The sequence below is a fragment of the Numenius arquata genome, chromosome 1 (genome assembly GCF_964106895.1).
Source record: "Numenius arquata chromosome 1, bNumArq3.hap1.1, whole genome shotgun sequence".
NCBI classification, from domain to species: domain Eukaryota; kingdom Metazoa; phylum Chordata; class Aves; order Charadriiformes; family Scolopacidae; genus Numenius; species Numenius arquata.
Window position 1 is genome coordinate 55,762,123 of NC_133576.1, and position 560,223 is coordinate 56,322,345.

Here is a 560,223-nt window from a genome sequence, read left to right on the forward strand (position 1 = left end):
TTAATATGAAGACATTGTGCAGATGTCTACGTAAAGAAAATCATCCTAGAAGCACCTGGGCATGGACATACTTAACTGTGATGAATAGTGCGGATTGTGGGAATTCTCTTCTTCTGATGAAATTGCTTTTTTCTCCAGCTGTTTCTGTGATTCCTAATACGTTACTTATCAAAAGGTATTGCTGCCAATACTTTTTCTACAGAAGGGTTTTTTTCAGACACTTGGCTAAAATTGAACAAACCCATGCTTAATAAAGAATGACATACAATAATTAAAAAGTAAACAATCCATACATATTCTGTGAAGAAACATCATTATATTGGAGAGCAACTCATTGATTTTCCTCATGGTCCTGTTACATATTTATTTATAAATGTAGAAACATAAGTTTTTGATTTTTATCTTTAATCAGATCTCTGCTTTTATGAAAGAATTTTTTAAAAGGAGCATTCTACTCCTGTTAGATGATCCTGGAAAAAATCAATGTATGAGGTTGTATACTGAACATCTACTGGATGTGTTGACTTAAAAATCTTTCATCCTGCATGTAAACAGAAAGAAAAAGGCAGTTCAGTAAGGTTATTTCTTTATTCTTACTGTTTGTTATTTTTCATCCTCTGGTTACAGATTCAATTTTTGCAGTTTTTGTGCGCATATATATATATATATAAAAGAATTCTTTGGAAGTGTCCTGTATTTACTTACACTTTTCACACAACTCTTTTTTTACACCTAGTCACAGGAAGAAAATAGTATGCATCCCTTCGGTTTAGTGGGATTTATTGTCGTGATGGGGGAAAAAAGATAATGGGATTAAGAATAAATAAAGGTCGAGCATTTCATGTTAGCACTACTGCACCGCTGTTTTTTCCTAGTGACCTTTTTCAAGTGTCACTCTTGCTGTGCTTTCATTAAACTATGCAAACTCTGAGCTCTCTTTGGATTTATTTCTTATCTCTGAGGTTAACAGAGCGCGAGTGCCGTCTATTTCATGCTGCTCTGAGCATTCAGCTTGAGCAAGTGCTGAACCTGAAAGTATACATTGGAAAGCTGGTACTATTACTTTGTTAATTTGTTGAACATAGACTCTTTTCTGGGAAGTAATACCTGCTAATGAGCATTTACGCAGGTTTGTCACAGCCAACGATGTCATCAAGTGCAGATTTTCAGTGTTACATTGAAAACTAGGTTCTCTTCTTCTATTTTAGGTATTCTGCTTCTTAAATGCTTCAGTTTTGATGAAATAGGTTTTGAGGCTATGTTTCATCTCTTTAGCAGTCTAAGGAGATAATTATGAAATTAAGTGCCTAATATTTTAGTTGCTTTACTAAGATGCTTTAGCTGGTGTTTCTTCTGTTCCTCTTAAAGCCTTGCTATTCTCTCCTTTTGTTCCCTGGAGGTCTGTTCCTCTGACAGTGAAGGAGGTCTGCCTTCGTTTAGGAACCCAAAGGCTGGTGATGCAGGATACAGTCACATATAACGGAACTGAAAAATAGGAGCTTTAGATAGTGTAATCTGTTAGAAACTCTGATTTTAGTGTGTTCTTCCAGAAGGCTTTGATCCTTAGCTGGAAATTCATCATTAAATGCCCCTTCCCTGAAGGGATCTATGTTCTTCCTTTGTCATCAGTAAAAATGCAGAGTTTTGAGCTAATTTTTTCTCCCAAAATGTTTAAATAAAAACTGCCTGTCTTGCTGTTATTACATTTGCAGTGTCATTTTTCAGCTGTTAGTAAGCAGGCAAATGGAGATAGGTGGTATTTTGAAAATACCTGTAGAAAATCCTCCCATTCCCATCCCTGTGTGAACCCCAATGCCTCCCTGGCAGGAGAGTGCACAAATTGCATTACTGTGCACAATTAGGTGCTCTGCAGGAATTCGTCTGACATCTGTCTGCACTGCTTGTCTTGGGCTCCCTTTAAGTAGAGTGGAATAGGCGCTTCTAAATTCCTCCCTCAGGAGGAGGTGATGGGTCCTAGAAGTACCTCCGCTCTCCAGAAGGTGAGAGGGGGGAAGCTGAGAGCTACCAGCTCAGAGGTGGGTGTCTGTGTACTCGGACAACTGAAGTTAGGATAAGTCTCACCCTCCCTGGAACACTGGAGATGCTGTAGCTGTTGTTCCTAATGGACTGCTCGGTATCTAAGAAATCAATTTGTGAGCTGCCATCCGCTCTTCGTGAGATGCTGACGGCTTTAACAGTCGCTTTAATCCTCGCTGGTCAGGCTTTCAGGCGTGCCGGAGAGGCGCAGGAGGGCTGGTCACCCCTCCTGTGCACTGGGTGGGACCTGCTGCCGGTGTGCCCCTGGGCAGGAGGCCAGGTGCTGCTTACAAGCCGGGTTTATCAGGCGTGTTGCAAAGGTTAAGTGCCAGTCTGCTCTGACGTTCTCCCTTCTGCAAGAGTGTGTTGCTACTGGGTAGTAATTCATGGAGCCTTCGCTCAGCCGTGGGCTTTCTCAGAAACCTCTCACCAGCTCACAAAGTTGAGGCCAACAAGACTTTTCCAGTGGCAGCATTTTGCATCAAGCTGCTGTCTTCCTCGGTGCACTGATGGCTTTCCCTGGTGTGTGACTTGAGGTGCCCCATCTAGGCAAGGAAAGCTGCGCCTGTTCTGTGTGACTTGTGCCGTGGGCAGCGTACAGCTAGAAGGTGGTTGGTTTGGCACCACTGAGTTGATCGCTTCATTCAAACCCCTTATGGCTTCATTTAAATCACTTCTTCGTTTAAGAAGGCAGGCAGATTTCATAAAACACTCTTAATAGATACATTGATGTGTCCTGAAAAAATTTACAGCACAGAGTCACTTTTGCGGCTTTGAAATAGAACCTTGTTTCAATCATAAACAGCATTACTGCTTCATATATACTGTACGTCGCTATAACCTTTGACCATTGTGGTTGCAACACGTGCTACTTAAGCAAATAGTGTTTGTGGTGTGTTAGCTTTTGGCAATATAGTAATTGGAAATGTGGAATGGACATTATCATGAGAATTGCCTGTCCCTGGTTGAGAAAGGTCTGTGTAAGGTAAAAGGATTCTCACGAAGCCTGTCATTCAGCAAAGCATTTGGGCTTAGATTTGAAAAAAAGAATTACTCTAAAAATCAAAAAGCTTCAGGCTTTTGTTTTGATTATACAAGTTGTTGATCCACGTAGGGTATTTTTACTCCTAAATTTCAAGTAGTCATGAGAAGAGTTTGGAGAAAAGAGTATGTTGCTTGATTAGTAGATGATATAGGTCTATTTAATGAAGACTAAAATTTAACCTGCTATATTAATTCTACTTATTAGATGTATTTGGTGCATGTTTCCATTTCTTATTATGTGTTTACTGGTGAATGTAAGGTTATTTTCCAGTTATAACTAGAGGGTCACATACTTATCAGGCTGTAGAGCCCCCTGCTTTGGAGATGAAGATGTAACTGGAATAAGTAGAGAGCAGATTTCTCTTTTTGAAAAAGCAGCAGATTGAAGGGAGACACTGGGTAGAGTCCCAGACTGGAAGGAGTAATGGGTGAAGGCTTTCAGGTACCTAATTTTTTTTTTTTTTTTCTTTTTTGTAATTGATATCAGGTCTGTAAAACCAGACCTCTTCAGTGCAGTACAGGATGCTCTCTGCCTGTAGGCATTCTTCAGCCATGCAGACCCTGTCTTCTGGAATGGTCTGGAATAACCATTCTCTCCTCTTGTAAGACAGAGATTTCGGCTTCAGGAAGCCTTTGTGTAAGCACAGCAGTGCAGACAGTGGTTTAGATCTCCTTGCACTCCTTATCCTGCATCCTGCTTTCATTAGAAGCTATAGAGTTTGCCTTAGTGACACTCCAAAACTCTACTTGGATAAATGAAACCTCTTTTTTTTTTTCTGCAACATATGACGTATATAGGTAGTATTTAATCTTTGACCAGTTTTCTTGCCATGACTGCCTTACATAATTTTTAATGCCTTATAACTATAATCACTGTGGGGTAGACACTACCTTTTATTTCATGCTTCTGATGCACAGTGCAATCCTGAGCCCAATATTAGAGACTTTGCGCAGGTTTTTTCTACAGTAGAATAGAACATACTTTTTTTTTTCCTTTGTGGGGAGAGAAAAAAATTATCAGAATAGTACTTTCTTTGAACCCTTAAAACATGGCTAAACAGCGGAGTGAAGGAGGATATTGGAAATAAAAGGACAAGGGGAAAATATATCCAAATGAGAATATGGAAGAGAGCATATTCTCTGGAAAGTTAAAAGTTAAACAGTAACTGTACAAGATAAATATTTTTGAGGAGCAAACTGGTAAAGGCATAAAAAGGACAGTGAACACCCCACTCCTACCCCATCACACAGACGCTGCCAGACTTTGTGGCAGGTTGCAAAACAGTCCATGTGTGAAAGGAACAGTCAAGAAACATAAGGCTGCATCACTGAACCTTAATTATTTGCATCAGTATTCTGTGCGGAGTTTAAGGGGGGTGCTTCTTATCCAAGCCGTTCTTACAATGGAATATAGTTTAATCTATTGCTTAAGTTATATTTGATGCCAGAGGAAATTAGCTTCAATACAAAGGCTTAAAAGATCTAGAGAACTGAAGAGTGACAAATCAAAAATTTCAAGCATAAAGCTGAATAGAAAAAATGTGATATACCGGGAAGAGCCTATGTGCTTTTTATAAGGAAATGTATCTTGTAAACCAGTTGGGCTTCTCACAAGAGGTCAGCAAACATGGTGGAGTGGAGTGATCCAGAAGGAATATGCTTGGCTTTTCTAAAAGGTATTTGTAGGAACCTTCAAAGATCCTAAACATCTGGAAAGCTGCTTACTGTCTGGTGAATTCATAAATGATGTGGAAAAACGTGTGAATACCAAGATGGGTGTTTCTGTTGATAAGGTGTTAAGAATAGTCATGTAAAGAGTAGTCGCTAAAGTTTATTAGAAAAATTAGTACCAAGTGACTGAGCAGTAAATGGCAGATAAAATTCAGCATCCATTGGTACAAATGTATGTGGGGAGTAAGGTCTGTGGGAAGCAAGTATAAACAATGAGGTGTTTTGAATTATTAAGTAGCATTGGGCAAGGCAGTCTCGGAGGAGGGCCAGTTTGTGGAGGATGGACCTGTACGGTGTATCAAACATGGAGGTGACAGCCTTCCCCGCAGAAAGTCCCTAAACTGCTTGTCAGGGTGGGCTCTGCTGGGACCCCCTGCAGGTGCTTCATCCCTGTGTCTTCACAGAGTTATTGCTGTTGCCTCTGGATGTGAAGTGTCTTTTGTCCTCAGTGATATTAATGATCGTTCAGAGGCTGGTTATCTGTGGAGGTCTTCTGTGCAATATGTACAAGTGAGCGAAACCTCTTTTAAAATCAATATTTAAGGATCTGTAATAGAGTTTCTCTCTAAATTACGTGTAATATTTAGGAAACAATTCTATTGGCTGTGTTAGAGCTATTGATGATAATTTCAAAGAATTTAAAAAACTTCAACTCGATCCAGGATTTGGCATATGTGAAAAGCTTAACTGTTTCTAAATGCCTTTAGCCATTATTTGCACAGTGAAATTCCAAATCTATTCATAACATAACTTTCTGCAGAATATATGCAACAAGGAAAACTTTATGAAGCCTACTGTCTCTTGTAAAATCTACAGGTCTACTGTGTATTCTTGTGCTTTTTTCTTAGTACAGATTAATCATTCCATTTCATAAATATATAATCATAGTGTAGACTTGCAGAGATTTTAAATCTATGATAAAACTAGGAGTATTTCTGAGAATGAAAATTTAATTATATAGAGACTGTTCTCTTTTTTCGTTATTCAGTATTTTCCATTTTAATCTGATATCAATGTAATCCTCCATAGGAAAAATAATTTCTTTCTTAGTGGTTTATGTTCAAAGGGAGTTCTTAAGTTGTCCTTTAAAATCCTAGAGTGGCTTAATAAAGATAAGAGTGTAAACGACTGTTTTCCAGAAGCTAGAAAATTGTTTGATTTTGAAGATGATGGTGATCTTATTAGTAGTCAAAACATCTACAGTAATGCTGTTTCTAGAAAATACCTTGGTATTTTCCAACCTAAATGATTCTATGATTCTGTTCTATGAAAGCAATCCATACATGTCATTTCCATGCTTGGCTGTATTGGGTTCAAGTTCAAATCAAGTGCATGCTGTGCTGCAAATCCGTTTGCTCTCTTTAAATTTTGAACTGTTTGAAGTAGTTTCTTTGTGAAATCTCATTCTTACATGTTATTAGATGGACATCTTGTTTTTGCATCAAGTATCTCTGTGATGTATGGAAGTTAGCATCTAATTCTCCTGTCAGTTAGATGAGATTGGAAAACATAGTCTAAAATGCTGACATCCCTGATTGCATTTCTTGCTTGTTTCGTGAATGCCTGTTCAGGCAAGAGAAGGCGAAAGGGGGATGCCTTCCCTTCTTTGCCACATCCTGGACAATAGCACTTTGCACCCACCTTGTGGCATGTCCCATATGTCTCAATACACAGCCCTGAGAAAGCCTTTTGCCTAGCCCTGCTTTCTTGGGCTTGGCTTTTATGCCTGTTTTGGCTAACCTTAGTCTAAAGCTGTACAGTCTACTCTGCCTGTTATAAATCTGGCTTTATTTCATGATGCTGTAGCCTATTTCTTGAGCTTTTCTTTTTTGATCTACCAAAGAATTGCTGTTAACAACACACTTAAAAGTACAGCAACATCAAAGAACTGAACTGACCCTTAAGAAGGGGCACAGCGCTCTGAACCCCTCTAGGGCTCTGGGTTATGCACATTAAGGGAATTTTCACTGTATTACTTGAAAAGATTGACTGGCTTTGTAAAATGTTCTGAACGAGGGCTTGAGCAATTGCAGAGAATGAAAACTAGAATTTGAAGAGCATGTAGTTAAACCTTCATAATGCCTTAACTTTGTCTTCCCACATACATTATTTGCTTCTGTTTTTCTTTTTAAAAGCTTTTTTTGCCTCTGGAGACTATCAAAGTGATGCTCTTTCTTTTCTAGGTTCCATATGCCAAAATATTTAGCTTGGTCTGTTTTTTTGTGTGCAGATGACAGAGCATGCTGCTGTATGCTTTATTATTGTGTTCCTCAGTGTTCTCAAACATCACTAGCATTATCTTTACAAATAAGATAAACATGTAAAGTAAAATGGATCTCAGTTGCCCTGAATAAGACCTTTTTCCTTGCCTTGTAGAGCCATCTGAGCTCTTCATTTTGATTTACCCAATGGTGTTCATAAGCAAAGGTATACGTTTAGATTGGTAAAGTTGCGATACCACAACAGATTTTATTAGTTTGAAAGAAGCTAGTCATCATGCTCAGGCATAGTGTTGTATTTACAATAAATTCAAGCATTAAACAAAATACTAAATCAGGCCTGTCAGGTTGTATGGCTTAGGTGTGAAATGCCCTAATTTAGTCAGGTCAACACCCACCTATTAATTTTAAAGAGCTATACTGTCACCTCCCTCCCACGTGTCAGACATAGCTGCCTGCTTCAGCTGTGGTCTGCCAAACCCCAATATTAGACTTGCTGGTTGTGGCATGGGAGAGCCCACGGGGCAGAAGTGCTGTGGGGCTGGGCGTGTGGCTCGGGGTGTCCTGCTTTCAAAGCATTCCTTTACTTTCCTTCCACTCCCACTGCACGGGGTGGCCCTCCAGCTCCTCTCCACCTTGCCAAGCCAGTGTACAGTCGTCTTTGCAGGGCAGGCAGAGAAGGCAAGTGATTCACTGTGCCCATGTGCAAATGTAAAACAGAAATCCCCAAATAGGATCTGCTGCTCCTGGGTTTGAGCTGTTTTGGTTAGGCGTACTCTGGAGTTCCCCGGATTGTGTGTACCTACGCACACACACAACTTAGTAATTCTTTTCCCAAGGCCAAATATTTCTACTTCAAGCTATTTTGGTACAGTGAGTAGGATGAAAATTTTCTTGATAAGCCTTAAAAAGTAATTAGAAAAAACCCTAGTATTTTCAAATACCATGCCTGAGTGTGTGACAGACTTGCTGGGTGAGTAATCTGCATCAGATATCTACAGAACACTCATCACCTTGGTATTGAAATACAGAGTTATAGGGATTTTAGATTCATGGACTTTGTTCGTAGGGGCTATGATATCTCGTTCTGTTCTTTACTTCTGGGGTGCCGAGCAGTCTTGCAGGGTAGATGCATGTTGCCGATACCCTGTATTGAATAGGTAAATTCTTCTAAATACATTTCACGGGGCCATTGATGGATTTCTGCATCTGCACAGAGCCTTCCTGGCAGCAGTAGGGGGAATCTAGCTTGTGCATGCCATAGCAGGATCAAGGCATATAGCTATACCGTATATAGACTCCCCTCACTCCCAGAAGCAAATCTGGTAGACTTTACAATATAACAATTAGTAAGTCTTTTTTGCTATAGAAGTCTAAAAGCACAGCTGTGGTACTTCAAGTTGCAACTACATTTAAAACCCCATAATTATGTCTTGGTATGGTAATGTCTTAATTTCTTTTAAATAAATTGACTCCCCGGGAAAAGCTGTTATACTGAGAAGGAGCTTCATTTGTCATTTGCAAATAAATGAATTTCCTAACAGCTTGAATGCCTTATGTCAAGCTGCCTATTTCTGATTTAATGAATAATGGAAGAAGGGAGGACACTTCATGGTGGATTTGTTGTTGTTGTTGATTGTTTTGTTTTTTTAAATTGCGTAATTTGATCAACCTTGAAACAGATTTTAATAATTATGAAGTCTGAGGTGAGGTCCTGTTGCCCAAAACAGTATCCCACGCCTTGAAAAACAAATAGGTGTGACCCACACTTCCTCAAGCCTGTTGACTGAAGCATATATAGAAAATAATGAAGATCCCTTCCATTTGCAAAAAATTGGGTATTTTTGTACGGAAATTAGATTCCGAGCACCAGAAGGCAGTTATCAAAAATACCATCTTGCTCAGCTGCTGTAAGCTGGCCCAGTTCCTCACCCCCGGCTTGGATCCTCATGAAATGAAAGCAATACAGTTACTTCTCGCCCCGCTATAGTTCTAACTTGATATATAGCTATGCTGATTATCACTACTTAAATGTGCATGGTTTTGATTGCCGTATCGCCTAGGAAAATAATGCCCCAAGTATGTTAGACAGTTATTTTTGTTACTGAATTCGGAGCTGCTGTAGTGTAGAAGCAGTAGCGTCCAAATGATCTCCTCTGCTATAATTACATGTAACAGATGAGAGCCTGGTACTACTCACTGCAAAAAGGAATTTGTTCAGAAATTGGCTACTTAGTGCTATGAAAACATTCCTTAGCAAAGATTTTCTTTTTAAAGGACTATGTACAGACTTACTCCAGATTAGCTACATTAAGGTAATCACAATATTCACCAAGCAAAAAGAGCGTATGTTTTGTGTACAGATGCTCTGGGGCATCCTTTTGTGTCAAAATGATGGCTGCAGAGCTAGTGACTGTAGGGGCTCTTTTGTTGTGGTGTGGGTGGTGGTTGTTGTTGTTTTTTCTGGTCTTATTAATAGAGAGGGAGCAGAACCGCAAAGTTGACTGTGTTGCTTCCTATCGCTTTCAGTGAGGTGGTGCGATGCTGTGAAGCTTTTAATTGGCTTGTAACTCGGGACTCTGCTATGTGTGTGTTAACTCCTTTTGCTTGCTGAACTGGTAATAAGCTTCCTAAATTGTTCTGCTCCCTCAATTCTCAGAGCTGACAAGAAGAGCCTGCAGCCTGCCCGCGAGGACCCCGAGCCATTCCCCTTTCCCGCTCCCATTTATCAGTGGGAAGTTGGGGATTTTTTTTTAACGTCTTTACAAGGCTTTTGTACTCAAGCGAGCCTGTCACCCTCAGTTTCTGAGCATTGCATTGAAGTGGCTGTGGTACCCAAAGACTTCCTTTGAAAAGGGGTGTATCAAACAGAAATCACGGTTGTTTTGTCTGTGTAGCACAACAAGATGTTGCTGTTTAAAAGGTGGCAAATAAGTTCTTTAAAGCTTTAAAGCAGAAAGATTTGTCTGAGGACTCAGAAATAGTAGCTTTACAGAATTAAATGTCTTTGCAGACAAGTATGTGGGGGGTGAAAAAGGGAAGAAGTGTTCCTTAAAGGGGGTTCAGAGACTGTCGAGCCAAAACAGCTTTAGTCACGGGTGAGAAAGTGAGTTGATTTGCCAGTATTTCTTAGTTATAACTTACTGGTTTATTATTGTTCAAGTATTTCTGAATTCTCTATTAATTTCCATTTATACTAAAATTGTTATCAGTGATTTTTCTGTTAAAAAAGTCTCTGAACACTTCAGAAAAAATACATTGGAATTGTTCATTGTGTAAGTAGAAATAAGCTGAGAATTCTTCTGTCAGTGGAGGCAACGCACAAACTGGGAAGGATCCAATTGAAGATGAGGTTATAGTTCTTGCACACACAACCAAACCCCAACCAAACTGTCATCTGCACCTTTCTACCTCCCATGGAAAACATAAAAACAGATGGAGTTAAATTTCTGAGTAGCGCCACAAGTTAAGCCAACTTTAGTCATAACAAAAAGGATGCCCAGTACATCATCTACGTGTATCAGACATATACCACTGTGGAAGGACTTAATCACGCACTTGGGTCCTTGAATCCTTTTAGATAAAAACATACTGTCGTTGCGATGACCTCACCCAAACAGTAACAAGGATATTCGCATATGCCAAATACTTATTCAGATAACTTCTGTTTCATGTTAGGGGTGTGTATATGTGGTAAGTTTAATTAGAAGAACTTTGTAAAAACTAGCATTCAGTCTTTGCTTTAAGGCAGTTTGCTCTACTGACATTGTTTTCAAATTTTTTTAACTTCAGTTTTACACATTTCTGGAACCTTCAGCAGTCAAATATCAATGCTTATATACATCTGAAGTATAAGGCAAGGCTTGCAGGAAACACCTCAAGTTAAATTTCACTTGTTCTTCTGATTGCCACATTCCCACATAATCCTGCAGAGACAGTATTAATGTTCTCTCTTAATAGCTTTACCTATTACAGCTACAAGACAATTATTTATTGAAAAGTAATCAACTTGACATACCACCTTACTGTTCTTTAAAGTATATACATTTTGATTAAGATAGAAGTTGAAAGTTTAAAACTGGAAGCATACATGTGTTTTAGAATCAAATAGAACTTGATTTTATGAAAGTATGACAGTGAAAGATTGCTGTGTACTTCTTGTATAGGAAATCATGGTGCCAGGAATTTCAGGGCATAAAACTCACCAGATGGTTTCTAAAAGCTCTGTGAGATTTAAGATCAGTTTGGGTTTTAATTTTGTAGCTGAATAATAAAAACTCGGTGAAGTTTGAATGATGGGTAAGAACATGGGGTAGTAACATAAAGAAGACAAATAATGATGCAGAAGAGAGGTGCGTAGGTTTTTAAAAAAATCAGAGGAAAACAAGTGGAAAGCTGGAGTAATTCTTAAACTTATGGTGGATTTACATCTCATCTCTAGATTTATGCTATTTTTATTGAATATTTTATTTAAATAGTCCTGAAAGTTGTATATTGACATCTTGATACTGATACAGAACTGGCATATAATTTTTTTCATGTAATATTTCCCATTATTTTGATGTGCTTGGCTAGGCTGCTCTCTCATGCTTACAATGCTCCAGAACCCCGCTGCAGGTCTGTGCTTGTAGCTTCAGGAAAGGAACAGCATCCACCTCTCATTTTTGCCTCTTCCATCCATGCTGCAGCCTGGCCCTTTGCTTGCCTCTTTCCTCTGCCCTGCCATGAAGAATCAGTCTTTGGGGTTAGATGCTGGCAGCACAAGATGCTGGGTTTTGTTCTACTTTTTCTTTTCTCTTAGGCACTTAGGATCATGGAGGACTTCATCACTGTATTCCAGTACTTAAATGGTAGCAACGAAGAGGACGGTGGCTTTCCCTTCACAAGGAGCCATGTGGAGAAAATAAGAGTAAATGGATGCAAGTTGCACCAGGAGAGGTTTCATCTTGATAAAAGAAAGAAAATTTATTACAGTGAGAACAATAATCACTGAAACAACCTCCTCAGGGATGTGGTGAAGTCCCCATCACTGGAGGTTTTCGAGATGCAATTGGACAGGGTGCTAGAGAATATCACCTGGGCTCCCTTTCCCAGAAGAGGCTGGACCAGATGATCTTTTGAGGTCCCTTCCAGCCTGTGCCGTGGTTCTGTGAACCTGCAACCCCTCATATGTATGAGCAAGAGCTCATACGGATTTATGCTGAGACTTCTTAGGAAGCTGTACTTTACTTTTTATTTCAAAACCTCCCTCTTCAGAGGACAAGCTTTTGAAAGCAACAAGAAAATTACCTATTCACAGTACCAAACCCAAAGTCTGAAGTAAGACCTAATGTGTGATTTTGTAAGGAGAAGCCGTATATGGTTTCTCTTGTGTGGCCTGGAGCTGCTCTGGGCCAGGAGCGCCTGTTGTATGGCTGGCAGGCCAGGCTGGGCTGGCTGGAGCAGCCTGCGTGGGGGCTTGCTGCAGCCAGCAAAGCCCATGGAAGTGTCCAAACCACCTTCCCCCTCTGTATGGGGTGGCTGGGTGCCCTGGAGAGACTTGGACAGCAGGAGAGGGGCCGGTGGCACTCGCTCTCCCGAGGAAGCTGGGTGAGCTGCTGCAGTGCCTTGCAGTTTGCAGACCAGGGGAGAGGATGCAGGGTGGTGGGGTGTAGGGCAGTTGTACTGGAAGCCACAGACCTGCGGGCATGAGGCATATTGGATGTGGCAGAAAGCTTTTTGTTTGAGGCCTAAGGTTTTGAGGGGAGGGAAGATCTTAGATGGATTTATGCGGAGATGTGGGAAGGTATGGGGCATGCCAGAGAAGGGGCGTACTTGCATAGGCAGGGCCTGGAGGCAGGGCGCTTGTTTTGGTGGGAGTTAAATTATTTCAAAAAAGAAGGGGAAGGGGGGAGAAGACTCCGTTATCTACTTTTTGTTCTCTTTTTAATTAAGAGTGAGGAAAACGATATAAAATGAGGAGAAACAGCAGAGCTCAGGATACTGGTACTCTCTACAGTCCAATTCCGCTAAGGTAGAAACAGGTACAGTGTCATCTCAGCAGCATTGTGTATATACACCCATATTTCTCAGGTGTATATAAATACAACTTGTTTTCTTTGCTAAATAAGTCTTAAAATAAACACTAGGTAACACTATTACCAGCACTGAAGCTTAACGTGTGTATTGTTCTGTACACCACAAAATTCGTCATGTGGCTGTAACGTGCTTGGTGCTGCCCATTCGGGCGAATCCCACCCCTGTGGGGAGAGTTGCTGGAGCACTGCTGTGCTGGGAAGGGAGGTTTGGGGTGATCATTCCTGGTCTGCCTTGCAAGTGGAGGTAGTGGCAGTGTGTTTTTTCTGTTGATCTTCCTGATAACCTTGTAAATTGGTGAGCATCCTGGCTTGGGAATAGTGTTAAGGGCAGGAAAGTTAAATAAGGCTGCCGTGCAATCTCCAGTGAATAAACAAACAGAAGAGGTGTTTTAAAAGATAAATGTTCACACAGCACTACTATTTATCACTTTGCTTGTGAAAACTGGAACACATTTCTATGTTTTATTTTTCAATTTCTGTCCTCGCCCCTTCTACCATATATATGTGTGTGGGGGGGTGAATAGGTTTATCTACACATGCATTAAAAAAATCTTTTCCTAAATCTTACTGTTTACTCTTAATTCTGTAAATCAATCTAAAATGATGGAGACAAAAAAAATATGTAAGAGCTAATCCAATCTTTGGCTGTTCATGTAATAGACAACACTTCCAATTGAACTCTTTGCCAGCAAGAAAAGTAATCTTGAAATAATGATGTGGTCGCTAGTATATGTGTTTTTGCCTAGAAAGACAGTATTTACGGAGCACTACTCAGTGATTCTTCTGTAGAAGTTAGCTTTGTATAAATCATGGTAATTGACTTATTAATTTTTTCATAGGGTTAAAAGACGGAAAGTGCTTAGAAAAAGCTTGCATCCGCTTCCAGTGAGAGGTAGGAAGCTCAGTTGCTGGTATCACTAGTTGGAGGTGTCTTTGTCAAAAGTAATTTTGAGACTGGAGCTGAATGGCCTATATATAGATACGCTTTTTATATTTCTGAGGGTTGGGGGGAACATGCTCTCTTCAAATAGCGTTTAGGAATGTTGTCTTTGAGATTATTGTGATGTAAGTAGTTGTAGAAAAAAATCTTTGAGAGCTTGTCTTGAACACAGAAAAGGGAATCATTGTGGCTTCAGTCCACTGCAGCGGCTGTTATGAGCAAGATTTCTTAGGAACCTATACTTTCTGTTTCATTTAAAAAAAAACCCTGCAGAATGTTTTCTGAAAATAACTTTTAGCACTAGCTATGGTATTACAGTTGAAAAGAAGAATGATTTTATTTCCCTGCTGTTGTTTTTCTCAGCTGCACTATGCAGAATATTGTTTCCCATCTGGCTAGATCTGCATGGTATTAATAATTAGATTTGTTCGCGAACCAGGCTAATTTCATTTTCGTCTTGAATACTTCCTATTTTCAAAGTGAAGCTTTTGAAAGTTCCTCCTGGGCCTACCTTTATCAATTTCAAAACTTGCTGTAGTTGTGTTGCATCTATGTATGGGGTCTTCTTTGGGGTTTGTTTGGTTCTTTTCTTTAATACATGGACCTTCTTTAACTGGGCTTTGATAGACACATCACAATGGACTTTTTGAGCTGCTGCAGGTTTTAATAGGCAAGTAGCTCTGATCTTTTCAACTGAACTTCCCTGATGGATTACGTGGGGTGGGAGTCTGCCCTTCAGCAAGTGGATGTTTGAGACACCCTTCCTTCTAAGGCTTGCTTTTTAAGGTGGCAAGATAAAACTACTTCTATTTCAGCACTCAAAACCTGGTGACTCTCATTGACACTCAGCCTTTAGTCTGGGGAAATGTTCATGAGCAGTACGTCCTAAAACTTAGGAAGAAGAAGAGAGATTAATATAAGAGATGGGTGGGGGGGAAGGGGGTAGAACTCAAAAACATCGCTGTGTAGCTATCTAATGTTTTCTTTCCCCCACGTCGTCTTTGTCTGATAACTTCTCACCCATTATTCAGGAGCAGCTGCTGGTTTCTTGGGGTGCGCATTATAGAGGAGAAGAGCTTTTCCTTCCCTTCTGTTCGCAGCTGGTAGCCCCTGTGCAACGAGCAAATGGATGGTTTGCTGGCTTCTGGTTATTTGTGCACCAGCAGCCATTTCTGTGGGTTAACAGAATCATTTATTATGAATATCTTTTATGTATAAAGTATTTGGCCTGGCATGATCATAGGCTTGGGTAGTGGGCATGTGTGATTTATTAAAATAGAAACAGAAGAATGTAACAATACCAGTTTTGAACTCTTTAATTTTTGTCAAAAGTGCTTCACACTTTATAAGCTTCTATTTAAAAAAAAAAAAAGGAAAAGTAAATATCATTACAAAAGTGTGTTTTATTGTAATTCGATTCACATAAAAGTTCAGTTTGAGGAGACGTGTTTAAAAATGGCTGAAACCTGGTATGTTACTTGCTATTGACATAGCTATTACTGTACTCAGTTGTCATCTAGTGGATGGACTAGTAGGATAACACCCTATCACTGGATTTTTTTTGTTGTTGTTTTGTGCAATGAAAAATCATCTTTTTTGATGTCAGTCAGTGATTCCTGGAAGCCGGAAGCCAGAAGTGGAAAAGAGCATGCACATTTTTGTTGCAGTAAAAGGGATGCGAAATAAAAAGGAGCCTGGGAGAAAGGCTGTGCTTACTGGTCCTCCTCCTTTACAGGGCCATTCAGCTATACCGTGCAGCCTGTGCCATAATGGAGTTGAGCACTTTTATGCTTCTCCCATGTGAAACAAAGGAATAATTCAGAGTTTTGTGTGTGGTAAATAGTCTAGTGCCTTGCCCTTTCCCCCTAGCACCATCCTTCAGGGACAGACAGGTGCAAGGTAATGTCAGTGTTTACCCAAAACTCTTGGGCGGTCCAGTAGAACTGTTAACTATGTGGGTGATCAGGGTGCTTGGACCTTGGCTTCTCTGGTGACTACTGAGGTCTTGAAGCAGCTTGGTTTTTGTTTTGCTTGCAGATTCCTTTGGATTCACCCTTTCTGTCATCCTGTGTCTGCCGTTTGTAAACAGGATAAATTAAAGGTTTTCCAAGTAATGTTTAATAACTTTAGCAATTACTTACCGCTCGTAATTTCGTCTATATTGCATGATTCATGGGAGATTATTTCAATTGGTCATACGAAACTCATCTTCTGCTACAGTCCAGTCGCTTCTAAGGTAGAACATAGCTTTTTCTCTTTCTCTGATCATAGCAGGAGGACATGTTTATATATATGGTAGATCCTAAGTAACTATATTGCAAACCAAAAGAAAGGTGATGAAAAGACAGTCTAACTTGAATCTGCCAATTTTATTAAATTGACATTAAATTGGTAGATTGCTGGAAGAAAAAAAAAAATGAATCCATTGATAATGTTATGGTATTTTTATGATTGTGTTGCACAATTGTGTCACTTTACGCCTATGGTATAGCCAAGAATTTTTTTTTTTTTAAAATAAAAACGTTGGTTAGTAGGATCCAGAATAGGAATTATTTTAAATAATTGAAGATGTTCTTGGAATGAAGAAAGTTTTGTTTCTCTCTCTACTTTGTACCTGTAAGTTCTGGCAGCCTGTGTGAGGTGGGCAGTCTGGTTGTCTCATTCGAGACCCCAGTGAGATATTAAGGGCAAACATAAGGCATGAATTGTAACTAGATACTCAGCTATGGAATTACTGTACAGCAAGTTTTATTGGTACAAATGTCATAATAACTAATGTACTATATAAAACTAGATTTTTCTGTCTTACTGGTTTTGTAGCATGAAAAGAAAAATAATCGAGGAAAGAACATAGTTTGGGATTTAGTGTTGACTTTGGGGTGGGGAAAGATGATGACATACAAGGCGTTATAAGAATTAAAACAGGATTATTTTGCTATCTTTTTTTGGTCCAAAGTGAATGCTAAGTTATAAAGTTTTGTCTGTAAACAGCTACATTCTGATGCCAAATAAAGCTATGTTTGTTTTATTTGCAGGATCAGTCAGGTTACATTTCCTGCCAATAAATTGTTTTATTAAGACCACAATTGAGACACATCAGAAAAGAGGAAGAGGGAGGAACAATGAACAAGAGAAAATTTTAAAGTAAATTTTAAATAGAAAATACCACCCTAATCCATCTACAGGCTAATTGTAGACTTACAAAGTCCAAACACACATTATTAGAAATTAAGCTAACTGGCCTTCATCTTCCAAAATGTACAATTACATTGTATTATAAGTAGATCATTTAATTGCAAAATCATCATTCAAGTGTTTTCAAAATCAATTAGAACCAAGTATTGCCTGCCAAGCGTACGCGACCTTCAATTTCTTGCATTCACCATGTGTTTATCTCTATTGAAGAGCTTTCTTTTTATCCCAAAGTACACATTCACATCACGTGTTACTAGACTGTGTCATAGCACTAAAATCTGTACGCCAAAAAAAAGTCTGGCTGCATGATTAGATTTGGTGTATTCAGTGTGGCGTCTCCCACAGGAGAAGACTGCGAGTGTGAATTCAGCAGTCATTGTCGACCTTAGTATGCTACTGTTCACTTGTGCAAATAATTATCTTTGTTTCCTTTTAGAGCTTGTTATGTTCCATCCAAATAATTTCTTCAAGCTCATCTGTCATCATCCACTTTTTAGCTGAACAGGGCTGTTCTGATAAACTGCAAGCACTCACAGTTTCTTGTTCTGCTTTTTATAAATAACCCAAAAGAAATTACCGATGAAAATTATTCTTCATTACCATGGTCAGTTTATCTTGGCAGTTTAATGTCATGACACCAGATTAAACTTCTTTTAAAGTGCTTGTTTTCTATGTTGTTTCTGCCTTTCTTCAAGCCTGTCAGTTTAAAAGTCAGGCAATTAACTAGATGTTCTGAAAATCAGTACAGTGTAACATCATATGGTTGTTTCCTAAAACACTTAAACTGTGTTTAAATGTGTGGGTTCTGGCTAATCTGTGTCCTCTCATTTTTTTAGTTGCCTTTATTCTATATGAGTTATTCAGAAAATGATGTGCAGAAGAGTTATCAATTTTTCTCTGAACCAGTAGGTTCTTAAAAAAGGCATGCAGATTTCTGTATTGTTGTTTTTAACAACTTCCATCATTTTTGATGGATTTTCTTAAGTTATGAGTTTTCTTTTTTTCGAAAAGCCATCCTGTTGTGAGTGGCTGGGGCCTTGAAGACAGAAAACTCTTAATGATGTAGGGTCATCGCACACTGAATACGCTGTATTTCTCAGGGCATGCAAATGAGTAAGGACTTTGATACGGGTTTTAAGTGGCTACAATTTCAAGAATTCAGTTGTCTGTATTTCTTCAAAAGGAACTGAAGCATAGAGGATCACACCTATCTGTCTGTCCATCCTTCTTTCTTTTCACCAATAATTAGCTGTAGAAGCCCTCAGCCAACTTCAGCTGAATTTGACAGAAGGTACAATGGAAAGGATGCTATATTCCTGCACAGATAGTGATGCCACAGAATACAGTAAGAGCACAGTCTATATTACATGCCATAAAATTCACCACTCTGAGGAAGTTGATTGTAAATGCTCTGGCTTCCAATAACACTTCAATAGAAACTTGCATCTTGATAGGCACAAGAGAATCTGGTGTCTCTGCACAGCCCCATAGGAAATGAGGTTTTTTTAGTGCCCAGTAGAGTTTTTGTCCGAATCGCTTGAAGAATTTGAGTTACCAGAAAAATAAGATTCTGTGAGCCAGATTTCCAGCTCTGCCCTTACATGCAAATGAGAACAAAAACTGGCTGTGCAAAGTGCTGCAGATTCAGGTGTAAGAACTAGTAGCATTCGTGTTGTATTCCCAGAGTTGTAATCAGAGGCATAAGGAATAAAATAATAAACAAATTTTGCCTTTGAACCAAACATGTAGCTTTTCTTATACTGTGATAGAAGACCCATATAAGTCTTTTAATAGAAATTTGTAATTTTGGACAAATAAAAACATTTTTTTTGGTTAAAACATTTTAAATTAATTTCTGCTGGTTTTGTATAGTGTTTTAAAAGTGTCTGAATGCTGTTGTTGAATTACTAACTCTTAGCATTTACTTACATACCAGTGTTAGACTTTGTTCTGAATCAAGTCAGTCATTTCCAGATGGGTGAAGGATCAACAGAAATACTCAAGAACTGTCATTCTTTAAATATTTGTATTATTTTTTTTTTTAAATAATGGTTTGTTCTGGTGTCTTTGCTCTCTGAATTCAGGTAACAGCCAAAAGAAAACGCCATGCCTATAGACCGTGGGTGTATGTGTAAGTGCCTGTGTGTGTCTAAAGATTGTAAAACGATTGTGCCAAGGGAAACGCCAGCTGAGTCCCTGTAGTCCTCCCCTGGCTCCCACAGCACCTGCCGCACACGCTCCTGGGCTGCACTTCCTCTTATTTAGGGCAGATGCAGTCTTGTCCTGGCAGTTAAAATTGCATGTTATTGACTTAAATACATCTTTCAACTGCTTTCTCTTTGGACAATGAAGGTCACAAAAGAGGGTGGGAGATACCTGTGCAAACTGGAGTCTCCCTTCATCCTGTGTAGCCTTTGCAACACATCACTGCCAAAGTTTAGATGAACTTTGACAGAACATTCTGAATACAGGACCCAATCTCTGTGCTAAGCACTACTTACTGGAAAGCTTACTGACCCACTATGTTTTAAGTGGCTTTTTTTTCTGTTGGCATAAGCGTGCTGGGAGTCCTGGATTCAGTGTATCTGTTCATCTTTGCATATCATTTAAGCACTTTTCATACAGCTTAGTGCACTTTGTGCAGGTATTTTTCACTTCTGTTTTATCCTTTTTTTTTTTTTTCTTTTTTGAGGGCAAGAATTTGGAACTCTTATAAAGATTTACAAAAATAGGTAAAACTAAAACTTCCTCTTTTTGAGACTTGAAAAATCAGTGGATGCACAATCCACTCATCTCTCTTGTGTAGAAAAGATCATTATAACTGATTGTACATAAATGCATTAATTACATACAAAAGGATGTATGCAGATATAATATTTTGTTCTCAGGGCAGTCGGGGGCGGTGAGGTTGCCAGCAGTTGGTCAAGTCTCAGCAATGTCTTGCAGGTGGAATTGCATGCACTGAAAACTTCTTGCTTGGTGTTCCTTGAGAGTAGGAAGCTCACAGCTAAAGGACATGTAGAAAACTAGGCAAAAGTTGGAACAAGGACATGTTAGGCTCTTGAAGGACCTAGACCTAGAAGGATTAGATTCTCAGATAAGATCTGGCATAAGCACCAGAGCGAAAAGTTCATGTTTTGGATTTATATATATTATATCACAGAATCACAGAATCTTAGTGGTTGGAAGGGACCTTTGAGATCGAGTCCAACCACATTAAAAAAAAACACAAACAAAAAAAAAACACAACACACAAAAACAAACAAACAAAAAGCACCCACCAACTAAACCCCACACCCACAACCTCACACACAACACCCCACCACAAACCAACAATCCCGGGCACTAGAGCATGCCCTGAAGAGACATGTCTACACGTTTCTTAAATACCTCCAGGGATGGTGACTCTACCACCTCCCTGGGCAGGCTGTTCCAGTGCTTGACCACTCTTTCAGTAAAGTAATTCTTCCTAATATCTAATCTAAACCTCCCTTGCCGCAGCTTCATACCATTTCCTCTGGTCCTGTCGTTATTCCCTTGGGAGAAGAGGCCAACCCCCGCCTCTCTACAGTTTCCTTTCAGGTAGTTGTAGAGGGCAATGAGGTCTCCCCTCAGCCTCCTCTTCTCCAAACTAAACATGCCCAGTTCCCTCAGCCTCTCCTCATAGGACTTGTTCTCCAGACCCCTCACCTGCTTGGTGGCTCTCCTCTGGACACACTCCAGCACTTCAATGTCTTTCCTGTAGTGAGGGGCCCAAAACTGAACACAGTACTCGAGGTGAGGCCTCACCAGTGCCGAGTACAGAGGCACGATGACTTCCCTGCTCCTGCTGGCCACGCTATTCCTGATACAAGCCAGGATGCTATTGGCCTTCTTGGCCACCTGGGCACACTGCTGGCTCATGTTAAGCTGGCTGTCCACTAACACCCCCAGGTCCTTTTCTGCTGGGCAGCTTTCCAGCCACTCAGCCCCAAGCCTGTAGCGTTGCTTGGGGTTGTGACCAAAATGCAGGACCCAGCACTTGGCCTTATTAAACCTCATCCCATTGGCCTTGGCCCATTGATCCAACCTGTCCAGATCCCTCTGTAAAGCCTTCCGACCCTCAAGCAGATCAACACTCCCACCTAGCTTGGTGTCATCCGCAAACTTACTGAGGGTGCATTCAATCCCCTTGTCTAGATCATCAGTGAAGATATTGAACAAAACTGGCCCCAAAACTGAGCCCTGAGGGACACCACTGATATAATATCTAGGGCCCAACACTGAATATATATCTAGGGCCCAACACTGGGGCATCCAAAAGCAGGAGCTGTATGGAATATACTTTGATAAACTGACCAGAAACATAGTTGTAACTATCTATACATAATGTTATTAATATGAAGTACATTGGCATAGTACACCTACTAAAATGCAAGAAAAAAGGTTAAAGACAGACATCTATTTGTAAAAGCTTTTCCTCCCTATGGGGCTTTACTACGTATGTTTTTAGAACAAATTGTTTTGGTTTTGATAATCAATGGATGTTCTTCCTCTCCCTTAAATAAATCAATGGGAAGTATTACTAGTGTGAAGCACAGTAAAAGCAACGTTTTAACTCTTGCTCTTAATCATTGTCAAGTCCACAGAAGATGAAGTTCACTTGATCGCGTTCGCCCTGGGTTAATCAGCTTTGCTTCTTTTTTTGAAGCTTTTGCCAAGTCACAGGGAAAATGTGCTTTCTACATCTGATACCTGGTAGCTGCTTCTATGTGGAATAATACACAGTGTCAGCATGCACCAGGTAGGGACAGAGTGAAGTGGAGGTTATTTAGGTTAGTCCTTGATAGGTGCATGCCATGTTAGTAAGTCATTAACGTTTTCTTTTTTTTAATATAGATATATAAAGATATGTAAATGGAAAATTGCAAATGGATTCTCTTTTTGTTAAATGTGTTACATTCACTTTGCTCACCACAAAGAACAGAAGAGAAACACCCTTCTGCTTTTGCTTTCTGCAAATCTTCAGTCATTACTGACTTAATGGAGTAGAGGGTATAGTGAGAAATGAAGGTAATGTTAAAAAATTAATTGTACTGTCTAGGAAAAAAACGTAGACGTATTGTGGAAATAAAGGACATTCTGGCAACACTTCATGTCTCTGTAAGCACTGTTAGAAGCCAGATATGTTTTCTTCATTCTCTAAATATACCTTTTCTATAACTCAGAACAAATCCCAAAGCACAGATACCTCTATTGCAGTTTATATTAGATTAGACTTGAAATGAAAAAAGTGTTAGTAAAAGGACTCTGCAGAGCCATCCCTGTACATACAAGTGCAGTGGATTTTTTAAGGTCATTGCTACACTGTACAAATTAACCTCTGAAATGCACGTTCACCAAGCCTCTTTGATGAGCCAGTGAGCCCTTTATTTGTAGACAGTAACCTTGTTTTATAATTTCTTCAGTGATTATCCTTAAATATTTTTTTTTAATGACAGTTAATGAGAATATACTGACAAATCTGTGTCATCATCTTTACTCAAGGCTTCAGAAGAGCACTCTCTGGCTGAAGTTGGTTTAGAAGCAAGCTGTAGTTTTGCCATGTCACGCTTTTGTACGGATACTTTGACATACAGGTTAATTAAGAGTTTTATTATAAGACATCTTTTTATCTCTACTAATTGGCCCGTCTGGAAGCAGTTGCTTTCCTGCAGAGTCCCATGGCCATCTACTTTGCCCTCCACCTCTGCAGGCAGAGACCACACAGGAAGGCAGGGCATATGGAGACTGACAGGGCTTCTCCCGAAATGCCGTCCTGTGACCCCTAAGTTACCTGAAATTAGAGATTTGCAGCTGCTCTGTACCAGTGCTGGGAAAGTTTCTTTTTGGATAAAAGGAGCTCTGGCAGCAGAATAATGGACTGCAGCAGTGCGCTTCAGTGCCTTGAGCTTGACGCGTGCTCCAGGCTACTGCCACGGTGGGAAAATCATCCCAACTTTCCTCTTCACCATGAAGCAGAATTTTAATAAGAGGTCCTGGCTGCTGGTGCAGTGGGCTGCAGGGAGATATGGCCTGCGGGTGGAGGCAGCAGCACTACCTGCTGCTGAGGGGAATATTACTTGGGTGGCAAGGCCAGTGGCACTGAAGAGCCTAAGGATGAAGATGGGAGCTCTGCCCAGTGCACTCAAATTTTTCTGAGTTCTCACTTTGGGTAAGCTGTCTGTTTTCTGCAGATAACTATCTTTGCAAATACAGGCTCCTGCACCCCTTGGTTTTAAATTACAGCATTGAAGGTTGCTGCAAAGATTTGAGTAAGTGTTCATCATTTTCAGCAAAAAAAAATCACAGTAAAATGAGAGGAATGGTGCACCTGAGGTGCAGGTCATCTCCTTGCCCACGTGGGGGCTGTGCAAGACTGCAGTGACTGTAAATACTTCCACGAAAGCTCTTGCTACCTGAAATTGGAAAAGCAGTTCTGTGCTCTCCATTCACTTTTGATGTCTTCACGCACTTTAGCTACCATTTGGGAGTGCAACGCAGCAGTGCAAATTGTAAACCCACCAAAGCGTGAGATCACTGTCGAGTACCATACACCAGCAAAGCCAATTAACTTGAATAGGAAGTGGGTTTTAATGTGCATTTGGGGATTACAAGCTAGCTGGAGGTGGGAGAAATGGATACTTAACAGTTTCCATCTCATTTGTTGATGCCAAAAATAGCTGAATCTCTCAGCTAAATGCTAGTTTTCACTGAGCTCTGGTTATCTAATACCTAATAATAAATATATAATATCAGTAGATGTTGATACATAAATGCATATTGCCAGTCCAGAAACACTTTTAATGAGGAATTGAAGTGTGCTAGACTATGCTATAGAAGCAAAGCTTTTGTTTCTGGTTCATTTTGGTGACAAAAGTTGTTGGAAAGATATTTAATTTCTTTCATTTTGTTGTGTAAGTTCCTAAAATGAGGTTGTTCAGGTTGAATTCACTGATATGGAGAAACAAATATATATATGATCCTAAAACATTTCCCTTAGATAACTTGGACAAAATAACTCTGGTTTGAGGCTCAGTGTCTTCCAGTGAAGCTTTTTCTTGCAAAGGTCATAAGATGAAGTGAACTAGGCAAGCCATGTTTACAGTATTTATAGATACTCTCCTTCCAACAAATGCATTTTCCATTATGGTAGTACATGAGTGATAAGACCTCTTTTCAGACTTGGGTGGGGCATGCAAGGGTTTCCTGATCCCAACAAGATATTTCCATCTTTTCTGTTTTAACAAAGTAGTTCTGATGAAGTCAGTGGAACTAGTCTGTGCAAGTTAGTAAATGCAGAAGTCCTAAATACATGTTGGGACAGTTGCTAATTCAGGAGATATGCAGTGACTGAACGAAAGAAGAAAAATTTTCTGTTGTTAAAAAAAGATTGTTTCATTTGTAATGTTTGTAGCTTTGGGGTTTGGGGGTTGGTTTGTTGTTTTTAGTATACAAATTCCAGCTAGTGCCAGCAATTACTCCTTGGCAAACCCTACGTCCATTTAGTTTCAAAGTGTTAATTGTGAGTTAGAAGCAGTACTTGGCTTTGTTCCTTTTCTTTATTCATTCTAGAATGCATAGTCTTTACTTCCAGAAGGTGGCTGATTTGATTTCCCATACCCCCAGCCCCGACACAGAATTTTAAGATTATTTACTTGCTCAGGGAGCAGGTTTGAAAACGATGGCTTTCCTTGGACACTGTGTGTGTGTGTAGGATAAATCCATTATCAAGATAGTGTCATGAATGCATGTGTACTTAGGTATCTGAAGGGGGAAAGGGCTATGTTACTATTTTTGGTTAATATTCTTGAGGGCTTTTTCTCATAACATAATTAAAGTTGTGACTGGATCAAATCTAAAAACCATAATTTGCCTACATCTTAATAAGTGCATCTTCAAATGTGATTATCTGTCTTTTGCACTGAGGATTTCTGCACTTACTAGAAAAACTATTTTTTTTAAAGCAAGGTCTGGGAGGAAAAAAACACACCCAATACCCCAAACAAAACCCCCAAGCCCAAACCCTCCCCAAACACTCTCAATTCTCGCAAAAAAAAACCCAAACAAAACCAAAACCAAAAAACAACAAACCCAAGCTCCCCTTAAAAAGCCCTGCTTTAGACTATTTTAAAGGTTAAGTCTTAAAAATCATTCCTAGTTGTGATTCTAATGTTGTGCAATGTCCTGTTTTAATAAAACAGCTCTGGAACTTGTCCATAAACTTAGATCGTACTGCAAATGTTTAACTCAAATCAGTTGCAATTAGGAATGTGACTAAACATTTTAGTAACAATGACTATAAACTAATGAGAATCTTCGGGCCTCTTTTTTTTTTTTTTTTTCTACTTTTCTTCTTTTATCTAATTTCACAATTGTTAGTCAACTCTTGACTTTTTTGTTAGAAATATCTTGATGCCGAATGTTAGAAATACCTTGATGCTGAATTCTGCTTCTGCTGATATCCTGCAAAAGATAAAATTCTTGAGACCTGCATGAGAGCAGGAGTGACATGAATGTCTCGTTGGGTCCCCACTTGCCAGGTTGCTTTGGAGCCAGCAGTAGAACTGTGCCTGCTTTGATCGATGGCAGCTAGAGCAGTAGCTACTTTCAAGCAAGCATTAGAGCATTCAGGAACTGTAAGCTGAGGCTCTGGACATAACGTTTACACGTATGAACATTTTGTTTTGTGTTAAAATTTTATATGAGGCTATTATCAATAGTTTCCCGCTTGTCTTCTGGCAGAGGAATAATCTCATTGATAACTAACTGCTGGATGAAAGATGTATAATAAGCAAAAGGAAAATCACTTCTTTTTTGTCTTTCTCCCTCCCCCTTGTGAATCAAGAGTCTTAGAAAGTGTTATTAGTGTATATACTCCCTTGGCATAGGATGGAGAGGCAGGTCTGTCCTTTATCCCTAGTTACCATCTTTTAAGTGTCTTTGCACAGGCTTTATTCTGCAGCATATAAAATCTGACATAATGTCCACCATTTAATGGTTAGTTAACTCAGCATGCGTGTGTTTGCATGTATTCTACAAAGATGAACTTTTCAGAGAAATGACACTACTTCTAAAAGTGCTTGAGATTAGGTATTTCATTTCAGCTTCATGTGAAGTTACTGAAGGTGTTTTCAAGTTAGCTGCAGTCATACAAGAAATACAAAAATAGTCATGAAATGGAATTTGTGTGTTCCAGTATATCAGCATTGGCTATTAAAATTACTATTAATGAATAGTAAAAGATTACAGAACACCAGATTAAGATTAACATTTTTATATCTACTTTAGTAGAAGTTTTCTTCATGCATAATATGCATTCACATATATACAGACTTTGAAGACAAAATTTTTCAATTATAGTAAGGTTGAAAGGATTAATTAGGATCTGTGTCGATGGAGGTAGGAATACAGAGTTTTTAAAATAACTGCTGAACTTAGAAATCATATATTTAACTTTGTCTTCATAAACATGAGTGATGCAGGGTTTATTCTGAAGAAACTGAAGTTTAAAAAACAAAACAAAACCACGCGATGGTTAAGTTGTAGGTGAATCTTCACCGTTCGCCTCCCTTTTTGTGCAATGGAAGATTCTACCTACAGATTCCAAACAGGTCTGGGGTCTGATGTAGTTTGAAAAATACAGCTATAAGTGTTCATGTGAAATCTGGGAGAAAGACACTGGCAAGCTCTAGTTAAGCCTCTGGACTCCTTTCTGCCTGCGAGATTACAGAAGCACGTGAATAAAACGGCAACGTAGAACACATATTGACATAGTGCTGCTGCTTTGTGTGTGTTTACCTTGTGGTGGCCTGTCTAGTAGGGACCTGATCAGTAAACTAATTTATTAATCTAGTGTTATTATTTATCTAGTGTTTTCATAAGTAAAAACATTCTGCTAATGAATGTTATCACTTCTCCGAGTGATCTTGAGATGCCTCTGCTGTGTCTGCATGATAGTGGAGTCTCCATGGGGCACTGTGAAGTCTGTGCACATTGTTTATACATAAAGCACACAAAATCCCACGGAGCTGATTAGGTGTCTGTGGGCTCATGCAGAACTGAAAAGATCTGCCTTTAATATTTATATTAAAAGATCTGCCTCTATATATTTAGAGTTTTTTCTCCACATAGTGTCATAGAATTGCCTAGGTTGGAAGGGACCTTTCAGGTCACTAGTCCAACTGTCAGCCTAACACTGACAAAATCCATCAATTAAGATATTTTTGTTGTTATACGTGATCACCAAGTGACCCATATATACTTCATGTATCATTTTAAAGTTATTTGGCCAGCACTGAGGAGTGATTTCACCTTAAACTTAAATAAAACACCAGTAGGATATATTTTAATACTGCAGTCTTTATGTAAGTATGGTGTACAGCTGAAGTTCTTGATTCAAACAAATAATTTGAAAATTCGGGGTGGGGATCGTGAACATAAAGCAGGCACTTACTGACAGTTTGTGTCCTAGCTGTTGAATTAGAGCATGCAGGTCCCTGACAGCTTCTCTGTCCTATCTGCCAGGCCACCTCTTGGACAATTAGCCTGAGGTGTCTGAAATGTCACTGTGTTTGGCAACTGAGACTGCCTTTAATGACTTCATCTACTTGACATCTTTATAACAACAGATAGCCATCCTGGTATTTTAATTAGACGTAATGGAAAATGTCTCTTTTTCTTTTCTGGCTATATTTGAAATCCGGCCTGGCAAACATGAAAATAAAATTGAGTAGCTGAAACTGGAAAAAGTCTGATTCTTTGTATTTAGATTTTTGAGTCGAATACAATGAACAGCTTTTTTAATCAAAGAAAACTTTTAAAAAGACAATTATCAAAAAAGGGGATAATCCACTAAATCTCACTCAACATATCTGCAAAGCCCTTATGTTGTTTGCATGTTGGCTCTACCCAAAAGCCTCTCAGCTATAGACCATAATTAAAATTCAGAAAAAGTGCCTTTTGCCAATAGAAAGTGTCATCCAGGTACAGTCACATGCAGTTTTCTGCTTTTTCCCTCTCAGAGTAGAGTCAGTAATTGAAAACTTGAACGTAACGCTTCTTCATTTAGTGGTACCCAGAGGGAAGCAGTGGCAGGTGGAAAAGTCTGTTCTTTCTTGTCTCAAAGAACAGTCTCAAGGGAGAGAAAGCAACTTTTTAGGGAGCAAAGCTTTGATTTTATAGACTGAGATTATATTATTTGAAAAGCAGAGTTTGCCAGCAGAACAGTGAGTGTAAGTACAGTGATATCTCGGGCTGGTCTACCTCACCACATCCCTGGCAAGGCCACCCATTGGCAGAACTGCATTCAAACTGGGAATATCACCAACACAGCAATGTCAGTGTAGGTGATGTATACTGTGGTAAAGGTCTAAAAATGTTGGATGGTGTCATGTAGAATGGGCGAAGGTCTAAACATGTTGAATGTGGTCACGTAGGATGGCCAAAGGTCTAGGTGTGAACACTGTTACGTAGAGCTGGCCTCAGATCCCCAGCTGACTTTCCTTCTGTGTTGGGATGCCTGCTAGAAAATGCTTTGATATCTGCTATATATAAACACATTGTGAAAACAAATACCATGGGATATTATAGAGGACAGAAGTGTATGTGGGTTCAACAGCAAAGTAGAAAAATAAAAATAAATGAATGGAGGCCTTGCCCGCTGGCAGTTACTCGGGTGCAAACTTCAGGAGAGGAGGTGTACAAGCAGCCGGTTGGTTGTTCTCAGCTTCCAGTAACCTGATTGTCCTGCTCGAGGACTTGTTTTCTCAACCAGAAACAGGATACAGATTTCAAAAGACAGACCTTGCTTTGTGTCTCATCGGGACAGGACAACCTTCTGTCCTGTGGCTGTCTTAAGCAACCACCAAGAAGCTTACGCAAGCGGTATTTGGAGAAGAGCAGAGTGTGTGCGGACATGTTCTGTCCCTGTTTCATCAGTCGGAATAGGTTTACCTTGCCCGTCAAAAAGGGTTGAAGCAGCGATTAACATGTCAGGTTTTGCTTCTGTGAATATTTATTTCAAAGTAATGTTAAAGCATTGAAAGAGTCCTGCAGCGTTAGCTGGTATATTATTGCTGCAGTACTGCTGCTGACATTTTAACCAGTTTTAAGTTACAGCCTTTCTCTTCAGTAATGCTTGTTGTAACAAAGTCCCAGAGGAGCAGCTGGCCCTCTTCAGTCAAAAAATGAGGCACAATCTCACAGATTTAGCCCAGCGGTTAGACACGTGCCCTTGAGAGTGGGAACTCTTTGGAAAAGGGGCTTTTGGGGAGGGCTGGGAGAAGGAGTAGTAGAAGAAGCAGCAATTTGTGTGGGTGTGCGTGCTTTTTACAGTAAAATCTTTGATGTTGTTACTTAAGAAGTTTCCTTATTCTTCTGCAAGTCTGGGAATAAAGGATTATTAGAGAATATTCTGCCGGTGTCTCCGTGTATTCATTACTCTGGCTGGCAGAAGGCACAATAAATCTGCGTTTATATCCTGACTCTTAAACATGTCATTTGCTGCTACATGCCTTTCTAACTGAGGGATCAGAGGCTTAGCTGTAAATATGAGGAAGGCTGAGGATAAAGCTGAGTATACAGAATATTAACCTGAGGTCACTTATCACAGGGAAAGTGTTTTTGCTGTGGGGTTTTCTTTTTCATTTAAACCTTGTTCTGCCCTCTGCTGGCAGTATGTGTTATGAAACAGAGATGGCATTACATTACTTTCGTGGTAGTGTTACCTGTGCTAGCTTGCTGTTTGTAATTTGCTTTACAAACAGAATTTGAATTCCTGTCATTAATCAAATTTCTTGCCACAGGTAACTGCTGTGCCCGTTGCATTTATGATATGTTTTATATGAAGATGTGTAGTAAATACACTAATTTTGGCCTTAAAAAAAAATCATCCCAAGGTACAGTTTATTACCCAGGGATAGTTATTCTGTCCTTCAAGGCTATATTTACTTTCTGAAGGCAAGCAAATTTCTGACTTTTGGCAGAAATGCTGATTTGTGAAGTCAAGTACTTGAGTTCAGAAATGCTAGTACTGAGGATGCCTGTGCTATTTTAATACTACCCTTGCTGCATGCATATGCATTTGATGCCTGCCTGATCTATTTATTAGATCATGTACTATTTTCCTGCACACATTTTTTTGCACGTTGATGGGTTGCACATGTAATGGGCAGAAATTCCATGTATTTGTTGTTTCACCTGTGACGTAGCTATGTTTGGAGTGCTGTTCTCCAAGACAGACTTCAGATTATAGTTCTGTCTACTTTCCAGTTTCAGAAAGAAATGAAGCCAGAAGCTGTAATCACTTTGAACTTGGTTCACCTCTTGAGGAGGTTCATCCTATGCAATAAATAAATGAAGGGACCTAAAAGGAAAAAATGCATAATACATGTGTAAAATGAAGCAAAATAAGGGTTGTGCAGACTGCTTCATTCCTGACACATTCTCATTTCTTAAGTATCTGGCATTACAGCCTTGATCTTTTAATATTACTTGGGGGAGGTTGAGACATCCAGAATCTTGAGAAGGCTATCCAAGGTTGATGCAGAATTTTTCAGGTTGGCTATGGCAGTTGTGAGCAAGGCCAGAGCTTTTAGATCCACTTCTGTCCGTCATGTTCATGAAGCAATCAAAGTAGAGAGAAGTTTGCTGTACTTCTATTGAGAAGCATAATGGGATGTATTTTTGCCAGTGGGTTTTATAGTTGCTGAAAGCAGGAGTGCGATGAGAGTCAGTGCAGGAATTTGTGAACATAATCCATAGATATGGACTGTCTTGCTGTTCCTCTCCCCATCCCTCCAGCTTATCCCCATCATGGTTTCCATACTTCAGGTTCCATCTCTCCATCTGAGTTACGTCCCTTGCTACAGAAGACCTTAGCTGCTGCCTCTGCTTGCCTCTTTCCCCTTCTCCAGCCTCCAGTTGCTCCCAAGCTCAGTCTTCCCTCTTTGGGCTCTTGATCCGGTCTTGATTTCACCTCCTCTGCTGCTTCTAGCCCAAATTGTAGGTTTTATGTTTTGACTTTCACATCACTGAAAAACTTTCCATTGGAGCTGTAAATTAACTATGCTGACAATAGGATTCCCCTTCTTGGCTACTTATTGCAGGCCCCTTCAAAGTAGTTGCAAACCTTTTGCCTTACTGAGCCAGCTCCTCTTCTCTCCTCCTTGCTTATCGAATCTGACGGTACATGGCAGCCAAGTGAACAAACAAGCGGACTAGTATGGAAGTAGGATGAGCCTTTGGTAATGAAGAGATCTGTATTTGACCCACAAATTCTATTTGTAATTAACCAGCTGGGAGCTATAATCGCAATTTTCCAGAGGCTTGGCTGCCACCAGGTAGTCGCCGTCTGTGTGTGCAGAGGGAGGATTAGAGATGGTGTTTGAAGGTGCTGCTTGGGGAAAAAGCAAGCTGTTATTCTAATGGGGGACAGCTGAGACCTGTGCTTTTCAGCAGTCACGAGGGACCACCAAGGCTGGTTTTCAGCCTTCCTACAGAACCATGCATTCTACAGAAAGGCACTTGCTATGCAAAATCTTTGCTCCTGCAGACAGAATGCCCTCAGAGAGAAGCCTCCAAGTGGGACTTTTCAGGAAGAGAGTCGGGGTTACAGTCTAAGTAACTTTTCCACTTGTATTTATCTGATAAAACTAACAACTGCAGTTTTTAGAGCAAAAAGGAAGGGGACTTAATTATAATTCCAGTAACTCAGTAGGGAGCCCAAATAATGATTGCAAAGGATGTAAACTGTGCTGTGAGACACCATGCCTGTTTGCGCTGCAGCCCTGCTAAGACCCCAGGAGATCCTGAAAACAAAGAGAGAAAGGAGGGCACTGGAGGTCCTGTCAGCTGTTTTAAAAGGATACCATCCTCTAGCTGGTCTGTCAAGTCACTAACTGGTGAGCTTTACCTGTGGTATTGCAGAAGGTCCATCTAAGGTCCATCTGGCTGCTCATTCCAGGGCATGCAGGCAGGTGACCCTGAGGCACATCATGTGTCATCTCTGTCTACCTGCCTTCTTATATTGGGCTTTTTAGTGGCTCATCCTGTGCAAAGAACTGGGGTGTCTGGATCCAGATACAAAACATCCTTAGGCAACCTCCTCCAAACAAGTGACCTGCTTTTAGGTACCAATTCGAGGAGGAAACAAAGTGTTTCCTACCTGGAAAAGAGGGCAGGAGCGCTGCTGCCGCCGTAGCCTCGTCCAACACTAATTGCTGGTTGTCGAAATGAGCTGGTGCTAGTGGTTTCCTGTGGGCAAGGAAGCTGTGGGGCTGTGTTAAGCCATAAATATGAAGGCTGGGACTCCACATCAGACTGTAAGAGAGCTGCATACTGCTTTTACTGCTTTCCTAAACTACCTTTTCCTTTTTTTTTTTAACCAAAAACTTTAAAATGAGGTTATTAACAAAAATGAATGCACTTTAATTGTATCCTTATGGTTTTTCCCAAGAAAGTTTTAAGTTTTAAAGCAAGCCCTAACAGCATGCTTGTTTGCTCTGGGAAGAGGAGTCGGGCATTTACATCGAGGAATTGTGCTTGGAGCTCGGCAGTAGGTAGGAGATGGGACTCAAGAAGTATTGAAATCCAAGCTTGTTAACCCACCCACATACAAGTGCAAAATCAGTTTTGTTTTTGGAGTTGTTAAATGCAGTAGATATGATTTTTTTTTTTGGTGGATTTTTTTAGGGTTTTTTGGATGCCTCTTTAGTTTTACTAATGCTTTCTTAACGCTTTTTTTTCTTCTCTCTGACTTCAGCCATTGATGGATTTCTAAAAACCGATGAAAGACAAAGACTGGCAAAGGAGAGAAGAGAAGAAAGGGAGAAATACCTTGGTAAGATGGCAGGAGGTGTATGTATTATTTATGTATATGTGTTAATAGGCTTAAGTTATTAACATGACATTTTTTCTGTTCTGAATTTTAAACATTGTGGTGCAGTCTGTTCCTACTCTTTATGACTTATACTACTACTTTTAAATTAAATTATAATAAATAAATTAATCTATGTGTTCTTTGATTTCTATTCGAGTATTTATTACTCTGTAGTTACAAGTTGACTTTCTTGATTTATGTACTTTTAAATATAGGTTTATGTGCAAGATATTGACTGCTAGGATTCTGATTTGTAAAAATACCAAATAAGCCTTGAATAATACCCAGGATAATATGTAGGATGATTTGGTGAAACAGTCTCAGTTTTAGTCTATTAAGTTATAGCCATATTAAGAGATAGGGATTTGTTAAGCATGGCACAAAGCAGATACCTTTCCATAAGTTTTTAAATGATTACTCTTTCAAGTGAATGAGAAAAGTTATTAATTCATTTCCTGAATAACATAAACATTGATCTCAGAGTTTTTTAAATAGTCAGTTGTTTTTAATCTACTAATACCTCCAGGGAAATGTGGAGGAAATTGCTACATATATATTATATATAAAAATGTATAATAGATATATAAAGACATGTATATAAAGTCTGTGTATATGCAGTTAATTTCATTTATATATATGAATGAAATTAACTGTTCAACATTGATTTAGATTTTCTATATATACATATATGTATATTAAAAATGTTGAACAGTTAACTTCATTTTTCCTCATTGTAATAACAAGAAAGGCCAGTAGCACTATTCCTTAAGGTTACCTGACAATACCTATCAGAAGGAACTGTCAGTGTTATATGATTTTGTCAAATTTAGGCTAGGCATATCTTTTGAGGAAATGTCAACTAAAACAGTATGGACATCTGTGAGAAGAATGTTTTTCTTGTAATAAGTAAATCAAACAAACTGTTGACCGTATCTTGACAAAACCAGAGGCTAGAGACCAATGACTTGACATTTTTTAGTACCGTGGGCTTGGTGAGCAAGATTCTTTCTGGTGGTTCCTGTGAAAATCTGCTGGTGTTTAGTACTTAATCTCTCCAGAGGTTCTGTCTGCCTGGGGCATGCACCAGCCTGAGTTGTAGCTTACAACTCTTCCAGGTGTACTCAGTCCAGACTATCTCTTCTGTCTTCTTGATTATCCTTTCTTTGCTGGTTCCTGAGAAAGTGACATGATGAGTAGATTGGAAAGGAATTAAAAAGGAGAAGAGGAGATGAGAGGGAAACTGAAAGCTGGAAAATCTGGGAGTGGTCGGCCCAGGGGATTTGGAAGGTGTTGTTTTCTCCAAACATCATATGTGCCTTCTGAAAACATACTTTTTTAGGGTTAAAAAACCATTTCTAGAATGGGGAGTTCTGGGTTTTGGTCACAGTTTGTCTGTGGCAAATTTCTTTTAGAAGCTCAGAAAAAAGCAGCGAGTTCCCCAGAAGGACAGATCTTTATGCAGCCAGTGGGTACTTTGCAGCAATATGGAATAACCTTTTTACCAAAGCCAAAGCTCGTTAATCAGTGTTTTAGCATCCCTAAATTAAGGAACAAGAATTGTATGTATGTCCATGATGACAAAATGGTTTGCTTCACTGTCCAGAATCAGTCCCAGGTTTCACCTACTTACTCAGAAGGGAATCGTAGCACAATATCTGGACATCTCACTTTATTTTTGGTTTTTATCAACTCCAGCATGCTGTTTTCACCTGCTCTACCTGACATGACTAGTAGTCGTTAACAATTAGTGACCGGTCACTTGTCTTCACTGTCTCTGAGGTAACTCTTTGTCTATTGACAAGTCTGATTCTTCAGGCGTGCAAGTCCAGGCTCACCTGCAGCACTGACACCCCTCCCATACTGCCCCGTTCTGGGGGGAGGAATAGTGAATTTTCGTAAGGCAAAAGGGGAAGACAACATCAACAGTATTTCTAACAAGAATAAGGTAAAAGGTGTTCTGTAAAGCAGGTTGAATGTGAGGAAGAAGTATTTTGGGAGGATCCAGTACTTAAGGGAAAGAAATGCAACTGTAGGAAAAGGATCTGGTGTTGGGGGGACTCTGGCTTTAAAACAAAGGCTTGAGGGTGGAGTGGGGCTAAGAGGGACTGAAGGTCAGGCTGTGGTTAAAGAGCCTGGGGAACAGAGGGAAAAGGCTGATCTGAGGAAAGGGAATTGAGATGGCTGGGCAGGAGCCTGAGACCGGGGGGAAGATACCGAGAGAGAGTTAGAAGGGTGAAAATTTGCTGTACAAGGAAGCAGGAACTGAGAAAGCAGGCTGAGGCTCACCAGCGGGATGAAGGACGAGCTCTTGTATAAACAGTGTTAATTCTGGCTTTCCCTAACTTTCAAGTTCTTAGCCTGGCAACTGTGAGAATATTCCTTCTTTGATATCAGCTGTATGTTTATTGGTATGTGACATTACAGGCTTGCGTGTATGTAGGCATGCTTACTGAACTCCTCTTTCCTGCCTTTTTATGGAACACACTTGCATGAGAAGTGGATTTTTCCTCATGATTTGTCACATTAACTTCTGCTACTTGTTCTCCTATGTAAACGTGAAGCAACAGTCCTGTGTGTAATGTTGCAATCTGAATTTCTGTAGCAAGCTGATGTGTCAAGAAGATTATGACTCCAGTTGGGCAAACCCTCAGTAACAGAAGTAATTTTTTTCCATGCAAAGAAGCAGAAGGATAACGATGTAGCACCAAATTATGAACAGAATGGTGTATTTTCAAAGCTTCATAGAAAATTCAGTGTATGTTGTTTTCTTGTGTCTATTTTGAAGGCAGCTCCATAATGAGAAGCAGTTTTAAAGAAATTCCAAGGACTTTTGCTTCAACATGTATAACTGATTCACTTTAAAACCTACTGGGAACATTTGTTATGTCTGAAAAAAAGAATTTGGCTTTAAGCTACAGAGAGATTTGAAACATAAACAAAAATATTTGTTAACTATTCTGTATGCTATTTTTGCATAGGTAAGGGGCACAAATTGTCACCTTGTGTACAAAGGCCTTCCCAATTTATTTATTGAGCAAATCACTTAGATTTACTAATCATTCCAGCACTTCTGTGCACTATATTTTCCTATCTCAGTGGACGAAAACCCTGTGTACTTGTATTTGTTGTTTTACTCTATTGTGTTGTGTTATCAAACCATTTTAAAGCAGGAGAAAATTTGCATAAAGTGAAATGCACCTTTTTCTCTGCCTTAGCTGCTAGGGAACAGCAGATACTGGAAAAGGAGAGAAGAGCAAAACTTCAATATGAAAAGCAAATGGAAGAGCGGTGGAGAAGACTGGAGGAACAGAGGCAGAGAGAGGAGCAGAAGAGAGCAGCTGTTGAAGAAAAACGGAGACAAAAGCTTAAAGAGGAGGAGGTAAGGTCCCCTGGGAGATGTATGGCAGAGTAACTCTGTACAGTAGCATTAAACGTAGCTGAATATTGACATGCATTAAATGTGGATTTTGGTTTTTTTTGGTCCAGAGACATGGACATTACTTTGGGAACTGCAACTGCACATCACCACAGCTATAAATACTTTACTACTGCTTGTATATCAAAAAACATTTTCCAAAGCTTTTTTGTCTCTTGATTTTTGTCTGATCTCACAGAATAGTCATCTACTTATGGTCACATATCTGGGACTCTGACTGTCAGATGATAAAGCGCCAGCTTTCCAGAAAGTAGCTTTTAGAGATTAATGATTCCATAAAATGGCAAGATTTTTCTTACTGTTTTGTTTCCTGTCCATGAGACTGAACTAATGTTTATGAAAATGTTTTGGTTTTCCTCAGTAACATAAAATCAGAAGTTCTTACTTAAAGCAGTGAAGAGTCTAGGCTGGTTTAAAATTCAAGCTCAAAACAGAATTAATCACGTATCTTTTGAAGCATCTTCATAGCCTTCCTCTCTTCTACTCTCCCCGCTGAGATCATTTAAGGTTCTTTCTTGCTCTAGTGAGTCCAATTTCTGATGCAGATCTCTGAATGCAGTGTGTGTGTGTCTCTCCACATGACATTCTGTAGAAAACACTAGCACTGCTGCAACTGATAAAGAATTAATGATTTTTGGAAAAGGGGGCAGTGGTTTAAAAAAAAATACAAAAGAAGATATTTCCCTCATTCCTAGATAAAAAGGCTCTAGAATTCTGCATTTAATAACCTTCCTTTTTTTCTGCCCCCCATCTTTTGATCAAAATATCTTTGCAAAAGAGGTAAAACACTTCTATATGGCATCAGAATAACATACTGCTGTCCACAGAAATTTTTTTGTTGTTTGATTTTTCACCTAAATCTGAAGAGAAGATTATATCCTGCCATTCCTCTTTCAACTGTAACATATACTGATAGTGGCTTCTGCATAATAGCTGAGAATTCACTTTAAAATATTTTGTCATATCTTTTGTTTCAGATTTTGGTAAGAAAAATGGGAAATACTGAAACAAAGGGTAGGAGGTCTATCTCCTCCTGTGGTAACATCATTGACCTTCATATGACCATCATATGCTCCTTCCCCAGTATTTCCTTCTGTAATAACCTCTTGTAGCTAAGCAAAATTGATCCTCTTTGTGGTGATTGTAAGGGAAAATGCCAAGTACAAAAACTTCCAAAACCCTTTCCTCATAATTTACACGAGAGAGGGGGGGACAGGAAGGGGGAGAGGTATGGGAAGAGAGAGCAACTGCCTGCTTTACCTGCCTCCATGGTTTGCCTATGCTGGGGAAATGAGAGCAGCATTGTCAGACATAAGAGAGGCTGTGCCAGGTCAGACCCAAAGGGTCTGTTCAGTGGGGGACCCATCTCCTGTGGTGGCCACCAGAGGTGGACATAAGAGACTGAGCATACAGTGATGTTTCTCCCAAACATCAGCAAGCCTGTTATAGCTCCCCAGCATCCCGTACATGTGATCGGAGACTTCTCTAATGGTGTGAGAAAGGCTGCCTCCAAGTGTTTGGTCATGATACGAATACTACTCCTAGTTCTGCTCGCTGAGCTGGTCCTTCAAGCTTAAACTGTCCAAAGCTTTTTGGGATCCAAGGCAGGCCCAGGCCTGACTCCGTTTCCTTTCCTTTTCTCCCTCCCCCTACCCCCAGGTTGAGGAACCTGAGAGAAGGCTATGTGGGGAGGAGGACGGAGAGGAGAGGATGCTTGTTTGTTTGGGGATGGATTAGACCTGGTGGGAGGAGCCTCTGAAGGAGGGGAGGGTGCATAGGGGAATAATCTTTAGAACAGGGGAGGATAAGGGAAGAAGGAAATTGGGTAAAGGAGACACCACCACTTCCTGGCTTCCCTTTGTGTTTACTTGTCATCCCCTCATTTCTCAAACTCCACTTGAATTCTGCTAAAGGATCTGCCAAATCCCACCCTTCCAGCTCTTCTGATGAGCCCCTCAAACCCTGTATGCATAGTAGCAGTGGATGTCTGAGAAAGAATGGTGATGAAGTTGCAACTCTCTGGGCATTGTAGATTACTCACTGCTGGTGAGTCACTCTAGACAGTTGAGGCCACCTTTACTGGAAGAGCTTTGAACCCATATTTCCCACACCTGTGTGTGTGTTGGGGGTTGTGCGTTGGCCAGTGAGCCAGTATGCTGCAGCGTGTCCTCATTGTTTTTCCTTTTAACACTGGTTTACACTCAGTGGGGACTGGAGCGCCCATTTAACCTGCTCATCAGGTGTCTGAAGTGCCAAGTAGACAGATTTTTCTTCCTTGCTCTCTGCCTTATTGGTTGCTCTTTATATCTTCCTTAAGTCTTTTTTCCATGATTTTTAACACAGCAGAAGGCAGTGTGTATTTGTGATAGGAACAGGTTATATAAATCTCTCTAGAGAATACTGTGTTGTATCTGTAAGAGTTTGAGATGAATGGCTCTTAACAAACTGTGAGGACTTGTTGGCTTCCTACATGAGAGCATCCTCTGCTTGACTGTGTTGCATGCAAAGGATTTCTCAAAGAGGAGGAAGCTAAAATTTGGCTTATATTGTATTTTGTTTTCTTTTTCCCCTCTACAGTGCCAGATAAGAGATTGTGGTTTTAAAGTCTGTGTTGATGGGAATAGAGGTTTTCTGGCAGAGTTCTCTGGGGTAGCTGGAGATTGTTGCAGAGCACAGTGGAAGTATGTCCAGTTCCTCAGAGAGGAACCGAATAAATGTATCTTTAAATTGTCCTGTCTGTATTGACTGCACTTTTCTAATCTGTGGAGGTCTTCAGTAGCACTGTCCTTCCCTCCATGTTACTTTTAAAGCTGCCCACTTCCTTTAGTAAAGGCAGTCCCTGAGCCTTGAGGAAAGCAGCATGTTGTTGTTCAACAGAAGCTATTAAAGAGTCCCTTTTAATAGTAAGTAGCCAGTGGCTTTAGGACTGGATAACAGCAAGGCTAGTCCTCGTTTAGTTAAAGTAATTTTTTCCCTTTCCATATATTGAACTTCTACGTGCTTGGAAATACCTTGCAAATAAATGTCTAGCTGTACACAGGGTATTGGGAAGTCTCCACAGGAGCTATGTTCTTCTACTGCTCTTGTACGGCCACGTCAAGGATGGTAGTGCAAATAAGAGCAATAACATCCATCTAGTCAAAGATCCTTTTTTAATAAAACCATCAGATTTTGTTAAAAAGGAAATTGATAAAACTAGTACTGATGCTACCATTATACTAAAGTTTAAATAAACCGCAACTGGTAGACAGCATCAAATCTAATCCAGCACTCAGACTTGAAAGACTGATGTAACAACTCCTAAATGGAAAATAATATCCTGCAGCATTGGAGAGAATGTTTTGGTGCATGTGCTCTATTTGTTACATTTGTAAAAAGGTATGCACTTAAACACAAGAGAGTGGAAAAACTCTCGTGTTAATTGCTTATTATATTATAATTCAAAGTTAATTTTTGAATTGTAATATATGGAAATAATAACCGCTTTCCAAACATCTTTTAGAATTCAGATACTGAGTGGAATTCAGTTGCAAAAGTAATACAAAAAATTTGCTATAAACTTTGAGATTACAGTGCGGTGGACATGAGGAGAAGAGTTTAGTCCTCTCTACAACACCAGCCATCCTCTGCTCTCCCCTTGCCATTACTTGCTGCTGTAGCTCCCCGTGTACCTTAAAACAGAGCCTTGATTTGTCCCATGTTGTTCTTTGATGCACACGCCCTTAATAAATTTTCCCTTTCTACATACCTGTAACTGTAATTGGTTGAGAGTAGAAATGAATTCTATTCACAAGGGTAGTTAAATGTAAAAATACTGTATTGCTTTTTAATGGGTTCTTTGGATAGAAAATAGCAGAGCTCTTTTGTTGCTATGTGGGAGACCTACTCAAAAGATGAAGCCAACTGATAATATCAGGAAACAGTGAGCTACTTAGAGTGCTGATGAATACATAAAGTGAAGAGGAAGAGGGTTTGGGGGCTCTTTTAGATGTTTGTATTGTAGGTATAAGGCAGATTGTTTTAGAATTTTTTGCACAAATTATTTTAAGTCATAATACTTGTAAAATGAATTTTTTTCTTGTTTTCACATCTCTGTCATGTTTTACATTAAAAAAAGGAAAGCACTTCAGTCAATTTTCTTGTATTCTCACTATTGGTTTGTAGGTTTGTTTGGGTTTTGTTTCGTATTGGTTTGTTTTAATTCAGACAGTACACATGTTTGTTCTGTTGCTTAGTCTGAAGAAAACCTGGGTGAATAACTATGGATTTTGGAAAGAAACATGTATATTTTAGATCCTAGCAGTAGATGGCTCTCTTCTTATGGTTTTGCTCATTCGTAATTTAACCTACTTACAAAGCTTGTACATTATAGTTTTTTGTGGAAGCTATCTGTATCTTTAGTGCAGAGATTCTTTCCTCTATCTGTAGCTGTTAAGAGTTCCCAAATGAGGATCACGTGGATAGTTTGATATGATTTTAAGAAGGTACTTAATCTATAACATAGAGAGGGAGGGTTTTTTGCACATTGTTTGCTGATGGAGTGCTTTGTCTTGTTGCTTAGTTTTTGTCGCAGACCAAATTATTAATGTATGAGTTGTTTATGCTTCCATGTCTCTTAGTGTGTTCTTTGGCTTTTTAGTTTTGTTCTAACTTAAAATGTTTCTTTAAAGAACTATTCTTTCTTTATGAAAAACGGCCTTCATATTGTTCTTTATCTAAACTGTATCTGTAGGGCTTCATGAGGTTTCATAATTATGTTCTATAGTGCTTTAATGAAAGATTCTTTGCAAATGAAAATGAATGATCCTCTCCACATTATGTAATTGAAGATTTCAACCTCAGATTGTAGGTAGTATGGGCTTTCAGATATGTATGGAAGATCATTTAATTTCTTTAATCTATTTCATCGTGCATTTTATTCTTAAATCAGCACTTTCATAGTAGGTGGTATAAGTGTATTCTGTGGTTTGCAAATTACAGGATTGCTTCAAGTAGCATTAAAAAAAAAAACAGCAACCAAACATAAATCACCCAGATAATTGAAACTTGACTGCTTTCATCTTATCTTTTTTTATTAATATATAAAAATATTCATTAGATATGGAAAGAAAGACAGATTCTGTATAAGTGTATGCTTTAATGAGAGAAATGGGAGAGCCATTTTCCTTCGTAAAGAGTGTGGGTAGAAAGGTGTATTGGGGTAAAATGCAGAGTAGAAGAAAGTAATTAAAAGAAGGAGACTGCAGAGACAAACTGGTGATGAAATAGGAGGTGAGGTTTGGAAAGAGTAAGTACAGAAAAGGGACTCGAATTAAATTAATGTTGGGAGGTGGGAAGTTAAAGGCAAAAAGTGTGAACTTGAAATGCAAAGCCAGCACACACAGGTTTTAAACGTGAAAATTGCATCATCAAGTAGTAAGAGAAGAAAGAAAGACAGTAGCAAAGTAAATCAGAGGGGAGTGACTTTAGATTCTAGAGTCTGGAAGATTGCTTTCTTTTCACGCCCAAAGTGCGGACAAGAAGTGATAGGGTATTCAAAACTGTGGGGTTTTTCTGTGCTGTGGCAGAAGAGGCTGTGCTTGAGCTTTGTGATGCTTTGTTCGTTAGCTCTGTAGGGAGAAAAAGGAGGAGGAAAGAGGCAAAGAGAGCGTTTATGTGCCTGCCTGGACACTGATGGCACTGACTAGACAGAAGGCGGGGGGGGGGGGGGGGGGGGGGGGGGGGGGAAGGTAAGGAGTGGAGGAGGGGGAGGGAAGCAGCTGCCTGCTTTCAGTGATCTTTGAGTGATGTTACTTGATAGACCGTGAGGTGAGACAAAACTGAAGTGAGAACTCAAAACACATGACGGAAAGATCATCTTCCTGGAGATGGCAGGAGAAATTGTAACAGCAGGGTGGGTCACCTGGCTGAAGGGACAGAAGAGCTGAGAATGATAGAAAGGGTGTGTGAGAATTGCCTTTTTCCACTCTTTGTATAGAGGGTAATATAATGGAATTCTTTATAGTACGAGTGATTTGTAATAAAATTAAGAGAGCTTAAGGACAGAAGATAGTGCTTGCTGTTGAAATTGATGGATAATTGGTAGCAGGGTTGGATGAGGTGGAAAAAATGAGGTCAGAATAAATTACTGGAAGTCGTGGTAGTAGAAGAGATTCTTCAAAGATGTGGAAGAGACAAAAGTATATTGCAGATAACCAGAAGATGATGGGAGGGCATCTGGCGCTGTAGAAAGCCAGTGACCATAGACAGAGCCCCAGAAGGTAACACAAAGTTTACAGGTACGTGCATAAAAGTTATGGTTACTGGAAGTGCCTGATGTCAGGGTCTGATCTGCTGAAGAAGCTCCATCAAAGACAACAGGCTCAACATCAGTGCAGAGACTGAAGGAGACATGCTTGAACAAAGACTGAAATTTTGTGGTAAAATATCTCAGGGAAGGGGAATAGGAAACACAGATTGAAGTCACAAGTCAGTGAGAGAAAGTAGTCTGGCCAAGAGATGCAGGAGAGGTTTTCCACTCAGTTGATCTGAGCTACCAAATGGTGTTGGAGACAGAGCAGAGGATTGATAGAAATTGAAGGGGATATGATGTAATCACAGACACCTGCCAGATCGAGGGTTTGAAGTGGATAGAGTAAGGGTTTTATACTAGACCAGACAGACATAGCAAAGGTAGTAAGTAATAGGATCAAAGGGCTAAAAACCATTGGGGCAGGAGTCGAAGGGAGCAAGGGTAGACTTATCTTTCACAGTAGCAGGGGCTGAACTGCTGAAATGTGAGGGTGAAAGAGGTTGCCAGATGCGAATGAGGTACTGGGAGGAGGAAAGAAAGAGGGTGGTAGGTGATGGAATGGTGGGTGGGGAAGAACCAGCTTTTATCTGCTTGAAAGGAGAAAAAGGAAAAGTGCGGGGATCATTGCCACAACAATAAACCACTGAGAAACTAGCGGAGGGAGGAGGTGGGAACAAAACTGAGTGGAGGTCTTGGAGTGAGAGTTGGGAGGTGGTGGAGAGGGAATAAAGCAACAATACGTAGCTGTAAGTTAAAGATAGAGCAGGATTTGGGGAGGGAAAGAAATCTCCTTCTTGTTCTTCCCCATCTGAAAATCCTAATTTATCAAGCCACGGAGAAGAACATGTGGGTGGAGGGGAAAAAAAATATAAAACTCGAAACAGCACAATCAGGGCATGCACTAAAAAAATACACAGGGGAAAAAAATAAATCAGGAGCTCTTAAATGCCGCGACTGTAAAGAACGTAGTGGAAGAAAAGGAGGGAGTTTTTGTAAAAATAAATAAATAAATTGGGCATCCTGCAAAGTAACCTACTTTGGGTTTGAAGTGATCATTTATCTGCGTGGCTAGGAGGAGCCACTGGCATTGCAGCAATTTAGCTGCACTCAGAAAGGGATAGAAAAAAAAATCCTGAGGTCTGCATAGACAAGAAGGAGTTAATGCTTGTCGAGCATTATTCTTATACAAATTAAGTCCAGAGCACAGCAGCAGCCTCACCAGCAGGAGCAGATGCTAGGCAGTGATGCAACCTGTGTTATTTACTTAGGCCTCTGTAGTGACCTCAGTGGCTTGCAGACAAAGGATACACATATCTGGAGGTAGGTAGCATGCTGATACCTTCTTTATTCAGTCCTTTTTCTTTTCTTGCAAACAAGCTCCTGTAATCACCTTGCGTGGAGCAACAGGGGAACTGTGTGTTTTTAGCGTGGTTTCAGAAGGAGGGGAAAAAAAGCCCCTAAAGGACTGATTCAGATCTGGTTTCTGGTTTTGTACCAATATAACCAGGAACGTTTAGAAGCCATGATGCGTCGGTCCCTTGAACGCAGCCAGCAGCTGGAACAGAAGCAGAAGCGATGGTCGTGGGGAGGAGCACTGGCTGCAGGCTCAGGAGGGAGAGATGGTAAGTGAAACAGGCTGCCTGCATTGCAGATCTTGAAGTGCAAAATGCATGAGGTTGTGGAGATAGTAAGGATGATGCATTTTATAGTTAGGGTGGTACTGTAGGGGCTGCTGCCTTGGGGTGTGAATAAATGCTTTGTAATTGCTTGCTAAGCTTCCTCTCTTTAATACCTTCTGGGGAGAAAGGTCACTCCTAACTTTAGGAATGCTGATCATTTTAATAGAGTAACTAGAATCTTTTGGGAGGATGCTAAATGCTGATATGTTCTCTCTCCCTTATTCTCTTCCCCCCGCATTGTCTTCCCACGCACACAGTTAGCAAATTTAATATTCGCCAAAGGACTGAGTGCTGTCTAAGCCTTGCAAAAGATGATCTGTTTTTGTTTGGTACTTCTAAAAACCTGACGGGAATTTCTAGATGACTATGCAGCATGTGCAGTTTTAAATAGTTTGGTTTTTTTCCCCACATACTTTTTGTTGCTGCTCTTTTTGATTTGCCTTCACAACAAATTCTTTTTATTACATAATCAGTCATGTACTGCTTTTATATTTCAAAAAGATGCATGTTTTCTGTTTTAAATCATATAGTTCATTTAAATTCGTCAGGTTTGAATAAATTGTTTTTATGGGGAAAAATATCCATGTTTGGGTGATTATGAAATATGACAGTTATTCTCTTTCAAAAAGTGTGTAAATATACTTAACTCTAAAAAGGCAAACTGTTTCACATCATAATTTTCACAATATACCATTAAAAAAGCCAGGAAATTAAATACATATGGTAATAAAAGAAGTCTTTTATACTTTGAGAAAGAAACCAGTTTGTCTTTGTGATGCAGTTTATGCTTAATTCCACCTCCCCCAACTTATGCAGTAATTTCTTTCACCTCTTTTTGCTCTGATTTCTCTGCTGTGTAGGTGAATCAGAAAATACCCCACCCCCTGTTCTAGGTTTAGCTGCCAACACCCTTACTCCAGACCCTGTGACCTCTACTGCTCCTGCTGATTCCTTCAATGGTATTTCAGAGAATCATAGTACCATCATGTCTCGTTTATAACTGTTCTAATCACTGTAATCCATCCACTGATCTTGTCCTTCCTAACCACTGTTTTCTTATTATTTCAGTCTGGTACTCTACAGCATTACCCTTAGTGATGTGGACCAAATGTCTTTTTAATTTCCTTTTAATTTTGCCATGGTGGAGCAATGCATGCCTCGCATTCCAGCACAGTAGAGGCATTTCATGGTTTTCTCACTAACTGTAGACTTCTACCGCTCAGATTCTCATCTCTGTTAATTCTGTGGGCACTCTGTGTTTGTGTGTGTGTGTAAATATAATTACGCATATATTTGACAGTTCTAATGGACATGCACAGGTGCAGATGCTGTTTAAAAAAAAATAACTCGGTCGCACAGTAAAAAAAATGTGTTACGGAGATGGTGCTTCATCAGAACAATCCCCTTTTTCCATCTCAAGGGCCTTTTTCTTCAATATTTTAAGAACAAGCAAATTTGGTATAAACAGCCATGCAGTGTTTTCAGCTTCCTGATGTGGATTTTGGCCAAGCTGGTATTTGTAACAAACTCAAGTAGTTTACGTTTTTCAGGCAATTGTGTTTTGTGTTCTTTTATATTGTTCAGTTGTTTTTTTGGTAGTTCGTTGTTTTTCTTTTTTAATTATTATTCCCATAAAAAGACTGTGAAGTGGAAGAATCCGCCAAAATTAAGCATGGATTGCAAATGTACTTAGCATTTTGAAATTATATCATAGTCTGTGCTTTTAAGAACTAGATTCCTTCTCTCCCCCCAAAGGAGGAGCTAGGCTTGGATATTACTACTGCAGAATGCACAGTAAATGTTGTTCTGCCCAAGATCTCTTAGGACTATTATTTCTGTGCAAGCTCATGCAAATTTTTGTACTAATTGTTGCTTATGTACAAAGAGATTTGGATGTGCAGCGGGTGTTTTGCAGCATGCCAGCATTGTACCTGCTTTTTAAAAAAAGCAAATGAAGAGAATTGTATTATTTACTGTAGTAGTTGGAGGCAAACCTTGCTGAGGCAACATTTCAATGGATGTAACAGGGAATGCACTAACTTACGGGCTGCGGAATTAGGGCCACATATATGTCTCTAGTTGAAATTTAAGGGACAAAGGATCTATGCTTTTAGCTTCTGAGCATGATGCAGTCATCACCACATACTAGTACTCCAGTAATATTTGAATAACGTTTTTTCTGTCATTCCGTTGAATAAATGGCAAGACAGGCAAGATTTCCATAGGTATTATGCTCAAACAGGCTTTGTCTATCAGTATTTCAGAAGAAAAATGATAGCATTTGGGGTAGTACCAAACAGCTCTTCTTTTTTTTCTCTCTCTCTCTTTTTGTTTTTTTTTTTTTTTTTTTAAATATTCTCAAGCCCAGAAAGATAAAGCCAAATGGCTGGTGCCAGATCAGTTATTAAAACAGTGAGTTCTCATTGTGCAAATGCACAAATGTTGGTTATTTCATTTTCCTAATAGAATTATACTTGAGGTCTACTCCAGCTCTTCCAGACTGAAAGTAGAGGGGAGGGGGAACGGAGATGAGGAGTTCAGAGTTGTCATGTGTGCAGTTCATTTTCTTTAGGTAACTTTCTGCTTGTGCTGGTATTGAATATCTTCTGTCAGAATGACTTCACTCGTTCAGACCTGATATATAATTATTTGCCTGTGGCAGTATAAAAGGCAGGCTGTAGTAAAACTGGAGTGTTAAATTCACAAGCAGAAAAGTTGCATCCCAAAGCATGTCTTATAAAACACTGGTCCTCCAGCAGTCAGAAAGAGCTTATCTCATGCCTTATTCAGGGATACGATCAGCGGCAAGGGCCAGGAGTACAAATGCGAGGTTAATTTGGGGAGTTTATCAACACTGTGATGTGAATACAAATATCTTCAATGCGTCTCTCTGCAGCATGTGACAAACTTTCAGCTTCTACAATGAATCTGCCAAAGCAAATGGAATCGCCAATCAGTAAGCGCCTCTCCTCCTCCACAGCGGCAATAACACATTCCCCCGACAGAGGCAAGTGAATATGCTGGTCTCCTACCAGCACAAACTCTCCTTCTGCTTAAACCACTTCCTGTCCATATAGCTATGTAACTTGCTTAGGTCTATTATTCAAAAGAACTCAAACATTGGGTGGGGTTGTAAGTTAATACAATAGAATAGTTCTGCAGCCTGTCCCAAGACTGTGCTGCTGTGCTGGAGATCCTAGGCCAGTAACAAATGCTGTGGGTTTTTTTTTTACCGATTCTTTTTCAATTTTTGGTACTCCCGCAAACAGGGTTGTAAGTAAATGTGGCACCTGCAGCAATTTCCCATAACTGTACAGCTTGTGATCTTCTAGCCAAATAATGAAAAACAAGCAAACAAAACGTGTGGCTCGACAATAGACATGGGATGTACCATGGGCAGAAGTACATCACATGAGCCACCTGGGGACTTCAATCTGGTGACCAGAGTTGTAGAGCCCTTTAATTTGATTTGAAACCCTGATCCATCAGAGGCTCAGCAAAAGATGATCATCTTGCGGGATTAGTGGTTACTAAACACTACAGAGAGGACTGAAGGGTTTACCCCACTGTGAACTCTTCGGAATTTTTTTGGTTTGTTTTGTGTGGGTGTTTTTTCCTTCCCTCCCCCCTTTTTTTTTTAAACTCTAATGAGGAAAAAATTAACTGAAATAAGTGACAATGAAGGCTTATTTCTGGAATGAAAAGAGAAGGTAAATTTACTTTTATTTCTGAATTGTTTAATGAAAACTCATCAATAGCTTTGAGGTTATTACGATAGGTGGCTATATATATGCACATAATAGGAACATCTATAAATAACTTTCTTACATAGTTGATGCTTATATTTACTTATATAATGCAGTGAGACGGCAGATTTTAAATGTGGTCTTAGTATGGTTGGCACGCTAGTGAGTAGCTGCGCTGTTATACCAAATGTTTCTACTACCTTTTCTACCGGGGGAAAAAGGCAAACCTTTTTCATGCTGAGTCATGAAAGCAACCATTTTGCAGAATGGAACATGCCTCTGTAAGGATAAAATGCAACATGGTCTTAACCTTACTATATTTATTGTACAGATGGGAAAATAATTTTTAAAGATGGAGAAACTAGAAACCTTATTTTTTTCATAGGGAATGAAAATTACTGTTAAAGATTTTAAATCTCAAACACTTCAAGACTTTTTTCATTTAATTTAATCATTTCATCATTTCATCATTTCATTTCAGTTATTTTAATGTAACGTTTTATTTCTTTGCATTTTAAATTTTATTTTATTTGCTCCCATCCTTCAGCTCACCGCATGCATCTTAGTCCAATGGAAAACTTTATTGTTTCTCGACTGCTGACTCCCACACAGTCATCTTTAGCCAGAAGCAGAAGTACATTAATGCTTTCTGAGCAGTACAATAATCCAGGTAAAAATGTGAATTACTCACTCTGAAACCGTTAAGGTATGGTTTTGGTTGCATTTGAGTAGTTGAAAGAAATGGAGTACTATGAACCAAATGACAATTTACATGATAGTACAAAATCAACAATTACGTTGTTCATGATCGGAGTGTGTTTAAAAGCTTGAAAAAACACATCATCTTGTCTGTCTTATCTTTTAAGTATCTTTTTCTAAATATCTTTTGAAAAAGAACATAGTTTTTAAAAAACACACAAACAAAAAAAAATGAATTAACAAGCCCACTAAAACCTAAGCCAATGGAAAACTGAATATATTCATTTAAGAAACAGATTTTTAGACCAGTGTGTGATACCTCTCAGAGGCTTTGATATATTAATGTCATCCCTTTTCATACCCAAATAGTACGTAGAACAAAAATCCCAGTGCACCACTTGAGCCTTAATTATTTGTACTAGGGTTCCAGTTCTTTGCTGTTAAATTAATTTTGCCTCTAACTGTGTGACTGTATGTGTATTTTCATATATGTGTGTGTATATACACAAATACAAAATGATACTTACTCAGTGGAAAAAACAGAGACACTGACAGGAAGGTGTCAGTTCCAGAAATTATTCGTCTTTAAGAAACTAAAAATTAGGGATGATAGTTACTATTCCTGTCTCTAAATGGCAGTCTAATAAAATTCTTACTTTGCGAACATCTACAACTGATATTTCTAGTCCTGCTAGTACTTAGGCAAGTGCCTGACTTGCAGAGTAGTTCCTGCTTATAAAGCTATACCTAGTCGTAGTGTTTGCTGAAACAAGGACAAAAGTTTAACAGTTGTTTTTTTTTTACTTTTAATAAAAACAAACCCCACACCTAAATGCCTGTCGGCAAAAGGAAACATTTTTTTCAGGATAAAACTGGTTAGACAGCATAAGGCTGATCATCTTTATGATCAGTATTTTCCTATGGCATGGTTGAAATAGGCTCGGGTACCGCATCTGTGTTTTTAATACAAAGCAATATGAAAATTAATTACAAAGTAAGCCTACTTTCCTTTGTGCATTACTACTTTGTTGCAGCACATAGGGACATCGGTATTGAACGACTCTGAAATCACTTCCCTTGTTTCTGCATTAAAAGCTGCATCTGTTGGAAGGAGAAACACTGCCATACAGCACTTGGCCCATGAGAAAATTCCCAGTTCACTTACCACTCAGGGATTGACTACTCCTAAGACTGAACAAAAGCCAACTTGAAATTAGATCAGTATATTCTGCTTAAAATTTTGAGGCGAATTGCTGGGGCCACCTACAGACGTTGTTCTCTGTGTTGTTTTTGATATTGAAGAAATCAGTAGGGACTTTCTTTGTCCTTCCCCACTCATTTTGTTTGTAAACTCCCAGCTTTATCTCTTTCTTCATCGCAGGATCTTTAAAGTAGCACACTGGCACGTCTGACAAGGATACAATTTGGTCTGCAGATCGCTTTCCCCTCAGCTGGCTCTGGGAACAGCTCTCCGAACCGGCCTCCTCTTGCCATTTCCTCGCAAGGCAATCAGGCTGTAGCACAGGTTGCAAACAGCATCAATACTCAGGGTGGCCATTGACAGTTTTGCCAGTAATTGCTAGCAAAAAGGTTGAGGGAGAGTTCCCATTTGTGGTGTACTTTTCTCTGTAAAGTTGTTTCCTGAAGAGGGTTCTTCCTTTTCAAGAGCTCATACTGTGCCTCATGTCGTTATGTTTGGGTCAAAGTTGCTCTGCTCCTGCATTTGCTGGAAGCTTAGAAATGAGGAGTCTTAATTTTTAAGACTATTTCTCTAGGGCGTCACTCTGAGTCGAGATATTCAGGCAAACAGTTGCTATTGGACACATATAATTAATTTTTTTTTACAGTTGAAGTAAAAATACTTACCTTAAGCAGCATTTAAGTTTCTGAACATTTTTCTTAATATTCAGTGAACTTTTGCCTACTTGCTGGAAAGTCAGTCAACATACAGGTCCAGTTAAACTTAAAAGCATACAAAAAGGCTTCATAAGAAATTTTATAGGACTGCCCCCAATAAAAAATAAAAAAAAAATGTGACTTCCTTTACATTTAAGCATAGTTACTGCTTTTCCAAAGTCAATATCCTTCTTGACTTCAGTTGAATAAGATTGGAAATACACTGTCACATGGTTGTAATTAGTATCTGTCTTACTGATAAAGCATATACTCTGTTGGTTGTTCTACATGTATGTCAAAGTTTTGTCTTAGAAGGCAATATGAACAAAAAAAAGGAGTAAAATACCCCATTTTAAAAAAATCCTGTTCATATTGCAAATAAAGAAAAAATACCCAGAAAGAGTTGCCTTGTAAGCTGTAATGTATGTGTCGCGCTCAAACTGATGTCTACCACAAATAACAATAACTGAAATACCTACAACAGCATTTAGCTTAGGTTTGGGTTTGTGTTTGTTTTATTTTTAAATTAAGTATTATTTTGAAAAGCGAGTAAGGTACCTAGGAGCCTTTGCCATGTTTAGGCTTTAAAAAAAAAAATCTTACTCCTCTGTTACCTTTCCTGTTTCGCAGTATTTGTTCAAAAGTCACCCAACTAGAATTGTTTGATTACTCTTTTTGTCACACGCAAAGGAAGCTGGACTTTTCAGAAGAGAACAGAATCTGTCATAGTCAGGTGTTTCAAAAGTTATATGAGTAAGAGAGCGATATTTTAGAGATATTTTTAAAAAATTTTAAAATCCTATAAAATGTTACTTTCAGTTGAGGCGTTTTGGTAAACATGGGCCCATGTTGAATGTGTTATATAATGTCATCTTTTGAAACATTTTTGAAAAAACCTTGAAGACTACCTTTGAACATTATAACATAAAAGTGTGCTGTTTTCTCCTCTCTTTTACTTCCTCTGTCTGTGCTCCCTTTTGCTCTTGCTATTGTACTATAACTCTTTAGTATTCCATATCTGTCCTCGTGTAGCACCAGCTAGTCCTCTTAAATCTCCCTACAAGCCTTCCCCCACCCGAAGCACCGAGAGAAAGAAGGCAACTTCACCCTCCACTTCCGATGCCATGAAAGGGGCGGCTGCAGCTGAAGTTACTCAGGTGGGTTTGCAATGGTTTTGATTTCACTTCTGGGGAAACTGATGTGACTTCTGGTTGTTATCTTTCCCTTTACATTCATAAAAATAAAGTGCTACCCCTGTTATAAGGAACAGCAGTAAGAAAGTAAGCCTTGCATGCATCTGTTGCTTTCCTGCTCCTGTTTAGCAGCATTTTAATATCTTTCTCCTCCTGGGAATTAATGATGAGCATTGGTATTTGGAACAGCAGCACCTTTGTTTTCAGGGAACTGAGAGTTCTGGCAGTGGTGTAGCTTTGCAGACTTGCCTGTAACTTCTGGGAATGAGGATGATGAATATGATCTCTACTGAGTATGACTATCCTGTCTTGCTGGTTTAATTAGCAAGTTTCACATATTTCGGAAACTTGCCAAGGGTATTGACAATGTCTCTGTTTTATACCAATTGCTTAACTCTTCCTCTGGACGTTTTTAATGCTGTTTGCTTAAAAGATGCATTATTGATCCACTGTAGTTTCCAGAAAAGCCAAGGCAAGTCATTCACCTTCACTGAGTCTACACAATGTAAGGTGTGTTTTAAAAAATTTATTCTAGAGCTGTAAAACTGACGTAAGGTCCTGTGTCTTGTAATAATTAATTCTAGGGGGATTCATGCCATCTAAATTAGATGCAAGTGAGAGAACCAAAGCTGGAAGCTTAAGATTTGTGTAGTGTCTTTCTTAGGTGTGATTCAGCGTTAGATCCAGCAGCATTACTGCCAGATGCTTGGGTGCACTCCTGACCATGCCTTAAGAGGCACTGCAGGAGCAAATAGATGATTTTGAAAACTCCACCCAGTGCCACCACCCCTCCCAAGAACTCTTGAAGAGGCTCTGATGTGGTGTTACTTGTATACTATGTCCATGCAAAGCATGGTTGGTTGTTTTCATGTCTATGTAAAATAAAAACTATGCACTGCAGTTGTGAGCTGGTGTTTAAAAGGTTTTTATCTTAAATGTGTGTTACACAAATCTGTTTATACACAATCTTGTTAATAAAACTATCCAATCTATTTTTGATGTATTGGTTCTCGTTATGGAAACTAAAGTGAACTGTATTTGTAGACTGAGAAGATAAAGAAAGAGAAGCGACCCACAACACCTAGTTCGTCCTCTGGCATGGGATCTCCTCTAAGAAGGTCTGATTCTCCTGCCACCATGTCCAGAAGATCTGCATCACCTGCGACACCTAAGTATGCCTTTCTTTTTAGTGGTCAAATATGCTGTGAGCTTCTTGTTACCTATAAAGGAAACAGATTCTTGAGGAACTTTCTTTAAAGTGTTGTGTAAAATCTAGTTAATTTTAGTTATACATACACACATATACAGATGGAGAGAGAGAGAGAGAGATGTAGAAGAACAGATATGTGTAGAGTTGTGTTAATAGTCACTAGAGACACTTCTCTGCCTTTTCTCAGCCTTTTGAAGTTATCACATTGCATTTAATAATTCATGTGAAGTATTATTTAACATTTATTTTAAAATGTGCTTTTGTTTTATTTGTTTTTGAAGAAACTCTGCCTAATGTGAAGAAATGCACAGAACATAAATACTAACTAGAAATTCCAGCATTTAAAATATGCATTTCCTCTTGCTGGCATGACCATCTGGTTCCATAAATATACTTTAAACTATATGTCATCTAAACTATCGGTTTTAGACTTTGCTTATTAGCAGATCTCTTTGCGTTTGTTGCCTTTGGTTGTTGGGGTTTTTCCATGCAGAGTTGTGGACCTATAGCATATCTGGGCTTACTAGCAATTGAGTTGCTTTTCTTAGTTGTCATTTGTAGACACTCAAAACTGTAGTTCATGTACCACAGCTTGGAACTCACAAGTCTAAGCAAACCTGTCCTCAGCTTTCTTAGAACAGGATATTAAGTCTGGCTCAAATGCAGAAGAATGCTAAAATAGTCGTGGTCCACAGTAGTTGTCCGACTTCTTTGTTTTGTTTTGTGATGTGGTTTTTTTTTTTTTCCTCCTAGACCCTGTTATGGGTCTCACTTCTGTCTTGAAAATTATCTCCCTTTGTCTGACTTTATTTATTTATTTATTTTTAATCTGAACCTGGTAGCACAAGTGAGAATGGCCCCACTGACACTTGAGGCTGGACTGGCTTTCTTACCTCTGTCATCCTCAAAACCTCCTTGCCCTGGAGGACCAACATGCTGAAGGAAGGGAGATCACCACAGACCTGTTTCGCAAATATGCTTTTAGTGACCCAAGAAGTGTAGTTTCCATATTTAGAAAAATAACACATTACTCTTATGTCCCAGGATCCATTTAGCGTATCTTATGCTATTGGTTAAATGCCAATTCACTAAAAATCTTACTTTCTGCATTCATAACCTCAGGGTCATAGTGCCCATACAAATACCCTCATCAGATCCTTGCTGATGTGGCTGAAGCTCTCACTTGTATGAAAGTAACCTCACCATCCTAAATCAAGATATGCTACCTCCCCATTTAAACACATACCAGTCCAACCAACCAGCAAATCACAAAACTTTGGTCTTCTGGCAAAATTACCAAAACTCAAATGCCTTTCCCACATCAAAGGCAAACCACGGGACTCCTGTTTGTGTTGCACCACTAATCACGGTTTCCAGGCTGACGGTCCCCAACTCTATCCTGCTTACATCGCTCCAGCTAACCTGGCCACATTCTGAATAGTTTTGATGATCCCCTTCCTGACAAATTTCTTCTGCTTCAAAAACTACATGGTGTTCCTTTGCTGTTTCTCCTTTTCTAGTTCAGCTCTGAATGCGTAAGCATTTAACGGAGGATGATTTTGTATGTGAATTTGGTATTAGACAAAATACCGGAAACCATCCAACTCTGGGCATTCTTTCTTTTTGGACATCCCCTTGCATGCAACTGGGAAATTGCAATTCTTTGTTTATATTATATTATTCTCAAACTTGTGATATATATAATGTCATCAGATTCTGGACTATATAAGTTTTGTGAAGAATGGAATGATGTGAAATGTTAATGACAACCAGCTTTTTTTCATTACACCTTTGAGCAGATCATTGTCTAGTGGCACTCAAAAATGTACAGAGAAAAGTTTGAGCTATAAAAATGTCTATTAATTTCTAAGTAGATTCCCTGTTTAGAATGCATCTTTCAGGTCACTCAGTATAAAAGTGATACCAGTATAAAAATATACCAAGAGATATATTTAGCTGAGCAAAATGATGGGTGGGAAATGGATTGCTGAGAGTGAAGCCCTTCTGATGGACAGACATTGAAAAGGTTGGTAGAGCTCATCGTAGAGACCTCTGGGGGAAAAAAAAAGATTTTGTGAAACAAACAGATGTTTAGTGCTTCATGAAAAAAGTATGCCCGATCTTAACTTGTTGTACTAATTTCTGTAAAAGGTTAGGCAAAGATGGAGACTTTTCCCAGAGGTGCAAATTAGGAGAATTTTTTTATAATAAAATGTTTTCATGCCTATAAGGAATATAAACTACTGTTTTTAGAGGAAGCAACAGATGCTACATGGAGAAATTAAGAAGCCTACTGGTGGGTTTCTTTCTGATTGTGAGTCACAGCAGTTATCCTTTTTTTCTTTTTTCCTCCCTCTCTTCCTCAAGAAAATCTGGTTCTGACCACAGCTAGAAATGTATTACTGAGCATTTAATCTTAACATGGCCCGATTAGAACACCCTCCTTGACCTTAGGAGAGATATAGTAAATAGAGTTTAAATCCATGTTTATCGCTGATTGCAGAGACAGGTTTGCTTCAGCATTCTCAAAACTTCCCCTCAGAAATCTAAAATAAAATGAAAAAAGGGCATCCTGATCGCCATATTATATTATTACATAAAGATATGCATTTCTTCATCCAACTCTAATGCCAGATAACAATCTGGCTGGTCAGTGGATTTAAATATAGGTATTCAGGCTTTTGGAACCTTCCTTGAGATTGTATAATCCTACATTTTCATGTAAAATTAACTGTGGAACTTAATTTTAATGTGACTAAATATGTAGACAAATATTCATTCTCCTTGCAAACCTGACAATCTTTTGTGATTTTAATCTTTCTCCTTCCAGCACACCATGTAGCCAAAAAAATATCCTGGAAGAAATAGGAATACGTATTGTACAGCATTAGTAGGTACTGCTCCTGCATAGCACCTTAACATAGAAAGCTATTGAGGAAAGAATCAAGTATGGCCAGTGATTTAGAAGATAATTAGCTGTACGCATTTTTCTTCTTAAAAGTATGTGACTTGACGTTCATGTTTTCTTGGCATTGTTCTAGTTACTAGTTCTTCACAGTTGTCATCTTGGTTTGTGGGTGGTAGTTGCTTGTTTTCTCTGTATGTTATTTCATTATTTATTAATTAGAAAGCTCTTTTTATCATGGTAAAGTAACTGAAACAGGCTCAAACAAGACAACAAAACTTCAACCTAAAGAGAGACAGTGATTGATGGCAAAGTAGATTCACAGTAATTACATAAATAAAATACAAATGTTTGAGGGTGCAAATTTTACTGAGAAAGGAAGAAAGATCAGCCCAAAGACATAACATCCAAGACCAAATGAGTGAAAAAATATGGACCTAAAAAGGAGAAAAGGGGGAAAAATAAAAACACATTGAACAATACCTAAAATCAAGGAAGGAATTCAAAGCTTGAAGATAATTTAAAAGTAAATATATTAAGAAACGTCACACAAGAAAGAAACCCAAAAATATTGCTTTGAATCCAGTTTGGATCAGTTGACAAAGATGAAAGTTAATGGATTAGAGAGCTGGGATAATTGAGACATTATCTTTTATTTTTACAATTGCTATTGGATACTGACTGTGTAAAGTGCTCCTGTTCTTCAGATCTTTCACAAGATCAATAATTGCAGGTTTTTTGGTAAATTTTTTTGATGCTTTGTCTTCAAAGATCTATACATTAATCCGTTTATTCTTGCAGTATCCCTCAGAGAATAGGTAAGTGTCCTATCTTATAGATTGCAAAGCAATAAAGCCTGTGTCCTTCGCATGTCTTTGGGTAAATAGTCCCTTTGAAATCAATGGGGCCTGACTGAATCAAGGAAGTAGGATTTAGGTTTAAGTGTCTTCAGATAAGCCATAGTATAAGCCAGTGAATGAAAATGGAAAGCTCTGACAAGCCTCTATGTTACATTATTTTGCCAATGCATTACCTCATATGAGAGGGCAAGAGGGGGCAGGGGGAAAGGGACAAAGGGCTGCAGCGCTGCTGGTGGGTGATTCTTGGTTCATTTCCAGTTCCCGGTCTGTGTCACTGTCCTTTGCTCACAGTTTCACTAGCTGAACCCATACCTCAGTAGTGCTTTTGGGCGACATCTCACTGCAGCCGTTGGGACACACTTTGACATCAGAAATGTACATGCTCAATCAAATTACACAATAACGACAAAATATGAACCTAGACTAGTACAAAAAAGCCCAAGTTTTAAAAAGAACCTGTTAGAAAGGTGTCTGCATGTGGTGAATTCCTCACTGAAGTAGCTTCTATATCCTGCAGTGACCTAGTTTTAGATTTTATTTGATATGTGCTACATTTACTACTCATGATCTTTGTTTTGCCTTGGAAAGATAAAAACAGTGGGTAGAATGTTGGATCAAGACTATTTTGAGGGGTTTTTTCCACAGCTAGCTAGAGAATGGGCCTATTCAAGATTTTGAAAACATATGTAGTAATGCAGCTATCAAAATAACTATTCTGTGACCTATATTCTGTGACCTATGCTTGTGTGTAAAAGAGAAATTAATCTGTCTCTGGCTGGAAAAGATCAAAACTGAAAGTGAAAAAAATCCTGCTTTTGAGAAAATATTACAGATTACAGAGCGAAAATATCAGAACCCAGGAATAGCTTGTGATCAGAGCAACCTTAGAAAACAGCCTTGAGAACGTGCAAGTCCTTGGTGTGGTTTCAGCAGAGCTTTTGTTGAAATAATAGGGAGACGGGGAAAAATAATGCAGCTCTGGTGATGCTGCAAGTTTCTGATTTAAAGTCAGCCTTCTGAACTGCTGTAACCAATGACCTGTCACGTACCTGGCTTTTCAAGAAAGTCTGCTGTTCTCTCCCTCGCTGTTTATGGACAAAATTGGATTTGACCTCTGACTCATGTGCCACATGTACTTTCTTTTCTATGCTCAGCAAAAGTACACTCAGAACGCCTCTTGTGCTCTTCCTGGGACATTCTTCCGCAGTATGGGCCATCCCTGCTATTCCTCTTTTGATTAACTAAGAGCCCTTGTAGTTTAAGGACCAGTGGTCCTCAGTCCTGATAGAGGTTCTTGCAGTGCATGTAGGGGTCATGATAAGAATGACTTCTTACAAGCTGCTGTGCTCGTGTCACCACAGGGCAGCTAGGTGAGAAAACTAAGACCTCCTGGAGGGAGGAAGATCCTTCCTGTAGTTCTGTGGTCCCCTGTAAAATCTAGTGACTGAGATGTGCCAACTTTCAGACAACGTGCGACCACTTCTTGCATTTTGCGGAGCTGTCATCTTAATTCTCTGATCCTCATCAGGCATGCTTTTGTGTTCCCACATTCTTACCACAGTTTCATTACATCCCTTTCCTTTTCTCCCAAAGCTAAAATAAAACATTTTTTAAGCCTAAGCAGACTCCTATGCAAGCATTTATACATTTTCCCTTAATAATCCCATTTTTCTCTCTTCAGAGTCAAGTTTGGCCACTTCCGGTAAAAAGTAGCATAATTTAAATATTATTAGAAGGAGTGGGTTTTTTTCCCAGTAACAATTCTGCCTGTTATCTAGGAATGTTAAAGATACTAAGTGGACAATATGTTTTAAATGTAAGAGGGAAAACAGTGTTCATTTAATACTCTCTACTGGCATCCATATCTTCTTTTAAATGCAGCATAATATAAGTTTTTTGTTATTCTGGGCAAAGAGCTGTAAGGAAAAATTTCTGTAGGTCTAAAAGTTCAAAGATGCCTTACTTAAATAATAGCATTCAACACATGCCTCTAGTCCAACAGGTAAGTTGTGTAGCCAGTCTGCTCTAATTCCTATGCAAAGCCAGCATAGCTGTCATGACTAGACTCCTTCCTACCAACCTCTTTAATTTGATTGTCATGTCTTTATTAGAGAACAATTACTTCTGTGCTAATACTGAAAATGACTCAGTCTTACTTATGTGACTGTTTTGCTGCTTCTGTCACAACAAGTTAAATAAAAAGTATTGCAAGGAACGTGTGGTGAAGTCGGAAATGTAAAACAAAGACAGCAAGAAGGGACTACGCTTTGAAGAAGCATATGATTAGCAAGAAGCATCCTCTGTGCTGCAGACATGCATAAGAAAGGTTGTTTGCTTCTTTATTAAGCATTATATTTTTATGAAATGCAGTTGAAAATGACTGAGGTCATGGTGAGGCACATACAAGATGTACATATGTAGGTGAGGCCTTGAGATTTCTGCCGTTGTCTTTAGGAGGGCCTGGGAGTCCGTCTTTATCCTAAAGAGAAATGCGTAAACAGATATGGTCAACAGCAGCCAATCTCATTGGCTTCTCCCATTGCTGTTTTTCACATGACCTGGAAGCACTTGCCTGTCCACATCTTGCAAAGCCTGCTTCTGTCAAGGGGCAGCAGGAGCAGGCTGCCCTGCGAGGCAGGGTGAGCCAGGAGCCATGGGTGGCAGCAGGGCAGACAAGGACAGGGACCTCACCCACAGGACCCCATCCCACAGCAGACAAAAGAAGTGACCAAGGCAGTTCTGATGATGGTGACCAGGGTCAGCCAAGAGTCCAGTGATAGCCAGCAAAGGCCTTAATAAGGAGGCTCCAAGCACAATCCAGGACAGCAGGTCAGGATGGCAGGCTAGGAGGCCGGGAACAGGCTTATCTACAGCTTACCTCAAGGAAGGACCAAGGGCGAGGACCTGAGCTGACGGGGAGCCCTTGGGCCTGCAGGCAGAGGGTACCTGAGCTGAACTTCAAATTTACTTGGGTGCTACTCTTTCACCAGCCCAAGGGCTTTTGGAGTCTGTGGTGGCTCTTCAGTGGGAGTGAGAAAGTACAGGTGGTGTAATACTCTGAATGAGCTCCCTGTGTTCTGGTGTCTCACCCTCTTTCAAATGCAGCATAATATGGTGGAAAAGAACCCTTTCTTCTCCTGAATTATGAATTGGGGGGGAGTTGAAAGATGTTTAATTCTTATTGTCTGTTATGTAATGCAAATGTTGTTCCAGTTATAATAGTCTCTGGCCACACAATACTATAGTTAGATCTATACAAAACTTGCCACTCCAGTCCATTATTTTTCAGCCGTTGTCCAGGTTTTCATGCTTGTGGTCTACCAGAATGAGTGTATAGTCCAGAAAACATGTTATAGTATACAAAACTGTATTGTGTAGATGAAAAAAGTTGATAAGGAATAGTACATTTATATCATAATTACATATTCACAAGGAATGTTAAAACTACATGTGTAATGTTCACTTTAATGTAGGATTATTTACTCTAATGGGACTCACATAAATCATTTTTTTAAGATTGTAATCTCTTTACTTCCATACTACTGAGTCACACAGCCCAGCCTTTCTCAATGTTACAAGTATTTAGTGCTAGTTACTGGTGTTACATAAATAATGCATGGTGTTTGTGTGGAGTTTTATGTTTCCTCGTAATCTATTCTTTTTAATGTGCAGCTATTTTTCAGTGAATATCAAGTATCTTTACCCTTCTGCTTCGCCAAAACTGACTTCAAGGTTATCATTTCACCTAAAGTATGCAACAGCCAAATGAGTGATCGGCAGCGTTGCTGCTCTGCATTGCCATCACCACAAATGCAGTTGTGTAAAAGGTTGCTGGGGCTGAGTTTTGAGCCTTCAGTCTGTTGCGATGATGCTGATTAAAGCACTAATTGATGAAACAGCGAAGCTGCCTGTAGAATGGTTTGGTCAGTTCTGTCTGCCTTTGTGGTACCCAGCCTTACCTTCATATCTAGTAGTATTTGGTGCTATTTTGGAAAACCAGATACTGTTAGAAAAAGGCTGCGTTTGACAAGGTGGTATTCAGATGAAAGCGGCACACTGCAACTCGTTATAATTTCTTCAGAGAGAAAGCAGCCATAGCTTTGCTTTAAATGTTGAGAAAGGACTATTCAGTACAGGAGTGTTGACAAAATTGTTACGTAATGGCCATTACTAAAATAATTGTTTTAGGAAGATCATGATTTCATATCTCTTGCCTACAACTAGGACAACATTGTTGGTCTTTTTAAATGAGAATTTTCTGTAATCATTTGCACTTGCATGCCAGTTCCCTGTATTTCAGGTTCTGATTGCTTGCATCCAGGTGGTTTCTATGCAGTATTGTGCAAAACAGCTGATATTCCTATGTAGCCAGAGACAAGAAAGGGGAACAATATACGTGAAGATGGAGTTTGATTCCAAACTGTGTAACATATGGCCTGTTTTGATTTTTGTTTTCCCTCATTAGGACAGTTGCAAAGACTTATCCTCAGTCTCCTAAAAATGCCAAACAATATCCAGCTTCTCCTGTGAAGCATCGTGCCACTTCTAATCTCAACCAGGAGACTCCTAAAAAGAAAGCAGACAAGGAGAAAGAAAACATCAGTCATCAAAAATCCCCAGGAGCACGCACCGATGAGGCAGGCCAGGTGGCTTCTGAGAAGCATGTGCCTTCTGCAGGAAAGACTGAAAATAATGAAGGTCAGTCTTACTGCAAGCATGAATTGCAAGGTATCGTGGGTCTGTGAGGCTTATAAACAACGATGAGCTGTTCTTTTTATGAAGCTGCTTAGTCATGGGCTTAGGAGAGTGTGTAAAGATACATACTTAACCAGTAAATGTACAGTTTTCACCAGGGTTACCCATGTATGAAAAACACTTGTTAATGAGGATGTGAAATTGAAATCCAAGGATGCCCTTATCTATCCCATATTCTGTTTGCTGAAAATGCTGATGTATGTTTTTGACAAGCAAAGGTGTGATACCGGTGTGAACCAGGACGTTTTATCCTCTGTGCGAGTGTTGATGTGCTGGGCACTCAGTTCCCTGCCTAACTTTCCGCCCTTGGTTGTCATTTCCCAGGGAAGGTCACGGCAGGAACAACTGATGCAGAAGAAGCCTCAAAAATTCTAGCTGAAAAAAGACGACAGGCCCGCCTGCAAAAAGAACAAGAAGAAAGGGAGAGACAGGAAAGAGAAGAACGGGAGAGGTATCTCTGTTGATTTGTGAAAATAATTTAACCTGTATCATTCAAGATGCTTGAAACTGTGGTTTTAGAATCAAGGTGGGAGCTTACATGTAAGTGTTAATTTCTTTCAATTTGGACCCATAATTAATTAGTGGTTTTTGCAGTCTTCATGGCTAGTGAAGGTAGAAAATATTAATTTGGCCTCTTTAAGAAGCCTGAAGGAACTATTACTCATCCAAATACTTCAGGTATTGTCCACTAAAGTGTGGACATACCTGAAGCATTTTATTTTGTAAAAAAATATTTGAAGCAGTTTTAAATGAGCTAGTTCACATAGAAGAAACAGTCTTGCAGTAGTTAGTATATGCCTTAAATGGCAAGGCTTGTGTCATTCATCAACTTATCTCCCTGTACAGTTCTGTTGTAGGGAGTTGTGGGCACAATGAAGGTTGCTGGGTCTAAGCCCTAAAATTCTTGCTGTGTTCTAGGAGCAAGCTTTTAGATTGTTCTCCACATTGGATACTGGTTGCAAGTGTCAACAAATCATGCCTTTCCTTCAAGCCCCTAATAGTTAACCACTAACTCTGCATGTCTAAATTCAACTTTCTCTGCTCTTATTGAAAACATGAGGGGGAGGGGAAACTTGATATTTCCTGAATCCCTGATATGCAAGGATAAGAATGATCAGTTGTCAAAGCAGCTCTTCAGTGTGGTGACAAAGGAGCGTGATGTCCCTAAGTGGGCCAGGGAACATCACAAGTGGAATTTAGATGCAGTGTTTTTAGTGTACCGCTGTATCTAGCGTACCACTGTGTTTTGTGGCCATTGTTTGCTCTTGCTTATCCAATCTGTTTGTCTTTGGCTGAAACAAAGGAAAAAAGTACTTGCTTTTTTTTCAATACCAGCATCCTGGGTGTGTACAGGAGAGGGGTGTTTATATTATTGAAGCTCTAATTGAAATTAGAATGGAAATGTTTTCTTTTCTTTGATGACACCTTCTTTTTCAAGGGAAACTATAATTTCTAGGAAAGATTTGGGGCAGTGAAAATAAGGTTGGAATAAATGTTTTAGCAACCTGAATTCTGGGCGTATGCTCAATGTCTTTGCTGTATCTTTGCATTTTTCATGAAAATGCGTTGATGCATACATTATCAGTTACTGCTGATTGCGTACCACATACAATAAGATTCACACTAAAGATGAAACCTTTTAAACATGTTGTTATATCTTTTGCAGGCTTGAAAGGGAAGAACAGAAAAGAAAGGCAGAAGAAGAAAGACTTCGTCTGGAGGAAGAGGCTCGTAAGAAGGAGGAGGAAAGAAAACGTGAAGAAGAAGCAGCTAGGAGAAAGGCAGAAGAGGAAGCCAGGAGAAGAGCTGAGGAAGAACAATTGCTAAAAGAAAAGCAAGAAAAAGAGCTCCAAGCCAAACTTGAGAAACAGGTACTGTCTCGAACACAAATGTGAAACTTTATATACATATATATGTATACATATATTTATATATACATATAAATAAATACTTTATATTATCTGGTGATCTGCCTGAAATAAATAATGGCCCTATCATATTTTATACATTTTGATTAGAGGGAAGAAGCAGAAATCAAAGCCCGTGAGGCAGCTGAACAACTTCGTCTTGAAAGGGAACAAATCATGCAGCAAATTGAGCAAGAAAGACTGGAGCGGAAGAAGGTAGATATTTGCGTCTCATTTAAGATAATTATTTCATTTCTTGTTTAAATACATAACCCAGGAAGTACCCAATAGTATCTAGAAATAATAATCTGATATTTTTGCCTAACTTTGTATTTGCTACTTGCACATTAGGGGAATGTGGACATGAAAATTTTTAACAATGGAATCGCCTAAGGCAAATGACTTTCTAGTAGGTACTGAACAAACACAGAATTAGCCTTTACTCACAAAGTTAAACGCCTGAGACAAACAGGGAATGGCATGCCAAGGCAAATGTCGATCGCTGCCCAACCCAGGACATCACAGACTATTGAGGAACATGAGTGACATTGTTTGAAAACTTAATCAAAATAAGCTCTGTGTCATTAATTGAGAAAGTTAATGTGATTAACAAACAGGTTTTCTCCCACCTGGCTTGTCTCTGGTTGCATTCTGCAGAGGCAGCAGGGCTGGCTGGGCACTACCACACAAGGAAATGGCTGGAGCTGCGTAACTTAGCTTTATGTACAGACAGAACAACTGCAGAACCTCTGTCTGGTTATAAAAGGTTGTGCTTCCATATATGTTCTTCCAGTATGTTATTTTAAACTGTTTGCTACTGAGCTGGAGACATGTTGCAGCTTACGATACCAAACCAAAGTGTCTTTAGATCTCAAATAGTTTCCTTTCAAAGTAGTGCAAAGAGACATGGTTTGTTGGAAGGGTTTTTTTTTAATGAACAAAGAAGAAAAAATAAAAATATTTTAGGGTGATGCCTTACATGTTTCCAGCAAGAATAACTTCAGATCTTTCATTTTACTCTGCCATCCCAAAAAGCCTAACTTTTTTTAAAGGCACTATTTGGAAATAGTTGGAAAAGCAACTAGATGAAAATAATAGCTGTTGGTTTTAAATAAGCATCTTGTTCCAGAGCTGAGCTCAACTCATAACTAAAAACACCTGGTATTAAAATGCTTGTCTCTAAATTGCATCTCCTGAGACGGTCATGTTCTGTGAGATCTGGTATGTGAAAGCCAGCTCTCAGGTGTTTTCTGGCTTTTGTTTTCTTTATTTTTCATACTTGTTCCCACTTTTTCAAAACAAGCAGGGATGAGGACAAGACAGTAGAGAAAAGTTTTTCTTTTTGTCTTTTTTTTCTCCTTTATCACTCTCTGGTGTTAAATATTCTGTCTGCCTGCTCATCCTCTGGTTTATTTTGATTTCTAGAGAATAGATGAAATAATGAAGAGAACAAGGAGGAGTGAAACACCAGAAATAAAGGTATGAACAGTGTGTAGTTGTAGGGTTTTGTTTTGTTTTATAACCCATGTGTGAAAGTTAAATCTGAGTACTTCCATGTTAGTAGGTATACTTAGGTACACTTTACACCCAAATTTTAGTTGCATTTCCAACAGAGAGTGACTGTTACTGTGTCACAGTTATTGTTGTGCCACTGCTACGGAGACACAGCTTTGTGCAATTGTTGCAGACTCTGGAGCTGTAATGTTTGCTTGCTGTGATGTATCTTCTGCTTTGTACCAGCCAGTGAATTATTTACTGACCCCTCTGTGTTAAGCCTGACAGGAATGTGGGGTTGAGAACAAGGCAATTGTGTCCAGCCAGGAAACAACAGAGTGAAGTTTTCACCTCTATTTTAAATTTTCTACTAAGGAAACTGTTTCTTCACTTACTTTCAGAGGACGTTTATTTTTTTTTACTTCAAAAAGAAAATAAATCCTATGCCTAATTAAAAAGGAAAAAAAAATAAATCTCTTGCTGTCGATGCCCTTTTACCACCCTGTGGCCCTGGGCAGTCTCACAGGTTTGGAGTCCCTGAAGGTTACAGTCCTTCGTCTAACACAGTTGACTCATTACTTGATTACAGAAGGAAGAGCCAAAACTGGAGATACCATCAACTCTGAATGTGGAAAAGCAGCCAAAGACCCTTGTTCTCAACCAGCCAGGTAAAAATTGCCATATTTTTCTGACCTGTTTTCACAGTTCTTTTCAGAGTTTTGTAATCTCAGGCAGAGCACCATGTATTATTACCGGTTCTTTGCTTTCATCTCAAAAAGAACAGCTACATTTGCATCAGCTACAAATGTTAGAAACTGGAGACTTAGCTTTGTTTTGCCACGTAAGCAGAAGAAAGTTTCTCCTCCATTTTAGTACCTGACATAGCATTTCTGTAAATGAGAAGTTACAGCCTGCCAGTAGGTTTGGTTGCTGAAATCTACCTTCAAATTCTGTAGGTAGAAAATTTTTGAATACAACTATGCTTGTAAGCTTTTTATAGCATTGCTATAAATCTTACATTTCATTTGACTTCATGAAAAAAGCGTATATATTTAAAGAACTATTAAATAAAATATAGATATCTGGCATTTTTCTATATTTTGTTTACTTCCCCAGGCCAAGGCTTTTAGTACATGACATAAAAAATACATTCTCTTTCAATTTCCTTGGATTTAAAAGAAGTAGCATAAAGTGCAATTTTAGAGTGGAAAAAGAGGATTGACAGTATAGTATGATGAGTCATAGATGAAACTGAGTCCTACTGCATTGTCAGTCTCCCTTTCTACTTGATATATAACTTAAAAGCATTTGTGATTATTTTTTTTCTTTAAACTATTTTAAGAAAGAAGTCGCTACTGTCATAATTTCTAACCTTCTTTTATAGATATCAATGGATTGGCAACCTGCCTGAAAAATAAAAGCTTAGAAAGTGCTGCCTCTGTAATCCCTTCCCAAGATGTAGTTGCTAATGGACTCAAGTCAGTTCCAGGACTTATTCAGCTGGAAGCTGTTGATGGGAAATCTAACAGCATGGAAGATTCAACAGATGAGGTTCAGTCCATGGATGTGAGGTACAGATCGTATCTAGCAGTAGAAATTGTGGGATTCATATTAGACACACACAAAGTTTTCTGGTTTATTTGTTAATACTTTACTGCTTTACTTCTCACCTACCCCACAGTGGGGCAGTTGGGTGTCTACTGTGGTGTATTCCATGCCTGCCAAGATGCAAATTGATTATTTCGGACAAGAGTCAGCAGAACCTCATCTCACTCTCACGTATTTGGCAGGGGGAGGGCTCTAAGATCCTTCTTCAGTCCTTACGTATGGATTCCATACAAGTTTGTCCAAACCTTTCAGATTGTTCTATGAAAGTAGCTACTGCAGATATTGTCAGGTGTCACCATTTTTTTTTATTTGTGTCAAGACTGCATAGCCACGATGCATGAGCTTTTCTCCCTCCATAAAAACAGAATAAAGAAAACAATTATTTTAGAATTTTAAGTATTTAACTGGAACAAGTGTATGGAAATCGGTAAATAACTTTGTGTGTATTAAATACTGTTGGATTTGATGGAAGGACTTGCAGGAAAGAAGGATGTTGATTTATGGCTGCTATGGGAAAACCAGTTCTGAATTTTAAATGTGGAATTTTTATACGGTGCTTCCTTAATCAGCAAGCCAACTTAACCTCTCATACTGTTTCAGTATTGCCAGTAAATCTACGTAAATACGTAAGAAATGCCCTAGTGGGACAGACCAGAAGTCTGTCTAGCCCATTATTTGGTCTCAGAGAGTATCAATAAGCATAACTAGTTAGGGAGAGCACTTGAGCCCACCACTTTCTGCAATCCATAGAAGTGTTACAATAGGGATGTTAGAGGACACAACTCTGCCTTGCCCTTCGAAATACCTGCTGATGGACCTGTTGCCAATGAGTTTATCCAACTCCTTTTTCAAGTTGCTGATAATGTTTGCATCCAGGACCTCATCTGGCAGCAGGTTCCACAGTACAGTCTCACTAGGTAAAATTATGTTCTTTGATAGGTGTTAAACCCAGTCCCTTACTAGTCATTGGGCTCCCACTAGGTTTTGTGTCGCAGGATTTGATGCGTTGTGGAAGTTGTGGATGTGAAGTTGTGGATGCCCCATCCCTGGAAGTGTTCAAGGCCAGGCTGGATGGGGCTTTGAGCAACCTGGTCTAGTGGTGGTGTCCCTGCCCATGGCAGGGGGGTTGGAACTTGATGATCTTTAAGGTCCCTTCCAACCCAAACCATTCTATGATTCTATGAAATGTTTGCAGGATCAGGATGAGAATTTGCAAGATGCAATAAACATCGAAGTAAGGGAATGGTACAGGGACTGAAATAATGAGTTGGGAGTAAACTACCAGAAATGTGTTTTTAGGAGTTAAGTGTTCACATCACGCAGCTACCACAATGCTTAATTTTTAAGGAATATGGATTAGATATGACCTTCCATCCTGAACAGAGTAACCTCTTTCTGTTTGGATTGGGATGTAGTCTAGGTAAAGGCTTGCTGCAGCTGGCCTTAAGATAAGTAGTAGTTTTTGGAGACTCAGAAGATTAATTTGGTTGTTGATTAACTAAAAGTTACACACCTCTTACTCTGCATCTTCTTTTTTTTTTTATCTTTTGTACAGCCCAGTTTCAAAAGAAGAACTTATCTCTATCCCTGAGTACTCACCTATGAATGAACTCATGCCTGGTGTTTCTTTGGACCAAAATGGGACAAGTAATTCCAAGGCTCTTGAAGATCTCTTGGATTTCACAGGCCAAGCTACATACTCCAAGATGTCCAGTGATACCATTAGCCTAGATGACTGTAACAAAAACTTAATTGAGGGATTTAACAGTCCAGGACAGGAAAATACACTTAATTCTATCTGTTGACAATCTCGCTTTTCAGCAGAACAGATAAAGGTACAGTATTGTGATAAACACCTTAGATATGATAATTGCTGTGATTACTGATGGCCTTCCCAGAAAAATATTGCAGTTGTAAACAACATATGCGGAGAGAGGAAGAAAGCTGGTCTCCTAGATATTTAAATTTAGCATAATCTTTCATATTTGCAGCTCCTTGTAAATTGGCATCATATGCAAACTAAGCGTATCATAGCAACCAAAAGTTGTATCTGGTAAATGGAAACATTTCCTTTATCCATTCAGAATATAGTGAGAAGAGTTGCTTTTTTTTCTTCATTAATACAATACCTTTCCTATAAGACTTTGGAGCCTGTTTGCATGAAGAAAACAGTTAAAAATGGGGCCAACCTAGAAAATGGTAGTTATTGTTGCTGCTTACTCTTTTCCGCTGCTGTAAATACTTGCAGCACGGTGCAGAATCACTTATCCTGGGAAGCCTGCAAAAAACAACATGAAAAAAGCATAGTAGGCTTTAGTGACAGTTTCAAAGTACAGTGCCACAGCTGATTTTTTTTTTTTTTTTTGAGAGAGTGTATTCTAAATTACAAAACTGAAGTCACCTAACTTGCATAGCTGACTTGATATTCTCTCCTTTTTTTTTTTTTTTAATTGACAGAGGTAGCAATTTGTGGAGGATATATATCCCTGTGATGCTACTGGCAGTAAAATATGAGCTTGTCACTTGAAAAAGCTTCTGCAGTCATGGAACACTGGATTTCAAATAATCAGAGCCGAATATAACTTTGTCTTCCCAGGGAGTATGTTGAATAACCATCTGCTTTTGGCAGAACCCAGTGATCTAGAGCCTCGATGGTTTCAGGGAAGACGGAGTGTGCATTAGAATATGAGCTTTAGCTGCTAATAAAGTACTTATTTCTTCTTTTAATTTAAAATTCATCTCAGCACTTCACTGTGATTTTTACCTGTGCATTTTATTTTGAAATGTTTCTTCCTTAAGCTTTATCATACATCTATTTAGACGGTTTTTTCTTGTAAATAATGATGAGGTTTGCCCACAGTGCATTGAAAAGAAATAATATTCTGTACTTTAGTTTTGTGCCTATCTTTTTTTGTCATTAATAAGGAGTTACTGGCAACTTCTATGCAGGTGTATAATTCAAAGCTATAGCTGAAGAGGCTTGAAAAATATACAGCTGCTGGAATCAAAAGAGCCTTCTTACTGACTGTGGAGTGTGGGAGCTATCCCGTTATGGTTATGTTGACACTTTTAGTCACTAGTGGCACTTACTGGTTATTAATTAGTCTGGGAGTGACTATCAATTATGTGTTTAAAAACATACTTGTGTAACACCTGTAAACAAAATAGGCAAAATGCCTAGTATAATCCCTTAATATATATAGTATAGCTGTAGTAGATCCAAGTGAGTGGTCGGGGGGGTGAGATAACACGTTAATCTTTGAAGATGCAGACACTTGATTAATACCAGGAGGCTTTCTATCATGAGAAAAAGTATTTTGGCTTCCTAGAGGCTCAACAAAACAAGATTTAGTCAGCAGCAAAACAATATGCAAACGTTGCAGCAGAACTACAAAGGCTGAGACACCCACAGGGAGCGCTGCCCTCGCAACGGTCTGTAAGCATCTGTATGGGAAAATTCACATCAGGATGTATAATATCTAGACATTATGTGCCATACAGTGTTAACTTTATTTCTGTTGGTGAACTATGATAACTTTCTGCTAGATCATGTGCTGCTTCGAGGACACTTCTGTCCAGTCCCTTATAAGAATAAATTATAAATACAACTCTCTTTGGACACTAACACAAAAGAAGTGAAAACTTGGGAGGGGTGGGGTTTTTTTTTTGCTTTTTTGTTTGTTTTTTTCACATGTAAGGGAGTTCACAGTGTAGCTTGAGCTCAGTTGTAGCCCTGTTCTTGTGCTTTTTAAAGCCAGCAACGGGAAAGTAACCAATGACATTATGTGCGATGTATAAAGAAATCATACCTACAACAATCCAGCTCTATTTATGTTAGTGTACTTCAGAGAAACACTTTCTTTTGACTGTGCAGTAAGCTGTAGCATGGTACTGTGTCTTCCAAAGTAGTCCTTCATCTATTTCCTAAATAATAAACAAACAAAACCAGTTTGTTTTGCTGTGATACATGGTGTTTGACAAATGTCACATTATATTTTATTATGGTGTCATTGTATAACCTGTAGATTTCTGTATTTGCATGACCTGTATAGCATGTATAAAGGTGAAATACATTTTCATTTATGAATCTAACTTGTTTCTTAGCTTTTTTTACTCCCAGAAAAAAAATGACCAATATAAAAATAGAATCATAGAATCATAGAATGGTTAGAGTTGGAAGGGACCTTAAAGATCATCGAGTTCCAACCCCCCTGCCATGGGCAGGGACACCTCCACTAGACCAGGTTGCTCAAAGCCCCATCCAGCCTGGCCTTGAACACTTCCAGGGATGGGGCATCCACAACTTCCCTGGGCAACCTGTTCCAGTGCCTCACCACCCTCACAGTAAAGAATTTCTTTCTTGTATCTAATCTAAATCTCCCCTCTTCCAATTTAAAACCATTACCCCTTGTCCTGTCGCTACACTTCCTGACAAAGAGTCCCTCTCCGGCTCTCCTGTAGGCTCCCTTCAGATATTGGAAGGCTGCTATAAGGTCTCCCCGGAGCCTTCTCTTCTCCAGGCTGAACAACCCCAGCTCTCTCAGCCTGTCAATACATGTATGTCAAAATACATATATGTTAATTTGTTCTGAGGTGTTTTCTGAAGGACAGTGTAATAATGAATGAAGGAGTGGTTGTCAGAGCCTCAAAATATTTCGCCATTGTTTCCTTTGCCATATACTAATTTGCTTTCTGAGGTCTTGCCAATACACAGAAGAAATACAGAGTGGTGGCAGAAGAGCCTTAAGGTAAGGGCTTCAAACCTCTGGCATCCAGGGTGCTAGTGACAGCATATAAGCCAGTTTGCAGCCATTTCTGTTCTCTGAGGTATTACTTGGCAAAGAAAACAAGGAAAAGAAAACTTGGGAGCCGTGGCCGGGGAACACTGTTCTGCTGAGCGTGCAAGAGCTGTTCTGTGAGGGTACCTGTAACATAAATGCTGAACTTCTCTTCAAGCTACGTGTACCTACTGCTGCTTAGAAAGAGGCCAGCCTGGAGCTGCTCTTAGTTTTCTAGTGAAACGCTGGGGGAAAACATTCTACAATTTTTAAGTTATTATTTTTTTTAAGCATAACTTCAGTCAAAATGAAAAATGAGATAATGTACTTTTATTATGAAGTATATTAATACTTTCCATGGTGACAGTTCATCTCATTAACTCTTAAATCATTCATGTGATTTGTCCACTCAATTATTTACTAAGATTAAAGGAAGCGTGATAAGTGAGTATTCATGAAGAAAGGTATTGCATATTTGCCTTTATATTTGCTTTCAGATGTAACTTTGCAAATTTGGCTGAGTATCTGGAGCAAGTACTGTTAGCTGAGGGGTTAAATTGCTTCTACTTTTCGCTTTTGATGGTGTAACAACTTCATACCAATACCATACCAGTGTTTGCTGCTGTGAGTCAAGTCTACGCAATGCGTTAGCTTTACTTTTAATTTGTCGGTGGTCTTGAAACTGTGGTGAAGGATCACTAGTGATTCACACAGGTCCTTGGTAGAGCTTTTCTGCTGTAAAGCACTTGAGAATCAAGCTGTGAGAAGCAGCAGGAAAGAAAAGAGCAGAGCAGTGATCCTTGAATTGATTTTTATAAATGGATTTATAAATAGATGAATGGAAATATTTTTTTCAGATTACTTTTATGAAGCGATCTGCGAAACAGGATTGTACACGCCAAGAAGAATCAGACACTGCTACTGTCCTTTCCCAGATTTGTTTTCAATAACGAGTACAACTACTAGTAAGTTTCTAATACGTAAACAAGTAGTGCCTGTGGGTAATTGGGCATCACAGTAGCTCTCTGATTTAGGTTCAGCACTTCCTGTGGTGTTGCCCTGGGAAATGACACCCAAAGCTTGTCTCAGGCCCCAGCTAAGGCCCTGAGCAGACCTCCTGGCTCCCCAAGCGAGTTCATTTCAAAGCAAAATGTCATCAACGAGGGGTGGATCTGGACCCCCCGGCTGCATTTTCACCTAGTGATAAAGAGATAGAAGGCAGGGAAAATCATCCGCTCTCCTGTAATTGTACAAATGATACGTGTGGAGAAAACAACCGAAATAGCACAGACTGCTGCTCTGCCACCTCTCAAAAGGAGAGCAGCATCTCCCTCTGCTTCCCACCTCACCACCATCCCAGCCTGATCAGCGTATACAGCTCAGGTGCCCTGGCCACCCCCCTGCTTTTATTTCAGGTGTTGGCAGTGTGGCCCTGCAGCTCTTTTCCTGCTCCACAGCCCCATGTGCCCAAGGGAGTGCTGTGGCCTTTTCCAGCATCAGTCGTGGCCGGTCAGAGGAGCCCAGGACACCCCTGGGGCTTCAGTACTGCCTGGAAACCCTAGTAGAAGACATCCTTCCCGTAAAGGTTTAAACTGTGGTCCTTTCCCTGTATTACAATGTAAACAGTTTAATATTCAGGAGCTGAAGACTGTTTACTCTGTGGGGTCTGCTGCTTGTTTGCTCTAAGCCACGGCCCGTATCCTGCACAAGGGGGAGACACTCCTGTAAGCGGCACAAAGGGACCAGCGGGGATACGCTGCTCCTTCTACCGCTTGGACTTCTTCCTTCGTCCTCCTCTCACCCTCCCCATGCAAGAATAAGGTAGAGACTGAAAAACTCTTCCCATTTTAGAGCGATGTTGTTCAAGCTGTTGGTGGCCTCCAAAACCAACATGGAGAGTGGTTGTTCACCTGTGCTACCTCTGTAGAAGTGTGCACAAATATATATAATGGCAGTTACCTGACAAATATCTGAGAATGTTGATTTTGAGTATCAATATTAAATTCTGAAAAAATTATTACTGCTGGGCCACCATGCTAAAGTCTGGAAAACATAATGTGTACTATTACTGAATGCAAATTTCTTTGCATTTTCTTTTCAATCTTAAAAAAAACAGGCTTAAAATTCATTCAATCTCTCCAGAATGCGCACACTTAAAAATAATAGAAACCTTAAGATATTCAGATGCGTTTTTGTTATTGCTGTTAGTGGCGATACAAGTCCAGAGCACCATGAGCCACAACATTCCTGTCTCCCCCGCGTTTTTATCCCATCATTTATCTTATCCTTCTGATCTCCTACAGCTGAAGAGTAGGTGACGCTATTCACTCAGTTGGCCAATTTAACTTGTCTGTTGAAGCAACACGTTAAGTGTGAAAGCCCTTAAAATTGCAGGTAGAAACACCAAGAGAAAGAATGTTTAAGCTTTTAAAGTAATTATATAAAGTATAAGAAAATGGTTTCTTGACCACCAGAATAATTTTTGACGCTTATTTTCCTCTCAGTTGCCGTGTTTGTTCTCCAGCTTGTATAGGTTTTATAGCATTTCTAATGATTCAAGACTGAGGTAGTAATGTTTTTAAGTAGTGGGTTTGATGATTACCTGAGGCCTGCAATTTTCAGGATCAAAATAAATGCTGTGGAAACTATAGTGTATGATGTTCGCTTGGGAGCTTTACAAAAATAGATGTGCATCCCTGCTGAAATCAAGCTGTAATGATTTCCAGATAAAAAACAACTGTGATGCAGGAAAGATTCAGTGACTAGAAGGAAATGGTAGGCAATGTGCTGTGTGATCTATGAAGTCCTTGCTCTAAGAGTAAGTTTTTAAAATAGTTACATTAATAGCTCAAACCAGAAGCTTTCCATTATCACCTGTATCTTCTTGCTGCGTCTAAAAGGAAGAACTTGAAGTCAATGGCAGTTGCAGGTAATTGATGTTGTACAGGAAGGGACTCAAGAATGTAAAATTACAGAGTTGGAGAAAAAAATTAATGGGTGTGAGAGATGTTCACAATCAGAGAAATTACACTGACAGTATTTCCTCATTTTTTTTTCTGGAAATAACAGCCACTCTCACCAAATTCAGTACATGGGCAGCACAGCAAGCAGGATCAGGGCAATATCTGTAACACCATGTTAACATTATGTTCACACGTTTCTTTTCAGAATAACCTCTCTTTTGAAATACATGTGACAACATTGTCTGAAATACCATTATTAGTGCCTTAAATATGCAGAATTATGGGGGTTTATAACAATAAATGTTATGGAGTTATTCCTAGTTGATGTGAGATCTCAACAACAGTTTTCACTCTTTCTTCTTTTTCTTTTCTTAAACCTCTTATCGGTTCAAATACACAAATTGTGGTGGTTGCCTGCTGGAATGAGTTTGTTCTCTCAGTTCCTGGACAGAGACTGCCCACGCCACAGCTGGCAGGGAAACAAAAAGTCTGAGGAGTTTTTTGGAGACTGAATATCTGCAACGGTGTGTTGGGGACAGCAATGAAGCACGGCTGGGACAGGCAATGAATACAATCCTGGTCAGAAACAGTTAAAACTTCCCCAGGTGAAGACTGGATCAGAATTTCTTTCCTTTTGGCAAGAAATGTTTGCGTTTCTAACCTGCGTTTTTACAAGGTTAATTTATGCTGATGTTCTTGGGCCAGTCCCGGTTTTTCAAGCAGAAACTGCTGGTGTATTTAGCAAATAAAGAAGTTGATGGAATGCGGGAGGGGAAGCAGGATGGGTGAAGGTAACAGTCGCTGAAGAATGCACGTATTTACTACCATGTAATTACTATTAAAATTCCTAAGACAAATTAGTATCAGTCATGCCCACAACATCCTAGCAAGCTGGACATTTTGAAACTTGGTCTCTCCTCAGAATTCTCATCCTGCTGTTTCACTGCAATTTCTCCTTCTGTCACCTTTCCACGATCAGGCTCTTGCACAGGCGAAGAAACGGAGCCTTTGTGCGCCTCTGCCGTCCTCCTCAAATTCATCTGCTGTGGCCTCTTGGGTGATAAGCCTGGTTCAAAGCCTTTGCTTTTAAAATCCTGTTACTGTATTTATATCACACATTGGTGTTAATTCATACACTGAGATTGTTTGCACTGGTATATTGCCAAAATCCTACCAAGTTTACACGGGCCATACGCCTAGCGGCAACAGCGCATTTTCACATGTTGTTACAGGAAAATCATGATAACCTCATAAATAAAACATACGGGCATCGTTACATCATGAGAGCCCAGCCTCACTGAAGGCTCTTTTTAAAGAGTAATTTGGTGATACTATCGGAGCCAAGTCACACCGTCAGTCATCCTCTCATGTTCCTTCGGGTTTTAATTAAACGATTACTTTACAGCTTTCCTTAAATTTCAAAGCTAAATAATGTAGGACTTATTTCCTCAATTAAAGAGAGAATCATTACCTGTTGCTCTGAGCTTAGACTGAAAAAAATACCCCACTTCCACAGAAAGCTGTTAAAGAAAGTTCTTACAACTGAATGTTCGGGGTTTTTTTGCTTTGTTCTGGACCAAAGTCTTGCCTCAGCTCTGGATGAGCTGTTACAGATTTGAAGTTATTTTGAGTAGTAACCTCAGAAGTTGACCTAAACTTGGTATCTCAGTTTCTATAAAGTAAGAGAAAGAGCTGACACTCGTTTGCTGGGGACTTAGGAGGTTTAGCTAATTTTCTTCCACTGAATGATAGAAATTTTATATTATTATTAGAAGTAAATGAGTAGCATGCTTGCAAAGAATCAGGCAGCTTCTCTCATTTCAAGACAGGATACATGCTTTGTGGTTTGGTGAAAGTATTTTGATAAAAGTCAAAGAAAAAAATGCCTGGTTGCGCTAAGGGGCAGGAGTGCATAAGAAGTGGAAGAAGAAAGCATGAATGTGAAACTCCACCAAAAGTGGAGATCAAAGTTAATGAAGCCATGCCAGCCTTATCAGGAGGTGTAATAAGATAGTGAAGCACAAACGAAACATTTCCCTTTAGATATTATGAAAGGTTGGCTGGTAAAACCATGATTACCCTTGGACAGCAGTTCTCCATGGTGAATCTTGACTTTGCAGATGTTGGCTCCTCCAGACCCTCTCTCACTGCTCCAGCATCCTTTTCCCCCTATAAGTATTACCGTCTAAAGGCTCTGTCTGCAGGCACCAAAGTGAATGGTGTACGACAACCAAGCTAACTCACTCCCTACAAAGAGCTTTTAATGTCATTTACCTGGGCCACCTCAGTGAAGAAGAGGCATTCAGCAGCGTTTGCTGTGGTGGTGAGCCTGGCAGCACGGGAAAGCCCAAGCAGCGCTCCCCAGCCCAGCTCGGGCTCCCTTGCCCTGTCTGACTTTGCCAGGGATCAAAGAAAGTTCAAAGTGGAAATCCACTTTTTTTTTTTTTAAAAAAAAAAAAAAAGAAATGAGCATGGTTCAGTGAAGTTGAGCTCCGACAGTAACGTTTTATGTGGAAAATGAAATGCCTCCTTGAAAGAACAGATAGGCAGGATCCAGCTGCTGTCGAGGGCTAGTTTCTGCCTTTGAATTCTGGGTGACTTATATTCATCATTTCCAAGTATTTAGCATGCAAACCGCAGGCATGCTCTTTCCAAAGGGAATGTTTACTAAATTAAACATTAAAGGAATATGAAAGCTATTCTCTATTCTAATGATACTTAATTAGAAAAAAAACATGGAAATAGATTAAAATAATTAGTCTTAATAAGCAGTAATTGCCAAGTCTTGTGCAATAGAATAGCCTTCACAATTTAGAGATAGAGAATAATGATGCTGTGGAACTACTAATAGACACTGTTTTGAATATTAATTTAATTTGTAAAGTGTGTTTAAGTTCTTGTTTTCCTAGACTACACAGTTCCAACCATTGAGGCCCATGTGTGCTTACTATCAACCAGGATAGTATCCATCCTGCTATCCATCAGGATAAACGTATATTGAATCAAGACCATCTGAGGCGAATTCAAGTAAATAGGATAATAACGACATTTAATAATTTAGTTTATGTAATGTAGAAGTTTATCATACGCACATAGAGGTGGGTTGTTTGTACTTGGTGCTTTGGACTACTTTTTACTTTGAGTGAGGTATCTCCTTAGTTTTAAGTCTCAGGGCAGCTCTAGCCCCCCTACATGCAGAGAACAGGCAAACCACTCCACCAGCTGAAGTAGGGAATAAAACCAAACGTTTTTTCTGTTACTTCGACTTTCCTAATGTTGCGAATGAAACTGTAGCTGCCTATACAGGGATTATCCCGTGTCTTGTAAGAGGTATGCCAAACTGGTACTGCCCATTATCTGGTTGAGCCCCCCCGCAGCTGGCCCGGGTTTCTTTGGGAAAGCACAGGTTAACAGCATCTGCCCGCTTCAGTCTCGCTCAATCTAAAGCTCGCTCTGCCCAGTTCTCACCCCGAGCTCCAGTTAACAAAAATATCAACATGGTTAAGAGGAAGGAAGCGAGCATTGTTTAGCGCAGCTTGCCACTGCATTTCTGTGCCATATGGTTCAGTAAATCTTTTGCAGTCCCTGTTAATCAGGAAGACACTACTACTAAATTTAAAAATAATCTCACACTTCTATAGGCTTCTCTTATGAAAATTTCCAAGTTTTTCTGAAGATGTGGGAAATTATTTTGTATGGGAATCACGTGAGTTTCCTCGTGTTTGAGCTAGTCTAAAAATGGCTAAGGAACCGAGAAGTATCCTGCAGATGTTCAAAGACAGCAATCAGATTTACAGCTGTGAAGAGGGATCCCTCAGTCCTACCTTGCAGCAGCTCTGCCAAGGTTGAGAAGAAGGTCAGAAAATAACACTCTGCTAAGAGATCAGTTCTATAAAAGGAGAGCAGAAGATGTCAGCAGCTAAAAGTTTAAAAGACAGCCAAAGTTGGCAGCCCACACTGGTGTCGGGGACATAGGGAAACTGAGACCACTTCTTTGAAGTACATTTAATTAAGGCACCAACGGTAGGAAACTTTTTCTCTCCAGCCATTATCCAGTGAATATAAACAGCTATCATCACCCTGTTAGGCCATGGTTTGATGACAGAGGAAATGCAGCACTATGGCTCTGAGCTCGGTCATAAACGTCAGAGACTGCTGATTCTGGCTCTTTTTGGGGCTTAAATGAACTTGTTTAAAAACAAAAATGTTGACAGGCTAACTTGGTTTTGGCACGCTTTATACCAGATCAGATAACGTCTGACTGTGCCGCTGCAACGAAGCTGTTATCAGGTATCACCCATCTTCCTGCAGCTACTGTAAAAATACAAAACCAAAGTCAATTCTGTGCTTGGGCTACAACAAAAGCGTGCGCCTGCACCTGACCTGAATCAAATTTATATTCATGAGTTGATCTGACAACACACCAAACTAGTATTCACCATCCTTCACCAGATGCCTCAGATGCCTAATGTAATCTAGGTAGCGTCAGTGTCTCCTTTTGCATCATCTTCAAATCTATTTCTCAGTGGTTTTCTACCGTAAAAAGAAACCCCCTTTCAGAAGGGCTTCAGTATGTGTCAGGGTGTGCTCCTGCTGCTGAAGGGACATCTCACTCACTCAGAACACCAAACCTGTTGGGCCTGCTGGGCGTCATGACTGGCAATCAGGGCAGTCAGGGAAAGGAGAGCCTTCAGATCCCTGGGATCGATCCTGTCTCCCAGGGAAGCAGAGCGCTGCAGGAAACACTCGGTCGGCCACTCCAGGAACTTGAAAAGAGCCTTGGAAAACCCCCACCTGAGCCCTGCCACAGGCACCTGGGGCCCGGCAGCACCGCCCCCTGACAGATAACCCATGGCGGTGTGCGGCCTCACCGCCCGCGCCGCGGGGGCTTCGCTGCCGGGTCGGACCCGTAAGGCCTCGGGGAAGGAGGCCTGGGATCGCGGCCGCGCTGCCTCCCCCGGAAACCCCCGCTGCTCCGGGCCTGCCCCGCTCCGGCAGCCGCCCCCCGGGGCTCCAGCGGGACGCGTCGCGGGTGGGGTCTGCTCTTCACGGGGCTGAGGGGCTCCTCAGAGCTCCGAACACCCCCAAGGGCCGGGGCGCCCCTTCCCCTCTGCGCGGCTGCTGCTGCCGCCGGCACAGAGCTGCCCGCCGCCTCCCTGCGAGAGCGCCCAGGCCGGGCGGTAGGCGGTAGAGCCGCCGGGGCCGCCGCTAGAGAAGGGGGAGGTACCGCCGCCGCCCGGCCCCGCCCGCCCCTCCTCTTCCGGGGCGCCCGCCCTCCGCCCGCCCTTTCTCTCCGCCGCGCCCGTGGGGAGCAGCAGCGGCCGGCGCGGCCCGCCGGGACCCGCCCCGCCTCCTCGCCGGGCACCTGCTCGGGGCGGAGCGGGCGGCGACCGGAGCGAGCGGCGGGAGGCGGCGGAAGCGGCCCCGCTGGCGGTGAGTGCGGGGGCCGGCGGCGGCCCCACGGCCTCGGCGGGGCCTGGTCGGGCCCGGCGTGAGGAGGGACGGTGGGGCGGGAGCCTGGCCGGTGCCGCGGGCAGGGGAGCCCGGGTGCTCGGGGCCTGGGGACGGCGGTCATTGTCCCTGAGTGGGCCTATCCCCCGCCTCGGCAGCCGAGAAGGAGTGGGCCGGGCAGGGCCCCGGGGGCTCCACCGCCCCCCGCCGCGCCCACCGCGGGAGGTGGTGTGTGTGTGGGGGTGTGTGTGTGTGTGTGTGTGTGAGACGCCGCTTCCGTTCGTCGCGCTGACCCGGGAGGTGTTGGCCGGCGGCAGCGGGGGCAGGAGGTCCGCGGGGATCCTGCTGGAGCCACCTTGGATCTGCCGGTGCCAGGGTAGCACCCAGTCCGACCCCCGCCGCTCCCCGCCGTGTGTACGCGCGTGTGTTCCGCGGGCCGATGCGTGTGGCTCACGCACTCGGCGGGGTTCGGGAGGGCCAGGGGCGAGAAGAGATGCCGTGGGGCTGTCACCGCCGTGCCCCCGGCGTCGTGAGGGTTCCAGAAAACCCGCGTTGCTGTGGAGCCGCTGGGCAGAGCACAGCTGAGCTGAGCTGAGCTGAGCTGAGGTCGCTGCTCCTGTAAGGACAGCGTTTTTCTCGGAGGTGAGCAAGGCGTAAATGCCAGCAGCCCCTGTTCCTAGTAATTTATATGTGGCTGCACGCACATTTACACCGGTTAGTGTGTTTATAACAACTTTAAAACAGTACAGGTTTTGTTTAGCAGTCACATCTTAGTTCCGGTGTGTCTTTGGTTTAGCTTTATCCTGAAAAATATATTTTCAGGATTGAGGCAAATCAAAACAAGATGAATTGGTGCTGATTTGACCAAATCTGTGCTTTCTCACGTTTCTTCAGTTGGTTTAGTTGGTTATGCACAATTATTTGCATGTATCTGAAGGGGCAATAATGTCTCAGGAGGAATCAGTGATAGCAGTCTCCTCACTTGGCTCAACTCCATCCAGAACAGCAACACCTAATTTTTATTGCAGTTCTTAAATGCCCCAAGTCACTTGTAAATATAGTTTAGGTTCCTGAGTTACAAGGGTTTAAAACAAAGGCTACTTAAATTGCTGGGAGATTTTAATTACCTGCTCACCTTGTATGTTTGTGAACCTCAAGGAAAAGTGAATCTTCTGTGAAAGTTTTGCTGGGTGTGGACGGCTGGAGGAAGAGCATGGAAGAGGATGCCAGGAAGGGAGGGGAAGAAATATGCAAAAGGCATGGAAGGATCTCTGGTGACGGAAGCCACGTTGTGGCAGGCTGTGAGACACAGGGCTGGGCAGAGAGGGGCAGAGAACATGGATGACTAAAGTCTTTCCCCTTGTTTTCATCTTTCCACTCTGAAGGACTAATCAGAAGCTATGCGGATTTTTCTGGTGATTTTTTATTTTTTTTTAATGTTGGTGTTGATGAGGTGAGCTGAAATTAATTAACTTCCTTTAGAGGCACACCCTGTTATACTGATAAACAGCTGTCTGTCTTAATGACTGTCCGTGCACTCCTCCACATCTGCCTTCAGCAAAATAACTGGTATTTCTGCCACTGCTTTTGTAAGAGTGATCAAACCAACTCTCCTTCCGCCTGCGCTGTGATGAGATGGGCTTGATTTTGGTGCAGTCTTGCCTTGTGGGTGTTCACCTGTCGGGAGGTAATGTAGGCTGGGTTGGTGTCGCAGCAAGCTGGCGAGCAATGTGGTTGCAGTTAGGTCTGCTTTTCCTCTCAGGTGGCAGCAGGCGCTTGCCGTCTATGAGGGCTGGGATGAAATGTGCTGGGAGTCTTCCAGCGAGGGCTCATTTCTTCGGTGTGGCTGGGGAAGGCAGCCTGGACTTCCTGGCCTCCTGGCAGCACTGCTGCATGGCATGGCCGATTCTGAATAAATAAGGGTGGTTTTTTTTGGTTTTCTGGTGTTTTTGTAACTTAAGGTGAAAAAGCGAATGTCTCCATTATGGTTTGCACACGTTGGAGAGCTTTCAGTAGGAAGGAAGTTGTTGTGGTTTGTCTCTGGGACTCTGACAGGAGCGGATTTAACACACTTCTGGCATCCCCGTAGAAACTGGTAGGCAGAAGCGGCTGGGGATGGTGCTGTGACATTTAAGGCTCTGTAATAGGTGGGTATTAAAGGCCTCTGATTCAGTGCATTACAGAAATGGCTTCCTAATATGTTTATGGGTTATGCTTTCTTTGTGTTAAAAAAAAAAAAAAAGTGTTTATTTGAGAGTGAAATACCTAATCTATTATGTGATACAGATTTATCCTGCTCAGTCTTTCCAAGTTGGCATTGTAGTCTGTTTTTCTGCAAAGGTGAGGCATCGCCTGCTAATTAGTGTCGTTAAATGGGTTGGTTTTAAATGAGAGCACACTGAGCTTAAGTTACATGCTCAGTAGATCTACTCAATTATTTTTATTCTTTTGCTCAAATACACAGGGGCAGGGGAATACTTTCTATGTACACCTAGGAATTGCTTAAAATTTGTTTAGTGGTCCATTAAGAAATACGGTATGTTCCAGCCAGGCCTGTACTTTCTGTAGTAGGTCTCCATACTACTGCAGGTGTAAGGGTGAACAATCATTTTAATATCTGTAGCTATCTATTCTGTGTAGCAAGCAGAGGAGAGTGATGCCCACTTGCTGCCCCTGTGTGGGACAGTTGCCTCGCCAGCATGAGGCCTGGTTGTCTGTTAATGATCCTTGGTATTTGGGATGTAACCTGTGTAAAAGCCTGCCTTCCCCAGCTTGTGCCAAAGCAAAAAGATAAAGCTGAGGAGGAGGACAAAAAGTTCTCTAAAGCCGTAGTGGCTGTGGTTTTGGGAGGCTGGAGGGGTGCTTCTGGTGCTGGAGAGGTGCTGCCTCTTGGCAGATGAACAGGAGCATCGGAGCTTGCCGTGATCCTTGGGTCGTGGCACATTTGGCAGGAGTGTGGGCTCATGGTGCTGCCTCCTGCCATCGCTGCCTACTATTCCCAGCTGTGCTGTCACAGCTCTCTGGGGAGATGCTGTGGACCAGATGAGGAAATTTGGTAAATATAGCATGGCAAGAAAAAGGAAAAATGGGGAGGGTGTGTGTGTGTGTGTGAGTGAAAGGAATAAGTGACCCTGTCATCTCCCTCGTGGTGCTGGTGGTGAGGATTCAGGCTGTGAGGCTGCAGTGATCTGAGGGTGGTGCCACCAGACCTGCTACAAAACATTTTGGAGATTGAAAGCATAACCTTGGAGATGTGGAAGGTGCTCTGAGAGTGACGAAAGCTGAGGAGAAGGGGTCTGTAATCAAAAAGTGAATTGAATATCGGAGAGCTGTGAGGAAACTGAGGATGGAAATTTGAATCTCAGTCGTTTGCATTGGTCTATTACCTGCCGTGCTGTCTAAAAGAGTGAATGATTTAGAAATCCCTGAGCTGAGTTTCATTTGCCTCAGCTGGGGTGTGTGTCTCTGACTTAAACAGCTGTTCTAGCTCATAGTTTTCAAACCTGTTGCATATGTCCCGCCCTGAGGCGATGTGCCTTGAGTTAGGTGTCACCCCCCTGGGCTTGGCAGAGCTGTAACTCAGCTCCAGGCACCTGTTTGGTGCTGAGGCAGCGATGCTGGAGCATGGGGCAGGGCTGTGCTGCACACTCCGTGACATCCTTCCTCCAGCCCTGGCAGGATGCGGGGTGGTGGATGAAGGTGCCAGTTGCAAGCTGTGGTTTTGAGTTTGAAGGTGTTTAGTAGAAAAATCAGGGAGAAACGGGTGTATGCATGGCCTAATGGAGCACTGGGAGCCTCTGCCTGTGGTGATGGTACACGAGCCAGTTTGGGAAGCATTGGCTAAAGGAGATGTGAAGTCCTGTTGCAGGTTCAGAAATGTTCAGGCCAGTTTGCTGGGAGATGTTTCTCTGTTCTTCTGCTCTTTCCTGGGCGTTTGCTGTTGGAGGTGATAAGATTTGCCTGGAAGCTGAATGGGCAGGAGCATGCCAGGCTTGTGTCCTGCTTGGATAATGAATGGGGTGGGAGCCACGTGGGACAGCCTTTGAATCAGCTATTTTAACGTACCTACTAGAAAAGTTGCCATTTCTATACTTTTCACTTAAGGATAGGGTAATGGCTTTGTGTATTGCAGGCTTCAAGATCTTTCCCTTTTTTTTTTTTACCCTCAAGTCTGGATTGCGCTGAGCTTTTAATTTGATTGTATTTCTGTCAAATACTTACCTGTCTTGGTGTTGAGACTCTCAATTCCTGGTTTCTCTTTCCTGACAGACACTGCAGCAATACATGCTTTGGCGTGTCCCTCGCTGCTTCCAATTGATCCCCTGCCTACAAGACAGTCGATGAAAAGCTTGCAGCTGCTCCTTATCTTTTGGGGCAGAGTGAGAGAATATTGAGCTAAGTAGTTTTAGCAGCCAGGGGCAGTGTCTGTCTGCCTCTGTGCTGTGACCCAACCTGTTGAAAGACTTGCTTATCCCTTCCTCCTCTAAAAGATTTGGGAGGCAGTGGCAAGGGCAGTTGGGCAATCCCTTACAAAGGGATGAGGAGTAACATCTCCCTTCACTACAGGTGAAATGGCAATTGAAGAGCAGCTTCCTGATGGAAAGCACTACCGCTGTTGACCTGTCCTTTGCGTGTCCTGCATAGGATTTCTTCCAGGATCTGTTGGAGATGATGGAAGGCACCCAAAAGGCATGTAAAGCAGTCCACGTATTTATGGTCTGTTTACAGGAGAGTTAACTGCTTCTACTCAGTCTGTGCTCTATCTGCAAGGTTTTAGCTGTTTGGGGCTTGCTGTTGTGGGGGTCTTTGTATCAGAAAGAGAGCTCCAGTTCCCCTCCATTCAGCTAGATCACTGCAGTCATTTGTGATTTCTGGTACTTCATGCTGGAGAAAAATCAAGGAGACTGAAGATTTTTGTGTTCAGGAGAGCAAGTTGTTAAAAATTTATAGCCTTTCGGAAAGAATGTGTGTTCAGGTTGGCACACCCCATGGAATTTCTGGTCATTTTCAAGTTAGTTCTCTTGAGATAGATAGATACTACAAGAATTTTGTGCTTGTCAAAGCACTGATCTCTCAAGGGTGGAATCAAAGGAGAGCTGGCAGCAGGCTTGAGGCTGTTTCCTCTGAGAGGCAAGTTGTCTGATTTCAATTCCAAAAGTCAAGGAAAAGAAAATAAAAGGTGGGGTTTCTATTAATATTTAAAAACTATCTACGCACAGTTACTTCTAACTCCTCCAGTGAGTCACTTACTGTTGTAACACAACAAACACAAGGAACGCTATGAACCTAATAATATTGCTTCCTAGTTAAAAAAGTAGTTCTTTATGTTTTCATAGTGACAGCATCCCATAAAGTACAGCAGGAGGACTTGGTGAAATTCAGAACCCAAAGCATAGCAGGTCCTGGTGCCTCTGCTCCAACATGACCTGGCCTTTCAGAAGCACCTGGATGGCTGACTTGGGAGCCATAGGGTCTTCACTTCATTTGAGTAATTGTGCTGGAGACAGGCTTGCTACTTGTGATCATCCTACAGAAAGCTTGCTTTTGATGTGGAACCATGTTGCTGGTCTAGATGAGATGATTTAAGCTTGAATTTAGCAATGTGCTTAGAAATTCTGTATAAATTAATTTGTGATTCTGGTATTCCACTGCGAGTCTTGATTGGGGTTGAGCGTCTGCTGCCTTCGTATGCTGCATATTGCATCTTGAATCCTGCTGTGAGGAAATCATATTGCATGGGTCACTTTTTAGGCAGCGAGTGAAACAAATGAATGCTTTTTCCCACTAAACAAAAGGAGTGTCTTCATTGGAAATTACACTAGTCTCTTTATCCTAAGGCAAGATCTAGAACATGCTGTCACAGTCCTTCTCATCCTTTTAGTACGATTGTTTAGCCGGTCTCGAAAGAATAAGGAATCTTTCATTTTGTATGTTCAGTTTCTAGCTTGATCGGTTTGTGATGAGAGATCCTGGCAGATCAGGTTCTGTATGATCGTTGGGTGGGGTTTAATGGTACTTTTGTCTTTTTGGTGCTTACAAACTCACTTGAAAATGAAGGATAAAGTTCAGAACTGAAGGGAAGATAGACAGAAAGAATTTGAATGGCATGTAAAACTTTTTAAAGTTTGCAAGCAGAGAGGGTAGTAGTGAATCTTTGAAGCTTGCGGGACACACACCTTTTTGAAATATGTTGGTCAGGGTGTGTGTGGTTTTGTTTCTGAAATACTGTTCAGTTTGGTAAGGTGTGTGTTTTTTATGGATGAGAAATAGGAAAATATTTTGGTCACGATATTAATTTTCTTTGAAAAATTATGAGTAATTGGCGCATTGGAGCTCCAGTTGGCATTGGAGCATCATACTTAATTTTGGCTAGTATGATCTTAAAGTAAGCAAAGGACCTGAAGTTAATTCATGCCATGCAGTCCTCGGATATATGCCTTTAGGATCTAAGAGGCAATGCTAACTTCATATTTGAAAGTTCAGGGAACAAATATTGTATGTTGTCTTTGGGGTACTTCAGGGTTGTTTGGGTTTTTTTGCTTCACTTTACCTTGAAACACTTCTTACAACTTCATGCCTTGTCACATGCAAAGACTTATTACAGAGGGAATACTCTTATGGTAAACAGAAGACTTTTGAGATTTTTAAAAAATAAATTCAAGAGAGTTTTTTCCAGAACTGTGCTGTTGCTATGTCTTGCAAATAGTTGTCTGGTTAGCTTATGGTGCAACTTAATGAGCAGGAAGTGAATGTTTCCAGAATCACTCTGAAGCGTAGTAGATGGCTTGTCTGATGTCCACCTGTGGTGGTTGATGTCAGAAGTATGCTGTACCTTCTCCTCTAAGATACTGCTGGTTTAGCCATGATCTAATCATACAAGAAATTGGATAGAGCAAGGGATAATATTTTATTTGAATGGGAGGTAGGGGAGTATGAGACAATGGGTCAGGCACGTGGGTGCATACCTACTTTTCCAGGTTTCTTGTGTACCTTAAAGCTTGCTGGTTTTTCTCCCCTTTCAATTTTAGTTGTTCAAGTAAAAGATTTGAGCACTGGGAGTGTCACAAAGGCCATGCTTGACCAGTCCAGACTAGTTTTCTGTCTCCATGAGTGTCTGTGAGCAAATACTCGCAGAAAATACCAGAGCGTGTATAGAGTCACATTGACCTGAGCGTATTCTTCCAGTTTCAAGTGACTGGTTGTTCATTAATTTTGGAGCTGTTGGTGGATCTGGTTGTATCTACTTGTATTTCTGGTCTTTACAGCATTTTGTTGTAGTTAGGGGCTGTAGACATGGGCATGTGGTCCAAATTCCAACTTTTAACTGGTTATTACCTGACAATTTCACTCTGCTTTAATCCTTGTGTTTGCTAAATAGTGAATAATCAGTTCCATTCCTGTTCACTGGTTACATTACTAGTGAGTTTGTATATCCTTTCATGACTTGGTTTCCAATTTTCTAGTATGTTTTGCAAAGAAGAGCAAGAGGGGTAGATTGCACTGATATTTTTCTCATTCTTCCATAGCTGTTATGAGAAGACATGGTCAGAGCTACTTCCAGGATTCAGGAGCAGTTGTTTCTGTCATATAGCATTCGCTGTATATTTAAATGTATGTCTAGGTAGTAGGTTATTAACAGGTTAAGTACAAAAATGAAAAGTACATGGTTTTATTTGGGTGAAGTGTGTGAAGTGATATAACAGTTGAGACTTGATGGAGCAGTTAAAGTTTACAGGAGGTCTGTAACAATGGAAAAATATCAGTGTATATTACAAACTTGAAGCTCAGTATATATGAAGTCCAGAATATAACTCAATGCAGAAACATTTTTCTTTGTAAACGGGATTGTAAAGTTGGCTGTCTCTCACCTCACTATCATGTATAGCACTTAATGCATGCTAACAATTACAACTTTTTTTTCAATTGCTGCAGCTTGCTTGTGAGATTATTAACACTTAAAAACAGAGCGAATGGACAGAATTACAAAATGGAGAGAAAAAAGGGAGCAATGGTCAAATGTTTAAATATTTATAAAGAAAATAAGCTGTGTTCTAAGATCAGCAATTAGGAAAAAAGTTACTTGCCTTAAAATGGGAATTAGAGGTAAAAGTAAAACATCCTAAAAAATATGCCTCACTCCAACCTTGAAGCATCAAATATTACACTTGTTAAAAACAACTGTCCCTATTGTAATTTGTAATGCAATTCTATTATCAGACTAGTAAATTGTATCATTTTTACAGCTTCAAGAAACTCATATAAACACGTGAGAGAAGATGACAAGATCTAGATCAAGATCACCACGATGGAAACCAAGGTGAATACTTACCTGTAACTTGTGTTCTGAAATGTAGGTCTGAAATATAAGGATTTTTTAATTCAGTCTTACAACTTGCATAAAACAACAAAAATTGCGTCCAGAGTTGCAATTCGTTAAGTGTATTCTATAAATGATAATTTGTTTTCCAAACAGAAAGGCTTCTGCATTTTTTTCCCAACTCACAATTTTATTATTATGGTGTTTTGTGTTTTTTTTTTTTTTTTTAAGATGGAGGTATTAAGGTCTTGCTGTCTGCTGAGAACCTCGTTCAGCTTGCGTGTTTTGGGACTTGGAACTACCTTAAGGACAAAATCTAACCAAACTAGTTAAGGCTAATTTTACACAAACACCATCTGGTGCACTTCATGTCTGTAGCTTGCTCCTGTTTTGCTTCTTGGTCTACAGGGAGGGCCAGGTTGACTCTTAAAAAACAACTTCTTAGTTCAAACACCTCAGGCTTTCTGAGCCTTTGGGGCTGACCTGCACATTGATCTTAAGCACAGTTAGATATGCCTTGCAGCATAAAGCAAAGTGAAAACATGGGAGTCGGTGCCCTTCTCTTTGGACACTAGCCTAGTAGTGTGTGTCATTCATGTATGTCACCAGAATAGCATCCAGGTTACTTCATGCTGTTAGTTACCTCCCTAATTTTCAGGACTTGCAGTGCAAATATGAGGTGTTAAAACTAGGAGCTATTAGTGTGTAATATGAAACGACTTTTTTGCTGGGTTTGGGTTGCTTTTCTGAACAGACTGATTAAGACCCAGGGAGTCTGCTGGGTAACACAGGAAAATGTGGATTTTTTTTTTTCTTTGTTTTTAGAAAGAGAAACACTATCTGTGTGTTCTCTTTCTATATTTGTGATAGTCGTGAATATGCCCTTTGAGTGAAGGGCGGGGAGGAATGCCCTAGCTCTCATTAAAATACAAGCCTTAACCAGAACAACACGGGGTGGCAGCAGCAGGATGGGCGCTATTGGAAGTTAGCCGTTATATATGAAGATCTGTGGTTTTCAGTTCAAACACATTTGCAGAAACAGAGCAAATAGTTATACCAAATTGTACATTTGCGGTATGTGTACAAAGGAAGGGACTTCCTTGAATTTTTTCAACTTATGTTTTTCTGTTTTTATTAAAGGGTGGATCAAGAGTGTACAGCGAATACTTGCATTCAAGCAAAACTGCTGTATCTGAGATTACTTTCTGGCTCTTGCTAGTGGCTTGTGCTTTTTTTTTTAAGGAGATTTGGGCTAAAAACTCTTAGCAGGTTGCTTTCGGTTTTGTAACTGTAGGTGAAAATGCAAAGTGCAGTGATGCAATTGAGTGGATCTTAGCAATTGAATCTTTTAATAGCAAAAGCTGCAATAAGTGTGGAAGTGCATAGGTATACATGTATGTACATGTACACACAATTACACAAAAGGATGAAAACATCTTTCTCAAACTCAATGGACTCTTTAGTCTGGAGAAGAGAAGGCTGAGGGGAGACATTATCAATGCTTATAAGTATATAAAGGGTGGGTTGAAGGAGGAGGGAGCCAGACTCTTTTCAGTGGTTGCCAGTGAGAGGACGAGGGGCAATGGGCACAATTCAGAACATAGGAGGTTCCACTCAAATATGAGAAAGAATTTCTTTACGGTGAGGGTAACAGAGCCCTGGAACAGGCTGCCCAGGGAGGTTGTGGAGTCCCCTTCTTTGGAGATTTTCAAGACCTGCCTGGATGCAGTCCTGAGTAACATGCTCTGACATGCTCTGGGCAATCCTGCTTCGGCAGGGGAGTTGGACTAGATAATCTTTATGGTCCCTTCCAACTCTAAAAAATTTCAGTGAAATTCAGGGAAATCATCTCTGCAGGAAAAAGCCTACCTGTGTGACATTTTAAATAGGATGTTTTAGCATTTTTTTCAATCAGTTTTTTTGGGTTGTTATGGCATGCAAAGGAAACCTGAAAGGCGTTTTCTTTTTTCTTTTTCTCTCTCTTTTTTTTTTTTTTCATTTCTTTATATGCTTTTTTCCTTCCTCTTTTTTCTCTTGGCACTGGAAAAGATAGGGAATATTTGAGAAGTGTGAATATGTGTCTAACAGTTGTTTTCAATGTAGTGGAAACTTGATATGTATGAAATTATTTTTACTCTTAAATGAAAAAATGCAAAGAGAAAAATGGTTGACTTACTGCTATTTTGAGTGGGTATTTTTACTATGAAAACTCTTAAGAGTTAAATTAAGCTTCGTACTCTAGCCAGGCAAATGACATTTTGAGTATCATGGCTTGTTTTTATGTTTCTTTACTGGTTGATTAAAATTGTGTACTAAACTGTAGTTCCCTTGGGGATAGATGTTCTCATTAAGAGGTTGATTCAATTTTATGGGACTACTCAAAGTGGTTTTTGTTTTTGCTTTAGGTCCTTATCTCCAGCATTTAGGAGTCCAGAGCACCATAGACAAAGGCATGCTCATATTAATTATGACTGTGAATATAAAAGCTTTCGTAAGGACCCAAAGAAACCTATGCCTTGGAGAACAGAAGATGAGAAATACGGACAAAGCAATTCCAGGTTTGCACCTCATAGAAATAACCACCAGAGAATATATGAACGTAGATCACCTTCACCAAACCTGAAAAGAATTCCCATGGAAGATTCTTACAGTCATAAGCCCTACAGAACACATTCATCTGAAAGAACTGAAAGCAATAGGAGATGCCAGTTACCACCAAAATACTTGGAAATACCATATAAAGAGCATGATCGTCCCTTTTACCAACACAAAATGGAAGAAAGATACATGTTTGACCACTACAAAGTCACTGGAAGTGAAAAAGGAATGAAACCTTTTCATAGACCGTTAGGGGCTCCATGTAAACTTGAAAGAAAATGGCATGAAGATGACTTGAGGCACCAGAGGTTACATGAAGAGAAGTATGGTCAGTCACCCAGAAGAGTTTCTGATGAATTTACGGCAAGGAGCTCTTTACAGAAGAGGTATAGGAATAAAATAATTAAAACCTGGGTATTGTGGTGTAAAGCCTCAAGTGAAAGTCTGTTTTCATTATAGTTGAAGAGATCCACCTTGAAACACGTTGGCCACTTTGTAGTTTAATTATGGGCGACTGGTAGTAGTGAAGTATTTGTCTTTTAAGTAAATCGTATTGATGGCTAGAGTATGAAAGGATAATGTTTCCCTCTTAAGAGCCCCTGCACATCTGTACCTTGGCGTGAGGGATTATGGGTTAACTTGCCACGCATTCTGCTGTCCAACATTCTGCACATATAAGTTCTCGCTTTCTTCTCTAGTGCAAGTGTAAATTGCTTTATGTCAACACAGGTATCCTGAAGATCACGATTACAGAGAATATGGGCACACGTCTAAAAGGGCTAAAGAAATGGAGAGGTATGACGGTGGAGAAGTAGCAAGAAATTCCAAGTGGAAGCAAGAACGTTCTTTTCCACCCTACCAAGAAAAGGAGGAGCAAAGAAATCTGGGTGCCCTGTCCCACCGGTCGGCTGAAAGGGAGTACTCGGAGGGTTCTGTCACAAAGATAGCCTATGAGTACAGTCACAAACGGCGCAGGCATCTGGATGGGGAAAAGTCTTTTTCAGACGATAGAGCTCAGAAGTACATGAAGCAGGAAGACCAGAAATATGGTTCTTCTAAGGGTGCCCGGAATAGTAAAGAGTTAGATTACTTTAGCAGTGGAAGAACAAGACGGACTGAAGAAGGGCACGTTGAAGTACCTGTTAAATATAGTTCAAAGAAGGGCTGTGATGCTTGTGTTAACTCTTCCAAAACGGATGTTGATCTGAGATCTTTTAAAAACAAACCGAAGGAAAGAGTAAGGAAAGAAGGGGAATTCAGGAAAAAAGTAGATTCCTCCGATAGCCAGCATGATTCAAATCATACTGTTTCAGATGTGAAAATGTCAGATGTCAACTGTAGGAGGGAACATCTCACAATCAAAGTGGATATGAAGAAAATGGTGACCAAGTACAGGTATTGGTTTCCCCTCACCTCTTCTTTCTTCCTTTCTCTTTACAGTTTATGAATATTGGAGGAAAGCATAGTTTCTTTAAGAGGTAGCCAGGACAAACTAAGGTTGTACCTTTTAAATTTTATTCCATTTAAAATGTTAACTTGCCCAGACTGGAAACTCACGGCTTACCTCTATTAAAAAAACAAACCAAAAATACTCCCTAGTAGTTCATTTCATGCAGATACAGTAGGAAGTGGAAAGAGCAGATATGCCTGACACAAACCTGTAGTTAAAAGTTGCTTATGGTAAGTACGTGTGTTACTTTTATTTAAAAGCAAAACCAGAAAAGCCTAGTCCTGTGCTTTCTTCTTCAAACTGGGACAAATATGATGGCTTTTTTTTTACTGAGTCATCCCTCATTTCTTCTAAAAAAGAGAGAACCTTTAAATTCCCTAAATCTCAGGCACACATTCAGATGTTCAAGCTCTCAAGTTCAATAAAGCTGTTGAAAAATTAGAGATCCCTGGGTTATGTTATTTATTGTTATAACAAATGAAGTGGCAATCTGTTGAGGCATAAGAATGGAAAAGCAGGAGAATCTGCTTCTGTGTAATACTTGTGGTTGCCTTTAGCATTCCCAATGCTGGCTGAATTGGAAAAAAATGGTAATGTTATGAAAATCTGGATGATGGATACATGGTAGAGAGTAAGCAGCTTGGTTTGTGAAGTTTTTTGCAGGTTTTTCTGGTATGTTGCCTTGCTTTTGCAGGCAAGAATGTTATATAATGTCAGTAATCCTTTTTGGTAGGGATTACATTCCCTTCCAAAATGATCAGCCTTCATTTTAAAGGTACTTTGCCTCTTGTCCCAAATAAATAGAACATCTGTATCATTTTTTTTCCCTTTCCAATATTTCAGATACATGTAATACAATGGAGAGTTACAAAGACAAGTTACTGTCTGCACATAAGGGGCTAATATTAAAGACTGAGGAAAGGGGAGTAATGCCCCCCACCCCAAGCTAGGACAAGCATTTAACTTCCTGAATGATAATATAAGGAAAATAACTTTGTCGAAAGTCCACAGAACGATTCCTGTATCTAGTAGCCTCTTGCTGATGTTTTTGAAAGTCATGCACAATGGACATGGTAATTATTTGCAGACTGAAGAAACTACTACATTGATTACAGCTAATTTAATGTGTGGAAAGCTTGCTTCTGCAGCCCAAAGTGCTAAATGTTTTATTTTTTTAAAGGTGAGAACACTAATTTTGCAGAAGCTGATGACTGGGAATATTCATGCTACCTACTTTAGGCATTTAACAAACACCTGACTTGAAATGACTCAGCTGAGAAGATTACTTTCTTTATAAACCTGAGGAGCAGGAAGATAATTCAAATGATCTACAACTGAGATTGTTCGGATTCCCACTTGCGTGCATTTATTTCTAGTTTACTGGGGGCAAATAGATGACTTCTGACACCTGCTAGAGGCTATTTCTGATCCAATTTTTTGTATGAAATTCTAGTCTCGTGTACTTCAGGTACAAGATGGGGCGGCACATAATCACTTTGCAGAGTGCACAGTAAACAGAGTTTTTTGTCCTAAAAGCTTTTATGTGGGCTCTTTGAGCCCTCAATTTATCTTTCCAAATGACAAGCATTTTCCTTGCAACAAGAACAGCAGGATTTTTAAAGTGTTATCTTACTTGTCAAAATAACTCTTAAGCAGCAATGCCACCATTTGGGGCATAAACTTATTTAGAATGAGTAAGATTTGACAGAAAGATGCTAAACGCATTCTTAAGTTCACACACTGCCACTGGAAAGCTGTTTCACTAGGCTCAAGTGATAATTCAGTTTCCAAAGATGCAGTTTACAAAAATTTTTACATCTCTGAGCTGTTCTTGAAAATTGTCTGGTAGCTCCTTATAAACAAAGACACACACATAATTGCCTTCCAGAATTATACTAAAGAAGTGTATCAGGATCTTCATTTGCCTGTTTTATTTGATAATCTAGATGAATTAAGTTTAAAATTCACAAATTTTATATTAATACTTCACTGAAACAAGGAATCCTGAGTGTAGTCTCTTTGTATTTTATTATAGCTTTTCTTCCTTGTGAGCTTATGAGTTTTTTAATTAAAAAAAGGAACAAAATGATATTTTGGTTTAATTACATTTATTCCTAAAATTAACTTCTTCATGTATTGTTTTGTTCTACTCTATTTGAAGTTTTTCAGAGATAGAGAATCATTTTAAAGTGAGTATCTGCAAATTTTTATTCTAGGACTGCTTCTAGTCATACTACAGAAAGACAGATGTCACATGATCTGGTTGCTGTTGGCAGGAAAAATGAAAATTTTCATCCGGTGTTTGAGCACATGGAATCTGTAACACAAAATGTTGAAAACGACCCATCAAGAGAATTTACTCAGGAAATAATCACAATTATCCATCAAGTTAAAGGTGGCTGTAATATTTGGGGTATATGTATGTGTTTATGTATTTAATTATTAAAACCAAGTCTAATGAATTAGTTACGCTGTCCTTGTAAATCTCAGGTGTTTGTATTTGGCTTCATTTATATTTTGGCTTAATCCTATATTGATTTAAGGAAAACGTAGGTTGAGGATTTCAAGTGGTTGGGTGGAAAATGATTTTAAGAAGGTCTCAGTGCATAAGAGAGGCATTATTGTGGAGTGTTAAGGTTGAAAGGATTTTCTGATAGTAGTTAAGACTAACCTTCTTGTTTGGGAACAAAAGAAGAAAAAAAGGAGCTTTGCTTTAGTCACAACTTCCTAGGTATATATAGTGCCTTTAATTTTTCAGATTAGTGTTTAGACTGCTGCATCATGTTCAGTGTTGAACTTTATAGATTCTAGTCATTTGAGTACTACCACGACAGATCTAACAGACATCCTTCTTATTAAATAAGCTTAATAGAAAGTTAACTAAATTGGGCTTGCCTAATCTCTCATTTGTGAATGTTAAACTGCAAGTGGAAATAGTTTGAAATTTATTCTCAGAAGTTGTTTTGGTATCATTAAGAGTTAATATTTTTTAAAAGATACAATTTCCCACTGTGCATTTCAAATACTACAAGTTAACATTCTTGTATTTAATATCTCTTCACAGCAAATTATTTTACATCTTCTGACATAACCCTGCATGAACGGTTCTCAAAAATTCAGGATAAACCCATTGCAAATATGAATGAAGTTAAAATACGCCTGGATCCAGAAATTCACAGGTAATTTATGTGCTATTTGCATTAAGGAAGTTAATCTTTGGTAGACTTTCCACAATGTGTTTTTTCACTGACTCTAACTACCTGCCCATAGCCTGTAAAGAATTCTGCAGTTGGTCAATAATGCTTTTGCTATTTATAGCGATGGCACTTGTTTTTATGTAATATTTTTGTTTTCCAGGAGGATTGACATGTCTCTAGCAGAACTTCAGAACAAACGAACTATGCCATCTGAATCTCCCCAGGTATCTTGATTACTTAACTTTTTTGGCAAATGGTAAGTTAAAATGATATAGATGTAAACAACATCTTCCCCTTGCTCTTGGTAAGTCATTTTTCATGCTTCGAAGACCAGCAGTAATTCTGACTATTTTGAAAGAAATGCACATTTGAGCATATTTACTGATACCACAATGATGCAAGTGTACTGTGTTCACTGATGAGTAAAATGCAGGTGTGTTCTCCAGAGGAGCTGGAGTGTGGTTATTCCTGCTGCTTGAACCCCTAGCTATCTTTAAATAGTGTAAATATGAACTAGGTAATTGACACGTGACTCTTACTTTCCCTCTGAGATTCGAAAAAGCCTTAATGTTTCTTCTACCCTAATGCTAGAATGGCCCAACATCCACATAATTCCTCAAAATGCTATTTTATCCCATGCTTTCATCCCTTTCAGGGACAAGATTTTCTATCTTCCCCTTTCAAGCTATGCTTACTGTGATTTAGTTACCTTTTTTTTTCCTGTAGCACAGGTATATGGAGATTCAACTTAAATTCTGCTATTCTTAATTAAGATTTACTGGAATTCATGTGAATATTTTTGCCTTGGTAACTCCATGCAGAATTCCAGTGCTCTGTTCACTGTTTGGGCGCTTGTAAAAAGGCAGATTCTGCAATAAAGGATAATTGTTTGGGACTACCTTTTGTTATTGTTTTGAACTTTTGGATCCTTGGGTTGATTTACATCTGTCCTATGTGCAGGTAGTTGAACTACGTTAACAGGGTTATATACCAGATGCAAGCCCTGAAGGACAGAATCACATCAGTGTGTAGTTATAGTATTTAGTTATTAACTTGAGTTTACCTTGTCTTTAACCCTTTCACTTAACTAGAACGTTATGAGAGTGTTAGAAGATCCAAATGATCTACGGCATGATATAGAAAGGAGGAGAAAAGAGAGATTGAAGAATGAAGATGAGAGAGTGTTTCATGTAGATGGTGTAACTCCAAGGTAATTAGCAAACAGCAATCTTGTTGGCCCAAGCCTGTAGTTCCCTTATACATTCATTTTTTGACTCTTCCACAGTTACGGTCACGTTTATTGTGATTCTTTTCCATAGTTTGTCCTTGGAAGTTTGACTCGGGCTGAAATTCAACTGATGTAGATTGCAAACTACTCTGTAATGGAGTGTTACCTTGAAAGAGGTTAAGCTGCAGTGGGGAAAAAAGTGAAAAGCAAGCTTAAACTGTAGCACTGAATGGGAAGAGAGGAAGAAATTAATCTAAAGATGCTTAACTATTTTTAAACTCCTTGATGTGCCATATAACATCCTCTCAGTATTTTGTAGTTTCATAAGTGTTCTAGGATGAACACATTGTTGTGTTGCCCTGGTTGTTTTGTAATGTCATGTGGAATATCAACAAAGAATTGGAATTTTTCTGATTCTTGGAGGATTTTATCAAGAAAAGCTAGATTTTTGGAATAGCTTTACTGCTATGAATTCCTCCAACAGGTTGTTCAAGGTGTTTGCTAACCTCAGTCATGCTCTTTCACTTTGGATGTCGTGAGGTTGGTTGATTACAGAGAGATGACTTAACTTATTCCTGTTAGAAGAAATGTTGATTAAAGAATTGGCAGAGTGTAATAAAAATGTATCTACATTGTAGTCATGATTTGCAGATAGCTCTTAGTATGCTGCTGTTTGTTCATTTTAAATGGAGTCTATAACGGCAAATAGTGGCAATGCACACATTTAGGAAAACTGACTTGTGAAGCTGCAGAAGAAATACTTCTTGCATTTGAGATTCTTTAAACAAAAAAAGTAAAAGTTATCAAGTGGAGGGGAAAAAAATATATTGGACTGTTTTGTATAACCTTATGTACCTGGGCCTATGTCTTTAGTGTATGTTTGGCCTGATTATCTGGGAAAGCTTTTATTTACCACTTCCACAGTTAATGTTTTGCTTAGCTTTTGTGTATGCCCCCTCAAAGCAGGAAGCTCAAGTTTCTCCAGGAAGTGAGGCTATCCTGGAGCTCAACACAAGGAAGGGTTAGGCTGTCAGAGTAATGGGGACAATGTAATGTGGGCTGAGGGCAGTAGTGGTATGAACAACAAGTAGAATTTTCCTGAAATAGGGTTTTTTTTTTAATTGTTAGCATATAAGATGCTGGCAGTGCTTATGAGCTAGTCCAGTGTGCCTCTATTTTTGCCTTAGTAACTTATTTTGCAGCTATGAAAACTGTTTCTTTATGTTTCCTGAACTATGAATTCAGATTTCTGGTGTTTACTTTTCATGGTATGTATTTTATTTAGAAGTTTATGAACAAATCTGTATTCGCAATGCACTCATTTAAAAAAAAAAAAAAAACAAACAAAAAAAAAAACAACAAAAAACAACCAACCAAACCAAAAAACCCAAGCAAGCCAAAGTCCAATGCCCTGCTTGCTGAGGATGAAACTGGAGCATCTAGCTATTTATCTGAGCTTCTGTCAGATTTGAGATTTCATGAAATCGAAAGTTCTGTGCAGTTTTAAAGATAATACAGTATAAACCTGCCCTAATGCAGAAAGCATTTCAACCAGCAGAGGGCAGCAGTGACCAGCCATGCAGACCTAGCTGGGGTGAGCCAGGGAAAATTGATTTGCATGGTGAGAATTTCAAGGAGGCAGAGTATCTCTGTTAATTTGTCATTGCATAAGAAAATACAGCTTACTACATAATTCTGTGCAACTCGGTCTTGAGTTTAGTCAGAGGACTTGTAATTTGTTGAATGTCTGAGGAAAAAAAAAAATATTTAAAAAAACGTTACTTTGCACTTCTAAGTGATACAGATGCTAGACTTAGGTAATTTTAAATGTAGAGTTTTGATACGTTATGACCCTAGATTTTAATTGTTCTCTCTCTCTCTCACATACACATAAGGAACCACCAAAGCTGCAATCTTTCAAAATCACAAAACTCTCAACTTGATGGCTTCCCAAAGCCTATGAGGTTTATTAAGCCACCTTTCAGGAAATTTATTGGGAAACCTCACCTGGTAAGTCTAAATGTAGAACTAGTAGCTTCTGCATTTGTTGTTCTTATGTTTATAATTATTTTTTTGCTGCGTTTTCTATGCTGATGCAAGTTTAAAAATCTGTGATACCTTGTCCTTTTAAATTTCAAGTGAGGCTTTATTATCTTCAGGTCTTGCTCAACAATAAAACTGCTCATAATTTCACACTTCTAGTGCTGTGCTTTCTCAGATATTTGTTGAAGCATATATTTAGCTCAATACAAGTGAGATAAAACAACTTTTATGACCAAATGCTGATACAAAACCAAAAAAAAAAAGTTTGCTTTTGTATACCTGTGCAGTACTCTGTAACAACTTTGCTACTGTTTTTTATAACCTAGCAGTGAGCTGATCAGGGATTCCTTTTTTTTCAGAAAGCTACTTTAGATCAGTACGTTAGGTGAAATCAAAATATTTTTTCAGCTAGTCTGGAAATAAACTTGTGAACTTTAGATCTCTTACTGAATAGCAGGAACAGGTCAAACTAAGCTTTTGAACTAAATTTTACATTCCAAATGACTTACTGAAATTAATTGATTAAGGGGGTTTATGAAATAAAAGCTCACATTACTTGTAGCTTTGTAAAAGAAGTTTGTACCTAATATTGCATTTCTTCCACTTAAAGATGTACTACCTAAAGTATAAATTAGAAGGCCCTGTTATTAAACTGGCAATCTGAAGTGGAGGTGGAACAGTTTGAGAAAAGGAATACGCCCCTGTATTCTAGTTGTCAGTGGTTGGAAGGGAAGGTCTGAATCTTGTTTTGTGTACGTGGCATTGTTACTAAAACAGTGTGTATCCTCATTATGATAAAAGTTCTGGAAAGGTCCTATTCTAAAAACAAATAAAAATAAGGAACAAATTACAGAAATAATTAGAAATGTCTGAAATGATGTTCCTGGGGATAGAATATTATACAATGGAATAGTTTATCTGTTTTGATATTGTGTTTATCAAAGCTGGTTCGGGCACTTATTCTTTCTTAGGCTGTCTTTCTGTGATGTACTTTAATACTGAAATGGGGAAGACAGTTATATTAGGTTCAGTAGAAATAAATTTATCTCTTTTGGAACATTCCTTCTGAATAAATGTAGTCTTATTTCCAAGTGTTTGTACTTGTTTAACTTGGAAGTGGTGGGACCAGAAAAGCTTTATTAATGTGTGCAACATAATTCTAAAACCTTCCCCTTCCTCCCCAGTGGGTGCAAAATAAGGAGGAGATTAATGTAAATTCTCATTCTTTATAAATTGTAATTAATACCCTATGGACAGGGTTCCAAAAGACCATGAAACTTTTCTGAGGTCCACCAAAACCAGCTTTTATTTAGCCAAAGTTCTGACTATCACTGAAATGTAGCTGCCTTGCAGATGTAACAGTACATCTTTCAGTGTAAAAGAATGTAAGTTTTTAAGGGTAAAAAATACTATTTACTCAAGACTAAGATTGAAGTACCCCAAACCAAGTACTATATTACTTAATTGCTCATTAAGTAATATAGTAATTGCAAATAAAAAGGGAGTTAATTTGGAATAGAAACTGAGCTATTCTTAGGTGTGCTGAAGATTGTGTTTTGATATCTAATATCTCTGCTCTGCCCTGGTGAGGCTGCCTCTGGAATGCTGTGTCCAGTTCTGGGCTCCCAAGTTCAAGAAGGAGAGGGAACTGCTGGAGAGGGTACAACAAAGGGCTATGAAAATGATTAGAGGACTAAACACTTATGAGGAGAGTCTGAGGGACTTCGGTCTTTTTAGTCTGGAGAAGAGAAGACTGAGGGGGGAAATCTTATCAATGCTTATAGATACTTAAAGGGAGGGTGTCAAGAGGATGGGGCCAGTCTTTTACAGTGACAGGACAAGAGGTAACAGGCACAAACTTGAAGGTAGGAAGTTCCATCTAAACATGTGGAAAAATTTCTTTACTTAGAGGTGACAGAGCACTGGAACAGGCTGCTCAGAGAGGTGGTGGAGTCTCCATCTCTGGAGACATTCAGAACCTACCTGGACATGTTCCTGTGCAACCTGCTCTAGGTGGACATGCTTTGGCAGGGGGGTTGGACTAGATGATCTCCAGAGGTCCCTTCCAACCCCATATCATTCTGTGATTCTGTAATAGCGAACTGCAAACGTGCAGTTTTTAGGAAGTCCTGCAGTGCAGTGAGAAGTTATCCATTCAGAACAACAGCAACTGTGAAAGTGTGGGTATTACAAAGGAAAGGTGTCCTAAGGAAGGAATGACTCTGCATGAAGTCAACCATGCAGGAGCTGGTTTGCAGACAAGTGGGAAAAGTTTGCCATCCACATTTGTCAGTAAAGATGAATCAATGCTTACCGACTGGCTCGGAGGGCTTACAGACATCTTGCAAATGTGTCTGCAATAGACTAATTGGCACTTCTTAATTGCATCTCCTCCTCTGTTTTTGTGTTTCTGTTCATGCCTTTTGATTCTTATTCTGCTGCCCTTGTCTGTGTTCCTGTTTATCTAGTATATGTCTAATGCTCAATATGTAAAGTAATGCAGAAAGAGGGTAATCTTTTCCTGGGCAGAGCAGATCAGTAATACAGCTAACTCCTATCTGAGGCAGTGCAAATCATTCTGCTGAATAAGCTAGCTCCAGTTGTGTAGCCCTTCCCGTGACACATAGACATGTTGTGTGAGAATGCATGGTGCTCAAAATGGCTTTCCTTGAAGGAGTTCTTCAGGACTGAGTGTGATAGGAGAAGAGCTGCTCCTGGTGGGCTGTAGTTCAAAGCTGATCTCTGTGTCTGTAAGCTGCTGGCACTGCTTTAGTATTTGTTGTGGGAGTTAAGTGAAGTGGCACCCAACCAGCCAACTGTAATATCAGCCACATGGATAATTTCTGTATTGAGTAGGTTTTCTGTAATAAATTCAGAGCTGCGTGACTGTATTCACGACCACTTCGTTTGGAAGTGTAATGTTAGTAGAGTTGAAAGCAGACTTAGAAAAACAAAAATGAATTAAGGTAAAAGTTATTTGTAGCTGCTTTCTGCAAGAGCGCAAACATTTGGAATTTGCTGTTCAGAGAGTCTTGTATTGCAAAAGTACGTTTTAAGTATGAACACTGCCTGGCACCTTGAAAAATGTAAGGACCACAACTAAAAGGCAGTGTTCGGGGAACAATGCATTGGATTTAAGAAGTGGTTTGATGGGTCACCAGAACATTGATGTTGGGTTGACCACACCTTTTTAAATAGGAAACATCCTAAAATGAAGGATATATTACTGGGGCACTGCAATACATGGAAAAAATGAGGAAGAGTTTGAAATGTAAGCAAGAGCTAAAATAATAGCTGTTGAATAGGAAAGTAACTTTCTGTGGTTTTGCTCAGTCTTATAGATTCTTGGGTAGGTATTGGTTCAGTTGGTTTCACAGTCCAAGCAGAATTCTCCAGTTCTTGTGGGAAGCTGCTTTATGCTGCAGAAGAGATGTAGCAATAGCACATTGTATGAGCAAAATTGTAAAGGTGTGGGAAAACACGTGAAAAAGTACATAATAGACATCTCACCACATTTTAGGAGAGTTCCATCTGTAATATTAAAAGCAAACCCTTGGAAATCCAAACCAAAAACTCTAACCTTCAACACTCCTCTAAGGGTTGTTTGTTCTAGTTTATAGGTAAATACTGAGAGAAAATTACGTCAGAGAGCCAGGTTTCAAATGACAAGCATAACAGTGCCAACACTCGGAAAACATGGCAAAAATAACTTTAATAAAAGAGTATTTGACAGGAAAACCACTGCAGCATCTTAAATTACAACACAGGATTTAAACAAAAAAAATATTGGATAAATATTTGCACATTTTCATCTTTATTAGTAAAATTCCATTGTGGTTTTTATTCCTGTTGCTTGAGGAGCTGTGTATATCAGCATTGGTAAAAGATGGATGCTTGACAACTGAAAGCCTCATCAGTAGCTCATATTTGATCCTAGGATGTTGCCTAATGTGAAAACAGATAATGTGTTTGTCATATTAAAGTGCTCTTATGGTAAACTATCAAAATGTGATATTACCACCTCTTTTTGGTATCTTGTTAAGTGGACAATATTAGTCATTTGGGTAAAAATTAAACATGGAAATGGTATTGGTGTGGTTGGCCTACTTTTGGTATCCCATGATTAACCAATATGAGCTCCACAGTGCAAGGTATGAGCATTTGCTACAGCAGGCCAGTAAACGGGAGTGTTTCATGCGTTAATATTCAGTAATTGTAGCTTGAGCTTAAAAGCTGAGAAGAATTTGTGCCTTGAAGGTGCATCTAGCAGGTCTATCTAGCCCTGATGGTAAGAAATGTCCATCTAGTCTTGTATCCCTTTGACGAAAAGAGCATAGCTAAAGAATAAAAGATCAGAACAAGTATCTATTTGTACTTCACTGTTTGTTTGGTTTTGGTTTTTTTCATTTAAAGCCTATGGTTTAGGAAACTCATGAAGAGCAGATTGCTCCATCTGTGCATTAAGTAGTTCTAATGGTTTTGTTTCCATGAATGTACTTGAATATTGAGGGAGGTGAGGATGGGGAGCGATGTATCCACAGTTAGTTGAGACAAGCTTTCTTTTAATTCCCAAAGGTTTATTTTTTACTCTAACAGGAAATTTTCTTGAATGTGTTTTTTTTTTTTTTTTTTGTCTTGCTGAATTCTCAGCTTTAAGAGGAGTGTGCTTCAACAGGGAGCTTCCTGATTTAATTACGTGTTGTATGGAGGAAGTTAATTTGATTTCATGGAGTATCTTCATATTCTTAGAACAAGAAGGGAACTGGGAAGTTCCAGACATGCTTTTCCATCTGTGTATTTAATTTTCCATACCTTTTTTCTTGGAAAAGCCATTTTGACTACCTTGATCTCACTTCTTAGAGTCTTTCTTCCTCTCTTTTTGTTCTCTGCTGAATTGCCTTTTGTCAAGGCATTTTAAGAAGCTAAATAATTGACTTGTAGGCAATAATATATTCTCAAAAAAAAAAAAAAAACCTAGCTTAAATCCCTGTTAAAAGATAACTTGGAGTCTAACACTGTTCTGTTGCGTTTATAGGGCCTCCCCCTTCAAATTCGTAACAGTGTAGGAAAGCATATCCTAAAGTGTTTCTGCAACTGGAAACATTTGGTACTTTGTTAGAGAACAAATTCTGTAAACAGCAAAATATGCATTTGCATTTATTGTTATATGTTAGTATATACGAAATATTTCATGTGAGTCCTCTTCTTAGGCTCTTCTTGAAATGTATTTGAAGCTGTTAAAATTTCCTTTGAAAGAACAGAGTTCAACAGCATTGGAACACTTTTGTGACTATTCAAGAGTGGACCATAAAAAAAAAAATTTGATTGCTAAGAGTTCGTTAGCAAGTCCATTCTGTCTGCATTCGATGACTTTTTAATGTAGCATATGCCAGTATGTAATGCTTCTGTAAATATTTCTAACTGTATGCAGTGATGCAAGAGAATAATATTGTAGCTGTTTGCATCCTCTTAACGTAGCTGTCATAGGAAAAGTTGGAAAAGGGCCAAAATACTCAGTGGCTGGAGGGAGTCCTCTATTTTATGCAAACCATGGCTGTTTGACTGCAGCTGTTGAGTGTGACACACAGTAATTTCCATACTGCTTGTCTCTGCCACTTGCTTTTGAAATCACATGTGTTCCTTGCAAGCAAGTAATCTTCAAAAGGCTGTTGTGTGATACAGAGTTAAAAGTAGAATCTTCTAAGGACCAACGTAATGTGGTATACATTTGTTGTCTGGTTACTGTGGTAGTGTGTATAGTAACAGTATGTGTGTCTTCTCCTCTAAAATGTGATAATCTATGATGACCATATGCTAAGCAGGGATGTCCAGAGTACTAATCTTGTTGTCCTTGTCCCTAACTCAAGGGATGACTGCTATAGCAGCCTGTCTGCTACACTTGCTGCATGCAAATTGAGGCATCTGTTCTTGGGGGGGGCAGGGGTGGAGAATCTTAATTGGGTTGTTACCTGCTTAGATCTCTCCAAGAAGATGATATTCCGGTAGGATGGTCTGTATCATCTGCTTCTATGGGCTCTGCTATCACTTCAGCCAGCGTGGACCCCAGGCCCTATGCTCCTGTCGCTCTGGTTCCTTCAAGCAGTGTCATTGTCTCAAATGCTACAAGATTGAAAGAGTTGCAATATTTGTTAGAATAAACTGGAAACTTTGTATATTTTCTTGAATAATTTAGTAACATTAACTTAATGTTTTCCCATTTTCCTGTTTTGCTATTAGAATTCTTACTATTCTTCAAAACCAAGTGATACTTACCTTCACAGACGTATTAGAGGACACCTTGAAAACGCAGGACCCATCAGAAGACACTTTAAGGTACAGATCAGCTTTTGTGAGGTGTACGTTATCATTATTCAATCCTATTGAGTTCAGTAACGGGAGACACGTTTTTTTAAGGTATTAAGTGCCATGAAAAATAGTGTCATCGTGGCCTAATTTGTTCCATTGAAATAATGGGATGCTTAGCTTTTAGTAGGCAAGAGGGCTGGCAGTGGATTGAGCAGGGTTGTACAGTATTTTGTCCATGCAGGTGAAATAAATTAACTGCAAAGTTGAGAATGACAGTTGCAGAAATTGGACAATGAAAACTCATCTTTCCAAAACCCAAATTGGTCAGCTTTCTTTCCTTCACCTGATGTGTGCGGAAGCCTGAACTATTTCCCAATACTGGGAGAACTGAATTGTACTGCTTTCAAAATTATGTTACTTTTATTAGCCCTTTTGTATAGCGATTTCTGGGGAACTAATCTCTGGTGTATACTCTGCATACTGCTACCTATGCATTTAAAAAAAAAAAATTAAAAATTGTGAAGCTTTATTCTCGGGCCTCAAGATGGTAAAGGGGTGTGCAACTGTGCTTCTTCCTGGGGTAGTGCAGTGGCTTTCTAATGCCTTTTGATTGTAAAATGTATCATGGGTTCAGCAGAAAAACAAAACCCACTTTCTTACTTTTCTGTTGACATGATATGCATGGATCCAGTTAAAGCTCTTTATATTAGAAAAGTATTAATCAAACCTAGAACACCTTACACTCATTTTCTATCTTAAAATTACCCCTATTTATTTAACAGGTGTGTTCTCAAGCGTAAAATAACACACAGAGTAGGTAATTATCTTTCTTGTTTTGTAGATAGTGAAGCTGAAGTAAAGTTTTGATGGCATTTTTGGGTGATGTTTTGAAAGGGGGGCAGTGTAGGTGTGGAATTTTTTGTTTGGTGTTTGGTTCAGGCTCTCCCATTTAGGTGTGTTTTGCCAGTATAAGACAGTCAGATAGCTAAGCTAACACCAGCAACAAATGCTAACGTCATTCTGCTGAAAGAAAAAAAAAAAAGACTTTCCAAGTCTTTCCAAGTTTATTGTGTCAGCCTGATATAACTATTTTAACATGTAAGGACCTCATAGCCTCTTAATTGGTATCCCCTCTATAATATCAACCTATAGAGGACAGAGAGGTCTTTAGCCCCAGCTGCCATATCATTGAGGCAGTGTTGGTATTTGATGTAATATAAAGGAAATGGAAGGCTGCCTTCATTTACATCAGCCTACACTTCTGGAAATAACGCAAGCTTGAAAGTGTCCACTTCAGTTGTCATCATACATATATGTGAATATTGCCTGAATATTGCTGTTTCCAATGATCTGTCCCATGGTGCTTCAATATTTGTAGGGAAAATAGCATATGTACTTGCATTGCAGTTTACATATGTGTATAACACATTTATTACTGCCATGGAAACAGCAGTGCTGATTTGACTTAATTTTATCAACTTCTTTTTTTACGTTTCTCTCTGTGTAACATAAGAGGGGTTTTCCTTCCCATGCTCTTGCTGAAACCTGCTTAGAAGGTGATTTGACTATATTCTATACTCAGCAGACTTTCTTGACTGAATAATTAAACAAAGAAACAAAATAAAACTACTGAAAAACCCACACATGCATGTAATCCCATTCCCGCCATTCTGTGCCCACCCCTCCCCCGCAAAAGTCCAAAGCCCACCATGCTTCTTGGTATATAAAATGGGGGCATTTTAACTTAATAAGAAAAAAAAGAGGATTTATTTAGTGTATGTTAACATACTGCAAGACCATATGTGGGGTTTTTTTAACTTTTTGGAAAAAATTTAAGGTATTTTTTAACAGCAGTTTTATAAAGGTTCTGGAGAAATCTTACAAAATTTAAAAGGTCTTTCTTGTAATGACGATTTGCAGTGAATTGCTAAGCCAACCTTCACGTGAATACATGCATGGTAATCTTTAGAACTTAATTTCATTCACAGTTTAACACAGTTCAGTGTATTTGTGACTGTGGTGGGATAACCCCCGGCCAGCAGCTAAGTACCACACAGCTGCTCGCCCACTGTCTCCTCAGCTCCCCTCCTCCCCCAGCAGGATGGGAGAGAGAATATGGAGAGCAAAAGTGAGAAAACTCAGGGGTTGAGATAAAGACGGTTTAAGTGAAGGAAGGAGGAAGAAAAAAAAAGATGCAGTGGCAGTCGGTCACCACCTTCCAGAAGCTGACTGATGCCCAGTTGGTCCCCAAGCAATAGCTACCCTCCTCCAAAGCCCCATCCTCCCAGTTTCTGTTGCTGAGCGTGTTTCGGAGGTTATATGGTGTGGAATAGCCCTTTCCTCAGCTTGCATCAGCTGTCCTGGCTGTGTCCCCTCCCATCTTCTTGCCCACCCCTGGCCTACTTGCTGGGGAGCAGAGTAGGGGAAGATGAGAAGGCCTTGGCGCTGTGTGGGTAGGGCTCAGCAATACCCAAAACACTGGGGAGTTACCAGTGCTGTTCTAGTCACAAATCCAAAATGTGGCACCACGTAGGCTGCTGTGAAGAAAATTAACTGCATCCCAGCCAGACCCAGTGCGGTGACATATATTTGCTCATATAGACTTATTTTAGAGCTTGAGGTACCATTGCATTGGTTCACAGGCATTGTCATTAGTGTTATTTGTAAGAGAGTCATAATAGATGTCACTTTAGCTGATTTTTTTTTTTTTTTCTTATTTTAGACCAGGAGTTAATGATGTTTTCCACACACATTAGATTACCTCACTTTGCTCTAAGCTATGTGTGACTGCAGTGCCTACATAATGAATGTATATATAATCTGTTAACTTGGTCTACAGCTGATGCTGTTCTACATTAATAATACCGCTGTTCCCCTCCCACCTCACTTATGGAGCATGTAGATACTTGAGTTCACACTCTTAAACTGTGTGTAATCTCACTTTCGATATCTTGTGCCTTTTTCCCCTCTCACTTGGTCTGCTCCTTGTTGTAATGCAAATGCAGTGGCAGACTACTAAGGCCTCATCCTTTCTACCTACTTAGGTCAAAGCAGAAAACCACAGCAGCTGTGGGGGAAATGGGAACTTTTAACTGTGTTCAGGGGCTTAATCCAGCATTAAAAATGCCCTTCAGTTTTCCCTATGGTAGACATGTGCCTACTTAGAGAATTTACTTGCACTTTGTTGTATTGTGCCTGGACTCTGATACTTTTTAGGAACGGGGTTAGCATTTAATAGCCTTCTGCAAGTGTCCTCTGCCTACAAGCACCATAAGAGTAACCCTGGGGGACTGATGGGGCCAGCTTCTCAGTTATCTTCTACGTAGCGTGTGGGTGAAATGACTTGGGAAATAACAAACCCTCTGCATTTGCATAAAGGAACCTCTGTTCTGTACAGTCCTTTCTTAGCTGTTCACCAGCCATGCAGTGGAAAACACAGGGGAAAAACTGGTACCAAACTTACTGCAACGTCAGAGCGTGTGTGTTTTTTTTTTTTTTTTTGAAGTGATCCTTACTCTGTCAAAAGGAGACTGATTTCACCAAAGTAATTGGGTCATGCTCAAGAAGGTCTATTTCTGTGATATGTTTTGTTCTTTCCTACCCTTTAAAGGTGTTTATAAAAGAATTTTATATGGTCAGGATGTTTTTTCTTTTTCGGCTGGAAAGCCATTGTTTGTTTAAATTTAGGGGAGGGGAAACCTTTACATTTAAAGGATGAATATATACAGGAATGCTTTCTAAAGGGATCACGTTGGAAAACTTAAAATGGCAGTACTGGAAACCTATGAGAAATTATGATAAACAGGGGTTTTCTTACTGCCTATTTTTTTTACTGCCTATTTTGTTGGAGGTCCAAGTGCTTAGGAATGAAAACCTTCTTTTATAACCTTAACTACTGTGGTCAGTGTTGATCTTGCTATATTCTTTCTGTGTATTTATAATGCTGTTCAGCTGTAAGGCTTTTGTTATCTCTGTGGCCTCTGCTCCTGGTCCCACACTAGGTTAGTTAGTATTCCAGTCTGGAGGTGACCAAGACATAGAGCAATGAACGTATGTTCAGATCGTAAGATCTTAAAACTATAGGAAAAAAAAAATATATATATACTATATATATATATATATACACTTCTGTTTAGTATGACTTTTTTGACTTGCCATGTGCGCCCACTGCAGGCCTGACATCAGTGAATTTTTTAGCAATAGTGAGGTGTTGTCTTAAACCATCATCAAGAAAAAAGTTTACTTTCATTAAAGTTTAAAAAATGTTAAAATGTTGTACAGTACATCTACTTTTTTCTATGAGGAAGATAATTTCAGATCTTTTTAAAAGTACAATACAGCAGTTCTTTGAGCCACATGGTAACTAGTGGTCTGAGGAATATTAAATCAGAAATAATGCACTCTGCACTTGCAAATGCACACTTCTGTTGTCCAGTACTGTAAGTTTTACATGTGTATAACTGTAAATATAAACCATTGAGTTTTGATGCCCTCATTTTCCATATTTTCTTTTTTCCCTCCCTTCCCCCACCCTTACAGAGCAACTTTGCGGATGGCCGTTTGCAATCCCATTATAAATCAGGCTTAGTACAGAAGGGTTTATATATTCAGGCTAAGTACCAGCGGTTACGTTCTGTTGGTGTAAGGGGATTTACCACTAATAAATTCAGAGATGGATTTTTGAGGAAAGAAAAGGTAAGTTGGCTTAACTTATTTTTCACTAAGCCATTTATAAAATATGAATATTCATATGATCCATTCCAATTTTTAAATCCCCATGGAATAACTTGGATGGGATTTTCTGGAATATTGGCTCTTTGTACTTTACGAGCAAACTTGATTCCGGGCTCCTATTTCTTCCATGTTTATTCCATAGAAACTTGCTGAAACGTGCTTTGGGTAATTGCAGATCAGAGGTGGCCTCTGAGATTCTGTAGTTGCCTCTCTTTCAGTGTTCTCTCCTTGAGCTCAGTTGATCTCCCTTCCTGTTGATAGGAAGGGGAAGTGGCCTTCTGTAAAAGAAATATTATGTCCTCTTAGGGTATGGTTTTAAATCAGTGTGAAGGGTATTAATTTTTTTTTTTTACTACATCTGTTTGTCCTTTTTGTTTATGATACCTTAAATTAATCATGTGCTTTAAAGCACACACTGGAGTGCTGTTCTGAATAAAGCATTCTATACTATATATTGACTGTGTGAAATGGTTTCATAAGCTCAAGCTGAAATAATTGGGCATATCCATTTTATGATACCTTTTGATTGATGGTGTGCAAGGGACAGCAATAATCTTGAACTGCAGAAGAACTTTTGAACTATATAAAATGTTGCAGCTTTTGTGAGGATCAGTAGTTAAAACATTCTAAACCCTTTCTTAGAATTGATCAAGTATGATCAAAGTAGTAGAAGGTTACTCATGACATCAGAGAATTGGATTAGATGACCTACACAGCCCCTTACAGTCCTGTGTGAAAAAAACCAAGAACCAAACCCTTGAGTAAACGGGTCACTTGTTGCTGAAGTATACCGGTGAATGCCTTTTACATTTGCATGGACTCTGATAAGTATGACCTCTGAAGGCTAAATTGAATAGGAATTGGTGGAAAATAGATGGAGAAGGATTTTTTCCAAAAATTATGACCTTGTAAAATGGGCATCCAAGTGCTATAATTTTGTTGTAGTGAGCTTTTCCTTGATAATTTCCAATGCTTTTCTATAAGTGGATATTAAGGTTTTTGTCTGGAACCTATAAAGCATGCTGAACACAGTCTGGCTGCTGGAGATCATGATTTGAATTAGAGAAGCATAATAAGATCTGAATATTGATATTTTTTTTTTTTTTTTTGGCTCAATGAAGGACTAGAGTATCCTCTGAGTTGTAAAATAAAGTAAATAATAAGTAAAATAAATCCTGAAGAGTAAGTATGACAGCCATTTTCTTAACAGCATACTGATTGCTGGTTGGCTAATTCTTAAAAACCAAAACTGTTCTTCAGATTCTAGCATTTCCCATATGTTGCCTATTGTAAGGATTAAACTTGTCCTCGAGGTTTGTTAAACTAATCTGAAAGTCTTTATTTCACCCTTTTGAAATAATTATGCATATGCATCCTTTAAGATTGTGCTGTTTCAATCCATAATTGAAAGAATCTCCTATGTTACATACTATAATAATACAGTACTTAGGAAGGTTGGGAGGCTTTTTTCCACTATTACAACTTGACAGTAACGATTTTTTTCTCTCTTTAGGGAAATTTAAATATTGCAACAGAAACCTGAACTGAGCTGTGATCCTGAAGTTGAAACAGATAATACAGCAAAGGGAGCATCTGTTCATTTTTGGACAACATTGTCAAGACTTAAAATAGGATAAAGGAACTAACCCTGTAACTTTCTTGATTAAAAAAAAAACTTTATTTTTCAGTAGTGGAATGCTGCAGAACTTTTTTACAGTTTTAACAATTGCTTTTAAAGTACACTATTCAATTGAAACATTGTAGTATGTACCTTTAGTTCCTTTTACATACCAGTCTCAAGTAAAGAAGTCATTGAAGGGAGTCTTATTTATTGAATACCTTTTCTCTAAGCATGATGTTACAGATGGAACTTGAGTTGTTATACCCGGAGGTTTATATGTTGGAAGTTTATTGCTTATGTAATAAAAAAAAAAAAGAAAAAAAAAAGTGCCTGAATTGTTTGGTAATAGCACATTAGCTCAGGATTTTCCAAGTAATGACCTTTTAGGTTGTGCAATAGATTTAACACCTCTGTTCAGTCATTTCTGTAAAACAGTATTTGTATTACTTTATTTTAGTTGAATAATATACTTGGGGTTTCTGATGTGTATATACATTTGTAAATTGTTAGAATGTTGGGACAACTTTCAGTATTTGATTAAAATGAATGGTAACAGGCAGGTATGTAACGTACTGTAGCAGTAGCTTATAACTGCACTGAAAGCATGCTTGGGTTTGTTAGAGGATTAGTTGGTCTGTATTCAAAATTATTCTGTCTCATTATATTTTGGTGTATGACATTCTTGACCAAGCCACATGTTCTCTAATCTTTTTCGTCATAAATGACTTGGTGATTTCCTGGATTCTGAAATTGGGGCCTGAAGTATTTAATTACGAGAAAAACAAAAAACGTAAGTTTTTATAAGCATGTCTTCTAACAAAGCTGTTCATAATTGAAACTGCTTTAATGCAGATAGCTTGTAATTTCGTTCAAAATCCCAGTAATTCTCTGAACTTTACCGTACTGCAATAGTGTAATGCTGTGTGCAAAACTCAAATAGCCAGACAGGTTTTATAAGCAGCTATACACAATATTGTGTTTATTTCCTGTTTATAGCCTTGCCTTAATATATCATAGGGTTGTGTGTATGTATTACAGATTTGTTTGGACTTTTTATTGCTGGTAAATTAAAGATGCCTAGCAAGTAGTTTTCAGAGATGTTCTTATTTGAGAATTAAGTTATTCTCCATATCCACAGCGTATGCAGGCTAATCTATTTCCATCATTTCCCAGACAGTGTTAGCCATACAGAATGCAGGCTAGTCTCTGTCGTGGATAGTAGATCAGAATTCTAATACTGGGTAGAGGTATGTTCATAGAAAAGGAAATCTGTTTTTTGGGTGGGAAGTCAGGATGTGATTTCTGCATGCTTTTTTGTGATGTTTTTTCAACAATGCCTTCAGTAGAGAGACTATTTGAAAGTGTAGGTATGGCTCAGAACAGCTAAAATAGTGTTACTTAAAATCTTCAGTTCATGGAGCGCACTGCTTAGCGTTCATAGAGAATAAGCAGGCAGAAAGTGTGCCACGTTCATTGATGTTACGGTCGTTCCACAATGACACCAGATGGTTTGTTTCTAAAACCCAAGATTCAACATGTGCACACAGAATGGGAAGCTAAAGGAAAGAAATTCCCTGGTCAAATAGAGGCAGGCAACTTTCTGCACGCAGGAAAATATTTATTTACTTATGCTGTCAGTGATGAATCTGGCAAAATCATCCTGTGTAGGTTTACGAGGACATGAAAATGAGGAATTGAAACGAGCTTAAGTGAGTCAACCCAAAGTGAATGTGGAGTAGCTGGAGCTGAGCAGGCAGCTGGCAGGCGAGTGCTGCATATACCCCTGCAGATGAGGGCAGGTTTATCCTCAAGCCAACAAGCTACTTGCACTGCTACTGAATGTGGTAAAGCACTGTAAAACACCTAAGAAGTAAAACCGTATATGACATAGGACAAACTACTGAAGCTATATTGTCTTATTCAACAGGATTCTACTGTTTCTGTAAGCTTCCTGCAGTGTTCTTATTAAAGCCTGAAGAGAACTCGTTGTTGAGCAAATGGGAAAAGTGGATACATGAAGAAACTTCTGATGTGGCAGTCTTGCTAACACTGTTTGGAAGTAATGCTGAAGTAGCCAGACTTCAGTCAATTAAATGCTGCTTTACTGGGTTGAAAGTCTGACTGGTTCCTCTGGTTTTGTGCTTTCTTATTTTACCTGTGCATGACTAGGTATCTCTAATTTGTTTTCTGCTTTAACAGTTTAGCTTTGTTTGTTTTTTATTTCTACAACTGTGAGCGACATATTACAAACATGGTTTTTTTGGCATGTTTACTGACTATGATTTTTTTTTTTATTTTCCTCCCCCTTGCCCAACCTTGGTCCCAAGATGGGTGTCATATGATGAAATGCAGTCATTGTTTCAGTTGCTTTAGCTTTTATTAAAGGTGATAAATTTGCTCAAATCACATTCTTTACTGATAACTTTACTAATTTAGGATTTTGTCATGGTAAAACTCCCTATATTTTATAAAATTCATGCAGAAATTCAATTCTGTGACTGGCTTAGGCGCTAGAGGCATCTGCTCTGTTACCTGGTGTGAGACATTGCTATATACATTTATCTTTGTGAATTACAGAGACTTGTGTCTATATACTCATACACAAATCAGCTTATTTATTCTTCTAGCACAGGAAAGTTCTGTTGTACTGGAATATAATGCTTTGTTGAGAACAAAGTATTGAAGTTACTGATTGGGTTGTGAAGCCACAAAAAAAAGCGTTAAGTAGAAGAAAGGTCCATTTACTTGAATAACTCGGTGCCTTTCTGTATTGTGACTGCATTGTGGAAAACACCTGTACAAAGACTTAAGTAATATCCTGATTATTGCATTGTTTCTAATGAGAGCATGGACTCATAACAGTTGTTAAAATAACCACTTACTTTAAATACGTGTGTAAAGCCTCAGAAGGAAAAGAGCATCTCTTGTATTAGTAAAGTCTGTCGCTGCATTTGCATTGGAAGGGCAAGTTAAAAATGTGATTGTCTAAGAGCTTTTGAGCTTTCTGTTTTATACTTTGAAAATATAAATGTGAATTGCCTTTCTTTTGGTTGACTTGAAATGACTGTTAAATGCTCATGTCATATTCTCAATTGTTCACATGTGAAGTTGTTTTTTTTAATTGCTATCCAAAATGCAGTGGATTTAATATGACTAGTCTTCCTTATAAGTGTCTGAAATAATAAGTTGTTGTGAAGTTAGCATTTATATTGCCGATCCATTTAATGTCTACATAATTAGTTAGAATCCTCATTTTAAACTTTGTGATGATTGAGTTCACAAGGTTAACAAAATTCTGGGGCTAGTAAGAAGCAACATATTGCAGGGCTTCTACAAGCCTGCCTTAACTCCAGTAATTGCTTACATGTGTAAAATCACCTTACCTGATGGATTTAGGTGGTCTTGAGACCTGGATGTAACTCTCAACTCAGGTAACTGATAGCAGAGGATGGGAGTAAATTCAGCTGATCTCCAGTTGTGATAAGTGTTTACCTGCTGCTTCTCTCCCAGGGCCTCAGGGTGAAATGCTGAATTTTCTTTATATGAACTTAGTTGCTTTAAAAACAAATAAACAAAAAAATCCCAAGATTATGCTTTTGTGGCATTAAAAAGGCAGGGCTCTCAACTTGCTTGTTATGCATCGGAAAGTCATTTTCTGCTGTGTCTTGGAAATGGATAGTGAGAGTTGCTCGAAGATGATGATTAAAGATTATAGCAAAGAGAGACTTGATTTCGCAGTATTCACCTTAGAAGACTGTATATTGAGGGATATCTTTTAATTTCTTTGCTTTCTGAAGGGATCTCTTCCCACACTGTGGGAAGAAACATGCCTCTTGCCTTTCTTTAAGCATCTGAACAGCCATCTACAAATTTCTCTACGGGAGAGCTCTCTAAAAAGACTTCAGACTTGCATCCTAATGAATCTGGAGGAGGAAAAAAAAATAAAATATGTTTCTGCACATAACTCTGGCCCTTGACAGACTTCATTCTGCTGCTGCAGGATTTGAAGATAGGAGGTTCTTCAGCCTCCTTACGAAGGAAAAAAAAATAAATAATAAAAGCCATTTCAAGATCTTTGAAAGCCTACTTGTAATACTTGACTTCTTAATAGACCTTAAGGACAGTGATGAACATTTAAGTGTGTTCTGTTTCAAGCTCAGTGAGCATAAATTTTCAGTGTTAAGATCACAGAAAACTGTTGTCATAACACCTGCCCTTTCCTTCCATGCCTGATGGTTTTTGTTGTTGGAGGGTTTTTGAGTAGGTATTTAGCCATGTGGTTTAATAGCTCAATGCTGCCTGCCACTTTAATACAGTTTTCTTCTGTTCACTGTTCATTGCTCTGAATTTTGTCTAAGCAGTCTAAATCTCATGTTGTCTTTTTAATATTTCATTTTCTGTAAATAATGTAGTAGATGGCTTTTATTTTGTGACTGGCTTCTCTTATGTCTTTATTGTTGAGGGAAGAGACAGGGTGGAAACAGTTGTTTGAGTACACTCTTCATGGAATAAAAAAAAGCCTCATTGTTTTGTTTTAAGAATAGCAGGAATTTTTTTTTCCCCCCAATTGAATGAGGGTGTGGACTAATGTCCACTTCTAAGGAATACATTAATGACCTTATTTATACTGTAGTTTCATAAGGACCATCTACTGTCTGTATGTGCACATTTATGTACACATGCAAACACAATATTAGAAACCTTTAATGTAGTTATTTCTAAGTGTGGATAAGAAATGACATTTCTAAACTACTGAAGATGGAGTTAAGTGCAAATGCATTTTAAGTCTGTAGTCCTTGGAGTCCACAACGGTGCTTTTGACAATGTTATCCCATATCTAAAAGCCTCATTCATAAGTATATATTAAGATGTAGGTATGTTTATATGTATGTTTAACATAGTTTATATAAAATCAATGTAAATTTTGTTTCTACAGACAATAAATGTTTTAACAAAAATTTTACTTATAAGTGATTTGATTTCGTAGTTATTAATATTTGGTGTCATTTTCAGAGTATTTTACTTGATCTGTGTAGCCACTGAATTTTTTTTTTTTTTTGGTATAACTGTTCCTTCTATAACTTCATTTATTGCTTCGTTTTGAGATTAAGGTATTGATCTACATTCTAGGCACATTTTTTGGCTAAAAGAATCTTTCCAAAGACAAAATATGATTCTCACTCATTATTAGCACAAAACAGACAATGTAGAAAAGAAACTTTGAAAAGCAGGTATGTCCATCTCCTCCATGGCATTCAAAATCCTTAGCACCTCTACCAAACTCTGATTCTTGCCCTATAAAGGGGCAGCATGGGGGAAGGTGCACATTTGCTTGGCTAACTTTACCAAAGTTTACATTTAATAAAATAGTATGATTTTTAGAATTCCCTTAATAAAGTATCATCAGCGTGAGATGAGAACAACCATGTTAATTTAATACTAAGATCCCCTAATAGGTTGGAGTGAGAATGAGGTGAAGCTAGGAGAATACACTTGCAGTGATTAATTTAAAGGAGAAGAGTTAACTTTCCCCACTACTTACTTAAATTTACCATAATCTAGATCTCAGTCTTCACTGTATGTAAGTAATTTGGGTTCTTTTAAAATAATTCTAATCTGGTGATTATCCTTGAATGGGATAGTACAGCAAAACTCTAAAAGTTTTTCAGGTAATAGAGGTCAAATGCCCTTATGCAACGAAGAATTGTGGATAACAAGCCAGCATTTATTAAGGTGTATGAATAAATGAATGTTCGCTTTCTGCTAGTGTGTGACTGGGCTAAAAGATGGTCTGCATGTTTATGAAGATAAAATGAATTTGTTTTTGGTTTCCCCCTCTGCCTCCAGTCATGGAAGTCCATCAGTAGTTTGTGATTGGTGTCCCAGTGTTCCTGAAAATAGTACTGAGATGATTAAATGTTTGAACCTTTCAGTGAAACAGCTGGAGGCTGTCTACACCTACATCCAGCCTATTTCCATTTGCATTCCTTTTCATAGTTGAACTTACTTTCCTGTTTTAGTTATGTTTAAAAACTTTTTGAAAAGTTGCATATTATGTCTCCGAAGGTTTTGGTTTATCACAATAACTAACTTTTCACAAAAGATTAGAATTAGAAAAGACAAACTTCATTAATGCTGATGTTCCATTGCTGCTATAGCATGTAAATAAGTAACTTAAAAAAAAAATTATGTCAAGAATTAGGAATTCAGTCTAAATACCTAAGCCTCTAATTGGTTAAACTCCCCTAATTTTCTATCAAACAGTTCACCACTGTCACAATTCCAAAAATATGGATTTTCATAGCCAAGAAGCCAGATGCCACCTGGAAAGACTTTCTAACCTGAAAAAAAACTTTTTTCAAAAAGCTCTGTTGTACTTGGGTGGGAGCACAGGGAGGAGAAGTACAAAAATCTTATCCTGTGTGTTACTGTCAGTTTTCTGTCTTTATACCCACATTAATTACCTGAGGTTAGAACAGGCTTTTTTTGCTTAACCTTTCGTTAGCACTGAAGGTGCTTGTGCTGTAACAGATGTTACTTATCGTTATTGTTTATACCAGATTACATAGTTTTTAATCTGCTATTCCCCTTGGCTACTACTGGGTTTGGTTTTTTTTTCCAATGCTCTTTACCTGGGTGAAGATTTTGCCTGTGAATAAGGCCTCAGTAGGTGCCTGTCTGTCCAGAAATGTTACAGATCTGTGAACTGCTCTCCCTTTTGCTCAGTTTTATTATAGCGTGCATTTCACATCTTCCTGCAATACCTGAAAAGAACAATCAGCTGCTCATGTGCGACTCCGCTCTTTTTTCCCCGAAACACCACCAACAAAAAATCCACCCTTCATCTGATCTTTTTGTCTTTCTACATTTTCTTCCCTCCCGGCTTCCAGACTGTAAAGTGTTGGGGGGGGGGGGGGAGCCTGGCAGCTGCCGGCGGTGCGGCCCGGGCTGCCACCCCCGCTTCCCTCACGGCCGAGACCGGGGCGAGACGAGGGGCACCCACGGAGCTGCCGCTACAGTTCCCCGTCTCCCCGAGGTCAGAGCCCCGGGGGCAGGACCGGGCACGGCCTGAGCGGGTAACCTCTCCCGGGGGCGTGCGCCGACGAGGAAGGTGGGTGGCAAGAGCCTGAGGTACCCTCCTGTCCCGCCGCGGGGGAGCGGCCGCCCGCTCCCACAGACGGTGTCCGGAGCCCAAAGCGCCCTCCCTCCTCCCCCAGCACCGAAATAAGGCGAGACCCTTCCCCTCCCCGTGCCCGGCCGACGCTTCCTGGCCTAAGAGGGAAGGAACCACCCACCCCTCTTCCCTCCCCCTCCCCCCCCGTCGGGCAAGGCGGGCCCGGGGCGCTGCGGCACCCCTTCTCCTCCGTCCCTAACCCCGCAGGGGACCCGCCGCTTCGCTTCGCTCCGCTCCCCTTCCTTCCTCCCTCCCCGCCCTCCTTCCCCCGCCGCCGCCGCCGCTCCCGGCGGCCCGAGGCGGCGCAGCGGCTCTGGCGCAGTCTCGCGACACTTCCCGCAGCGCCGAGCCGCGCCGCGCCGCTCGCCCCGGCAGCAGCAGCAGCAGCAGCAGCCGCCCGCGGAGGGGGAGACCCAGCTGCTCCCCTCGCCCCGCCGCACGCACCGGCCGGCGGAGGGGGAACGACTCCCGCCCTCCGGGGCTCGGCAGCAGGAGCGCCTCCGGGCGCCCGGGCTCGGCCCCGCGCTTTCTCCTGGGCTGCTCTGCCCGGCGGCAGCGGGGACCCAGGTGGCTGGCAGGGGCTGAAGGCTGAGCCCCTTCTCTCGCCTGATTTCTTCTTTTTTTGGTTGTTCTTGTTGGGTTTTTTTGGTCTGTGGGGTTTTTTTGGGGTTTTTTTTTGTTTTGTTTTAATAAATACATACGACTACATATGCTGAGGGAAGCCGAGGTGCTGCTGGCAGGACGCAGAATGCAGCCCAGCTGCAGCGGGTGCTGAGAGCGGCGGCCGCCGGAGGAGGGAGCGGCTCTGTCAGCAGCCTCCTCTCCTTCCCGTGGCGGCGGCTCGGGCTGTCTCTCGCCCCCATCGCCGTGGCCAGCCGCCTCAAACTTTAAGCCTGTTTCCGTCGCCAGGCAAAGCCCAGTTCGACATAAATGGGTGAGTTACAAGCTGTCGGCTCCGAGTTGGCGGTACTGGGGGGACCGGCCGGGGCTCCCGCCGGGGGCGGGGTGGGGTGCTTGCCGCCCCGAACGGAGGGCCGGGGATAGCGGGGAGGGAGCTGGCCGCCCCCAGCCTCCGCTCCTCCGCCTCACGGCTTTTAACTTCTCCTCCCCTCCCCCGGCCGAGTCAATAATTGTTTTTATGTGACAGGCGGAGAGGTCGGGGTTTGCGGCGGCGGGGCGAGGGCCGGGCGCCCCTGGGGGCTGCCGCGCGGTGGGCGATCCCCAGCGGGGCTGACAGGGTCACAAACCCTCCCGTGCAGCGGCTGGCCGGCCTCGCCGCCTTTCCGCGCCGGGTACAGCCACCCCCGGGCAGCGTGGGGTGTGGTGGCGCCGGGCTGGGCGGAGATGGGGGGTACACGGGAACACCTCCGCCCCGGGCGCGCAGGTTGCGTTCCTTCGGCCGAGGGGCTGAGGGGAGGGCGCGGGGCGGCTGTGTGTGGGGCGTGCCGCCCCGCCCCGCCGCAAGGGGGCGGCCGTTGGGGCCGTTGCGCGGGGGTCGTTGGAAGAGTTGCGCGGGGGGCGGTTGCGCTCGGCAGCCGCTGCCCGTGAGGTGGCTCCCGCGGACTTCGGAAAGAGGTTGCGCCTGCTTGCCCGGCCCGGGGTGGGCATCGCCCGCTACCTGTGCGGCGAGGGAGGCGTGGGCAGCGGGAGGACGAGGGGATGAATTGTCCCATTATGTGGGGCGAGGCGGCGGCGGCGGCAGCAGCAGCAGCGGTGCCAGGCGCGGGATGGCTGAGCGATGCGCCCCGGGGCGTCGCTGGAGCGGCGCTAGCCCGCGGCTCCCTCTGCCCAGCACCGTGCCCGCTGGAAAATGACGGATTGGAGGGAACAAAAGAAACTGCCTGCTGTTGGTAGGCAGCCCTGGGTGTACCCACCGCCCGGCGAACGGTGCTCCAAAATAACCCACGTTTAGATGTCCTCATGCCCCCGGCTGCCCGCTTTGCTCACTGTAGCGAAAATGCTGTTGGACTGTGGGGGAACCTGAGAGCAGCGTCACTAAACCGACTAAATATAATGCATTATGTGGGCAGACATTTTACACAATTTTACCTGTTGTAATACAGTGATGTTGGGAATGTAGTAGGGAAAAAAAAAAAATCATCCCTTTGTTCTTTAAGAGATTGGTTTGCGGGATATTATCAGAGTGATGCACAAATGCTGTACCTGTATACTACAGGATTAAACACTAGCCTTTCGCTATTGACTTTCAGTTAGTCCTCCAGTTCAGGCTGAAATATGCTCACCCCTATGCAGCTCATTCAGCTGTATTGATCTGGGTGAACTCTGCTGCAGCTGACAGTAGGCCAGCATCCCAGACCGCCACATTTAATTGGGTGTGCATTGTAGAAGACTCTGTTAGGGTTGGTTTGCCTGTTAGCTAACACAGCTCTCAACTTCTGTCTTCTGTAGCAATAGATGAGATTTTAAACATAGTGCTGTAATGAGATGTAGGGTTTATAATTGCTGAATGGAGCAAAATTTGTGTTCAGTAGGGCATAGCACAAAAAATAATTTTTTAAAATATTATTTTAGTTTTCTTATCCTCTCTCAGCATGCCTATTTCTTATTAACCTTGTATTGCAATACAATAAGACTTTTCTGATTTTCGCCTGATCTGTAGTCCAAATGTTAGCCCTTTTTAGCTTCACAGTACAAAAGATTAAGGAAAGCAATAAATGACCGTTGAAGTAACTTGCATTGATAGAGCTCTAAAAAGGTTTGTGAATACTGTAACTTAGCAGTGAAAGCCATCTTTTTTCCTTTTACCTACCTTCCCTCCCCTGGGCTGGCCACAATCATACACATCTGGCTTCTTTAGAGCTCATTTGGATAATGACTTTCCCAAATCACTGTGATTCAGTCAAGACTTTTATTTGCAGAATGGGAGTGGAGGGAAGGTAGATATGGTTTCATTGTTTTTCATATCTTTAAATGCTAAGTGATTCTTTGAGTTTAAAAACAAATAGAAAAATTGTGCAAGGTAGTAAAGGAATGAGTAGTATGAAAACAAAATCTTGCTAGGAGATATCAAATGGAAACAGCTTTATTAAAAACATTTTTAACATTCGTAGCATTTTTGAAAGATATTTTAGATGCAGAAAAGAATAGGTGATTTCTTTACGTGCACTACACTGTGAAGGTTCTTAATGTTTTATTTTTTAATTACTTGTATGTCTTCCTTTTTAACCACTTATTTTCTGTATGGCACTGCATATTGTTTAAGTCCAACCCTGTGCATATATATATGTATGTTACATTTATGTGTATATTAAAGTTTAGTGTATGGCACCAAGCTTTTTTACAGCATGTACCTCAAACCTGATAAGAAATACAGCTTTATTGATATTTTATGCATTCTTCTGTGACATCATAGGTAGAGTATACTAAAGTGAATTAATTTACAGTTGGAGTTGACTCATCAGGAGAGCTGAGTGAAATAATTCCCTTTAAACATGGAAAGAGGATAAGGCAGAGACATTAAAAGTAATTGTGAATACAGTGGAACAAGCTTGGTCCCCCTCCTTAAATGTCTGAGAAATGAAGAGGTGGTGTTTTGTGGAGACTTGGATGGGTGGGTGTTGTTTCTTTGTTGTTACTTTTGTTTGTGTGCTTGTTTATTTGTTTGTTTTAAGATTACTTAGAATTGCATATGACTAGACAACTCCTCAGTCTCATTTGCAAGAGCTTTGCATGCCCACACATCAGACTGTCCTCCTGAAGTCGGAGGTCCAGCAAATGAACTAAGAAGGTGTGGTAGCTTCTTGGGGAAAAGACTGTTTTGAAATGTACTACATTCTGAAGTCTTTGCAAGAGTACAAGTCTGATTCTTGATGGCAGTGTTTAACTGCCATCATCACAAAAAACTGATGTTGCGCAGCTCCTTCTGTCAGTTGAGACACACTTTCAAACTTCTGCAGTAGATGAAGGAAGATCTTTTTTTTCTGCTATGCAGTCTTTGCTCATCTTCAGAGCACAGATAGTTCAGTGCATTAAATAAGGTATGGGTCCTATATAATAGTACTGCTATGAAGCCAAGCAGTTGAAGCCTTCATGATCAGTATTTTTTCATCTTAATATTTTTCAAGGTATTGTTAAAGCTTTTCTGTTGGGAAAGGGGAAGAGAAGGTACATTGCTTTTGTTTATGTGAAATCATATTGATCACCTCTGCTCTTGCCATAGTTAAGAGTTTGGATCCAGAGACTGTCTAGTGCCCTTTGAACCAGTCAGATTACTAATACTGGCAGACAACAGTTGTCTGCATGGTTTTACATTAGTGGTTGAGAAAGATGCTTTGCTGTGAAATACCACATGTAGTCTGTACACACCAAAGGAGTGTTACACCAAAAGTAATGTAATAAAAAAAAAATTGAATTTATGTGAGAGTATGATTGTTCTGTACCAGTTGCAACTCCGTTTCCTGTTTTCCCTTTAATTCTCTTTTTTCCCCTTTCCAAATTCTCCTCTATCCCTTGTCCTCAACTTCTGCCCCACTTCCCTTGTAAACCCCTACCTTTATATCTTATTTTTTTCCCTCTCTGCTTCTCTTTATGCGTTTCAGACATGCCACTTCCTCTTTCTCCCTCTCTTATCGAAGCATCAACAGAGGGAGCACTCTGAGCACGTTTCCTGCCTGTGGGGCCACACTGACCTCCAGGAAGCAAGACCTTTGCTTGCATCAAAACTTCTGCTTGGCCCTGTGGTGTGTGACTTGGGAGAGTGCTCACTGCAACGGGAGCCTGGGGAGTTTTGTTGGTAAACTCTTAACAACTCTACACTCCTATGTAAAACAAAGCATTTGTGAGGCCTGAGCTTAGCAGAAGATGTATAAATCACACACGGAAAGTAGTAGGTGTGCTTGTGGTTCTTGACTACGCGTTGACAAATTTTAAGTTCTTTCTCCACAATGGTGGAGTTTTTGGAGCCTTTCAGCAAAATATCTGTAAGACCTTTTTAAAACGGAGTAGCATGTGTCATTCTTGTTATGCTTGAAAACAGTTGAATGGTTTCAGCTGAAAAAGGAAAAATCACAAGAAAGAGGATTAGAATGATTTTTTTAACTTTTTTTTTTTAAAATAAGGTTTTAAGCACTTTTAAAGTGGCTTTATATAGGAAGTGTTGTGTAAAAATCCTCCACAACCTGTAAAAAGTCTTTATTCTCTTCCTCATATGGGGTGATACTAATTTTAATTCTTTTGTTGTCATTGGTAGATTTGTTTCTACAACAAGAAGACAGTTGTGTTGGAGCTGTTCGGGATCAGATTTCCAGTTGTTTGGTGACAATATTTATACAGCCTGTGAATGTCTTTGTGGTCTGAGTTCCTGGAGTTTTCATAAACTGTGATAAAATATTTCCAGTAACCTATATAAAATTTCATACAAAAATAGCTCGCACAAAGGCTTTTTCCTAGCAATCAAGAGAGATAATGACATTACTGTCATAAAAGTTTGTCAGAGCTGCCTTCTGAATGGATCAAGATAGGAGTTTGAAGTCAAGAAATGTAAAATATATAAATACGTGTGTATATGTAAATAATCATGGAAATAATTTCTGATTGCACAGACTTTTTTGTGTGTTGGTATCTCTTCTGCTTGCCCCTTCTAAGCAGCTCTTCTCAGTGTCTCTGCTATATTTTTGTGTTATATTTGGTTTTTTATATTAACTGTTGCTTTTAGATCAGAAAGTGTGATAAAGAAGAGAATACTTAAAATAGATGGTTTCTTAAAACAGCAGAATTATTGCTCCTTTTTGTCCTAATCAAAGATTCATATGTAGGAAATTATACTAGAGCTGCTAGAAAAGGTATTTTTTTCTGCTTGGTTTTAAGGAATTATTTGTAATAAGCAAAACACTTTATTGAGAAACAGTTTTATTTTCATATTAATGCTGAGCACATACATATTTCTGTTTAAACTGCTACTAATGCAATATATACAATTTATCTGTAATGTTATTTGGATTGCTTCTTTTGTGATTGCTATTCACTGGATGCTGGAGAGGCTTTTTTGAGAATACTGCTGGTAATCATTCTATCAGCAGTGTATCAGAATTCATACAGCAGATCAGCATCGACCTAGTAGATAATGCGTTGACTCCTTCCCCTCTTGAAGGCAAAGGGACTCGTGTTAGGAAGAGAACAAGGAGAGCTTGGTAATGTGAAATGAGCAGCTGAAATTTCAGGTCTGAAATGTTAGAGGTCACTGACGTGCTGAAAACAGGTTAGCCCTGATGGGATCAAAGGAGAGAAAACAGCCACAGAGATGGTATCTGTTATTTTGCCCTGATACTGCTGTTATAGAGCAAACTCATCAAAACGATGATGGATTTTTTATGGTTCCTATTGGTGTGTTTTGTTTTTTTTTAAAGCACAGAATAAAAAATCCTGGACCAGGGAATGGATGTTTTCCCTGGATGCAAGAGCAGGAAGTAGCTGTAGGGCATATCTGTGTTCTGTACGCTGAGGAATGATGAAAGAATATATTAGGGGGAGGGGAACAAGAGAAGAGGTGAATATCAAGATACAGTAATTCAGCTAATGTAAAAGTAATTGCTGACAGTCTGCTTCACACAGAGAGGAAACACAATAAAAACTTTAAGTCCCTATGTGCGAGAGAACTTGCAGTACTGCAGTTCGGTAGTCATGGATTGTATTAGCAAATGAAGTTGACTTTTTCTCCCCTTTTTATTATAGGTAATTGAGAAGCATCAGTAGAAACCAACTCTTGAGAATGCAGTGTGAATGTCCACTTCAAAGCTGTATGGCGAGATGACTGTTGCGATGTCTCAGCTATGCTTTGTTCCTAACATAAGTTTGCCTTAGAGAAAGGAGCATCCTGGATGATGAGGGGTAGAGAGGGGAAAGGCTATCTTTGTTCTCCTTCTTACAGCAGTTTGTATCCCAGTGGGGGTGTCACTGAGAATTTGTGCTTCTGCTTTAGGATGAAGAGTTGTCTAGAGTTGTGGATCAGAAATTCTATGTCTGTGCTGAAACAATTCTCTCTAGCAACAAGGATAATGCAGTATAGAAAGCTGAACAGTTACATGAGGAAAATATCTCTAACTTCAAATTAATCTATAGTGTCAGTGTAAAGAGGTGCCTTTTGAACTCTGCCTTTGAATTTCATTAGAAATATTGTACAGATAGGAAAAGTTCCTTTTTATCTCCTTCTCACTCTTTCACACTGCGCAGCTAAATCACTTCTGATGATTGAAACCAGCTCACGCCAAAAGCAGTGTAAGTCTATTCATTTATTTGAAGACCAGAGTCAGCATTGGGGTGCAACTCCCTGAGGAACCACTGCTTTTTTGAAAATGTCAGTATAGATTCATTGCATATGTTGCCAGTCAAAGCCCAACCTGATCCCATGGCAGAAGGGTTGGACTAGATGATCTTTAAAGGTCCCTTCCAACCCAAGCTATTCAATGATCTATCAATATTTAATTAGCTTTCAATGGTCGTGCGGCTCATCTTTAAAAATTAAGTGTTTTGTATCCCACAAGTAATTTGTAATAAGTGAATTTCTGTGACCTGCCTTTAAAAAAAATGCAACTAAAACAAACAAACAAAAAAAAACCAACCCAGCAAAAAAGAAATTCCTATGACGTGTCCTCTGCTTCCAGTTGCCAGGAGCTTGCTTGTTAATTTACAGAGCAACACGTTGGTGCCTTTTATTGATAATGAGGTCTTAAAACAAACACATGCAAAAATCACTTCAGGGTATTTTCCTGTTTGTTTTGATTTGGTTTTGTGGGAAGAAGTTCTTGGAGGTCAGTGCAACTGCTGGTGCTATTCCATCCTGTATCAACTGCCAGTGTCAGCCTGACTCTCTTTGATGTAGCAGTGTCTTTCCACATAGCTGGATTTATAAAGGTTTTAGTTAAATGTAGCGGAAGTATTACATATACAGAACTTTTCATTTTTCATCCTAATGTAAAACCATTTTTTGAGAACTCTCATCTCAGGTTTAAATCAAATATTTCCTCTGTCTGTGGTTGCTGATTCATCCTCACCACTGGCAAGAAACATTTTTAATACTCTGGTAACTTGGCAGAATGAATTTTTATTATCTTTTTTTTTCTATGATAGGCTTGTGCAGCATTGAGAATTTGCTATCCTTGTGGCAGATATAAAACTGGCAAGCAGCAAGACCTCAGCTTAATTTTTCAGTGTTTTTCTTGTTCCTGCAGTTCTTTCTGTGAGGTCTCACCAAGCTCTTATTGAGCTGTTAATACTCTTCTGTCTGTTTCCCACTGTAAAACGGCACACCAGAAATTACAAAGGGCATCCAGGAAAAGACACCTTTATTTTGGCGTTTCATTCTGACAAGATTTAAAAAACCTTTTGCTGTCAAATTCAGAATGTTTATTAAAAAGTGGTTTATCTTTGGGCTTATGTTTCTAAATGTAAGGATCAGTGACTTTCTTTGGATAGAGTGGTGATGCACTTTGATAAACAATATTTGGATGTTTATGCATAAAGATTGATTACCTAGATATTTTTCTTTCTCATTGGCTATTTCTTATGAACGTGTCCTTATTTTCATCAAAAGCTTTATTGAAAAATATCTTATTAAGACCTTTCTCTCTAGGGAAGACCATTTTAATCGCCTATGAGACAGTCTGGGTACTGTATTTCAGTGTGATGAAAAGAAATGTACTTTTGAGAGGCCAAGTAATTTGTACAAGTAAGATCAGCTCTTTCTGTTGCAAGAAACAGCCTTTCAACTGCGAGGGAAATCTCAGCGCTACTGTTGCTGTTGACTTTTGTTACAATTGTTTTTAATGTTCATCTGCCTGTGCAGCTGCTATTTCCTCCTTCATCCAATAATCTCTTATAAAGTAGGAAAGATCTCTATTTTCCTTGAAACTTTCGAAGTCCCTTGTATCTGCTGATCATTTTATTAATCAAATACCCTTATTTAGCTGCATTTAAAAACAGTTGAAATACACTTGTCAGTTTTATTTTGACACTGAGGTCAATTTGAATGGTATTTGTTCTGTCTTTGTACTGCCTTTCACTGCTTTGATTTGCATTAAGCATGCTACTTATTTTAAAGACTACATTTTTTTGTGTGTAAAGAACCCATAAATAGTGCTTTTGATTAGCTGACATCCCAAGTATCTGACTGTGGTTCATGGCTTACAAGATTGAGATAAGATGCCATCTAGTTCATGATGAACTACAATCTGTCAATCCAAAGTCTTCTGCACTGTTCGGGTAGATCTACTAATATGTATTTCTCCACAGTATATTTGTTAGTTTGTTCACAGTTGTGCAGAAAACAGTCTTGTTTGTTCCTGCATGTTTCTTGTTCCTTCACCTCATTCTGTCAGAAAGCAGTTGCTCCTCTTCCTGTCGCTTATAGAAGTGCATGTATGCTTCTTTTCCCTTGTAAGTTGTGTTTTGCTGTTGGTTTGGGGTTTTTTTGTTTGTTTTTTTTTTTTTGTTATTATTATTATTTTTAATAAATCTACATCACTGTTTCTCATCTGTTTCTCAGGAAAGATGCTCTTCACCCATTTATTTATTTATTTTTCTGTTCGGATACCTGGTGCTCTGTCAACACTTCTTTTCATACACATTTCCTTCAAATTCATCTTTCCTTCTCTTTCATCTGCCTTTCAAGTACACTACCTTTCTTTTTAGGAAACTTTCCTATATACTTCATAGAATCATAGAATGGTTTGGGTTGGAAGGGTCCTTAAAGATCATCAAGTTTCAACCCCCCCGCCATGGGCAGGGACACCTCCCACTAGACCAGGTTGCTCAAAGCCCCATCCAGCCTGGTCTTGAGCACTTCCAGGGTTGGGGCATCCACAACTTCCCTGGGCAACCTGTTCCAGTGTCTCACCACCCTCACAGTAAAGAATTTCTTCCTAATTCCTAATCTAAATCTCCCCTCTTTCACTTTAAAACCGTTACCCCTCGTCCTATCACTACGTTTTATCCCTGATAAAGAGTCCCTCCCCATCTCTCCTGTAGGTCCCCTTTAGGTACTGAAAGGCTACTATAAGGTCTCCCCAGGGCCTTCTCTTCTCCAGGCTGAACAACCCCAACTCTCTCAGCCTGTCTTCATAGGAGAGGTGCTCCAGCCCTCTGATCATCTTCGTGGCCCCCTGCTGGACCCGTTCCAACAGGTCCATGTCCTTTCTGTACTTCACTTACACAGTCTCAAAACTCCCTGTATTAAGATGCAAAGATCTGCAGAAATCTAAAGACAATTTGGTGTGGAATACAGCAAAATTGTGAGTGATCCTTTATGAATTTTGCTTCAGAATTAGGGAAACAAGAAACCTTCAGCTGGTTTCCCATAAAAAGCATGTCAGGAAGGAGAGAGATTGGCTATCTTTTAGAGACTATTGCTTTAGTTTGCTGAGTTTTTTCAGAATCTGGATTGATACTCTGGAAAGTAAATGCTGAGGTGTGTGTTGCACATGGTGTTTTGCCAGCTACCTTTTTGATATTTTCTAAAGGAAGACTGGTGCCTTTGGTGTGTGGAGAAAACAGGTCGTGGAAGTCAGCAAAGCCAAATGCTGAAGTTCCAATGTTTTTTAATTTGGAGAACTTAAAAGCAGGATATTACTATTTTAAATAGAATTTCAGTTCCTGTCTGTTCAAGTCTGTCGGTGTCTCTCTCAAGAACCAAAACCAAGGAGCTGATATAAATGCAGCCTTACAAGGCAGAAATCTTAAATGCAAGAGATGTTCTGTGTCTCTCTAGACCCTCTGTCATGTAGGATTAGTTTTGGCTTCCGATTTCCTTAGTTCCAAGAGCTTGGATCATTGGAAACCGGGGAGGGTCATTAGAAGATTTTTCAAATGGATGAGCCCAAGAACCTTTTCCTTAGATGAAGGAGCAGTAGAACTTTCTGCTTAGCCTTGGAAGAAATAGTCAAGGTAGATAACAATCAGTGACAGTGTTGTCTCTGCCCTCTCTAGTTCTCTTTGTTGTATGGTTTTAACCTGCACACTGACTCCTGAATGTCATAGAAAGTTTTTGTGCCTAGATCCAAGGAGGTTTACTCGTCTTGAGTAGAATCTGTCTTATTGTCGCTTCCTTGTCCACACGCTTTATACTGTTCCAGACAGTACCAGTGTTGGTAGCTGGGAGTGGATGGGAGGAGGAGGTTGTCAAAAGAATAATTTTTTATAAAACAATAGGGTTCATTGCCTCTGTTTATGTTTACTTGGATTCCATAGAGCTTCATCCTGCTGCTTCCTCCCCTTTCTTCTCTCATCCTCAATGTAGCAATGGGCTTTTCTGTCTAAATGCTAACTATTGTTTGTACTCTTGCTCCACACACAGCTCTGCTGAGCATTTGCATTCAACCAGCACACAGTGGCTCAAATTCCCTATTGGAGCAAAGCTGTCATCAGGTCACAAGCTGTTCTTGCTTGCAATGAAAGTCAGTGACAAGCTTTCAGATGTAATTGTTTGGCTTGCATGAGTTTTTGCTTTCAGAGTTGTTCTTCTAAGGAGGACTTCTGTGTAGTATCTCCTTTTTAGAGGTTTATTCTGGTCATAAGCATTAAAGAAGATCTCTTGGAAGTGTGTTTGTTCCTGTGGAGGAGACTTCTTGAGTTCTTTAACCTGCTACCAGAGATACCTGTTAGAAGAACTGTCTTCTACTCATAGTGTTACCTCTGCTTTCTGAAAGGCTTTGCCTTGTTCAAAATCCAGGGAATTTCTCTAAGAGAAAATGAAAAGAAAAAAATGTTAATATAAGTGCCTCCTTGACCAGACCTAATTGACACATGGGATTTTGAAAAGTACCATGAAAGCAAAACAGAGAAGCTAATGGCTGTGGGTTTGGGAACGCTTTTGTTCATAAGAGCAAAAAGAGTATGCTGGTTTGTGAATTCCATTTATTATGACATTCAGAAGAAATTATCTGCAGAAACTGATTTTAGCTGAGAAAACAGAGGCATTAAAGATACCATCTAAAACTTATTTCTCTGGAATTGCATCCTGAATTCTAAAATTGAAAAAAAGAAAGCTTTCTAGTGCACAGGGTCAACCATGTTATCTGATATGATAGTTAATTTTATTTGCCCAAGGGTTGTCTGGAACTTGCGAATCTTTATATGTAGTAATTTCTGTTTCTAAAACAGAGGGGTTTTTTCAGTGCTATTGCTCTTGCCACAGTTGAAGGAGAATAAAGGAACCTGATGTAAAAAGACAAGTTGCTAAGAATTATGAGCAGCAGTTTTATGAGACTTCATTATTAATCAAGAAAAAATATGATATTTGTGGGTGGTAAAGGTGTTATTTTAATCAAATGTGTCCTTTCTCCAAACACTCCTACCCAACCTTCCTTTGTTGCTCACATAATTGAGCAAGTTAGGATTTTTTTAACACCTTAGATGGTTTTTGGCTGTTTCTCAGTATGATCTAAAGGTTAGTTGAGGTGGTTTAATGCTGGCATGTAAATCTTGTATTGGACCATAGTGGTGAAATGCAAATTACCTGTGGTCTGAACTCTTGTACTTAGAACTATGAGCCCCAGCGTGCACACAGTTTTTATAGCTCCTATAATGCCTGACATTCTGTTGTATGTGGATAGTAAGTGTCCTTTAATTTGGCTTATAAATTATGAAACTGCCGAGGAGTTCCATACTGGGCCTGACCTTCCTCTGAATGCAAAGTTTTGCAGATTGAAGTGCTTGGGTTTATGTAAAAAGGCTAGAACGAAAAAAAAAAAAAAAGCAGTTTATTTCTCTTCTACATCAAGTCCAGGTTCTCACTGTTGTACAACACATCTTTCTGTGACAGTTTATAATGCATCAGTTAAAACCTGGCACTGGTTTGTAGTCTTAACATTTGACAGGTCCAATCACAAGAGCTGCTGCTGGGTAAATATTTTGCAACTGCTGTCTTAAAAATAATAGAATTCCATGAAACTGAGGGAGAACAACGTAACTTTAAAATTATTTTAAGACACCATGTTTATCTGCAGCTGGCATTACATAGCAAAGGGCTGTAACACAGTCCAAGGATTTTGGCTCTATCAAGCTGTTGCTGCCCGCAATCTCTTCTTGCAGAAATTGCCACTTCCAACAGCAGGAATACCACAACAGGATGTATCTGAGCACTACTTTGCAGTCTTGTTACTCAATGCAAACCCATCTTTATCAATACTGCAAGCAAATGTGGCTGAGATGCAGAGGAGTGTGTCGTATTCTCTCCATCCTCCTCCTGTGCAAAAGGGTTGCTACTTTTGGCAAAGATGAGTGGTGATAGTAACAGCTTAGGCATGTATCGTGAAATCTTCCAAGCTCGGCTGAAACCATATTCATAATTTCACTCATGTTTCTAGCCTGATTTTAATGAGACTAGGTGAATGTTACTGTTCTAGAAGCTCTGAAGTTTTAAAAATTAAATGTTATGCAGTACACAATATGAAGATTGTGAACAAATTGTTGACCACAACCTCTTCTCATGTTCCTGGGAGTTAAATTATGCTACATCATATCACCAAAAAGGTAATTGTTCCCTGGCTTTCCAATATTTTTTTTTTTTTTTTTTATTTGACCTTCTACCTCAATATGTGTCCATCAGCATCTACAAATATTACCACGGCAAGTTTGGGGTTAGAATCATGTGGCTATTATACTGGACTAGTACTTCTGAGTAATCTTAAACAGCAGTTATTTTCATGGCATCAGCTTTTCTACCCTGCTTCCTTCTTATATTGACACGGTCATTCTCATGAATTTAGTCATATTTATCTGTAAGTAATCTTTATCCTTTTTGTTCTGAAGAAGTAACTAATATCCTTCCTAGCTTCTCAGTTGTCTGAGAATGTGATTTAGAAGCTGCAGGAGTAGCATTACTAACAAGTTTTTATGAATATATAGTTTGTCAAATTGGAATTATTTGTCTTTGTTTGCTTAGCTTAAATTGCAGTTCTCTTCTCCTTTCCTATTTATCCCAGCAATGGGTATAATCCTTTATACTTTTCAGAACTTTGAATTATTTTTATGGATATTGGAGGAAGCAGGAACTCATGTTAAGATGATGATGTTAAATGTTTCCCTCGGAATCTAATGTCTTCTGTTTTTTCTGGATGGCTTCTTGTGTACATTAGTATCTGAGGGGAAGAACGATGTTAAAACAAGTGAACCAACTATCAAGATAATTTTGTTTCTAAGAGGCACTGTATTACTTCAGTTACAGGTTAATGCAATGTGCATCATCTATGAACTTGATGACAACGTGATTGAAAAGCAAGTTTGTTTGTGAATGCTGTATACCGGGAGCACCTGTTGTATTTGAGAGGTCCTCTGGTTGATAGAACCAGTGAATTACAGTAAAATTAATCTCTTTCAGTAGCAACAGTCTGATTCTAGCAGTTTGGTCAAGGCAGAAGGACCATGTTGCCCTGCAAGCAAAGCCGAATTAATTCATGGGATACAACTGCTTCCCAAGTTGCCAGCCACATGGATGCCAAAGGTTATCTATGCAATCTCACTCTTTCAAAAGGGTTAAGGAGACTTGGCCCAATAAAATCTAACTTATATTATTGGATCCAAAGCGGTATATAAGGGAGCCTTTAGGAATACGAATGTAACTGCTGCCATTTAGAACTACCACAATCTTTCCTTGCTTACTCGGTAGTTGCATGTGCATGAAAATCTCTGATGATCAGATGTGCTTTGGCATATTGTTTAAGAAGTTTGTATCAGAGATATGAGTGTGACATAATAAATTCAGTGAGAGGCAACTACTGTGATAGGCCTAAGAAAAGCTGAACAAATTCATAATGTTTATTAGATGTACCGGCCTGAAGTTGTTTACCACAGAATTGCGATGTGATGCATATTTCATATGGAAATGCACCATATACAGAGACAAATAAAAATGCACTGACTTACTGTTCTTTCTTTATCTAACTGTAAGTGTGAGATTTTTGCAATGAATTGTGGTCATACTGAATGCCTCAGCTGGAATATAAAGTATTTCTTGTCCTGCTCGGTAAATTCCACTAGAATAACTTGGTGTTCGTGTTTTTTAAAAGCTGGAACCAAGCATGCCAATCCGTCTTTGAAAAAAAAGAGAACTAGCTCTCCTCTTTTCCTGGAGGACAGCTTGGGCGTTATGTCAGCTGGAGTGGCTTTGACTCTGCTGCTGCCCAGAGAAAAGTCACATCAGGACAGCCCTAGGCCAAGTTATTCACTCTATCCTCCAAATTAGGTTTTGGTTGGGGTCCTCTGCACAGCTCCTCTGCTTCTGTGCCTGCACAGAATTGCACAGAACAGGTCATCTTCTCAAATGCTTCCCATCTGTCCTAAGTGCTCTGTGGCTGCCTACTATATTCCAATGAGCATGCAGTCTGAGCGAAGAGCGTTTGTGGCCTGTGGGAGGGGACTGGGACTATAACATAAAAAGGTCCATGTGCAGTATGACTTAGGTGGCCCCGTCTGTGACTGCTCTGCTCTTTGACAGAATGATTCAGTGAAGATACTATTCTAGGACTATGACCTTTAGCTCCCCCTCATTGTTTTCGAAGGGGAAATAGAAAAATATAATGTAAACTGAAAGCTGTTGTTTTAGCACAGGAGTCGCTGTTTATTATGTAGCATGGATTTAACCTCTTGAAGACTAAATAGTACAATTCTTCCTTTTGATACTGGTTTTTCCTCCCCCTTGAGCTTTTCTTTTTCATGAAGCTGAATCCTTGCAGATACTTTTAGCAGACTATTATTCCTTATAGTAAGTGTTGCAAAAGAAAAAATGTTAAAAAATGAACAAAATTTGGAATTTATTTTTCATGAAAATTACAGTTCTTCGATAATTGCTTGCAATCAAGCAGATACAATATTTTCTGCCACAGATCTGCTATAAAACTAAGAGCTCATGCTTTCTTAAAAATCCCATTTGCAATCTACTTACATTTAGCCTGTAAAGTCATTGGTATATTGTTGTTGTTATTAAATTGATTTTTCTGCACATTTCATAGGTAGCACGTGGCAATGGGCAGATGCCTTAGGTAGGGTGATGCCTTGAAGGGCTATTCAATGGCTCCTTCATCTAGAATTACAAAGTGTAATGACATTGAGAGAGTTGAGTCTTTAGAAACTACAGATTATTTTGTTCTCCGGTAGAAGAGCCCCATCTGAACTCTTCTTCCTTCCCAGATGCTAACAAGCATTTAGTTATAATAATCACAGAGAAGTCATAGCATGATGCCTGCAATAGCTGTGATGGTTTTGAATAGGATGGTCTTTTGGAGTCACAGATGGGCATTCAGTGGTTACACCACTGCATTTCTCTTTCATCAGTGCTGTACCATCTGTAGTAAATCCTGCCAAACCTTATATGAATCTGTCTTTCTCCTCTTCCCTCAAACATATTTGTACCACAGCATCCCATATGTGATTGGCTTGCCAGCTGCTCAGTGTTCCTAGAGTCCAGAAAACAACAGCCTTATAGGTCATATTTGGTCTTTAGGCCTTCTGGCCCTCCAGGTCTAGGTTAGGAAACCAGCATTATTGAATGAAATGTAATTTGGTTTTTGCTTTTGTATTTTTAATTTGAGTTCAGAATGTAAGTCATGCTTTGTCATTTAGTCTGATAAAAGGTACTGTTTTTTTCCCTCCTAGTGGCTTCTAATGTTTTACTAAGAGTTCTTGCAACCTGTTATATAGCAAAAATGCTGATTAATTTTTTTTTTAAAGTATGCCCATAAGCACTAAAAGTGTACTATGGTCACGAGTTTGTATCTAGGTCTCTCAAACAGAATAGCACATCTGAAGTAAGATGTTGTCTAGCAAGTTTTGAGGGAGATGGAATTTGATGGCCGGATTGGTAGCCTATTATACCGTGTACTTATAATGAAAATGTTGATAAACTATTAAGTATTTGCTACCAAATGAATCTTTGTAACTGCTTTATAAGAGTAATGTGGCATAATAGAAAGGTAACACATTCCAACTTCTTGATTTATAGGTTTTGATAATAAATCAGTTTACTGTAGGTGGTAGAGAACATGAAGCCATGTACTGCAGTCACTGAGACCTTCCTGTAGAGGCTTATGCAGGGTGTGACGTAAGAGTAGGATTGTTGTGTGATGCCTGTTCATGCTGTTAGTCTTTGTAACTTCTGGACAGTTATCTTTAGGCAAAAGAGAAAAGCTCCGTTGCACTCTCTTCTGAGGAAATGTTATTTGAACTTTAAAGATTTGGTGTAGAATATTTGAAGGTAGTTTGTCTAGTTTCAGTTCTAGTTTTTTGGGTAAGCCAAGGCAACATGAGTATTTATCATTCACATGAAGCTGAGTGACTAACAAAAGTGAAAACATAAAACTTAGAGCAGAGAAGCTCTTAACTCTTTGGCTGCCATGTCTAACTGAATACTCTGGTTTTAAGGTCTGCATTTGGACATGAAACCATACTGCTGCAGAAGGTGATGTTGTCATATGGATGCTCTTACTTGGGTGGAATAGTGCCAAAGATGTTAATAACATTTCCATTGTGCCTACACACTTCAGATGTCACCGAAGCTGTTTTAATAATGTAGTTTTTGTTGCACAGTAGCAAATCTCTGTTTCTTTTCTTGATTCATTTCTTGCTTGGAAAGACACTGTACAGCAATTGAAAATAGCATAAACTGAGACACTTCTGTCTTCAAATATTGGTGGCATTATTAAAGAAATGCTTATTCTGACTAGGTCAGTTTGAAGAGATCAGGTTTTAGTTGTAATTTAAAATGTGGCAAGGAAACAAACTAATCAATAGGCAAAATGTTTGTATTTATCAAAAAAAAAATTTAATGAGTGTATGTAAGACTAATTTGGGGAATGAAAGGTAGGAGTAGTTTTAATCTTTTAATCAAGAAGTTTTTATCCAGATATGTGTATCTTAAATATAGCTGAGAGGTTACATTTCAATTCCTAGTTCATAGCATTAACATTTTAAATTTTGTATTTTAAACCCAAGCCACTAAGCATTAAATTAAAAAAATCTTTGTCCCTGACATTCCAGTAATGAGTTGTACTGTGCCAGTCTCCAGCAGGGTTGGTAATAACTAGCTTTGATTCTGTTTCATGAGTTTTTATGTTACAATTTGGATTGATGGTAATATAAGGCTAGGAATAGCTGATTGTGTTGGCATGGGAATGAACATTCCCCTTTTAGATCAAATAACTTGAATAGCTTTTTATATTGGATTTCATTCCTAACGTGAAAAATGCCTTTTTCCAACAGAAAGAGTCTAATAGATAGAGTTTGCAAGCTGGGGCCGGTTTAGCTTTCAGGCATCATGAGGTACAATATTTCAAAGAAAAATGCACCAAAAAGAGAAGCCAGATCTGTCTGCCCCAATTTTGCCATTTTATTTTGCTTTTGGCTTAAAAGGGATTTGGGTTTTGGCTGTTAATGTAACAAGCTGTTTACCTTGGCAGAGCTGGGCCTAAGAGTAGCTTTGTTGCTTAACAAATAAAATTAGTTTGAGCTCACTGTCCATGGAGTGTTTTCTCACATTGTGAATCATTGTGCAAACTAGGACGCTGTTTTAGTCCAGTTCCTGAGGAGAAATCTAGCACAGCACTTCAGGAATGAGGCATGTTGTACCTGCAGATATGGAGCAAAACTCAGATCTGCTTGTTTCTTAGCATATCAGGATCAGTGTTGTCTCCGATATCAATCCAGCTTCCATGAAGACAAAATTTCACCTCAAAAAGAAACAAAAAAGATTAAGTTTGACCAGCAGAATGAATTTTTCAAAACAGAGTTTGAGAATGTGGTGTGGTTTAGCATGCTGTAGAAAATGAGCTTGATTTAAAAACTGCAACTACGAAGATGTATAAATTATAAAGCACTTTTAGGCTGTCATATGCTCTGCAAGCTTCAGTAGTGTGATAAATGAGAACTTTGAGTCATCTCAGAAGTACCTTCCCCATAGTTTGTCACAATCTGCACGTTTGTTAGGTGTGCTCTTACTCCTGTTTCCAAACTGTGCTCTTGGTTTCCTTTGAAGAGTTCATAAACATCTTGATTGTGTGGTCCATTTTTGGTGACTCGTATGTCTCTGACAGCTTACACACACTTATGTTACAGTAATCAAATTCTCTGAGAGGAGACAGCTTTTAAAAATATTTATATGTTTTTTAATAAGTAGAAACTTTTATAGACAGAGAAGAGCCTGCACAGTAAAGGGGTTTTTTGTTTGTTTAATTAAACTTCCAGTAAAGCAAAAGTGGTTGAACAGCTGCAGCTGTCAGTATACGAATTAGTTCAAGGCAGACAAACTTCAGAAAGATAACTCCAGTGCTGCCAGCCTACCCAAGCAGCTGTAGAGTCAAATCAACAGCCCTGTCTTACCTTTTGGTTCTCTCCTCATAAGAGAGAGAACATAACTAATAAGAAAATTAAACTGTCAAGAATCTTGTCAGTTTTACAGCCTTCTCACAGGAAAACTGCAAGCACAACAACAGGTACCAGAACTCTTCTAAAACTTCAGTATGTCTTGCTGCAGTCTGAATGTTGAGGAGCGTTTGATGAATCAGTAGCTGGAGCCAGCCCGAATCCCTGCTCTGTTGTCATCTCCGCCTTACAGCTCTCTAACTATCTCCTGGTTGCTTAGGGACAAGTTGGAGCAAAGCAGTGTGTAATTGCATCCACAGCAAAATGAGAACAGGATTTAAAAGCTTCCTAAGTAGAGAGGAGAAATGGCTTGGCACATATGAAAAGCAGTGTATAAGCCGTGAGTCCTGTGAGCAAGTGCATCCTAGTAGGCTGTTTAAATATGAAGCATATGGAGCCTTGCTCTCAAAACGTCTTTCCTAGGGCTCAACCAAATTTGAAATAGCCTGCTAAATAGTCTGAATTTTGACTTTTTTGAGCTTGAGTGCTGATGTGGTTCTGTGGAGATAAACATTTTCATTGCTGCAAGACTTAAAGTACTGTGTGAACCTTGGTGCTGCTGCCTGAATCTTTTGATTAGTCTAGATCTTTTGATAGTCTTTGGAGAGCTATTGTGTAAATATAACTTCTAAACCAACTTTATTGGTTGCTCTATCATAAAGTATACATTTGTGGATAATATTGATGCTATTTTTCATTACTTTAGTTCATATATTAGAAATATTTATCTTCTTTTTTTTTAACATTTTAAAATTTATTTTCTCTGAACTGGAATGGATAGTTCAACAGATGCTCTAGTTTGTGTAGTGGTTGGTACAGAAGTGGTCCAGAAACTCTGCCAAAGGTGGTAGAATGGCTCAGTAGTTGTGGTGGTATGCTGCAGGGAAACTAGGTGAGTTTAAAAATTGGTTGGATGGTTGAGCTCAAAGGTTTGGGCTTTCCAGATCTTGGAAGCCCCTGAAGCTTCAAGAGCCCAAACCCCCAACTTTCCTGAATGGAGGGCAGGCAGAGTCTGTGTCTTTTGGAGTGGGATTGGAGACTCCCAGAATGGCAATTCTGGAAGCCTGAAGTTTGTAACTTCTGACACCAGGAGGAAAGCTCCTGCTCCACCTCAAGATCTGCAGTCATACAACAGATCCAGTGCTCTTGTAGTTGATAAGGGTCTTGGTGCTTCATCCAGTGAAGTACCCAAGCTGGCTAAACCTGAACCATGCAGGAGCACCAGGAGAAAGTGGCAAGTGATAATAGCAGAGAAATTTCCTGCTGTGGGGGATGGAGACTCCCATCTGCTGACCTGACCTGTCATCTAGGGAGGCTTGTTGCTTGCTAGGGACTTGGATCTGGAACATTGTGGAAAGACTGCCAAGGCTTGTCTGGCCCTCAGACTACTACCTCCTGCTGCTCTTCCATGTAGGCGTCAATGATATTGCCAGGAGTGATCTGGAAAGTATCAGATGTTACTATATGGCTCTAGGGTGATGGTCCACGGCATGGGAGCCTGGGTGGTTTTCTCCTTGATCTTTTCAGTGAGAGGCAAGTGGATAAATCCTATAGGTAACAATTGGTTGTATAATTGGTGTCAACAGCAGCAGAGTTTAGTTTTATGATCATGGGACTCTGTTTGAGGATTGCTTGGAAAAGATGGGATCCACCTGACTAAGTGGGGCAAAAGCATCTTTGCTAACAGGCTGGCCAACCAGGTGGCTTTAAAGCAGTAATGATGGGGGAAGGAGAGGATGACCAACAGTCTAGTGAGGAAGTGGTGGACCAGGTTGGCAAACAAAACGTGTGGGGTGATGCAAACATTAGGGACCTTGAAATCAACAAAACCGGTCTGAAGGGGGCCCTTCTTAAACATATCCATATAAACAAGGAAATGCCTTTCAGAATTACAGGGAAAACTCCTGTACTCTTCCTGGGAAATCAGCATTGCTGGTTGCCTCTCTGAAATGTCTGTGCTGTCATGTATACAGCATGGTGTGCAAAGAAGAGGAATTACATGTTTGCATGCAGTTGCAGAATTACGATTTTGTTGGGATCGTGAAGATACAATGGGATGGCTCACATGCTGGAGTGCTGCAATAGATGCAGATTCTTTGGGAGGGACAGGCAAAGAAGGGGAAGTTACTCTTTAAGCAGCAGAGCAGCTGAAAAACATGGAGTTCTGCTGCGGGACAGATGATGAACCACCTGAGAGTTTGTGGGTAAGGGTTAGAGGACAGACCAATGAGGATGATGTGGTGGTGGGTGTCTCTACAAACCACCTAACCTGGAAGAAGCAGTTGATGGGATCTTCTTCAGATAGTTGGAATAAAGCTCACATTGGCAGAACCTAGCTCTTATGGGGAATTTCAGCCACCTTGATATCTACTGGAGGGATAAGGCAGTTTGCTTATGCCCTGGGTATGAGCAATCCAGGAGGTTTCTGGAGTGTATTGACTGCTGGATCTCATACTTGCAAATGAGGAAGAACTGTTTAGGGATCTTAAGGCTGAGGGCAGCCTTGGCTGAGCTGACCATGGGATGGTAAAGTTCAGAATCTAGGAGGAGAGGTTTGAAGCAGAAAGCAGGATTGCAACCTTGGACTCGAAGAAGGAAGACTTTGGCCTGTTCAGGGGTCTGCTTGAAAGAATCCCACTGGAGACAGTTGTGGATAAAAGAGGGATCCAGGTGAGCTGGTTGGTTTTTAGCGATCACCTCCTCCAAGCTCAATAGTGGTCCATCCTGACAAGCAGGAAAACAAGCAGATGTGGTAAGATGCCTTCATGGATGAACAAGGAGCTCCTGACAAAAATAAAACATAAAGAGTACAGGAGGTGAAAGCAGGGAGAAGTGACCTGGGATGAAGGCAGAGAGAATGTCTATGTGTGCACGGATGAGGTTAGGAAAGCCAAGACCCACCTGGAGTTGAATGTGGTGAGAGATGTTGTTGTGGGTTAACCTCAGTGGGCATCTCAGCCCCATGCAGCTGCTTGCTCACTCATCCCCAGTGGGATGGGGAAGTGAAATGAAAGAATAGAAGTGAGAAAACCTGTGGGTTGACATAAAGGCAGTTTAATAGGTAAAGCAAATGGTGCATGTGCAAGCTAAAATAAGGAATTCATTCACTATTCTCCATCGGCAGGCACGTGTTTAGCCATCTTCTGGAAAGCAGGGCTTCATCAAATGTAACGATGACTTGGGAAGACAAATGCCGTAACTCCAAATATACCATCGTTCCTCCTTCGTCCCCATAGCTTTTATTGATGAGCACAACATCATATAGTATGGAATATCCCTTTGGTCAATTGGGGTCAGCTGTCCTGCCTGTGTTCCCCCCCAGCTTCTTGTGCCCCCTCAGCCTGCTCACTGTTGGGGCAGCGTGAGAAACAGAAAAGGCCTTGAGACTGTGTAAGCACCCTTCAGCAATAGCCAAAACATCCCTGTGTTATCAACACTGTTTTGGTCGCAAATCCAAAACAGCACCATGTGGGCTGCTATGAAGAAAATTAACTCTGTCCTAGATGAAACCAGAAAAGATGTGTAAAACAACAAGAAAGGCCTCTAGGGGCACATGAGCAGCAAGAGGAAGACTGGGAAAAGTGTAGGCCTGCTGCTGAATAGGAATGAGGGCCTTGTCACAGATGTACTTAATGCCTTACTCACCTCTCTTTAATAGTAATCCCAGGACCCTGAAACCAGTGGGAAAGTGCAGAGCAAAGCAGACCTACCCTGAGTGGAGGTCAATCAGGTTAGAGAATATTTAAAGAAACTGGACATGTGCAAAGCCGTGGCCCTGATGAGGTATGTGCTGAGGGAGACAACCAATATCGGGAGACCACTCTTGATAGTCTTTGAAAGGTCATCCTGATTGGGAGAGGTTCCTTAAAATTGGAAGAATGCAAATGTAACTCCTGTCATCAAGAAGAGTAAGAAGCCTCCTTTTTGCTGAGAATGACAGGCTGGTCAGCTTCATGTTGACCCCTTTGGAGGTGATGGAGCAAATAATCCTGGAAGCTATTTACAAACATATGAAAGACAAGAAGCTGGCTGGGAGTCATCAGCATGGATTTATGAAGAAGTCATGTCTGAGCAATCTGTTAGCCTTCTATGATGAGATCACTGACTTGGTGGAGGAGGGGAGGGCAGTGGATGTTGTTTACATTGACTTCTGCAAAGCTTTTGCCACTGTCTCCAGCATCTTCCTTATTGTTAAACTGATGAAGTGGAGAATAGATAAAGGGACAGTGAAGTGGACTGAAAGCTGGTCACTGGCAGTGTGCTGCAGGGGTGGATAACTGCTGACAGGGCTGGTGCTGCTCAGCATCTTCACTAATGACCTGGATGATAGGGCAGAGTGCACTCTTGGCAAGTCTGGGCTGGGAAGAGTGTTTGACTCACCAGAGGCTTGCGCTGCCATTCAGAGAGGCCTCAACAGGCTGGCGAAATGGGCTGACAGGATCCTCATGAACAAAGGGAAATGCTAAGTCCTGCACCTGGAGAAGAATAACCTCAGGCTGAGTAGCTTGAAAGGAGTTTTGGGGAGAAGGACCCCAGGGATCCTGGTAGACATCAAGTAGACCACAAGGCAGCTACATGTGCTTGTGACAAAGGCAGCTTCTAGCTTCCTGGGCTGTGTTAGGCAGAAGACTGGCAGGAGGGAGGTGATCCTTCTCGTCTTCTCCATTCTGCTAAGGCACACCTGGAGAGTGGTGATCCTTCTCTTCTCCGTTCTGGTGAGGCACACGTGGAGAGTGGTGATCCTTCTCCTCTTCTCCGTTCTGGTGAGGCACATCTGGAGTGTGGTGTCCAGTTCTGGGTTCTCCTGTATGAGAGATGGGGATACTGAAGTCAGTCTGGTGAAGGGCTGTAAAGAGGCTCTCCTCAGATGCTCCAGTCCCTCAATCATGAGGGAGATTGGACTGTTTAGCCTGGAGAAGAGAAGACTCAGGATGATGTTATCAATGAATGTGTGATGTGGTAAAGTAACGAAAGTGGAGCCAGAGTCTTCTTGACAGTCGACAATGAAAGGATTAGAGGCAGTGGGCACAAACTGAAATACAGAAAAATCCATTTAAGCATAGGAAAACCTTTTTAATTTTAAGAGTGATTGAACATTGGAATTTCCATCCTTAGAGATATTCAAAACCTGGCTGCATAAGGCCTTGATGAACCTGCGCTTTAGCTGTCTCTGCTTTGAATAAGGAGGTTTGGACTAGGTGGTCTACAGAGGTGACTTCCAACCTCAAATGTTGTGTGATTTGAGTAGTGGTTGTATACTACTTGCAAGCTGATGATATATGGAGGACCGCCAATGGCTGTCCTGGGGCCTGTTCTGTTTAACATCTTTGTCAATTACTGGAGAAGGCAGTGGAGTGCACTCTCTGTGCACTGTCTGTGGTTGATATGAAATAGGTGGAACAGTTAACATGCTAGAGTAGAGGGACCTGAGGCTAGAGGAACTCTGATTGTCCAGCTTGGAGAAAATGGGAGGTCCTAATAACAGTATTACAGTACCTACAGGGAGGTTATCAAGAAGGTGGAGTCACAGTAGTGCATAGTGAGACAAGACCAATGGACATAAATTGGAAAAAGAAAGGTTCCAATGGACGGTAGAGAGAAAACTTTTCTTGCAGTCAAGCAGTGGAGCAGGTTGCCTTGCATGCCCTACCCCTGACCTTGGAAGTTTTCAAGATCCACGTGGACAAAGCCCTGAGCTTGAATGATTCTGATTTTTCATTTAAGTTTCAGTGATGAATTTTTTCAAGTTCTGTTTGCATGTCAGCTTGTACTGTGTGGTGCCACACTTTCTCTTTTGCTGTTCATTATGTAGTTTAGCAGGCCTCTTCTCAACTGGTTTTATAATGTTTTGGGGCTTCACGGAGAAGCAGTAGATGAATATTATCAACCATAGTCTTGTGCCTGGGATGTATCCGAAAGTCAGAGCGTTCTTTTAGCGATGACTTGCAGGCTCTGGGGGAGGGAGGAAGATGTTCAGCATTGTGTCAGTGTGACATTTTGGGGGTGGAAAGGAATAACTCTGCTTTCCTGTCAACTTAATTCAATTTAGTCTTCAGTGCTGCTGTTATTTAGGCAGAACCTTTTTACTGTCTGTGATGTAATGGTTAGCTTTGCTCTGTGAGCTGTATTGCCTGTTTGCTGGCCACATCTTGCAAGGTTTACACAGCACAGTCATTTGTGCGGAAAGCAGATGCCTATTACTAGTTCTCATTCTGCTGTTTCGATAGTTGAAGTGCTAAATGTTTGGTGGAACCTCCTGGGGCATGGTTTTCCGCTGAAGAAAACAGGACTAAGGCTTTATAAATATGGCGACCCTTGACCTTGCCAATTGGACTCCTCCTAGTAGATATTTGATAGACCACTAAATACAACTGTGGCTTCCGTATTTGAATACTCCATGTCTATTATTTTTGGTTCTCCAAAGGATTTTTTCTGTCTTTATGACTTCTTTAATTCTCTAAGGAACTTTGTTGTTTTGAGGGACGGAGAGTCCTCCCAGGAAAAGACAAAGATATACCATGTAATGCATCAAGCTTATAACACATCTCTGTCTGATAACAGACATTCAGAGCAGTAGGAGCATTTAATCTTCAGATCCTCTGATGCATAATCACAAGTGAAAGTAAATTTTTCTCCCTTTGGTGAAATCCTGTGAGAGCATGTTCATGCAGCAAAGCTTTGCATTTCTGTATAAACAACAGTGAAACTCAGCATGATGCAAAAAATTCTTGCTAAATACTCTTTAGGTTAATAGTGATGCATTAAGCATCCCAAGCCAATGCACTTACTTTGCTAATGAATTTGAGAACCTTTCCAGAAATAAAATGCTTTAGAAGTCTCATGAACAAAAGCTAAAATATTGTCCAAGAAATAAAAATAAACGTTGTAATGCTGCCAGAGTAGATACCGCTGAAATACCATAAAGTAATTTCCTTTAAACAGTAAAGAAGAATGCATGCCATTTGTTGCCTTAACCATGATGGACATTCCTGCGTTTTTTTAGTTGTTTTTTTTTTTTTCCCCTTTGTCCTCTCTGTAGCAGTTACCCCAGTTACCCACAAAATATTACCATTACATATTGCCTATTTTATGTGCTCTATTGGTTAAACCGAATGTATTACTTTAACTGAGAATATATAATTGGATTGGTGTTTTCTTATTCCTCTCAAAGGCATGAAAACTTAAATGCCAATAATTATGCATACCTGTGTTTCTCTTTCAGTGGAGGCGATAGTGGAGTTTGACTACAAAGCTCAACATGATGATGAGCTGACGATCACTGTCGGTGACATAATCACCAATATAAAGAAAGATGATGGAGGCTGGTGGGAAGGACAGCTCAAAGGCAGAAGAGGTTTGTTCCCTGACAACTTTGTAAGAGTGAGTACAAAGTGGAACTGTTCTCGTGTTGTGTGTATACGTTTTGTGTACTGTGCTGTTCATACTAAATATCAGCCTTTATATCATAATATTTCTTATATCCAAACCCATAATATATTGCACTACAATGTTCTATTGAGGCTATGTTACAAAGAAAAAATTGCTTTCCTGGCAAAGACAATGCAGTTTTGATATACTGAAAATAAGTTACCTCTATGTTTCTCTGCTGTTCAGTGATTCTGTTTTGACTGTGTGGTCTGGGAACAAAGTGATTATTCTAGAACAACTGATATGTCATGGCATTTGTAATATTTTCTCTCCTGTGTAACTGCTACTTCTTCTCTAGAGTGCTTTCTTAGGTTTTATAGAAGCTTTTTTTTGCATAGTTATTCCTGGCTAAACTAGTTGAGAATAATTAAAGTGTATTTTTCCAGACAGTTGCCTATAAAAACTTAAAAAAAAAAAATCATTACTTCATATATCATGTAATGTACCAAATAGCTTGCAGTAATATTGGTTTTAGGAAAGCCATTCAAGGTTTTAGAAATACATATCTCTTTTTACTAGGCGTCTGTGCGTGCACATATATGTCTGCACATGTGAGACTAGCTGTTAGTACCTCTGGGCCTCCTTGATTTCTCATTGAAACCTGGGCTGCTAGTTTCTATAAAACTCAATAAACTTGGCTCTCCACTATGGAAAAGAGAGCAAGCACTACAATAAATTACATAAATAGGTTTTATGTTAATCTGTTACTACAGCTTTAGAGGATATCTGGGAATTTCCAAGTGTATAAGAATCTTTTCTTCCCCCCTTCTTTTCTTCTTATAACTGCGTGAGCCTGTTGTGTGTTTAGACATACGCACATAATGAAGTTGTTTCATTTTGCTTCAACAGCACTGCATGTGTTGAGGTAATTTGGGGAGATGGTTTGGTGGTAGACTTACTGAGCCCATAGTGGGGAGGCACATGGAAGCCTCAGGTGTTCCTGTGGGGTCAAATGTACTTGCATCCTAAGCCTTGTTCTTGACATTGCCAAGAAAAAAAAGAACAGTTCTGTCTGTCAGGTGGCAATGATTAGGAGGAATTAACAGCCTCAATGAGATGAAAGGGAGTGAAGAAGGAAAATGAATACCCTATTTCTTATTAACCTCTGAAAATCCACACTTTGGGGTAGGGGGAAGGAACTATTTTGGGACTTGTGTATTAATAATATTTTTGTGTGTGAACTCTGATGAACTGTGAAGTGGGACAAAAGCAGACTTCCTCTAAGCTTTCTCCTGGCTGATATTTGAAATTTGCTGCTGATTTTAGGAGGTGTTGGATTTAGTGTCCTAAATAAATGTGGCCTATGAATTTCTGTTATGAAAAATATCATAATTTAAGTATGAAGTCTTGCAAGCTCTTCCCCTTAGTGCCTAATGTATAAGGCTTCCTCTTTCCAAAATGACTTCAAACCATGGCATCCTGTCACATAGTTGAAAAAGAAATAGCTTTTTCTCAGTAGAAAGTTCTAAAACAATAAATGTGTTCGATTTTGTGTTCTCGTAAAATATCACTACCTTCTTTTTTGCACCCTCACCCCTGCTTTGTTTTTTTTTTTTTTAAATCAGCATCCAGGGCTGTTTTCTAAAGAACTAAATACCACATTAAATTCTTCCTCATTCTCAGTTTGAATGCAGTCAAATGTGTTTTTTATAGTTGAGCATTCCCTCTCTAAATTAGGTAACGTGCAGTGGAAAATACAAACTTCCTAAAAGTAAAGTTAGTATGTGAATATCTTGAGTGAAAAATTTTATTTTTCTTTACTTTTTCTTCTGTAAATCACCTTGTATCTGGAGAGCTATAGTCAAACATAACAGCAGTCCCATTAGAATGTTTGTTGAGCATAATAATTCTGTCCACTAAGATTATAAGTAATTGTAAACTTTCTCTTTCAGTTATCGAAAATTTTTTAACACGTGCATGCAGAGTTGAGCTCACCAGTGATCAATTCATGCCCCACTGTTATTCTGTTGTGTCAGCAAGGTAATTGAGAGGCAGGCAAAAAGGGATGCTACAGAAGAGTGGAGGAGCCAAATGCAACTCCAAATTCCCATTGCTTATCAGAATTGATTGTAAGAGTAGTTACTTGAGAAAGTTATTCAGAGCTTAAAATCACTAGTGAAATTCTTGAGGTACTTTGCATTCTGCCTTCAAGTGGAGGAAATAATTTCTTATGGAAAATAGCTTCTCCTTCCTGTGATTTGATTTGCTTTTGAATAAATTCATGACAACATTCCAAAGAAACTGTTGGGTTTTGCAAAAATTGAATGTTTGGGCTGAATTGAAACCACTGAATTATCGCAATAAAGAGGCTTGAGTGGTCTTGGCTAGCATGTGTGCATAGATTCTGAAAGTGCAGTTTGAAGAGAAAAGAGTTTGGAAGGAAAGATGTACAAATCAGAAATTAAAAAATTAGGGAAATGCAATATATTAGAATGTTTAGGAAAAGACATTAATATAAAGTGTTACTTAAGAACATTGAAAAAATATTTTTCAAGGGTTGTGATGTGGAAAAGACATTTGGAGTTGCCTGTAGCAAAAGTGCTTTTAAATTTCATGGAATAAATGCAAATTAGGAGACCATTGAAGAGGAATTGTCTGAAGACAGATGTGAGAAAGAGGAAAGGGGAGGTAGCGGTGATACGTATGCAGTACATGTGCAGTTATTTTTTTCAGGGGACTTTCACTGTGAAGAAGTTGTATCAGAGGTACTTCCTGTTCTTGAATCTGCAAAGCAACTGCTCTGAATTTTATAAATTTTCATACATAGAGACACAAAACCCCACAGATTCATACTCTTCTTATGCTCTGCAATTCAATATGCAAGGTGTAACAGAAAAGGTATTTGAAATTTCTTTTCTCTTTTCGTTTTCACTGCCTATTAGTCTGCAGCTAAGGTCGCTTGGAAGATTTTGTGGGAGAAGTTTGTCTAAATACGAGAAAATTCTTTGGTCTCTTAAAGGTCTAATTGTCAGCCTTTGTAGATATCTACTTTTTTTAGAGATAGCAATGCTGAATTTATCATAAGAAATGTGTATCTGGTTGTCATCTTTACTGCTTTCTTTCAATTTTTCAGGTAGAGAAATAGAAGTATGAGTGGAGAATTCCTGGTTGATTGTTTTACTCCTCAGTTATGCAGTTGAAAAAGAGGAGGTAGCAAGTGTGATTGCAGTGTAGTTCATTTCCATGCTATAAAGTTGGTCTTCGATACCTTTCTACCTTGAAAACTTCAACTTAAAATCTAAAATCTTTACTTTTATAACCAGAAAATGAAGTAAATGTGGATGATGTTGTAGTATTTTAGGGTTTTTAAAAACCCTGTCTCTCTGTTAGGAGACAGACAGAATGCTTTTGATTTTTATTTTCTGATCTTGTTTTAACAAACTCCTTGTCTAGCCATGCTCTGCAGTATAAAACTGTGTTTCTAAGTGTGACAGCATCTGAGACAGTTAGATTTTGCTGATAGCAGATGACGATGTAGAAAGCAGGAAACTGTGGTGCAGAGCCATCCTTGCCAGTTTTAATTTACAAACCCAATTCTATGTGGGATTGGGTGGCGTTATACTGGTAAACTGAAAGTGCTGCATGTGGCAACATTCAGACTTGTCTATACTCCAGAGGACTTGCCAATATTGCTAGTAGGATTAGGGAGGTAAACTTTAAAATTAGCAAGAAGTGTGGTGGTAGTTATTTTTGAAATTGTGGTATATAACTTGGGTTTTAGAACCAATGAAACAACAGGGGTTTTGTGTAACTGTACTGCTGCCTCAGGTCAGAACAGCAACCTGGATTTCTTGTTGTACAAGTAGAATACAATCTTTAGTGCAAATTAATTGTAGGATGTCAGGGATGTTCATTCTGAATCATACGTACATGGTGGAGATCCTTATCTGTTGCTTGTCATTTAATTTTCTTCTCTATATGTTTTCTTTGTTTGTTTTTACAAACTGCTGGTTTTCACAACCAGCCAGAGGTTGCAGGGGGTTGTGAGTGAAACACAGGGTGATTCCTTGCTGAGACCCTTGTGCTTGTTACACACCCCACATACCCTATCCATTTGTATCAGTGCTTTCCTAAAACCTTTCATAAGACCGTGCCTGTGCATGTGCAGGGGCCCTTTACAGCCATTGCTTGGCTCCAGTAAGGGAAAAGAGAATATTCCCCATGTCCCAGAGCAGTTCGGTTACTGCAGTACTTTCTGCTTCCCCAGCTCTCTGGCTGCTGCTTGGTACCCATCAGGTTGAAGAACCGACCAACCCATGTTGTCCTTCCCTCCTGCTTTACCATTGCACTCTCCGATACCGCTGTGCCTGCCTTTGCTTGTAGGGTCTTATTGCCTCCACTGCTCTCCTAAGTACTCTGAATGCTATTAATCGAGTGATTAAGTAGCCACTTCTGAAAGTTGTGACATCTGCTGAGGCACTGAGATTATATGCAGACGTAGGGAAAGCAGCGTTATTTCTGTCTGTACCTGAAAAGATAACTTGCTTCATGGGTCAGTGAATTATTATGGATTATATACTTGTTAGGAATTTGCAAATCAGTTGCTAAGCTTCTTTGTTGGAAATCTTACTAGACTATTGTCTATGTATTTTTTCTTAGGAAAAGTTTTAGATTGTGGCACCCAAACTGTTATGTCCATCTTGGGAATGAGAGCCAGGAATATTAGTTTCTTATTCCAATTTCTGGGTCTGACCACTAGACTTGTTATCCTTAGGATGAAGTACAAGAGAATATAATTGGTGAAAGAAACTTTCAGATAGGTTCCATCATGTGAAAATGTTGTCTCTTTGAGCTTTTGTTTCTGTCAACAGCAATGAAGATTTTTGTGGAGAGAAACATAGCATCATGATGCGTTGTTATTTATTATTGCTGCTGTTATTACTCTTAGAATGGTGAAAGCAAAACTAGTGAAACAAAGTCTTTCTCCGTCTCCCAGCCGATCTCCCCCACAAAGACACAGATCCACCGAGATGGTCTTGTACCAGTCAATAATCTCTGACTTGGCAGGGTTCACTTTTCAAAGGGAATTCAGCACAGAGCAGCAGCAGCAGCAGCACTCTGGGCTGTCCTGGATGCCCAGGGCATGATTACAAATAATGTCACACCTCAACCTGTTCTTCTGGCTTCAGAGGAGGTGGGGGAGCTCCCAGTGAGGCAGCTGCCCTGGGTGTTTGGCCTGGAAGTGATGTGAGACTCCCCGGCAGCGACAGAGGCTCCTTCCTATTCCCAGTCACAGGGAACTGGTGATCTTCTCATCCGAATGGGAAGGGCGCTGTGCTCATTGCAGTCAGGAGAATGGATCCCGTATGTTTGTCATGGGGGCAAGTGTGGTGTTGGCTGTCCTGTGGTGATCAGTTTGCTGGATATATTTTGGTGCCAGGCTTTGAGAGGGGGATTACTGGGGGGAGAGGGAAACAGAGAGGAAATGAGGAAATAAGTGTTGTTCTTTGGGGCTGTCAGCTGTTGGATGTTTTGTGGAAACCAGCGTGTGAATGTTTTGGGAACTATGCAAAAGTGAGAGGGTTTTAAATGCGTGTGGCAGTCATGTAGTGTACGTATGGTAATGTGAAACTAAAGTGTTAAGGTTTTTACTAGCTTTTAGAGACTAGTACTTTATATTGCAACAAGTTATTAGTAAAAAGTAATCTTCTGAAAAGGCAGTAGTTTAATTGTAATTATATATTGTTAGAACTGGTGAAAATTTAAGAGTTGGAAAACAAAATGTATTGCATTTCTTTAATATGCATTGTAATTGCTGATGTTTAAACAAAAACATAAACAGAAATATTCTTGTTTAAATATACTTAATACTGCATCACTGATAGAGTTCAGTGTAGGTAGTATAAAGTGATATACTAATGAGACTCAATTATGTCCTCTTTTTTCTCAGGTTTGTCTTTTGTGTTCTTAAGAAAACCTCAGTAGAGTATTTATGTTTAAAATATGCAGCTGTTTAAATTGAAAAAAAAAAAGCTACAATTTTATGCTAAAAAAGGAAACCAAACACTTTTTTTTTTTTTTTTTTTTCTCCTTCCTGAGTCTCCAAGCCATGAGGAGGAAGAGAACCAAATCAGAGACTGAAACAAGGACCAAACGTACTATCTGGAAGTTATATTTTCAAACATATAACTTCTTTGGAGCTGCAATATCATAATTCTTTAAAGCAGCTTCAATTTCTTCAGAACTTATATATTATTATTTGGAACTGTGTGGTACACCAGGAAGTCAATGTGGTTTTGCCAATAGCCTCTTAAAGTAGTTTCCATAAGGATTTATAGAATTGGCAGGATTAGATGGTTGACAGCATTACTCTAACCTAGTCCTATAAGGTTGGGAGGCAAAGAGGTGTTCTGACCTTATACTTTCTCTTCCCTGAAGTCAGTTTCTTTTTCCCCTCTTTTATTTTTTTTTTTTCTTCCCTGGCAGCTTTCCAAGCTCCAGATGTTTTTATTTTCTCTGTAGCTTGTTTGTGTGTGGGTGGGTATGTTAGTAATCCATGTATTTTGGTCTGATTAATTTTTACACTTGTTCTTGGAATTGTTTTACTGTTGGAGCAGGCTGCTGTGAGAAACTCTTCTCTGTAGGTAAAATTTTCAGAGGTGCTTAGCAGTATTTGCATACAAATGGCTTGAAAAAAGTACTTCTACAGTTTTGGATTTACAGACAGTATAGCTGTGTACCTGATTTTTCCCAACAGGAGCAATAACCTTGGTACAAAAAACACAAGCTCCTAGAAACTGAACTGCAGTTCAGTCCCACTGCTGTTTGAAGCAAGTATGAGAATACTTGTTGATATTTCCACCTTTCTTGCAATTTAATTACGTAGCCCTGAGATGGACTCCTTCAACTTCAGGAAACAATATTTGATGTTTTTTATGTTTGTTTGCAAAAAAGGGTATAAGAGAAACAGTATTCTGGATGCCTGTACTGTAACTGCAGCATTTAATCATCTAGTAATTGTGAAGAGTTGTGCTTGCATTCAAGCTTAGTCTGACAAATGTTACATTTACTCCATTAGAGCGATCCAGCCTGTATCCTGACTACATCTACCAGTTTGTATTACTTAAATGTTAAGTAACATTAACGGTAAGTAAGAACGAAGATGGGACCAAGAGGGACATGTGGGAAAAAGAAAGATATCGGGGATTTTAAGACTAGCTGTTCTAACTGATGCTGTAGTGATACTGTTTGCTTCTGAATATTCCTTTCCTGATCAAACACAGTAATTATATGTGTGTGTGTGTGTGAGGGGTGTTTAGCAATATTGATTTTTTTTATTTGTTTGGGGTTTCTTTGTTGTATTTCGGTTTTACTTGTATGTACAGAAGTGTTTTTTTTTCTGAAATATCATGTGTAGATCATTTAACACCTTTCAAATAACAGCTTTCATGCTTTTATAAAGTGCATATCAACTGAAATGGCAAACTTATTTGCACTATTTGCTATTGGAAGTAGTATTTGACTAATTAGGTATCTTTGTATTCAGTGTCTGTCAGTGCTGCAATTCCCTGCTAGAATCTTCTGGGAAGTATTTGGGAAACTGGTGGTGGAGATGGAGTCCTTAAAGTGTTCCCCATCTCCTGCTATCATCTAATTATTTACTCTACTAGAATTTCACTGGTGCTGTTAGTGAAATTATAATATGACAGAGTATATTAGAGCAGTTTAGGTTTACGATCAGCACATGTTGTTCTCTTCAGAGTTGGAAAGAGACGAGTATATGTGAGTCTCTTAATCCTCATTTTTTGGCTCTGTTACAGCCATATGAAATATATTATTGTTTATATATAGACACTGTAGTCATGCAGTTACCCTTGGGAAAGACAAAGGTGCAAGTAAACTACCATCATGTAATAGGATGAGTTATTTACTCACTCTGACTTCAAAGTCCTTCTTCAGTGATAGATACTTAGTGCCAATGGTTGTGATGGGAGGTGGTGAGGGATGAAGGGAAGAAACAAGTAGAGCATACATTTTTAAAAATAACATTGGTACCTCCTACCCAGGCAGAGGGAACAAGGCAAACCTGTCATCTTTACAGAAGGTGGTAATGACTTCTGCTTTTATTGATTTTTATTTATTTTTTTTTTTAACCCCACTGGAAATATTAAGAGCAATAAATGTATCACAAGTCATTCAAGACTGTACAAGGTGTTGAGTGTACATATCTGCTGCTTCGCAAAACCTTGATTTCTTCATTTCCTACTGCATGGTGATTCACTGCACCCTTTGAAAGATTAGTACTCCTTCTTCCAGAGAGCTTGCATTTGCCTTCCCAGAGGCTATAGGCCAGTATTATCAAAAACCCTGATTAAAAACACCCTTCCAACAGAAACCATCTCTAAACCAGAAACTTCTTTCATAACTTTCATGATTTCTTATGGTTACAAGTTACTGCCATTGTTTTGGCTGGTTCATGATTAGCAGCTTAGCTAAGCCTTAGTTTTCCTTTTAGACATGCTTAGGTGAGTTTAGGCGGTCTGATTTATCTGTCTGTATTTACTTATTACTTGATAGCAGAAAGCAAATGAAACTCCTTTTTATCCTTTTGGCTGAAAATTATCTTCTTCCTACTTAGAGCCAAGAGCATCATGTCCTCCAGCTTTCCTTTGCTACCTGTGTTTATCAGCTTTTGGGTTGATTCAAGGTTTTTTTGGTTCTTTTTTTTTCCCTCGCCCCAAGCTTCCTTATCATGCTGCCCCCAGGACCCAGCCAGCATGCAAGCAGACTATCCATCTTACTTCATGTTGCTGTCGTGTTGTCTGCATTACGTGGCTGTGACGCTGTAGAGACGTGGCTCATACACTGTCGTCAGTCATTGCCAAATGACTGCGCCAATGAAAACCTAATAACTATAGATAGAAAAAGGTAAGATGCAAATCTTAGTGTTCTAGAACTTTATCCTTCCCTAATATCCTGTGTCTCAAGTTTATTCTACAATCAAGCACAAAGACAAAGCGTAAACTATTCCTTATTTCAAAGTCCTTCTAAGATGACCTGAGTTACTCTCCTGGGTTGAATTAGAGAAATATAGACAGAAAAATGCCTGTAATTCAGGACTACCATGTTAGCTGTCTCGAATAAAAAATATCTAAAATTCACCCACCAAAAACCCACATAGATGTCTCATTGTATCTTTCAGCAATTTTTTTAATGCTTTGCTTTTGTTTTAGAGGAGTCTACTTCTAAAATTTAGTTGAATATTTTCTATACAATTTGTTTCATGGAAAAAAGTACTTGTAAGTGGAACTACCTGAAATGTACTGTTGTGCATGTACAAAAGGATATATGCTCAGTTGTTTTCCTCTGTCCTCACACAGCTTCTTCATTTGGCGACCTTCAGTCAATTTGTAATGCTCTGTGGTGTACTTTTGTCTGTTTGCCTTTCTCTGACTCTGTGGGATCTCTACTTTCAAACTGAAAGCACCTGAAGGCTTATGGTCATGAATTTGAGTTGATCAGTTCTCAGATTGTCACAAATCTAAAGTCCTGGAAGGAGTTAGGATTTGTGTTAGCTTGCTGTGAGATATTGCCTGTATTCCCTGTAGAAGGAAAGATAATGTGTACTTTGAAACCTCCTTAAGTGAACAGCTGAGGGCAGATCCTTTAAAAACTATTGTACAGAAAGAACTTCCTTGTACAAGTAGTTCAATGAAGTTTATGGAATGACTAGGAGGATGCAACTGCTTGCATGCACCGATTCTTCCAGGACTGAGCATTTCATAGCCCTTAATGGCTCCGTGGTTCTGCATAGAAAACTTTCCAATTTCTGTATTGTGAGCCCATGTTTTTAGTGGGTCATTTGAACTTCTGCAGCCTTTCAGATAATGTGAAAATTTTTTAAAGAATCTAGGCAAACTCCGTGGTGGACGTCAGACGAAAATTTGAGTAAGTGGAGGGAGAGGAATGCCTCATTGAACTGTAAAATAAAAGCTCTTTTTTAAAAATATAATCCCTTTTAAAATGTTTTCAGCAATACATGTTTGTGCATGTAGTAGACGTGTAGTGTATGTTGTGGTATGCAGAAATAGACATTAGGTCTAAAATCAAAACGTACAAGTTAAGGTACCAGAAATTACTTTTAAAGGGACTTTTATTTTACAAAACAGAGAAAAAGAAAGGAGATATATTCTGTGGAGTCATTGTTTCCTCACTAAGCAATTTTATAATGCTGATCTTCTATATGTGAAACAGTTTTTACAAGGAAGTACAATGTGTGTTGCTGGCCCTTCTGAACCTTGGTGACACTTGCAGTGATGCTCTGTAATCTTGACCCAATTTCTTTGTGCTGGAATTTTTACCTTTTCATTGTTTCCTTAATGAGGATTCGGATACTTAGAAAAGGGTAATTATTTTTTGGGGTGTTTTTAAAGTGAGTATACTCTACTCCCCAGTAGTTTGGTTTTTAAGGTTCATGTGCTTCCATTAGAAGCTGACCTTCTCTTCCCACTCCTCCAGCAGGCAACTTCTGTGTGGGTTTTATTTTCTCATGAAGTTGAAACTGGGCGTACGGTTTATGGAGTTGAAGAACAACTTCTGGGTTTCCTTGCTCATGCCTGGAGTTACTTGTAATGTGCTGGTAACCTGCCTCTCCAGTCTCTGTACCACATCCTTCTGCTGTCAAATTGCAGCTCCATGAAACTGAGCACTATAAAAAATGAGAGGAAATATTTATTAAGCTTTGTTAGAGAGTGTTTTTTTTTATTTTAAGACTGGTTATATTAGTGGAGGCTTTCTGGGTCATGCCTTTGAGCCTGTATGTACTAAAATGAGCTACTTAACTCCTACTATTGAAGCATGTATGTGGAGGGATAGATGGGAAGATGGAATTTGAGTTTTACCAACCAATACCACCAGCATTTGCTAATTAGTGCTAACATATGTATTTGTTTCCTACTGATGTTTTCAGGCGTTCATAAAGCAAAAACAGGATTTGCAGGGAGAGGCTAATTACTATCTCTTACTAGATTGTGTTGTTGGAAAAATTGACTAGGCTCCCAGACTCAGTATCTTCTCATCAGATCTGACAACAAGCAACAAAATTAAAGATAAATACTGGCTACAGGCAATTATTTTTAGTTAAGGCCAATTAATATTGGCTGGTTAGACAGCTTGAAAGAAAAGGGAAGTTTGCATCGTTGGAGCATGATACATAGTAACAGGAAGAGACCTGAACTTGAAACAGCATTATTACTGCTGTGCTGCCATTATACCGATATCATCATTTTATTGAACTTCGCCTCAAATTAGTGAGTTTTGCATTCCTGCTGCTCTCAGGGAAATGCACATAAATAAGACTTGTGAAAAGGTGTCACAAGTGACAATTTAGTGAAAACATAGAGTGATTAAGTACAAGTGCTTTCCTAGGCATATGAAAATTACATCGGTGTTTTAGTAATTGTCCCATAAAGATCATTTGGTGCCACCAACAGACCTCCTTGATTTTTTTGTGATGTTAACAGTCGCCACTTAAAATATTTCTTCTTCTGTTCTGAATGTGTGTGCCTTTCAATGAGAACAGTTAATGGTGTAAATATTATCTGCTGCAAAAATCCATAGCATAAGATAACATCAAACCAAATTGTTCTTTGTAAACATTATGAATAAGCAGCCTCAGTTGCTACAGGTGCTTGCATCTGTCTTGTTCTGTCTGTAGCATTGTTCTTTCATGGTTATAGGAGTGTTAGTGTAATGTATTGTCAGAGCGCTTCTGCTATGAAGCAGCTATACAGCTAAGCTGTGCTTCACGGATGTCTAGTAAACCCCTGTACAGCAAGCAAACAGGCTGTGCCAGTAAAAGCTCAATCAGTTAAACCAGTTTAGCTACATAAGCCAGTGGTAGGGCTTCTGCCGGTTCAGTTACAAATCACACCTGCCAGTCTTCCTGTTCCAACTAATCTGGTAGAAGTCTACAAGTAGGTACCATTTTAGGAAATTCCACTTTGTTTTTTTTCTAGCATATATAACATATTGTTGCAATGTAGTCTCTTCCTTTTTTCCCTTTCCCTTTTGCATCTTTTTTTTTTTTTTAAATTGTCTCTGAGGAATTTGCTGCTGTGCCTCTTAGTTAGCGGGTTAGGATATCAATAGTTAGTCTAGGATATCGTTATTAGCCACCTGCCTCCTTACTTGATACATTTTCTGTACTCTTGGAACACAGAAGAGAATTTTAAGATTTGAATTCTGTGAGTGGAATTACAGAGTAGTTAGTATGCAGATATTACTTTCAAGTGGAAGGGCTAGAAGTGCTATGATAGTGGTAGTTGTGTAAGATACTAGAAGAGTATTTAAGATCCAAAAAATTGTTGCTTTATCATAAAACACAAGCATGAACTCTGTTTTTGTATTCAACTGTTAGCAGATAAGACAACTAGAAAGAAGTGATTTAACAGTTTCTTAGTGTTTTTAAGCAAAAGGGGTACTTACAGAGTGTCTGGAAAAGCTTCTTTAAGATGAAGCCATAATAAGCTAACTCTGCTGTACAGACCATCACAGGAAACATAGCGCACCGAGTGACATTGTTTAAAATGCTAATGAAGCGTTTCCGTGCACTGCAGAAACCGTAGTTATGCAAGCACAAAACTGAAGTTGTGTTCAGTGGTGTGTTACTGTGCAGCTCCTCTCTGCTGGGTGCACTTACATGCAGAGAGAAGAGCTGTGCAGCTTGTACTGTGTTAGAGTGCTTTCACACATGTAGTAAGGATGAAGATATCACTAAGCAAAGTTTGAGGAAGCATAAGTTTGATCAGGAAAGAAACAGAGATTTACAGAGGAAAAGACATCGTGGAAATGGGCACAGGGCAGACTACCTAAATTCAGGCATCTCTGACAGTGTTGGGAAAAACGGTGCTATATTATCTGCTGGCTACATGGTGGATTATATGGGGTCTTCTCTAGAGCCTTGTTTACATCCTGCTTCTAGCCTGTACTGTTTCCTTCCTTTTGCTGTTTCCAACTTAACCTGTTAGAAATTGTTCTCAGAAATTGTTCAGCATAATGTCTATACCTGAGTTTAGGAAAGGTAACTTCTCAGGTGTGAACTCTGCCACACTGCCTTGTGTTAAAGGTTAGTGTGGACAGATTATGATTCTTGCCAAAAGTTCTGTAATAACATAATTCCCCACAGTAAAGTTGGATGCTTTTATATATATATATATATATATAATATATGGTCTCTATTTTTTGTCTTAGAATGTGTATGTTCTGAAGAATACCTTTTAATCTGTAAGGTGGCATTTTAGTTAATGATGGCTGTCTATGAGTATTGGAATTGCTTGAATAGTTATGTCTTACATGGTTTTGTTTCTTCTCCTTGCCTTCACGTGGATGCTTGGTCTGTGTTGTGATAACTTTATTTGCAGTGTTTTGGTTTTGGGAGGCCTGTTTTACTCTGTAAATGTGTTCTGTAACCCCGGGTCCTGTTTGCTTCCACAGCACAAAGCATTCTGCACTGTCTCTGTTGTTGTTACAGCCCAGCCTGATATCTAAAAAACTAGGATTGTTATTTTCATTCATACATCATAAGGGTAAATGAATCTACCATAATGCCTAACCCAGAAGAAAATCTCAGGGGAGATTATTTCCAGAAGAAAAATGGATTTTCTCAGAAAGAACCTTGAGGAAGGCTCCTGGGGACTATCGGAAAACAAAAGTCATTCATATCTTCAAGAAAGAAAATAAGGAGAAACTGGGGTACTCAAGCCTCACGACAACCTTCTGGAAGCTATTTCTAAACATATGAAGGACAAGAAGCTGGCTGGGAGTCGTCAGCATGGATTTATGAAGAAGTCATGTCTGAGCAATCTGTTAGCCTTCTATGATGAGATCACTGACTTGGTGGAGGAGGGGAGGGCAGTGGATGTTGTTTACATTGACTTCTGCAAAGTTTTTGCCACTGTCTGCAGTATCATCCTTATTGTCAAACTGATGAAGTGGAGACTAGGTAAATGGACAGTGAGATGGACTGAAAACTGGCTCAAATGGTTGTGATCAACAGCATGAGGTCCAGCGGCCACTGGCAATGTGTTGCAGGGATGGATAATAGTGCCAGTGCTGCTCAGCATCTTCACTAATGACCTGGATGATAGGGCAGAGTGCACTCTTGGCAAGTCTGGTCTGGGAAGAGTGTTTGACTCACCAGAGGCTTGTGCTGCCATTCAGAGAGGCCTCAACAGGCTGGCGAAATGGGCTGACAGGATCCTCATGAACAAAGGGAAATGCTAAGTCCTGCACCTGGAGAAGCATAACACCAGGCTGAGTAGCTTGAAAGGAGGTTTGGGGAGAAGGACCCCAGGGATCCTGGTAGACAGTAAGTAGACTGCAAGTCGGCAACATGTGCTTGTGGCAAAGGCAGCTTCTAGCTTCCTGGGCTTCATTAGGCAGAGGATTGGCAGGAGGGAGGTGGAGAGATGTGATCCTTCTCTTCTTCTCCGTTCTGGTGAGGCACATCTGGAGTGTGGTGTCCAGTTCTGTGTTCTCCCATACAAGAGAGATGGACATACTGGAGCTAGTCTTGCAAAGGCCCATGAAGATGGTTGGGGACTGGAGCATCTGACATCTGAGGAGAGTCTGAGAGAGATGGCACTGTTTAGCCTGAGAGAGATGGCACTGTTTAGCCTGGAGAAGGCTCAGGGTGATGTTATCAATGTGTACGAATGTGTGATGTGGTGGAGTAAGGAAAGTGGAGCCTGACTCTTCTTGGCAGTCAACAATGAAAGGATGAGAGGCAGTGGGTGTAAACTGAAATACAGGAAAATCCCTTTAAGCATAGGAAAAAAATGTTTTGTTGGGAGGCAGGTCAAACAGTGGAACAGGTTGTCCAGAGATGTTGTGGAGCCTTCATCGTTGGATGTAACTAAAAGCCAATTAGACACAGCCTTGGGTACCCTTGATCCTGCTTTGAGCCAGAGGATTGGACTAAGCGTGATCTCCAGATGTGCCTTCCTGCCTTAGCCATTCTGTGGGTATGTAAAAACAATTAGTTTGATGACAGTACTTTGGCTCTATAGGGATCACTCAACTATGGAGTAGTAAACAGGAGTGTTAGTTGAAGTATGGATAATAAGACTCTGGGCCCACCTAGAAGCTGTATCTTGTGAACAAATGATGCCTTTTTTGTATAATCAAGTGAACTGTTGGTTTTAGTTTCCACTTCTAATTATAACTACCTATTTTTTCTTTCAATGAGCAGCATTTTTCACACTCCAATTAAAAATATGATGCTTTTCCAACTGCTTACACACACATGCACTTCTGCCAAGAATGAAGAAGGATATTTTAGCAACATTATGAAATTGTGATTTTTCAAGCATTTTTTTTTAACCCTAGCTTTCTGTGCATATCCCTTTCCCTCCCTTCTTTTTTTTCTCCCCATACCCACAACTTCTGAAGTGACCTCTAACTGTGAAGAGGTGAGATGTTAATTTATTACGAGTCATAAGCAGCCCTGCATGAAAGTAGGCAGCTAGAGAGAGGAGTGTCTGCATTCTGTGAAAGACAGCAATATGAGTTCAAGGTGTGACTGATGTAAAAGAACCAATGGAGGAGAGTGCTTGGAGAAAACTGCTGGAAAAACTTGCGTATGAGAAAGTACAAATATCAGAATATTAATCAACCACAAGAGACAGAGATGTTACTCTAAGTAGCTTCAATTTACACAGGAAAGAAGAAAAAGTATCTACTTAACACAGGGGGGTGTGTGTGTATATATGTATGGATTTATTTATGAATGAGAGAGCAAGTGCATGAGATGAGTTTGGAGAACTCTCTTAGTTCATAGTTCCAGTCCCCTTACTCTTGCAAGCCCAGTTTTTCACATTTGTGAAGCTTCATTGTGGTGTTGCTGTGCCCAGCGAATGCTGCTTGAGAATTTTTTTGCTCTTGTGGTTAGACATTCCTTTACACTTACCCTAACTATATTAATGGCTAGTTTTTATCACTTGCTCCTGTGCAAGTGCTCTTCTTGTGAGTTAAGATGACACTTTGGTTTTCCCTGTGGTGTTTCGTCAAACCTGTTTGCTCTTTGTACCTAAATGGCCATTAAAGGTCTTCTCTTTGCTTGAGGTACTGATGTAAGGCAGGCTGTCATTCTCTTGGGAAATACTAACACTTCTCTCCATTTTGTTTACAGCACAAGTTCACATGCTGGACAGACATGACATGATAAAGAATGATACATAGTATTCCAGATGAAGCCTCACTATTGCATTGTATGTTCGACTCGTGCTTTGACTTCGGCTCATGCATTATGCATTTAATCATTTCCTCTCGTTTTCAGTAACCTGTGAATCAGTTCATGGACCTGTATTTTTCTAACAGACTCAAAACAATGCGAGAAGCATAATCTACATTTTGTTTAGAAAAACAGATAGTAATTTTTAATACCTTTTTCTAACTAGTCTGAGTTGCTATAACCTTCTCTGAAACTTGTCCCATTATAAGAGCTGTACATTGATTATTTTGGACTTGTTCATGGCATCAAGATTGCTCTTGTCTCATTAGCTACTAGGCGTGTACTTTGGTCTTTTCTCCAAAATTGCTTTTTGCTGGCTTAATTGTGTGCCTGTGTGTGTTAATTTGTGGGCTTTATCTGTCAGCCAGTGAGCCACCTGCATGCTGCCTGGTAAGCAGGATGCAGACGGGGATGAGTTGCTCTAGTGGAGGTGTCCCTGCCCATGGCAGGGGGGTTGGAACTTGGTGATCTTTAAGGTCCCTTCCAACTCTAACCATTCTATGATTCTATGAAGTGAGCACTGGGTTTTTTGGCTACCTGAAACAGCCTCCATTTCACAGTTCCCATAGAGCCATCTTTTCTGTACAACTCTCTTACTTCTAATTATAACCTTCTCGTATGAGTTCTTACAGTCAGAGAATTCCCACACTGTAACAAGAGGAGAGAAGGATTTAATAATTTAGAGGAAAATGATTGAGTGAAAGGGAAGAGAAAGACGATTGTGGAAGACAAAAGTTGTGATGTGTATGGGGCTTTATATGCCTTTGTGGAACGATTAGAATAATTTGGCTGCCAAATGAATCATATTCCTCTTTTATCATTCATAGAGGGCTCTGCTATAAGATGGAGCCTTTGTTTGAACAAAATCTTTTTCAGACTAGAGCATTTGAGCAGCCTGTTCTGTCTTGAAGTAAAATTTATTTTCAGCAGCCATATTCTAAATGTGTTGTAACCATGTGAGTGAAATAGAGAAAGCAAAAAATCTTGCAGTCAAATTTCATCCTTGAGTTCAGTGACACTTGGCAGAGGTTGGGCCAAGATAGAAAGTTACCTAGATTACATTTGGAAATGGAATATTTGCCCCTTGGATTTGTAAACCTAGGACAAACTTGTGAGGAACTGGTACTAGGTTGGTATTGGATTTATGTCAGGAAAATAGAGGAACAGTGAAATTATAGTAGAGAAGTTGAGTGAGAATATTGTAATGACTGGGACATGCTTGCTGTTCTTGCTGTTCTGAACAGTTAAAACTGCTGACCACTGTTAAACTAGGTAGAAATAAGAAAAAAAAGAAGGGTGGAAAGAACAGCATGCAGTGTTAAGATCTCTGCTGAATTACTAGCAAGGGCTGAATTTGAGAAGGGTGTTTGAAAGGGAGTGAAGATGTAGGTTGGGGTTAAAAGGTTTGGAAAGGGCACCATAGCCCAGGCTGATATGCTGAAAAATGTAAAAAACAACAACCAACAAACAGTAAGATGAAAGTGGACTGGAGGAAATGCCGAGTAATGCTCAAACCCAATGTAACCTCTACTGTGCTTCCTTTTGCTTTCTTTTGGGTTTTTTTGGGGTGGTTTTTCTTGCATCTTCTTCCTCAATTATCACCCTTCTTAATAAGCATGTCCCTGTGGCTTTCTCGGCAGACCATAACCAGTGTCTGTAAACAACCTCTACTCCACCTGTTTCACAGAGGTTTAGTAGTAAGGCAGAGTGGCAAGGTGACAGTTGAGGGAATGCACAGGAATTTAAGAACTGGAGCACTGAGGTTAAGCAGAATGGCTCTTAGGGGCCATCCAGTAAGGCCTGCCATCTGTTGGTACAGAGGATACTAAGGTTTAATACAAGCAGTGAAGAGATCTTGGATTAAAAAAATCATATTCTGTGACAGTGTCTACTGGCAAAGACAGACAGCTGCGTTTGTAAGATTTTTGTCCTGTGGTCTTTTTAAATGTGCTATGGTGACTTTATATTGATTTCCCTCAATTAGCCTCCTTTAAAACTGCAGTCAATGGTGTAATCAAAATCAGTTCCTCTGATTTCTTTTTTTTTTTTGTTGTTGTTGTTTAACTTTTGAAAGATTCTTGCAGCTTCTCATAACAGTTACTTTGCATAGCTTTGTTTTATGGAATCTTTTATTATTAGTGGTTTGTAGTATTAGCTTTGTGGATTTGATCCAAAGCTCATGTAGTCAATTAAATAGCTCTCTTTGGATTGTGCTATTGCCAATAATAAGATACATTTCCTTCAAGTTGTACTTTTGCTTGAAAATTTTGATGTATGGCTCTCTACATGCATGTATCTCTTATCTAATTCCAGACCATACTCTGAGTTTTCTTGCAGTCTCTGAGCAAGAGCAGAAAATGCTGCAAACTCCACAGACCAATCTTGTGACTTAAAATGACAGATCTATGGGGTTTGCTTATTGTCTCTTTCTTTCTTGAAGCCTCACTCTTTTAAATTATATTAATAAGAATTAATTTTAATTGTCTAAGGACAAAACTTTTGAAGTTGAATCAGTAAAATCTGTTTTGTTGCGTTAAGGTGGGGTAGCAGAAGGTAGCCCTTGAATCTATCACCTTTGCAGAGACTGAATGCCATTGTGAATTCTTTTTCCCTGCTTTGTGGCAAGAGTGGTATTTATATCATCTTCCTTGGTTGCCTGTAAAGACGATAGTTAGTTATGACTGCTGTTTTGGATAGGCATCTCTGCAAGCGGTACCCTTGGAACCTACTGGAGACATTTCTTGTTCAAGCTGATGAATCTCTGTTCTAGAGCAACACAGCATGCCTTTGTTCCACAGTGAATTATAAATACTCTGGGCCTTAGGGCTACAAGTACTCTGCACGTTAAGAATTGAACATCTGCATTAATCCAACCTTATTTCTCCTCAATACCCAGTTAATATCTAATTAATAACTGCATTTTTTAAAGTTGTTCGTGCATTTATGTGACTTTGCATCTAAAATGTTTAGTGATACGTCTTAATATTTGCTTACAGTAAAATAGATCTGAACATTCAAGAAGGACAATCACTGAGCTTTTGCTAGATGTTTAATGGCTACTGGAGTGGCTTCTTTGACACCAGCATTTAGCCAGTCTGGTTAATACTGTTTGGTAACACTTTGAGTATAAAAGATGCTAAATAAAGCTTAATGTTCTGCTGAACAACACTACGAGTGCAGATGGCAAACAGCAGTTTCATTCTTTGTGAACTTGGACCGCTTGCACAGTGTTTGCATAAATTCAAGCACGATCTGATGCAAGGAGAAATAACATCTAGTTGTCTGTTTTCAGAGTAGCATGCCAAAAGCAAAGCCAGTAATGACAATATGTTTCTGATTTGAGTTTCAGATTTTTTTTCTTTTTGGTAAAACATGAGTGATTCAAACAACAACTTGTTTGCAAGAATATAGTGTCTCTAAAATGATCATGTAAGTAGTGTGATCATAGGATCTACTCTGTTAGCTTTATGGAGCTTGCAGATGAACTAGAGCTTTTGGTAAAGAAGAAAATGCTACTTAATATGAAAATTATTTTACCCTTTAAAGTGGAATTGCAACTGTCAGAATGACCAACAGCTAGGAAGAGACCGTCCTACTGAATTCTTCTGCAATTAAAAAGAAGAGGTACTGTCATCATTTTGCTGCCTTCTTGCAAACCTTGTAACAAGAACTGTGGAAGTAAATGTGACTGTCCCCTTTTCTTGAGAAGGTGCTGATGAAAGCAGCAAGGGTGAGGTAAAGTCTGCAGCAGTTTATTGCAGAAGCTATTTCTACATCAGTTTTATAGCCATTCTGCCAAAATGAGAAGAGTAACTATTGATGTAGTTTACTGTCACAAGTAACCTAGCCCAGAGGACAGCTCAAAGAATGCAGTGTAATGCAATGAAAGCTGGTAACTCTTGAGGTGATAAGATTGATCATATAATGCGACAATGATCATCTTGGATGAGTATCTTATTTTCTGTAGGAATTCTTAGAAGCTACCTTTTGTCAAGAGCTAAGATTTTTTTCTGTAAATAGAGAGTACATTTCTTGTAAGGAAAAAAGGAGTTTTGGCCGACACAGATGGGATGACCAGCTGACTCGCAAGAGCATGAAACTTTACTTTACCATGTTTATTCAAATATGATAGCCTGTCATATCAAACACATTTGTTTCACAGTGTATTTCTACTTTAAAAGATCATTAGTTAAGTAATAATTTATTTTTTTTTTAAATGACAGAGTTCATGAAGAAAATTATCTGCTTGCTTTTTAAAAAACAGAATAAATGAATTGACATGGCAAAAGCCTGAGGCATAAGTTTAATTAGTTACTGACATAGCTTCCACTACAGCTATTATGCAGTACATACCGTAGGGAATGTTTGTCTCAATGGATTTATAATGTCTTATGCTGCATGGATTTCTCTTACCAATGTTAAAGAAATGAGAGGAAGTGTTAGGGAAACTTTTTTCATTAATTTCTGAAATGATGTTGGAAATTTTAAGCATATAACTGTTGTTCATCATCTCTGTACTTTTTTCTTTTTGCACTTTTTATCAAGGGCTTTTGAATCTTTGTAGAGACATTAGGGATTTATTATCCTTCTTGAACAAAATTCTTCTCAAGTACCAGATTAATTGTTTATTTTTCAGAGGAAGTATCTGTGTCTGTATTAGCAGGAACATAACATGGGCATATATCTGGAATATGGATTTTGTGTTGTTTTTAGCAGAATGAACATGAGTATTTTAGTTATTCTAAAAAATATTAGTTTTTATGAAATTTATCCGCACTGTAGAATGGCAGCAGATACCCTTGCACTTTCTTGGGTCTGAAAGTGTTTCAGTCTTCAGAGAATGACTGAAAATATGCTCCAAAAGCAGGTGTAGCAACCTCACTTGCAGTCCAGTTCCTTAGTGCCCTGGTAGGTGCAGGCCACAGGGAGTCCCTCTGGCTGCCTGGGAGTCTAAGCCCTTCAAAGGGCTCCTTCTTGTGTTGAGCCTCAGGTTGCATTCTGCATCTGCAGCCTAAGGAAAGTAACCACTACTGAGGCTGGAGGAGTGGATTTTCTAATGGGTACTTCTTTATCAGGACAAGGCAGAGGTCGCCGGCGTTCAGTCTTCCAAAATGATTACCTTTGCAGCCCAGAAATTCAAACTTAATTATACAGAAGTTTTGTGTGCTTGTGCACAATGTTATGGTCCTAAAACAGGAAGCTGTAGTTTCAGGTTATGCCTGTAATGCCAACTTGAACATATCAGAAAACAGGTATAAAGTTTCCTATCCCTGGGACAAAGAGGAAGATGAGATTATGTTAGAGAAGCCTGTGGATCTTATCACACTAGTTAGAGGAGGTCAGTGAAGTAAAGTATCCTCTCTCTTCTGATTTGGTAAAACATGAAAAACTAATAGTTACTATGCAGTATTGCGGATTTACTTTTCCTTGTTTTGAAACTCCTTAAAGCCAACTGTGAAGAAGAAGTCTTGAAATGCATAGTTTTGGAGACTTTGTATTACTTCTATGGTTTATGAATTTGCCCGTGACTAACTAAGAAACAACATGAACCCTGGAAGCCACCTCTTCCTTCTCTTGAACTAACTGTTTGGGTTGCACAGAAGTGGCAAACTTCTGCAAACTTCCTCAGCTACTCATAAACCTTCCTTTCACAGGGTATGCCAGAGACTACGGTGAAATCTAGACGTAAGGTGTGTTATTAACTACACTTAGGTAGACATAGGCCTTTCAGGCTCTTGGACTCCTCAAACAATTTTGGCACAATTTCTTCCCCGATCTGTCTGCTTTAATCTGTGTTCAAGGAGCTCAGACAGTGGTTTGTTAATCTACCACTCTTTTTTGGGGTAGCAGCTGAAAGAGTCAGAGTTGTACATTTGTTTTTAAAATGACTGTTCTCTTGTTCATGTTCAAGCTGAAGCTGCTCTTCAGAGATCGGGTAAGAGACATAGATGAGTCATTCTCCTCCCTCCCTCTGCAGTGCTGCCGAAAGCTACTTGTGGCTGATGTCTGCGCTTGTGAGAATAAGGCTGGGGGGGGGCGGGAAATAGGAGGCAGCTGGAGAAGCTGTCTTTTAGAACTGATCTGAGTACTTAAGTTTACCATCAATGAAAATGATTTGGGAAAAATTACATTTTTAATACATTTTTAGAGCACTCAAGGGCTAGGAAATAATGGTTTGAGTTTGGGGATTAAGTACTAAGGAAGATTGGATCTCTCTTTGGACTGTGAAATTGTTATAAAAGTGCTTCCAGGCCTGGAGAACTATTTGATATCATGGCTGCAATCTTGACGCTCTAGATAGGAGCAAGCCTGTATTTCATCAAGCTGTGCGTGCACAATCGCATCACTCAATGAAAGGTTGATTGTTTTAAAATAATTGTCAACAGCCCTGTGACCTCATTCTTTGGTGTGAAAGAAGCCAAGAGATTTTTTTATTATTATTCACTGTTTTTCTCTAAATGCAAATCAAACAAATTGCAAATATTTCAATGTGTAGGTGAATAAAGAGATGGTAAAGATTAAGGCGAATGAAGAACACATGGGAGATAAAAGTAGACATAAACGTGGTCTTGCCTGTTGGCTGGCTTTGAATGGCAGTTCTGTCTAATGTCTGCCATGGTGGAAGCAACAGAGAAGAGTAAAGACGTCTTGAGAAATCCTCAAAGAATCTGACATCCATACTATTACACAGCCGTACTTGTGGCGGCTGGTCTTTGGAGTAGAGTTTACTGTAAGAAATATTTTTGCCTGGTTTTATTACTGCTGTAGACTAACCACTTCACATACTACAAGTAAACATAACAATTTAATCTGTACAAGTGTCTTTGGAAAATGGTTACATGTGCCATGTATGGTTGGTATGAATGACTCTCCTTGGCTAGCCTTTTGTAACCACTGTAATTTACAGCTAATGAATGTGGTTCCTGCAAGAGGAATGCCTTTTCTCCCTTACATTTAGGGAAATAATAGGCATTTTAGATTGATGGATAGGGATCTATTTGCTAGGGGGTGATGTGAGGGTCTGAGGGGTTCCAGGAAGCTCAGACAGCATGTCTGGGTGTTGGCACAGGAAATCTAACTTGGACTTGGGGCCTGTCAGCCTTAGACGCTGCCTGTCTACATCTGTGTGTCCAAGGCAGTGTTTCTGAAGAGTCAGCACTGCGACTGTGGTGGTGGGCAGAGAATAGGTGTGCCTAGAGTGCTCTTGTCCACCTGTTGCCTTACTTGAAGTTGCGACCCAGGTCTGATGGCTTCTGGGGATTGCTTTACAGTGACTGTTGCGGGGTGGTGGTGAGCATTGACCACCGTGTTTACTTGACCTTTCAGCACGGTACTTTTGGATATGCTGAAGTTTCTAAAGGTTGGTTCAGATGTTTGTAGAAACTCCCTGAGAGCATTATCTCTAAACTTGCCACCTGTGAGTGTTCCTTGTCTTTGCTTCTTCCCCTTCTCACTTCCTCCTCCTCTTCTGCTCTAGAGAAGCCACTCCATTGGGCAACTGTTTGTAAGTCACTCAGGGTGGTTACCTCCAGCTAGCTTGTGCTCAATGTGGGCTGTCAGTCAGCTGTAAATGTGGAGCAGTTTGAATTGAACTTGTAGTGATAAAATGAAAATACAGCCTTATGTTTATCACAGAAGAGATGGAACATTTGAAGACTGCTTTATGTTATATCAAATAGCTGTACAAGAGAGAACACTCTGGTTCCTACAGAATGGGAATCTAACATTGTAATTTTTTATTCTCTTATTATTAATCTACCTACTTGATACACATTTTAATATTTTTCTTAAAAAGCAGTGCAGCAGTTAAGAGGTAATGGTGATGCAGACAGGGATAAATCTACAGTTACATTTTGAGCTTTCAACTGTGTTTTAAACCAAACCATACTTTTAGAAGAGAAGCATGCATGTCATGTTTTCAATTATTTTCAGTCATATCATAGACAAATTGAAGTAATTTTGTTGATGGTGGGAAGCACATCTTGCTCTTGAGTTTGAGTGCACGTATTTCTCATCATTTACCAGGGAAAGGGACTTTTGGAAAATTTAAACATCTGAGTTCCAAATAGTGGTTTGGTTTTTTTTTTAACATTTCTGAAGAAAAGAAGCTATACTAAAACCTGGTCAATGATGCACTGATGTAACTGAGAAGTACCGACTTAAAAAAATAAAAAAGGGCATGGGGCTCGCCAACAACCCAGCCACTGAGGATGATTTTAGTCAGCCTAGTCTTTTAGTGTAATGTTTTACAGAAAGTGGTGACAGACAGTAGATGCCAAAACATTCTTCCTAGGGCCTTGTCGTGCATTAGTTAAAGGATTTAACCTCATTTGGCATGTATGGATGACTTGATTTAAGCAATCCATTCACTATTCTTGTTGGCTATTCTTATTCGTTCACTTCCATTGTTCTTACAGTGCTGATCTGGTTTCAGTGTGCTCGCACAAGAGGTGGAAGCTTCCCTGAAGGAGGATATCTTTCTGGCTGCAATTGGTCTTGTGTTTTCTTCTCCTACCCTCAGCCTTCGTGGAAGCGATGTATCAGAAAGGCTTTGAGATCAGTTGAAGTTAATATTAACCTATGGCAAAGACACATGTGTTTGGAGAAGCCTTTGTCGGTGTGTCTGTATATGAAGGTGGGAAAAACAACTGGTTAAGATGGAGTCATGCTTTCAAAATTCTCTTTGCAGGAGAAAGAAAGGAATGATCAGTTTTGAACAAAACCTGAGATGTGGGTCTGATCAAAGCTGAAGCCTGTTATTTGGGGTTGCAAGGCATCTGTAAAAAATGTGACTTTAACTTAAAGTGTTTTTATTTTACACATAAATAACATAAAAAAATACCCTGGGTGTCGAGAGTTAGGGCAAAAAGGATGATAGGTATGTGGGTGGGCTGGGGTCTGCCTGTGTTGGAAGGTGAATTAGCTGAAGTTTTTACTCCTGTTCAAATATTTATTAGAGGTCCTATAAAGAAGACCTTTTGAAACTGATTATGCAAACTAAAAGTATTCATTACGATACTACCCACAAAATGACATACATATTTAACAATGGAATGGCTTTGTGCCTTTTTTAACCAGAAATATGCCCAGTAACTACTGAATGAAACATACAATTAACCATTTGTTTTGGGGAGTTCTCTGTTGTGGGGACTGATGGGCCTTTTTCCTCATAGCAAACAAGTGATGAATTACTTGTGGTTAATTTCTAGATCATTTTGTTTAAAGGGAAGTCTGGTTTTTTTGGAACCACTTTGGTTAAATAAAAATGAAATATTTTCAGTTGTGGTATTTGTACCAGCTTTTCTCCCGAAAGGAAAGATTAACCTATTGTAACTGCTGCATTCTGTAGCTCCAAGGTAAATCTTCTGTCTGGAGTAAAATCCTGGTCTCCAATCAAAATAACACTCTAATTCCAATTTAATCCAATGGAAACAGGGCTTCACCCTTAAATATGAGTAGTTCTACTCTAAATGTGAGTAGGGTGGTGATTAAACAGCAGTTAAAATCAGAACAAAGCCTCTTGTCAAAGTAGATAATGTGCATGTGTGTTATTTTTGACTTACACTGGGTCCCAGAATAGATCCACAACTCTTGTTATTTCAGTTTACAGGTCTTTCAAAAAAATGTATATCTATATTGCAAAAATCATTCCACTAACACTGCGTTCCTTTGACTGCAGAGTTGTACACAGAGATGTCAGAAGAGCATTACAGATGTTTCAAAGTCAGAGCACAGAGCTTAAAAGAAAAAACCACCAAAGCAACAAAACACTGTCTTTGTGTACTGGTCTCATAGTAAACTGCGGTTTGCTGGCTCCCTGCTTTTGGCTGTAGCCATTGGAAATTAGGAGGCTAAAAGCAAAGCTGGCAGAGAGAAGAAGCACGTGTGGTTTTTTGTCTGGAGCATGTTAACTGGCTCTGTTGCTGTCAGGAGAGGGAGAAGAAAGGCAGCCCCCGGCATAAGGCCCTGTTGGGCAGGGCCTGCGGGTGATGAACCTGCTGCTCCTGCACACCTCTGAGAGCTCATCTCACCTCAGCAAGTTCTGCTCTAAAACATTTAAAGGTGGTGGTTGAGGGTTTTTTTGGAGGAAGGGTTTTGGCTTGATAGCTTGATAGGGGTTTGGGGTTTTGGTGCATTTAAAAAAATGTTCTCTTTGCATCTTCTCAGATGTTATTCAAGATATTACTCTCGTGCTTAAAAAAGAAAAGAAAACCTGCACCAAAACAAAATAAAAAACCCGACCACCAAAAAAACCCCCAACAACAAAAAACCTTCCTTCCTTGTTTAGCATAAAATTATTCCTGGCAGATCTTGGTTTATTTATTCTCACAATTTATATTTCTGATTAAATAGTTCCTTCCCTTCCTGTTATTTTAATATTCCTTCCCCTCTGATGTATTTTTAGAGAGCAATCATAAATGTTTTCAACCCAGCAAACAGGCCAAGCTCTTTTGATTTTTCCCTTTCAAGTGTCCTCTCCTTTCCACTGATCCTCCCAGATCTTTGCTTTACCTCCATAAGTGTCATTAGTCCTTTTTTAACTGCAGAATTGTAGGCAGCACTTCAGGAAAGGCCACCTTACCAGGGACTAATATTTTTTTAGCCTTTGGTTACGTGATAACAGATTATTTTTGTACAAGGCTCCTGCCTTACTCCAGGCTTTTCATTTTTTATTCTGGCTCCTTATCTTGTTTCAGTTGCTTTACTTCCCTTCTTTCTGGCTCTTTCTACTATTAAGGTTCATGCCATTCCTGATGTTTCCTTCCTTGTCAGGTATGATTGCCTCTTCCCTGCTTCCATCTCTAGGGCTTCTTAAGCTTGTTATCTTTTTTTCAGCTGGGCCAGGCCTCTTCTCCCTGGCTCTCTGTTTCCTTCCTCTTTGCTCCTCCTAGCAAGCCAGGTCATCATCCTGCATTTGCTCTGCTTCACCCTCCACCCTGCCCCTCGTTTCCTTCCCCAACAAGGTTTTGAACCACATCCTTATTTTAATATATATGCTTTTCCTCCCTCAGTACTTTTGTTCCTCCAACTTGGTCTTTGATGATTTTCTTCTGCTGTGGTACTAGCATGGGGCCACTGGAAGCACAAGGCTTAGTCTTGGTGCAAGTTTCTGTGCTGGGCTTCAACCCCGCCTGGTACAACCAAGAGCTGTCTGAGGGGGAAGTTCTGCCCTCCTTGCAGCAAATACACTTGTGCATCCCAGCACATGCAGCGTGCTTTAGGGTTGGATAGAGGCTCCAGTTTGGTCAGTGAGGATGAAACCTCTGGAGATCTTAGCAACTATTCCTAAGTCTGTCAGTTGTGTGCTTTCTTATGTTCAAGTTGTTATTTTTTACCGTATTTGTCAGATTTTTTTTCTGGATACTGAAAAAGCATATTCCTTGGATAAATACTACCCATGGTAATATTTAGAAGCATGGCATATTAAAACATACCTTTAAGTGCGTGCTTTTCAAAGGTTTGAGATTTTAGGATACTTAAAACTACTTTGTCCTACACCTGTTTTCTAGAAATACGTTTTTGTTAGAAATTTAAAAAAAAAAAAAAAAAAGATTTTGACATTTCTCTTTTAAAATCTCAAGCATTTTGTTATATAGTGTTTTTTTTTTTAAAAAACTTCATCAAGGTAATAACTAGATAAAAATAGGTTTTACAATAGGAAAAAATTTACAGTAATGGAGAGTACTACTGAGATCCTGTGTAATTTGTACACGGATAAGTTACATTTTCAAAGGAATAAAAGCAGGTCAGTTTGGTTGTTGAACTTGTCTTTTAATTTAAAACATAGCTTTAGACAAATAAGAACCAAAGAAAAGAAGTATTTTGTAGAAAATAAATGTTTCCCTGTTTTTAATTGTAGCAAGCTTTTTAAAACAAACATGAAATTTTCACTGCTACATCAGCCAAATTACGCTTTGTTTTAATCCGTGATGCATAAAATGAAGTAAATGAAAAGAAAGAAAAAACAATAGGTTCCAAATACAAAATACCAACAAACAATTAAAGGTAAATTGGATTTTTAGCTGGAGATTTTATTTATCTGTTATAAAAATTATAACCAGTGACAAGCGTAATTAACTCTGGGTATGATCTGTGTCTACATGCCAAGGAGCATTATGTATTTGGTTAATAATTATTTGCTCTACATCTGATTCTTCCTAAAAATGCTGTACTTTTCCCATCATGTGTATATTAAACCAGTAGCTCTTGAGTACTAGGGATCCAGCTAGAAATGCAAATAATGTTAGCACTGGGTTACATTTTTTCTGGAAGGAAAAAGAATCATGAAACAGTAAAATATATTTCATTATATGCCACCAAAAAAATTAATAAATCTCCTGAGGTAGCAAATAGATACAGTATTGACTGAAATATCTAGTATCTGCTCATTGCTAGGCAGAGAGTACTGATCCCCCCTTACAAAAATTGTACTGTTAGAACCCACTAAACAGATTTAGAAGCCCATAACTATTATGAGGGAAGTAATTGCAATACGGAGATCCTGCTTCAATATAGTCCTTGGCACAAACAGTTTAAAGATGTTATGAACAGCACAAAAAGTGATGAAAGCTAAAATCAGGATTTTTTTTTCTATGTTTTGGAAATTCTTCTGTATTGTGAAGCTGAACCTTCTTAATTTCAAATAAATGTGTTAGTGTTAAAGGTAAACAAAGAAGAAAAAAGTAAATATGCTTGCTTGCACAGATGAAATCAATCTTTCCACTTCTGGCAGTATTGTGAATCCTTTTTTGTTTCTCATCAGCATGGAGCCTAATGCACCTATTTACTTGGTCATCACAAGGAGTGCTATGGGAAGGGGACTCAGAGATCACTCCAAGCCTTTTTTTTTTTTTTTTTTTTTGATAAGGGCCTTCCCCTTGGGGAAATGAAGGCATATTTTTATCTCTAATTTTCTTTTCCACTCTGGCTGACAGGTGCTCTCTGACCTGTCAATAGCAAAGTCTGGAACTGTGTCTTCATTCAACCAGCATGTTACTGTTGGATCCTTCAGCTGGACTCGGACAGAGCTCCCAATGAAAGCCTGTGCATGTTTATTAGAGCAAAATGGTACAAACTATTTGGGGTAAGGAGGTGGGAATTGACTGGCTTTTTGGTGGTGGTGATAGGAGGCTTGTTTTTCCCTTGAAATGGTGAATGGGTCTGAATCACCATAATAAAGTGCTTCAGGGTTGTTTCACAATCTGTGGTTGCTCTCTCATGGCATATGAAAATAGACATTATTGTTGTTTCCATGTTCTTGCAGTTTCTCAGGAGTCTGGGAATACATTTGTCATCTCCTGTACTGTTTTCTTCCCTTCCTTTTAGTTCTGAGTCATAAGAGGTATTAAAACCCACACGTTTCTTTAGGCCTTCTGCAGTGGCCTCTGTCACCATCTTTGCCATTTAATATAGGGTATGTAAAATCCTTCACAGAGTGCTTGAGAAAGGGAATGGAGAATCTGGGCCTGGGGGGGCGAGGAGTTATTCTCACTGTAGCCCAGCTGAGAGTTGAGGTGTTATCTAATGAAGCTTCTTAGTAACACGGGAGACCGAGAGCATGAATCCTTTACATCCATATGGAATCTTAAGTTACCAGTTTAATTGGAAAAAAACCCACCCAAGATAACTGTCAGCACTACTTTTTTTGAGTAGAATAGGCTGATGTTGTGACCGAGTAGGTTAATGCTATTGTATACTACTATTTACACAGACATTTACAGTGTATTTAAAAATAAAGCAACCTGTAACTTATGTGAATTGCAAAATACCAATATAAAGTGTTATTATGTTACATACATGTAACTAAAAGAATTACAGTGTACTTTGTGCGCCAAGGAAACAATTGTTTCTTATCCTATGGTCTCTCTGGTGGCACCAGGAAGAGCAGATGAGGCTTTTCTCTTCCGAATATTTTCAGGTTCGTGTGGCAAAGCCAAAGCTAATATGAAGAAAGAAGTGATTAATGTGTTAGCTACACACATGCTAGTCACTTTCCTTAAAACTTCATTTCTACTCTCACTGTTATTTGGAAAGGGGTTGCTGTGTAAAAGGCAGTAGTAGTTTGGCCAGAAAGCAGTTTGCTAGCAGGCTCACTGGGAGGCTGGTGTCTCTGTGGAGTCGGTGTTTCATAAAATGATTTCTGCCCTGCGCTCACATTCCCTTTCCCACTGCCATAGCTCACCCAGGGAGCAGGCACAGGGCTGAGACAGCGCAGGAGACTTTCTCCAAAGATCCTGGGTGCGTACTGGGCATGCTGATGGTACGTGTGAGAACTGCATCACCGCTCGCCTAGCTTTATGGACTAGGCATATTAAAGTGGTTCAGGTGTGCTGGCATGTGGTATATTTTTTGTCTGTGATACTTTGAATGAAGGTAGCATTTGTGGCTGTGGTGATATATGGACAGTGCAGAATATGTAGTAGGGGATGAAGAGGGAGAGATACCCTATTTAAGCTGCACAACATACTACATTCACATCACTTTAAAAAAAGAAAATTTTTTTGAAATTTTGGAGAAAAGGTTGCTCTATTCCTGAATAAAGAAAAGTTTGTACTAATAAAATGTTTATATGAATATCTTATGTAGTATTAAGAAAAGTATTTTCATAATTTTTACAAAAACTATGTATTTCCAAAAATTTGGAGTTGTCTGTTTATTTAACTGTGGATTAGCACTCTGAAGAAAATTAATTTGCCTGTCTTTGGGACAGTACAGAAAGAATCCATGATTCACCTATTAGGCATACTGTATGGTATTTCTGAAAATAATTTTAAAGGAGGAGGAGGCCTACCTGAAGCAGCCTAGTGTTAGCTGTAAAGGTCTCAGAAGTGATGTAGCTGAGCAGGATCTGTCAAAGCTGTGATGAGTTAATAGTGAAGAACATAAGTGATGAAATGCATTTTCTGTTGGTTGACCTTTTAAATTATTTGATATTTCTTCTAGTGTTATTTTTAAATGAGCCTTCCTTGAAAATATGCCAGTATCTTACTTCATTTTGTTTCACTCCACCTTCACCCAGTTTTAGTTTTAGCTCCCCCTCTCATCTCCTTTTTTTGGGGGGTAGGTGGGGTGGGTGGGGAGGGGCGGTTGGGATTTTTTTTGGGGGGTGTTTTTTTAAAAGCATTTGTCAGATGGATAAGTGATGTCAGAATTATGAAGCAGAAGCAGTGAGGTGTCACCTGTCGTGCCTCAAAGATTATTCAAAGTAGAATAATTGATGGGGGGAAGAAACAGGAGAAAAATCCTGAAATATATCTTAAGAACTGCTTGAAAGGATGGGCCATAGCCTTGGTATCTTGTATGCTTATTTTGGAAGGGTTCTGGAAACTCTATATAGTTAAGCTATAGGTGATTGTCCATGTGATTGTGAGGTGATTGTCCTCTTCTACCCACACTATAAATTTTTCCTTTCTCTGTAACTAATTAACTCTATAGATGGTTCTATACATGGTGGTGTTTACAGCCTGCAGAGTTAAAACTCAGTTAGTAACCATGGCAGCTAACAATGATCCCGGGTGTCTGGCAGACTTTCACCAATTCAGCACATTTTTTAAACTGTGGGATTGGGTTCCTGGGTCTGTGTTAGCAGTTTAATTGTCCCTGCAGCTCCATTTCTAGTGCAGTAGGACAGCTTAGAGTGCATTTCCTAGTGGATTTGGATTCTTTTTTTTTTTTTTCTGTGTGGAGTCTGAACCCCTTCATATCTAGTAATAAAAGTTAAAAAAACACACCCAAAAACTGCTGAGTGGACAAAGCCTATCCCAAAACTTGTTGCATGACTAATTGTGGGTTATGGATACCTTGAAAACCAGCAGAAGTATCCTCAGAGTATTGCTTCCTCTGTATTACAGCCTTGCTGGTAAAGTATGGAGACTCCTATTTCACAGACATGGCTAAGTTTGAGCCTAGAGGAACCCACTTAGTACCTCATGGAAGAGAGAAGGGCAGGGCTCTCCTTTATACTGCTACATGTATGCATAAAGAGCTTTGGCATGATGGAATAAGAAATTAGTCAGCAGATTTTGAAGGAAGCTTAAGCATGTCTGTCCTGGTTTATGGTTTACATTTCATCTGTTGGGTTGCTTAAGCAGCTGGAGAAGGCAACAGCTATTAAATCTAAATGCAAAATCTCTGGTTAAAAATACATTATTTTTTTCCCCCTTCTTATGCCAAAGTTCCTTTTTATGTGTAATAGAAGGGATTGTATCTCTTCCATTTAGCACAGTGATCTTAGCTCTTGCTTCTTTCAAGCTCATTTTGAAAAGCAGAGGGTTGCCCTGGTTTTTAAAAGGCAGTGGCAAAAGGACTGAAAATACTCAGATAACAACTGTATTTTTGCGTAAGGGGTGCAATCAGTGAGGTAGCGTGATAGGACTGCCAATGCCATGGACTTGGTCTTTTGTAGGTAACCAAAGAAAGTCCAGGTTACTTGCTTCAGATCAGTGCATGTAGGTGGTAAGTACCATCATCCCTGTGTGGAAACAGAGGTAACACTTTAAAGTGAGGGAGCTGCTGTAGTGGTGGTCTGCCTTGTCCAGTGCCCTGTTTCCAGTACTCATCAGTAATGGATAGTTGAGAAGAACAGGCAGAACTTTTCTGAATTAACCTGCCACTGTGGTGTGTTTCTTGTTACCTCTCAGAATGGGAGTTTCAAACTGCCTTTATACAATTTTTTGTTTTTTTATATACGATACTTTATGAACTGCCAGTTCTCAGCTTGATGCTTTGAATATTGAAGAATTGCTCTGAATATCCACTGCCAGTGCCCATCTTGCTCTTCGTTATAAACTGTAATTGCATTGGTTGAGTAGATACATGTAATCTCTTCCATTTATTTGTATGAAAATTGGGTTGTGATTTAATCTCACTGACTCCTTGCTTGATCTCTTTTGTGCAGGAAAAATCTTTGTGAAACTTTAAGAAAAGATAGTCTAAGCTCTTTTGCCGTATTCAAATTGCCTGTTTCCTTTGTTAAATTGGGTCTTCCAGATAAGATGACTGCCACTTATAATTTAAATGTGATTGAGGAGGTGGATTTGTTGACCGCTGAATTACACTTAGTTTTATTACCTTGAGAAACTGTAGGACAAACCAAAATTATAGTGATGGTTGGTTGTTACAATCTATAGGGTGCAGAAGGACAGCATAACGTAATGTCTGCCTTTTTGATTACATCATGTGGGAATCACTGAGTTGATATTTCCCACAACCTATCTGTTTAGTAACATAAGCTTCTAAAATATTCTAATTTGGATAATCGTTTGTTTTCCTGAGCCATAAGGAGAGGGAAAAAAGGTTAGATGCACATTGCAGTTTGTAGGTACTATTTTACAAGTCTATTCAGAAGAGCTGCATTTCTGTTATTAAAGGGAAAACGTACTATAGCAAGGAACAAATTACATTAGTGACACTGTTTTGAAATGTAATAATATGTTAGCATTAGTTTTCCCAAGGCAGTTTAACTATTTGTGACTAAGTGTGCAATATATGCTGATGGAAGAAATGTACAGATAAAAGTATTAAAAAAACCCACACACACCTCCCCCCCCCCCCCAAAAAAAAAAGCCTGTTGAAAAAATAGTAATGAAAGAGTGAGCTTACTGAATTGGTAATGCTAATGAGATCTTTAACACTACTTGGCCTGCTAGAAAGTAATCTAGGCTGCTCCCTGTACTTCATAACTCCTTGTTATCGCAAGTAGTCATTGACAGAAAGTATCTATACATGAGACTGAGAATAATTTATATGTATACATAGGAGAGAAATGCTATGAATATGCCTCTCCTGCTGATTGCAGTACTGTGCTGTAATGGAGTTGAGCTTTCCTGTATTTACCACTCAGAATTCATATGTACTAAGTTGCAGATGCTAGTTATTTTTCACAAGAAAATATAAGTGCTAGCTTTAACTTGCTGCTGTCATACAGTGCTCTAACTGCTGTCCTTCAAGGGCACGGACTCAGTGTCTCAGGAAAGTGACTGGGCAGAAGTAGAGGTGGAACAGTTCATAATTTGTCCGTAGTGAGCAATTTGTATCTTATATGTCTTTTTTTATATCTATCTATCTATAAAAATAAGTAATTTGCAAATTCACCCCTTCTACCTCAAAACTCTTGAGTTCATCAAACAATTATAAATTAAACACTGGGTTTTGGTCTACTGATGCCTGCCGAATTATGTGTTCCTGCTGTTCTAGACCCAGTGCTTGGTTTGCCTGATTTCTGTTAGGACATGTTTTGAATTTAGCAGCCTAATCTATGAATTGACTTGGTTTTCAAGGGAGAGAGGGAAGGAGTTTCCCTTTCCACAGCCAGATCTTTTAGTAGAGTTGATGCCTAATTTGCTGGATTGTTAATCCCCGTTTCTAAGTGTCAAGCTTGTTAATCGTTACTTCTTTTCCCTGCTTTCCTCCTCTTAGGTCTTCTTTGTTATAGGAATAGTGAGTTTCAGTGACAAACTCTTTCGTTTATTCTTCTCCAGGGCCACATATAATTAGGTGAAACTTGTTAGCAGGACCATTTTCAGCATGCCTGTTATTGTAGGCTTTGTATTTCATTCCCTTTCATCAGCACAGCCTCTTATTGTTGTAATGCGTACCTACTGGCTGGAAAGGGGCTATTATAAGGGTGTTTACAGGACTCTGCTGTAGTCTAAGGAAATTCAGAAAGGCTGGTTTGCAGCCTGTCCCAGTCACCAGCCTCTCTGGCAGCTTTCTTGCATAGTTATTCTAGCTGTGAATTTGCAGAAGAGTACCTGAATACACTGGGGAAAAAACTGAGTGGGCTCCATTGGATACGAGGCAGATACTACCTTGTACAAATGTTACGGTGTTTGGGAGCTTTCTTCCCTATCTGCTAGACTTGAATCTCAGACATTTTCATTAGGTTTTGATCTAATTCAGCATATGTATTTCCTTTTAAAAACAAACAGGTTGTTTTTTATTTTCCTACCGGGTAGCCTCTATAGTTACAGAGACTGGAAGGCAGAGTGCTGTGTGGGAAGGCAGAATACAGTTATGTTGAGGGTTTTTTTTACCTGCACTGTGTGTTGCTAAGTTTTCTTCTTCCCCTCATTTCTCTTCATTTCTCTTCCACATTTCACTTCCAATTCTCTTCATTTCTACCCACACTCATTTTTAAGATTCCTCTTCTTTTTTGCATCTTAACCAAAACCTTCCAGGCTTTGATGGCTGTCCAGTTCCCTTAGCAGAGTGATTTCACTCCCTTTAGGTCATCTGTCACTAAAAGGAGAGTTGCACAATGGGCTTTTCTTCTGCTCCCAAGCAAATGGGATGGGCAAAAAGTAAAGTTTGGTTAGGTACATACAGGCTTTGGAGCTGAATCTAATAACTTTGAGCTCTTAATTTCAAGGTGTTCATAACAAATACCTGCTTTAGAAATGATCGTCAGCTTGATGTGGATATATTGTGAATAAAACCTTCATCTTCAAACCTGAATCTCAGTTTTGGAGGCTTATTTTTTTGTTGACAGTCTGGACAACGTGCTAATAGTAAAAAAAGGTCTCATGGTGGTTTTTGTGCTTGCCTTCCTGAGATTCAGTGTTTCAGCAGGGTACACATCCAGCATAAAAAGTTATAAAGATAATGACTTGATATTACACTAGTAAACATAACAGCAACAGGCAAAAGTGATATGTGGCTCTTGGGTTCTGTTTTGTTGTTATCTCTGACATCTGAATGGTGCAACTCTGAGTTTACTTCCTTTGAATAACAAAAAGACAGGTCTAATATGCTTTTTCTGCTATGAAAGTCCTTACAAATATATACAGCTAACTTGCAAAGCTAACTATGTAAAGTGACAGGATGAGAACTACCAAGCAGTTTTTCTTGCTGCTGTTAAACCCTGTTGTATCATTGCTCTTTGCCCCACAAATAGAAGACTCCTCAACTCCTTCAGCCAGACACTGACTGTTGTTACTGCCTGGTTGGTGTTACAGGTGATGCTTGTTGCTGTTTTTACTTCAGGTTGTGTCACACAAGTATAGAATTGAGTTCAATGTGTTAAAATCTAAATAACTACTTCCATGTTTTGTAGCATTGAAACAAGGTAGATTTTTCAAGAAGATGTGAGAAAATCTGGGAAACTTTCACAAATTTAATGACTCAGCTAGATTTCCCAGCTTTGTCCAAATCCATTTGGAGAGAGTTTCTATGGGTTGCTTTTAGATGATGTTCATTTTCTAATGTATCCAACAGACACCCATTCAAGCAATGGCTGAGAAACAGGATTGAAATAATCAGTGTTCTTTGTTTAAATAATTGAATTAAAACATCCCCTTAATGGGGAAAGATTAGATTTCTGAAATAAAGCTTACAAAATGAAATGGAGTGCAAACGAGTGTCAATTGACTACTGTGTTGCCTTTTACATTCTCAAAAGGATTTTGCACATACTATGGCAATTTAGATTTTTTGTTCTTTAACTGAACTTTTGTTCTTACACTGAACAGTTATGCAATTTTTATATTCATTTATACAAAATAATATCCAAAGACACTATTTGCTTTAGAACAGTGGAGTCTGGAAAATATTTTGGATCAAAATAGTCTTCGGGACATCTTTACTTTTGGACATCTCATGTTGTTAAAATAGGGAAAGTAGTTTAAAACAGTGTGATGTGAAAAGAGATTGGAGGTAAAATTTAGCTATGGTCTTCAGAGAATACTTTAAAAATTGCTGATGTTCAGAAACGCGCTGTGAAGATTGATTCTAAATTTCACTGGTTTTATTTAGTTAACCTTGTTGCCTAAGAGATACATATGCATGTGTGTCAATTAAGAACACAAGACAAATAGAGTTATGGTCATTCTTGTGATTTAATAGATTTTTTTTTTTTTTTTGCTTGTTTTAAAAATGTGCTATAAATTTTGAGGAGCTGGTAAAAGTATGTGACCAAAGATTCTTAATGAAACCAGGTTTAGCAATGTTCTTAAACACCTACTCAAAAAGTGTAATTTGTGGCCAGCTGCCACAAGTTTTGAGTGAATGAAAGTAAATATCCAAGGACAGAGTTAGAATTTTGTGAAAAATGAATAGCTTTTCCAGTTTTTTTTGCACTTTAGAAATCTGGGTAGATATTTTGAGGTGTCACTGATCTACCAGGAAACCTGAGTAACTAAATGAAAGACAGTCTTACTTTCTGGCCTTAGAAGCATCTTTTTATAACAAATTATTTTTGAAATTTAAGTTCTGAATAGGAAGAACTTCAGAGATAAACAAGACAAAGGAGTAGATATATAGGAGTTCCTTGAAAATTGCATATATGTATCTTGTAAATAGATTTGAATAAAAAAATCAGAAGTACAAGAGGGAAATTCATGTCACTGAAAAAGAAACTGCTTTATTCTTCATCACTGATCAGTGAAATTGTCATACTGAAGACAGTGTTACGACGTACAGGAGAACCAGAGAGAAGAACAAAAACTGTGCCATGTGATAAAGTGGGAGGAGAGCCTGAAATACTGTTTTTGATCACCCTTGTCTTCTGTGTTTGTTTTCCAAATGGCAAATGATTTTCCATTAAATTGTCAGTGATGTTAATGTTACGGGGTATTTGGTGTTCCGTTTAAGAATTTGTGTAACTGTGTAAGTAAATGGAGACCAGAGGATTCCTTTAGGCCTGTCTGTGTGTTTAATAAATATTTAAGAATTCAGGAAACATGGAATTGACCAGTACTTGGCCAGTACAGCCCTTATTATACTCAAGTTTCCTTTTTACTTTTTTATGGCTTCTTCCAGTTATTGCCCATTTATTTGAGTGGGTCTGGCCACAATGAATGTGAGATAAAGCTTATTTAGCTGAGGAAGTGAGTGATTTTCAAGGATTTAATGTGCTTTAAAATTGTTTGTTTAGGAGCTTCTTGTAGCTGGTAGAATTGCAGGCCTTAACAGATTGACTAGTAATTACCGAACTTGTTTGATCATATGAGTTACTTCCCTCCACCCTCGATGAAGGTCACTACCCCAGCACTTCAGCTATTCAATGGGCACATGTGACTCTCGTCACTGTTCACACCCTGTTCAGTACTCAAGAAAAAATGAAGTCCAAAGCAAACAAAATCTTTCATCATGTCCCGAAGTCTGTACCAACTTAAATTTAATGATAGCATAAATGGTAGATAATGAAATAAGTGTTGAAAATGCCTAGGTCTGAAAATACCCGTAAATACTTACAAATTCAATGAAGTAGTCATTGACTGTGCGAAACTTACGTGGTAGAGGAACAGAAGACGTGAAAAGTGGCCAGCAGCAAAATGTAGGAACAGCCAATTCTCTTTAAAGGACTGAAGGCTAAATGTAGATATTGATACAGGAACGTATGAGTTTCATCTCCTTAAATGGGTGCTAGCTACAGCATGCCTAAGTTTGTTTTCATCACTAGCAGGTGTAGTGATCTACTGAGATACTGCCCACCTTTCACATCGTTACATTTACCATCACTTACAGGTTAGTTAATGTCACCTTTGCATCCAAGCACTTTCATGTTGTATGGTACAGTGCAGACGCATCCAAACTAGTGTGTGTAGCACCAGCTTATGACTGCCTGTCCACCTCCTCAGCTCTGTCTGGGGTTTCCTTTCAGCTGTGGACTTAAAGCTGCTTGCCAGACTATTGGATCTAATGGTTGCTGCTTGCTTGCTCTGCATTCATGTTCCTCTTTCTCTAGTAGAACATCCCCAACAGGCCTTATTTCTTCCCAGTCTTTTGTTGGGATTGAAAGGGTTTGCTTCTCCTTTTATGCTTTTCAGTGTAGTATGAAGCGTATATATGCGTATTTCCTTTTCAGAGATCTCTGTACCAAGTCCACCACTCCAATAAATTCTGGGAAGTGTCCATCACAGGCCTTACCTGGAGTGGTTAATGACTTTCTTAAGTAGTCTGTTAGTTGATTTGTGATTAAAAGTATACTTTTAACAAAGTAGAGCACACCTATGGGTTGGGGTTTTTGTGTGTGTGTGTGTGTTTGTTTTTTAACTACTACTGTACAGGTTCTTCTAGATAACTTTTCTATTTTTCAGTATTTCCCCCATCTAGCCTGGATCACAGAGGGAAAGGAGCAGTGCATTTACAGTGTAAGAAGTTCTGACAGGTTTTGGGTCTTGTTTTTCCTGAGAAATGGGCTCTTAGGTACAGATTTCTAAAACCACAACATGTTCAGTTTCTTTTACTGATGATGTTCTTTCAGGACCCTCTTCTCCAAATGAGATTTTTTTTTTTTCTTCTCTTTTTGCTTGAATGTTAAATACATTTTAATACAGCCTATGGAGAGTATTTACATACAAGTATGTAGTAGCTGCCCATTATTTCCAGATACAGTGGAGGACAGTGAGGGAGGTGGTTTCATGGCATGTAATGACTACATCTGGAAATGCTAGTGATTCTGTACTTTCATTAATCTTTATACAGTGTGATTGGGTGATTTTTGCTATTGCTTGTCAATAGCCAGCCACTTTTTCCTCATTAATTATTACTCAAAAGACTGAACATTCCTAGGTTTTGTGTTGTTTCCAAGGAGCAGAGGAAGTTATCCTCTCTTAAAATGCCTAAAAATTTTACTGCATGACATTGCCCATTAAAATCAGTACCTGTGTGTAAAGTATACTTCTTGACTTAGAGTAAACATGTCAAGAAGGGCTCCCAATGAAAACAAAGGAACCAAGTGGTTTCTGCTCTGATATGTTAATATTATAAAGGTAAAAAAAGGTTAAAAAACCCCCTACACCTGAGCTTGAAGCTGTTTGTGGTGAAGGAGTTTAAATACATCTGGGATATCCTGAAATTTCTAGAAACTGTAAGAGTAGCTGGGAGAAGGAGTGTTGTTTTTCACTTTTTCAATAAGAAATAGAGTTCAGGGACAGGATGGATAGAGAATCCTCTTGTGAAGTGCCTGGAAGAAAACTACTCACCATTGCCTGAAACTTCCTAAGTTCAATCTTTGACACAAACAGAAGGATACTCCCTTCTGCTAAATGAGATTCCTCCCTATTTTTTTCAAAAGATGTTTGTATTTATATTAATTATCCAATGATTTTTCTGGTGGCTTAATTTTCTCTGGTTTGTGTTTTGCATACATGAACATTTATCTTTTAGAACAGAAAACTACTTTCAAGGTAAGCTGCTGTTGGGGAACAAAAGCTAAATCGTGTATTGTTATTTCTCCTGTCTTCCTGAGAGCTGTGTAAGTCAATATTTTGCAGAATTTCAAGGCATAGTTCTGCCTATTTATAGTTGAAGACATAGTAGTTTTATAGCTAAGGTTACACTATGGTCTTTACTTGAAATGTAGGTGAGCCCTTTTCAACACACAGGAATAACACTCGGTGACTTCCCTCAGCCTACAGCGCTCACAGACTGGGAGTGTATCAGCTGTTCTAAAATGAATTGTTCTTTTCTTGATAAGTTGGTCAGCAAAATGGCCAGTTAAAAAGAATTGCTAATGCTTAGATGGACAGATAGGTCTTCCTTCCTTCTTATGTGTTAAATTTTTTAAATGAAAAAGTACTTAACAGCAATTTCCGTAGGAGTTCGTGACTGCTGAGATCTTGTTTCTGCTTGCTAAGTCAGTCTACACCATCATTCACTGATGCACAACAAGGCGAGCAGATTCAGAGGAGACAGTCCTGGAGTTCCGATATATCTTTATATATAGCCAAAATGCACCATTTCTTCATCCTTGATGAATCCTATGCACTGGCTGTCTGCTTGCTTTCTTTTAACTCTCATCTTCAAACTTCTGTCTCCCCTCAGCAAAACTATATAATTAGTACGTTTTTTTCACCTCTGTCTTATTTATGAAGCCGGAGTTTTAATAGCAGTGAGCCTCATGCATACTGGTACCATGTCACGTTGGGAAACACCATAAAATGGCTGTCTCTGCTTGGAAGAAGCCTTATCCAAACAAAGATCATACTTTCTCATGCAACTCTTATCTGTAAACAGGAATCCTGCTGAGTGTGCTAGGCAGATACAGATCAGTTTTTTTCATGTGGACTTGACCATAATATGTCCTCTTTTTTTTTTTTTTTTTTTTTTTAATTTTAATACAAGCCAATGAGTCTGTGTGGCTCTGATATCCGTGAAAGTTTGTTTAAAGTTTCATGCTGGCTGAGTAAACACTAGGTTGAGAAACTGCAAGGGTAGTTTCAGTATGATGCATTACTTCAAAGGTAACATGCCAATCTCTTTTGCAAGCATTGAGTAATTATGGGATTGAGTAATTTGAGGTGAGGATTGTGATCACCAAATCTTCTCCCATCTGAGATGCTAGGCTGCACCTCCTACAAATACCAATGGCATATAAAACTCTCAGGCGGTTGTAGCACTCATCACGCCTTTTCTAGTCTTGAGTAACACTCTTCACTGTTCTGGATCAGTGTTGAACATGATTATTTCTACTGTTTGCATTCTTTATAGCTCTTGGATAAGACCAAAATATAGAAGGTTATCCTGCTTGAATAAAATGGCCCATCCATCTCCTTTTCACAGCTGTAAAATAGCAAGCCTAGAGGTTACACCACAAAAAGTTTAGTTCACAGACCTCCACTCTACTAAAAGAAAGTAGTCTGAAGTGTAGAGGACAGCCGCTGCATTTTTCCATGTCAGCTAGAGAATTTTGGAGACCTGTTGTTTAAGGCTTGGGTCAGTTTTCCCCACTCTTAAGACTTTATGAATAGGGCTATCTTTTCTAAATATCAAGTCTTTAGGATTAAGTCTAATACTTCCAAAGAAACATGTGACCTACTTTTTATAAAGGGATTTCCATGGTTCCAGGACATCTTTTAATGGGGATTATTAAAAATCTTGCTCTGAATCTTTTCAGTTTCATATCTATTTCTTTTTTTTTTTTTTTTTCTAAAAGTGGACCTCTTTGATTTTTGCTGTAAACTTTTGCATACCAGACATACTGGAAAGAGAACCATCACTGGAGATGAGCATGTCAGCAGCAGGCTGGAACTCAAAAGGCCGTACTAGACAAAAAGGAATCCCCAAGGTGTATGGTCCCATTCCAAACTGACATTATTTAGCCTGCACCTTCTGTAATATTTGCAGGAAGCAAGGTCAGATTAAAAAGGAAAATAATTAAATAAATTTTGCTTGACATCTGCAAGGGTTATAAGACTTGAGGAACGTGGCTGTCGGAAGTGCTGAGGAACTGCCTCTGCCATCAGTTCCCAAATTGTTGGTGCTTAGCACCAGGAAAACTGGAATCATAATACCTTTTCTTGTGAAGCTCTGGCAGGTGGATGCCACCTATATTTACGAAGAGACCTCTAGCCCTAAACTGTCAGACTGCAGAAGGAAGAGTGTTAAATTCTAATCTCTGATTTACAAGTCTGGCAATGCATACTATTCACATGGTGTGTGATTTGAATAATGATGTGTCTACTCCTGATCTCATTAGCCCTGATTTAATCAAGGATCTTATTTCATTAATGCCTGCTAGCTTTCATACAACTGCTTACGCAAACAAACAAAACCCTAAAAATCCCATAACACTGTGACTATCTTTCCAGATAAATATTTTCATGAGCCCTTTTCTCTTCTTGAAAAAAGCCTTGGCTTCTCTGAGGAGACTCTTTTAAAACACCAAAGCATCTTCAGGAATCTCAATTTTAGTTTTACATGCAGTGGAATTACACGCTCTCCCTGTCTGTGTAGGTGCAGTGGACTTCTCTGCATAACTTTCATAGCTGTATGCTGTAGAGGGTGGAGTAATTGGGAATTGGGTTGATTTAATAGAGTAGCATGTATTTGAAGACAGGTCTATCAAACAACAATAGCAATCTATGTAATTTGCCCAAACCTTTTTATGGCACAATTCTTCATTCTGTAATGTAGAATTATGTGATTAAAGACTTCTATAGGAATTTGTATAATTTTTCCTGACTTGTTAATTGGAAAGAAAAATGGCTTTTTTGGACCATCATCAGGGTTTTAAGTGTGGTTGAAATGAAAATTTTGAAATTTTTTGCAGCTGTACTTTTTGTGGTTTGTATGGTTTGAGTAGCATAGTGACTTTTGTTCAGGTTTTATGGGGTTTTTTGTTTTGTTTCTTTTTTTGCTGTACAACATATCATTTAGAGAAGATAAAACATTCATAAAAAATTCTTCCACATGATTTTAAAGAGAGAATACAAGACGTTGAGTGAGTCGGTTAATGTTCTCATTAGAAAATCCTGCTGTTAAGGATCATCTGGTGTGTGATACGATTCTGCATAAAGGATTTATGCTGCTTAGTCTCTCTCTGAACCTGTCTGTGTCACAGAGAGAGTTTATTTGGTTATCTCTGACACATTACGATTTGTGATAATGTCTCTTATTGCTTTTTTCTAAGAACGTATATTGGTCTTTTTCTGTATTGGTCATCTGCTTCAAATTGTATGGTTGTGTGAAGGAACAAAGATATAACCTTGGAAATTCATGGATTCAGGTAGTTTCTTGTGTATTTTACCAACTTTTGTGTAATACATACAGGGCTTCCTATGCTGACAGCAGAAATATTTCTACTACATGAAATATCCATTTATCACCCTCTAAAACTGTAGTCTGTTACAGCAGACCTTTTTTGTATGCCCAGGTGCCTGTGGGGGGAAGCTATTAACATGCTAAATTCTGGTGTATCCCATGCTGCTCAAAAAAATGAGGAATGACATTGCATTTTCCAGCAAAGTAATAATGCTTCTAATAGCTGGATGAAAATGGAACCTTTGTGAAAAGAAACTTAATTCTGTTAAAAAGTTAAATTGCTTGAATAATTTCACTCTGCTGGAGCTGGACTGAGGGGAAGCTGGCTGAGAAGCACCTTTTGTGTCTCCCTGCAGTACCTCACCACAGTACTTTCAGGTGCATGTTTCAGAAACAACATGCGTGTGTTTCTAAGCACTAGCACAGATTTGTGTGTGCATGTGTTGAGACGATTGGGCAGCTGAAGCACATACAGACTGTACAGTGCTGTTGCCAAACAAAGGTGAAAGGCAGGAGATCCAACTGAGGAAAGCCTGGCTGGCCGTCCTGGTTATGGAGATGAGAAAGGAGGAGGAGGGCACCAGTTCAAGAGCTGTTGCTGAGCATCTTCCCCATGGCAATCCCTGCTGCAGCAGTGCCTCATGCCCCAAACCCCGCTGCTCACATATATTGCTAAGTACTTAAAGCAGAACAAATTCTCAGCCCCATATTAAAACTGGGGAGGAGTGTGTGCTGCAGGGGTTCACTGGTGGGTGCTAGCAGACAACTTAATGGCAGTATGAAATAAGGAGATCACTTCCAGTTCTCCTGCTGTTTATGAAACCTGGTGCACCTGTACAATTTCTTCTGTGTCTTGTGATTCTCTGTAAGGTTTCAGAAATGCAAAGCCCTTATCAGCTCTGCCACTTGTCCACTTTAATTTTTAGAGTCTTTGGGTCACTATCTCCCAAGTGCCTCACACATGGGTGGTGGGACTGTGTGCCCCTGTTCTGGTGACATGGTCTCTTTTCCTTACTTCTTTAATAAATTTATAACAAGCTTCTGCTATTGTACTTCTCACCTGCCTGGGGATCCTGCACATGAAGATCTGCACATAAAGAACTTGCTGTCTTTCAAAGACTTCCTTAAAGATGTCTTGTCACAGCACTTACCAAATGCTGATAAGTGTTTATGCACCTGGCCCATGCTGATCACTTCTGCTTCTTTGTGCTTCCTGCCATCTGCTCTTTCTGTTAATCAGTTATACTTTTCCTTACACCTAGATTGTATCATCTCAGAGACAGGTACTGTCATTTTTTTCTGCCACCATGGTGTGGGATCCATTGGTGCTGTTAGAGTACCTGCTAGAGAGGAGATCAGGAACAGAGCATCAGGCCTGGACCACTCTCTTCTCCTCAGCACGTCACTGTTGGGATCAGGATGAATTGAGTGCCTTGGAATGGCATCCAGCAGCCAGCATAGCACCTTTTTCCTATTTGCCTTTTTTTATTGCTCTAATCATAATTTTCAGCCTTGGTCCATTAAGTGCATTAAGATGTAATTAATTGGTTGTCCTGGTGGTAGCAAAGCTAATCAGATCTCCAAAACCCAAACCACAATGAGCAGAGATGTATTCTTTTTCCATCAGGACTGTCTCTAAGACAACTGGTGTTGCATATTTGGTACGCGTTTTTTAAAACATGCTCCCCACTTTTCTTACTGATGTATTCCTTACACTTTCTCATAGTCTCTTATTTTTCTTTCCTCTTTCTTTTATTCTTTTCTTTTTTTTTGGTAACTTAAAGAAGAAAAAAACAAAAACCAAACCCTAAACAGTATAGGTGAATATGAGCTGTCTCCTTTTGAACTGAAGAACCAAGTCTGGGGCTAAGGGCATGGAACAAGGAGATTTTCTTGACCTGAATGGACACAGGAAAACACACTCATGTTCATATATACACAGAGCTGAAAGATTACATAGGACTTAACAAATCTGAGAGTTTTGTTAATTTTATTATAAAACATGCACTTAGCTTTCTAAAAGCACAAGGCTTTCTACATAGGCAAGAATCCATATCCTATCCAGAAGACCTTTTATTATCAGAAGGATGTACAAAAGACATAACAAAGCTGTATCAAAAAAGGAAGAAGGCAGAGATTCTTTAAAAGAGGAGCTTCAGTTTGCTGTAGCATACTGGGTGTTGGTGTGTAGGAGAGGAACAGAGGAATTCAGGTGTGGCCACGTGTGGCCTCCTTAGAGCTGTGGTAGGGAGAGCATCATAGCACAGGTATCTCATGCTGAGGTAAACAGGGAATGTTCAGACATGGAATGTTCAGACAGGGATATCACAGAGAAGTTACCAGCAGTTCAAGCAGGAGCTGGTTGCACTGTGCCTCCAGTGACACAGTATTTTTGCAGCTAATGTAGAATATGCTGGATGTAGGAGTTAATTTTCTTTCATAACAACTGTTACTTTGTCATTTAATAGTAATTTTGTTTGTTGCAAGTGGTTTGCACTAAATCCAAACTATTGATTTTTTACATCAATGTTTTTGTGACCCAATATATTGTCCCAAATGTTTAAGGTATTGCTTCTATATTAAGAAAAGTTTATAAATATAATTTAATAATAAAACTAATATTTAAATGCTTCAAGAACAATGCACATGACAGATGCGCTGTTGAAGCCTTTACCTAAGGCTGTGTAATGAATTTTTGATTGTGCAGGCTAGGTTCTAGATGTGTATGATAAATAGCTGAGCAGCGTCCTGACAGGAAGCTTTGCAGTGTTCATATGGCCTTCCATCTGAGAAGCAAGGGTGGCACCACAGATTTACCCGAGCAGCCATGCAAGCAGCACGTCTGACTGTATGTGGATGGCGTTGAAAAGTTTATTTGCACTGGGAGAGAGCAAACCAGAAGACTGCATCTTTTAATGTAACACGAAAAAAAAAAAAGGAGGGTAAGGCACATCAGAGCCTTCATCCATAATGTGCTTTGTTCTGCATACTGCTACTGTTACTGTTGGAATAGATACACTGTTCAGCATGTAAAACTCAGTGAACAAATAATGTTTTTCTCATCAAGCCGTAAATCAGATACAAGTCATGTGAGCCACAAAATAGACTTGATTTTGTAGGCTAGATACAGAAACCAAAGAACTCTTTGAGAGAGGCTTTAGAAGCTGTGGCTTAGAAATAACCCCAGAACTAGTCAGTACAAGCACAAACCAAAAGGCTCATGAACTGTGACCCTATTTTTTTTTTCATAAATTACATCACATGCCTGACGGACAGCTGGGAACATGTTTCCTATAAACTTGGGTTTAGATGGTAGTGAAAGAGAAGAGAGGATGTGGAATCCTGCTGTAGTGAAACAAGACCATAACTTTTGTCATGAGCTCAGGCGATGTGTGCAATAGCAGTATGTGATCTATGCAGCTGTTAGAAGCTGGAGGTCGCTGCTGGGGAAGTGCAGCTCCAAGCTGTGCTTCCCACTCTACTTGCTGGCAGAGCCACCGATAAGTGTCTCCTGTCATGACCAGCTAATGGAAATATCTCAGTCTTCGATCATGGTGCTTGAAGGTCCCGCGTTCTGCCCCTGTGTCTTGGAGCTGGTGTTGCCCTAGAAAAGAGAAGCCAAAGACTACGGAATCTCAAGTGATGCAAAAGCCAGGAAAATAAAAGCTAAATGTTTTCTTTATTGTCTCTGAAACATTGTGATTTTGCTTTTTATGGAGTTAAAGTCTCGTGCTATGAAGGCATACTGGATTTTAGTGCTGCTGCCATCTTTGTGGTTGAAAATAATTTTCACGTTTGATGCTAGTTCAATTGCTGGGAGGGTTTGTTCCAGTGTTACTGCCAGATACATTGTTTATTTCATAGTAGAACGCTACAAGAGTCTTGACAATATCAGAGTTGCATTTATATCTAAGTACATTTATAATTATTCAATAACTCTTAACTAGTTTTAGTGAAAATGTCACAGGAAATGACTCAGGCGGACTGAATATTGCATTGATGTACTCTGCAGCAGAGTTATATTTTGAGGTTTTAATATAAATGAGTAATTGAATTCATATATTGTTTGAAGTTGCAGACATTTTTTGCAGGAAATGATGGTGGCAGTTGTCTCTTGAAGTGTAAAGTATGTTTTTTGAGAAAAGAGATTAAAGGAAAAGCATTCTGTATCTCAGAGGGGTCAAAGCGCTCCTGACATTTCCATTGTTATCATTTGATAATTCAAATGTGTTGCGTGGTTTCCCCCCAGCTGCATATGATTCTGGGTTCTTATTCCTGCTCCTATATTTGGCTTCAAGCAATGTATAGGCTGTAGATTTTTGAGTTGTGAGAGCCTCGTTATTTCTCAGCTTCCAACTCAGTTTGCATGTGTCTTTTTTTCAAAAACCTTTCATTTTGATTAAACCTCTTGCTTCCAGTACGTAAGAACTGTTTTTCCCTTTGCGTATGGAAGATGTACATAAATCACCTTGTAGTCTGACAGTGATTTTTCTCATAATTTTTCATGGCTCCCAACATCTAAGAGGAATGAAGTATTGGCTGGAGCATTCCATACCTGCAGCAGCACACAATAGCATTTCATTGCATTTACAGTCATGGAAAGGATTGCAGCAATTTCCTCAAATATTTTCAGCTGAGTTTCCTGTAAAGGTCAGAATTTCTAGAGTAAAAAAAATCTTGAAACTTTGGTGTAGTGAAAATGGCAGAAGTTCTTGTACTTTCCTTCAGACTTACTTGATAACAGATACTAACTGTAACTTTTGTGGCTGACCTAATTCAAGCACTTGCTATAAATTAAAGGAAGCTTTTTGATAGATGAGCAGAAACTTCAGCATGTAGACACACAGATAGAATAGAGTTTTTCCTTGAAAGGTAATGAATGATGAAATTCTGAAAACAAAACTAGGTCTTGCAAACAATATTAGAAAAAATAGCAGGTGAGCCAAAGACATTTCTCTTTGAAAACCAGTAATCGCTCTTTTTGTCTCTCTCCAGCTTGACAATGCAAGTGTCATGTCAATGAGTAATAGTTTTAGACTTAAAAAAGAGGAAAGATACTAAATTTCTAGATTTTATAGGTTGAAATACCCACTTAATAGTGTACAGATATACTTGAATATGTTGTATTTTGCTATGCGATGGAGTTTCCTCACACTATATAATTTGTTGTTAACATTTTGTCACATTGTAAAGCTTACAAGCTTATGGAAAATTTTCTATAGCTCATACTGATGTAGGATTGGATTATAGAAGATCCAAATAAAAACAGCTCAAGTATTGTCTAGGATTTTGTGTTTCTTTGGAGAAACCATATTTCAAAGTTTGCTAGAAGAAAATAATCTTTTTGTGGTGATTTGGCTATTTGCATCTATGCAGTATGGTTGAAGCCTAGTTACAGAAAAAAATAATATTTTTTTTTAGATAGTAAAAGGGTGTACAACGCGTAAGGGCCCTCAGAGTACTCTATAATATGTTTAGGTTCCAAAAATATCTTTGAAATTGTAATATTTCATCAAATCAGGCTTCAAGTTTATTTTTAAAGTTCACGGTGACTTTTTTGCAGAATTTCTCAGATCGAGGATGCCTCTTCCCAGTAAGAACTGCTTATCATATTGGAATCCCTCTAAAACCCACATACACAGGAGGTGGAAGCTGTCTTAAAATTTGTGGTGTCAAGAGGGCCTGGATTAGATTTAGTGATTGAGATGTGATGTCATTTACTTAAAGGTTGGGTTCCCGGGGCATAGCTCCTTGAAAATGATCTGTGAATAACCTGCAATTATCCTTGTGTGGATAGAAAAAATTGCAGCATTTTGCCTCATGAAATTTATACCAGACACTGTCCCAAAATCAAATATCAAATAGTACCAAAGATGAGTTTTAGAGATATTTTTGAAGCTGTTAGCTCTGTGAAAGCTTACCTCTTTGTAGGTAAGCTGTGTGAGCGATGCAGCCAGCTGCTCATTCTGCAGAAACATCTTAGTACCGGAGAAGTGGGCAAGATGCTTGTGGTGGGGTGAAGAGCCAAGCACTGCACTCAGGATCCCTTCGAGCCCCTTCTCCTGAGGCTCCATGGGGGGTTGCAAAGGGCATATGTCTTGCGAACTTTGTTCTGGAAAGGACTCTCTAGGTTGTTGATTCTGGTCTGAGCAGTGTCACCACAGGGATTCCTAGCAAAGGTGCTCACACTGTGCCCTTTTGAGGAGACAGCATGCCACAGATGCCCCACAGTACCTGGTCCAGCCCTCCTTGTCCTACTCAAGGGCAAACTGGCCCACAGGGAGTGGTGGTTGTATCTAATCAGGGTGTAAGTGTATTTGCCGTAGCTGAAATACCACCAGAAACCAGCGCAAGAATCCTAGTCAGGAGGTACTTGCTGGGCAGACAGCTTATTCTAAGTTTATTTTTTTTCCAGTACTTTAGAGCAGTATAATAGAGTAAAGTCTCTTACCTTTCTTGTTTCTCCTCTCTTTTCATACACAAGCTCCTTCTTCAAGAAATAGTAGTCCCTGAGATTGCAACTGAATTATTAGTTTCTAGTCATTCTCCGTTAGTCTTTAAATTTAGCTGTTCTTGAACTACCCGTGGCAGACTGGGGACTTCCTAACTCCCACCCGTCCTAAGTGAAAGTTTACTTTCTACTTCTTCGTGTATGTGGAATTTCTTCTTTGAAAGAAATAATATATACAAACATCAACTTGAAACCAGAACCAGAAATGGATTTTGTAACACACTGGGGAAAGTTCCCAAAAACCACCTTTGGTACACATGGTGCACCATGTGCCTACTCTTTCCTCATGTGGTAGGGTTCTGCTCCATGCAAAGCTAGAATGTGAGGGGGTTGTGTAGAGAGATTTCTACAACCATTACTGATGGAGCACCAAGCTTTTAGCGCCATTATCGTTGCATCATTTAACAAATAGGCAAGATACTCATGTTCAGTGGTGAAATAAAGTGCACTGATTGGTATACCTATGTGGCCAGAGTTGGCTGTGTTTGTTTTCATTCAATTTTTCAAGCAGAAATGCAGTTTTCAGCAGGACACTATAATGTTTTAGAGTAATAACATTTTTTTTCTTTTTTACAGCAGGTAAGAGTGAAGATAGATATAAAGGGCTATGTCAATATTTCTGAATTTAACTTCACCAGGGTCCTTTTCTTTGTCCTGAGGATAAGAGGCATAGATCAACTCGCATGGCAAAAACCTCTGTCGGGCCCTTCCTCTGCAGTCTCACCTCTTCCACGTTGCCTATTGGGAGCAGCGTGTGTGCTGGGTAATTTGCTGAGCCGTGCCCAGGCACCGTGTGGGTGAGAGCTGGCCCATGTGGACTAGGAAGTGTATTAGCAACGAAGCAGGCAGTCACGGACAGGGCCAGTGGCCTCACTCTGTTTGGGCCACAGCTGAAGACAAGTTCTAAAATCCTAAGATCCCCAAGGATGCGCTGTATAGCAGAGAAGCCAGCACAGAGGCAGAAAGAAAATATTAGAGAGAGGGTGGAGGACAGAGGATGTAATATCGGCATTAATGGTTGCCACAGGCTGCAGCAGTGAGGCTGCTTAAGGTGTGGGCTTTTGTTTGGTTTTGGTTTTATGGTTTTAAGTCTTGTACTCTAGGCTGAGACCAGGAATTGAAAATGTGTGCAAGTGGTGCATTCTCTACTGCAGAATGTGTCCTGAGCCACTTAAATATGGCCTTCCCATAGGGTATTGCTAAGTATGTTTCTGATAAGATTTTGGCTTAGTAGGACTGGCTTGGCCTTTGCTTGATTTATTTAACTATTTAGAGAACTCTCCACTTCTCCTTTCAATTCTCTCCTGTAATTTCATGCTGCTGGGGTTAATCACATGTCCTGTTACTGTGTGCAGAAGCTATGAAAAATTATGACCCTTCTTGTGAGCATCAAAGGAAACAGTGATGAAAAGTAGCCCAAACCAGTACCTGAGAGGTAGAAAAAAAAGCAATCCTTAGACAATGTTGGTGGCTGCAAGGTGCTGTACCTTCTATATGAGTTTCGGCTCAGTGGGCACTCAGCTTGTGTGTCTGTCTTTATTCTGTGAATAATGAATGAGAAAGGAAATGTAAAAGTTCCCACCCTACAAGCAAATGCCAATGTTTGGGAATTGGCTTGTTGTATTCCTGTTGATTTTTTCAGGAGCTGAACAAGGCTACCTTAAAAAGCTGTCAGTAGCAGGAAAAGCACTGGAGTCGTTCATCTGCAGACTTGAGGGTACAGCACTGCTTTCTCTTATAGCAGGCAATTTTCGCTGTCACTTTTGAAGTTGCTGATAGGACTTTAAAAAGAAAAAAATTCCTACTGATGTTCCAAAATTTGTGAGTTGAGGATTTAATTGCATTCTGACATAAAGAATGGAAAATAACACACTAATGACACACAGGAAACAAGTTCTGGCAAGATGGGGTCTTCTGTACACTGTTGTGGTTCTGTTCACATGATAGTGCTGTTTGACTCACAAATTCTGTTTAAACTGTAGAGAATTTTCTAATATTCCATGACTTTGTCACCTAGCTGCAAAATAAACTTAAAGCTTCAATACAACAAGCTTTGGGTGGACTCATTTATTATATATTTTAATTTTTAAGGCTGTGAAAAAAAGCTCCTGGAATAATGTATGTATTAGTCTAGTCCATTTTTTTTTAGAAAGTGATATAACATTTTCTTATAAATGCCTGCAGTGGTCTTAAATTATCCTGTGGTTCACTATGACACAAGAACTGTGTGCAATATTTCTTCTTCTAACAGCAGCAGCATCTATCACACAGGTCCATTCACCTTTCATGCATGTATTCATTCACATTTTTTATTTCAGTTATGATGGTTACTGTGATGAGTTGGGTTTTAGATACTATTTTACCTGTGTGATGGCACTAGATAAATGATTCATTGTACCCTGGGCAGCATTTTATAAAACTTTTATCTCTGCTAATGGAATACTGATACACTGTAAATGCCTTGTGCAGATACAGAAGACTGTATTAATGTTGTGTAGCTAATAGTTCAGCTTTAAAGGTTAAAAAAACCAATTCAGGCTTAAAGTGCATCTTACGGAGAGTGACTTGGAAATTCTTGTTTTGGTTGATGCTGTTCTCAGCTAACAGCTTCAGAAACTTAAATAGAAATTTGCTTTCTATGGTTTAGTGCTCTGATGTCTGATATGTCTGATATGCTGGAAACCCAAATAAGATCTACAGTATTTCCTGTGTATGTGCTGTGGGATGGTGGAGATTACTACTGCACTGGGATGTAGAAGAGGGCAGTGAATGTATGAGAGTTGAAAAGAGAAAAGGTGGAGGTTTTTTACTAGGGAAAGGGTTTACCTGAAACCATCGCCTGTCCCCAACGCCTGCTCGATGTAGAAGATCGTATCAAATTTGCAGATGACACCAAATTGGGGCGGAGGAGAGGTGTTGGGTGTAGAGGGCAGTTGACATGCTCGAAGGCAGGGCTGCAGTTCAGAAGGACCCAGGCAGGAAAAGTGAAATGCAGCAAGGTCAAATGCCAGTTCCTGTCCCTGAGAAGGAGGAATTGCTGGCATACATACAGGCTGGGGCCTGATGGGTTTGGGAGCAGCTATGCTGGTTAAGGACCTGGTGGGGAGCAGGCTGAACAATACGGTTGTGTACTGTGTACATCAAACACAGCCGAGTGTCCTGGGCCACATTAACAGCTTGCACATTGAGAGAACCAATAATCCTCCTTTATCTGACACTCATTAGTCCACATCCAGAATACAGCATCCCATTTTGAGCCCACCAGTAAAAGAAAGACATTGATAAAGTAGAGAAAGTTCTGTGGCTGTGGTAGCTGGAGTACATGCCCTGTAAGGAGATGATGAGGGAGGTGGGCTTGTTCAGCCTGGAGAAGAGACAGCTTTGGGGGGACCTTCCAGTACACACAAGGAGGTTATCCAGAAGACAGAGCCAGGCCCTGCACAGTGGTGCCTGGTGGGGAGGACAAGAGGGAGGAGATCGGACTTGGAAAGAAAGTTTCAGGCTGGGTATAAGGAAAATTTTTGTCACTGTAAAGGGCAGTCAAGCCGTGGAGCAGGTTGCCCATGAGGTTGTGCAGTCTTTGTCCTTAGAGGTTTTCAAGACCCAACTGGGCAAAGACTTGAACTGGTCCTTTCCCAGAGGTGGCCCTGCTTTACGCCAGAGATTGGAGTAGACCTGTTGAGGTCCCTTCCAGTCCAAGTGGCTCTGTGGTTCTGACGTAGGGCAAAGCTTGGAGCCAAAACTTAACTTATTTTTTCCTTATTTTTTTCGTACATGATTATAAACAATTTGTTCAGCCTCTTTAGTGCACCAGTTACCTGTCTATAAAGTGGAGGTAACACTACTTGTCTACTTCAGTGGTATTTCAAGATAAGATGTATGAAAGGCTATGATATTTTGGATGCTTGGCAAAGTAGGTATAGACAACTAAGCAGGTAGGCCTTTAAAGTCTTCCTAAGAAGCTGATAGAGAGGCACTATGCATCTTATCAAGCACTAACTATGAAGTCTTGGGAAGCTGTTTTCTGTGGGTTTGCTTTCATGAAACACCACCATATATTTTTTTCTCTGTGTGCTGCCAAAGACGTTGATCACCTTAAAAGGTAAGTCAGCTGCGAAATATGTTAGTGTTAGCAACGGCTCTTGACAGCAGGCTTTCTATATGCTTCTGCCAATTATGGTAACATTTGTCATATTTTCCTAGTTAATATTTTTCTTCCTGCTATGGTGGTTGTTTCTGTGGGCTTCTCAACAGAGGGGAAGCAGACTTAGCTGCCTTTACATGAGGAGCACTGAACCTGGTTCTGTCCTGTGCGGCAAGTCTTTTTTTTCCCCTCACCTGTCTTTCAGTTTTAGTGATCTTTAGTAAGGGATTTGCAAAGCTGTCCTACAGTTTTCACACATAAATAAGGAATTTAACTCCTTTAGAAAGAAAAACAGAAGTATTGGTAGGAAGAGTTACTGAAAATTACTTTCATTTTGTGGCATTTCAACTTATAAAGAGTCTTTGAGGTAGCATTAGAATAGGCAGGGTTGTATACATAGAAGTTTAAAGAAATCTTAGGAGCTGGAGATTTAGAATATTCTGTAATACTTTTTTTAACTGTTTCTTCTTTTTCTTCTCCCTCCCCACCCGCCTTTTCTTCTGCAGGAAATAAAGAAGGACATGAAGAAAGAAAACACTGCCACCAAACCACCAGAGAAGCCTATAAATGAAGTTTCCAATGGAAGCCCTTTACTGTTGTCTGAGACAATTATTAGAACCAACAAAAAAGGTATAGTACATGGCAGTTTAAATGCAGATTAAATTCAGACCTTTAAAAGAACAAAATGTAAACCTTCCTTGTTTCTAGAAATAAAGCTAGAGTCTATTTAACTGTAAAGGCATAGCAGGAATAATACAAAAAAAAATCTCATTGTCCTCTTGGACTGGCATATGGATGTCTGTATTATGTCTAATATTTCCACATTAATTTGCACAGACATCCCTTTCTTCTTAAAGAAATCCTTTCTAGATATGTTTAATTAAGGAAAGCTGTATGAGGAGATTACTGAAGCTTAATAAAGTAAGGAACTGTCAGCTTGCCTGTATGGAGGTTTTTGCACAGTGATGTCAGTCCACATTCACATATTCATGTTCTATCTGGGACAGACACTGGTTACTGACAAAGAACTTTAAAAAAAAAAAAAGAAAAAAAAGAAAAAAAAAGTGGAAAACATAAAGCTTGACGCATTAGTTTCCTGGGAAGTGTCTATCACTGTTTCAGACTGGAATGTGTGCTCTACATGTCTGGCTTGACTCCCAATGCAGATTCCTGTGTATGGGTTTGAGCTGCTAAAATGAAAGCCTCCAGAACTTCTGTTTCTTTCCCTAGCTCCCAATCCTGCTCTCAGAAATATTGGAACAAAACAAAAAATTGGCAATATAAAAGCTGGATTTTTCTTTAGGTTTTGTTTATGCTCCTGTTTGTTTCTGGGAGGACAATTGGCTATGTGCAAGAGATGGGTTGGTTTTTTTCCTGGAGAGTTCACTGGACAGTTTCTTGCTTGCTGTCTCATACAGAATAATCTGCTGTAATTAATCATGCTGTAATGTAATTTCCATTTTGGCATATAGTCTTCTATACTGTTAGGACTATGCATATGGAAATTTCCTCTTTGGTATTATCAGCGATTATTGTATTTGTGCTGGCAGTTTGACTAGAGGTCTTAAACTTAAGGTTTGCAACTGGAAGTGAGGAAGATTTAATAATTTCTGCAAAATGTATGACTTTAAAATGTGAGCGGGAATAATCTCCACCTTTTTTACAAGGAGTGATGTCCTCTGAAAGAAAAAAATTGCTAATAAATCTCAGAAAGCTTTGAGTTTGCAATGTCATCTTGAATATGGAGACACGTCCAACATTTCTGTTTTGGGTCATAGGTTTTTCAAGCAACAGCAGAATTAAATTACCAAGAATTATTCTTTTTCATGGCTGCTATACAGAACCATATGAGTAGTTGGGAAATTGTCTAGGGACCAAGTCTGTTCCATATTGCTTCAGCTGCTATTTGGAGAAGGCTAATAGCTGTGGCAGATGCAGAGATTCAGTTTAGTCACAAGGGGATAACACTCCAAATATGATACTTAGAGCACAAGCTTTCTCCTCCTCTTTCTTCTGTCTGACTTGGAAGCTTTAAAGGTTTCATGAGATAAAGAAATTCTCTTTTTCTGTCTGTAGCAGGAGAATACAAAATTTCATATTTATTGAAAGGAGAGAAGACTGACACAAAGATCTGTAGCCTGAGGAAGGGGTTAGGTTTGGAAATGGCAAATTTCATATTATAGGATGTTATTGCATTGGATTTCTGTTGGTGAGGATTGCACTTCTCATGGCTACCTCTACATAGTGTCAGGGTTAGTAAATTTTCAATTCTGGCTGCTTCCAAACAGCTGTTTCAATTGCTGCAGAGCAAGCAGTTGCAGCATGCTGTACCCTAGCAGTACAGCTAAGGATGCATAGAGCATAACAAGGCCAAGAGAGCTTCCTCTCTTTTTTTCCTGGGGCCGGTTTGAGCATGGTGCCAAAGAGGCCTTGTTTAAGTGAGGACAGCTAAGCAAGTAATTACTGTTGTGTTCAGTAATAAAGAGTCATCTAAGATCTATGTGGCAAATCTCCTTGGGGAAAGTGCTGCAATATTTTACTGAAGAGGGAACCCTAAATGCCACAGGGATTATTTTCTTCAAATGTTCTTGTGCTGTGATTTTTATTAAACCCTACCTCAATATGTTTACTGATTTCAGAATGTGATCTGACCTGAAAGAGGGTCCTTTTTTTTTTTTTTTTTTCTCCTTGTTGTTAGCAAGTGAGGAGGAGAAGGATGCATCTGAAAATCTTTAGCCACTATTCAGCAGTGAAAATAGTAGGCAGTATTATTTATTTGCTTGGACAATGTAATCTTGCTGCTTGGAACTTCAGACCAGATCCAGTGATGTGGGAGTGAAGCATTTTGTGCTGGTGTATTGTTTCTATTACCAAGGTGATGATAAGTGCTTTTCTAGTGCTATGTTATTACATTGTGTAGTTTTACTACTTAACTTGGTTGGCCTAATTTGAGTGGTAGCAATTTAGCAGGCATTTGCGTTTTGAGCAAAAGAATCTTGGCCTCTTGGGCTTCTGGCTTGTAGAAAGTTTTTCTTTGAGGAATATTGACGAGTGTCCAACAGTTGTATTCAAGGAAAATAGCTAAATTATTTGTAAGAACATCTGAGTAGCTAAGAGGAAAAGAATGGATTTCTGAACAAAAAAGACATATAGGATCCAACTTTATATCTTGTTTGTTCATGCTAATTATTTCTAAGCACTTTATTGAAATTAGGGGTTCTTTTAATAAAATCAGTGTAAATTGAAATGCCTCTTGTAAAGGCTTATTTCATCAAATAAGTAATGGACATTACTACTTTGGATTACAGATGTAATCTAGGAACAATTTAAAGTTGGTATAATGCCACCGGTAGTGGCCTACCTGGGTTAGTACTTCCATTACAGAGTGAGGGTGACAACTGATTGTGGCATTATTAGTTGTAGGTCAACATCTGTGAATCATTCAGATTTTTGTTAGAGAGACCAGGAGAAGTTGGAATGATTTGATTTGGTCCGCTTTTCACTGGGAGCAGTAAAAATGGAACATTTCTCATCCTTTAATGTTTCTTGCTGACCACAAACACTAGTGACCTAACAGAAACAAATGCTAGAAATTACTGCTGTGGTGGACATAATTTACGAAACTGTTACACTTGGCCTTGATGTATTTATGAGAGTTAATATTTGTAGGTGTTTCCTCTCTTTACAGAGTTGTATCATCTAGAAGTTTAGACTACACCTAAGAAATAATGGGTTTATTTTCTAGGTCTGCCACAGAGTTGCTGTGTAACTTTTGCTAAATCACTTAAACTTGGTTGGCCAAATTAACACACTTTAATTTCCAAGGTCAGGTATCTTAATATGTAATGATTTTTCAGATAGGCAGAGAGTTTTTTCTGATTTATTGCAGTGGCATATCCACATTTATTCATAATTTCCCAGTATCTCAGATGTTTTTGCCTCAGGCTGCCTATTGGCAAAACCTAGGTTTATACCTGTCTCATAAAAATGTTGAGATCTGTTATAGCATGGTAGTGATGACAATTAACAGGAAACTGAGAATTTGAGTATGGCATTCCAGTGAATTCATGCCTCACCTCTGAAAGGCTCAAAAAAGGACCATTTGCTGGAGTGTAGAGGTGGGAATAGGGAAACGTAAAGTCCTTGTGCTTTCCCTGTGCTGTTCCCGGGGCTGCAGCAGCTGTAGGCTCATTGAGTGATGGGTGCTTCAGGTGCTTCATTATCAGCTCCTGTCTGGAGAAAAAGACTGTGGCACTGAACGACCTGTCTGAAGCTGTATGAACGTTGGCTGTGGTTGGCTTGCATATCCTTTGCCAGAACCTGGGAGGGAGCATTCTTTTGCTTTTTCCTGCAGTTCATATGCCAAGAAAATCCTTTCCTTGCCAGGTGTGAGTCTTTTAGTGTATCTTTTCACTGCTCCAGAATTTTTGGTTGGCATATAGAACTATTGTTCTAAAACTTTTGTAAAGCTGACTTAAAAAAAAAAAAGAAAGAATAAAAATCCTTTTTTTCTATTTAGAATTGGTATTGTTGCACCATGGTAATAACAGGTTGGGAAAGCCTTTTCTTCTCTGAGAACATTTTCAGATTGTTTTAGAAAAATGAAATTATTGCTATTGTTACTATTATTTAGTAACATAAGAAATTTACAGTCAGATCTTGGAACAGGAAAACACTGAAAGATATCTTTTTTTTAAATGTTTTTCCAACATGACGAAATTCCATCTTTTCTAAAAGTTTTCTTTCAAAAATCTAAAACCAGACCCAAAGTTGTGCAACAGTTTCAGATCTGTCATAAATTCAGTATGATCTTCATCCAGGTATAAAGGGACATAATGGAAACTTGTATGCAATGAGTTTAACTGTTAAATGGCTATGGCTTATTTTAAGATACTTTTGTTCTGATTTTTGAATATACTATTTTTAACTATTATACTAATTACACTATTTTGTGTATCTGGAAATAGGACCCCACTTGCTTAGGTCAAATTGCAAAACTGGAATTGATAGGCTGTATTTTGTAAATAAACTAATAACAATTGTTATACAAGTAAAAATATTTGAGGAAAAGATATATTGCCTTGCCAGATGTATTTGTTTTATATAAACTGTAAATGCAGTCTGCATTGAGGTTATTCAAGCCAGCAAATCTGGAACAGCTCATCTTGTGTTACATGTTCTTAATCAGAGCCAAACACTGAAAGCAAGGAAATGTTTTTTCTAGTTCTCTTGAGAATTATTTATTTTACCTTCCAGTCTACATTTAAATAATAAAGGGATTTGCATCCGTCCCAAAATGGAGATTTTTGTGAGAGTAGGTCTGATGATATAATAGGTTTATGTTAAGAGTAAATAACAAGTCTGTTTTATGCAAAACTGAGATTTAAGTCTTTTTTTTAGTAAATTGGAGAAATGAGAAAAGTATTTTACAAGAAAAATGCTTTATTGTTTGGTTCAATATTTTTATGATTATTTGGATACAAAAAGACACTTCATTTATTAAAAAGACAACCTGATGGTGACTCAGAGTATGAGTGTGTCAACTCTGAGTTTTATATTAAATAGTGTGTGTAAGCTATGATTCTGGTCATATTTTTCAACAGAAAGGCAAACCTCAAAATTTCCTTCATAAAATCTTTTTTTACTAAACCTAGTGCAAATGACTGCCTTTGTTGTGTGCCAGTCTTGTGTTTGATGAGGTGTCTGACCCTCAGTAGGCTCAGCTTTGGTTTTCCTTTCAAACACAGGAAGTTTGAAGGCATTAATCTGTCTTTTGGTTGGATTATCTTTCTGCTATTTATACGTTCAGGCCTTCTCCACAGAAAGGCTTTGGTGTTCCCTTGCAAATAGTGCCAACTTCAGAGAAATTATAGCTGGCATGAAAAAAAAACCTTTTCATTTTTAAGATCAGCTAATTGGTGTGTAATCAGTATACAGTTTACACAAATATACACAAGAACATACTTCTCAGCCTATTAAGGTTAAAATATGCATACAACATATGACACAAACCCAAAATGAGATATAAAAAATTAATGGCACAGGAAACTGGAATTCAGCAAAATATTTATTCTTTGAACTTAAATACCATATCTGCGTACACATAAGTAGTGTCTCAGATAATACACATTTCCTTCAAAAGTACTGTTTCTTGAAAATAAATACCTGAATAACTTTTACCCTCAGGTAAGCTACTCTGCACTGAAAGGCACTGCTTTCAGTTCAAAGAGGCAGGAAAAGACACTGGTCTGTGCTGGATATGCAGGTGACAGCCAGAAAGAAAGTTGATGTGTGTGTGTGTGCTGTGTGATCTGTAGTGGTTTAACAATTTTTTTCTGGAGGTAGGTGAGAAGGACTCTATCCCATGCTAGAGGAAAGATCTCTACTTGGTAAAGTTCCCTTTTGATTATTCAAAACAATATATAATTTTATACATGCAGCCTGTAGAGGATACATAGGAAAATGATGATTCTCTCTAGCATTTTAGTTTCATGATTCTTTTCTTCTGATGAAAAATAATTCTCAATATTGAAAGTGAGAGCACACAATGTGCATGGAATGTAGCTAGCTTCGGAACTGGTGAATAAGATGCATTCAGATGAGGGGTAGGTGTCTAATGCATGAACATCCTTCCTCGCATCATGGGGCCATGCTTTTGGATTCAATATCTCTTTATATAAATACATTCATATAGTAAGGGAAATCATAAAGCAGTGCAATTTAAAATTATTGCATTATCTGTCTGATGCCATAAAATGAGTTTAGGTCTTTTGGGGTTTCTCTTGTAGTTGTAACTATACTATGAAATCTGCCTAAAATAGCCTTATTCTGTAAAACAGGAACACAGAGATAGGTGTTACCATTGCTCAAAATTTGAGATTAGTCTGTTGACTATTGACATGATTTTGTTTTTTCTGCAAGAAAGATCTCAGTGCTGTCTTCTTGGCAACACTGGAATGGGTGCTCATTCATTCTTTTCAATCAGATCTTATTTACAAGTCCTATTTAAATAATGACTTAATATATTTAAAATCTAAACTTTTTTCTATGTTACGGTCATTTGCTCTCTGGTTTTCAGTTAAGGTTTCATTATCTATCCAGATTCCAGTGAGATAATTTCTTCTCCTGTTGCTTACTGTGCAGTGCCCTCCATCTTCTTTTAATCCTAAGCACCTACCCTTTCTCTTCAATTACTCCTTCCTGGTACTCTGCAAAATGCACAGATGCTGAGCCCTGATGTACCTTCTGCAATTTTGCATAGTTGGATCCAACCACAGTCCTAGTGAGTATTGTGAGGCTCTGTGCAGGTGCAGCCTGTAGAAATCCCTCTTGGTTTGAATTGTAATTCCAAGTTAATTCTGTCCCCTGAGCATCTTCTGTTTGCCTAGGTGGCTGTCTTCTTGTGTGTCATATGTTTAGCTCTAGGAATCCCATCTATGGACCTGTAAAAACACTGAACAAAAATACAGCCACTGCATCAAGGAGCTGACTATATATACATCTGTGTGTGTGTCTCTGTATATACATGTATATATAGGAATGCAACAAGGTGACGGATAACTAAGAAGAATACAAGGGAAGATGTGTTATTTGGATGATTGCTAGCAGGCTAACTGTTTTCAGGTTTCTTGCAGACAGAGGACACTTGTTTTAATGAAAGATTTAAATTTGGATCTGCACTTGGAAATTGGGTGGGAATATGGAGAAAATTGTGACAATGTTGGGTTTAAAATTTAACAGGCACTGTTGGATGCTGACTCCCAGGACAGAGAAGAGGCAGAAGATGACCTTTTGATATAGAGTCTGAAGAGAGGCAGGAGAGCAGTTACTGATTGGCATTCTGGGCAGCTTACAGAGGGAAACAGAGGGAGGTCGTTATGGATGCAAATGAGGACATGAGTTAGGTTTTTTGGTTGGTTTTTCTTTTTTTTTTTCTTTTTTTAGAAGGTTGATCCAAAAGTATATTCGTATCAATGGGAAACCAGAGATAACTGAATTAGTGAATTTTTAAGGAAGAGTGTGAAAGGGAACAGGTGAAGTGGTGGAATAGGGATACAGGGACAGTTGAAAAAAAACAAGAAGAAAGTCTTTTTACAAGTAATTTATGCAAATATCCAAAAAATGTTGCACTTGAACGAATAGTTGAGAGTTGCATCTTCTCTTTCGTGAACACTTATGAAGTTTTGTTTAATCAGTTAAATGATTTTTTCCTTTCTAAAAGTTTAGCGATATGTTTTACATGTCTGAAGTACAAAATGAAGTCAGAAATATTCTCTAACAATTGTACTAGCATTTGCTTGATCACTGTCCAAATCTTCTAACTGCCCAAAAGGAACTAGTTGAGAGCAAATGTGTTGTCAAACTTGGGTGCAAAATGTTTTTCTATTAGCAGGTATATTGAACAGTTATATTTGGCTTTAACACAAGCCAAAATCAGTAAAATAATACTAAATGCTAGAGCCATTCTTGTTAAAATAACAGCAACAAGTTTGAAACTTCCTCGTGTCTTAAAACTAAGTTTCCCCATCACAAAAGAGACTGTTTATTTTTTCACAAGCTTCTGCAGAGAAGTGTCTCCCTGCTGCCAGCAATTCCTTCCTCCTCACTGCTGTAGGATAAGTCACTTGGCACCTAGGAAGGCCCAGCTGCCTGTGAGGTCTGTACCTGACCTCCTGCCTCCTGACTGTAGCTGTGTCTGTCTCCTTTAGCCTTTCATGTAGGTGGTATGGGATTTTCAAGGATAGCACGCCTAACTTGATTTGGTAATTAGCAGACCAGCCTTTCTCCCCTGTACCTTCTCACAACTTTCTGTGATTAATCAATGGCAGAAGATGAGCAGGGTGGCTCACCTGAAACTGAGCCTTGGAGCAAGTCACTGGGGTTACTGTATGTTTCCCAGTGCCTAGTTTGAGGTATCTACACCTCATATCTGGCAGCTGTGATAGAAGAGAGACAGACTTCCTATTCTGTGATAGAGACAATGAAAGCAAAGGAGCAATGCAGGGATACTGTTGTGGAATATAAAACATAACCCTATCTGGAATGAAGATTTGGGAGCAAGAGAGTATCCTTTGACTATGCAAGCTAGTATCTTTTCCATGAGCGCTGAAACTTTGCCAGTGTACTTTGAACTGGGTCAAGAATCCTTGTCTTGTCTTTCCTGGAGTTAATCTTAATGAATTTGTAACTGCTAAGTTAAATATGCCACTCTAAGTGTGCTATCACACTGACAGGCAGACTGTTAGTTCAGTGCTGCTTTACCTTTGCTTGCTTGCATGGTAGCTGGGATGGTGCTGTGTTGCTTTTATGGGGACAGGGAACTGGCGTTAGCCCTCCCTGCTGGGCTAGAATCAGGGCTGTGCGGCTGTTGACATCTTTCCCCTATCACGTGTAGGTAGTGATAAGAGCCAGCTGTGCTATGCTAAGTTGCAGAACTAATCAGCCTACTGAGGCACTTGGAGGTTTCTGGCTCCTGTGACAACCATAAAAACCTCTGAATGATTTCTGGGTTGTAGGTGAGAAGCAGGGCCTGTCAACAGCTCCCTTGGGTCTCTTTCAAATTGCAGTCTCATGTGACATGAAGACCTAAATAATTTGTATAAATGATTAGTCTAAGAATTTGTTCTTAACACAGCAAGCACCCTTCTGTAAAGAAGATTTTTAGGTGTGTGTATGTGAAAGTTTAATGTAAACTTATGCCTATGTACTTTTTTCTATGATTGTATTTTTTAAAACTAGCTCCATACTTGTGCTCTCTGCATTGGGATCAAGTGACTTGTTCTGCTGCTGTTGAATCCCTTCAGTGCAGGAAACTTTTTGACTTGTGCCTACTTGAACCAGAAGGAAACTACAGTCATTATTCAAGAGCTTCGTCTTCCAATTGAATGATATTTATAAGCCCAAGTTGAGATAAACACCTGCAGCCAGTGGCAAGAAAGTACACAGCAAAAATGAACCATTGCTGCTGGTAGGAAGGGTCGTCACTACCTTGGTGGTTTAGGACAGATGAACAGAGAGTTCTTAGAAGTACACTGCGGGAGAGGACCTCTGTGAACCAGCTGCCAGTCTGGGGTTTAGTTAGCAGTGTGTGTCTGCAGGGGGAATTTACCTCTCAATGTGCTTTGCACAGGTATTTTTCACCTGTTCTCTTGCCCTTCTCCCTTTCCTGTGTGCATGTAAGCAACATCTAGAATGCTTTAAGCAAAGTTTTGCTGTTAGCTGCACATGTCAAGAAACTATATTGCCCATAAGGCATGTTGTTTGTGCTGTTTTATGCTCTCTGATAGATTCCATGAAACACTTCCAGGAATTGATACAGGCTTAACAAACTTTCTTCTGATAAAGTGACATGCCTGGAATGAACTTGTCACTGTATTAACTTTAATTATTTTTCACACACAGTGTGAAATACTTTGATTCATCTGGTTAAAAGCCCCTGAAGTTAGGGAAGTTTCCTTTACTATAACTAGGTTTGAAAAACAGATAGAGGTATCAGACAGTGTTGATAATGCATGGCTTGGATTATTCTGAGTAGGGTACCGTTATTAGCTATGTAGGCTTTCAGTCTCCAGATTCCTGTATTATGTAGGTGCAGTGACTCCAGTAACAAGATACTATGCCTGCAAGAGTATATTTCTTGTTTCCACTGAAATGAAGTTTCATAAATTTTATTCATGGAATACTTCATGCATGTTTTATTTTATCTCAGAATTTCCTCCCTTACAATCTACTCCACTGTTATCAAGGTGCTCACAGCAGGGAAAGTTGTGCTGTTGTTAGTGGTGTGTTGTGATCTATTGTACTGTTTACCATACTGCTTTCACTGCTTTCTAATGTTATTTCACAGTTAAGATGCACCAGTAGTTTGCAGTAGTTCCTATTCTATATCTTTCTGTATTCCCTTTTTAATTATAAATACATGGTTGTGCCTGTTTCTTGCTTGGTGTTAATTTGTAATATAATCCTCTTTAAAAATTCAAAGCATGTTGCTGATGATGGTTAGTTTCCAAGCTCCTTGGTAGGATGGTTGTGCTTGACAAGGGAGTGAAACGTGGAAGTGCTGACAAGTGGCTGATTGCTGATTCTTGGCCCCAAGCGCAAGATTGTGATAGGAAAGATTATTATTATCTGTCACACAGTAGGAGCCGTTATTTCCTAACTTCAGCACTGCCATTATTTAGAAACTGAAGCAGAGGCTGGGCAAAGGTTCTCATGGAGAGAAGTAGCTCCCTGCAAATGCCCAAATTAGGTGGGAATGAGTTTTGAAATCAGTGGGGGTGTAGTGCCACTAGCATGCTCCTCTGACTGGGCTTCATCGCCCCAGTGAAGCCCCTCGTGGTGTTAGCTGTTACCATAGCATCTGCTGTGGCTGCATCTTCATAAATCTGCCACTCTACTCCACAGACTATTCCAGAGGGCACTGGCACCTGCAAGAACCCCAGGCCACCAGTGACAGCCCACGATATATCTGCTTCCCCCCAGAAATACTTGGCTGTTCCAGAATCTGTTTCTGATACTGTTTTCTCTAGGGACCAGATTTTGTCAGCTTTGTACATGTACAGTGCTCAGCCTGGCAATGTATTCGTTGCTCAGGTTTCCTGAGTAGTGCCCTACAGTAGATGACAGGGATAACACTGTGTTTAGTTATCAAACACGGTACAGTAGCATCCCAGCTGTCCAACAGCTTGAATTTAAGCCATCATATATATTTAAGCACTGATTTTTCACACTAGGTCATGTATTTTCCTGTTGGTTATCATCCTCTGTCATGCATTCACTGGTGATATTTCAGTGGTAAAAAACCCTATTAAAGTATCCTCACACAAGCTTCAGTCATTAGCACCAGATATTCCATTCATTTTAAATAACTTTAAATGTTGTATTTTTGTATTTCCCTACTTCATTTACTACCACGTGTACCTTGTGTAGACTTCTGTTAGAATCCTGCCAGATTCCAGATGTCCTTCATCTATCTAGTCTGGTATCTAGCTCTGCAAAAGCTGCAAGATGCAATATCAGCCATTATTGCTTCATTTGTGCAACAACAATCATAAGACTTGGTATTTTTTCAGGCCCAGGCATTCTCTGTCAGACTACTGACTCAGCATAGTGTTATCCTAAATTACACGGGTCATGGTTACTTCTGGGAATTCATAAGAGATCAGGAAGTGTCCAGGAAATTATTTAAATACAAAAAAGCTCCAGTGACCTAAGGAAAACTAAGATTCGCTCACATGCCTGGCAGCCATTGAGCAAATAGAGTAGTGGAAAATAAAAGTAATAAATGTTGAAAGGTTAGCCTGAGGCTGTAGTGTCAGAAAGATGTTAAGCTAGCGCTGCCACCAAAAAAAGAGCCATTTTTCCTGTTTTTCTTCTTCCTGTGTTCTGGTACAGATGTTTGGCTGTGTGGTGGCCCAGACGAGGAGTACGACTGAGCTTAACACTGAACTAGCAAGAAAGATGCAGAGGTTGTTTTTAATAGTGGGTCAGTTCAGTGTCTACCTCCTCACACTGCTGCACAAGCACTTGATCTGACAGGAGAGCAAGGACTGTCACAGGAGCTGGGAGAAGCAGAGTGAGCAGCAGTGCTGCCTCTTATTTGGTTGCAAATGAAAATAATTCTAAAAGTGCCATGAGAGAGTGATGGTTTGCGAAACTTTTTCAAAGATGGTTCATGCTCATTCGGTTAAATCAACTGCTGAAGAAAACAAACATGCTGTCTTGTCAGTTTGCATGGTCAGTGTTGGTCTTCACTTTTCTCTTGTGTTGGGGATGTATATGTCTTGGTCAGTGTCCCAGAAAAACAGCATTGCAGTTGTATAAAGAACCATTCTTACACAGAACCCTTCTCTCCCCCCTGCTTTTCATCTTGTAACCACAGAACCATTTTGGAGATGGATTTCATTACAGACACAGCTGACTTGAGCCAGAGGCCTATTTTTTCACAGCTTTTAACTTTGAAGAAGTAACTTCTCATTCATGTAGCAAGTGTAATGGAAAAGACAAGAGGAACTTGGTGGCTATTTTTAGGAAAAGATAGTGTTTATTCCAGCAAAACTAAACAAGATGTTGAGACATTACAAACTTTAAAGCTAGACAGATTTTTTTTTCAAAGTATTTTAAGGTGAAGGAGTTTCACTTACATTTTTATTTCCATGCAAATTGATATTCTCCTATGCATTGAATGAAAAGCCCACTAAAAAATGGAAACGGATAGTGCCAGAAAAGTAGTAAACCTGATAAAGTGCTTTCAAATACACAAAGTGCATTTTGAGCACTTGTTAATTATGTTTATTTTCACAAATAAAAGTAATATTATTGCACAAATGCACCGGCATAACAGCTGACACAATAGTTCTGTAATACACTGTATGACTCAGAAGGAGAGGGTGAGCAGACAAGTAGTGATGGGTGTACAGATGCCATCAAAAAGGCTACCAAGAAAGTGAGGTATGAAACCAGGCTGCTTGCATTGCTTGCCATCAGAAGTCTGGAAGATTCTTGTTTAAGGAAAACAGAACAAAAAATGAGAGGGACAGTAAAGTATAAGAAATTGCTCAGCTCAACATGGAGAGCTCTAGCATCTTGGTTAACATGACTTTAAGGAGTCTCAGGCAGCATCCTGGTGAAAGTTTGTGGAGGTCGTCCAGTGCTAAGACATGGGAATAGAAGTAGTTCATGCAAATGCTGCAGTAGGGAAAAAATATAAATATTATGGAAAGGTTTGGTGGCAGGTTCTGCAGAGCATCTTGGGTGCAGATGCATCCTTGGACAGAGTTAAGAGAACTGTGCAACTGGATTCCAGGAATTAGTTAATTTGGCAGGAAGTTTCATCCTTGCACATCAGAACTGACATGAAGTCATCACTACTCACAGCACGTTGTCAGAAGCCAAAATGGTTGTGACCCTAGAGGCAGAGCAAAAGGGTATTATGGTGAAGAGAAACAAAAGTATGACATACCCAGGTGTATCATGGACAGGGGAAATCTCATTTAGCTACTGAATGAGGGACTTGCAGCAAGCAAAGCACCAGAGGTTTTTGATGGGAAGTTATGTACAGCTTAGAAGTTGGCATTTGGTACAATGTAGTAAGACTGGGTTATATCTGTATGGAAATCTTTCATTGTCTAATTTAAAACCCACTGAAATCTAGCAAAAAGCTGAAAATACAAGGTAAGCGAGAGAGATGGTTGGCAATAGAATCCTTGACTAGAAGACAGAATGTTTAATTTGTTAATCACTTACTATTCTGAATTTTTTTATGGAAAGTTACCACACCACGTAGAAAATAGAATTACGGAAATTAAAAGGCAGACAAGGTTTTAGTATAGAGACACAAAACCCAACAAGCACATGTTCTGCAGTCAGATTGTAGCAAGTTCTGTGCCAGAAAGCTGGGGATACAAGTGTGAACTGACCATGGCTGGAAGGGGGCAGAGTAATTAAAATTTAACGCCTAAGTTTGTCTGAACTATCTGCCTTTGCTGTGTCCTGGGGCTTCCCCACCATTTGCATTGTGAAATTCATTGCTTAATGTGACACACTGCTCAAGTGGTTGTTTGAAGTTTATTTAGAAACATAATGAAAGCTACAGCATCTTTGGGACCAAAGGATATTTAATGTGGGAGTAGACACTTTCCGGCCTTTGCAGTCCCCAGTGTAAAGGAGACAGCTCTTTAGTAGCTATCTCATTATGTAAGATATTAAAGATTACATTAGATTTCCAACTAAGCTTTTCAGTATAAATACTGGACCTAACATGGAGAAACTACTACTACACTGGAAACTATTTTTTTTAAATAAATTCAGAGAAAGCAGACAACTGATTTGCACAGAATACAGAAATCTTTGAGGATTTTATTTTCTTCTTTACTCTTCTTGTCTAGTTCTTAAAACCCAAAATGTAGTGTGGTAGATAGAACTGCTTTTGAAATAAAAATTTAACCGACTCCTTGGAGAGAAAAAGACAAATCTGTCATATAGCGGTTCTTCATAGATGCTGTACATCTTCATGAAACTTCCTTTTTCAGATCCTATAGGAAACCTATTACAAAACTTATTTTAGAATGTGAAGGCTCTGATGCCATTTTCTGAATCAAATTTATTTAAAGTGTAAAATTGGTTCTGCTGATGTCCCTATGTTCTTAGAAGATTGCTATTTGCCTTACAGGTAAATAGGTACATGCCTTTACATGTAAAGGAAGAAAGAGGTAGGAAGTTTACTTCCCCCTTCAAGCTATCTACCCTCGATGAAGAGGGTAACTCCAGCTCCCAGGAGGCAAACAGCGATCAGGGACACAGGGAATGTAGCCCCCATGTTGCTATTCCAGGTGCCACTCCAGGGAAGCCATTTGCCAATATGCTCCAACCCCCTTGCTTAGTTTAGTGCAAAGGAGCTGGGCTCAAATGCTGGTTTGCATATGAAGGAAGAAAATGATCAGAGGGCTGGAGCACCTCTCCTATGAAGACAGGCTGAGAGAGTTGGGGTTGTTCAGCCTGGACAAGAGAAGGCTCCGGGGAGACCTTATAACGGCCTTCCAGTACCTGAAGGGGGCCTACAGAAAAGATGGGGAAGGACTCTTTATCAGGGAGTGTAGTGATAGGACAAGGGGTAATGGTTTTAAATTGAAAGAGGGGAGATTTAGGTTAGATATTAGAAAGAAATTTTGTGTGAGGGTGGTGAGACACTGGAACAGGCTGCCCAGAGAAGTTGTGGATGCCCCATCCCTGGAAGTGTTCAAGGCCAGGCTGGATGGGCGTTTGAGCAACCTGGTCTAGTGGGAGGTGTCCCTGCCCATGGCAGGGGGGTTGGAACTAGATGATCTTTAAGGTCCCTTCCAACTATAACCATTCTATGATTCTATGAAGAGCGTCATATTCTAATCATATAGCAAAGAAGTGTCGTCCTGTGACAACCTGGATGCTTTTGCTACTAGGGGTTTTATTCTAATTTCCTAATGGAACAAATCTTGTTCGAAAGCATCTGTTCTTTTGCTCTCTGCCCCTTGATTTTTTGAGCCCTCTGGACATTACCAGCTAGAGTTGACAGAAGAGTAGAAGTCTTTAATGCATTTATAGGAACATAATAGTTATTTTAAATTGAAAGCTGAATAGGGGAATATGACACAAATTACTACTCCTAAGTGAATGAAAACCTCCATTTTGAGAGGCAGCAGCCAGTGGCCGAGTCACATAGGTGTGCTGGCCAGTCAGGCAGTGCCTCTGTTGCTCTGTAGCAGTCCCAGCATCTACTATCACTTTCCCAGCTGTGCAGGATATAAGTGGAAGATGGGGCAAGGGGTGGTGAGGGTGGATAGAGTCTGAGGTAATTAGAAGACATTGGGTGCAAACCCATGATTCTCCAAGTTTCATTAATTATGCTGCTTATGAAATAACTTCTAGAGGCTTTTGGCTGCCCTATTCCTCATAAAAAGCTTAAATAATTTAATAATATGCAGATATACATTAAAGTTTCACATATTTCTAAGCACTTAAAACAATTCTTATTTTCACTCATCTTATGCCACTTGTGTCAAAATACAAAGAGGAGCGAAAATGCTGAAGTTTTATCTTCCTGATTTCTCTTTGAGGTTAGGAATCAAAATAAACAAACAGTAGCTCTGGAGGATTTTTGATATAATGATGAAGGCTTCATTTCCCGTTGTATTTCAGTTCCCTAAATGGAAGTCTTAACAGTTAAAAAGCGAGAGAGGAATGAAGAGTGCTAAAGAGAGGCTGTCTGCAGCTCCCTAGTGAAATGCCAGTCCTCATAGTCTGCAGTTCTAGTATTTGCTGTCTGATCCCACATGGCATTTACTGCAGATGAGATCCTAAGGGACTTCAGTTCAGCCTGGTGAGCTCGAGGATGGGTTGTACTAACATGAGGTTTGTAAACAAGGAAAAGCATCAAATATATGAAGTCAAATTTCTGTGGGTTTGCTGACAGCTCACACCTAGTTGTAATAATATACTTTGCTCTCAGCATCTTCGCCTGTCAGAGGCATCACAGGAAGGAGGGTGCCTCAGAGCAGCTTCGTTGGATTTTAGCAATTGAGCTGTAGAAAAGGAAGATTAATAACAGAGAAATAATACAGAATCATGAGGCATAGACTATTTCAAGCGTAGCCTTAAAATAGAGTGGCAGGATAGCTCAGGTTGGAAGGCACCTCTGAAGGTGGTCTAGTTCAACCCCCTGCTCAAGCAGGACTACCTAGAGGTAGTTGCCCAGGACCATGGGAAGTTGGGTTTTGAATATCTCCAAGGATGGAGACTCTGTAACCTCCCTGGGCAACCTGTGCCAGTGTGTGACCACCCATCCAGTTTAAAAAAAAAAAAAAAAAAAGTAAGAAAAACATTAGCTAATTTCCATTAACAACTAGAGATCCTGGTCCAGTGAAATCCCTGCTTTTCTGGTTGCCGGCCAAATAGCAAGATGCTGTACAGACAGGAGCTTGTAGTCTTGAATGCTCAAGGCACAAGTTGTAAGCTATTGCAGGATGAAGCCACACCATGTCTCAGGCTAGTTTCTTAAAATGTTAACTTACTACTACTTTACAAAGACTTTTTGGAGGGGAGTGCTCTAGAAAGGGCCATTGTACATGGAAGATAAAGGCAAATGTGGGCAGGATAAGAGGATGTCAGGAAGGGCTGAGGGAATCCATACAATGTATGTATTGTGGATGGAGTGAGAGCACAGCTGAAAAAGCAAACACAAGTAAATGTTGGCCATAAAGTCCATTAGCTGATGCTGAAAGGCTGGAAGGTCAAAGAGGTATTGTTGTAATGCAGTGTCAAGCACTGCTTAAGTGTGTCTGCCTCTCTTGCCAGTGCTGTCCTATTAAAGCAGCATCTCTGTCATAGATGGCAACTGTCATATGGTCAGCTGGTTCCAGTAATGCATTGCATCCTTTAACTGGTAGCTTTCAACAAAGAAGCTTTTGGAGGCTTGCATGTATTTCTTTTAACATTACATAGCTCCCACGCTAGACAGCACTGGAGCAATTTAATTTTCAATTGCCTGTCTTGAAAAATTTCTTTGGGTGATCACCTTCATTTTTCACATCATTCTCACAGTAGTCATTTAAAACAAAGGATATATGTCTGTAGACCAAAGATTAAAGCACTGAGAAATGTGACTATGTGCAAGGTAAAGCCCTGGAAATTGGGGCAGGTGGCATGAGTAGGAGAAAACAATCAGTTAATGTGTGTTCAAAATTAGAAGATATCAATGGTGCGTTTTATAAATAAACTGTTCTTGTATCATTTGAAATCAACAGAGAATCAGTCAGGAGGAGAGAGGGCAGATGATAAATGATTCATTTGCTTGCCTCCTCCTTGAGATTCTTTTCTTGCCAGCTTGAGATAACAGATGTCTTAAAGATTATGAATTCACAGGAAAATAATGCAAGACAATGGGCAGTCAAGTCAGTATTTTGATAGTCTAAATATTTTATTTCTTATATTTTATCGCCTGTTGGATCTCAAAATCTAGAAAAGCTCTTATCTCAATGAATGACTTTGCTCACAAACATTTTGGTTCAATGAGGCTTTCAGTGAGGAGAAGCGGTTCTTCTGTATTTGGACTATGATCTGTTTTGTTTGTTGTGACTCAGCCTTTGGTTACGGGCAAGTCAGCTGGGCATGAGAAACGTGAATACTGATTGTCTGTTGTGCTATATATCAAATATAGTGCTTTTTTGCAGAACTTTGTGATCACTGGTGAAAACAAGTTTCAGAGGATATTTGCCTTTTTTAACTGTATGAGGTCTTTCAAAGTTAATTCAGAAGAACCTGTATTTTCAGCTGCAGCAGGGAGTCTTTTCTCTGCAGCCACTGTTCACTAGGTGAGGTTCTTGCCTTAATATTGTAATCCCTTCAGGGATTGCTAACTCCCACCACCCAGGTCTGTATTGAAGATGCCAAAGAATACTTCAACCTAAGACGTGTTACAGCAAAACTCTTGCAATCCAAAGCAAACATGACAGCGTATTCTTTGTGGGTTTCTACACTGAGAACCCACTGCATTTAAAATATTGAGAACAGAATAAGATGTGAAGTCATTATTCTGACTCAGAAAGGGGATATTTAGATACTCCCACTTTAAGAAGAAGGCTAGATATATTGGTGAATATTTTATCATTTGTGTGGATCTCTGTGCTAACTGAAGTGAAAACTGAAGGACTAACAGTTCTGCAGCAGCTGTCAATAGTAGGTACAGTAAAAAAAAGGACTGTGTTTGCATAGTCACTCTGGGTTTGTCTGCGAGCAAACACGTCGCCATGAAATGCTATGTTCTGTACTGGAAAGGTGGTCGGTCTTCTGTTAGACACACTCTGTGGCTCTGTCTTCCTCCATTTCCACATACAAATTTGGCTTTGTTCACTAAGCTATTTGGAGTTCAGGGGTCTTTTACATGCACACGTATCCATTGCAAATTGATTTGCAAGAGCATGTTTGGTCTCATAGTGAAGGCCAAATGGTCTTCAGATTTGTTGTCATCCCAGCTCCACGTTAAACTCAGTCTGTTGAAAAAGGAGATGAAACGGTGCTTTGTTTGCTTTTGCCTGTTTAGTACTGAGTCATCATCCCACCTTAGAACACTCTTTTCTAAGTATAAATACTCTTTGTCTTTATGAAAGTTTGTTTAAATTGGAGTTTCAGTGCTGGCTTCAGCTCTCTTAGTGCGTTTTAAGATATTGAGTCTGTGAACACTGCAAAATAATAAAACAGCAAGATAAGTGATCTAAGAGCAGACAAAAAATGTAATTTACTCAAAAAAAAAAAGGACTGACTTAAGTAATAAGTTACTTTCAGGGATAGTTCTGTAAACAAAAGAAGTATGAATTACTTCAGAGGGAAATAAGTTATCTGATGTTTTGCATGCTTCAGCATCTGTCTTCAAAGGCAAAAGATAGTGAATTACGCAAAGCTTTCCATATATTTATATTAATCTTTCCTTGCAGCACAAAGATATGAAGTATCTTTTGTGTGGTGCTTGATTTAAAATTTTGTCTGAAATATGGAGTCCTAGATTTGCTTTTCTTATTTTTTCAGCTTAGGTATTGGTAGAGATTTCTTCTATGCTTAAATACAACTTTCTATATTACTGAATTTCCTTATTCTCTGGTTTCAATAACAGCAGCAGCACACACTTTGTAAGAACAGCCAGAGTTCATATTAGTTCCCAGGTGCTGCTTTTTTGTGAAGATATTTAGACTGATATTAGTAGATGATTTAACATTTATAGATGACTGTATCAGGATATAGTGCAGCTCATAGTAGCTCTGTAAGCAAACATGCTGCTGCTGTTCATAGCATACAAAATAATTTTAGCCCTGAGGACAAATATGAGCATTAACCTGGAACTGGAAGTTGTCTGTGGCTGCAGCTGTGCTGTGGGGATACGTGTGAACACAAGGCTTGATCGAGGGGCGGCCAAGGGGAAATAGGTTGAAATTCCTCGGTCATGCAAGGGCTGCCTATGGAAGCTGCATACTCCTCCAGTTCCCCTTCTCCAAGCAGCATCAGAGGGAGTCACTGAAAGTAGTCTTCCCTGTGCACATGTCTTTTTTGAATGGCTTTTGTGGTCATGTGGTTTCCTGTGTCCTTTTCTACTCTGTGTCAAGATGCTCCCTTCGGTAAGACCAACTTCTAGAATGGTAGCTTCAACATTTGAAGAGGTGTGTGATGGCACTGGACTATGTACTTGGGCCTCTCTAAACAAATATGAATACCATATTGATACATAGCAATGATTCCAGTGGCTGATGAAGCAATTAAAACATTTGACTATTGCATTTTGTGTAATATATGAAAGTAAAGGTGAAGTCATGAATAATCAGTGGGTTGAGATGGCAACAAAGTTTTCAGAGGCTTATGTGTGCATAGTACTTAAATGAGAAGCATTTTTATACAGGTTCTTCCTAACTGATGGAAGAGAATTGTAGACCAGTTATAGAATCATAGAATTGTCTAGGTTGGAAGGGACCTTTAAGATCATCTAGTCCAACCATCAACCTAACTCTAATAAAAACCATCACCAAACCACGTCACTAAACACTATATCAACCCATCTTTTGAATACCTCCAGGGATGGTGCCTGAACCGCTTCCCCGGGCAGCCTATTCCAGTGCTTAATAACCCTTTCAGTGCAAAAATTTTTCCTAATATCCAACCTGAACCTCCCCTGGCGCAACTTGAGGCCATTTCCTTTTGTCCTATTGCCTGTGACTTGGGAGAAGAGACTGACCCCCACCTCTCTACAACCTCCTTTCAGGTAGTTGTGGAGAGTGATAAGGTCTCCCCTCAGCCTCCTCTTCTCCAGGCTGAACAACCCCAGCTCCCTCAGCCTCTCCTCATAAGACTTATTCTCCAGACCCCTCACCAGCTTCGTAGTCCTTCTCTGGACCTACTCCAGTACCTTAAACCTATGACAATGTTATCCTACTGTCTCAATCTGTATATTGAATAATATTAAGGAATATGGAATAGGGAATATGTAGCTGGAAAATTATTTAGTAATTGTAAATCTTGTGGGTAATGAAGTGCCAGGAGTATATTACGAAAAGTTGTGTGTATTTTTTTTTCACGCTTTAATAGTGGTTGCCTTCAGTTACAGGAAAGAAGTTACAGAAGAATGTTTTATTGTATTGACATTTTTAAGCAGCATGATTGATACATTAAATCACACAGACTCACTCCCATAATTTTTCTGCCCTCATAAACATAGAGCAGATCTGCAAAACATATCCAGGTGTCCTTGTTTTTTTTATATTGCTTTATTTCATTGCTATAAAGCGAAAAAATGCATCCCTGCAGAATTTCAGAGTGGTTTTCTTTGGTCATGCAGGGAAACAGAATAATAAGGGAGCAGTGAGAAAAAGCTGGGGTAGTAGAATATTGGATAGTTGTGAGCAACAATGCTTGGGTTTAGCACATAGGGGCAAATTATTGTATCACTTTGTACTGGTATCTTTTCCTGCAGTTGTAAGATACTCCATGTTTTCAGTTTTCCATTTATGCTGGAACACCTCCTGCTTCCCGCTCTCCTGACTGAATCTGCTTTAACTTTGAGGGACTTTCCCTTCTTGCGTCTCAGAAGGCAAGTATTTAGAGGCCTTTTTTCATCTCTTCCTTAGTGTTGAGCAATCTCTCTTCTTTCTTCTTTTTTTTTCATGCGACTCAGGATTAACATATTCCATCATGTAGTTTGCTGCTGTCTACCTTGGACACTTATTTGCAATAACAACCAGTGCTGTGTTAAAATAACTGTGGAAGAGATTTTACAAAGAGCTTGAAAGATGTAGCAGCAGAGGTCTTTTAGAGGGAACTTAGCCTTTTAGGTGCCTAAGTATCTAAGCACACTTGCAAATCTTTCCCATGTTAGTGCCATTTCGTTGTGTTGGTCGTTATAACAAAATTAGGCCTCTGGGGTAGACAAATGAGAATCTCAGTACTGGAACCAGAGGTTAGTCATTTGTGATAAATGCAGCAAGGGAAATCGAGTAGTGGCTAACAAGCTGTTGGAAAAGATCATAATTATTAAGTGCTCTGAGTGTTCTATATATAAAAATACATTTGTCTTTTGGCAGCAAGCCTTATGATAATCTTAGCTATTCTGCCAACAATCCTGCCCAATTCTAGCTGTTCTTCAGTAGTGAAATGACATGCAAATGCACATGATACTTGAATTAAATGAAGGCATAGTCATAAGGGAGAAAAACGTTGCTCACATCCCAAACATGTCAATGGACATGTTATAATTTAAAAGTTCTGCCTGTAGTGCTTAGTTAAGTTTTTTGTAGTACAACTTATACTTTAAAATAAATCGTAGCATGTCTGGCTTCTATCTGTCTGGACTGTGTAATGAATTATAGATGCCTGAGATTGCCTGACAGGTAGAAAGTGCAATCAGATGTGCTAATGAGCAACTTTTTTTTGAGTTTCCTCAGCACTTGCTTCCAGCTTTATTGGCAATGTGCTGTTGTGGAGTGGCATAGGGACTATTCAACGATAGGTAATTTTTCTTTATGCAAGTCTTATCTGGAGAGTTTTACAAACCTTTAGGAATTCATTTGTGTTTGGATAAATGGGCTATTTGATTGTCACTGTTGATAGGTGTTGTTGGTTTAGCATTAATCATTGCAGTCAAGCAAATCCCTTTCACTCAGGGCTATAAACCTCTGGATGTGCTTAGTAGCAAAGGATTTTGAGGTGTAAGGCCTGCTTTCCATGAGAACTAAAGATACAAGGCACTAATGAGGGAATTGAACATTTTATCTTTTGGCTCTTTTTATTAAACACCCTTTTGATAAATTACAGCTTTTTGAATGTGTTAGAATATTGTGAAAAAGGTAAAAGGAAGAAGACCAAAAGAACATGATCTGTGTGTGGCATCTTTTGAAAGTGACACTATATTAAAGAACTAAATTGATGGCAGCCTTCTTACCTTGAGCCATCACTCTAATAGTTCATTTGTCAGTTTAGTTTAGTAAAAACGAATGCTTGCAAATACCACAGAGACTTTTTTAACTGATGAGAACAACCAAGAAAATATGGGAAAATTTCTATGGCATTCAGAGTTTCTCACCACCAAAAGCTAAAGATGCTGCAGAGCTGGCTAGATGCAGCTATTGCAGAACGCTTGCCTCCCCTTCTCCAACATTGCCCAGGGTGACTTGTTCTGCCCCTGCGCTGTATGTGTAGACTGGTGACTTGCCAAAACAGATAGCATTATGTTTTGGTTTGGTTTTGTTTTGTTTTTTGCCATTTGTAGCTAAGTTTTGGAGGATAGTGACACACTTCTGATCTGCCTGATACAGAAATACTTGTCCTGTGCTTGTGGAATGAACTATCCCGTGTGGGTACTGTGGCACTGTTCATTTTTGAGGATGTTGTGGAACAGTGAATGTTAATTTTCACTTTCAGTACGGAGATACCTTTTGGGAAACCTGCCTTCTGCTCAGCTGTCATAGAGCTAATGGTGCCTGGGGCTTCACAGGGCTAGCAGCAGCAAGAATAATTGATTTATTTCAATTTCTTATATTTATTTATTGTTCTTCTGAACATTTATTCCTGGGCACTTGTGCAACCTTCAAATAACAAAGTATAGCATAACATGCCCTTTAAAACAGCAGGTTATTTTGGATTATAGCATTTTCATTATGGTAGCTGAGAAATAATAACAAATCTTAACATGAGGAGTGCAATAGAGGGCCCCTCCTGGTGTGTTTTCCTTTTAGTAGAGCTGAAGGACAGGTAGTTGTATAACCTCGCACGCTGAGCTGGTGCGTGTCAGCAGCCCGGGGAGCAGCCCTGCCACGGCTCTGTTCTCTGCAAGGTTTTGAAAATGTCATGGCTCAATTGCCATGGGAGACACATGCCTGAGTGTTTCTGCCCAACTGACTACTTGTCTCAGTGTAAGCGTTGCAGAATCGGACCCAGTACACCAGACTGGGTGAGTCATTTTCCTGGTTTACCAGAGCATCTCGTAGCTTCATGCATTGACTTCCTAGAATTTAGGCTTTGTCTGGGCTTGTGTTCCAAGGCAAATGTAATGTAGTTTCCTAGATTTTAGGAACACTGCTTGACAGGAAAGTGAACTTTCTGCTCTATCTGTGGATGTGTTAATATTTTTTGTTTAACTTTGTTGCCTTTAATGGCTTCAAAATGAATATTTAAATTGCATAGATATTCTAGAGGAAAACAAGATTCTAGGTTAAAAATCTGACTGATGTCCTAAGCATCCGGTATCAGAGAGAGAGTTTTTTTTGTGTGAAGTGTTGTTGATATATTGCATGTGTTCATTGTGTAATAGCTCCCATGAGTGCAACCAGAAAATTGGTTGCTGTATTTTTTGCCTCTCTCCAACATTTCTTGAGACATTTATTTAATGTATGTTATTACCTGTTAGAGTGAAAATAAAATCTTGACAATGGTGGTTGGTTCTTTTTTCCCTGATAAGAGAGGCTTACCTGAAACTGGTGTAGCAGGGGTCAGACTAAGACCTGCAATGTAACGTCATTATGGAGATTGAGAACTTGTCAAAAAGTACTGATACTCTGGTAGCTAAAAATGAAGTAGCACAGTTGTTGGCATTCTTTAAGAAAAAGGCATAATTTTTAAAGCTGATCTGGATTTATTTTTTCTTTTTTAGTTAGGTTGGACAGAAGTCAGCTTCAAGACAGCAAGCTGGTAGTACAGAGTTAATATCTTTGGAGATTACTGTGTAGGAATCCATGTGGTTTGATCTAAATGCCTTTATTTATAGAGCGGAGAACACAAAGTAACCTGAATGTGCACAGTGGTTCCACAAATTTGCTTTCATTTACTGTATGTTGTGAAGTGCTACTGTGCATAGGTAATTTCATAGATTTTAATGGTAATTTAAGTGGTGTGAATTATGTAATGGAACATATGAGAAGTGGGAAAGATGCAACAGCAATTCACGTTTAGTTTTGGTTTATTCAAATGCTTTCTGGAGAGATTAATACAAAAAAGCAGCAAAGTGCGAAGTAGTCAACCACTATCTCAAAACCTGGCTAAGGGGATAATATTTTGGGATTATCCCATGACAACATGAGATGTATGCAATGAGAATAGAAAGAGCAAAGGCCTTTTATGGGCCGTTTGCAAATCTTGTTGTGTTTCTGTTCTTGCATTTTGAAACTTCACCTGCTATCCCGGAAAGAGTGTTTCAAGTTTGTGTATCTCTTTTTGTTCTTTAGGAAAGCAAATTTATTGCTACAGACCTCTATTGCCTGCAGTATTTCTTAAAGGTCCTTATACAGTCATTTTGTATGAATTGTATGCTAGCCAGTGTAACAAACTCTTTTTTGTTACACTTGCAACTTGTCTTGTCCTTGCAAGTCATTTCCGAGTATGAGAAAAGAAACCAAATATACAGGCAATTGCAAGACCTTGTGTTGGGTAATCGTCCCCCTCATGTCAACAGGGGCTAATTGCATAAGGGATAGCGGGGAACCACAGTGCCAGCCAATGGGACCTAGTGCATGTAGCAGTGAACTAAGTCCCAAAGTTACGGATGACTGGGGCAGGCCACCCTGTTGAAATATGCCTTGGCTTATCAATGAGGACAGAAGCATTTGCTACTCCTTGGAATGTACTGCGTGAAAGGCTCTAGATGAGAGCAACAAATTGTTATTGTTGAGAACGGGCAAGAGAATGGGTCATTTGGCAAAAGCTGGTGTAAAGGCACCACTTGCTGAGGAATATTTTTGCATCTCTGGAAGCAGGTGAGAAGCTGAGTGAGCTTGTCCAGTGTTTACAAGGTCTGTGTAACGTCTTTTAAAATACAGTTTAAAAAGACTGTTTGAAACCCTGTCACCAAGATCCAATTTTACCTTGTGATGGAGTGTTTCACCTATAATGCTAATCCAAAATAATCATTTGCACTATGAAGTTTAAAAGATACGGGTACTATAGCGAGTAGCTTTGCTGAACATAAACATTTTCACCTCTGCATGTGGTTGAGTTACCGGGTAGCTTAATACTGTGTTTTACACTTTCCCCCTAAAAGATACAGAATGAAATATGCGGTCTGTATGACAAGGCCAAGTGTTTGTGTTGGAGTTTGGACTTGCTATGTCTAATTTGCTGGTGATGATATGACTGCATTCTTGATGTTGCACTTGCAGAACTTTCTACTCCTTTTATATGCATTTTAAAACTTTCAGACTCAGAAAAACAAAGAATTTTGGTCATGTATGGTTAGACTGTGCAAGTGTGTTTTGAGTTTGTGTACAGTTACTTTTCTAGCATTTCCTTCTGCTTTGGGTTAGGTTGAAATAATGATCTCAGCTTCACTAGTATTTCAGTTCTACCTGTCAGATGCACAAGCCTGGCTCCTGCTGTGGCATACGGAAGTGCTCCACTTCTCAGTTAATTAATGGTTTTCTCCTAAAAGCATATGACCACTGGTACTACGTTGTTGCTGTACGTTGGTTCCAGTAATTACTGCTGTTATGCAAAAGACTCATACACGATAAAAGGCCTGAATATTGCTGCATGTTTTTAACAAAAGAATGAATTCATTGAACAATATGATGTTTGCTGTTATTGTGATGGTGCATATGTGTTAAAACGTCATGGCGTAACATAAATATGTCTTCCAGGCTTTTAGGTTCCTCACAGACAAATCTTGGTCATAAAATTCAGAGCAGCAGCCAGATGGCTGAAACCTGGAAGTGTTGCTGTGGAGTCTAGCAAGAGAAAACCTACTCCTCAGTAACAGTAGAACATTAACACGCTCGGAGTAATATATTACTAGCAGTGATGGCATATTGCATTGTGGCTTAATTGTGCTCAATGGAGTCCTGCAATCTCCATGATTCAGCTACACACGTCAAAGCATGGCACTTCCCAGTTCATCTGCTTGTAGAAAAACACAGTGGCTTTACATAACCCACTTGGTAGAGTACTGGAAGCACCTCAGATACTCCCTCTCCCCTCACCCCTTCATTGCAGTTTATCTTTCTCTTCTCTGATATATTAATGTCACAATTTAAAAAAAAAAAACAAGCAAACAAACCAAACCACCACCACACCACCACTACTCCCTAAAATACTCACACCCAGCTTAATTCTGTTTTCTGCTAGACAGGGAACAAACAGACCTCAGCAGGGTTTTGTTTTTGCTTTTTGTCATCCCTCCAGAAGCATGCACCCTTCTAACAGCAAGTGGGTGATGAAAAAGTTGGAATTGACATGTCACATCCCAGGTCAGAAAAATACTGCCAAAATCCTCAAGGAAAAGAACGAAATTGGAGCTTGACAATTCCAGTGCCTTTTAAAATCAGAATTGTATTTCTACTAATGGTTGAATATAAGATGATGTAGTCCTTGTGTTTCACTGAATTTCACTGAATTTTTAGAGTTGGAAGGGACCATAAAGATCATCTAGTCCAACTCCCCTGCCGAAGCAGGATTGCCCAGAGCATGTCAGAGCATGTTACTCAGGACTGCATCCAGGCGGGTCTTGAAAATCTCCAAGGAAGGGGACTCCACAACCTCCCTGGGCAGCCTGTTCCAGTGCTCTGTCACCCTCACAGTAAAGAAGTTTCTTCTCATATTTGAGTGGAACCTCCTATGTTCCAGCTTGTGCCCGTTGCCCCTCGTCCTCTCACTGGCAACCACTGAAAAGAGTCTGGCTCCCTCCTCCTTCAACCCACCCTTCAGATACTTATAAGCATTGATAAGGTCTCCCCTCAGCCTTCTCTTCTGCAGGCTAAAGAGTCCCAGCTCTCTCAGCCTTTCTTCATAAGGGAGATGCTCCAATCCTTGAATCATCCTCGTTGCCCTTCGCTGGACTCTTTCCAGTAGTTCCCTATCCCTCTTGAATTGGGGAGCCCAGAACTGGATGCGGTATTCCAGTTATGGCCTCACCAGTGCAGAGTAGAGTGGGAGAATGACTTCCCTCGACCTACTAGCCACACTCTTCCCTATGCAGCCCAGGATTCCATTGGCCTTCCTGACCACAAGAGCACAGTGCTTGCTCGTTGTCATTTTGCTGTCTACCAGGACCCCCAGATCTTTCTCTTCAGAACTTGACTCCAGCAGGTCCACACCTAACCTGTATTGGTGCCTAACATTCTTCTTCCCCAGGTGCAGGACCCTACACTTTTCCCTGTTGAACCTCATGAGGTTCTTCCTTGACCTTGTGGAAGATAGTGACAGAATCCACATTATAAGTGTGAATATAACCAAGACTTTATTTGAGATCTATGAACACTATCTTCAATGTATTTTTAAAAAAGCAGTTTAAAAAAGTTAACATTTTTAATGTTAACTATCTGTTTGCTCTTAATTAGGTAACTTCTGTTTCTCAAAACCATCTACTGAGGGTAGTGGTGTTAAGAAGAGTTTTTCTCAGAAGTAAGCTTGTAAATCAACCTTTTTCTTAACGTTAGCATTTTAATATACACATTAATATAGTGTGTATATATAATATGAACTTAATACACATTAAGTTCAATGATTTGTAACCAAGAAAAAAGGTAATACAGTAACCCTCTAGGCTGGCAGTCCAAAACAGCTGTACCAGAACTCCATCAGTACCATTAAAATCAGTAACATGCAACCTAAACCACATATGTCATCTCTTGGTTGTACAATAGTTGCCTTTTGTCATTTTGCACATTAAATTTAGAACTGGTTTCTAGCTGAGTCATATCACAGCCCAGCTTGTCTAACCAGGAGACACTGTGCACTGAACCAGTTCCCCCCAGCTACAGATATAGCTTTGAAAATTGGAAGGATGGGAAGCGCAACTGGGGCTGATGGACAGATGATGCCACACACAGGGAAATCTGAAATAGAAAACAGGAAACTTTTCTTCCAAGTTGCCTGAAAGGGGCTTCTTTGCCAAACAGTTTTACTGAGCTCAGTTACTTTGCATCTACTTGAAGGGTGGCCCAGTGGAGCTCAGTTTCCTTCCATGGTTCACCTGAGCCTGCCCAGCAAGCCCGCAGTAAAGGAAAGTCCATGGGTCTGCAAGAGCTCCTATGTGCTTTAGTGTGTTTGAAATTTTTTAGATGTGGGAAAAATGCTTTTAGGCTCCTCATGCCACAAACCTTGACTTAGTCCCCAGCCTAACCTATGCAATTTCCATAGCAATACTCCTTTATTAAAAAGCAGTAATAAAAGAAATCCAGGAACAATTGGGTTGGATTGTTTGTCTGAGCCACAATGATATTGACATGTCTCTTTTTAAAATAGATCATAGAATCATAGAATGGTTTGGGTTGGAAGGGACCTGCCATGGGCAGGGACACCTCCCACTAGACCAGGTTGCTCAAAGCCCCATCCAGCCTGGTCTTGAACACTTCCAGGGATGGGGCATCCACAAGTTCCCTGGGCAACCTGTTCCAGTGTCTCACCACCCTCACAGGAAAGACTTTCTTCCTAATATCTAATCTAAATCTACCCTCTTTAAGTTTGTAGCCATTACCGCTCTTCCTATTGCTACCCTACCTGATAAAGAGTCCCTCCCCATCTACCCTGTAGGCCCCCTTTAGGTATTGGAATGCCGCTATAAGGTCTCCCTGGAGCCTTCTCCAAGTACAAAACTCTGGGGCCTAGTTTTGAAGAGATTGTCAGTCATTTAGGTATACCTCATCAGCAGGGAGAGGGACAGACATTTGCTCCATAGGTCTGTTGTCTGAAGGTTTTTATTGAATATAGTTTTTTGACTCTGTAGAGTAGTTGTACTGTGTTATGAAAAGGATTGCTGTACTTGTTCTTTTGTGCTGGGGAAAAAAGTGGATTAGTATGTAGAGTTGATGGACCTTCTGTTAGTGAAGTTAACCATGTGGTTTTCACTGACAGGACAGGCTACAAAGACATTGGCATCAGTGAAAAGTAGGCTCTATAGAAACCACCATATTACCTGTTCACACATGAATACATTTATGTAAACTTCTGTCCCATGACAGAAGTTTTAAGTGGTTTGGATTTGAAAATTCCAGTCCATTTAGAATCATAGAATCATAGAATCATCTGGGTCGGAAGGGACCTTCAAAGGTCATCTAGTCTGACCCCCCCCGCAGTCAGTGGGGACACCCCCAACTAGACCAGGTTGCCCAGGGCCTTGTCGAGCCTCACCTTGAATGTCTCCAGGGAAGGGGCCTCAACCACCTCCCTGGGCAACCTATTCCAGTGCTCCACCACCCTCATGGTAAAGAACTTATTCCTAATGTCTAATCTAAATCTGCTTTTTTCCAGTTTAAAGCCATTACCCCTTGTTCTGTCATTGCTGGCCTTTGTAAACAGACTGTCTCCAGCCTTCCTGTAGGCCCCCTTCAGGTACTGGAAGGTTGCTATTAGGTCTCCCTGGAGCCTCCTCTTCTCCAGGCTGAACAACCCCGCTCCCTCAGCCTGTCCTCGTAGCAGAGGTGCTCCAACCCCCTGATCATTTTCGTGGCCCTCCTCTGGACCCTCTCTATCAGGTCCATGTCTTTCTTATATTGAGGGCTCCAGACCTGCACACAGTACTCCAGGTGAGGTCTCACCAGAGCGGTGTAAAGTGGCAGAATCACTTCTCTGGATCTGCTGGCAACACATCTCTTGATGCAGCCCAGGATGCGATTGGCCTTCTGGGCTGCAAGTGCACACTGCCTGCTCATGTCCAGCTTTTCATCCATCAGCACCCCCAAGTCCCTTTCCTCAGGGCTGCTTTCCAATACCTCATCCCCTAGTCTGTATTGATAGCGAGGATTGTTCCGGCCCAGGTGCATAACTCTGCACTTGCTCTTGTTGAACCTCATGAGGTTTACTTGAGCCCGCCTCTCCAGCCTGTCCAGGTCCCTCTGGATGACATCCCGTCCCTCTGGTGTATCGACAAGACCACACAGCTTGGTGTCATCTGCAAACTTGCTGATGGTGGACTCCATCCCTCTGTCTATATCGTTGATAAAAATGTTGAACAGTACCGGTCCCAGCACAGACCCCTGAGGGACACCACTCGTCACTGCTCTCCATCTGGACTTAAAGCCATTGAGTACTACCCTCTGGATGCGACCATCCAGCCAATTCCATATCCACTGAACAGTCCACCCATCAAATCCGTGTCTCTCCAGTTTGGCGAGCAGGATGTCATGGGGGACCATGTCAAGAAGTCCAGATAGATCAGAAGTCCAGATAGATCTGGACTTACAGAAGTCCAGATAGATCACATCCTTAGGTCATCCCTTATCTAGTGACATAGTCACTCTGTCATAGAAGGCCACTAGGTTAGTCAGGCAGGACCTGCCCCTAGTAAAGCCATGTTGGCTGTCCTGAATCATCCCCGTGTCCTCCATGTGCCCAAGCATGGCATCCAGAAGGATCTGCTCCATGATGTTCCCAGGCACAGAGGTGAGGCTGACAGGTCGGTAGTTCCCAGGGTCCATTTGAAATAGTTTACTTCCTATCTGCTCTGCTGCACTTTTCATCAAATCTTGCGCTGTCAGTTTGTGACCTTTCCTGGGTCCGATGGCAGCATGTAAGGACCAGTGTGACTTGTGTAGCATTTCCTCAGCTTTTGGTGCCCCTTACAGAGGTAAGCATTGAATGAGGATGTGTTGTCATTGCCTCTTTTTTGTCTTCATTGCTAATGCCAGAGGGGTGTTTAAATGTCTAGAGATCATTCTCTCTCTTGCGTGTGTACAGCTGGAGGAAGCCCCTTTATGGTCTCCTGCTGTTACAGACAACCGCACCATTTTTAAAATCTGATCAAACACCACTTTGAAACAAATTAGACTTTTGCCCTCAAAGATTTGTTTGTTTGTTTGAAGTTTCTAAATATACCTTCATACCTTTTTCCATTTGACCTAACTTTAGACCTTTTAAATTTACATGTTGTGGTCTGATCTAGCCACACTAGTAGAAAAAGGCATCTCTAGAGTCATTCATCTAATGTGTTTTAGTGGTCTATTTTACAGTGACACTAAATACCCTCAGGAGGTATTAGGTTCTCTCCACTCCTGAGTGATAGGTTCAGATTTAGACGTTCAGCTCAGGGACACCTACAATGAGATAGGTGAATCCTAGGATAAAGACCAAAAGGAGCTGATTTAGCAAAGCCTGTTGTTTACACTGCTAAGCTACCAAGTTTTGTTCTGAGTCAAAGTGTTTGGGGAATGACTGGAGAAGCAATTCACCTCTCAGGGCAGAGGGAACGGTAGCCTTAGGTGGAGTGAGCAGTAATTTGCAATCAACAGCTGCAAACAAGGGGGCAACCAGCATCTCTTGTGACGTGACACCTTTCACAGTGTATGCAAAGGTCCATTTTCTTTCCTCCCGCACCAGATCTGCAGACAATTTGTTAGGGTTCAGTGCCTTCAACACAACCCTTACAGGGAGTGGAGCAGTCAGGCATGCTCTGCGGCGCAGTTGTTGAGGTCTTGGAGCTATTACTTCAGATGCAATATGCTTTGCTATCACTGGTACACGCCCAGCAAATTCTCTGTAGCTCCCTGGTTTGTTTTAAGAACTGAGTGCACAAACTAAGCATGCGATTTTTTTTTTCCTTTGAGGTTTATTATAACTATGTAAACGGGAGCCAGTGTTTTTTACAAGGGCGAGTGACATTATTCTGTATGATAGCTTGTTCTGAATAAAATGTAGCTCAGTTAGTTCCCAACCTGCAGCTCATAGGCTTTTTGACTTCAAAACATTTCTGGTGTTGTGCCACAGCTACAGGAAACGAAAAAGCCTACAACTGCAACCAGCAGGCAGAGCACATTGGTGCTGCCTGCAGCACATTACTTGCTACAAGTTATTATACGTGGGCCAGTAAAAGTTCACTGATCCCTTTTTTTGTTTCTTTTAAGCCTTTCAAAGCCCAGTGGGGACTTTGCAGCACACCTTTTCTGATTTTAAAGTACTGGGTTTATTATGCCTTTTTACCACTTGGTAACTTTTCACTTGCAAGTAACTCAGTTTATGCTCAATTCTGGAGAAAAATGCAAAAAAACCTCCCACAAAATATTTCCTTCGTCAATTTACAAGTAAGAAAATAATGGATTACATTAGAAAGCATCTGTGGTCTCCACTGTGGAATTGCTGCCCTGTATGGTTTAAAATTAACTTTACATAAATCAGTCAAATTACATTTTAAAGTCACCGTGTGCCATTTAGATCTCAGATGACTCGTAGTTAAAGCATAGACTGTGGTAATACTCTGCAATAAGTGGCAATATTAGCAAAAGGGGAAATGGCGAGAGAAGACTAAGACTTCAGTGTTTCTGTCTAAACTGCTTGTTAGTTGTCCTAGTTGATGTTTCTGGTTCCTGACCATGCTGCCTTTGGAGACTTTGTGCTAGTTAAGAAACAGACAAAAAATTGGTGATGCTGGAGTGGGAATACTGTATTTGCAAAACCAGAGTTTTTCTTTACTAACAGATTTTGTGTATGCACTGCTTGGTTACTCTGACTTCTTTTTCTATCAGCTCTGTTTTCTTAGAAAACTTATACTGCTGTGTTACCCAGGTTGCTGTAGCGTAAGAAAAATCAGATACCTCTTGGCTGTAGACCTCTTCACACAACTCATGCTCTGCTCAAGTGCTCCAAACATTAGCATGCACATGGGGTCCAGCAGCACCTTCCCCTTAAAACCAGAGGGATTCACTGCTGGATCAGTTGTCATGCATTAGACCACAGAGAAGAAGTAGTTCGTCCATAGAGTCTATGCCTCTTGTTGGCTCGCTACTCTCAACTTAGGTATTTCTCTAGAGAAAGATTTAGGAGGAGAGGGAGAGCAGTGAGATAACCACGAGACTAATGGAGATAAATGCAGACTTCCACTAGATTTCCTATACAGTAATAAAAAAAAAACTTTATGGGGTGGGAGGGGGAAGGACTCATACAGTTCTATTATTAACATCCATAACTGTGTTTATTTCTTACTCTCTTAGCGTCTCGAAAATATTCTCCAAGAGTCACACAATATTGGTTATTAAATAGGGTGGCAACTGACATCTGTCACATCAGGCAATGTCAGCACATCAGTTGCTACTTGATGTTAGAAATCAGAGTGGGAATGTTATCTTTTGGGAAAATAGCCAGCCTCTTTTGCACAATCAAAGAAGCACTCAATATGGAAGGTATTTATTATATTTAAGTTATTTTGAACGCAGCTGTGTAAAGTTGTCAATTTAGGACCATTTTAGTTTAGATGGTAAAGAATGAACAGTCGTCTGTAGGTGGAAAAAAGAGCCAATTTGAGTGAGTTTGGTTACATTGCATTAAGGTATTAATTTTAACATTCAAAAAGCTGCCACTCATGCAGGATTGCAATGGCTGTGAAAAATACTTTCAGAAAGCCAAATTCAATCGTTTCCCTTCTCCCTTCTTTAGTTTCAATGAATAGATTTGGAAAAAAAGTTCTGTAACTTTTTATTACTGTTTGCTCTAGAGCAGGATTATCAGATTGTTGCAGGGAAAATAACAGACTGACCATAAGATCCGTTTTTGTAATTCAATGTCCAATTAAGGCCTTTCTTGGACAGTGTTTACACAAGTGATCTTGGTGTGTCTTCAGCATGTTTAACAGTTCAGACAAACAGCATAAGACAAAGTACGTTTACTTGTGTAGAGCTGTGTGTATATCAGTGTGTGGATACATGTATATAAATAATACAACATAGTATGGTTTATGCATTGCACATCTTCTAGAGAAGAGGGAGTAATCAGTGAATCCTATGTTTTGAATGATTTCTTTCTTCCTGCCTTCTCCTCCCCCACCACATTCCAACATGGTTATAATTCATGTCAGTAAGTTGTCCTTCAGCTAACAGAGGCTGAGCAGCAAGCTTTGGCAGCTTAATTTTGGGAAGTTCTCTCCTCCCTTCCGCTAGAAGTCATACGACTATAATTATATGTAAGCCAGCAAACATTCTGGAACTGAATCTTTAGTTTATCTGTCTGTCTTGAAAGTGAGATGGCAGAAGGGTCAAGGATCATACTTTTATTCAGAGCTATGAATTCAACCCTGTCTCCAGTCGTGCATCCAAAGACGCACTCTCATACGAGCTTCTCATGGGAGCCTGGACATCCAAGCTGAAGAGCAAGATGGCTGGCGATATCATTTCAATGGCTTACTGATTATCAAAATTAGCCTGTCTTAACAACACTAACCCAGTGGCATACATAGTTTTGGGGGTCCTTTGGGATGGGTTTTCCTTCTGTTTTCTGTATCTTGCAAATATGTGTGCATACATACATACATACATATCTGTATGTGTGTGTATATATATATGTAAAAGCATATGTATAAAAAAAAAGGTTAGTGAGATATTTGTACACCTGTGAAGGAATTATGGAGAAAAAGATACAGGACAAAATAATCAGTTGAGAGCTTATTACCATATCAGCAAAAGCCACAAGGTTTTGTATCCATTCCCCACCCCTCCAATTTCTGCATTTACCTACACCATGCATTAGCCTAGAGAGAAATTATAGCAAACACATTTGGAAAGATCCTTTGGGTAAAGTTTGTCCATCCTGTCCCTAGAAAGCACAATCTAATAGTTAAATTTTGGCTCGTGAATAATATTACAGAAAGGAAAAAATACCCACAGTTTATTTTCAGTTTTTAATTGCATTGAATTATAGAAGTAGTTGAAAGAAATAATATGCCACAGAAATCTTTTCTCCACTCTCTTTTTGTAAATTAAGTTAATTCTAGGCATATATACTAAGCATTGCACACATTCAGATTCTTTTAATAGTACTCAAAGAATAATATTTCATCTTTAAGCGTTTCCCCTGACTTACGTTTGGCGTGGAATTTTTTTTTCATTTTACAATTTTCCTGTTTTCCTCATTTCCACCAGGAGAGAGAAACAGAAGAAGAAGATGTCAGGTGGCTTTCAGTTATATGCCTCAAAATGAAGACGAACTGGAATTAAAAGTTGGTGACATCATTGAAGTTGTGGGAGAGGTGAGCAGATCTTGAATGGAATATAGACTCATGCAGTTCTGCCATATCATGTGCATGTTAAGCTCTTAGATACAGTGTGTTTTAAGACATAATTTAAACCAGACATTTTTCTTTTCTGGTATACTGACGTGTCTGCTTTGGGTTACTGTTGGGGGTGAGAGGATGTGGTTGTTTGCTTATGGATTTCATGAGGGTTTTTTCCGCTGTAGCGCTTCTGCTGGTTTTACTTGATCAGTTGACGCTTCTGAGTTCCGTTCAGGGAAAAAGCTCAAGGTTTGTGCTACAGGGCTATTGAGTTTAAATCTCTGATGAACTAAGATTACAGCAGAAAAAGCTCTTCCCAATTTTATTAAGACAGCCACAGGGAAGAATTATCTTTACGGAGTTAAACTCATTTAAGAAGTTCACTTGAAACCCTCTGGAGTTCAGCTATGGCTTTCACCTTTTGTCATCTTTGCCTGCAAATTTTAAGAATTTCATTTTAGTATAATCAGTTTAAAAAAAAAAAACAACCCAAAAAACAAAACAAGAAACCAACCAAATGAAAAAAAAAAACCGAACAAATTCTTTAGAGACTCAAGATGCACTCATTTGGGGTGGGAATGGATGTGGAAAATGAATGCACATCTCTTAGGACTGGGAACAAATTATGAAAGCTTGGACAGAGATACAGAAATTTTCTTTGCATGGATGAATCTTGTTGCAGGATCAAGGAATGTTGTTCACTCCCTGTATCTTCCGATTTGTTCCATTAGAGATTTTAGAAATATCTTCTTGAGCTTAACGGCATTAGGACCAAAAGTCGAAATGCTAACATGAAACCTTTAAGTAGAATGCATTCAAACTCATTTAGTCTTTATTTACTTAGCTTAAAAAAGATCCAAGAGCTTAGTCTGCTTGAGCAGCCATTAAAAGGTGTGTTTCAGCTTGTATCATTTATTTGTAGGATTTTTTTCCCTGTGACTCAGCAGCTAATAAGTCAACATTTTTTTCCTTATCAAGGATGTATGATTAGTTTTCTTTTTCCTGCATCTGTCACTTAAGAAATCAGTTCTAAAAGAAGATAAATTCTACTGCAATCTGCATGACATCCGGCATTTTCTTATGAGAGATTAAATTCTCACATCTGAATGTAAGAAGTTTAGTGATCACGGGTTTTCCTTTAACCTAGCTGTGCATTCCAGCTCTGCACATAGCTCTTCCTGGAATCAGACATGATGTGTCACTTAACTAACCTTATTCTGTCTGTGAGCAGAGTTGTAATGGGGGATATCAAGATTGTAAGATATTTAAGAGCATATTTTGAAGACAATGTAAACCCAATATTGTATTGAGTGTCACGGCATCACATGAGCTGTTCTCATTGTGGAATTTGAAGTATATTTGACCTCACATGGCCACACAAATGTCTTCCGTCAGTTGCCCTGCTTAAAACTTTTAAGTCTGTGTCTTTCAAGAGTAAAGGGATGGAATAAAACCCCTTCCTAGTATCCAGCCAGCAAATTAACTCTACTGAATGAGTTCTATGATTAAATAATTTAGATGAGACACTAGACTTCTCTTATGAAATGCATCTCTTGCCTTCTTATACATTTGAACAACTTAATTATAAATAGCAGATTTATTTAAATCCACATGACACCAAAAATGTTTGCATTAAAACTGAAAGATGTAGAACTATGAAAGTGAAACATTCCTGTACTTGCATGTGTGTGATTATTCTTAAGGGGGGTGTTTTTTGAAACCCACTTGGATTGCCGATTACAGACTTGGTAGTCTTATCCTCATAATTGTACTTTGAATTGCTACTGTTGAAGAAAGCATAGGCAACTTGCTGATTCTAAGATTTAAGAAAATATATTGTCTTGGCTACTTTTTTGATTGGCACTCCTAAAGAATGTCATACTCGAGTTAGTTTTACTGTAGTGTGGAAGATGATTGCTCATGGCTGACTTGAACTACTGGCCATAAGTAAATGCCGAAGCAGAGCAACTTACACAGGTGAGGCTGTGCCCACTTTGACCTTACGAAAACCACTTTGACCTGTTCTGCCAGCTACTGAAACATAAGCTCTGCCTCAGGCATCATCTGGTGCATTCATGCGATCCAGGATATTGATTGGCTGTTCTAGGTGGAACCAGATCAGCTGGTGGAACAGGGAAAATAAAAGGATTTAGAGAAAAAATTCTCAGCACCTCAGGAATGGTTGTTGTATGACCTTTATTCTCCATCATAGTTGATATCAAGCAGTTTATTCTGAACACTTGCTGTTATTACTTCCTCTTTTGCCCTTATCATAGTAGTGTTAATTCCTCAAAAAAGTATGGCAGAATTTTTCTTTTGAAACAGGAACTTTTATTTGATATAAAAAGCTGCACCAACCAATGTACTGATTTCATTGTCTACCTTTCTGCTTAGAGGTAATGCTGCATAAAGAGTCTTTGCATTGAAACAGGATTCACAGTGTTTGTCATTATATGATGCTCCTTATGTCAAATGTTTGATATGAAGGACTTATTATTTAAAAAATATGGCTTCCTCAGCTGTGAAAATTGAATTTTTTTTTTTTTTGCAAGGGCCAAAATCACACTGTGTTATTGTACAAAAAACCCTCCCACATAGATGACAACTGGAGGGAATTCTTGCAAAATATCTATTTTTTTTTATCATCACTCCAGATGAAAAACTGGATGATAGCATCTTCAGCATTATTTACAGTGGCTCAGTGGGTAATTGAAATATTAATGGTCACTTTCTTTCCATGTCCAGTTGATCCTTTCTCTTACCCCATCTTTTCATCATGAGTAGGTGGTCTCAGATTTCCATAGGTAGTATTTTATTGTATGCTACTAAGAAAGTTGCATTAGTTGAATTAGTTGGTTTTAAATTGGCTTAGATTAATATGTTCAAATCTCTGTGGATTTCTGCTTAGTTGGAAATAAATTGATTCCTAACTGACTTAACAGCAAACTAAAACGAGTATTGTTTAGATCAAAATACTGTCCATATGTCTTTATGTGGGTATTTAGCAAAAAATGTGTTTAAAATGTCACTTATGGTTGACAACTCATTAAACTGTTCCTCTTGCAAAAAAAAGCTGGTTCCTGTTGTACTGTGCTAATTTGGCTTCATCCTTAAAGAAATGGATTCTGCTCCTCCTCGAACCCCTTGAAGGGTCACTGCCTCCAGCAAAGGGCTGACAGAAGGGGATGCAAGTCTTCTCAGCTGCCTCCATGTTTCTCCAGACCCCCAGTGAAAATGGGTTGCACTGATATCACATGGTGACACACTGAGGATGTCTTCCCTTCTCCCACCTCTGCTTCAGGGTGCTAACTAACACTTGAAGTGTGTAGTAGCATCCAAAGCTGCCCCAGATCCTTTTTGCTAGTGCCAATGGATTGGATAAGATACTTTTTGAAAGGGTTTTTATGTCTGTGGTAGTGGTAGGTACTACTGGAAATTCCTTTTGTGGCAAAGTGGTTTGGCTCTATAGTGGATTGAAACAACAGCAAGTGTGAGTTTTGAAATGCCAGGCTTGTCATTGCTTAGATATCCTTGGAGGCTGTATATGTTCAGAACTCACAGTTCCTTCTGATTTGTTCTAAATAGTTAGAAATTAATTATAATAAGATCAAACATTCATCACAATAGATAAAAATGCTGGTTGTTAAACTAGAGGTTTCTGTAACTACACAGACACTGATACCCATGAGACATTAATTAAGAGACTTAAATTAAAAGTGCATTTGAAACTAACAAGAGAAGCATTTTCATCATTGTTTACGTACACGTTTAATATGTGATTGATAGCTTTTTGCTTGTCATTTTCCTAGCTCATTAGCTATAACTCTAATTACAGTTGTCCCAAAATACAACTGTAACTAATTGTCTTATTAAATGCAGATATCTGAATTCCAATTATGTTTCACCCTTAGACTTTCATGGGATGCCAGACAATTAAACTGTAGCATCAGAATAAGGACATTTGGCATGTCATTCAGCAATTCCTGCTTTCATTTGGGATTAGTCTGTTGTCGTGCTGCTGTATACCTTGTGGCCTCATCCTGCTGAGGAGTCAGCTTTTTGGCAATGTGTAGTGCATGGAGTTAAGCTCACAACTAGGTCTTTGACTGAGATGTGCTATAATACCACTGAGCTTATTCTTTGACTTCTAGTTAACGTTGCCATATATTACATGATCAAATCCTATAAGGAACTAATTTGAAACGGTAAAAATACAAACTAATTTTTTACAAATCTGTTGCTTCTTTTGGGCAAGAATGCTGGTTTTTGAGTGTTTTTGTTGTTATGAGATAAAGTGGTTCAACCCATTTCCAAGAACAGGATAGGCACTAGGGATTGAGCTGGACTTTTCCTTAAAGTAACTTATTTTGACAGCTGTGAAGCTGAAAGGGAATTATTTATTAGTGGCAAGAGGATGATCTATGCCACAAGTACAGAACTGTATAATACTGCAGGAAAACAGCTGGGAATGAATGCTGGGGTTCCACGTCCCTCATTTACTTTTCTGTGAAATCCTGTGGTAAGGTGTTTTTCCTGATCCAACAGGTGGTTCACAAGGACTTCTTTGACTACCGCTTGTATGGTTAGTTCATGTGGAGGAGGCTTCTTTGTGGAAATAAGGGTGCAAATACCTCTGACTCTTTATAGGGTCAAAGCACACTTTGAGGTTGTAAAATAAAGGACTCTGAAGCTGAAAATATCCCCAAATACAAGGTACTTCTGCAGTTTTTAATTCTTCCCTTCTGCACCAGAGTTATCAAAACTGCTTCCAGATGTGCTGTAGCAGAAGCCCAAGGGCTGGTTGACGTCTGATGGGTATGGCTCACTCTGAATGCACTCCCAGAGTAAGCCATCAAGTGGCACTGTAGGCACCATCTTATGTTGAGGTCTTGTTTCCAAAATTTCTTTTCCCATCGGCAGTATGATTTGTTTGTTTCACCTCTTGGGAATCTGTGTTTTTAATTTCCTTTCAACATACGATTGCTTTGTCAAGCAATCAAGCTTTCAAGCTCAAGATTTTCCTTCAGAATTTATAAAATAAGGGAGGTTTTTTCCTTTGCTTTTTGTGCTCTAGTTCTCCCTAAGGAAAAGAAAATTTGTTGACCATGGGTTTCTCTCCCTCCTGCTGCTTGCCTCGGGCATTGCTTTTATTCCTAGGACTGTGTTTTGGTTTTAACAGTCCAGAAAGACTGTGTTGTGATCCAGGGAGACTTTCTTCCACCTGAAACCTTTGCTGACTCGAAGCCTCCCTCCTTTGACCTAGCTGAGCTGTAAGTAGTCTGTCAGCCAAATAGGGAAACCTGCAGGTTGTAGAAAAGCTTGTGGAACAGGTGTTTATTGGAAACAACGCTTTAGATCAGTGATTCCAAAGAACTGAACATTTTAATCATTTAACAACTCTAGCCTATGAATTATATAGCAAGGTGTAAGCAAGCAGCTGTGGCAGTCCTAGATATTCTGACAAGCAATTGCTGGTAGGTGCCCTCAACATTTCCTGCTCTTTTTGGGTATCACATCCTGGAGTTACAGGGATGGCCACCCAGTTCCCGCAAGGGAAGGTGCTTCTAGACTTGGAAAAACAAGGTTTATTGTGCTGCAGGTCAGGCTGATGCTCCTTCTGACACTTCTCTCTTTAAAGGCTGATGTTGCAGATTGTATTGACCATGAAGAGAAAACCTAAAGAAAATACACAATAACATTTCCTCGTGGTCCTAGTGACCTACTGAAGTGGTTTTGTTTTCTTTGGTTGCTTTACAGTTACAGAATAAAACTTCATTCCCAGTCTGAAATGGAACTATTGTGTTTGCCTGAAGGCTCCAAGTGCTGTCATATTATTTTCTTTTTTATTTTTTTGTGTACTTTATTTAAATAGGCTGATTTCAATAATTTTTTGTCAATTTCTAAGCAGCTTAATGTCCTAGTCCTTGACAACTTCTTGCTTGTGTGTCTGAATGTCTCACCTGTATAATTCTCTGTGTTATTTTCCTGTCTATCCACTTCTATGGTATCTGAGTACTTCATTATTATTTCTTATGTATGTCATTATTTGTAAGTAAAATTACAACCTCTTACTGTCTTTCTGGTCTGGGTTGTTATTGTGTGCTGGGATCTCACAATTTGATTAAATACTCACTTTCTAACAAAATAAAACAGTATATTTTGAATGGTTTATAGTTTCCAAAACCTCATTTATATCAAACAATGCTCTGCTGATTAAGTCAATTAAAAACATAGTGCAAGTATTCTTTCTCCATTGAAAATGTAAAAAAACCCCAAACCCCAATGATATTGAAAGAACATTTGAATGTTGCATAACTATTATGTAGATTAAATTTCCCTTTAGATCCCAAAGGATTAGGCTTCTTAATATGATGTGTTTCTCTAGGAGTGATGGACCATTCTCTGGTGGTACCATAGTTCATATCTCATTCATCATATCCAGGCGTTGGACTGCATATAGCTGTCTGCTCTTGCATCTGTCCCTGCCCCACGCATGACATTGAGTTGCAGTTGGGTGCATGTGTTGTTTCCTCCCTAAGGGAAGTAATGAAGTATCTTCAGTCACATCCCTGTGTGTTGTTGCTCTTCAAATGTGGTGTGACAGCAGTACTGGCAGCCTAGGGGCTTGGGAAGATTAGGACATGCCATGTCTTCCGAAAGATGGTGAACAGATATAACACATTGAAAACACCTCTTGAAAATACCTCTATCTGTAGCCGCTTACATTTGGCAGATTGGAAAGATTCTTTTTCTGATTAAAAACAAAACCTTCGTATTCAGGCTGAACTTACATTTGGTATGTAGGATATTATGAATAGTAAAACTTCTTTTCTGGCATAGGGACACAGACTACTGAATGAAATCCTCCTCTTTTTAGATTGTTAGGTTCAACACATGAATGCTGGTAATAAATCAGGACCTAGATGTATAAATCCTGAAAGCACTTTGTTATAATACTATAGTAACAAATTTTATTGAGTGCTTGTACCTCCAGATGGATTACCTCTATGAATAATGGATTTTCATTTGTAAGGTTTTATTGGCTGGGAATTATTGTGCCATTTCAAACCATGTGGTAATTTGGGATAACTAAATCCTGGGGGTATTTTAGTGTCTTCTTTATTGTATGGATTAATCTCTAGCTGGTGTGTTTTGAGGCTTGTGAAAACATGTAGCATATAGCTATAGTGTTTTAAAATACATAAAGTACTGGTGCTTTTGATGAAAAGGCATCTTTGGGATGCCTAGTTTGACCTGAATCTCTGATGTCTTCCTAACATGATTCTGCATTTTCTTGAGGAAAAAAAAAATCTATGTTTTGCATTAGATTTTTCTGAATTTGTAAAATTATTGAATATGATATGGTACTTTCAGATAATTCATTCTTATATCAGCTGGAAAACTTATAATAAGCTAATGAACGCTCTGAGTATATTCACATCAAATTTAGATTTACCTGTGTAAGGATCTTTGTATGTGTTTGTTTCTATATACATACACAAAGATCGATACATCAACACACCACATAAAGGATGTTAATGTCAACTTGTAAGAAAACTGTGAAGTGTTGCACTGGAAGAAGTGAGCAGGAGAAAATTACTTGAGGGAAAGATGGAACTGAGTGACATTGGTCACCTTATTTTTGTCAAGTAATCTCAACATCTTGCAAAGCAGGAATCTTGGGAACTGCGTAATTCCCCTGTGATTGATCTTCTGGCCAATCAGCTAATGCAGTTATGGTTTAATGTTTAGCTCTAATCAATAGAGCCATCTGGGAACAGTGCATTAGAAAAATTGAAATATTTTATAGCTTAGAGTCTTAGCCATGTTCTATATTTTCTATATATATCATATATATATATGTATTTAGAGATATAATTTGTAGAGTCTACTAAGTGCTGTGTGTCATGCAGTTTCAGTTTTCTGTATGTTTTTTAATTTGTCTGGAAAAGAAAAGCAAATACTACCTTTTAGAGACTTTGATAATATCATGCAAAAAAACTGCACCCCACTGAAATGATTGAGTGATTTGTATTCTGTACTCTGAAGTAGCAGGAAGATAGTAGCCATTATTCCCAGAGTTGTGCTTGGCCTCACTAATACTCCTGATGCATTTGGGGAAAAAAAATAAACAAAGTTTTGCCACGGACAGGTACTGAGATTAAGTGAAAGTAGCTGTGCTGGTCTGAACTGTTTTCAAATTAAAAGAAAAAATCAGCCCAGGAGGACAAGAAATATGCTAAAAAGGATGAAGATGGAGAAAGCACAGGAAACATTCCTGAACTAACAACAATTTGCTTTGTAGTAAAATTGTACATGTAGCTAAGTTGAAAAAAATTCAGCCATTCCTCTCTAGTTTGAGAAAATATTTGCTTGTATTATTAAGAGATTTGTTTTCTAGGAACTTGAGATTTTCACAGATAAGTGATACAAAACAGACTTTTTTTCTCTAATAATTAACTATTACCATTTAAGATGTGGGGTTGTTTTTCTAACAGTAAATGTGAACACCCTCAACTTGTAACTTTCTATTTTAATAATTTTTGTTGGGGGCAGGAAAGAGATGTGCCAAACATTATTGGAGACTGATGTGTGACATACTGATACTGTCCACCCTTGTAATTTTTTTTTTGTGAATGGACAGTGTGTGGCAGACAAAGGATATTTATCTGTCAAGAGTGTGTTTAGCTGATGCATATAATAAGTCATTTCTTGCTGTGCCATTATAACCTGAAGGCATCTAGTTTCTAAGGTCTGTCATTTTGCTGCCTGACTGCCATTCAATCCTGAATGGGTTATACAGGAGACAATTTGTCATTTTTAAGTGATATTTTCTCTTGGGATTGGGATAGGAGGTGTCTCTCCTCTTGCTGACTGTATCATTATTATGTATTTCAGTAGTTCTTTGCGAATCTAGGGTCAAATATGCATTAGTACTGTTCCTTGTTCTCTGTAGAATTCTTACATTAACACATTAATGATGTAGCAACATTCTTAATTTTTAAAATGGAGAATTTCTGATTGTGATGGGGAAGGCAGGAATATTAATATGATTTATATTGAAGATACAAAGTTTAGATTGTCTGAATAGCCCTTTGCAGGCATTTCTCCTTCACCATTGACAAGTTAGGGAATTTAAACTCTTATAATCTGTAAATCACATACATTAAGAAGATGGTCATGAATGGGAGTGTAGTGTGCACTAAAGATTTAGTGATTGAACTGATACCAATAAAAATTGAAAAGTGGAGACGCTGTGGGCTCTCTAGTTGTTCTTTTATCCTTTTATTCAATGCTCGTCCACGCTTCTGGATGCTGTCAGCACTGCTGACATTTAGAGATGGGTGCATGCATCTTTCTTGTTTTTACTTTATTAAAAAAAATATATATGTGCTGTCTTCAGCCTGTGCCATGTACTCCTTATACCTGAAAAACTGCTCAAAATCATTACTGTCATTGTTACTGAAAATCATGTATATAATGTAACTCTGTAAAGTGTTGCTTATGTTAACACCCCTTTTTTGGGGGTTTTTGTCTTGGTGACAAAATGTATATAATGTATATAATGTAACTCTGTAAAGTGTTGCTTATGTTAACACCCCTTTTTTTGGGTTTTTGTCTTGGTGCAGGTAGAAGAGGGCTGGTGGGAAGGTATACTCAATGGAAAGACTGGCATGTTTCCTTCCAACTTCATAAAAGAATTGTCTGATTCTGATGATGTTGGAATAGCACAGGAAGAGCAAGTAAAGCCAAGTAAGGAAAAAAATATTATTGATGTTCTGTATGTATGTCTGTGTCTTTACCCATGAACACGTTGGTAGGGTAGCGCGTTTGTATCTCTTGCTTGGAAGTGTTTTTGAATGCCATGTTCTTAATTTGTACTGTGAAAGGGTCATATGATGACAATAAGTGTGTACACAATGGTACCTGAGTTTTAATATTGACATTGCTCCCTGAGCTGTGTTAAGACTTGCTGAGCTGCAACAGACCAGGAACAGAGAAGGCAATGATGATTATTGGATTTGTATTTCAAAATGAATTACAACTTTTTTTGTGTCTTTAGATGTGGAAACCGAGCAAAGTAACCAAACATCTACAAAGTGGCTGTGCTTATTTAAATGAGGGATTAAAGTGCCATGCCTTCTCTAGTGACTCCAGTAGATTTAAGAATTCATAATTATTGGTGTGGGACATGCGGCACTTTTTCCCTCCAGGTGCTGAGCATGTTACTATCACCTCCGTCACCCACTGCCCCAGCAGCCAAAGGGAAAAAGGCCAGAACTGGGACATGGACTTTGTTCTCTCACTTACAGTGGGCCAGTACTGCTGCAGGTGAAAAGCATGTTTGGTAACTAAGTTTGCAATAGTATAAGCATGGTAGTGGGTTGTCCTATTTATAACTTCCCTTGGAGAATAACCTGAACCAAAAGTATGTTGTTATATGAAATGGACACTTGTTGGTCTTCATGTTTTTTCTGTTCTTCAGATATTCTTGTTATTTCCTAATTCAGTGGTCAATTCTGAATCTTTAGTGAAAAGGAAAAAAGTAAATTGTATTTACATATTCAGGCTAATTCCACGCCACCTGCTAAGGTATTTCTATTTTCAGCACTGCAGATATTCATTGTTATGTAGTGTTCTTCTGGGATCTCTGAACAAGTAGAAGTGAAAGGACTTCCAAGATCTTTGTAAGCTTATATCAGCTGAAATTTACCAAAGCCTTTATAGTTCACTCTGTCAATAAGAGATAGAAAGTTACAATACTTTCTTTTTTTTTTTTCCCCTCTCACTTTTCCATTGAAGGCAAATTTATCATCTTTATTCCATCCCACAGAAATAATATCTTAACAAAATTGACCTTTGCAATGATGAAAATTTTTCATATTGTTTTTGTAATGGAGTACCTATACATATGTAGTGGCACTGGTGACCTGGTCTTGTAGTCAGTGCTGCTAAAGGTATTTCCAGGTAATGTTCCTTCAGACTGGAATTAAAATATTTTAAGGAAGTTAAAAATTTTAGTGTGATGGAAAGGGAAGAAGGGCATTAAGTGAAGTTGCCCATTTCAGTGAGATTGCAAACTGCTTTCTATAACCTGTATATGTTGTCATGAATTTCGTTCATTAAAAACACAGTGAGTCTTGGAAGAACTAACTGTGTAGATGTAGTTTCAGCTCTGGGTTCTGTAATGTTTGGTACTCTATAAATAGACAAGGTAAGTGATACTGTTCAGGATGGAACTCCCCAATTTTATCTCTATGAATGAATGAGTATTCCTTCCCCAGGTAATTTGGTAATATTTACTTTAAAATGAACATCCTAAAAATGTCTTTTATCAAAAACATGCATTGGAGTGTGTAAAAGCAGCCACAAAGCATTCATATGTTTCTTTGATGTCCATAATGGCACATACTTAGTTCAAGCTCAGTTTTGTGTCGAGGTTCTGACTGTCAGTGGAACCTAAATCCTGTGATACTTGTATTGAGAAGATATCGGTAACACAGATACCATTTTTGTCTCTTTAACTAAATTGAAGATAACTATAGCTGAGATGGGTTTTCTTCTTTCTTGTATGTAATTTAAGTCTTTGGAAGTGCTTTGTGGCTAGCTGAGATGATGTGTTATTAGGAGCTATTTTCTAAATAGCAAAATACCTATAAAACAGAATTAACACTTTAAACTTCTTCAGAGAGAGAGACAGGGACTCAAGGAATGTTGAGATTCTTATGGGGGTTTTAATACTTTTTAATTTCTTTTTCTTAAAGTAAAATTATCAATTTAAGGACTGCATTTCCTAGCAGAGTTATGGGAAATATGCATCAACTTTGTTCTTTCTGTATGGTTTATGTAATTGTTACAAGTGTTGTTCTCTGACACTCGGTGCTTTCTGAAGCTCTGTGAAGACTATCTGGATTTGAAAATCTCCACAATGAGATTGCAAAATTTCAGCAAGTTTATACAACTGACTAGGAATGATAATCTCATTCCAACTACCTGTGCTTAGTCTTAAACCAGCAAAATAAAAATTGAACAAGTAAACCCTGGATAATTTGGGCATCAGGCTAGCATTACTCTTGAAATGCTCTGGGCAACATCTCAAAAGGGTGTACATTCATGCCTCTGGATCAACTCCTTCCTGTGTGGATGACAAGACATGACAGCACTTCAACTCTGCAATAACTCCTTTTTGTTTCACTGGAAACATTGAATATATCTGTATCACAGGACTTTGTAAGGCAGAAACCTTGAATATGAATCCTAGATAAGTTAGCAGTCAGGTGCAAGGGGCTGTACCTGTGTATTAAACCAGAACCTTAGGCGGTCTCTGAGGTTCTACACAGCTTCTAGAGGGGCTTGGAAAGGGTTGGGATGTGGTTCTGTAATCTTCAGCAGCAACCTTGAACGCTTCAACCCATTATACAATGGATAAGGTAATACTTGGCAGGATTACTGCAAGACATGGGGAGGCAGCATGGGATCTTTGGAGAAGGGACACTGTGCAAACACGAGTATTTTTTAGTTAATAGTTAAATTTAATGCTTTGGTTAAACTTAGTTAAACTTGATCTTTTAATCACATTTTACTGACCCTCTCTAAAGAGAGCCTTTTTGGAAGAGCAAATGCAATTTTTGGTGAACACAAAGTGGAAGAAATACAGAAGAGAAAAATTATATAACTTGGCTTGTTAGGAATAAGGTTAATAAAAATGCTTATTTCTCTGCACTTCTGTTATGACCTGCACAGGCTCAGTGGGGAGAAAGGTTTTGTCTCTTTTTATTGGTTTTGTTGTGTCCATGTAAATTTTATGGCAGATCAGAGTAAATGGCCAGAAGGAATTATCTTGGTTTCTTTTCACACTCTGCCATAAAGTAACCTCAGAAGTTTCTTCCGAACAAAAAGCCCCTTTTTTGAAAATGCCTGGGGTTAATTTTGGAAGTGCCTAAATATTTCTGAATACTGGCCTGTGCTTCCCCTCAGATGGTGGGTGCTCAGCAGATTGGAAAGTGAGACTGTTAGAAGATCAAAAGATTCTGGGTTTGGGGGTTTGTTTGTTTGTTTTTAAAGTATTTGTCCCATCTGTAAGGTGACTGCCAAATTTTTTGTCTTCAAAGGCACATTTCAGAATGTAAGTATGGACAGGATCAGGTACCCTTAGAGTAAAGGGTTCCTTCTTCCTTAAAGCATCCTCTTAAATTAAATTCTTTGACCAACTGTTAGAGCGTGAACAGGAAGTATGCATTATAATTTAATTACTATATTAAATGGATACATGAATTATAAGATTATTTTCTAGATTTCTCAGATATCTAGTATTAATTTTAAGAATATTTTCAATACCACATCTTGCTATTACACCCTGTCAGGAAGCAAAAAGTTGTCATGTAGTCAAATAAATCGTATGAGAGAATCACAACTTAGTGTTAAGGAGATTATTTCAAAAGCATTTTAGTATGTTCATGGCAATGTCATGATGACATTTAAAGGTGGCCTTTTATACCTTGCTTTCTCTTGCATGTGTCTGTTCCGGAATTGGCGTCAGGGTATGTATCTATCAAGTATTTTTAGAAACAGTTAGTGATGGCCACTGAGAAGTCATGACTGCTGGAGCTAAAACTGATGATAGACTCATCAGCTGGTAGTTCAGGCAGGCAACCTCCTGTATTTTGAGTTCTTAAAATTTTAATGTCCATTACTGTCTCTCTGGCTCTCCTCAGTATCATGAAGCTTAACATACCTTTCTCTTAGTGATTTCTTAATTGTTGTTTGACTGTTTTAATAACATTCTTTTAATGGTATTTTGTAAAAACAAGATGGAAAGATGGATTTATGGCTTTTTTGTTTCCTCATTAGGTAAAAATAAGGCAAGGAAAAACTTTTGTTGTTACTTAAACTGCAAGAACAAAACAATGAAACAGCTTTTTACAATACATAAATGAATAGAGCCTTTTATTTTCTGAAAGTCCAACAGAATGATATGTGGGGGGAAAAAATTCACACTTTCAGTACTAAAATGGGTGTGATGCTGTGTTGGGAAAATTCACGTGTACTGAATTTTTCTTTAATATTTTACTGAAGACATTAATTTTTGTGATGGTATACCTAGGTGAGACTGGCAACAAGCTGACATTGGTATATTCTTGGGCTTTCCTGGGTACCTCAGCTTTCAAAAAATGCCAACAGAAAACACCTCAGCTGCTCATGCCTTTACCTTCACTTGAATTTCATATCACAAATGTCAGAGCGTGAGTTATCTTGCTATCAAAAACAAAACCCAAGAAATTAATGGTTTTGATAATAAAAATTGTTATATTAAAGATCTAAGATGGGAAGTGGGATTTGTTTGGGTTTTTTGTTGTTTTGTTGCTTTCTTTTTTAATTTTAGTATTTTGGTTTTTTTGTTAATGTGTGCCGACTCAAAACACCTAATTAAGCTGTTGGCTGAAAAACTGACTATTCAGGTCTTATCCTTTCAACTAAGCATTGTTTAACTCCAGTTTCCATGTCCAAAACATATTTAATAAGTCATCTTGGAAAGATGCAGTATTTCTGATGCTCACAGGATCCTGGTGTATTAAAGAAATGTATTTGAGTGCCCTGTTTGGATGGCAGCTGTGCTTGTTCCAGTGCACTACATCTGCATCAGGAGTGTTGAGCCACTGTGAGTACATCATTGCAGTAATAATTTTTTTCAGGCTTCCCCTGTGCTTCATGAGGAGGTTGAGTAAGACAGACAAATAATTTAATTTGCAAGTCTCACAACTTAATGGACAACAGATAAAACCTAAGAAAAAATGCATTCTGTTGGACATTGTAAAGAACAGCTTTAGCAAAATCATGAGATTCTTTTATCTGACATACAGTAAGAATATTTTAACTTCATGTACAATCAGATACTTCTGTTAATATTTTCGTTGTTTTGCTAATGAGGCTTTAAAAATGTTAGTGACTGAAAATACAGATTAAATCCTCTTCCTTTCCCTTCTTTTTACCATCATTCGATCTCTTCACCCCCACCCTGTCCCTTCTCTTGTTTTCTCCTCCTTCCTTCTCTTGCCTGCTGTCAGGAAAATCTGCCTTTGAAGGGACAATTCTGTACAGAGTGGCACCGGCAAAGATTGACAGCTACAGACGCTATAACAGTGAGTGTGTTTCAAAATCAACAAGCAATAGCTTTAGACCTCAGTACTTGTTTGATTTATCTACACTTGTAAAATGTGCCACTGCTACTCACTTATGGCTACTCTACATGCATATATCTGTCTGTAAGCTAAAGTCAGTTTGCTGCTGCTGAACTGCCTAGCCTTAATGCAATGAGAATGCACTTGTTCCTTCTGTGCATGTGTATGTTATACGTCCATATAATGTATGTGTGTAAGCCCACAATAAATTGTGAATTGGATGCTCGGGTCTCAGCTATGGTTTGAAATTAAGACCATATAGTCCCATAATCTTACCACATGAAACATGAAGACTATTGACAATAACCACAAATCTTTGAATTAAAAGTCCTTCTGCTTGAAGAATAAAGTTCCCATTGTGATTGCTGAATTCATAAAATATGCTTTGCTTTTCTTAAAAAACATTGTGGATTTTGGTTGGTTTGGGTTTTTGGTTTCTTGGGTGTTGGTTTTTTTGTGGTTTTGGTTTTTTTTTTTCCTAAAATTTAATGCATGCTCTTCATTTGGCGTTCTGACTTTGACAGCTATTACTCACAGCATTTTGGTTGATACGTTTTTTCTGCCAAGGAAGGTAAAAGATATAAAGCTACTTTCATTTCATGTTCAGGATTTTGCCTTCTGCATTTCGGAAGCAGGGAACATGCTGCTTTTCATATGCTTTTACTACCCTGTTAATACAGAAGAATAGAGGATGGTGACATCAGATGCAAGACAGGAAGCAAGGAAGACAGAAATCTGTCCTTCCACCTGCTTCCTTGTCGAGAAATCTAGCAGAAAGAGATGCTACTGAGTCACATTCAGTGTGACTAAGTGCAAAGTGTTCAGTCCTGTCCTCCGGTGAACAGTATGTTGTGCTAACTTTGGCATCTACGTTTGTCCCAGACAGCTTTCTCTTCAGAAGATCCAAGCTGTGCTGCCCTTCTTCCTCTTTTCTGGGTTGGGGGTGTTTGCTCTCCTACCTCTGAGGACTTCTGTCTTATGCACATTCACAGAAAAGGATGGAGTAGTTGAAGTGGTAGTCTTCTGATAACTTGCATTTACACCTTCTTTTTTAAACAATTTTTGTGAATGTGTGCAGCTCTGAGTATTTCCTCATGGAGAATTATCTTCCTGTCTACTAGAATTCATCTGTTTTCTACAGCTGTTCTCAAGCTTCCAACCAAGCTCTTGCTTTGACTGGTGCAGACCATGTGGTTGGTGGTCTTCATATTTTTCTGCAGCTTCTCACCTTATGGTCTTCATGAGTGCTTATGCATCACTCAAACTGCATGCTTCTTGGAGAGTTCTTAGACCATCATGTCCTCGAATCCACCAATCCAATGAGCATAATAAGGATTTACAAAGTAAATATCCAGTATGCTTGATTTCTGACTTCTAGCTTCAAATCAGATGGAAGGTCTGCCTTTGGAGCCTTTAATTTCACAACATTAATCTTTCTGGACAGTTTTGCCCTAACATTGCATTTCAGAGTTTTCCTGAATCCTGCTCTCCATGCCCAGCCTGTTTTTCATTAAGTGTCAAGTGGCCCTTCCTCTTTTCTCAAGTCATTTAGGGTGAGCCTAAGTGAAGTCCGAAAGAATTCAATCACCTTTCTAGTTGTGCCAGAGTCCTGCATTTAGTTCTCCTTGTTAATAATACTGGCCCATAGTCATGCCATAGCACAGAAAATCCATTCCATCAGACTGATTTCACAGGGTGCAGGATTGGATAGGTACCTATAGGTATGCTTGATAACCAGCTACAAGAAGACAGCTTAACCCACAGTGGATTGTCTCACGTTGCTCTGGGCAAACACCCATCTAAATGTTGTTTTTGAAGCTGAACAAAGATGTCTTGTTTAATACCACCTCCCTTGACATTTGGTTGAGACTTGCATGTTTTTTTCATGCTGAAGAGGTATTTTGCTTTCTCTGTAAAACTGCATCTTAGAAGGCCAGATGCCCAGCTACATTTGTGGCCTATTTGTTGCTTACTGGGTTGGAATTGGGACTGAAATGGGCAGTACTGAAAATCAAGTCATCTGGGAAAGTTTTAAACAAAATGAGGCTTGGCATTGTTGATACTATCAGAGTTGTTATCTCCTAAACTAACATGCAAAAAGGAGGGTTCATTATTCTTCCTGCTACTTCTATTGGCAGCTCACTTCCTGCATCCTCATGTTCTTCTGGAGCAGGCCTACTAAAGGTGTGGTCAGCTCCTTCCATTTCATGTCTCATCTGTGGTCCTTATTTTTAGACAAATATCCATGTGCTTATGTCTCCAGTGAAAATCATTTGGAGGCATTCCACAGAATTGTTTTTGTTTAGGGATGTCTGTTTAGACTTGTTTGAAACACACAGCTGCTCTAATTTCAGCTTTCTGATTTCTCCAGGAGTTAATCTTGAGTCAATTCATAGCTTTAGATTAGTTATGCCCACAGGGTGCTTGGATTCACCTGTACCACACTGCATGAAGCATTGCTCAACTTCTGAAGCAAGCTTAGAGCTTTTACTTTACAAACATATGCTTAGTGCTAAAATACTTTTATTTTGAAAGCCATTTCACAACTGCTTTGTTGAAGAGAAATTTTCTTACTTAACCAAGGCCAGCTAAATGCTGTTGAATTAGCGTGTAGCTGCTTCTAGAGACACCTTTCACTGAAATATGCAAGATTGTCTCCTGCATAAGCACTCAGCCTTGCCTTCATATGCTGACATGGCTTTTTTGGTCATTAGGTATGCCAGGCTCCACTCAGCAATAATTCCAACTCCTTTGGCATTCTGCACATTAACCTGCTGTCAGAAAATTTTTGCTACTGCGTGTGCTGAGTGAAGAGGGACAAACAGCAACAAAAAGTTACTTACTTGTTTTGTTGATCACAGCCCTCTTTTCTCTCATCCTGCGACTTTCCTGCACCTCCAGAAAAAAATGCTTCTTGGATTTTTAATTTTTTTATTTTTACTGGTTTAATTTCTCTTTCTTCCTTCGCTTTCTTTGTCTTCGAAGATTCTGTAACTGAGGAACAGGGCACATACAATGCTTGATTTGACAAATATTTGCCTCTCTTTCCTTATATGTGGATCCACAATGCTGTCAGTAATAGATATTAGATATAATGGAAGAAGATGAGACAGGATCGTTGAAACAGAGATATTCGTGAGTAACCTTAATTGTGTTTTCTACTGCTTCACTGCTTTTCTTTACTTTTGTTTTTTTTTCCCTCTCCCTCTAATCATTGAGGAACTATGCCTGGGCGGAGTTTTCAAAGAAATCAATATGGCTGATGTATTTATGACATTATTAACCCCATTTAAGAGTGTCTGAATGTGAGCAAAGTTAAATGAGAAACCCAAACATGGATTTTATCAGTTCTGAAGAGGACAGTTGCAATTTTTTATTTCACCTCAACTTCTTATAACTTGCTTACAAAGAAGAACGTATATTAAATACACATCTGCTACAATTCAAAATAAAATCTGAGAAAGAACAATGCTAAAATTGGGTGAGGGAAATTTTTATGATTAAAAATAAGCATCCTTTTTTCTGGAGGAGGAATGTACAGATGGCAAGGGATTGGGATGGTGGGTGGAAGAATTATGTTGACTGGGGTGAAAAGTGTTAAATCTTTCTGTTGATTCGGACTCCCACTACCAAGTGGTTTTCCATGTGTCTCACAAAAGACCGTTTTTTGGTGAGTGAAAGTTAAAGAATCCTTTTGGGTGTGGTTGCTTACCTGTCCTTTCATGTGTAATAACATGTTCCTGTACTTGGTGAGAACAAGGATGGTGAGAAAATAATTCCGAAATGAAGATGACAATGGTACAGTCGTAGAGCTCCTGAATGAATGATTAATTCTATTCACTCTTGCAGTACTCAGGGAAAAGGCTGGGGATGAGGTGAAGCCACCAACTTCCGTATTGATGGCTCTATGTTCATCCTGCAGAAGATGCTTGCGCTATGTTGCCCTTAATGCATGCCGCTTCGTGGTGCTGGACACCGCTCCCCTTTTCCCTGCATGATTTCTTGTGCAAGCATAAAAATCTTGGGGCTGTTTCTTGTGTGCAAGAACTGTTGTGCTAAGGACAACAAACATGCTGAAAGGAAATGACAAAATGTTTAGATTACATGGTTACATTTCTTCAAGGAATATAACTGAGGATAACAAATAATGACTGATATTGAGAGAGTCTGCCTCAGCCACTTGTACATGTATAACCACTCTTGGTAAAGAAGCATAAATTTGTTTTTTGAAGGCGTGAATTTATTAACCTTTAAACTATGAAGGATCAACATGGCTTTGTTCTACGGTAATATTTAAAATCAAACCTCCTGTTCTGGTTTTGATTTTTTTAATGATGCTATGAAATGTTATTGGGGATGGCTTCAGCAAAATACAGCTCAAGATAAATATTTCGTAGGCTGTGGGTATTTGTTCTGTCTTTGCCAGTATGTGAGGAAAAGGAAGAAGGACAGTTCCTGTCTCATCTACTGCAATTGCCGTGTATAACTTCACCTTCTTTGTCATTCAGATCAGTCACTCGGGCGTTCCACACTGTCATTTTCTAAATAGAAGGAAAGAACATATTTCCCCTCGCCTTCCTTCCCTTCTGTAAAAGGCAAAAATCTCAATAAGCTCCATTTACACAGTTCTTTGTTCTATTAAACTCAGTTGACAGCATTTCTCTCTGGCTGCCAGACCAAATCAGGAGATCCTTTGCATCATTTCAGGTGTGTGCCTCTGAACAGCTGACCTTTACATTGCTTCACAGAGCTAGCCTGAGAAGCATATAGAGTGCCAGAGCTTCGTTGGCTTATACATTGTCGAAGTGGTCCGTCTTTTGCCCAGTGCCATAAACTGTCTGCAGAGAGAACAATCCAGAATAAAGAACAAAAATTAAATTGCTAAATAACAGCTCAAAATAGAAAGCTCTGTAAAGCTCACAAAGTATTCCCCTTTTTTCCTACCATTTTAAGCTATTTAGAAACAATTTGTTTCCTGCTTTGAATGGAGTTAATTTTATTGCAACTGTTTATTTTTGTTTTAACAGCTTTAGTTTACACAGCCCTTTATCATCCCTAAATATCTTTCTGATTTAGAATCTTGGTTTGATGCCAGCACAGCTCTGGGGCCATTGGTGAATTGAGTCTGATGTTGTGGTCTCTTTTTAATCCCTATTTGAGCTAATCTGTTTTGGTACATTTGAGAATGTTTGTCTCAAAAGACCTGTAACTGGCATAGCAGGAGTGTGGTGTGTTTGAAATGTCTTGAGAAAGCTAATCTCTCTTATATACCCATATAGGAAAAAGTGTGTGTGAGGTGTGAAATTCTTCCAGTGTTGTGAGAATTTAATCTTCATGAATACTAAATTTTCTTGCATTTGTAAAGAGCATGAAGCAACAGAGAATCTTAGAGCTCTTAGTGTCTTTAAATAGCCTTATGTTGTTAGTCCCATATCTCGTCCCAGCCAAAAATTAAGAATGGTTGGCTCCTGGGAATTTTAACATCTTGCTGCTGATTTTGCCCTTGTTCAGACTTTGAGGAGCTTACTATAAAAGTGCACCTAACACTCGGATTTAAGCTCTACCTTGTGGTGCAGATGATTCAGCAACAATAAAGCCAAGTAAAAGAATAGTGTCTTTGCTTATAGAGCCAGAAATGGAAAGTGACACACCCAGAAGACTTACCTCCTTCCTGAGAAATGTTGAAGATCTGAAAAATTTTCCTACTGTGAGGACTGGTGTGATAGTAGGCAACATTACTGAACACCTTGTTGATGTTATGTACTTAGCCTGTCAGCTCTCCAAATGCTGACAAGACTCTAAAAGTTACTGTTAAAAATTTAAAAAAAAAAAAAAAAAAAATAGTGAGAGGCCTGACTACTGTAGCTATACTGTCCTGGCTATATTTGATGTATTTGATAATGAGACTTAAAAGAAAAGCAAAAGATGTGCTCACTGCTTTTGAGGACAGCAGTTCGCTGAGCTGCTGGCCTTAAGTTCATAGCTCTGCCACAGCTGTTTCAGACTGCGTGGGTATGGGTCAGCAGCAGCAGCAGATGACTCTGCCAGCTGAAACACTCTCCAGTTTTTAATGCCCATTTAGCAGCCTGACCTCCCTGCTAAATGTAGCTCTTCTTGCAGAAAATTGCAGGTTTAAAATTCATAATCTGACAGTCTAGGTCACTCGGGTTTCTACTTGGTTCCCAGCAGTATTTGTGGGCTACATGTGTCTTGTGGGGAAACTCCACACACACCCACACACCCCATTCCCCAGCTCTGTTCTCCTACTAAGCTGTTTGCAGTAGTGGTGAAAAGGGCCATGAAAAGCTGGGGGGGAGGGAAGGTGGGAAAAAAGGAGGGTGATTGGAAGAGGAACATTTTTCCATTTTTAAGAGGAGGTATCACCTCAGCCATGAGCTTATTCCTTCCTTGTGTAGGCAGGGCTAGGGAGGCCAGTGCAGCTGCATTTTGCAGGATTGCTCTGAGACAATTGCTGACAGAATCACAGAATCACATGGGGTTGGAAGGGACCTCTGGAGATCATCTAGTCCAACCTCCCTGCCAAAGCAGGTCCACCTAGAGCAGATTGCACAGGAACATATCCAGGCGGGTTTTGAATGTCTCCAGAGAAGGAGACTCCACCACCCCTCTGGGCATCCTATTCCAGTGGTCCTGCCACCCTCAAAGTAAAGAAGTTCCTCCTCATGTTTAGGTGGAACTTCTTATATTCAAGTTTGTGCCCATTTCCTCTTGTCCTATCCCTGGGCACCACTGAAAAAAGACTGGCCCCCTCCTCTTGACACCCTCCCTTTAAGTATTTATAAGCATTGATCAGATCCCCCCTCAGCCTTCTCTTCTCTAGACTAAAAAGACCCAAGTTCCTCAGCCTCTCCTCGTAAGGGAGATGCTCCAGGCCCTTAATCATCTTTGTAGCCCTCTGCTGTACCCTCTCCAGCAGTTGCCTGTCCTTCTTGAACTGGGGAGCCCAGAACTGGACACAGTGCTCCAGGTGGGGCCTCACCAGGGCAGAGTAGAGGGGCAGGATAACCTCTCTCGACCTGCTGGTCACACTCTTCTTGGTGCACCCCAGGATGCCATTGGCCTTCTTGGCCACAAGGGCCCATTGCTGGCTCATGGTCATCCTGTTGTCCACCAGGACTCCCAGGTCTTTCTCCTCAGAGCTGCTCTCCAGCAAGTCAGCCCCAATCTGTACTGGTGCATGGGGTTATTTCTCCCCAGGTGCAGCACCCTACGCTTGCCTTTATTGAAGTACATCAGGTTCCTCTCTGCCCAACTCTCCAGCCTGTCCAGGTCTCGCTGTATGACAGCACAGCCCTCCATCGTTTCAACGACGCCTCCCAGTTTTGTATCGTCAGCAAACTTGCTGAGGGTACACTCCATGCCCTCATCCAGGTCATTGATGAATATATTGAAGAGGACTGGACCCAGTACTGACCCCTGGGGGACTCCACTTGTTACAGACCTCCAACTAAGGATTCTGTGCCCCTAATAACAACCTTCTGAGCTCTGACTTTCAGCCAGTTTTTTCAATCCACCTCACTGTCCATTCCTCTAATCCACACTTCCTAAGCTTACCTATGAGGATGCTGTGGGAGATTGTGTCAAAAGCCTTGCTGAAGTCAAGGTAGACAACATCCACTGCCCTCCCCTCATCTGTCCAACCAGTCATGCCATCATAGAAGGCCATCAGGTTAGTTAGACATGACTTCCCGTGGTGAATCCGTGTTGACTACTTCTGATAGCTTTCTTTTCCTCCATATGCTTTGAGATGATGCCCAGAACGAGTCATTCCATCATCTTTCCAGGGATGGAGGTGAGGCTGACCTGCCTGTAGTTGTCTGTGTCCTCCTTCTTGCCCATTTTGAACACTGGGATGACATTGGCTTTCCTCCAGTCCTCAGGCACCTCGCCTATTCTCCAGGACCTTTCGAAGATGATGGAGAGTGGCTCAGCAATGACTTCTGCCAGCTCCCTCATATATGCTGATATACATATGCTGATATATATAAGTACATATAAGCCAATAATCCAATGAAAAAATAAACGAGAGGAGAGAATTCATCAGGGAAGGGCGGGCATAGTGTTGCAAACTTGCTTACAAGTTTTTTACCTGTGCAAATCAGAGGTGTATATCTCATATACCTTGGGAGGAAGGTAAGAGAGAGTCTCCTTAGCATGTTTTTAAGAGTAAGAGCATGTTAGATTATTTTCTGTGGGACTGTTTTATGCTTAAGTACTGCATTATTGTTTCTTAATGTTACTGCAGATCTTCATTTTATCTAATTTGTTCTGTTTCTACTGCATATAGTCCTCATCCTCTGTTACCTTTGCCTCTTGTCCTCAGCCATGAAGTGATAAGAGCAAGAGCTGACTAGTTCTTGGAAAAGCATCTTTATTTATTTGTTTGTTTATGTCCAGAGGGCTCCTCAGTTTGTGTCAGTCAAAAAATAATAAATGATGTAATTTTCCCAGTTGATCAGGAAGAATTCTTTTAACTTTGAAGGAGCTTTGTAATGCTGGCTTCTGTATCCGGTGACTCAAATGCAGTTTAGTTTGGACAGGCATCACTTCAGTCCATTCTGTCCTCATTTAAAAAAAAAAAAAAGAAAAAAAAATTGCTGTTATTTCCTATGTTGCTTTCATTATGAGAACTGTAAACTGAGACAAAAGTCTGTGGCAGCATAAAAAATGAAATGACTCTTGGATTATCATGAAGCAGAGATGGGTGATGCTAGGGAAATCTGTTGTATGCCTGAAGTGAGGTTCCTGTTACAAGGTGTGATGTCTCATCGTAGAAGAATGGCCATAAAAGATGAAGATGCCATAATGAAAAACAAGTGATGACCCAGAAACAAGACCCTAGTTCTTACTGGAGCCCCTTGAGGCTTCTGATCTCTCTTTCATGCAGGTTTCAAAGGTCTGGAAGTCCATGTGAGACCTGTTGAGTAATTCCCATAATTGCTTCCATATTTTACTTCCATCCACTGGCCAACGTCCAAGTACTCTTCTCTCACAATTAGTGATGCAGAAAACCCATTTTAATTATTCATTTTAAAGATGGCTTTTTTGTTCATTTCAGGATGTGGCTAAGAGCGGTTGTGGATTCTATCAGTTAAAATTCAGTTACTTGTGGAGGCAGTTCTCTGCATTGCTCCTTCCCTCCATCACAGAGTAGTTTGAGGAGGTTTTGGCAAGGATGAAAGAAGAAGCCTTTGCCAGAGAATAATTTTCCCATCCCATATTAAGAAGATCTTTTGTTCAGCAAAGAGACAATGATTGCTGTGATTTGTTTGAGTTTTTTGAGTTGTGGATGTTTTACACTCAGAAATATTATTTGTGACTCAGCATAGTCAGTTGGTGACCATTCTTTTTGCATTTAGAAGTAGTAAATAAGGTTGGTTCTAGCCTCTGTCTCAGCCAGGGCCCTAGTGACTGATATTTTGCAAAGCTGGGGAAGGTCCAGCTAGCAGAACTTACAGCTTTTTCTGTTACTGCCCAAGTAACAACAAGGTGAAGGAATAAAAAGAGGCAGTGACTTTGCCATGTTGCCTGAAGAGGGTTATACCTTTCTGGCTTAATTAATTTACCCTTGCATCTCCGAGTGCCCCGAGTGCCTCTGCATTGTGGAATGGCTCTGCTATGGATAACCACTTCCCTCCCACCAACCACAGCACAGAGCAGGATCACGGTGAATGCTTGAATTCCCTAGTTATTTCTTTCACAAGCTCTGGAAGAGAAGGAGCACATGGAAGTTATTTTACTGATGGCAGGAATACTGTCATTCTAACTACCGTAATAAACTAGTGACACCAGATTTGAAGTTTTCCCCCGGCCCTTCTTAGGAAAATAAAAAGTCCAAGTAAAGAGATCAAGACCCAGAATATTTAAGAAAAGAATTGTAATGTTATCATTTAGAATTCTTAAAAATTACAGTCCCGCTCACTTTATGGAATAAATAACTTGTTCAGTGCTATCTAAATTGAACACTCGAAGAAACAGAAATGTTACTGATATTCAATAGGTAGATGTAGTGTCCACTCAGGAAGCCAGAAGAGAACCTCAGCATTTTGCTTATCGTTTAGTTATTTGTTTGGTTCTAATTGGGAACTTTCTCTAAATCTGTGTTCATACTCCTTTCATCTTTTGGATATATAAAAATTCAGAGCATCATATGAGACTTTTCTGCTTAACTGTTTTGGTAAGAATTGTGATGCATAATTCCTGATTTCATTTCCTAGCAGCACTCTGGTGTTGAAAACAATTTAACAGGTGAGCCCGTTGTGTCCTTCATCATGAGGTTGTGCCTGCAGGCCTCAGGATTTGCAGTGGTTTCTATGGTTCATCAGAGAAACTTAAGGTAGCTCTTGAAGAAGATCCTATGTTTTACTGGGTAGTCGTGTTCCTAAACAGTGAATTACCAGGAAGACAAGAAATCTCCCCCAAAACAACTCACTGCTCAACAGCATGGCAGAAGGTTCTTGGATGGAGACTGCTTGTTAAAACCAAAGGCACCACCTGAGTTAGGGAGGCAAAAGCAAAGGATTTAAGTGTTAATACTAAAAATGTTATTCATAAAGATTTTTACTGACTTTGTGAAAATATTTTTTCTATAGGTAATTCCTCTATTTGGTTTTGAAGGGTTGCTCTAGTGTAAGCTGGAAATGGTGTTCAGATTCTTTCCACTCAGGAACACTGCTTTATTCTGTTTCTGTTGCTTGTACACGTCAGTGCATTGTAGAAACTGAAGCATTATGAAGATTTTATAAAACTTCCCACATGCTCTACAACTTGCAGCCCTTTTATAGGGATCCAGTAGACTGTGCCTGATCTTAGTGCCATTTCTTTCCTTTTGGCAGAAATGCAGATAATTTTTTGGTAACATTCATTGCTTACCAAAGGGAAAAGGGAAAGAGATTGGCATATAATCTCTACTTGATTTTAGGTGTCTAGATTTTAAAGAATAATCTTTTTTTGTGTACTGGCAGCCTCTTATGATGAAAATTCATAGCAATCACTTTGTGGACCTTGATATAAAAATAACTAAGAAGATAAGCTTACTTGAAATTTTTATTTCTTTGAATTCTAAGATCTACATCTGTAGCACCACGAATGCTTATGAGGGGAATGTAAGGATTTGAGTTTGTTATTATTAGATAGAATTAGTGCTGTAGTAGTAACAATTGCTGTGGTTTTCCTGGAAACATAGTTAAGTCAATCTGTAATGTAGGAAGGAAGATCGAAATGATCCAGGGTACAGTTGCAATTTCAGAGGAAACTTCAGTGGGTCACTTTTGCTGCCAGTGACAGTTTGGCCTGATTCTGCACCGTTCTGCAAAGTGGCTGAAGCATCACCATATTGCATCTGTGGCCTCTGCTATTCAAACAGCAGATATTTTCAGATAAGCGCAGATAAATTTTCCTATTCACTGAGAGAAGTAATGCAAATCAGAATGTCAGTTTTGATTTATTATATTCCTAGGGGATACTGTGCATGGGTGCTTTTCTTATGAGGCTGTCTATGCTGCAGAGAGATTTAATTTTCAGCAGGGAAAGTATTATGCAGCTTATTTGATTGCAAATTTGTTTAAACAGCTTTCAGCTTTAAATTTCCCAGTTAGGTAATGTAGCTTTAGATACTAATTGCAAAATGGGCTTGATATGAGTCACAGAGATTTAAGGTACAGTGTGCCTGGTCTTACTGCTTTTTAGTTTTAAGTGGCTTTACACAATATCTGCCCTACGACTAAATTTAACTCTTTCATTTATTGAGGTCTCTTCCAAATAATTTTTGTCTGAGGAAGAAAGATTTTCTTGGTACTCAAGGAATGGCTGTCCTCATTCATGAAGTTTGGATGCTGGAGTATGCATGTTTTGTGGAGTGGTGTAAGTTCTAATTGTTACACCAATGTGATGAAATAAAGTGATTTTAAAACTCAAAAATGACTGCATGGCACAGAGAGCATCTTCTCTACCTGTTTCTTGTGGTTTCATTTTCCTTTAAAGGATGGGAGGGATCATTTTCCAGTCACAATCTGTTTTGAAAATAGTGAGCTTCACACCTAAGGTTTTGTCTTTCATCCCTTCGTTTCACAGGCCTAAAAGACGCTACAGGCTCTGAGAGTGATGGTGGTGACTCTTGCAGCACAAAATCAGAAGGAGCCAATGGAGGCACGACAATCCAACCCAAAAAGGTCAAGGGTGTAGGCTTTGGAGATATCTTCAAAGACAAACCTATAAAGCTACGACCAAGGTCAATAGAAGTTGAAAATGACTTTCTCCCAGTAGATAAGGTACGTGTCATTTCTTTATTCTCTCTTGGTGTTGGTTTAAAGAAGTTTTCATCCTATAGTTAAATTCTGTCACTGGCCAAAACTTGAAGTTTTATGGTTATTATTTCCTAATATTCTGTAGACAAGATTCTGCTTTTTTTTTTCCTCTTTTGCCACCCACCAGAAAGTGATTTCCAGTGAGGTTAGCTGTCTGCAAGAACGGGTACTTTACTTAAAGGCTTACTCCTCTGTTTGTACATCCATCTGTTTAATCGGCCTTTTTTTCCTAAGAAAATACTATTTTAGAGAACAAGACAGGAGAGGCTTTTCAGGTTTTCAGTTACTCACATTACAGTAAAAAGAAATTGGTAATTCTTTTGTAAACTAAGAGGGAGATACTGTCGTTGTGCCATCAGTTTGCTTCAAAAAAAGGAAGCTTTGGCAAATACATAAATACCTCAACGTAGTACTGGATTTGTTAAAGGATGCTTTCAAAAATCACCCAGCTTTGTTTAAAGGGATTCGTAAAAGAGAAGACATATTTTTTATGGGATTGTTCTATGTGACATAAAAAGAAAGTCCTGCGATTAACACTTGGAGAAAAATTTTACCTTCTGACAAATTGAAACAGACCATCTTTTTAGAGGGCACTCTTTGTTCCAAAGCCTCCAAAACTATCACTATGTAAATTAGAAATAAAGAGAGACTAGAAAGCAAATTGAGCTGTTTCTAATAAAATGGAGGAGGCAAACTTTAAAAAAAAAAAAAAAGGATTGATTACTGTAAGGTATGTTCTTTAGGGAAACAAAGAAAGAAATGCATTGTTTCCTAATGAAGTAACAACCAAAGAAAAATCTGTTAAATCCTTCCTTTAAGTGAACAATTAGATTTGCATAGGGTTACTGATATGCTGAGAAGTGTTAGGAGGCCTCCACAGCCTGGAGTTCTGCTATGGGCATAGTTACACGATGCATTGAGTTGTGCTTGTCCAGTTGTCTGTAGAACCAGACACTTCAAGAATTACATCTTTGTGGCCCACAAAGCTTTTTTTCTTAACCTAGATCATTTCAGTGACCTGATTTATAGCACAGCACCTACCCCCATATCCGCCCTGAGTTACAGCGGTACAGCAGAAGGGGAAATACTGCAAAGGCATGATGGACACTTCTTCAGCTAGTTACGCTGAGGGGCAATTGGTAGTAGACCGGCAATTTTACAGCAGACTGCAAATTGGATTCTGTATTAGGAGATTGGTGAAGAGCTGGGATAATCTAAGTAAAAGAAAAAGCTAGATTGTATTACCCCTTGGCCATTGCTGACTTCTTCAAAGCCTGCATGGTACCCTGCTTGTCTTTTCTTTCTGGGTGGGCTTATTAACTCATGTGCCAGGCTTTGTTAACTTGCAGGACTGGGAGCAGCTGAGCTGTGTGCCAATGGCACCTCATCAAAGAAGCCCCCCTGCGATACAAGATAGGGACAGGCCAGGCCTGGCAGTGTTCACCAAGCGCTAGCTAATGAATCTCCCTCTTGCCAGATTCAGGGAATGGGGTAGAGAGCGGTGAAGTCAGCTTTACATGGAGCCATCATGGTGTCTGTCTGCAGTGTGCTTTATTTGTGACCCTGACAACCTGCCAGTGTTTAAGGTGCGATTGGGCTTTATGAAAGCTTTGTAAGTATGCTGAAGAAGAATTTAGCAGCACATGAACTTGGTTAATAAAAGGTTTCCTTTTTTTTTTTTACCCCATTTCCCCAGTTTGGATGATGTTTGTTTTTATAATTTGATGGCTGCCTGCGATCTTGTTCATACAAGTCCCACGTAAGGAAGATTACTTTGTATATAGGAAACACCTGATAGCCTGCATACTTAAACTCATGCATGGCTGTACTTAAACCTTTTTGGGGGGCTTAGAACATAAAAAGCCCTGTAGCATCAGGAAATGTGTATTTTAATAATGCAGTTCTACAAGAGGTGAGTTTTAAATTATTAATTTCTCTCATCTAGGTATGTAAAGGAAATAAGCAGTGCAGGAAGCAAATCACCTAAGATAAACACACTATTGTAATTTACATTATGATAGTATTTATAAGTAGTGTGTAACATAAGCATTCACTTGTAAGGGAGATGCATATGTAGGCACTGACCAGAATTCAAGTTTTGCACAAAATTCAGTTCTCCCAAGTCTGATACAGGCAGATTAGAATTTACAAATGATAAGGTCCTATATGTGAGGATTTCTTGTGCCTATAGTTTACTATGATTGTAGCTATCTCTACAGTAGTGACTGTAAATGGGAACAAATGAAAATAAATTATATATCCCTTGAACTCTGGAGTCCCTTGTTTTAACATGAAGTGTTAGCAAAGAGCTTATGAAGTGGCCTTCAGTCCCTGAAGGGAAGTCTTACTCCACTTTATAATAATGAGAAGTCTTAACTTTGTTTTTCACAAAGAACAAGTATTTGTGCAGCATAAGTCAATAGGTTTGTTACCTAGCCAAAAATTAAATATAGAATTTAAAGAAAATTTCTAAAATTTTCCATCCTATCCACAGACCTTCCTTCCTATGTCTTCAGATTTCTCCTTAAGTTGGCATGGTTAGTGAAAAATAATGGCTTCACTTTAGTGAACACAATCCATTATTCAAGTGTGTAGATAACGAAAACCAACTCTTCTTTGTTGTCATTGCTTTTTTCCTGTTCAGGGGTCAGGATGGTTAATCTTTGAGCAGTGCCATTCAGAGGCTTCAGCACTGTGGTCTTTGCCTACTCATAGCACCAACACTTGATTCACTGACATAACATTTGGTTATGATTGCAAAATATTAACCTCCTGGCTGCAAGAAATTCCTCCCTTGTCATTGTTGTGTCCTTTGCCATTTAATGCTGGCTGAGAAAGAGAGAATCCTGCATTTGTCATTCCAAGCAAGGCCATACTTAGCTTGAGAGCGTTGCATACTGGATCAAGTGTTGCAGTGTATGATACAGAGTGCCAAATTGGTACAAATTTTTCTCTACCAATGCAGTTTTTAAGGGGAACTTTGCCCTGGTATGTGCCTTGCTCATTTACAAGTAGCCTCAGTTTTTCAGTACCTTGTAATCTTTTGAAGAGGCAGAATCAATGCTTTCCTCAATTCCTTCTTTTTTCTTTTTTCTTTAATTCTTTCCGAAGTTTGGAGACCCTAAAGCTCTTTCTGTTGCTTCTTCTTGATACAGTTATTGATGAAACATTCATTATTTATATGATATAACATATATAGCATAAATTATATAGAATTAATAATATATGTGATATATTATTAATATAAATATATTCATATAATATAAATATAATCATAAAATAAATATATTAATACTATAAATTAATAATATATATGATGAAACATGTAATGATACTGTTACTTTTTCAATTCAAAATATTTCCTAACAACTACTGTGGTTTTTTTTTTAAAGCATGAATAAATTACTGTGAGGATTTTATAATGTGAGATTATTTAGAACAAGAAAATTCCCATGGAAAATGTCAGTCCCATTTACAGAAGAATCAACAGTGTCTCATTTTGTTGGCGTTATCACTTTGTGTTCTAATGTGTTTTCAATCTTATGAATCATAAGTTTAGATCATACTTCACGCAGAGGTGATATAAATTATTGGGGTGTTAAGAAGGCTTTTACACTAATGTTGGCAGCAGGATGGGTGCAGGGGAGATTGCTGCTGGCTGAAGAGAAGTAGATGCCATTAAGCTCTCCTGTAAAGACCAGGCCATTTGATGTGCTCCCAGCCTTAGCCTGGTGGTAATAAAGTAGGATACAGTGGCCCTTGTCTTTTTAGGTGATCAATAAACTCTCGAACTTAAGGCAAAACTGAGGAATTGTGCGAAACTCCATTGGTTTTATTAGTGTGCAGAATTCATTGCTTTGCTGTTCTTTGTTCTAAAAATCACAGAAGCAGATTATCCTAGTGAAATTAATGATGCAGTTGTGGGAGTTTAATTTGAGCAGTGCCTTCAGAGCTTTGTTGTGTTTTTTTTTAAATAAAAAAATCAAGTGCTTATGCTTTGTAGTCCTTTTCTTTGCTTGTTTGTGTTGATGAATTGACCACTGGCCATGTATAACTAGAATAAGATTCCAGGGCCTGGCTCTGTCACATTCCCGTTGATGATACGTGTAAGTGAAATAATTTATAATGCTGCATGTGACTGAAGACATAGGTTGCTGACAAATGAATTTTTAGAAGAAATACATTATGCATATAGACGTGTTGTATCTCCTGAGAAAATTCAGTGTAACACTGTTAAAGTAGCACAAGTTTCGTGGTCAAATAGAGATGCACATTTCACATGCCCTCCTCCTGCTCGTGCAGCTTCAAGACATTTAAATAAGTGTTTATGCTTGTTTCTTTCTTCCTTTTTCATTTTGCAGTAGCTTATCTAAACCTCCTGTTTCTAGGTTGCACTTCCTTCCAATATGATCTATATGTGCTTCCGTTGTTCTAATAAGCTATCACTTTTTCCTCTCCTGTATCTAAAAATAAACCTCTGAAAGTATAGGAAAATTAATTCAACCAATACATTCCTTAGTCTGAGTTAACTGCATCAGGTTGGTCCGTGAGTTGAGGGTTCAGCTAAAGGCCATAATAGGTGAATATAAAATAAAACCTCTTAAAAAGCCTGTCTTATCTTTCTGAAAACTGCCCTTACTTCAGAAGAGACTACTGAGAGTATTTTTTACATTTTCCTTTTGAGATATATTTGTAGTTTTCTTCAGGCAAGACTTTCATAGTTGGGTAGCATTGGTGAATTTGACCAGAGCTAGATTTCATTAACAGCCTTTGATGAGGTCACATTAGTCTATGCCAGAACTCAATGTAAATTATATACTCAACCATCAAACTGAGGGACATTACAGCCACTGTAATGATTTAATATAAAGGGGGAGGGAGCTATTGTGGCTCTAGATTCAGCAGCTTGTAAGATATAGTTAACTGACGTGAGATCCTTCTCACTGCAAAATACTGAACTTATACAGAAATTTTTATTTCTGTGTATATTTAGTATGCTTGGGAGAGAAGAAATGGAGAAGAAATAATGGAAGTAGACACAAGAGCTATAAGGGCTAGGAGCTCATGTCAATTATTAAGTCTACCTGTCCTCTGTAATAAGAGAGAAATTTGTAAACTCTGAGACTGAGTGCTTGCAAGGTCTGAGTTTCTATTTTGAGCCAGCGAGCGAGGGACCCACAACCTGGGGTGAATACATTGTGCTGACAGTCACATCTTGGCCACACCTGCTCTGTCAGTTCCTGCCTGGTTGCTTGCAGAAAACACTTCTCCCTCTTAGTTTTCAGTTGTCGTTCAAAAAGACGTCTTCGAGAGGTGCAAGTTGGAGGCTTCTCCTGGCGTTTTTAAACCGGCTAAATGATGTGCCTGAGCTCTGCCAGCGCTGCCCAGCAGCACCCATGGTGTGTGGCCAGCACTGGCTATGGGTGCTGCATGCGTCAATCTGTGTTTGCCTCCATATGGCACTGCTCACTGCTACTTACTTTTCCCCTCCAGTGCCTTTGGAGGTGCTTGCTCCCCTAACAAAAATGTTGAAGCCAGTGTTCAAAATTCTGAGATAATGAAAAAATGGATGTGAGCAAAACCATCTGGTAGTGAATTTGAACACTGTTAAAAACGCCTGCTGAGGCAGAGTGCGTGCAATGTATCAAGCCTGTGTAGCACTTTGCACTTGAAAGCACAGGTTTCTGACATTAGTTTAGTCAGAGACAGCTATCGGTGATGGCAACAGTGGTTGTGGCAAGCATTAGTCGTGTGTGAAACTGTGTAGTAACAGGGGCAAGCACTCTGCTGTCCAAGCAGCATTTGTGTTTTCCTTTCAGGTTGCTGTCTGCCATAGTCTGGCACCCCTGCCCTAGCCATTTATTCTAGTGCCATCTTGTGAGGAAAGCTACAGGGGAAGAAGGTTCCCTTCTTCCAGGCCCCAGAAGACCCCTTCTGCAGTTGTCGTGAGAGCCAGGCTGCCTGCAGCGGGAGCTTGCTCTTTCACTGGTGTAACTTTCCATTCCTTCGGTTCAGTGTGGAAACAGGATTTATGTGTTTCTTTCGCTGTACAAAAAATAGCACACATTTGCAAATGGTGGCTGAAGTTCATGAGGCACTGTGGACATTATAAATAAATTCTTTAGAAGGTTGTTACCCTTTCTGGAGTAACTAATTCACTGCAATAAGAAGGAAGGGTAGGGAAAGTGTGGTCAGCTTGTGTAATGCTGGACAGTCAAAAGGCAGCATGCCCCTTTTGGGGAGGCTGACTCAAAGCAGGACATGATACCAAGGGAACAGAACAGGAAATGGAAAATTAAGTTTAAAGAGAGGAATAAATTTGATGACCTTGGCTGGCAATGAGTCTCTGCTGAGTCACTGAACCGTGCTGCATGAGTGAAGAGTGACTCCTGATCTCCTGTATACTTCCTGCCCTTCCCTGCTATCCCATTAGATATTGGTGCTTTCATGTTTTCTCAGTTTGGTTTGTAAAGTGTTCAAGCTGCCTGAACAGCATTGTCCAGGCATTGGTGACATGGTTCAGCTTTCACATCAGCCTGCACTAGCAGTTTTTGGCTGAGGCGGTTACCCACACAATGGTTTGTGCTGCTTGTCACGTTTTTTAGGCTTTTGTTCTTAATAAAGCAGCTATTGGACTCTAAATAAATGCAAGCTAGTTGTCCATACCACAAGACTTTACATTCATATCATTGGTCTTTATTCAGAAAAGATTTGTCCATATGAAAGAAACACATTCCTGAACTGAGCTACTTGAAGAATATCTAAAAATGGAAGCAGAGTAGTGTAAAAAGTATTGATAGTACCAGAAGTTACTCCTAAAAGCAATGTGGAAAATGTGGTCTGTTCTCCTGGGGCACAGCACTGGGCTTCTGCCAGAATGAGTTCTACGTGAGGAGAGTTCTCTGGGAAGGAATACTCTGTTTTTTCAGTCATGGTTTTGGTTAGGAAATCTTAGGATGCTTCAGTCTGAAAAACAGGATGTGTACATTTAAGCTAATGCAATTTATCTTCATAATAGGGAGACAATAAAAGTATATATGTTGTAAGTTGCTCTGGATCAGCTGATGATCAGTAACTTGCTAACCACTATAAATCCCTGAATTTCAGTTGAATCTGTACCATTTCCAAGCCTTATACTCCGACAAGCATTTTAAAAGAGGAGTCATTAAAAACCTCAAAATGCTGTGCTTTAATATTCAAAATTAAAATTTTACAGTTTAAAGTTTTAATAGTTTAAAATTCAGCCCATATCCTGCATCCAAAGAAGTATGGCCAATGGGTCAAGGGAGGTGATTCTGCCCCTCTGCTCTGCGCTCGTGAGACCCCACCTGGAGCTCTGTGTCCAGCTCTGGAGCCCTCAGCATGGGAAGGACATGGGCCTGTTGGAGCAGGCCATGGAGGGCCACAAAGATGATCAGAGGGCTGGAGCACCTCTCTTATGAGGACAGGCTGAGAGAGCTGGGGTTTTTCAGCCTGGAGAAGAGAAGGCTCCGGGGAGACCTTACTGCCGCCTTTCAGTACTTAAGGGGGCCTACAGGAAAGATGGTGTCAAACTTTTTAGCAGGGCCTGTTGTAACAGGACAAGGGGTAATGGCTTTAAACTGAAAGAGGGGAGATTTAGACTAGATATAAGGAAGAAATGTTTTACGCTGAGGGTGGTGAAACACTGGCCCAGGTTCACCAGCCAGTGGGTGAACTGCGAGGTGGTAAATGTCCCATCCCTGGAAACATTCAAGGTCAGGGTGGACAGGGCTCTGAGCAGCCTGATCTAGTTGAAGATGTCCCTGCTCATTGCAGGGGAGTTGGACCAGATGACCTTTAAAGGTCCCTTCCAACCCAAACTATTCTATCATTATATGAAAATAAAGCTGATTTCCTGAGTTCCAGAGATACTTGATGGAGACATAAACTGAATTTCTAGGAAAGATTTGTCTCATGTTTCAACTTCAGTACGGAGAAAATGCTTCAAAAGTAACAGTACTGACATGCAAGCTGGCTTTCTTTTTTCCATCTGATGAGCTTCAGGAGAACTGGTTCAGGAATTAATACAATATAGTATGTCTAATAATAGCAATAAAATCTGCCTAAATAAAATTTAATTGATATGAATTTATATAAAAGCATTTAAATTAAGTATAATCAAGGCTCTAGGAATAAACAGTTTTATATACTGTGTCTTAGGGTTTCTAAATAAAATGAATTATTTTTTTCTTCCCCCACTTGGATTTTTTCACATAGTATAGCTGATTTTTAATTGCAACATCTGAGTTGTGAAGTTTTTTAAACTTTGAAAAGGTTATAAAAATTCTAATGAAATGACATTTGATACTCTTAGCACACGTGAACTTTGAAAATTAAAAGAACAAGTACAGTTATGCAAAAAATAAAATAACCCTCTTGACTTTGGAAATTACGTAAATAACTTTCAAGCTTGCTGAGGTGTTAAAAAGACTGATGAATGTAAACGAAACTGAATATAACCTGTAAAGTAAAATTTATACACTCAACTTTTGCTGTCTGTTGAGCTTCATTAGTTCATGGAATTTTTCTGAATGGGTTTTCTTTTTTACATTTTCCCGAGCTCAGGATTTTTTAAAAAAAGTCATGCCTGATTGTCATACTTATACTTTTGAATACTCATAAATTGTATTAATTATACATGTGTTACAGATTATTCTTCTCTTAAATACCAATAGTCATGTGTTTTCTGGGACTGATAGTGATGTACTCTAATATAACACTAAAATAATTTGTGATTGGAAAGTAGAAGTCTTCAGGAAGGGGGGTTGCAGGCTCGGTAGGTCTTCAGACTTTGCTCTGAATCACTCCCAAACCTGTTCTGCAGCCTGATGCAGGCACAGGGAGTGTTGCTGCAAGAGATGTTGCCTTTTTGGTGAGCCATCATCTCTTGCTCATTTCCATGCTTTAAAATATCCTGATATTTTTTCTGCATATTGTACTTACAGTGATAGTCCTACTCAGATCAGTTGCGATTTGCTTTCAGTATAAGGACAAAGGTGTCTCAGAGATCATCTAATCCGAGCCTCTCAACTGGATTAGGACCAAATATATATAAATAATTCCCAGGGAATGGCTGGTTTTTAAAAAAAAGCATCCAGTAAATAAATTTGTATATCCTCCCTATGTTCTCATATTTCACTGCTGTAGCAGAAAATATATTGTAATATCTTGGCTCTGCAAATTAAGCTGCTTCTTGTTCTTTTTTGTAGTAACCATGTTTAACAATTTATTGTCCTCCCCTTTAAAATCTACATACTAAGTTTATCTTGTACTTCCTTACACTGGTGCTCAAAACTAGAGAGAACCTTTTTTTTTAGTTTTCTCTTTTTAATGTATGAGTTCAGAGGCTTTTGCCTTGTCTCACAATTGTGTTGGCACTCCCATGAGAACGCCTCTGCAGTGAACAGGCTGTGCATGTATAGGGAATGTGTTGAGTGTGGCTAAGTATGTCCATTGTAGACATGTTTGTGTGCAAGTGCTTACTGAATAGTATATTAGGTCAAATGGGAGTGAGAGTGTATAGTATCTTGTGGCTTGCTTAAATATAAATCTTTAATTTCTTCCAAATTATCTGAGAAAGCCATGGTGTGTTTCCCTCCCCTGCCCTTTTCCAGTCATTTTAAAATTGAATGTTTGTGAGGAGGCAGTATTAAGAATTTATAAGGTTTTCATGGAACAGAGCATCATCTTAGTGGTTTCAGTTTCTTGATTTAAAAGAAATATTTTTCATATTTCTTTAAAAATCAAACGCTGAAACAAAGGCATAAATGACATGAAATTTCAGATTTTTTTTTTTTTTTTAAACAGGGAGACTAATACACTCAGAATTTTTCATAAGCTTATTTTCTTGTAAAGTTATTTGGAAAACTTTCTGCCTGGGCTGTTCACAAAAAGTCTGTACGTCCTCGCTCACGCTGCCTTTCCTAGCTGTCAGCCTCAAGAAGCCAAGAAAGACTAGGCTGGCTTGGGAAAGGAGAGGAAACTTCTCGCTGCGAGTGAGCAGAGGTAGGAAAAGCTCCAGATTTCCTGTGAAATAAACAAGTGGAACCTTTGTTTCCCCGGGATGGCCCGGAGTGTGAGTCAGTGTCAGGGCTGGGCTCCTGCTCTCGCTGAGCTGAGCTCATGCAAGGAAGGGGCAGGACTCCAGGGCTCTTCTTGGACACTTCGAGCTGCTGAAAGGCAGCTTGGCTTCACAATGGGAGAGGAGGTATTTCTTTTACAATTAGTTGGTGGGTTTTTTTCTGTGGCTGTTTAAAACTGTATTGTAATATATATATTCTGCAGAGCACAGGATTCGATTGCAGGGTTCTTTGGTTCTTCTGCACACTTTGTAGAAGCTGGGTAGGTAAAAGGAAAAGAATGAAAAGGAGTGCTGGGGATCCTGAAGTCCATTTCTGCTACAGATGACCGTATTAGAATAGGGGGTTACTTTTGTGTGAAAACATATTCTGTCCTGGCTGTTTAGCTTAAGTTTTTTTCCTCTTGGACTCTTTGGCCATTAAACTTGCACAGATGTTTTTTATTTCTATATGATTTGGTTTCAATTTTCTTACTCTAAAGAATAATGTAACTTTACAGTTAAGCAAGAGTAGTTGCACAGTCTTTAGGATGTGTTGCTCTTTCAAATGTTTGCTTAGTAAACAAAAATTCACCCCCCCTTCTTTTCCTTCCCAAATGCACTAATAAAGCTTCTTCTTTTTGGCAGAAAAAAGAAGAGGAGCTTTACTAATTCCTCTTCTCTGTGAGGTGACATTTGAAGTCTTTTGTACAAATAAGGAAAACTGATATGAATTATTTTTAGAGAAAATTATATTGGGATAATAAAATCTGAATGGAAATTATCCTTTCCTTCAAGAAACAGCAAGGAAAGCTGGAGTCAGCTGATGCTTGTAAAATTTTATAGAAAGCTGAATGGAGAGATACCAAGCAAACTGTTTAATGATTTGCAGATACTTTGGGGACTCTTAGTAGAAAAATGTAAATTTCTCTCAACTTTGGCTTTTCACAGCTCAGGTCAGTATGGTGTGTGGAGAAATGAAGCTACAAGTTTTCTGAGTTGCTTTTTCTCTTAAAATGTGCCATGTGTCTTTCTTTTTCTCTGCCTTAAAAATAGAAAAGAGGAAAGGAGTAGTGCAAAAGGATCATTGACAAGCCAGGCACTCAGTGGGATAAAAAGTCTGTAGGCTAATTTCTAAGATGCCTTTTTAACTCCTTGTTGCACATGTTTCTATAGGAGGTCAGTGGCATTTTGTGTTTCTAAAATAGTTCTTAAATACAATGGACATGAGCTTATATTATTACAGTTAGTTGACTAAGTGCTTCGTAAAAACTTCCTGATTAAAAAACAAGGAGGGGGAGAGAGGACTGGGCTCCTGGGGAGGAAGTCTTGATGCAACAGCAACTGGTAGGCAAGTAAGGGCTGCTGGTGCCTGCTTTCTGCTGGGCTCTGGGCTGCTTGCCACGCATTGGCCACCCAAAGAGCGGGTGACCTCCATATGTACAGCTGACATTTTCTTCTGCAACAATCTCTGTACCTAAAGCACTTGGAAAAAGCTGAAACACATGATATTAGTCATTTTCCATTTGTGCTTCAAGTTTCAGAGCTTCATTCAAAGGAAAAAAGATGAAGTTCCACTCAGTTGAAAGAGAACTGATGGAGATGCTAATGCATTTTGCTTTGTCACTTGTTGCTCTGGAGTTTTCCCTGTAAAAGTTTAAAATAAAAATATCTCCCTGATTTGCCTCAGTAACTTCTGTTCTGATTTCAGTGATGCAAGGTTGGGGGGGAGGAAACCCCTACAAATGAAAGTTAAAAATAATCTGAAGAGAAAAGAAAAAATATAATGACAAAATGCAAGAAATAGTTACTGTCAGCAGTAAGACTGGGACTATCTGCATGACAGTATGGGTTTAGTCTTTTTTTTTTTTTTTTAATCATTGAATTTGAAAAATATAATTGAACAGGTACTTGGTGGTTTGTTGTCAGCATCACAAATTTCACAAAAGAGCAAAGTAGTATTGTTGCCACTTTAAAAAGGAAGGTATTAAAGATAAGCCTTTCCCTGCTTATTGGTTTTGGGTTTTTTTGGAGACAAAAGTAGCTGCACAGCTTTCCTTACTGCTGCAAAAGGAAGTGGAGATCCTTGCAGCAGTTTTAAGGTTCATTAATTTTTGTAAAAGAGGGAGGTTTCATAACAGCAGTTTCTAAGCTGGATGCTACAATCTGGATCATGCTAGTTACCAATTGCAATCTAGACAGGCACGATTCTCCTGGGAGAGTAGGAAGCAATTTCATTCACTCAGTGCAGACTGACTAAATGATTCTTCCTAGAGGAGATAGAAATTAATTGTGAACTGCAACCTGCAAACGGTAAAATTCCTGGCGAGGGGTGCAAGAGTATACTATCTTTTACATTTGTGTGAGGCACAGTAAGTAAAAGGGGAAAATGAAAAACAAATAGAGCGGGGAAGAAAGAGTACTCATCTGCTCCAAAATATCTGCTCTGTTACAAAAGAACCTTCTAGCATTGCAAATCTGTGGCTTGAGGAAGAAAGAAAATGAGCTTGTTCGTACAGTTTATTTTGATGTGCACGCTTTCAGTGGTTTGAGATGAGGCAGCTGGGAGCGTGCTGTGTGGGTTTCATTGTGTATTTGCCTTTTTAAAAAAAATATTTCATTTTCTAAAGTGTTTCTGTTCATCAGTGATTCTAATATGTCTTGCTCCATTTGTTTCAGCATCATCTACCTAATCTAAACTTTTACATTCTCTTTCTAACTATTAACCTTTTAGGAAAGCAGATTTTAGCTCATTAAGGGTTTGAAACTGACAGCGTGACAGCATCAAATATAAGGATTCAAAATTTTACAGAAATATAAATGTTATAAAGCGTGCCAGTTAAGACACATAGGTTTCTCTCCTGAACAGCAGCACATCAAGCATATCAGTAGGAAGAAGCCTGTCCACTACTGTCCCTGCCCATAATTTGAAATTTTAAGAACTTGTCAAAATAGCAAGTTACAAAACTTTAGAATCTGAACTCACCTGCTGGTAGAACAGGTTTAATTGTGGAGAATAGAATCATAGAATCATCCAGGTTGGAAGAGACCCTTGGGATCATCGAGTCCAACCATCTACCCTACACTACAAAGTTCTCCCCTATACCATATCCCCCAACACCACATCTAAACGGCTCTTAAACACATCCAGGGATGGTGACTCAACCACCTCCCTGGGCAGCCTATTCCAATGCCTGACCACTCTTTCTGTGAAAAATTCTTTCCTAATGTTCAGTCTAAAGCTACCCTGCTGGAGCTTGAAGCCATTCCCTCTCGTTCTGTCATTAGTTACCTGTGCAAAGAGACCAGCACCAACCTCTCTACAGTGTCCCTTCAAGTAGTTGTAGAGAGTGATGAGATCTCCCCTCAGCCTCCTCTTCCTCATACTAAACAGTCCCAGCTCCTTCAACCGCTCTTCATATGATTTGTTTTCCAGACCCTTCACCAGCTTCGTTGCCCTCCTCTGCACTCGCTCCAGCGCCTTGATATCTCTCTTGTATTGAGGTGCCCAAAACTGGACATAATACTCCAGGTGTGGCCTCACCAGTGCTGAGTACAGGGGCACAATCACCTCCCTACTTCTGCTGGTCACGCTATTTCTAATACAAGCCAGGATGCCGTTGGCTTTCTTGGCCACCTGGGCACACTGCCGGCTCATATTCAGCCGCTTGTCAATTAGAACCCCCAGGTCTCTTTCTTCCAGGCAGCTTTCCAGCCACACTTCCCCAAGCCTGTAGCGCTGCTTGGGGTTGTTGTGGCCCAAGTGCAGAACCTGGCATAGTGATGTAAAAAGCAAAATGTGCACTCTTCTGCTCTCCAAGCTACCCAGAGTTTTAATGATAAAGATGTTTCTCTGTTCATGTTCATTCATGTTTTTTTTTCCTACCCTCTTTTCCATTCAGGAAGTTAAAACACAAATTTTGCATTGCGTATTTTACCCACTTATTTCTTTGACCATTATATGAGATAGCACATATTTCTCTGGTGACTTGCATAACACTAATGAAGATATTCTTCATCTGTGGTTTGTAGACTGCTGGTGGTCTGCAAAACACCTGGTAGTTTTAGCGCATGGATAGCTGGATGGGACATTTGGTGCTGGCTCAGGTCATTTCTTAATGAAGCTCAACAGCTGGAAACAAGAACTAAAGTAATTTTCCATTTAAGCAGATCTGAAATCGCTGAAGGGATGTTTTGTAGTTGTAAATGGGAAGCTAGGAATCTGTGAAACAGTCTCTCTAATTAGATGTCTTCCCTACTGTGAAGGTTTGAGACCCTCCTTTTAATGCAAAAACATAAATTACATGAATGTGGAGGATATAAACAGTTACAGCTCAGCATAAACATCAATAAACACTGCTGAGGGAGCAGTGTGTATTCATACACTGAAATATTGAGAAACAGTTAAAGCCTTTTCAGACTGCTTGACAGAGTCAAATTTATTCAGGATGTTGGTAAGTTGTTACAAGCGCTTCACCGATAGTGTTGTGGTAGTTGTAGTCCATCTTACAGGTCAGAAAAAGTTTGAGATGGCTAAAAAGGAAATGCAAATGTATGTTTCTGTACTGTGGATTTGTCTTTTTCATTACAGTGGCTGACTCTCAGTGCATTGTTTGCTTTTTATGATCTTTTAGTGGGTTTCTCTGCTTCTGTGGGAACTACAAAAGATGGTCCAGGAAAGCAGATTTACATATGCTACAAAGCTTTTTCTCCATTGAAAATTTCTGTAGTGGCTTATGAATCAGAGGATTTAAAACAACCTGTAGAAGTTACTGCTTCATAATTTTGAAAACTTTAAAAATCATTTTCTCCATATATCTTTGTTCTCTCCATGGTTTTGTTTTCTTTTTAACTGAAAAACTGTTTGGTAATGTTTGGGGAGAGAGAGAAGATGGAGCAATCCTTTGAAGTTTCCCTTGTGTTATCACTTTGGTTTTATGTCACCTTGCTTTATTTAGATGTACTTTCCAAAGTGTACCGTATTTGATATTCCATTTCCATATGTTAAAGAATGAGATTTCCAGGGAATTGGAAGATCCTGAGACATCTGTATTTGAGATCAGAATTGTGTCTGGGCTGGTATTGTGCCTTGAAACAGATGTTGATACTGGAAGCCTAGGGAAGAGTATGAGAACAGAATAAACATACAGAGAAATTCCTGCAGTGAGTCTTCACAGCCCTTAGCAATTTTGAGTTTTGTGGTTAATAACCCTGATTTTTTTTTTTCCTCATCAAATCGGGTAGTCACGTTTTCATTGCACGTAACGTGTTGGCATCTGTAACTCCTGTGAAAGAGTTCCACCTAGCTGGATCACACGTTGTGGGAAGGAGTTACCTCCCTTTGTTTGTTTTGAATGTGGTACCTGCTAATTTAATCTGATAGCCCTTAATTTTTATTACTGGAAGAGATAATGAATGAGTCCTCCCTAATTACCTTCTAAATGCCCCTCTGATTTTTATAGACTTGTCTTAAGTCACTTGTGTGCATCTTTTTTCTTCCACGATGAGGAATCTGTTCCATAGGTTTGATCATTCTTGGTGTTTTCCTGTCTTTTCCAGTACCTAAAGGGACTGAGGTGGGTTATGTGTGAGGAGGAAAGGAAGCTACAGCCACAAACAATGGTCTTCGATGGTTTTATACAGCATTTTGATAGCACTTTCCATTGCTCTTTATTCCTTTCCAAAGAATTAACAGTATTAATATTATGTGTTTCAAAGCCCATAATTTCTGTCTAAAGAGAATGTTTTTCCTCCAGATGTGTAATTTCACTTCTCTCTGAACTGAATTTCTGTCTTCCCTCATTTCTGGATCGTCTGTGAACATGTGGAAAACAAGAGCCTTGATGTAGATCCCTGAGGGACTCCACTGGTCACCATGTTGAAATCCTGCCTTTTGTTTCCAGTCTTTTAATTGGTTACTTATCCAAGTTAATATTTTTTTTTAAAAAATGAACAGTAAACTCCTCAGTTTTAGTTTTTAGTGTGCACTTAGGTCACAATTTCAATCATCTTCAGGAGCCAGGACCATCAACTTTTTTATTTGTGTGTTTTAATGAAAATTGCTGTGGTTTAGCCATGCCAAGTACAAAAGGTCATACTGGATTTGCATAAAGATAGCACTGTGTTGCTGTAACACCAGTATTTATTGATTAGATTGCTGGGTTTATAGATTTATTGAAATATCTATAGATAAATAGATACATATAGATACATACATACATATATATAGCTAGATAGACACATATAGACAGATAGATATATATACATAGATAAAAGATAGATCTATAGATAGATTAGCTAGCTGCTGTCCTGGCAGGTAATATGCATGGACTATACAACCAACATATTTAAAAATAGCAACTATCATGGGATTCTGTTGACTGAATTTAGATATCTGTGATGGTGCTAGTACTCAAGGTTTCTTCACAGTCTATAGACTAAAAGACATTAGTAGGACATGACCTTTCTTATCCCAAAGGAGAAGTCCAGATGAATTACATGCTAAAAGGGCTGTTTACCTCCAGTTGCAAAAGGGAAGCCTGCAGTGACTGGCTCATATGAATGCATCTGGCTCATATATGATATTTAAGTGAAATTAACTCCATCTTGTATAACTACTTCAGAATGACAGCATATTGTCATTTTACATCTCAGTGACAAAACCAGCTGAGTGACGTTTACTGAGAAGTATAACCAGATTACATGTAAAATGTGATAGACTCGCATGTAGTTATAACACAACAGAAGCAAGGGTCTGTATGAAACCCTAAATTTTAAAATTTCCTAGCCTTTGAATGGCTAAGTAAGATATCATGCTAAATGATCATTAAAATAATAAGTAATCCTGAATAACATATTAAATAGATAAAATTGTATTAATACAAGGTAAGTTTAATTGCAGCACCTTATGATTTCTCCTAAAAAGGATACACACCTGGAAAGTCTACCAAAGAACTTACTACTCTGATCTTTGTTTCTTATTCATCCTGCCTTTTTCTTTTAAAGATTTTTTTCCTGAAAAAAATAGTCATTTAATTGTTGTTATCAAATAAAACGTGAAGGAGTAACAAACCCTGAGCCATCAAGGAACGTGGACGTACATTGATTAAATCTTCCTGATCTTCCTTTCTTCCTCCCTTTTCTGCTCTATGTAATCCTTCACAGTGGCATGCCAAAGGTAGTACGGGCTTGCCATTTTGTCTTTATTTTGCCTTGAACATTCAGAACCACATAAATCATTCCTTGTCTATCCAGGTGATGTTATGGGTCTTCTCTGTACGTGATTTCCAATTACTTTTTTGACCTAAGAAAGTAAAGCACCGGTAATGTCTTTTAGTAAATATTTCAGAAGTTACGGTTATTTTGAAAATAATAGTTTTTAATCAAAACAAATGTGACTATTCCTTAAGTATTCAAAGCAATTGTTCTTACGCTTGGTGTAGTTTGAGCAGTTTAACTGATGAGAAGAGGTAGTTTTGCTTCTTTTTTTTAAGTGTAAAAAAATACATCAAAAGAATAAGCATTGATGGTGAATCAGAAAACAAAGCCCCAGAAAAATCATGTTTTGCCCTAAAATTTCCCTTGTTTGGGGACCTCTGTACTGTTTGCTTTGCTGTGATTAATTTCTTGCTTGCTTGTCTGCTTGGATTCCAGTGCCATGGCAGTGGATGACAGATACAGCTATTGTAAGACGCTCTGACATTCAGTACTCTATTTCTAGGGCACCAAGTGAGCTGGGAGTGGTGTAATGTAATCCCAACCTGTTTACCATTCTCTGGAACGAGAGTTAGAGTATTGTAGTAGGACTTAGACTGACATGCTATTTTTGTTCCCCGTCTTTATTTTTTTCTTGTGCATTCAATAAGTAACTTTTGTATTTGGTAAAAATGTATCTGTTTCTGTGTGAATGCTAGAAAACATTTTCCCCCCAGATACCTTCAGTTTTTCAGCATATGCATCCTGGTTCCAAAAGCCTTTAACCTTCAAGCAGGATATACTTGACTACTTGAACACTGCTTTCCCCTAAAGCAGTGCTGGCATAGTAGCCAGTTCCCGGTGGACTGATGTTCATGAGCAGTTACAGGGCCTCCACCTTTTTGCTGTTGATTTCAGACAACTTGCCTGCTTTGTCCAAACTTGTTAATTGTAGTAAGAGTCATGCTGATGGCTGAAATGATGTTAATTTTCAGGGAGTTCCGATGGGGTGAAGGCTTTGCTCTTTTGCTTTGTAAGATCAGGATTTTATTTGAAGGGACATTTTATTTAGACATTTGTTGATTTTGTCTAGACAAAGAGAATTAAGGTGTCAGCGGTTCATGTGCCTTTTGCAGCACCTAGATACAGCGGTTTGCAACCTTGCTATAGAAGGGTAAAACCTTTCACAGGTAAAATCTCTTTCAAAAGAAAAAAGAGATGTCATTCTTTACAAAGATATGCTGTAATTCAGAAAGTCTGTGTTCATCCAAGTCCCAAAAGTCAACTAGTATAGACATCAGTTGAAAAAACTGCACTTAAGTCTGCTGAAATATGGACTAAATGTGATAATGCATTATTTACAGATTGTCCAGTAGAAGGTAATATAGCTTCACTATGTGCAAAGAAACTATAATATGAAATTTTAAAATATTTTAATTGCATTGTTGTCTGCATATTGTGAAATATTTGCCAAATATCCCACTAAAAGCGTTCTGTGGGTGTGTGCCACATCTGATCCTGTGGTCAGGGCGCCCATTCTTCTGGGCAGAAGTATCATCTGGCAGATGAGTACCAGAGCTGAGTACTTGAGTGTTGTTCGTATTTCATCTTTTGAATAATGTAAAGGCTAGCACAACTGCAACCTTTCCTTGGGTTGCCCTGAGCATGGTCCAAATGTGATATGCTGGCCCCTGGAATTATTAAAACACACTGTGAGATGCTCACCATGCTTTGCCGATGATCTTAAGTTAGTATAAGTGAGTGCTGCAACTGAGAGTTGCACCTTATCCCTGTGACCGTAAATTTTCCTGCCACAGTTCTACCCAAATGTTTGTGCAGCTGTTTAATGAAGCAGATAACATTAAAACTCTCTTTTGTTCTTTCTTCCCTCCACAATACTTTTTAACATGGATCAGTTCCCTCCTCTCCCCTTGCAGATATGCTAATGCCACAGCAGATGGGAGGAGTAGTGGCAGGAATCCCATGGCCAAGGGTGGCTCCCTGGGGACGTGGCCACCTTTGGTGGGTGGGAACTGGGCTGTTCCAGTGGGAACTGGGCTGTTCCCTCTCTTGTTCAGAGCAAGTGAATTATGAGACATCTGTGAGACACCAATTACATTTTGTCTCTCTGCTCATACTTAAAACTAGAAGCAGGAGAATAAAAAGAATTTTGCTTGCCTGTCCTTGCAACAGTCTGGTTGTAATTGAGGACTTGATGAGCACTTGTTTCCTGTCCCATTCCTTCACCTAACCTAGTTTTAAGGAAATTACCCTGTGTTGTGACTATAAGGACATTCCACCTATGAGGAATGTCCTCATAGGTAATGCCAGTAGAAGTGCTTGCAGCTTGGGCATGCATTGGGCAGATGTACCTTTCTAGTTGTTATTTTAAAATATTAATAATTGTAGTTCAGGAGCATAAGGATGGTATTTCCACCAAAGCACAGCTAGGTAGAACGTAGGTACAGAGGAAGAAGCTATTTTAGATGACTGAGGCAATCAAATGTGGAGGTAGGTGTTTAATCACGCTTTCCCTAAAGAATTTTTGTTTTCTCAATAAAGGTTTCTTAAAATTCCCATTACCCTCTTTGATGTGCCATGTGGTGACCCTTTAGGAAAACTGTTAATTTTGTCCATTTGGGAAACCCCAGGATAGGAATACTTGATCATGCTGTCACAGAAAGTACTTTGTGTGGAGTTGAATGTTGATATCATGGCAAAAACTGAAATCCCGGACATTTCTCTTATTTTATCTCTGATAAGGTAAGGGCATTTTGACAACTGAAAGCCTTTGGGGTTTTTATATTTTTTTTCAAATTTTTTTTTAATTTAAGATAGACAGGCTAGGATCGATAAAGGACTTGATGATGTTCCTTAGGCACTCGAAGCATATTAAAAAAAAATAAATCAATTTGGCTCACACCTCACAACACCAGCATTATACATAGTTAGCAAGAAGCTTGTTTATGCTTCTGTTCATCCAGAGCTGGAAGAATCTAGTCACCATTTCTGCTTCTTTGTGAAAAAATGATCTCAGTTACAAAACGGACTGTTAAAGTCCATTAAAGAATTAAAGAATACAGCTTTTATATTGTAACTAACAGTGGCCTGGCCTTGGATTTGCATGTAAACTTATAGATAAAAAAAATTCTTATACATATAAACACTAAAAAATATTAGTTGAATGTTAAAAGGAAGTATTGTGATCAAAGAAACACAGCATATTTTTCCCCTGACCTAATCACTGAGGTTTTCTGAAATTCTAAAAGTTCTCAAGATACGTAACTGTCTTTTCCTCCTCCGTATAAAATATCAGTGCATATTGTTATATTGTCACTATTCAAACTGACAAATGATGTCAAGCTTAAAAACATCAGTGTTTCCAGCTCATACAGCCCATTTTTATGAATTCTTTAATGCCTGATGTGTTCCTTAAGAATATCTTAATGGAGTTACATTTCAAGTAGCTGTTGTAAAACACACTATCTAGGGTAAAGACCTCAATACACTTTCCAGAATAAATACTGATGCTGAGTAATTATTTTTTTTTCTTTATTCCTGAGTAAATAAGCTGTTGCTTGGAGAAGCCTATATTTGTTAAAGGATAGTCAAAAGATAAGTATGTCCCTTTAGTGCAAAAAAGTATAACAAAATCTTCTGTTTAGACCTAACTGGTGCACAAGTGACAATCCAATTTGAATTTTCAGACAAAATGTTCTAGAGACAGAAGATCTGAATAACAAAAGTAAGTAGACAAGGCAGTTTTCCACTGTATTTCCACCCTGAAATACAATTTTAAAATATCCTGAAGCAGGAAACTTGATCACAGGTCTACTTTTCTTCCTCTGGTCAGGGTTGAATAGTCATAGGGAAGGGCTGTAGTGCCCTCAAGTGAGAAAAACTCACTTGTATACTGCCCATTATGTGCTCTGCTTCTCTTGTGTTGTTCTCTGCTGTTACAGAGATTGAGTTGAGCCAAAAATACGTAAACGAAAGGAAATGAGACTGTTTAGATTGTACTCTGACCTCATTCACACAACTGTGTGCCACCTCAACCACTTTTGTAGTCATTAATTCTGTTTGAGAGTATAAGACACAGGTCTGCAGTGATAGGGATTTGCAGCATACCAAACTGCCATCAAGGCCTTTCTGCTAAAAGAACCTGTTATTTAATGCTAGGCTGTCCTTCCATTGGCTTCATAAAACCAAGCATTAAGACTGGCAGGTTGCTGCTAAATCTGTCTCATCCCCTCTGAATATCTGTACACCAAATCATGGTCATTATTCATGTTTTAATCAGCTGTTTCTGCAGCAAGAGGGCACTTCATCCTCTTTCATCTCTAGGGTTCACTTGTCAAGCGATTAAGGGGATTTGTGTCTGACAGCTAAATAATCTAATTATACTCGCCTTGCAGAAATAGTGGGTTCAAGATTCTGTCTGCTTTGTTGATATGTTCTGTTGTGTGTTGGGAGTCAACCTAGACTTGGAATCAGGAAATCTGAACTCTGTTTCCACCACGTGTTTCTTGTGTGACAGGACTAAGGAGGTCAGAGTGATATCTACAGAGTAATGTAAGTGGAAGAAGGCTGGCTGCCACCATCTGGAAATGACATTTACTGTAATCAGCATACTGGAGGAGGATAGAGGGAAAATGAAATGATACTCTTCAGGAGTGTCTCAACCACCAGGCTAGAGGGGAATATGCTACCCTTTTTGTTGATGCTGAAACAATTCTGCAGCCAAGAATTCAAGATATACAGGGCTGGAGAGAAAATGCAGAACTTCACTTATCTTTGCAGCCTTGCGATTAGGACACTGCTGAGAGGGGCTCATTATGGGCCTTCTGGTTCATGCTGCATGTGACGTTTTATTGCAAAGGTTATTGACAAAATTATAGAGTTAGGTAAATGGAGAAAAAGAGTTCATGCTGGGAGATGTCAAGAGTTGCTGGCAGGGTCGAGGATCCTGCTCTTGGATTTGGAGTGTCTAAATTCCCAAAAATCCCTTCAAGTTATAAATCTTATTTTGCGCCTGTATCCCAAAGGGGTAAGATCTGCTTGCTTCTTGGGAATGTTGAGCCTGACAGGTAGGAATGAATTGGGCAAAAGACTAAATAATATAAAAGCTGGAGTTGTATATCAGTATTTTGCAGAATAGATCAACGTGTCTAGAAGAGCTTGAAGAGCTTTTTTTTTTCTGAAATAGAATTAACCTTCCTGTATAAAGGAAGAACAAAGGAGTAGGAAGGATTATATGGAAATCTTCAGTTCAACCCAATTAAACTGTTCGTTCTCCCATGTTTTCTTTTTCAGAAGTGAAAGAGGTTTTGATAAGTTATGCTTAGCCTTCAACTGGAGGATAGGCCAAAATACCATATAGTACTAGTCCCTGAAAAGAAAAGTCGATGTCATGAAGATGTGTGTTGGATAAGCAAGAATTTAAATTGGGCTTGCTTGGTTTTCCTAGTCACTAGTAAGTTTGGTAGATATTTGACCTGTATGGGAGTATGAGTGATGTAAAACTGTTAGAGAGTCAGAAGGAAAATTTCTGGGTCTTATGGGAAGAGACATGTCTTGTCTCCCATTTTTCTTTTCTTGGCAGAAAAAGTGGTAACTGTGATAATATTGCTTGATCTGGGACTCCCAGCACACAGATCTTAATTATACTTGAGGTTTTATCCTGTTAAAGCAGAACCATCAGACTTAAAAGATCATAGAGGACTCAGTGTCTCTGAGACTGAGAAAAGTCTATCTTGCATGTTTCCTAATGAACAAATGAGTACTATATTAATTTTCATGGAGATGTTTTCAGAAAGTGTTAACAACCCTTTTCTATGCAAATATATGGATCAGTATAGACCAATTGTAAACACAAATAAATCATAATAATAGAAAAAAAATCTCCTTTAGTACCGTTTTACAGGAAGAGTAAAACATCTTGGCAGCACAGGTCCACCTGAAACCAGATTTGCATGGTTTATCCATTCTTTTTCTTTTTTTCCTGTCAGTGGTGCTTATGTCACCCCTATAAATCCTTGGGTGCATTCCTCTTACAATTAATAGCAGTCCCACTTGTCTTCTCTCCCTGTCCTACAACAAATTCAGGTGTCCCTCCTGAGTGGGTTCTGCGCAACCCTTGTTTAAATTATTTGAATTATGACTTTCTATATCCTCCTAGTAGATATAAACCTCCCTTCCTCTCCTCATTGTGGAATTATGGGACAACTTTGCTCATTCCCCAATAAATGATCTTTGGATCTTGTAGGTCACTGTGATCTTTCAGTACATTTCATGTGCTGAAAAGTTTTGTGCTTCTCTTCATCTATCAGTCAGGAGTCCAGTTTCTCGCTTCTTTGCTCAGGCTATTTCTGTACGTGTAAAACCAGTCATATCTTGAGCCACTTTGTTCCCCAGGCTTTTTACCTTCTCTCCTGAACAAATTGCAACTCATGCAAACACTGCTTTCCAACCTGTTTCCTAGCTCCCAACAGAAGAACAGCTGATTTATCACCTGCACAGGCATTCTGTCTGAACGAGCAGATGAATGAATGTTTTCAAGCATTGCACTTGCATCTGCTTCTCTAAATTAAGAAATTATATTGCAGCATGACCTTCCCACTGGCATACACTAGTTTCTTTCTCTTTGCCCATGATTCTTTTGCTGTGACTTTTAGCTTGTTAAATTTTAGCTTGTTGTGGGTTTATCTGGGTTTTGCTTCCATGGCATAAGATCAGTGATTCCTGTATGATAAAGCAATTACAAAATGCTTTCCTTTAATGAATAGTTCTTGAATAACAATTTCATTCTTACAAAAGGAGAAACTCCCCTAAATTAAAGTTTCTGGATATTCCTTTAGTAAGCATTCCTTTCTGAGTTAAATAGCAGTGCAGTTTAGAGTATGTGTTCTCATCATTTTCCAAACAATTTTATGAAGCAGAACTGTGAATAAAGGTTTGATAATGAATGAGCATGTACTGAGATGTGTAGCTCTCTTGGACTGCTCTGTTTGCCTCTGAACCAAAAGCTGTCTTCTCAGTCTTGCTTTCCTCTTGAAGGCTTTTATCTGTGTGAATGCCCGATAGCTTCACGTTCTTCATTATATCTCTTCCAGTCCAATTTTTACTGCTTTCCAGCTGCATCTCAGAGTCAGCTCTTCATCATCATCCTTCTTGATTTTAAGCTTCTTCAGCACAGCCAGGTCATGCTCTTCTCTTAGTTTTGCCCTCTCCTGATTTGCAGGAGTCCGTCATCTGCTATTTTTCTGTTACCTCCCTAATCACTGCTTCAGATAATGCTTCTTGTCTCTCATTCCCACCTCAGCAAAGAAGTTGGGAAGGTCTGTAGAGTTTTGTTGTTGATCTCAGCAGTGCACAAACTCCAGATTGTAAGTAGAGTTTTAAGTTCATCAGAAGGTCAGTTGTTTCTGCTGCCATCTCAAAGTTAAGTTGCAAGAGGACACTTTTGGGTATTGCAAGTCATAGTTTGTCTTGTCAACACATATTCTATGACTGACTTGTGCACCACTCTCAAAACCACTTGTCTTCCAGAGGTGCTCTTTTTGCCAGCCTAAAAGCCTTGTATGTGTATTTTACTCCTTTTCATAGATAAATTTTGACATATTTAGTGTACAAAATGACTAATATGGAGTTCTTTGTATTCTTTATACACCTTGAAGTTTTTCAACTACTTCAAGTGCTGTATTCCTATTGCTTCTCATACAGACCAGTGTTTTCCTCACGGTCCTCAAGAGATTCTCAGTGCCTTCAAGACTAAATCTTAGCTCTCTTGTCTCTTAGCTTTTACTCAGAAGACACTGGAGTATGGAGAAGGCATTGTGGAGTTTATGCATGCCTTACCAGCAAAGGATGTTGAGCTACAGCTAGGGCTTTTAAGTCCTCATATCTGTATAAACAAGTAATAATTACACTTACGTCCTCAATTATATGTGGCTGGAATTCTAAAGCTATACAGCTTCCTTGATAGGTAGAAAAGGTGACAGAGGAGATAGCATGCATATAGTTCCTGGTGAACATACATAAAGATGAATATCACCAATTGTATTTTATTTTGTTGGGGCAGATAATGTTTGTTTACTGTTCTTTCAGCTTACCTGTCTGAGGCTGATTATTGCTCATTGTAGTACTCCTCTGTAACTTAGTTCTTTTTGCTCAAAATAAACAAAGAAGATGTGGTCAGCTTAAAAATCACACTTGATCTAGAGTGACTGAAATGAGTACTCCTTGTATGGACAGAAGTCAAGGGTTTTTTTCCCCCACTCCTCTTTCAGTTTTATTTTTGGTACTGAATAGCACCTTTCCACCAATGAAATTTCTGTGAGTCTTCGCTGAAACTGTGTTAAGGAGTTAATGTTTAAAAATGTTAGTAAACATTTTTTTAAAGGGAGAATTTGAGGATCATATTTTTATGAATTCTCTATCATTTAAAAAAAAATAGCTAACAAAACGCCCACAGACAAAGCTAAGTATGCTTTAATTTGCCTCTGTTTCTTTACTGTCCTTTTTCAACTCCTATATTGTATTTCCATTACAGTTTTTTATGTTGTCTAACTTTTAACTGAACCTGCACATTTTAAAGGAGAATAATTTTTTTTTTCAGAGTGTTGGGAAGAAATTACCTCCAGCCACAGCAACTCAGGAGCCAACAAAAATAGAAGCGGACAGCAGAACAAAAAGTAGGTTTCATAGTTTTTTCTTCTATGCACTTTCTGCTATTAAGCCTCGTAAAAGCAAGCTGAGCACCTTTCTTTGGTTTTGGCTAAAAGAGTGTCCTGTATATATGAAAAGCGATGATGCAGATAGATATATTTAGGATAAACTTTGAGTAGGCGGTACATAGGCAGAATGCTTTGTTTCACAGAATCCTCTGAATTGTTTTTGCTCTGATAATCCTACCTCAAGTTTTCTGCCACCAAAAATCAAATTAAATTGCATGATCAGCTTTCGGCCTTGAGGGTACTTCGGAATTAATCAGAGTTGAATAAGATCCAACTTCAGGCTGTAACTTGTAGGTGGGTCATAGAAAAATATCTCTGGTTGTGAGTGCCCTTGCTTTTTTCCTCTTTTTTCTTTCTTTATGTAGCAAAAATAATCTGTGTGGGTGGTATAGTTTGTATGGGAAATGAATGGTGTCCAAGAACTTCTGTTCTGTTTTTGTCATTTCAATGCTTAGTAAACAAAAAGCAATAATTAAATCTTTTAGGTAGGTCTCAGTGCTGTTCTAGGGAGGCATATGTAACTATCTTACCAAATAACTTATATATTCCCCATTTTTTGATTTTATTTATATAACGTTGTAGCTTTATATGTTATGGATTCTTGTAGAAAAGAATAAGAAAGAAAATAACATAGCCATACCTTAGAAAATAAATTGAGTATAATATAAAATGTTGAGTTTTAAGTCTTGCACAGTCCTTCTCCTTCCTTTTAGATAGTTAGCAGATAACATTTTGTCTCAGCGCTGAAACACATACAGACATAGGAAGGCAAGCACCCGGAGCAGCAGAATAGGGGCTGTCTGAGAGGAGTGTGTGGTTACGACCTGTTTTACCATGTTTTCAGTTCAGAGATGCAAAAGCAGCCTGAAACAACTTTTAGGGAGTTACTGTCCATTAGCTGCACCACACTAATTGACTTGCTGCATCCTCTTATGTTGTTCCCCTTGTGACACAAGGCTGTTAATGGGAAGTACTGCAAGAACTCAATTGCCCTGAGGAAGTAAGAACTTGAAATACCAAAAAATGAGTGAACTGGTAATGTTGAGCAGAGCTCGTGAATGAATGTATTTTGGAATTACCTTTCCTAACCTGCAGCTTGAGCAGGTTAAGCTGACCTGAGTGCAGGTGCCATCAGAAGGGGTAGTCCCATGGGCTTTCCCACCTGCAGCACTAACCCTTGTGTAGTAAGCCAGCCTGGGAGACAGCTGCCTCTTTCCACACCAGCTTATACTTCTGACAGCTGAAACTGCTCACTAAATCACATCCCAGGGTACTGGGGTTTCATACTTCTACCGCTTATAAATAGATGTGGAGACCTTCTGAACAGTTGTTAGAGAACTGTACCTTCTACAGTGACACATTGAGCTCTGGTTGACGCAGAGACACTTCTCCATCAACAATTTTGGGGTCTGGTTGGTTCTTCTTTCACCTTTTTGTCATTTCCCTCAGACATGCCCTTTTGGTTAGAAAATCCCTCTTCTTTTGTTGCCATCTATTTTCACCATGGTTGTGTTCAAACATGACTCAACATCTCTTTTGCCAGAACTGGTGAGAAGGGTGAGCTACTTATTTGTACGATATCCTTGCGTGTTATGAAATTTTATTAATTTTACCCAAATTTTATTATTTAGGGCATTTTTCTGGAATCTTGGGGGCCTCAGTAGAATGTTTCACATCTCTTTTCTTGCTTGGGAAAGAGAAACATATGCATAGGAAGGTCTGATATAATGTAATGATATGTAATTGTCTGAGCCTCAAATGGCACCACAGGAGGTACTTTTTGATCAGTTGAAGTTGTCCTTCATTTAAATTGAAAAACCTTTCAGTGAAAATGAAACATACTTCATTCTAGTTTGGTTTTTGATATAGGCGGAGGAATAATTTTTTCGTAATACAGTTAATGTCTGATAATCAGACATGAGGAGTATGATCAGTCTGGCATAGGACTATGATCTATCTAGCATTTTTCATTTTTCCAAAATTTAAATTTTGTTTTCTGCTAAAAACAAGCTTGAGAAGGCATTGAATCCAGGGAACTTTGCAGTCTCAGACAACTCATGAATATCCTAATTGCAGTGTTCAGCATAAAAGTACCATTCCACCTTGGACCTCAGCTACTTTCACTTTTGCCTGGGATGGTAGGGTCCCAGTCTTCCTTGGGGTCTTTAACTGCCAAACAAAACAGATACTATGCCATTCTCCAAAGAAGTAGCAAGAAAAGGAGAATCCATAGATTCAGCTCAGTATGGAGAGGGCGCTTTTGGATACGTGATTTAGATTCCCTTGGGATTGCTGCTGGAGATGTATGCCGCAAGCAAGAGACAAATTATGTTGGTAGGGGAATAATACAGTTTGTCATCTTCCACCTATTTCTTTCCATGGCTGATGCTGTTATGCCTTAGTCTCAACTGGGTAAAAAATGCAGTTGCAGTGTGAAAGAGCCCGCTGAGAGAGGAAACGGGGAGCAGTATTTTCTTCTCTCTCTGCCCACAGAGGCTTCAGCATGGAATGGTGGTTGCTGCCTCTTCCCACATCTTGATTTGAGTCTGCTTTTTTCCTGTAGCTTTTCTGATGTGATAAGGCAGTGATTTGCAGCAAGACACTTGACACATTTGCTCTTAGTACATGCAAGATGTCCTAAGTTCTGCAATCAGATGAGTTGGTCAGAACAAGAGATGGAGCAGTATGTTCTACAGGTGCATCTCCCAACAATATACTATGCAAATCTCCCTAAAAAGTGGTCTTAAGGTTTGGGGGGATAAACAGTTGACTCTTTGGGGCCAAAGAGGACTTTTTGGTGAAAGGGAGAGCACAGTGAAGGCACAAGGCCTTACATAGCTTGAGTGTTCCCTTGGAAAACATCACTAACCTTTCAGGAATGAAAGAATACATCTTTGAAGAGAAGAGGGGAGAGCTGTGTAGTTTAGGTTTGTGGGTGCCTCGACTTATAGGGGAATTATTCTGCTGTTGAATTTCCATCTACCTTAGGTAGCTGGGATGGCACATGTATGCATGTGTGTTTATAATCCTATCTCTGGGATGAGTTGTGGTTTTTTTTCTATGAAGTAGCTTGCTTTCAGTTTAAGTGGCTTGCAGTGAAGGGGCTATAGTTATATTGTAGAAAATCAGTATACATTTTAAGTAGTTCTGTTGGATTCTAAAATTCAGCAAAGCAAAACCATCCACAATGACTGAGTGCTGTTGCAGATTACTGAGATTGCAAAAATGGAGTATAAATAAGCAGATAACAAAAAAGCAAAGGCAGTAAGTCACAAAATGCATTGATCACGGCACTTAATTTGATTGCTCCACTCACTGACTATTTACAGTTTGTGTTAACCTATTGCATAATAGGAATATCAAAATTCTGTCAAGCAACTGATCTTTTTGCATGATGGTAGAAGGTATAAAGAGTAGCTGAATCTATATTAATGGGGCTCTAATTAGTTCTGTTTCTATTTTTTGTTTGATGAGGTGTTGTTTTGACAGTTTGAAGTTCTGTGAAAATACTTATTAGTGCAATCCATTTATGAGTCTTGAGTGTAGCAATTAATAGTAAACCCAAACTCTGCTGAGTGTAGTGTTTGGATTTTTTTCATCTGGTTTGTGGTTTTGGTAACAAGGATGTAATTTTTCACTAGATTTTGTACATTTTATTTCACTTCAGAAGCATTTTATGAGCGATAGTTATAGAGAAGAAGCTTAAGTTCAAGGAATACTACTTTAATTAATGCTGCTTGTTTTCTTACTTAATATTACTTAGTTTGTGTCCATATTTATTGGTGTATGATTTAGACTTTGTACAAGGGGGAAATGCTTAAGCCTCAAAAATCAGCTATACAGATGTGTTGTTTGTTTTACTAAAAATAAATAGATAATCATTTTCTGAAAAGTTAGAAGGGTGAATCCAGCCCAGTGGTTAGATTACCTGAGAAGGAGGAAATCTTGCCGTGGCATGGAACTATTCTTGCCTAACAACATAGAAGAGAGGTAAGAGGAGAGAATTGCGCCATCCTGGCCTAAGAGGAAAAGCAAATTCCAGAGTCACTGTCCCCTGTGAAATTTAAGCTTGAAGGTATGTTTGTCTGTGGACTGCTGGCTTGAACATCACAGCTCATCCGAAGAGTCTGGCAGGAGAACAAATAGAAGAGACATGCTTTTAAAGTGAACAGGGTCTGCTGATACAGTAAATGGAGTTTGCTCAGTTCTGGTTTGAACGGTACAATATTTAACCAGTCTCTCAAAATACAAACAAATGAATTTACCTGCTACAGTACTGCAGGACCCCAAGTCATAGCGAAAGTCTAATACATTTACATCAGTGCTTTACACTGCAATTGTAAATATGTATCGAGCCACTGAATTCTGTGGGTGAAATACAGTGCTTGCAACAGCCGAGGTGATGAAGCAGCTGTATTCTGTAGGAATGCTGTCTCTTGCTATTGTTCTCCCTCTTTGAGGCAATGATTTTTTGGGGGGCCTGAGACTGTATCAAATAGGCCGCATTTTGAACTCGGGACAGACTGTGGGACATAAGGTGCCGAACAGAGATGCATGTTAACTACCCCCATACAATCCAGTTCTTTTTAGAGGACAGCCACTTTATAGTGTTTAGGATGGTCTCGAGACTTTTTCTTCAATGAAGAGTGGGCAGTGACAGACCACTTGTGACAGATATCTAGTTCTTTGCTGCTGCTTTTTCTTCTGACTTCTGAGCTATGAGGACAATGCTGGGAAGGGGAATTGCATGTTACCCTGGGCCCTTTGAGGTCTGTCAGAGAAGCTAGCAATGGCTTTGTTCTTCCTTCCAAAGGACAGGACTAGGAGGGACATGGGCGGAGAAGATGCTTATTGTTGTGTTGTCATTGTACCTAGTCTAGTTGGAACAGTACAATTCAAAAATCACAGAATGTAGCTGAGGGTGAATATTTTCAAATGGGATTATACCTAGCCCAAGCCCTCTCAGTTTAGAATATGGTGGGCCAGAAGCTGAACATCCTGCATTAGATCCAGCCTGTTTGAGTTGTAGGTATGCTGTAAGATTTATCTGCTCGCTGAGTTCCCTGAGCCATACCTATTGCCTATGGCAGGTTGTTCTTTGCTTGGGAGGAGCTGTGAGTTTGCAGGGAGAGACTCTGTGGTCTGACAGAGTAAATTATTGTTGAATTAATAAATAAGGACTGAAAAGCTCATGAATATATTCTTTTCTCCTCCCTTGCTTTTTCCAAGATGTCTGCTGTTGGGGGTTTATTAGCAGGTATATTTTTAAAGTGTCTTCAGGTCAGTGGAAAAAAGAGAGGCTTCTGGAAGAACCATCTGTGATGTGTAAACTCAGCCTTGGATGTCAAATGTAAAAATGAGATTTATCATCTACCGTTGAGGGACGCTTAGTATTGGTATCTTAGTTTGAAGCTTTAATTTGGCTTAAGTCTGTTTACCAGGACTGTAATAGGATATATTATTTTGGGTTTTTTTTTCACTTGGAAAACCCTCAAATTCAGCAAGTTCCAGTTGGTCACTAAGTGCTATGTCTGAAATTAGTATTTCCTTTTATCTTTTCTTCCTTCCTATCTAAACATAACTGTTGAAATTAGGTGCTTCTACATCCTCTTATGGTATTGTGCTCTGCTGAGTAAGAACAATTTTAGTGCTGCTGACGTAACCTGTTGGATTCTTCTCTGCTTATATTAGTCTGATTTTAAAGTTTCATATTATTTTGAGTCCTGTTGGCTTTGCTTTTACTTACTTAAATCTTGTTGGTCTACCATTCCTTTAGAAGTTTGAAAGCTGACTTTGTCCAGTCACTTACATTGTTCCAAATCCATCCATGGTGTTGAGACCTAGCTCTGTTGCAGCATGACCCACAGGGCCCTTGTTAGGCAGAGGAATGTATTATTGATTTAGTGTATGTCAGTGTGAATCGCACTCAAGGAGTCCAGACTTATACTGTACATAAACCATGATTTTTTTCTGCGGCTGTGCCTTCACTCTGTGTTCTTGTGCCAGCCTTCAGAGCACGGGGTGGCCGTAAGCCTCCCCCAGCTTCCTCTTGTGCCTCTCACATGTAGCTCTTCATGAACTGCGTCAGCATTTGTCTGAGCTTAAGATCTGGGTTTTAACGTTTTTCTCTAGTTTAATTCCTTGTTTCTCTGCTCTCTGGATACTAAAAAAAAAAAAAGTTAAGAGCTTGGTGGGGAGGGACGATAGGTCCTGGGAGAACAAAATTCTTAAAATTCTTGATGTTAAAACTAGAAGGTGAAAATGCGTAGCCATTTCTATGTGTGAAAGACGATGAGTTCTTTGGATAACCTCTTGCTGCTTTTGACAGCCACTGTGAGATCCACATTGATACATACTTTTAGAGGAAAAGCTTAAAAAAAAAAAGAAGAAAGAGAGCACTTCCTTTAGTGATTATCAACTGACTTTTTCAGACGCTGAAACCACAACCTTCTCTATATTCTTGTCTTCATCTTGAAGGATGATTCAAATTTACAGTCTTCAAATAGCAAGGGGAAGCTGAGGGAGGATTGCATTATAGGACTCAGGAGACACTCTCTGGAGACATTTGCTGTTCAAAGCATCTTTAACCTGAAACAGATGGGATTCATCCATGCCTTGGGCAAGAGCTGCACCACTGGCATCCTTTCAAAATAGTACCATTACTGTGGTATAGTGGCTATTCTTCTCTGTTGGTTAGCTGTGCATTAAGTTTGGCTTCCCATCTAATCTTGAGATAGTGTATAGATTATGTACTGTGTAAAGATTATAGACAGTGTATAGATTATATACTGAATGGAGGAACAATTTATGTAATTGAGAATGGATACTCAGGATACTCCTTGAGCCTAGATGGTGTTTGCCTCTGAGAACCCAGCCTGACTTCTGTTCCGTACCCCAAAAAAGAGGTGCTAAGCCTGTTTCCAGTAACCAGAGACTTCCCTGAGTATACGGCACTCAGCTTCTTTAGTACAGGATTCTAACTGCGTCACCTCTGTACTAATTCACTGAATCTATTATTTAGCAAAACTGTTTTTCAGGATGGGGATACTCTCAGAATAGGGAAAAAACCAGCCATGATTATTTAAGGGAGCGTGCACACTGAAGTGTAAAAATGTGCTGAATCTCGTGTTTCTCTTACATGTTGCTCTGTATCTACCTGACCTAAATCAGTATGTGTCAACTTTTCACCAGCTTTTACATAAAATATTATTATACTGTCTTGAAGACAATATAGTGAGCAGGTGAATCATCCTAGCTGGGTCCATGAAGAGGAATCCAGACCGTTTTTCCAGAAAACAGTAAACTAGCAGTTAGACGCCACTTTCATCACCTGAAATCTGAGTTGTGATGTGGTGGTTCTCACATGCCCAGTCGTTTGGCAATGTTACCAGATGTTTATTTGACAGTGTTCCCTGCTCTCAGAAACCACAAAAGAGGCTTATTTTTCCCTTGCTGATATTTTCTTCAAAGACCGTGTTCGTTGTCTTCATCTGACTCTTGTTTCTTCAGAGACATCAGAGGGTATGGTGGGTTGACCCCAGCAGCAGCTAAGCTCCACCCAGCCACTTGCTCCCCCATAGGGGAGAGAATAGGGGGAGCAAAAGTAAGAAAACTCATGGATAAAGACAGTTCAATAAGTGAATAAAAGAGGGGAAAAGAAGAGGTGACACAAAGGCAGTAATTCACCTACCAGAAGTAGACCAATGCCCAGCCAGTCTCCAAGCAATCGCTACCTCCCAGACCAACACCCCACAAGCCCACCCTTTTTTATTGATGAGCAGGAGGTTATATGGCACAGAATATCACCTTTGCTCAGCTTGGTCAACTGTCCCATCTGTGTCCCCTCTCAGCTTCTTGCCCACCTCTTGGCCTACTTACTCAGGGGCAGAGTGTGGAAAAAGAGAAAAGAGAAAGCCTTGGCACTGTGCAGGTATTGCTCAGCGATAGCCAAAACACTGGTGTGTTACCAGTGCTGTTTTAGCCACAAATCCAAAACACAGCACCATGCAGGCTGCTGTGAAGAAAATTAACTCCATTCCAGCCAGACCCAGTACAGGGTGGGGCCAGAAAACCAACAGCTAAAAATCCTGGATAAGGTTAAATTTTTGTATTCAGGAAGCCAGTGCTACATAAAATTCATACCCTGTCTGAGTGGCAGTGTGAGAACTGGAGAAGAGCTTTCCTCTTCCCCATTAGTACCATTTCATTTCTCAGGCTGATTGTGCTTACAGCCAGCAACCCTTCACATGCATGTGTGTTGACTGCTTATTTCAGGTTGGTGTTCCTGTCACTAAACTTTAGCAGTTGGGATGCAGCTTCTGAATCAGAGCCCTAAATTTCAGTACAGGCATGTGAGTTTAGTGTCTGGATTCCCGTGGATCCCAGTGAGGATCTGTCACTGCTGTCCAGGGAGTTCAGAGCATGATTCAGCTAATTGAATGTAGGCGTATGCTCTTGGGGTGAAGAGCGGCTCTCAAGGCTTCGCTCACTTTAGTGACTTGCTCGCCATTGACTGTAGTGCAAGAGTAGACACTGATATTATCGGTTTCTAACATCAGATGCCCAAATCTACATCCAGATGCCAGGCCCGACCTTGGGGCTGAAAGCAGTAGCCTGCATCTGGAGGTGTTTGAGTTACTCCAGGGTACTTCGTCTTGCCTGCAGCTGCCAGGCCAGAGAGACCGGTCTCTTCCATAGGTTGTGCATCGTATCAGCCAACCACACGGGTATCTTACTTACTTACCAGTATGTGAAATGGCACTTAGATTCTGGGCAGCTGGACTGACAACCCTGGTGGAGCCTCAAATACCCACAAGTGTGATAATGCAGGTTCTCTTAACAGTAAATATACAGAAATAAGTCCTGTTGTCTGAAATTAATTTAGATTTCCATGGCCTGCAAGTTTCTCTGCATCAAATATGACAGTTGACTAGAGTTAGAGGTCACCAAAATTGAGACATTTGAAGTGAGGTGAACATTTCTACAAAGTCACATGCCTTTTTACAAAGGGTCCAGTAAATTCTGTGTGTGTTTTTTTGGTCTTTTTAAATCTGCTGTCTTAGAGTATCACATATTTTTATACATTATTTAACAGCTGGAATACATATTCCCTTTTTATTTGTAAGGCACATTGACATACTTGTCTGTTGCACAGCAACATGTTGTAAGTAACTGCTTTTCATGACAACTGCCTTTTATGATTTCTGAGTAGGAGTGCTGGCTGCTGTATTTTCCAGATGAAAGTTGAGATGATGACCTTATTTATAGATAGTAGAGGAAAAAGGGGAGAGGAAACTTTAATATTCAAAACTCTTCTTTTATGATGAGTGTACAGAAGGTTTAGTTATGAATGCCTTTACATTTATTCATGTATTATTTATTATTTTATCATCTTTATAGATTCAGAAATATCTGTTTTCTTGCACACCAGGGGATAGATAAGCTATGCCAACCTACTGTGTTCTTTATGCTTCCAGTTTATGTGATCTGGTGGAAGGCTGTACCAGTGGAACTATTGAAGCAAGTGTCAGATACAGGCTTACTCTAAGCAAAATGGTTTGTGGCAGGTTGCTGTCTGGAGCAATTTCATTTGAGATAATGGTTCTAGGGGCTTCAGTGCCAAGTCCCTGGATGACATGTGCGGGAATGCTCATCAGTGTGTAGTTTTTTAAATATTTCATACTGTTTATGAAGGTCTAAAATACAAGGAGAAAGATGGCAAGAAAATAAAGCAGCACAAAGAGATACTTGTGGAACGTTTTATGAAGATTTTCACCCTTGGACAAGCAGTCATTATAAAGTGATAATTTATCACATTGAATGTTCTTCCTTTCAGCCAAGGAGTATTGCAAAGTGATATTTCCATATGAAGCACAGAATGATGATGAACTCACAATCCGAGAAGGTGATGTCGTCACACTTATCAGTAAGGTAAAAGCAATATTTTTCTCCTATAAGCAGGGATCCAGTTTTTAAAATCAGCATCATTCAATTGCAGTAAAAACCCTATTTGTGCCTCTGGCAGTGTCCTTCCTAAAACAATGCTAGTTTGACAATGAAACATTACATAGACTTCAGAATGCCCTACATCTCCTTTCCTCTTTGCTTTAGAGCCTTACCTTGATAATGTTAAGTGAAGAACAGCAGATATGTACTCTTGAGTTTACAAGTTTATACAATTAATTTTAATTTTAATCTGTTGGCAGGTCTACATAAATTGTAAATTGATCCCTGTTACAAAAATAAAACCCTAGAAAGTAAACTAGAAGACTCAAGAAAGCAGCAGCTTTGAACACCTCTGTTAGGTGTGTGAGTAGGAATTCGTGTAGGAATTGCAAATTGGATTTTTTGGGTTAGGTGGAGATAATGTGCCTAAATTAGCTTAATGAACTAAACACTTATTTAAAATGTAGCCACCCTTAAAATTATGCTAAATCAGAAAAAGATAATAAAATGTAAATTAAATTAAATAATTTTAGATCTGTATTCTTTTCTTTAAAATTACTTGAAATTATTCAAGATTAGAAATGAAAACCATTGCCAGGATTTATACTAACTCTCCAAAAACTATATAGTACAATGGTGAGTAAACAGTTGGGTTTCTTTTAGAAGAGCTGTACGCCATGTTACACAGAACGGATTATAGTTTAGGTGCACTTAAATTCCCTGCTCTTGTTTAAAGATTTTACATGTTTTTGACTGCTGGACATAAGTATTTGGGAAAAGAAAGCTACAAAATAGAAAAGGCTGTGGATTTTGCATGATGAAGATGAATTGTAACGATGTGCACAACAGTGCTGTTGTTGGTTTTGCTTATATGAAAGTAAAAGAATGAATTCTATAATTGATAAGTTTCATAAGAAATTGTTACTTGACTGAGCAATTTGGCACATGGCTGGAAAAACCCAAGAACCTTGGGAAGTACATCTGGGGCAGTGTTTGCTATGATTGCTATTTGCAATCCTAGAGGACATCTTTGTCCTGAAGAATATACGTGTAACTAAGGAAAAATAATCAGACACTTGGTAGGAAGAGAAACTTCAAATTTAAAACAATAAATTGTGTACATTAAATATCCTTTAAAGACTTGCCCTCACTGACTTTTTTGTTTAGCTTATCTTGGAAACTGTTTGGCTTTGCCTGATTTGAAATGTTGTGTGAATATTTAACAGTGTCTCTGATCCTGGAAATGGCTTTTAAGATGTTATTCCTGTCCACTTTTTGCTTTATTGACCAGGTTGACTTAACTCTCTGAGATGGCTGGTCTCCAGGTGGAGCTGTGTTCTTCAGTATACATAGATAAAGAGACAATTACTTTACTAGTTTTCAATATGAGATTTTATTTGCTTGCTTTTTCCCATTTTCTTCTTCCTGCTGCCACTACCCCTACAATGGAAGGCTATTTGTCTTTTATAATAACTGAGCTCATGATTTGGCTGAATTGATCAGATTTCCCAACCATGCAATGAGAAGTTTGTCAGTATGTTCTCTAATATATGCCCCTGTCCTGCTCTCCAGCCTGATGGTATCAAGCCACTGCAGACATTTTATTCAGTTTTCTTCTTTCTGTTGTATGTCTATGAACAGTTACATAAAACTGTTCCTCTAGAGAGTGGAGGATCTCAATGCAAAAGGCTTGGCATTTCTCCATGGATGCTTTTTTGTGCTGTGTCTGAACTAATCTGAGATATTGAAGAAACAGTGCTTAACAAGGAGTCTTTTTCCAGATTCTTTTGTGGTTTGCAGATCTCATTGCAGTTGGACCTGCGGGGTTTTTTTCATCTGTTTTTAACACACAGTTTAAAAAATAAAATTCAAGTGATGTGGAGTCAGGGCCCTTGGTGTAGAGTTCTGGAAACAATGGTGTCTTCTCTGTGCTCTACCATGCAATATAGTAACTTTATTTTAGTCCAAATCTTATGAAGCAGGTGTCTCTGGTAATTTTCCTTTTAGTCAGCAATAAAAAAGTCAGCTTCACCTTTCTGCCCGCTAATGCCTTCTGCTAGAGAGTTGCCTTTTACCTGGAATTCAAATCACTGTGCTTAGTGTCCTTTCCATAACCAATTACTGATCCATACTGACTAGGAGGAATTAAATAGAAATTTCTAAAGTACTTCAGAAACTATTACTATGGTTTTGATTTTCTATCAGATTACAGAGTCTCTTTTAATCTATTTGCAAGCAATTGTTTTGCAGGGTTTGCTTTCTGTGCTGGACAGCACTAGACAAAATTTATTCTTCCCAATTACCTAGACTAAGGAGAGAAGATTGTTACTTTTAAAGAAAGAGATGGGTGTCATGGTACTCCTACAACCACAGATGCATTATCATAAAATGATGTTGAAATCACTAAAACCAGAAAGTTATATGACTTCTCAGTATGAAAAGTTCCTCACTAGGCTAATCTATTTTCACACAGTCAGATCTATAAGAATGTTGAAGGCTCACTATTTTAACTTGTACTGAATTTGCATTTAATTAAAAACAATGGCATTCATGAGAATGTGTGGAAGTGGCTGAAGTAATAAGGAGTGAGTGACACAAGAATGATAGAGAAAGCTCATGAAACTAACACAAAATGAATTACAAGAATCTTAGAAGCAAGAGGATGAGATAGCGTTTGATAGGTGCTAAGAGGAAGGGGAGTGACTGGTAAGTTACTAGGAGAGCCTGTGCATTTGTGCACATGCATCTGAGAATACGTGTGTGAGGAAGCTGTTAGTCTGGTATTCACCTTAAAATGCTAAAACTTTATTTTGTGGAAAGAATTACAAAGGAATGGTATCAGTAAATGCAGAATTCAAAATTACCATTTTAACAATGCCCCTGCAGATAAAAGAGATAAGATTATACCAGATTTCTCTCGGTTCTTCAGATAAATTAGTATAAAAGTCCCTTTGTCAAGATCATCAAATATCTACCTTATATAAAGAACAAAGCAGTATTTTATTTTGTCATGGCCTTTGCAGAATCTGTTTCAAGTTCTCACTCTGTTTTGATGGATGTTGAGATCTTGAATCAAAAGCTGATCAGACCTTTCCTGTGGGCCTCTATGATAAGGGAATTCGAATGTCTGAGGTTTTTTATGAAATAGCCAAAGAATACTTTGAAAGGATTTGCTGAATCACAAATGAATTCCCTAGTCATTGGAGAATGTGCTGATAAGTTTTATTAAAAAGCTGATGTGATTCAGTAGAGGTTGATCATTTACTGGTCAGAACAGTATGTGTTTTGGGAGATATCAGGAGAAGGATGGCATTATGCAGGAATGATAGCCAAAAATAATTGCCACTTAAATAGCATATTGAATCATTTTTTTTTGATGAACTGCATAGTCCTAAATAATGGGAAGGGTACACGATGAGAGAGAGTCAAAACATATGGTAGTAACAGTTTTTTTCTCATGGGTTAAAATTTACCTAAAAGACTAAAAGAAATGCAGAAACTAACTTCACATAAATGTATTACAAAACTTTCTGGAAAAGATTTTTCTCTCTTTCTTTTCCCCAATGAAGCAAATACCCTTGTAGATACATAGAAAATAATTTATTTATTAATTACTGGACACTAAAGTGGACAGATGGTAGTCTTTAATTCCTTCATGCAAAATATTTAAAATATTGCTCATCTTAAAGGTAATAAAACAGTAGACTCGGTACATTTGTTGCAAAAAGGGGTCTAAGAAAAATACACCTTTGGAAGAAAGAGAACAGAAAGCAAAATACAGTAATTTTACTTGTACGGTTAAGTTGATTATTGTGCAATTTGATGATAAGATACATTCATAAACAGAAAAAATATGAATTACAAGAGGCCATGAGATTGACCCTGTAGGTTATTCTTTGTATGGTCAAACATTTATATTCCTTAGGTAAACTTTTTAGTGTCTCCAAAATGTTCCTGACAGCCTTTGGATAAGGACAAGAACACTGGTAGTGACTCCACTGTGCACTGAAGGGGAGTGGCAAACAAGTGTTTTATCATGCTCAAATACTGATTTTGGAGATTGTATTTGTAATAAATAGAGGCACTTTTAAGCAACAGAAGATTCAGGTGGCATTTTTAACTGTCATCTTGACAATCTTGTAGGATTTTTCATTTTAGACGTAGCTACTGTAGGCTACTTTCCAGTGTTTATAAAGACTCTTTATGCAAACACTACAGATTTCTTAGTAACTCCAATAAATTCTGACAAAATGCAAAGGATTCTGGAGATACAGAAAATTACCTGTGTGAGGAATCGATGGTAATAGCTAAATAATTTCAAAGCAAATACATCAAGCACATACTGGCAACTGTGCACTCATTTGAAAGATGTTTTATTTGCAAGAGTGTGAAAGATTTCATTGCACTGCATCAATATAACTGAGCTCTAGGCAGTAAAGACTACTTTGTTCCCAGGAATGAAAATGGTCTGGATAAATAAAATTAACTACTTCAAAAATCATTGTAAATTTGAAAAGCTGACAGTAATATAAGAGTATCCTCACCTGAACCCTTATTATCAGAGTAGATAGAAGTAGTGGAGGGTAATATGAGCGGCAATTCTGCTAATTCTGAATTTACAAGATGTTGAAATTAATAGGTGTCAATATATTAACTGGAGTGATAATCTTGTCCCTTGCTTTGCATATCTGACCTGGCTGTCCCTCAGCCTCTACCTACCTGGACTGCAAAGCCTTTCTTCTCCCACTGGAGGTTAATAGCTGAATACGTGGTATTAGTGGTAGGAGCGTGTTACGCTGAAGTGATGGATGAACATAACAGGGGGTCCTTTCTGATTTTGCAAAGGAGCTTTCATGAGGAGGCGAGTTTCACAGAGGGCGTCCAGCCTCCTTTTGGATTCGTCAAAACTGAAGGATTAATGAGGTGAAAAAGCAAGCAACAGCGACATACTGTAGCCTTCAAAAAATCTTGCTGATGCTTTTCAAATAGTACTGGGCAAGTCGATGCATTGGTATCATGAAAGACACAACAGACTAATGCCTGTCACTGGTGAAAAACTTACATGACAAGTTATCTGGTCTAGATATTTAATGACAATCCAGATATTTAATGGCAATCCAATTTGTAGTGCTTAATTCTGTGTTGGGGAAAAAAAGAGTCATAAACTTAGTTCCTAAAAATAAGCATACAGTTTTTGCAAAGATAGCATTTGCTGTTGGTGTTATTGTTAATAATTTACTTTACTGTGAGATTTGCAAGATTTGTGGTTTTCGAAATGCCGTACATTTAGTGAGTCCCTGCCCCGAAGCACATGCAATTGAGCAGTTAGACAGAAGAGTAAGCACAAGTGAGAAGAAGAGTATAAGGAAACAATGAAATGAGATTCAGTCTCGATACTCTCTTTCATAATGTTATGTTTTCACTATTGCAGTGACTGCTCCCTGTGTTTGTCTGTGTTAGAGTATGGAATCTGTCCTTATGCGGAGCGCTTAATATTTTCCAATTCTTAGGGTAGTCATTAGGCACTTAATTTCACCCTCACTCTACTTATAGACAGTTACCCAAGTGCAGCCCTTTTGCCAAAACAATTCTCCCAGTTTTCTCTCTTACAACATCTTTAAATGCTCATCCTGGTGTAGGAGGTAGTTGTCCAGAGCACTTTCTGTAGCTGAGCGATTGCCAAGGAGAAGTCGGCTGGGTAGGGCTGTGAAGGAAAACAGCTGCTCTAACGGATGCAGGAGGCTCCTAGAGGGATGAAATTAGTAAGTGCTATGTACAAGAGTCTTGCCAGTGAGTTGAGGCCGTGAGCAGGGGAAGGAGCAGGAACCGGACGGTGTGATAGAGGAGGATGCTAGCTGATACTTAATTGAACGTTTTGCTAGCTTGTGGTGTCCCTAGGGTAGACACGCCTGTTTCTGCATTTGTTTCCATGAAGGGGGGTTCATCGCTGAGTTTTTCTGTACGCTTTTAATTACGAGCAGCACATACATACTTTACAACCCTTGGTTATAGAAATATGTGGAGGAATTAGAAGACTTTCAGTTTTTCTTTCAGTATGAGAAAATAGGTAGATTGTATCACTCACTTTTCCAAATTAAGATTAAATTTTTGATATTTTCTACTCTATAGGTAAAAAAAGCACAATAATATTTGAGATCATTAAATATAAAGCTAATTGGCGAAGAAAACATAATTTTTCAAAGAAGAAGTAGGGTGGCATAAGGTTGTCTCTTTCAAAAGAAGGGAAGAAGTTAGTCATATTTCATGATAGTCATTCAGGTAATTTTGTTTTTCCTTGGTTGACAGCTAAAAGCTTTTATCACATTTTTAAAAATGAGTTTACTAATATAACAATACAAAAAAATTAGGTTATGCAGGGGAAAATACAATCTGGTTTAATGAAATGTAAAAATGTCTTTCTGTCAGAGCAACACAGTGGATTTTTGTTGACGCTAAATATTTGCTCACACAGATACCCCTATTTGGGGTTTTAATACAAGATATTTTGAGCATTTGTAACTTATGCAACAATCTTGCATACAGAAACTGAAAGGAATATAGTAAGTAAACATAAAATAATGTCCAGCTTTAAGAAATCTTTTATGATAAGTTTAAGAAATCATTTATGATGTTTTCTGTTTAAAGAATAGCATGTAAGCAATAAAGGCACTAACTGCTTGCCTTTAGAAATAAATAGGTGTTTCCCTTAGAGAGAACAATACCATAAAGTATCTCAGTGCATGCCCTTTTCTCTCCTGAGATAACCATGAATTATTCAGCACATCTTTCAGCAGACCTAATAGCCATACCTAATCTGCTTTCTGTGTTCCTTGCTCCCTACGCTGTGCTCAGCGCCAGCTTTTCCCCCAAGACCTCCTGCCTCCTTAGCTGATTGAGAAACCTGCTCATACCGAAGCTGCTGATTTCATACAAGAAATTATTTCACAAAGGGTGCATGCTGGGGGTGCACTCTTACATGATTGATGGTAGGTGGCTGCTGAAAGGGATGCTTCTGCTCCTTCCCTCTTGCCTTGCATCTGGCAGCCTTGGCCACAGGACATGCAGGGGCATGTGAGTAGGAAAGGGTGATCTGAGGAGCAGGATTCCCCCTGCAGCCTGCCAAGGGACTGGTTTAGTGGTAGGGTCACTTTTCCCTGACCTGAAACATCCCTCTGAAGGTTTTGACCTAATGGGAATAAGAAGGTTTGGATTTTTGCTGGGTTTCAAACCATGATGCCATGCAGGATGATAACTGGAGAACAAGAGGTCCTGCAGAACAAGACCCTTTTGACATGCTGCTAATGTCTGTGGCAAGTGCATAGGGTAAAACTTGTGTCATTGAGTAGAAGCATGAGTATTTCCTTATATGAGTGATATGAAGCAGTTATATAAAACTTGTGGGGACACTTGTGAATAAATAAATATGTTCATTTTCTAAAATGATTTGATATATTTAGTAAGTTATAGAGAAAACAGACTGTGAGCAATTGTCTTCCTGTTTTTCTTCTTGTCTGAACCTTGTTCTTGTCCAAGACTTTTAAATGTTTATAAATAAATTTTTAACACTTAACTCGTATCTTGCAGCATTTCTTGGCTGATGTGATTAGCAATGGGGCTTTAAGTAAGGTCTGTGTAGAGAGAAAGCCCGACAATATGTTTAATAAGGTACCGAGTGCAGCCTACATTTCACTGGTATCTTTAGAAACATTACTGAAACACTAATATTTGAGCTCAGCACTTAAATAAACTGTGAAGCCTGAAATTAGTACAGGGGAGAGGGGAGCAGCCAGCACTTGAATGCCCTTCTAGTTAGTATATTTATAATATTTTTATTTTTTTTAAGTATACACTGAAGTTCTCTTTTCCTGTTCTTGTTATCACTGATTGCAGTGCTACAGCAGTGCCTTCAGAGGAAAGGATTCTATTATTCCTGGGAAGTCACAAATTTGAATTTTGACAAATGGAAGTTCATGCCAAGCTATGTAGGTGAAGTGGCAGGATCCCCCATGCATGCAATGCTTGAAGATTTGCATCATTTGAAAAGAGTTAGGTTTCTTTGTAAGTATGTTTAATACAGCCAAGCTAATCTAAAATGGTGACATATTTTAAGATAAAAAAGGAAAGGAATTTTTCTCTGCCCTGTGCTTACAAAAGATATCACTGAAATGCTGAGGTGTCTGGAAAACTGTGATTATTGCTCACAATATGGGCTTTAGGCTCACTGCTTAGCTTCATCCTTTCTTTTATCCTGAATGCTGGGTTCACCTGCTGGTTTGATGGTATTATCTGAAGTCCACCCTTTTCAGAGTAAGGAGAGCTATTTAAAGGGAAAGTAAAAATGCTCATATAGTGCCAAGTAATTAGTAATTGTAATTAGGACCCTGGTCCTAAGATGTCTGTGATGTAAGAAGTAATAGCATTAAATAATCCTTCAAATGTTTTGTTCTATGTTTTTATAATCTTTCTAAATACAAAAAAAAATTAATTATGTAAATATTTTATCTTGGCTTATCAGAGACGTAAATTATGTCTGTTACTAGCACCACTTCTCATGTTTGTGTCGGCTAATTTAGTTTTAATTTGAGTATTGGAGTGCTAGGGTTTTATGACGTGTAACATATTTATTTCTTCACGATATTCTGCTGACTGAACATTGCAAGTGAAATGAATCCCCAAAAGAGATTGTTTTGTTCAATGAGCAATGTAATTTTTCCTGTTTGCACAAATATTTCTTGAAAGCATTTCAGCTTCATTACTGATTAAACTATTTACTCACAGAGTTTAAAGGCAAAGCTTAGATTATGCCTGAAACAGATTAACAAACAAAATATATTGGTCTGCTAGGTCCTCTAAACTAACGTCCTGGGTGTTGCAGGTCATTCATTGTTCTCCACCAGTTTCTTTTTTTCAGGGCCCAATAACTTGGGCTGATTCTTGAATGCTATGTCTTTTGGAGTGATATCTTCTTCTTGTGCCTTCCAGTAAAAAAACATTGTCTGGAAAGAGTAATGTAATGACAGCTGAAATAATGTCTAATTTCTGATAGTCTCTCCCATTTTCTTCCATGCAATGATGACGTGGTAAATTCTTAGTAGAGCTTTGGAGCTTATGGATAAAGAAAAATGTATTTGTTTGACTTTCTAAGCTTTAAAAGATGCCACTGGTGTTATCAGATATAAGACTCCCTAAGGTTTGGGCATGAGAGCTGACAGGAGCTGGGAAGGATCCATGCAGGATTTGGGATTTTTGGGACATAGGCTGTGGACCTGAGCAGGATCAATCCCCAGGTTAAGGGCCAAACAGACCCAGACTGGGAGGTTTCCTCTCATGCTTTTCTTCCAGTATTTCATAAAATGGGTATTATCCAGAACTGTCTCAGAAGACTAATTTTTTGTCTATTGGACTGTCTCTTTTATTTAAATGATCTTGGATTAGGTAGTTGTTGAGAGATTCTTTCTGCCTTATTGCCAGATTTTAAAATTATGTTTCTGCTGAGTACTTGATTACTAACCAGATGCTTTAAATCATAGCCATTTTCTTCAAAAGTATTTAACAAATTTTGCACTATACTGTAAGGTCTCAATCCCATTAAATGAGTTTATTAAAGGTTGATCATTTTGAATACAGTCTTAGGTAGCACAAGGTGGGTGTAATGTAAGCCTCTGGAGAGATGTTCTCCTTCATTCATAGGTATTTTACCAAGTTTTACGAGAATTTATGAAGACTCTAAAAGCAATTATTTTCTAACTTTTAAAATAAAGTTGGATTTTGGGAAAGATACGTCATGATACTGAATGTTGTAAGAAATTTTAAAGAAACATTCTTGAATATTATTAAGCTGCTTTTCTTACACAGCTTTAACATGATTTTGTTGCTTTCCCCAAAGGACAAAGTTGTATTAATGAAGATCTGATGCGGTGTGAGGTCAGGTTTTGTTTAGTTCAGTTCAAAGTTATCAGAGTAATGCTGATCTTTGACACTTGTTTTCGCTGAAAATTTTCCACAAATATTTATATATTTTATATATTCATTAACAGGGTGAAAAAAAAAGTAGACATTTCCCTGCACGTTGTTGAGTTTTCCCAGTGATGTCGCACACAACTTTAAAAATCACAGAGCCTGTCCTGTGGCATTCTCCAGCATTTGTGAGAGTTGGGACCTCTTAGCCCCAGCGCTGCAGCTGAGCCCAGAGGCAGTCAGCAGCTCTGCCCCATGGGTGCTCTGTGGTGGGCTGAATGGCGGAGTTCTTGTCCTTCAGATTTGTCTTTCTATGAGGCCTTTAATCCTCAAATTCAGTAGCCTTTATGTATTACATATATCTCTGCATGTAGGGATGATGTCTTGATAAGTGCTATAGATGCATTTGTTCATATTAAAGATGGTTTGTTTTCTTTAAATTACAAGGTTGGCTATCAGTTGCGGAAAGACTGCTAGAGAGGTGCTTACAATGAGGGTAGTAATAACATAATGTGCAGCTGCCAGCATAGCAGAGCTGACACATGAAAGCTCTCGGGACAAGTGTAAAAGGTATTCATGGCTTTCTGAATAATGAGAGTTTACCAGCTCAACGTTCTTCTTGATGAGAACAAACTTTACAAGGGCAGAAGGAAAACAGACATTTGATGAATACAACTGCTGGGATTTTTTTTTTTTTAATTATGCAAAGAACTATGTATTCTAGTGGAAATTTCTGCAAAACTGTGGTATCCTACCATGAAAATGTCACTTATTCAAACCCTGCACTGTTAGTCTCTCAATACTCTGAATAGTCTGAATTTTTACTTTGTATATTTAGCTTGCCAATTGTATATTTTAAGCTTAGTAATCTATAAATCTTAAGTTCAAAAGATAATTTTCATAGGCCAGTGTTTTAGAAGGCTTCTGTACATCTCCTTGCATAGCAGAAAACTGATTTGAACACTCCAAAAGTATGCATACCACAGTATGTGCTTTGCAGCTACCTTTTCTGAAGACCTGCTTGTTCTTGTTCTTGGCATTGCTTTCTGTCCTAGCTATAATGATGAAGTCTGTATTATTACATGTTTCTATATCAAAAACTTTAATCAGAAAAGCTGAAAATTGAGTAGTTACATATTGATGTCTAAGCCATGGCTTCATATTTTAGGAGCATTACAAAGTAGTAGTACATTCAGAGGCCCAGCCTGTGCAGTGATCTGCTCCCTCAGAAAAGCAGAAGTCCTATTTGCAGATGAAAAGATCATCCTTTTTCAGATTTATTTCTTCAAGGGTTTACACAGCTGCAGTTACAGTTGTGCATTGGAGAGAAAATGAATGCATAGCTTGTTACTTTGTTTTGGGACCTTGGGTAGTAGGAAAGACCTTTCATTTGCTCTTACCACCAAAATCTTTCCCCTTTGCTAGGAAGGGGGGGAAGATAAGTTGGAAGGGGGAGAGATGAACATGAGGCTGTGGCACTCCCTGAAATGGTCAATCCTTCCAAATGTAGCAAGAGACGAGGGAGCGGGTGCTGCCTTGAAGGTCTGGCTGCTTTGGAGGAAGAGGCAGGAAACAGCCTTGCCCCTAAAATAAATGGAAAACTTTGCTGAAGCAGTTCAAGGTGTTTGACTGAAGGGAAGTTTGTGTTCTCGGGCTGGGCTGACGACTAGAGCTAGCATCTTGTCAGTAGCGTCTGTCTGGGTACAGCTGCTTCTGTGCAGTGAGTGGAGTATTTGTAAGACTATGTAATAGAAGGTGCCTTATGCTGGGGCTTTTTGTTCAACCTCCACCGGCTTCTGCTTTTTTACAGTTGGATTGAGAGGACTGAGGGAAGGAACAGCATGGTGCTTGTTTTAATACAAGAGCAGTAGTTTTTGCTTCTAAGCAAAACTGTTAATATAAGGATACTGTGTGCGTAAGAGACCAAGCAATGTCATGATTCTTGCACCAGAAGAGCAGGAAGCATGACTCTAGCGCTTTTTGGCTTTTCATAGCCAGTATGAGAGTAGCTACAGGATCACTGCAGTTGCTAAAAGGAGACTAGGATGTGATCTTATGCTGGCAGTCCTACTTACATTTCACTTGCGTTCAGTAACAGTATGAAAAATCTAGTGCTCCAAATAGAAACTTCCTTTGCTTGTATATTAAAATGCCTTTGCACAGCTTTTGTCTGGTCTCTCTAGTCTTGCATGTCTCTCTGTTCCCCCTCCTCCACCGCTACTCTTTTAGTCACCATAGAATTAAGTTTCAGAGTGGAGCTGTTCTTGTCTTTCTTATCTTATCATTGGTTTTGGGTTTCTATTTTGTTTTCTTCTTTTCTGTTGTTTTAATATTCCCTTCTGCAAAAAACAGTCTGTTTTCTGCAGGTGATTCCTTCTTACAATTTTCTTCACAGCTTGCATGTCTCAATTCTAATCACATGAAGGATATTTTCCCCTCCTATTCTTCATGTCAAGAAGAGGACTGGTAGTTTTTAGTTCACCTGTGTATACTCTTAAATTTGTTGGCAACATGTTGACAAAAGCTAGTTGTATTCTGGTGTTCTGGTAGTTGCCATTTCTCCCACGTTTACCCTTTCCTCTGACTTTTCTGACTCACATAAGTATTCCAGCTTAGGTTGATGTTTTAGTACCTTATATATTGTGTAATATTTATTTCTCATAAAGCTTTAAAAATCCTTCTCAAAAATTCCTCTACACCTCTGTCTTTCTCATCACTATATTTTGTCCAGTTCTTTACCCTAATACTTACCACAAAATGAATGTTGCTAGTAAATCCAATGTATTGAGTTTATTATCACTTATTCAGGATCTGCTGAGCTTGGAATTGGAATGGATGTTGATTCTGCCATAGAAAAGTTTTTCAGTCCTTCTTACATTTTGCCTCTCCTCCCTCCCTTTACTTCATTCTCTAAAGAGTAATTTGAATTATAATTCTTCAGAGACAAAATTTTGGAACAAAACTGCTTCTGTGGAAATGAGGATAAAACCAAGATTTGTGTTTCAATGAGAAAGTGCTAAAATTTCCATCTAGATTTTTGTTTTCTGTTTCATGAATCTGCCTCTGCCTGAACAATGAAAAGAGGCTTGGCAATGTGAAGCAGCAGTGGATTTCTCTAAGGTATTTGATTGCACTGTCACTGCAATGAGTACTTGAGTATAGTCTCTGAGTCAAGCTTTGGTAGGAGCTGATTTTTACAGTAGCTAAATGTTGTCCCAGCTACCACCTAATTTGCATGATCTCTGGTATCTGTCAAACACAATTTCTACTTTTTTTGCTGTGTCAGTTTTGTAAATCTTTTGTTTTCCTTTTTTTTCTTAAATTAAACTAAGATGCATTTTTAGTAAATGGAATACGTTTTTTCTTAGAACTTTTGGGATATTTCAGCATCTGATTTTTGTCTGTTTACATTGTTATGAGTCTGGCAGGATAACATGGAGCTTTTGTATAAAATCTGCCAACCTTGAACTCATGGAGATATATTGAAAAAATACTCTGATTAGGATTGCATGGCTGATGGGGATCTAGAGGTATTGGAGTAGCTTTTGCTCAGTGTTCACAGGCAGCCACAAGGTTTTAATCACATTTCTCTGATTGCACTTCATAGTTATGTCATTTGTTAGTACTTGAGGCAGCTTGTGCAGCTGTAACTCAGGTATCGGTGTACGGTCTTGTGATGAAGATGTACCTGCTGCCAGCATCGTACATGGGCTTCCAGAGGTTGCTGAGGCACAGCGAGCCTGCAGTTGTGGGTACAGGAGGGCACCACCACTGACATTCTTCACCAGATCTCATCTGTAGCTTTTAATTTTTGAGATCGCCTTCTATCCTTTTGCTCAGTGACACAGAAGCCTCCTCTGGCAAACAAAGTAAATGAGAAAATTAAAGAGAAACTGCCTAAAGACTTATTTACTGTATGAAAATCCTGTGTGGTGATTGGCTGCAAAAGCCTGAGCATTAAGCTGGAGAGGAGAAAAAGCAAACCTGCAGCTGCTCGGGATTAATGAACGTGTGACATGAACAGCATCTTCATGAAAACAAATGAGCTTTAAAAAAAGCATTGAATACAAAATTAATGTGTGTTAATAAAATGAAGAAGCAGGAGTAAGATTTGTGTTTCCTAAGAGCATAAAAAAGCATTCGACCTAAAAAGAGTATATGTGATGTTGTGTGTTGTTTAGTCAGGATTATTAGCTAGCACTAAGCTGTGCTATCAGTTGAAGCACAAGCTTTTCGTCTCTGGAAGCTTGAATTATTCTTAATATTTTTCAAAATCTAAATTGGGTCATAAATGTTTTGGCAATTTCAGATTAGCAGCATAGGGGGTGGAGGACATTATAAAACACGCCATGTGATAGAACAGTTGAGTGCACTGATTACTAGGCTGCGCAAGTAGAGAGAGCCAAGTGGGAGGGTGCCTTCACATCAGGAACGAGGGGTGCTGGCTCTGCCGTAAGAGTAAAACCCTGCACAGTGCCTGCCCGTACCATGCATGACTTGCTGATTATATCGGTCCTGCATGGAGCCCTGTGTTCCCTCAGCAGATATTTTGAAACCATCAACTAGTCAAGGATCAGCCCGGCTTCCAAACAAAGGCTTTACAGTCTAACAGAACCGGAAAACATCTCCTAAATAACTCCCAGGAAGGTCTAGAAAAGGTAAATGTCATTGGTGAAGGCCACCCTGCTAAAGGAAAGGGAGAGTGCAGGAGAAAAACACAGATTGAGCATGAGAGAAAATGACCAGAAGAAGAATGAAAGGATTGTTCAGTGCCTGAATTTGTAGCTTAGGAACACATTACATCAGAGTATCGAGATATGAAGGAATACATGCCTGAAACGAACATGATGCAAGAAATCAGGCGATTTAGCTTGCATATTTAGTTAGCACATACTCTCTCAGGAGATGAGATGGACTTAATGCGCTAAACAAAAAGCCTAGCACAGAAAAATCCTCCCCACCCCCCTTGCAAAAAACCTCATAAAAGCAATGATGTTCTTTAATGCTAGTCTGTTTTCTCTCAAATATCATGCAATGTTTTTGCATTATAACTTACAGAAAAAACCCAACAAGCACAGTCATTGTGAACAATATTTTTAAGACTTCTCTTGGTATTAAGTGTACCACATTAAGTTAACTTGCATTCTTCTGTCATCCCTGTAGCAGGTGAAACAAATGATTTCATGGAAATGTAACAGTGAGAGCATTCTGCATACGTGCGTTATTACGCAACCTCTTATTGCCCGTTCGCTTTCAGATCTTTTCAGGTAGATCCTCTTCCCTATTTAAACTGCTGTTTACTTCTAGACAAATAAAGACTTTGTTTTTTTTTTTTACTTTTTCCCCCTTTGTACTATTGTAGTGTGTGCATGATTTGTAAACATTTATCTTCAAAACTTTTCTAAATTGTGAGGGAGGGCATGCTATGATTGTTCCTAGGCAGATGATGAACTGAAGATCAGAGTGGCTATATTTTAAAGTCTGTGCTCATTTTGGATACTAACCTTGAAAAAAAAATCAGATCTGTCTTTTAATGAATGTTTAACATTGTGTTCCCCTATATGAATGGCTACAACAGTGACTGATTTGAGCGTGTGACATTTTTAACCCTAGAGCTTTTACATGTACTGCTCAACAGGTATGACTTCACAAATTATATAGATAAACAGTGTTAAGATATGCACTTCCACTTGGTGTTTTTCAGACTATTTTCTGACACCACAAGGATGTTAAGATTCTGGATGCCTTGATCCAGTGCTGTTTCTGGATAGATGTTGCCTCACAGAATATATGAAGCTTGTAGAATTTGGCCTGTTTTGTTTACTTCTGTCCAATCTTTTTAGCTTTGTTCTCTGTGAAAACCTATGTAATTATTTAGTGCATGTTGTTGCCTCTTGTTTTTTCCTAAACTACCTGCCTGGTCTTGTCTACTTTTATAATATCCATACCCCTCTCTTCCTGTTTGTCCCTGTATTCTGGTGTTCCAGATGCACAGCTTTTTCTCTCTCTCTCATTTTACTGAAAAGCAAGAAGAGATGGGTGATTGCAATGAGCAAGCTCTGTACATTATCATGGTTTTTTCCACAGCCCAGATAGAGTCTTTGCAGGGAAAGAACCACTCAGTTTCTGCAGCAGTAAGCGATGGAGAATCCACACCGCAGGATGACCTGGAAAAGTGACCATGTCCCAAGCTAGAACTGTTAGACCTACATGAGTGCTACCAAGTATTCAGAGAACTCAGCTGCTGAATTTCAACTGATCTTTTCTGAACAGTGCTGAAATGTGACTTTTTAAAAAGTGGAAGTACTTCATGAAATCCGGGAGAGTTTCCACAGACTTGGATTAGAAATGTTAGAATAGGAACATCCAACATGTTGAACTCTTGAGCATTTCCAGTGTGGCTCTGGTACCAGGGCAGCTGGGTATACCTGGCAGGTGCAGACAGTTTGGTCAGTCCAGATCTGTAGCTGTGGCAGCAGTGATGCCGCAGTGATTGCTTAAGGCTGATGTTGCCAGATGATGTGCGATCCCAGCTGTAAACCCAAGCCTGTTTAACCATGGCTCTCATAGAATGGGGGGGATCCCTGGCAAGTTTTTGTGATGTCCAACCCATGCACTGTTTGTGGGATTTCGGTTTCCCTCATGTCTCAGGTCTGTCATATTTATTGCATGGCTCTGAGCCACATGAAGATTTTGGACTACTGCTCAAGAGGGTAGAAAGGTTGGCCAGCCTGGTGCTAAGCCAACTGCTAAAACTGGCTGAAACGGTATTAAGATTAAGCATGTGATGGGTGACTTTCCCATAATTGTGCTTTGGAAAACAGCTGAATTTGTTCAGCTATGGCTTTCAGAGAAGAAGAATGTGGAAAATCTCAACTGGACGTGTTCTCTTTAGCAAATGCAAAAATAAGTAAATGTGGAGTTTGACATCCAGGACTCAAAGAACAATTTCAACCTTCTCTAATATGGTTGTGGCTTCAGTTACTAGTATTATTCATTACCAAAATAGTTGTATTGTTTTTTTCATCATTTAGACTCACTGATACACTAGTTCACTTATTGCGAGCATTTAGGTGTACGTTGTTTTGCTAGGCACACTGCATTGTGCTGCTCAAAAATACTGCAGAAAAAGGTGATGCTTGATATTGATCAGGTGTATAATGCCTTCTTAATTGGACTGTGATGATATTTAATAATCTCAGAAGTAATTCTAATGTGTCAAGATTTTCTTGAAAGTATGGGAAATAAAGGAGCTTTTTTACCTCCTGGGATATATGATCTTTAATTAAGTTATTGTCTTTCTGGAAAATGAAGTCAGAGGGAAGTAGTATCATACATGCTCAAAATGCTTACTGGTTTAATAGATCAAATGGTGAAATAGTGTTTTGCTTTAGACACAGTCAAGCTCTTGAGCTCTTACAGCATGTTTAGTGTTCTTTCCTAGCTGCTCCATGTAATAACGTAATGCGGGGTGATTACTGAAGTTTTTATCTGGTAGATTACCCTGTTAACCTGGCACTCCAATAAATTGTCATATTCTAGCAAAAAGGCAGGACATTATGCAAAAGAGCACTTCAGCACACATATCTGTTGAGCACACAAGCACATTGTGGTTTTCATTTTATTTTACTATTTTGTAGGATTGCATTGATGTGGGTTGGTGGGAAGGAGAACTCAATGGCAGACGAGGAGTGTTTCCAGATAACTTTGTCAAGCTTCTCCCTTCTGATTTTGAAAAAGAGGTAAGCAATGTATTCCTTCATTTTCACGTTAGAATACAGAATGAAAGTGGAGTTGAAAGAAATTCTCTTTCAGATATGTTATTTTCACAAAGTTCTACTTCTAACTTAATAACAACAACAATAAAAAAAATTAAAGAAAACAAATTTCTGGGTTACAAAGCATCTATGGAGAGAACATGTGGCACTTAAGGTCGTATTATGGAGTTTCTCTGAAGGGTTTGATTGGCCTATTCAGTCAGTCCACCTCCACTACGTTCCTCTAAAAGCCCTCTGTCCTGCATCCTAAATTTGAGAGAGAGAGAGGAACTGGAGGTACCAGGGTAATTTGCTGAGTCAGGTGATGCAATGATCACCAGAACTGTTAACTTTTCTCCATTGTTTTTGTGGTGGAATATGAAAAGTTAGTGTACCACCTGCATCCTGATTGCCAGCAGTCAAACACTCTTCCAGAATGAAAAGGATGAAATTTTAAACTGTGAAATTTGAAAGACAACAGTGAGCTTTTGGTATCTCAGAGACATATTTCTTTACTTCTGTCAGAATTATTAAAAAAGAAGCTATAAAATCTATGCAGAAGCTTTTTCAGCTTCTATTTATTTGAAAGTGATGACATTGTTATTTGCCAAACAATATTTAGAAATCCTGCATCTTCCTGGAAAAAAGTAATGGATTACTTCCCCCAAAAGCCCATTCCATTTTTAGTAACCTTTTCAGTCATCAGTGGGATATTCCGAGCTTGCAATCAGGCTTTTGATGAGTATTTCACAGTGACAGCGTAAGCCTTCTGTGATAAAACTGAGACTTACTGGCACTGAGCTTCAATCTTTGGTAATAAAATTGGGTGCCGGAGGCAAAAATTAAATAACTTGGAAAGCTTAATAAAAGAACTATTAAACAACTCACAGAAGCTAACACGATAATTATTGAAAATGAAGGTAGAAGAGCAGCAAAAACCATGGGAGATGAAAACGCAATTCCATAGCAGACTGGATATCCTGGCTTTAGGCCTAGTAATAAAAGAAGGTGATTTCCAGAAGAGGCAGAAATCATAAACCTTAAGACATAGTGAGCCTATTATAGAAGAAAAAAATCTTTTCTCTTATCCACTTTTTTTTGTGGTGAAATTTATTCAGTCTTTTTGAACTTATAAATTATATATCTTCAGGTGTTTTTTTCTTTAGAGTATGATGAATATAACTTGTAGAATAAATTAAATATTCAGACATTTAGAAATTGCAGCTAGGTTGCTGTTAATGTGGAGAATAAAATTTTATTAATTTTTAAAATGGCACAGATCTGGCCACATGAGTAAGTAACTGGTAGGACTATGGACTGTCTGTCTTTGAATCAATGCTAAAAGGGAAGGAAATGGATAGTTTTTCAGTGGTTTTATCAGGTATTTTCTGATGTGATCCAGAAAGCTTGGATTCCATCCCATGGTCTGAAAGTATTTGTTGCAGTAGTTCTTCTGCTTGTTGAACAAAAGCTTGGGATCTTTTCCTGTCTCCTTGTTCAGTCCCCAGTTTTCCAATCCTGATTCTTCTCCAGACATGGCTATCTGTCCCAGGCCTTTTTTATTCAATGCCTAGTTCCAGTCTCCACCTCTCAAGTGGTCTCAATTACAGGATTTTCCCCTGAGCTTGCTACCTGAGTCTAAATCACCATCTGGATTTACTTTCTGTCGCTACACCCAATTTCTTTAGCCAGCTTGTTTTCCTCTCCCACCTCGCTCTTTGTCCCTGCTCTCTAGTTTCATTCTTTTCTTGTCCAACCAATCCTGGTTTCCTTTCTATTGGCTTCACTTCTACTCTGTCATCTTCTCGGTTATCTCATCTAGCCACAGACCCTTGTAATTCCTCCTTGCTTCTCCATGTTTCCCTCAGCAGTCTTAAGGCTCCTTCACTCTACCTCCTTTCTGATCTTTGTCTGCCTTTTTGAAACAATGTATTTCCCTCGTCAGCTTCTTTGTCTGATGAACCATAGGATCATTTCTCCTTTGTGTTTACCTACATTAGTGTTTTAGTTTTAATCTAAAAAGTGGAATTTGTAGTGAATCTCTCACTTGTCCATTTGCAGTTACTGTGCTTTGATTTGCCTTGAAAACAAGTCTCAGGGGACATGAACTAGACTCCTTTCAGATGAGAACTAAGCCAAAAGATGTGCTAAAGGAGTGTACCTCATATATTCCAGCTGCTGACCTATGGATCAGTCAATGGGATCAGGCCCACACCACTCCAGAATAAAAACCCAAATGTGTATATTGTGCTGTCGGATCCTCAGCACCAACTTCTTCACCCTGCAGCTGCTATCAACCAAACCCCTAGCTGCTATCACAAGACATTCATTGTCCCTGTCTTCTTTCCTTTCCACATTTTTCTGCACTATTCTGCATTTAGACCTTGAACCATGTTGCCTAAATTCTTGCAGAAGTGTTTCTGTGAGTATGAGGGACCCACTGTTTGTGGTTGATGGCCCGCAGCAGGCAGGCTAGAGAAGATCATTCTGAGCTCCTGAGTTCTTGGCCACAGGTTGATGACAGGAGATGATCTGGTTAGGATAAGGTGGTAGGAGAAACCTGAGGCTTGCCAGGTGGTAACTTTGGAGATTTGAGCTGTTAGGCTTATTCAGTCTGTGCAAAACAGGTAATGTTTTTTCCCCATAGATGAATACATTTGCTAGATTTGAGAGACATCCCCGGGAAGGGTGAGTGGCAATGGCTCAGCCTTCACGGAAAACCTGCTCCCTTGTCAACATTCAGACTGAGACTTGAGAGTTCTAGGGCAGAGGCTGAACTGCAAGTGAGCAAGACAATTGATCTTTCTTGAAAGTAGGTGAGCCATTTGGCAGATATAAAGAAAATAATAGGGGGAAAAATCAACATGCATTTGATAAAAAATATCAACCTAAATGGTTGGTTGAAGTTTGGCAAAGTTATGCATATCTGGAAACACCATCTTATAGGTGGTTCTGCAAGACAATATACATTGTTGCATAGCCAGCAATGTAGTGACAGTGATTGTGATCAATCTGCAGTAAAGGAAATAAGCTCCTTCTCAGAAAAAAAATGGTGGACATATGAAGAAAACAATTATTATTTTTTTACTTAGACTTTATTCTCAATAATTTTGATATTTTTTTTTTTTTAAAGAGTGAGAGTTAAGGTATGTCATTTGATCTGGCATGGTGCTCCATTTGTTTTTGTATTAATTCCAAGATATATATGGTGAATGCCAGTATGCTGTGTGTGCGTATACACACATCAACACAGAAGAAAAACCACTCCTCCCGTAGCTTGCAGGTGAAGAGAAGCAGTTCTGTCGCTGATCTGGTGGTAATGTATCTCAGCCATACCATTACAGATCTATTAGGAAAATGGTCATAACAGAGAAGGCAAAAGTAGAAAGTACAGATTGGTGGGAACAATTTATTTCATTTCACCAACGTCTAAAACTCTGATAACTGTCTTTCACAGCTGGAGCTTTAAATGTATTATAGTGAATGAATAAAATGTAACCTTTGCAGCATTTTCTGTGTTCTGCATTTTTACCCCATCTATGAGTCTAAAAAAACAACCATTTCAGGCTTTGCCACATCTATCTGGTTTTTTTTTGTGTTTGGTTTTCCAAAATGGGTTGGAATATTTGCAAGATTAAATTTTAAATAAATAGGTTTCTTCAGTAAACCAAAGGTCATGTCTTTCTCTAATCTTAAGAAGGCACATAAACTGGATTTTTATTTTCCCCTCAGCAGGACATTTCAGTTGCAAAAGTAGAAAAATGTCATTTTATTTGTCAATGCTATTTTCTCTCTTCAAACTTATTTTAATGACATTATTTCAAGGGAAATATGTGACAGATCTGTAGTCTCAAGTCTTGTAATTATTAATGTTAAGCAATGTATGATTAACTCCAGCGTTTGTATGAATGAGATTTACAGGCATTTTGAAGCAGTTTGTTTTCTTCTGTTATTAAATTTTAGAGACCGAAAAAACCACCACCTCCATCAGCTCCTGTCATCAAACAAGGATCAGGTAAGGTGCAGCTGATATTGTACACCACATGTCAGTCTAAATTAAATGTATTCAAATATGTACAATTCATCTGTATCAATATTGATAAACAGGAGGTGACTAGACAACAACTAGTAAATCAGAATCAAATTGCAAAAAGATGATAACCCTAGAAGACTGTGCTGTGCTCTTTAAATGTATTGCAGGCAACTATCTGCACAATTTTAAAATAATGTGTTTTGCCCCTTAAGCATGTTAATTTGGAATGGGTGTGATACTTTAGTTTTTAGAAGTTCTCCAGTTCTGTTCCTTGACTGAAGTTGATTGTGCGACTGTCTTTCTGTATAGACCAAATATGTTGAAGTCTACTAATACCTGCAGGAGGAAATGGCATTCGCTTTACACCTACAGATCTGATTTGTTCTACAGATAAAGAGTTTTTTGCATATCTATAAGATAGTGTCAGATAACTTGGCTGTAATACAGTGGCCCCATCTGAGTTGCATTCTAAATCTTACAGATCTGCATCATTGCTGGAGCTGTCTGGCTGTCACCAGGTTCAATAACATAGTTAGGTGCTTGGTTTTCAATACTTTTATACCCTTTTATATGTGCTATATATGTATATGTATATAGTATAAAACTAAAAAGAGTTATCCTGAATCTGGTTATGTAGATAATGGTGTTGCAAGTGAATTAAGGGGCTGATTATGTTTTCCAAACGGATGAGTGCTAGCAAAGCTGGTTTTGGAATATGTTCCAAACTAAACGTATACACTGAATTGTGTATAAATACTGAGAGCTGAAACCACTTTTATTTGTAGTTTGAAAATGAACTCTCAATACAAATGTTCAGAAGTGCCTGCATGATTTATTTTTTTCCATGAAACTTAGAAACAGTTAAAGTATCTACACACTTGATAGTTCTGACCTCAGAAACCAAATTCCTGTTCCATTCATGTAAAGTCACAAGTCACGAGGCATGGGATGCTTTCAGAGTTTTCATGTGTATTGCAGTTGTGGTGGAAACATAACTATGGCTGGAATTCTTTAATCCCTTAACTCCAGTTGGTTTGTTAAAATTCCGCAGCAGCACTGCTGCTTCCCCCACCACTTTAGAAAAACAAAATGAACACGTCCAATCTAGCTAGATTATTTTTCTTGTTGCTGTGGTCTGTTCCAGCTTTCAGTGCTTTAGAAACTAAATTTCCCTCTCCTACAGTCTTGATCTATCAATAGAAGAACAAGTTACACCAGTGTACAATTTACTGTGAATCAATAGGCTATAATTTAACTAGTTTGAATTTGTCAAGCAGTTCTTTGACTACAGATTCATGACTATAAATATTTAGTTTGCTTATTGACACCCGTGGTTTATTCTTCACTCTGTCTTGAGACTCCTAAAAACACAGATTTGATTTTAAGATCAGTAAGCGTTCAGAGAGAACAGTATAACTTTGCCACCTAGCGGTGGTTGCATACTAAAGATGTCTTAGTGACTACCTAACACATGGTTCGGTAAAGCTCCATAAAAAATTATGTTTCTTTCAATTTCTACTAATGAGATAATAATACTTCTAATATGTTTATATCTGTTTGCATCCAATGCCTTAGCCATGTCAGCGGGATGATGTGCCCATTTTCAGCAGGAAAATGGATGCATAAAGGAGGCAGACAATTTGATTAAGGCCACCTAAGCCTGTGGCAAAGCCAAGGCTCTTGCCGTTCTTTGTTTTCATACTCCGTCTTTGACAAGTCCTGTCTGATTATGCACAAGAGTTTCTTCTGATATCTATTTAGAGGTGAAAATCATGTTTATGATCATCCTGGCATCCTCTACTTTTTCCGGTTATCACTTGCTAACACTGTATTTTACCACATCCCTACATCAGGACTTACTGTTGATAGAAGGTAACAATTTCCAGTAAAGTTTCTTTATATTTAACCATTCATAGTGTGATAATTAAATTGAGAACTGTCAGTTGCAGGCAAAATAATCAGATACCAATATCTTCTGATGCAGAGAATTAGAATTGGTCTTTATAGTACAAGCGGTACATATGTAAAGGAGATGTCTAGTTTGTATTATAGTATAGCAGGAAGTTTGGCTTTATTTCCGAATTCTGCACAGCAGTATACTGCCAGGGCTGCCTGTGCTGGGCTACTTTACAAAGTAAGATGAAAACTGGAGAACCAAAGTTAGAAGCACGAGTCCATTACGTAGTCATTGAAAAGCAGTAGGGATTTCAGTGGGTAGCTGGGATAAGCAATACAACTGCATCCAGACTGGTGGGAGGGAATACTGTGTTGAGTCCCTTTGGGAGCTGGTACAGAGTTCACCAGAACTTCCTTGCAGGTCACCTTCTCCTGGCAGCTAAGGCAGGATCACGGTTAATTTGAGGGTCACAACCCAAGTAGGGAGCACACCTGAGCCTGAGATATCCAAAGTGTTTGTAGGTTCATTGTTTTAGACATGGCCTGAGAGTGTCCCTCTGTGTGTTAATGATGACTGTTAATCTTACTGTAATTAGGTATATAGACTTGTGTCTCTTTTTTCTTGAACACACTAGTATGTGCAAGATTATCAATATGTTGACGTGCTTTACATAACTTGTGTTTACAAAGGCTGTTTCTAGCAACAGTTTCTTCTCTCAGGGGTGAAGTATTTTTCATAGAATCATAGAATCATTTAGGTTGGAAAAGACCCTTAAGTTCATCGAATCCAACTGTGGAATGGCAATTCAGTATTATTTATTGACATGATAAGTGATACAAGTGTTGCCTGTCCAACAGTACTGTTATATAAAGAAACAATGGCCAGTGATCACTACCGATGAGCAATTTGCACTGATGAATACTGATTTCTAGGAACCAGCTGCAGAAGAGAGTTGCAACAGCACATTCAGAAAATGTAAATGTGCTTGAGAACTGCATATAATAGAATAGATTGAAGCAAAAAAATTGCCTTGTGTTCCATGCCCTGCCTCCTCTGCTTTTCTTGGATGTCATCTATTGTAATTTTTATTGAAATACTAATAGTGTTACCTAAAGCGGTTTTCAACATGACTAAGTTGAAACGGCATTAGCACCTAGTAGTTAGCCAATGCAGTGAAGCCAATATCCAGTAAAGCATTTCTTATAATAAAGGGGATGCATCGTGCATGTGCCAGGAAATTTTTGCAAAATCTTCCCGTTGCTGGTGCCACAAGTTCCCATATTCCTTGTAGCAACAGAAGTCAGTATGTCAGGGTCTCTAGTACAGAGGCGGAAGGTGGCAGAAGCTTACACCTCCAGGCCAAAAGCTGTCAATTAAAATAGTCATGCAGAATGCTGTCAGTACTACTGTTCTCATCCTTCTAATATGTGGAAGTGAACAGCTAGTACTAGAGGTGAAAAAGAGGGGGAGCTTAACCTAATGTAAAATAAGCCCTGTACATTTGTCTATATTTCTCTTGGCAGACATGCCCAATTAATTGATTTATTCCTAATGATTCTTCGCACTGTTGAATTGGTCTTCAGTTAAGTATGTCTACAGTGGTAAAGGATATGTCCCCATTTAAAAATCTGTAGTTACTGAATTTTATTTTTTTTTTCACAGAATGATCCAAAAGTGCCTGTTCTTTTGAGGTGCATGTTTTGGAAGCTGTGAACTTGACTGTGAAAAAATAAATGCCCAATTGCTTTTTTTTTTCATTATGGTATAGGCAAATCATACAATGGTTTGGGTTGGAGGGCACCTTAAAGATCATCTAGTTGCAACCCCCCCCGCCATGGGCAGGTACATAGAATCATAGAATCATCTGGGCCAGAAGGGACCTTCAAAGGTCATCTAGTCCGACCCACCCTGCAGTCAGCGGGGACACCCCCAACTAGACCAGGTTGCCCAGGGCCTCGTCGAGCCTCACCTTGAATGTCTCCAGGGAAGGGGCCTCAACCACCTCCCTGGGCAACCTATTCCAGTGCTCCACCACCCTCATGGTAAAGAACTTATTCCTAATGTCTAATCTAAATCTGCTTTTTTCCAGTTTAAAGCCATTACCCCTTGTTCTGTCATTGCCGGCCTTTGTAAACAGACTGTCTCCAGCCTTCCTGTAGGCCCCCTTCAGGTACTGGAAGGCCTCTATTAGGTCTCCCCGGAGCCTCCTCTTCTCCAGGCTGAACAACCCCAGCTCCCTCAGCCTGTCCTCGTAGCAGAGGTGCTCCAACCCCCTGATCATTTTCGTGGCCCTCCTCTGGACCCTCTCTATCAGGTCCATGTCCTTCTTATATTGAGGGCTCCAGACCTGCACACAGTACTCCAGGTGAGGTCTCACCAGAGCAGTGTAAAGTGGCAGAATCACTTCTCTGGATCTGCTGGCAACACATCTCTTGATGCAGCCCAGGATGCGATTGGCCTTCTGGGCTGCAAGTGCACATTGCCTGCTCATCTTCCACTAGAGCAGGTTGCTCAAAGCCCCATCCAGCCTGGCCCTGAACAATTTCAGGGATGGTGCGTCCACAACTTCCTTGAAACTAGATTTATGTTCAGTTTTAGCAAGACATTTTCAAATTGGAGAATGCAAAAAGCCCAAGAAATTGCAGAATTAAATTTTAAGTGGCCATATATGCTGGTTTGTTGGCTTGTTCAAAATGCCAAATTTTCCTTTTTTTTGACAGGTACCACAGATCGAAAGCTTGAAATCAAAAAGGTGCCTCCTGAAAGGCCAGAATGTCTTCCTAATCGAACAGAAGAGAAAGGTATGAAATGTGCTTTCCTGCCTGCTCTCTGCAGAGAGACAGGGGAAATGAAACCGATGCACATCCTCATTTTCCAGTCCCTGTTTTCATTAAGTATATTATTTGGATGCTTATTTCCCACTCTGATAGATCTCTGATGATATGCGTTTTGGAAAGGATATCATTGTTGCTTTGGGGCTAAATTCAGGGTATTCAATTGGACCAATGCAGAGCTGTTACATAATTGCAGCCTCAACTGAAGTCAAGGGGAGATATACTCTCAATACATAAAATGCTGTCTAAAGCTCTGTGCCCAGTAAAACCCAGGTCCTTGATCAAGTAAGATAGTGCAGGTTAGCATGTACTTTTTTCTTAACATCTATACACTCTCTAGTTAAAAGCAGAGTTGGTGGTTTTCCTGCATCACAGAGGGACTTTGTGAAGATATAGTCATTAATGCTTATGAATCACCCTATTATTATAGTCACAAAAGTCATAGGTAAGCCTGTGAAGAAATGAAAAAATTCTGTCTTCAAAGCCACGTTTGAAGATTGCAAGAAATGGGGCACAGTACCACACAGAGCAGTGACGAGCAAATTAAACCGTTAATGGTTTCATTGTGTTCATTGTGCATTCTGAATAGTTCAGGGAAAATAGTTACATCAATTCTCTAATTGAAGATGGGGTCAAATTTCATACGTTTAAGTGGACCATTAGGTTGTAGAGACAAGTTTGTTTATGGGATTTCTTAACTTTTAAGTATTTTAACTTGCAGTCTTTTAAAAGACACGTGTATGCACATGACTAAATGTGTCATTTAGCAGCAACAGGGATGGCGCAGGGATGTTCTTACACTGTGTATTGGTACTGCCTAGCCCATCCCTCATACATAGTTTAGATTTTTAGATACTGGCGCAGTATAAATTGTCATAGGAGCAACTGTGCAAAAATTACACAATAAGCTGGAAAAGCTTCAATGTTACAGGGGTCCCAATGATTGCATCAACTAAAAGTGTACTGAAAAAGGGTCAACAGTCACTTACTGGACTATTCCAAATAGGAATTGTGTTTCTAGTGAATAATTCCGGTGAATTCCAAGATCCTCTCAGACTGAAATTTAGAACTCATTAAGCCTGTAACATTCACAATACCTCTTACATGTATACAGAGGTATAATATTCATGACATATTATAGACAGTGTTGTCAAGGGAAGCGGAGTGTTGACATAGTAGGATACAAAGAGCAAAACTTTGATCCCTTTGAGAGTTTTGTCCTTTCTTTAAGAAGAATCAGGTTTCCTATGGTGTGGCAAATGTGTTTACATCTTTGTTCTGTATTATGAATTTAGAGCATATTATTTACAGGAGTTATTCATATTTATTGTACTTTACATACTCACAAGCACTGCATGTTTGGCTTTGGATATTAGTATGGTGGCACTTCCTAACTACACATAATCAATTCTGCAAATGATCCAGTTTTTCGTTGGCAAGCTGAAAAATTCAGCATATATGTCTGTGCTTAAAAACCTAAATAAAAGGTCTGATTTTTCCAAGGGGTTTACATCCTGCCAAACTGCTAAATTTTAATGCTTGTATTTTCATTTAATTGTAGTTCACTTGAAACACACTTTTTTTTCCCCCAGAAATGGTATTTCTCTGTTTGTTCAAGAGATGTTAAGAACATCCAGCATAATTATTTTTGTGACCTTCTAACTTAATATTGTTTCATATTAGAATTTGGTATAAGTTGTGCTCATGGGAAATTGTTCCATGTGGTATGTAATTTTTTGCCATTCTTATTTTTTACACTCAGAAATCGGTAAATTACTAAAATAAAAAACAGCATTTCCATTCAGACACTGCACACGTATATCAGCCATGAGGAACTACAGGCAGAGCAGTCAGACAGGGCAAAAAACTGATTAGTGGTAAACATGTTATTTCAAATAAAGAATGATTTAGAACTGAAGTGGAAAGGAGATAAGCTTTTTCTTTGTACACAGATTTCTTGTTTAATTGTAGACTTGTAAGTGCAAATGAATTCCACTTAATATTATCCGTGTTCTTTTTTCTGGAAATAATTGATTTAAAGAAAGATCAGAGAGAGAGCAAAAACAGTTAGACTTGCAGAAGCCTTCAGTTCCTGCTATACCTCCGAAGAAACCTCGGCCACCCAAAGCAACCTCTGTGAATAGACCTGGTACCTTGCCTCCCAGAAGACCAGAAAGACCAGTTGTGCCTGTTACTCATACAAGGTATTGTTTCTCCTCTGTCCAGTGCTTTTGGGCTTAGTGGAAAAAACACACATTTGAAGAACTTAGATTTTACAGTTAATGTCACAATTTATTTCATGGTAAACTGTATTTGAAGAACAAAAAAAAAAAAAAAAAAAGAAAAAAGAAAAGCCTTCTAGTCATCCGGCTGGATCATAACTATCTTCTCAAGATTAACAGTCTTAGACTGTTCATTACTAATTAATTTCTACTGATGAACACACTGTTAACCGCAACATCACAGTTTCCAGTGCAGAATATGTGGTAAATATCTGTATCAGTATGTTGAGCTGATGTTGACTTTCTCAGTTTAGCTCAAATTTCTCTAGCTTAGCTGGGGCACTAAGTCAGTGCAAAAGCTTGGATTATACTGAGGAACAGCATTAAACGATGCACATTTCAAATACTGCCAGCTTGGTTTCAGTCTGTTTACTTTGATCATTTTAGATCCATTTTTAGCAAAACACTTGTCTTCATAGAAGGTTCTTTAAGCTGGTGCCACTGCAGAATACTGCTGTCAAGTATTTATGCTCTAATGTTGGTTGTTATTCTATAGTTACATGATGCTCTTTATCAGAGGTGGTTACAGCCTTTGAGGAGAACTGAGAAATGGGACTTTCCAACACAACTCCGTTTAATCTCTGCTAGCACTTGGAACCGCAGAGGTTGCAGAAATCAAAGGCCTCGTCTGTAGTCCTAATCAAATCTAAATGGCTACATTAGTCATCGACACACAGATTATGCGCTATAGACTTCATTTATGCATAGTGGATAGAAATAGGTGAAAACCAGAAAAAAAAGCAGTTGCCTAAAACAGGCAAGCTGCACATCTTGCAGCTAGAATATAGGCATAGAAATAATTTTACTAATGTACTGTTAGAAAAATTATCTTCCATTGAACTACTGGAGTTCAAGTATACTAATGGTGAATTAAATACCAGAATGGAGTATAGGGTAGAGTGGAATAAAATAGAAATCCTAAACATTGATTCTCCTCACTCCTCCATATGTTTCATGAAACAAATGCTCTCAGTGTGAAATTTGACATACATAAAATAAAAAAAAAAACATGCCTGCCTTGTGCTGCCAGTTTCATCTTACTGAAGTGCTTTGGCTGTGCATCTCTGAGAACTTACTCTCCATCCAGGTGCTATTGCCACAGCTTATTTTGACCTTCTTGGCTTTGAACATGCTTGCCCTGTTGTTCCAAAATATAGTCCACACCTGCTGATCACTTGGGCGTGCTTGGAAAAGCAAGTATTTGCTATGACCTTTAGATTTAGCTAAATGATGTCTTCTTGGCAAGACCAATACATACCCCAGTGTTCTGTTGACTGGCTAGGCATGCAACAGGGTAGCTATTCTTTTGCTCTATCCTTTGCCTGGAATATTGTAAACATATTATAAATATTTTACATATTTAGAGTTGTGAAGGGGTGTTTTATTGCTCTTCTGTTTTCCTTTTTTCTAAGTCAAAAATTGCATAAATAAACCATGCATTTTTAAAGGTATTTCAGTTTTTATGTTAACAAAGTGAAAAAGAGGATCTAAACAGTAACCCTGTTATGTTCTTAATTGTCCAAACTCTGCTATGAATAACACAGAAAAAAATGCCTCTCTTTTTATCCGATACCATTATATTTGAAAGAATTTTACTTGTAATAGTAGTTAGGTTACAACTTAGAAAGAAAGGTGTTTTTAAGGTGATGATGATGCATGTTGATGATCAGAACACTAGCAGTTTCCCTATGAGTTTCTTTATCAGCTAATTCAAATTAATGGATTTATCTCATATAGCTGTTCTGCCTGGTAAGATCTAACTTGTAAGTATGTCTTCTAGGAAGAAAGCAGAAAGTTCACATAATGAAATAATCCATGGAATAGACTTTGAATTACTTGAATAATTAAGAAATGTGAAACTTCAAATGGAAGCAGTCACTTCAGTAAAGGTGTTTTGTTTTTAAACCAGTTCAGTTTAATGAGATAATAAATATTTTTAAGACCTGCTGGTATCCATTTCCAGAATCTGAAAAACCTAAAGCAATTCAAATAAAAATTGAACGAGCAGAATTTTTGCTGACCTGTCGCAGTTTAACCCTGGTGGGCAGCTCAGCCCCACTCACCCACTTGCTCACTCCCCCGCAGTGGGGTGGGGGTGACAATCAGAAGGGCAAAAGTGAGAAAACACATGGGTTTAGTAAAGACAGTTAAACAGATAAAGGAAGTGCTGCGTGTGTAAGCAAAGCAAAATAGGGAGTTCATTCACTGCTTCATGTGTTCAGCCTTCCCCAGGAAAGCCGGGCTTCATCATGTGTAGTGGTGACTTGGGAAGACAAATGCCGTAACTCTGAACGTCCCCCTCTTCCTCCTTCTTCCCCCAGCTTTTATGGCTGAGCACAACCTTGTATGACATGGGATATCCCTTTGGTCAGCTACGGTCAGCTGTCCTGCCTGTCCTTCCTCCCAGCTTCTTGTGCACCCCCAGCCTGCTCACTGCTGGGTCAGTGTGAGAAACAGAGAATGCCTTGATACTGTGTAAGCGCTGGTCGGCAATAACCAAAACACCCCTGTGTAATCAACACTCTTTTCATCACAAATCCAAAACATAGCACCATTCAGGCTGCTATAAAGAAAGTTAACTCGGTCCCAGCCAAAACCAGTACATGATCCTAAGGGCAAAAATTGCTGTAGTTACAAAGTGAGTCTCACAAGATTTCCATGGCAGCTGCTGAGCAGAGGAGGGTTTTTTAATGTTCTAAGTGGCTTGCATCTTATGCATCTCGCTTACTTTTTGTGGTGATGACTGTTTTTCCATTTAAATATAATCCTCCTTCCTTGGAGGCAGGTTAGGGCTTCAAGGGTAATAGGAGAGACAAAAACCATGTGGGACAGAAAATAGCTGTCAATTTGCTCCAAAGGCTTCACAGCTTATTTAGACCTACCTTTGATTATGCCATTTACCGATAAGTCAATTCTCTGGAGTAGGCAAGCCATAAAGACCTACAGGAAGGGCGTTTTTACAGTCAGTCTAAACCAATCTGTATCCATGCTCCTGCTAACAGGGCCAGGTTCCCTCTCCTGGCAGCCCATTCCCACAGCCTCCCTTATGTTAGCACCAGCATTTGTACAGTCATTCAGCCATATGGGTCAGGGAGCTGCTCCAGATGGCAATTAATCAGTTTGCAGGGGGATTTCTATTAGTGTGGGGTTTCTTTCAGGCTGATAATTTGTCTGGTCAAACTGACAGCCTATCTACATGGGCATGAGCAGAGGGAGGGAGATGCTGTGACCGAGAAGGCACGGCTCCACTCCTTTCACAACAGTATGGGTGTAAATTGGCATAATAAGCTCACTGATTCTTTCGACAACAAAGCTAGGTTTTTTTGTGGGGTTGATGTCATATATCTTGGTATCTCTTATAGTCAAATGGTAAATGTTGTGACTTTCATCCCTGAATCACACCCATCCTAAGAATCTCCTCCAAAACCGTAGTCACACATTTCCTAGAGCGCTTCCGACTCACATGGTGCTCTCAGTTTTCTGGCAAATATATGTGTGCAAAACAGAGTATGCAGTCAGATGCTCATTGCCCTGTCAGCCAAGAAACTATGTTACTTCTTATAGATTTACAAATATATAAGCAATTTTTGAAAGAAAGTTAAAGACCAAAAGATAAGACAACTAATTATCAAATAGATCACTTGGAAAACACCCCTATTAATCATCTTGCCAATTAATAAATTTTTCTAGGAATGTGTTAAATTTCTTCTGTTTCCTTCATGGCGCAGACTGCTTGCCATATTGAGAGCTGCGTAGGACTAGTTTGTTTTTCAGGTCATAAACTGGTGATCTGTCTATTAGTTCTTAGAATACTTGTCACCCTACCACAGTGTCTAACTGGATGTATGTTCACTTAATCTGTGACTTCCTCTGGTTTTTAACACAAATTTTCAGGCTCTTTATCACAGCCTTCCTGAAGTCTGAAATAGCATTTCCAGCCGCTTTGTGTATTGCTCATAAACTGCTGCCATGAGTTGAGGTTCAGGCCATCTGTCATCATCTTATGGCATCAAAAGCAGACACAAATGAAAAAATCAACGAGATTCAGGAGCTCGCTATGTATTTTACTGTCAATGGCTAATTATTGCTGTTCATAGAAATGCACATCTGCCTGGGTTGTTTCAGAGACAGATCTATATTTTTACCCATAATTTGGGTACTTTACGTATATCATAAATGCTACAGCACTATGCTGGGAATAATCATTGCAGAAAAACTATGATATTTGTTAGTTGGCCAGATAATTATGGTAATTATTGCATTAATTGGACAGTTGTTATCACAGTAAATGTTACAGGGATTTGTCTGTGTGACCTGCGCAATGGCAAGCTACTCGCCTACCACTGTTTTTTTTTAATTAATTGTTTCAATAGTCAAATTATTTTAGTAAACTTGAGTAGTTGTGGGATATAAAGTTCTACGAAGAAAAAATAATCATGTTGCTTATGTTTGAGCTCCTGTTTGATTTAAAAATAGTTCCTCTGTATAAAGTATCACAATTCTTGACACTTGGCTATTCCAAAGACGTTTTCAGACAGAGTAGATGATCTTGTTTCTTTGGACCTGTGGAAACAATATTCGTAGTCTAATCTCATAAGCAGCATGCATAAATAAATCTTCTAAATAAAGATATTCTTTTGGTGGAAGAGCTGCATTTATGAGTAAATGCTAGGAACTGCTGAAATGCACAATGCTAGCTTGAGGTTCTCTCCCTTTCTGCAGTATTCTGGATCTCCCATTGCTATGGTTTATGCAAGCCAATTAATTAGAAACAATTACAAATAAGATGCTGAAGGATATCCCTTTGCCCTTACATTTCCTTCGTGTTGAGATGCTGTGAACATCTGAAGAATTACTCAGGACGCTACAGTGTCTAAAATAGGCTTTTTTGACAGGTGTTAAGGAGAAATGAGATAAGGTTAATCCATACAGCATGTCTTCTTACTGGAGATTGCTCTCTGACACATTGCTATTACTCTGGTGCTACAAAGGAAGAATATTTCCCTCTCTCATTATTAATTGCAATTTATTTATCAATTTACTGTAACCCACACAAAAAAACTCCAATAAAATATCTCCTCTTCTTGATCCAAATGTAGGAGTGATAGTCCAAAAGTGGAATTAGTGGGCAGTACAGTGTCCGGCACTCTAGAGAAAGACTCCTCTGAAAGAAGCAATGACATCGGTAAGTTATAGTATTTTTAATAGTTTGCCTAAGAAATTTATGGTGTAAATCTCTGCTTTTTAGTGACTTTGTTATGATCCAAAAGGCAGATTGAGGATTTGGCAATGAATGTGTGTGCATTTATATCAAATTTTAACTGCAGGATTAAAGGATCATTTCTGCTTCACTTAAAAAAGTTTTGTTGGGGTTTTCTGTTTAAAAAGAATTTTAAAAGGAAACATGGAATGGCGAGCTATTTTGGGAGGGCTTATGTTATTTCTGTTTAAAAGTTTGAGACAAGTGAGAAGGCCAACGATAATAAGTCATACTTGTTTAATAGATGTAATATTAGTGCTGCCATATTTTTAGTGCTGCAAAAGATTGTGGGTTTGGTGCAGTTAGTAATCTTTACACTTTCCAATAGAAAGGAATCGGGACCCAATTGAGGCCAATTTTAATAAATTTTGCTGCAAACACCAATTAAAAGCAGTCTAAATTTCTCTTGAAAGTAATAAATGTGTTCCTGCAACACGAACAGTTTAATCGGGAAATCACCTGGAAAGGAGTGACAGTAGCTTATTTTTCTATCTTCTCTCACCCTCCTTCCTTCTCAAGTTGGCAGCACAGGAGAGACGTTTGCTGGGGTGGCTGCTGCAGTAAGTGGCTCTTGAAAAGCGAGGTGCTCTGACTCTTGTCCCAGGGCTGTAAGCAAAAGCTGCGACAGCCATCTTCTTTCTACCTCTGCTTAGAAATCTGCCACCGACAGCTGCTGCCGTCGCTCTCCTCCACAGTCGCAGCTGTGCCGCGGGAGACCTGTTTTTATCAAAGGCAGAACCAGGGTACCTTAAATGTGTAAGCGTTGCTACCTTTTGCTGGTGGCATTAAATGTTATTTCGGTGCGGTGGTTTCTACTCAGACTGCTTTTTTAGTAAAACATTTCTGTAAAAGACATACTTCCAACAGCCAAACCTGCCTTTTCTTAGGACTTGGAAGCAGAGCTTTGAGTTATAGATGGTTTTTAATTGCCATGTAACAATAAAATGCAAAATCGATTTCACATAGGTTTATGAGCTTTTCAGCATCCATATGTCCGCTGTTTTTTAACCTGCTGTTGCCATGGTTTGTGATAGTAACATTCTTCTGGAGAGGAAAGTGGTATGTTTTTCCTAGATTTTCATTTGGGATAAACATGGAAAAATAGAAGCTTGTGATAAGTTGCATGAACATTTTTATTGTAGGGATTAATAATAGGGGATGGTATGAAAATGCAGTCAAATTCTACCATTTAGTGTTTGTTACCCATGTTTACAAATTTGCTTCAAAACATGTAAGCCTAAAGCTGTGACTGCAAATAGCATATAGCGGTGTGATGGAAGTAAACTTTTTTTAACCCTTGTGCTAATTTCCTTGGAATCAATATCAAGATAAAAGCTTTGAGTGTTTTGTATTTTTTCTGGGGTTTTTGTTTGGTTTTTTTTTTTTTTTTAACAACCTGTAAAAGGTTAGGTAGGAAATTTGATTTATAATAATTTTTGTTCATTTCCAGAACTTAAATGTTGTGTTGTTTGGTTGGTTGGTTTTTTTAAATGGATAATAGGAGCCAGCAAGAGTCCATAAACCAAACCACACACACATTGCAAAGGGTTTAGTTAATGACCTCCTATTACCACTAACAAGGGGAACCTATTGAGCCCAAGGATAAAATAGTGTGAATACTTAGATAAGTATAACTTGATAGGGTCAAACTAGAATGGCATTTACAAGGGCAAATCATGTCATTCTAGCCTGTTAGACAACTCATTAAAACAAAAAAAAAAGGAAATAAATTATGATTTTGGAATAAAAGTTGACCCAAAGATCATAACTGTTATAAATTTTCAGGAGACTTTTGACGGCTCATGTAAAATATTGTTAAAGAAATAAACAGCCTTTTAGAGAGGGTAGAGCAATAAATTAAAACTTAATAAGCCAAAACTGTGAATTAATGTCTTTTGCTTTGAGGAGAGGTTTGGCGTTCAGGACAGTTTGTAGGCAGTGTAATTAGAAAGATTTATGGTAAATGTGTTAGATTATTTTTTTTTATTTACAAAGAGAAGAATGGGTTGGAGAAATCTTGTGGCTAAATGAGTTATTAGTAAAAATGATGGGTGAGTGAGTGGAGTTGTCCAGTGTATTACAAAACACTGACAGTGTGAATCCAGATAATATTTAGCTGTGATATGTGTTACGAGTGTTGTCCCAGTGTCAGGTACTCTGTGGAGAGGAGAGCCTCAGCTTCTCTGAGGTTCATCCCTCCAGTCAAAATGGACCTGATTAAATCTACCGTATGATGTCTTTTCAGTTATCCAAACATACACAATGAATTAGAGTGGATCTATGTGACAGACAAGGTGGTGCTTAACGGTAGCCTTTGAAGAAAATGGCAGTTAAATGGCCTTTCCAGCAGCTCGGGTGTATGATCATTCTGGTTACTGGTCTCCTCTTTATTCCTCTGCTAGCCCCAAAGCCATTCCCGGGCACTATGAGCTTTTGGAGAGGACAGGGGAAACAGCAGCCATCAGCTGCAAGCTGCCTCACCCTCTTTCATGCTTACACGAAGTACTGATGGTCAATCGCCGACTGAAAATGAATAATACAGCACTCTTCTGGCTTTTTTGCACTAGCCATGTTAACCCGGATAATGGCTGTCATGTTCTCAGTCCTCTAGCCAGTCTAAAGCTCTTACTCTTTCTTTCAAAGCAGAGGGATGTACAAAAGCTCTGGAGAGACAGTTTTGGTTATAAAAGCAAACCATACTAAAGCTGGATGGAGAGCAGCATCCCATTCTGTGAAACCATTTTAAGGATTTCTAAGTTAGTTCGTTTTCTTTATCATGACGAGACCAAAACCTTTACGACAAAGGAGAAAAAAGTGCAGGGTCCTTCCATATGCCATCTCCCAAAAAAACAAAGAAGTGATCAGCAACAATATTAGTAATTCCATCAACAGTTAAGAAGCAATATGCAGAGGGGAATTGGGGAATCCAGGTTCAAAAGTTGTATTCTGTCTAGGTCCCCTATTCTAGAACAGTGTGTTAGACATTGCTTGTTTCGGAAATAACATTTCTCTGTTTATTTTCTAAAGTAATATTTCACCAGTGGATCAGTGTTATCTAGCCAGAAAACCCTACAACTTTAAAAACACCTTTTAAAACATTCAGTCAGCTTTCCCAATCAGGAAAGTCACAAATGCTTGAGCAAGGCTGAGGTGATGTGTAGTACTGTACATAACGTTCTGTCAGTTGCATACATAAAAAGTTATTTTTTATGTAGATGTTAGCGTGTGGCTTGATTTCACTAGTATGTTCTGCAGAGTTGTGACTTGACATTTAAATTTCTTGATGATAATACAGCACTGATTACAATTTTGCAATCTGTACTGACAAGAGCAAGTCCTGTTCAGCAACATCACCACTGATGGTAGATATAATGGCAGCTATTACTACTGTTGTTCGTGCCTTTTCTTCTTTCCACAACCCTTACAAAAACCATTGGAAAACTAGCCTTGAGAATATATTATTTAAGAAGAACCATTCCCCATTCCTCCTCACTTCTTCTTTTGTTTTCTTTTTCCCTGTTTTCAGTGATGCCTTTACTTTCCTTTCCACACATCTTTCATCCAGCTTTTCCTACTTACATCTCTTTGCCATGGGTAACTCTTCTTCATTTCATGAGGGTAAGGCTTTTTTTTTTTCCATTTCTTTTCTGTCCTGTCTTTGCTTTAGTTGACAATGCATAACAAATACAAAAAGTAGTATTTTGTAGAATACCTAATGTATACATGGCTATTACAGATTTTTTTTTAATTAGAAGTTGAAATTGAGTGTGCTGTGACAGAAAATCTTGCACAATAACATTGAAATGAAAAATCACTATAGTTTATTTTGTTGTACTATAAGAAATTTTAGTGACAGAAGTGACATGTAGAGTTTGCGTGTGCAGTTCATCTGTTCTGTGGTTCTTACAGACAGATGGTGTCACCGCAGAGTTTAATACATATATTTCATTGTGATGTCCTTACATGTTACAAAACAAAAAATATTTAGCAACAAGCTAGGATGCTTCTCTAGTCTGAAAGAGAAAAAAAATCCCAACAAAACGTAAGATAGAAGTTTGAAGAGCGCTCACTGGCTCCCAGTGAAAAGTGCACGGTTACATCGCCCAAGACACTGTCTCCAGTATTGCTGTGATTAAATCAAAGTAGTTACTATTAAAGTAACAGTAACTTAATCTGTTTAACAGTAATCTGTTAAAAGTCTCATGTACTGACTGTTCTGGATTGAGAAAGGCTTTTTAAGCTTAGTTTAAAATGCTTCTAAAGCAACATAAGCTACACTGAAAGTAAGCCCTGTTCTACCAACAGAAGAATAGTCCTTATGTAGAATTACATTGATTTCAACAGCTTAAATTAATGCTTTATTGCATAACTTGACTTTTTTTTAGGTCATGTGTTTCTTTTTAATTTCATAAAGAATTGTTACATCTGAGGGCCAGTGCAATGTCAGAAACATCTAGTATATATAATAGCTTACTCAATCAAAAACTAATGCTTCCAAAAATTACTGAATAATTCCAATTAATTATCAGTATTGTGTTATTTCTGCAAATCAGGAGCAATCCTAAGCCTTTTAAAAATATATATACACAGACTTTGGAGTCCTGCAATCCTGAAACAAGACTTTTCTATCCAAAATAGGCTTGCTTTGAAATCATCTAACACTTAAAACAGTATGGATTTAGGCAAAGTGATTTAAGAATAAGCCACAAAGAAATAAAAAAAATGTATCTACTGTGGAAATGCTCAGTTAATCCACACAAGAAGCAATTTCTGTGCTTTGCAAAAAGACTGCGCTGCACAGGCGCTTCGCACACAGAGCCAAGTGGATGCATCTTTCTAATGTTTTTCTTGGCTCTTTACACATTTTGCGTAGTATTTATGAAAGCAGTTAATAATCTTCATCAGCACTAACATAAAGCACATATGTCTTCCTGCTGAAACATATAGTGTTGGTGCAAATTTTCTTAAGAGGTTCCCTGAAAGCTGGTTAACATGAGTCCATTTTTCAGCATTTCCTGAGACTGTAATCTTCAGAGTATTTGCTGGAGGACCACGGAGAACTGGCTGAACTCACATTATTAGCCATACTCTTTTTCTGTCCCTCCTCCCAAGCCTGGTGTTAACTTGCCTGGAAGGGTAGTTAAAAATACCCTACTTGAAAATATCGAATAAACAAACAAACAAAAATCTTCAGTATATTGTGTTTCCTTGAGTTGTATTTGCATTTGTTCTAGACCTGTTACGTGCTCATATTTGTGATTGCTGTGCCTCTGACTGGAATAAAAAGTGATTTAATAAGATTTGGACCACACTAGGGAAAAAGATGGAGAATCTTTCCACTAAAAGGTTGTAGAATGGAGTGGGTTTGTCTTTAAATCACAGGCTGTTATACTGTGAGACATTATAATTATTTTGCCTGAAGGCATAGAGTAAAAGTTGGAAAAAAAAGAAAATTCTGGTAAATATAAGGGTTGGAGGACAAAATGTGACTCATATAATGAAGATCAAAATCTGCCTAAACCAGTTTTTTCTTTTTGTGCTGCTGTTCATGCTCATTTTAATAGAGCAAAGCGAAGGAGCAGAATTACCCGAGCTAAGTTGTAATATTTATGTTAGTGAATCAAAATGACCCATAACCATAGTTGTGAATTGTAAATATTGTAATCAGGGATATGTTAATGGTCCATTACGTAAAATAATTAGGTCTCTTGCCTTGGAGGGCCCAGAAAAAGGCAGTAAACCAGAAATTTAAATCATTCTCCATGTGTGTCAAGTTGAGGTGCCTGAAAACAGCATATCCATTTCTTCTAGCTCAGTTTTCTTGACCTTTCAGTTCTTTCTTGGCATCTTCTGAATTGTTAAAAATAAAATCCTTATGAGGGCACCAGCAAGTGGTTAGCAAAGCTCATTATGGCAGCTTTCTCCATTCAGCTATTAAAGTGATAAAAGTCAGGATTGAAATGGGAAAAGATAATTGTATACTTTAGGAAAGGCAGCTGTCCAGTGACTGTCTTGGGAAGCCCGGTGAGCTAAGCTGTTTCCCTCCAAAGCAAAGAACCATGCGGGGCAGGCTTCCCTGGCACCTCACTGTTATGCTCCTGAACACAGTAACCCTGCAGCCAGGGAGCCCTCCTGCTAGAAGTGCATTACCCAAATCTTAAGAGAGTCTTTCTTTCTTTGTAATGACATCCCATTTGGTCCAGCTCAGGAAGGTTTTACATTTTGCTTATTAAGTAAATTTAAGTTCTGGATTTCTAATAGCTACAGAAATACAAACTAAAATCAAATCTCTGCATTTAATGATCTCAGTGAATACAATATAGTCACACCCATATAACTAACCTTGCTTTCCATTCGCCAAAACCAGTTTTTTTTTAAAAAACAGTATAAGTGAATCCATTACTGAATCTACTGTATAGATGACAGCAAGGCAGAGGTCTCTTGAGTGGTTGTGTTTCTCATTTTCTTTACCAGTTTACTATATGGGAATTTTCCTGAATGAGTATCTCACAGGTGATGACCGTGGAAAGTGGTGATAACTTTAGATGCAGAATGGATTTGAAAGCGAGAACCACATCTAAATAAGGAGAACAAGCAGGGAGGGGATAAAGGGCGTATGAAAGTACTGGAAATGGACTTACTATTTTAGCATTGTACCAAGTGTTGTCCCTTACACTTAAATAGAATTTCATTTATAGTATCAGCTGAATGGTTGTAATTTCACTAGTTTGGCATCAGATTTTACCTATGGAGCCTTTCCAATCTCTGCTCGGCTCTTTTTTTTAAATTCAGTGCAGGTATAGGCTGCTTTAGTTTATTTTTTTAGCTGCCAGAAATGCATTGAGAAGTGGAAAAAATGGAGGATTCTCAGTATTTCTTGATAATAGAAGCTTTGCACAGAAATCTTCATCTTTCATGGTATTCATAAAATGCGTGGAGCGGATTTTATCTGCAAGTCCTTATGGGTCTGAAGGACAAATTCATACATTCTCTGTATATCAATACGTTTTACAATTTAAACACGATTATTTAACTATTCTGATCAAACATAAAACTCTAGGTAATTACTATTTTATTTAAGTGAAAGAAACACATTGAATTAATGCCTTTGCTATTTTCTTCATTGATTGTTTTCCGTATTAGTGTAGATACTTCTCTCTTGTAAGAACAGAGGAAGGGACAGTGACATTTACCATAGAAGCGGCAACACAGAGAGGGGGAAGTCATGCACTGGAGCCTTCCTAGGCTGCAAGATCACTTCAGCCACTTTGCTACTGCTTGAAGAGCAGTAGTCTGCTCTTCCTCCCAGTTTTAGCAGCTTGTATCAGTCCTCTGGTACTGATACTGATCCTTCCTTCAGCATGGGAATTTGTGTGGCTGGGCACACGCAGTTGGAAAATGAGCTGGATTATAACTAGCTCAGGAAAAAAATTAGTGAAAACAGTTAGTTGGGAAAGAGTGGCTGGGACAAATGGAAGCATTGCTTCAGCTTCCATTGTGTGTGTGAGATTCACAGGTTTATAGATGAGTGTATATTTTTGATAGCAATATGTTCTTGCTGTGCAATATAACAAAGTAGCACAGTGGTGAAAACAAAGACAATGTACTAAAATACAGCACTGATTTGCTGTGTGATCTTAAGCAATTGATTTTGCTATCTCATGTGTCAGCTTCAAAGTGGATATTGCTAGAAACCAGCTCTTACATTTGCTTTTTTTCCCCCAGAAAATAAACTTTTACTCCCATTTCTCCCCTTCTGAAACCCTGAAGCTCTGTAGGACTCCAGACAGCTTTTGTGCAGTCTTCTAATTTTAGCTCATTTTCACTTTAAAAATACTGTAGCTTCGCCTGACACATTGAGTACAGTTGAGGCTTTGGATTGTCAAGTTCCCATTGACAGACTGGGTGACCTACCTTTGGACATAGGTTGCAGCAGTCAATAAAAAAGCAATGAGAGAAATACCTGGTAGAGGACAGTGGGGTCACTGGTTATATATAGGAAGAGTTGCTCCAAAAATAGAGTGGTATTTGGAGGTGAATAACCTTAGACTATTTTAGGGCTATTGAAAGGGGTCTCTTTTCTTCTTTTTTTGTCTCCCAGAGATGGAAGAATATTGCTGAATAAGGAATGTCCGATCCCATTTACTTCCTAGCTGCCAAATCATGAGTACTTGGAATCAGTTTAAGTGTCCTTCAGTGCATATAGCTTATTGCGCGAGCCCATTAATTCATTTGTTTTTCCATTGTGTAATTTTGTACGATGGTTGTAATACAGCAACAAAGCAGGATCTTCAGATATTCATTGTTCTGTAACAGTTCTGAAAATTAAGTGCCCAATATATATAACTATTAACTTAAAAGTTATTCCTTCCTACATGTGTGCAATGAAAAATAGGCTCTGAATAATGAAGGTCATTCCAGTATTTCATTCATGTCTGAAAGTAATTTTACAGAATTTTGATTTATCTTGTCTAAAGTACCTCTTGTGTGTTTTCTGACTCATTTCTGCTTAACATATGCAGAAGGGCATTCTGAAACGGACGTGAGTGAAACTGATATAACCCATAAAAATAGATGAATGGTGTTAAGCCATTTGATTCAGACATGTAATCACAAGCTGCAGTATTCCTTCAGCCTTCACATCGTTCTTTCACATAAACATGCTACCTCGTGGCTGGATGCAGTAAACACTTCCCCAATGCATTTCACTAGCCATGAAGGCAGTCGATACTGCAATCTAGCAGGCTTGTTTGTCGGGCTGTGTACAGCTTCAGGAGCCTGTTGGAGTTTTTGCTTACCATAACCTCTGGACTACTGGAGATATTCCTCTCCCTGTAGCTACTGGAAGGTATGCTGCCTCCAGCTGCAGGTGTCCAGGAACCTGCAGATCACTTCCAGCTCGATCATTCTCATTCTGTGCACCCCTAAGCAATTGCTGCAGGTGCAGCACTGAGAGTACAGTTCTTGAGACAACGTATGCACTGTCTTATGTCTCCAATTATTCAGGAAGAAAAATTACTGACTCCTTTAATAGCAAGATGGAAATTTTGAAACTGTTTGTTCCATGCCATAGGACCCATGTTGTCATTTAGATTTCACTATGTCGAAAACGAAGCCAAGGGCTCCTTCACACGTTCCCCCTCTGCTTTATTGTATTTCAGATGGAAGAGTAATTGTGCTTGGCAAGGCTAACTGGATTACAGCTGCCTTTGACTTCCAGGTTTTTTTAAGTGCCATTGTGGTGCCTAAACGTGTGCAGAACACTATGATACAATGGGGAAAATGGGATTTGATTTCTTTGAAATTAGAAAAAAATTGTGATTCTTTCCCTTTGAGGACAATTGCCAGAAAACCAAATCAACTCTATTTTATTTTTAAGACTTGGAAGGTTTTGACTCTGTAATACCAATTGCTGAGAAGCTTAATCATCCAACTACAACCAGACCAAAAGCTACTGGCAGGCGACCACCCTCCCAGTCTCTCACGTCTGTAAGTTATTTTTCCTTTTCTTTTTCTTTTTCTTTTTTTTTCTGATTTTTTTTCTCTCCTCCCATTTTTGTTCCCTGGTGTTTTTACTACGTTTACACTGCCATTCCTTCACACATACAGTGAAGCATTTAGATGCAGCTCAGGAAAATTAGTATCAAAAGGCTGCCAGTGTTTTGAATACTGATGTGTAAAACATTCCCTCCTTTGCAAGATTTGTACCCCCTTATTTGGGTGCTAGGTATTCCTTCCCAACCATGACTAAGGCCAGAAGAATCCTTATAAAAATCTTTGGAATAAGCCTGTTTGTGCTAAGTATTAAGGATTTTGAAAGTCTTTCCCAAAAGAAGCACTTCCCTTGGTTTCTCTAGGACACTACCAGATTTTGAGGACAGATTGTTGTCAGCCTTCAACAGCTCTCCTTGAGCCACCATGTGTTTCTTCTCATTAAGCTCACAATTGTAAATATAAGGGTGATATAAATGTCACTCTTTATCTTTAGACAAGTTGGTCTCATAAACTATACTTCGGAAACCACAGCTTAGTTTTTTTAATGCCCTTTTCTGTGGGATTTGGGCTTTGTTCATTTCTGTGCTTTTTCCATTCTGGAATCAGAATGAGAGCAACTAACGATGGTTGCCCGTGTTCATGTTGCTGAAGAAAAACAAAGTGGAGGGAAACAAAAAGGATTATTGTGAAACTAATAGAACTCAAAAAAGAAAGCTTTCAAAATTGACTATGTAGATAAATATAGAAACATAAAAGGCAAGTTCAAAGGTCTTTCTTCCCCTGTCAAGTCTCTGGAGAAAGGAACAGGGGTGGAAAGAATCTTCCCTGTTTGCACCTTTAGAAAGAGGCAGCCCTGCAAGGCCAGCATTGGGCACGGGCAGCAGCGCGAGTCCTCTGAGGACCAGCAAAATGAGACCTGCGCTGAGCAAAGCCATGGCAGAGCTGCCCAGGGGGCAGAGCTGGCATCCCCACAGCACAGATCCCCCACAGCACATCCTAGCCAAGTCAGGTACAGCTCTTCTTGAGAATAGGAGGGTGCTTTCATCTTATGATGTAATGCAATGCAAAGACATAAATTAATGTTGAATCCAACTCTTAGGTATATCTCATATTTTTCATGCTTTGAAAGCACTCTAGCATTGAAAACAATGATTTTAAGTATTGTAATTTTGAAAATGAGAACTAAAAGAAGTCATCACATAAATGCTTTTCTTCTTCCTTTGTTAAATTCTTGTACAATGAAAATACCTGCTTTGTTTTCCTCTCTTGGGGTGTGTGTGTTTGTCTACATAGTCGTCCCTTTCAAGCCCCGATTTCTTTGACTCACCAAGTCCTGAAGAAGATAAGGAAGAACATGTTTCCATTACACACAAAACTATTGAAGTGTCAAGGAAATCAAGAACTGTTACAATATCACAAGTAAGTTAACTGGAATATCTCTGCTTAACCTTATCACATGCATCTTTGTTTTCGAAAGCAGTATTCAAATATTTATTTTTAAATTTTAATACAACAATCACCTGGTAACTGGCCATTTAAAGAAGCTTAAAATGATAGGGGTTACTAAAGATTGTTCTTTGTTTGAAATCCAAGTCAAAAGTGATTTGCACAGTTAAAATGTCTCCATAACCATACTGTGAAAAAATCCTTCTAGTGAAGGATTCTAAAAATACATTTCACAGAATTGGAGAAGACAGAGAAATAAATTTTAGAAACTAAGATTCTTTCTTACAGCTGTAAATTGAGTTTATGTTAGAAGAGTCTGTAAGCAGAGAAAGTACAACTCTAATAGTATGTGAATTTAGATTTGCATGTATAATCACTTATTATACTGGTATAATTGTATTCATTTTGTAGGCTTGTGCCATTCTTACTGTATATTGATAGAAAACTATAAGATAATCAAATATTAGAGAAGGAGTATGTAGATCAGGCCTTAGAGGTTGGAGCTATTTTTTAGTAGATAAGGATATGTTTAATAATACAGATATTACATTCTAATAGTCCAACAAAAGTATTTGAAAGATGAAGTCATGCACTTCTGTGATCAAGTTATAAGGACAATGTTTTGCTATATAGCTCCCTCTTCTGGGAGCACTTGCATTAAGGAATGCTCTTGGGCCAACATTCGTAAATTATGCGTTGATATGGCAAGGATGTAGATATTGTTCCTGTAAAACAAGACGACTGCTATCAGAAAGTATCTGCTTTAGGCTTTGATGTTGACAGCCAGTTAAACTCTGGAATAAAGTGTTCATTCTGGATGACTCCAGTTATGCCTTGCTCACTTGCTCCAGGTTTGAACTCAGCCTGACGTCTCTTTTCAGTTCAAAGGAAACTTGCATCTACTGATATAAGAATTGTTATTCATGAAAGATTACACGTACACATTGCTCACACATGCACACATATGTATATAAAATGTTAAAAGAATATTGTTAGGGTCATGAAGTCAAGCATTCAAGCCACTGGAGTGGCTTGAACAGCAACAAAAGCTTGTTGCTGACTGATTGTAGCAACTGTGGAAAGTCTTACAGAGGCTGTCTGAACTTCTGCATCCCAACTAGAGCCCCTCTGATGTACATGTAGAAAGATAGTGACTATTTGTTATTTTTATCATGCTTTGGCCAAAAAAGCAGAAAAATACTTAATATTTGTTAGAGGTCTGATTTTCATAAAGCTTTCTCCAGACATTAAATGTTATTCTTTTTGTTGCAGGTGTCTGATAATAAAACTTCCTTGCCTCCAAAACCAGGAGGTTTGGCTAGTGGCAGTAATGTACAACCATCACTATCCCCTTCACCGTCACCTGGGTTTCACTCAATTGCTATGGGAACAACAGGCCACAGGTCAAATTCCCCATCCCTGTTCGGTACTGAAGGAAAGCCAAAGACTGAGCACTTGAGCCAAGGTCAGACTGCCCTGGAGGAGCTGAGAACACAAATTAAGGAGCTAAGAACCATCATTGAAACCATGAAAGACCAGCAAAAGTAAGCACTGCAAATCACAACTGTAGGTGGGATGCATCCGTTCATGCATAGTGGTGGCAATTTCTTCTTGAGCTTGCTTTCACGTATGTTACTCTGCACAATTTGCCTTTGTGTTTGTGAGTGACTTTCGTCTACTTTCCTGACAGAACACGTTCGAGGTGAGCAGCTCAATAAAAAAGACTGGCACTATCCATCTGTACCAGCTTTGTTTTCCTGTGTTATGACATAAGCAGATGTCTATAGGGTGTTGAAATAGTTAAGTTACCACGCTATAAGCAGTGAATAAGGTCCTTATGTTGTTTTATTTGCCAATAACTATTTGGGAACTCATATGCATTGATCTTAATAAAGGGGTGCATTTTTTCTAGTTGTAGTACAAATTACTACAAGTTCCTAAAATTATTAAATCAATTACCACATTTTCCCAGGAAGCTTGTTTTACAGAAGTAATTGAATTGTGATTAGGACATTTGAAGACCTTTGTGTTTACAACCCCAAATCTTACTCTTTTAGTGTTGAGCATCTTTATTTTCTTTAAGCTGCTCATTTCTTAGAGGAAATTGGGGCTGGCATGTAGCTTTTGCTATTCCTGAGAATATTTAATGTTTTGGAAGCTAAACCTTCACTTACATTGTCAGTCGTGCATAGCCCAGGCAGGAAAGCAAAAAGGGAAAGCAGCGTGCAGACACTGTGGCAGAACAGAGGTGTGCGGGGAATTTGGGAGAAGATGGTCATGGTGCAAGCTGGATCTAGCCAGTGAGCCCCTCAGCTTCGCCTCTTAGGCTGAGCCCTGCTCCTCTGCTCTCCTCGGCCCTTCTTGCATGGGCTGCTTCCACCTACTGGTTTCTGTCTTAAGGTGAGATCACATGAGAAGATGTCTGCTCCTTATAGCTATGTTCCCCTTCCCAACAAAGAAGGATGACAGCAAATCCATATTTGGGATCATTAAGCCTTATAAATGAAGTTGAAGGTTACATTGTGTTGCTGGCATAAGCAGCTTTTAAGTGGCTGAAATATGTGGATAGCTTCTATTGCCAGTTCCTATAAGCCACCAACAGCCAGTCCATCTACGTTTTGAATTGCAAAAAAGGCAACTGGGTGCTGATAGAGTGTTGACTGAGCTAGTCCAGAGCAAAGTCTCTGGATGCGGGGCTGTTAGAAGGAAATGTATTAATCATTAATATGGGGTGTGGGCGGGTGCTGTCTTTGTATAGATAGTCTTACTTCTCTGTTGTATAACATATAGTATACAAGGGTATACTGACTTTAATAAGTTGTTCAGAGGAAAAAAGGTAACTAGTGAATCGGGAAAAATGTCTCCAGAAGGTGATCATCTGTATTTTACTAGTTTAATTGTTTCCATTCCAAGCTTTTTTTGCATTCTTTTAACAGAAAAGAGATTAAACAGTTGCTGTCTGAGTTGGATGAAGAAAAGAAGATCCGTCTACGATTGCAGGTACTTAAATTATTTATAATGTTATGGAAGAATTGGCAGGTTTGATTTAGCCTCAGGTATGGGACATAAAACTGCTAAGATACTTAGATTGCAGTGAATCAAAAAATACTAACACTTCTGAAAGGGATATACCTGTTCCCTTCATAGTGTTGCCAGTCTGTGTCTCATATATTGCAGTACTGGGTTCTTACTGAAAAGCCTGATAATTATCTAAAAAATTATCAGCACAAGTAGACAAATTAAAAAAAAAAATTAAACACAACATAGGATTCAAACTATGATATTTTTAGTCTCAGTTTTAATGATTTGATTTTGTCACAAATGAAATCATATCTTTCTAAATTATTTGCTCTCTCCCAAAGCTTTATATTTTGTGGTAGGCTTGTCATACTGTTGATATGCTTGGAATATGATTTCATACAGCAAGATTTTTATGTCTGCTTTACAGACTGTACTCAGGTTGTCTTTTACCAAAGCATCCTAAACAATATAGAAGAAAGTGCTCAGACTAAGAGCCCAGTTACTGCTTCCATAGTTTGTATAGTACCTTAGCTCTAGCTGTTGTCCTGCTGGTTTTGTCATTTGCCAAGTGGCACACTGTCCTACTTGTGGGAGAGTCATGGAGCTGGGCCTTTGCTAGTATCATTGGCTGGGCTGCTTCAATATGGAATGATGTTGAAACTGCGTTTCTGGGTTTTGGGGAGCTATTTGGACAATGCCTTTAATAAAATGTTTTAGCTTGGTCAGTTCTGAATTGGTCGGGCAGTTGAACTAGATGATCGTTGTACGTCCCTTCCAACTGAAATAGTCCTATTCTATTCTATTCTATTCTGTTCTGTTCTGTTCTATTCTATTCTATTCTATTCTATTCTATTCTATTCTATTTTATTCCATTATCTTCTGTTCTGTGTACTTGATAAATGGTTTAGTGTTGATTATATTTTTTATTTTCATGGTATAGGTCAACTGTACTTTTTCTTTGTACTAGGGATAGAAAATCGAATTGTAATTTCACTGAGCTGTTCCTGCTCAGTAAAGTGCTGGGGAACATGGCAAAGGGCGACAACTGGGGACCATCAATGTCTGTGCTCCAGGGCTGCCTAAAGGACTTTATGTGTGCAGCCACATATGAGTATGGCTTCTAGTAACACACAATTCATGATCAGCTAAAATTTAAATTTATTCAGATAAAATCAATCAACATTTTTAATAGCGGTTATTGATTTAGTCTAACAGGCCAGACTATTCAAGGATGGCTTTACATTTTTATATAGAGAGCTGCATTGATGATTTTAAAATTATGATCTTAGAGCTGAATGCTTTTACTCCAATTCAAAAGTTGCTTATATTGGTTAATGTTCAGATGCTCACCGAGGTGGCATTATTAGCTTTACATGAAGATGAGAGTTCAACACACAAAAGTTGCATTAGTTTGCGAGTGCTTTGATAGTCATAAAGCAGCACAGCTCTCAGTCCACGTATTAAAGACTGCCTTCATATGGTGCAGCTCGAGTACTGCGGGTGTGTTTGAATAAATCTAATACCCCTGCCCCAGGGTTTCCAGTATCTCTCAGAGGGGCCAAGTGTACAACTAGGGCTGATGATCGTTTCAACCACATCCTTTTACCACATCCACCAGAGCTCTTAAGGTGCCTGGACGCAGGCTTGATAGGTGCAGAAAGCAATGACCATCCCTACAGCGAGAGCCGTCCCTATAGGAGAGGTGACAGGTTTTGCTCCTCAGCTACCGGTGCGCATTGTCAGCAGTTCAGTTTACTTGTGCCGGGTCTAAGAGCAGCAGCTGGTGCACGGACACAGTCCTCATTCTGCAAGTAATTCCTGGCTGCATGTCTTGTAAAAGTTGAAATTTAAAAAGTTTGAAAGGTCTTGCAGTACATTCAATGACTCTTACTTGTCAAGCTCTGAGGGGAGGAAGCTGTGAGTGGCCATCTTACGCAGCTGAGAAGGTCACCTCAATTTGTGAAATCTGTGGAAATAAGAGTAGTATAAAACCCGTACTCAACACCTGCAGACAAGATGGAACATGTGCTTTTCAAGCAGCACCAACTGTGCCCCGGTTTGTTAAAGCATCTAATTTTACCACAAATATTTTTCTTTTCTTTTCAGATGGAAGTTAATGACATAAAGAAAGCTCTTCAATCAAAGTGAATACTTGATAGGTGGAATGTTGCATTATTCTTCATGACTGAGACTCAAATTTATGCCCCAGCCAAAATAACTTTGTGCCAAATGATTTAAGAATTGCCTCAACATCCCTTTATTTGAAGGATTAGCACAACAGTTTTTGATAGCACAACAACAATACCAACAACGAGAACAAAATTTCCACCCGAAGCAGTGCTGTGCGGCACTAGTTGTGACTGAAATTGATCTTCTTGTGCTAAAGGCTCTCTACTTCAAGATCCTAGGTGAAATGAAAACTCAGGCAGTTTAGTCCATAGTGGTACTATTTTGATGATATTTTTCCATAAATAAAGTGTATTTCAGATTATCTGTTTACAAGCTTTATGATTTTGACTTTTGGTTTTTAATTGTCTTTTGTCACAGATTTTAAAATGTTTGTACTGCATATAGCCAGGAATGAATGTTAACATTGGGGCTGGAGGGATTATTTTTGCTTCGAGATAGAACAGCCTACTTTTTGTTATGGTTTTAAGTTCTGTTAAATATGCAATTTTATGTCCCCAAACCCCCTACAATTTAAACTTACTTTGTGTACAGTAACGTATTTACAAGAAGGAGACAAACCAACAGAAATCTGGTCCTTGCAATGATTTGTGCCTTTCTTTGCCACACACTGACTGGAGCCGGTTGCAAGCCAGGTCTCCCTAATGTAGCTACCACGACGACTCCTGTCCCCGGTGTCCGGCGGAGGTCACCTTCTCAATGTACAGCTGCTCAGTCAGTAGAGCCAGGTTTGTGCAAGGTGGCAGGACAAAAGGGCGCAGCTGAGAGCAGCTTTGTCTTGAGCAGCTGTGGCTTTTTAGCTTTCCTGGTTTTGATGGGCCTCTCCCCTCAACTTGAATGTTCATCTCCGCTTGATTTTCATTAGATGATTTAAACGCCCGCCTCTGTCCCCGATTTTGCACAGAGTGAACAGAATATGCATTATTAAAGCAAAAATAAATAAAAGTAATCTATAAAACGTGAATAAAAAGTTGTATTATTTCATGCACAAGGTTCTCTATCGTGTGACATTGTTTCATTTGCTGTTTATGTGGTATTGTTTGCTACATTATCTTGTACACTTATAGACTGATACACTTTATAGTCCTATTTTTGCAGCAGGACTTTCTTTTCATGGTTTTATTGAACCTGATGCTTACTTCATTTCTTCCAGTTTCTCTGTTTACTTTCATCCTTTCAAAATAAGGTCCCTTGTTTTTCTGGTTGTAGTTTTGTGTGTTCTTTACTAGCCGCGGAGTATCTCATACCTTGTCAGCAATCTCTGTTACAGCATTTAAATGATGGATATTTGCACAGCGTGGAGTGAGTGGGTGAGTGATATTGGTGATGCTTTCAGAGTGTCAAAAAAAAAACACACAAAGGATCTATTTGTCATCTCATCAAATGCTAGAGCTGGCTCCAGCCAGCATATCCTTTATCACAGCTAACCACCCTGCCTGCCAGGAGCTGGATGAGATGTAGTGTTCAGTTGGCTTGTCACGTTCACACATGGTTGGCAGAGTTCCTATAATCTTTTTGATATGCATAGATATATAAAATACACACTCCACCATACTCGAGTCTTGCTTTACGGGTCTCAACTGGCAATACAGAACCTCACTGTTGGGATGATTTCCTCTACCGTAGCATCTGCTTCTCTTGTAACAGCTGTGGCTGAGACTGCAAGATCGGATAGTGAAACTTGAGAATTTTTTTAAAAGTTCCAATACATTGCTCAATGTACTCAAACAAAAGCACTAATAAAATATTTTGTCACTGAAATGCTCTTATTTAACATTTCTAAATAACTGCACTAAAGTATTTTTGTATGAAAAATCCCACCATAGCTTGCCAGCAATAAAGATTTCTAGATTAATTCCATGGTTTTTGGTGAAGTTAGTAGAAGAGTTAGGAGAACAGGAGGAAATGAGGGATAAGGAGTAAGAATTCTGTTTGGGTTTGTAGTCATACTTTTGCAACATGTATCCAGAAATTAAAAGCTCTGGCCTCCCGATTGTATCCCTGGAAAGAGATAAACTATTTTATCTGTGGTAAATAAAGCATTGATTCCTGAGTTGTACCTCAGAAATATGAGACATCGCAGAAATGTTCCATTTTTTGCAAATGAAAGTCTGAAATTGGCACAGTTTCCTTATATCAGGTTACATTTTTTCTCCTCTCCTGTTGAGATGCTAACTTGTCATTTTAGAAATCCAAGATAGAAGTCCACCATACCATGCTTTGTAAAAGAAAGTTAAATAAGATTTTGTGAAAATGCTTTGTTTTGAAAGTTGATTATTCTGGGAGAAGAGAGTTTGTAGAAATAGAAATAGAAGCTCTTCTTACTGCATTTTATTATAATAACAGAAAGTATTTCACATAACGCATGGATTTTCCCTTTTTAAAGAGGATCAAATATGCATTAAACCTGTGGATATAAACAGCTGCTTTTAAAAGTGTTTGGGTTTATATTAAAGGAAAACAGAAAATGCTGGTGAGCTACAAAGTGATTTTGATGTGAAAATGATTAAATGTTGTTTGAAGAGTTGTGTAAAATGACTTTTTATTAATATGCACACACCAGTCTTGTGGCAGATTTCTGTTTACATGTAGAAGTCAGGTGTGAAATATCAGGCTTATGCCTTTGGATGAAAATATTCAAATTCTTGATTTGGAAAATTTTTAGATTATTAAAAAACAGTTTTAAGTCTTTATGTTCTTTTTTCAACTCTAAAAGGAGCAAGTATTTCTTAATGTGAGATCATGGCACTTAGCACTTAAAACAGTTCTAGCTGGAAATAAGATGGTAAATATTCAAAGTGTTCATGAAGTGCTGTTACTTAAATTTAATCTTCTGTATTTTTCTTATTTACAATCCATTTTTAAATGAGCAAAAGGGTTAGATGACTCTGTTCTGCTAACAGGTCAAAGGACTGAACACAACTATCTGCAGTAAATTTTTGTTTCTAGGTGTGTGATAGCCAGCCGCCCAGCAAATTTTGTGAGCTACTCTGTGTATGAAAAGTCCACAGGAGTGCCATACTCTGTGACAGCCGGGGCTGAAATTTGCGCCTGTGCAAGCAAGGTGAGAGACCGCCGTAAAACCCTCAGAAATTCATATTTTGCTGAAGTTATTCATCTTCTCGTGGAGTCGACTCGTGTGTGAGCGGGCCCCGCTCTCCCCCTGCCCACCCTCCACAACAGGCAGCCCGGCTGTGGGGCAGCCCCGGTCCCCGGCATGACCGGCTCCTCTGCCCGGCGCCCCGTGCGTGGGCTCAGTGCTGGCACAAAAATACGTGTGCTGCTGCAGGGCTGGCATGGTGTGAAGATATCCAGCGTTCCCGTGAATTCCTTGGCCATGCCACGCTGCGGTCCTAACTATGCTGGCAGCTCCACACTTTTCACCTCGGTATGGGGCTGTTATGCTCCTGTGGGCCTGCCTCAAGGGCTGGCGGTGGTCAGAGGGGCTGCAGTTTGTGGGTCCCACAAATACCCAAGCACCAGGAGCCACAGAGAGAGGAAGACTGGGGTGGGGGTGATGGGCAGCGCTCCCGCCTGCGGGAATGGCCAGTCAGCAGCCTCTGCTGCAGCGCGAGGCCGGGAGGAGGTGTGAGGTCTCTGGTGTCTGCTACTCCTCTGCAGAAAGGAGCCTGGGGCTGGAAGCAGGACAGAGGTACATTGATGAGGAAAGTGTGAAGGCTGGTTAGAGAGAAGATGCCTTTCACACAGGTGGGCTGTGGTTCGAAAGGCAGGCAAAAATAGTGCTTGAAAGTGAGAACAACCAACTGCTCTGCAACGTGTGCACTGAGGCTTTTTGATCATGTGGGGTGGCAGTGCTTCTAGGCAACTGCGGTTCCTGTAGCAGAGGGTCCTCCAAGCATTGACTTCTGTTCAGAGCAATCCTTGGGTTAAAAAGGTGACAGAGGGGGTGGAGCCAAACTCCCCACACTAAACACCGGGTGCTTGTATCCACGGTTATTAATACCCTTCAGCCAGAAATTAGATTTCGCTTGGCACCTTTGGCCTCAGCTGACTCTTGAGCTGGCCTAGGCATCAGCAGCCGGTTGCCTGCATCCCGGCCCATTCACTCCCGGCTTCCTGCAGCTGCTTCCCTCCTCCTGCCCTTCCCTGCCTTTGGAAAATAACTGACTTCCTTGGGTTGTCATCAGCCCTAAAGCTGAGGGGGTGCTGGGGCTTCCCAGCCTGGAATAGAGCAGCTGAGGAAGGAAAAGACACTTTTTAAACATCCACAGGAAGCTGTGGTGCTGTGTGTGTGCGCTGCTGGGGGCCTTGGGGCCTCGGCACCCGCCTCGCCAGAGCTCCCGGCCGCCCTCACCTCTGCTTTCTACTCAGGTAATGAAAGTTACCAGATCCCACTCACCACACCATTGTTTGGTGTTAGCTCTTTTAATTAAGATGATTTTCAATCCCATGCAGGCATAAACTTTTACAGGTAGTGAGTGTAAAGGCACTGGCAGCCTCAGGAACAGATGCTTGAGAGACACAGCCTCCTTGGATAACCGCAATGAAGAGGTTGGGATTTTGTGAGAGCACTTTTGGGGCTCTTCTTAGAAGTAGTGAAAATTAAGCTGGGCAGCTGTCCCTGCTACAGGATGACCCGTCACCTGGGCTTACACCTTCTGAGGATGGTTTTCATGGTGAAGGGCACAAAAAAAAAGCTGCCACAGTCGCACTTTTCTTGAACCAGCATCACAGCTGAGTTTCCCCTTTCAGTGCTCACAGTTCTACTATTAGACAGCGTGGGGGTCTGGAGTGCAAACAGCTAAACTAACAAAATGGCTCAATGCTCTTGTGCATTTATATTTTTTAAAAAAGTATTAGAAATTTAATCCTATTTTTAAATGTGTTTATACTATAGGATGAAAAATTTAAGATTTAAATTAATCTCGTTGAAATTAAACTCCCTACAAACTGGAGCACTACCTCAGTGTATTTTAGCAAGTTAATTAACTATAATTCTAGACAAACCTCTAGAACCATAAGAATAATTGTTCTGATACATTGTAAAGGTTACAGTAGGGAAACAGGGCCTACTAATCTCTCTCAGCCCTTCAGATAAGTAGGTTTTGAACTCTCTTCTTCCTTTTTTATGTAGAAAAAGCAACTAGAGACTGTAGATGGTGATAGAGGAAAACATAATTGGCTTTTGTCAGTACGATCTTAAAAGTTGTAATAGGCTGTTTCTCTTGGAGGAGAAAACTTGAAAATTACAACGACAAACCAAATTAGGTAAGAATGAGCAGGCTTCACAAGCAATTTTGAATATCAGAACATTAAAGAAGTATCAGTTTTCAAAACTTCTTTTGCTAAAGCCCATTCCCTTCACTGCACTCAGGCTTGGCATTTTCACTTCTTGTGGGAGCTCATTTTCCTCAGTACAACAGGCAATCATCCCAGCTAATGCTCAGCAAACGTGCTTCCCCAAAGGGACCCATCAGGCTGCTTGCTCTTCGCCTCCTTCGATAACAGCAATGAAGAGTTAGGGATTTTGTGAGAGCACTTTTGGGGCTCTTCTTGGCGGTAGTGAAAATTAAGCTGGGCGATGACCCATCACCTGGGCTTACCCCCTTCTGAGGAGGGTTTTCATGGTTAAAGGCACAAGTGCAGGACACACAATCCGTGCACTGTGCTCCTTCTCCTAGCACAAAGCACGAAAAAGCAGAACAGCTAAGAAAGGCTAAGTAGAAAAGTAGGTGCACCTGCATGGAAATTGCTGCTGCTAGATAATTTGGCTGCACTGGTTTCAATGAGCCACATTTACTGAGCCCCACTGGAAGCACAGATGCAGCCAGTTAGCAAATAAAAGCACAAAGCAGGGGGAAACATTGCATACATTTTGAGACCCCAGCAAAAGCAGAGTTGGCTGGAGAAAGCTAGTTCATTAATGGATGGCAAGTCTCTCACGGGAGGTTCAGGATGTTTGTGCTGTGATTACACAGTTGTGCCTGGCATGTGTCACTGATCTCAGGGGAATGGAAAATTTCTTATGCTCTGACCTGAAGCGCCTTCACCTCAGAAACACAGCTCGGTAACCTGTGCTTGGGGAACACTAACACAAGAAGGATGCCACGTTACTGCAATGGCTGTGAGCTTCAATATTGGACTTGGACTAATTGAGATATGCTAAAGTCAATGAGGCTGATTCAGTCAAAGTGCTGAATTCAGAGTTCCCAAATGTCACCAGTGCAGCAGGTACCTGTCACCAATGCACTAGCAGGAGCAGCACCTCTCTCTCTCCAGCTGGGTGCAAGTCTGGGGTAAGCCCAAGTTCTCCCATTCACGTTTTCGATCACCTTCCAGGTCTCCTGACACAAGCCTCATGCTTCCTCAGCCTTCTCTTGAATAATTATAAATGGCAGCAATCTCAGACTTTAAACTTCCTCTTGCCTTGAATCTGACACCTCCCTGCTCTACAAATGTGTGTCCTAGCACCCCAGCGACACACAGGAGAGGAGCTGCCCACCTAAGGATGCAGCCCACAGCCTCTGCCCATGTGAATGTACTGATGCTGCAGCTCAGGTAAGCCAGTTGCCTTCTTCAGGGTCTGGCTGGTGTCTCTTTGCAGCCTGGACTTGAGATTTTGCTGTGCCTCTGTTAAACACTAAGCAAACGGGTCGTTTACATTTTTGTAATGTTTACATTACATACAACAAAGACTCTGCAAGTTGGTTTCATGCTGCAGTGGTGTGTGCATGTCATGCGGAAATCTGCAGCTCATCGATCTTCTCATTTGGGGATGTAAGAAAGAGTATCTGACTTTTGTCCTACATGCATGTGTGTGCCAAAGTAATAACCTTGTATTTTATTTCTTTGTTGCTGTGTGAATAGTTAAAAACACGCCAGAGCGATATTGAAATAATTCACAGTTTTCCAACTGGATTTAAACTTCTAGAGAAAACAAGGCTGTCAGGTAACAAAAAGGATTACCTTTTACTACTGTTTCTGGAAATCTTACTGGTATCATCAGCTCAATTCTTTTCTTCAGATATCTGTTATATGGAATTTCCCAAATGAAAAAGAGATAGATGTTTCCATTACAAGGCTATTAGCAAAGCATATATTGTTTCCTGTGAAAAGGTCAGGAACACTCTGTGCTTTCTAGGTGCCTTGGATTAGAACAGGGAGTGAGTTATTATTTAGCTTGTTTTTCAGTGCAAAGTGCATGAAGAAACTCCAGTACTTTGACAGAAATGTGATTGGACATAATGATGGGCTGAAGGTCTCACTTATGGCATTATAAAACTTTTCTGGAATGATTCCTATCATACTGGCAGATAGATGTCTGAGAAGGGACCACATTTGAGTGACAATGTATCTGGCCGTAAAATTTTCTAACTGTACAAGAGTGACACGTTATTTGGCAGTGGCTTTAATAGCCTCGAGCATGTGACACTGCTGTAGCAAAGAATAAATGTAATAGAAGTTGACAAAGCAGAGAAGACGAAGCATCTGGCATCACACCTTGTCTCACTGTGTAACCAGGAGAGCTTCAGGACCAGTTGTAGACTGGTGCAAGGTAAGTATTATATACATTCAGGTCCCATCATTAAAAGTATCGAGAACTGCACCTAGCCTAACTCCAATACTCAAATCAGACCCGATGCTAATAAGCTCATGCTTACAAAGCAAGGGCATCATGCAAGTAGACAAAATGGTTGCCAGAATTGAGAAAGGCTAATGTTGCTCTGTCTCACTGAGTGCCTTAGCTGTGCGTCTACCAATTATTGCTTGGTTCTCCTATGACTTTTCACACTGAATGTGAATTACTTATTGATTAAAAAAAAAAAAATAGACTTCTTTCTTTACATCTCAAGCTCGTATTTAATAAATGTTGTGATTTCTTGACTGACTTAACAAGAAAATATGGGTGCAATTTAAGGATTCTTACTGAAGTTGCACTAAACTTCCATATTTGCTTAAATATATTAAGTTTTCATTAGTAGCTATTATAAAAGCGAAGGTGAAGTTCTATTTGTCACTTCCAAGAAATCCTTGTCTCTTCAGGATTCATTTTCTTTTCACAGTCCTAACTAGTAATACCAAACCCGTTGTGATTACAGACATTTAAAATGCTTCTAAACCCCATGTATCCTCATGTATCTGGCATCTACAACAATATAAAAATCGCCTAAATGTGAATAAAAATGAATCACATATTCTAGTTCTCTATACTGTTTGTACAATGTGTGCATAACCACGTTGTTTTCCTTGTCACAGTCACAATTTTGCTGGGCTTTTGTTAATCAGTAGACAGAACAAGCCCGTTTAACTAGAATGATAGTGAATACTCAAGCGGCCTTTATCATGAATATTTCTTCAGTGAGAAATAACTTGAGAAAGGCTAAAACTGATAACCTTGTCTTGTCTTAAAACAGTATTTCACTGAATTTCACTGAATTTTTAGAGTTGGAAGGGACCATAAAGATCATCTAGTCCAACTCCCCTGCCGAAGCAGGATTGCCCAGAGCATGTCAGAGCATGTTACTCAGGACTGCATCCAGGCGGGTCTTGAAAATCTCCAGAGAAGGGGACTCCACAGTATAGAAGAACAACTGCAATGACAGCACTGAGCTGTGACATGTAAGGAAGTCAAAGACACTTTGATCAAGCTGGAAACAGGAAAATTAATCAGGCCCAGTAAGGATATTTAATCTTCTGCCCGTGCAAACATTTGAAACCAGACCTCTTGAAGTTGCTCAAGGAAATGTGTATTTCTCACCCCCATGACCTGCTGCAGTGGAGAGAGACCTAACACAAGGAGCAGCCTGTCAGATGTAGGACTGTGAAAGAGAAAATATTCATCACGTCAAGATGCTGTACAAGTGAAGAAATCTACGGCTGATATTGTCAAAGTACTAATATCTAGTACTTGAATACTAAAAATCAGAATGATGTAGACAGTCAGCTGAGGACTCTGTCCTCCTAAGTTGAAAGTTTTCTCTTCCTCCGCAGTTTCTTGAGGTATTCTCCAGCATTAATCATCCTAGTGGGGAGTCAGAAATTTCAGGGTCTAAGGAAGGTCTTTCTGGATGGGGGCCTGGCTAAGTTTTGTCCCATCTGATGTCTAGACTAGAAAGGATTTGAAGTGTGTTGAAAGCTGGAGGTAAGTGATTTTCTGTTGGACTAATTGGTTAAAGATTCTATTTTGGAGAACTTGAGTTAATTTCTGGCTCTAAACTGATTCGTTGCTTTTCAGTTCCTGAACTGAGTGAGGAAGGGCAGAAAGCCACAGGTACTTAAATCAGAACAAAGTTTTTAACCAGGCTTTATAAATGCGCATACCTGAATCTTGCGTAATTGATCTGATCTAGCTGTCTGATTCATAGAGAGAAATAACGTAAATAATGCCAACTATCAGCCATATAGAAAGTGCAAGTTCTCTGCATCGATGGAGATTCAGAAAAGGCTGGTTTTGTGTTGTTTCGGATTTTTTTTTTATCCTTCTCTTTGCTACTATATTTACCAGTGGGTCATTTGGTTTGGTTTTTTTTGTTTTTTGCTTTGTTTTTTTTATTATTTCAAATGCAAACAGTTGGCTATAAGTGAAATTCTGGCTTTGTGGCAGCTATGGAGAAGACCTGCATAATTTCTTCACTGCTAGCCTGCACTCCTCCATCATTCATGCTCCAAAAGGCTTGCCCTATAACTACTCAAAATCCAAAGGCAAGAACTTTTGATTAGAGTGCCGGATGTGCTGAAAACTAAAGGAGATGAGGAATTCGGAATCAAAGCCAATTTTTAAATTGATTATATTTTGCTCTGTGTACTTGGAGCATCCAGAGCATATGCACAAAATTATCATTCTCCAAGGCAGGCAGAGAGGAAGAGAAAGGTCACCCCGTGACTAACTTTGTGTTTTGTACAAGATGTCACTGTCCTTCATTTGCAAGGGGTGGTGACGAGCAGATGCTGTGTGCAACGCGCTTCCCTGCGCAGAGCAGTGGATCTGAACAGAAAGCTGTGCTGGGGATTATATTCTTTCATCCAGCAGTCACTTTCTTTGCCTTCGTTCTTTCTCAGTAGGTCAAATGAGCTTGGGAGGCCCCATGCTCTCCAGTGGAAGAAAAGCAAGAGGAATCCCCAGGATCTCTGAACCCCATTCCGATGTCGATTTGGTGGCCAAGGCCCTTTGGCTTCACATCACTCTGAGGCACTCAAGTTTCCCCTTGTAAAGCAGGTGTGCTTTGCTGCAAGTCAACTTTGAAAGCTTGTAGTATTTTTAGGCCTCCTCTTCATGAAGCTTTTCTTCAAGAATTATCCATGTTGTTTAGCTTCCATTGTAGACTTAATATTTTTAATCTGACTTCTGAACAAAACCAAGCAGTTTATTAGAATTCTTAGGGAGAATTCACAGCATTTTCTTTAAATTCTAGCAAAGCTTCTACACAATGACCTTGAAAAAGAAAACATCTTTCGTCTGAATCCATACTTTAAAAAAAATAATTCTTATTTTCCTGTTCAGTAAAGAAATTAACTATTTTCCTCCTCATCCAAATGACAGCACTATCTGTATGGTTACCTGGAGACCTGCTCACTGTGAATGGAAATAAGTGGGGTAGCACACTAGCAACAGTTAATACCAAAAAGTCCATTAACAGCCTGTTTGCTCAGAATAGTTTAAACACCACAAATTGCATTATCTTGTGGAAGGCCGGTACAGTAGCTTGCCAGAAAATATCAAAATATGTTCTCCAGTGTCTGATCTTCACAATACAGAAAAAAAATCTCACATTTAGGATACAGGGGTCAGGCTTTCTGCATGCATGTCCTTGCAAGGTGGCAGTTGCCTTGATGGTGCTTCCTGGAGGAGCTGGCACAGGACGCTGCCTCCCGGCCCCAGCTGTGGGATCCGGGACACACGGGCAGGAGGGAGATGTGGTTGTGGCTAAGGATGCGCCCATGGGTGAGGCTGATCAGTGCCAAGTGCCCCTGGGTGGACTCCTGGGCACCTCTGCATCTGGTGGTGGTGTGGACGGATGGATGAATGCCTGGGATGCTATGCTGGCAGTCAGTCTTCAGGAAATGCTGCCAGAGCACGGGCGGGTGGGTTTGCATTTTGGAAGAACAGCTCGGGTCTGCAGGTTCCCCGCGTACCTGTGTTTCTTCTGGTTTATTTGGTACTTACCTGAGCCAAGAGATCATGGCTTTCCCTGGCCCTGGGTAAAATGGGAGGAGCCCTCTTTGTAGCTGAAAATGCTAGAATACAATGAAATTGCAGCCTGGCATTTACGCCACCAGTTCTAGCGTGTGCTTTCTTTTAAAAAAACAAGGAAGCTAAGGTATGTTGTAGCTATATATGCATCAGGGGAAAAGATGGCACGTCTGCCTATGGAGTCAAACTTTGTATATATTTACAGCTCAGCTTTACAGTTTGAACTGTTTTAAAAGTTTGTAATCCTGGGGGAAAAAAAAAAAAAGGACTTGCTCCCTGTTATCCCCATTACGGCTAGAGAAACAACTGCTGCTTAGGGATTTGCAAAATGGGAAAAAAATAATTTCAAGGACATCTATTTTCTGTGGAGTATTTGCTGCCTCTGTGAATTGCAGTGAATGTACTGCTCCCGGTGTCTAATTGGTAATTAATATTCTGTACTAAGTGGATTTGATAGGTGCAAAGTGCTGCTTGAGAAAATTGTGGCATCACCTTTCTGTTACTGTATGAGAGCAAATGACTTCTTGGGTTTATGCTAGGCAAAGGCAAACGGTCCTGGAAAGGTATATGAAAACCAAATGTTCCCTTCTGGGGGACATCCTTTCTTTTCCCTTCCCATTCTGTAACTGGACCACGTTTCCAAAAGAGGAAAGAGTGTTCCATGACTTACCTTTTTCCTTCTGGATTTAACATTTTTTGATTTGCACAGAAAGAGTTCAAATATCCCCAAACCTGAATCTCCCATTTATTCTCACTCAGGTGACTTGCAAGATCTGAAGATGCTGCTGTTGCTCAGTGGAAACGTCAGGCGTACCAGCACTGAACCACGGTTTCTGAAGGCTCAGTTACAGTATATAAAATGAAGCTTCTTCCTTTAAAAATGCCCCTTGTTCCTGGCTTCAAAAAAAGGTGTAGAAACTCGGAACAAATTGCACCATGTTAAACTACTGAAAATGGACACTCAGAACCTGACAGCTTGTTAGGAAAAATGCCCAAGGAATAGTGAGGATACTGTTTGGAAGAGGAGTGAATATAATTAAGAAAAGGGGAAAGTATCATTTTCTTAATGACATTTACATAAAGTATCTACTAAGAAACTGTCACTGTTTCAAGACCAAGAGACAGACCCCTCAGCAAGCAATTTAAAATGGTACTGAATGGTAAAAACTACAAAATGAAACCCAAAGACATGGCTTAGATTTACAACAAACTAGATTTTGATAATCACTAGAAGGCAGAAAGGGTTTATTTATTATGTCTCAGTGGCCTCCCACTAAGCAATTCCAGCCTACATATTTGTTCTAAATTAACATTTCAACTATTTTCAAGATTACAGAAAGCACCACACCATGCATCTCTTGTTCTGAACCCATTAAATTGTAATTTAGTTTTGCATGTTAGTTGCTGAAAGCCCAAGAACATTCTCGAGTAAGAGAAACACTTTTCTCTGCAAACAATCCCTTAATTTTGCCAGTATTGTATTTTTCATTTCAAGTTTTAATACCAGCTGTTGAACCCAAACTTTCTTATAATGCAAAAAATATAAAGTAGAATTTCTGTTGGAGAGGATCATAAACATACGTGTTGGTCAAAGGCTTCAATGTGCACACTGAGCATCTTCTAAACACAGATTTAGGTTTTTCTTCTGTTACATCAGCTAATTGGTGCATTACTGGATCAAGGCTAATAGAGTTGTCATATAAACAGACTTGCTCTTGCTTGGAGAGCAAAGCTGCCAGGAATGAGTGGGATCTCTGGTGGCCATGGTAAATCATTCCTCCAAAGTCTCATGTACCAGTGCTTTTGTCAAAAAAGCAGACACACCCCCCCAACCTGTGGACCAAATCCAACAGTTTATTTGCCCCATACTCTCCAAAATGAGAAACAGGTTTCCCTCAAATTATTTTCCCGCATTTTCTCTAAAATCCTTATGAGGCATTAAGCAAACATAAATGCTGCACAGCGCAATGCTATCCTCACGTTGGAGAGTTTCTCAAAAAGACGGGCTACTGCAATTCCTATTATGGTCACCAAACCACAGTGCCAGACACCGAAAGAGGGAAATGCTGTGTTCTACACCTTTGGTTGTTGCTTTTGTTGTATTACAGCACATGCTAAATATATTTATATTAACCTTGGATAGCTGTAAGGAGCCAATGCTGGAGCAGAAAGTGAAGATGCTGTTTGTTTAAAACCTCTTCTGTGAAAAATGAGATGAAAAAGCTTTCCAGCCAGGTTTACAGCTTCAAATACAAATAATTTTCCACCGTTCCTTTGCTCGCCAGCAGGTCGTGTGCTCCAGAGGGTGTATGGGTGTCCTTTTGACAGCTGGGGTACAAGGCCCAGACACACAGTTATCCTCAAGCAGCTGCCCTTCGCTTTGTCCTGCTGCAGAAATCAGCAACTCGCCCAATAGCCCTGCCAAAGCTGAGGCTGCCATCATCAGTTTCGCTAATAAGAACAAATGTCTTGGGAAATGGGATGCTTAAAATGAATTTTGTTTTTATAAAGAAGCCAGAAGTTGCCACAGAGTTTCTAGGAGCTGATTTTGCCATGATCGTGGGAGATTTCTGAAAAGAGAGGGAACTGAAGGAAGAACTATTATCCAAACTTCTGAGACGGTCTGTCCATGGTGGAAGTCACTTAACCAATACCTGAGAGAAGGATCGGTGGAGGGGAAAGCTACGACACAGCGAGCCGAGGGAAGGAAAAGCCGTAGCACTTGCCTTGGCTCCGAGAAGCCAACAGCCGACAGACCCCCCGGGCTGCGAGGGCCGCCCCTGCTCTGGCAGCGGTGATAGGGGGTCTTTGGCGGCCGGGGGGGGGTAAGCCCAGCCGGGGCTGAGCCGGCTCCTCACGGCGGGCGGCGCTTAAGCGGCTCCCAACGGCCGCGCGCGCGGGTCTCGGGGACAAGGCCCCTCGCGGCAACCCAGCGGGCGGGATCCTCGCCTCAGCCCGCTCGCCCCCGCCTCACCCCGGTCGCCCCCAACGGGGCGCACGCCTCCGCCGTGTGAAGTAACACCGACGGCCGCAGCAGGGCAGCGGGCGGAGGTGCAGCCTGCACGGCCAGGGGCGGGGAAGGGAAGTAATAAACGAGGCGCGGTCGCCCCGACGGTGCCACCTCTCCCTCCGGTACCGCTTTGGTCGCGGAGGCAAACGGGGCGCTCGTCCCGGGAAGCGCACGGCGGGGCTGGCAGGCTGTGCTGCGGCGGGGGAGGGGGAACCGGGCTCCGTGCCGCTTCCTCTGGGGCTGTCCTGTCTGGGGAGGGCGGTGCCGAGCTCCGTTCCGCGCCGGCCGCCTTCACCTCGCCGTCGTGCCCTCCCAGCCGCGGAGTCGAGGGGAGGCAGGGACCCGTCCGGCCCCTGCGCCGTCGGAGTTTGCCCAACTGTCTGCGATGGGGCACGGCCCCGCCTGAGCTCCTGCCGGTAGCCACCGGCTCCGCTCAGCCCTCGACGCCGCTATGGAGAGCCCCACGGGCGGCAGCGCGGCGGCGGAGCCGGCGCACCCCTGCGCGGAGCCGGAGCTGCCGGCCGCTGGCCCGGCTGAGGTGGCGGCGGGCGGCGGGGAGGCGGCGGAGGTCGGCGCGGCAGCCCCGCGGCCGCGCTGCCTGCGGGCCGTGTATGTGCTGAACGACCCGCCCAAGGGGGGCGGCGGAGCGCGGAGCCCTGAGGCCGGGGCGCGGCAGTGCCTGCTGCGGGCATGCGAGGCCGAGGGGGCCCAGCTCGGCACGGTCAACTTCGGGGAGCTGGACTTCGGGGAGACGGCGGTGCTGGACGCCTTCTACGACGCAGGTGAGCAGGTTGGGCTGAGGCGGGGCCGTGGGGCGGGAGCTCAGGCTCGTCCCTACCCGGTGCCACCTTCCCGGGTTGTGTGGGGTCACGCCCGGCCGAGCTGGGGAAGGCTCGGTAAAGGTGGTGCCGTGGAGGCTAGAGAAGAGGGGGAATGGGGCAAATGGGAGACGGTGAGGGGTTCTTGAGAAGGGGTGTGGAGACAGGAAAACGGCAGCAAGGTGAACCTCGTGTAATGGGAGCAAGAGACTGGTCTTAAGGAGCATCCTGCACATGGAAGAGGAGGTGTGAAAAAGATTCAGGTCTGTGCACCAACTCTTTCAGTCATCACAGTGTGGTGCCCCAGCAGGACTGTGGATCCTATGGTACCAACTGAGCCTTAAGGAGCAGTAAAACTCTTGCTAGTGTGATTTGCTAAGAACCCTCTTCCAGCTCCCAGCCTGGTTGGGAGCTTAGAGTGAGACATAGCATGAAAACACGTTGGCCAAAAGCCTCAGAGCTGGCTTGACTAGATGGTTCACGTTCTCTAGCTCCAGACCTCTGGAAAGTGAAATTGGCTTGCACATAGCCAGGCACAAAGTGATCCAGGATTGCTCTGAACAAGAGTGTAGAAATGTACCCTAAGGGAGGAGACTTGTGAGTATTGCCCACCCTGTCCAGGCTGCAACTGGTGTCTGGTCTCTGATGGTTCAAAAGTAAGCTGCTGTCGCTTCTCCACACAAAAAAAGCACCTGGCTGGTTGAGTGCTGTGGGAGAGAATGTGAGCTTTCCGAGTCAACAGAGGAAGCCCCTGAGTCAATAGGTATTATTAAAACTAATCAAGGTGGGTATGTGGACATGCTGCAGATATGTAGACATACTTTTTCTAATATCTGTATGAGCAGGCATTACGAAACTGGGGGATTCACAGACTGAATAGGGAAAGTACTGTTAAATCCGTGTTGATGTTCATCTTTCACAAGAAGAGCTTTGTTTTGCTCATGTGTTAAAAAATACTTCTTAAAACTTCAGTCTTATTTTAAATTCTCATGATGATGAGGGCATTTCATCCCTTGATAAGTCACCCAAATATTGAGGAACCACATATCTGTTATTGTTTTTTAACTTTGCAATCAGGGGATTTTATTATATTTCTGCTAGCAAGGTTGAAAAGTGTATAATAAATATATTCTTTGTGTGTCTTAACACAACCATGAACTAGCATTTCCTTTGTGCATCTCCAGTATTTTTGTAGCCCTTCTTGAAGGTAAGCATAATAGTGTACTGATGGTCTCATCAATGCAAAATTATTTCTGTTTCTACTTATAGTCCTATTAATGTATTATGCACACACCTATTCTGCATTGTACTGAAAGCTTGAGACAGTTATTTAAAAAGTTTTCTTAACTTGCTGCATTCTGAAGTGGGTGTCTTTTGTCTGGGAATGTGGACTATCTTTGTAGACTTCTGCATTCAAGTCATCTTGTAGGACCAAGATAATTTTCTCAGTGATTAATAGCACTTTGTAATAGTAAAGCGCCTTGTTAGTGGATACTCCTGAAACACTTTTATGTCCGCATTTAGTCAGAAAATATTTTTTATAATTTTCAGTGTCCATTAAAAACTAATTGAATAGTCCTGAACCAATTATTGTTTCAGAGGAGACTGTTTAAAATAGTCTTTGTGTGGATTTCTTTCCAGTAGCAATATTTTGAGACCGGCCAGGGGGACAACTTTTTAATCTGTGTAATGTATGCCTTTATTTGGCAAGTGTTTTGGTCAAAGCATCCTTTACCTGTATTAAGGTACCTGTATTAAGAGAAACCCAAGTGTATTAACATGAGTCACCTTTATCAACCAGACCTGCAAGCTGTCAAAAAGCGGAGAGATTTATTTGTCCATACATACTTTTTCAAAAACTCCACTGAATGTGTTAGTATTTTAGCATTAATTTGTTGTCAGGGGTCCCAAATTAACTGCCATTAACTGCAATGCTACCCTGAAAATGCAAGCATCCTTAATAAAAAAAAAATGCTCTTAAGTATAAACAATCATTTAAATAGAGTATTTATTTTTCTCTTCTGCTGTTTTAATATTTTTAATAAGTAGCTCTTTTAGCATCAACATTTTAAATAGCTTTTTCATTCTTGCATTGCTGCAGTTAACTGTCTCCCTTTTAAATGAACATCTCTGGGATTCCTTTTATCTTTTTTTAAAATAGTTGGGCTGGAGTGACATTTGCCCCATTTGGACGTTTGGAGTTTTCCCAATTCCTATGGTATGTCTAAAATTGATGTTCAGAGAAATCCTTAGTCGGAACCTTTAAACTCATAAAATTATGTTGACACATTGAGGTGAAGTGTTTTTATTTTAGTACTTGCTGCTTCATTTCCTCCTACATGCTGGAGATGGGGAAATACTTGGTTTCTTCAACAGTGTCATATGGAGTAATTGCTGCATCTTGGTTCATTCTGCAAAGGGACAAAAAGTATCCATTACACTTTTCACTTTATTGTTTTGCTTTCCCTTTTTTTTTCCTTTTCTTCCCCCCTCTCCCTTCCCCTTTTTTTTTCTTTTATCTTTTTTGATATCAACTAGCAGTGGACCTAAATTTCATATTGGATTTTCATTACTATGGATTTTAAAATACTGCCTCCTTTTCTTTTTTCTTTTTAGTTCTCATTTTATGTGCAATGATTTGTCATTGTTTCCTGAGAACTTTTGTTACACCCTTCTTATTTTCTTGCAGTATGTTGTTCATTGGTGGGTTCTCCCCGCCTCATGTTTTTGAATACATACCAAGCTATTATCCAAAAATGCTGAATTTGATAATTGTTCATTTACATGCAACATTCTTAATCCACTACCCTGCAATTTATTTAATTTTTGAAGAATCAGTCCTTTTAAATGTCTATATTTTATACATACAATTAATTGTTGCCATATTCTTTTTCCAGAATATGTGTTGGATTGGGACTGTTGGCATCTATTCAGTTCTTAATGAAGAACAACATTAAGAATAAGTTTTAATATGAGCAATCCTATGGTTTATGATGAACTTTCTGTGTTAGGAAATTACTCTGTGTTTACTTTAAAAAGAAAAAAATAAACAAGTTTTATTACTGCCTGTGTAAGATACCAAGCAGATGTTTCCCCATACTGAAGATATCTATTATAATGTACTTTCTGTACACCATGGGCAGAACCTTGAGAAGCAGCACCCCTTGGTCTGAGAGTGGGAGTTCTCTAAAAGATCCTCGCCCATAGCCATCTCTTGGTTTACTAGTTGGAACCTTAACCACTAAGTAAAGATTGAGCAGTGAGGTCCATCTCATTGTGAATAGTAACGGCAGGGTCTTTATTAACAGTGCTATCCATTATCCCTTTCTTCCCACTTTGCCTGAAATTGTAGCCATTTACTTCAAGTCATGAGACATGACCCCCACAACCAAGCTTATCTGTCTTATTCAGTATGAATCTATAACAATGATTCTTGGAATTGATACCTTTGATGACAAAATCAGTGAACTTTAAGGACAGAGTGCATGGGAAAGGATCAACAGGAACTTCTTTGTCCTGTCTGCAGGCAGATTTTCTTGTAGACGATTTTTCAGTAAACCACTGAGAAGAGTGCTGCAAAACCACCTATATTCCATAATAAGAGTATGATGTCTCTTTTCTCCTTGAGTGTACTCATTACTGACTTCCCATCCTTGAAATCTTATAATGAGAAGAAGCGTGACTTAGGCCTTTGGTCATTGCAGATCAGCAGGTAACGCAGAGCAACCCTGATCTCAAGAAATCACTAAACTTTCTAAAATCTTTGCTAAATGGGAACTACAGCACTTGTGAGAGCAAACTTACAACAAATTGTGAAATAAGGGCTTGATAATGGAAAGATGAGATCTCTTTGCTCAGTCTGTGCTAGGAACAAGCTGTGAACAAAGTAATTTGCTATGCAGAAGTGGGTGATAGTATCTGCCTAATAGAGAAGCAACAAGGATGCTTGCATACATTGGCTGTATCTCTGGGAAGAGAGGCAATATTTTTAGACCGAAAGCCACAAATTCTGGGCATTAGCATGAAGCTTTTTCGCGCAGAAAAAAAAATTGAATAAAAGCAATTTTAAAAAGGAGCAGCGAGCTAAGGAACTAATTGAGGATTTTTTAAAAAATTATTTAGAGTTATCCCATGCAGAAAATCAAACTAGAGTCACTGTAGTGCGTTCATAAACAGCTTACGGGACATGGCAAATAGGTGAATGTGGCTTGTTACAGGTAGGTTCGGCCTCTTTGTGCTCTTACTATATCTGCAAAGGATCTCTCGGTTCTGGATGTACTGAGAAAGCAAACATGATGTCAAAGTTAAAAGTCTGCCCTGCACCTATGGAAGGGTGATGCTAGATAGCAAAAGATGAAGCTTTTACTTGTCTACCTGAAACTTTATCAAGGCTTATTGCCTGAAGTGCCATAGTATTTGGCTAGTGTTAAGTGAAGGAGTGGCCTCTACAGTTCTATGAATTTTGGATGTTACCATTTTGGTTCTATGAAATCCTGTTTCTGTAGCTGATCATCCTTTTACCTTATGAAGGATATACAGCAATCTGTTTTGAGACTTAGAACATTTCTTGGACTGTTTGACCACAGCATTTTGAGATGACTGCAGTCACTGAAGTCGGCAGGGTGAAAGTCAACTGAAAGGAAGACAATCTAGAGAGAGATTGGAGACCTGAGGAATGAAGCTAAAAGTTTACCTGAGAAAAATGAGTGTTCCTCTGACAATCCATGAAATTATGTATGATCATTTGTGAGTATAGTGGAGTATTTTGAAGTCTGTTGTTTTGCTATGTATGAATTTCTCTAACTGACATCCTGCATGATAAGGCAGTCCCAAAACGCATTGACTGATACTCTGATACCTGCAGCCCCATCTTCACTTGGAGTCAGTGTTAGACTTGGGAGAGGGCCCAGACAGAGACTGAAACATAGGTCCTCCTTACCTCCTTATTGTAGTTGAACCACTCTTAACATAACCCTAATTTCTTGTCCCTGAAACTTTTTCTTCATTTTACACCATGAAAGGGGAAGGAAGAAATTTATGTTGTGGATCCTGACTTTCAGGCTCTGGCAGCTTTCCTCCTTCCAGAGGAAGGAATCCTCACTGCCTGTATCCAGCTGCCTGCCCTGAAGGCCTCTGCCCTCTGAATGCCAGTATCCCCACTACAGAATTGGCAGGGATGCTTCAACTTCTTCAGCCCAGAGGCTAATATGTCAGGGTACAGTAAACATTTGTCACCAGTTTAAGCTAATATACGGCATGGTAACTAGTGTAGCTGATCTGGAGCCACATGCTTATCTTGCTGACTGCCACACGGATCGTAATCTCTGGCAGGAAGGTGAGAATGACAGCTGACGCAATAAGTTCTTAAATAAACTTCAACAAACCTTCCTGCTACAATTTATCTTTGCCCCTGGGTGTGACAGTGAACAGTGGGGAAGGGGTTAAGGGTTAGCTCTCTGATGCTTGTCTCAGCAGGCAGGATTTACTGTTTTTCTGAGGAATAATTAGTACTTTTTCTCTTTTCCCCTGCAACTGGCTCAATGGCTAGGGGTGTATTTTCTTTAAATCTGAGGATCTTCCTAAGTGGAAAGTGGTGGCTGAGAGGCTAGGGCTAACTAGGTTGGATATTGTGCTGCTTTAATACAACAGCAAAGGTGTCCGGACCTGATCTTTTATCTCTGCGTGGTGCTGCACATATAGAGCGACTGCAGGTGTCTCCAGCAAAGCTCTGCATTGTGCCATCGAACTAAATCCTCTGATAAGACCCTGTAATATACCAGTATTGTAATCCTTTTATATCCAAGTGCATGAAGTGAGTTTCAAATGACAGTAATAAGCTTGATGCAATCCATCAAGTCTGTATTTTACCATGTTATGATACATCTTAGGTGCTGTGACACGTGTTACATCCAAGAGGTGTATTTTGCTTTAATGGTATTAGTTGGGGTCAATTTCCAATATGAAGTCTTCTTGCAGAAATGCTTATTTGAGTTCAGAGATTTCCATGCTTTCATTCAACAGTGGAGAATATTATTTTCTACCCGTCACCTGTGAAAAATGTCTTTGTATCAACACTGTTGCTTTTTCTGTGTGTAACTTGAAAGGCTTCACATTAGTTCAGTATTCTATGAAATAGCCCCTTTAATGTCAGTTGAACAAACTTAGAAACATGCAAATAAATAACCATACATTGGTTATGCAAATAAATAACCATAAATAGGTTATGTGGAATTAATTAACTTTCTTTTGGTATATTGCCATGGGCCAAATGCAAGATCAGAACTCTATTCAGAGAATGATAAAGGTGTTAAACACAAAAAGAAGAAATATACCTTGATTGTCTAATGGACAGAGACTCTATTTTACTACTTATCCTTTTGGAACTAACATCTCTTTAGTTGTGATGGGTCATATGGAAAGAAATACTGACAATCCAAAACCAGTGCCAGCCCTAACTTTTAATGAAGCTTTGAGGTTGTTTGCATCTCTCAAAATCTGGTGCTAACCATGCACTTTTTTCATTGTTCCAATGTGAGAATATGTACATGTGCATGCACTATCTGAAATGATTCATTTCTGTGCCATGGCTTTTGGATAAAGGGAAAAAAAAATTAGGAATGCACTTTTTTTTTCCCCCTCTTTGTTCCTCTGCATGAAACTTACTTGCATGAAAAAAACCAATAACAAAACCAAAAAGCAACCCAACCTACAACTTTCCATTTTCTCTGCTTGTCTTTCTCTCCTCCTGAGCTTAAACATTAAAATCTGAGAAAGCTTCCTGGAATCTGACTGTGAACCCTCTGTCACTGGGTTTTGTAGCTAGGAGCATATCAGATGATTTCTAGGTGTTGAATCAGCTGAGAAGGAATCTTCTTCATTAATATAATGAGAGTCCTGTGTGTTTCTGTTTTGTTTTAGTTTACTCTGCAAGTAATATTTTTCATTGTATGATTAAAAGGCTTATTGATTCTCACTAAAGAGACTTAGTTAGACAAAAGCTTTTATGTCCATTACAAATGATTTATAAAATTTGAACATTTAGTGTTATTCTGAAGAGATGAACAACTCTATCTATCTTGACCTGCTCTTGATCTGAAGACTAATTATTGTCACACTTATAGCCCTTGAAAACACCACAGTTAGGGTCGTTTTTGTTTTATTTTGTTTTTTTTAAATATTACTTAATTGTTTTGTGGGAAATGAAACATTTCTGGAATCCCTTCTATAAGTAAATGTTCTGATTACTGATGGGAGCAAAGTGCCAACTGTGCATACCAGTCAGTGAATTCTAAAGGTCACATTTTGTTTTGCTTAAGAATGATATATGAATGTATTTTTCAGTATAGTTCCTAACTTACTGTGAGGGAATCTGCTGTGCCATTTGACCATGAGATGTTGTCAAGCAGATCTCTGGTTCTACCTTCTTGCACTTCAAGTAGACCCTCAATTGTATTGGAGAGCTCCTGAAAGGAAGCTGTACATGAGGCTGACAGGCTTGACTTAAGCAGAGTGGGTGTGTGAGGCTGCTTAGGTGGGAGCCTGGTTCCTGGCCACTCATCTCCTTTGCAGTGACTGCGTGCTTGTTCAGTCTCGCTGTGCAGTGTAGCATATTCTTCGTAAGTTTAAGAATTCTGAGACCTGAGGTCACAAAATTAAGTTGTTTCATTTTGTTGGTTTTTTTTTTTTTTTGTTAAAAGGAAGTATTTGCATACATAGTGGGTTTATTACATTGTTTTAATTTCCATCCTGCCATAAAATAGACAAATTTATGATAGATATGCAGTAGCTCATTTTATATTCTGCAGTCATGTCCTGCTTTTATGACTGTAATTATACATTGCTTTTTTTTAATCAACAAATTACACTTGCACATTAACAAATGTTGATGTACTCCCTGGTTAAAAAGTAACTAACGTTCCTGGTTTGCAGACGTAGAAGCTTGAGGTGAAGCTCTTCTGATGTGTAAGGAGTTGGTGCAGAACTTGGATGAGAACTCGACTTCTTGGCTTCCTCTATATTCTGCTGATAAGGTGGCCTCAAGTTCAAACTCACTGGCTGTCCACACAGGGTGCAAACCTGTGTTCAGTCAATACTCAGGGCATGCTGCTATTTCAGCGCACACGGAGGAGCAGCCCCTGTGGTGGTTGCTTGGCCTAACTGCTGCCTCTTTTCACACCACAGTGATGTTACGAAATTAGGCAGTCAAGACAGGTGTAGGGTCTTTCTTGGGAGGACCTCCATGTGGTTTGCCACTTGCAGGTGAAATTTGTGAACATGGTAGGCTCTGTTTGCCTTGCGCTTCAGCACAGATGTGAATTGCTTTAGCCTCAGACTACCTTTGAACAGCAATGTGGGTGCCTGAGACTGAGCCAAGGGAGGGAGCGCAGCTGTTGCTTTATCCTGCTCCCTGGCTTGCTATAAAGAGCATCGCTGCAGTGTCTGCTGAGGTCAATGTGATTCAGCTGGCAGCAGATGGGCCAAATGTGTCCCACAGTAGGCTTTCACCTAGCTTGTCTTTCTGTCAGCAGTGCTGCTACTACCTTTGCCTTTTTCTGAGAGGTTGGGGTGGCTATAAAGGCATGCCAGGAGCAAAAGCTGCATCACTGTAGTCTGCAAGGAGGGACCCAATGCTGGGACATGAATTCTGACACTTAAAAGTATTGGATCATTGTGTCATGGTAAACTGTGCTTGCTTTTTTTATCCTTTGTAATATTCAGCCTGACAAAATAAATGATTCTGCAGTGGTGTTCAAGGTGGTACAACTGAAACTTTTCAGATATTCTCTGGTAAAGTTTCCGAGTATTTAAACTTTGGTCTAAGTCAGTAGTTCAACGACAGTATGCCTTGGAGCTCAAAACCAAATGGGATTCACAACTTTGAAAAACGTACCCCAGCTTTTATTACATTGAAAGTACATGATCCCAGCCGTGGTAAGCATGATCTTTCATTGACTGAAGTGCATCGGGGCTCTGATGACAGGCATAAATCCAAAGCGGTAAGGACACTGTTAAGACTACATCCCTGGCTTTCTGCTGATCTGTGATGGTATAGCTAAATCCAGTATTAAGGGAAGTAGTCTAGCTTATCATAGCTGAACTTGTGCACATATAGTTGTGTCTACTGTAGTTTATACTGCTTTTATGCTTAAATTATGTTTAAAATTTATTTAATATCTCTTTAAGAAACAAAGGGTAGTTGTAAATAGAATCAACTCGAAGTGTTTTTTATTCTTGTTTCACTCAGTATAATCTCTTTTGGTTTCATTTTGTATCAAGTTACAGAAGGAAATGTCTAGACTCTGCTGTTTATGTTTTTTCTTCTCCTGTTTAGGAAAACATGCCTTCATGCAGAGAACGGTACTCAGCCAGTGATGGTCACTGGCCTCTCAACAATTTGAGAAATGTTGTTCACATAATATCTAAAGCTTTTGAAGTCTAAGCCCAAAATGCATTAGTTCTGGAAAGTAAACAAACTCCCATGTAAATCATCATGATAAAGAGCTTTCCCTAAAATTCTAAAATTTTACTAAACTAAAATTTTAAACTAAAATTTTTTTTACGAAACTAAAATTCTTCAGTTTCCTACTGGTGTCAGCAGTGCTTTCCATGAATTGTGGTACTCCATTGCCTCCAGGCCTGTCAAAAGCAGAATTGTAGATTCATGAAACTGATTGTGGGGAAAATAACAGGGGGATTACTTTGTTTACACGTGGGATAATGACTTATTTGCCACTTGCTTGCTATCCCCTCTCCTCTCCTCCTTTAAATTAACACATTTAAATTAATTTAAATTAATTTAAATTATAACACAACTTCTGAGAAGAATAACAATTTAATTTCATAGAATCATAGAATGGTTAGAGTTGGAAGGGACCTTAAAGATCATCCAGTTCCAACCCTCTTGCCGTGGGCAGGGACACCACTAGAGCAGGTTGCTCAAAGCCCCATATTTCCTTACCTTTTGGTATTTTGGACAATTTAAAAGGTGGATATTCAGGAGTTAGAATCTTAAATTTAAACTTTCTTGCATATTCCCACCATGACACATTCACAAGATACAGATTAGCAATGTACTGTTGATCCTTTTCCTTCAATGGACTTCAAATTTGAGTTTCCACCTTGTAGTCCCTGAAAGAGGTGGCAGTGCTATTTCATCCTGTTTGTTTAATAAATTTGTGAGGCCTCAGATCTGACTATGGTAGTTGCTCAAACCTAACTTTGATTCGTGTTTCATCAAAGCTGATAAAGCTTTAAGGATTCATGAAAAATGAATGCTGCAATGTGTCGTATAGATCCTTTCCTCCTTCTGGAGCATATGCTGCTGTTCATGAAAATGCTCACTGTTGTCATACTCCCTGAATACTTTTAAAAAATCCTTTGAAACATAGACTGACTTAGTCTTGTCTTTCAAGTCTAATACTTAATTCCAGTTAGTGAACAGCAGCCAAACTCTAGTTCCAAAGGAAAAAGCAGAAAATGACCACCTTCAACAGCGTTTGACATCGTCTGATAGCCTGCGTGTCTCATAGTCGTATTGCAGTTCAGAACACCCAAAAAAACCCCCACCCAAAATGGTTCTAATGGTGCAGAGGCAGCCTTGTGGCTGGCCTGGCCACAGATAAGAACTGGTGAATGTGGATGAACATGGCTTGTGACAACTTTATGTATGTTTTGAGGTGAACCATCATACATAACATTTAATAAATGCTGGAGGCCATGGTTAGAGGCTTGCTTTAAAATCACAGTTTCATGTGATTCGTTGTGTCTGATGAATCACAATTTGGAAGAGCTAATATTCCTCTGACTCTGTAGAGATCCTATGATGATTAGCTTTGGGTATCTTACTTTTAGTTATAGTTAAAGTAGGGAAGTCTAGAATGGATCTGATGTGATAACAAATAAGCTGTGTCGATGCTCAGTATTCCCTATCTACATGCTGGAAGTAATGATGTATACTGGATTTACAGCATAGTTAAACATTAAGTAGATAATGATTGTGACTTTCTTTGGAAAGGTCAGCTTCTACTGAAATTCCAGATTTTATTAATCACTACTTAGTGCCTTGAAATAGATTTTTCTAATTTTTTAATGGATGTTGCCCATTTTTGAAATTATAGTGTTCAGTGGTGCAAAAGGACTTTTTTCAGTAGCACATGCAGTCTTTTAGGCTGGCACATAAAGCTTGTGCTGTTTACAGGAAAGTTAAAAATAGCAGATTGAGTCCGCATCTGCCCAGCATCCAGAATATTAAATCAAGAACTCTGTATCCATATGCGAGTGCAAGTTTCTTGGCTCACAGAGGATGCTGTGGCTTTATCTAAACTTTATTTTCATTTGCACTTTAATAATACTGCCTTTCCTCAATTAATATTTTCCCTGTGCATAATTTATTGTGCTTTTATGTGGATCCTAAATGACAGTCTGGGAGTCTATCAACATAAAGAGGAAATTTGTAATCTAGCTATGAGGTGGGATACCTCAGTTTGGTATGTACAGGTTCCCAGTGCTAATGACAGAGATGCCTCTTTTTCGTTTTGTTTTGTTTTTTTTAAAAAGGGAAAAATAGGAGATCCAGAGTAGAAAAGTCTCATTTATCTTTGTATGCTATCTTTTTAACTCTTAAAGAAAAGAATAAAGGCCTTAGCTTAACCCAGACTTAGGAACTTTAGTGTACTGAAATCTTTTCTTTCCATTATAGTGCCTTTTATTTGGGTTATTTTTCTTATCTCTTACATTTCTTTGGACAGAAGATGAGGTTCTGTGTAATTCTATTTTTTCAAATGTTTTTGATATATGTTGTTGGCCAGTGTGTGACCTGTTGGAGATGTGCAGATTTGGCAGATTTTTTTTCTGCACCCTAGCCAAAGTATTCAACACTAAATGATGGGTGACTCTCAAGTGGTTTAGTTTGGATAAATATCTGAAAGTTGGGAGCTTATCTAAACCTCCTTGGCCTAGAAATTGATTTTTCTGCAGTCAGGGAGGAAGGGACAGCTTTTCTTGTTGAATTTCATGCTCTTCTTAATTTCACTTAGGCTGGATTATCCCGTAAGTGATTTTTTTTTTTTTTTTTTTTTGATACTTCACTCCCTTTCATTGCCTTTTATGACCCAGTGTTGAAAGTGCAGAGGTGTAGGAAAAGTTAAATAAAGTTCACCTTTCTCATTTTTCCCCCCAAATTACAGGCAAAGTTCAAATTAGGTTCAGGGTTGGGGTGTTTTCTCCAAATACTCTCTCAACTGGCTAGCTCAGCTCTAGTAAACATTGAGGTGGAAATATTCTCATGTGACAATTGGCACACTGCTAGTGCGGCAGGCAAGTGTGAAGCGCCTGTTATTAATTTACTCCATTGTTTCTTTTCTTCTCTGCTGTTAAATAGGGCAGAGGAATGACAGATTCTGTAGAATTAGTAGACACTTAGGCTTGCAGAGACATTTTAGAAAATAATGTTATGCTTAATGACCTGGCATAGTGAAAAGTATGTATGATGTGAGACATCTACTCCTTATGGCTGTCTAGCATGTATGTCAAAATGTTTAATATACTAAGAGTATATAAACTGGGAAAATTATTGAACAGGTATCTTTCACAGATCGTCTGTGATGGATAAGAATTTTTGTAGTGTCCTGGATACATAGATTTGGAGGCCTTTTTCAATCAGTGATAATGAATTTGGGAAAAAGCAAGAAGTGACTGACTTCTAGAATCCTTATTTGCCTAATTTGAATAACAAAAAGGGAAACAAACATAGATTATTTAAATACTCTTTGAGAAGTTTTGACTGCTGCTTCGTTAGTATTCATTTGGGTATAAAGATTGAATGAGCACATGGGAAGTACAAATACATGTCTTTTTTGAGGTAGGATTCAGGTATATTGATTGGTCTATAGATGCTTAGCTACTTTGCAATTGGAAGACTACAGATGTTAAATCAGCGACTATTTGAGTTCTAACTCATGCCGAGGAACAACTGGATAATAGAAGGGAATAGCTTAAGTAAAATATTAGGATTTTTCTTCTCTCTAAAGGCATTTCTTACATACGGGTTTGTTACAAACTACCTTTAAAATGAGGGGTCTGTTTTTCAGAGCCACTTTTTGTGTTCCATTGGGGTATTTTGATTATTCCCCTCCCTGAAAATCAGAATATTAATAACTGTATGGTCGCCAAGTCCATCTCTTAAATCTCAGTTTATGTAACTAGGCTAGTATCATGCAGCAGCTATGGGGCGGAAAGAAACAGGGATGGAATTCAGTTACACAGACAAGCATTCAGCTGCTTAAGCCATGATACTGCCCTTTCTCTTCCTGCAATCCTGTCAGCCTCTGTCACGGTGCACCTACTCATCTTCTGCAGCCACCGAGGCGCTTGTGCTTCGTTGACCACATACCCCACACTCACTTGTCTGCTATGGTTGTTTTGGATCTCAACACTGAGCAGTTAGCTCTTACTGTTGGTTCTTTGCTTCTTAGGAAGTCTGGGTTCTCTTTCATCCCATTTTGACAAGTAGATGATGAGTCCTGAATCAAATACACATTTTATCCAGCCTCTACTTTGGTAAAAGAGATTGCGGGGTGGGGCGATGGGGGAATAAAGGTGAAAGCTGAAGTAACAGAAAATTGGAACTTTAGTTGCTGATGCAGTGAACCTTCGGAGAAAATTTTAAAGCATGCATTATGATAGCTATTCTTCCATAGCATTTTTGATACCAGCTAAGCTTAATTCTTGGTATGTGTTAGGTCCCAGTTGATTTCTCACAGTATGATATTTGAATTGTGATGTTTAATAATTGTCTCAGAATATTAAGATTCTTCAGCACATTTTAACAATAATTAGGTAGTGAGTATTGAGTATTTTATACTATATATTTGTATTGTATACAAATATATATTGTATTTTGCCTTTTTAAAGGAAGGATTTTTTTCCCTGAAACTTGCAGTGATTAATAGATGTTGCTTTTTGCATTATATATGGTCAAATGATGGATGTCAACCTGCAACAGCAAATTGCTTTAATTTGTGGGTTTTTTTTTAGTTCTGTTGGGTGCATGCTTACACGGTTTAAGTAACATCCACTGTAAATTTAAGTACTTTGGTTTGGCACTCAAGAAGTATGATTATACAACAGTGTTGGATGACTATTGTTTAAGAGGTATCTGTGTGTGTACTATCTCAGCACAAATGACAAATGCAAGCATGTTTTAATATAGGGCATGTAAAAAGTGCATTTTCATGAAATGAAGTTTTTAACCTGTATTTCTTTCAATTGTTGTAAAGTCTAACAGGTTTTTAAAGTGCTTTTCCAGGAGGTTAGCAGGAAGCTGGTAGCTGCTACCACTCACAGGACTGATAAGCTGTATTGACAAAGCTTAGAATCATAGAATCACTTAGGTTGGAAAAGACCTCATTGAGTCCAACTATAAATGTAGCACTGCCAAGTCTACCACTAAACCATGTCCCTCAGTGCCACACCTACACATCTTTTAAATACCTCCAGGGACTGTGACTCAACCATTTCTTCGGGCAGTCTGTTCCAATGTTTGACAACCCTTTCAGTGAAGAAGTTTTTCCTGATATCCATTCTAAACCTCCCCTGGTGCAACCTGAAGCCATTTCCTTTTGTCCTATTGCCTGTTACTTGGGAGAAGAGACCAACCCCCACCTTGCTACAATCTCCTTTCAGGTAACTGTAGAAAGCAATAAGGTCTCCCCTCAGCCTGTTTTTCTCCAGACTTGTTCTCTAGACCATTCACCAGTGTTGTTACCCTTCTTTGGACGTGCTCTAGCGGCTCAGTAGTGAGGGGCCCAAAACTGAACACAGTCTTATCATAGAATGGTTTGGGTTGGAAGGGACCTTAAAGATCATCAAGTTCCAACTACTCTGCCATGGGCAGGGACACCTCCCACTAGAGCAGGTTGCTCAAAGCCCCATCCATCCTGGCCTTGGACATTTCCAGGGAATGGGCATTCACAACTTCTCTGGGCAACCCGTTTCTGGACAATAAATAATTTCTTCCTACTATCTAATTTAAATCTTCCTTCTTTCAGTTTAAAACTGTTACGTATCATCCTATCACTACACTCTCTGATAAAGAGTCCCTCCCCATCTCTCCTGTAGGCCCCTATTTGAGGTGCAGCCTCACCAGTGCCGAGTACAGGGGGACGATCACTTCCCTAGTCTATCCCAGCTTCTACCTACTGCTGTGCTAGCACTGTTAGGCAGAATTTATCAAGTTAAATATAGGTTGAGGGATATGGGGAGGATAGAACAGGATGAGAGGGAAGCAGAGACATGGGAAAGAGGTAGGAGTTGCAGACAGGCGTTCATCTGTCTAATCTATGTTCATCTGTTCATCATCTAAGTGTTCATCTGTCTGAGCCATGAAACTGCTCAAATGGCTAAGATGCAAGTGATGAGGTCTCTTTCAATTTCTAACCCAGAAGCTTGAAGGCTGTAGTTTTACAAAGAAATGCTTTAAATGTTGGTCTCTTGTGCATGTCACAACTTCACAAAATCATTTATTAGCTGTGTGCAGACCTTGGCAAGACCCATCTGATATGATTGCGGTTGGTAACTAAAGATCAGCGGCTTTGATTGTGGTCTCAGAGTGGGCAAACTTGTACAGTCCTTCCTCAAGGAAGGGTGACTGTGCAAAGGAGTGTGTACTGGGTGATTTTCCTGTGACAGTGTGTGTATATTCTCTTTTTAAGATCTCGCACACCCCTGTGAGTTAGCTCCCCCAGACTTGAAACTACATTGTTCCCAGGACCTTACAAGCTATGGTATGAAAAATAAAAAAACGTAAAATCTGTTAGTAGCCGTAGTATGAATGTCATTGGCTTACAGGGAAATGTAATGTTTATATTTGGCTTGAAGGTAATTTTAGTGAGAATTTAACTTGAGTATAAACTTAATCCATAGACCAGGAAGTTACGTTGAAGCACTGACTGTAACTAAACAACCAGATTATAGGAGTAGCAGAAAAGACTCTGGGCTAAGATTGTTCTTTAAGAGGTGTTTTTGCATGTACTGTCATCCACACAGTTGTATAATGGTATTTCTTGAGTGCAAAAAAGCCCAATGTCATAAGCTGGGATTCACAAATGAGCTCCCAATTTATGGAAAACTCAAGCCAGAGTTAGGTGTTTCAGAGATTCCTTTGGGTCTGAGGGTTTGAATTGTGACAGTCCTTCCTTTTCTTTCTTGCAGGCAGAGTAACTGGGTATTATACTGATAAGAAAGAGCTGTGGTCCTTCTCTGTGGGCCACCAATTCATTGGTCAGCTGGTGGGAACATCTGCAGAGAGCTGTCTGCTGAGGTGATACCATTCTTGACTGAAATGCCTTAACGGTTAATGAAATTCTTCAAAGCAGAGCTGCTAGGCTCTATGGAGGGAGTTCATAGCACTGAACACCTTCAGTGTGGGTGTCTGCAATTGGCTTGGACCCACTTCCTTCATAGTGGAGAGAAACGTGCTTCTGGGCTGCAGTTCATCTCATCCTAAAGTAAACTTCTGATAGATCAGTTGAATGGTGCTCTGAAAGTGTTTTTCCTCTCTCTGTATTGACAACGAAGGAGTGAGGACTGGCTCATCTGAGACCAAACATCTCCCTTGTGACTGACCAACTCTGCTGAAATCTTAACCTTGGAAGGGGCAGCATTTCATGAGGCTAACAACAGTACTTCCAGACAGCCTGACTTGTTTGACAAATTTCTGTTTTGGTGCTTGGAAGCGCTAAGACTTCTTTATTTGGCATGAAAGGATGTTTAATGTTGGCCAGAAAAATTCTCCAACACAGTCTCAGAAATTACTGGGTTGTTTTTAATTAAATCTTTTATAAAGTAAAAACAACTTGAAGCAAAGACTGGCATAGTTAAAAAGGACCAAAAGAAAAACTTTGCCATGGGAAACATTAAGCAACTTCTAAGCTTAGACATACACTGTTTACAGTGAATTATATATTTCCTAACATCTGCCATTTAGTATTGCAAGAAAAGTTTTTTGAGGATTAGTTGTTTCCTTCCTACCCTAAACTGTGAATTGTACAAAGAATAGTGGTTTTCTGCTCTTTTCTGAATGGCAGGTTATTTTCAGGTGTTTCACTATTCCAATCGTACAATATATTTCTCCTTCATACTTTTGCAAAAGCATTAAAAATACATTCTAAGTTTGGATGCCCTATGTATTACATTAACTGCATTACTTTTCTTCCCACACCAGTTCTTGTGGTGCTGGTTGTATTCTGTTTTGGCAGAGTCTGAGAAACTCTCTTTAAAGATCAGTTAAAGAAATAACAAGCACAGGCGTGCTCTTGACACGATTTTTGTTTTTCTGGATCAGTAGAACTGTATTCTTATTTTAATGTAGTGCCTTGCCTTGCTTGAAACATAGTTTTACTGTTAATTTAATTGTATTTAAGAAACATCTAAAATGTTTCCTAAAGCTCTTGCTTTTGATATCCAGGTTTTATGGAAGAACCCTTGCTTCCATTTAACAAAAAATTCCTAATGTACAATTGCTTTAGAAAAAGCTTGAGCTGTTCTATGTAATTAACAAAGAAACCCCAAAACATAAAAATAAATGAGAGCTTAGGTTACAGATCAACCCCTAGTGCAGTTTCGTGGGTGATTTGATTTTCTGAACCGATGGTTATTTTGATACTAAGGAATATGTATCAATTATAAATATGGCACAAATACTTTTGTCATCGTTTAGAAAAATGAATAGTTTAGATACTAGTTTATCCTGAGTTGCAATAAATGCCACTGGAGCATGAAAAATATGTGCTAGTTCTATTTTTAATGTGTGTTCCGTGTACCAGAGGACAGATGAAAGATGCAGTATCTGAGTACAACTGTAAAGTAACACCACAGTGCTAACATGATTAGTGGCTGTAGTGTTTGGGTCTGAATGTAACCCTGTTGTGGAGTTTGTTGTATGAAATGGGTACTCATACAGAATTATGAAAGCTAGAGATAAGCATTGGCCGCTCAATCCATGCTGCTGTTTTGGATGGTTGTCTGATTTTCACTGTAACCTGAGGGTCAGTTTTGCTGGATGGGAATTGCCAGGGAATGTTATAATGTCATCTGTTACTGAGATAGCCTAAGACTGAACTTTTCAAATGTTGTTGCCAAAAGCTGGTATTTGAAGTTGAAAGGACAAAAGGGTGCAGGTGATCTCACAAACAAGAAGTTTCTCTCTGTTTATGACTAAAGTAAATATTTAAAATAAATAAGGTTTTTGTGTTCCTTAGCTACATTAAAATGCTTTCAGACTCTGTATACATGTTGCTGTGCTGGTTGCATTTGTTACTGATCTCAATCCAGCTACCTGTGCTTCTTTCTTCTACACTGGATTATTCTGCTGGCTGCTTCTTTGGATTTGACATTTCACCACCTGCAGGATGGCTATCCAAAAAGCGCTTGTTCCTATGCCATTACAGGTCTTTGGGAGTTCTCCCAGTAGTTTGAATGGAAGCCATGTGGGGCACTTTTGTGATCTATACATGAGAAACAATTTTACCAGCTTCCTTATCTCCACTTTCAGAGTGTAATCCAGGCTACAGCTTTGCTTGGTAAATTCTACCCGTTCTGGTAGTTTGCTTATTTCAGCATTTTGCCTTGGGAGCTGAGAGGCTTGAGTTTGAGTGCTCCAAACTCAGGTGCATGAGGAGGAGGAGTTGCCTTGCTGGGCCACATTTAAAGGACTCTCCAGCATTCACCCAAATGCTCTGTTTGGAAACAGATTTGCATGTCAACTCCTCTTCCTCCTCCTCTATTCAGATGTGCCTACTTTCCAAACAAAGGCAGTGGGTCAGCTGGATCATGCCTGTGAAGTGCCAGTTAGGCCACTTTGCTTAACACAGCAGTTCCCAGATTTGTCTCTGGAGGTGGGACACTGCCAGTTTTAGTGTGTTAGTGTGTTTGTGTGTAAGTGGAGCAAAGCAATCGTCCTAATTGTTGCAGTTAGTAATGCTGCCATATAGTGGAACACCTTACCTAAAAATTAAAGTTTTGCAGTTTTCTAGCAACAGCAGGGCTCTGGATTTGCCTGGTCCTTTCAAAAAAGTTATTGTTAACAGCCAACTTTCCTTAGCCAAGAATGCTTCTGCTCAGCTAATACATAGTTAAAATTACTTCTTCAGCATTCATAGTATTCCCATTCACAGAGCAGAATGACTTCATGGGGAAGGATGTAAAACTGCTTTCCAGAGTGAGATTTGACACAAAGGAAGGAAGAAATGCAAAAGAAAGGTCTGACTTTCTCCCTTGTGTTTGCTGTTCTGATAATGTTGACTTTTATAAGGACCCCGGTTGTTAGGCTTTTTTTCCTTGTCTTCCATTTTGCTAGGTGGGAGGATCAGAATTGATACATTTTGGTATGTTGTGCACCTTTTTCACCAACAGATCATTTTGTAACATAAAACCTGTTGTAAGGTGAAGATGAATAAGATTAAAGCCACAACTGAGTAGAAAGCAAATCACAAAGTCAGTCTGAGAACACAAATTAGAGATGGTGCCCAGTTTTTGATAAAACAACACATGCCCAAAATTGCCACTTTACTTTTATGTCCTTTTGTTTTCCTGAGTAAAGAGACAAACAATAGACAAGCACATTTCAGAATTTTTGCCATTTGATGACAAGGTTTTCAGAATTCCTAAAGCAGTTAACAAATCCATTAGAACTGTCAAAAGTGAGGTATATTTAAGTTTAGATTTTGCTTCATTTTATAATCAGAATGGATGTGGATGGATAGTACACCAGAATCAGAATCTAATTTTGACAGTTGTTTCCCAAAATAATAACTGTTTAAAAAAAGCGAATTAAAAATTATTTGGCCAATATTAAAGTTGTCTTTTTTTCTCTAAGTTGTGATTGGTGTTATTGCACTTATTATATGTGAACAGAAAGCAAGCTGCTTTTTTTTCCCAAATTAATATGGGGGTTCATACCTATTTTAATTCTTAATTCTTAAATTTCCTGTCCATTGAGTTCTCAATTCCTTTGGCATGTGAATTAAACGCTCTTTCTAAAGGAAGTGCCCTTGCTGTATCAAAACATTTCAGATCTCCAGTGTGCACGCTTGTGTTTCCTTTTCTGAAGTAGGAAGTAGGCTGAAACTTGTGGTCAGACTCCAGCTGCAACTGAATTCTTATGCAAAAGTTGATTGCAGCTTATAAGAACAACCTTCCTTCTTAAAGGTGCTTTGTAAGCAATTTCTAAACTATTACAGTTAATTTTAATTTTAGCATGTAGACAAAAGTGCAGCACTTGGTTTAATCTACAAGAGGTTAAGCCTAGTCTGAAATACATGAAATGGTTTTGAAAATGCTATTTAATGTGATTATTATATATATGTGATTCTAATATGTACAAGTCTATATCTATAATGTGATTATAATATATACAATTCTATATTGTAGGATAAATCCTTACTGCCTAGTTGGTTTTTATTTTTGTGACCAATTCTGTCCCTATAGCAAACCAGTGAAGTAGCAAAGTTCACGCTATAATATTGCAAACTTGAAGAGGTTGAATTCAAATACTCAACCAGAAATTCCTAAACTTAGAAAAACAGTTGCATGTTTATGTTTGAGACTTTTATCTTCTAAGGCAACTTCTGGTTATATTTTTGTTATTTTACCATGTGATTGTGATTGAAACAATTTATTTTTTTAAAAGAAAAGTAAGCGGATTCTTACAGAGTTGCATGATTTTAGAGCAGTGAGATTGTAATAAAACTTGATGCATTGTGAGAGTCTTAACAGCATCACGGATGTTGACAGTGGTTTTAAACTAAAATTGGCTTGTGTTTAGGATTTGAGAGTTTGAGAAGGCACTGAGGGTTTGCTGATATAACAAGCTGTGCTGAAAAACTGCCTTAACGGTTCTGTTGGTAGTTACTACTATGCTTTATTGCCTTGAGCAATATTGCCAATACAGGCAATTATTGCCTTTATACCCCTCTCCCAGTTTCTGGGAGTACAGGGTATATTAAAGTTGAGAGTATTGTGCCTTTTGTTTTAGCTTAAGTGAAAGCTGCAAAGTATTCCTAGTTTTCAAATGCACTTCAAATTTTACCATAATTGCTTCCCTATAAAAACTGTTATTCTTTCCTTTAAAGGACCATGCAGTCATGCGTAAAAAAAAAAATTTACTGTGTATCCTTAAGTTATGCATTCTTGAAGATAGTTATGAGGTGTGGGTTTTTTTTTTTCTGTAGGAACATTGTTGTTTTTCTGAGGAATAACTTTGATAGTTTCCTCCAGTGGATTTCATGGATAATGCATTTGTTTATTTACTAAGTATGAAGGAAGGACACTGATGCTAATAGCCAATAATCTGAAGCAATAGTAACCTAAAGGGATGCCAGTGAATAACAGGGGGCAGAGTTCTGCATGTTCGTCCAGTGAGGTGTCTGTTGTCATGTTAAGGGGTTGTGTTTGTTTTTTTTACATCTACTGTGTATAGACAGGTTCCAAATGCTGAAAAATACTGAATCCGTAATAGTGGACTAAGGTTCTTGCTCTCTGCACAGATAAGGCTGGATGGAGGTGAGTCTTCAATTAGGAGCTGAAAGCAGTAGATGTTTTTTCAGACTTTTTCTTCTGTTAGGCCTCCTAGATTCCATTTAACTTCCAGTATATTTTAGGCTATTTCTTCATTTTCTCTTGTTTACTACTTTTAACTTAAAAATCCCAAAACCTGGTGCCAAAATTTTCCTTTTGTTGTTGCTAGCAATGCCATAAATTATACAACATTCACATGAATACTTGTGATTTACTTAGATCATTAAATGATATGATCTCTTCAGGTGCATTCCAGGTAGAGAAAAAAGTCCTCTGGTTTTAACCTATGTAATAATGTTTTTCTTTCTGAATTATTAATTAGTTTCATAGTCTGCTGTTTCACCACAGCTACTGATTTCTAATCTTCATTTCAGTGTTGTATTTATCTCTCCTTGTCTGGTCTCTGAAGACACACTAGTGTTAAAATACATAAAATTTAATAGAAGAAGTTATTTATCACAGAATCACAGAATCACCTAGGTTGGAAGGGACCTTTTAAGATCATCTAGTCCAACCGATTAAACAAACAAACAAACAAAAAAAACCAAAACAAAACAAAAAAAAAAAAAACCCCACACAAAAAAAACCCCACTAACCACCAAACCCAACAAAAAAAACCAAACAAAAAACCACACACAAAACACCACCCAACACTAATCCATATCCCTGAGCACCATGTCAACTCCTCTCTTGAATACCTCCAGGGATGGTGCCTCAACCACCTCCCTGGGCAACCCATTCCAATGCCTGACAACCCTTTCAGTAAAGAAATATTTCCTAATATCTAACCTGAACCTCCCCTGGCGTAACTTGAAGCCATTGCCCCTTGTCCTATCATCTGTAACTTGGGAGAAGAGACCGACCCCCGCCTCTCTACAGCCTCCTTTCAGGTACTTGTAGAGAGCGATAAGGTCTCCCCTCAGTCTCCTCTTCCCCAGACTGATTCATTTATGTGCCATCTGCTGGGACAATGCAGAGACCTAATCAAGATTGTACTAGTAATACTGGTGAATTACCTTAATGCACTAAAAAATATACACATAGTGTAATAGTTTTACAATGGAAACAAAAGCTTAAACAAATGAACTGTAATCAGATAATAAAGTGAGATCAATTTTTAGGATCATGACAAAAGAGAATTATTTTCATCCTGAAAGCTACACAACTACGCAGAGAACAAAGAGTTGGAAAGATCTCCTATGCTTAAGAGAAAATGAGGAAGGACACATTTTTATGAGTATGTTCTCTTGAATGTGAGTTGCTGCTGCAGAAGCAAAGCAATGAGCTTAAATACTCTGTTCCAGAATCATCCAAAATTGGTCATGTGCAACATTAAGCGCATTCCCACCCCTCCGCACCCCCTGGTGGATGAATTGTAAAGATCTTTGTACTTCATTTGGAAGCCTTCTGTCTTTACAGAAGGGCTGTGTACCCTCCCCTGCTCTCTTTCCTCCTGAACGTAGGAAACCATATCCATTGGTCTTTTAGAGCTATGCAAAATCTTTCATAAAATTCATAATTCATTAAAAGATTTGATCAAAGTTGGCATTAGCTCTCTCTTCACACTTGTCTCTAATGGAGGAGGTTGAACCTACATTTGGAAGGGGAAGCCCAGATGTATGTTTGCCTGAACAGGCTCTCCTGATACAGAGGATGGGAGTTGAGAATGGTGTGATTGACATATGTTTCTATTCATAAATCAACCTTTGCGAAGCAGATACTAGTGTTGTAGTATTTATGTCTCTCAGGAAGTTTAAGGGAATTCTTACTTCTTTCTTATCAGCCATACTAAATATGTGGGTGAAGTACAGGGTCCTGTGCCTGTGTTTAAAGAGCTGTAGATGAAAGATTGTAGCATAAATCATAAGAAAACCACAGGACAACTGAAACAAAATATTTGTGGTGCCCCATGTTAGTATTGTTCATTGAGCTATTCACAAAACTGCCCACACCAAGAAGAGAGATGTAACCCTGAAAATAGTAGTATTGAGTAGCATGCTTAGACCCAGTGATCAGTGACACTGAACACTGTACTCTCAGCATCCAGTGCACTGGATACATCTTAGTATCTTTAATCAGCATTTATTGTTGGTCATCTGTTCTCCACCCAAATTTGTATTCATTTCCTGAGCCCACTAGACTCAAGCTATGCATCATTAGCACATTAGTAAAGCTGGTTTGTAAGTGGAAGATCTCTTTCTTCCCTGCTCCAAGCCTGCTGCTGTTCCTGCTGGAGGGGTGCTTGGAAAGCTCCCTGGGAATGCAGCCTCTTGTCACTGCTCTGCTTCAGGCGGCTGTCATTTGCTTCTGTGTCATCCCTTGATTCCTACAATCAGATCGGATCCATTCAGTTATCTTTCTGGGACTTTTTTCACTTGCAAGCATATGTTTGTGATACCGTCTTCATCTCCATCTGCTAGATGTTTACGTCTGTTCTGATGTCCATTTAATGTGTTTCTGATGCTACTTACGTTGTTATCTGTCAATAGAAGACAAATTTCAGTTGTAGACTACTACATGTGGCAATGAACTCAGTTAATTGAAACAAGCTTATACAGTGTTAGAAATCATTGCTCACATTGTATTGTAAAATGCAGTATCTGTGTGCTACATGAACACATTGTCTGAATTCTTTTATCAGGGTGGTGATTTTGATTTCACACCACTCTGTTTCCACAAAACCAGTTTTTACAATTGCTAAAAACAGTCCAAGCTCTTAGACTTAATTTTTTTTTCCCCTAGATGGTATTTGATTCTAGGTCTGTTTGTTAGTTTATCTTAACTTTTGTTTTATAGATCATTTATGTTTTCCAAAATGATTTTGTAATATTGGGGTAAACTAGATTTTCATGTGTGTGTGGAGCAGGAATTTACTGCTTCAAACCTGCTTGGTTTTTGTGATCCTGCAGTGTGCAGCGTAGTAAGAATTTTGTCCATACTGTAGCAACTGGCTAAACAGGAACTGGAAAGATCATAAGTAGATGGTGCAGGACTTGAGGTTCCACAGGAATAAGTGGATTTTCTCATGTTGCCATGAGTTTATGTTGGAGTTTTGGTTTTTTGGGGGAGATGGGAGTGTGTTTGTATTTTTGTGTTATTTGTTTGTTTCATTTGGTTTGGGGTGGGTTTGTCTTTGTTTGTTTGTTTGTTTGTTTTAAATCTTAAGGTACCTCATTGTCTTTGGACTCAAAACATTCCTTGTTCTTTAACAGGAAGTCTGTTAGTAACCAGAAGGACTGGCTGACCCCAGTGTGGTGTGTTAGCTATAGCCTGACGGAATAGTACAGGAGCGTATATTCATTGCAGGCTTTTCCAAGAACTTGCATACTTACTATATGGGCTATTGATTCTTGTGATGCGCAACCTCCATGAAGCCCAAGTAAACTGGTTGCTGTGTTTGGGACAACGTTTGGATCTTACACACAAATCTGCTTTCTTGTTTACTTGTAGCTCACACTTCTCTGTCATTCCCCGTAGGTACAGACACTGTCTGTTAACCTTCAGAGATGTAGGATTTAATGCTTATCTGCACTGAGTCTCTGGAATGTGTTTTGAACCTCAGACTCCCCTGTGGTTCCAATGGCAAGACTCTAGTCTTATGAATACTTTGGATTTAAGTTCATCCACCAATCCCATAGTGGTGAAAACAGACAGACTTATAGATACAGATGTCTAAAAAGCTTTAAACCAAAATTTTCTTCGGTAGCATAGAGGATATAAGGATCAAGGAAAAAACCTCAGCATTAAGTGTCCTCTTCTCTCTGTACTGGCCTTCGTGCTTATGTGAGAACCAAATGGTGAACACAGAATCTTTTGCCTGTATCTCAGCTGTTCTGCATAATATGCAATATTTCTCCTTAGCTCTCTGTATAGGTCATCTTCCATTGACGTGAATTTTTTTACTTCCATTTCTGACTGGAATACTATCCAAGAGCAGTGGAAGTCTTGCTCTGGCTACTTGTGGTTGACTCCTCTCATTCCTTGCCTGTAGCTTTTAAGAGTCAACTTTCACTGTCATTTCTTTTTCTACTGTTTAAGAATTTCCTGTTCTTCAAACCTCAACCTCTTAAGATAAACTTGGTCTCGCAGTTTTCCCTAATTTTCTGCTACATTATTGTTCTTAGATGTTCCAGCTGAAGGTTTGGAGCCTTCCATTCTATCGGGCATTCAGGCTGTCAGGCCTATCTCAGAGAGCAAATGCAGAACTGCTTTTTCACCTGAGGTATTGCTGATGCAGTGATTTCTAAACCTCAAGCAGAGTTCATAAACTCTGCCTCCCAGTTACTGTAACACACCGATAATTTCCTGAGTTCGTTCTTTATATGAATGGTAAAATTTACTTGTACCATGAGAAAATGGTTCTTATCTGAATATATTGATTTGCTCTTTCCAAATGTATGTGTAATTTCAGGATTTATTTTAAATCCTGTGTAAGAATAAAATTGGTTTTAAGATTATTATTTTTTTAGCACTTTTCCTGTTCCCTGTCTTATTTCAGATGTTGCAGTTGTGGACATGAGCGATATTTCCAAGCAGCCATCACTGTTCTACCACCTTGGTGTGCGTGAAAGCTTTGACATGGCTAATAATGTTATACTCTACCATGACACTGATGCTGACACTGCTCAGTCTCTCAAGGTAAGGTTCTCACTTCAAAATTTGCTTCATTTTAGAAGTGTATTTAAATATCTTTTCATCTGTTTTTCTGAAACTTCCATTGAATGTGATTTCCTGATAGCTATGTAACAAAATCATGCTAGAAAAACAGCTGCTAGTAAAAATACTAATGATTAGAATAGTATAAAAGCTTGTTATTAAGAGAAGGTCCATAATATGGAACCGATTTTCTTCAGATGTTTCGACTTGAAGTAAGAGTGCAAGTCTGATTTTTTTTTCCTTCCTTTCCCCCTTTTAATTTGAGTATATGTAAAAAAAAAAGTTATGGTCTGTATAATGATAATGCTTGAAAAAAGGCTGTATTGCAACCTACTCCTACTATTGAAACACTTCTGTCAGATGAGGTTTGTGTCTCCTAGGTGCTGAGTAGCTAAGACTACACAGGAATCTGCTTTTTATTACTGCTTATAGATAAAAAAGAGATCCTCACCAAATCTTTTTATAGGCTTGCTGTTCATTTTTTATAGTAGGGTAATACCTGCTGTACATTTAAGTCCTGAAATTGCGGTTCTGGATGCAGGTCATATTGTGGATGTTTCTGTCTTTCTCAGTGCAGGTTCTCTTTGGTTTAGGTCACATTTAGACTTTTATCCTCTGTGTCATCACCTACTGCTGCTTTTACTATCATCCATTTTCTTGCTGTTTTCACTGAGCGCAGCGTTGTCCATGCTTCCTGTTTTTTTTCCTTATTTTGTGTTATTAGCCCTAACTACTTTATATTTTTCACACCACCAATGTCCAAAAATCTTTTTTGGAATTCTCCAACCTCTCTTGATCCTATAAGAATATTAAGTTTAATCTTATTTTGTATGTCTCCTTCTCTTTCACGGAAAAGCTCTGTTCCGTCACAGCTTCTCTTTCCTCTTTTCTGCTCTCAGTGTCATCAATTTTACTCTGATGTGTCTAGTATCCCATACTTCGTTTCTTCAGGTGGTGATCCACATCCACATTCACATTCCATGTGACCTGGAGTCACAAGTACTCAGAGTTGGAGCCTCTCATGCTCTTTGCTCAAAGAGGTTATCCGTGTGGATATGTGCTAAGGCATACTTGCATGCCCTCCATTCCTCTAGCTAATCTGAGTGGGCAGGGATACAACTTTTCATCCTGCATTGTTCATATGCCTGACTGCAAGGAGATCTCTCATTTTTATTTTTCTTTAACACATTTTTACATTTCTTTTGTGCTGTCACTCAGATGTTTTGATCAATTTAGTTCTCCCAAGGATATGCCAAAGCTTGGGAAGCACAGGCTAGTAATCCTCTATTTGTCTCTACCCAATGAAGATCTCTGTGGATGGCTTTGATTGCTGCACTTTGTGCCAAGCACACACGCAAGCACCTGCTCCATAACTGGAGCGCTGAACAACCTCCACAGTTGCATCGATCCATGGGTTGGATCTTCAGATTGTTGCCAGAACAAGTCTTTGCAGTGTCAGTTCTGGGGCTTTTTTTTCCAAGAATGTGCAGCTCAAGGACAAGTCTGGGGACCTGGGAACACTGGAGTGTGACCAGGTCACTTCAGGCTAGAAAAGCTATTATCTGCCTTCATCTTTCTTCTGCTGGGAACTCTGTGAGCTTCACTGATCCTCTTCCTCATCTCCCAGCTTTTTCCATAACCTCCTCAGCCTGCATAGGCCCGTATCTTACTGTGGGATCAGAGCGCTTGAATTAAGTTGCTGGAACCAAGTAGAAGAGATCTTCTGGATCAAGTGCTAGAGTAGTTTAAGTAGGCTTTGGGACATGGTTCAGTCCTACCCTGATGTCCTTGATACCTCTTCTGCAATTAAGTTCAGTGTTGGATACCATTCCAATAAGCTAATACACCCTTCTTAGGAATACTTGAGAAGCTTGGAGTCTTTCAGTGAAGAACAGTTCATGACACATTTCATGGCTTAGTTCTCAGAAGAATTCATTTCTCCCTGGTGAGAAAGATCTTTATCTGCAGTAGATAGCTCTATTAGAGATACTTGCTTAGCTAGGTAGACATATTAATTTACAGATATGTGATATTTCAGATGTCTAAGACTTCTATCACTTTTGTTCTGAGGTATTTTATTGGGCTTAAGGAGTTTGAGTTAGTAATTCTGTTTAGGTTTTGGTAGCTTAATACGTATTTTTGAGTGTCTGCTGGTGTTTCTTTATTCTTGGGTTTATGACTAATTTGGTCAGGTTTTTTCCCCCTTCCTTTCAGGAATTTATTACTTTACTTGGATCTAGGTTGCTGTGCATGCCTCTTAAGAGTGGCTAGCCTAAGTGTTATAAAGGCAGTGTTCATGACTGCTATTACTTCTACTGGAAAGATCTGTGAAGTTCAGGCAGCCTGACTTTATATAGCTTATTTCTTAGGGCCCATCCTGAAATTCTCCCAAGACTTGTCTCTTCAATTTCACTAATGTTCTTTCCAAAACAACCTAGTTCCAAGCATATAAAAGAATATATAAAGCAGATTTAAAGGTGGTCATATTTGCAGAACTAAACCTGTTAGATGGTCCCTGATATTTTGTCTGTTGTTGAGGAAAAGGGTGCATGGACAATATAATTTTGGTGCAGTGGTTGTCCAAGTTTCAGGCAGTCATATGTGAAGTTGCTTAAGCAGAATCATCTTAGGTTGTCAGAGCACATATAATTAAATTATATCAATAACCTTGCTTAGAAACAGGTCTATATCTCACATTTGCTTCATGACTTACCTGGAGATCTCTTTAGTTTCACAAAGCGGTGTGCATTGGACATGGAAGCCATCACTAGAATGAGGAGGAGGTTACTTACCAGCAACTGGAGATCTTTGAGGTCTGGTTTACATGCCCATTGGTTTATCATATGCCTCATAGTATCAATAACTCTCTTTATATTTTGAGGTGAGAAGAATTAGGGTGTAGGTGGAGTGTGTTGGTCTGTGCCCATCCAGGTAGGAAAGGAGTCTTAGGTATCTTAAGGATACTCTTTCAGAGGAAAAAAAAAAAAAAATATCTCCAGCTTGGAATGATTTTGTTTCACAAATGTGTGGAGTGTCTGTCTACCACCAAGTAGAACTTCATCTTCTGGGCACTTCTTTAAATATGTTTCTTTTTTGAATCATTAATTTTTTTCTAACCTGAACTATTAAGACTTTTCTCAATGTTCTGTTCCTATACTTGGAATTTGCTGCAGCGGGAAATGTGGATTATGCTGTGAAGAACACGTGTGTGTGTATATATATGTATACCAGTTATTTTTATTGGAAATAATAACTTCCAGTAAAAATTAATAAAGATTTTTTTTTTTTTTTCCCAGGATATGGTATCTCAGAAAAACACAGTAAGTATTAAATCCACTTTCATTTTAAAACACAAAATTAAGATACTACATTTGAAGCAAGCCTTAATAACAAAGCTGCCAAGCATATATATGCTCTAGATGATTGAAGGAAGCCTGTTTTATGTATACAATTCAAACTAGTGGAAATCTTGCTGACTCCGTTTCCAAGGTAAAGCTAGATTAAAAAATTACTTTTCTTTAGAAATTCTTCTTTAAGTTCTAGAAAAGTGCCAGTAGATATGTTATATATGTAGGTTGATGGATCAAAATGTAAACTCAGAAATTCAAAGTCTCTTTCTCTCTCTACTACTTTCATCCACTTGTGCAAATGTATATGTGTGTGATACCTTAATACAGGATTTACTTTTGTATCTCAAACAGCTTTGGCTACTGTATACCCATCCCTCTTCCTCACAAATTCACAGGTTTGACTTAGGAATGCAAAAGCTTGTTTCCCAAAGTAAAAATATTCTTACCTTTAATGCAAGTAAACCCGAACAAGTAAGTAAGCCTGAACCAAGGTAAAATTTAGTGGTTATTTTAGGCTTATTGGAATATGCCACAATATCTTAGACCATTATATATTTTGTCATACTTTACATCATGTTAGTGGTTATTTTTGTTAAACACTACACTGTTATTTTGAAGACTATTGAATTTGCAAAAATCTTAAACTTCCATTTATCCTTTTCTCTTTCCCTACATTCACTGTATACTTTTATTTTCTTTTGAAGAATATAGAGCAGGACTAAAATAATAAAATGCTCTTAGAGCTTGCTAATAATTTAAAATAAAACTAGAAGAGATAATGCGTTAGTCACAGCAGTTTATTTTGAGCTGCTGTTTATACTTGGCCACAGGGCTGCATGCAGGCTAAAGATAGATCAGGTTGAGCACATGAGTAAATACAGGTCATTTTGCTGTCTGTCTTGGTGATCTTTGAACTAGTTTTACCCATGGGGTGAGAAATGCATTTACTGGCCTGTAGCTCTGTGAATGGGGGGAGCTCAGAATGAGGTGGATTTTCTTGTGAATGCTACTATCCATTGACTGGTGGATGATCAAAATATCACAAGCATGTGTTTTCCCATCCAGAACAAGAGGGAGAATTGTGACTGAGCCATTTGGTGGTAATTCCAGAAATGGAGTAAAGGCAAAGAGGACGGTAGCAAGTTCAGCCTAGTGCGATCAGATTAGCACCCTGCAGTCTTTTCTTTTGGCAGGTTCTTTTTCCCACAGAGGGGGAGGTATTTACTTCATGTGGAAGAGAAGAAAAGATGGATCTGATGACATGGTTTCTGCAGCAGGGCCTGGTATTAGACCTGTAAACACCATGTGGCTAGCAAAAGGGGCAGGGAGGCATACTGAAACTAGGATCCTGATTTCCTACTTTAAAAAGGGTGGATTGCCTAACCCACTTTCTTCAAGTGCTTAAATTAAGAAAACAATTGTGAGTAAAATACAATGAGGAAAAAATAAATGGCTTTAAATATCAAGTATGTATTCTTCACACTTTTGTGTTATTTGAGCTTGTGCATATTCTCTTTTATTAGATAAATATACTCCCGTATTGCATTCTCAGTTTTTTAATCGGAAATTACGAAAAACTAATTAGCAAGCTAAGTAGTTAATAGGTTTCAACTTTGTTTTTCGAAGTTGGGCTGACTTCAGATAGACAGTTGCTTTCCCCTCCTTTTGGATCCAATGAGTTGTCATGAGAGGCATGCAGTTTGCCTCCCCAGTATGGTGCTACTTGCTTCATACATTTTACAACCGTACAGGCCATGTCTTGTTTGAAGTTAATTGCTAATGAGGGTTGCTGTGCTAGTTAAGTAGATACAGAACTGGTGTGAAATTACTGAGTCCAATCAAGTACATGGTGAATATTAGGTACAACCCTTGCACTAGGGTTTTGTATTTTCCTTTCACTTTTCCTGATTGAAAAGTGTGGTACGCCCCTGCCATAGCAGTGGAACAGCAGAAAGAGCTTAAACACGCTCTTCCCTAGCATCTGCAGACATGTTGGAAACAGGATCGATACTGGAGCTGCTAAGCCTTCTTCCAACCCAGAGGTAGCCACAGGAATACTATTGCTGGTTTTATGTAAGTCCTCTCTGTACCTTACAAGCTCTGTGTCCAAGCGTCTGCACTGTGTATAAGTGCAGAGGGACAACTGAGATTGCTACTAGACGCTGCACACCATTTTTCCAGCAGCACAAGTGGAACTTTTTGTGGCTGCTGTGGCTCAGAGCTTTCTGTGAGGTTTCCCTGCCCTCACCTTTGCTATTTATCCTGCAAATCTCTAGTCATGTACAAAGGTGCAAAAAAATCATAGCACAGAATAGGTGTTGAGCCGTGTTAAAGCTATGGAGAAGATGAATGTCTACTGTGTCCTTTATGGTGATTTTCTTTTGTGTATTACAAGTAAGCCTTGAAGAAAATTGGTGTTTTCCTTGTAAGGAAACTGGTATGCTAATTCAGCATCAAGGAGGAGGCAAGAGCAAGGGAATTGGACTTACAGCTGAAAACAATGCATAGAAAAAAAGGTCAGCAATTCATTTGGGATTTGGCATGAGTATAGCTGATCTAACAGTGAAAATTATACAGTAGTATGCTGGGGTGATGTAAATCTGAGATATTTAATAGCTTACTGTCTGAAAAAAGAGTGTGAGAATAAGAGAACTTCCTTCCACTATCGAGGAATGAAATTTTCAGGGATAAGATAAGATGTGGAATGTGATTCGGTTCTACTTGGCTCCCCCAAACAAGCAATTAAAATTCTTAATTTATGGCATCCTTGGATACAAAAGGAAAGAATTATTTGCTATGGGAGTTCAGTTCCCAAGAAAGAATTGCCCTAGCATGAAATTCAAGGTCAAGATTCTGTGTCCCATTGGTTAGTTTTCGTTCTATAGAGCTCATCTGAGCTTTGAGGACTATCTGCTGCTAATTTTACTTAGGGTATATGCACAGCTTCCTAGTTTCTGTCAAAATAATCATTGATAAAATAAATTGCAAACACGCAGACTTGCAGAACAGTTTGATTCCTGTGTCAGTATGGAAGAATCAAGATTTGAGAAAACAGTGGATGCTGCTGGACTGTAGGGTAGAGGAAGATAAATTTATCTGTGGAAAATGGGTTTGTGCTTTGGAGTTTCTTTAGATGTCAGTTAAACATTGGTTTACTGGAGAAATGAAATTTCAAGGATTTTCAAAAGCAAAAAATGCTTAAAAATATGATCTTCCTCCAAACCAATATAACAGACAAAATCCATGGGAATGTTCACTTTTGATGCAATGTTTTGTTGCTATCCTTGATGTTTTGTTTTTTTTTAATAGGGAAATTTCCTCTCCTTTTACAGAACTTTAAGAAATGGTGAATAAAAAAAAGTCCCAGATTGAAGGAAAGAGTGCATAAGGGGCTTTTTAAAACCTGCTGGAGTCAGGAAGCAGAATGTACAGCCCTTCTGGCAATAGTTTTAGCATTGTTTGCACATAGTTTGAGATACATACATTGATTGTTTTGATTTGTTTGAATGTGATACTGAGAAGTTCCTACTTTGGAAAAATTATGATGGCAAGTACAGAATATAAGGAGAAAGACTTAATAGTTAATTTTTCTTTAGTTGATGGTATGCCTGAAGACATTTGAATAACCCTGTTAATTGCTTTCAGGGAAGGTATTTAAAGGAAAGTAAGCTGGCCATTAAACCAAAAGGTTTATTATAGTATGCTTAGGCCTGTGGGCCTGATGAAGTATTTTCAGAGATTTAATTTTTTTTTTTTTTTCATTAAATCCTGTAGCAGCTCTTATAGTAAGCAGAGAATAATGTCTGGGCCATGGAGGAGTCATTAGCAAAAATTCTCCTTGATCTAAAGGGAACAGGGTTGCAATTTATCCTTGCCACAAGGAATTTTTATGTTGAAAAATCACTTTTTATTGTAATTGGCAGAAAGTCTCTTCAGAGTTTCGGTAGCTGTATAAAGTAGACTGTATCTACTATTTCAAGGAAATGAACATTTAAGAAAACTAAATAGAAAGATTTTGGCACTTTGACTCATATTCTCCAATTTAGTAGCCCCAGTAGATTGATGTGAGAGCCAAGACTCTAAAGTATGATTACATTATATGAATTTAACAATCTGAAAAAGTAGTATTGCAGAGTAAGTTTCTATTTTTATTTTCTGATTATTTTTACAATATATAAAAGTTTGTGTGATATGGTTGTTTAACGATGTATTTCCAAAAAAATCCTGAGGCGGCAAAAGTATTAAAAGTGTTTGCAAAGGGCACAGAATGAAAGAGGACTAGGAATGTCTTTAATACAGACTTTCCTTTGGGGGGAGAATACTGCAAAGGGAATGGATAACCCATTAAATACTACTTTTAATGTGTCTGATCACGAAATATACCACTGTTACTATTGATATAATAAAACCCAAGGCTTTTAAAATTTATTTATGAAAGTTAGTTTTTATGGAAATGTTACTATCTCAAGGGATGTGTATTTGTAGTGGTTGGATTATAGTTAACTAATAGGTAATGAATCTGATAGCTTCATAAAAGTAAGACTTGAAAGCATCTTAATGATTACAGAAGGAGCTGTATAGACAAATAAATAATGTAGATAGAGAAATTTTACATTCTGTATGGCAAAGTACTGCATTGGTTTCTTGGCCTTGTAAATATGGACTTGCTAGAAATATCTATATTCATTTTCTGTTGTTTCTTTCTCTAATAATTTCTCTATTCATGTGTCATGTCTGTCTTTTTGATTCTTATGCTGTTTTGTGGTGGTGTTTTCCTTTTTGTTGTTTTATTTCAATTTGGAGTAGGTTGCCAACCACAAAGCTTTTCTTCGGGTTCAAGTACCTCCTGAATACCACAATGGTAATAAGATAGGCAAAGTATGTATCACTTTAAATCTGCTTTCTGTTGAATAGATATGCTGTCTTATTACTGTGTTTCTAGGCATTTAAAAATGTATAAAGATACACAAAGAATAGTGCTTGGCAGGGCCCTTCCTTCAAAGAGATTGTAAACTTGGAGTACTAGTTCCTTGCAAGCTAGATTCTGAGCATTTAGAATGTTTGGCTTGTGATCATATCTCTTCACAATCTTTACGTAAAAATACTGCTTAAATTCAACTTTAGAAAAGGAAGTATTTTTTAAGAGTTTGTAATACCTTAGTCATGTATATCGCAAGCTGCATAGGAATGTAATGTCACAGAAAACTACTGTGAAAGCCTTAAGTCTGAAGACAACAGTGAATTAAACTCTCTGAACACTCAGGAGTTAGTGACGACTTTGAGTGAATGCAGTTCATTTTCTGTTATCCTGTGTGTTTTCCATCTAACTGCTTTGAAAGGTATGGTAAGCACTCCTAATACTCTTGAGTAAGTGGTAAAACGAACTACATGGCTCAAGTAAAATAATTGGGCTATTAGCTGTGCAGGCATAGTTCCCTCTCTGAAAATGCAGAGATTTTACTCAACACTATTTCTCTTGGGGGGGGGGAAAGCCCTTTAATTACAGTGGAGCATCTCTGTCACAAAGCGACAGTTACACTGGAATAAATGTAGCAGTTCAATTGAAAAAAAAAAGGTTTATGTTATTAAGGTCAAAAGTTTACTTTTAACAGCATTAGCAAAATGTTTAGAGTATTTTAAGACAAAAAGCACTTTACATTTGGCCCTACTTGCCCGATCCCTGAGGAATGCCACTCATCACTGGTTTCTACTTGGACATCGAGCCGTTGGTAACAATCCTTTGAGTGCAGCCAGACAGTTTCTTATGCACCATGTGATCCATCTATCAAGTCTGTCTCTTTCCAATTTAGAGACCAGGAAGTCATGCAGGACAGTGTCAAACGCTTTGCACAAGTTCAGGTAGATGATGTCTGTTGCTCTCTACTTAGCCATCCATGCTGTAACCCCATCATAGAAGGCCACCAAATTTGTCAGGCATGACTTGCTCCTGGTGAAGCCATGTTGGCTGTCACCAATCACCTCCTTATTTTCGATGTGCCTTAGCAGAGTTTCCAGGAGGATCTGCTCCATGATCTTGCCCAGGCACAGAGGTGAGACTAACTGGCCTGTAGTTCCCCAGCTCTTCCTTTTTTCCCTTTTTGAAAATGGGAGTTACATTTCCCCTTTTCCAGTCAGTGGGAACTTCACCAAACTGCCATGACTTCTCAAATATAATGGAAAGCGGCTTAGCAACGTCATCCACCAGCTCCCTCAGGACCCACAGATGGATTTTGTCAGTATCTAGGGACTTGCATACCTTCAGGTTCCTTAGAAGGTCTTGTATGAAGGGGCTTTATAATTTATTATATGTAAATATAATAAATATGTAAATATCAGACAGAAGGAGCTAGAAAATTGGAGCTGGTTTCTTTTCAGACAAGGTGACATGCTCAAATATATGCAGGGTTCGTGACTTCTGCACACAAAAATGTGTCTGTCATAGATAAAAAATGGGGTTTTAATTGCATAGATTTCACTATCCAAAAAGAGGCAAGAAATCTAAGTGAAATAGATGAGATGTTGGCTGAATAAGATTAATACAGTGTTTCACACGTATCATTTAATTTTTTTCTGAAAATTGCTTTTGCAGTAGGTAAGTGCAGCTCTCTTTGAGTCACAAGGTACATCATACTTCAAACTGGATTTTTTTTTTTTCCATTGCAGGAAGAGCTAATTCACTGTTACAGGTTTAAGGATGGAGTTTATACACAAGAAGCTTTTACATTGCACTGAACTCAGTGTTTATTTGAGTGAACCTGAGACTAAAATCGTTTTAACATACTGGTAGTTTGGGTTGCAAGTCTTCTGACTTTTTTGTAGGAAGTTAAGATGACTTTGCAACAGATGATATAGTTACAACACTGTACTGTAGAATTTTTGAGGAAGGAATGTGGCTTGATCTTTATCTGTTAGAAATAATTTAAAATTCTAAATCCTTGCAGTCTCGGATCAGCAACAGGTTGTCACTGATACAGTTTTTTTCCATCTGTATTTTTAGTAACTGCCTGCCCTACATTGTTACTTCCTATGAACAGTTTATTTCTCTTGTCTGGTTTATTAATGCATATAAAAATGTGCAATCTTCATATCCATTCTTTCCATTGTCTCAGCATTCTCCCATTGTTCAAGGTGACTTTAAATCGCTGCGGCTTTACTGCAGGCTTAGATGATATGAAAAAATGAAAGGTATGATTTGCTGTATGTATTTGATGCCTTTATTTGATGCCTTGATATCCCCAAGGTGACGGTTGAGGGGTATTTAGTGGTAGTTGGTTGCATTAGGTGTATCATACTGTCCCATACTTCAGTGGTCCTATCTGGTTACTCTGAAATGCAAAGCTTACTTTTCTTTTAACCACCAGAGAATTGCCGTAGCTCAAAATGGGATAATGGTGCTTCTAGTAGCTGTGGAAAACTTTGCAGTTGTCTGCTTTTTGGAATCTTGCTCAGGAGTTGAAGGCTCCGAACTTGCTGGTTCTGGGCTCTGAAGGGCATTTTGTGTTTCCTCTCCCCTTTCAGCGCCTTGAGCATGTTTACACTTTTTATGTGGAATGATAAGAATTTTTGGTTTTTAATTCTAGAATTTTGTGTTAAAAGTCTTACATGTATTACGAAACATCTCAAAGTTTTGTTGTTTGTGGGTTTGATGTTTGATGGCAGCATATAGCAGGTGTTTTGTACACTGCGTTGGATTAAACGTCTCCATGAAGTCCTTCCAATGCCTGTGGTTTTCTCTCTCTTTGTGGGGAGCTCTGCATCATATTCTTCCTAGCACAGAGAGAGTTGAGAGGGTGCTCGTACATCCCTGACCAAAAAAATTTGGGAGCGGAAGGTTAGCTGGTAACTGTCAGACCCAAGTAAGGTCCATGCATCGCATAAAAAATTGAACAGTTTTGTTATATTGTCTCCTAATAGATCCGGACCCTTATTCATCACTCTTGTTAATGTTTGTAACTCTTCCAGAGAAAATTCCTTGAATTTAATGCTTGCAAATCCTGTGCTAAACAGTGTGCTAAAGCTTCATAGTGCACCAGACCTAATCTAACTGGTTTTTATGACAGCAAAATATTCTGTGTATACACAAACATATTTCCACTTTCATTTGTTTTCTAAACTGTACCTGTTTTTCTTTCAGGCTTCCAGTGGCAATTATTATTTTATTCCATACATCGTCACACCCTGTGCTGACTACTTTTGCTGTGAAAGTGATGCCCAACGAAGAGCTTCTGAGTACATGCAACCCAGCTGGGACAATATCCTGGGGCCACTTTGTGTCCCACTGGTGGACAAGTTTATCAGCCTTCTCAAGGATGTTCATGTTACATCATGGTAATTTTACAACACACACACCTCCAGAACATTTGGTAGTCTCTTTTTAATGTTATAAAAAAAGATACAGAATCTCTAGCAGCATTGATTTTTTTTTTTTTTTTTTCAATTTTCTTATTTTTCACTGCACTTAACGTGTTAAAAGAAACCACTAACTTTACTGCTTTCTGTATTGATGTCCTACAGCTGTTGCAGTTAACTAACCATGTTATGCTAGAAAGTGATTTCTGGTTACTTTCTGAAATACCAGTAAGCAAAGGCGGTCCAAGGGGAAGGTAAAGTGCTAAAGTATACATTATAGTGCATAAAGTTGTAATAGGAGATAAGATGACAGCCTCTTCACAGAGCTCAAAGGCAAAGACTCTCCATTTCTGTCACCAAATACGTGTATATATATGGCAGCAATGGGCAATCAAATGTAACTTCTGTGGTTTTGTGGTTTGGTTTGTTATTTTTGATTTTGCTAGTTTTTTTGTTTGTGGGTTTGGGGTTTTTGTTTGTTTTTCGTTGGGTTTGGTTTTTTTTTTTAAGTATTAGCCTTCTGATATCACCTAATAAACATGATACTGTTCTGCCGCTTCTACAAGGGACTGTTGGAGTTTTGAGGATTGGGGCTGGAGATGGAAATCTCTCTTTCTTGATTGTTCACCCTGTACTCTGCAGCTAGTCTAGTTCTGTTTGTGTTTCTGAAAACACTGAGAGAGACTGAGCTTTGAGGTCTTCCTTTTCCGGTGTCTGCTGCATGAAGCACTGAGGGCCTTGGATTTCTTTCTCTTTCACCATTGCCATCCCACTCCAGTGAAAGGCTTGCCTAAAAAACTCCCTTTTTTTCATCTTGTTCCACTCTTAAGACTGCGCAGATGACCCTGCCCACACACACCTTGTCCCTTATATCTCCATCCATGTCAGGTCTGCTATTCTCTGGCATCTTGATAGGCAGCGACTGGGATATTGCCGGCCTGAAGAAGCTCAGGCTGTCGCCTCCTACTTCTCCAAAACAGTGCTAGAGGGGAGGCTACATGCAAGCAATACAGGCCCACTTTGAGGAGAGGGACAAGAGGAGGAGCAGAAACTCAGTAAAGTTGGTCAGCATACAGGAGAGCTGTGTTGCATCATTCTTGAAAGTGAGGCACTCCCATTCCGAAGTCATTTGGGTACTTTGAAAAACATTATCCAGTACCTCCCTTTGGTTCGGTTAGCACAAGGAGGACTAATTATCATTAGCCTGGTAGAAGGCAATGCTGCACAGAAACCTGAGATTGGAAATCCATGGTGAATTAGGCCTAACCTCCACTGACAGTGAAATAACTATTAAAAGCTTTCCAATAGTGCTTACTGTGACCTTGCTGATTTGCATTATAAACATCTTACATGTTATATGTAAGATACAATGTTTATTAGACAGAGAACCTAGTTTTCTTTGCTATGTGTAGGGCTCGTGCTAAGCAAAGTTGAATACCTTGCAATACTCATTTGTAAACAAAAGCATTGTATGCACTTGAGTATCTGTCAGGTGACATCTGCTAACTTCCAAACTACAGACTCGATAAGCTGCTCTAGATAAAGTTACCTCTAAGTAGCCTGTCCAGGTTGTTTATAACTCTCATACAGATAATGTATATATGATTTTGTATTCTACAAATCTCTGGTGTTGCATTGTGCACGGATGTTAGAGTAAATAAGATGCACTTACTGGGGGATTTTACGTAGAACCTGCCCACATTATGTATTGTGTTCATCAAACAGACTGTAACTAAATCAGCTTTTGATGGCTTGTTTTTCTTTTAGTTTCTTTGTCTAAAAGCCTTTTACCTCCTTTCATGATAAAATCACATACTTCCTCTTTACACCACACTGGTCTTTAATCTCTCTGTCACTTTATTATCCCAATTGCTGCTGTCTTCAGGATACAGATACAAAGTACCACATCTGTCATGGTCAGTAATGGGGAAAAAGAAATGCTCCGGTTTTACTGTGTTGATAAAATTATCTCACAATTCTGGGTATAAACATATTGATACATAGCCCCACAGTCTGAGGTTGTGCAAGGTGAAATATGTATAATGAGTAAATGAAAAATGTAGAAACATTTGATGTGCACCTCACTCTTAGGAAATGGTACTTTTTTTACTAGAAATTATGCTTCTTATCAGAAATATAACCATGTTTCACAAGCAATATCTAACAGTCTTCTTCCCATATGTCTATATTCTATTTATTTAGTGCCTATTATAAAGAAACATTGCTCAATGATATTAGAAAAGCTAGAGAGAAGTATCAAGGAGATGAGCTGGCTAAGGAGCTGGCCAGGATTAAGCTTCGTATGGATAATACTGAAGTGCTGACATCCGATATTGTCATAAACCTGCTTCTTTCTTACAGAGATATTCAGGTATGTTCCTAAAGACTAAGGAAGATTATTTTACCGTGGGTTTTTGACTCGTTTGTTCTGCTATACTTCATTGTTTGTTAAACAGTGATTCAAAGCTGACACTAAATTGTTACATTAACAGTTTGGTTTGTCTGTTAGGCAATTTAAGGGGCTTTAGACTCTTATTTATTTCACCTATGAAAAAGAGACACAGATTAGATGGATTTCTGAGGTGTCCTCCTTTGTTTTCAGTCATTTTTAATGCCCTTTAAAAAAAAAAATAGAAGAAAAAAAATCCCCTGCTGATGCAAGAGGTTTGCTTTTCCCTTCCCTCCCTTACCTCCTCTGCCTCCAATGTCAAATATATTTAGAAATGAAGAAAATGCATTTTTTGTGGCCATTGTATTGGCCAGAGGTGCTCAAGTTGAGAACTATCCTTCAAAGAAACATTAATTTGTTTTTAAAATATAACTGCACCCTTTTTTTCTTGATTTTGTTTTTTTTAAAATAAGTTCTGCTTTTGCTAAAACACAGCCTGCATACTGTATTTCCAAACTGCCTGTCTGTGTGTTTGACATGTCTTTTAAAATATACTTTCAAGCATTCTATGGAATTTTTTTTCCATCAAGAGCTATGTTGGTTATTTCATAAGTATAAACGGGTCATGAGAGCAGTGGCTGACCACATCATCCTGCATAACCCAGCTTTTCATTCTGAGATACATATTTCCCTGTAGCATTTTATCCAACTTCATTTTGATGACTTCTCATGATAATTTGCATTCTTGTGAAAGATCTTTTCTGTTGAGAAGTGTAATCATCTTGAAATATTTTTTGAACAAACAAAGTAAGTAATGTGAGGCCATTTGTGATGTCAGTAAACTGGCCTCTTCAGGTATGTATACGTGGATTACACTGAGAAACAAAAATGAATGCACACTCGGCTGATGTGCTGCAGGATGAACTGTGCTCAAGTCTGTGATGACCTGATGAAGTGTCATTCATCAGAAGTGCTTAATAAGTTCTGAAAGAGCCAGACTCATCACTTTTCCTTCCTGATGCTAGAAGTGTAATTGATCGAACTGGCCAGAGGGATTCAGTAATTTGGGCAGTAGCATTGAGATGAGGAAGAGCCAAGTACTGACATGGATAGACAAAATCCCTGTTTAATTCCTTACACAGAGTTCATGGCTGTTTCACTGACTCTTCCTAGAACAGTCAGCAGAGAGATTCTCTAGCAATCATGATACATTTTAGTTTAGTGATGCTTTTCTCTGCTTTCATCTTCTTTTATTTTCTTTCTTTTTTTTTTTCTTAATTAATACCAGGACTACGATGCTATGGTGAAGCTGGTAGAAACACTAAAAATGCTTCCTACCTGTGATCTGGCTGATCAACACAATATTAAATTTCATTATGCTTTTGCGTTGAATCGGTAAGAATGACTGTTTGAGGTTGTTTCATTTTGTTGCTGTTCTATATGGGCTTACATATAAATTTATAGTGCAGATAATATCAAATTCTTTTCCCTTTCTGCACACGCTGATATTCACCACAGTTATCTTTCTTTGATCCTATGTTTCCTGTATACCAGGACAGCTTGTAACTTCTGAAATCATTGTTTTCCAACAAGCAGCATTTTGTTAACAGCCTGATGAGAGTGGATCTGTTCGAAAGACCACCTGAGCAATCATGAAAGACTTCAGTGACACCAATCGGTTCTTGGTTAGGCTGAGAATGTTTATTTTGAGTCACTGATTATTCTGAACAACTTGAAAAGTTTAGCATAATAGAGTTATGGATGAGTTATTAAAGTAATAGGTAACAAGCAGTGCTTGATCCATGAATACACATTCATGATACAGTCCTTGAAAGGCTGAAAGGTGATCTGGACCTACAGGCACATTACTAGATTAGGAAGCACAGAAATCTTACTGAACTTTTCTAGTTAGCTACAGATTTCTAAGTGCCTATGTATAATAGTTACTTAATTTCTAAAGAATTTGTATTAAGATTGTGTTGTAGAAAATAGATCTTATACAAATGAAATAACATGTAATAATAAAGGAACTGATTAGGTGCAATCCGTATGTTACAAAAAATCTAAAAATTGTGACCTGCAATCTAACTAAAAATTAGCACTGAGCAGCATCAGGATGGCATATGTCAAAGGGATGAAGAGCTTAACATTAGATCTATAAAAGCAGTTCCTTTGACATTTTATGGAAAGTATAATAAGTCTGGTGCCATTTAACAGTTTCATCAGACTTAGGAGTAAACGCAAAGCCATTGCTCAGAAAAATATTGGATATCACTGCATTTTGGGGTTTGGTGGTGTTTTTTTTTCTATCACTCTGTTTTGGCAATGCCAATAGCACCCTGGTGAGACAAGACAAAATTAATTGCTTGTGAACTTGCTTTCCCATAAATAGGTTTCATTACATCAATCACTAGCCTGAACCAGAGTGACTCTCCTTATGTTCTTCTGGGAACAATTTAAATATTTCAATGGAAAAGATTTTTCAGAAATGAATGACCAGTTTTCCATCCGTAAGCTTCTACAGACGTTTTTCTTGAAACAAAATGATGGACAAAAGTCAAAAGTTAAGACTTGAATGTTTTTAGAACAAGCCCTCTTACTTCAAAATGACCCCTAAAGTGTTGCTTTTAGCATCTTACTTCCATGGGATTTTTGAGTCCCTTATTTTTTCTATTTTAAAAACAAATTCTTTTTAGCGAGTTCTATCAGAATCTATTTATAAGAATACAGAACAATGTTTTCACTTAACATTCTGTTAATTACAGCATACAGAACAGTATTAATGTTGCTCAGTACAACTGATTGAGCCTACCAGGAACAAAATAAATCATAAGCAAAATAGAATTAGCAGCTGTAAGAATATCTGACCCTCCAGAAGTTAATGTTTGCTGAATTTCATTATGAAACTGTGCCAGAACTGTGATCATAATCAACAGAGAAAGTCATTCATTTATTTCCTCTTGGACTCTGTAACTGAGTTCTCTTGGCAATTAATTTCACTTAGTGTTTTTAAGTCAATGTTATTCTAGTGCTGCATAGAGCTGGGGATATGGCAGGTAAGTGGTAGAGGATTGCTTCTGGGGACCTCGGGTCTTTGCTGGTACGTCAGGTGGACACAAGCCCAATCTGAACCACAGTTGTGTGCAGTTCTGTGTCCAAGTTAACAAGATGTGCTAAAGGGAAGGGACAGGCATGTTTTACTTTAGACTTAGCACAGTTCCAGCCTAGCTGCACGTCTTCTGGTTCAGAGCCAGCCTGGGTCTGACCTGGCTTGGACCATGAGCAAAGCAAGCCTAGGCCTGCCTGCAGGGTACTGTGCAGAAATGTATTAAAGCACTTAACTATTGCTTTATGTAGGGGAGGCAGACATTTCCTGGTACCTTGAGTCACATAGCAGGTTTTTAAGCACAGCCCTTCTCTTAGATCACTAACTCCTCCCTGGTTTCAATTTCAGAGCAGTCCATTGAGAGCATCTTAGATTTGTATTTCTTGTCTAATAACAGAGGCTAATAATGGATGTTTTCAATGGCAGGCTTGTGCTTGTTTCCAAGCCTGGGCTATCTCAATAGGTTTAGGTGCTGCTTGTTTAGAAGTCCTAGGGAGCAAAAGGCCATTCCTCCACCCGTATTTTTAGCTAGTTAATTTTGAGTCCACACACAAGCAGAGCAGAGTGCTCTCTTTTATACAGACACGGGTTGGTTTAAGATGTTCGTTGTTGCCTCCCAGCTGAGATTTAGGTCTGATTGTAATTTAGGCCTAGGATGGAACATATATTTAGATATAAGTTCATCCCAAATGTGGAACATGAATGTTTTCAACATTTGTATTCACAGCTTTGGTATGAAGTAAGATGCTGTGTAATGAGGGCTGGGTTTTTCAGGGGTAGGTGGCTCTTAGCTTCAGTCCATGGGTATACCTTGCCTGGGAGGCAAGCACTGCGTAAGGTGAAGATGAGGTATCGGACCTACCATGAGAGGTTGCTCTCATAGTTCCAGATCCTTGAAAGCTAAGAAATTTCTGAATTAGGGTTGCCATTTTATTCCCTCTGTTTTAAATGTGTGTCTAATTGAAGGCTGTCTGATTTTTTTTCCTCAAGAGCTTTGCCTATTGTGTTGTACTGGAATAGCTGAAGGTCAGCTGGTCAGTATCTCAATATTTTGTGTTGATCTGCTTGTTAAAGATACAACAATGCTGTATGATAAATAAACACATATTTATTATATCGCACAGCCCTCCATCCTACACATGAATTATCATTAGTTCCGTATGGGTCCTTTCATGTTTATTGTTGCAATACCTGAGTAATTTATCACCATATTATGGAGAAATTGGACAATGGTGTTTACTCACATTTACAGATGTGGAACTAACACACAGATACATGAGGTCTGCTTATTAAAGGTTCTTAGCTTAGTGTGATTTTTCTTTTGAAGTATAAAACATGAAACATATTTAAAGTTCCCATTGTCTTCAGCAATAAACGTAAATGCACCTTTATTAATTAGCCTTCAGGCCCTCAAGCTAGAACCCTATAAAACGAGGACTGCACATTTCAGTGGCAAGTCTTTGGGTGAAGGGAGCTGCTTAAAACTAGAAGATAGTCATGCAGGATGGCCTCCAGCTGCCTCAGGTGAATGGTTGTCCTTTCTCCTCAAGCTCCTGCCCTCTACTCTGCCTGCATCCCGACTTCTAAGGCAGGGGCCTGAACACCAATAGCAAATACATGTCCATGGCAGAACCTCACAGGAGAACCAGCTCTTGTATGAGATGAGCAGTAGTCATGTTTCCTTTAAACAAAAACAAACAAAACAAAACCCACACAAATCCCCTCCTTGATCACACAGTTTAGTTTTACATTGGTACGTACACAAACGAGGCCTGAATTTGTGTTGTAATGATGACCTGTATTTCTGGATTTTTTCTGAAATTTTGAGGTTTTTGTAGTTTTAAAGAGTGTTCCTCTGTGTGTCATGGTTTGCATGGCACTATGTTTGTTACTTTTATCCAATCTGCTTTCCTGTGTGAGTTACAGCTATAGTTCATGGGGCTGACTTAATACTGCTAGTCTTGGGACCTGGCTCTTGCCAGATGAGCTTTTTCACATACTGCTCGTATAGCTGAGGTCTCCCAAGTGCTTTTATTGATGAATTTATAGATTCACGCACAGAGGAGCTGGTCAATGAGCCTATTTTTGTGGAAGATTTCACCCTGGGATTTGATCTCTTACAGAATCTGCATATATGAACGCATCCAGTCACCCCTCCAATAAGTAATTGTGAAAGAAAGTACAGTGAAAGAAGATCTTAAAGTTTTTTTAGAAAAACCTACTATTGTTTTCTACCAAGTCTTTTATAGAAAGCAATAACTGTGATACTGTATTTAAAAAAAAAAAGTTTATATAATATCTTCTCTAATTATTTTAGAATAAAATGAACCATTTTCTATTGTGTTTTCTATTGCCTCAAATTATCTAAAAACATGGAGCAAGTCACAAGCAGTACAAATCATGATCAAAGCCAATGGGGGGGAAAGTTTTGCAGTCCATTTCCGTGAATTTTACTTGTTTGTAATCAGGTTAAGAGAGTAATAAAAACAGATGCTCGTTTGTTCCTTATTGTTTTATTTCCTGTTGCTGTACTGTATATATAGTAGATAAAGTACAGATACTTATAGTTAAGTCAAATGCTAAGTGTGCTGTCAGACGACTATTTGCTTAGGATGTAGTTCACTAGTTTAGGGCTGCGTAGCAAAGTTTTTGTTGATTCACGGTACACCTATGTTTGAGTATTTTCCAGTTGGCCTTATTTACCAGGACTGGAGTTACCAAGTTCTGGAAGCTTGCAAAAAGGCCAAAGGGTATGCCAAATTCTGTTCAAAGCAGAGTAGACTTTTATAACCAAACCCAGCCCTGGCATGAGGCCAGAACTGTAAAGACTTCAGTCTTGTTCCAAGGCAGTTCTGTCTTCACATATATTAAAGATGAGGGCAGCTACAGTCACTGTTATTTAACTCAGCATGTTGTGTTTTAACAAGCAACATATTCCAATACAATAATAAAAAAGGCAATTAGCAAGTGAAGGGCATAACAGGGTGCAAGTAGAAAAATCACTAGTAATTGTGAATAATAGTAGCCATAGGAAATTATTCCCATTGAAAAACACTGGGCTATTTAAAATGTTCTGTTCTGTGATTACTCAGATTTAGTAAAAAACACATAATGGGGTTCCTCATTTTATATGAGTGGCTTGCATGAAGCACCTGAAGTATGTATGGGGTGGGGGGAGGGTAAGCTGTTTTTTTCATTGTCATATCTAACTGGAGACTTGCAAATTTAGTTCCAGTCTCAAAGCCTGGTTTAGGGTCTTGTTTTCCTCATTCACTGCTTCAAATATTGAAGGTTCTACAATAAATTGCATCCTTGGTGAAATGTGTCTTAACTCACAAATTAATTTATTGTTTTAAGTGAGAGTGCAAGTGTAATAACTCCAGTTCAAATTTGTTGTTGTTTTACTCAATAATTATGAATTTTTTTGAAGTCTTTTTTGCTATAGATTTCTGTACAGTTAGTAGCAGTTCAGATCATCTGCTATGGAGTCTTTAAGTCACACTTAACTAATGGTGTCCTATTTATGCAAGAAAATTCAAAACACGTTTTTATTAATTACTTATCATTACAGTAAGAAGAGATATTGTACATGATAATAAATGAACACAGTATCTTATATGAAGACCAGTGACTTTATGAATGGTTGTATTTATACTAACCAATTAAGTTGTCTCACTGACATTTCCTCTGCAATGTGACAGTGAGATGAGATCAGGGTGGGCTTTTTTAATTGTAATATGCGCAGTAAGCTATTGATAGCTGCTTCAAGGCTGAAATCAGAAGATAAACAAGATTCATACAGGACTAGAGTGGAAAAAACAGGTTACTTTTTTTGAATATGCTATTCTATGGGAAACATTTTCAGAATTGTTTGTTATGGTTTGAGTTATTCCCCTGTGCATTGCTCTTTAAGAAATCTGTTTGCTTATAGAGGCCTTGAAATAATAAGGGAAGATCAAATCAATAAGTCAACATGAAATATAAAAGAAACCAAAGGTGGATTCCCTTGAGCGAATTACTTTTCACTGACATATGGTTTTCTATAGTCTTTTCAAGCTAGACAGATGGAAATAAGCCATACAGGGGAAGATGTGAACAAAAAGGTGAAAAGAGAGATTGTATCAGCTCTTATTTACAGAGCGAGCTAATTCTTGTCCCAGTGAAATCCATGCTGTTCCTGTTAACTTTGAACAAAGGCTTGGTTTACTTAGTGTAGTTCTGGCTCCTTAACCATGCCAATGCTTTAAAGCTGGTAAAAACAGCCTGTGAAGCAGGAAGAATTTTTGTTTTAGGGATATTTAAAACTATTATTCCTTATAATGATTGCAGTGGAGAAAAGGATTCATAGAAGAGAATCGTTTTGAGGGGGAAGAAAGAAGTATGAAGCCATGGAATCAAAAAGAAACAGCAAAAAAAATATTTTTTTTTAAGGCAGTGTTATTCCACGTGAGAGGCTGTAATCTGAATATGATTTCTATATGGTGTTTGAGAGGTAGGGGAGAGAAACAGGATAAGGATGGCCATACTGGTTTGAGGCATAGTTCTTTCTAGCCTAGATTCATATCTTTGGCAGTGGTCAGTAGTAGATGCCTGGGGAAGAGTATGGAGACAGGAAAATGTATAGCGATAAATCTCCCTGAATACTCCCACTGCTTCCACCAACTTGTGGCTCAGGGACTTCCTGATAGTATTTATTGATAGCAGTATCTAATTTTTGTGTTTGGCAAGTAAATTTGGGGAGGGGAAAGGATGATAGATTTTTCTTTCTGCAAACGATGATTGATGGCTGTTTTTGTAACCTCCCTCCATTAGTACAAATTCAGAGAAAACTGGAATGAACTGAAGCAATCCTGAACAAATTATTCTTGACCTTTGTAGGAGGAGAGGCCTAGAGAATTGTGGGGGTGGCAAATGGGGACAAGACTGAGATGCAGAGGGAGTGTTTCTGATGCCATTAGCAGTTTATGAATTTTTCAATCTGAGAATGTCTCGGATCCGTTCACTATCAATAGCTAAGGACGATGCTGTGTATACGACACAGGGAGAGACCATGAGTGGATCCTTTTAGACTTGCTGCTTGGTGGTGTAATTGTTCCCCCATGGAAACGAGCAAACGTGCCTCAGCAGCATAGAGTACCTCTGGCCGTCTAAGTTCAAGCCACAGTTCTGGTGACTGAAGTTGCCAAGTTATGGAACAGCAAGCATCTTCTTTCTGAGAGGGAGAGGAGAGAGTGAAGAAGTGGGGGCAGGGCAGGGAGAGATAGAAAAACCCTTTCATAACGTAGTTGTAGAAAGTTTTGAAATGTATCCTCCTTTTTGGAAGAAGCAATATTGCTTCATTTTACTTGTCCCTTGGCTTCAGAGGAAAGTTTTTGTGATTAATACCTCTCACGAATAAGAATGTCCAACTTCACCTTGTCAGTTAAGACAAAATATGACAGCAGGATGGGATGGAGAGCACCAAATTAGAACGTGATACAGTATATGCTTTTATATTCCCATGCTTAAAAATTTAATTTTATTATGTGCTAAACTGTTGTCATCAAGTTTGTAGCCCTACGGAGTGATTCAAACAGGTAAAGGGGGAGTGGTTAGTGTGGCAGGATAGGGGGACAGGTAAAAGAGGCTGGTGTAGACAGGGAAGTGAGAAGACTGCTGCTAAAATTAAGCATGGTAGAGTAAGCAGACAGGTAAATCATATTGGCAACATTGGCAAGAGAATCAGTGAGCAGTTTCTGGAGGATGCAGACTATCAGGCAAAACTAAACTGGCAACAGGACACAGTGTAATTTAGAGGAAGAGATAAGAGTCTATAAAGGTGACCTGCAGGACAACCTGTTTTTGGGGAAAAAATATCTGTGTAGTCATTTCTGTCTGAAAAAAAGCTGTTTATTGAAGCTTTCTTCATATAGAAACCATTCCACACCATTGATTGTTCTCTCTCTTCCTTTGATTCCCCACCCCTCAATCCTAATGGTTTAGTTTCTTTTTCAAATACAACCTAAAACTGTACAGAGTACTGAAGATTCATCTGCTGGGTATTTGTAAAAAGGCATCATGAAGTTTTTAATTTCTACTCTCTGTCCGTTTCCTTTTAATTACTAGCATTTTGCTGCTTGTGGGATTTTGGCAGTGTTTCATTGAGCACTGGGATATTTTCATAAATGCCCTAGTATTTGGAAGTAACTTAAAGATCTCTTTCTCATTTGGCAGTAGCTTTTCCAGTTACTGTGTTCATATAATTTAGCCCTATTTTCTCTGCTTGGTTGTGGTGCAAGTTTTAGCAAGGCAAGTTTTGTTAGCACTAAAATGTGCTAACAGAAACCAGTGGGAAAAGTTAGTATTATTACCAAGTCTGTTATAGTACATGCTTGTTTTAATATAGTATCTGAATAAATTGTAGTAATATTCTTTTTTTTGGTCATTTACCATTAAAATATCTTTTGTAAAGGTGAAACTGTATTTTGAAAGAATTTTCAAATTGGGATTAGTGATTTTAAAAGCTGCTTCCCCCAAACCCAGACAACCCATGAGTGACCCATATTTTCACTGTATGTATACACGGACTTGTTTAAGGTTGGGTCCTTTCTGTAGTAGCTTATTGGGATTCTGCTCTGGCTTATAAAACTTCATGTTAATGGAACTTGCTTTGCAGAATTAGTCTCACTTGGTGCATCAGTTTGCTGCATAAAGAGAACATTTTCTGCCTTCCTTTCCATGACAGTACATTGTATCAAACAGTGCTTCAGCTTTCCCTCTTCAGAGAGGCTGCAGCATTTCCATCCTTGGAGGTTTAAAAAATTCGGCTTTTCAGACAAAGTCAAGGCTGCCATGGTCTCGTATTGGGAGGTGGTCTGTCTCTGAGTAGGAGATACTATTAGATGACCTCCAGAGGTCCCTTTTAACTGGCATTTGTGTGGTTCACTCTACTGTGGCTTTAAATGGGGGCTAGGGAGGATGGGTAAGGTAATATATTTGATATTGGGTAAGAAAAATAGAAGTCCGTGCTACAGCCTTGAGGGTTTAAGGTAATCTCTTTTACTGAACTGATAGCACCACAGACCTGTGTCAAGATACGTTGACACAAATTGCAATCTGTTAGACATGCAGATCTGACAGAGTGTGGGGTATGAAATAGGAGATGAAAATCTGTCTTGGTCCAGCATAACAGATTCTGCATATTATCCAACAGTATATTTTCATATTGACTTAGAGCAGTTGCTTATAGCCTAAATTATGTGTTTTTTCAGTTGGTTGTTTTTCTTGTTTGGTTTTTTTTTTTTCTGGTTAGCCCTCTCTTTTGGGGTCACTTCAGAAGGTGATAACTGTTCCCAAATTTGTAGATTATTGTAATTAGTGTGTTGGTCCAATGGGCATCAAATTCTGCTGCTGTGAAAAATAGAGCTTAATACAAAGATGTCTAAACTGATTTTTGTCTAATAATATCCTGTTAGATTAGTGTATACTTGTAATGTGTTAAATTTTGTTTATTTTAATATATTTTTAATGGTTATTATTTTCCTTATCTTATAAGAGATAGAAGCCTTTAATTTTATTTTGAGTCCTCTAGTACATTTTATTTAGGGCTTGGTCCTTGGAAATGCTCCTAGGATTGTATTTGGTGTGTACAGGTTCATCCTTTGATATCCAGAAGTGTTCATCTGCAGAGAGTCCAATTTTAAGCAGGGTCTTGCTTTATGCATTGTATTTTTTCTATAAAATTATGCTTTTTCAATCAGTACATAACACCTCTTAATATTATCATTAATATTTAACCTGTTTTCATACAAGGCAGAGTTGAGTCAAAGTTTGTCTTGTCTGGGAAGCAGCGATTTATTTTTTTTATTTCCTTTTTTCATGCAAAAGTACTGTATGTTAGGTACTATTGCATTTCATATGTTTTCAGCAAAAGCTTGAACTCATACTGACTTCTCTGACCATGTTACACAAGACCTGGGACCTGTTGGACTTACTTTTTAGGGCCTAATTTTGTTCTAAGCTCTGTTTACTCAACTGTCTCTGTGTTCCTATTAACAACAGAGAAACTTGGGTAGTATTACTGAGAGAATCTGGTTAGTTCAGAACAGGTTGGGTTACAGCACACTGACCCGTGCAATGGATTTACCCCCAAGGTTTTTAACTTTTTTTTATTTCTTGTAAAACTGAAAGAAGATACTAACTTTCTCCTTGTGTGCTCATTAGAGAAGACCAGTATTAATTTCAGAACTACAATCAATCTGAAGAAGAAATGCTTTAAAAAAAATATTCAAGTACTTGCTGTGAAAGCTTACACCCTGCCAGTGACATCAAAGGCAGGATGAAGCCTGCACAACTAGCTACAAATCTGTTTAATCTTATTAGGCGTTCTCCATCACCTAACATGCACAGAAGCCTGAATTTTGCCACAGATGTGTTGTTATTGGTCTTATTGCATCAGCTGGTTACCTAAGGAACTGAGCTGCTTTAAAGTAAATATTAATCCTTTCAGGGCATACAAATAATAAATTTACCAGAAACCGTTATCTGCTGCTGATGTTGCTGACAAAGTAATCATAGTACTTGTAAGCCTGTTCCTGGATACCTAGGTAGGGATCAAAAAATGGTAAACAATTCTGAAAAGGGGTTGGTAAATATTTTAAATCTCTCTAGTGATTAAAAAATGTCTTGAAGATGCTATTAAACTTTTAAGCTGTCTTTGCATTACTCTTGCAAATAGACATTTTTGTTTGTTCTAAGGGACTTTTTTTGCAGTAAATAGTGAATTCTAAACTTACAAAAACAAGGTAAAGGGAGGCAAAGATTCTGATGTGTTTAATAATAATAAGGAACTGAAATGTTAGAAAATCACAGATTTCTTACTGATACAATTATTAAATATTTGTCAAAAGAAGCTTTGTGACAGCTGTTTGTTTTCCAAATTTTTGTCTAATCTGAAGAATTTTAATAAAGAAAGAAATACAGTTCAGTTTTGCCCCTTTTATTCCTGTAGTTTGAAAGCCCATGTTGAGATCCATAATTATTTTGGCTGAAATAGGATTAACCTGGCTTCTCCTGTACTTAGTCAGTATTGCCTGGTATTGGCCCTGCACCCTCTGGATTCAAGATGACAAATCCTGAGCATAGCTGAATGAGTTGGGCTCTGTAATGCTGAAAACGACAAGTTTTCTTAGGTATTGTCAGGAATTAACACTAAACAAGCACTTGTTTCTCATTGCGGGATGTGGACAGTCTGTGTACTCATACAGACAAGAAACAAGTTAGATGGCAGATTTTTTTCACAGGGGAGTTCTGGGTTTAAATCAGTTCTTATGCGAGCCAGAAGTAGAGTCCCATGATAGGAGAATAAATTTGGGTTTTACAAATCAACCAGCAATCATACATCACTGTAAATAAAGTCAAGTCTGTATATAGTAATTATGGATGGGTTGTGGGATAGATGGTGGATAATCTTATTCCACCATCTTGCAGCTACTGTTTCAGATCTGAACTCATTTATTTTATTCTCTGTATTTGATTTCAGAAGAAATAATGCAGGTGACAGAGAGAAGGCACTACAAGTTATGCTTCAAGTCCTGCAGATGTGTGATCACCCTGCTCCAGATATGTTTTGCTTATGTGGAAGGATCTACAAGGATATGTTTCTTGATTCTGACTGTAAAGATACTAACAGTCGAGATCATGCCATTGAATGGTAACGGAAAAAAACCCCAAAATATCTATTTAAAAACATTTCCAGACTTTTATTTCTGGGGAAAAGCAGGGCTGTAAGAATTAGATGATCAGTTGTTCTACTTATCTCTTTTTTTCAGGGTCCTATTTGAGTAATCAGTTTAGTGAGCACCAGATCTTTGGATTCATGTTTCCTTGGCTTCTCTTTATAGACTATAATGAATACAGAATGATGCACTTAGTTTATTGGAGCGGATGATGATTCACCCACATCTTTGTAGGGAAAATATACAATTAGTCTGCTTCAAGGTCAAAATAAAGTACAAGTGAGATCATGGGACTTATGCTGGTCCTCTGTGCAAGGATGATTTCCATGCTGGATCCTGAGGAAATGCAATGATTTACTGTATCTAAGGAAAAATATTGATAAACTACATTATGAATTTTCTTAACACAGTAAGGCATGCATGTGCATGCGGGCACTAACTGATATACTGTTCACATAAGTACATTTGTATAATCATATCAACTAGGCTGATTACAATAATGTTACAAATGTGGGTTTGCACTGTAACTGTGAAATACTCCCCCCTCTCTCTCTCTTATTTCCCCCCAAATCACCTCAACGTGGTTAGTGCAACGTGAATGGGAGGTAGTGCACTTACAACCTTCAGGTGGATCTCTTCATCCTGCGTCAGCTAGTGGTGTGCATTCAGCCCGTCGGCTGTGTCTCAGTTACCTTTAATGAATGTGAAGCTTTAAAACAAAGGGCTCGGAGCCGTTTTTAAAACTTGCACTGAAGACTAATATTTTCATTGCTTTTCTCATATGAGTAATATAATAAAATTAGGTTCTATTGCATTTAAGAGTTTTGAAGTAACCAGTTTGTTTTATTTTCACAAAACTACACAAGGTGGCAGAGTATAAAACTAAACAAAAGTTTTTCTTTCTCACCCTAAGACAAAAAGCTATTTTCTTTCAAGTGCTTTTTGCAAAGAGTGCCATGGTACCAACTAGCCATATAGTCTTTACAGTAAATTAATAGCTTAAAATGCCTAACAAAACTTTGTAGTATTTCATTTCTTCTATACAGTGAGATGTGAGCTCTTGACTCTTCTTTGCAGGTATCGCAAAGGATTTGAACTCCAGTCAACTCTGTATTCTGGAATTAACCTTGCAGTTTTGCTACTTGTTGCAGGACAACAGTTTGAAAGCTCAATGGAACTGAGGAAAATAGGTAAATATCCACACACAGTGCCACAGACAAGTTTTCTGCCTCTCTCCCTATGAAGAAACTAAAATCCTTATAGTAAGGGGTTGCATAGACGGAAAGACAGTTCGGGCTTCTTAGTGGTGGGTCCTGGATGGCAGTCTAAAACACAGGGATCTTGAAGGACCATTTTTCTCCATGTTGCCTTGGAGCAGCTTCTAGTAACTTGGCCCATCTAAAGGGTCCCAGAGATGTAAGAGGAACAAGGAAGGACCAACTTCAGCACCATCTGCAAATTGCCTTTACTGCATCACAGAGATTATCCCCTTTCATAGCCAACAAGGAGCAAAGACAGGAAGTGACAGTGTGGTCCAGCTCTCCTCGGGGATGCCAGGGAAGGATCCACAGGACTTCTGTTGGCCCTGAACTGAGACATCCACAGGAATTATCACCTGGAAGGATCTACCAGGGCAGTAACTAGTTGTCTATGTAGATTCACATCTTCCGTGTGGGTGCTAACTAAAACCCATCACTGTACATCTTTGAAGAAATCACACAGTAGAAGCAGATATACTGTTCTTCCTAGAAGGGCAATAATTGAAAATTGTACTTGGAATCAGATCCTGTCTGAAACCCATACTTAAACCTTTAAGGGGAGGAATGCAAAGGTGGCTTTAAGTCATTCCCCTGACCTTACACTGGGGTGGACTGGCGTAAGCCTCTAGCCATTGGTCTCTTGCAGTGGATGCAGATCTTGAGGACACAGAGATGCACAGCTTACACTGAGAATCAGGAAGCCGATAGCCCAGGCAGATAGCACAAGAGATTTTTCAGCACTGTGTGTGGTAGGAGTTCTGACTGTCTCACCTGAATTGGGGTGTTATTTGCAGACCCAGCCTTTGTGTTGGCCATGTGTTTTTTTTCTGGGGAAAACTTGCTCCACTTTAATGCTTAATCAAGTCTTATTAGTCATTTGCTGATAGACTTATCAGTAAAAAACACTTACTTGTGTTTTGTTGATAGAACAATATGGTTTTTAATTGATTTTTTTTCAGGTGTACGGTTAAACAGTTTACTGGGAAGAAAAGGAAGCCTAGAAAAAATGAACAATTACTGGGATGTGGGACAGTTCTTCAGTGTGAGCATGCTGGCTAATGATGTTGGTAAAGCAGTACAAGCAGCAGAGAAACTTTTTAAGCTGAAACCTCCAGTGTGGTATGTGATAGAAGATTGTAGGTCAAGCACCTAAATATGGGGAAATACACAAATTTTAAAAATCTTGTAGTCACTTGGATAACTTAACTGGATTTTTCCATCTTAAATTGTTTGTAACTCTGACTTTATACTGTGTTCTTTTATTTTGGGAAGGAAGGGGGAAGGTAAGAAATTAAGTTGCCCATCATTGTTGGGTCTATATCTCATTGAAGCACATCTTTTATAAGAAAGAATTTGTAAATTAGTGACGATTCCTTGTGAAACAATTGTGAAAAGATTGTGAAACCATTCTTTTTAGAGTTTAGCTAGCTGCTGCTTCCCTCCACTACCATCTCCTAGCTCATAATATCCTGTCTAATCACCATGTAACTACTCATGTAACTATACCCTTTTGCAAAAAGATACTGTTCATAAACATCCATGTCAGCTTACAACTTAAGTTTTAGACTAAACTTCCTATTCTTTCCAGAAATCTGTAGAAATCAGCACAACCATTTCCATCATGGTAGCTTTTAAAGTACATTTAATTTTGCAGTTAATTTTTTTGCATGTGTAAGTCAGTTAAGTGGTTTTAGAATCTGGTCAAATTTTGTTTTCTCTCTCTTAACTCACTAATTCAATACATTCTAGGTACTTGAAATCATTAGTTCAGAATCTGATGTTAATTCAGCGTTTCAAGAAACTCACCATAGAACATTCTCCTAGACAAGAAAGATTGACTTTCTGGCTAGATATAATTTTTGAGGCAACGAAAGAAACAACTAATGGACTGAGATTTCCAGTAAGATGTTATGTCCAAACAAGTTTTCTGTGTCTTATGTTTCTGGATAGGATATAACAAGAATTGGAAAACTCTAAACACAATACTTAACATACTTAACTACCTGTTACATCATTGCATTAACCAAACCCCTGTATTCTGCTAATCTTTACTCTATAAAAAACGTTTAACCCACCACCCTAAAAGCATTCTAAGATATACTTTTAAGTCTCCTACAAAAAATTGTGATGATATTGTTTTGTTGTGTGTTGGGACACACAGCCTCTTCCTGCCTTGTCTTGCCCTTCTCCTTTCCCATGGGAATTTTTTAGGCCTTATTTTGAGATTGCCCATTGTCTATATCAGAGCATCTGAAGATACTGTTGCACATTAGCTGCTGGTTTGTTAAGGAAAAATGTTGTCTCACTTCAGGTTTTGGTGATAGAACCAACTAAAGTGTACCAGCCTGCGTATGTTTCAATCAACAATGAAGCAGATGAGAGATCTCTCTCTTTGTGGCATGTCTCTCCCACTGAAATGGTAAAATACGAGCAGATGTGTTTCATGTATTCTTATTCATTGTGCTTAAAGTCAATTTTTTACCTATAGATTTTGGAGAACTGTACAATAATTTAAAGTCTAGCACATTTCTGTGAAGCTCAAGGCTCAATATCTCTTTTGTTGACTTTTTACAGAGAAAATAAAAGGAGGGACTATGATTAGAAATCAAATGTTTTTGACATTTCATGTTCCAATTACACTTATCTTGACCATGTCTCTTAGAAGTGCTTGGGCTATTTGGTCTGCTCATAATATTTCTCATTAGAATTGTGTGATTTTTATTAAGATTCAGCTTAAATCTAGATAAAAAATAAAGATAAAGCCCAGTGTTCTGTTTAATGTTTTAGAAATTTTAAAGTTTTACAATTATAAAATTAGAAACTAGAAAAAATGGCAGCCTGTGACAAATAAGTGTCAAGAGATGAAATATTTGATGTCTTGGGCTATTGGATAAGGTATGGGAGATAAGGAAAGGAGTAGGCACAGTTATGGACAGTGTAATCTCTTCAAATTGAGAAGTAATTTCAGTTTCACATTGAAAGACGTAAAATCTGGAATGTATTTCACCACCCCTTCTTAATATCAGAACAACATAGGTGGAGAATAGACTAAAAATGTAGAGGCAAAGTGTGAAAAAGAAGCATGCTAGAGCAAGAGAAGACCACATAATTACCTGGATCTGTGAACTTCTTTTCCAGTACACTGTTCTACTTCACTACTTTGAGTGAATGTATGTGACATAACTTTGCTTTATGTAACAAATTCTGGGTGCATATCTGGCAGTGCTAAATAAGATCCAGTACTAGCTAGAGATTTATGGAGAGCTATGGTCCTAGGCACAGGCTGTCCTTTCTCTGTTTTGCCTCCAGTGTGCTCCCTGGACCAAAGCTGTTGGCTCAATACTTCTTAGGAAGACATATGAAGTTTTCTTTCCCTTTGAACCTTGATAAGAGCAGGGCATAGTCTGCTCTGTGTTTAATATGAAATGTTGATGTATTGAGTCAAAACATAATGTTTGGTAAATTGTACTTCAAGATTTATTCTTCAAATTTAATTTTACATGAGGAAATGCGGGCTTTACTTCCACCTTGTGCCATTTATACTAATCTTCCTCAAGTGAGTAAAACAGCAATGTATGGCCTTTCTTTACCTATACATCAATCTCCTTTGAAGTTTGGGTAGAAAGAAAGAAAGGACAAGAGACATGTTTGAAAAACTTTTATTTTGCTTACCATGCTGTGAATTTGTTTTCCATAGTAAGTCAAAATTAAACTGTTGTTGATTGTAACTCTTTATTCTTTACAGAAACAGATTCATGAATGGAATTTTACAGCTTCTTCCATTAGGGGAATAAGGTTGGTATGTCAGAAAACAGTTAAATGTTTTTTTGTTTATGTTGTATATTTCCCTTAAGTGGGAAATCTGGATTCTGCCTTAAATCTCTGCTTTGCATTGCCTATTTAAAAGCTTGTTCTGTCCAACCTGCCTTGAAATGTCAACAGAGAAGAGTTTGCCTTTCCATGCATGGGCAGAGCTGACATTTCTCATAAGAATACACATCTAAGGGGTGTGTGTGGGTGTGTGTATTCTCTGCTAGACTTCCCTATTTTCAGTTTTGTACCTGCTTTTTATATATTTTTCCTAAATTTTTCAGTGAAGTTATTGCCATCTCTGCATTTAAAAACATGGAGGGCAGAAGGAAAGAAAAGCCCTTAGCTATTCTTGCTTCCTTCCATAAGTGAAAGAACAGCTTGTCTGCTTTCCTTTAAGAAAAGGATACCATGGTATCTATTTCCTGTTTGGAATTCAGAAATGGTTCTGATATGGCTCTACCTAAAAAACTACTAGCTGAAAACTTGGATTGTTAGAGAAATGTTGAATGAGGCATGGACGTAGTTTGTGCTAAAGAAAGAATTCTTAAGCTGGAAGGAGACTGCTAGTGGAGTTTCTCAAGGATTAGCCTTTAAATAGTTAAAGTAGTTCCATTTTGTGATTCCTAGATTAATGAAAGCACTAGCCACAAGGAGATTGGCCCAAATATTAGTAGAAAAGGTCAGAATATTATATAGAAAGAACAGGATTGTTCTGAGAACTGAAAGGTTAGAAAAGAATCACATTTCGTATTAACAACTGCATAATACATGACTATGTTTAGAAGCTAGTTTATATATCTTAAATTGAGCTACTTTGCTGCCAGAAAGGGGAGTGGCAGAGCACCAGGAGATTAAAAAAATGAAACCTGTCTGTACAGTCTGGCAGTGTGTCTATGGCATTCTTGATCTCTGCACTATGCAGGTTGTAGCTAAGAACCACAGGAGCCCATAAGCACAGGGAACACGAGGTGGGCTTCTGCCTTCTCCCTGCATTCATGAGTCACTATGTTGGTAGATCTGACCTTTCTAGGGCTGTAAATGACTTGGCTTAAGTGCTTGAAAAACTCTGATTCAAATACAAGTGTAAATTCGGATTCCTAATGAGTTCTATAGTTTTCAAAGCATAGGACTTCTGGGCTGTAATTTTGACTTAAGTTTTAGGCCCCAAGTTTATCTTCTCTGAACTTGTATCATTTGCTTAAGCAAATAAGCTCAGTGAAAAAGTATTTCTCTGAATAAGGTGAGTGGTGATTGCTATGAAAGCCTAGAATTGTGGATTTGGGCATAGATTATAAGATAACTTCAGTATTTCCTTCTAAAAGAAGCAGGTTTTGGTTTAAATGAATTCAGTGTGATATTTTATTCTACTACTCCAGTGCATTGTGAATGAATGTGAAGTTTTCATTACTGAAATCTGTGGAGCTGTCTGTGCGTAACTCAGCATAACGTTTCTGAAACACATTAATTACCTTCAGTCAACACGTTACACAGACATTAATCTTTGAGAAAGGTAACTTGTAGTTAAATGGAAGCAAGCAATTAATTTACTTTGATTCTTAATCACTGCTGGGGATCACAAAGCTCAAAGAGGCAATCTTTTTAAACTTAGGGGAAATAGATGTTTGCTTTGTATGTGACAATTTACAAATGCTATACTTTTGAAATTGCATTAGTTTTAGTAAAAAAAAAAAGTGACCTCAGTTAATTTACACTCTGTCAAAACCCTTAACTTGGATTTATGCTAACCAGTTCATCTTACACACCACATGCGTTTTACTATAATATATATGATAATACAGTATTGTTACTTACATACTGTCTTGTCTATCCTATATTTGCCCTTGGAAGAATAATTTTGCTTTGTTGCTTAGTTCTCATGTCAGGTATTTTTTAATCTGCCTTGCTAGACTAGAAATTGCTATACCAGAATGAAGCTACAGAATTTCACTGAATTTCACTGAATTTTTTAGAGTTGGAAGGGACCATAAAGATCATCTAGTCCAACTCCCCTGCCGAAGCAGGATTGCCCAGAGCATGTCAGAGCATGTTACTCAGGACTGCATCCAGGCGGGTCTTGAAAATCTCCAAAGAAGGGGACTCCACAACCTCCCTGGGCAGCCTGTTCCAGTGCTCTGTCACCCTCACCGTAAAGAAGTTTCTTCTCATATTTGAGTGGAACCTCCTATGTTCCGAATTGTGCCCGTTGCCCCTCGTCCTCTCACTGGCAACCACTGAAAAGAGTCTGGCTCCCTCCTCCTTCAACCCACCCTTCAGATACTCATAAGCATTGATAAGGTCTCCCCTCAGCCTTCTCTTCTGCAGGCTAAAGAGTCCCAGCTCTCTCAGCCTTTCTTCACAAGGGAGATGCTCCAATCCTTGAATCATCCTCGTTGCCCTTCGCTGGACTCTTTCCAGTAGTTCCCTATCCCTCTTGAATTGGGGAGCCCAGAACTGGATGCGGTATTCCAGTTGTGGCCTCACCAGTGCAGAGTAGAGGGGGAGAATGACTTCCCTCGACCTACTAGCCACACTCTTCCCTATGCAGCCCAGGATTCCATTGGCCTTCCTGGCCACAAGAGCACACTGCTTGCTCATTGTCATTTTGCTGTCTACCAGGACCCCCAGATCTTTCTCTTCAGAACTTGACTCCAGCAGGTCCACACCTAACCTGTATTGGTGCCTAACATTCTTCTTCCCCAGGTGCAGGACCCTACGCTTTTCCCTGTTGAGCCTCATGAGGTTCTTCCTTGCCCAGCTCTCCAACCTGTCCAGGTCTCACTGGATGGCACCATGGCCCTCCGGGGTGTCAGCCACCCCTCCCAGCTTGGTGTCATCAGCAAACTTGCTGAGGATACACTCGGTCCCCTCGTCCAGGTCGCTGATGAGTATGTTGAACAGGACTGGACCAAGTATTGACCCCTGGGGGACACCACTGGTTACAGGCCTCCAGCTTGAACCTGCTCCATTAATCATTACCCTTTGGGTCCTGTCACACAGCCAGTTCTCAATCCACCTCACTGTCCCCTCATCCAGCCCACACTTCCTTAGTTTCCCAATGAGGATGCTATGGGAGACTGTGTCAAAAGCCTTGCTGAAGTCAAGGTAGATGACATCTGCTGCCCTCCCCTCATCCAGCCAACCAGTTATAGCATCACAGAAAGCTATCAGATTGGTCAAACATGATTTACCCTTGGTAAACCTATGTTGCCCACTCCCAATAACCCCCCGCTCTTCAACTTGTTTGGAGATGACATCTGGAATGAGTCTCTCGATTACCTTCCCAGCGATGGAGGTGAGACTAACTGGTCTGTAGTTCCCAGGGTCCTCCTTCTTGCCCTTTTTGAAGACTGGAGTGATGTTGGCCTTCCTCCAGTCTTCAGGCACCTCTCCTGTTCTCCATGACCTTCCAAAGATGATAGAGAATGGCCCAGTGATAACATCTGCCAGTTCTCTCAGCACTCACGGGTGCATCCCATCAGGGCCCATGGACTTATGAATGTCCAGTTTGGCCAAGTGGTCCCGAACCTGGTCCTCCTCCCGAACCTGGAGGAAAAACTTCCTCTCTCCATACCCTCCCCCTTGCCTTCAAGGCCAGAGATTCATGAGGGACAGCCTTAGCGGTGAAGACTGAAGCAAAGAAGGCATTCAGCAACTCTGCCTTCTCCGTGTCTTCCACCACTAGGGTGCCCATCTCATTCCTCAGTGGGCCCACATTATCCCTAATCTTCCTTTTACTGTTTACATACCGAAAAAACCCCTTTTTGTTATTCTTAACTGTAGTGGCCAAGATGAGCTCGGCTTGAGCCTTGGCCCTTCTAATTTTCCCCCTGCGTATCTTCACCGCTTCCTGGTATTTCTCCTTGCCTGCCAGGCCCCTTTTCCAAAGATCATAAACCTTCTTTTTGTTCCTGAGCTCCAGCCAAAGCTCTCTATTTAGCCAGGCTGGTCTTCTTCCCTTCCTGCTTGTTTTTTGGGATTTGGGTACGGCTCTTTCCTGGGCTTTTAAGTATGACCAGCCTTCCTGGGCACCTTTGCCCTTCAGGACTGTCTCCCAAGGGACACTTTCAACCATGCTCCTGAAGAGGCCAAAGTCTGCCCTTCGGAAGTCCAAGGTGGCAGTTTTGCTGGCCTCCCTCCTTGCTTCAGCAAGAATTGAATGGCATAGTGTATTTTCACATATTTCTTAAAAAATCTTCTGGTAAAATTCTAGGTTTTTTGGAACAGTTGTCCAAATGGTGCTACAGCAAGTTGGTCTTGCAACATTCCGTAACTTTAGTATAGTCTACTCTCATGTATCTTAACTAACTGGCTCAACAGAGGCTAAGCAAAATCTGAGAGTTTGAGTAATCAGATCAGACGAAAATCTAATAAATTTTATTAGATTTAATGCACAAAAATTACGAGAATGCCTTAACAAGCATAACAACTTGGCTTTTATGTAGAATACTACTGAAATGCAAGTGTTTGGAATAAGAGATTATTTCCTGGATTTACTTTCATATTGATATTACGTTTTATGGTCTCTTCACTTTTCACTTCAGTGCATTTAGATGGGATATATATGACACTGGCAAGACACAATATGCAATAAATTATCCCTTTGTCAGAGTTATTGCTGTGTTTTGGAGTAAATATTGGTCATTCTTAAACTTGTTATCAGTATTAGGTCCATAAAAAGTATATACAGTGAAGGATCTGCTGCCCTGTAGGCATTTCCCAGTTCAGTTTTACTGTAGGAGTAATGAAATTATGAAAACCAGAAGTACTTGTCAAGCTTAAAAGAAAGGCTTTCCTGATAGCTAGATTAGTGTCATAGCAATTCATTTTCCATAGAGGTGTCATCAAATACCAAGAAATCTGACAGAACTATGTAAAAATGGAAGGGGAAATGAACAACAAACAAACCACAAAACGCTTCAGATAAACGAGTATTTTACCAAAGTAAGCAGTAGCTTAATCATTTATCAAACTGGAGGTAGGATTATAGGATATATAAATACACTCAAAGCTTCTAGCTGTAAGGAAAATTAATATAATAGTATACTGCCTCTCTGAGGTAATTAACTGTGAAAAAGGTGTATGCCTAGTGTTTGTAATTCAAAAATACAAATTTCTTCTTGTTCTATTTCTTCTAATAGTTACATCCAAAATAATCTTTTCTTAATATGAATTTTATAGCATTTCCAAGTTTGATGAACGATGTTGTTTTCTTTATGTCCATGACAACTCTGACGACTTTCAAATCTACTTTTCTACAGAAAACCAATGTAGTAGGTGAGTTCAGTTTGTGCGGGGATTGAATGAGAGATCTATATCGTAAATAGAATTGATTTAGTAAAGATTGAAAGCTGACATTTTTGCTTGAGAAATTAATTATTTATTTTTCCACTTCTTTTTTTCTTGATTAAGAAGCAATGAGCCAAACACAGTGATATTTAAGGTGATGAGAGCAATGTCCCATTACACTTTTTGGCTGGTTCTCATCCGTTTACCTACAAGTCATTAGTTCTGAGGCTTAAGTATCTTACTCTAATTTATAACTATTATCTTCTTTTCTGTGTCTTGGCCATGTCACGTAAGTTACTATATTGGTTTAGGTTCCCTTATGTACCTGTTCTGTTTCATTTAAGTAAGAACAACTAGATGTAATATAGTGTCACAGATTTCTGTTACTGTTTGTGCCTGTATTCAAATATTTCCTGATGATCTGTTGTCTCTAAACAGTAAGCATGCTAACTGAATTTCAGGCCTAAATTTTTACAGACCAAATTCTTCCTAGAGACCAATATTTGGCATATAAACCTTCTGAATGTAGTAGAGTGATTTGTTAATACACTTAATATTTGGGGTTGGATGGTATATTTATTTTTCTTGCAATAATTAGTATTTGCCTATTTCATGGAATAAACTCAGGTTAAACAAAATTAGTAGCGCTGCAGAGTGCAGTGCATAAAACATAAGAAATACTAAAATTAATGTTACCTGGTCAGCCTTAATTTGAAATTGTAATTTGTGTGTTATAAAACATGGTGACATTTTTTATGCTTTATTCAGTGCACAACAGGAATCTGTTCCAGAAATATGTGTCTATTAGTCAGTGAGAAAGATGTGAATATTTTATAATAATTTTTAATAATTGTTAACCATTTGTTATGGAATTTGGAAAAAAGTGAGTGGCTTCAGGAGGGAACTATAGGAAAAGATGGTCTTGTACTTAAGGCTCTCTGTCCCAGTGAACTAGATGACATTAGTTAAAACTCTGTCCTTCAAAATATGTTACTACTTTTATATTCTTGACTTTCTGGATGCTTGACTAAAAGCCAGAAAATCTGATTCTCAGAAATACTGAGTAATCACACTTGCAACCAAAGTCCATAGGAACATTTAAATTAATTAAATAGAATTCTCATCACTACACAGAAGGAGAACCACACAATATGATGTTGCAAATTTAGCACTACTGTATTGCACCACTGAAAATCAATACTTCAATTTTTATTATCTCAACTTTTCCTCTAATTATATTTGTGGAGACAAGGCCACTCTAAGCACATTCCATCAAAGTGTACAGCAGAAATATTTGTTGGACCTACCAAGGTTTTACTATGCAGTTACAATAACAGGCAAGTATTGGGTTCTGCTACAGCAAATAAAATAATTTTATATATAATCTGGCTTTTCAGAGTGTGTTTGATGTTCTTCCTCATTTAAAATAGGATAAATATCGAGAAAGTAAGTAATGAAAGAAACCTATGAACATGCTAGTCAGTTTATTAGCTTGAAAGCAAAGCCCACCTTGCAAAAAATCTGTTTAATCTCCTTCCAAAAGGATATTTTTCTTTGATCCTGTGCTATTTATTGCTTTTTTAGATTCTGTGGGTTGGTGAAAGAAATTTTGTCTGATGCAGTTGGCAGTACTCTGGAACTAGAAGGAGAAATAGATGGAGACACACTGGAGGTATGTCAAGGATAAAAGATCCAAGAACTCTGAAACTTGTTCTCAATCTTCCCTGCACTTTCATATCAGTATGCTAGAAAGATAATAAATAGCATTTAAACTCCTCAATTGTATATGAAATTTCAACTCTTACAAAACTATTTGTAGACAGGAGTTGCATTCATGTGAAAAAACATATTTTAATGAAGTCAGACGGTTAATACTGCAAACTGTATAAATCCCTAATGAAGGGTGTTACTGATCTTGTAGTTATGTTGCTAACAATCTATAGATGAGAATCATCTCATATCAGATGGATTAAGGGGATAAAAAAGATAAGATGTTAAATAAATTCTAGGAAAAAGCCATTTAGCAAAGGGACTTTACCTAGCTGGTACCTGATACTATTACTACTCCAGGTAATTTCATTTGGTAAGCTTTTTGTGTCAAAGAGATTTGCAGATCTTTAGGATCAGATTAATCCAGTGTGCTTTTTACTTATCACTGAAACACCCATGTTAGGAACCTGTAGGCTTTCTTTATAATCAGTACAGAGGGGAAAAAAAAAACCTGCCTTTTATGAGAGCTCATGTTAGGGTAGGTGAATCCATGTCTTCATAAGACACACTGCTTCATAGCAAACATCCAGATTTGTAGTATTAAGTACATATCCTGTGCTTCTGTTTATTTGTTTTTAAATCTGAAAAGCCATCATAAAAAGTAGCTTGCTGCTTTTATTTGTGGTCAAGCAGATTCAATCAAATGTAAAAACCCTATTGTAGTTTGAGTTGGGTATCTTTCCTACTGTGTCTCATTCCAGCAATTCTCTTAGACTTACGATTCAGAGCAGCTCTTTATGATAGTGAACCTTCTGTCTTCCCTGAGGCTTCAGAAGAGGATGAAGAAAACAGAAGACCATCTACTGTACTGTTGAGTGTAAATGCATATGGTGGGGAAGGTGAATTTTTGCCCTGAAGTTTGTGCCTAGTTGCCACAGAATTCTCTACTCAAGTGGAAAGGACAAGATATGCACATCTATTAAGCCCAGCTTAATACATACGTCTGTGGTCTTGGCACAGGGTCAGGGTTCTGCCTTGGCAAAGATAGGGTGTTATCTATAGCTGCAGATTTTACATTGCATACTTACGGACTTAGCTAATAGCAGAGATATCTCCAAACAACACAGTCTATTCAACTGTTTAATAGTATTTCAGAGGAAGTGAGCTCACCGTTGCTTGAACCTTTTAAAAACTGAACTGGAAAAAGCACCTGAGAATGCACCACAGGAAAAATCCTGCATGAATCAATGACATATGGAGAAATGACTACAGAAATTATTTTAAGCTATATCATTCTACATATCTTGAAGTTTTCACAATTATCACCTTGTACTCACTGTCTTAGGCCAGGACATTAAAACAGAAATCAAGACACAGAAGGGAAGGATTAATTTGTTTAGCTTATAAATGAGCTAAGACACTTAATGTCTTTCTGCAGCCTGAGATCTTACATTTAAGAAGAGACAGTGTGGAAAATGCAGCTTTGTATGATCTTGATGGGCTTGACGAGCACAGAGAAAGCAGAAGTCCTTACCGTTAAAAAAACAACTGTTTATATTCGGGGAAGAGGAAGAAATTACCTTGAGCATAGTTTGGAAGAAAATCAGATTTCAGTCAGAATTCTTGTGAAAATGTTGTCCCAAGGGGTTGTATGTTTTGAACTGCGGTAGTATTTGAAAGCAGCTACAGTTTAGTTCTACAGCTAACAAGGATTTGGAAGGATAGTGAGTGTGGCAGTCCGTCCTGCCTTCAGATATTCACTTCTGGATATTGATATTGAAGAAGTTCCTATCACTTTAAGAGTACCTGCTGTACCCCAAATAGGATATCCTACAGATCAGACGCTGCCCTACCACATTCACACAGAAGGTCAGCTATGAACACTTGTTTATTCATACCTAATGGTTGAATTGCACATGTGGATCACATATTCAGACTTTTGGCAACCAGCAGTGATTTATTCAATCTTTACAGCTGTTAGAAAGGGAGGAGGCAAATGTAAAGTTTCATCAAGTATATACAAGTCTATTAAACTGTCTACTAACTAGTACTGAACTATAAATCTCAATGATTTTCATATATCATAGGACCCAGACTAAAGAACTTGGGTTTCTCCACAGTAATTATAGAGTTGGCTTAGGACCAGTCTGTTGCAGATAGGGTTGCTGTCAATCTTAAATTCTGCAATGTGACTGCTGTCTTTTTTCTGCACAGTTTTATGTCATATGATAGCTGTGAAAGCTGGATGTGGTCCTACCAGAGAACCTGACAAGTTTTACATATGGCGTTTTGGGTCAGTTATGCCTATCATATAACAAGATTATGTTATGAACTGTGAAGTGCTGAAACATGGAAAATGAAACTGTACTAAAGCTGTGCTAACTCAAGTTTAGTTCCACTGAGTAGAATATGCTGTTAGGATAAACGACAGACGGTTTTTCTTTGGCACCTTCCATACAGCAGCATGAAACTTGCCATCTTTGCTGAGGAGAAGGGAGGCTGGGAGGGATGTCAGTGACACATGGGCATTGCCGCACCAGAGCTGCAATATGAACTGGGAAGACACTTCAAAGAAATAGATCTCAAGGCTGCATTCTGTATGAGAAAGTCTTACTGGATGAAACAGAAAAAGTAGTCATTGACAGAAAGGTCAATAGTTATGGCCATTGTAAAAAGGTTTGGGGTTTTTTTAATAGAGAATTCATGAAGCCACAGAGAATACGCTGCAGTTCTCCCATATAAGATGTCCTTTTGGATTTGGGAAGATACTACGGGAGGTCTGTGTACTCCTGATAATATCTGAGGCTATAAAACTGTCCAATTCCTTAACGCTTTGCAAAAGGGGATTTTCAGTATCCTTTATGAGTTACCTGATTTGAATCAGGGGTGTGCTGCTTAACCCAACTTCCGTAAGAAATTTGGGTTTATTTAGTGTCTGGAATATATTTTCATTAAGCATCACTCATCAATAGGCGTTTTCACTGACATTTATAGTAGGAGAGCTCTGTGATAAGATCACCATATGGGACAAGTCCATGAAGTGATGTAAGTTAGCGTAGCTTTACTGAGGTCAGTGAACCAGCAGTGACTTATTCATCTAGAAATATGACCCAGCATGTTTCAGCAGCAATGGAAACCACCACGTCATATATTTAATCATCCTTGCAGAAGATAAGCATTTTTCTTCGCCTTTTGGAAAAGCTCATATTGAAGGGAATATGTCAGAAATTAATTTTGCTGTGGCTAAGCTCAAATGAGAGTTTAGGGTCTTAAAACACTGTCCATCCGCTGTAATAAAAATGTCACTTTTATCTATTTATTAAGCATTGGTTTCAAAATTATATGCTACATTCCATACATTTACATATTCTGAAGGCTCCCTCAGCAATTCTTAGAGATGATACCTTGATGTGTTCTTTTGACAGCACTGTTTCATCGAATTTGGTTTAACGCTGTGTTCCTTGTTTGAGTGAACACATTTTGAAGCTGGTTAGGGAAGATTGTTTTGTAAAGCAAGTTACATGGAAATTTTACAAATCGTATAATGCATCAGGCTGGTGGGTAACCTACCGTGCTACAGCTGTACTGCGGTACCTGTGCTGTACTAACTCACTATAGCACATAACTGTTGTTAAAGCTCTCTGTAATGTCAGATGTTAGGGATAACAATTTATGTTCTGCTTTGTTTATCTTTTCTGTTTGCAGTATGAATATGATTACGATGAGAATGGTGATAGAGTAGTTCTAGGGAAAGGTACTTACGGAATAGTTTATGCTGGAAGAGACCTTAGCAATCAGGTCCGAATTGCCATCAAAGAAATACCCGAGAGAGACAGCAGGTGAGACCTGGTTTATTGTTACATATACATTGCTGATGAAGCTGCAGTGGTTTGCTGAAAACTTTGCTCCTCTAAGCATGTATTTCTATGTGGTTAGTTTATAAAATCCCAGTATACTAAAATTCACTTATTATTTCCTCCTAGTATACAACAGTATCTTTTTGAGAATAAGGACTTTTTATTATTTGGAAAAGATATGATATGGATAATAAATAATACAATTTGATAATATATGTAGTAAATTCTAGAATAAGACATATTTTAAGTTGCAGTTGTATCTCATTTATATTCTTTTTGGGGAGAGGGAAAAGCATAATAGAAGTTTCGGAGGCAAAGACAGTACTATGTAACCATACAGAAGAAAGCCACATGTAGATTTTTTGAGGGCATGTTTCTCCTTAAGGGTTCTTCTGAGATCTACCTCTCTACTTTTTCTGAATAGGCAGCCACTCACACTGCATTTTGGTGGTCATGGACAAGATGTTTGCTGAGAATTGGATCATTATCCCTAAAATCTATTCTGTTTACTAACTAGCATTTAACCTTTTTCTGAGGAATGAGATGCTCCTTGATTTTTATTTTTTTTTTTTTCATTTTATTTTTTAAATAGGTATTCTCAACCTCTTCATGAAGAGATAGCACTGCATAAATATTTAAAACATCGGAACATTGTCCAGTATCTTGGATCTGTTTCAGAAGATGGATACATTAAGATTTTTATGGAGCAGGTGCCAGGAGGTTTGTATCGTTCTGAGCTTAGTCTCTCAAAAGAAATAAAAGCAATTGGGACTCTAAACTTAGTGAAAGTCAATAGATGTGCACTTAATATGTTTGCGTGCTGTATATAGCATTTCTGTTGAGACATCAACTACAAGTGGCATTCTTCTCATATAAAGGATAAATTTGAAGTGTACAGGTCCTAGTACCCTCTCCCCTTTCTATAATAATTATAAACCTAGAGAAAAGTCATTAAAAGTATTTGGCGTCAAATAATCATGTGTTATAAAATAGTGGAGTTAGAGCTATATAGTCCATTTAGCCTGAGCATCTGAATGATGGCTGGAGCTTTTAGGGTAGATTTCTGTTGAGCAGTTACACCGACTGAGAAATTAAGTATTATTTTGTAATTGCTATATACAAATCACTGCTATTTTCTAGGTAGATTTGAGATAAAAGTTATATGCTTCCCTTGCTCATAACTTCCAGTTTTGCTCCTCTAGCCTTCTGTACATTTTAAGATGTGAATTCCCTCTATATCCTCTCTAGGTTGTATTTCCATGTCCCTTTTGCTATTCGCTCTTCAGTGTCAAGTATGTGTCAGAATGAGTGTTAAATTCTTGTATGAATATAATTTGCAAAATAAAAACAGAAATAAGAAAGCCAGGGAAAAAAGTTCAGGTTTTCTAAGAAAGATCCAGACACAGACATTCAAAGTGTAATTAAATACTTCTGGGGCATAGGAAAGTTCTTTATTTTTTCAGTTCCCATGACCTTTGCACCTGAAAGCTGAGATGCTCTCACATATATGATGCATGCAGATGTGATGAGTTTATGCCAACACTTCCAACTTGTTTTCCTGCACTTGTTAAAAGTATCGAATGGTGGTGTTTACATGCCTTTTTTTCCCTGATCATATATGCACAGTAGAGTGTGCTGTGATTAGTTGCTGATGTCAAGATTAATATCTTAATATCAGAACCAATTCAGATATTTTAAAATCTGCAGCCAGTCTTAAAAAGGAACCAACTGTTCAGATGTTGCAAGATTCTTTGAGGAAACTTCACTTTAGAAAGCTGTTGGTGTGGACTGAAAATCCCTGTAGTTGAATTTGTCTGGCATTAAGTAGATCTATTGCACTTAGTCTATTATGAGCAGAAGAAGCAAAACTGTCTTTATTTTGCTTCATAATTAAAACATTTGTGTTATTTAAAAAAAAAGGTTACATTTATTATGAGTAGGGGGAGTATAGATGACCTGTCTCCTTCTCTAAACATCCATTACTTGGTTTTCTTTTAGGAGCTTTCTTTCCTTGTCTCTGAATATTTCCAGAAGTTAATCCCATATTTGCAAGGAAAAGACTCTTTCCTTTTGTTGCTCCCCTCCCTGCCTCGATGAAATCAGCTTCTCTTTGCCCATGCATGGTGTGGTTCATGAAGTACAGTGTATAATATCATACAGTGTTACCTTTCGCTTTCGTTTCATTAAGGGCTAAATGGTTGCTAGTTGTAGTCTCAACAGTTGTTAGACTGAAGGTGAGGGAGACGCATCCAGCCCCCCAGGAATAAATAACATTTATTCCTGTCACGGAGATGGAGGCTGAGCTGACAAGAAAGAAATAACCAATCAAGAGCAACTGCAAATTATTTTCTTTGAGGGGTCTAGGAAGAATTTGGCTTCATTATAAGTACTGCATTTCTCTTGTATCAGGATATTGAACAAAGGCTTAATCCAGACTTAAATGTTTCATGCTAATTTGGGCATTTTGCTGTCATGATATGCTCTTGTAGGCAGCCTCTCAGCTCTCCTAAGATCTAAATGGGGCCCAATGAAAGAACCTACAATTAAATTTTACACCAAGCAGATTCTGGAAGGTCTTAAGTATCTCCATGAGAACCAGATTGTACACAGAGATATAAAGGTAAGATTTTCTTTAGTCTGTCTTGTGTGATTTGCTTTTTGTCTTATTTGCTTCAGTTAGTTTTACTCTAACCTGAAGTAGAATTTTTAATAGGATTTCATGGAAGCTTAAAACAAAAGGAAAGAATAAAACAAACCCTTCTCTCTGGTGCTCCTGGAAAATAGTCCTTTGTAGAAAGGTATATTATAAAGATAACCACAAACTTGAAGGAGTATTGAGATTGGGATTTGAAATTTGTATTCATCTTGTCTCCCCTCCCCGGTCCCCCCACCTCTCTCTCTCATCCAAACCACAGGGGGATAATGTTTTGGTGAACACCTATAGTGGTGTGGTAAAGATATCTGATTTTGGTACTTCCAAACGGCTAGCAGGAATCAATCCATGCACCGAAACATTTACAGGTAAGACTACTTTAGCAGCATTTATAAGGGTTTTGATGGTAGACTTAAAGTTGGAGCCAAGAGGCTCTTTGGATTTGCCATGAAAATATGGGTATTAAAAGTCATAGTCCAAAATTAAATTTTGGCCCAGGAAGCCACTATTAAGGCTGATTTCTACTGTGGTTGGAGCAGATACTAGAGGAAGATCATTCTGTCTTTGCCTGTGCTTTACATACTCCTTAGTGGCTTTTTAGCAACTGGTTATTATTAGAGATGATACATAGAGAAATGGTATCTGAAGAAAAGTCACCTCCCCAGGAGGTAAATCTTTCCTTGTGCCCTTCTTCTTTGTTCTCTTCCATGTATGCAGCCCTGTTTGTGCCTCAGATACGTAATTTACTGTAAAAATAAATATTTCACGTAAGTTCTCATTTTGGCTTTAAAATCAGTAAACAGGTAGCTATAGTCCAGAGGGTCTTAAAATGTCTCTTGCAATTTGTTTTGTTCCTTAACTCAGGACATAAACTCTGTGGATTTTAGACATTAGGTAATACAATCACATGACTGAAGAACCAGAATTCTAGTGGTTTAAATGTTATATCTCTCCATTTAAGACACACAGCCTGAGGGCAAAACTGTGGCTGGAACTTTTGTTCTACAGCAGTCGCCTTTAATGAACATAGTAATATCCAATCCACGTTATCTTCACCAGATGTCCTTTACTTAATAGTTCACAGCTTTACCACAGTGCAATTTTATTGTATTCTTAAGAAGAAAATTAATTTAAAGATGTCATAACAGAGCTGGTAGGAATTCATGTGGGAAAGGTACTGTAGTGTTTGGAACACTCAGAACATCTGTAGGTTTCTTCGTTGGTGTGGACTGTCTTCCTGTAAAGACCTCTTGTTAGCTGTGTTAGTATATGATTGAGTATCAGTGATTCCAACTTCACCATCTTTTTTTTTCGTTTCTACTGTTCTTTTTGTTTATCCGTATTGTAACTAGTATTACAGTTAGACTGTCTACAGGCAAACTTCAGATTCAGCTGTTAAGAGCTAACTATAGGCTTAGACATTAGGATCTATTTTGCCAACATTTATAATTTGCCAATATTTATATTTTTTTTTTGTCAGAAATCCCATGCACATCCAAAAGATTTCCTGGAATTGCAATTTATGATGGGTCCCCATATTTTTTTTAGTTGTGCAATTGATTTACCTTGATTGCAACCTTGATTGTTTTTGTGTAAACTTGATATTTTTTAAAAAAAATAAATTTTGTCTTTATTATCTGATATTTACAAAAGTATCTTCTTTTTGCAATTCTCTATTATTAGTCTTCTCATTATAGGTGTAAACATATGAAAAATTATGATCATGACTGTCTGTCACTTTTGCAGATTTTCATCACCTGTTACACGCATAATCTTTAAAATTTAGTGTCTGCAAAAATTGTTTGATATAACTTTACATTCCGGGGAAGCATTTGGGTTATGTGGTGAATATACATTCAGCAGTTTGAAGCCTTGTATTGGGTGGAGAAGATAATTTATAGAAAAGATGTTAAAACATAAGTTTCTCTCTAGTTTTCAGTGCTGATGCAGGAAATCAAATATTTTGGCTATACAGGTTGCATTTGGCAACTTTTGGGTTGCTTAGTGGTGTGTTAATTCTCTTTAATGAGAATGAAGACTATAACACTTGACTATTCTTTTTGTCCTGACTAGGAACCTTGCAGTACATGGCTCCAGAAATCATTGATAAAGGACCACGAGGATACGGTGCACCAGCTGATATCTGGTCACTGGGTTGTACCATTATTGAAATGGCAACAGGCAAACCTCCATTTCATGAACTAGGGGAGCCTCAAGCAGCAATGTTTAAAGTAGGTACAGCCTTTTTTCTATAGAGTTTATGAGTTTTCAAATACTAACTTAATTTTTTCATATTAATTTAATTGGCAGTAACCTTTTGTTATATGGGTTGTTTTGCACAAACCCACAGTCTGACCTGTGTTCTTAATTCTCACGGAATGATCCTTCTCTGCTCTAAGCTGTATTGCTCTAGGGGGTAATAATTTATTTTTGTGCCGGAAATAGGTCATGACTCAGAGCAGCAACCTGAAAAATGAGTGAAGACTTACGAAAACTAATATTCTCTACCCTCTTGCTTCTGTCATCTCCTGCTCTTGGTTTATGATTTCCTTCTGAGCAACCAGTCTCTCCAGTGATGACAGCCAAGTTATTTCTGCTCCTTTAAGTCTTTTTTTTTATGAGCCTCCCCCCACCCAACCTCCCTGAGGATCTGCTTGCCTTGTCTTTCAAAGGCCTGGTCTCTGCAGCATGGTGGGAAGCTGTGGTGGAAGGGGGCAGGGGGCTAACTTCCCAGGATTTCTGGTATGTACTGAAGGAGTAAAATACTCTGTATTTTACATCCTAAGTCCTTTTGGATCAAAGCTACCTCCTCAGTAAGCTGTTGCCTCTAGTACTTTGTTTCTCTTAGTGTATCTGATTTCAAATGCACAAATTAACACTCGAAAAGAGAATGCTTAGGATAGTTTTGATAATAAATGTATTTAGAAAAAGTTACTTGTTCTAACTCAAAAAATAACAGGAGTGTAAAAGCTATGATGTGATAATGCATCAAATATGCAGACTGAAAATTTTTGGTTCTTCTGCTGGCTTGTAGTAGACCATTAGTAAAGTACTGGAGTTTGCACCTATGCTTCAGAGTCCTCTTTTTTTACAGTGGAGAAAATATCAATTCATAACCCATCAAACTGCTTTAAAGTATCAATATTGTTAATTCTTTTGTGTATGCTGTTGAAATGTGCGAGCATTAGTATAATTATTACTGGAACTATGGTAGCAAAATCAGATCTTTATCAATGTGTAGTAAGGTGGGCTGCAATTCAGCATGATATGTAACGCCATGTGTCATACTAGGCCTGCGAGTTGTCCCATGCACCACAGCTAAAAGGCAAAAAAAGGGATGGTTATGTATTTTGATGTAGTTATTTCAACAGCATAATATGTCACCTTGGTGCTGTCAACTTGTGACACTACATCAAAAGAAACCTGCCTGGATGAACATGTTTTGGTTCACTAAACCTTTCCTGAGGGAGCCATGGGAAGAGACTTTTTTCCACATCATTGTAAATGTCAGATACAGTTCTGTCGGCAGATGCCTTTTCATCTTATGTATCTGGCACGTAGTTGAACTGTTCAGTGAGTTACACGTCTTATTTTTTAGCACAGTTTATTGAACTGTCAGGAAGCACTAGTTCAGTTCTGGGTGCTCGATGAGCTCTGTGCAGGCTCATGAGGTGACCTCTGGCAGGACTGTCCATATATCTTGCCCATGAGCACTTCCAGGCCATAGAGCTGTGTTCTGAAGTCTCAGAATTAGCATTTTTAAAAATTCATTTCTTGCCCTTCTTTCTTCAAGGATATGGCAGAGTTTTTAGCATTGTTATTGCAGACTCTGTTAATGTGCTACAGTCAAGCATTTGGTTTTGTTTTCTGTTTCCTGGCTCTGCTGGGACCTGCTTGACACTGCCTCTTACTGGGCACCATACATTGCAAACTGTGGTTTCTTTTTGCTGTGTAATAAAAGCAAGCAAGCTGGAAGCTAAGTTTGAAGCCAGGAATGAAGCAGGCCAACTGGACAAGCACATAAAAAGAACAGAAGCCTGGAAAACTTGGGATGTTGAACTTCTGAGGTCTCCACCTCCACGCATGCACACTTGTCGTGCATAGCGCAGGTGAGGAGAGGGAAAGTCTGAGTCAGGCTGCGCAGTCAGTGGAGAGACTGCAAATGACCAAATAGTTGGACAAAGTAGAGAAAAGGGGGCTAGAGGAAACAGAACTGGAAATAAATCCTGGCTGAGTGCACATTATCTGGTGTTTTACCTGTGAGCACAGCATGCGTGCATCTGGTGAAAGGAGTGCAAACAAATGACGTTAAATGGAGATAAATTAATGTTGCGACAGAGTTTAAGAATGCTTGTGACAAAACTCACTGTCCTTGAGCCACAGAGATAAAAATCAGAGACATGCATTCAAATTTCCTCGTCCTGGTTTGGACTGGGTTTTGTTTAGTGTGTGAGGTTATAATAGCAGCTTGTGACACTGCCCCCACTGAAGCTGGGTGTGTGAGCCTGTCTCCAGAGTGCACAAGGAGGAGTGAGCTGACCACAGAGACAGATGTGTTGTGAAGAGTTGTCAGAGCACAGCAAGCAGGTGGCTGTCTTCTCTCTGTGCTCCAAAGCAAAAATCTTGCCAGGCTGAGGTTCTGAAGCGGTGAAACTATATACCCCATTTATAAAGCACCATCCAAAATGTGCGTGGGATTTTACAAATCAGATAAAGATGCTCCATCAGACAAGGTGAACGTATAGATGTTCTATTCTGCCAAAAGGACATAACATCAATTTATTTATTTATTCAATACATCAATTTAATGGTAGAGGTTAGCAAGTTGCATATATTAAAAATGTTTCATGCAGGAAATACTGAGTTTTGAATGTGCTTAGAGTCGTGGTTTGGAAGGGCTTAATGCATTATTAGCATTTTAATTCTGCCCTGTCATTGGAACAGAAGCATGACTGCTCAGCATTTTTTGCTTCAGCTTGCATTAAAGCTGAACCACTATTGTGAGTGCCTAATGGTGCCATAGTGCGTTAATGCAGCTGTATAATGAGATTATTTAAACAACTCTTCATTTTAGCAAGCAGCTGGCACTTGTTTAACTGCTGGGCTACTATCTCCCTTGTGGCCACTATCTTTCTGCTTGTTCTCCAGAGCCTGTTTTATGTAACGATGCTGACACTACAAGCCATAATCTTGCCAGATAGATGCCATACAGTGCACATGTGTTATACAGCTCTCATTTCAAAACATCTATACCAAAATTGGCATTAGAGAATATGAAGACGGTGAAGGAGCTGGAAAAATCACTAGGGAGCAACCTGTAGAAGCACACTTTTCATTACTTAAAGAGTGGGGGGTCTTGTTAAACCTTTGGACATCGTGTGATTTTTCAGTTAAGTAACACTGAAAGGCTAGGGAAGACATCTGGCCTGAGTGCTGCCGGGGGCGGTGAGAAGGTCTGGCAAGGTCATTGTGAGCATTTGTACAAGAAAATTTGGCAGCAGCAGGAGCAGAACAGGTGCAGGCCCCAGGCAGTCGGTGCTAGAGGAGGAAGTTATTCCTGTTCCTGGACACGAATGTGCTGGAGGAGTCAGCAACGCAAAGATCCGGTACTGGGCAGGGGTGATGGGAAGCGTATGCAATAGCTGGAGGAATTGCAGTTCTCAATGCTGGTAGAAGCAGCAGCATTTGAAGCACTCGGTGTTTGATTGCCTGATCCCAGATTGCCTGAAAGTAGATGGTTAGATACATCACTAACTTGACATTTGTGTAATACCACATGGACATTCATGCCATGTTTACAATGAAGCAAAACAGGATCAGAGCCTTGTCTCTTCACTGCTCTGTGTGGGTACCTGGATTGCTTGTTTTCCACCAGAGTCTGCAAGAGTGTGCGAAATCATGCTAAGAAAGCTTTAGCACATCATTTCCTTGCAGTCTTTTTAGCAAAATTAGTTTGTTTAGTGAAACTCATTTGTATCCGTATTTTACTTGCAGGTTGGGATGTTTAAGATTCATCCTGAAATTCCAGAATCACTGTCTGCTGAAACAAGGGCCTTTATTCTGCTCTGTTTTGAACCTGATCCTAGTAAACGTGTTACAGCATCTGATTTGCTCAGAGACTCATTCCTGAAACAAGTAAACAAGGGCAAGAAAAGCAGAATTGCATTCAAGCCTTCAGGTAAGGAATTATCAGCCAAATCTCAGTCAACATCATCATTAAGTGTTATATAAAAGATTGGAATCATTAAGCACTTTCTTTTACTAAGGACATTCCTCGTGCTAGGAAAGCAGCAGGAACTCAGCTGTTGAAAGTGCCTGTGATTTGTAATTAGGCATATTTTAATTTAACAATTCCCACAAAAATATGGTCACTTGCTTATTTTGTGTTTTGCTTGCCGAAACCTCCCAACGCCGTTTTTGCTCTCCCCAAAAATAAATGCCTCATTTATAGCAAATTAAAATTAGAAAAATCACATTCGGTGAAGACTTTCCAATGCAATTCTGCATTTCAGATTTAGTTATATACACTTCAGAGATCTGAGTTTTATAGAGTAGGTGCTCGGCACCTGAAACCACGGGCCTATTAGGTGTTTGGGTCTACAAGGATCAGCATTTTCAAACTTGCTGTGTAACTTGGAAATTTGGCACATAAATGCTGAAGCAGTTGTTTTAGTGGGTTGTTTTATCTGCCTTCCTCACCTCGATATATCAGCCACTTCCTCAGTGATAACAAATCTTAATATAGACCTGCCAAATAAATAATTAGTGTTTCAAGGAACTGTCCATTTAAAAACAAGCAGCTGTTGGTCTTGCTGTTTCTTTCCTCTGCCTGCACACACACATGCATGCACTGCCAATGCAAATTGAATTGCTTCCCTTTTTGAGCTTTTTTCCCCCTCAGCAGGGAACATTTGAAAGAATAGAATTCTAAATGGAAAAACTAGCAAAGAATTTATAACATCTAGCTGAATTGGTTTCAGCAAGGAAATGGGTATCATCTCCTGACCTGAGGGGCATTGAGAACCGCAATCGCTGCAGTTACACTGGGGTAAGGGGACAGCTCACGCTGCTCAGCCAGGGCAGTGGCAGTCAGGAGCTATTGGCAGGCTCTAGCCTTCTCCCCCACTGCAGTAATTCTCTCCTGTGGCCTTTTCAGCTCTTGCCTGAGGACATTTTCCTGGAAAAATTGTGTGGCGTTAGAAATGGCATTATGCATTAGAGCTTGCCTTGTTAGCAGCCCTGGGAGCAACAGGCTTTTTGTCAAATTCCAGGGAAAGAGCAGCTGTCTTCTGTATCCCCTCCTCATGCCTTCCTCCTTTCTTCTCTTCTGCTCATTGATTAGGTTATGGAGCTCCTTCAGATGGCCTGAGGATCTGGTGCTGCAGGGTTAAGCATTGGGTTGCAGCAAGAAGCAAGCTCAGTGATGGCTGTGGACATGAGCACAGTGGGCAAATGCTATGAAAACTGTCTGTTGGGTGAGGGGAGGGAAAGGCAACGTGGCTCGCAGCCGAGTGTGTACTTCGCTGTGCCAGAGCTGGGGAAAGCTGTGCTGTCTGCCACAGCCACTTCCAAGGGGAGTTTAGGGGCGTAAGGCAGGTCCTGGCCCAGCAGTTGTCACAATCTCACCTCCAGCAGTTCACTGTCTCCTCCCTGTACAGTTTCTCTCGCTGCCAATTTCCTCAGCTTTGCCTCCGTCTTCCCATCCTGTTTCTATAACTTTTTTCTTTATTTCTTCCAATAATAAAGGCAGCCCAGAGCAAATCTCAGCCTTTACTCTTGGGACAGCAACTTTCAATTTCTGTACTGCTGAGACACCTTGAACCAGTTCTCGCAAGATGACATATATTGTTTCATTTCTCTGACTGTTTAACCTTGGCCATTTGAACATCAGTCATGTACCATGGAGTATGTCAGAGCCTTCTGAACAACTCTTAACTTCTAGCTCTTTCCCCCACCTCCACATAATTTGTAGCATCAAAAATTTTTGTGATATTTTAGCTCCATGGATGCATGCACTCTGAGTTCACAGAATTTCTTCCTTACCTTTTTTGTCACACAGCTGCAAAATGGCAATCAGGATTACAGCAAGCTCTTGGTATCTGTTATGTTTTTTTATTTCTTCTTACTTTCAAAATGAATTAGAAAGGGACAAGAGATTTCCTTCAGGTTAGTTCTAGGGTTCTAAGGGAGACAGTCCTTACTGAGGGCAAGGGGACATGCGAGCGAGGCAGATGCCTGGGGTGTCGGAGAGGGAGCAGGTATATGTCCATTAACATGGTTGGGCAGAGGTGAGAAGGGCGGGTAGCGGAGTGCTCTCTGCTTAAAGATATGTCTGGTGAAGCAGCTGATGGTAACCTATTGGTTTGATTCAAGTTCTTTAAACAGCTGTATATCCGGTTGTACCACTTTGTGAGACCAGCACCAAGGGGGAGTGTGTATGTATCTCTGTGTGCGGGCGCAAGAGAGGATAACAAAATGGCATTTCATATGACTATCTAGCTGCTTTGCTGTCTTTGGGTTCAGCAGTTAGCTCGCTCATACTTTCTATTGCTTACACGTATAAGGATTTCGAGTTGTATTGCTGCTTTCTATCAACAAGGCTACTTCTCCCTCACCCATTTTGCAAAACGAGGTCTTCATATCACTGAAGATGATCATGGTTGTTTTAAGCACATTGCCCTTTCCTGCCTAGTTCTGTTACGTGTTTTACAATGTCTGTTCCTAGATTACAATCGTAATATGTCCCTCCCACTGCCGATCCACGGAGAACAGGCTGGCAGTAGCAGCAGTGAGCATGGCTCTGTTTCGCCAGACTCTGATGTACAGCATGACATATTTTTCGAAAGGCCAAAGAGATCCATTTCAGAGATTCAGACAAAGCATCCCATTTCCCATTTACTAAGGTAAAGCATTTGCTTGTCGCTTGACACCCAGGAGAGATTATGTGGATTTAGTTCACATTCTATTTTATCCGAGGGCAATTTTTTCAAGTAATGACTAGATAAGTGGATGTGTTAAAAAGCAAGCGAGTTGCATAGGCAAGTTACCAGTTAATTTAAATATTTTCTATATTTAATTAATGAACAATGATTCTTTCTCCCTAAGGTTTTCACGTACTTATGTACTTTTCCCTCCCTCAGTGAATACATGTCAGTCGTCTTATAGGCTGAGTGAATATGGATTCAGGAATTAGCAGAAGAGTTGACCCTTCCATGTACTTATGAAAAAATGTGGGAAAAGGGCAGCAGAAAGATAGTTCTGCTGCTCAGAGAGCATAAAGCAGAATGACTTTCACACTTTCAAATGAGCGTGTTACAGTATGGGGCCAGAATAAATGAATAGTTATCTCAGTCCAGGTTTTTCAGCACTGATTCCCAAAACTGAACCAGTGCTGGGTGGCATTAATGCCAGCTTCCTGGAAGGATGAAATCAGCCTTTGCTTTTGGCTTCAGTGGGGTTTATGCCAGATGAGGATCTGAGCCATCTTCTGTCTCAGAATTAGTGTTTAACAGTCTGATCAATCCACTGCTGTAGTTTAACTCACTTTTTAACCTCCAAAGTCTCCCTGCTCGCTTCTGACGGTACTGCTGCGTTGCTAATGCTGAGATCTCTCTTGTGCCTGTGGCCCGGTTGCTGACGCAGCGTGCCTGATGAGGGCTCGGCCTCGGAGGACAGGAGTGCCTCTCCTTCCATTGAGGATAAGGATTCTGGTCTCTTTCTGCTGCGGAAGGACAGCGAACGCCGAGCGATCCTATATAAAATCCTTAAGGAAGAACAGAATGAAGTTGCTTCCAATTTGCAGGACTGTATTGCACAGGTAATTTCACTTCAGCTCTCCTTGTCCCACGTCAAAAGGAAAATGACAAGCCAGGTAGTATTATTCCTTTTATTAAAACTAATAAACAAAGGTGCTTGGATTATTCCTTCTGAATGTCTTTAATCTCTGAGACCTGTAACTGTGTGAGCCATTTGCTGTTGACTGAATGGAAAGCAAACACCACCTTTTGCTGCTGGGCTCTTGTTTTTTTCTGAGTGGGAAGTTTGGGGCGTTTGATGTGGGGTTGGGGGCTGAGGTTGGTGGTTTGGGTGGTTTCAATGTTGTGTTTTGTTTTGGCTTTTAAGGACATTTAAATGCAATGCCAGGTAGTAATAGGTATGATTTGATTCAGGGATAGAGAACTGATTAATAATTATTAATTCAAAGCATTTGTAAACTAGGTGCCAAGAACACAGTACATGAATCTTAAAAAACCTAAGGTAGAGGGAAGGGCTGAGTGGGAAGGTTTAGTGACTGTAAAGAGGAGCAAAAAAAAATCAGGTATTTGGTTAAGCCATAGCCAAGCAGTGCCACACATCAGTATCAGTACATTGCTTAAACTTCTCTACTTAGTGTCTGCTTCTGGTATGCCACTGACATGATCTATTCTTATGAAAGCTATGGTTTTTCACCAGGACTGCATGTACATAAAGGGGACAGTGATGACTCCTGTTGTGATGTCTCCAGCCAAACATTGGTCTTGGCGCCGACACTTGCAGCACCGCTGGTGGGGCCCTGCTGCTCCTAGGGCAGCTCTGGCCAAGCCCGGTGTGTGCAGCCAGCTCCGCACAGCACAAGGGTTTGCTTCTCCCCCATGACTCCTTCCCCTCATACTGCCTCCTGGTGCAGATGGGCTTGCACCAGACCCTGGGCGCTGCCGTAGAGCTCTGCAGGCCCAAGAGAAAGGCCCACAAACTCAGGCCAGGGAAGCAATTGGGATAAATTTCTGCTCTGAGCTTAAACTGCGAAGTAGCTCACAGCTTTACGGAGGACTAAAGTTCATATGGGGGATCTTGGTCGGAAATAAACACGGCTCTAAATATTTTCCAGGATAAAGAAGGATTATTTAGTAACAGCAAGTCCTACCTTAGTCTCCAGCTGCTCTGCAACACTGCTGCAATCATCTCTTTTCCATCATTTCTATAATACTTCTCCCTTTAGCTTTTAATTATCTAGGTTGTTGTTCTTGCAGGCACTTGGATGGCTTTAGCTGTAGGGGTTATGGACTGCAAATCATAGATGAACACTGGAGTCCTATCACTGTGTAATCTTAGTCCTTTTTCTGACTTATGATAAATGCATATATAAACATATTTTTTTGCCTAAGGAAATCAAATGTCAGCATAATTAGATATAAGTCCAGATTCAGTTTATTGAAAGGATAGCATCTAAAAAATTTGGGTCTCTTACCAACTCACTCTGCTCTTTTTATGGAGGAGAGCTGCCCTCTGCAGTACACTGCGGAAACATGTCGATATTATCTGGAACCTCTTCCCTTTGTGACAGCCACAGTAGAAGTAGACTCTAATTTATTTTTTGGAAAATAGGTATTACTATTTAAAAAATTTTAGTTAGAAAAAGGTGGAAAATAAAGGCTTTATAGAAACAATTTCTGTGATTTCTGTGCATCAGTGTGAAATATACATGGGCTAAGCTATAAATTGTAACCCTAAAAATACTAATGCTACTAATTAGATGTTTAATGATCTGGGATTTACTTGATATACATTCATTATCTTTACTCCAGAGCTCCGAAGAACTGCAACTTTCAGTGGCCCACATTAAGCAGATTATTGGGATTTTAAGGGACTTCATACGCTCTCCTGAGCAGAGAGTGATGGCTTCTACCATATCCAAGTTGAAAATGGATTTGGACTTTGACAGCACGTCCATCAACCAGATTCATCTGGTGCTGTTTGGGTTTCAGGATGCGGTGAGTTCCTTGCCTGGCGCAGGGGGAGAAGAATTCTTCCCGGGCAGAGCCCACCCCAGGGATGAGCAGCTTCCCCACTCTTCCTCATTCCTCTTCCTCCTGGTATTGTAGAGGGGCTTGAATGTCACATTCGGGGTACTGTTTGAAAGCTCTGTAGCCCAAAACTGTCAAATCAGACCTTCAAAGCTGGGAGGGTTTTAGCGACTTGCGCAGTTGTTCCTTTATAACACTTCAGCTGACTATTGAAAAACAAGGTTCTCTTTCCTAAGGTGTAAACAAATGGGTTTTTTGCTGCTACTTTAACTTGCTTATTTACTTATAGGTGAACAAAGTATTAAGAAATCACTTAATAAGGCCCCACTGGATGTTTGCAATGGATAACATAATTCGCCGTGCAGTCCAAGCAGCAGTCACTATTCTTATTCCAGGTAAATCAAAGCAGCTGAAAATAATCTTTTTTAAAAAAATGCTGTTGGTATATCAAAGAATTATAGCAAATGGAAGAGTTCAGATGTTTAATCTGTCATCATGCCATTAACTGCATCCCCTGTGCCACTACATCAAAGGCACAGGGGTCAGAATCTTGTAGAGAAAGGAGTGTTGATCTGGAGGATTAATGCTGTACTTGCGGTACAAAAGCACATAATGAGGAGATAACCAGTGGTTCTGCACCACCAGTGTGGGCCAACCATGAAAACAAAAAAAAAAAAGGCAAATTAAATTCAGCCCAAGCTGGAGCTTTTCTAGTAAGAAATAAAATGACTGTACAGCATTTTAATGACACCCAAGGTGGGTAACGCTGCACAGGTCTGGTTATGTGTTCTGAGAAATGATGACTGAGCTGTGGAACAGATGCAGAGAAGGGAGTGCATTAGTAAGAGGAAGAGTATGATTTTGGCCTACAGATGGATAGTAGGAAAAAACACCGCTACCGAGGAGGATAAATTATGAAGAACTTTCTAGGAATAAGTCTAAGTTGGAAATTTGCAAGTAGGTTTTAACTCTTTGAGGTGCTGAGCACCCCTTCTGGTATGAGAATGTTCTGAGTGCACTTAATGACGGTAAGCCCTTTCAGTCCCAAGTTGCTACAGCTTTCAAGCCAAATCGGCTGAATTTTTTAGGACTTCATTTGTAGAAGGAGAATGCCAGCTATTTTTTGATGGGAAGGGTGGCCATCTGCAGCAAGTTCTGAAAGAACTGGGGTTAGAAATGCTATCTGGAAAAGAGGAAGGCTTTGTAAACTTTTGGTTCAGAGCATAAGGGGAAAACATAATGCTTTTTTTTTTTTTTTTGGTTTGTGTTCTTTTTTTAAACACCTAAGCTTTGAAGGCTTTTTCATTAATACATTTTATTAACTGTCTTATAATTAATTTAATCACAAACGTATTTGTTATCTCTGCAGCTGTAATCCACAGCTGCCTACCTGTACTGGTAGGCTACAGCTGAGCTATTACAGTGCCACTCATTTTAGAAATGATGCCAGGGAATCTGTGGTCCAGCTCCCACCAGGCTTTGCTACTCGCCCGCTCAGGATTGTAAGAAAGCACATGGTGCAAACAGTCACTTCCTCAGCTGTAGCTTCCTGCCCGCAGTAATAAAGAACTGTAGTACCTCTGAAGCCAGACTTGTCCAAAAACATTCTTATTCTTACACTGTTTCATTTTACCAGAGCTTCGAGCTCACTTTGAGCCAGCATCAGAAACTGAAGGTGGGGACAAGGACGCGGATGAAGTGGAGGACAGTTACCAGCCCACTGAACAAAACGGGGCTGAGGATCCCGCCGTCACATCGGGAGTCAGCACCCTTAGTTCTGCGGCGTCACATGAGGCTCAGCAGCAGCTTAGCCTGGAGTTGGGCAGACTTAAACAAGAGACGTTAAGGTAACCCTCCTATAAAGAGGCTGGATTTATTTTCTTTAATTTTTCTTCTATATATCTTCTAAAATGTCTGAGAAAGCTCTCGGACGTTGCTTTCTACAGTGACATGTACATACGTAACATAAAGGCCACTCACCTGGTATGACTGCCTGGTGATACAGCAGTCCCTCCAGGAACACAAGCGGATTCAGAATACGCTGGCAGCACCAGTATGACAGCTCAACAAACAGCCTTCAGTACAACTTCTGTTTCCGTGTAATTGTTTTTTTAATTGCAGAATGTCATGTTGGATCTCTACTGTTAAGCAATTAGGCTTGTGCAACTGTGCCGGTTTCCTTCCTACTGCCACCTGACCTAGTGGCAGTGCAAGGAAAAGCCAGAGCAGCTCTGTCCTGGCTCACCAGACAGGCTACCCACTAATTAGCACAAGCAGAGCTCAGCAGAGCCCCTGTCCTGTTTCTCATGGGTTACGTTTGCAGGCTGCTGCCGGTGTGTTAACAGCTGAAGGTCCCGCTCTTCTTTATGGATGTGATGTAAATCTGTGATCAGAAAGTCCCTGGGAAAATATCAGCGTTACACCGTTGAGCAGTAAATTACAGCATAAAGGCAGCAGCTCTGTCCACAGAGGCTGCAAAACAATAGGAACACAATTTATAAGCTGTTTACTAAATTCTGCAAAGATGAAAGCCTTAGAGTGCCACCACTAAGCTGAGTCTCAGACAACCAAAATCAAACCTCTAAGCTGTAAAATGTTACTTAAGACAGTATCTCGCAAGCATCTCTGTCCTTTGGCAGTCATTAAAAAGGATAAATATTTTCTTCAGCCAGACTCACTCTCAGTACAGTTGTGTTTGATCTCTCTCAAATGCTGACAGGCTTTTGGAAAACCTCATTCAGAAGGAGAAAGAATATCAGACCCTCTTACGACAATCTTTGGAGCAAAAAACTCAGGAATTACGCTTGCTTCGATTAAAACTTAAACCCGAAGGTATGAGGAGATACTGCACGCTTTGACACTTGCACACAAAGATAATAGATGGTGTCCTTGTTTAAAGGCTAGAAGATGGTCTCTTTTAAGCTTCAATAGTGTGAAAACCACCACTTTTGCCCTAGTTTTGAGGTGTATTAACCTCTACTTTTGTTTTCTATTAAAGAGTCCCAATGGTCTGCAACAACTTTTAGAGAAAATGCAGACCCTGAGCTCACAAACTGGCTGAAACAACAAGGAGCAGACTTGGATGCCATTAAGAAGGTAAAAAAAAAAAACCACCCAAAAACCACACCTTTTAAAGAAAGGTCATTGTAGTCATAATTAGCAGTTTGGTTTCAAAATGGAATATTAATTTAAGAATAAATTTGTCTTTCAGTTTGCTGAAGAAGATTATACATTAAGTGCTGTCCTTAATGATATCACTAAAGATGATCTGCGGTATCTTCAGCTGCGGTAAGAAAGTACTTCTTAGTTCATTGTTAAATGATTAATTAAAAGTAGTTTGGACAAAATGCACGCAGCACAAATGCACGCAGCATGGGGAACAAACAAGAGGAGTTAGAGATGTGCGCACGCCTCCAGGGCTACGACATTATTGGCATCACCGAGACGTGGTGGGATGGCTCTTACGACTGGAGTGTTCGAATGGAGGGTTACAAGCTCTTCAGGAAGGACAGGCTGGGCAGAAGGGGAGGGGGTGTTGCCCTCTATGTCAAGGACCAGCTGGAATGTATGGAGCTTCACCTGGGGATGGATGAAGACAAGACAGAGAGCTTATAGGTCAGGATTAAAGGGAGCACGGGGGCAGGTGATGTTACAGTAGGAGTCTGCTACAGGCCACCAGATCAAAGTGGCAGCGAGGATGTGGCCCTCTACAAACAGATAGGGGCAGCATCGCGCTCACACGCTCTGGTCCTCATGGGGGACTTCAACCACCCCGACATCTGTTGGAAGGACAACACAGCAGAGCACAGGAAATCCAGGAAGTTCTTGGAATGTGTCGACGACAACTTTCTTCTACAAATAATAGAGGAACCAACGAGGAAAGGAGCAGTGCTGGACCTTGTCCTCACCAACAAGGAGGGGCTGGTCGGGAATGTCAAATTCAAGGGTAGCCTCGGCTGCAGTGACCATGAGATGATAGAATTCAAGATTCATAAGGCAGCAAGGAGGGTGCGCAGCAAGCTGGCTACCCTGGACTTCAAAAGAGCAGACTTTGATCTCCTGAGAGATCTGATTGGTAAGGTAGCGTGGGAAAAAGAACTGGAAGGGAGAGGGGCCCAAAAAAGCTGGGTGGTATTTAAGGATTGCCTCCTCCAAGCTCAGGAGAGGTGCATCCCAAAAAAGAAGAAATCGGGCAAAATAGCCAGTAGGCCGGCGTGGATGAACAAGGAACTGCTGGATAAACTCAGGACCAAAAAGGAGGCCTATAGAGGGTGGAAGCAGGGAAAGGTAGACTGGGAAGAATACAGAGAAGCTGTCCGAGTCACCAGAAACCTGATCAGGCAAGCGAAAGCCCAGGCAGAACTAAATCTAGCCAGGGATGTGAAAAATAACAAGAAGAACTTCTATAGATATATCAGGGATAAAAATAAGACGAGGGAAGCTGTGGGTCCCCTCCGGAAGGAAACGGGAGACCTGGTCACCCAGGATATGGATAAGGCTGAGCTACTGAATGACTTCTTTGCCTCAGTCTTCACTGGCAAGGGCCCTAACCACACTGCCGAAGTCACGGAGGGCAAGAACAGGGGCTCTGGGAATGAAGAACCACCCACAGTACAAGAAGACGAGGTTCGAGACCTCTTAAAGAACCTGAAGGTGCATAAGTCCATGGGACCTGATGAAATCCATCCACGGGTCCTGAGAGAACTGGCGGACGAAGTTGCTAAGCCCCTCTCCATCATATTTGAGAAATCGTGGCAGTCTGGTGAAGTTCCCACTGACTGGAAAAAAGGGAACATAACTCCAATATTCAAAAAAGGAAACAAAGAAGACCCGGGAAACTACAGGCCGGTCAGTCTCACCTCTGTGCCTGGCAAGATCATGGAGCAGATCCTCCTGAAATCCTTGCTAAGGCACATGGAGAATAAAGAAGTGATTGGAGACAGCCAACATGGCTTCACCAAGGGCAAATCGTGCCTGACAAATTTGGTGGCCTTTTACAATACTGCCACAGACTTGGTAGACAAGGGCAGAGCGACTGACGTCATTTACCTGGACTTATGCAAAGCATTTGACACTGTCCCGCACGACATCCTGGTCTCAAAATTGGAAACTCATGGATTCGATGGATGGACCACTCGGTGGATAAGGAACTGGCTGGATGGCCGCATCCAAAGGGTTACAATCAATGGCTCAATGTCCAGGTGGCGGCCAGTAACGAGTGGTGTTCCGCAGGGGTCGGTACTGGGACCAGTACTATTTAACATCTTTGTCGGTGACATGGACAGTGGGATAGAGTGCACTCTCAGCAAGTTTGCTGATGACACCAAGCTCGGTGGCGCAGTTGACACGCTAGAGGGAAGGGATGCCATCCAGAGGGACCTAGACAGGCTGGAGAGGTGGGCTCGTGCAAATTGCATGAAGTTCAACCAAGCCAAGTGCAGGGTCCTGCACCTGGGACGTGGCAACCCCAGGCACAAATACAAGTTGGGTGGAGAATGGCTGGAGAGCAGCCCCGAGGAGAAGGACTTGGGAGTGCTTATGGATGAGAAGCTCAACATGAGCAGGCAGTGTGCACTGGCAGCCCAGAGAGCCAACCGTGTCCTGGGCTGCATCAGGAGAAGTGTGGCCAGCAGGTCTCGCGAGGTGATTCTGCCCCTCTACTCTGCGCTCGTGAGACCCCTCCTGGAGTACTGTGTCCAGCTTTGGAGTCCTCAACACAGAAAGGACATGGACCTGTTGGAACGGGTCCAGCGGAGGGCCACGAGGATGATCAGAGGGATGGAGCACCTCTCCTATGAAGACAGACTGAGAGAGCTGGGGTTGTTCAGCCTGGAGAAGAGAAGGCTCCGGGGAGACCTTATAACAGCCTATCAATACCTGAAGGGAGCCTACAGAAGAGCTGAAGAGGGACTCTTTGTCAGGAAGAGCGGTGACAGGACAAGGGGCAATGGTTTTAAATTGGAAGAGAAGAGATTTAGATTAGATATAAGGAAGAAATTCTTTACTGTGAGGGTGGTGAGGCACTGGAACAGGTTGCCCAGGGAAGTTGTGGATGCCCCATCCCTGGAAGTGTTCAAGGCCAGGCTGGATGGGGCTTTGAGCAACCTGCTCTAGTGGGAGGTGTCCCTGCCCATGCCAGGGGGGTTGGAACTAGATGATCTTTAAGGTCCTTTCCAACTCTAGCCATTCTATGATTCTATGAAAAACCAACAAAACCAAACTTTTAGAAGTTTGGCTATTCAAATAGGTCAGCGATAGTTCAGTGGTGGCTGCTGTGAATTTCATCTCTGATTTTCTGTTAGTTTTTCACATCTTAACTGACACGGTCTAACAACTCCACCCAGGGTGCTTCAAGCCATATAAGTTTTGGCATTTATCAAGGTTGGCAGCTACTTAAGGCTGATGTCATCATATGGAAAATAAGCATAAAGAACTTATTTTTCCTACCCATCGATTCAAGGCCGTTCATCATCATTCTGTTAACCCCTGGCTGACCTGGAAGAAGTCATTTTAGCCATAATCTTAAAGAAGCGTAGTGTTTTCTGTGTACTGTCATAACTGGTGTATCCTTGGGATTTCTAGATTTACTTCTTGCTTGTTTAAAATAATGGAGATGAGGGAAGAGTCCCTAATCCTTCTCCATTCTTCTTCATACAGCGGTGGTCTTCTCTGCAGAATTTGGAATGCAATAGTAAACCACCGACAAACATCTGGTAAGACCTCAGTGCAGAAGGTTAACACTTCGGATGGAGAACGTGTAAGGGTAATAAACAAATGAAAGATACATTCCTAACACTTAAATTATTAGATGTACATATATATGTATAGTGGCATTGCAGGTTTTGCACAATTACGTGGCTTGTTTGACCATCAGTGTAATACGCAGTGAATAGTAACAGCTTCTAATTCGGTGTCAATGCACTTAAATTATTTATGACAGAGTAATGCAGTAGTCAAATGCTTATCAGTGTAATATAAAGCATTAGCTGAGAAAAAAAACACTTGTCTGCAAAACAGGTAGCACACACCTGAATTGGCTTTAGCATTGTGAAAACTGTGAACTTGAAATGTGTTACAGTTCTGCTGTCTGATGGGTTGAGCAGGGAGGGGACATATGCTAGAGCATATGTCACTCCTTTAGAGATGAATGTATATAGCTTTTTGTATTAAAGCTACTTTCACTGAAGTACTAAGAAAAGCCTGGTGTCGTGTTTTCATTTAGAAACTTTTCTGCAGCAAAAATGTAGCATCTAAATGGCCTTTTGGTGGTTGTTTTTTTGGGAAGGTTGTTCATCAAGAAACAAAGCAAACAGACCACCAGATAAATGTTGTTAAAGTTTAATATTTTATTTTTTTTTTTTACACTGTACATAACATACAGCAATCCAAAGAAAAGTCAGTAAAGCAAATATATAGCAATTTAAATAAACGACTGCTCGTAACTTAGCTCCTTCTGAAACAACATTCAGCGTGTTTAAGAAAATCCATATCGAGATGGATTTCCCTACACGTTTCCTCTTTTGAAAGAGCTTTTAAATAAGCTTAAGGTTTGTTTCTGAGTCATTATAGTTCCTGTAAATGCATTCACTTATTCTTATGAATAAGTTATGCCAACAAAAAAAAGCCTTTAGCTGACAGACTTGTACCTTATCCACTGGTTTGGGCCACGCACCTCAAAGGGTGGCTCATTGAAGTAGATGTGGTTACCTAGTTCTTCCAGTGGTGGCTCTGGGTCAGTGGTGGCAAACTGAGCGGCTTCCTCAATCTCCTTCCTTACCGCCACGTCAATTTCCTAAGCCAAAAACGGATGCTTATTATTAGACAGCTCAGAAAAAGCAGCATAATTTTGAATTTAAATGCAATGATTGAGTATTGGTCAGAATTAGTGCTAACACTGTCTATAAACGTAAATTAAAAGCCCATGAAAACTCCCTGCCTATTGAAGTGCAGCATTTGTCCCCTTTGGATAGTACAGGTAACACTGTTTCAAGTACAGCTCTTGTCATATACTAACATGTACAAATCAAAATTTGCCAGGCTTTCTCAGCTACCTAGGAAGGGGATAAGTCTCTGAAAGGGAAATCATTATCAATAGTGAAAAGTCCTAGTGAAGAACCCAGGAACCCTCTAAGCAAATGTTGTAAATGTTTTCATCAACTTTGAGAGTGTCAGAGTCGATTTTTTTAAACAGTCTTGTGCAGAATCAGAATTGAAAATGTAGAGGCTCAGTGGGGTCTTGTTCCTCTGGCACTGACACCCATAGACACAGCCTTGCACTGCTGAGTTACATTCAGAACCCAAAACCAAAACGCCTTTCCAGCAGAGTGCAACTTCATTAGTCAGTCTGCAACAAAATCTACCAATAAAAGTGATTTTAAAACAAACTTGAAAGAACTTCAAAGAACAAGCAATGCACTTGTGTGTGCTTTTCAGAGATCATTACTGTGTGAATGCTCAAGAGCTTCCTTAAATAGCACCTAAAAGCCATACCTTTAATTCTTCGATGCTAGCAAGGTTATTGTTGACCATTCTGTCCTTCAGCAGAGTAATGGGATCGCTTTTGCTCCTCACTTCTTGAATTTCTTCTCTGGTACGATAGCTAGGAGCAAGACAAGCAAAGACATGAACTTCTGAAGTGCTAACCTTAAACAGAGGTGAGGTTCCAGACACAGCTCACTTTTAGAAAAAGGTGTGCCCAAAGAACTGCCAGGAATGCAATGAAAGTTCAGCAACATTCATCGCTCAAAGGGTGGCACAGCTACACCTAGAACACTTCTTAAAGCTGTAAGCAGCAATAGAGCTGAAGTAGCTCCGGACTTGAGTATAACCTAGACAGGGAAACGGGAGCAATCCCAGCCTGAGACAGTTACTACAAGGGGCCATATTTCCTCCTTCCCATCTCCCCTCGGTGGGAGCTGGATGACTTGCTGTGTGCTGCTAATTCCCTACAAGCTCCCAACAAAGTGCTGGGATACACCTCCACTTCAGATTTGTCAGCTGGTGCCAACGCCCACATCATTTTGGCAACTGTATATTTATATTTTTAAGAAGGGTTTCACTTGACTGGACAGCCCAAAGTGTTCCTGTGATTTTAACTTCCAGAATTTTAAATACTCTAAAAACCCTGGAAAAGCACAGTCAAAGCTTAGTTAGAACACAACATACAGCCACGCTGAAAGCACAATTCATTAATACAAAGTCCAGAAGTTTAACTGGCTTTGTGCTCGTTCTAAAACTAAATCTCTTCATACTGCAAGTTAAACAAGTATGTTACGTGGCCGTGGATTATCAAATGAGCAATGAGATGAGGGATCAAACTGCTCATGGCAATGTCATCACAACCTTTATATACACTTCATAATGGTTTTAAACATTGAATTCAAGAATTTGTGTTGAGTGAATGCCAAGAAAGAATGTCACAGTACCTTATTCCTGGGTCACTCATACTGTGGCCATGGTAACGGTACGTCTGTAACTCCATCAGAATAGGACCCTTAAAAAATAAAAATACAGCGTGTTACCACCTTGAGTGACCAGTGTGGTGTTCTAGCAGCAAGTATTTCCTGTATTTGATGAACTGCACCAGTGATGAATGATTTTAAATCAATGTTTTTTCTCAGTTTAATTTAGATAACATTATCACAACTAGTAAAAGGAAACATAACTCTTTTCAAATGAAAGCATATGTTGATACTGTCAGCGCTTACTCTCATGTTCTTATTGCTCTTACTGAGCAGCATTAAACAATTTCTTCCCTTCCAATATCATTCCACCATTGCTCAGACTATTTAAAATTGTCTGTTATTTCACTGTAAGATTGTAATTCTCAAAACTTTATTCTTCTGTATGAACCTTTTCCTGTTGTACGTCCCCAGGGTAAACATTATTTCACCAAGTATTAAAAATCTTCAGAACCAGCGTATTGTACTAGGGTGACAGACACTAACGGTGACTCACAAAACTTTTACTTCACTTTCCATTTGTTGTAAATATAGAATGATTACTACTTTCTTTGATGCTTCCCCTAATTAATCTCTTCACAAAGAACACAACTGCCTGACAGTCAGAACACCTTTCACAATAGAATTTAACTGCAGTAGAAATAGGGAGAAGGATGCCAGACTATCAGGATATATATATATATTTTTTAAATGCTTGGTTAATACCAATTGCACGTTAATAAATTCTAACAGAATTAAAGAACCACTCAATTACTTAAAGGTTCAATACTAGGGAGAAAAAAGGAGATAAACGTCAAATACGGTTTCAACACTGACTGCAGAAAACAGGCTCAATGAGGAACTTTTATGCAGCAGTAATCTGGCTATGAATTTCACCTATGGAAAAGGAATGACGATTACAGACTTACTTTTCCAGCTCTACAGTACTCAGTTGCAAACTTTGCTGCTTCTCGAACACAGAGAACATCCATGCCATCCACCTGATAAAACAGAAACTATAAGTTGAGGCAAAAAAACACCAACACCCAAACTTCCAATTTCAGTACTTCCACAAGTGCAACAGGAATTCACTTTCAAATTTTCCTATATTAAAAAAATATTTATAAATATATTTGTAAATAAAAGCGATACATACATATGTATGTATTGTATTGTGCAGGTGTGTGCACGCACATCTCCCCTACTCCCATCCCCTTAGCCCCTCGTCAAGAAAAGCTGGAGTTGTCCTCACCCTGAGCCCTGGAATGAAGTCTCCTCTTTTGTAGTAGTCAGTGCTGGCTGCAGCTCTCTCAACTGAAGTTCCCATTCCATAGCGATTGTTCTCACAGATAAAAATACAAGGCAATTTCCATAAGGCAGCCATATTGTATGTTTCAAATATCTGGCCCTGAAAGAAAAAGTTGAGTTACATCTAGGCAGGGAGCTCAGCCTTCAAGAATTAGGCTCTACAGAAAATCATTCGGTTGAAGAGGTCTTGCTAGGAGAAATTTTAATACTGAAAGTGATGTGAAACCAGCCACTTGCTGCAGCACAGCAGGAATAAATGAGAAGTTACACTATATACGGTAACTTTAATCTCAACTAATAGTTTACAGAACTTAATTTTTAAACCGATTTCAGTATCTGTGGTAGGGTAAGCACAAAATCTTCAATTTTAACTGAAATATTTCAGCTACAGTCATAAAAAAACCTTCGCAATTGATTAATCTGGCAGGATGCTGCTACAGCAAAGTAAAAGAAAAGTTCAACCACAGTGACTTGCTACTCCAAATCAAAGACAGGGAAAAACCAAGAGCTGAGATCACCTGTGTTTTGAAAGTAGTAATTACAACAGCAGTACATTCTAAACCATCACTTTCTTATCTGGCTTAATGTCTCTGCTAATAATGTGAAGAGACTAGCTGGAGTGTCAATACTAAGTGGCTCTGCAAGATGCTCTGGCCTTTCCTCTGTCTTCAGACATGTAAGTTACATGTTTCTCCCTATTCAGCAGCGCTGTCATCTTCACTGCCAGCGTTCAGAGCTCTCCTAACAGCACACAGACCTCAGGGTGTCGCACTTAGATGACCCATGTGCAACTAGAAAGGCGATAACATGAGTAACTTGGAAAGCCCTCCTCCCATGACTTGTGCAGTGTTCAAATAATTAATCATTAGCCCCACTCACTCCCTTAGTATCTAGAGCTCTCCAGGAGGGAAGGAGCTGAGAAGTTTCCCCTCCACTCCAGCAACAAGGGCAGAGTTCAGAGTGGGAGTGGGGAAGGACAGAGCGAGATCCAAAACATGATTAAAAAAAAATCCAAGCACACATTATATTCCTGATAGGTTAAGAGCATCTAAGCAATTAACTTCATGGTTCACCTGAAAAATCCCTCTGAAGACTATACATTACCTGAAATACACCCCGACTCGAATGTGTAAGACAATACAAATATGATGTGCCCGTGTCCAAATTTGCAAGATACCCAGCCACCGATGTGAAGTTGGTCTCAGCGAACAGCACATCACAACAAAAGCCCTAAGAAGAACTGCAGTGGGTATAAGAACAGAGGGTGTACACCGACTTGCTCTCTCCAGGATTGCTTTTTCACTATCAGTGGACTCCTTTAAAAAAGCATCCTTGCAGCAGAAAGCTCAACACAACAATCTCAGCAGAAGATCCAAGTCAGACCTTGCCAGGGTTGCAGGCACTACACTGACAGGGTGAAAGGTGCTCTCCCACCACCCTGTGGAAAGGCAGAGCTCACAGGTCACAGAAGGGAAGTTTACCCACAGTCACACTCTTCCTCACGCAGCCACATCAGACAAAGCTCATTTACCTGATTGGCTGCACCATCCCCATATAACGTCAGACAGACTTCGTTTTTACCAAAGTATTTACAGGCCAGTGCAATCCCAGCTCCAAGAGGTACCTATCGTAGAGTATGGGACAAACCAAAGTTTTAGAACAACGTTTAGAGGAGTGGGAGACAGACGACAGCTTGGGAACAGTAACGAGACATTTACGCTGTTAGAGATCTGCTCAACAAACAAGTTGTTACCAACCCACTTACATTGGTTCCAATCTGTATTACAACCCAAATATAAATATTTTTATTCTCAATTTGATTCATTTTCGCTATAGTCCACAAAACCGTGAGCAAACCAGAATAAAGATGTAATAGATTTAATAGCCACAGAGCAAAGGTATCTGCGTATGAGCTCACACCACAAAAACAAGAGGAAACTTCAACACAGGACATGAGCCAAATTCAACTTGTGCTTTAAAGTAGAAGTTGTACATATATATATATACATATATATATATATACCTGAGCACCAACAATACCATTGCCACCATAGAAGTTTTTGGTATACATATGCATTGATCCTCCTTTTCCCTTCACACATCCTCCTTTTCGACCTGAAACATGAATAACAAGCCAGTTATTTTTTTACTATGCAAATGGGAACATCTAATTCAATTCCTAAAAGTAGGAACACTAAGACTGTGGTGTTGTCATTAGATCTATGTGGAGTTAAGACACAATGGCCTCTCCCCAATGAGTTTAAAGTTATCATAAAACAAATAAGAGAAGGGGAAAAAGAAGAGAATGAATATGAAAGCATAATTCAGGAAATGCAGAATGAGATTAAGAAGAAGTTTTAAAACCAACCAAGAAGTTTCAGTGTCCTACTATACAAAAGCACTTTCTGATAAATATGGGTTTGTTTGGTTTTTTTAATAGCCAACATGGTCTGTATTTCTCATATATGTAATCTCTAAGAAGTATATACAGTCCTTACTACTTCTGGCTTCTGCAAGAAAGATATGAACACTTTTCCAAATTAGTTGCAATAATCCACTTGTCTTCCCTGTGACAATAACCAGAAGTAAAAATTACAGACAGGCCATTTAAAAAAAACCCCTAAACCCCAAACAACCAGCAACTCCCCACCCTGCCCCAGGATAAACAACAAAAAGTCACCTCGGCCAGCATTATTCAAGCTGCATTTGGAAGAAAACTGGTGGTCCATGAAGCATTACAACAAACCCTATTTAAATGAGCTGATCTAAGAATACAGAATTTCTCATCAGCCCACTTCATTTCTTATTCTAATCTCTCTTGTTACTAGCTACAGAGGCTTCCGTTTTATTTCTAATAAGCACAGCTTGTTTGGTTGGGTTTTTTTTTTGCCTTAGCCTTGGTGTTTATTTTAGAAGTTGGACGCTGGATCTCTTTCTGGAGTTTGTACTTCTCTTTCTGACTTGATAGTGGATCATTTTTATTATTGGTCTTTCTTTTACCTTTCTTATGAATTGAAAGCTCATGTGAGCTTTTATGGATTCTGCCAGCTAGAGCCAAAAAAAAAAAAAAAAAAAAGGATTGTCTAATCAGAAAACTATTTTTCTTAAATGTAATTAAACTTCAGTAATCTCCCTCCACTTTTGGTACAACCCTTTCTTGTATTTTAGCTACAAACTCCTGATTGACCAATGCCACATTTTGCTATACGTTCTACTTTTCTTAGAACAATCCGCACTGACATCCACAAAACCATTTCTCAAGGAATCATCAATTCTCCTGAAAGGTCCTTTTCTATAGTTTGTTTCCTGTAGGATCTTATCTACTAGTCCTATTTTGGGTAACTCTTCTTCCTGTTCCTTCAAAGACTTTTTAATTCTCTCATTCTTGGTCACTGTAATTCAGGCTGTCTTTCGGTTTGCAAGTATCAGCTCTAGCAGCACCTGCCCCAAGCATCATTTCTTGGAACACCAGTCTCTGTACTGCAGCTGCTCTTTCCCAGTTAAAAGAACCCCACTAAACCCAAACATAATGCTATAGAAGATGATGTGTGTCATGAAAAGAAATAAAAAACCAACCCACATCATCACCGGTATTTGTAGTTTCAGGGCCTGTAGCAGATTTCCACCATGACAATCTCCTATTTACTTTCTCTCTTAATGAGTATTCTCATAAGAGAATACACTTGGCGAATCGATCATCCACCACACTATTCATATGCATTCTTAACACACACACACACACACACACACACACACACACACACATTCTTAATATACAAAACCATACCTCTACCTCCAAAATGTGCTCTCCTTTATTAATGTTTCAAGTGTGCAAATTCTCAGATCAAGTCTTTATTATATCAATGATTCATAAAAGCTTTCAAACTCCTTGTTCGCTTTTCACTCCTGGCATCCCATCACAGATCTTTAACAGCTCAGCAGGCTGATCCTCTCTTCTCTTCCCTGCTCCACCCTATGACCTCTCCTTTCCACAAAACCTTACATCTAGATTTTGTTTAGACTATCATTTAACCTTGTTTCAATCAAATTTTCCCAAACCATTCCATTTATCATTACAGGCAGTGTTTACCAGTCTTCCTAAGACTTCAGCAGCATACATCTGAAAATCCATGGCTGTCTCCTAGGAAGCATAATGCTCTGTCTTATTGAGGACAAATGCCTACCACCAGCAAGTTCCATTTAAACAAGCTGCTGCAGCACAATAAAATACAGCATGTGGTACCAAGAAAAATTTTCTGAATTTGGGCTTTAGAAGTACCAGCACTTAAATATTCCTTATGTCTTACGTTTTATAGTAAAGAGTGGTTGCATCATAAAATTATAAAATGTTTTTATTCTGCTACGTCACTAAATTGCTTCTGAAGCCTCAGTATACTTTGTGCATCAACGTAAGTTTGAATTGAATAAAAAATACGCAAGTACAGCAGCACACATATCCTCGTTTTACTTAGCACAAACCTGTAAGTTCAGCAAGAATTTCTCTAACAGGCACTCCTCGTGCATAGGTAAAGCCGTGAGCTCTGTAAGCCGTTATCACGTGGTCTGTGGGATTTATGGCAGCTTCAAGCCCTACACAGCAAGCCTCCTGTTAGAAAGGAAAAGTAAGCTTAGCAATGAAGAAAAGCATACAACTTCCACAGTCAGCAGTGTGGCAAGGGCTAACTACGATCCCCCATACATCAAATAGCAGCAGAAAACTGGAAGCGCGCAGGTACAGGAGAGTGCCTTAAATCCCAAGGGGCGGCAGGCCTAGAGCTACAACAGCCTTGGGCACTAAATTCCAAGCTGACTGTGACTAACAAAAGCAGATGGGAGGGGAACCAGAAGCTGCAAAGTTCTGCGCACTTTTTCTACACCCATCTCCCGAACAAAGCATCTAAACAACCGCAATTCAAAAACAGCAGAGGAGAACAGACAGCAAAGCTTCTCTAAGTTCACAAAGTTCCTTGTCACTGTTGCTTTTTAGTGGGCACATGATCATAAAATCATAGAATCATTCAGGTTGGAAAAGACCCTTGGGATCATCAAGTCCAACCACCTACCCTACTCTACAAAGTTCTTCCCTACACCATATCCCCCAACACCACATCTAAACAACTCTTAAACGCATTCAGGGATGGTGACTCAACCACCTCCCTGGGCAGCCTGTTCCAGTGTCTGATCACTCTTATAGTGAAGAATTTCTTCCTAATGTCTAGTCTAAACCTACCCTGTTGCAACTTCAAGCCATTCCCTCTTGTTCTATTGCTATTTGCTTGTGAGAAGAGACCAGCACCAGCCTCTCTACAATGTCCTTTCAAGTAGTTGTAGAGAGTGATGAGGTCACCCCTCAGTCTCCTCTTCCTCAAACTAAACAGTCCCAGCTCCCTCAATCGTTCTTCGTACGATTTATGCTCCAGGCCCTTCACCAGCTTCATTGCCCTCCTCTGTACCCACTCCAGCACCTCGATATCTATGATCCATGAGACACTGGAACAAAAGCCATCAATGAAGCTTGAGGAGGATGTGGGCCTCCAAATATGTTGAATTTAATACGCTGTAGTTGCTCATTCCTCACATCCAGCTGATCTCCAGCTGCACCTTGTCTTCTCTCTCTTCTTATTGCTGTCCCAAGATCTCAGGGATAACCTTGCATGCTAAGACATTGTTTTTAAAGAAATAATGTACTAAATCATGGAACCAGCTACAACTTCAGACATTGTACACAGGTACTCAGTTCTGGATTTACTCTCCACTCTATTCAAATCCCTACATTAAGTAAAATAAGCCAATACTCTCTTGGAAAAAAAATTCTTACCTGGCCATCATATAAGTGGCAGAAGCCACGAATAATCTTCTGCTTGTACAGCTGGTCAGACTTCAGCTCCATGCGTCGTATCATCTGCATTGTTTTGTAGTAATGAAGCCCCTCCTCTCGAGTCATCACTGCTGTGGTACTAGGGCCATCTTCCAGGCGATGGAGGTCACATTTCTGCACAGTTGAACAAGTAATCATTTCTTGAATTTAATTCATCCTATTTATGAATATCAGTTATTTTTTTATGATATGCCATTTTCAAATTCAGATTTTAATATGTTTTAAAAAAAGAGAGCCAGCAGAACCTAAATTCGTAGGTCAAAGTAAATGTAAAGTTTGTGCGCTATTTCCAAATTCAGGGAAATAAAAGCTTTACTTTTAATAAAAACAGATTTCCACTCATGAAATGAAGCCTTGTCATTCCTACTAGCAGTAGATGAACTACAGTCCTCACAAAATATGGGAAAAGCACATTTCCGTAGTTGTTGCAGGTCAAATACTTGGCAAGAGCTACAGAATCTTAGTGAAGAGACAAGAAAGAGAGTTTCCTTTGTGAACCAGTTTGTAAGATCTGGTCAAAGACTGGACCTCACCTCTCCTTCCACCACTTCCAACAAGCAGTAATAAACTACCGCTGCACCAGCCACCTTGCCCATCAAACCACCATGTGTCCAGTACAACTTCCTCCCCAAACCATGGACTCTACTACTGAGGGAGGGCTGACTTTAGGTACCCATACAAAATAAACAGATAAAATTAAAAATAGAACTCCAATAATTTAAAAAAATAAAATCAGTCAAGTTCAGTGGAACAGACCAAACAAATTACTCTGTCAGAGCAGATTAAGTGGCCAAAATACTGCTATGCAGGTTAAAGACAGTTTATATTAAAGCAAAAGCCTCTCCGGAGGAAATCCACTGATACTTGGATAAATTGCATATAATACATAGTTATACTACTCTCAGGACAGCTCTGCTTCAGAGTTCACATAACAATAGAAACTTAGGAGTCTTGTAATCAACACAGGAGCAAACATTAAACCTGGTACCTACTCTGAAAAGGCTTTTCATATAAACATATTTTCCCTCCCTTCCAGCTGTGAAATAATTTTAATACTTCACAGGCACAGAAAAACAGGGAGCGGGGTAGAAAGAAATCTAAATAATTTCTTTCAGATTTTCTTTTATCAATTCCTGAATGAAAAGCCAACACAAAAGCTGCCACCAGGGGAGGCATTGCTTTTTCCTGAGACCTAGCCACAGCGGAAAGCTGACAGAATATAAAGTACGTTTTATGAGCAGCACCATAAAAAAAAGATGCCATATTTTTTCCTCCAAAATCCATATGGACCTCAACCAGCTGCACCTCTGGGATACAGCACCCGTGACTCCATAAACAAAAAGGAGATGGAAAGAAGGGTAGGCAGCAAACACTACCTATTTTTTTAAAAAGCATTAAGGAAACATTAATACTCTTCCCTCAGAATGGAAAAGGTTCTTTAGCTCCTTTGTGACACCATTCTCACAGTTGCATTGCAGCATCACAGCTGCAAAGAATGATAACTTCACGTTCTGAAGAAACAAGTAATATTACTACATACTGCCAAGGACAGCACTTCCAGCTACATTTAGAAATCAGGCCAGATAGTGAGGGGTTTGGTTCTGGGAATTCAAACAGTATCTTTATAATTAAAAAGGTAAGGGGGCAAGTCTGTCATGTCAAGATCTACAAAAATCGCTTATACAGAATGCTAGTATTAAGTGTTCCGCTTCTTTACCTTAATTTCAAACGTGGCTTCATTTGCAAAGTCTGCATAGTTACGCGATGCTACCATCACTCGAGATGCCTTAAAAAAAAGAAAGGACAAATCCAAAACACGAGCAATATTTTAATATAATTATCAAGCAAAAGTAGGTGAATTCTCAAATAAATTCTAACAGTACTCCCAAACTGAAATAATTCCTGAATTAAACTCACCAGTGGCTCAGTTTCACCAAGGGCAAGTCACTCCTTACCAACCTAGTGGCCTTCTGTGATGGAGTGACTAGATCAGTTGACAAGGGAAGAGCTACAGGTATCATCTACCTGGACTACCTTGCCTTTGACAAGGTCCCGTCCCCCCCAACATCCTTCTCTCTAAATTGCAGAGATCTGGATTTGATGGGTGGACTGTTCAGTGGATACGGAATTGGTTGATTGGTCGCATCCAGAGGGTAGTAGTGGTCAACGCTTCAATGTCCAGATGGAGATCAGTGACAAGTGGTGTCCCTCAGGGGTCCATTTTGGGATCAGTACTGTTTAATATCTTCATCAATGACACAGACAGTGGGATTGAGTGCACCCTCAGCAACTTTGAGGACGACACCAAGCTGAGTGGTGCGGTTGACATGCCTGAGGGACAGGATGCCATCCAAAGGGACCTGAACAGGCTCAGGAAGCGGGCCCGTGTGAACTGCATAAGGCTCTACAAGGCCATGTGCAGGGTCCTGCACCTGGGTCAGGGCAAGCCCCAGTATCAATACAGGCTGGGGGATGAAGGGATTGACAGCAGCCCTGAGAAGGATTTGGGGTACTGGTGGATGAAAAGCTGGACATGAGCCAACAACGTGTGCTCACAGACCAGAAGGCCAACTGTATCCTGGGCTGCATCAAAAGAAGTGTGAGCAGGAGGTTGAGGGAGGTGATTCTGCCCCTCTGCTCTGCTCTGGTGAGACCTCACCTGGAGTACTGCCTCCAGCTCTGGAGCCCTCAGCACAGAAAAGACAAGGACCTGTTGGAGCGGGTCCAGAGGAGGGCCACAAAAATGGTCAGGGGGGTTGGACTAGATGACCTTTAATGTCCCTTCCAACCCAAACTATTCTACAATTCTATATCCCTACAGTACTAGAGAACTTTTATTTTGTATGTATGTGCCAGAAGTCCTTTAAAACCCAGTATTTAAAATTAAGATTAGAAAAAGAGAACAGAAGTTTAAATTTGTAATACCATTGATTATCTAAAATAAAAGTTTCAAAAGACTGTGAAAAGCATCAAAACCACATAATTATTTTTCCCTTCACATGCCAGATTGCCTATATGAATAGTCAGCCAATGCAGATTTTGATGACTCTCTGCACTGACTGTAATTTTGCCTTGATAGAGCAAAAAATTTATTTGAAAAGAAACCCGCACAAAACAAAACAAAAAACCCCAGCAGATTTCTGGAATATAAACTACTCTCACTCTTCATTAGGAAGAGAAGCTGAGGGGGGACAAGGCAATAACAATCATTTCAGTGGGTAACAGCACAGCCACTACTTTAAAATGGTACGGAAAAATAAAAGGTGACATACCTGAAGATACATGAAACACAGAACAGAGAGGGTGGCATGGTAGGGGAGAGATAAGAAGGAAGTTTAAAAATACATTACTGTTCTGTCTTAAAGAATGAACACAGGCTATTGATTAATGAACATCTGGTATTTTTAGATAACTTAATATTAAGTTTCACTGCAGCATCAGATAGGATGTTCATCTGCCCATGCATGTGCTGTGGCCATAGCATAAGGAACACACTACATCTTTAGTGGCAAAATTGTATTGCTGATTAAGTTACACAAAAATTTGAGTAGCTCATTCAACCATGGAATTGACAGACATTTAGCTGAAGGTTTATTATTTCAAAATTTTGAGAATGCCCAGGTCACTGTTTCAAAAAAAAGTCTGATTGGTAGGTATAAAGCTTGGAAAAAAGCCAGGAGAAGTTTCTCAATCCATCTTCGTTACATACTCTATTGCATATTTGATTTAGCAGTCACAATCCCCTGCCTTCCCCTGCCCCGTTATCAGATTAAATATTTAGAGTTTTTAATTTAAACCAAGTTTCCACACTGTTTACTGCAATGCATCACTATTATCGGTGAAGAAAAGCTATTTTACTTCTAGAGCTGGAAATGAGTCAAGAGTTTGGGATTCGCAGAATCACAGAATGGCTGAGGCTGGAAGGGACCTCTGTAGGCCATCTGGACCAACCCCCTGGCCCTGAATATGGCATAAAATCAAAAGTTCTATAATACATGGCTGGTACACAACAAACCTTGACAAAGCTGATTCAGGCCTTACCTCACTAACAGCTCCCTAGGTTATCAGCATTTGGAAGGGGGGGAAAAAAGAAAAAAGAAAAAAAAAAAGAAAAAAAAAAAGAGAAAAAGAGAAGAGTAAGTAACTGTAATAATTAGGGAAAGAGAAGTCAGCAAATTATTAGCCAGCCAGAACACTATAAGAGGTAGTTCCCTTACAGGTAAACTGTGCATCATGGAAATCAATCTTTACGCTTTGCAATGTGCTCAAAGTAGGTATAATATACCTTTATGGATTAAGACTGCTTCTATTTATACCTTCGTTATAAATGCATAGGAACAATTCAAGACAAATATTTACATCTTTGGCAATCACTAGGATCCAACAATTTGTATTAAGATATCCAAAGCAGATCTAGCTTGGAATTCCAGGAAAATGCAGTATATCAGGAGCGGGCCAAGTACTTGTAATAAGGGCCTAATTTTAGGCACCCATATTTGAAAATTTTAATATAGATGTTTACTTGAAAATTAGGAAATACTTTTAGGTAAACAGTCCCAACACATATAGGAAGACCTTCTGGTAAATTTCCTCTCTCGTGTCATTCTCACGAATCCAGTCACCCCCCTGCTTTTTCCACAAGAAGTGAATGCTTAGGTAAGTGAGCTACTTCAGAACAGAGGTACAGTAACAGATTTGCTCTCAATGGCAAAAGGGCAGCTGACTTCCAACTACCAAAAAGTACCCTTTAACGCTGACTTGATATCGCCAATAATTTTCTTCAGCAAGGTTAATTCTTCCTCATGGCCACAGTCGTTATAAATGGAGTAAGGAGAATGAAGAGGTAAAAGTTTTGAAGACTTTTCACCCGAAAGAGATAAAACACAACAAATGAAACACTCATGCCAGAAAAACAACAACATTTGAAAGAAAATTCAGGAAGAGATCAAAAGAGATTGTTGTGTGAGCAAAGAAAGGTGAAGCAGCTCAAAAAAAAAGGTCAGATGGCTGAATTTAGAATGGAACGAGGAGAGCATGTTTACCCCCTGTTTAGGATCTGACCTGTGCTGACAGTCAAAATATATATACATAAAATAAAACAAAGGGCCCAGACAAGGCGTTCAGGAACGAATCAGAGTATTTTTTAAGTACTAAAAACAAATACGGCAAAAAAAGATGACCGCGCACAGAATCGACGGAGGGGCTCTCCGGGCGGGGCAGCCACAGCCGCCCGTGCTGCAGCCGGAACGAAGGCCGGGTCCCCCCCGTGACAGCGCCGGGGGCTGCCGGTGGCGCCTCCGTCCCCCATTGCAACGTCGCGTACAAAATAAAAAAAGCGTCCCCGCGGGGGTCTCACGCGCGGGCAGCAGCACCCGCCCTGCCCGCTCCTTCGGCGGCGCGGGGGACAGCCGGGCCGCCGGCCGTTACCCCCGGGCCGCTTCCACACAACAACCCCGCGCCAGCCCACGCGCCGGGCGAGTGACTGCTGAGGCGGCCCCGCCCCGCGCCGCGCAGGCAGCGCTCCCCCTCACCCCCTCCCCCCCCGCCGCCGCGCGCCTCGCCCCGTTCCCCCCTCCCCTCTCCCCCCCCCCCGTCCCCCTCACAGAGGGGGGCGCAGTAGCCCCCCGCGGCCCCTCTGCGCCCGCTGAGGCCGTTGGTCCCGGCCGGGCAGGTAACGACCGCACTCACCGTCCTCCCGGCCGCCACGGCGGTGGCGGCGGCCGGACCCTGCAGCACCCGGGAGAGCGCGGCCAGCAGCATCTTGCGCATGGAGCGGGGAGGGGCGGCACTGCCAAGCGCGGGCCCCCGTCCTCGAGTCTCCTTCAGCCGCCGCCGCCCCGGCTGCCACCGCCAGCCTCTCAGCCCGCCCACCCGCCGGCCGGCCAACCGACACGCTCCCCGAAGTGACGGCGCTCGCCACGCCCTCCAGCACTGGCTGCCGAGCGGCGGGCCGAGCGGTGACTTTCCCTGCGTGCCTCCCCCGCGCTGCGCATGCGCGGGGCTCGGCGGGGACGGCGGCGTGAGGGGAATTTGTTCAAAACCTTGGAGTTTAGGGGGCGTGCCCGCGTTGAAGGTGGCCTCGGCCACCCCGATGCTAAAAGCAGGGTTTCGGGCAGGCCACCTCTCCCCCAGCCGTGTCACCTTCCCCGTCCCGCGCAGGCTGGGGCAGTGGCACGGACCTGAGTATTTCGGCTACCCCTGAGCTGGGCCCCGTGAAGAGTGCTCCCTGGCCGCTGATTTTTATAGGCATAAAGTAACTAACGTGTTAAACCCACTATCTTTTCACTTCACAGGCGTCCCACCCCTAGGGAAATGTGCGGCAAAGTTAAGATTTAACTAAATGTTGAGGAGTCCCCTCCCCGCACGGCATCTGCGGATCTCCCTCCGGCCAGCCTCCCCTTTTCTCCCCACCCGCTTCCAGGCCCAGGCTGAGGTTAGGCGCCGGGTTGCACTGGAGTGCCCAAACCAGGTTAACCACTCGCCGCACCATCCTGGCTCCATGCCTGGCCCTTGGCTCCCGTCCTCCTCTGCTTCCCTGAGCGGCGCTGACATACGTGATTCCATGATCACCCCAGAGCTGAACACTGAACTAATTCAGCTGAAAGGTAGCGCACACATACGCACCCCCCCCACCCCCCCAAAAAAACCAACCCAACCCCATCCCAAACAACAGAAAGTACATGATGTTCACCTGTTGGCATCACAGATGTTTGTGTCTGCTGAGTCCTGAGGGTTGCACAGAGCTCAGCACGTTTGCAGCACAAGTGGTAAGTGTTTAAGGTGTAATTGGCACTGAAAATGTGTTCCTCAAACTATACCCTCAGACAGATAGAAACTGGGTGCCTGTTTCCAAAACACAGCTTCATCTGGATCCCTGCTGCACTGTTCACCTCCTTCCTTGGCTGCCCATATGTTCTACTACACAGGACACCAATGTGTTTTCATCTTCACCTTCCCCGTAACACAAAGTAGGAGGAGTTGAGGAAGATAGGCAGCCATCTCTGCAGAGAGATGTTATGAAGAAGCCTAACTCTTTAAGTACTTGGTTAGATGTTGATTAGAAAGCAAACCCAGGCTCGGTATCAGCTTGCTGGAAGACAGAAAATTACCAAACTATCTTCAAGTTCAGGTGGCAGCGCAGAGCATTGGCCGTGCTCAGCATCCTACCCTTGTGCTGCTGCTGTGCAGGTACTTTGAGGTACGCTGTGCCTTGGCACAGGCTGAGATGTATAAAAGAAGCAATATAAAGATACCATTTTTCTCATCTAAGGAATTAAAGCCTTAAAAAATCTGAAATAATGTCACTTTTGCTATCATGAAATCCACCCGTGCTGTTTTTGGTTGTCACTAGGGACAAAGCAGTTCTTGCTAACACACCTGGAAAGGCAAGTCTACACAGGGAGTAGTGGAGTCATTTTTGGCATGCAACTTGTAGGAAGTTTGAATCTTGCAAGTCAGCTCTGCGCTACTGAGCAGCTTTAGACATCATTCATGAAGCAGCAACAGCAATAACAGCAGCTGTAAGCAATGTAGAAAGGTTGGTAAGTTGCTCCAGAGGGCATTTTCCTAGAGTATCTTTAGTCTGTAGAATTTCTCTGCTTGGAGAGCAAGCACAGACTTGCTGGAGATGTTGTTCTGCCAGCAGGGAGTGGCTCTGCAGCTAGAGAAAGCATTATCCCAAAGGTCTGCCTCACCTCTCAGGCTGCCAAGGTGCTGCACCAGCCCGAGAGGTCACAGGCCACTTCTAAACTGTGTATCCATCTCTGGATGGAAGTTTGCAACCTGCACTTTTATCAATCAGTGCTGCACAGGGAGATTACTGATGGATTCATGCGCACTGGTGATGTCCATGCACACACCAGTTATGTTGGTGCAACTCATGAAGCACAAATGCTTCTAGTGTCCTCCTGGCCTACTCAGGTTTATAGCAAGGCCAAATGGCACCTGGGATGGAATGATGCCTGCTGTCTGCAGACGGCAGGATTTCTTTAGCCGCCCGTGACACTAATCTGCTGCGGATAGTCAGGAGATGGCTAGGGGGAAGCTGAGGCTTTGAGGCTTTCCTCATGGTGACCCTGCTCTGGCTGGCTGGTGACAATAGCTTCCTGATACCCCTCACAGGAGATGCTGCATTTTGGGAGAGATGTGCAATAGTTGGCTTTGCAGAAAAACCCACCTATATAAAGACCCCAAAGGGACCGAAATCCCCAACAGCAAGTCTTCTTTCCCGGGTGCTTTCCTGTGCAGGGGGGACAATGACCAACAAGGAGAAGGCGAGCCTCTGAGCATGGCACTTTGTGCCTATGGCTGAATCTTCCTGCTGCTCATGCCCTCTCTTGTCCCTGGGCCTTGTTCAGCTTCCCCATATATTATCTTCTCTCTATTGAGAGCAAAATTCTATGCTTCCTCTCCCTGCAGCTCCCAGTTCTGTTTCTTCCCTCTTTGTGATTTTGAACAGGCTGTCCCTTGACCTGTCTTCTCCATTGCACAAACTCTGTGTAACGTTTTCACCCCTCCTACCACCTTCTTCGTACCCAGCTTTTTTTTCTCATTAATCCGTATTTTTTCAACACCTCTCATTTGGAAAACTGGCTATACCCAGCGTAGGTAGCTTGCACTAGTGAGGATGGTGAGGCTGTCAGAATTTCCTGCAATACACAGCAGAACAAGGATTCACCACTTTGTTCTGTAGTTTTAGCATTCTATAGATAATGTTCATCTGCTTTAGCTAAAGAGAATGGAAGATACTAGTATCTTGTACACGAGACATAAAACCTTGTGGTAAACTCACCTGCTGCTTCTTCAGTAAGGAACACTGTGAAGTAAAGGTTTCAAGAGCTCCATGAACAATTGTTAGCTGTGGACATGGTCCTGCTCAAAGAAAAAAATTACATTATTATTACAAGAGAATGCAGTCAAGCTTATTTCAAGTTCAGTGTCATCTACCCGTTCCTTCTCCACATTAAAGAAAAAAACAGAGAAATTTTATAATTACATATTTATAGACTGATATTTTATTAACACTTCTAATAGTCATAGGAAATAGTTATTTTTCATGGGAAAGGATCCATTTTTGTCCTCCCTGGAATTATAGAAAAGCATTGATCTACATTGATCATGGTTTCAGCTGGGATGGGGTCACCTTTTTTACTAGCAGCTAGTATAGTGCCACATTTTGGATTTGGGAAGGCAATAGTGTGATAAGCACATTAATGGTTTTGGTTGTTGCTAAGCAGTCAAGGCCTTTTCTGTTCCTCACACCACCCCACCATCAAGGAAGCTGGGGGTGCACAAGAAGCTTGGAGGGGACACATCCGGGACACTGGAGCTCAACTGACCAAAGGGCTATTCCATACCATATGACGTCATGCTCAGCATATAAAGCTGGGGGAAGAAGAAGGAAGGGAGAGACGTTCAGAGTCATGGTATTTGTCTTCCCAAGTGACCATTACACGTGATGGAGCCCTGCTTTCCTGGAGATGGCTGAACAGCTCCCTGCCAATGGGAAGAAGTGAATGAATTCCTTGTTTTGCTTTGCTTGTGTGCACAGCTTTTGCTTTACCTATTAAACTGTCTTTATCTCAACCCACAAGTTTTTTCCTCACTCTTACTCTTCTGATTCTCTCCCCCATCGCAACTGGGGCAAGTCAGTGAGTGAGCAACTGCATGGTTCTAGCTGCTGGCTGGGGTTAAACCACAACAACCTCTGCAACTTTTTTACTTTTCATAGTATTTCAATAATATTCATATGTTTTCTCCATTAAAAACAAGCAGAAAGCTAATTCATGAATGAGGTAAACAATGAAAAGGAAAACATAACAAAATCATAAGCAGAGGATGACACTAGAAAATAATTTATTGAAAGATGATTATGTAATATTTCATAATGGAGCACCTTGCCATGTGTGACTTTAGTATTACCACATCAAGGGTGTGTTGCGTGTCAGTCAGCCAAAACTCATTGTTTTCTATTGTTCTGGGTGTGATCCTGAAATGTTATAATTTTTCGGATTGCAGCTGCTGTTACAAATGTCTGCCATTGGGTTAAAGATGGAGGGGAGCATCCAGTGTTTGGGACTTGCTCCAGGTTTCCATCTGTCTCCATCCAGATGAAAGAAATGCTCACCTCATTTCAAGAGTCAGAAACTTGCTGCCTGATTTTTCTTCTCCCTGTGCCACCATAGATCTAATTGGCAAAAGGCAGCAATGTGGGGGACTGACCTGTGGCTGCCAGGACGGCTGCCACAGGGCAGCTTGCAGTCACACTACTTCAGCCTCATTTCCTCTACTGGGGACATCCACACCATGGAGCCCTTGCAAGGTGTGTGGCACTGTATGGTGGCCCCTTAAATCATAGTGACTATTCTTTGTATTTATTTAGTTCAAAATGCTTGAAGTAAACTGAGGCCGTGTAGCAGCCCCTCTGAGTAGCGTTTGAATGGGCCAGTGGGCCGGTGCTGCATGCCCAGTGGCGTGGGAATCTGCATGGTGGCATGGTGAGCTGCCTCCGTTTTGGGGGCTGACTGGGAAGGATGGTGGCACAGTCTTATCCATGCTGGTCACAGGCAGCAGTTTCCAGGACTGTGCCTGGTTTCTTCCTAGAAGGAAGCAGTCAGTTAGCTCCAAAGGAGAGTACAGAATGTGTTCACAGATGTCCCACAGGTCCTGGGTCTGAACCAATGAATTAAGTTATCAAACAGAACAGATGTAGCCTTAGTTCCTTTTCCATCTTTAAAACCTGAATTGCCAGCTTCACTCCAGATGCATCCTCCAGTTATAAATGCATTGCACTCTCCTGTTGAAACTGCTCAGCAGGAACAATCCTTTTTCTCTAAGTATTCCTTCTTTTGAGTTTTTGTTTTCTCTCCTCCCATTTTCCTTCCTGTCCTCCCATATCTCATTTGACTTTCTTGCCCAAACTTTTCTTCCTCTCTTTCTTTTCTCAGCTCCACATTGCTCCTCTACATCTCTCACAAAAAAGCCTCTCTCTATTTTGCTGTTTTACCCCCAACAGGATTGCCATTCTCTCCTACATTTTCTAGTAGTTCCTGCTTTAGATAGCTGCACTGCTCCCAACTCATTTTTAATACCGAGGCACATGCAATCGACATTGATGGGGAACTAGAACAATTAATTACACTGTCAAAATCCTTCAGATGATTTGTTTCCTTTGGACTCATAGGAGTTTGGAAGAGAAGTAGTTTTCTAGGATCTTCCAGATGTTTTGCTTCTAGCAATGACAGAAAAAAAGTATCATTTCTGTTTGCCATTGTGATTGCTTTCCTGCACTATTATTTGGAAAACACTGAAGGAGCAAGATGCCAGTGAAGTTATAATGTCATTTTTCATGTTTGAATTATTTATCCTTTTATTGTGCTCCTCTCTGTACTTCCCATTATGTTACGTTTTAAGTCCCAGGAGTAATTAGTGTTACAACATACAGAGAAGCACTGCTGTAGGAAAGGCTGTGTTCATTTACATAGTAAACTCCTAGGGGAAAAGAGATGTTATTTTACTCTGGTGGGTAAGCCCAACTACTGTAGAGTTATTCGGATGTTAACATTGATCTGTTTGAAAACAGGGAAGAAAAGAAAAACAGACATCTTTTCTGCTGTCGCTGGATCTCATAGATCTGAAACTCAAAATGTTATGTCTGGCATTCAGTTCAGTCCTGCATTTTGAGATTACGGATGTCTTTCAGGTATATAAAAAGGCATGGTTTTATGCCAAGTCACGGTCTAAGACTTTTTGTCTGCAAGGCTCAAGCAAATGCTCTAAACAAACATTTTGTAAGACCTCTGCGTACATAGAAAGCTTTTTAAAAATCCTACTGTTTGGACTTTATGCTTTTTACACAGGCATCCTTATTCTGCTGTGTTCTATTTCACAGCACCTTACAGATAACATTTCTATCGATATAGCTCTGTGTAACACCTGCCTTTTTCCCCAGTGGCATAATATTTTTGAATGACACCCACTTGTGACCCACTATGATTCCAAATTGTTGTCTGTAGGATTGTTGCCAGCCTCACTGCTCCTTGCCTGCCTTTCTTTTTCCTGGGTTCTGCTCTCTTTCAGGTAGAAACCACTGATTTACTTCCTGTCTTTCAAGTGGCTCTTCCAATTTTGCAAGTAACTCTTGAATTCTAATCCTCTGCTCCAGAGTGCTCACAGTCCCTCTCGGTTTTATGTCTCCCCAGGACTAAACGGTAGTTTATTTCTTTATCCCTGCTAGGGACTCTTTGTCAGGAAGTGTTGCGATATGACGAGCGGTAATACTTTTAAATTGGAAGAGAGGAGATTTAGATTAGATACTAGAAAGAAATTCTTTACTGTGAGGGTGGTGAGGCACTGGAACAGGTTGCCCAGGGAAGTTGTGGATGCCCCATCCCTGGAAGTGTTCAAGGCCAGGCTGGATGGGGCTTTGAGCAACCTGCTCTAGTGGGAGGTGTCCCTGCCCATGGCAGGGGGTTGGAGCATAATGATCTTTGAGGTCCCTTCCAACTCTGACCATTCTATGATTCTATGACTCTAATAACAAAACTGAATAGTGCAGGCACAAAGAAAGATTTTTGTGAGAATGCTGTTACCGGTAGAATGATGGATAACTATTATTTGAATGTGGGCTTTCGGGAGTCCTGGTGGGGGTGAAGAGGAGCGCAGTGCAGCAGGCGTGCCGTCAGGCGGCGGTGCAGCCCAGGAATGGAAGCTCCTCTGCGCTGGTAGCCAACCCAAAACTAGCGAGAGTCCCAGCAGTGACTCAAACCCCGTTAGCAGCAGGGCACTGGAGGTTAGAAGCGGAGGTTGCTTAGTTACTTGAGAAAGTAATGTTAGGACAATATTAAGGGAACACACTGAAAATAAACTGGTTACATTAGGAAGGGTGGGACTGCTTGGTATTGCTTCCCCAATTGTATCTGTGGTGTTGATTTCCTTTCTCCGAGCACAAGAAAGGGGTGTTTTAGTGCCCAACCTGTTGCTGTTGCCCCCAGTTCCCCAGCTCTTTCAGGGGAAGCCTAGTTTAGATTTGTCCTTCAATAATTTTGACGTTTATCTGCTTTTACTGAAGCTCATAAATTTGAGTGGACTCCAATTTATACAACCCTCCCTCTCCTCCCACCCCTCTTCCCACACCAAAGAAACATAACTGTCCTCATTGCAAAGCTTTTTTTTTGAAACTCTGCAAAATCCAAGCTAGTCCCATGGTATACAGTAAGAGTCATATATCACCAAAAAAAACCCCACCCTGAGGTACGTGTCATGATCATTCGATACCAGACTCGTATCATCTGAACCTATTTTGCACTAAGCCATGCTGTCTCTGACAACCCTTAGTGGATTCTGATTCCTCCCTTGCTTACCCTAGTTTTGTGATGACACGATGCCACTTGCTTTAGCATGTGTGCAGCTGGATCCATGTGCAGAAAACCTGCAAATAATTATAAGAGAGAACGCTAAGCTAATGAAAGCAGATCAAACAGAAAACAGAATTAAGGATGTTCTTTAATTTGGCTTCCTGAGCTTTGATACCAAAACACACTCTTGCCCCTTTGTGGAAGACTCAGGAATAGAATTCATCTCTCTAATCTCACACTTTCAGAAATTCTTTTCTTCTGCCATGATTAAGGGCATTCAAAATTATCTTTGATTATGCAATTAAGACTGCTCTAAATGCATACAAATAGAATGGGGAGTGGGGAGTGAATTAAGTAAGAAAATAGATTTCTGTTTTTCAGAGAGGTGAAGACTAGTCCCTCAAGTCTGACAATTTTCCATTCAGGCCTTTTTTTTTCTTGAGGATAGTTGAAAAGCACTTAAATGCAAGAATTTATTAAGGGAACTTGGCTAACTTTCACCAACCGCTGACTCTCTTCTGGAAATCTGCATGTGACTTCTTGCATGAGTAGAATGAACCTCGTATTATTACTTTGTTCCTAGGTTTTAAAATTAAGTACAGCTTTGGTAGAGGTGAATTCAGTGTCACCTGGTCTTGAACATTACAAGACAATGACTACACAGGTTTCTCAGTAATGTGATATGGGATCTTCCATACAATTTTGGCCTAAAAACTCAGAATATTTTGACTGCATTATTGGTTTACATCTGGATACTAGATTTTTCCTTGCATTACTGTCAGTCAGGCAAGTCCTGAGCAACTGATCACAGAGAGTGGTAGCCCAAGGCTTCTCAGCAGTTTTGGTGAGGCTGAATTTGCCAAGCAAAATTTGGAGCTCTGTCCTGGCCCAGGGGCAGAAAGGAGTGAAGAGAGCTAGAAAACTGTAAGGGGAGCTGTACAGAGCTGGGTTTGCAGCTCCCGAGGCCTGGGTGGAGACGGAGAGCACCAATACCATGACCTGCCTGAACAGCACTGTTACCCCATGGACTTCTCTGCCAGCAGCAGCAACCAGCATGGCTTTCCAGGGCCCTGGCACAGGCAAAACAAGCAGTAGGGCTGTGACCATTTTGTTGCCTCTGGCAGTCTGCTGTCCCAGGCAAATCCTGGCTTTGCCCATGGTTCTAGTTGACCCTGCACAAAGATGGCTTTTTATTCCAGTTGTGTGTCTCCCCTTGCCTACAAACCCTAGGAGTCGTTGCCTAAAGGGCCAAAGCGGGCTGCAAATGTAAACTAGCTTGCAAAAATACTTGCTTAAGAGTAATTGACTGTAAAGCCACAGGAGAGGAAGGAAGAGGGGAATCCCTCTTCAGAAAGCAGCTGGTGGAGGCTAGGAAGGGTTACCTGTGAAGGGTTACCTACCATCTTGATAAGAACAAGGTTTATCATACTGGTTTTCACATTATGGGTTTTCTCCAGACTCAATCAAAATCAATGAGAAGCTTCCTATTGATTTCTGTATGTTTCCAGTCAAACCTGTTGTGTATTGGCTTTCAAATACATCAATATGTGTATATTTGCAGTCAAACATACAAGCCTGTAATACTTTGACATAGTACAGGCAAATCATCAAAAGATTTTAAGATTGTGTGAATGTTCTATGTTCAGAGTTTGGAAGGCACAATTAACTTCATCCGTTCTTAAAACAATGAGTAAACATGAAGAAGAGTTCATGTTCGAATACAAACTATTTTTAAGTGTTTGTTAATTTTACAGAGTCTGCCAAATAAAACAGAATTTATTTATTTTTTGTCTGAGTGACTTCAACTGCTTTAGAGTCCCATAAACTTTATGCAATTATGCCTTGGATCTTTTTACTATACAGTACCGCGCCCCTTTGTTCTACTTTTTCTGCAGGCATCTGCCTCCTATTTCATACAACAGTCAGTGTTCTCCCAGATCCTTCACCAGCCAGACTCCAGTATTCTCTTGTTGGTGCTATGTAACGCAGCTGGCGGCCAATTTTCTTTCCCGTTAGAAACCTCAATAGTCACTAATTTCTTTTAAATTATGTTTGTTGGAACATTTCCCATTCTTTTGCAGGTGGCTACTTTTTTTCCTCAAACAAAGCTAAAATTTCAAGTGAGTCAACTATTTTGATTTACATATTAGCCAAATAAAACAAACTTGTAAAATTCTCCTCACCCATTTACCTGAAGTAAGTACATTTGAGTGAAGAAAGGAACCATATGAGTTGGATGGAGTGTGTACGGGCAAGGAAAATTCATGGGTTGTATTTTTCTATGGCAGCATGACAGTAATTTTCAGCAAGGCTCATAGCAATTTGTTTCAGTCTCCAGTAAAATGGGTTCGGTTTTTTTTCCATTAATTTTTCATCAATTTTTCAGTGAGAGTAGACAAGCAGACTGAGCATCTGGTTTCCACAAAGACTAAAATGTAGGTTTTTAAGATTTGCAGGGTGGCTGGATATATGTTGTTTGGTTTTTTACAGGCTTTTTATATAGATTTTTTCCTCCTCCAGAATTTAACTCCTAAAAACATCTTAAGCCATTCTAATTGCAACATATAGTCTACTATTCAGCTATTCAGCTCAATCTATGCTTTAAAGAATCTGAAGATTTGTGTTGGAAAAATGAGTTGGATAAGCCCATTTCAGAACACATTATGACTGCACATCAATTTCCAATACTAACATTTGTCCTGAGAGAGTTCTAATAGGGAAAAGTCAGTGATGGTAATCACGGCTATCTCTGAGGAATAAGCAGCAATGAAACCAGGAGATACACAATATTAGAATATTATTTTTACCTATGTTTTACTTGGGCAGGCTGTGGAAATGGAGGAAGACAAGACTACTGTACAAATTTGATATATGGGGTCGTGCTAGTGTGGCTACCAACCACCTGAACAGCTAGTAAGGAAAGATGGACAAACAGAATTTGTGATAGAACATTTCTCAATGGCTGGAAAAGTGTTTGGGACAAGTGATCCAGCTGGCTGACCCAAAGCGGTGTAAAATGTTGTAGATTTCCAGTGTGGATTTTTTTATAGCTCTTTTAGGAGAAGTTTAGCTGAAAGAGCAGATCAGAAAACAGAAGCAAAGGAAATCTGAGCCAGTGTTGAGTTTTCCTGTTATTTTTCCAAACTTTTTGAACACGTACATTTGGTTAGCTGAAGAGCTCCCTCATTTGTCCTGCACACTTCTTTCCACTTGTGCAGCAAGAAGAAAGACGAGAGGTGGAAATACAAACTAGTGGTGCTTCAGAGTGTTGTATTCAACTGATTTTCTTTCTGGTTTGCCTTAATCTGATGCTGATATTTAGTAATTACACTCTGCATTTGGCCTACGTATAACTCCAATGTTTATAAAGACTTGTGTAGTCTGAAGCTTTCTTATTAGCTATATGTTAAAGAATGTTCAAGAGCATAAATTATTCCAGGAAGGGAACGGAATAAAATACTCAAAAATTTGCCTCCAGATTGACTTTTCCTGGACAGTAGGTAGGAATAACTTCTTCATTTCTCCCAGCGCCTGTAGTTTTGATTCAGCCATGCCTCTGTTGCAGATTGCCTGTGCCAGCAAAAGACGTATCACTAGGAAGACTAAAACATGTTGCAGAGAAGAGTATGCCTTGGATCAGCCTAAATGTTTGACACTAAAGGTGCCGTCCTGCCCTCATAAGTGTAATTAATTTTCTTGTTAAAATGCTAGAATTAATGTAAGCCGCACAATGACACTGAAACAAGCACTTAAGGCTATTAACATAGTATTTTATATTAGAGACTGCTTTTTTTCTTTTTTTTTTTTTCTTAAAAAAAGTATCAGCCCCATGAAAGCCAGGGTGAGACACTGTCACCCTCTGAGACTCGTTACGGCTTAGATCAGGGCTACTTAACAGTTTAGTGGGACAGATGCCAGTTTTGGGCACATCTGCTGTCCATTTGTGCTGCTCTCTCGACTCACTTAGGCGGTATTATTGCTCATCAAAGAAAAGGCCCAAGCATGTGCAATCACAGTAGGATAAGTCTGAACTTTTAGAGGCTGAGTAAAATCACCCCATAAGCTGCCAGCTGCCTTCTCTGATCTAAACTGTTACTCTCTGCTATTATTTCTTACCGGACCTCGGGTTTTGCATGGCTGTTATTCCTTCCATAGCTGGAAAATTGCTGTAACTGAGCAAATGAACTCTTTAAGAGGAGAGATTTTTGTTAACAAACTACCATTCAGCATCAGGAGTCGCAGTTAGTTGTAACTGTTTGTAATACCAGATGACCAATGTAAGAATATAATGAGTCTATAAGGAATCCAAACACAAGGACCTCAAAACGAGAGTTTCTCAGACTTCTTTTCAAGCCATTGTTAGGAGGACATTAATTCTGAAAACAAAGGCATGCATCCTCTTCTTGCATGTACAAAGCTACATTATTATCAGTGGGATTTTATATACAAAAATAGCTCTGGGTCTATCTGCTTGTCTTGAAGGCTTCTTGAAAAATTTCTAGGCAGCCAGTTGATTAGGTTCTTAATGGATTTGAACATTTGATGTTGTCAAACTGAAATTTGACATCATTAAAAGCAATATAAAAGTATCCACGTCTGTTTCAGAAACCCATAATTATGTAGTAATCTGTATGCAAACAATCCCTTGGCAATTAAGGATGTAATGATACTAATTTGACTAGTCCTCTAAGAAATGGTCACTTGGGTGACTAAATGCAGCAGACCTTAATCCATGTATTTCAGAGAGTAGGGATAAACTTGGATCATAATTAAAATTGATTTTGAGATTATTGCCTTTTTGAATGTTCTTTCTCTTAGCAGTTTCACATCAGTCGAACTTCAGTCATGTCAGGGAAATGCTTAATTTATATGTCTTAATTTATATTGCTCCCCCAAATGGAGATCCATTAAGAATAATTTAGAAAAACATAGGTTTCAAATAGATTTTTTTAAAATATTTTCTTCTGTCATGGAAAACAGCATCATATAGAGCTACTGAGCTAGAGTTAAATCAAATGGTCTGCATGCCAGAAGAAGTTCAGATGTGCTAATGTGGTTCCCTATCTTGCTAATTTGAGCTAGCTTGGGCATTTTTGCCTAGCAGCTGTGTTGTATTTGTGTGTGCATGTGTGCGTATATGAAACGGTACACAAACAGTGGGAAATGAAGTTTGAAGGTAGCGTTATTTACGTTCTTAATTAAATAATGTAACTTGCCACCTTTTGTAGGCAAACTTTCACAGGCAAGAATCCAATGCACACAAAAACAGAAGACAGAGGCAAGACAGAGTCCCATACACACAGAGCATCAAGTCAGAGCAAAAGCACAAAGAGAACAGGTTTCCAATAAATGTCCATCATGCAAAACAGAAAGAATACCAGTATTAGGAACACATACAAAATATGCCTCAAAACAAACATGTGCACAAAGACACTGCATGGGCAGACAGAAGAGTACAGGGAGTACAGTGCATGAAACTGAAGTACAGCTCTAAGGACAAAAGGTTAACAGCAATGACACTTTTTTTTTCTTAGGGGTCATTCTGTGACAATAGCTATCCACTGTGGACAATAGCAGTCTGTTATTTCATGCAAAAGCTCATACTAGAGATAGGAATTAAATGGGAGTGAAATATAAAATAAATTCAAAATTACTTATGGACAACAATTTAAGATTAGAAACAAAAATCATGCAAATGAGAAATCAGAACCATAAGGCAAAATGAAATGGTTCACAGGTGTACCTGAAAAATGGTGCAGTCATCTTACATAGTTTCATATATAGAAGTGAGGCATGCAGTCTGAGCTCATTATTTGAGCTCTATGCCCATAGACTTTACGGGCACTGAAGAGAGGTAAACAATCCCATAGAATGGTTCACTTCACCCTAAAATACCACCAGTAAAATAAATGGACCTCTAGAAGAGACTGGCTTAGAATATGGACTTAATTTGAAACGTCCATGTCTAGGTGAGAAGAATCACATGCAACACGATCACGATAGAAAATAAAGGCAGGAATTAAACGTTAGTTTGTACTAAGTAGAATAAACCAGAAAATGTTAAAGGCACTCTCTCAACCATAAAAACAAATATCTTAGCTTCAGTTTCATAGCTTCAAAGCAAAGCATGCTTACTATGCATCTAGGTTTAGAGCAAAACAGGTTAGTAGGTGCGTTTCATTGGTGCATTTGTTCTCATTAAAATATCAGAGGATATTACAGGTTTCGCTGTCATTAATTTTTTTTCCATTTAAGGAGAAACAGAAGCACAAAAAGAATCCAAGAATTCAGTGATACCCATCTTTTGCCTCCTCCAACAGTTTCTGAAACAGCATTTTCATTTCCTTTTTCATAGCTCATTGTTAAACAAGAAAAACCCACAATAGCTTTTTAATCACACTCCCAATGGATTTTTCTTCGGTGTGGCAAGTGCTGGAATAACTCAGATACCTCTAATGGATTTTTTTAAAGCACACAAAAAGGAAGGGGAGTTTTACCATCTCTTCATGCTCTGACCCTGCCAAATGCAACATAGGCTGAAATTTGCACAGGAGTTTGGCTTAGTCGCTAAATAGACGGAAATCTTGTTCAATCTTTATTATTATTAAAAATATTACTGCAACTATCCTCCAGCTCCAGCCAACAATGCAAAATAGATCTATGGGAAAGCTTTGCTAAGGTATTCTTGGTTCCTTGGACTTCTATACATCGCTTTTGAAACAGTCTCTTCTCCGTCTAGTCAAGAGCAAGACTCTACACTTACCTCCTACCTGTTACTTTTATTTTACCCATTGCAGTAGAGAGATTCTTGAAGTACATTTTACAACAAGCAGGTTTCCCTCTCTGAAATGAATACATTGGATCACTGTTATTAGTTATTATTGTAACTCTCCTTTTTGCAATCTGGATTTCTATTCCTTAGGTTGGTACTTTGTGAAATAAAGTCATTCCAGCCACAGAGGGCCAGTAAGCAAGAGACAAGGGTATGTCTGATTCATAGCCTTCCAACCTGACAAAGCTATACCACCAGCATTTTTAAACTGAGGATTACACTGTTTCTAAAAATCTATACATTTCCAGCATCTAGTAGATAAATATACTGGAAATCAGAGTGAAGTTGCCAGACAAATTAGCTCCAGTCCTTCAAATGCTTTTGCAGAGGCTGAAGTCTACAACTAGAAAAGCAGACCCCTTTATGGGTGTGATCAATTTAGTAAAATTGAGCATATGTCTAGTGACTGCACAGTTGTGGGGAAGGAGAGAGGCAGGATGAAAGGATATCCTAAATTGGTTCAGTCCCCTTCATTGTGTAATTTACAAATTGGATTGGAGAGAGCTTTCATGTGCCATATGGTCTAATTTGCAACAGGATGAATTTCATCAACACCTACAAGAAGTCCTGTTTCATCTACATATGTGAATTGGCACAAGATAATGTTCGCTAAGGAACCCCTGACCTTTAGCCTTCTTATCTGAAAAAAAAGCTATGTACCACTGGAGAGTTCACATCTAGTTATGATTTAGTGTTCCCTTTCAGGACAAAGCTGATACACAGGAGAGCCAGCTGTCCTTTTGAACAGGGAACATCCTGCCTTTTCTAAGAGAAAATTAGGAAACCGGTACAGAATGGACTTGAGCATAACCTTGGGTTAGTTAGAGCAGAACTGTGGGCCACAAATACACAAATAAGGGCTGGGTGGAGAATGGGTTGAGAGCAGCCCTGAGCAAAAGAACTTGGGGGTGTTGGGTGATGAGAAGGTCAACATGAGCCAGCAATGTGAGCTGGCAGCCCAGAAAGCCAACCACATCCTGGGATGCTTCCAAAGAAGTGTGGCCAGCAGGTCAAGGGAGGTGATTCTGCCCCTCTGCTCTGCTCTGGTGAGACCCCACCTGGAGTACTGCATCCAGCTCTGGAACCCCCAACACAGGAAAGACATGGACCTGTTGGAAGGGGTCCAGAGGAGGGCCAGGAAGATGATCAGAGGGACAGAGGACCTCTGCTATGAGGACAGGCTGAGAGAGTTGGGGTTGTTCTACCTGGAAAACAGAAAGCTCCAGGGAGACCTTACAGTGGCCTTCCAGTACCTGAAGGGGACCTACGGGAAAGCTGGGGAGGGACTCTTTATCAAGGAGTATAGTGATAGGACGAGTTTTAAACTGAAAGAGGGTAGATTTAGATTAGATATTAGGAAGAAATTCTTTAGTGTGAGGGTGAACAGGTTGCCCAGAGAAGTTGTGGATGCCCCATCCCTGGAAGTGTTCAAGACCAGGCTGGATGGGACTTTGAGCAACCTGGTCTAGTGGAAGGTGTCCCGGCCCATGGCAGAGGGTTGGAACTCAATGATCTTTAGGGTCCCTTCCAACCCAAACCATTCTAGGATTCTATGATTCTAATAGTTTGTCAAAAGCGTTGAGTCCAGGCCTTTTACCCACTTCCAAGAAGCAAAAAATTTGGAAAATTAAAGTGAAGATTCTGAAGTACTGTTAATATTACGTAACAAAATTGCTACTCTTCCAAATTTTGCACTTTGGGGCAGTAACTTCAAAGACTTGAGAAAGGTTTCATTCATCACTGTAGAAATATAGATAAGTATTAAGAAATACTTATTATAATCCATGCTTATATAAAAATTTATAAATCCATACATAGAAGTAGTGTGAAGAATCAGGAAAATGATTTTATGTTTGTTTGTAGTGCTGATACTGGAATACTGCATACTGTTCTGAAACCTCTATGCAGAAAAAGTGAGAAACAATTCAAAATGGTTGTAATGCTTTACATTGATAAATTTAAAGAGCGTGACCCATTTATCGTAGAATCATAGAATGGTTAGAGTTGGAAGGGACCTTAAAGATCACCTAGTTCCAACCCCCTGCCATTATATATACAAAATAAGCATTTTGTACATAAGATACATGCATGATACAAGACGAACAATCTAGTAGAGAAAAACATAAGTACCACAAATGGCCAGAAAATTTGCACTACATTATTCCACTAGAAAAATAGCATGCGCTTTTAATAGTGATGACAATTACACCCAAATAAATCACGAAGAGAAGCATGAGGTTCTCCATCTGCCTGAAATTGCCTCGGCCAGACCTGAGCACAAGTTATTAGACTCAATATATGAGCACTGGATGCCATTTCATGGATGGCATTATGCAGGAAATCAGGCTGGTGGTGTAATAACTTTACAACCTACAATATCTTATTGGCCAATCTCTGCTATTACTGTGGACATTCTAGCAGACATTAATACCATTATTAATATTTATCAAAGTGACAGAGATAAATTACAAATTATTTTCTTCTCTTCAGCTTTATGTATTGTCCCCATATGTTGAAATAGAGAAGGCAAAGTCATTATTTAATTTCATTTTCTGAGGAAGTGTTCTACCCAAGAGTGCCAATGAATCATAGCTTGTTAGGGCGGGCCCTGCAAGTCCACTTGAAAATATTCATGAAATTCCTGTGGTTACAATTTGCCCATTAGTGGTAGGATAAAAATAAGCTTCACAGCTGCCAAGATTTGTGAAGTCATATGTGCAAATATAATTTTTGGGGGGTCAGAAAGTGAGATCAATCAGTTAGTCTAAACTGAGAACAAAAATGATATATTTACTTACCAATTTATTTCTAACTCTGATATCTCACATAAGCCTTTCATTAAACCTTCCCTAAGTTCGTCTGTTAAGGGAGCATATGTATTTTGTCATCTGGTTTTATTGTGAGGAAATTTTGGCTCAATTTGAAGACATTTATAATAAATGTCTTAAAAGGAAAATTTGAGGGAAAGTAACATTAAATCATACTGCAAACACCAATTCCAAGACGACGTCATTATTAAAATTCTAATTATTAATGTGTTGGGTTTGTTAAGACAAATATGACATGTTACGTCTGAGGTTACCAGTCTGTGGTTGGAGCTGTAGATTTATTTTTTAAAGCAGATGACATAATATCTGTGATGCAAAGTGAGCTTTCATTCTGTTCTCAGAAAAAAACATCCAGAGTAGCTCTGTACAGAGAGTTACACTGGTGCAAAAATGATCTACCTTAAATTCTCACCTGGTTGCTGATTTATGAACTTGGGCAATGCAATGTTACTTTAAAATAGAAATCTAAAAATCATGCAACTCCTTCCACAGACTGGTAACCTCAAATGCATCTTATTAAATGCACTGTGTTAATAATTGACTTAATTTTAATCATTACTGTGAATGCCTGTTTAGAACACAATTTGATTTTACTTTTCCTCAAATTTGCATTTATAATGACTTAAAACTGAGCCATAACTGTCCCCCCAAAATCACATGATAAAATATATTTGATCCTTTATTAATCAGTGTCTAAAGTTTTTCATACAGCATGAGCCAGAGCAGTTTTGCCAGGGAAAAGTTTTGACCTTCTACATCTGCACCAATGTAATTCCCAGTGCAATCAGAATTTCTCCAGACTGATGCTGGTTTTATGAAGGTGGAACGAAACTCACTTTATACAGTAGGTATTATTCCATTGTGCGTATCAGTGAATTTAAATTTTTTTGGAGTTGTTCACCTTTTATAGTTTTCCAAGGGAAATACAAATCCCCGGAAAGAGAATTTAAATTATAATACCAGTATTCTTTATAGTTCCATTTTTGTTTCAAAAGCAACGAATAAATCCCCAGGGGTCTGTGGGGTCACAGTGTGAAAAACACTGCACTGAAGGCTACTCTTGGAGGAAGTAATTGCCAGCCTATGCTGTGACTGATACAGATCTCTCTCTCTGTTCTGCAGGGCACAAAGCAACCTCAGCTTCGGGTCCCTCCTTTCCATTGATGCAGTCACACTGGAAGAGCAACACTCCCGATCCATCACAAAGCAAGCATAACCAAAGTATTTATAATTAAAAATGCACAGACGAGGGAGCAATCTGATTCCAGACAATTTCTTATTTCCAGTCTCTGAACAGAACTCACTATTTTAGAGCCTATTTCCAAAACAGTGTGCTTCCTCTTCAGCGCAGGCGTTGACTCACACTAAGGAATGTATTCCATTACAGACTTGCTGGCTTGCACCTTAACTTCGTGTAGAACCAGTTAGTTGCTGTGGTGACAGTGACCAACAAACAGAAAAAAACCATGAACTCTTTCAGGACTGGTCAGAGCAGTTTAATGACAGCATCCATGCTTAAAATTTTAAAACTTTCTTGTTTTGTTTTCTTTTAAAAGGAGGTTAAATTATTCCAATAAACATGTAATATCATCCTAAGACCATCTACGTCTCCTACTGAGAAATCATTTCACATAGCTTGTCAATTTTTGCATAGAGTCTTTAGACTGTTTGCAAAGTCTCTAGACTTTTTTGCATATAGTCTTTATAGAGACTGTAATCTATAGCCATTATTTCAAGCAAATCTCCCTAGTACCAAATTGAACCACAGTTGGTGAAACCCCACTGTCTTTTGCAGAGGTACATGAAGACAAAATCTAAGCTTGTTGGTGCAGATAATGTTCATCTAGTGCTGAAATCAGTACTATACCTTTATAACCTGAAATCAACTGGAACATTCAATGCGAGTGTTTGCAAAATAAGGTACGATAAACATAACATTGCATTGTTTCAAGAAAGAGGTACAAAATCCCTGAAAACTCACACAAAAAAATAAAGGTCATAACTATTTCAGTTTTGAGCTTGGTAATGTTTAGGTCTGCAGATGCAATCCAGTGACAATGAGATGGGTATAAACCGGGGTTCAGTTTAATGCAAGGATGCTGAGTTGTTTGTTACCTGCTCAATGCTGAAGGAGATGGAGCTTGGGGGAAAATGAGGTTAGAAAGGGTTCATATAGAAAGGAGGAGATTTATATATCAGGAGGGGATTATTGTGTTCTTTTCCCTCAGATTATTTAATTTGGTTTGGTTAATAAAGAACTAAGGGAAAGATCTCACTGCAGGTAAGTTTGGCCATTTTTGTTTGATCCTTCCACCATTTATAATGACTGCTAAACATCATGATTACAGTTTTGTTGATTGCACAACTGTAAAAGCACTGAGTTTCTCTTCTTCTCTCAATACATTTTGTTTTAGAAGAGCATGGTTAAAGATGATTATAATAAAATGTTGTTAGCTGTGAGATTCATGGCCCTTCTGGAAGTGTCTGGAGAACCCAAGGAGATTTTCAACTGAATCACAGAACCACATCACAGCCCAGGCTGGAAGGGACCTTAGAAGATCATCTGGTCCAACCTTTCATGGGAAAGGGAGCCTAGATGAAATTATCTAGCATCCTGTCCAATTGCATCTTGAAAACCTCCAATAATGGCTACTCCACCATGTCCCTGGGGATATTGTTCCAGTGACGGATTGTTCTCACTGTAAAAAATGTCTTTCTTAATTTGAGATAAAACCTCTACTGGTACAACTTGTACCCCCTTGTCTTCCCCATGTGGCTCCTTGTGAAGAGAGAGCCTCTGTCCTCTTTCTAACTAAAATGGTGCAATTCCTCCATCCCACCAGCACTGGAGGATTCAGAGAGGCTCTTTGGTTGCTGTCGGCTTGCAGGGGCACCTGTGGAGCAGTCTCTGGGTAGCCCCACTAGAGCTGCCAGCATCCTGTGCTCACAGAATGCTCAGGGACTCGTCTGAGTGTCCTGCCACGTCATTGCCACTCAGAGGAGGTGGCAGAGGACTCTTCCTGAGTGGGCTCAGCTCCATCTGCAAGGAGGGCATTTGGGATTAGCGGGCCATCTGAGCTCAACCAGAGACCAGGCAGCGTGCAAAAGCACAAACGTGAGGTACCAGTGGCTGCTGAGAGTTAGAGAGTGCCGGGGCTCACTCACCTCAGAGGAGGGTGGCTGTGGCAGCGTGTGCAGGCACGTTTATGCATGTTCATAAATCTGGCATTGTGCGTACATGGTGGTGTTCTCATATACAGAGGTTGTAATGGTCTAACCATCAGTTCCATCTGCCACAAAGAACCGCGCATGTACAAGTCTACATGGGAAAAACAAGCTTCCTATGGTATGACGTGAGTTGGAGATTTTGGCTCAGAAGTTATACATACACATATATGTGCCTGTAAGTACATATATTTGTATGCATGTCTGTGTCTGTATATTTTATTAATATATGCTGCATTATTATTATTATAGCTAGATAATTCTCATCCCATTACTTTTATTGCTATATTTGTTAATTTACCATGTATCCTCAAGAGACTTTATTAACATTGGCAGGATAATCCTAATGGCTGTTGTGGTGTCTAGACAAAAGGAATTAAAGACACAGCAGAAATACTTACTCAATATTTCCCTTCTGTGGGAAGTTTCTCTCTCACTCTTACAAGCCTTTTAATGTAACTTTATTAAGGATTTAATGTAATAACTAATGTGTGCTGTAATGGACTAAGTGTAAGCATTTTACGTGTATTTACAGTTGGCTGAGCAGACTCTCCCTGACTAATATCAAAGCTGATTTAATGTTGTGGGTTTGAAATCAAACCATGAATGTGAAGTCTCTAGGACTGTCATTGCAAATAAAAAAACCCCACATCAGTTAGCTGGTACTATGGAAATCCTGCACTGTTTTGAAAAGAAGAGAAGGTAAACCCAGACTGTGAACAGCAGCAGTCAGAAAAAGGAAAAAGCAAAAAACTTGGGGTATCTCTGTGTGTGAAACATAAACCAGGGAAGATCCAGGGATGCACAGATCCTAGGTCAGAGAGGACCATAATGATAAAAATCTTGTTTGAATTCCTACCAAACCACGAGACAAAACATCCTGCTGCATCCTGCTGCCGTAATTACTGCAACAGGAGAATTAACAGGAGGAGGCGCTGACAGCTCTCTTTCCAAACTCATGTCTCGATTTTTCTTCTCTCACATCTTCCAAGTTATTTACATTAAGGTGTCATCTACAAAGAGGATCTGAGATTTGTGAATGAAGACCAGATAAGTCAGAAGATTGTAATGAGAAAAAGTCAGAAGAAAAGAGGAATGGAATGTAAAAGGGCGGTTCAGACAGAAGAGGAAGGATCTGATAGAGTGAGGAAGTCCAGAAGAATGTGAGATGGAAAAGGGATATGTCAGAAGATAAAGAGGTTTTGAAAAATTTCCATACCTATGAAGACTGAGCTGAGTAAAACTGGTCTGAGTCTCCAACAAATAACTTTGTCAAGATACTCACTGTTGTTTCAGATGAAGTAGTTTCTCCTCCCTGGGGCTGTGTAAGAGGTGTTTTGGTAAAGCAGCTTAATTAAGATTAAAGACAAAACCCAAGAAAAGCCCCACACATTTCCAACAAGATCTGCTCTCTGCTATTGCCATCCCTCCCCTTCTTTCTGGAGTGAAGCCACCTGCTTTATCTCTCTCCTTTCACTGTCCTCCCCATCTTGGAAGATCCCACATTGCATTGTGGGAGGCTTCAATCTCTGCTGTGTCACTGCCTGGATCTCTGCCTACACGCTGACGGGTTTTTTGGCAATGTCTGGTTGCTTCCACCATGTACCTACCTCTGCTACCACCATGGGCAGATGGGCCTCGCCTGTTATTTTAGCTGCTACACCTTCCTCCACATATCTTAAAATGTGAGGACAATGAAGGAAAAATAAATGTTTCTTGGCTTTCGAGATCCACTAATCTCTATCTTTTCCAGCAGAGAAAAGAATGCAGTCAAAGCCATAAAGAGGAGGAATTTAGATGACTAAATACCGAAGATTTATTGTCCAGATCTTTTGATATGGGAAACATAAACTAATGGAGTGATATACAACTAATGAGATGAAACACAGAAGAAAAGAATAAAACAGAAGTAGAGAGCTTGGAAAAAGATATATGGTTTACATGCATGGTATTTTTTAAAAGTTTAAAGATTCATTTTCTTCTGAAAGAGGAAAAGAATACTTTTCCACAAAAGACAAAACCCTAGCAAGACCCAGATTATCAAAAGGCTTTCCCATGGCCTTACCTGAAAAGACAGTCAGTGAGTGGTTTGGAGGCTGTTTGACAGCCTGGAGCATAGGGCTTAAAATGATCTATTTTTTCTGGACTTGATTTTGAAGTTAGAGACTACATTGTCGTGTTAGCAAACCACAGAATGCATGTAATCCAAAACAAAGCCACTAACCAGTGTACAAATGCAACTAAATACAGGATTGTTCACAATACCTGTGTATATTGGAGCAAACTGTACCAAAATTCTTTTTCAAAGAAACTAAATTCTCCAAGATTTCCATATAAATTCTCAAAAGGCATGCATGTGTCAATATATATTTGTTACAAACACATTTTTAAATGCATAAAATGAGGAAAGGGATACAAAAATAAATAGAGATGCCTGAATGTTTTCATAGCCAATTAATTTAAATCTAATTATCACATTTCCTCCCTGATTCTTGCACCGATGTTGAAAACTGATGTAATGGGAATGCTGTGGTAAATTTTGAGAGCCTGAGACAGTAACACGGATAAAAGCTTCCACTAACTATTTCTCATGTGGTCATCTTAGTTGCACAGGTACATTTTTCAGAGGAATTGTTTCAAGATGTCTGCAGACTCAAGAAGGCAAAATATAATCTAGTTGACTGGAGGTATTGTATTCATGATGGCAAACAATAAATATACCTACCTTTGAAAGGTGTCTCCTTGGGTCTTTACGAGACCGACTACCTCCATGGAGCACTTTTCATGTAAAATCAACTGAAAGTGAAGACTCTTGGGGGGACTAGAAAGAAAAGTTTTGATTTTTAAGAACAATTCAGAATAAATAATTTTATCCCTGAGTGATGAGGTGGTAGGTCTCTCCCTCTACCCTACAAAAGTTTAAAAATTCAGCAAGAAACATAGTTCTATAATAGCATAGTTCTATCATTCATAACTAGAATAAGTTAACTGTATTCTTAATCTGTATTTTACTCTTCTTGCAAGTGCTCTAGAAAAGCAGTATGATCTTTGGATTATTCTTGGATGGTGCCCAACTGAAAAAAGTAGGTAAACTTAAAAACTGAGAATAGCTGATAGAACCTTCAGACAGAACCAATATAATCTTCTTGTAGCTGTCCTTTGCCCCATTCTCTGAGAAAATCAGTCCAACCTTCCCTAATGTCTGAACACTTCAGGTTTTACCTACTAACATACTTCTGCTTTACAGATTGCTTTGTTCTTGGCCTTCTTAACCAAAGTGAAGTCTGGAATTTTCCTGGACTGCTCCAATGCTGAAAAAGTGCTATTAAAAGATTTAGTACAGTTAAGGGACAAGGAAGTTAGTGTTAAATATGCAGTGAAGTCAGCTAAAACTCTGCTAACATTTCCTACAGGTTTTAAGTAACATTTAAGAATCATTTCTCTCTGCTTTTGAATTTAGGTTCCCAAGGCAACTCCCTGCTGTAATACTGAGGGTATCCAAAAGATGATTCTTCACACAGTCTAGCTTAATCTGCAGGAAACAACCTCCGACTCAATTCCCAGGGGTATTCTGAGAAGTCAGAAGTGTGTATAGGATTGAAATAAATATTTCTGTTTAGATTCTGCATAAAGCACTCTAATACCTGAAACTTACAGAGTACTAAAAATACTTTTTCTTTTATTAACTGGTTCAGTTTCTTGGTAGATGTGGGGGTAGGTGGCATCCTGTCTCTGTTTTCCTGGAAAGCAGAATGCAAGGACCATCTCCAACGTGCTGTTTACACATAAGCTCTAACAGGCAGAGGTTTGCTTCACTCAGTATCTGAGCAGGAGCTGATGACTGCTCTATCATCAGCACTATTTAACACAACAGTTGCCTCCTAAGAAAGCTCAGTTACCCACTTTTTCCTGTTCCAAGTGAACAATAATAAAATTAATTAGCAATGTTTATGTAAGCAAGATTTTAAATTCAGATAGATAATTTACATTCAATTAGTCTCTGTTTCAAGCAGTGCAATTCTGAACTGTTGCCTGATCAGCAGGTCTCCCCAAAGATACCTGTGTTCCTGTTGTTAGTACATCTGTTCTTCTGATTGTCCACCAGCCCCCTCAGCCCATAGTGCTTGTCCACTCATAGACTTCAGGAGCAACATCAGCTCTGTGGTTGTTATCTCCCATGCTTTTGGGACATGAAGAAGATGCCTATGACTCCATAGCTTGTATATAGCTACATGTCATGGTACAGCTGCTATTTGCAACCATTTTTCCATCAGAGGTGGTTTGTTTTGTTTTGTTTTGTTTTATCTGTCTTCTAAACACCAGGCAGTCAGACTAAGACATCAGCCTCTGTGCTCAGTTACAAAGAGTCCAGCAAATAACTCAAACTTTGCTCCCTTTTCTCCCCTAACAGTACACAGGAATATCTCTGTAACCTGTGGATACAGATGTTATTTTATCAATTACAAGTGTCTGGATTGTAAATTGAACATAAAAGTGATAGAAATTTGGTGCTGTATGGCACATTGGACAAGTTATGTGAAGTGCCCTGTCAGGGCCATACACCGTTTTGATTTTCAGTTCTCAATTGAACTAGTTTTCTAAAGGTGACAACCTATGCTTTCTTGGTGTCATTCTGTCATTTAATAGTGCTAAAGATGCATCAGTGTCCTGAGTTCCTTTACCTGATTCCTCCTTTTTTTTAACAAATCAGAAGCTGTTCACAATGTCACTGCTCATATGAAACCTACCATACAGATATATGGATAGAAATACGTATGTACACATAGAATTGATGGTTCTTAGCTATGCTTTTTTTTCTAAAACACAGTTGTGGTTGTTTTAATATTGCAGCAATGAGTCATCACCACTCTGGTGCTTTTAAATGGGATTCCAGCTAGCACTGTCTGTTCCTTCTCTGTCTGACAGAGGTCTGTGAAGATCCTGTGATAACTTCTTGTTCTGCTAATGTGCTGGACTATTTGCTACTGTGTCTTGTTCTCAGCAGTAGCTCTGGCACTCACAGTCTACAGTTCCTCGGGCAAGGTTTTTTTTTCATTACTGGCTTTTTAAAACCAGGTGTCATATAGTCAAGATCCAAAATGTGCTTTATTCTATGTTTAGCAATGCCCTGAAAGGTGTTTCTATAAACTCCAGTTTTCTAACACTAACACTGTGCTCAGTTTACAGACATTTGTAATTGAAAAAAAAATATCATCCGTAACTGTGGGATCCAGAGACAGTGTGTTTAGTTGTTGGGGAAAAAAGGTGCATGACATTGAAGTATTCAACTCTGTAGCATGCATTTTATGTGCATGACACTCAGTAGCCTTCCATAAGTAATATGTAAAACTTTTTATATCCATAAATTATGTTCCAAGTTGTCCATTCTTGTATAAACCACTGGAATTCATTATTGCAGTTTCTCTCATATCATCTATCAACTTTAGTAAGCCCTTCAGTTTCTCAAGCACATTTACATTATATGTAGCCTTTATTTAGGAGTCATCATTGCATACTAGTCCTTCCAATATTCTTGTTCAGGTAGTCTAACTAGGCAAATATTTCCCTATAAGCAGCAAATTCCATTACAAAAGATCATTTATTTCTCTTCAGACTGCTTTCTGATTTTATTTTAAAATAAAAATATTCAAATAAAAGCATGCCAAGTGTTGGGGCTGTCAGATAGTAAATAATTGTGAAATTTGGCAACACTCTGGAATTAGAAGTTTGTAGTACATCATCCTTCTATATTCCCTAACCTGTGATTTCAGACGTTTGTTTTACAGTCTTTACCAGCTCCTTAATTCTGTAGGGAAGTGAAACATTCACTGACAGATTTTATTTTTCTGAAAGCAAACTGTTGCTATAGCAATGTCTGATGTCTCAAATTTAACTACAATAGAGGCTAAAGAAGAGAAAGATATTTTAGAACATAAATAATCCCTGTAAAATCACTGAACATGCTGTTTAATAAAAAAAACAGGCTGGAATTATAATTAATTGGAAACTTTCCTGTTACTGAGAATCCTCTTTCCTCTACCAGCTCATATTTTCTATTTAAGAATATTTGCATCTCTCTTCCAGGGGGAAAATATGTATATTTTCTTTTACTCCATTCTTACATGTGTATAACTTAGCAGGTGAGGCTTGCCTTGGAGTATACAAGGAAGCCACTGGCCTGGGTTTGTCTTGCCTAGATCATTTCTTCTGGATGCTCTGGGATGACAGCTGCCCTGCACTGGACGGCTAGTGGAAGGGAAAGAAATTTGTTAGTCTGAAGGTGGCATTCAGTTCCCACCTGGTGGCCGGCACTCCTGCTCAGACAGCAGTTCCCGTTGTCCCATAACCCTGGTAGAAAATCCCGTGATATCAGTGCAATGCTGGGGAGAGAGAGGGGTTGGCCAAAACATGTGAGCTAGTTGTTTTACTCTCCGCAAAGACATTTGACTGGATGAAAAGAAATCCAGTTGCAGAAGGCTCCATCTCACAACCCACTGACTAAGTTGCACTGGCACTGGATTGAAATATTAAAAACATTTAAAAACATCCACATACAGGTCCATATAAACCACATAATGGAGCATGGCCGTTGGACATCCTCAGGCTAGCAGCAACCCAGTCAGCTTTAGGATGAAAGGCAGTATTGTGTCAATGTGGTCTCTGCTTAGGTTAATTAACTGTGCTAAGAAGTAGGGCTAATTTAGCTCAGGGGCAGTGTTTCAAGCTACAGAACTTTATGGAGCATGTGATACCACATGGCTACATTAGAACTGCTGGGAGCTAGTTTAGAGGTTTTTGCTCCATACTATATGGCACAGTGTAGACATTACCCTTCAGTATACCAAAGAGTGTATAGTGATGTGGGGTTGTTCAGCTTGGAGAAAAGGAGGCTCCGGGGAGACCTCATAGCGGCCTTCCAGTACCTGAGGGGGGCCTACAGGAAGGCTGGGGAGGGTCTGTTTACAAAGCCCTGCAGTGACAGGATGAGGGGCAATGGTTTTAAGTTGGAGAAGGGGAGATTTAGATTGGATATCAGGAAAAAGTTCTTTACCATGAGGGTGGTGGAACACTGGAACAGGTTGCCCAGGGAGGTGGTTGAGGCCCCTTCCCTTGAGATATTCAAGGTGAAGCTCGACGAGGCCCTGGGCAACCTGGTCTAGTTGGGGGTGTCCCTGCTGACTGCGGGGAGGTCGGACTAGATGACCTTTGGAGGTCCCTTCCGGCCTGTACCAATCTATGAATCTATCTATGAATCTATGTGCAGTGATACCGTGAAATAATGGGCCAAGTCATTTGTACACCTTCACTTCCCTCAATCTCAGAGCTGGCTTTTGTAATGATTATATTAAAGATTACTCTGCAAAAAAGCACTGCCTGTGCCAGGAGCAAGGTGCTACTCAGCATCATGGCAGGCCCTAGGCAATGGTGAAGGGCTGTTTTCCTCACTTGTCCTTCCCAACAAAGAAGTCAGGGAGAGTGCAAGTGGCTTCCATCTTACACAGGAGCTGGCTGAAGTCTACATGTTGGTCCATCTATCTAGGGCAGTGTATCTGTGAATGACAGCTATTAAAAAAATTTTCTTCAACTGGTAGCATAACTTAAGAACAGACCACCATCAAAAATAAGTGACTGCTTTCCACCTGTGAATAGCTCAGGAAATAACTGAAGCTGCTATAAAGTTGCCACACAGAGTCATAAGGATGACACCGTGAAGTAAGTCTTTAATGACAACAACTGTAAATATTTATCCAACTATAAAAGAGAAAGTCATTAACATCTTGACTATTTTGGAAGCAAAAATTCTCTTCTTTTTAAATATAGTACCTCAATTATGACCTTTTTTTCAACTGGGAGCTGAAAATGTCTTTTATATAACCTAAGGGATACCTAATTTATATATTTAAAACACAAAATAAATTATGGCTGGCCTGTCAGCAATATGGAGTAACAAACCAATCCAGGAATAGATTTCATGTAATTATTATAATGAAATGGCTAAAGATATTTGAATATGGCAAAACACATTTGAGTAGAGAAGCTTAATGATAAAGTAGAAATAGACAGTTTTCATGAAGATTCTACACCTTTTGCTAAGACCCATCAACCACTGAACTCTCCCTCACTTGAACATTGTTCTGCTATCAGCTTGCATGCCCCATAGAGAGACCATGGCTAGAAGGTACCGCTGTGTTGCATCCTCCTCTCCCAGAACAGTCAGTTATTCTTAAACTATTTCTAAGGGACTATTTTGAATGTATTTGTTAATAATGGAAATTTTTATATGACATCTGTGTGCTTCCTATGGAGTTCTTATTTCCAGTCCCATAGTTTACCAAATAATTTTTTCCACAAGTTCATACTATTCTGTGTGGTTTTCACATAAATAGAGTTAAAATAGAGTTGCCAAGGAAGCAAGTAATGACTACAGTTAAAACAGCTTGAAGTGCTTATTAGTGTTCAACTCAGGTGCTGGAGTGAGCAGAGACTTGTTCAGGAGAATTTTACTTGCCTGAATCCCAAACTGGATTGCTTAAACGCAGCTGTTCCCATGGCATGCCAGAGATGGTGGCTGTCCTTGTGGAATCTCACATCGAATTGTGTAGATCCAGATGGATAATGCTAAACAGACATCATACAGTTAAAAGAAGAATATATTGTTTGAATAAAACCCACCATTTTGATTAAAGTGCTCAAGCACGTTCACAAAAATTGGAAAAATTAATGAGTTCCTTGGAAACATCTGTGGTTTCTTACAAATTGGAAACTTGTAACACACAACAATATTTTGAAGATGTCTGGCAAAATACTTCATGTATCTTTATACTTTATAATATGAATTATTACTTTTAATATGCTGTTATTTCTTACATTTTTTTCTTCTAAAGCTATTCTAAAGAGTATAATCAGACACTAGCAACAGCACAAAGCAATTCAAATGACCTTCTTAAAACACTGAAAGCAATTAATAACAAACGAAAACAGCTTACAAAAAGTCTTCAAGCTCAAGATGGGCGTGCCTGGACTGTGAGGTAGCCATATTGTCATGCAAGGGGAAGCAGACTGAGTTCACAAGGAATCCTCTCTAAAGATGGAGTCCAAGTTTGATATCCATATCGTGATGCTCAGGTATTACTGCCTGGCCTTGGATATCCCTTATCAGCATCTTGGAGCCGGCATTGTGGATTTCAGTGGTGCCACCAAGCTGGATTGAGACCACCCTGAGGACATGGGGCCCAAGCCCAGACACAGCAACATGGGGCGGGAGTCCCCAAGGGGCCGTTGTGGAAGAAGCCCTTGCTGCCATGCTCCTCAAAAAGCAGGGGGTGGAGGTTGGGGTATCTCAGCAATCCAGAAGCTTCCTCCTGGCTTGTCCCCAGCAAGAGCTGCTGAGCGAGGCAGGCCCTGGGCTGGTGGCAGGGCAGACAGGCTGGCGGCCATGTTAGGTGACGGCTAGTTGTGCCTGCAGCTCGGCACTGGCAGGGAAACTGCCTTCATCCTCTGCAGTGTCCTCTAGATGCTCAGGAGCGAGATTTTTTACTTTTGTTCCACCAAACATGGGGTCACGCCTTCTTCTCCATCAGAAGACAGGAAAAGGAGGCCTAAGTAAAGGAGCTGCTGCTGTTGTCTGCCACCTAACGCTGGAGTTTTCTGTATAATTGCTCAAAGGGGATGTTCATTTTCTTTCACAGCTGTAGGGAAAGCAGCAATTTGCTGCCACATTATGTCCACTTTACACCAAGACCCTAGCTGTTTTACACTTTAATGAGTTTCTTAGTATTCACAGTATTTTCAGCTGTCCCCGTACTATGTGTACCTTCCACTCCATTCCCATCACCGACTGAAGGTGGTTTCCCAGGAGATGACTTCGCAGTTCCTGCTCTTCCCAAGACTGAACACGTATCCTTGCTTAGAGGAAGGGGCAGGTTATTTTTGTCCGTGTCCTTCTGCCTTGCCTTAATCTAGCCCCAATCTATCTTGGGTGAGGCGGCCACCCTCTGCCTCCATCCCCTGCTACCTCCCCGGCAGTTGTTCCCACAGGTGGTGGCGGGGGGTGAGCCCTTCCCTCTTAAGGCCACCGTGCCGCTCCCGTACCAGAACGGTGCATTTACGGAGCTACCAGGAAATCTGTGGTAGTCCTTGTCTCCAAGTGTAGAATTAACTGCTGTCTCAGTGTTCTCAGGAACCGCTTCAAAGCCCTTTGAAATTGGTGGGGATTTCTCTACCCACTTCAAAGGGCCCTGGCTTGTGGGCGTACAGCACAGGGCGCACCAGTTAATTTTTAAACTCCCATTACCTGAAAACTTCTTGTAAAGTGTACTGGAGCGTAGGGCTGGGGACGAGCTTGCTGTAACACTTGACAAGGCACAGCTGAAGGACTGGGATTAGGGATTTCTTTCTTTACTGTTTATCTTCTTATGCCCCGCACATGCCTTTTAATCATTCCTTGTAATCATTTACCTGTGTTTTCTACTGTCTTGCACCTTTAGTCCATAGTCGTTCCCCCTGTGACAGCCCACCCAGCGATGCATGGGGTACAGCGAGGTTCTGCAGTACTCAGGACTTGCCTGAGCTGACCTTACATTTCTGAGCAGCCCAGAGGTTTAGAAACCCCAGCCGTGTTTGAGTCCAGCCCGTACCACCACTTGGGTGGCTCTGTAGGACACGTGCTGGCTTGGCAGAGAGCTGGGTGGCCACCCCTCCCTGCCCCCCTGCCTCCTCTGGGGCATGGACCCCAAGTCATCCCCTCCATCACCACTTGGGATGGTTACTGTCAGGATGAGGAGAAGTTGTTCAATGGTGTATAAAGGCGACAATCATTTTTGGCTCTGGTTTTGAGGTATATAGCAATATGGTGTAAGGTTAAAAAAAAAAAAAAAAAAAAAGAACAAACAAAAAATGCCAAAAGAAAACATTTTCCTTTTATTCACTTTCCCAGGAGAATGTCATGCCTTTGTTTCATCCAAAGTCCTCTCCATCACCCATTTTACATCCCAGTTCCAAGAGTAATACATTAAAATAGAATAAAATAAAAAACATAAATAAAATAAAATAAAGAATTTAGAAAGTAGTTTTTAAAGTAGTGAGGGTAAGCAAGGAAAATTTTATTTAAAGATCAAAGAATAAATAAAGATACCTCTGAATTGACTTGTAGAGTAGTATCCCAAAGGAAACAATGGAAATCAAACTGCTTCAATAATTTAAAACTAGACTGGACAAAACACTTAATAATATATGGCAGAAAAGAAGCCTGTCTTGGCAGGAGATGGAGTGGATGACTTAATAGGTCTTTTCCCTCTCTAGCCTGTTTTATTTTATGTTTTATTACTGTAGATGACTCAATGTTAACAATGCTTAGTTTATTTTCTAACAACTGTTTGCCACAGGACAATGTATGTCTGTGTCATTATACCTTATTAATTATGCCCAGTTACCAGAAATGCACTGGAGGTGCTAAATAGTGTTTATGCATGAAATATTGTGTGAGTGTCGATGTTTTAGGGCTGAATATGTGAGAAGAATGGCAAAGTCATCCATCAACTCCATAGATCATCCTAAAAAGGCATTAGATATGTCACACATCTCTATCATGTTTTTTGCATCATCATAAGTTACAGCAAAACTCTCAGTGGAGTGTTTCCAAAAGCATTGCAATTGGCTTTATACCACTAAACATATAGCCCCCTTTGCTTTAATTACCAGAGTATAATGTTGCAGAGCTCTGTGAGAGACAAAAAATACAGTCTGCATTGCTTCTGAAGTGGACCCTAGATAAAATACTATATTAACTTTAAATATGTTTATAAATTACATTAAAAGCAACCAGCACCTGCTGTTCTATCTTATTTGGTGATAAGGGGACTTCACACCTCCTTATGTGAGACACACAGAGCATGTGGGCAGATACTCCATCCCAGATTTAGGAAGTGTTTATTGGACATTGGGTAAGTCAGAAGGTAAATTAATGGGAAAAGACTAGACATAAACCAAGAATTACACAACTCTGACTACACTGATTATGAAATCTCTGTTATTAAGAGGACAGACAAACACTAACCAGATAAACAGAAATGTCTTAAATATAGGAGATCTTTCCTTGGTTCAGGGGCTGGATTAGAAGAACTCTGAGTCTTACAGGAGAGAAGAGAAAAAGACTCAGTTTAGAAAGGAGGACACGCAATATAAAAGTCTCTAAATATAGAAAAGAAAAATTATATTGCATTTTCTACACTTCTATGTAAGAGCAACAGGATTGCAGCAAGGGAAGCATGTTAGACACATGGAGAATCTTTCTAATAGTAAGAATACTGAATAACTGGAATATTTTGCTCGGATAGTATGAAATTCCTCAATGCATGTCAGAGAAATATCCATTTAGAATGATTTAGCTACATTTGATATTATTACTTCAGGCCAAAATATGTGATGATTTCCTTATGTCCCTTTCAGCCCTGCTGTTTATGAATTTGTGAATCAAAGAAGGCGGCGTGTGTGGAGAGAAAAATCCTGAGAGGATACTAACAAAAGGGCTTATGAGACTGGTGTGGAAAGGACATGCATGCAAATATTTATAATATTGTCTAATTTGTACATTTGTCATGCTATCTAAAAAAGGCAGAAATTGGCATCTTGGAACCATTACAAAATTTTTCAGTTGTCACGTTGGCATTGTAATCCAGAGCACCCACAAGATGAGAATGCCAGAAAGGTGTATTTAGAGAGATACAGAGAAGTGTGTGGTAGTCCTAGCCTGAGGATTGAGATGCTCCCGGAGTGTGTAATTTAATTACCATGAAGGGGTAAAAGACAGGGGTGTGCTTAGCAGAGGAATGGAGATGCCACCACAGAAGAGGTGTTGTTACCTTCCTAGTTTTCGCCTGTTGAAAATAACACTTTTCCAATATTTCCCATGCTGTCTTCTTTGCAACACCAGGAAAAGTTTTTGTCAGCATTTTTGACCATGTTAACGTATACTGGCCTGTGGCAGTGGGCACATTCCACATCCAAACAGTCTAAACCATTCCATTTTAATATCTGGGTTACCACGGAGAAAAGTTCTCTTAGCCTCTTGGTTATTTCTGCTCCATAAACTTTGAATACAGCTTTAGGCTATCTGAGTTTCACATCTGCAAATGCCTGAAATAGGCTAAAAATAATCAGTACCAGATATGTCATGGATCTCTATCTTATTCATCTATATTTTCAGAAGATCCAAATGGAAATGTAATATCGTCTGTGTCTGAGAAGCAAAATACTAGCTATATCTTCAGATGATAAATCTGATTTTGCCATTACTAAAAACTGTTTGGAGTGTCTTTTTAAAGTTTATATCCCATTTTGATAATAATCAACATAAAGTGATATCTGTTGTGGTGAGAACATGGGCTTTCAGGGTTTGTTTTTTATTCTTTCCTTATGTACTAAAAAATTTGCCTTTCCCCGCCCCCCTCTCCCCCTTACGTGGGATTTACGTCTTCTCTTGCTTTATTGCTCTCCTTTTAGCTCCCTGTGTTCTCTCAGTAGAAAGCATACCATAAATAACTGAACACAAGTTATTCCCTCATCAGAACTGCCACCCTTTACCAGTACCATCAAGCATAATTTCCATAGTGATGAACTCCATAAAACGAAGCAGAAAACAACCCCCAGAATGCCATCCATTCTCGGCTGTGCCACAAGTCTCTTGGTCATTGTTCCCTGCAGCTCTGCTAGTATTTTTTCAACAGCTGCTTTTACTAGCCAAGGGTGAGATATTTGGAGAGTTCCTTGGGCAAAATTAAACAGTTGGTGGCACAAACAATTTGGAACTGTCACTTTTTTTTTCCACATCTGAAGATGATCAGAGGGCTGGAGCACCTCTCCTATGAGGACAGGCTGAGAGAATTGGGGTTGTTCCACCTGGAGAAAAGAAGGCTCCGGGGAGACCTTATAGCAGCCTTCCAATATCTGAAGGGGAGGAGATGGGAGAGATGGGGAGGGACACTTTATCAGGGAGTGTAGTGATAGGACAAGGGATAATGGTTTTAAACTGGAAGAGGGGATATTTAGATTAGATATTAGGAAGAAATTTTTTACTGGTGGTAAGGCACTGGAACAGGTTGCCCAGAGAAGTTGTGGATGCCCCACCCCTGGAGGTGTTCAAGGCCAGGCTGGATGGGGCTTTGACCAACCTGGTCTAGTGGGAGATGTCCCTGCCCATGGCAGGGGTGTTGGAACTCGATGACCTTTAAGGCCCCTTCCAACCCAAACCATTCTATGTGATTCTATCTCTTATTTTTCCCCTACACCCACTAAAGCCATTGCAATGCTACCTTCTCCTTAAGCTGCACTTTGCAAAATTATTTGACTGTTCATGTTCCAGTCCCAGTTGAAAGCCTATTTATAGCAGCAAATTTAAGCGGAGTTACATGTTCACACCTGCCCTTCTGTTTCATTTTATTTTATTTTATTTTATTTTATTTTATTTATTCTTTTTTTTCTACTGTAAGAATTTAAACTGTACTAAAGTTGTCAAGATGTGCAAAGTAAACCTCCAGAAATGATCCGAGTGCTTGTCTGATGTTGCAGAGGAGAGTAGGTGATGAAAGAGATGAAACGCATCAGAAGCAGCTGACCCTTCTTAGCTGTACATCAGAAATCCTCACATGACCAAGAACCACATGCACCACCGAAACTTGAAGGGAAAAGAGGCTTTGAGCATGAGTCACAAGCAGAAGTGGCTCATGGCTCCTGGGAACAGCAGTGATCCGGCACCGGGTGGGTGCTGGGGGCAGTGTACCAACTGGGGCGTGGATGGGAGACACAAGATACCATCCCACAGCCTCTAATCGTTCTCTCCTGGAGGTGGGTATTTGGATAACAGAGTTAGCACAATAAGGTGACATAGGCTTAATCCATGGTCTGCATTTGAGCTGCTTGCAACAGGTTGATGACATCTGATTTATACTGCAACAAGCCTCTGATCTCCTCTTTTAGACCTAGAGTAACAGGAGGGGCTTAACACCAAAAATTATCTGTGCTGTACTTTTTCATTTACAAGTTTGAATGAGTCATTTTGGGTGCTCCGGTTTTGCTGAGAGTAAGAAACAGCCAAACATAGCCTCTTTTAAAAAAATAAACCAATCCATACTTCAAAACAAAATAAATCAAATCAAATCAGAACAGGGCTAAGGCAGAAGTTGGATAATTCTTAAAGTTGGCAGGCACATGCTACTGACTGAAAAGGGTGTGCATCACTTGGCTTCAGGGTGAAAAAAATCCCCTCAACATAGTTTAAATATCATTTAAAGTACAAACTATAAATGACTGAAAAATCATTTCCAGGCTTGCTACAGGGCATGTGCTAAGATTTCTAGCAGAGGCTAATGGAACCATACCCCTTGTTATCACATACAGTGTGGTCTGGAGAGATGCTATTGCAATTATTGGCCTTTTGCTGAAGCAATTAGTATGAGGGAGACAATAATTTACTGATTGGAAAGCAACAACCAAATTCTTAACGAAGCAAACAAAATTCAAGAAACAAAACATTCCACAGTCCTCCCTGTAATTTGAAGGGAGATGAGGAGGAAGCTGGAGAGATGAAGCAAGAATGGAGGATTGACACACAAAGGGACACTTTAAAAATACCTTAAGATTGCAGGCCTGGGAATTTAAACTCAAAACTCTGTCTGACAATATAATTTTTGAACTCAAGACACATACTTATTTTATATTTATAAATCTGCTCAAATCTACTGTAGTTAACCCTCCCATATTTGAGTGACAAGAACAGTCTCCAGCTGTGTTAGTGACCACTTCTGTATGCTGGACCAGGAATGTTTCCCAGTTGGTGGTTCTGAAGGTGTGCCAGATCCACATTAAAACTCTATTTCGGTGTGAGCTGTGGGACTACACTTGACCTTTCCTCTTCAGGCACCTTGATGTCCACACAGAGAAATCCCAGTATGTATATCGGATGAGAGAAACTGTGTTGTGTATTCTCCAGTATGGGTAATCTGGTAATAATTTGCTAACATTCCTCTCCAGCTCCACAGGTACCAGCCACCTTCTTAAACAAGTTAAACTTGTACCAAATCTTGAAGGTACTTGCTCTTTCAGGGTGGAAGAAAGACTGGTGTGGCCAAAATCAGGCATCTTTTCCCCAAGTATCACTATTGGTCTCATGAAAAACATGACTTCTCCCTCCAGGACTTGCCTCAAAACATTTCTATTTTCATCAGCAAGTCAAGGGTACATTTTCATCGAAGTTTCAGCTGTTTCAACAAAGTGTTGCCACATACCTGATGCACAGAAATGCAAATACGTGCAATAAGACAGTAAGATGAAATGCAAAAAAAAAAATCAATTATTTTTTTTTCCCAAAGATTGGTATCCCAGAGTTTTGAAATATTTACTTCTAGTATTGTATTCACTCTGGTAACCCCCTCTTCCCTTCCAGTTAAGCTAAGATTTTAATTTTGGCCAGGCTGTACTTTCTTTTATATGGATACAAGGTACCTACTTCCTGTACCTTCAGCCTCACACAAAGGCTGGCCACAATCTTGGGCTTCTGTGCAGCAAGCATTTATGCATGAGTTTAACTTCGTGTTCTTCATTTACATTTCACTCCTAGTCCTTTTGCTGTGTGAGAAGTGCTGTATAATACAATGTCCTAGAAAGGTATGACATATACAGCTAATATTCCTTTGGAAACTTTTAAATTACTCTCTTTAGACATAATTTTTTTTAGACACAATTAATTTTGGAATATAACATTTATTTCTTGTTAACTAGAAGGCAGCAACCCTGACATTTGATCAGATACAAGATATTAATTCAGATGAAACACTTTACTTGGGCATTATTTATTTATTTATTTTATTTATTTATTAAAAGAAAGAAAAGACACAGATTGTTCCAGATAAACTAACTTTAATACTTCTAGGTCCAATGATGTTGTAAGTGGTATAGTACCAAATGCCTTGGTACATTACTCTTGTGTCTGGGGGTCATTTTAGATTTGATTTTGTGGACATTGCTATGTTAATCCATAAGCTACAAAAACAAATGCCTGCTCTACAGTAGGAAACTATGATTTTTCACAAACGTAGAGCATGAATTTTTAAGCTGTGGAATGAAGCAGCCCCAAGCAAGGTATACAGTTTGATTAAAGAGGCACAGTTTAAGCATAATAGGCAATTAGCAGATTTTGAATAAGGAAAGGGAAGACATAAGGAAAAGCAAGCTTCTGATTACATAGTTTAGGAGACAACATATGTGCGATTGTAGCTAAGGTGACTCAGTATTTCCCAATGTTTTAATTTTTGTATTCCTATTTTCAGTTTCTTCCACAAAATGGAATTTTTCATGGTACGTCTTTTCCTCAAGTTGAACTTTGTGATCAAATTTTCAGGTGAAATGGTTAAATGTTCAGGTGAAACCTGAGGATTGATGTTGAAGGAATACATTATTTTGCCAACACTGAGCTTCCCAACAAGCAGAAGAGTTTAAATATTCTTCTTTGTTTCAAGGATTTGAGAGCAGTAAAAGTGAGGTTATTGTTTCAAGAACATCTCTTTTATTTACCCCAGGGCAATTCACCTGATTCTCACACCATGGCAACAGTTCATGGATCCTCAATGGAAACAAGGTGTGAAATAGGCATATTCTTCAAGAATATCGTCTGCACTGAACATATACCATCCACACGTTCAATATGTGTGTAATGGAGCTTGCAATCAAGCAGATTTTCTTAGGACTGAAGAGTCCTTTTGTATCAGCAAGAGCTACTACAGCACTGTATTTGCAGACTGAAAGGGGGAAAACTGTCTCGGTGATCTCTTGGCTGGAGAACTGATAGTATGGAAGTAAAAGCGATGAGATGATTGCACAGGAGCAAGTGAAATAAACAGGATGGGGCCAAAGACATGAATCAAGCCTAACTCTCTACAATCCTCTGCCGTGCAACCTGCTGGCAGCATATACTGGTCTTTCATCCCTTTTCAGTGGTTGCCCCACAGGGAGGATAAAAATATTTCACTGTTGCTTACTATTTGGTTTGTTCTGGAAATAAAAGTCTCTGCTCTAAATCTGAAAGTAAGACCCTTATCAGTAATGCAGTTTGGTAGCTTGCATGGCTCCATACAATGATAAAACCTCCAGCTCTCAGTATTTTTTTTCTTTCATTTTTTTTTCCTCACATTTCTACTGCCACTTTTAAAATACTGTGTTAAATGAACTTGAAAATTTCAGTCAAGCATTCCAGACATTACCAGACTTCACCTTTCCCTGCAGAACAATTGCTCACTGGGAGACCTCTCTCTATTTGCTGTGGTGAGGATTTCATACAAAACCTAAAATGAACAAGTGCTCTGGGCAAAAGTAATCACTGGTGCTGTCCGGAGGCAGACAATCACATTTCACAATGATGTTTCAAAATGTGGGTTGTTTTTGTGTGCATCTGTGTTCATTGAAATAAAACCAAAACCTTTCAAAAGTATTTGAGAAAATACAACAGCATCAAAATACATGTTTTGAAATGAAGAGCAGAGAGATTTCTCCAGAGGTGGCTGCTGGGAATCCTACTGGAAAAGCAATGTTCTGCTTGCTTTGGAGCAGATTTCCTATGATGACTCTGAGGATTATGTCAAAACCAGGCATGTCTCTGTGAAACGTGTTTTTTTTTTAGCAAAACAACATGTTAAAATGAAATTTCATAAAAAGTACCCTGACCAGGCCTATTTTCCATATGCTGGCGGCTGTCTGAACCATTATATTTGGTCTATATGACGGACCATCAACAACAATACTTCTAGCTAAGTAATCAGAGGTCCATCTGGAGTCTCCTTTTATGCTCTTTTATGCCTACCAACATACATTATTGAATTCTAAAGAAAAGTATTGTATTTTTAAAATTTGACTGAATACTGTTCTTCTTCAATGTTTAAAACAAGCATAGTGCCACAACTTACAGCAGAGTTATCTGTTTGCATTAAGAAACTTCTGGAAACTTCACACTAGCCACAGAGGCTTGTTATAGAGAGACAAGTAAAAATTCTGAAAAGCTACTAAGAATACTTGAAACAGGAAGATTTATACTTGTTGGTCTTGATTGTGGGAACTTGAGCATTTTCTTGCTTTATGTGTTTTAGGAGTTGCTTATTCAATCACATAATCATTTCCCTTTATATTGGGAAGGAGATACTTTCAAGTGTGTTGGAACATTAAAATAATAACACTAGGGACTGCATATTAAACAGGCACACAAACACCGTAATTAATAAACTCTCTCCCCAAGAGAAAAAATAACTCAAAGATTTGAGTGTGTGGAAGTGCACAATTATAACCTCAAAACAGTTCAGCTTGAGCGAGTGAAGCAAGGGCTGAATTGTATGGACCTTCCCTTTGGGGTCTTTGGAGCTGGCTTGCAGTCACTCTGGTTTCTAATACAAGCCAGGACAATTCAAGCTAGACGGTGATTCTCACTGCATTTCAGCTGTGAATAAGGATGTTATTCAACTTTCTAAAATTCTAAGAAACCTCTTGGAACACTTTGATTTCTTCCTCTACCTGGAATATTTAAAGCCCTGTTCCTGGAAACACTCTTGGACTGTGGACTTAGCATTCGAGTCTTTCATAGGTTGTTAGCTAAGTAATTATGTAGCATATAAAAACATTCCATAATTCAATTTTGCTGCTTTTATCAAGTATTTCAGCTATGGCATATCTATTTTGAAATCATGGTCCAGAAATTTTCAGTGAATACACAGTAAAAAACTCTAACAAGGTTCTCCCTCTTTAGCAAACATTTGCTAATGGATTTCACAACAATAACGCGTGTTTTCAGGATAAAAACACATGCAAACTAAACATGCTATATTCTGTGTGGGAACACCAACAGTTTTCCATCTTCATTAAGGATGGGTTGGACCGAAACTTTTTTGCTATAGTTATTAAATCATATTACATGTTCCGGTGTTGACAGGTCTGGACTTCTTCCAGAATGCTATTGATACAGAAGGCTGCATAATTTCTGACACTGGCTAATTTTTGAACAATGTAATTTATCTGTTTTTTGGAGAAAAAAATGTGTGACTGATGGCTTTATTTTATGAACAGGATGTATTCATTTTACTAGCTTGCATGTGTAATGTGGCAGAGTATCAAAATGACTATCTGGGTAACCAAGATAAATGGGAAAACTGAGTTGTTTGACTATTCTAAACTCTGGGAATGGTTTAAAAACTATTTCTCCTGGCTTGTCCCTCCCTGATTCCATTCACTGCCTTCTTTCCTTTTGTCTGGGCAGCAGCAGTTTTCCAGGCAGGAGTTATTACATGGCCCAAGAGTCTTTTTAGCCAATTAACCTTTCTCCAGAGCGTACATGCAGCCAAATGAGGCCTCAGGAGTGAATGAGGAGTTGTTTCCTTCTAGTCCTTTGAATATACCCCCAGTTTGAAATAATAGTAATTTTACACCACCTCTTTTTGCACTTCTTTTGTACAAAAGAATTTCCAGCTAATCCCATTCCTTTAAAACTTTATTTAAGGAGAAAGTTCTGGTGAATCCCATGCTCAAAGCAAGACCCATCACAATGTTGCTCATTGTTAAGTTTTGATTAATGTTCTCCGTCAATTGCTGACTCACTCTCTTTCCAGCATGTGCAAATATTTAATTTCTTTCTTTTTCTGGAGCATGTTCTGTAGAGCCCCTTGCTGTAGTATCCAAGCAAATCTTCAACATCAATAATAATATTACCAGTACAGTGGAGCTTTTGTGACATCCTTCTTTTAAGGGTCTCAGACTGTTCAACTTAACCATCTCAGCATTCACACTAAGCAACTAAGTGCTATTCTGTTGTTTTTCACAGAGTGAGAACTGTGGGATATAGCACGGGGAAACCTGTAACTGCAGGTCTGCGGCTGCAGGATAAATCAGAAGTGGTATAAAACATCCAAGCATATTGAAGGCAGAGCTAAGGTCTGCAATGCTTACGAGGACAGCTTCACAGTCACATATTTGATGCTAACAGAAGTGAACTAGTTGGGGTAAATTTTTTAAAGTCTATGGTTACTCTAATGCAGGTTTTCCAGCATGTCAACCATATCCATGAATAAATCACTGTCTTCCTTTCTTTGAAAGTCCAGACTCAAAACCTTTAAAATAAAGCTTATTTAGGCTGGATGTAATCTGAAGCTCATCCTTGATGAGGCTGTTTAAAACAGAACATCGCCCTCCAGCTTGATTAGTGAAGCAGACACCTAATGGTCTTTTGCTACTTTATGCTCTTCCATAAACTTTCAAAGACTGCAAGATAAGCCTTAACACAAACCTTCCTGCCCAGAGGCAGAGTCTTTCAAAGCCAAATGACCCCATGGGCCTCTGGGTCACTAAACTCTCATACCATGGCCATGAAGTCCCTCTTTCTTCAGTTCTCTGCAGCCCTTCAGGCTGCTTTCTCCTTTCTTCTAGCTCCTTTCTTCTTCAACATCTTTTCCAGTTGTTTCAGCAAAGGGTAGTTGTACTTCAGCTTCTAGAGTGCCTCTGATTTTCCTAGAACAGGGCCAATCTTCTGGGAATAACCTTGCTCTACCTGTCTGATCATAATAATGCTGAATTAACATAAGTTTTCATTTCTTGAAGGTCTCACTGGAAGATCTAAACCACCACGTATATATTGAACTTCAAATGCAAATAGAAATAGGTCAAAAGCCCCTCACCAGAGAAAGGCTTTTGTTTTTCCCTACAGTCAGTGGTTTCTACACAGATTTTTTTTCCAGTCAGTATGAAATTGCAGCCCAGCCTCTAAAACCACTCTTGCTTGAAATGTCCTGTCCCTTGTTCCCAAATTTGTAATACCCAAGTTAAAAAAAACACAACCAAACAAAACCCGCTCCTCACCCCCTGTCCTCCATGACACAACGTGTCTTTATAACACTGTAACTTTTATTGCTGATGTGAAAGACAAATCCTGGTTTCCATTAATTAGAAACAGGCATGAGTCCTGTCTCAGCAGTGCCACTGGAAAAGGTTGCTTGATTGCTCCCTGGAATTAGCCATGGCTCCCAGTGTCCTGTTGCCTGGAAGAGAGTCTTCCCTGTTACCTAATGATCACTAGGGATTTCTTCCTGTCCTGGCTCCTGTGAAAAACACCCTGTTATTCTTTGGTACACTGGAGGTGCATATTACAGCACTGTTAAGGCGCTGTGGTTTATATTTCACTGTGTATCTGGGTGGGGAATGCTTTGTTGTTATCCAGTCATCTTGAAACCACTCTTAATGCACGCCAAGTTAACTAAAGATGCAAATAAAAGCATTCATTCACCGAAACCCAGCAGACCACGCAGCTTAAAAGGCTTACAAAAGACAAAGGTGATGAAACGAGAGAAAGAGCGCACTTCATCTGTTTGAAGTACAGGATGGCTGCACTAGCCTAGCAGCTCACGCCTGCCTCAGTGCCCATGGGAGGGAGAGCACCAGGGGAACTGAGTGGGAACATTTCCGGGTTGTCACCAGTCTGATTAGCAAGGTACAGACCAGGTATTACACATTTATATTCTAGTTGCCAAAGATCCATAAGGCTTCTCCATCATTTTTTTCTTCAGGATCTCCTTAGTCTGATATGCAGGAGACCACAGGCAGGCAAACAATTGTTTCCTCATGATGCTACTGCCCTTGAAGGCAACTGAGTCCCCCTGTTAGTGCCCAGGAACTTCTCTTGCTCTTGCAACCTTTGTGACCCTTCTATCCCTTGTGTCTCTTGGGTTAAAATAGCTGCACCTGGTCAGGCACTACCCAGAACTATTTATCCTTCCACCCACTTCCCAGTGGAAGTGAAACTGATGTTCTTTGAGATGAAGGAGACTATGCTTTGAGGCACGGAACGGCAGAGGAGAAAATATGTTTCATGCTGAAGGTAGCTGCCATATGGCAGCTTTCATAAGAGTGGAAATTCTAGTTCAGTCCATGGGCCATGTGGGTCAGTTTTCTATCTCTCTCAAGAGCCAGAAGTAGACCCCTTTGAAGAATAACTCAAGGAAACTTCATTTTCCCTCCTGCCCCAGTACTTTCCTAGCCTTCATTTGCATCTCAAGTGATTTCCTGAGCCTTGAAATCACTTGAAATCAAGTGATTTCCTTTGTGGTTTATTTAGTAACTCCCAGGGTAGATCTCTCTACCAGGTACTTGATTTGTCCCTCCTGAACCCACATAAACTTGATGCACCTCCATGGAATTTCCATGTGGTGCTGGAAAAGCCACTGACTCAAGCTCTTCCAACGCTACAATGGACAGAATGTATATGGGCATATATGCCTGCCTATGGTTGTTGGCCCATGATGTCATTCTGGCACCTAAAATAGCATGTATCACCGCTTTCCTGGTATGGCTGCAGGATGAATACATTGCATACGAATACTTGTCAGTTATTATACCAGGAAATATCAGGACTTCTAAAGTGCTATGCTATGAAGTACCAGGGCACCTCAACTTCAATCACTCTTGAGTATACAGATGAACTGATTTTTTTGTGTACTCATCTGCATAAACCTAAAGTGACTATAATAGCACCTATTTACCACAAAGGGACACTTTAAAAACAAATTGATGTTTGTGAAGCACTCGCAGTGATAAACAGTCTGAAATTTTACATGGACGACCTATTTTTAGAAAGCTGAGAGCATGCAGCTAAATACATTATCACAATGCCTTCCCACAAGAAAGCCGGGCAAAGGTTATGCAGACTACCATAACCTGTTGTACTCAGTGCAACCTTAATACTTGCTTTTTCAGTATTCCTCTGAGGACTTAATTAATAACAGAGATAAATCCAAGTTACATGATCCTGATCTGGATCCAAATGTAGCTGAAATCTGAGGTAGCTCAGATGCATGATTTCTAAATAAGAATTGTCAGAAACACTGTGTTCCTCTCCCCCAGCGCATCTGAAGTGAAAGATGACTTCGCGAGTCAAAATAAAATGCCACTGGCACTATCGGAGAGGTGGATGCTAATGTTGCAAGCCAACAGAAGAGCTAAAAGTATAAATTCAGTTCTGCTGCCATCTTTTAATTAAGAGCATCAACATTTCTGTCTTTGGCCTCTTTCTTAGGACTGGCCCATACTTAGAAGGAAGCGTCCCAGGAGCACGAGGCAATTCTGTAATAGAAATAGCATGTCCTTTCTCCTCCTCAGCGGGCTGTTTCTAGGAAATTGAGTTGCATTCTGAGAAGATGAGCCTATCGACCTATGCTCTTCAGCAACAAACTGAAAAGCTGAGTTGCCTTTTGGACACGTTAGCCTGGTTTTTACTGTGGTTCACAGTTGGGGTTGCGGAAGTCCTCAAAAGCTGCGTTTTCTCCTGTCCCCTAGCTATGTGGATGACTCCCACTGCTGTCAAGCCATGTCTGACTGAGTGCTCTGCCCTGTTCCAGTCCCTTGTTCACACTGTAGCATGGGATACAAGAAGATTGCTGTGTTGGGCACTCCTAAAACGACCAATGATACAGGTATTTCATGACAGTTCCTAAAAGCACCGAGGCATGAAAAGAACATCAATATTTTAGAAGCACATTTGCTGTGTTTTTAACATTCCTTCAGTGTAAATCTAGTGCCACTCTCTGTGAAGGTTTGTGTATATAAAACTAATAAATGGCCAAAAAAAATTAGAGATTTATGACAATATATTTCTAAGCACTCAACAGATAATCAAGTTGTTTATTTTCATTGTATACAACCTTCTGGTTTATATATCCTCCAGTATGGTGCTTGTAACAATCTAGAACATATGACTACTGAATCTATTACTTACTCTTTCTTTGTTATAAAATTAACGTTTGTATAAACTATAACCAAAATGTCTCATTACCTGAACATGAAAGTCCTAGATTAAAATCATACTCAAAAAGTGAATACCTCATTCCAGAAGAGAATAATGTGTATTGGTTCTAAGTATATAAATGAATTTACATATCTTAGAACAGCTCCAATTTTTCAGACCTGGCCCAGTGTTACCATTGTCTCTATATTCTATTTTTTGAAAATTACTAAGCAATTTTAACAATAGCAACAAGTCCTGCAAATACATTTGCTCCTTTGTACATCATTAGCATGCCAATATCCAGCAGAAATTGAGACTTCAGCATACCTTTTGCACATTTCAACAGTAAAGAACCTTAAAACTTTGCACTTAACTGAGCCATTGACCAGTGCATCTACAAAGATCAGCCAATATTTCCAAGGCTGAGTTATAATTTTTAATACTTTGAGAGTGAGACACCTAGATTAAGCCTGATGTCCCAGAAATGCTGAGCACACAATAATCAGTCCTTACTGACATTTCCTGCATTGGGCATTTGAGTCATATAATAAACACTTGAAATTTCTTAACACTTTTAATATTATGATAGTGATGTTAATTACCAGATTATTTCTGTGATTACAGTGGTACAGAGCATGATCCATGCTGCTAAAATATTGATTACTTGACTTGGTTAAGGTTAACTAACAGGATTCATTAGACAGCACTTGTAGGATGCCACTGATTTTAGAATGTACCTTGAAAACAGGCAGGTTTTCCAGAAATTCATTTATAGTGTAGCCTTCATAACAGAAGAAGCTTCTTTTTGCAAAAGAATATAGAAATATACCCTTTCGGAGGCACAGAAATAGCATTTTCATTAGAGGTCTCTTGCTGGTATTTTCTTGCATAAGTAACTTCAATGAAGCTATGCTTGTTAGCGTTGATCAGTGTGAAAAGGGGGTACGCATATTTCTGAAAAACAAGCGATAACAGAAGAAATAACAGAAATAAATTACATCCAGTTTGCAGTAAGGATTCCTTAAAAGGTAGTTCAACATAATTTTGTCTAGGTCTACCACTCATCCACATTTTCACTTGTGAGAAGCCACTGTTTTGCAATTAATTTTCACACTTGCCCACAGAGAAAGAAAATATTTATCCAGGTGTAGGAAGTGTCTTGAGATCTCTATGTGAAAAGGATTGTTCAGATGAGTATAATATCAATTTTATTCCATTATATGTGATGGAATTTGTTCCATGATTGCTTCCTTGTCAAAATTTTCATTAAGTTTTGTGAGTGGCTTTGTCTTTGGCTCTGGTCTGTCCTTGGGCAATGAATATGGCCCTCTCAGCAGAGTCACGTATGTAAGGCTGGCTCATTTAAACAGCAGTGTGCAGGGCAAAGTCATGACCTTGGCGTTCAACTTCCATGCTTCTCAGACCGCCTTCCCGCAGAACACGTGCAGTTCTGCTGTAAGCAAACAGCACCTACATTTCCCTCTGATCCGTTCAGCGCCTTCCTAAAGCACTGCCCTAACTCTAGGAAACCTGCCAAGTTTGCCTGCAGGCAAGTCTACTTTGAAAGACCCCTCTGGACGTCACCTGCACAAATGCAGCGCAGAGGGTTAATTAACAGCAGACTTACTTACCTGAGCTCTCAGCCCAGTTCCGTGTCGGGCTGTGGTTCAGTTCAGTGAGAGGTACACACTAAAGAAACTGCAGGAGTCATTGCAGATAGGAGAAATTACAGAAGGAGAAAACAACACCGGGTTTTAAATATTATGCATGTACATAAGAGGCTGATTGCAGTTAGTGGAAAGATTTGAATGGCTTCAACAAGCTTTGGATCAGATCCTACTTTTATTTGTAGCTTTTAGTACAAAGCTTTTGCTAGTACAAAATAAACTGGTTTTAAGTATTTCCCGTGACTCATTGAAAAGTAAATGAGCTGTTTAATACAACTGCTATGTTCATTTCAACGGATATAATCTAACACCAGTCTAACTACACAGGTAGAATTATGTAAGTCACTATTCGTCTAGTAGCAACTGATAAGATAATTGTTAAAACGTCATTAACAGGAAAGCAGTCTGTATGAAAAAACAGTGTTGGATCAATTCTTATTTAATTGCTGTGTGATTTTGTTCTGGAACCTTGTTCCTTATTCTTACCTGCCTAATTTAAATAATGAGATGCTTTTCTTTGTCACGGAGAACATTATCATATGCTATCCTCAATATACAAGGAAATACTTGAGATGCAGTTAACTGTGCAGTAACTCTATTGCTAAAAAGAATTTTTAAGCTAAAAGTCTGTCCCACACTTAAGAAAAACAGAAAAACTCATCATTGCATTTGAATCCCTTCTACGACAGCTCCACAAGAACCATGAAAGAAGAAAATGTCCTAAATATCCTTTCAAACAAACTGCAAATCCAAACTGGGAACCCAGACTAACAATGGCTTCTCTGGATATTTACAATGGAAGACTGACATTCTTTTTTGGTATCCTGCAGTCATAACACAAAATTAGATATATATAAGAAGTTACTTCAATTGTATCAGTCTACTGTATACAATGAAAACAGAAAAGTCCAAAGTATATTAATTGAGGCCTAATCTTTCATATTAAAATGCTAGAATTGCTTGCTGGTGAAATAACAAAGTGCAACAAAGTTCTTAAAATGTAGGTGAATTTTAAATCAACAAAAAGCTCTTCCTGTGCTTGCTAATTTAAGTGAAACCTGAGCCACCAAAAACCTAGAGAAATGTCAAGGTCATTGTCAATAGCTTTGATTAGCAATAAAAAAGGGACAGAAGAACAGGCTAATGGTATGAGGACATTAAATATTAAAAAGGAGCTATCGATTTAAAGGTGCTATCATTAAAACCAAGTAGCAGTAGCTATTGACCAAATGGTATACAGTATGTTTCTGACAATGTGTCCACCAACCCATTAGTATTTATCAGATTTTCCCAGTTGTCTTGTAAATGCTACTTACTCCGTCTTGTTACACATTGCTTTTTAAATCTAGTTTTCAAAAACAGAATAAAATAACAGAATGAACATTCCAACTGTTTCACAAATCACTACGCACAATAATTTATGTTTCTGTGTTTAGGAATATGTAGAAAAGGGAGCAAATAATATACATTGTTCTAGGGACAGCTTTTTTATATTCCAGTTCCCAAGAAGAGGCATCGACACGTAAATGTATCCTAGATGCAAGGATGTGTATCTATGAGCTGCAAATACACATGCCTTTGCCGAACATTGGAGATTTCTCCAAGAAGACAAGCTACAGGAGATGTGAAGTCCTCTCAGGAAGATGGGATATGCCTTTCTTTGTTCCTCTTTACTGGTCTTCCTCTGCTCCATTCCCAAATAACTTGAATGTTTTCAGCAGAAATGCAAACCTGCAAGCCTTTACTGGCCAGCTCATACAGCACACGCGCATGCCAGGGACACTTGCACATCAGAAGCATAAGTTTTACCTAGAGGGTAAGTCATTTAAAGGTGCACTTATTCCCTGGATAAGCACACTGCATGCCTGTCCTCCAGCCTCCTGCCTCTTCTCCGGGTAGTTACAAAAAGAATTACAAAGTGAAAGTCACCTTTCTGATAGACTGAGCCTCTTGCTCATTACAGGAACGCATTAATTACTTCAGTGATTTCTGTGGGGTTTAATTCTTTGCACAGATATGAAAGAACTAAGGAAAATCTAATTTTATGCTTGAGGAAGATAAAACACCAGTGGAAATTGTAGACTAACCAAACTCAAGCAAAGTGCCTATCATGTTTTTCATTGGCTAAATCCGGTGTACTGTACATCAGCTTCAGATAAAGTTGTATAATGATACCAAGTTGGGTGTTGCAGTAAACCAGCTCAGATGTTCAACTAGTCACTGGGAGGTTATGAACCTCATGCTTTTAGCCAAAATATAAGAGATATAGACTTAAGGTGAATGAAATAGAAAAGTTTAGTCTTTCCAAACTATGGTGGTTTCTGTTTATTATAGAATAATGAGTATAACGCACCTTGGTGAGGGCTGGAGCTGTCAACAGGAAGCTTTAGGAGCATTGCCCTCAATTCTGCAAAATACTGTTAAAATCCAAGATGTTCGGAATGGAAAATTTTGGGATAGACGAGCAGGTATTTTCCTATGATAGTATGCCTCTCTAGGATCTTACAAATCAGTTGTGGCTACAAACTTGGTCATCTTTTGGGCCTATGTTGCTGCTAAGTAATCTGTAAACTGCTTTAGGAATCACCCAACACAAATATTAAAAACATCACACAGAGTACATATCCTTATTATTCTTGATAATTAAACTAGAAACATCATGGAAGAATGCTACTGAAAAGAGAAATTCAGTTGTTAGAGTTGGACCTTACTAGTAAATTCATGGGTGTAGTTCCATAATATGAAAATGCAGATATTTCACAGGTTGATTTTTTGTGGTTGTTTTTGTTGGTTTTTGGGGTTTTTTAAACATTTATAATGCATCATTGAAGCTCTCTTAAAACATCATGTCTTGACTGTTTACCTCATTTCCCGTTTCAGGATGCTGCTGAACAAGAGAGATTAGACATATGGCAAAGAACATAAAGCAGTGTCTTAAACACTTAACACTTTCAAGAACCAAGATGAGCATTCTCATGATATTCAGGGGGACTACTCACACACATAAAGTTAACGCCTTAATGTGTTAAGAACTGCGTGAATTTCTCAGAAAAATATCAAGAATTCCATATGGCATTTTAAGGCTTTACTTTGTAACCTCTCAACATGGGACTATGGGGTTTTTTTGCATGCTGAGTTTGTATCCTACTGATGATAGGAGCCTTTGTGGAGTGCTGAAATGCAAAATCAATGTAATGCACTTAAGGCAAATAAGTATAAATAGAAAATATTAATATAGGAGTGGATTAAAGCACTGCAGAAAGTAGTATAAGAAATAAGTCCACACTAGCAGTGGTGTGGAAGTGATGAGCTATCTTTTGAGTCCATTAAGTCTGTGACTTGGTGAATCTCTCAGATAAATATCTAGAACTCTAAATAATAGTCTGCGACTTCCTGCTTTCTTCCTGTAGCCTCTAAAACAATTTGAATTTATATTTGTCACTTCTTATTTTGAACTCCAGGTATTTTTAGCTCCCTTTCTCTCCTGGGAGTGATGTGACAATGTATAATGTAGAAATCACTGAGGAGGCAATATACTCGCTACAGCCTCACCTTTGCCATCACTAGTCCATTTGCAGTTGTGGCACAGAGACCACTGTGATGAAAGCAGATGTGAAGCAATCTCTTTATTAATGAGATTTGAGGTGGTTTATCATGGTATATTAAAATGTGTGTGCACATACAGAAGTATATGAAAGGTGTTTTATTTTCATATGTAAAAGTCTGTAAACATGTTGCTGCTGCTGTACCTTTTGCCTTAACTTTTAAATGAGGCCAAAATTAAGAGAGCGAGGGGTTATTTGGGTTTCATAAGAAATGTGCTGTGAAGTGCATGGTAGGATATAGCAGTATAAAGAGTTAAACACTCCAGTGAGTGAACCATGCACCCAGACAAGGAGATGAAGCAAATGTAAGTTTCAGCTTTCCTACAGATCACTCCATCAAAATAAAAAACAGACAACGCTGAATTGTTCTTAGATTCACCAAGGGAAAGTGGTCAACGGATCACAAAGTGTCTGGCACAGTGCTTGGGTAGCTGAGAGATGCACAGTGACAGCTTTTTGGCCTGCACATCCTTAATGGCAAATGAAGTCCCTGAGAGGACGGGCTCAAGGAAGAATATGCCAAGCTCCCTGAGAAGCTCTGCAGTGCTGACATTTTTTTGGTGAGAATTATTCTGTACATTCCTTTCCAGCTCAGCAGAGGCCTTTTCCATGACTCAGGATGTGGAGCACATTCAATTTTTCCACTCAGACGAGTGGCACAGCAGAGCCAGCTGGTGTACAACGGAGTAAATCCCTGCTTTGGTTCTACCCAACATTCTCACCTGCCTGCACTGGACTCCCATTTCTCTCCAAGTTATCCTAATGTTCCTGTCATTTCCCCCTTGCCCTCGCCACCACCGTGCATCCCAGCAGCACAGTTTGGGGCAGAACAGTCCTTGCCTACAGAAACTCCATCCAGGTGACCACTGCCTGGTGCACAGGAGTCTCTGCACTGTGAATCATGATGCAGAGGCACACCTTTCCCTTTATCAGCTGTTCTTACCCTCTAGGGCATGAAATTTTCATTCAAAATGTTGTTTGTTTGTTTTTCATAGAAAATAGTATGGATAAGAAAAGCATCTTATGGAAAACGTTTGCCAGCCTTAAGAAAATCAGAGTTTTTTCAGGATACTGCAAGCCTAAACAATTAAATATTTTGATTGAAAATATTTGGGGTTTGAGATACAGTATTTCTACTTTTAAAAAGATTTTGTGAACGTTTTTGCTGCTCTGACACATGGACTACCCATTTTCTCTTCCAGTATCTAACAAATACTGTAGAACAGAAAAAATATGGAAGAAACAGTATGTTGGACATAGAAGGAATTCACCTAAAAAAGAGGACTTAATCTTTGTATGTGCACCCGCCTCTAATAAACATTAGCCTTTTTGCAGAAATCTCTGTGGGATTGTCCAGGGGATTTGATGTAACCTGTGGTTAATCATTGATCATCTTCCTATGTAAAAATGCAAGTCACATGACTTGGTGAATAGCATATAGGAGAAGAATGTAATAAGTAAATATTTAGCCACTAGCTTATTATTTCCATTTGTATCATGTAGAGCAAACACTACTGCATACAAGCTACCACTTCCTTAATAAGAAAAAAAAGCTAGTAATGCCAATAAAAGGTGATTTTTATTACAGAATAGTAAAGCGGTTACAGATTTTTCATGCTTTAGATTCTTCCATTAGTGCGTAGTTTAGGTATTGCCTTTGTTTGCACTACAGTTTGTATACTTTCTTTGAAAAGTGTTGGAAACAGTCTGTGAATGAGTTGCTTTAAAAAAAGACATGAGAGGACTTTAAAACTACCGCCAAGTATATAAAAATCAGTGCTTCAGAAATGTTCAGGGCACTTTACCTTGGGATGTTTCCTGTTAAATGTTTTTTCCAGTATACAATCTATGTGCTTTAAAACGTTACATGCTGTTATTATGAAAACAAAGAGACTTATGATGATCTCACCACATGATTTATAATTATAAATGTAACCACAGATGCTTCATTTGCTGAAGATCCTCCCGAGAATCAAAACACCAAGAGCTTGCTCTTAGCACCTGCACCCAACCACAGCCGTGGAAATATGTGTTGTTGTGTAATCAACATGAGCAAGCCATTGAGTCTCAACGGGGAACACCCAAGTTGGCTGTGCACACTCAGATGGAGAGACAACGAGCACGGGTATTGGTGTGTTATAACACATATACAATCCATTTTTTATGGAGGGTAAAATGATGAACATATTAATTAAGTAACTTCAGCTGTAACAAACTTCTTTTACAGTGGAACGTAACTTTAAATATATTCTGGTGCACAAGCAGTGTCTTGTTTTACAGAGGACATATTCTAATATACAGCAATAAGAAACACTTTCAAGAACACTACTTTAGTTGATTGTTCAGTATTTGAAAATCATCCTTCCTTTTTCTCCTGTTCTAAAGCCCTCAGGCATCTGAACAGTCAACTGGAAAATGTTGTTAGACATATGTGACTAATCACATACCATTAATAATGAAGAGCCAATAGTTAAATGAAATATTCCTTGAAAAAAAACAACCCACAAACCAACCCTGAAATTTATTCCCTAAACTCTTTGACACAAGCCTAAAGATAGCAAAATACCTTTACAGTGATCGCAGTGAACCTGTGAATTATTCACAGGTAGGAAGAAGATCATTTTGCAACAAACCCAGCCGCATAAGCACAACAACGTGGAACTGACAGTAACCACAGTATCCTGAGTGTCCAGCAGTTACCTCAATTCACTTAAATTAGCTTAGTGGGAGCGTGAGCAATTCCAGGCGGGGAGAGAGCTGCATCCTGATCTAACCAGGAGTGCAGGGGACCTGCCTAAAATCTGCTGGTCCCCAGTTCAAGCACCAGCTCAAGTATCAACCGACGGCCACCTACCTTCCGATTAAGTAGTGCTTAACAAGTCTTAGTGATACTGTCCGGTGAATGAGAACTGTCCCAGGGGAACACTTGAGTTCTCACTTAAGATAAAAAAGCATTAAAGGTAAGCAAAACTGGCAAAGAAAGACCCAAACAGCTATAGGCTAAGGTCATATGATAAGCAGAAAGCTATATATTTGATACTGGGTGGCCTGCCCAAGGTGAAAAGATTTCCCGCTCTCTTTCCAGAGAGATTTGGAAAATAAATCTGCCAGTCCTAAAGAGTACATAAGCCTGAATTGTGTATGGGTTCTCCTGGAACTAGATTGATATTTAATTTCACATATTACAGCGTGTTAGTCTTTCATTTCCTTGTGTCAACCTAAAAACATAGAGAAGAGGTAATTACTTTCTTTCACATTTTTAGTTGAATGTATGCCTAAATGGAATAAAAGTGTTATAGGCTTAAGGTATTTTTAGGCTGGAGTACTGGGTTCCCTACAATGTTTTTTCCTGAACAGTCACATTTATGTACGCTTTTGAAGAAACACTGGAATAAATTGTTTGTACAACATTTTTGTGGGCCATTCTGTTCCACATTTGGCTGATCAGGTAGAGAAAAAAATAAATCTGTAGAAAGGACTTTCCCTCAATCACCTTGACACAAACTGTTTATTTTCTAACAGTTTTCCCAGCACCCAGTTTCTGATCCATAATGCATTTGAAACTCCTTTGACCATGGTGAGCTTGGGCCTTATTGTTGATTTTTCATGACAAGTAATTTTTTTATTACAGTAATTTATTTTTGCTGTCCATTTAGCTACAGGATATCCCATTATTTTTATGGTTATGCCAAGCTGCTAACCATGCTATGTCATGTAATAATTTGGGCATAACAATTAAAAAGGTTTAAAACCAAAAAGCTAGTCTTTGGATTTCTTCAACCAGACAAATAGTGCTGATGCTTTTTTTACATGCTCATTTCAGTGGACTTTTAAAAATTGATTTTTGCAGTTAATGCAGACGAAAGTGCACTGAGTTCCTTCCCTGAGGTAGCCTGTGTGAGGCTAGGAAAGCTCGGGTAAGAAGTCCCTCGGGCCGAGTTTCCTCATTTAGCCAGCTGACCTCCGGCCGTGCTGCGCCTGATGGGGACAGTTCCTTCCTTCCCCTTCGCCCCGGCTGTGATTTCCTACCATAACGCCGGTGTTGGCAGCAGCAATCATGCAGTGCATGGTCGACTGGCTCAAGCCGCTCCTCTGACAGCTATGTACTTTTTAACGGGCTCCTATTCAGCTCTGTTCATAAGCCGGTTCATCTCACCGTTTGGCGAGACGTTGGCTGGCGCATCTTCTCGAGCCGTTCCTGGCCAGAAGTCAAGCCCAGACCCAGAGGTGAGCGCGGGGGATCCTGGCGGCGAGGCCACCAGGGAGGACTCCAGCTGACGCTAAGTAGGTGTTGAAAAGGCCTCATTTGGTTGGGGGAGCGTGTGGGCTAGCCACAGTTTCCAAGTTCTGGGACACCACACCCTGGGGCTTGCTTTTGTGAAGGCAGCAGCTGCGCGGTCCAAGGAAAACGGAATGAGATGCAGCTGCGGGGCCCAGCGGCGAGCTCTGCTCTGCCACTCCCTAATGCAGCCCGGAGGCCGCTGCGGCTCCCCAGGCTTTCCAAAACATGTTCCTAACCCAGATATGATACACTGACTCTGGGCCCTTATCAACTGTTGATTCACTTCGAATCATGGGTACATGGTGAATAAGTTAATTCATTTATTCATTACAAATACATGAAATCACTGCTTATTACAAAAGCAATTTGCTTTCAGTCTTGTCATTTATCCTTCTCCGTTTTCTCCAACTTTTAAATATCTTAGCCCACATGAGAGGCCAGAGAGATTTAGAACATTTTAAAAGCAGGGCTGTTTTTAAGGCAATCAGCTTGGAGAACGTAGGAATCACAGACTTATTTTCTTTTTCTGTGTCCTCTAACATAGAACAGTCATACTGCTTCTATATTTATTTATTTAAAAAAAAAAATATCCCCAGTGCTAAAAACTTCTACGCCAAATGTTACAGTTTACTAAAAGACACCTCAAAGTAAGGATTTAGAATGGAAAAACTGACACGCTAACACTAAAAATGTCAGAGGCTCCACTTTTATACTACTTCTCTTGTGCATATCGTTCCAAAAGAAATGGACGTGTCACGATTATTAAAGTTGAACATTGACTATATATTTCGTTTCAAAAGTTCTGCAGTAAAATATCCAGTTTAAGGGAGTAGCTGAAATCTCACTCTCCTGAAATCGATGAAGGGCTGGAGTTCTGCAGCTGTGCCTGTGACGTAGAAATTTTAATAGCTTTAGAGAAACAAGAACTGAAGTTGGCACATTCAAATTGTAAATACGATTTGATAATTATAGTGTCTGTGATCTCATATAATAGTTTTTCCTTCAGATTGCAACATTTTTGTTTCAATATTTTTATGTTGGCTCACTGCTTTTATTTACATATTCTGATGTAACCATAAAACACTACAAAGTCTCTGATAATATTTTCCTTCGGTAATTATGGGATGCTTTGCTTCTTTAACCTAATCATATTGCAAAACTAATGTGTTTAGTTTTAGAAATGGAAAGTTCTTTTTTATTAACTTTTTACTGTACGTAATGGATGCTGCTGGTAACTTGCTAGGAAATAAACAGCTAGAAAGAGATTGTTCAAAATGCAGAGCATTTCAGCAACTACCATTTTGTTTCGTAGAAAGTTGTAGCTGTCAGAATTCCGGCTTTCTGGCACACTGATCCCTAGGTTAAATAAATGGATTTTTGACTTTCCAAATCAGACAATCACTTTCCCTAGTACTTCACCGATGTGATCATAATAAGCCATGAAACACTTTTTCTCCTTGGATGTTGTTGGGAACTTTGGCAGAGATCAACAAAGGAACTGTACATGTAATGTTTCTAGAAGGAATTATACAATCTTCTCATAGATTCATAGATTGGTCCAGGCCGGAAGGGACTTCCAAAGGTCATCTAGTCCGACCTTCCCGCAGTCAGCAGGGACACCTCCAACTAGACGAGGTTGCCCAGGGCCTTGCCGAGCTTCACCTTGAATATCTCCAGGGAAGGGGCCTCAACAACCTCCCTGGGCAACTTGTTCCAGTGCTCCACCACCCTCATGGTAAAGAACTTTTTCCTGATATCCAATCTAAATCTCCCCTTCTCCAACTTAAAACCATTGCCCCTCGTCCTGTCGCTGCAGGCCTTTGTAAACAGACTCTCCCCAGCCTTCCTGTAGGCCCCCCTCAGGTACTGGAAGGCCACTGTTAGATCTCCCCGGAGCCTCCTCTTCTCCAGGCTGAACAACCCCAGCTCCCTCAGCCTGTCCTCATAGCAGAGGTGCTCCAGCCCCCTGATCATTTTAGTGGACCTCCTCTGGACCCACTCCATCAGGTCCGTGTCCTTTCTATATTGAGGGCTCCAGACCTGCACACAGTACTCCAGGTGAAGTCTCACCAAAGTGGCAGAATCACCTCTCTGGATCTGCTGGCAACACTTCTTTTGATGCAGTCCAGGATGTGATTGGCCTTCTGGGCTGCAAGTGCACATTGCCTGCTCATGTCCAGCTTCTCGTCCATCAGCACCCCCAAGTCCCTTTCCTCAGGGCTGCTTTCTAACACCTCATCCCCCAGTATGTATTTATACCGAGGACTGTTTTGGTGCGGATGCAGAACCCTGCACTTGCTTTTGCTGAACCTCATGAGGTTCATCTGGGCCCACCTATCCAGCCTGTCCAGGTCCCTCTGAATGACATCACATCCCTCTGGTGTATCGACAACACCGCACAGCTTGGTGTCATCTGCAAACTTGCTGATGGTTCTTTCAATCCCTCTGTCTATGTCGTTGATAAAAATGTTAAACAGTACCGGTCCCAGCATGGACCCTTGAGGGACACCACTTGTCACTGCTCTCCATCTGGACTTAAAGCCATTGAGTACTACGCTCTGGATGTGACCATCCAGCCAATTCCTTATCCACTGAACGGTCCACCCATCAAATCCATATCCCTCCAATTTGGCAAGCAGGATGTTGTGAGGGACGGTGTCAAAGACCTTACTGAAGTCCAGATAGATCACGTCCATAGGTCGTCCCTTATCTACTGACCTAGTCACTCTATCATAGAAGGCCACTAGGTTAGTCAGGCAGGACCTGCCCCTAGTAAAGCCATGCTGGCTACCTTGAAACATCTCCGTGTCCTCCATGTGCCCAAGCATGGCATGTATAGAATCATAGAATCATCCAGGTTGGAAGAGACCCTTGGGATCATTGAGTCCAACCATCTACCCTACTCTACAAAGTTCTTCCCTATATCATATCCCCCAACACCACATCTAAACGTCTCTTAAACACATCCAGGGATGGTGACTCAACCACCTCCCTGGGCAGCCTATTCCAATGCCTGACCACTCTTTCTGTGAAAAATTCTTTCCTAATGTTCAGTCTAAACCTACCCTGCTGGAGCTTGAAGCCATTCCCTCTTGTTCTGTCATTAATTACCTGTGCGAAGAGACCAGCACCAACCTCTCTACAGTGTCCTTTCAAGTAGTTGTAGAGAGTGATGAGGTCTCCCCTCAGCCTCCTCTTCCTCATACTAAACAGTCCCAGCTCCTTCAACCGCTCTTCATATGATTTGTTTTCCAGGCCCTTCACCAGCTTCGTTGTCCTCCTCTGCACTCGCTCCAGCGCCTCGATATCTCTCTTGTATTGAGGTGCCCAAAACTGGACACAATACTCGAGGTGTGACCTCACCAGTGCTGAGTACAGGGGCACAATCACCTCCCTACTTCTGCTGGTCACGCTATTTCTAATACAAGCCAGGATGCCGTTGGCTTTCTTGGCCACCTGGGCATGTAGAAGGATCTGTTCCATTCTCAGTTGACCAAAATGTGAATTAGGGAAAATGATGATGATTATCTCTAGATTAGAGGAAGTAGAGAAGTGATTTAAAGCTCTATAAAATAATCACCTGTTTTGAACTGCCCCCACCCTTAGTAGCCCCCTCTGCAGTTGGAACTGCTGGTGGTGCAAAGAAGAGAAACTACCACAAATCTTCTGTGACACATTCCTTCTGCGCTAGTTAGTCAATGTTGAATGTTACTGTTGAATTCTGTTAAGGTGCATTTAGATAAAAATTTAAATACAATTAATGTGCCTAAATTGAATTTTAAACACTTCGATCATTAGGTGAAATTTTTGAAATAGCAAACCAAATAAAAAGTAAGATTATGAAAATATGCTTTGAATTTTAAGATGATTGATACACATTAAACAACGTGTATGTGTAGTTGGGTAACTGTAACAATTATTTCAGAGCACGACATTTTGCAGAAACAGTCGGTCCAATCTTACCAACCTTTACTTTTTTATTGATTAAAAGAGGAGGAAAAAAAGATTTTTTTTTTTTACATTGTCCACATTAATTACAGGCCCTTAAATGTATCTAGTGGTTTCACCGTTACTTATTGTCAGCTTTAAATAATGTTAAGCTAGCTCACATGATTTGTTATCTCCCTTTTAGTTGTACCTGATGAGTTGATAGAATTGAAATGTCCTTCTATGAGCAGCATAGTTTAATCCCTCTCAGCCCTAAAATCCCGAAAGTCCCAAAATGAAGTGTTTTGCAGGCTGTGGCCAAAATTTTCAAAGTCATCTTCCCGAATTTAGATGTCAAACAGCCTCTTTTTGCACGGGAGAAGGTCAATGACAAGAGTGGGCATTTGCCATTTCAGAGATCCACCTTAGTTTAGATGCCTAACATCAGATATCAGCAGAGCTGATAAGTCAGATCAGTGTGCAGCAGAGTATGTTAGTTGCCCCTGCAAAAATTCCCAAAGCGATTACCTTGCATGTTTTGTTTTAGAAGATAGAGTGAATGGTTTACCAGGTGTAAATGCCAAAAGAGCTTGACTTATTTAACATTCTTGTGACTCTTACACTGAAAATCAGTTCTGCTTCATCTCTGGATCAGGTTGACCATCCTTTTCCGTGACTAATATGTGTCAGTGATCACAGAAATACCTGGGGACCTATCGTTGCTGGAGAAATTATACTAAGGGGGGAAACTTACCCTCTATGTAACACAATTTTCCCAGTCCCCTAAAAACTCTGTAAATAATTCAAGATGGTGTGTTTTAGCAAGGTTTTGCATACAATTTCTAAGCAGGCAACATACATTACATCTGCAGTTAGGTCATTATTCTGTCATTTGAAAAATCATGGGCAGCTGTCCAAGAAAAATCAGATTACTTTAGATACTATTATGAAATCATCCAATTATTCAAAAAATGTTAGAAGTTATCTTGGCACCATTAGGTATCACTGAGCCAAGAAGATGTCATAATTGGAATAGACTGGAAATAAACTAACTTGTATTCTGTGCAGATCCCAAGTTAGTTTCACAATACCCCTTGGAATTGTCATCAGCTATTGAGAAGAAAGCTTGCAAAATTCACTTGTTAAAAACTCTAATTTAGGAGATCAGGAGGTAATCAAAACATAAAGATCCTATTATTTAAGAAAAAAACTAGGCCAGTTTATACTGACTGTAGGTCCTCTGTGTAGGAATTCTATGTGTTTACGCAGACATGCTGAAGTTTGATGTGAGTTTTATAAAACTTTGGTAACTGTACCGGTCCTAAGGTAAAGCTTCCCTTACTGGGTACCTGTTGGACTGCTGTGTTCAGGCCTGCCACACCAGACCATGGTCTTAATCTTCGTGAGCATGAGTATTCCTCAGCATACACCTTCTCATCTCTCTCCAGAAATAGGACCTTGCTCTCTTCTGGCGTTTGACGTCGGTCTGTACGCTGACTACCTCCTCTGGGAAGTGTACCTCTTCTCATAGGGAACTGGTTTCCCAGTACTGTGTTTCTAGTTAAACAGTCAATAGATGTCTCTGGAAAAAACAGTAGGTCACAGTAGCTTCTCTCCCCACACAACATTCAGCACTTTGTGGACTACAAACATGGGAGTAAAGGGGAAGTTTCCTCCTGAACCTTCTTATCTCGGGTAACCTCCTTGCCTCTGATTTGCCCTAACCTGTTTTTCTTATCCCAGTGGCTCCTTGTCTTTAATCATTTCTGCTTTTCATTTCTTGCGTACATACTGCATGGGCAGGGCTGTGTATGAGAAAATACATTACTAATGTTGCTCTTTACCTTCCCAGGAGTATGTGGTGATTCAAATGTATAAAAATAGGCTTTACAGCAGTTTCCCAACCAATCACTTCTTACTTTAGCAAGAAACAGATCCACACAGAACTGCAATCCACCCAAATACAGTGGAGTAGAGTTCTTTGGGTACAGACCAGAATTAGCAGGATTCGGTTCATCACTACACGCAATGAGCTCCTGGAAACAGTCTCTGGTAAAGCATGAGAAAGGTCTCAGTCATTGCCCAGGCATTCTGATGCTTAAAGAAAAGAAGAGAACCCCCTGAAAAGTATAGTCTGTACACAGTGAGGTGATTTTACTGTGATTTAACTAAAACATTTTCAATATCTCCCTAAGAAACTATTGTCTCCTATGAGCATTTTTCTTATGTCTGTGTCTACAAACTGAAAGACAGGCTCAGAGTATCATTAATCTTCACATGGTTTTATCACAAATATTTTAATATAAAAATCCATCTATTCAATTTATTAACCTAGCAATATATATTTTTCAACCTCTTATAATGGCCTGGTAAGCCTTCACTGATTTGTAAGCTCACTTTGTGAACCACTGACTTAAGCAATCAAATAAAGGCCCAGATATCTTCAAACAGGAAGAGTGGAACAAGATGTGTTTTCTCCTTCCACTTTTGTTTTACTGAAGTCAAATGAATAAAAAAACTCTCAAATCCTGCCCTTTCTCAGAAAAAAATATGCTAAGTGGAAACAGATGAAGTAAAAACTGTGATATTGTAAAGATTTTTTTTCTACCACCCGTGTCTTCTAGAAAAAAAACCAACCCAAACTTTTGTTCTGTTTTTTTGGATGTCCAGAAATTAATAAACTTGTTCTATTCAGGCATCAGATCCTGCCTGACTTCTCCTCCCACACACATCACAAAGTTTCTCAGCACCCAGGTATATTTTACAGGGTTTGTAATTGATGCACTGTTTCTTTGGGTTGTATATACGTGGCATACAGGTGAGACTAAGAATTTAGTCACCTTTCAATCACTCATGCATACATTAACTGAATGCAGGGTTTTATTTTTACACCTTTTTTGGAAGGATATCTTATGCCTTCTAAAGTGAATCTCCATACAAAAATCCTGCATGCTGAATATTGGGGCATAAGCACCATGTCCTGAGCAAGACGTAACACAGTTTCGTCACCAAAACCGAAATGAAAATAAATGCCATGGGCTTGTTAATAACATGCCTGCTTCTGTGACTGAGCCCTCAGCACAATTTGAATATATAACAACAAACGTCTAACTGGCTGCACATTTGGTGCTCGTTATTTCAAAAGGGAAGAATTTGCTAGCAGCGATATCTGGCATTACCACTTTCACTAAATTTAGAACAGGAAATGATTGCACTGACTGACACAGCAGTCCCATGAGCGCTTCGGGCCGAGACTGCCACTGGAAGGAGTGGCCCTGCCTCACCCCCACCCCTGCTGCTCCCCGCTCCTGCCCCACAGCCATCCTCCTCTCTACATGCGAAAGCCTCCTGTGCGGTCCCTCATCCCCTGGGCTGAAGCACAAACCCAGGTGAAAGCTACCCTTGCAAGCAACCCCGCTTCACTGGGTGGGCACGGGAGTAGCTGTGCAAACAAAGCAGGACATGGTGTGAAAAGGGGAGAAAGGACCACAGAGATGGGCAACTGGAGAAAAGCAGAGGATGTGGTGCACTGGCTTAGTCTGTCTTAGACGTCGCATGAATCTGCAGCAGCAAAGGTTGACTTCTACTTCACACCTGCGCAGGGACTCGGTTTCTTATAATTGCTTTCTTTATAATCAGATATCTCTATTTATTGCTGAGGAAGCTCAGGTATATTTGGCAATTTCAGAGTTATTTATTATGGAACAATAACTACAATTACTACAATTCAAAATACAATTTCATATCTTAAAATTTGGTCATTTGCTGTTAGCATCCTTTCACAAAGAATAATGACTCAAGGGGTACCAGCAGATCTCTTGATCCTGCACTCTGCAGCAAGTGAAAATGACCAGCCTGAAAATCCATGAATAGGGTGTGGGTATGCCCGGGGAATTTACGCTTGCCTTTCTCAATGAATTTACCCACAGAGAATTTGTATTCGGTCCTTGATTGTAATGGCTGTTCATTGCTTACTTTTCCCTGTAGAAAACTTTGTGAGAACTTCCTCGCCCTTCATACTTACTGACTGCTCCTGTGGGAGACAGTAGTTTCTAAATTGTGTATATGGAATAACTCACATTCCTTTTAATATTTCTGAAGCTAAACACCAAAGTTATTACTAAGATAGACCCAGATGAACTTCCAGGCTTTGTAGTTAAAAACAGGATTTATCTCTGACAGTCATTTTTAAAATGCTCATTACATTTCTCAAGCACATTTCATGAGTTTTTTCCATCCAGTTGAGATTCTATATTATTTAATCCTAACAAACAGCTATGTCTCTATTAATCTTCATTCAGTCAACTGTAAAAATGTCTTTATCTCTCATTCTTTGCCAGAGTGAAAGTAGTAGTTGAAAGTAGCAGTATTAGCTCCCAGCCTCTCTTTTTCCTAACTGCTAAAATAATTCAGCGATGGGGGGAATATTCAGGGAGACAGATTGGCGAAGGCTGTCAAAATTCTGATTCAATATATGTCAAATTTTGGCACAGAATGGCAGCAAACTTTTAATCAACAAAGAGCAAATAAGAACTTTTTTTTGAGAAGACCCAGTTGGTTCACTCAGAAATATGGATTATAACAGGGGAAGAATGCTCTCACACCCAAACACAGGGCTGGGAGTCAGAAGGGTCAAATAGACTCATTGTTTCCCCCACACATTTCCTGTAAATCGTGCTTCCTTGCAGCTCATTCATTGCCTGTGGAGTGAGAATTGTCCTTCCCCCATTTGCTCTGATGATTCAAGATTGGGACACATTTTACCTCCTTTTCTTGTTCTGAACCGAACTCAGTTCATAGTTTGTTGTTAACAAGTCAAAACAAGACCTGTAGATACTGGGTTGCCCACATCTCTTCAGTGCACCTTCACAGAGTAGCTCGGGCAACTTCTCATTCAGCTTTTTGCTCTCTCGTGTCTCTGTTAGAAGATCTTGTCAGAACCTGCCAGAACTGGTAAGTGATTTTCTCTCCTGCTCTTTGAATGACACCAAGATACATTCATCTACTGTTAGCAGGTCACTAGAAAGAATGCGGGTCATCTTTATTCCTGTCCCGTCTCCATCCACTTGCTTGCAATTCACTGCTGTTCTTCAATCTCTGACAAAATTACTGAAAACCATCCGTGTCAATGAGATATTTATTGCACCTCCAGGAAATGCTTCCTCCTCTTCTCTGAAGCCCATCAAAAATCATGACTCCTGACTAAGGTGGAGAGCAGATGAAGCTCAAATGGTAGTGGTTTATCCGTGTGTCTGCCAACAGCAAACTAATTTTTTTCTTGTTTCGGGGATGCAGTAGAATACCCTGGATATCTAAGGTATAAAGGAGCATGAGCATCTTTCAGATTAAAGTTGTTTGAGCAGGCTAGCTCCCGATAATGCTGATAAAATCACTTACTGTATTTGTGCTATAGTCTGTGTTATAGACAGCCTACAGTAGCTCTCACCTTTTCCTTCAGGAAAACACTATTGGGAAAATATAAGGAGCCTGGGAGAAACCAACAGCTGTGAAAAAGCTTTCATTCAAGCAGTCATGTCTGATAGAAAATTCCAAACTTTTAGTTTGTTTTTCAGTGGAAGAGGATAAACAGGGCTGAGCATAACATCTAGCCAAGTGTTGTGCCAGATTTACTTCAGTATTTGGAAAGAATCAGGCCCCGGTTTGCTCACCAAAGGCCTGAGCACTATATACCTGTTTTACCTGCAAGCAAAATGAACTGTGAACAGTTAAATACTTTCCCGAGACTGCTAAGCCAAGCTTCAATTTTCATTTCCCTGTTCTGGCCATTAAGTTGTCTGTTAATAGTGTACCTGAAGCTATCAATACATCTAAGTGTTTGGAATGATAATCCAGCTTACTCTGACAATGAAGTCAGTGGATATATGGCACTTTGATGGATCTAAGCCAGCAAAGACTTGGGTGTTTCGCTCACACAATGGTAATACACAGATGGACTTGTTTCCTTCTTTCACCAGCAGTACTTCAGACTGCCTCAGGGAAATGGATTTGTCCAAAAAAACCTGCATACCATTACTCAACAACCAGGCGCTTTCGTTTTACTTCTTGTGAATAATAGTGACCTAAAAATTGAAAGTTATGAAAAATTGAATTAAAAAGTAATTCTCAGAAAAAATTAAAAGTTTTTGGATAAATTACTTGCTGAGAACTCAAGGGTACTTCTCAGTTCAAGTTTGGTGAATATGCATAGTTGCATACATATGTAACCAAACTAACTTTGTTTTTACATTTCAGAAAAGGTTGATTGATTTCTGGTTTTATGATACTAAATAATCAAAGAAAAATCAGATCTTTTAATCACATTGATGATTATCCTTTATTGTTCATATATATGCATACCTAAGAGATAAGCACAAATTCACATAGGTATTAAATACTCTATATACCTCACACAAGGAGTAATACATGTTTTATGGCTGTAACTCAGGTTAAATTTACATTTTTACAAAAGCAAACTGAGAGAAGAATCAGGCATTAAGAGTGTATACTGCAGGCTGACAGAGACATATTATTATACTACCATATTATCTCATACCAATTACATATTATATACTATCACATGTGGAGACTTATTTACAAGTCAAGAGCTACAATATCACCAAACAAGTCAGAAGAAGAATCCAGGAAACAAGTTCCATTTTTCCCAGTAAATTACTTTTCTGTTGCTAGGTTTATTGTATCTTAAGATAAGCACTTTCAAGATTTTTGGTTTCCAGCTATCAACTGTGAAAATAAATTCCAGTCATGCAGGAATGCTTGAAGTCTCTTTTTGTCCCCCTGGTCACATCACAATAGCTTGAAGACAGAGCTGAAACATCTGCTACCAGGATTAGATGAGTTACCAGGGCCTAAAGAATCTACATTATCTTTAATCCGATAACATCTTTATGTTTCAATAGCTTCATTTTTTAAACTACAATTATATATTTAATGAAACACTGGAGAGCCGGAACACACAAATTTAACTTAAATGGAATTAGAGATAGTTGACTAAATTGAGAGAAATGCATTTTTATTAGCTTTGCAGAAAACTGGCCATTTTTTCAGGCTTCATGAGAAACAAAGGGACATTTTTTTCACGCAAAATATAATTACTGGACGTTAGAACATTTGCCAATGTTCTATTGGCAAAATCATCAAGTTAGGATGTGCAAATCATACTTTTCAACTTAGGTAATTTCTGAAAATACTTCATTAGTCTATGGTAGGATTTTATTGCCATAGCAGTGCACAACTGTCACATGAACCATAATAAATTGTATTTTCAGCAACATCTTGTGGCATTAGGGTGGCAGGCGGCACCTTGAAGTGTCTGTCTCTCACAAGGGGGTGTCTGGGGTCTGTCCTCTCCTTGTTCAGAGTTGTTCTTAAGCTGATGTAATGAAACTCCACGGAGCTCAGAAAAATAACTCTCATTTACCGCTGTCTGAAAAGCAATAATGAACTTTAATGCGAGGCCTTGGGTATTGGTGGCAAAGGTTTGGTGCCGGGCAGGGGGGAGCTGTGTGGTGGCCTCTGTGAGGAGATCTCTGCCAGAGTCCAGAGACTCCCCTGTAGCCCCTGGAGAAGTTCACAGTAGAGCAGGTATTTCCCTGCAGCCCATGGAGAGGGTCACGGTGGAGCAGATATCCACACTGCCACCCATGGAGGTGGATATATCCTGAAGGCACAGCAGCCCATGGAAAGCCCACAGTGGAGCAAGTTCTCCTGACAGGAACTGCATCCTGTGGTGGAGCCATGCTGAGGCAAGTTTATCCTGAAGGACTGTAGCCCGTGGAGAAGACCCACGCTGAAGCAGGGAAAAGTGTGAGGAGGACGGAGCAGCAGAGAGCTGTCCTGAACTGACCACAAGGCCCATGCTCCGTCCCCCTGCACCTCTTGCGGGGAGGAGGGAGAAGAGTTGGGAAGCAGATTTGAGCCGGGGAAAACGGGGGCTGAGAGGAAGGTGTTTTAGTTTTTTCCTTTGTTTCTTACCATCTAACACTGTGTTACTTGGCAATAAACTACTTTTCCCCAAGTCAAGTCTGTTTTGTCTGTGATAGTAATTGGTAACTGATGTCCTGGCCTTTATCTTGACCATGAGGCTTTTCATCATATTTTTCTCCCCCATCCTGCTGAGGAGGGTGAATGAGAGAACGGGTGGGTGGGTGCCTGGCAGCTGGAGAAGGCCAACCCACTACATGCTCTATCGTAGTTTCTGTTACCTTTTATAGGCAATTTCTGTGGTTTTTTTTACAATATGCTGCCACTTTTAAGTATTTTTACTGCAGCTCAGACTGCATTCTCACTTCACAATACTGCAAAATATGGAATTTGAGAGCTGCACAGATACAGCAGAGAGAAACACGCACCAGATGCTCACTATTATTTCTGGCTTATCTTGCCCTTAGTGACATTAATCATTCTTACATTTATTATGCCCAATGCAGTCACTGGAACTAAGAGGCCCCAGAAATTACCTTGCGAATGTCATAAATTTGAAATCAAATTGTTCAGCTTCAAATATTTTAATATCATGAAAGACAAATCTTGACGATAACTGTCTGAAGATATCATAGAATCATAGTATGGTTTGGATCGGAAGGGACCTTAAAGGTCATCGAGTTCCAACCCCCCTGCCATAGGCAGGGACACCTCACACTAGAGCAGGTTGCTCAAAGCCCCATCCAGCCTGGCCTTGACCACCCTCACAGTAAAGATATCTAATGATATCTAATCTAAATCTTCCCTCTTTCAGTTTAAAACTGTTCCCCCTTGTCCTATGGCTCCACTCCCTGATAAAGTGTCCCTCTCCATCTCTCCTGTAAGCCCCCTTTAGGTACTGCAAGGCAGCTAGAAGGTCTCCCCGGAGCCTTCTCTTCTCCAGGTGGAACAACCCCAACTCTCTCAGCCTGTCCTCATAGGAGAGGTGCTCCAGCCCTCTGATCATCTTTGTGGCCCTCTGCTGGACTCGTTCCAACAAGTCCATGTCCTTCCTGTTTTGAGGACTCCAGAGCCGGACGCAGTACTCTGGGTGGGGTCTCACGAGAGCAGAGTAGAGGTGTAGAATCACCTCCCTGGACCTGTTGGCCATGCTTCTTTTGATGCAGCCCAGGATGTGGTTGGCTTTTTGGGCTGCCAGAGCGCATCACTGGCTCATGTTGAGCTTCTCATCACCCAACACCCCCAAGTCCTTCTCCTCAGGGCTGCTCTCAACCCATTCTCTACCCAAGCTGTATTTGTGCCTGGGATTGCCGTGACCCAGGTGCAAGACCTTGCACTTGGCTTGGTTGAACTTCATAAAGCTAAGTTAATATTTTAAAGAGCCAGTCATTAATTTAATTAATTTAGTTAAATTTAATAGAACTAATTATTTTGAAATGGAAATATTTCTGTGAGGCAACATTTTAATATACTAAACCATTGAATAAAATTAAAAACATACTTAACAGCGAACAAAGATATCACAACTAATATATGGCTAAGCAGAAACTTAGCAGATAAAAAAGATGCAAGGTACCCAAGACTGTACTTCCAAAAAACTTTGTGAATATGCTTTTCCTGAAGTTACTGGAAGGTATAAGTGTAGCCCTTATGTTACTGGCAGAAAACTTCTGCCAAGACCAAATCTCATGAAATATCATATATGGTTCCTAAAGATCATACATGAATCTCAGTGTGCAATGAATTTAAGAATAATTAGGAATGTAAGGCCAAACACAACTACTGAGAAAATAAATATAGATTCTACTGTCTGAGTACAAACATCCATATTCTTGTTTATTTTTTCATTATATTATCCTTTTATTCCACAGTATTCTTGGAAAACTGAAGACCATTGTTATATCCATTCTGGTCTGCTCCAAGCAGCTATCCTTATGCCAAGCTCAGCAAAACTGTATCTTATTGAAGCATGTTCCAGGTGTCAGCTGACATGATGATCTCAGCTGGTTATTAACTTTGTTTGGCAATATTATTTTTAGACATGTAACACCATCGTATTTTGACCCTTTTATTTACATTTATTTGCTTTTGTGGCCACAGCCATGGGCATTTTGCTGACCCAGGAACCTAGCACAATCAACTTCCTGTCCAGGCCCATTTCCATTTGAATGGACCTTTCTGAATAAAGTGGACTAAACAAAACTTCTCATAAGACCTTACTGATTCTTTGGCCAACCAAAGAGATTACTAAAAAGTGGCATAAAGAAATCTCTGCTCAATACTTTGCTGGAGGTATAAAGCCTCCATTGGACCTTTCCTGAAAGGCAGAACAAAGTTCCGTCAACATTAGTGAGCGGTATTTTGCATCTTTTCAAAAATTAATCTATAATCAGTGCAGTAACCAAAGAATGAGATAATTTAGAGAAGATAATTTATCATACAGAAAAGATCCTAAAAATAAAGTGATGTATAAGTTGGGTTTCTGTGGTTAAAAGTCACACTCAGATGCCATTGAATGTGCGAACTACCCAAGGTAGTCATCAAGTACTGTCCTCAGCAATGTGTACCCCCATTCCAAAAGACAGGACTAGTCCAATTCTACATCCAAAATGCAAATATAAGGGATGAATTTCACCTATCTTCAGAAGATTTGCACAAGACCTAGTAATCACTTAAATAATACCTGAGCTCTCAAAACAAGACATTTAACTCCCCAAACTATGTGTAGACTTTCTCCTGGGCTTTTGAACAGTAATGAATTATACTTGAAATATATATGCTATTATTTGTGACTTGTTTACCCGGAATAACATAAAGATTCAGGACCTTGATAAATTTTAATATTGGAGGTAATATATTTCAGAAAATTATAGGACATCCCAATTTGTGTCAGAGTCATGCTAAGTTTGAAGGTGATAAAAGATAATTCACAGGAAAACAAACCTAACAAGAAAACAAAACACCTCCCACCTTTTCCTCCCCCTACCCCCCAAAACTCCCAAACAAATTTAGGGACTACAAAAAGGGAAACTTGGCAAAACAAAATTTATAGGAGATAGTTAGCATATCATATTGACACATCAGTTATGGTGGTTTCAATTTTACTTTTCTGCACTGCAAGTCCAGTGCCACCACTCTTCTCCCTGTTTCAATTGCCTGGTCTCAAAGCTACCAGAACCGAGCAAGGACTTGATATAAAGCACAGAAATGTAAGCAGAACTTTGAAACAAAACAGAATTAGAGAGCTTTGAAGCTGAAGTTGGGGTTGCATAAAATTATGAAAAATTCTGACTTAGTTTTCTCTAAATCTGTATGTTCTAATGACTTCACAAGAAGAGACAATACTAGTTTGTCTATGAGTTTGTTTGCCACTGGGGCAAGGTGGACGGTAAGACACAAACACTACTTTCTCCTGAGTATCTTATTATTTTCCCAGCTCATAAAATAAAGTTGCAATTCTTTAAACCAAAAAGGTTCCCCCCTGCCATAACACAACATGTAATAGCTTCTATTATAAAACCATGTTTTATTCAATTGAGTTATTCCAGGTGGAAAAACTATTTTTTCAAAATAAAAACAAGTTTTGTGAAAGATCTAGAACTTTTAAGATGACATTCCAAACTATTTGAGGAAACAGGCACATAAGGGTAAAAGAAAACATTATTTCCTGGCACTTGAGGCTTCATGCACTTCTTTTTTTATCTCAATTATCCAGTATTATAGGCTGTTTAATATTTAATATTGCAAATTATTTGACCTAGGTAGAAACAAGAAGTGGATTTTCTGCACAGAGCATTCAGAGTATCAGTCAAATTACAACTAATGGCAGTGCTGAGGTTTATTAAAACTCCTGTGGTTCACTTAGCCAAAGTGCTTTCTGGCACCACCAAGAATGACATATTAGCATCGCTGTTAACATTTTAAACGATTAAATAAAAAGATACTTAGTATAAACAACTGATGTATAGAGAAAAAAGGTTGAAATATTATCTCTGGTCTATAGATGAGCAACCAGATTGCTGTCCACCATTTTATTGTCCTTTTCCGTCAGGTATCAAACATGCCACTGGTGACCTCAATGCATCCCAGTTGAAGATAACTAGCCATATTTCATGTGATGGCTCTTACCATGCATAGTGTCTACTCCCAACCAGATGTAAGCATTGTTGAAACATAGCTGACCTGTTGTAGGTTGTCTAGCTGCCCAAAGTCTGTTCCAGAAGCTGCCACTTGAAAAGTACTTGAAAAGTACTTGAAATTCCAGTCTTCGCCTCAGAAGTAACTTATTGTAAAGTCTACATACACTGATCTCTTTGGAAAGCTAGATATCTCCTTTGCCTTTATCCTGCTACAGAATACCAGTATTACCAGCCAGTTTTGTAACTTCCATATGTATACACTCCTGCAGTCCAGACAGAGCCATGGAGGAAGGGCTCTTATGAGCTGCAAATTTTTCAACCTCTGGTTTCCTCCCAAATGTTCTAGTAGGATTAAAAAGAAACTTTGCAAAACAGATGTATGTTGGTGTAAAATCAGAGGTAGCATGGATTAGTTGACCTTTTAGGAACTACTTTCCTCACTTCCAAACCACCAAAAGACTGAAAAAATGGATGAGATTGAAAAGGAATATGGGCAGTGGCATTAAAACCATAGGAGTTGAAACTTCAGGAGAAAGGTCTTCCAGAAGCACTGCAATAGTTTGCCAAGGTGTACCCCTGCTCCCTGATTGATCACTTGCTGTAAAGTGTGGGCAGAGTTCAACACTGCAAAACAGGGGAATAAAATACAGATTTAAACTTGGGGGAAGAAAATTTCCTCCCCTTTGATACATCAAAAGCAGGTCGCCTTCCTCACTGACCCTCAAAACATGATGGCGTCTCACATTTTACTCTGCCTGCCACCATCCACCTCTTATTTTAGAGCTGAGATGCACATACTTTGTTTAAAAGATACAGCAAAGCCGAGAACAGAGTTTAGACAGGACAACTATGAGACCAAGTTTTCCTCAGGAAAAGAATAAAAATTAGTGTTGTCGGGGAGGAAAGGTCTTGGCGTGAAAGCTAAAATCCTTTCCCTAGTACGTGAAAGATACACATTACAGACCATACACTGGAAAAGCGTTCCCTGATGAAAAAAGATCCTTCTCTGTTGTTTTACAAGTTAACATAGACCTGGAAAGCAACAGGGGTATAGTAACCCCCTTGAATTCATTTTAACAGTTCATGCTATGATCAGGGTCTTATTACACAAGAGCATTTAATGTGGAATCACTAGAGTCAGTGTAAACTTTCAGAGGTTAATACAGTTTTTTTGTAAATTAAGTTTTCAAAAAAGAAAAAGCAAAAATATGAAGGGTTCCCAGAACGAGAATTTGCCTGCCAAGATCCACACAGACTCATTTTTAATGGACAAGTTACAAGTCCTTTAAAATGTTTGTTTAATGGAAATACAAATGTTGGTACGATTTAAAGAGAGTAAGTGCCATAAATAGAGAATTGAAAGGTTTTATAGTCCTTTCCAGGTGTTCTCTTCAGAACTGCTTTCCTTGGCAACTCTTCTTTGTAGTTTCCCATAATGTTAATTAGCACCTTGGTCTGGGCTTTGGGGTATGAGAGCCTTTCGTCACCTTCAAGTTTTTTACAATTTGAGGTTTATTGTTCTTTGCTTGGCCAAAAGTGTAATTTTATACTGAGGAAAACCAGAGTGTTAGCAGCAGCTCTCACAGCATCACAGACTGGCTGAGGCTGGAGGGTACCTCTGGAGATCATTTAGTCCAACCTCCTGCTCAGAGCAGGGGCTGCTGCAGCAGGTTTCCCAGGACTGTACCCAGACAGCTTTTTAATATCTCCAAGGATGGAGACTCCACAACCACTCTGGGCAACCTGCTCCAGTGTTTGATGTCCTCACCATAAAGAAGTTTTTTCTTGTGTTTAAATGGAATTTCTTGCGTTTCAGTTTGTGCTCCATTCACTTTTAACTCTAACAGGTAATAATGAAGGCTTGCAACTCCATAAAATGGAGCGTTGCATGAAAACACAGGCAGAGGTTGAAGTATTGAAGGGCGGATCCCCCAACAGAGCAGGATGCTCATCCTGCTGCTACATATAACCACTCGCTCTTTGTATAAGTAGCATGAAATTTTGCTAAACAAAACAGCATCAAAAATTTCTCTTTTCTTTTGGCCTGGGTACGTAACAAATTGCCTCCCACCTTTATCCTATTTTGGAATGCAAATGCAATAGGGACATTGGTCTGGAATACAGTCTGATATGACATGGCTGTGTGTCTGTAAGCAGGAGGACCTACAACATGGAATTCAGTAGGGCCAAATAACATGGTGAACATAAAAATCACATCATCAGTAATGATACAAGACACCACTCTCTAAACATGTTTTCTTTTAAAAACTAGTGAAATGCATATTTCTTTGGTGAGCTGAGGCTTAGCAGTTAGCCACAAAGTTATAATTATTATTATTATTACTATTATTTTAATATCCTTCCTGGACCTTTAGCAGAGAAGATACTACTTTTTTTTTTTTTTTTTAATGATGAAACTGCAAAAGTCAAAAGAAAATCTTACCCTGGGTGTTGTACTTACTATTTGACAATATGTGCAAAATCACAGCTGGATAGACTAAACCTCCTTATTTAATGATTACGTATCTAAGAGATTTCTTTTACATATTGGTTCAGTTAACATTTGGCAAACACTGCATTCACATGGTATACACACCTATATGCTACTTTCTGACAAAAGAATATTAATAAGTTGTTATTCTATTAGAATGTTAGATAAATTTATCTACTCCAAAGACTCTTTTGCAAGATATGGATTTGTTGGTCAGGCACAAATTTTGAACAGAGGCAGCCTCTTTTTCACAAACTGAGCTCTCAACTTTGTGCTAAATATGCGCAGTTGTAAGATTAGATTTAAGATCCTCCTCCCTCAATACGTTTAACTCCTTTCAGCATCACAGCTAGTCTGTTTCATTTCCTTATCCTAAAATTGCTCACTTATTGTTTACATCTTTGGAATGCTGAAAGCAGAAAAAAAAGACTGAAAGACTTACAGATGATTTTATTTAATCTTCAGTGTTATCATCAGTTTAAAAAAATTCTGACCTATTTTTTACCTAATAATCTGTAACCTACATGACGCATAACTAGTACATGAGATTATAAAACAGAACATGAGTGATTTTTGGGGGTGGCTATATTTATATATCAAGATAGCGAAGTGTAACCATTTAAACTGCTTCTTGGTACCTCCAGTCAGCTTCTGGTGTTCACAGAAACCTGTAATGTGGCAAAGAAGACAAAGGCCCACAAAATCCAGAGCCATGGAAATTATCAGAAGGTCTTTTTACTGTGTTTTGAAATAGATTTGACATAAATGCTGTTACATTAATGTGATTCATTGAAACAGTCATTCCCCTAACTTTATGCTTAGTTCTTTTTTAAAAGAATAATCTATTAAACTCCCTGGGATTGACCATATCCATACCACAGGGCAAAACAACCTCCAACCCTGTGTGCTAGGAATAGGGAAGGAGTTGGCAGAAGCAGGCACAGGACAAGACTGTTCTGTCAAGAACCTTTGTGAAACAACAGTGCTCCTCCCTTCACAGCATAAATCAAAAGGCAATCAGACCTCACCTCTCCCACCACCTCTCCTCTCCCCTTTCACTTGTCAATTACTTGTGCTTTTTCCTACTGAGACATGAATTACATCATCAGAACAAGTCCCATTTGGATACATAAATTATAAACATGAAATGAATAGTGCAATATGTCACAGTAATGTTTTATCTCCCTAGGAAACATGTATAGACATACATATAAATAAAGAGAGAAAGAGTTTAAAGAAAAAATAATAATAATAAATCCCAAATCAATTAGAAGCATAATATGAAATTCTGGTTAAGGTGAAGTTAATGGGAATTTAGGTACTGGCTTTGTTGGAGTCAGTGTTGGGGTTTCTACATTCAATCTTGTTGAACACAGGTGGAAATAAAATGCTTGAATTGTCAAACCCTTGAAATCCAATATTTCTCTACTAGGAGGATTCATGGCCAAACTTATATCAACACCAGTTTATGGTACCCGTGCTCCCATTTTCAAATCAGTTGCATTTTGATCAGCAAATTCCTGGAGAGTCTTCCAGCTCCAGGGACTATTAGCTTTATTCAAGATGCTATTTAATCATTTTGCCTGGGGAGACACAATTTGCCTCCTTCTCTCCAAGGAAGTATCATTCTCTTAAACCTGCATACATCAACCTGCCAGTTCTACTAAGCCAGTGTTTGGTATTGCACAAGCACACCATAAAGGAGGCATTGAGCAATCTGAATTAAGACAACCCCTTTTTTTGGCATTTTCTCAAAAATATGACAAAACTAATGCGACTGAGAAGTTCTTTATCGTTCAGTTACCCATGCTTGTTCCTCGGACTTGCTATAGTCTAGGTTTTCTTGGTAAGTGCATAGGAGTTTGCCGTTGGTTCGCATGAGACACTGGACAGATCCAGTGTAGTCCTAGAACTGTATAACTGGAATACTGGTATCTGAGTAAATATACATAGATTTCAGGGACTCTTCCAGCTAAGCATAGCTATAAAAATGCACTTTGGGAATTAAGTTTTTTACTTAGTCGCGGCTCCTAAGTCATTACTAATCAATCCTGTTTAGTTTTTCAGTATGTTACTGGACACTACTCAGTTGTATGCAATATGCAGTTTAAATAAACAGTTACAGATATAAATAGAGTGTTTTCCTTTTGTAAGTCACGCAGTATTTTCTCCTAATAAATGAACTTACTCCGAGTGGAATGGGAATAGGCATTTTGAGGTAATTCCCTTGCCTGCAGTTACATTTTGGTACTTGAAAATTCAGCATCTCGCTAATTTTTATCCAGAAGAACATGTCATTTGTCAGAGGTGTTGGGCGGACAGAGGCAGACTTCCATTTATCTCTACACTGCTAACTATTCACACAACAAGCAACACAATAAGCTTACTAACCCTTCACTGCCAACATGTAACATACCCAGGGCTTCAGTTGGGCTTCAGTTTCCAACCTCGTCAACCTTTTTAGCCTTTCTGTTGAGACGTTGCTAAGCCACATTGGTAAAGCACACTGTCTGTGGATGTGTCAAAAGAACACTGATGTAGAACCACTAGGCATCTGTTCATTGACAAACAATATTCTCATCTATCACACCCCTAGCATTAACTTCAGGACAATTTTTCTCTTCTTGATTGACCTCAGACATCCAGATCAGAAGTGAAGGAGAACTAATTCTCAGAGGCAGTATAAGCTAGAAGAGAACACCATTTGGGGTACTTAAACATTTGAGGAAGTGAAAGATATTCCACCAAGCAAGGCAGATAAAGATAAATGCCTCATGTTTTTTTCCTGGGTGAAAAACTGCAAAACAACTATTCTTGTGTTCCACTAGGTGCTGGCTCCAAAGCATCTAAGGCACCACTGATCTAAGCAAAATGAAACAAGCTTCTTCATCCTAACCCCAGCTCTTCTTTACATGTATTTTTCTATGAAATCTTGCTCATTACACAGACTCATCGCACCCTGTATCCTCAGGAAGATGTGTTGTCTGTGGAATTTGTGGAATTTGTCCCTGTCCTATCTTCAGTGACACCAAGAAGAGCTGTTGCCTAAAGCTCCCAGCCTTTCCTTCAGATGTCCGGTGTGAACTGCTTTCCCCAGCTATGCTCTGGTGCCAGGCTCTTCTCAGTGGTGCCTAGTGACGAAAGCTCCAGCCCACATGCAGAGGGCAGTTCCTCAACATTTTGGTATATTAAGCAATTGGGGAAAAAAACAACAAAATCATTGAAAGTGCTGCATTTTCAGAATATGTGTCATCCCAAACAAAGAAGGAAGAGAAGGGCCATAGTTGCATCTTGCAACTCCTGATGGCTAAGTGAAGCTCATTAACACCATTAATAACCTGAATTATCTGAAGATATTAATTTCAAATGAAATTGAATGAAGGCTGCTAATTCTGAAAAACAAGATTTGCTTTAAGCCTTATAGAATCATAGACTGGTTAGAGTTGGAAGGGACCTCAAAGATCATTGAGTTCCAACCCCCCTGCCATGGGCAGGGACACCTCCCACTAGACCAGGTTGCTCAAAGTCCCATCCAGCCGGACCTTGAACACTTCCAGGGAGGGGGCATCCACAACTTCCCTGGGCAACCTTTTCCAGTGCCTCACCACCCTCACAAGAAAGACTTTCTTCCTAATATCTAATCTAAATCTACCCTCTTTCAGTTTAAAACCATTACCCCTTGTCCTATCACTACACTCCCTGATAGAGTCCCTCCCCATCTTTCCCGTAGGCCCCCTTCAGGTACTGGAAGGCCGTTATAAGGTCTCTCCGATGCCGCCTCTTCTCCAGGCTGAACAACCCCAACTCTCTCAGCCTGGCTTAATGTAGTTAAGTCTGTTTTAAAAGTGAAGTAAGCTAAACAGGAAAAAAAAAGAAAAGGCCGTGTTAAGGCTGAACACGTTGCCCACCAGGGAATGTAACCCCTTCCCCCGGCTTGCTGTATCCAGCTGCCAGGTGTCCCCACCTTTCCTCTCAACCTAACCGATACCGCTCGCTGCCTCCAACCCGCTCCCGCCCAACCGCACGCCCCAGGAGCTGCCCCGCCGGCCCCCCGCTCCCCGCAGCGACCCGGGACGAAGCCCGCACCCGCGGGGCCGCCGAGTGGGGAGGCGCCCGCCGCCCTGTCCCGCCTTGCCGAGGGGGGCGCGGGGGCCGCTCCCGGGCGGCCCTGCCGGCCGGCCGCCGCGCCGGATTCCCTCTCGGCTTCTCGCAGCACCTCCCTCGCCTGCCTCCGCCCCCCGGCCGGGTCCAGCAGCTGCCCCAGCTGCTGGGGACGGCCGCCGCGTCTCCTTCGTCCAGTGTCGAGCGGGCAGGGTGGTGGGACGGCGGCGCCGGACGGGACGGGACGGGCGATCCCCCGGGGCCAGGTGAGCGGCTGCTAGGCTGGCAGGAGGAGAAGCAGCCGGAGGCGGCGGGCGGTCGAGGGCGAGGAGGGACGGGCAAGGCGGCGGGTTGCGAAGGTGGGAGTCGCCCTGCGTTGCCGGGCTGAGGTGAGCGACTCTCCAGGGCTGGGCGGCAGAGGTGCGCGGCTCTCCGTGGATGGGCTTTCCCGCCCACCCTGCCCGTGGGGGGACGACCGAGGTGAGGGCAGAAGGGTCGAGCGGGAAAGCTGCCTGCGAGGCTGGCGGAGGAGGGCAGGTCGGGGACGCTTCGGCTCCCCCGCTTAGTCACGTCCCCCTCACGGATCCCTCCCCTTGAGCGGCACTTGCGGGTTTCGCCTGGCCGGGCGAACGCGGCTCCAAGGGAGGCTGAGGGGAGATCCCGCCTGCAAAGCGTGCTGCGGGGAGGGGGCCGCGCGCTGCCGGGGCGGTTGGCGGCCGTTGGTGGCCGTTGGTGGCCGTTGGGACTGGCGGCCAGGCCGGCTGCGGGGTGTGAGGCCACGGTAAGGGGACTGCGGGGGACGCCTTTCTGAGCTAGTCTTGTTGGGGCACCGCTCTTCTTACCAGGTACGTCTCTCGGTGCTGCTGGTGGAAAGGTTTCCTTCTGGTTTCCAGCCTTATTTTAAGCGCTTAATCACCAGTGATTAAAAAAAAAAATAAAAAATAAAAATCTGTAACGATTTAAATCGTCTTAAAAAGTGAATGATTTTGAGGGATGCGTCAGTAGGGTTTGAAGGTGTTTTGCAATAAGGTGCTAGGGCAGCGTCCCCTTGGGACTGTATTTCTGGGCTGGGTCAGGCATTTCTCACATTTTCTGTGGGAATGGGTACAGAGAATATATTCAGCTCAGAAGTTTTTGCTGCTTGTTTCTTATACATTCTGCAAGATAACCTGTGTCACTGAAAGTAAAATGTCTTCAGAGTCACTTGTGCACAGTAATCGTTTTGACGGGTTTTTTGTCTGTTTTTTGCCTTGTCCCCTTACACTGGCCAAGTGAGGAAAGTTCAGCGTACTGGAAGCATCCTTTCCTGTCTGGGTTTATAACAGTATTTATTTATATTTATTTATATATCTTTGTAACAGTACTGAACTCTGTTGCTTTTACTGTGCGATTGTCTTGCATTGATCTATGCGGAAATGTTGAAGAAATGTTTGTAAACTAATTAACTGGCTTTCTACAGGCATGCCTACCTAACCTATTAAAGGTGTGATTGTACAAGCCCAGGCTGGTTTTGACTTACATGAAATCAGTTATAGTAATGCTGAAAGTGTCGTAAAATAAGCTTCAGCATGAGCCAAAATAGAGTTTACAATCTCAGGCATGCCGATCTAAGTGTTACTTGGTCCCAAAGCAAACTATTTGGGTATTTAGCTCTGACATTTGTGCTGAAAATGTAAAGCTGGCGTTACTTGTCTGTACTCAAAATATGTTTCTTCCTTTTGCTTGCATAGGCTAACAGTGTACATCATCATCACAAGACACTGTGCAAGTTGATATTCCTGGTGTTAAGCTTTAAGTTTATGGCTTTAGTCATTCCTTCCTAAAGTGGAAAGTATACTTCTGTATACTGTGTGGGGGAAACAAGCAGAATTTGGTCCTCTGCCAGGTGATTAGAAATGTGTTTGTTGAATTAAACTAAAGAAGAGAAAACAGGTCTTTGCTTAGGAGGGTCTCCAAGTACTTGTGTTCACTAAGGAAGCACACTTAAAATGTATTGATAAAGAATCTCTAAAGTGAAATGCTTTGAAAGAAGATGCAGGAAAGATATTGTGTGTAAACCAAGTTTGCTCACAAACTTTTTGAAGCCACAAAATTTTCTACTTGCACCACAAGCTAGTACTATTTTATTTCTGCTGTGGCAGTCAGACACCAAGTGAAGTAATGATATTAGAATCTTTATTAATATTACTTTAGTATCTTAATTCTATAGATTAGATGGGAGTTTGTGAGCATGTTTTTTCTCTTCAGTGCCTTCCAAATTTAATGATAAACTTCTATTTCTAATGCGTCAACAGAAATTGGCTCAAACTAGAGCCAGCTAGAGAGAGATCAAGGACTACATTTCCGTTATCAAGTTTTTGTGCTGTGAATGCTTTTAGTCAGGTCTTCCACTAGAACTGGAGAAAGTTGGCAGGTTGAGAAAGTTTTGGACTTCATGAGAGAATAACTGTTGTTAAATTTGGACAATTTTTAGTTCTTAATATGAAACAGTATCAGTGGCCTTGGCAAACACAGTATAGCTTTAAAACTGATCACTACATGTGGGCTTGGAATTTTATGTTTTCAGGGGAATACTAGATTAGATTATTTGAAGGCCAAAATCAGGGTGCCTTATATAATTAATCTCATTGACTTCAACGAGAAGAATTGGCATGAATAAGGTGTGCTATTTGGCCCGAAATGTTAACTTTCTGATAAATGTTACGTTTAATAGTATTATTGTATCTAGGTTCATTTAGAAGCTTTGCTTTTTTTCAGATGCATGGATTCAGAGAATACTAATTTATTGCAGGACACTGGTAGATGCTACTCAGCTTGTGAACAAGAAAGGAGCAGAGCGAATCATTTCATGTTTATTAGATAGATGCTCATGATTATGAGAATTTTATTCTTTCCAGTCATAAATTCCTGGTGGAATTACAATTTGGAAAGAATCTATGAAAAAATCGGCTTGTGTCACTATATGGTAATTAATAGGATTCAATTATCTGTGAGTCTTGCATTCCTTTTGTGCCAAAATATCTTTGAAATTTATTGTTGTTCAGGGTGGACAAAGGATCCTTTGTAGTTAGCATTAAATCAAAGACACAAAAAAATGAATCTCAAACTCCTCCCTGCATGAGTCACATGGTTTTATCTCTATCTGTGAGCTGAACATCTTGTGTACCACAGGTGCTCAGCCTGTGAGTGTTGCTTACATTGGCTTCAGGACAGTTTTATTGCAGGTAACATGTAGTGGAATTGATACAAGATTTTAGAAGTGTATTTGGCAGCTGAAGTCCCAATCTCAGCATTTTTTATTTCTCTTTTATCGATGAGCACTGGAGTCCAGAAATTTAATTGTTGTTTGACACAACAGCTGTTTTTCAGCTAGTGGCTTATTAATACAGTGATTTTGTTCTTCCGTTCTAGATCCTCTTGTGCTGGCTAGTGAAATACAGTGTTCTTAACATCTCAGAGAAAAACTGTACTTTATAACGTGATTTACTTATTTTTGTTTGCTTTAAAAGAGAACTGTACTAGATGAGACAGTGTATGGAAAAGAAATAGTTTATAACGCGCCCCAATCTACTTAATATACTTTTTAACTCTGTAGAATTTAGAAGAAATTACTAGAATTTATCACATTATTTCTGTTTTCTGAAATTTGTATGACATGAGTACCTCAGGTGATGCCTTAGTTGCCAAAAAAAAGCAACCACTCACAAATTAAGCACTCTGTAGGTTTGAATTTATGGGGTTCCTTAAAGGAGTCATTGAAGAGTTAAGGCTTAAGAGATCCATCAGTAGGTTTGCCAGAAGTTGCCATGTTTGGCAAGAGGTGACACATTTAGAAATGGTAAAACTAGCAAGAAAATGAGTAATGTGAATATGCTGATTATGGACACATTATTGTGCACAGGTAACAAAACCCAACATCTTTTTACTTATGCTTTTAGTGTTTTAAATATTCTCTTAAAAGTCCCTTTTATGTTCTTTAGAGAAAAAAAATCACTGTGGCTCTCTGCCTGGATTTATTAGACATCTGGGCATGCCTGATTGTGAATGTTGCCAAATTCCACATTTAATTTCTGAGTTCCCAACCAGACTTTGAATATTTTTGTTTCTTTTGCACCAAATTCATTATGCACATAAGCTGTTTCTGATAATACTTGTCACTTCACGTTTTGAAGTCTGGGGGACTTTATTCCATCATTATTTATTCATAGCATAGTCCAAGTATTCATATAACTTGAATTAAAAAGTGCTTGCTTTTTCCCCCCCTTATCTATTTTTCAGCAAGTTAGCATTGTGGTTAGGTTGGTTTATTTGTAAGAAGGCTAATAATTTTACTTCTTTTTATAGAGGTGGTGATGGTGAAAGAAGCCATGTGGAATGTAGTTGTACAAAGTAAATTTTCTGAGCTGATACATTCATGGGTGCTGCACACAGAAATGATGCTGGTTTAAATACATTTTTCTGAAGTTGATTTGAAGTAATCTACTCTCTTGTGACCACTCTCAAGTATTTATGATTGCTATTGACTAACTTGGTTCAGTTGTATTAGTCTAATGTGCACTCTGGTCAGAAATTCTCCTCCTCTTCTTTCCCTGATGACCGATTATGGGTCTTGTCTTGGCAATGGTGCCATCTGCTTTCCCCTGTACTCCATAGACTTATATTGTACCCTAAGGAGTACCAGTGCTAAAAGAGGCCCAGAACGCTGTTCTGGCATAACCCCTTAAAAGAGGACCCTCAAATATTTATCCCATGTGAAGACTGAGGTGCCAAAGCAACTGTATTTCCTTAGGCTGTATAGGGTAGTGATGCCATATTCCTAATCAGAGTTGTAGTGGAGCTCTGGAAGATGCTTGCTTCAGTACATCCATCTTTCAGAACTGATGTGCTTTATTTCTTTGGTACAAATTATTAATTTTGGTCATTGGACTGTTGATTAAAACAATCCAAGAGACTGTTTAAAAGAAAACACAAAACCTCAAACCACAAACAAAAACTTCCACCAAGTATTGTGCTGCTTAGCTTACAGAGAAATTTTAACAGCTCCAAGTGGAAGATCCAAGAGACCTGTTACATCCATAAAGTGAAGCTTAGGATGAAATCACAATATAATTTCTTTTTTGAAGACTTTGGGGGGAGATTCTGCTGTTAAAGCCAAGAGAGCACGGAAGGAAGGAAAGTGCCAGCTGAGCAAAAACAGGAATTTCTTTTTTCTTCCCCCCCCCCCCCCCCCCCCCCCTTTAACAGTAAGATGAAATAGACTTTCAGGTCTCATATTTGAAAAGTAGGAAAGTTGAAAGCATGAGCTGAACAGTCGTCTTTCTGGCATGCCTGGTCCTCACTTGATTCCTTACAGCCTGCTTACCTTGTTCACTGGTTTGAATATTCCAGCTTTAGAAAAGTCATTGTCCTTCGCTCTTTTCTCTCTGAATCAAATTCAGTTCTTGTTACCGAACATAAAAGTTTTGCAAAACTTTGTCTACTTTTGTATGCTTACATCTTTGTACACCCTTCCTCATGCCTTTTACATGGCTCAAGGTGCATATCTAGCATTCCTTTGATCTTTTCTCTATGTGCCAACTTAAATGTAGTCTTTGTTGTACTGTCAGTCTTCTACTCTGCAGAACACTTCTTTTGTTATTTCCCCCCCCCGAAACCTATATACCTCCATAACTGAAAGTATTATTAATGAAAATGTAAATAACCTGCCTGTAGTTGAAGTAATATGTAACTGTTTTATTACATCTGTGCCTCTTATGCTTCATTGGTACTTTGTAAACGCTTTGAAGTGGAAACCTGCTCAGGTATTGTCACTGAAGGGCTTTTTGGTTTGCTCTAGAAGATTTAATAGAGTGCATGGATAATACTCTTCTCTTGAGGGAATACACAATGCAGAAGAGGATTTCCTGGACAGTGTAGAACTTATTTATGAGTTAGAAAGAGGCCTCTTGCTCATCTCCCAGGTGACTGCTGGATATGAGAAGGTGAAACATTGCCAAACTGGATAAGAGGGAACAAAAACTTGCTTGAAATTGTCCTCTGTTCCACTTTTGCACTATATACAGTGACACAAGTTACTGTAAGAGAGAATTAAGTACTAAAAGTGCTTTTTGGCACTGAGGTCTGTAATGGGGAGCCATCCGATAGCGTATACACTCATGAATCCACTTACATAAACCTTAATCATTAAGCTTACACTTTTACACTAATCTAAGGGGAGATCTTTTAGTTGAACTGAGAGCAGACCTTGGCTTACACAGTTTGGTGTTATAGTACCAAATACAAAAAAATCTTTCTAATACCAGTATCCTGCAGCAGTTGAAAGACTAAACAAAACAATGGATTTCTCAGAGTTTTTCCTCCTGTTTATTTCTGTTAAAAACTGAACCAATGGGCTATGAGTTTTGCAGAAGACTGGTGTCTGTAACTAAGTGGCTTGTTGCTCTGTGTAAGCCAACTTATTAAAAATAAATATTTAATATCTTTGAAAACAGTAAAGATTTATGTCAGGAGGACATGTTTGGAAGGTCATTGAACTGGCTCCAGACGTTACCATTGTAATTTTAGAAAAAGCTGGTGTTCTACATAAAGTGACTAAATTTTGCAGAACATAGTCTTTGATAAACACTGGAGAAAATTAATGAAAACCAAAATATTTATCAGACAGTAACAATCCTATTACTTGCTTCTGGAAAAACGCATTAAAAAAAAAAACCCATAGAACAACATTTTTAAATCAGTGGTGCTACTTCTGCTGTTAAGTCAGTGAATACTGTATTTGCCAAAATTCACAGTGACATAAGACTTTCCACCATAAGTGTCCTCCCTATTACATCTAACTTGTTTCAGCCAAAATTTAAAAATAACGTAGAAACTTTACTACATTTTGGTTCCAGCCTGGAAAATATAAGGGGTTGATGGAACAAATCTACAGTCTTGTGTTTCTGAAAGTAATTAAAGGCATCAAGGAGTTCTCATACCTGGACCGTGTGATGTTTCTCTTGGTCCTTTCTGCCTTTTATCACTAGCTATAGATTTGAATAATGCCAGATAGAACAACAGTCAGAAGCTTATCAATCGTCATTACCCTCCTCCTCAGCAGTAAATTCTATAAATTTGGGAAATATTTTTATTAAAATCCAAGATTTTAATAGGGGATAACTACAAAAATAGACAGAATGAGCCCCAAAGACTATGAATGAAATAAGTGTGACTTGAACAAAACAGCTTGAAGTGCAGCAGTAGACAGCATGGTTAGAAGTAAATGACTGATTGCTTTGGGTCTTGATTTCCAACATAAGTTTCTGTTACCAACAGTTTATGCATTGGCAGTGAGAACCTACTCTGGCTAAAACTTGGCATAAAAGAATTTAATATTTTTTTAAAAGTTAAAAGATTGCCAGGAAATAGACATATTCAACAGGGATTGCAAAATTTGTATGTATTTTTCAAAAGGTGATTTAACAAAGTACACTGTAGCAGAGAACAGCTGTATTTACACTTTGCACTTTCTTTGGCTTTAAGCCTATTGAAAATATATCTGCTGTAATACAAGGCAAGCAGTGGCTTAAGGTAAGCCCTATATCTCTTCGTATGTCACCTGTGGGTGCACACTGGGAAAGCATTCCAGGTTTCTCACACTGCGAGTGGAGCTGCACCATCCAGCCTCCCTTGAGGCTGGTTACAGAGGCACGGACTCCATCTCCTCTGCCTTCCAGTTGTGTTGTAACACAAGCCCAGTTTCCTGGGGCACCTCAGAGTCCTTTCACTGTGGATACCTGTGACTAACTAGCTGGCTGAATGGCTTTAAAAACATTCACTTCAAATAATGCTACTCATCTTTCAGAGATGCAAAGCTGGGTACAGCAGAGTAAATGTTGTAATACCCTTACAGGCCTTGGTTTTAACAGTTTTCTTTGCTTGCTCTTGTAAGTTGCTGTTGGCTTACGGACCTTCATCCCTCTCTTCTGCCCATCCTTCTGCAGCAGGCACCCTGTCACAGTGTTTGTCTTGGTCAACCTGTTAGATTTCAGTTACTTCTGCAGAAACTCTGTGCTCTTTAGGCAGGTAAAACTCCCATTGTGTTGGAGCACAATTCCATCAAAAATAGTAAAATAAAGTAAAATAAAATAAAATAGTAAAATAAAAGCTAATTAATACTAATGATAAGAATATAGACTTCTCTTTATACCATCTTCCTGTCTTCGGTTCCAGTAACCTCTTATTTCCAGAGAATGTGATATTAATGCAGAACTGCAACATGTATAACACAACTTACAAAACAAACATCTAATTTTTCAAAGTACATTTGTTCATTTGTTTTAAGAAAAGTTCTATCAATCCTAGTTGCACTTGCAGATTAATGACATGACATGAAATGTTGTGAAACCTGGGTACCAATGCTAGGAGATAGTCACTGGTCAAAGCAGAGCACTCTTCACAGAGGACAAACAGGAGGTATCAGATTTATGCCTGAGCCTTTACTTTCAGTTTTCTGAGCACTGATCATAAAGAAAAGTAACTGCTTATATTCTCTTCTACTTCAGACAGTTAGCAATTTGTAAATAAAAGTGACTTAATTGTTATTTGAGAATAGTAAGTGAGAAAGTAAAGACAGCCTGTTATATCTTTACCTGTAGTCTATGCATAGAATTCTTTCCCACACTTGGTGGCTCAGTAGTTGTGCCTGGTAGCTGTTGTACTTGATTATATCTGCTCGATTTACAAGTGGAAATATTTCATCCTTCTGCAAAAACTATGCAGATTCATGCTGGGCGCTCCGAGTCGTGCTTTATTCATCTATTGTAATGAACAATAAAAATATTAATGTAACAAATGAAAAAAATGACTAACAAATTAAAAAATCACTTATGCCTAATTCTGTAATGTCCATAACTATATATTTACAATTACATTATTTTTCAGGACCATTATTAAGAGTTGAGCTTCAGAATTCCAATACAAAGAAGGGCTTAAATAAGTTTAAGAGCAACATAATATCCAAATGTTTTGGAATGTATCATATTATCTTTATTTCAATCAATATGGTGAAATCATATTTTGCATCTTGGTTTTTCTTTAAAAAATCTAAAAAAATCTATCAAAGCTAGCAGCATCTTTTTCTTTGGTAGTGTCTAAACAGCATTGTTTAACTTTTTAAATTATATTTTTTATCTGGATGTTGGAACAAATCTTGAGCTAACATAAATATCCAAAGTCTTGCAAAAAGTCAAGTTTGCAGTGACTGTGTCAGGATTTTGCTTTATATGTTTACTCACTTTCTTGCTATTTGGATTTTATTGCTGTCCCTGGGACCATGAATCTGCATTCATAGCTTTGAATAGCTTCAGAGTTCTTGATGTGACAGTATTTTGTCAACAAGAAGCTGTGCCTCTGTCCCCATTTGCCTTTGCCAGGCCCATCTCAGGAAGTGAGAACAATGTCAAAAAAACCTGGAGGGGATAAAAACCTTAAAAACCTAAATGTGCTGGAAGTATCTATTACATCCTTTCATTTACACACTGGACAAATACTAGCAAAGCTCACTCTGGAAGGCTTGAGTTAGAGTAAGGTCTATTCAAACTTGTTAGAGCTACATAGCACTCAGGCAGAGCTGGAGTCAAAACCAGGAATTTTCTTGGCTCCTGCCCTCAAATTTAGATTCTTGGAAAGCAGTTGTTATTTCTGGTGGATGAGAGACTAGCATGATTGACTACTGAGGTCTACCAGATCACATAGAAGGCACACTTGATGGTACGGGAATAAACCTTTGTCCTACTCAGCTCATTTCATGTGTATTTCTTTGCAGAACTGAGGCTTAAGAAGGAAACTAAATGCAGGGAATGTGGGAGAGTTCTTAAGCAGTATTGTATGTGACAGTGAGCAAGCAGTTTGCTTCAGTACTTACCAGCATTGACGGCTAAACCTGTAGGTGCCACTGAGTATTTTTGGGCTCCATCCTACTCACAATTCAACTCTTGATGTCTAGGTAGCAGAGGCAAGAGATGCAAAATTTTATGTTTGATTTGTTGTCTAAGTCCGTAACTATGGATAGATGGTTACTGTACAAAACCAGATATTTCCCCATAAAATGGAGGAATAGATGTGCAACTTGGTTTTGCTTGGAAATGACCTAATTTGAGACTAGAATGGGCAATGTGAGTAAGCAAAGAAAGGAAACATAGCCTTTGGATGGGCATCTCTTTTAACCCTAGTAAATTACATTGTAGATGCTTCAATCCTTGAAATTGTCAAATATGTTTAAGTGTGGAAGCTCTCATTTTCAGGTTCTTAGGATAATTAGTGTAATTCTGCTACTTACTTTAGTGACTGAACAACTTTATTAATACATGATTTTTAGGCGTTCTAGAGAATCAAGCTGAAGACAGGTTTGGACATGTTTCCTGTGAATCTTTAGAAAGCTAAAGACATCAAAGTTCAGCTTTGACATTTCTTGCTTTTTAAAGTTGTTTTTGTTTGGTTTTGGTCTGTTCCTGCATAGGATTGTGTGTATTAGCTATGTCCATTGTTTCTACTTTCTCTCAGTTTTTGTATGCTTGATTTTTGTATTCCTTTTGTCAATACTCTCTCTTCTTGCTGGTTAACATGTGCAGCACCCATGCAAATGTCATTCATAATGTTGCCACAATTGGACTGTTCTTTCCTTAGTACATTTCAATTTTAAGTGTAGCATCCAGAATCTGCTAAGTGGAAGCCGTATGTGTGATCATCCAGATTGGTCTGTTACAATGAAATCAGTGTGATCTTATTTTTCTGCTAGAAATATCACATACTGTGTAATTATTGAAAACATTGTCTTGCAGCAGTGTTGCAGTGCTCTAATTTTTAAAAAGCCTTTGCTTAATGTTTTCTATGTTACGTTATTATATGTGTATCATTTACTTGTATGTACATTTAATCAAATTCCAAAATGTCAATTACCTAGCAACTTCACTGTTTCTCAGTTTATTCCTGTAGCACTTCTTTGGGAGAGTTCAGCCCATAGTAACCATTTTATGCTAATAAATATTTACACTAATGTGAATGCCTGCAAAAAATAAATTACAGCCCTAACTCCTGAAAGAGTTCACAAGTAACAGTCCCTGAAAAGAAGGGAACCTATTGCAGCCTGACACAGCATGTACAAAAATACAGTAAAGTCTGCGAGCAGCATGAGTGCTAACCGATACACTCACACATGCACCAAACTTGTGATGACAAAGTTAAACGTCTGGTGTCATGCAGAATGCTCAGGTCTACCATAAAGCTGATATATTAAAGGTAAACAGTACATAAAGTTTACTGCTTTGCATTTGCTTCAAGAATCAATTATAGAATCACTTGTAACTATGTATCTCTAAAACTTCTTATTTAAGAAATAATGCATGCAAAAAGCACACAAATATTTCACTTAATGTTTCTTTCACCATGCAAAATATTCAGATGTACCTTTTTTTTAAAAGATCTCTTTAAAAAAAGTGTGTACTTTCAAAGAACATTATCGTTTATAGTAGCAGGCATGTTCTTCTTCCACCACCATGTCCTATTGCTCACATTAGGCAACCATCACTAGGAAGAAATATGGACAAACCAAGTTTTCATGATAACTCTCCATGAACTTGCTGCCCACAGTGACCTGTGGCATTTCTAATTTTTTTGCAGTAGCTTCGTGCCTTGAGAATGAGATGAGGATTGGGAATCAAATTCTTGTTTCTTCCTTAGGAGTTCACAGTATTGTTCTTAAAATGTCAGGTGATAGAACCTGTGGGCAATTGACTGAAGAGATGCTTTCTATATACTTACTGACATTAACAAAGCTTTTGGACAAGCTCTCTAAGCTTGCTCTCTGGCTGCTTTTGAATGGGTATTTTTGTTTGTGTGGAGGGATTTTTGTTGTTTGTTTTTCAGGTGTTGAAAGCCATATTTCTGCAAGGAGTCATGGCCATGCTCTGATGTATTTGTGAGTCTTTGGAGAATTAGAGCTCGAGTGGGTTTTTTTGTTTGTTT

General features: G+C 39.6%; 5 protein-coding genes across 13 annotated transcripts; 4 read left to right on the forward strand and 1 right to left on the reverse strand.

Moving 5' to 3' along the window:
* The first annotated feature begins 32,703 nt into the window (after positions 1-32,703).
* Positions 32,704-68,626, forward strand: MAP7D2 (MAP7 domain containing 2). The gene is made up of 17 exons (XM_074151959.1): positions 32,704-32,821; positions 33,025-33,102; positions 36,357-36,520; positions 44,377-44,491; positions 45,409-45,507; positions 47,445-47,555; positions 48,842-48,964; positions 51,898-52,046; positions 53,127-53,254; positions 61,523-61,755; positions 62,137-62,263; positions 63,479-63,683; positions 63,831-63,935; positions 65,145-65,198; positions 65,803-65,881; positions 66,598-66,784; positions 68,377-68,626. Exons 1-17 carry the CDS (start codon positions 32,704-32,706, stop codon positions 68,624-68,626), a joined length of 2,325 nt encoding a protein of 774 aa, XP_074008060.1.
* An 11,315-nt stretch (positions 68,627-79,941) lies between these two features.
* BCLAF3 (BCLAF1 and THRAP3 family member 3) lies at positions 79,942-111,807 on the forward strand. The gene is made up of 12 exons (XM_074158558.1): positions 79,942-79,995; positions 88,257-88,330; positions 90,736-91,314; positions 91,658-92,323; positions 94,595-94,773; positions 95,443-95,557; positions 95,736-95,799; positions 96,667-96,785; positions 98,699-98,813; positions 105,084-105,179; positions 109,692-109,847; positions 111,400-111,807. The coding sequence occupies exons 2-12, from the start codon at positions 88,290-88,292 to the stop codon at positions 111,427-111,429; spliced, it is 2,160 nt and encodes a 719-aa protein (XP_074014659.1). The 5' UTR covers positions 79,942-79,995; positions 88,257-88,289; the 3' UTR covers positions 111,430-111,807.
* Positions 111,808-119,318: 7,511 nt separating this feature from the next.
* SH3KBP1 (SH3 domain containing kinase binding protein 1) lies at positions 119,319-350,912 on the forward strand. Of its 3 annotated transcripts, XM_074158570.1 has the most exons (18): positions 119,319-119,615; positions 145,266-145,423; positions 200,346-200,469; positions 236,169-236,275; positions 245,929-246,052; positions 263,572-263,768; positions 289,694-289,769; positions 299,647-299,741; positions 317,354-317,455; positions 321,434-321,485; positions 326,121-326,201; positions 328,276-328,438; positions 333,616-333,701; positions 343,156-343,265; positions 344,565-344,690; positions 345,990-346,261; positions 347,654-347,717; positions 349,845-350,912. In XM_074158570.1, the coding sequence occupies exons 1-18, from the start codon at positions 119,612-119,614 to the stop codon at positions 349,884-349,886; spliced, it is 1,983 nt and encodes a 660-aa protein (XP_074014671.1). In that variant the 5' UTR covers positions 119,319-119,611; the 3' UTR covers positions 349,887-350,912. The 3 variants fall into 3 exon arrangements, with proteins under 3 accessions (XP_074014671.1, XP_074014686.1, XP_074014679.1); XM_074158585.1 differs by lacking the exons at positions 119,319-119,615; positions 145,266-145,423 and adding an exon at positions 148,160-148,309; XM_074158578.1 differs by lacking the exons at positions 119,319-119,615; positions 145,266-145,423 and adding an exon at positions 148,160-148,309 and having other exon boundaries at positions 317,354-317,464; positions 349,845-350,887.
* Positions 350,913-364,538: 13,626 nt separating this feature from the next.
* On the forward strand, positions 364,539-455,600 carry MAP3K15 (mitogen-activated protein kinase kinase kinase 15). 2 transcript variants are annotated; one of them, XM_074151653.1, is made up of 30 exons: positions 364,539-364,869; positions 390,977-391,116; positions 394,431-394,454; positions 399,291-399,362; positions 402,619-402,812; positions 405,036-405,204; positions 406,511-406,617; positions 417,849-418,019; positions 419,122-419,234; positions 420,263-420,422; positions 421,053-421,203; positions 421,615-421,722; positions 423,049-423,098; positions 428,295-428,390; positions 429,987-430,074; positions 433,818-433,951; positions 434,562-434,689; positions 436,459-436,589; positions 436,885-436,990; positions 438,696-438,853; positions 442,617-442,800; positions 445,348-445,525; positions 446,265-446,439; positions 448,187-448,372; positions 448,695-448,800; positions 450,042-450,252; positions 451,125-451,237; positions 451,404-451,501; positions 451,617-451,693; positions 455,063-455,600. In XM_074151653.1, exons 1-30 carry the CDS (start codon positions 364,539-364,541, stop codon positions 455,181-455,183), a joined length of 4,080 nt encoding a protein of 1,359 aa, XP_074007754.1. In that variant the 3' UTR covers positions 455,184-455,600. The 2 variants fall into 2 exon arrangements, with proteins under 2 accessions (XP_074007754.1, XP_074007762.1); XM_074151661.1 differs by lacking the exon at positions 399,291-399,362.
* A 127-nt stretch (positions 455,601-455,727) lies between these two features.
* PDHA1 (pyruvate dehydrogenase E1 subunit alpha 1) lies at positions 455,728-470,901 on the reverse strand. Of its 6 annotated transcripts, none has more exons than XM_074151697.1 (12): positions 470,750-470,800; positions 469,717-469,731; positions 466,749-466,817; positions 464,972-465,145; positions 463,633-463,759; positions 461,177-461,268; positions 460,685-460,777; positions 459,098-459,253; positions 458,775-458,846; positions 457,831-457,898; positions 456,896-457,004; positions 455,729-456,197 (listed from the first exon to the last, which is right to left on the reverse strand). In XM_074151697.1, exons 1-12 carry the CDS (start codon positions 470,798-470,800, stop codon positions 456,033-456,035), a joined length of 1,191 nt encoding a protein of 396 aa, XP_074007798.1. In that variant the 3' UTR covers positions 455,729-456,032. The 6 variants fall into 6 exon arrangements, with proteins under 6 accessions (XP_074007783.1, XP_074007798.1, XP_074007775.1 ...); XM_074151674.1 differs by lacking the exon at positions 469,717-469,731 and adding an exon at positions 469,073-469,087 and having other exon boundaries at positions 470,720-470,800; XM_074151682.1 differs by lacking the exon at positions 469,717-469,731 and having other exon boundaries at positions 455,728-456,197; positions 470,711-470,901.
* Positions 470,902-560,223: the final 89,322 nt, after the last annotated feature.

Excerpts from the sequence above, each read along its gene's own strand:
- SH3KBP1 (XM_074158570.1), top strand. Across the intron at positions 236,276-245,928 it reads TCATTGAAGTTGTGGGAGAG|GTAGAAGAGGGCTGGTGGGA; the intron begins GTGAGCAGATCT and ends GTCTTGGTGCAG. Across the intron at positions 299,742-317,353 it reads TCGTCACACTTATCAGTAAG|GATTGCATTGATGTGGGTTG; the intron begins GTAAAAGCAATA and ends ACTATTTTGTAG.
- PDHA1 (XM_074151674.1), bottom strand. The coding sequence starts at position 470,800 with ATGCGCAAGATGCTGCTGGCCGCGCTCTCCCGGGTGCTGCAGGGTCCG. Across the intron at positions 463,760-464,971 it reads GCCACTTATATGATGGCCAG|GAGGCTTGCTGTGTAGGGCT; the intron begins GTAAGAATTTTT and ends CCTTTCTAACAG. Across the intron at positions 456,198-456,895 it reads CTAGCATCGAAGAATTAAAG|GAAATTGACGTGGCGGTAAG; the intron begins GTATGGCTTTTA and ends TTTTTGGCTTAG.
- BCLAF3 (XM_074158558.1), top strand. The coding sequence starts at position 88,290 with ATGACAAGATCTAGATCAAGATCACCACGATGGAAACCAAG. Across the intron at positions 94,774-95,442 it reads AATTATCCATCAAGTTAAAG|CAAATTATTTTACATCTTCT; the intron begins GTGGCTGTAATA and ends ATCTCTTCACAG. Across the intron at positions 95,800-96,666 it reads TGCCATCTGAATCTCCCCAG|AACGTTATGAGAGTGTTAGA; the intron begins GTATCTTGATTA and ends TCACTTAACTAG.
- MAP7D2 (XM_074151959.1), top strand. The coding sequence starts at position 32,704 with ATGGTTTTTCCCAAGAAAGTTTTAAGTTTTAAAGCAAGCCCTAACAGC. Across the intron at positions 33,103-36,356 it reads AGAAAGGGAGAAATACCTTG|CTGCTAGGGAACAGCAGATA; the intron begins GTAAGATGGCAG and ends TCTCTGCCTTAG. Across the intron at positions 52,047-53,126 it reads CTGCAGCTGAAGTTACTCAG|ACTGAGAAGATAAAGAAAGA; the intron begins GTGGGTTTGCAA and ends CTGTATTTGTAG.
- MAP3K15 (XM_074151653.1), top strand. The coding sequence starts at position 364,539 with ATGGAGAGCCCCACGGGCGGCAGCGCGGCGGCGGAGCCGGCGCACCCC. Across the intron at positions 446,440-448,186 it reads TGCAGGACTGTATTGCACAG|AGCTCCGAAGAACTGCAACT; the intron begins GTAATTTCACTT and ends TCTTTACTCCAG. Across the intron at positions 448,801-450,041 it reads AGTCACTATTCTTATTCCAG|AGCTTCGAGCTCACTTTGAG; the intron begins GTAAATCAAAGC and ends TCATTTTACCAG.